The sequence below is a fragment of the Drosophila pseudoobscura genome, chromosome 2 (genome assembly GCF_009870125.1).
Source record: "Drosophila pseudoobscura strain MV-25-SWS-2005 chromosome 2, UCI_Dpse_MV25, whole genome shotgun sequence".
NCBI lineage: Eukaryota > Metazoa > Arthropoda > Insecta > Diptera > Drosophilidae > Drosophila > Drosophila pseudoobscura.
This window is the reverse complement of record NC_046679.1, coordinates 5,459,120-5,941,389: the sequence shown is the minus strand read 5'-3', so window position 1 is coordinate 5,941,389 and position 482,270 is coordinate 5,459,120. Positions and strand designations below refer to the sequence as shown.

Genomic DNA, 482,270 nt, shown 5'->3' with positions numbered 1-482,270 from the left:
GTCTATTGCATACCAATAAATACATTTCAAACATAATTTTCAGCAAGCATACAGTAAGAATCAGTATTTTTATGCAGATTATACAATGAGTCTCTGCATTTCTTCCAGTTATGTGTAAGATACATAATACATTTTGGAGAACATAGAAGAGAGTAGAAGATAAGCAAAGTTGGTCGACGCTTTTGTTATAGAATGGAAGAACTCAATAAAAACTTAATCGTTTGCCAATAAAAGTTGGATTGCGTTGAGGAAGATAGTGAAGCCAACTAGAGTTTCAAGCTGGAAGTTGGTAGTTCGAAGATGTTGAATTCATAAGACAAAAGCTTGTAGATTTGTTTAGATCATAACATTCGTAACGAGCCTAATTTAAGGAGCGCCTATCTTGGCAGCTTCTACTGCTTCCTTTCGTAACTTCTGGAATGCTCGGTTCTTCTTTTTGCAAGTAGTTGTTTTATACCAAAAAATGTTCCTATCCAGTGTCACATGGACTGTTCAGCATATGGTGAAAATAGCGGGATCAGTGGTATTATTGTTGCGTGGTGTAGTGCTGTTATTGTTGCGCGGTGTAGTGGTTTCACTTGCACGAGTACGAATACTCCAACTTGCATATGTATGTACTATAAAAACATAAATATTTGTATGTTAGGTGCGAAGGTAGGCATTTTTTCATTTCTTGGAAGAGGTGTACATTATTTCATTGCATATGTTAAAAGATCGTGGGTTATTTCGAGAATGTAATCTATTAACGTAAATCTTCCTGGTACGATTCGTGTCCCATTAAAATTTGACTGGAATTAGAATACCTTTATCCATTTCTTCAGACAGTTAATTTGATGGATTATTTTTGAAAAATATATGGCCTAGCCTTTGCATAATTCCTATCTGTAGCTCACGGGAGAATGCATATTTACTTTGTAATCCATGGTGTAACATTATTTGGTCTCCAACGTATTCGTCCATAGTCCAATAATTGTTTGAGGACGTCTCTCCGAATACTATCCGATACTTATAAGTATGCGAACAACACTCGCCGGAATCACGATTTTTATTGAAACTATTTTACCAAAATTTTCAAATTTGATTTTCGCAGAGAATTGAATTTATCGTTTTGATATTTTTACGTATTCACTTAAACACAAATCACATGAATGCTATTCTGAGCCCTGCCTACTTTGTTTCAACAAATTTTAGAATTTGTGGTAGCTATGTATAAAGTAATATTTGTCAACATAACCCCGTTTTCATTCAGATCAAGGAAAGATTGGGGATTATAAATCCGGGGTTCATTTCGGTCAAGCAGAGATGGAGATATATCAGAGGGATTGATGATGTTGAGAAATCACATTCACATCACATTCACAAATTAATTCCTGCTCTCTCCTTAAATTATTTGTACGCACCCTACCTATTTTGGTTAGCTAATCCCTACCTATTATGGTTAAGAATACCATATCCTTGTTGTATGATACGAGGTAAATCGGTACGGGGTCAAATCGTAGATAACAAGAGTCCGTAGCCGCAAATCTTAAGATTAAGGTTGAGAAATCAATATCCGTTAATAAATTCTTCGCCTCAGAGTGATCAAGAGATCAAAACCATCTTTAAAACATTTTGACGCACCCTGCCTATTATAGTGAGCTACACTTCCTACCTTCCTACACTTACAGTGGAAAATTATACATATATATTTGTCGTATGACACGAGGGAATGTGGTTCTTAGCCTTAAGATTGTATAGATAACATAGGAGTCCCTATCCTAAAATATGTCAGTTGATTCTGACATTCATTTCGGTCAAGAAGTGATGGAGGGATATTCGGTATATAAGAGGGTAAGTCGCGAGGGAAAATGGGTATTACTATAAGAACATCAAAAAATATAAAAACAGTCCCTACTGATAAGGTTGAGGAATCAGTATCCGTTAGTTAATTCTTCGCCTTACAGCGATCAAGAGATCGAAACCATTTGTACGCACCCTACCTACTGTAGTGAGCTACAATCCCTACCTATTGTAGTGGAAAATCATATATCCTTGTGGTTCTGGAATGTAGTTCTTATCCATAAGATTGTTTAGATAACATAGGAGTCCCTATCCTCCAATATGTAAATAATTTCCCGTTTTCTTTGCGATCAAGGAGACATGGAGGTATGGTCAATATGTAGAAGGGTAAGTCACGGGGGAAAGTGGAGCATAATCATACAAATTTTGCACAGACCCTATAGATTTTTGTGAGCTTCAATCCCTACCTATTTCTGTGGAAAATCATATACATATGTCGTATGTCACGACGGAAACTGGTTCTTAATCTTAATCGCCCAATATGTAAAATAATTGCGGGTTTCATTGTGATCAAGATGAGATTAAGAGGAGGTCGGTATAAAAGGGTAAGTCAGGAGGTAAGTGGGTATTAATATAAGAACATATAAATATAATCAGATAAGGTTGAGAGATCACTATTTGTTAATTAATTACTGTTCTCATTGCGATCAAGTGATCAAAACCGTCTTTAAAGCATTTGCACGCACCCTACCTATTATAGTGAGCTACAATTCCTACCTATTATAGTTGAAAACCATATGTCGTATGTCACGAGAAAAAGTTCTTCTTAACCATGCGGTCGATATACAGAAAAGTAAGTCACGAGGGGAAGTGGGCCACAAACATAAGAGCATATAAAAATACCGATAAAGCTAAGAATATCATTATCCGCAAAATTATTCCTTTGGATTTGTTCATTCATTTCCATTCGTTATTTAATTAGATGCATTTCCAAAATTAGTGTTCAGAGCAGGGAAAGAGGATATATTTAAATAAGCTCTGTCTAAAATTAATTGGATAAACCGGTGAATATTTGCTAGTTGGGGCAGTATTTTCATTTACATCGTTAGCCTTAATCGAGAAAGAACTATAACTATGTTTAAATATTTTCTTTTCAACCGTTTTATAAAGATGAAGATTTCAGATTGCATTAAATTCGTTTGTCATTTACATATGCGTAAAAGTTCCTTTTTAATTCGAGCCCTTCTTGGGGATGGGTAGGGTAGAGATGACTAGCAGGGTAGAAGAAAGCGCAGTTTACATATATAATCCTATTCAAGTCTCATAATATATTTATTAATGTAATATTTTCCATTGCAGATCGAATTTGGATCGAATTTATTAGTTTTTCTGGCAGTTTTGTAGGTTTCGATATGTGAATGAATTCTTTAAAACAATGTTGTTTTTAATGATTTATATATGTCAATTTGTTGTGATATAACAAGTACGGAAGAATTTTTATTAAAGTTTTTGTTTATGGTTTTAAAAATTGATAGAGGATTATCGTTTACAAAAATATGAGTTCAGCCGGAAACCCCAAAAAACATGTTTATACATATATCGGTTGCAATTTTCAATATAAATGTAGATGCAAAATTGTATGCTTGTTACCACTTAGATAGTATTATTTTCAATGCGTGCTATAATAAAACACCACCAATTACATCGGCAAAATTTAACATGTGGTCTCTTTTTGGTTTCGTGTAAGGTATACAACAGAAAATCAGTAGAAACAAAAAAATAAGCATTTCTTGGAGGATGAACTTTGTACTGCAATGCAACCCGAATGGTATTAAATGCAATTTACATATCATAATAATCATTTTACGATATATTCTGCATGCAATATAGGAAATACATATGGGATTGGAAGTTACTGTTTGGTAAATGTAATTGTACTCGAGCAATTGCTTTAAATATCATAGCAATGCCAGTTGTCCACTTGATAGTGATTGATTGAATCCTTTTTGATGGCATATTTCAAAAATACATAATCACATCTGTATGTTTGCGTAAAACATCACAGCTATCAAAATTTTCCCCTTTATCGCAAAATGATATCTACCGATTCCTAAGTCAGGGTTTTCATTGAATGAATTCCACAAATTATTAATACACTTTTATATTTCGTATCTCATTTATAGCTATTGCAGAACTTAAAGAAGTTTCCATATCCATATACGATTTATACATATACATTATCGTTATGCTGAAGATTTTTAGTTGTCCGACATATTTTCAAAACGTGTTTGTTTGATGGTTTTTTACGTTTTGTCTGAATTTTAGTAGTCTATTTTGGATATAATGTATAACATGTTATAAATAGAAAAAACTAGTAGCGACAAAGACGTGAATAAATTATTTGAGTTAATAAACAGAATATCATATCAGTAGATTGTCAAAATGATAAAGCATTGTGTCTCTATAAGAGGATAAAGGTAATAAAGAAGGTTGGCGAAATGATAATGGGAGAAAAGTATTCACGTTTGGAGTTTGGGAAAGAATAGTGGAGGAAAAAAGTTAACGTACATAGTAAGGAAAAAACATACTTTGGGACTTTCCAGAAACCTTGGGTAATTCAATTATGAGTATACGCTAGCAAAGGAAAGACGCTAAGGGGCAGCTATTCATGCTTTCAAAATCGTGAGAAACGAATGCTATTCACTGATTTGGATTCATTTCTTGATCAACATGTTCCAATCACCCGGGATGCATTTTTTCAAACTTTCTGTCCCCTGTAAAATTGTCCCTCGTTCGGAATTTTTGAGTAATGTTCCACAAATATTTTATATTTGAAATAGCTTGCATTTCAATACATATATGTGTATAAATATACCCTTACAGTAGTAGGCATACATACATTTTATTTAGGAACATTAATTTAATTTGTTTTGAGATGAGAAAAGAGTCTGATTAATATTCGTTTAGTGACGAAATGCTTTTAGATTCAGTAACTTTTGACTATGAAATAGTTTATTTTAAAAGGCTTATAAATGAATCAGAGGATAAGGCTCGCGGTCTATTGCATACCAATAAATACATTTCAAACATAATTTTCAGCAAGCATACAGTAAGAATCAGTATTTTTATGCAGATTATACAATGAGTCTCTGCATTTCTTCCAGTTATGTGTAAGATACATAATACATTTTGGAGAACATAGAAGAGAGTAGAAGATAAGCAAAGTTGGTCGACGCTTTTGTTATAGAATGGAAGAACTCAATAAAAACTTAATCGTTTGCCAATAAAAGTTGGATTGCGTTGAGGAAGATAGTGAAGCCAACTAGAGTTTCAAGCTGGAAGTTGGTAGTTCGAAGATGTTGAATTCATAAGACAAAAGCTTGTAGATTTGTTTAGATCATAACATTCGTAACGAGCCTAATTTAAGGAGCGCCTATCTTGGCAGCTTCTACTGCTTCCTTTCGTAACTTCTGGAATGCTCGGTTCTTCTTTTTGCAAGTAGTTGTTTTATACCAAAAAATGTTCCTATCCAGTGTCACATGGACTGTTCAGCATATGGTGAAAATAGCGGGATCAGTGGTATTATTGTTGCGTGGTGTAGTGCTGTTATTGTTGCGCGGTGTAGTGGTTTCACTTGCACGAGTACGAATACTCCAACTTGCATATGTATGTACTATAAAAACATAAATATTTGTATGTTAGGTGCGAAGGTAGGCATTTTTTCATTTCTTGGAAGAGGTGTACATTATTTCATTGCATATGTTAAAAGATCGTGGGTTATTTCGAGAATGTAATCTATTAACGTAAATCTTCCTGGTATGATTTGTGTCCCATTTAAATTTGACTGGAATTAGAATACCTTTATCCATTTCTTCAGACAGTTAATTTGATGGATTATTTTTGAAAAATATATGGCCTAGCCTTTGCATAATTCCTATCTGTAGCTCACGGGAGAATGCATATTTACTTTGTAATCCATGGTGTAACATTATTTGGTCTCCAACGTATTCGTCCATAGTCCAATAATTGTTTGAGGACGTCTCTCCGAATACTATCCGATACTTATAAGTATGCGAACACCAATCGCCGGAATCACGATTTTTATTGAAACTATTTTACCAAAATTTTCAAATTTGATTTTCGCAGAGAATTGAATTTATCGTTTTGATATTTTTACGTATTCACTTAAACACAAATCACATGAATGCTATTCTGAGCCCTGCCTACTTTGCATCAACAAATTTTAGAATTTGTGGTAGCTATGTATAAAGTAATATTTGTCAACATAACCCCGTTTTCATTCAGATCAAGGAAAGATTGGAGATTATAAATCGTTATCGAAAAGGAAAAGTGTTAGAACAATACTATTTTTGTAAATACTGATAGTGTTGAGCACAATCCATTAAATAATTCCTGGTTTCATTTCAGTCAAGCAGAGATGGAGATATTGTCGGTATATAAGAGGGTACGTCATGAGGGAAAGTGTGTATTAGTATAAAAACATATTATCAGAAGAGGTATAAGAGATATATCAGAGGGATTGACGATGTTGAGAAATCACTATCCGTAAATAAATTCCTGTTCTCATTGCGATCAAGAGATCAAAACAGTCTTTACAATTTTTGTATGCACCCTACCTATTTTCGTAAGCTACAATCCCGACCTTCCCTACCTAGATAAAATAAAAGTCCCTATCGTCAAATATGTAAATTGATTCAAAAATGCACTTCGGTCAAGAAGAGATGGTCGGTATATAAGAGGGTAAGTGGCGAGGGAAAATGGGTATAACTATAAGAACATCAAAAAATATAATAACAGTCCCTACTGATAATGTTGATAGATCTCTATCAATACAATTTGTTCGCACCCTGCCTACTTTAGTGAGCTACAATTCCTACCTATTGTAGTGGAAAATCATATATCCTTGTGGGTCTGGAGTGTAGTTCTTATCCATAAGATTGTTTAGATAACATAGGAGTCCCTATCTTCCAATATGTAAATAATTTCCCGTTTTCTTTGCAATCAAGGAGATATGAAGGTATGGTCAATATGTAGAAGGGTAAGTCACGAGGGAAAGTGGAGCATAATCATTAACCATTTGCGCAGACCCTATATATTCTGGTGAGCTACCTATTATAATGGAAAATCATATATATTATTCGTATGTCACGACGGTAACTGGTTCTTAATCTTAAGATTATATAGGTTACATAAAAGTCCCTATCGTCCAATATGTAAAATAATTGCGGGTTTCATTGTGATCAAGATGAGATTGAGAGGTGGTCGGTATAAAAGGGTGAGTCCAGAGGTAAGTGGGTATTAATATAAGAACATATAAATATAGTTGAGTATAATATATAATAATATAATATATAATAGTAATCCGTTAATAAATCTTTCGTCTCATAGTGATCATGAGATCAAAACCATCTTTATAACATCTGTACGCACCCTTCCTATTTTGGTAAACTACAATCCCTACCTATTATAGTGAAAAATCATATGTCCTTGTCGTATGTCATGAGGGAAAGTGGTTAAGATTTTATAGGTAACATTAAAGTCCCTATCCTTAAATATCAAGAAGAAATGGAGATACCGTCGATATATAGAAAGGTAAGTCACGAGGAAACGTGGGTATTAATATAAAAGCATTTAATTATCATAAGAGGTATATTAGAGTGATTGACGAGGTTGAGAAATCACGAGCCGTAAATTAATTTCAGTTTCTGATCAAGAGATCAGAACCATCTTTATTACATCTGAACGCAATTTTAGTGCGCTTCAATCCCTACCTATTATAGTGGAAAATCCTTGTCTTATGTTACGAGGGAAAGTGGTTCTTAACCTTAAGATTTTAAAGATAACATAAAAGTTCCTATCCTCCAATATGTAAATTAATTTTCGATTTTCATTGCAATCAAGAAGAGATGGAGAGATGGTTGGAATATGGAAGGGTAAGGCACGGGGGCAGTGGGTATTATTATAACATATTAATATGAGAAGAATTCCTACCGATATCATTGAGAAATCACTATCCGTACACGAAATCCTGTTCTTATATCGATCACGAGATCAAAACCATCTTAAAAACATTTTTATTCACCCTACCTATTTTGGTTGAAACCAGAAGTCGGGCTGGGAAATATATGTAGTACAGTACAAGCGCTAGGAAGTAGAAAACTCTTGATCTGTAAGGTTATATAGTTAGTATATAATAGTTAAAAGATACCATATATGTAGATGATTTTCATATTTATATTGTCAAAGATATTAATTTAGTCTATGTTCGGATCGTCCATACTTATAGTATTCTCTGCCAAATTTTCTGAATCCATCACTTGTTTACATTTTTTGAGAATTTATATTTGAAGATGAAGTGGTTGGCGACATCGGTCGTCCACGAAGCCAAGATGAATCTCCTGTTCTCTGATTTTACTGCGTTTCTCGGATGTAGCCCTCAGCCGGAGGAGGCGTTCCATACCGACTCGCGGGAGTAGAGATACGCCCGACAGTGGATCCACAAACTGACGACCATGACGTGGAAAAATGTGCTGGACGGGCTCAACTAGAACGCCTACATGTGTAGATTGAGTGTGTGCTTCTGCTAAAGCAGAAGCGCCTCTACGGGATATTTGAGCAAATGCCCCCCCGCGAAACTCGAGTTGATGGACATTTGGGACACCTCGAATTATACGCCGGTGTCGATATTGCTACTATTTGTAATATAAAAAAAAACCTTGTTGAAATTAACGGAATGAAACCTACCTATTATGTTGAACAATATATTATTTTTCCCTACCGTTTTTGTATAGTTATAAAACATTGCTATATGATTTTGATGTAAATAATAAATCAGATCATTTCGATGAATAAGAGAGTTATGCATGTCAATATAAGACCTACCTACCATGTTTAAGAGTGCTGGAGAAAGCGGTCCGATCGTTTCAAGAGATCGAATAAGCTATTTTTTGTATAATCGCAGTGCTGTTTAAAACTGGTTCTATGCAGTTTTTAATATGAAATTGTTTTGGGTACTTGGGAAGTTTAAGAGTGTCAGGTAGAGGGAACAGTTTAATGCTTAAGCTTAAGTGTTTGACAATAATTTCGCAGTTTTTTAAATTTTACATTATATTTGGACAGGACATTTTTGTAAACATATGAGAATTATATGTGTGTATGCTTTCATTATAAATTATATTCCGGAAACTTCCATATTCAGCTTACAATGTGGAGCCATAATCATCCCAATTTTGTCTTGTTGTAAAGAAATTAATAATTATTTCCTATGTCCTCAAATTTGTATTCCGAAATACTCCGCTATAGTGTTTTACTAAAACATTGTTTAGATGGTTAGAAGGTAAAATATTTACGTACTTTTATGCTTTGGCAGCCTTTTGAAGTTTGAACATTACCTAAAAGGGATATCAGGAACTAACGAATTGAATTAAAATATTTCGCTTTGAGGGTGATCACTGTCCCCTTCTTCATGTTGAGCGTCATGGACAGAGAATTATGTATTCGGTTTTAGTCGGGTGTGTACTGAGATACTGAGATCAACCCTTCCTCGATGAGCTAACTGCTGCAACGCTTTGTAAAACGGTTGGATGATCTAACTGAAATTGAATTTAAGCTTGAAATAAAAAAAATATGACGAGCAATGTTTCGAGATTTATTTTTGGAATTATTGAATTTTATTCACTTTTTTGTTGCTTCTTTTCTATAGATGAGCTCTTTTGTTAAGCATTTTTTCCATTTTCTTATTTTTTGTTTTGTTTCGACAAGTAATTTTACATCGGTACAAGTAATTATAAAGTCGTAGAGTGTACAAAAACAAAAACAGTTTAAACAATTTCAAATATTTAAGAACTTAACACATTGTTGGTGTGGAACTGTTTCCGCTTAGAGTTCACCACAAAATGTATAGCCACAGAAAAGATTGTTTGCAAGCAACAGCCATTGTTTTGGACTTGTTGGTTAAATTGCTACTCCAAAGACGACGTGTGAACAGTTTCAATCGATCGATGTCAGAACAGAGTTATACGTATATCTGCCCGGTATGTATTGGTATTCGTTCGATGGTAGGTAAGCAACAGAAGGCCCATTGTAGGGTTCACCCTTAGTAGAGCAGAGAAGTCGATACACCGGAGTTCCTATAACACAATCCGCACAATCAATCTGATAGAAACGACGCACCCTGGTCAAGCCGCGACCCCGACAATCAACACTAAGGCTGAGTCAGGGTCGCTGCCACAACTTTCGCGTACGCCAAACGCGTACATGGGCCGAAGTGCATTTTCAGCACTTCTTCTGCCTATTGCTCGCGAAGGGTACAGAGTTCAGAGTTTTACTTGGATCGATCGCCTACGCGTTTGCGTATCAACTTTCAACGCCCAACTATAAAGTTTAGAGAAAGAAATACATATTGCTTGGTTAAGTTGTGTGTCAGAGTTGCATAAAGCATTATTACAAATAAGATTATCAGCTATGTAAATGTTAAAATGACTACGAAACTTATACGTAGGTAAGATGCCAATAGAAGCGACAGAAACAGGGATGAAGAAACGTAAAGCAGTGAAATTTTCCCTAGACCCAGCATGTGGGAAAATACATACATACATACAATGTACTCGTACATAATATATAAAGAGAGAGTAAACACATGGGTAGGTTGTGTTATTTCACACGCAAGTACTTTTTGCAGCTGCTCTGCTGTTGACGTCAGTGTGAGTACAACCGAATGCAGTATAGATAGGCGTATCCCACAAGTGGGAGCGAGATGAATATACATACATGTAAAATGTAAGTGAAAAGAGGGGTATTTTTAGAGCAGGCCTGGTGGTGGCCACGGTTTGGGGGGCTGAAAGGGAACATCGAGAATTTTCGATATGATTTGAGACGCGTTGTTCTGGAACAATTCCATATTACGCAATGGGCTGCAAGAGTCCGACTTATAGATTTGGCATTGGAAAAGGCCACAAAAAACGAGTGCTGACGAAATGGAGCATCGGCCAACGTTAGAAAAGGTTTTTTCTGCATATCGTCTGTCGACAATTATCTAGTTCTTAGGACTACATTTTTTCTTACGAATTACAAGGTGCATTGAAAGATGACACTCTTGATTTGCTGCTGTTAATACCTGGCTTCCTATCCCAAATTATCAATTCCACGTACACTGCAGGTCTGGGCTGCCGCCATTGCACCCGACTGAGTCTGTTTCGAGAGTTTCCTGAACCTCCTGGATAGCCTCATCCTGCCTAGGGAGTTACTTTCTAGCCAAAAACGAGAAACTGCGCCTTTCCAGTTGCTTCCGCATTGTGAAATGCCCCGAAGCTGACGGTGAAATCGATGACTCATACACTTTTCCAGCGTATTTCTTTGTTTCAACTTATGAGCAAATATTGCCCGACATTGACAAAGACTACGTTGGCGTTGTTGCCATGCTGGAATATGGCCTTTGTTTCGCTTTTACGACACGTTTTCCACACTTTTCCATTTTTTCGTTGATGATTATATATGCTAGCCAGCAATAATGAATACTTTTTTTTACAATTTTATAACTTTTTTTCCATAGGCACTGCGACTAAACTTGAACACTTTTTTTTTGCGAATGGCAGTATCTGGTTCGACCAGTTCTATTTATACCAGCGCTGTCTCATGGAAAATTAGTGAAGCAGCTGCCTGCCTGCTCTGCGTTGTGCAGGGTTAATCTCTTTGTAGCCATTCCAAATGAGTGCGAGCGAGCACGCTGATGTTTCTCGGGCTACGTGACTGGCTGCCTACATTTGCTTGTGTGCGTACATCTAGAGCGGGACAACAAGATTCCTCTGGCTGCAGTCAGGGTTGTTTTTTTAACAGTGACATCTGTCAGAGTTGCTTTTCTGCAGTATCGAATGCAGCCAGCCCTCGCTTAACACGAAACAGTTAACAGTTAAAAATTCAAATTTTGCATAAAAGCAAGCACGAATGTATTATTTATGTATTATTTATATAAAAATTCGGTCTGCCCGACAGCCTTAATTAATTTCACTAATTTCTCCTATTTTATTTTCTCCCTACTAGTGCGTAGTGTAAAATTGGTGTAGATGTCGACTACGCGTGCATCTATTACATTTGACTGTGTATGTATGTAAAACCATTTTCTTTTAATAAAATTATAAATAATTAATTAATAAGTCGCATGTCCCAATGCCGATAGCTCTAAAATATTATATATTTCCTAAAATATAGGTGAAATTTTTGTGCATCAAATACTTTGCAAGAAACTAATCTAATTATATTTCATGTCTACCTATACGAGGGCTGCTATTTATATTTCGGGAATGGGCAATACTAAAGCCAATACGTAAAACCTGGCAACGCCATAATAAACGTCAGTTTTTAGCACATATGTAGAATTGGTTTTTGTTTTGTTCACGATCAGTTAAAAAATTCAATTTGGCAAAGAAATGGAAATTTCTCGACAGGGTTTTCGTTGGATTATTTTTCACAACCTTCGACGTGGATTATCCCAACAAGAATGTGTTGATGAACTTTGATCTTTATAAGGCGAGAAAGCACCATCAAAAACGACAGTCTATCGCTGGTTTGCAGAATTTAATCGTGGTCGCAGTTCAGTCGCTGATGAATTCCGTGAAGGTCGCCCAAAATCGGTTGTTGTGCCACAAATCATCGATGGTGTGCGTGAACTGATAGTGCAAGATCGACATGTGACATATCGTGAGATAGAGGCATCCTTGCACATTAGTTCCACCTCAATACATTCCATTTTACATGAACACTTAGTTGTAAACAAGGTTTGCTCTCGTTGGATACCCCATAACTTATCAATCGCTCAAAAAAGGCTCGCGTCGATTGGAGTAAGGAAATGCTTAAAAAGTTCGACCGAGGTGCTTCAAAAGATGTTTCTAAAATCGTGATAGGTTACGAATCATGGATATATGATTTTTAATTTTTAAGGAGTCAAAACGTCGAATTGATGACTCATCCTCCCTACAGTCCTGACTTGGCACCCAATGACTTCTTTTTATTCCCTAACATAAAAAAAAAACTGCGTGGTCAACGTTTTACGAGCGCCGAAGAAGCAGTTGAAGAGTTTAAAAACCATGTTTTGGATGTGTCTTAAGAGGAGTGGAAAACTTGCTATGACCAATGGTTCAAGCGGATGCAAAAGTGTATAGTATTGATCATCAAGGGGAATATTTTGAAGAACAATAAAACTATTTTCATTTAAAAATTGTTGTTCTTATTTCCTATTCCCGAAATATAAATAGCAACCCTCGTACGAGGTACACATTAAATGGTATTTCCTTATGGCACTACAAAAAGGCCAGGTGCAGTTTGGAAACCGCTTACCTACATTCGCAGGTAGTTCGTTAGGAGGATTACATACATCCCTTGCGAAATTGTTCATTGTATAGTTTCCTAGTCCCAAAAACCCACCACCGAATTGGCTCAGTGTATGGTGGCAACCGTCCAAATGTTTGTGAGAGTTGAACCAAACACAAGGTTTTTGAACCTTTGGCTGTTCGCGGAGCAGGAAAGCCAGCTGTTGCAAAACGCACGCGCATCCTGTGCTGAACCGACTGAATCGGGGTGGGCTGGGCACGGGATCGAGTACGGGCTCGGATTCGGGTTTGAGTTGGCGCATATCCTTGAGCAACAGCATTGGGTAAGTGTAAATAGTGAAGAGCGTTCAGCTGCGAGCGAGCTCCAAATAAATGCTATGCTAACGAGTTGAACTGAAAAACTTGAAAACTGTCATTAAACTTCAAAACAAAGAGTATGCAAAGCGATGGAAAGGACAAAAGTTTTGATTATTGTTTGGCTGGACACAGATTTAATTGCCATCCCCGCTTAGGCCCTCCCCAAACACCCTCAGTTGGCGAGCAGAACCTGAATTTCCGCAGAGCGGAAAGTGCTCTATTCTGCTCTGAAGGAAGCGCAGCAATAAAACTTTGTTGCATTGGCAGGAAGGCTTGGCAGAAGCACAAACGGCAAAGTGTAACGAAAAGGCGAAAGCCTGATGGCAGCAATTGGCAGTAACAACAGCCACCGTAACAAAAGGAACAGCAGCATAATGGAGGCTACACGGAAATTGCGTATACGCCGTGTGCCCGCGCGTGTGTGTCTGCGCTGAGAGACATGAACAGAGCAATTGGGGGAGACCTCTTGTTGCTCTCTGTTTTGTTTCCTGTGCCTGAGCACAGCGACACGCAATACAATAGCCAAAAGCGGGGAGGAAAAGTAAAATGGCATAATAAACGTATTTATGAAAAAGCAGCATCAACATGTTTTCCTTTCATCTCGGCCCGAAATGAACAGGGGTCCGGGTCCGGGTACGAGTCCGGGTCTGGGCTGATTTTGGTTGTGAAAGTGTTTTAGACGGGAATCCGCCTTACGCCCACCGCAGCTTCCCTGAGACTCGGTCTCCCTGACATTTCGCCATTTAACCTTGCATGTTGCCAAATGTGGTCCTTCAGTTTTAAGCCTACAAAGTTGTATGCTAAGCCTGTGCGAAGCTCCGAAAAGGACAGGAAAAAGCATAAACATATAGGAGAGGCGAGGCTCTGTCATTGCATTTGAGGGACGTTGGTGCGCCGCTCACGGAGTGTTCGGGTGTATGTGCCCGAGTACATAGGCGACAAGGACGATTGAGCGAATGAGCGATGCGATGCGATGCGATGTGGGGGGGACGGGGCCGAGGAAGGGGACCCACTCTCCCGAATCGAGCTCGACACTGCTGTGGAGGGTAACGGTAACTGGCGGCGGGTGCGGTTTGGCAACAGGGACCTACATTCAGTCGTCGTCGGGCCATCGTCGTCGTCGGCTCCCACTATCGTGCTCCGAGCGTGTCTGTGTCCATGTCTGTCGTGAGGCCAGATAGCCTGAAAAACGAGCTGCCCGTGCTGCGTTGGCCGCAGTCCTCATTCAGACGCGAATCCGTTAACATCGCGGTCGCCGAAGGGCACACAACATCATCTATCGGCACGGCGACCAGCACATGGCCGTCCATGGAACGCAACACGGAACCAACCGAACCGACCACGCGTAGTGTTAACCTTTCAATATTTTTTCCGTTGAATCGTTTTTTGTTTCTGTTTCTGTTTGCTTTTGTGTGGGCGCTGTGCGAAGGTGTCATCGCCATCCCTTCAGTGTGGGAGTTGTAAACTTTTAGCATCATTATGCTGCACTCGCTCTGCCTTTTCTGCTCTGTGTGCAGTTTTTAGCACTGACATTTTAATTAGTCGTGCTGTTGACACTTGGTCAAACGCCCCATTGGGCCCTTGGGCATGGACCATCAGCTTTCTGCTTTCTCCACTGAATAGCGCTGAAATTGACTAGACCACGGGGCACGGCATGTAAGCACAATTAGGTTTGAAGCGCTGCTTTCACGCTCACTCTGTCGCAGCCAGAATAAACGGCCGAATCCAAAATGGATTGGATCGGCAGCGGAATACGACACCAGCTCCAGCTGAGAGCGGCTGGGGACAGTTTGAATTGTGTGCTAAGGGGTCTTTAGTCGCCAGTTTGTCTGCCATCGGCTCCCGTGGATAACGCCACTCCCCCATGGGCGAACAGGCAACAAAAGAATTCCTTGGCTTGTGGCGATTGTTTCAATGCTTACTGGCAATTTTTTGGCACTCAATCGAAGTGCCTCCTGCGCTTGGCAGTTGTGCTTAATGGAATTTTTATATGGTGCCATTGAGTTACTCGATGGTTCGTTTTGTCGATGTTTGTTCGGCTTTTTTGAGGTCAAAGTGCAAGCTCGCCTTGCCTTTTTCAATTGTGCCCAAAAACAGAGCGGAGCAGAGCGGAGCGACAAGAGCAGCGAACAATAAGAGAAATGGCACTAAAATTAATTAACCACGCGCATGTGTTGGAGATGGTATATGGCCATGTCCCTGAGCCCAGCCTCACGGTTTGGCTGCACCGCCCCGCGTTCAATGCTACCAATCCAACCATTTATCCAAGCCTCCAACATTTGGCCTTATCTGAAATATGCACACAAGGCCTTGAGCCGCCGACTTTTTCGTAATGCCATCCAAGGCAACGTCAACCAGCTGACGAACGACCCAGAGACCAGACCAGACCAGACCAGACCGACCGACTGCCCAACCCGACCGATTCGCTCCGCATCCCAAACGGCAACAAACTGTTGTAGGTTGTATGTAGGTGCTGCCAGCCAATGGCTTCTCCAAAGCACATCCAACCTTGGGGGGCGCGAGTGGCGAAAATTGCATTTGTTGTGCAACGACAGCGACAACTACAAAGGCAGCTCACACACACACACACACACACACAAAAACACTGTGGCACATATGTATGTAGGAGTCGCATGTTAATTATATATTTTTGTTTTTTTAATCTGTAAAGCCACGAAATATCCTGCATATCCTACAACTGAATGTTTTTCAAAGCCAACGAAATGCCAAGTGACGATGCCATTTTTATAGACTTTTTCTAAATCAAAAGAAACTACTGCGAGTACAGATACCAATAAAATAGAGAGATTACCAGCGACGGTCGAGGCGCCACTTAAAGTGCCTGCTAGCTTATCCAAGACGGCCTGGCGATGGCAGTGAACGGGAGGATTCGCAAGCGCAAGCATAAAAGCCATCCAAGTGGCGACACTCCGACTCCGACGACAGCCACTAGCATAACCGCGGCGGCAGCCACCACAGCAGCCATAGCCCCTTCAGCGCCAGGCAGGCCTTGGCCCATGGTGGAGCAGAGCGAAACAATCGAGGAAGCCGCCGCCTTCGCTGGGGACTATAATAATTTCACGCATAATTTCGTCGATTTGCAGAACCTCTTGAATTTCAATGATTTGCTGAGCACCAGCAATAGCAGCAGCAGCAGCGGTCCAAGCAATGGGATCGGGAATGCCAGTGACAATGGAAATAGCAACTCTGTGGCCAGCATCAGCAGCTCCTCGAGCGGATCGAGTACCATTAAATTGAGTAACGGCGCCATTATGGACACTCTTTTGGGGACCGTTTTGACCACGGCCACGGCGACGGTGGCGCCTGCCGCCAGCTCTTTGTTAGCCACGATTGCAGCCACTACCACGACAACAGCATCGGTGGCGGCATCCTCGTCGGCCCTGGCCATCGCGGGCAGTCAGCAGGTGGTGTCCTTGTCGGGCCTGGCCATTGCCGAGGCCACCTCATCCACCTATTATGCCAACTTGCTGAACATGTCGCCGGCCACCACCAGCCTGATCGCGGCAGTGGCGGCCACCAAGTCCTACAACGACAGTTCCATGCGCTGGGAGCAGTTCGACGGAAACGTGGACTTCGGCTTCGATCCGCTCTACCGCCATTCGCTGGCCATGTCCATTGTCTACTGCGTGGCGTATATCGTGGTGTTCCTGGTGGGGCTCATTGGCAACAGCTTCGTGATTGCCGTCGTCCTGCGGGCGCCTCGTATGCGGACGGTGACAAACTACTTCATTGTGAATCTGGTATGTGCGCTCCTAAATCTTACGGATGAACCCCATTAATTTTGAACTTAAATTTCCATTCCATTCCATTCCGCTTCCCGATTCCAGGCCATTGCGGACATCCTTGTTATTGTCTTCTGCCTGCCAGCCACTCTTATTGGCAACATCTTTGTGCGTAAGTATCTGCTTAATTCCGTAAGGCTCTGGGATTTATTTGCCGCTGGGGGCCACATTAACGCCGTGTGGGATGATGCGTGGGGCTTCATTCCGACTGTTTTTTCGTTTGGTTCTGCATATTAGCTGGATTTATGGGCTGCAATTAATCGCCGCTTAGAAAAAGCTTCGCCAAACGACACGGCCGAAATTTGTTGGCACCACCCTGGCTGCGTGTTCACGTGGCGTATGCGTAATGTGCCAGCTACAGATACGGGCACAAAAACAAGTGTAATGGTCCTGGTCATTAGAGCTAATGTTGGCATCAATGCCTCAGGAAATTAAGCTCGTTTTCCTGCAGAAGTGGTGCAAGCAGTTTTGCGTTGCAGTCATTACCATTCCTTTTTATATTGGAATTTATTTACTCTGCGTAGACACATTTGGTTTTCGTTTCCCATTTTAATTGGGAATCGAACAGTTTGCGAGGATTTATGTAGGAAACTCTTGCAGTTTCCAATTTCAAAACACCATTAAAGAAAGATAATTGGCTGGAATGGAGTGTGGCCTTGAAATCCATTAAATTTTAGCATCGAAAATTGAGTAAAGTTAAAATTCAATTATAAAAGAATGCATTTAGTAAATTGCATTCCATTCCTGAAGCTTCTAGTGGAAAAAAACAAAATGAAAACATGTACATTTCATCGAATGTCCCCCCGGATAATTCATTCAGTATTTAGTCTGTCCGAAATGTTTCAAATCTTTTAAGCAATGTAAATGAGTCTGTGACATCAGAGAAATCCCTGCCCGGGATGGTGGCACTCAATTAAATTAATTTTCCGGGTGCTAGAACACCACACCACACACCACTCCCTATCCCAGCCCGGAGTCCTTCGTGGAACTGACAATTCGCCAATGTCCAATGTCCAAGGTACAAGTGTATATTTAATTAAAGGCCAATCCAATTCGAAATCCCAGCGAAGGCACGACGGCCCACAAACGACCCAATAAACGAGGTTGCGCATAATTGTATGCTTTAATTTAAATAAATTTTGCCTGACATGCCTATCTATCTATCTGTGTCGTATCCTACACCCCCTCTGTAACTGTCTTTCCTTCCTCCATGTACACCGTGCTCCTCTCCCCTTTGCGCGTCAGACTCGGGCGGTAAGCTGTCTTCTAAATTGATTGTCGTAGAGCTGTTCGAGCAGGTGCCCAGAGTACAGCGTACAGAGTACAGCGTATGGGTCTATGTCTATGCAAATCGCCGTCGACATGGAAAAATGATCGAAATCCTTGAGAAATCAAATTCCGATTGTAATGCACGCCATGTCAGGGCAGCCGGGGCAGCCAGGGAACCAAAACCAGACCAAGGGCCGCAGTTCCATCTTCTATTGGAGCCGATGGCTGCCCCCAACAGCAGTAGTCCGCCTGCCCACGGCCAGCTAGGCTCACGGATTGCCCCAAGTGTTGCCAATTAAGTAGTGGGCTGTGTGTGGAGGCTCTCTTGTTGCTATACCTAAACTCCAAGAAACGGCATTGCACTCGGCCAACGTTCTCCCCCGCCCAACAAGTGGGTCGGCCAGAGTGGGGGCGTAGTAAACGAAGTCGGCCGAATGCGAACACCAGGAAAAACGAATGAAGAGCGAGTGGCTGGGCAGGAAAAAGTGAATGAGTTTTCCTCAGCCTGCATTGTGGGCTGCGTGTCTGTGTGCGTTTGTCTCTGTGTTTGTGTGCCTCTGCGCACTCTCTCCGTTGTCTCTCGGGCGCTCTCACTCTCTATGTACTCGCACTCGGCTCTGTGTGTGTATGGGTGTGTGCATGGCTGGTTGTTGCTGCTTTGCGGGGTGGCCCAAAGGATCATCGACACAAAACTGACCTAATTTCACAAATTCAAGCTAGGCGCAGGGCTGGCGCTGCCACGGGCCGACCGCTCTTAGTGGGTCACTGTGGGTGGCCCTCGCCTCCCCTCCGTTCCCCTCCCCCCGCCTTGCCTTGCCTCTCCGTTATGGCCTGACTTGGGCGGCTCAGCTGGTGAGGCCTAAGCAAAAGCAGCAGTCACAACAGCAAACACAAATTGCAGCCCTTGCGCTGGCATTTCGACTTGTGTGGGGCGGATGATGGGTCTGTGGGGAGGATATTTTTTGGGTGCTCTCCGTGCTCTGGCTGGGGGTGGTCCCCAAACATTCCAATTCGCTTTCGACAAGCCGATGAAAGACGTTTACATCGAAGGCGAGTTCAAAGCTGCGCCAACAACGGATGGATTGGTGTGGGAGTTGGAGCTGGAAGCTCTGTACTGTGCTGTACTTTTCTGTACTGTAGGTGCTGGAGTCTCGGATGTTTGGCATATTTGCACATCGAACATTGCACGTTGCTGTCTGATGTTATTACACACACAGACACACCCCGACTCGCGGCAAGGATGGGCTCCACCACCCCGCCATCAAAGTGAATTATATGAAATCAAAATGCAACCGTCAAAGCCGATGCCGATGCCGAGTACGACGCGGACGGCGACGGCGACGGCGACGCGAGCGATGGCCATCGCCGCAGGCAGCGCCATTATCTAAGCACACCTTCAAGCCTCAGAACTGCAGTGGAAGGTTGTTTGCATTCAAGGCTTTTTGCGGCTGGATGAATTGACCTAAATATTTCGCTTGGCAAACCTGATAGTCAGGGTTATCCACACAAACACACACACACACATACACCCCAAGCGTATCTGTGTGTGTGTGTGTGCTTGTTGGTACCTGCACGGGGTTGGGCCTGTACTGGTTGGAGGCTTGAGGGTTGAGGGTTGGTTCGTTTGAGTTGGGGGTTTGGAATGTGTGGCGGTTGGGGCCCTTATTTATGTGTGCTTCGAAATCCAATAAAATGCGAAATGAATTGATTTCCTAGCCGCGCGCAGTGCCCCCCCAACGGAGCCATCCGCCTTGAGACGAAGGATATCCTTGCATTGCTCAGCAGCGACTGTTGTCCTAAATGGGGCTTTATGGCCATTGTTGTGCCATCTTATCAATGCGAAATCGTTGTCATTAAGTCCTTTGTGGATCCGCATCACGTTCCCTATTTTAAGTCACGTTGCCCTGCCCGTTTGTTCATTAAATTGGCAGCGTGATTTGTGCCAGACGCTGCGGCGGCGTATGCATAACGAAAGACGCTGCTGATGAAGTCATTTTTCAGCACTTTGCGCCGCATGATTGTATTTTAATTTAGTCGCTACGTGCAGGATGGCAACAAATGGCAGCCACAGTCACACGCCGGCTTCGCATACCCAGATCTCACCTCCATATACCACTCTTCGCTGTGCAGCCTGGCGCCCTTCCTGCGGTATTCAATTTGCCATCGTGTTGTTACAGCAGTCGCCGCAGGACGTGACGCTCAAGTGATAATCATAACAATAACGCATTTGTCTGAAGTGTTATGCCTTTTCCATGGCCATTCCACGCCCATACCAATCGAACCCACGGCCCGAGTCTCAAACCCCTGACCCGTTGGCGGATTTGTTACGCCTGATTATTTCATTAACTTTATGACCTTACCCTGGAAACACAATCCAAGCTCCGGAGACAATGCAAAGAAAAATCCAATCCACTTTGCCTATGCGTAACGACAAAAGAAAAGTTTTCCAGCAAAGGGACCAAAAACTAAAAGGCTTAGGCAGGGCGCGCTTGACATTTTCCAGGGCCCCGAGCACGACCTCACCGCCACCGCAGCACAATTGAAGGCTGCTGATAAGCTCAAGTATCGATTGGTATTATCTCCTCTCCTGTAGTTGATCAATATTGAGCACCAGCTTATGCTTAACAAATGGAGACGCTGCTGCTGCGTCGTCTGCAGGCCATATGTTGCCCTGTCAAAGCACACTCAGGGCAGACACTCATTCCTCTTACCTTGACAGTACGCACCGCGGCTTTCGACTTAAGAAGCTGCTTGTTTACCCTTCAGAGCCCAATTATTTGGCTTCACTTCAGGCCAAAAATGATTGTTTAGGGAACATTGAGCTTCAAGGTCCGACCCTCACGCGAGTCGATTCGTGTTATTTCTGACGTTTACACAACAAATTAATGGAGGAGAGGGAGGGACAAGGCAAAAGGTCCTTTAATTCTATATTGTTTTCACGTACCTTTTGTACTGTTATACTTTCACTAGCTTCCTTTGTTGTTTGTTTGCCTACAGATACACAAAATCCATATCTATAAATACACATGCAGAAAATATAATTCCGTAAATTTATTTATGGACAGTTTTTAGTTTTTTTGTATGGAAAGATTTTAATAATTTGCTGAATATTTTGTATATAAATTCAGCACAACTCCCATGAAGTTTGGAGCCATACGTATATCGTATATACACCCCTGTGTTTCTTTGGGATTATAAAAGACAGCTTTGAATAATTTGAATATGGCTTTAGTTTGTTTGTATACTTAGTAGTTGTGAGGACTGTTGAAAACTTTAATCCAAAAAAAACCAAACAAGTCACGTTTGCATTCCTTAATTAAATGGCGAACGCTTTAAGAGAATTTAAATTTAGAAAAAGAAAGTAATCTGTTTAACCATTCACATGATTGAATTTGATGGAGCTCTTCCGAACTGAATTTGAATTTAAATTCTAGCTTAAACAACTTTCTGGCAAACAAGTTTGGCCAGGCAGACAGCCATATATCAAAGTTTACCCTTATCAGCATATAATATCAAATAAGTAGCCGAATACACTCGCATTAATAGCTTCGGTTTCAGTCTGTTGCACTTGCAACAGGAGAGGTTTGCCTCTTGTTCAACGCAAGCAATTTCAAATCGAAAGATTCGAAAGAATAAACCCGAAAAGAAAACCCATTTGAGCTGCTGTCTCCTCGTGTACATTCGGTTGATTGTTTGTCAGTCCGCCCGTCCATCTGTGTCCGATTTTCATGTCCTGCACACGCACACATGATCCTGCCCAGAACCTGTCCATTCGACTCCCAAGCCAATGAACAGAAGTTCATAGCCACAAAGCCAAATAATATTTATATTTTTATGTGCCAAATCATATTAAATTCGGCTTTTATTGGGCTGCTGTGAGCGCGGGCGTACGGTGCGTATACGTATGCATAATAAAAAGCGACAAGAAATCGAGATAAGACAGGCGAGCGAGACAGGAAATTAGAAGCCCGCAAAAGCACAGCCCCTGACGGCGTTAAGGCTGAGAAGGCGTCTCCTGCGCCGAGCATTGAACCCCACGGTGCGGATCATAGGGGCAGGGGGACGTCCTGACACTTCGCCTCGTGCTAATGATGTGTGGGCTCTTGTTGGTTAATTGCCATTCGATCTGTCATGCTCGGGGCGCTATTCGACTGTCATCAACCTTGACAAAGTTTGCCGCAGGTCCTGCCAGCGCTGCCAGTACTGGTGCTGGTCCTGGTGCCCTTCCATGCCCCCGGCCATGTGTGTGTTTTATAACCTTTTGTGTCTGAGTGAGTTATTCCTTTTAGCATAAAATTCATAACGCACAACTATGCGATTGCTATGTGGGAGACCGCCATGTCACGAGGACGCGTCGCGTACCAGTCTCGTGTCTTCCATCAAATAGAATAAAAGGAATACAAATTAACTTAGGCAAGTGCGGTCTGGTCTGGTCTCGTCGTGGTCCTAGTCCTGGTCGTAGTCGTGGCTCTTGTCCTGATTGTGGTCCTGGTTGTGGCTGGGCAAACAATAGTCCCGTTCCCCGTCATCACTCACTGGCCTGGCCGCCTGCCTCCGTCTCTGCCTCTGCCTCTGCCTGGTCGCAATCTGAGACTTGTCACCAAATTATGAATGATATGCAGCACATAAATCTCAGTCAGCAAACAACGGCGGCGACGTGGGCGGCCTGCGATGCCAAAGAAGCATTGAACGTTAACCATAGGACCAGAGATAGGACAACCAGGACAACGACTACGACAACAATGCACAGTAGAGTACAGGACAGAACAGGACAGGACAGCACAGGGCGATGTGACCGAAAGTTACTCAGCATAATTTGTACACTGTTAATGGCCAATATTTACCCGCTCTCTACCTTCTCTACTCTTCTGTTCTGTTCTGTTCTGTTCTGCTCTGTTCTAACCATTATTTGTATTTTTCAGCCTGGATGCTCGGATGGCTGATGTGCAAGTTTGTGCCCTACATACAGGGTGTCTCGGTGGCGGCATCGGTTTACAGTTTAATTGCCGTGTCCCTCGACAGGTAAGTGCAACGTGAAACGTTGATAACGTTGAAAACACTCTCTTCAATTACGTGGCTATGAACTTTTATTGGGGGATAATCTTGGATGTTGGTTGGGGCTTGGATTGGATGGGCGGAGGGGAGGGGACGGTCAGGGGTCAGGGTGCAGTTTGTGCACTTAGTGATGCACGACCAGAGCGGGGGCGGCGTGGTGCACGGGCACTAGGGGCACCACCGGCTTAACGGCATGAACAGCCACCACAGGCCTGGCAACAATCGGGGTGACGACCTTGACGGGTGCCGGATGGTGCACGACGTGTCTGTTCGAAGAGCGTGGAGGCAGTTAGGGCGATAAGCAGATTGAAAATTAATTGCGTCCTGCTCAAACTTACGAGTGCACCGAGTGGGCGCCATGATGGATGATGGGACTGTGATGCACCACAGCGGGATGCGCCACAACGGGGTGCGCCACAACGGGATGCACGGCTACCACTCCGGGATGGGCGTAGACCTGGGCGGCGGCGAGGGCGGTGAGGACAAACAGCTGTTCGGATTCGAAGCGGGTTCAAAGGTCACAGATTAGCTGTTGCAGTAGCAGCAGATCCGACAGATACTCACAACTTTGAACATTTTGTTGGCTGTTTTGCACGGTAGTTAGATAGGAGTTGGATTTAAGGTTTGCAGCTTGCAACTGGTGACAAATGCAACACCGAGTGTGGCTTTTATAGGAACACCCGGCCGATCCGAAAGTGAGTGCCGGCTCGATGCTCAATGCAAGCAGCTGCTGTTGCTGTTGCTGTTGCACCTCGGGAAAACTGGTCAGGCAGCCAGACAGTCAGACAGTTGGACAGTCAGGCACAGTCTGTGGGTCGCTCGCTCGTCTCAAGATCAAGTTCATCATAGTTTGCCTTGTCCGTATTAGGCAGTGCTGCGATAATCAAATTCATGTTTTTTGTTTTTTTTTTCGCTACGAGAACGCCTTAGAATGTTGTTTTCGGTTCGCCTTGTCGGACTGATTCTAATGATTCTTTGATGAGCTGCCGCCAGGAATCGAAATGTCAGCCCTGGGCTTCCTGCCTCCATAAACGTCCCGTGACAACTGCTGGGGAGATATCTTGATGCCCATAAAGTCAGAGATGTGGCGGCCAGCTGATTTATCAAATGATACTAAAACGTTTTGACGTGTGCCAGTCATAACCCCAAGGACAATAAGAGACGCCAACTGCCCGTCGCTTTATGTGCACTTTCATTTATATCAATTTCCAACGACCGCATCAACCAGAATCGGAATCAGAGCCAGAGCCAGAGCAGGAGCCCTGGGGGAGACGAGACCCACAGCTTCTTTTTCTATTCTTCTTCTGCTTATGTTTTGGTCGGACAACCACAACAGTACATCATTCGATCATTTGGTCAGGCCCCCCAGAACAGGCCATGCGAAGTCCGGTTGGACTTGTCCGTGGCTGTCTACCCGTATCCTGCTGCTTTCTGTATGTCCATCCGCTGCTTTGTATTTTTACGAGCCCTCGTAAACTGAATCGAAATTTAAGATTTATTATCTGTAACAAGAAACTTAAATCTCTTCTCAACTGTCTTAGCCTCGGACTTAAGTGCTCAGTGTTTCCCATTGATGGGGAGTGCAGCGGATACGCACCCACCATATAGGGCTTTTGTGCCCAAACAGACAGCCCCGACTGGGCTTATCACTCGCCTCTTCTTATGCGAATGCCATTTAATTAGGGTCGTTAGTTTCAAGAGCGAGCGTATAAGGATCTGCCCCATCATCCACGCACACTGCATGTTTGAATTTATTCATAAAAGCCATATATCATAGTCATAGTCATTCGTATATAAACATAGCTGTGGCTTTATGGCAATGACAGTGACGGTGCGGGTCTTTTTGGGTCCGCCGTCTTTGTCGGTCTGTGTGTGTGGGTCTTTGGAAATGTCAGGAGTGCGTGGGAGCCATCGCCGGAAGAGCCAGGATACCCGTAATAACACCACGCAGGGCATGGGGCAAGTGGCAGCATGTAGCCAATTATTAAATTTGTAGCTGCTCGTAAGCTCCGCATATGAATATGCAAATTACTTGTACTTTCCAGCTAAGGGAAAGTACCCCGCAGTCCCGTGAACCGCACGGCCCTGCAGGATATTAATATCCAAGAAATTTGTATCATAATTCTGCCAGCGTCACCGCATCTTTCAGCACATCTATCACCACTTGGTCGGTAATCCCGCAGAGATTTGCAAATATTGTACTCAGCGAAATGAACGGGGGACAAATTAGCATGATTGTCGTAAGGGGATTATTAAATCCATGCAGAAATAAATGCAAATATTTAAAGTAGAACAGAACACAATATTTCAGGAATTATCTAAAAATGAAACTATTTTATATTGTATACTTAGGATAGTATTTATCGATATCAATAGAAGTATGTATGAGAAGATCTTCAAAAGAGGTAATGAATGGTATCATCCAATCCATGAAGAGAAAGCTTTAGTATATTGAAAAATATCAGAAAAGAAAGAGGAGAAGACAAGTCAATGGTATGGAACAATATTTCAGGACTTACACAGAAAGGTCTTCTGTTACTTTAACCGAAAAGTGCATTACCTCTGAAATCAGGAGGGCCATCGCTGGGCCATCGTCTGCTTATGTTTTTCAACATCCCCTCTTGTAATCCACATAAAATATATAATTTCAATTGAGTCAATGAATTATTTAAAGTCAATACAATATGATTCATTGCAAGCATATACTCTTATGAACTTCAAAATCCCTAGTTAATTTTTTCCGAATGCACGGCTTATCCCGAATATCTCAATTAGACCCTCATCTGATTTATGGCCTCTGGCAAATGGCATGGACAAATTATGCTAATGCAATTGCTTGGCTCCAATAAATAAACGCTATGACAATTTGATATTGGCTATTGCGGACAGCTCTGTCCCTCCTGCCCCAGCCACTTCTGATAGTCAGTCCAGTACTTTGTTTCGTTGGCTATTTTTAGTGCACAGAGAGAGAGAAAGCAGAACAAGATGCCGGTGGTGGCGGAGTAGTAGTGGCTGGAATGGAATTACCGTTGTGTTATCTGGCAAATATTTTGCCGGGTAGACGGGGCCCAGGCGACGACCCAAAAATAGAAGCACAATGCACGGCTCGAGGTGGGGGGGGACGGGATGCCCCATAATTACATGGTTTTGGTCAGGCCCAGGGACTCCCCGGGCACCCAGACCCAGACGCAGACTCGGACTAGACTAAAAGCAAGTCCTGTCTGCGACTATTGAACGGGCGCCACAATGATCACAATGAGCGGACTGCACTAAGCTAAATGAAAAACTCTGAACTCGTTCTCATTCTCGTTCCCGTGTCAGCGGCTTCCCTTGTCCTCTACCTCTGCTATCTGCGTCAGCCGCCTCACAGCTCTTATTCAAATTACAATTCATTATGGCAAGCAAAATAAAAAATGACACCCCTACCAGAATAGACTGGCGCTCGCATCCCTCCTGGCATTTCTCAAAGTGAGTGGCGGCGACTGAGAGTGAGAGTTCAATAGACGAGATTGGAAAGCGAATACTCAGCAGAAAAAGGCTTAGGGACGCGGCACACCAGGCAGCACCAGGCGGCATCCTGAGTGTGCAAATTAATCAGTGGGAGATATTTGCATGCCAAGCCTTGTTGAAACGGTGTCGTCATCGTCGCCTCGCCAGCTTGATGATTGCCATTATCCTTGACGGGCTTGACGTCTCCGCCTCCGCCTCCGTCAGCAACTGAAGCTGGAGCTGGTAAACATTCTTTGTGTGTGCACTCCTTGCAGGTTCATTGCCATCTGGTGGCCGCTGAAGCAGATGACAAAGCGACGTGCCCGCATCATGATAATCGGCATATGGGTAATCGCACTGGTGACCACCATACCCTGGCTGCTCTTCTTCGATCTTGTCCCGGCCGAGGAGGTGTTCTCCGATGCCCTCGTCTCGGCCTACACGCAGCCCCAGTACCTGTGCCAGGAGGTCTGGCCGCCCGGCACCGATGGCAACCTGTATTTCCTGCTGGCCAACCTGGTGGCCTGCTATCTGCTGCCCATGTCGCTGATAACGCTCTGCTATGTGCTCATCTGGATCAAGGTGTCCACGCGCTCGATACCAGGCGAATCCAAGGACGCCCAGATGGATCGCATGCAGCAGAAGAGCAAGGTCAAGGTCATCAAGATGCTGGTGGCGGTCGTCATCCTTTTTGTCCTGTCCTGGCTGCCCCTCTACGTGATCTTTGCGCGCATCAAGTTCGGCTCGGACATATCGCAGGAGGAGTTCGAGGTGCTCAAAAAGGTGATGCCACTGGCCCAGTGGCTGGGCTCCTCCAACAGCTGCATCAACCCCATCCTCTACTCCGTGAACAAGAAGTACAGGCGTGGATTTGCGGCCATCATCAAGTCTCGCAGCTGTTGCGGCCGTCTCAGGTGGGTTCCCCTCTAGGCCCCTGCTGTTGTCTTCCTCCTAATGCTCCTCCGTATATTTGCAGATACTACGACAACGTGGCCATTGCCTCCTCCACCACCAGCACACGCAAGTCCTCGCACTACCACCAGAATAGCTCGCGGAAGAGTCCCAGCAGCAAGGGCAACGCCGTCTCCTATATCTACGAGCACAACTCCTTGCGGCGCCACAACATGATGCTGAAGCAGGACAGCAATCTGTCGCAGCAGATGCTGCTGAAGCAGGACTCGCACGGCTCCCGACAGTTCCTGATCAAGCAGGAGAGCTCCTGCAGCGACGCCTCCGGCATCCGGCGCCCGTTGTGCCAGCAGGACAGCAATGGCTCCAAGATCTCACTCTCCAAGCAGGACTCGATTGTCTCCTACATGGAATCGCGTCGAGCTCCCGGTCTCGGCCTGAGCGACTCGCTGGCGGACAGAGACAGTGTCTCGATGGAGTCTCGTCGAGCTGGCGGAATAATGGTGAACGCCACGCCGGGATCACTGCTCGACAAGCGACAGAAGTTTGTGAAACAGGACTCGGTCATCTCGTTTGTGGATCAGCGACCAGAGCCGCGACGGCATCAGCTGGTGAAGCAGGACTCGGTCATTTCGTTCGCCGATCAGCGTCGTGGTCTGCTGCACAAGCAGGACTCCCTGAATCGAGCCAGTGATGCGCCCACTCATCATGTATCCATACTGAAAAAGACGGACTCGCAGCTAAGCTACGGGTCTTCTTCATCAGCATCAGCCGCTTCTCCGCGCCGCAGTGCGGATCTGTACGAGTAGGAAATTATTGATAACATTCTACCACTCTACCATCCGTTCCACGAAAACATCCTACGCATCGCACATACTTATATATGGACTAGCTACAACCACTTGCGGAACATTCTCGTACATACATATATATATTTATAGAAACTAGACAGACATTATTCCACAAATACTTGTCTCATTCCTATGGCAGCTACATACTATATAGATGATATGCTATGACGATCGAATCCTGGTATTTCTGACTTATTTACTGTCCCTTGCTAAATTACAGCCAGATGTCGCTTCAAATGAGGGACTAGTTTGCACAGAATGAGACTAACAGGCAGGCAGACAGACAGACAAACAGACAGACGGACACGGCTCGATGGTCGGTGGGTATCTTCTATTATTACGAGTATAATGATTTTATGAACTGTGATAGAAGTTGGCAGTGCTGGTGAGGCTCTGAACTTGGCTGGAAAGTGCCGGACTTATCCGTCATGTCATCTTTGTCTTTGTCATCGCCGTCGTTTATGGGTAGCCAGATCTAGGAATAGGGAATGGGTATGGGTATGGACCAAATCGATAGGGGAAGAGTAATCTAATCAAAGATCGCTTAGTTAGACACAAGATAACACCACACCAAACCACACTATACAATACAATACATACTCGTACTCCCGAACCGACAGACCCCACACACATATAGGAAATAGATGTTTTATACGTGTTTCAATGGTACTACACACAAAGATATAAACTACTCCTTGGCTATGGCTATATAATATCTACAAAATATGTACCGTTACGCAGTTTTAAGATTGTTTGTACTCGCCATTTGCTATATCGAAGAGTCGAGGAACGGAATGGAAGAGAAGCGACCTACAACAGGGGAAGGGAGGGGTTCAAATAGCTTTGCTATAACTTTTTGTACGAAAGCGAGAGTGAAACGGGCAAGTCCAGTATCATAGTCGAAGAGGAAGATAGGAAGTAACAAAACAAAAAAAAAGAGAAAACACCGAGGTCTAAAGTAACGTACCTACTAAATTTTTGTATGGAAATTCTTACAATTTATACATATATATTTATATTGATTTTGGAATAAGCAATATGCAATGCATGGGTATGGTATGTCTATGCATACACGGTGCATCTATCAAACAACAATAATCAATTTTATTAGAATTTTACACAAACCAAAAACCGAGTCGCAGCAGCAGCAGCAGCGGAGGAAATGGTGGCACAGTGGCAAATGGTTAGTAAACGCAATACAACGGAAGGATAAACGATGAAGGAAGCAAACAGCAGAGAAGAGAAGAGAAGATAAGAGACGAATGGCACGACCACTACTCGTACAACGGAAGCAGTAGGCCGTTAGCTTAGAATATCTTTGGGCAGTGGTACAACATAGTGTACACATCGAACACGCACAAAGTACATAGCACTGGACCATGCTGTTTATGCTGATGATGATGATGATGTTAGTTGGGGCACAGACGGGGCGGGGTAGATTAGAGATAGCTCTAGATTAGATCTAGGAATGAGGGAGTTCGGCGGCGGATTTCGGATTTCGGATTTCTGGTCCGGGAAGAGGGAGCACAAAGCAGTCAAAGATTTCGCACTAAACGTATCACTACAAACTAACAAAGAAACCAAGAAGCAAACAATAATCGAACTCAAATTCGTTAAACACCAAACACCAAAGAACTTTAAACTACGAGTATAAATAATATAAAAACCTTTTAATAAGTACGAGTAACATGAACTACGGAGGAATCAATGGTATAACTATGATACTAAACATAATGATAAACTATGCAATTTTATTGTTAGCCAAAATTTTATAAATGTCAAGTAACGAACAAAACAAGTAATCAATATTTATATGTATACAGAATATATCAAGTATAAAACATATGTTATATATCTTTATATACTTCGATGGTATTAGGCGCTGTTTTGTAGAGTTTTGTCACGCTTGAACGATGCTATTCCATCAACGAACGACTAGTTAAACTGTATGGGTGAGTTCCAATTCATTTTTTGGGATTTGCGGGAATGCTTAAAGCCCATCCCATCATGGTAAGGCCTGTACAAAACTCCAGCGCTTAATGCAAGTCAAGATCTACAAAGAAGAATATCAATAATATATTACAAATATACAAGTATTTATATAGTTTTAACAACGCATATTCTCGTGCTCGAAACAGCAGTAAATGCTAGCCCGAATCCCAACCCCAACCCCAACCACAGAAAAGAACACCAAATATTAAGCTAAAGATTACATTTATATAACGAGCTATCAACAAATTTGTTGTGTGCAACAAAACTACATATACGAGTATTCAAACCAAACCCCAATATTTATACGTATGACATACTTATGATATTCTGCAAGTATGTAAAGGCGCGCAATAGAAATGTCCTTTACCGCTTAATCAGCCACGCAAAAGATGACGAACGTGAAAGTATTAGGGCAAAGTGGATAAACCAAAATATATATTTATCAAAGAAACCAAATTGATTTTTAGGTTTTAAAGTTTTAAACCGTAGTGCATAATCAAAACTTCATACATACATTATATGTGCATTATGTTCGTTATATACCGATATGGAAAATAGAAAAAACACCAGATCTGCGCGTTAACAGGTTCAAGAATCAAATTGACATTATGCAAACACAGTATCTATTTATGTGAATGTATGTATTTATGGATACATATATGTATATTTATCGCGTACAACCAACACCAAAGAAACATGCATGTTAGCAGAAATAATACAAATAAATATATATAATAAATAAACCCTCATCTGGTATTTTAAATCTGACGCCCAATTGAGCTATTGATAACTGAATTATATAGAAATTATTGCATTCAGCCAATGTTCGGATCTGGTATTCCGCTACCACCAGACAGCCCGATGGATGTGCTCCGTCTGGACTGGGACAGCCACTGGCTTTCCTGCTGCTGGTCATAGTCATAGCTTCTAGACGCGTAAGTAAAATCAGTATTTGTGGATGTATTTTAAATGCATCTTCCTTCACAGAGGACTTATGTAGCCTACACTTAGCCACAAACCGAGTCGTATCCGATTTCCCCCCGACAGACGTAGTCCTATCCGACTGGTACCCAAGATCTGAGTGCCACTAAATTGAAAGTGGTTTTTATTCCTGTGATCACGGATCAAGGATATTTTTTCCAGTCAGTTCCGGTAGCGGAACGCCTAAGATTAAGACCCTGGGATCCAGAAGTTCGCTTGCGAAATGTTCGGTGTATGAACTGACACATCTATACACTGTATGCTAAGTGAGCTGTAAAGCTAAGTGCAATGAAAACTGTATTTTCAAAATGAAGTGAAATGGCAAAAAAGGTCACAAAAATAACAGCTATATAACATATCGAGTAGTAATCGAGTGGGCATGTACCAAAGAAATACACCATTTCGATATCGATATAAATGGTTTCTCGTAGAAACCGTTAAGTTCAAATATTGGATTTTTATCATCAGCAATGATTGCATACTAAACTTCTTCTCCATTATTTCTTCTAATGGCAAAAGGTCCTAAGGTTCTAAAAGATATTTATTTCGCTTTGTTCCTATTCTCTTGTTTACCTCTGTAATCAGCTGATCATTGTTCGGTATTTCAGTAAAATACGATACTCCTATGGCCATTTTTAGGGTGTAAACATATATGTACATACACCTGTTCGATCCGATAGACCTTACTTTAAGCTGTGCTTTTGGACCTGGAACACACCCACAAATCAAGAAAATAACATGAACCGCTGGCTAAATCGCGTTGCTGTTGTCACCGGGGCCAGTTCTGGGATCGGTGCAGCCTGCTGCAAAGATCTAGTATCCAAAGGAATGATCGTCGTGGGATTGGCGCGACGGGAGCATCGCCTGCAGGAGTTAAAGTCTTCTCTGCCAGTCGATCAAGTGGCTAATTTTCATGGCCGCAAGTGCGACGTCGGTGTAGAACAGGAGGTAATTGACGCCTTTGTTTGGATCGAACAGACTTTGGGCGGGGCCGACGTACTAATCAACAATGCCGGCATAGTACGTAGGACTAACATTACTGATGAGGGCAACTCGGAAGCTCTTCGTGCTATATTGGACACTAATTTGCTCGGCGTTTCCTGGTGTACACGAGAAGCGTTTCTTTCGCTTCAGCGGAGAAAAGTGAACGATGGCCATGTGGTGCTGATCAACAGCCTGGCCGGGCATATTGTTCCAATGGTGGATGGGATTCAGTTCAATATGTATGCGCCTTCGAAGCATGCTATAACCGCGTTAACAGAAGTCCTTCGACAAGAATTCATCAATAAAGGAACCAAGACGAAGATTACTGTGAGTATGCTTTTTCTATTATCCGGATATCTGTTACCTTTATTACCATCTCCAGAGTATCAGTCCTGGTGTTGTGGACACAGAAATCTTCGACAAGAATTCCCCGGAGCTGGCCAACTCCATGCCAATGCTGAGAGCGGAGGATGTGGCCGATGCAGTGACCTATTGCATCCAAACACCGCCAAATGTGCAGATTCATGAACTCACAATCAAGCCCGTTGGTGAAAGATTTTAAGGATTAACATTTTACAAGTCGCGAATTTATTTTTATATAAACAAAATAGGGTATACAAATGCCCATAATACCGGTTGACAAGCAACAAGTCTTCAAATACCATCAACATTGAATGGACTGTTTTTTTTGTTGAACATTTATAAATCTTGTTCAGGTAAAATCCAATAAAAGCAAGTATTTGAAATAAACCAGTCAAATAGAAATTAGGTCAACTAATTGAATAAAATTATGTGGGCAGGGCTGAGAGTTCTATATATCTAGTAATATGCGACGGAATATCAAAAACGAGTAATATGTATAATATAACTTGAATTCGTCAGTATATTTACGGAATATTTTTCAAATGAGACGATATATTTTGGTATATTTCGGTAGGTCGGACGGTATATTTTATCAGTGGGTACACAGCAGTCACACTGGTCGTAGTCGTGTCGGGATTTGTTTTTCTAATTTAACTGTTTTAATCTGTTAATTAATTAATTTGTATACTCTTCAAAATTGCAACGAAATCCTAATTAAATATATATATTTCACGGTTCTCACTACCGTCGCGTTTCCTTGTGCTAACGAAAACTAATTGAATTACACACGCACACAGCGAGCAAAGCAGTCGTCTGCGTCATTGGCTATTTTGGTCCAAATATTGAAATTATGGAAAAACAACAGCAACAAACAGCTCCCGAGGTGGCCGCCACTCCAGCACCACTGCTGGAGGAGCAACTGGACATGGATGACAGCATGAAGCACTGCTTTGAGAACCTAATTGTCATCGATGTGGGGGCTAATTTGACCAACAAAAAGTATAGCCGTGATCTGGATTCCGTCGTTCAAAGAGCAAGAGACGCAGGTTAGTACTAGTGTGGGTATGTCGATTGAAGAAGAGCCAGAAAAGAAAAAGAATAAGACGGCTGTGCTGGGAATTGTCTTTGCGTTTGGGCGAGGCACGCATTGAGAGGCGCCAGAAGGTCAAGCGATAAGCAACATGTGTGCGTCCGTGTCTGTGTGTGTGTGTGCGAGAGCAGAGGTATGTGGCATAGCCGTAGGCAAAGTGCAACGGTGCACCACTGCATTTTCGATGGCATGGCTAACTTTCTCTTTGGTCTCTTTTTTTCAGGTATTCAGAAACTAATGGTACACGGCACTTCGGTCAAATCAAGCAAGGAAGCGCTGCGCCTTTCGCGCATTTATCCCGACATTATCTACTCGACTGCTGGCATACACCCACACGACTCCAAGTCCATTGTGGAGGAGCCGTCCACATGGTTTGACTTGGAGCACATCGCCCAAGCACAGGAGTGCGTCGCGGTGGGTCCATGCGGCCTGGACTACCAACGCGACTTCTCCGAACCAGACGCCCAGAAACAGATCTTCGCCAAGCAATTGCACTTGGCCATTCGGCTTAATAAACCTGTGCTAATCCATGAGCGGTCGGCACAGAAAGACCTACTCGAAATACTCGACAAGTATGCCCCCGAATGAAGCCCCAGCCCCACGTTTCTAACCCCATCCATCGCATTGCAGATTCGAGAATCTACCGCCTGTGATTATCAGAGGTTTCATGGGCACTGCCGAGGAGGCACTGAAGTACTTGGACCGGAGGTTCTACATAAGTTTAACCGGCTACTTGTGCAAGGACAAATCGGACACGGGCGTACGCAGGCTGCTGGAAAATGGCACACTGCCTTTAGATAGATTGCTAGTTGAGACGGATGCTCCGTTCATGTATCCCAACACCAGGGCTTCCAAGCTACCGCAACATGTCAAGACTGCCATCACCGAACGCTCTTTGCTGTACTTACACAGGTAATGGATTTATTCTTTTGATTATTTTGTACTTCCAGCTAATTTACCAAAATTCTTGTTCAGATATTGTACCTTCCAACGGAACGAGCCATGCAGTCTGCCAGCCATTGTCGAAATGATAGCCGCATTCATGAAGAAAACGCCCGATGAGGTGGCCTTGGCCACTGCCTTCAATGCCCTGAAGCTCTTCGGTTTGTCCTAAAAAGGGTGCCGTGCCCCACCAGAGGAACTGAACGAAAAAGTGTGTGCCAGCAAGGACGTGACCTTTGCGAACAGTTTCAACGAGCCTGAGATTCACGATAGACTCATTTATGTGCCTTAACCCCTAATCGAATTCTTGATGATCCGATCATCTTGATATACACACATATAACGATACACCTACACAATTACGAACCCATTGCATGCGAGAACTACGTATACCACACCATATGCATGCTCCCACCCCTTACCATACTCATACTGGTGCAAATTGACGATCGAAATTTGCACAAGTATAGCTTTAAGTTGTTGGAATTTCCTAAGCAGATGCTTTATTTACTTGAATACCCGAGAAAACGGTGCCAAGGTAGGTGCCAAGTGAAACGCTAGACCCTTGTGAGCAAATCAATTTGCGATGGGTCGGCGTTTCACGCTTCGAAGCGCGCGCTTCGAACTACAGATATATAGCTATATAGCTTTCGAAAGCGATAATGTTAAAGGCTGCAGCTTGTCTTTGTTTCATCTGTACTTAGATTAAGATTCATATTTATAGTTCTTGTCTCTTGTTAGTTTGTAGTCCTTCTTTTTTGTACATATTTATTCTTGTTGTTTATTGCGGACCTCCCGAGGTTCGCTTACTATATGCGATATGATGATGATGATTATGGGAAACGTGATGTGATCATTTTAAGAGCTAAACCACATAGGTTAAAGCATATTCAATATCCTATGCCTACACACATATTATATTTTGTTATATTTACATATACAAAACAAACCGTTGTACTGGACTGAATCAACTCACGGAGGTTGCATAAAAATCCGCTATTGTGCCCATTGTCCGCACTCAGGCACACACACACCACATACTATTTTCCATTTGAATAAAGAGAATTTGAAAACCAAACAAACGATCATTGGTTATACTTGTATTTTTGGTTCGTCAGCACAGCATATTTAGAGTGCATATTTAAAAGCGTTGTATGTTTTTCAAGTCCTCGAACTGTTTTAACCCGTTCAAGTTGTCCCACCATTGTTTGAGGCGGTGACGCAATATGAGGGAAAACCAGGGGGTCAATGGGGCGCTGAAATTTGAGACTGCGTCGTCGATCTCGTCGCGTTTCAAGAATCGCACCTCGCTGACCTCGTTGCTGTTGGGCTTCAGCGTTACATCCTTCTGCAGGAAGAGTATGTAGTCGATCTCGTGTTCACCCCAAACACCATCGCCCGCATCGGCGTAGTGGATACGCGTGAGGTAGTGAAAGTCCTCCGGCTGGATTTCATCTGTTGGTATGCCCAGCTCGTAGTTCAGACGACGCTGGGCAGCCAGCCGGATGCCCAGAGCGTTGGACTCCTGACGCTCCTGCTCAATCTCATGAAGCGGGTGGCTGCAGCAGGCGTTTGTATATGTATTGGGAAAGGTAATCTGCTCTTGCCAAATGATTCATGTTAATGAATTTAATGGGAATTGCCGAGTACTCACCTTGTGAACTGAACGCCTTTGCACCAGCATTTCACCTTTGGCATTGAAGAGAAATACGCTGAACGCGCGATGCAGCTTCACGTCTTTCGTCTGTGGATGCACTCTATGGCAGTCTGCCTTGGATACTGATCCTATGGCTCTGTCATTTTCGTCTACTAAAATGCATTGCTCCTTCAAGGCGTTCGCCTGCAAAGGATCGTGAACTTCAACGGGCTTCTCCTTCTGCTGGCGACCTGGCGTGGTGGAGCACCTGCGCAGCACCTGGAGGCGTGAAGTTAGGTGATTCAATCGCGACGCCAACATTTTTTGGTGACTGACTAGCTTCAAATAGTGAATGAATAGTGACAAAACAAATATAAAAGTGAAACTTCGTAACGCAGCGCGAGTGGCGCTGCCAACTGGCGCAGAACCTGAATAAGCGAACATTTTGCCACACTGGTGCGCTGGAAACAGCTGTTTTGCTTCACGCTGTAGCCCTGGAATTAGTGATACACAATTTGCTCATAATCAGTTTTTCGCTTCCGTCGCTGAAAATTTATATTGTAAATACCAAAGTAATTACTCAAGTAATTACCAGCGCAGACTCTGGAAAATGGTAAAACCATTGATAGTATCTTGCTCGCAATGAATTAATCTTTTTTTGGTCCCCCAGATACGCTTTATACTCATACAAAACCGTGCTGGCAAGACTCGCCTGGCGAAATGGTATATGAACTTTGATGACGATGAAAAACAAAAACTTATTGAGGAGGTCCACGCAGTGGTCACTGTGCGTGATGCCAAGCACACCAACTTCGTAGAGGTAATGAATGCCAGGATGAAAATATGGGCGTCGAGGCCTAATCTAACCTATTACCCACTCCACAGTTTCGTAATTTCAAAATCGTCTACAGACGATATGCGGGTCTATATTTCTGCATTTGCGTGGACGTCAATGATAACAATTTGTGCTATCTGGAAGCCATCCACAATTTTGTGGAAGTGCTGAATGAATACTTCCATAATGTGTGCGAGCTGGACCTCGTCTTCAATTTCTACAAGGTCTACAGTGTTGTGGATGAGATGTTTTTGGCCGGAGAGATCCGGGAAACTTCACAGACGAAAGTGCTCAAACAGCTGCTTACATTAAACTCTTTGGAATAGATAGCCATCTCCATTAGAACGATGCATTCCCATAATCCCCCGTGTGGGTAGGCGTTATACCCGCTTATCGAATCTTCTTTCATATACTATTATGTATGTATTATTATTATCTGTAATGTGTTCTCTATGCAAACAAAAAAACTCTCAAATGTTGAATACCGCGTTTAGAATCAAATAATGTATTATAAGAGATTAAATGCACGCAAGTGGAAAAAGTCGAGTCGTTTGTTATCGGGGGCGGGTCGGGTCGGGTCAGATAAGTCGTACCCGCCCACACATCTCTGCATTGCGATGGAACTGCTCTGTTTTGTGTAGCCCTGGTCCTAACGCGTTTCCCAACACTGGAGTCTAATGCCACTTCGTCATTTTTTCCGTCGCCATTGTTCTCGTTCTCGGCCGTCGAATTTGTGGAAATAAACTCAATTTCCCATAAATTCATTGCAATAAATACAATAGCCAGTTACAAAACATACAATAGCAATAGTGCAAGAGCAGTGCGTGCAATTTAGTGATACAATTGAAGCAAGCAGACCGCGCAAGTCGAAGAAACAGCCAACGCAAAGTAGCCAGGCAAGGGAAGAAATCGAATCGAATATTTGTTCGTGGCAAATATATATTCTTGTGAAAAATACCCAAAATGTCATCTGTGAATCCCGAATAGTAAGTTGTCACATGCATAAACTGCGCACCAGTGCGGTGGAGACCATTGACTTATTTTTCATTGAAACATTTTTACACTCTCGCGTTCGATAATCGTTGCTTTCATCATTTTTTTTCTGCGACGTCATTTTTGCTACGTCCGCTAGTCGTCTCCCATCCCACAGCCCACTCCCTTTTTTCTAGCATTGTTTAGCGCTGGGCTGGCCCTGGCGTTGGCAACTCCAAAAGCACTCGATTTTGGTAGACACTGAAATAAGCCCTAAAACCAGAAAGGGATGTATCACATCACATGCATATATATTTGTGCACCCATACGGGCGCACTCTAGTGGCAAACTTTGTACGCCACAGAGAAAATATTGTTGATTGTTGTTGCTTCTAGTCGGTTCTCAGCCTCTGATTCGGCCAGCACATCCAATCTATTCCATATTCCATTATCCAAGCACTGCCTGGAGCTCAGCTACTGACTGGACTGGACTGGACTGGATGGCGGGCTGGCTGGCTGACTGGCTGGCTGATTCGTGGGGCGGATGAGTCACCTGCGTAGAGAGAGAGAGAGAGAAAGAGAGAGAGTCTCCTACCCCTCTCGCGTACGCCTTGTTGTTGTTTGACTGCTTTTGTAGTGTTGCTGTTGTTGCCCTCGCTCTCTCACTCTCTCTCCCCGCTGCTACGTAATCAAAACCTCTTTTATTTGGCTTTAATTGCCTTGCTGGGTTACTACTTGAAAACAATTGAACTTGAGATGTCTCCTGAGCTATGGAATCTCTGGTCCTATCACTGCATCGCGAGTGACGAGTTACGAGATATTTAGACGTTTAGCTTTATCAAAATGCTCATTTGGTTTTTAATTGGGGGTTGATGTTGGGTACCCTATATCGATAAGATAACTCAGACTTAATATATGTACACACACTGTGGCGTTTTGTGATACCCTCATGAATATTAAGACTTTGCATATTCTTCACTTCTACAGCGATTATCTCTTCAAACTGTTGCTGATTGGTGATTCCGGCGTTGGAAAGTCCTGTCTGCTGCTGCGATTTGCCGATGACACATATACAGAAAGCTATATCAGCACAATCGGTGTAGATTTTGTAAGTATTTTATCGAAACATAAAAAAAATAGCTAGCGTGTGTCTAATAAAACCTTTTATCTCTTCATCAGAAAATTAGAACCATAGAACTTGACGGAAAGACCATTAAACTGCAAATTGTAAGCACGTATTGTAAGTTATATTGAAACTTAGTCTAATATACGAATCTTTACAGTGGGATACTGCTGGTCAGGAGCGTTTCCGTACCATCACTTCTTCATACTATCGTGGCGCACATGGTATCATTGTTGTATACGACTGCACGGATCAGGAGTCCTTCAACAATGTGAAGCAATGGCTCGAGGAAATCGAACGATATGCTTGCGAGAATGTCAACAAGCTGCTGGTGGGCAACAAGAGCGATTTGACCACCAAAAAAGTTGTTGATCATACCACAGCTGCGGTGCGTATTATACAAGAGTAAAACCCCATTGTTCTTATCTCATTTGATGTATTTGTGTTGGATTTTGAATTTTTGGCCACTGTAGGAGTATGCAGCTCAGTTAGGCATTCCATTTCTTGAAACTTCGGCCAAGAGCGCCACGAACGTGGAGCAGGCCTTCATGACGATGGCGGCTGAGATCAAGAATCGCGTCGGACCGCCGTCCAGCGCCACCGACAACGCTAGCAAAGTGAAAATCGATCAAGGACGTCCAGTGGAAAAGCCCAATTCTGGTTGCTGCTGAATAACTCTGATTGTGAATCATTATTTTATTATACAATTAAACAAAATTTAAATATAATAAATTAAAACGGAAAACACAACAACAACAACAATAAAAGGAATAACGAAAACGTAATAACAAACCCTTAATTATAATATCGGATTCTGTAATAGCTCTTAATGATATGAGGATGCGTTTGAGTATACTGAGTAGTAGATGCGTTTGTATGATTCCGATCCGTGGACGCGAGAGTACACACTTTAAGCAAATATACATACATACATATATGTAATAGGTATGTAGCCAACCCAACAAAACTCCACACATCCCGAACACACCCATACCCACATGGCCGAATACTGATACTAACCGTCTTTCTGATTTCTGAACCGTTCTGTTCCATAAGTAGTGCAAAGATGCAAAACGGTGTAGCAATTAACTTAATCTAAATCTAACCTAACTTAAGAGAGTTACTTATCACAGCAGCGCGAAACGATACTAACTAAAATTCACACACATGCACAGATATAGATCCACTCCAGCATACATGATGATACGCGAGGGGAGAGCCACCATCTGTACATGGCTGCTGCTCCTTACAACTATGTACTTTGTATATGTGTGCGTGTGTGTGTGTTTGAAACATATTTATCTATGGTGCTCGCCACTTGTCTCTGTCATATTTGAAATTTTATGTAAATCAAAAGAACGAACACTTTTAGCATTAACAAAAACAAATTGTGTGTATTTGTATTTTCGAGTGACGCGATGGATTTGTGTAGGCACATAATTAGTGTAATAATGACGATATAACGATGAAGTTTAATAAAAATTGCGTGAGCGTAAAATATTAAAAGGTTTGGGAACAAGGCACACAACTGCATAGAAAACATTACTTACATACCACATACACATACATAACATTCAGTTTCGGCTTTCACTTTCGCCTGAATTTGATTTTATATTTCGCTTAAATACAATAAAATCTGTAACGATGCCTATGAAAGGTTTGTTTTATTGCCCAATTGTAGCTGCGGGGACAAAGTGAAGGCCGGAACAAACAAAACGAAAAAACATGGTTTCAAAAACATTCTCTAGCGTTTATTGACTTCTTCTGAGGTACTTCAGTCTTTACAACAAAATTTCTTCTAAATACTATGACTATTTGCTGTTGGAATTCAACTAAAATACTCGTACAATTCAATGGGAGGGCAGTGTTCAGGTTTTGCTGGATCGTCGCTCCTGCAGGCAAGCGGTTGTTACCGTCGCCGCGGTAGTTCCTATGATGGCGGCACCCAGGATGCCTCGTTCGCGCTCGCCCAGCCCGGAAGTGGACAGACTATTGCTTCGCCAGGCGGAGGACGAGGTTGTGCGATCCGTGCCCGAAGACGTGGATATGGAGTTGATCAGAAATGTGGCCTCGCGACGCAGCGTTCGGTGAGGCGGTCGGGTACCACCGGTGCGGCCGGCCAAAGTGGCTCCCTCGTCAGCATCATTGGCCTGTCTTCGCAAAGTGTTTCGCATGCTGCCGCCTGCCGTCGGATGCTGCCGCTGGTGGTAGTGGTTATGGCGATGATGATGGCTGGGCCTCTGCCCCAGGCATGTAAGTAGCAGCCGCCAAAAGCCGCTCCGGAACTTGGACGACATCAGGTTGTAGAGGATGGGATTCATGGCCGAATTTAGGTACAGCATGAATCGCGAGAAGTACAGCAGATTGTAGTAGCCTGCGATGCCCAGGCGCTCTACATCCTCTGCACTGGCCATGATCACCCACAGCGTGAATGCCCGGAAGGGCAGCAGACACACAAAGAAACTGGAGACGACCGCCACCAGCATGAAAATCACCTGCTTGCGGTGCTTCCTCATGCCATTGCTTTGCTGATGGCTGTTGCCTTTGGTGCTGGGTGTTGTCGTGGCCGTGGCCGTGGCCGTGGCAGTCGCCGGCTGCGGCTGTGGCGAGGTGGGCCTATGGAAGGCATTGTTTGGCCGCAGCAGCTTGTAGGCAATGGCCGCGTACAGCAGGACCAGTATGCCGAAGGGTAGAAAGAAGAACACCGTGATACTGCCCACAAAGTAAAAGATCGGCCAGAAGCCATCGGCCGCTGTGGTGCAGACTGGGGCGTCGGTGCCGTCTCCATAGGGCTCTACGCTGTAGCTGGAAATGGCGATGATGGGACTGCAAGAATCATATACATGTAGTTATTTCAGGGTGAATATGAATGGTATTGTTCGTATTATTGCTGATGTTGTCTGCAAAGTTTTAACGGCGCTGCGAGAGGGAAACAAACAAATATTTAAAAGCCACTCAACGGCAGCTGGGGCTAAGTACTAGAAAACTTTCAAAGGAAGCACAGCACTCAACTTAATCAGAACGGAAACGGAAACGGCAACGTCTGCTCATACCCGTCAAACGACGAGGGGCTTATGCGGGGACTCTATCTACTTTGGTGGTGTTGTATAGGAAAATTACAGGAAATCTACATACGTCATATAATATTGCTACTTCTAAAGCTACGAAAACAAATTACAATGCTACGTATGTACAAGTATCTATATTTACAGAAGATTGGCAGTTGTGTTGTCCGATTTCCTGAACAATAAATTACATTCTTTTGCCCTCCTCAATGGCCGACCCATAGACGAGAGAATAGATTCCTTCAGGCATGGGGTATGTTCCGATATAACCGATTTCCTTGACCCATTGAGTGAGTTGTTGTCATAGAAAATTTATTTACTTACAAGCTCGTCACTTTTGCTATATATGCGTGCGTGTGTGGGTGTGTGTGTGTGTGGGTTCTAGTATATTCATAAGCCGAGTATATATGTATATGTATTGTTTAAATAATATATAAATATTTACGTATTTATGCATGGGTTTAACATTATGTGTGGATGTGTATGCTTGTATATACAACTGTGTTTGCATTCGGATGTGTGAACATTTTATTTTTGGGCCGCAGCAAAGTAGGCAACAGTTTTTTTCGCCCATTTTTCCTATGGCCTGCCCGTGTAATGGCAGCCATTTTGGAATGGGCCCAAACATGGCCGTCGATTGGCAGGCGGCAAACGGCCTTAACGAAAGGAAACTATTTCAATACACCTAAATCATGTTTATCCGCCGCTCTGATGGGGTTCCCAAACGCATATTAAGCCATTTCCATTTGCCTTTCCTCCAGAGCCCGTCGTTTAATGGCGGCCCCAGACGCAGGCAGCCCCGGTCCGTCACCATACTCCCGTTGAGATGTGCCCTTTCTCCGTCCAGTAGTTGTAGTGGTGTAGTGCTGCTGTTTGGCTGTCGTTGCTGTTATTTATCTTTGGCACATTCATTCGAGTTTAATAGCCCGAAAAATTGATTGTTTTTTGTACGGAAATGTCCAAGGAGCAGGCACTACTGGCTGGACTGGCAGGACTGGCAGGACTGGCTGTCAACGGTTCGATGGAATCGATTATGGTTGCAAAAAACGTTCAAAATACAATTTGTGCAGGCGTGTCGGGGACCAGGATCAGAACAAACCGCCTTCGACACATTCCAGTCAAGTGAAGCGAATGTGTAAACGGGTTACAAGCGATTTTTCACGCCTTCCTCCCCCGCCGCCGATTGTCCCGTCTACTCAGGCTAGATTTTCAGCTTCCTTTGCATCGCGCAGTGTCTCCTCGTCGAAACTGATTTGAGGCTTGTGGCGCCTCGGATTCGGATGTGAGTTCTTCAAGCCCATTAGCCGGCTATCACTCTCCCGCCTGGCCATCCGTTTGCCCGTCCCCGAATGATGGAGCATGGCCATGGCTTCCAGATCACTGCCGCAGGGCAGCTGCAGCTCAATCCTCAGGCGGGTGCGGCTGATGTCCTCGCTGCATCGTCGGTTGGAGCTGCGTGACAGAATGCTAGAGCTGGTGGCCGCCGTGGCATTGGACGAGTTGGTGTTCGTATTGGTGCCCAGGCCCGTGGAGATGGTGCCACTGCGTCCGCGAGAGCCGCCCACACCGTCGCTGCTCCGTCCCAGCGTGAGCAACTTCAACAGGATTCGGCCAGCATCGTGGCAGAGCCGCGCAAAGCCCCTGCGAAACTTGGTGGACATGAGGTTGTAGAGTATGGGGTTCATGGCCGAGTTGAGGTAGAGCATCACACGGCAGAAGTAGAGCAGGCTGTAGTAGCGCACCAGGCCAATCTCGTGCAGCGCTTGGTCCGTGCTCAGTATGATCCAGAGGGTTAGCACGCGGAAGGGCAGCAGGCAGACGAAGAACGAGAGAACGACGGCGCCGAGCATTAGGACCACCTGCTTGCGGGCCCGTAGGCTTAGCTCCGGCTTGGTGGGGCGGGCGCGCAGCATGGTGCTCTGATTGGAGACGAGGTTCTTGGCAATGATGCCGTACAGCACGACCAGGGTCAGGAATGGCATTATGAAGAACACGGTTATGGTCATCAGAAAGAAGGCTATGGTCCAATCGGTGATGGCCTGCGTGAGGCAAACGGCCACCGATGATCCATCAATATATTCGGCCAACTTGTATTCGGCCACCCACAGTATGGGGCTACATGGAAAATGGGGGGAGAGAAAAAAGCAAACAAGAAACGTAATCAGGCTGCGGGGTCATGGGGAGGCGGATAATGGATGGAAATGGAAGGAAATAGTGAGATGTATAGAGAGTGAGAGAGAGCGAGAGGAGGCGGAGAGAGCTAATAGGAAAGAGTGTCATATGAAATGATGATCATGAGAATTACATACACCACAGAACACTACCATCATTAATATACATTTAAGAACCAGCTTTCTATGGAAAACTTGTCTTCTTTCTGCGGGTTAAAGTAATCCGAATCGATTTAAATATTTTGGCTAGACACAGATATGACAGTCAACAGGCAGTGGCTTCTGCTTAGGTTGATCCGAGCGCTTTGGCCGTGGACGTGCGTCACTGTAGACGCCTTGTGGTGCCTCCGTTTGAATGGGCTTTAAAATGTTTGCTTCGGCCTTGGGGCGGCTTCTTGGGTGGCGTAATTAATGGACAGACGCCTGGAGGCAGGCCGATCCCGATTCCAGCCATGACCCTGCCCACGACCACTCCTCATGCGGTGGGGTCAGTGTTTCATTGTTATGAACGCGGCAAGATTTGCAAAATTAAAAAGGGTCGCCGGCCGTCCTTAGATGTGACTGAGGACTGTGCGACTGCGACTGGGAATGTGGCCATGAAAAAACAATAATAAAGTGTCAATGAAATGAAATTCCATGATAGCGGACATCGGTGCTTATTAAAGATGACAGGGGGCTGATAACGGGACAAAAGCATGGCCGCTACGGAACTTGAGAGCCTCCCTAAATGAGAAGGAATAGCGCAATGGCCAAAGAGGGGGCATGAATGGGAGATATCCATGAGTAGGATACAGGGGATGTGGATGCCAGGAGAAGGAGGAAGTGAAATAGATAGGTGGAGAGAGAGAGTGGGCCAACAGTCGAATGTTTAGCATGTAAATGGACACGCGGATGGCAAACAAAAGGCCAAACACCAAACACCAAATGCCTTAGACCAAAAAAAAAAAAACCAAAAACCATTTCAGAAATCAGGAATGGAGACAAAAAATTGGAGAAAACCCAAATAGAGAAAACAAAAACAAAACACAAATCATTAAAAATGACGACGATTGACACTTATAATTAATGAGCGAGGAACTTAATGCTTGGCTGCCCAAAATGAATAAATGGAAATAAGCCATAAACTAGGAGTAGATCTATATATAATGGAGGATAAAACAGTAAAAATGTGTATATAAGAAAGCCAACACCAAAGACAGAGATCGTAAGAGATATAGAAATATATAAAGAGAGAGAGAGAGAGAGAGGGCGAGCATGCAATGAGATATCTCGCCTAAATATAATTTGTGAAAATTATAATGGTAATATTTAATTAAATTTACTTTAAGAAAGCCACAAAACCGACACCAGAACAGAGTTCATTGCACCGTCCACAAGGTTCGGAGAGGAGCGGACGCTTACCTCGTAAAAAGCGCAGCAATGCCCCAGGCCAGGACGCAGATGAGGATGGCACGCCCCTTGGTACAGACGTAGCCGGCCTTTAATGGCTCACAGATTGCGTAATAGCGCTCGAATGAGATGGCCAAGATGGTCAGAACGCTGGCGTGGGCCACCGTCAGCTCAACGAACGGCACGGCCTTGCCTGCGATACCAAAAGAGAGCACAAAATCAGTTAATTAGGCTGGGGAAAGTAAACAGAAACGAATGGAGCAACCGGGAGCCACTTACACATCTCGTGGCCAAGTACCCAGGTCTCTGGGCGCGTGTTAACCTCGACGAGGACGGTGGGCGTGCAGACGAGGAGCACCAGCAGGTCGGCGATGCTGAGATTGGTGAGGAAAATGTTTGTGGAGTTGCGCATATCCTTCGTCTTAATAATCACAATGGGCACCTGCAAATACACATTAAAAACGGCATGGAATGGGCATGCCGTAGAGGTGCATTCGATGGACTCACCATCACGTTCCCTACAACTCCCAGCAGCATGATGGCTATGCAGAAGAACATGGCGGTTGTGCGTATATACGGCGGAATCTGTGGCAGCATCGGCTCAGCATCCTCCTCGGAGTCGGAATCGGAATCGGAATCGGCTGTTGCTGCGCTGGAATTATCACTATGGCCGCTGCTGGTGTGGGCGGACTCGTAGCCGAGGGCTGGAATACTATAAGTTGCGTTGTATGCGCCATCGCCGCCACTAGGAGCGCCACGGGATAGCCCAGCCTGCTGGGACGTCGTCCTGGCTGTGGTTGCGGCGGCAGCAGGGCCGGCGGATGCTGCTGTTTGGAATGCTGTTGGTGTTGCTGTTGCAGCATCTTGAGCCGGGGTCTGGGGTAGCAGCAGCAACAGCCAACAAATCCTCAAGCCTATGCCAATGCTGGTCAGCCGTGGATGCTGCCCGGTCCTGGCCACAGCGACGCCGTGGCTGCCCCTCACCAATGGCAATGTCGGTGTCGTCGTCCTGCGTCGGGGGGCGTATGTCTCGTAATGTGAATTACATGGGCCACAGTCGCAACATTATCGCCGCGAATCCTTCGAGGGAGAGCACCCGCTGTTCAATTAAGTAGGAGCGGAACGGTATGGGAAGAAGGGAATCCGCATCCGAAACCAAAACCGAAACCGAATCCCTTGTAATCACCCCTCCGGCAAGTTTATGAGAGCACTTAAAGACGCGCTAATGAAATTAAGATGTCCAACGGCTATCCAGATACTCGTACACCACGGTGTCTCTGTTGTCCGGATCCGGCAGCATTAGACAAATCAATCAGAGGAGCTTTGCGGTTGTCGTCCGGCCACGCCTGAAGTGGTAAAAGTGTGCAAAGGGATTAGGGATTAGTGTTTAAGTATCCCGCTGTCGGAGGGATGTGCCCGGGCTCCGGCACAGGATCAGGAAATAACCGGCCATTGACCAGGCTAACTAACTAACTAACGATAATGAATGAAAAGTTCATTAGGCGCTGTCATTTACATAACATTAGAGCATCCGGCACCCCACTATCCGCCATAAACAAGCTCATCACCCATCCCCCATATTCGATCCCATTCCGCACTTGGCCGGAATTGGACAGTGGCAGTGGCAGGGCTTTAATTGTTAGCAGGTTTCTGTTCTTCAAGTTCTAGGAAGAGCAGCAAACTTAGATATAACCCATTTATAGAGAGTATTGATATTGATAATTTGTTAACAAATTTGAACCTAACCATCTGTCGCATACTTTTCCGAGCCACTGTCGCCGAACATACGGCGATTATCACCAGAAGCTGCTCATTCTGCTGTTTATTCTTATGGCGATGGCAATGGCGATGGCGATGGCGTCTGCTGCTCATCTCCATGCTGCTGCCCGTCAGCCAAATGGCTTTATTAAATCCCCATTTCTGCGACGCGCAGCTTCGCTTAATTATATTATGCTCGTACAAACACACTCAGCCTGACACAGCAAACATTTACATGGACAGTCGTCGGATGGGGGAGCATTTCCTACCCCCCGTCACACAGTTTGTGGCATATAAACACCCGCTTCCGGTGCGGGGACACTCTGAACAGCGCCATTTTGATTAATTTGATAAATTCATTATGCGCAGACCATATTGGCCTGGTTGTCTCTTGGCCCTGGGATGTGATACCGATGCCCCCGCCTTCCTTTTTTTGTTTGCATTCCCCTGGCGGGTGGCGGATGCCTGGTTCTTGTCCTTTCCCTGACTCACAGACACTGGGCAAGCTGTGCACTTTGTGTGCTGTCCTGTCCTGTCCAGCCAGGACCTCTTCATGTTCAGAATTTCTGTTTGCTGGACTTCCTGGTGCTGGCTGGGGTTCAATGTACCCAAATGTGACATAACAAGGCAGTTTTGTGACACATTTGGCTTAAAAATGAGACTTTAACGATGCTGAAATTGCTGAAATTGGTTTGAATTGGCCAGCAGTGGACATGTATAGGTAGAGGGAGCTGGGTCTCCATTGGCCATTTGGCAGGGCATAATTGTTTTCAAAGTTTTCAGTTGGTCGAGTAGAAAGACAAATGAATCGTTGCAAAACTTTAGTTGAGTGCTGTGCTGTGCCGTGGTCCAGGCATCCCATGGCCATGGGGACTCGATGGAAAGGGGGGGACTGTGCACTCACAGCCCAGCCACAACAACTGCTGCCACAAACATGCGCCGCCTGCATGTAAATCTGAAAACGGTTTATGGTTACGGCCGGAATCCACAGCAGACCGACTGCTTACATGAGTGTCGTGCGGCCATTTGATGGATAACTTGTGGCCTGTCTGTGGGGGCGTATCCGCCACATCTACATATTCCATATATTCTATGTACTATATAGAAGCCAATACATACATATATTTGGTATAATTTTCCGGCTGAGATTTGAATAAGGTTCAAAGCTCTCGGTGATAATGGAAATTGTGTGCGAGTGAGAGTGGATCTGCCATGTGTGTGGCAGTATGGCAGAAGTGTAACGCTTTTTATGGTATTTAAGATTGAACGAAATTTATTGCTGACACCCTAATAAAATTAACATTGAAATGGCAATTTGAGGCAGCAATGAGAATCAGCAGCAGTGGCATCAGTAGACGCAGCATCAGCAACAACGAACCGAGGACCGAGGACCGAGTCGAGGCAAGTTGTCACACTCTCGCACGCATATCTAATCAATTTATCGTTCAATAATAGTCAACTCGGGGGAAATACTCGTACGTATGGCATGAGGCATGGGGCATGGGGCAAGGAGCGGGAGGGTTGTGTGCCGTCTCATCCACTTTGACAAATCGCTAAGCTAGCTGCAACAACAAAATACTTCTAGAAGTAAGCGGAGCTAAATTAAAGCCCAGCCGCCAAATTGATTTCGAACATTTTGGCAGGCCATCGGACTCGTCTCCTCAGCTCCTTTAATCGCTCATACACTTTCGGTTTATAGCCCAGGATACTCTCCCCCTCAAAGAAGGGGCAGCCTCATCCGGGACGGGGCTCTGACTGTGGCAGTGGCTTTTTGCCGGGGGTGCCACTCGCTTAATAAATTGAAATGACTTCGTAATTGTGTTTGTGACTCTGGCTAAATTAATCTAACTAGTTCGCATGCCGCCGCAGCACTCGTGTGGAACCACTGGCAAATCCCCAACAAAGGCTACAGCTATAGCGACTCCACTCTCCGGACAAAAGGCGAACAAAGCGCCGTAAAACCAAAAGCTTGTTTTTCAATTGCAGCCCAGCCACCGAAAGAGGTTCGTCCCTCGTCCCTCTGCGGTTGCGGTGGTGGCTGGGGTGGAAAATTGCTTTTGGGCAAAAATCCTCGGAACCCAATTGACATGTCGATGTCCCACGGTCATGTCCCTGTAATTGACCAATGAATGGCAATTAAGTAAGTCTGGAGTAGCAGTTATACTTGGTGTCCCTCTTGGCCAGATTAATCCGCTGCCATTGAGTTGAAGTGGAGTTGGGAAAACTCCGCACAGACTGGGCTAGGAATTTAAATGAAAAGTGCCGAATGATTCGCTATGCTACTCGTATTTTTAAATTACAGTTTCATGCCTCGGATTCCAGAGCCTGTAGCCTGGAGCCTGAAGCCTGGACAAGTTCCAGTCAGCCTTTAGCTTCGCTCCGCAATGCGGCATCCGTTGCAAGTCAAGTCAAGGATGTTTGCCCTGCTCCCAGCTCCCGACTGCCGACTCCATTGTCCCTGCCATCCTCACTTATTTATGCGACTGCGAAGTGCTCTGTCTCGCTCTGTTTGCCTGCTCCTCCTTCTGCACTCCGAGTACGGGGAAAAACACAACGGGCGCGGACTAAACGCTCAAACAATGGCCATAGATCTCTCCTATATCTGTATCTATATCTTTATGGGTGTATGGCTTTGTGTGCGTGTGGTATGTGCCCGATTGTTGCTGTTGCGAATGGGTTGGTCGTTCAACTAATGTTTTTGTAAAGCTAGCATTCTTTATCGGAGAACAGAATGCGCGCACGATGTTTTAAACGCCTTCTTCAAGTTGCTCATTCGCCACGGATAAATGTAATTTTATACTTTTCCTCTGAGCTTGTTGCTGCTGTCTGTGGGCCACACAGTGGCAGTGCTAAGCAGTGTCCCGGCTTTGATAAGGCACTGGCCAAGGAAGGCGTTTTATCGCTGGAAGAGATGCCGCTGGCCGGGAAACTCTGCAGCTGCTGTCAGACGACTGACTGTTGTCCGTCCTTTGGTTTTGTTTGCTTATTTGCTTGCCCTGGGAATTCAAACAGCACACAAACAGAACGGACAGACTGCCTGGTGGACAGGGACAGTCGGAGGGCCATATAGCACAGATAGCAATGGCTATTGTTTTACGATTTCGTGTATATTGTAAATAGAACCGAAAGAGAAGCTCAACTTTGGGATACCCTACTACTAGGTTGGGTGTTTGCTATGATTAGTCATGATAGATATTCTCCCGATCCTGCATGAAGGCTATACAATGCCACAAAAGCGACTGTGTTAAACCTCTCCCTTTGGCCAAGGAATATTCCTTCTTTTACCCTTGGGCTAGTTTCCCCACAAGTCCGCAGTCCGGAGTCCGCGCTAAAGACACTTTAATTGCTTCGATATGAGTGAAAATATACGAGCATGGTGTGGATGCCATTTGTGTCTTTGTGGGTATCATGTGGCATTTGAATATGGACCACTAATGCGTATTTAACATTTGGCTGACCTTGACAGTTATCGCATTTCGCACATGCCCCAGCAGGGAATAGCTTTCGGTTCGATTCTCGCTTGGTGTCAAGGGAGAAATGCAATAAGGCACACATGTGAAATACCGATTCTGTTGGGCGTGAGCTGCAGTGGAAGGTGTTGGCTTTGGTATGCGCTGGGACGTCGTCCTTGGCACGACTTTGTCCCCTGTCATTTCCGGTGCGCATATTGAAAAATGGCCCTCGCCGCACTTCCGCTGGCATTATTGAGCAGTGCGTGGCAGGGCGTCGTTAACTTGGCCCCCACTCTCACTCGCATCCTGCCTGCGAGTGGCTGTTAAACAAACTTGGGCGTTCCCTAAAACGCGTTTGACATTCCCGCACCGCTGGGTCTGCACTCGTCCTGCACTTGCTTTGCGTTTCATTTAATTTGTCATCGCGGTGGCTACAAGCTACAGGCAAACGCCCCCCCCGTTGGAGGCGTGTCCCACTGCTGACGTCAGCTTGGAGGATAATTCACTTGAACCTCTCGAAGAGTGACGGATGGGGCGTGGGCGTGGTCGTGCCACTGGCATCAAGGGTGTCCCATCTAAGTGCTCCTCACGGATTAGCAATGAGCTGTCACCGGACGGTCTAATGACAGAGTGTGACGTTGAATGGGGTTGGGGATGGGAAACTGCATCCCGTTGAGCCACTGCTGATGGCGGATGAGCGATAAGCTGGAAGACAACGATACCGCCCGTTCAAGTGCCGAGTGCCACGACCAGGTTCAAGTGCCGTGCCAGCAATTGTCGCCTTTTATTGGCTGCAATTTTTATGCGTTGGCTGCATAGTTAGCCACGAGCATGGCTGGCTTTCACTTTTGGCCATGCCAATCATTTTACGACCCAGAGTTCACTGACACCGAGGCCCCACACCACCCACCACCCACCGCCTCACCACCGTCCCATCCAGTGGCTTAATATGCAAACACAACATTGTAATGACCGCAGGACACAAATGGAAATGGAAGCGTACACGGTTGGTACTTTTTTCCCGCTTTCCCGCATTCGGTTTTTTGGTTTTGGCCATGTTTTTATGGCTTTGCCGGCCACGAGTCGTCGCCGTCGTCCAAGTGCGTAATGAAAAATGTATTTATTGTGGTATAAAAATATTTATCAGTAAATTAAACACCAACCTACTCTGCTCTGGATCTAGGCAGCTCTCTGGGAGACGTTTACAGCATCCCAAGCATTCGCACTGCAGATTGCATGATGAAACTCAAGAACGTTGACAATCAGCCAAGAGTCAGAGACAGAGACCGGACTGGACGGGCCCTGGCACTAATTTTGGACTGCCAGAGGCCTCAGACCAGGTCTTGTGAGGCCAATAAAAGGAGCAACACTCAGCGGGAACGACAAAAATTCAACTTTTTATACCCTAATCATTACGAAAATGACAGATGAAATACGTTCATCCATAATGAGTTGGGACTGGACTCCGACTAAAATACCTCTGGAGTTGAGCATATAATTATATATATCGCGATCGACTCCCTCCCCGTAAGATATTCATAGCCAGTATTATTCACTTCCCCGCTTTGTTATCAATGAATAAGCCAGAAAAACACGTTAATGTTCACTCGAATCCATACCCATACCCATACCGATCCAAGAGCTACATACATGACGTTCACCGAATTGTTATGAGCAGCCGCTTTTATACAGCGGCAATAAAAAAATCCAGCTCAATATATCCCAATGGAGCCTATATGGGGCAAGGGTATGTCCCGAGACATACATACATATATGTACTTATTGTGCATTTATGGTTTGAATCTAATATCGCAGTGCGTACGGAAGTTTGGGCACCCCAAAATGCGTCAAACTCTATCAAATAAAATGCAATACAATGAAATCTACTATCTATGGTCGCTATACGAATATGTTCTTTTGAAGATTAGTGTCTGTTAACAGGGAAGCAGTAGCATTCCGGCTGGTTTGTGTTTGGTTTTCAATTAAGGAGCCGTCTGCCTGCAAATTAGAATTGCAAATGAAACTGGCAATTTATATGCGAGTATCTGAACAAACAGAGCAGCAGTCGCACCGCTCGATTGTCGAAAATAAACGGAGATGAGTAAGCTGGAAGCTGGAAGCTGGTGGCTGGTGCACTGAAGCGAGGCCAAGACGAAACGCAATCCGGAAATGGCACCAAAGAGCGGGGAACAAGTGGCCAAGGGATGGAGGCGAAATTTTTCAATTTTGATGCTCCCAAAAACCATTTGAAAGTAATGATGAAGAAAGTTGTTACTTAGCGTGTGGCTCATTTGTCAAGGATTGTCGAGGACTGGGATCCAGAACGGGTTATAATCTAAATGACTCATAGAATATGGGCATATGGGCTAAGCTAAGCGTGGGAGTGACGTGAAAAATAGACAGGCAGTTTATTTAGAGCGTCTTCTGGAAATTTCCCTACTTATTTGCTATAATTTGTGGGAATTGATTGATTTTTGATGGCCAGCCTATAGGCCGCCAAGCAGCTGGCCTCCTCCCAAATCAATATACATGAATAAATGAACTATAAATGCGTGTGTGGTGCTCGGTACTTAGTTGATTCCGGCCATAAGCAGCCCATCTATGTGTACAACATGCGCATCAGGTACTGTTCTAGAAGTGGCCAAAACAATGGCGTTTAATTGGCCTATTGACTGGCAACAGTTTCCTTTCGGTTTGGGAGGAGACTTTGGTGCTAATTGTTTGCTTAAGCGTAGTCGAGTATAAATAGAACCTAATGAGGGGACTTGGGAAAACACTGTCCTCCTGGCCATATGGCAGCCTTTTGCATGGCAAATGAAGCGTTTTCATTCGGATTTTCCCGCCAAACAAATGGCTGTCATATCTTCAAGGACTGGCAAGGATACTGCACTGATGAGGTATCATTTCTCTTCCCCTAAACTTTTCCCATTCACCGACTGTTCCCCTCTGTCATTTATCAGCTAGGTTTCAGTTGTGGCACAGAGTTAATAACCCATTTGTTGGCTGATCTTGAAGTCATGACTCCCGGGCATACAAATGGGCAATAAGACCTATCATAAACACCACACTCACGTGCAGCCCCACACACTAGAAGAGAGAGAGAGCGAGAGACATATGCGCCGGGGCGTAAAAAAACGCTAAGAAAACGCACGGAAGGCAAGACCGTCTTGCCTGGCAGCAAACATTTGACTTCTAATTAAGCCCCACAAAAGTTTCCACTCCCCCCCGCCAGAAGCGAAGCACTCTCCCAGGCAGTCCTCCCCGCAAGACGATGATTAAGCGCCCACGTACGGAGCACTATGGGGGGGAGGGAAGGTGTCACGGCCAGGCCACCTCCGACTCGGCCTTCATTCGGAATGCGCGTGCTAATCAAATTGGGTCTAGTCCCTGTCTGCGCCGCTGTCTATGGCCCGGTGCGACTTGGTCTTTGGGGCAAGCAAATGGAATTCGGGCGCTGCTCTTGGACTTGTTTATCAGCCGTCTGCGTCTAATGTGTAAGTGTGCCAAAACTGATTGCATAATTATGCAAATGCTCTCTCTCTCCAGCACAATATACGTCTAATGAATTACTCAGACTCTGACGCTGACTCAGACGGGAGCACTTTGTTGCCAAAAGATAGCCCAAGGAAGGCTCTTACTTCTTGGGCCTGACTGAAGTGTAAAGAAAGGCTGTCTGGGGGGGACTGTCTTGTGTGAGTGTGAGTATGGTCTTTCATGTCGTTAATGATTATACAATAATTTGTTATTGTAGCCCTGCGCCATTGTGCTGGTAATTACATTCGACAGCGGTGCTGGGGCCGGGATTAATCGAATTAGAATCGAATCCACGAGCAAGTCGAACGATCTGCCGGACAATTAACAGGCGATTGCCAGCTGCAGGACTCCGTTGACAGTAAATTAAACACGCATTAGGAATGTAAGGCCCGTTCGAGTTGCACGTGCCCCACAGCCCTTTCGGCAATTCATAATCGTAAAACGTAATCGCTTGCCTCATTTTTGCTTTGGTCTTTTGTTTGCTTTTCGAACTATAAAGAAAACACACCCCGCCAAAAGTTCTATCGAAAATTTGGCCATAAAAAGAATTAGCACACGGCGGAGAAAAAAGTAAGAGTAAAAATAAAAAGTACAAAAATTGTAGCTAAATAAATACAGGGCACATTAAAGAAATACATTATATCGACAATCATCAATAGTTTTTTGGGTTAAACAAACGATGCGTATGCACTGGAAACCACCCACTGGACTGCGACCCCCCGTGCCACAAAGGCCTAAATGTGGCCCACCTTTTATTTGCATAGCGATCCCACAGTCGAGTTAAATTTTGAAAAGAAATTCGCGATGAGAATATGTGGCTGGCTGCTGCTGCTCTTGATTGTTTTTGTGAGTCAGAAAGCGAGCGAGCGAGCGGACATTTCTTATTCAGGCGGCGTCCAGGCGACTGCAGACGCGATCGCGATTGTCGTCCCACAGAAAAGAAACCACAAATCGAAAGGCGCCACACGCACGCATCAGGCAAATCAAACGGACGGTGCCTCAGTCACTCACACTGGGGCAGGCCACGTCTGCGACGTGGTTTGCCGCACACTTTTCCTCTGCTTTTCCTGTTTTCTTTGGCCTGGTCTTCTCCACTCCAGCAGTGCGATGCGCACTCGTAATTAGGCGAATCATGCCGTAAAAAATAAGACTATGCCAAAAGACGAGCGACAAACAGATAGAGATACAAAGACGGCCGCATAAATCACCATCAACCATTCATATAAATAAAGACATTTTTGATTTGGAACTTTGACTGCGGCCTGCGGACTGGGATGGCTGACCAAAATAGCGAGGCGAAGCCCAATCAACTTGTGATGCATGCCGATAAATTCGTAAAATGAAATGCCGGCCTCCTCGGCGTATACGCAATAAATTTTCATATTCCTCATGCCGCTCGCTCTCTCATATCCGATTTCCCCCCACCAGTTGAGTGGGTTGAAAGATGGACAATGGCTGGTCTTCGGGCTGATTCGGCTCGAATCCTATCTATGACGTTGCATGCTCACGAAGGGTATTAAATATGTTTGGCATTAAATTTGCGCGGCAATTCCGATTGTAAACAACGTGGCCGAAAAGCGCGAACAGATGTTGCATTTGTTTAATGAGCCGTTGCTGGGTGGGCGTGCTGGCTATAGGGTGTTGGGAATGTGTTCTTAAGCAAATAAAGCCTTATATTTATATAACTTTTTCGTTTATTACTGGACGCCAGAAGCCAGAGTCTGGAGTATGCGTGTATATGGAGATCTGGCCAGCGAATTGAGTTCGAAAAGTGTGTGACAATGCTGAGAAGTTCGAGTGCGTCACAAGGTCGCCTATGAGGCGTGATAAGACCCCAAGCAGGGCAGGGCTGGGAGCCATCGCCACAGTTTTTCGAGTGGAGACAACAGCTCGAAACAATTCAAGTTGAGATGATGACGATCCGATCGCTTCATTATGATTTAAAGACGAGTAACGTAATGCTGATGAAGATGAAGATGATGATGATGACTAGACATTCGCATAGGCTTAGTAGTGGTGGTGGCATTAATTTGTCAATGTTTAGATTTCGAAATCAATATTATCAACAAAATAAACATTATTAATAATGATGCCAGGGCACTACTCGGCGCAGAGAGAGGAGATACAGGGACAGAACCATGGAAACGCGTATGCAAATGCCGGCAGTTTGGCAGGTCTGGGTTTCTCGATCAAAATATAATGTGACGACTGGCTATATGGCAGAGGTGTGCTTTATAAATACTCCAAATTAATAGCACTTTGATTTGTTTGAATACAATTTGCTTTGAAATCATTGTAGAATGTTTATGGCGTGCTCTGCACGAGTTCTATTCAATAATAAACAACTCATTCACTTTGTTTACGCATAGCAAGTGGAATGAAACATATAAGCATATAGATCTTACCTATAAAGAGACTCAAGATACATATATCTCTGACGATCGAAGAGAAGGAGAACGATGCGAGAGCTGCTCTCAGTGTGGAACTGTTCTGTCTGCCCCGCGGCGTTGTTTGCATGCGGCGGCGGCAAGTGCATTAATTTCCGATGTCAAACTTCACGGCAACACTTAACGAAATACTTTTTATGTTTCGCATGTAATTAAAAGCATTAACACGACGACCACGACAACCGCAGCCAGCTGACAGTGGCGTTGACATTAATGGCAGCCAGCCCCGAAGTGCAGGCGTCCAGAAATCGGACCTACAAAGACGACGGACCGCGCTGACACAGTTGGCTTGGGATTTTTTGTATTGAGATTGAAGATGCACCTGTCACTAGCAAGAATATTGCCCGGCGGCTTCTACTCGATTTTCACAGTGACTTGCGATGCGTTACTCTCGTTTGGGCCACGGCCAAGTCAAGTGATCCAGCCAACCGCTCGACGGCAAGTTTTCCCAAAGACTAACAACACAGTTTTCTAGCAAACAATTTTCATACGCCGCGTTTGCCGGCACCGCCAACGACACAACAACACAGCCAACTGAGTGCGTTTAAGCTTTCGAAAGCTAGCCGCTAAGCTTTTCCACGCGGGCTTTATTTTACTCTCACTCTCACTCTCACCTGTGTGCCCGACACGCGTCACGTCACGCGTCACTTTGGCGCGCAAATCATTCGGCAGAGCTTTTGTGAATGAAACTCTAATCAGAAACAAAACGCTCGTAAATTGGTCATTGTATTGTGATTCGTTGTGGAGCGAGTAGAGCTGGTGCAGGGAGGGGAGTGGCGAAACTTGAATGAAATGCGCGTAAAAGCTCGCTTGCATTGAGCGGAAATATAGGGTGACGTGACTGTAAAATGGATTAATGGATCTGTACGTCATCTGTTATTCGAAAAGCAGATTTAATAAATTATCTAAAATTCGATTATTCACTAGTTGAATGCAGGTTTTGTTTTTGTGTTGAAGGCATCAAAGTAAACAGAATATTTCTTCGGAATTTACACAGAAATATGTCCCAAAATCACTTTATTTAAAATCTTCGATTACTAATTTTTAGTATAGAATTTGTTATATTAAACATTTCTTGTGTTTTCCCTTCGATATTAATATGTTTTCTCCTTCAATACTCAAAACGTGCATGAACAACCATAATCTGAAAGCAAACAAAAACAAATTAAATATGAACAACAGCTGGCCAAATTTCTGTAACCGGATTATGACAATCATTTCCTTATATAAATAATCTGGATCATTTACATTGAGGGTGGTAATATACATGCATAATTGCAGGAGCGTGGATCTGACAAAATTGGATCTTCATACGAAAGCCGCTGCTTCTGTCGCTGTACTTGAAATATGGCTTCAAAAATACGCTTTTTTAAGGATTTCTCAAACTCCGATCAGCACACGTTTCCATACTTACCATTAAAAAACAGCGTGAAGTCTTGAAAACATATTCGGACGTTGACCAAAAGTCCTACGAATTTGCACACTTGAATTCAATCGAATAACTAGCAATCTTATCACAATGGACACAGAAAATATGGGGCAGTTCCGCTGCTTATCTGGAAAAATTTTAAATTTAATGAGCAATCAAAATACATTGAAATTTCGGGATTTCCCAGCCTCTAGATGGCACTATATCAAACAGTTCGAGCTTGCGTGTTATTTAAGTGATTGCTTCTACTGCATCGTAGTCATGAGAGCTTGGAAAAATATTCCACTTCTTGTGGGGTTGTGGTTGTGGGGTTAGAGTTTTCTTTATATTTCCTACTTCTATATATTTTATAAAATACACAGCTATCAGCGTAGTTATCTGCCAGTTGAAGCCTTTTGGTGGTGGCATCTCAAGTGCCAATGTTCTCTAAAATCTTAAAGATAGCGCCTATACCACTTTTCATGTATTATTTAATAGTATTCAATGACCACTAAATCGCGATAGCATGTACTTAAGTATACATGAAGCACCTGGAGCAGAATAGTCACTAGTCACATTTTCGACAAGTCACATGTGTACTACTATGTGACTACGCCAGACGCTCAAATTCCGCTTTCCCTAGCTCGTCAAGTGCCATTTATGGTCTGTTATTGAAAATACTACTATCAGACCACACACAATCAATTTCCGAAGAATACAACTGTTATCCTCGTACATTGATATTCTGTCAAACGACAGACGATTTCTGGAATTTGATGGCAGGTCTTTACCAGACATTTCTACTTTTAAAATTATATTTAATGGAACTAAATATTTACAAAATACAAGTTAATAAATCGGATTAAACCGCTTTAGTCTGTTACATCACTTCATAATTCTATCCACTGGTAGCATCTATATCTTTTCCATCGTTTGCCTCCAGTTCAGTCTTACTTTCCAATGGAGGTGCTGACGGCGAATCTTCTCTTTCTTTGGTTTGAATTGGTTCTGGAGCTGACGTTTGATTCTCAGCATCATTAGCCGACTGATTAGCGTTTGGATCAGTCTCAGCAAGGGGCAGTTTTGGTGTAGGAGGTGCCCTACGATTCGGCAGAATCAGACTCTCCAATCCGCCACAAGGAGCTTCGATTAAAATGTACATAATGTACGCCATGAGCACAGAGAATCCAAAGTCCTGCCAGAACCGCAGCATCTGAAGAAGGGGGTGAAATCCGGGTATACTCAAAGGGCTCCCAGCAAGGGCTAAGCACTTACCACATCGTAGTCGGAGAAGTAGGTGTTTACCCGAGTGCGTCCAGCGTTTAGGTTCTCGATGAACAAGTGCCACATGTAGATACAGAAGGACAGCTTGGACAGCGGCTGCCACAAGGGCGCGGAGAGGAACGAATTGGCCAATCCACCGTATCCTTGCATGCAGGCAAAAACGACCCAGCTCAGGCCCAGAGGCCAAGCAATCCGGGAGAGCGACACGTAAAACGCTTCACTCAAAATGGTCAGAGTCCTGAGCTTGGGAAAGCCATACGGGTACATGGCAAAGATACAGGTAAAGAGCAAGGCCAGGCAGGTGATCCAGCCGAGCCATACAGTGGCCCGACTGAGCTTGATCGACTTTCCCCGGATAGTGTGCAGGTAGTACCCGAACAGGAAACCGACAAGCCAGCCTGATGTTCGATTGTGTGTCTTTTGGGAGAGACCTATATCCCCCCCCGACAATCTGAAGAGTACAGAGATTAGTCTTAGACTTAGTCACGATTTTAAGCACTTACAGGGAGTTGTCGTTGATCACCATTGTGCTGAAGAGGTAAGCGGCTAGCAAGAGGGTTAAAAGTAGGACAACGGCGGCACCTTTCTTGCCCCACTTGTAGACAATAATCAGGAGCAACGGAGCGATGATATAGAGCTGCATATCGATGGCCAAATACCATGTTTGGGCGAGGCACTTTATACATTAAAAAAATAGAGATTAGTCGAGGCAAATATGTGGATTCTGAACGCCTTACGATCCTGTCAGCGGCATAGTTCTGTATGTAGAGAAGAGTCCAGAACCAATTTGTATTACAGCTTTTATAATAATCAAAGTTCCAGGTGCCGTACAGTGGGCCATCGGCCATTAAAGGCAGGACTTTCAGATAGACGAGAATGGCCACTGCCACGATGGGAGTGAGTCGTAGATACCGATGAAGATACATCAACGGTATGTTCAGCTTTCCCTTGGCTCTGCAATGAAGGATGTAATGCCATGTTAAGATCTACATATATACAACAAGAGGGATCTTGAACCTACTTTTCCATAGAGCGCAAGGCAACCATTGAGACGAGCATTCCACTTATAAAGAAAAAAGTGTCCACAGCGAAAACGCCCTCATATATTACGTACATAAAAGGCGTCTTGGCCCACTGGGAATTGGTCAGAAAAGAGTTAGCCACGCGAGCAATCTCATCTATTCAGAAGGACTTACATTATACACATCGAGTAAATTGATAATCGGCATTGTGATCGCTATAATGTAATCATGGCCGAAGCACACCCAGATCAAGGACATGCCGCGCATGCCGTGCAGGCAATGGACCACATTCGGGTTGGAGTTATTTGAGATACGGAAGAGTCCCCGGGAATTGAAGCGTGCTGAGAAGACCCTTATAATGGCGGGGAGTTTCTCTGCAATAAATATATTAGAGAGTTTCCATTGAACAGCCTTGAACTGAAAGACTTACTTTGATCCTCGCAAAGGAAGTAGTCGTAGAGCGTTGAAAGGACTACGACTGCTCCGAATACCGACAAAAGAATACTGAAAGGGGGATTAACCATTAGCTTTCTTTGAGGCAAGGAAGATTCTTTGCTTACATGGTAAATATTGTGAGTCCATCGTAGGACTCTCGCTCAGCAGTCTTGCAAGTGCTTGCCTTCACAAGACTGACGTCTGCGTCCAGCTCCACTCCAATTAGCTGCTTAAAAAGTCGTTGCAGCAGAGTGTCCATGTTTGTGGCCGAGCAGGAGGCTGGAAAGCAGACAGCTGTCTGTACATTTAACATTCCGGTGGGACCCACATTTCCCAACAACTGCTGGAGGGGTAAATTGGCAAGGCAGTACTGTCCCATCAGATTGTTGCTGGCGGAGGTGGCCTGCTGGATGTTAACGCACTCGTCGTAGTGCCCCAGATCCCTGAAGTGGCCAACGAGAATTCCCGCTGGCACCGATCCCCACGAATCAATCACTGTGGAAAGAATCCAGGGATTAGTTAGCCATACAGGAGATCAGTCGTCAACTCACTTCTGTATGCCCAAAGACTGCCGGAAAGCAGGCCGGCGGTCACCTGGGCGAACTCCGCATAGCATTTGAGATCCTGCGCAGTAGGCAGCCTTGAGTCAGGCACCAAGTCAGACGGAGTTATATTCCGATAGAAGCCGAAGAACTCCTCCGACAAGTGGCGGAGCTTGACCATACGCTCGTACTCCTGCACATCCATTTCCACGCCCTTGTGCAGCTCCACATCCCAGTTGCTGGCCTTGGCCTTGGCCAGAGCACATATAAACAGCAGTAGTGTAAGTCTTACCATATCTCCTCGCGTTAGACTAGCGAATAATTGGAGTGCGGACTACCGCGAACCTTTTTATAACCGATCGTTGGCATAGGCTGAGATGTCTCGCGTGCTCGTTGATAAGGATTCATGATAAGTATATGGGTGCTTGACTGGCCCGGTACGACTCTCCAGCCTAGCCGAATTTCCGAATTTCCAGTAGACCAAATCAATTCCAACGAATTTAAATCTACTTCTGTATATGTAAGGGCGATCGAAATCTTACCCTGTAGTGTTTTGTTTATATTTTGGGACCCAACGGGACTGCTCGGTGCATCAGAAGTCTATGGTTCTTTAGAAATCCACTCCCGCACGTCCAGATGTGGAGCACAGTCATTGTGAAGTTGAATATCAATAAATTAGTTGAGATTATCGCTTGGGAAATTCCCCAGCAACAGCAAAGAGTCCAAGAGTCGCCATGAGTAAGTTCAAATCGTCAACGAAGGGTGATTAGACTTCACCAAGTGTTTGGAGTGAGGCCCCAAGGCAATCAGGTGGAGAATAAGTTGAATACACTTATTATCTAATATTCTAATAGAGGCGGGGATAGATTGGCCCCAGGTGCTACAATTACCTGCTGATAGTTCGCTGTAGCAAGTTAATTTGATATTTTTTCAATTACTATATTAACATTTTACGGCATTTGCATAGCAAGCAATACTAGTAGTCGCCTGCGTTGGGCCGTCTCCACAACCACGCCCAACTTCTAATATATGGTTATACATATGGGAGGATAGTTTATTGGATCACATATTTCAATTAGAAGTGCCACTTCAGAGGAGCGATACCTGGCACTTCCGTAAGCACAGCCACGAGATGCTTGACAAGCCATTGTTCAAGCTGAGGATTGTCTGGAGGATTGGCTATGATCTTGACATGCCTGTCTACGAAAAAGTGTCACTGTCATTGCCATGTCCAACATGACGTATGCGCCAGAAGCGAAACTAATCGAAAAAGGCGAAACAACAGAACACAACAGAGACAGCGAAATCGATCAGCCAAATATGAAAACAATTAACAATCAGCGACATTCGTGTTTGATTCGACAAATACTCGCCCGCCAGCAGCAGCTGTTAACAGTAAATCTTCCCGCGTCAACTTGTTCAGGGAAATACTTGCCTCGTCGGGTCAAAAACAAGTTCCAGTGCCCCCACGTCAGAAGCGTGCCTCAGAAAACACACACACTCTGATCAAAACAGCAGAGACAGTTTCGTAGAATTATCCCCGCCACTTGGCGGCAGATGTGTCATGCTTTCTCTTTGGGGAAGTCCGGATGTTGGCGCTCACCGACAGGCAGAGAGAGAGGCCGACTAGCCGGTTCCAAAGATGCCTCCTCACCGCCGCTGACGTTGAGCTCTGGAAACGTGACTTAGGTGCGAGATAATCCGATCCGAAATGAGCTGCTCTGACCCCAGCTGGCTTGAGATCTCAATCTTTGCATTAGCATAGACACTATGTATGAACATGTGGACGGCATGGGGGAGCAGTGTGTTGGCGGTTCGAGTTCTTAATTGCTCGAGATTGATTGGGCGCACCCTGCTCTGACAATTAGCTCGTGTCTATGGAAATCAATTAGATTTCGATAGTTTGGTAATTAACCGTTCTTTCGGATCATTTTTTAACGCATCAACCTATAGAATCCGGCTATATAAATGCCTTAACTTATTTTGGCCGAAATGATTCAGAGAGCTAAAAACAAAATCACATTTGTTCGAAATACTCTGACCCAAATCTTGTGGGGGGAATCCTTTGTATCGCACAGCCAAAGATCCCCGAAGATGATCTTATAATGAGTATGCTGAACACGATCTTCAATTGCTGTACTGAAACAATCGACGGAAGGAAGTACTCGTACTCGTAGTCGTACGTTTTATGGACTGCAATGCTGACAATTTCGCTGGAAAGTCAGTGATTTTTATGGGCAATCAACGGTGAATACCAGTATGTTTGAAGTTGTTTAAGTGCCGCCAATTATTTTGTTAAATCGACTTATAATATTGCCGTAATTAATGTTTAAATGTCCATGCTGTGACTTAATTAATACACGAATAAATGTACTAGAATGATATACAACCAATTAATTGGTCAAGTTAGCTATAGTATATTAAATATGAAATTATAACAGATTTGCATTCGCAAGTCCCCGCTCGGACTTACAGTGTTATAATCAATATTAATTTAGCTCGTAGGATGCATTGGAATTCATAAATTCAAATTGATAACTTATGGCATTTGCAATTCAACACAGTTGTCATGTTTGCTCCTATTCAAATCAGATATTCGTACAATGGATATACATTTGATTATTCTTTCTACACAATATACAATAATGATTACGATGATGATGATGGCAATCCACAAGTCCAGGTCTCAACCCGCATAGCTTGTTTTTTGATCGGTTGACTTGGTTTCTTGGTGCAAGAACACCCAATAATTATTAATAAATATGGGTACAATTATTTTTGGTGAAATGTTGCTTTTAAATTTCCGTAAACAACATGTGTTGTATTGTCTTTATATCAGACGAGTATCAATCGAACAAATCTGAGCCGCAGCTTAGCCTTGTCAGACGACAAAGATACAAACATAGATACATATATGTATTTATGTAGTATGGGGTGCACTTCAGAAAGATCTAAGTAATAATAAGTAGTAATTATGAATAAATTATTTTACTAGGATTCCCATTCTAACGTAACATAAAAACGGTAGTCACTTTTTTATTGAACAATGATTGCTTTGAAAAGTCAGGAGATCGGCGCCTCAGCCAAATGCTTTAACTGCAAATTTTCACACCGCCTCCGTAATGGGAATAAATCATGACTATTGGAATATGTTAGCATTCTAAAAGTGGAATAAACTAAAAGTCAGTGCAGTACCGCTCACATATGGATAAGTCTGACAAGTACAGCATCGATCTACAAATTGCACAAGACCCGATCCGATGTAACCAGCAGCTCTGATCTCGGGCGGTAATTGAAAATCGATTATTTAATTGCGTTTCTACTTTCGCACGATTCGAAATTCTGAAACAATCATAAACCGCAGTCTGTCTTGGCCAGAGAGCCAGAGAGAGAGAGGAGGAGACTCCCAGCATGGTCAGTCGTAAATTTGACTGTTTCGAAACTTACAACACGAAACCTTCACAGTCAAGTTCAAATGCATAATTAAGCTGGAAAGGCAGCTCTCGGGCTAGAATAGTACAAATTTGATAACTGTAAGGCTGAAGGACAAATCGATTTGAATACGGAGGGGATAAATCACTTTCTAGTTTGCTGAAATCTAGCATTGATCGCACTTTCATCGTCCAAACCCCACTACCACCACCTGCAAGCTGTGTGTCATAGAAATTTAGTTCGATTCTAAAGTGCCTAGGGATTTCCAAGCGTCTACTAAGCAGAAAAAACCTTTTAATGAGCCCCCCCCACCGATCAAACTATGACTGCTCTCGAAGTGGGTGCTTTTCCAAGTCTCCAAGTCTGTCGGCCAATTAGCGTGTGCTACGGGGACTGCCAGGAATTCCATTTCGTTTCCTACGTCACGGAACTCTGAACCAGCTCTCGGGGCGAGACAAATACGAATGCCCGTAATACTAAACATCCAAATACATATGTATGCTCCGAGCGGTAATTGCAGCAGCCCCTGTAAGAGCAGGAACTGGTTTGGTTTTTTTTTTTGTGTCTGTCACCGCTGCTGCTGCTGCTGCCCGCTGCTCGGGGATCGGTGCTCGGGGCTTGGCTCTGCGGTACTGCTATTCTTCATCGAGCGTCGCCGACGCTTCGCTGCTACTGCGACTGCGACTGCGACCGAGCCGCTGACCGCGACTGAGGCTGTGGCTGTGGCTGGGGCTGGGGATCGGATATAAAAGTTAGTGGGGTGCTGGGATTCCGATTAGTCTGCGAGCGCCGTTTACAAGTACATAGTACGATCATTTTTGGGTGTGCGTTACAGGTTTTTTGGCTGCCAAGCAAAATCAAAGTGAAACGCAAATGAAGTGACCCCAAGCCGTTGTCCATTAAACAACAAAGCAAGAACCAGAAAAGGACATTCAACAAAATAGAAAAACGTGCTTAGTGTCAAACGGCAGCAGACAAAGACTTAAAATAAAATTAAAATCAACGAATAAAAAGAATCCGCTCGATAAATCCAGTGAAAGTAATTTTTCAAAACACACACAGTACGTATACGTGATAATTTCATATTATTTAAGACTGGAATACATTTTAGTTGTTCAAATTACCATGAAAGCGATTCTGCATTCATGCCTAGAAACAATTAACGAAATAAGTGTCCCTCGCAATTTAATTCTCAAATCAAAATTCTCAATGAATTACAAAATTACACAATTTCCGACAGAAAAATCATTAGGCACAAATTATTAATACAAGAAAAAATTTAATATAAAATGCAATTAGTTAATCGACAAAATAATTGATTTAACAAAACAGTTTTCCCTTTTCTGTAGTCACAAAGAACTCATTTAGCCTCTAGCTTGGAGATGTTCCTTAAGGGGAATGAACGGAATACGAAGATGGGCCTTGCTAGGCTGCTGCACTCTCGCCTCATTCTGTGTGGACTCTTCTGTAGACAGTCCGCCCTTGAATGAATCTGAATATAGAGTTTTTACGTTCATAAATTATAATACAATCCCGCATTTGGACTGGCTCGGGATGTTTTAAATGGAGAGAGAGAGAGTGCGAGAACCCAAAAATATAAACCCAGTTTTTGTTGCTGGCTTCCGTAATTCCGTTCGGAGCACAAATCGTCACAACCAAGGAAGTGAATGCACAGAAATTAACAATCAATTTGCGGGGTAGTCCGCTTAAAGTACAAACAAACAAAAAAAAGATAAAAGGAAACCTGATTTCTGGGCCGGTCGTTCTTTGGGAATGCACTTAAAATGCAAACGACAAACAGCTCTCAAGGCGGGGCGGGGCCGGGCAGGGCCGTAAAAACAATTGCCTAAGGAAACACTTAATTGACGAAACACTGCCAGTTGACAGAATATGAGCTATCCATGTGTTAGCCCACTGCTTAGCACCTGCTCTTGGCTAACTACTTGGCTTGTTAGACAAAGCTATCGTCATAACGAATGTTGCCATAAGTATCCAACAATTGACATTTAATTTGTCTTTGCCCAGCGCTTGCTCCACTAATTGTTTGCTGCACAAGCTCTGATAGTTTTTTAATTGCAATTGAGTCACTGGAAAGACCGATCGGCTATTAATTATGCTAAGTACATGCTTAGTGAGTGTCGCCTATCGCTTACAACCGCTTAAAATTGAGATAAACCGTGCTGCTCGTACATATGTACATAATTTGCATTTGACAGAACAGAACAGAATGGAATGGAATCGACTGGGTTCTTTAATGATCTTCGCTTCGGTTCGCTTTGACGCAAGACACGTCAATATTTACGACTTTGCATACATAGATCGCTGTTTGCCTGTTCTTGTGTGGTTTTTTGCATGCGACTTGTCATCCAATTGACTCACAATCGGAAATACTGCGAGCACAGGGGGAACAATAACAATACCATCAGCAGCGGACAATAAAAAAAACCCCCCACACAGGCATGAGCAGATCACAGAGCCACTCATCGGGTCCGAGACCAGGCGACCGGACCCGTGCAGATGCAGGGCGCCCTGCCATGGCTTAAATTAGGAGCTTTTTTACTCAATTAAGCAAATCAGCAGTCAGTTCACAAAACAAAAACCCAAACCGCAGAGCCTGCACATCGGCAGCGAAAATAGAGCGTTTCTAATGTGGCATTTGATTGGTTCGCCTCCCACGACGGTTCGACAGTCGCGAGGCAACAAATTAATTAGCCACACACTTTGGAACAAGCGCAAACGGAAGCATTTCGCCCAAATGCTTACGAGACGTACTTCGTACTACTAGATAGATGACCGACCTTAGGCAGTGTTGTTGATCCACAAACAGAGGATCAGGCAGTAGGTTTGCCCGTTGGTAAGGCAATCTGGCACCCAGCCAAAAGGCAGTTAATAATTATGTAAATTACAAATTACATGGCAGCTGATAATTATGGAACCGATTTTCCGAAAGCCTCAAAACTCACTGAAAACAATCTAGCACAAATGCAACCTTGAACGGAAAATTATAAGCACTGCCTCGTACTGGCGGTACTTATATGCACTATGTATGTTTATATGTATATGCCAGTTCATTTGTGCGCTTGGTCTTAAATGCTTTTCAATCGAGTCGCTGCTGCGGCTACTGCTGCTGTAAGCCAGCTTTCGTGGTTCTACTAAGCATTTTATGTTTGATTTTTTAATGGCAACGGAGGCAATAATAACATTAAATCAGACGCTTAGATTTCACCTCATCAACGGAGGCAGCGAAGGTGAACAGAAGTCGCTGCTGCCTGCGGATGCATTTAACCGATGATGTGAAATGCAGAGACACGGGCGAGCGGGCTTAAGAATACGTACGGCCCGCCCGGACCACAACAATGGACATTCAGAGATGCGGATAGAGAACACCTCATGTATGGCCCCTATGCGAGCTGCTGCACAGCATTGCTGCATTGTATGCAGATAGTACACAGATACTCGTATATAATCAGCCAGACATGTCAGAGTTATGTATGCAAGTGAACAAACTAATTGGACTCACACGGCGTATACGTAATGGGCGCTTGGGAAATGTTCTCTGCGCATTTAGCCTTTGCCTTGCCTCCAATTCGTTACGTATACGCCCCGTCGACGGCTGTAAATTACTTGCCTGCCAAAAAATGTATGCCAAACGAGAACCAGAACCCAAGCTCAAGAACCAAAACCAGAAACCAAAAACTACTTGGCCTGTGGCAAAATTTCAGTTTTTGGTATTGCGCAATTGATCAAGAACTCGTTTAGTGCTTAGAAGGCGAAATGGTTACATCGGGCCTCCACCTACACTTCCACTTGCCCCCGGAGAACAGGCGGAACCAAATAAATAATTCATTGAGCACTTGTCCAAGAAGCCTCCGTCTCTGCGACGTCTGCTTCCTGGCCACCTTCGACGACTTTCTGCGCGGAAACCTTTCCTGCTTCCCCTTAATTCATGCGATTGTAATGAGTTCTCAAATCCAATTCCGAAATTAAATCAGAGATTAACATGAGCTAAGGCCAGGGGTACCTGCACAGGTAATTGTTGAGTTCTTGAGCCTCTAGACAGTAGCTGGTCTTTACGTTATGTTTTTTTTGGATTAGAACGCGTGACATTGGGCCCGAACAGACTGCCACCGACGGCGATACAGTCTCGGTCTCGGACAACCAGAAATTGTCGGCGCAATGACATTTCAGCTGAGTTTTATGACATGCCAATGGAACTTAACCATAAGGTTGGCGCAGCTTTAACTAGCTTGGTCTTGTGGTCAACGAAACTTTATTGCCGCTCAGAGCCAATGCTCGGCAAATAGGACAGAGTCCGACTTGGCCAATTGAAATATTTAATGCAATTAACGAGCTTACATGCCGCATTCCAAGCGGTTGTTTAGGCAGCCGGCCAGCTCGTATACAACTTAAATTGCGTTTATTGTTTCCCGAGATTTCCCCGTCCCGTCATTGTCAAAAGATGATGTTAATAGAGGACGGTTAGTCGGGTAGACACTATCTAATTATAGGTTTAATTTAATTATGCCAAGCACAGGCCCACACATATATCCGAGCGGTCCTTAATAGGTATCTGGCTATGTTAATAAACTATAAAATATACAGTTCAGATTCAAGAAGAAGGCTCGTCTCATCTAGAAAACCAGTAATCGTAGTTTTCCAGTTGTTTGCCACAAAACTGCAATTATATATTAGCTATGGAAATTGTTTGTCAATATAAAATTTTACGATGCTGAAAGAATGAGAACAATTCTCTATGACGGCTGTAATTTATTTTGCATTTACTTACTGATGCAAATTTGATGGCAAATCGTTTCAAATACGCTCGTAGTAGACTTGTTAATGTTATTTCCGTAACAGTTTCCGATTATATAAGAATCTACAGAAATATTGTATGTTGAGGCAAAAGAAGACATTAAAAAATGTAATATATGTGAGAGTGCAATTATTATAGACGATACTTAAAGTGAGTATAGGGGAAAGCAATTCCGACCCTATAAAGTGTATCTATTATTGTGTGTTTGTCCGTCTGTCAGTTCCGATGAGCTCTTAGATTGTAGATACTATAAGATCTAGAGAAACCAAATTTTGTATCCAGCCTCCTCTGATATCATCCACAATTTTGAAGATACTATAGAAAATGTCGTTATTTACCGGATTGCTGAATCTGGATCACATCTGACTATCCAAAATAAACAAATCAAGAATCAATCATTCTCTCTCTCTCTATCACACACTCTCAACGTGCAGTGTGCGCCCTCTGATGGAGGAGGCCATACTGACTAATTGTCAGGTATAAATGTATAGTCGCTGCCGTAGCTGCGACTCACAACGTTTTCGAATGTTCTTGCATAAATTTACAAGCGTAATTTTACAGCAGTAAAGTGAATTAAAATAAAATTGACACGAGCGCGGACACTTGAAATGATTTATTGGGCTATCAAAGATCAATTTTGATTGCAAAATGGTGGAGGGGCGTGGAGATCGTTCTTTCTGACAATCTAACTAGCAGCCAGGGCTAAAAAGATTCGCGGGTCAGATGAAAGGCCAACGACATCCAGTCAGAGGATTTGGAACTCTTTGGGTTTCCGTCAGCCCTCTCGCCCGAATGCTGAACCTGGGAGCTAGGCTCAGATCTGTGGGGATCGATTAATGTGTCTCTAAGTCTCGGAGTAGCGACATTACATACGAAATACAAGAGGCCTGTGGCTCCCTACATATACCCTTTTAGGTGGAAATTCCACCAAAAAACTACATCGATCCTGAACCAGTTGTATGCCCATATACGACTATAGTATACCCTACACCCGATGAGTGCTTGCTGTATGCAATATTTCGAAATTCAATCGATTTAACCAGTTTTAATGTTTATTGAATGTAGATCATTTAGGACGTGCGTACAACTTTGCATTTTAAACCCGTTTACATTCTCGTGCATTAATTGAATTGCCACCTTGTGTGTGCCTTTGGGTAATACGAGTTCCGAGTGATGTAATTTCGAGATTGGCTAAACGATCTGCGTTCAACGACTTCCTGACAAGCCCCAATAAATAATGCTTTCTTCCACACAGTCGATTCCGATCCGAGATGGGTTCCCTGCCACAGTTGTCGATCGTGAAGGGTCAGCAGCAGGACTTTGTGCCGAGAGCTCTGCACCGCATCTTTGAGGAGCAGCAGCTGCGACACGCCGACAAGGTGGCGCTGATCTACCAGCCAGACACCCCCGGCATGGGAAGGGCGCCCAGCCAGAGCAGCTATCGCCAGATGAACGAGCGGGCCAACCGAGCAGCCCGCATGCTGGTGGCGGAGACCCACGGACGGTTCCTGCAGCCCAACAGCGACGGAGACTTCATCGTGGCCGTGTGCATGCAGCCGTCGGAGGAGCTGATTACCACGCTGCTGGCCATCTGGAAGGCGGGTGGTGCCTATCTGCCCATCGATCCCAGCTTCCCGGCCAACCGCATCCACCACATCCTCCTGGAGGCTCGTCCCACTCTGGTGGTGCGCGACGACGACGTTGACGCTGGCCGCTTCCAGGGCACACCCTCGCTGTCCGTCACGGAGCTCTACGCCAAGTCGCTTCCGCTGAGCGGATCCAACCTGCTCTCGGAGGAAATGCTGCGCGGTGGCAACGACCACATCGCCATTGTGCTGTACACTTCCGGTAGCACGGGCGTGCCCAAGGGGGTGCGACTGCCACACGAGAACATCCTGAACCGCCTGCAGTGGCAGTGGGCCACATTTCCATACACGGCCAACGAGGTGGTCAGCGTGTTCAAGACGGCGCTCACCTTCGTGGACTCCATTGCCGAGCTCTGGGGACCGCTGATGTGTGGACTGGCCATCCTGGTTGTGCCCAAGGCCGTGACGAAGGATCCGCAGCGCCTGGTGGCCCTGCTGGAACGGTACAAGATCAGGCGTCTAGTGCTCGTGCCCACTCTGCTCCGGTCGCTGCTCATGTACCTGAAGATGGAGGGCGGCGGAGCAGCCCAGAAACTGCTCTACAACCTCCAGATCTGGGTGTGCTCCGGCGAGCCGCTGTCTGTGGCGCTGGCCAGCAGCTTCTTCGACTACTTCGACGAGGGCGTTCACCGGCTGTACAACTTTTACGGCTCCACCGAGGTCATGGGCGACGTGACCTACTTCACCTGCGAAAGCAAGAAGCAGTTGAGTCTCTACGACAACGTGCCCATTGGTAAGGCAACACACAGAGCACTTCCATCTCCTTGGCACCCTCTTACATTCGATCTCTTCTCGATGCTCCAGGCATTCCCGTGTGCAATACGGTCATCTATCTGTTGGACGCCGACTACCGGCCCGTCAAGAATGGAGAGATTGGCGAGATATTCGCTTCGGGGCTAAATCTAGCCGCCGGCTATGTGAACGGTCGCGATCCAGAGCGCTTCCTGGAGAACCCTCTGGCCGTGGAGAAGAGTAAGTCATATTAGAGATTCCTAACCTGATCCTTTGATCCTAACCTTTGCTCTGCTTGGCAGAATATGCACGACTGTATCGTACGGGGGACTATGGGGCTTTAAAGAACGGCAGCATCATGTACGAGGGCCGAACGGACTCCCAGGTCAAGATTCGCGGCCATCGCGTGGACCTATCCGAGGTGGAGAAGAACGTGGCCGAGCTGCCGCTGGTCGAGAAGGCGATTGTCCTGTGCTACCATGCCGGGCACGTGGACCAGGCCATTCTGGCCTTTGTCAAGCTGCGCGACGATGCGCCGCTCGTGACGGAGCTCCAACTGGAGGCTCGCCTCAAGGACAAGCTGGCCGACTACATGACCCCACAGGTGGTCATCATGGACCACGTGCCGCTGCTGGTTAACGGCAAGGTCGATCGCCAGGCGCTCCTCAAGTCCTACGAGACGGCCAACAACAACGAGGGCGACTCCAGCATTGTGCTAGACTTTGATTACAGCCAAGTACCGGAGGAACTCAAGCTGACGGCCCGGGATCTTTTCGAGACCGTGGGCGGTGTGATCGGCCGCTCGACGCGTGCCACTTTGGCTCCGCAAAGCAACTTCTACGAGCTGGGAGGGAACTCCTTGAACTCCATTTTCACCGTGACCCTGCTGCGCGAGAAGGGCTACAACATTGGCATCTCCGAGTTCATAGCAGCCAAGAACCTGGGCGAGGTCATTGAGAAAATGGCGGCCAACCGCGATGCAGTGCAACTCGAGGAGGAATCTCTAAATGCCTGTCCGCATCTGAAAATGGAAGCAGTGGCCTTGCGCCTGGACCACCGTCAGCAGGTGATCGAGTGAGTAACCATAGCCAACACTCAATCCGGTATCTGAAATTATTCATTCCTTTCCAGTATCATTGTGGCCAGCTTCTACAACAAGGCAGACTTGGAGCAGTGGCTGAAGCCGGGCGTATTGCGGACCGACTACAGTGACATCCTTAATGTAAGTGGCCGCCGAAACCAAGGCAGAATCTGGCAGAAGTAAGTCCAAGTTATTTTTATGCAGGATATCTGGAACGATTTGGTGGATCGCGACCTGAGCTTTGTGGTCTACGATCGCAACACGGATCGGATCATTGGCACCGCCTTGAACTTCGATGCTCGCAACGAACCCGAAGTGGACATCAAATCGAAGCTGCTCACTGTGTTTGAGTTCCTGGAGTTCTGTGAGGGTCCCATACGGTGAGTATTACTGGATTGGAGACCAATGAGGGAACGATCATAACCGTGTTGCCGGCTTGCAGCGATAACTATTTGCCCAAGGGCCTCAACCAAATCCTGCACTCATTCATGATGGGTACGGCCGAGAAGCTGAATCCGCGCGAGAACATTGCCTGCATGCACTTCATGGAGCACGAGGTGCTGCGAGTGGCCCGCGAGAAGCAGTTCGCCGGCATCTTCACGACCAACACCAGCCCCCTGACCCAGCAGCTGGCCGATGTCTATCACTACAAGACGCTCCTCAACTACCAGGTCAATGAGTATGTGCATTCCGATGGCAGCCGCCCCTTTGGGGACGCGCCGGACGACCAGCGCGCCATTGTCCACTGGAAGGAGGTGGGCAAGTAGCCCAGCATGGACATGGGACCACAACCAGATCTGCAGCGAATTTAACCCGCACCACGTATTATATTTTCCTAGTGTAGGCTACCCTTTAGTATTAGCTCTAGAAATTCTACTGCATAGTGTGACGTCTAATGAAGTTCATAAGTTTGTGTTGACTAGTTGTAAGCATCCGATTTCGAGACAATTAAAGAAATATACATCGATAATTGACGCCGACGTCGAGAGGTTCATGGTGCTTTGCGCTCAATTGATCATGGTATGGTGCATGTGTAAGAGAGCGGTAAAGGTTTTAAATTCCAGAATAATGGGCTCAAAAAAAAGCCTTAAATATGTATACGTTCAGGTGTGTAGTAAAGTAACACAACTCGTAAAAAACGTATACAATATAAGCTACAGAAAGCCTTCAATTACACCAATTGTTTCTGAAATGAGCAAAAGCTTCGAGTGAAAATTATGCGAAAATCTTCTTGTCGTTTGCTTATCGAAGTCTTATTTTCTTTCGATTTTCACGAATACAGCGAGAGAGACACCACGGACACTTTCTCTCTCTCTGCGAGTCATACGAAATGACAGAAGTCACTTGACAGTTATGCCTTTAGTCAATGAGTCAGCAAATGGAGGGAAGAAAATGAATTGGAAAATAGTGTGAAAAGGAAACGCGAATCGTGTTTGGATACTCTGCACAGTGGGCACTCGTGCGGGGCTCTTTAAGGTACGTATAAATTGTAAGTAATAAATGAAGTTTATAGGTGGATAAAACATAGTCATAGTTGTTTGGTCATAGACCTAAACCAGCAGGTTGAGGTTGGGGGGACAGAAAAAAAAAACACCTATCATGCACACTCAATGTATGGTGTTTTTCTCGTTTCGCGCCTCGAGTCTAGTGCTGGGGGTTCCCTTCCATAGATGTCTTCCCAAGAGATTGGTAATAAAAACACAGTAGATGTTAACATTAAAGCCATAAATACATCTGCTAGGTTTTATTTTTTCCTATTACGCATTTCAAGATATCAGTAAATTGTTCTGTGGTTAATCTTGTTGTGGCTCATACATACATGCATATATGTATATAGGTATATAGTATATACTTGCTAGTATACAATATATCTTCTATAGCTATGTGTATTTATTCATTGGATTTTTTTTAATGAATATCGGAGCTCTTGTGGGGCTCTAAATTTTATGTTCTTGCTAGGTTAATTATACAATTTCTTTGACAATAATAATTACATAATGCTAGATACACGTCTAAATATATGCAGATTTAAAGTTTACGTTTTGTTTTTGTTTTTTGTGTGTAAATGTGAGTGTAAATGTGAATGCGAATGGGCGTATGTTCTGTCCGAACGTTCACTGTTGGCCTGGCCGGCGACTTCAACTGCTCTCCAGTGAAGCGTTCAGCCAGAGTACAGTGAATGCATGCATGTCGGATATTTTCAGGGTTTGGGATGCGGGTTTGCCTAATAAGAACTTGGGTATTTGTGTATAAAGGGGGGGAGGGGTCATGTTTACTACATGTTTTAAGCGCTAGTCTTTACTATATACTAAACAACTGTACAGCTAATTTACCTTAATTATTACTTTATAGTTTTCATTATCTCCAGCGTTTCTTGGGGGATGGGATTGTGAGCTCTGTGCTGGGGCTAGTTAGGGATATCGTGCTGGGTAAAATGGGAAGGGAGCGGATGATTAGTAACCTAATTGAAGGGGCAGCGACGACGCTCTTGGTGACAGCGACGGAGACGGTGTAGGTGCCGAACGGATGACAAACCAAAATCCATATACGCATATTTCAGCTTCAGCTTCAGCTGGTTCGGCTGCCTGTTCTACTTAGTGCTGCGCACTATGCGTATGACCCTTGTGGACTATGAGGCGGCAGTCTGATCCTGCATCCGATAATTCTGGAATGTCTTCCACTCGCCGGTGTTGTAGTCAAGCCGAATATGCGATTCCACAAGACACAGCGTCGTGTTGCCGTCGTCTTGCCGCACTTTTTCCTGCACCAAGTAAAAAGAAGTTTAATTATTGTTAAAAGTTGATAGAAAATAAACGCCAAACAGCGTTGGATCGGAGGAATATGCTTGGACTTATTCCGAAACGATTGAAAAGTAAGCCTTACCTCTGATTCGCCCAATTTAATGACCAACACGTTTTCATTATTGGGTCGCGGATTCTCACGCAGACCCGCCATAAAGCCCAGAATGAGGGCCTTGTCGGGCCGCGAGACACGATTTGCCTTGCGGAACATTTCGTGTGCTTTATGTACATGCTCATTCTGAAAGGGATTAAGCGATAAGTCAAATCGATGCAAAACCCAAAAGTCTCTGGCAATTCTTACAGAAAGCGATAGTCCCCGCCGTTGTGGTGCCTGTTGCGTCTGCTGCTGTTGTGCTGTTTGTTGCTGCTGCGGCTGTTGCTGTTGTGCTTGCACTTGGACCTGCACAGTGCGCGGTAGGACCGCATTCGGGGTGCCCTGTTGGCCGGCACTGTTCGTGGAGGTGACCAATCGCTGCTGCAGAGTCGGAGCTGGTTTGTGTTGAAGCAGAATTTGCTGCTGCTGCTGGCGCGGCTGCTGTTGCGGTGCCGTGACTGCCGCAGCGGCCGATTGGGTAATAATCGTTCGCTGCGTACTGTTCGGCGCCGCCTGCACCTGCACCAGCTGCGGCTGCTGGCCCGGCCGCTGTATCAGCGTCAGGCCCTGCGGCAGCGTGGTCAAGCCTCCACCAACGTTCGTCATCACCGGGCGTATGATGGTCTGTTGCGGGGACTGATATTCAAATGGATTTTAAATCGTTAAATACGGCAAATAAAAATGTATTACGAACAGCAGCTTTGCAGCTGGACTTGCACTTACATTTCCAATGACATTACTTGGCTGCTGCTGCTGCACAATAACGTGCTGGCCGCCAAGCGAACTGGTTGGAATCAGTGTGGGTAGCATCTGCTTTCCGGGCTGACTCGAATGCTGCTGCTGCATGTGCACGCCCGTCGACGGTGTGGTCTTGACCAGGCTGGGCGGACCTGCCGCCGTGGTTGTCATGAGCGTGGTACCGAGTCCCTGCAGGCCGCCCACATTGCTGATGGGAATCTGCTGGTACATGTCCCCGCCAATGTTCCGTAGTATGACACCCTTTTGGGTGAGTATGATCGTTTTGTTTTTGCCCGTCGTCGGCGACACATTTAGCGCTGAGACGCCACCAGGTCCCACGTTGCTGGTGGGCTGCATCAGGACCTGCGACAATTTTGGCTGCTGCGTGGTCGTCGTATTGGCCACGATTGTGTGCTGCGGATGGGGCTGCTGCTGCTGCAGCTGGGCCTGCAAGTGCTGCTGCTGGGCGGCCTGTGACGCGGGCTGAATGGTGACCGGTCTGTTCGGCAACTGAACGTTCTGGATGTTCAGTGTCGTCGACTGCCCGGCGCCCACTGCTGCGGAGGTTGCCACCAGTGGCGGAGGGTTCGATGAGACCACAGTTGTTGTCTGCTGCTGCAGCTGCTGCTGGCGCACTGGCGTCATCACCACACCCGACGTTCCCGTGGTCTTTAGCAATATCTTGGTGGGTGTCTGACCATTGCCGCCGGCCGTGGTCTGGTAAAGCGTTGTCGTTTGCGGCAATGGACGCCCGTGTGTAAATGATGTCAGCGTCGGCAGCATCGGCTGCTGCTGCGTCTGCTGTTGCTGCTGCTGCTGATGCTGCTGGGGTGTGGCCAGTATATACTGGGTCTGTTGCTGCTGTTGTTGTGGCTGTTGAGATGTGACCAAATGCTGCTGTTGAATCTGCTGCTGTTGCTGCTGCAGCTGCTGCTGCTGTTGCTGGGAGGCTGCCGCTGCTGCGCTCGATGTTCCAGCCTGCTGCTGAGCCCTCTTTGCTGGCTGGATGATCGTCTGCGATATGATCACCGGGCCACTGTTTGTGGCCGTCTTTAGTTGGCTCAGCGGCATCGTTTTTATGGCTTGTGACGGTATTGTTGTGGTGGTGGTGCCGCTGCTGCTTGCCGTAGCCAATGACTTCTGCGGGCAAAAGAGGGGATAATTAGCAACAAGCCACAAGGAAGACAACTTTTGGGTAAACTTACCGCTCGCTGAGCACTGGGCGACGAGGCCAGGATGACGGGTGTCGAGCTGTTGATCAGAATAGGCTGATGTTGCTGCGCCGACTGCTGGATCTGTATCTGCTGCGCTTGGCCCTGGCCCTGACTGCCGCTTGCTGCCGTTGCCGTCGTTCCAGTCGCAGCCGCAGCGGCCGCTTTAGCCTTTGTAGATGTTATCTTTACGGATATATTATTGGGCAAATTGGCCAACGGATTGGCCGCTTGCCTCAGCTGCTGCGGGGTGAGTATGGTGGTTGTGGTGGTCCCTGTGCTAGTTGATGGCGATGCTGTGGGCCGCAGCATGGGCTTTATGTCCAGTTTTTCCATTTTGATTGTGGTGTTGCCCACGGTTGTTGTTGTTGCTGCAGTCGCAGTGGCCGCCGTGTTGTTTTGTCGCTTCTGCGGAGACGTGCGGATGAGCAAATGGGGCGTGCGCTGCGCTGCTGCTGCTGGCTCTTGCTGCTGTATAATGACACGTTGCTGCTGCTGTTGCTTCTGCGATGGCGACACCTCGATCTTTTCCAGCTTTATGGTGGCGGGCACAATGATCTCCTCGCTCTTGATCTCGATCTCCTGCTTAATCCGTTTTGGTGTATGGTTAAAGCTGTTGTTGTTGTTATTGTTGTTGTTGTTCAGCTTCTTGCGCGGCGTTTTCTTAGTAGCCTCGACTACTGGCGTTTTGGCCGCCTGGGGTTCGGCCACCACAGTGGCCGGAGCCTGTGTAAAGTCCAGCGTGGCTGTTGCATACTCGGGCGTCTCCGGATCGCACTCCATCGCCATCGCAGTTTTGCTGGCCAGTTCGGGCACCTTGAAGTCATCGTCCTGCGGCTCCTCCAGGCTGCCAGAGCTTTGGTTGAGCCCCTGCGGCTCCATCTTGATTTCGAAGCTGTTGTTGGCCGATGTAGGCGTGACAGGCGTCTCACCACCGCTGGCGGTCGCCGCATCTGTGGGCGGACTATCGCCAGCGCTGGCCGCTGCGGTTGCCGCCGCAGCGGATGCAGCCGCCGCGGCAGCTTGCTCCTTTTTCTCCTTGTTCTTTTGCTGCTCCTCCAGCTGCTGCTCACGCTTGCGCTTCTTGGCCGCCGCATAGCCCAGCGGCTGCTCTGTGAACTCGATGAGCTTGATGCCGCCATCCTTGCGGCCGGCGGGTGTCCGACTAAGATTGGGTCGCTGTGCTGCGTTGGCTGGCACGGTGGCCGAACGAAAACCTGTGGTGGGCATGCGGGAGGGTATGCCCTTGAGGGGCGTGGTGTCTGTCATCTTGCGGGGCATGCCGCGCGATCGCAGCGGAATCGTAGGGGCCGAGCCCTTCTTCAGCGACGATTGCGCATCCGCCGACTTGTGCAGCAGCTCTGTCCGCAGTTGGGCGCTCTTCGGTTTGCGCTTCAGTGTGAAATGCTTCACGGGGGCCGGCTGCTGTCCAACCTATACAACAAAATGATAATTTAATGCCAAAAATGAAGATAAAATGTCATTTTCCACCTACCACTGAGATCAACGCATTCTTATTTAGGTACTGACACTCCAGGGGCAGCATTCCCAGGTCGGAATGCTTGTTCACCAATTTTCGCAAATCATTGACCATGTCTGTGAAGATGGGACGCGTGTCCTCGTAGTCGGAGATTTCTGTGTTCAGCGAGCTCGTTGCCGGAAACGTCTTCATCGTCTCGGCCAGCATGGAGACCCACAGCTCCGAGTCGAGACCGGCCACCTCAATCACCTCCTCGAGCTCGGCCTTCCACTGTAAATGCAAACAAAAAAACATTAAAAACAGGTAATAATTGGGCGCACAACACTCACGAACCCACCCACTCACGTACACAAACACAAACACATACCGAGAGAGAGAGAAATAGCGAGAGAGGGAGATTGGTAGAGAGAGAACAATGTGTACACAAAAGTAGAAGTGGCGGGAAACATTTTGTTAATATTTATTTCCCCACTAGGAGCCCGAAAAACATTAAATGATTGATGCAGATAAACGAGGAGCCAACCCATGCCCTATCTGATCAAATTTACAAGTACATATCACAATTTACGGTTATTTACAGCATTAATTGTATTTCACCAAAGTGCGCGTGTGTGTGTGTGTGTGTTCTGGTGTACTCGTTCTTTATACCCTTGCAGGTGGGAGGATAGTACGCACATGCCACAAAATAAACTATATGGATTCTTGAGCTGGATTAAAAGCCAACTAGATATACACTTTTTTCTAAGCAATTCACCTTAGAAACTGTACTTTAGTATCATTTTTACATAACTAGACCCACTGCAGCGAACTGCAAGGGTATATACACTTCGGCGCACCCACGTTCGTTTTCATGCACTTTTTCTCATTCATTTTTCTTTACACCAACGTCAGCCATTTACCTCTTCCACCAGACGGCGCGGAATATGCAGGAAGCTGAGCAGCAACTTCAGTTTAACCTGCGTCTGCAAATCGGGAAAGCATTCCTTGATGTTGCGCAAAACTTCTTTGTTTAATTGCGAGCATATTGAACCGTTTATCCACGAATCGTTTGATGTTCCCAGTTTATTATGCAGCCACAGTGATGTGTCGCTGTCCCTTACGTTCGCCATTTTTTACGTTTACGCCAATCCCCGCGCGGAGCACATACAAGTTTTAGCGTTAAACGAAGTCCCGTACACTTGCGCGACACTATTTAATTGAATTTCCCACTTTTAATTATGTTTAACGACAACAAAACACACGTAAAATCCTTCGAAAATTGTAATAGGCAGCGCACGCACACGCACACATAAAATGATGAAAAAAGTGTTGCCACATGTGTTGTACAGCGTCGCGATATATCGATTAGGCCAAACCAGTCGATGTTTACAGCGATATAATTTGCAACTCTGAACCACGTACGATGTTCTATACGTTGTTTTGTTAAATAAATAGCTAAATTTGAATTCAAAAAAATTCAACAAGATAATGATTTTAATTCATATAATTTTGTATATTTAGTCAATTACTGAATTTTGGGACAAACAAAAAAATCTGGCTATATATTTATTTTTAATAGCCAGATGTCCGGCTAATAGTAATTGCCACAACTAGCTTTAAAATAGCTGATTTGTCAACATTAGGTGCTCGATTTTTTTGAAATCTCAATTCGGAATGGAAATTCTAAGCGATGGTGGCCAAAAATCCATTCAAAAAGCCCCTAGAAAGGGCATGTCAACTGGTGGAAAAATCCTAATCGCAGCCACAGGTGGTGTGGGGATCGGACTATCAATTGTGTGCGCCTCGTTTGTAGCTCCTGCTTTCCGCAAGATATGCCTACCTTATGTACCGGCGACCACAGAACAAATCCAGAACGTCCTTAGCTTTCTGCCAAAAAATGCCACCGGCAAGCTGTTGGACATTGGTTCGGGCGACGGTCGCATCGTGCTTGGTAAGTTGATCCTTTTTTGCACAACAGATCGACCGGCCCCCTTTATGTTATCTTATGTAATCCATTTCAGCGGCGGCCCAGCATACAAAGGGACTGAAAACCGATGGAGTGGAGCTGAATCCCTGGCTTGTCTACTACTCGCGCTTGTCGGCGCTTCGTCACGGCGTGACCAGGCAGGCCAGCTTCTACCGTCGTGACCTGTGGAAGTTCAACATCAAAGATTACAACTTTGTTGTCATATTCGGTGTGGAGCAAATGATGAAGGACTTGGAGCACAAACTAATCGCCGAGTGCCCGCACAACACCAAGATCATCGCGTGCCGCTTTAAGCTGCCCAACCTGGAGCCGGAGCGCATCATTGAGGATGGGGTGAACACGGTGTGGTTCTATGACCTGAACAAGCAGACCCGACAAGTGAGCGGCAACAGTTGAGCAATAAAGCTGCATTTATTATTAAATAGTGTAGTTTTATTGTTCTTCTTGCTGAGAAAAACTATCCTTAAAATAAATGCTTGAGAGACGAGGAGACCGACTGTCAGAGGGCTACGCACGGGCGCAGCGAATCCCACTGAACCATTTAGTTGGTCAGTAATACAAAATTGTACGAAAATACAAAAAGGGAGCAGGACGGGGGACGAGCTGTAGCGAGGCTAGCCGGAATACAGAATATTAAGGAACACTGGGCGAGGAAATTGACACTTTACCACAGAGAAAAACGGCGAAACCCGCGAAACTGTTGATGCTAGAAACGGCGTCCCAAATAGATGCACTTGCTTCTCTCCTCGCGAAAGACCTCGACGAACCCGATCTTGGTGTAGAAGTTCAACTGTCCGGGATCGTGATCTGGCACACAGACATGCACACCGAAGCATCCGTTTGCACGCAGGGCGGCCAGCAGGACGGTTAGTATACGTTTAGTGATGCCGCTATCACGATCCTCGGCTTCCTTTAAAGTGGCAGCAGTCAGAACGGCTGGAAAGGTAGCGCTCACTTCGGCGGGACAGTCCTGCAGCTCATCGTACTTGTTGTGAAACTGATCGAAAAAATGAGCAAGTAGCTGGTTCAGCTGAACGCTTGATTCGTCATCGCCGTCCAGCTCGTGCATAGTTTTGGGATACTTTTCACGCAGCTCCGCCATCCAGCACATTTGCAAGTTACGCCGAAATACGGTGACGTCCAAGGCTGCGCAGGCATAGCCCACAAGAGCACCGTTTTCATCGTACGCCACTATACACAGCTGCGGATTGAGCGTTATGTATGGGCCAACGATAGCGTCGGCCACAATATTGGCCACGCTCGAGGGCAGGGGAAAGTTGATGTGGATGTTGTCGGCGCCATCCAGTCCGCTGTGCCACTGCAGATATGTGCGCGTACAGATGTTGATCACGTCCAGCTCGTCTGCATTACGGTACGGTCTCAGGAGATAATAGTTTGCCGTTGGCTGCTCGGGCAACTTGTAGACAAACAGATCATTGCCAGAATCCACAGGCATCAGACGCTGCAGGTCGGCAATCAGACCGCCGCGAAAGACCCACGGTTCTTGGTCGCCCGACATGAAGGCCTCTTTCCAGCCCTTGCTGAACCCTGCGGGGAAAAGATTTGTCAGTTTTCCATTAGGAGCCTGAGCAATGCTCACTGCACACTTACACGTATAGCTACCCTCCGTATAGGAGGACATGTTCTGCGGGAACTGACCCAGGGCCAACCATTTAATGTAGCAGTTCAGGAGCGATAAAGCACCAGAAATGTCCCATACATACGAGTAAAGCTCATGGCAGATTTCCTTGTTCTGGCAGTTGGCTATTTTGATCAGCAGCTCCCCGACGCTGCCACAGAGCACGTCAAAGTTTTCGCACCGTTGCATCCACTCGCTTACCTCGGGTTTGGTGCTCTTGCTGGCCTCCCCCCTGCCGCCTGCCGAGGAGCGCTCCTTAAGGATTACATTTGCATTGGTCTTCAGCCAGTTGAACTCTTCCAGCAGCTTGAGGGCCCGGCTGCCATGTTCAAAGGGTAAATAGAACAGATCACAGAGCAATCCCAGATCTTCCGTAGTTATCTTTGATGCCTCCATAGTCGTTCTGGAAAACAACACAAGGAAGAGGATGATTGACACTTATGTTGTGGTACAAACACATACTCATGATCCTGTTCACGCATTTCTGTGTTCGATAGCGGGGAAGAGGTTGTACTTTCCACATGCATGCTCTGCGAATAAAAGAAGAGTGACTTTAATTGGTTCCAAGATCGAATTTGACTTTACTCACGTGCACATCGTTCACAGACTCCATGAGCACATCATCGGTGACCAGCTTGGTGATCTCCTCCTCCTTTGGTGAGACCTGGGAGGCAATGCTGCTGCTGCATTCCATGGGCTCGTTGCCGCCGCCGCTAAGCGGACTCAGACTTGTGTCATCCAGCATTGTGTCCACGGTGAGGCTGGCCACAGGCTCCTGCTTCTCCTCCTCCAGAGATGCGTCCAGTTCTTGATCCTTTGATTCGATTTCCAATTCTTCTGCCGGATTACCTCTGGATGCGATTGACTCGAAGATTTGATTGCCCAAATTCAGGCCCACAGACTCAGCCTCAGCGCTCTTTGCCTCCATGATGGGCACTGGAACAATGGAGATTGGTATCTTTTTGGGCAGCTCAATGTTGCAAGCCGCTGTTGTCGGTATGGGATTAATAATGTCATCATTGGTGACCACTTTGGTGGGCGACACCAGGGAGTTCATCACCGGATTGGATATCGGGGTCATCGAGGAGCTGACGGTGCTGCAAACATCGGCCAATGCCTGCAGCTGGGTGGTGTTCACTTCGGGCACAGTCCGGGTGTTTGTCGATGTGGTTGTGGTGGTCGTCAGGCTCATGCAGGTGTTGATCGATGGTATGATCGGTATAATGGGCATAACCATTTGAACTTGCGGCTGTGGCTTGGTTATGGGTCCCCAGGCCTCCTTCTCCACAAAGAATTCCGGCAGCCAATCCGAAATGGCATTCCTAAAATAGTTTTTAGTAGGACAAAACCCAGCAAAACGATGTTCAGACTTACTTGAGAGCCACTCGTGGATGATATACGTTTTTAGATATAAACTCCGTGGGCATTTCATCCTCATTTTCAGTCTCCAGCTTGATATCGGAGCTCAGCGAGCTGTTCATCTTGGAATCCATGCTGCATCGCGACCAAGAGGCCAGCGAGTGGATAGCAATAAAGTTGGCGTAGAACTCACAGTTGGGATTGGTCATCACTCCACGCAGGTGGGGGATCAGCTCGGGCGATCGGCCTGTGTACGGGCCCAGGAACACACGCTTCTGGTCGTAGTCGTTGGCATGCAAATTGTCCCAGATGCAGGGAGGACGGCGTAGGACCTCCGTTATCTCCTGTATGGATTCAATGGATATTGTCTTTGAGATTACTTTATCTCCCGTCCAGAGAATATCGATGTCATTGTTGAGCTTTGACCCCAGGGTGTTTAAGTACTCCGATTCTTGGACTGTCGGCACAGCACGGGTGCCACAATACTGCGTTGGGCAGAACAGGAACTTGGGACTGCCCAAATGGGTGAAAATCTCATTGGTAACCGACACATGGGCATTGGCAAACGTCTGGAACACCTCCTTGTCGACCTTGGACAGTTCCGACTCAATGTCGTCGAAAAGCAAAGCATACGCCTCGCATCCGAATTGCGAGACCTGATCCAACTTCCGTTTTAGCGTCGCTATCTCCTTCGGACTGCTATAGGTCATGTCCAGTCCGGGCGACAAAGCGTAGTAGAAGGCAATGCCGGCTTCCTTTGCGGCCGCAATCAGACCTAAAGGCAGAGAAATTATGAACAAAAAAGGAAGAGAACACTGTGAAGCACCTGCTTACTCGATAGATGATCCGCTTCCTCGACCGTGTACAGCTCTCGCCAGTAAGCTCGGTGTTTGTAGTCGTCTTTAGGTGCGTACATGTACGAATCCATTCCCATCGACTTGAGTTTGCGAAATAGGCCCTTGCGCTGCTCCGTAGTCCAGGGGCGGCCGTAGAAGCCTTCGATCACGCCGCAAATAAACTGCCGCTGCTCATCCTGTTGGGACGCAAGCTGTGGTTCGGCGCCGTGTTCCATTTTTCTCAGGATTTAAGAAAGATACCGCAGGCAGCGACTTGCGAAAACAAATGTTATTTATTTCGGTTTTTGCAAACTAGTGTTGGGCACTGGTTAAAACCAGTCGTGCGCTACACCCAAACATCGATGATATCGATGTTTCGCCCAGCTCTAGTGCTCACGCGCCTATTCCAGCACTAGCTTAAAGAAACATCAATTTCGTTTTGTTTTGTTTATCTATTTTGTTTCGTTTTATAATAAGATCATGCAGCCTTTTATCGTGATACGCAATTACCGGGAAGATGATGAATTCAAGTGCCAGGATCTGGTGCGGGACTACATTATGTCGTTCTCCACGAAATCGTTCTTCGCCCTGATGTTCCGAGAGGTACATAAATACATATGTTATGCATATATGTATGTATACATAGATACGTGTCCTATCAGTATTTAACATTCAAAATGTTGGTTATTTCTGGCATCAGATTACACTTCAGTTCATAGTCATCACATGGGCGATATTCTTCATATTTCTGGGCGTGCCACTGCTCTTTTGTACCCTCTCGATACCCGGATGCATCTTCTTTCTCTTCACCAGCACGTACTTCTCCTTCTACGCCAAGGCAATGGAGCTCATGAAGGTTTGTGGCATCGAATTCCTGTATAAAGTTAAACCCTAAATAGCTAACGTTACTTAATCCCTTGCCGTTTAGGTGAAACCCTCCCAGTCCTTGGTGGCAGAGTGCTACGAGCCATTCATTTTTCGCTGTTCCCCCAAGGAGGCCAGCTATGAGATCTTCGTGGAGAATTGCCCATACGATGAGGAGTACAAAAGGAAATTCCGTTGTCGAATTGTGGCCGCGATAAGTGTAAAAAATCACCATGCTGTGTACAATGCGGCTTGGATTTGTCGCTTTGCAATTGCTCCGGACTATCCCTATCAAAAGATTATGGAGCCCATGATCAGTCTTGTAGCGAAGAAATGCGCCACAGGTGGTTATGGCTCGCTAGAGTGCACCATTTCCGAGTGGCAGGAGAATGAACGCGAATTCTATGACGAATTTGGCTTTGTCACGCGTCAGATATACCACAAGAAGATCATTGGCAGCAGTCTTACGGTGATGAAATCACAATTAACGTACAGTTTACGCAATGACGATGGCATCCAGAAGCGAAATTAGGGCGATGTGAGTGCAATATATGTATAGAGAATCTCGATAAACTGTGACAGGTACTAGTTCAATATTTATACATTAATTCTGTTGACTTTTCACATTCCGAAGTTAGCTCGAAACTGTAGAAACTCCCCCACCATCCGCTTCGCTTCCAAGAGGTTGTAATATTAATATTACATTATTATGTAAACATAGATAATATCGTACATTGCTTTTGTCCTGGTTTTATTATCTCTGGTTTATTCTTTGACATATTCTATTTAAATAAATAAATAAAATATTTAGTAATAAATAAAACTTGCATAATGGTTTAGCGTTTCTTTTTTGATGCCGCACATGCAACAATTGGCTGGCTGTTCTTTTAGCTCCTTTTGCTGCCGTGTAAACGTTGCTGAAGGTACATTTATTTCATTCTTTGATGCTTATCGGTTGATTTTCTCTAGCCCTCGAACGTGTTTTTCAGTTTGAAGTAAATAATGTAATTTAGCAAACGAATCCAATTACAAAAAAATATGCAGCTGCATTGTGTATAAAAAGCTTTCATGCCAGACATGCAATGTTTTAACTAATTGAAATCTGTATACATTTCGTATTTATTTGGGATTTTGTTTTCCTTAGTGTTGTGTTCCTTTTAGTTACAATCTTCTCTCTATAGGCGCAACTAATTCTTAAAAAAATAAACTGTCCGCTCCATTCCGATCCGATCCGTTCCGTTCCGCATTGTAACTGTTTAAATTTAGTTTTAGTTTCAGCTTCACTTGCATCAACTATTTAAAGCGTGTTTCAAAACTGGCTGTGAAATTAGCATAGTTTCCCATTAATTTGTTGTTTCTTCCTTTCTTTTAAGGTAAAATGTATTATTTTGGTTTCGTCGCAAGCAGCCTCCTCGATCCAGCAGGTGAAGATCCTGTCCTGAACTGCAGCGTTCGTCCGCTTAGAAAAGCTTCACCCGCCGCTTCAGCTCGTTGCGCCTCCACTGGGGCAGGCGGTAGAACTCTGACCTGACGCACTGCAAGATGTGCTCAAACTCGATGTCCGACAGATGACGCTGCGGATGATATTACAAGGGATTATCAAGTATCCGTAAGGTAAAGGAAGTACACGTGCGTTTACCTCTAGATTACAGCGATCAACGTCCGAAGGCAGACGATAGTTTGTGATAAGCAATAGATGGTAAGGATAGATCTTGGCTGGCTCATGCACCAGCATCGAGTGTGCCATATTGGGCAGACTTCGTCGAATGAGTCCCGCCTGGGGATAGTGGTACGAGAGTGCACCTGAATATGTGCTCGAGGCGGGCATATCGCCGCCCATCAAGGCCCGTCTATCTCCCTCGGTGATCGAGTCCACAGAAGCTATACAAAAAACCAACAAAAATATAATTAGCAGGAATCAGGCAGGACATATGGAATCCCCCAGAACTTACCTTCCGATTTGCCGCAGCTCAGATCTGTGCTGTGCGTTTTGTCGCCCAGTCCTCCATAAGAGAAATCCTGTTTAAAATCAAAACAGAATACAAATTTAATCTCTTTATACGGGGGTATATGAAAGGATCATGCATAAACAGGAAAAACCCATAGATAAGTGCAAGGCGATAGAACTAAAAAACAGAATGCCGATCATACGCATACACAAGATATAAATGGCATACAAAATTATAAGGTCTATGGCATTACGAGTACAACAAGGTTACAACGTTACAACGACAACGAAAGCAGTCTTACAGTAGTGGCACCATGCATCGTGGCGGCGGCAGATGTTGTGGAACTGAATGTGTGAGATCGTGGGGCCAGGCCGTATCCAGGTTTGGGTACATGACGCAGGGCGCTCACCACTGAGCAGAGTAGTAGTACGAGTAGTTGGATTGGATGGATGATGCAAATGTTCGAGTACAGTTTTGGTTAGTTTAGTGTGGCATGATCAGTGTTCGATGGTATGGGGTTGTTTGTGTTGTTCGGGTAACGCGGTTCAACAAGGCAACAAGGCATACACACAGAGAGACATTTTTGGATAGCATAGAATTATAGGTTTAGACACACAAGGAAGCAGCAGACCAACCAACCAGTTGAGATGTTATTCAAAATGTTTTTTGTTTTTGTTAATTATGCAACGGGGCCACCAGGATCATAGGATCATCCATCCGTGAGGAGGGGCGGCCGACAGCAGCAACAAGTAAAGGATGAGAAAGACACAAACGAATGCAGTCAGCCACAGGTTAAGGTTAAAAGTCAAGTGTTATGGGTGGTTAGAAGAGTGTTTAGACCGCCAAATATGTGTACGAGTATATTAAGAGAGCTATAGCACAGCACAGCACTAAATAGTACCCAGCACCGGAGAGTAGGATCTAGCCACGGGGCAGCACTTACTGAGCTGTAGCCGTTGCGTATATAGGGCAGAGTAGTCGTTTTGAATCCGTATCCGGGCTTTGGCGGCGATCGATAGGAATGTATGGCTATAAACGTAATTGGCTATATATAGTATCGAATCGAAATCATATCACACCCTAACAAACAAGTACGAGACTAGAATATAAGTGCTACGGCTAGACGATTACCATTGTAACTGGGCGCATTTCCCAGCGATTTGCCCAGCGAGCCGCGATAGCTTGTGGACCGATCGAACATTTCATCCTCATAGAAGGGCTTCTGTGAGTCCAGATGGCGTGACGGTGATGCCCCGATGGGGGATTCGTATCTGCAAAAGGGCACAACAGAGTCAAAGCAATGCCGATAAGCCTATGCCCCAGGACCTACCTCAACTTGTAGAGCGGCTCCTTTGAGGCTGATGGCGTGCGCGAGGCATTGCGAGGATCGAGGTTGTTCTGCTTCCACTTTCGGTGCTTGGCGTGCTCCTTAAGGTCCTTGGCAATGACTGAGCCAATGCCCGAGTTGAGCTTCTCCAGTTCCGCGGCCTCCCGTTGGAGGCGTCTGTGTTCCAAACAGAAAGGTTTAATGGCTTTTCTCTTCTCTTTTTTCTGTTACCTACCTTTGCTCCTCGTCATTTTTGGCATTGCCATTCGTCTGCTTGCCGTTCTGGACATTCTCGTCCTCGTCATCCGAGACGGGCACGCCCTTGTAGGTGTCGCTGTAGCGTCGCCTACGCTCCGGATCAGTGTAGGGATAGGGCGGTGCTGGGAAGTCATCCCTTTCGATTTTCGGCTGCTCGCCGGGCAACGGCTTCTTGGCGTCCGGATAGTGCGACAGCTCAATGGGTTCTTCGTTGTTCATGCCGGGACTTTTGGGACGCGGCGTTTCCGACCGTATGGCATCCACCAGGACCTTCATGGCACTACGCGTCCGGGAATGAGGACGCGATGGCGGCCGACTGCCCGCCACCGAGCCCGCATTGCTGGTCGTCGCATACGATGCTGGCCTGTGAAAGTGCGGCGATAGTGGCGTCTTGTCATACGGATCGATCGGCTTGCGCAGATAGTGCGGGGCATCCGTCAGATAGCTGTAGGTGTAAATGCGCGATATATCTTCACCGATCGGTCGGCCATACTCGCGGAGTATCAGACCGGGGCTTACGGTGCGGTAATGCTGGAAAAGTACACATCAGATTATGAGTCAGGGATTTCTTTTGCGATGGGGGGTTGCATGCAGTGCCGTGATATAAAATTTTAGTATTCAAAATGATAAAAAAAAAACAAATGGGAAATCATAAAAATCATAAAACAAACCTTGCGGCTAGAGGAATAAAGTGAACCATTTATACTCGGTGTTCTGGAGCGGATGTACTGAAAACGAACAGAAATCAAAAACGCAAGCTCAAAATAAAGTGAACTAAAATGCAACAAAAGAAATTATAAAATCAAATAATAATCAATTGCAGTGTGTGCAGAGATCTCCGATCAGAATCTGATCTTTCACCTCTGCCAAAGTGAACAGTGTGGGGTATAGTATAGGTGCCATATATGTATAGTGTGCGGATCATTCGAATTAGTAGCAAGAACAGCAGCCGCTTTTGTGTTGGGATCGCTTTGTTACGGTTACGGTTACCGGAAACCGGCTACCGAGGATGCCAAGTATAACTATTGGATCTGCCCGTACATACCATTTCGCTCAGTGCACTGGAGCTCATGCGATCACACTCTGTGTCTGTGAAGTTGCCATTGGAGGTGCCGCCAACCACCGACGTGTTGCCTCCGCCGCCGTTCAGTATTATGCCGGACTCGGAGGGTCCGGGGCCGCAGCGTGGATGCCAGATGGCGCTGCCCTGCAGGTACATTTCCTCACCGTCGCCAAACGGATCGCCGCACTTGGTGCAGCGGGCGCATGTTGGATGGAAGTGATGGTTGTCGCCGGCCTGCAGCACCTTGCCGCTGATGAAGCGGTTGCAGTAGGCGCACTTCACGCCGAAACCCTTCTGGTAGCACTTCTCGCAGTACGGCACGGCATCCTTGCCCATGTACTCGCCGTTAAGGACCACCTGGCAGGCCTTGCAGCGGAAGCAGGAGACATGCCACTGCCGGTCGAGAGCGACCAGGGCCTGGCCCTCCTTCAGCAGCTCCCCGCAACCGGCACAGTCGTTGGGATCGTAGTCCTCCTTCAGGTGAGCCTTGTGCGAGACAACGCCGCCGGTCAGCTGCTGGTGGGCGGTGGCCCGGGTGGGGCTCTCCGCTGGCGGTGCTGGCGACGAGACGGCCTTTTGTCGTGTCGGCGAAACAGGAGCCCCGCCCGACACACAGTGCTCGCAAAGGACCTCCTTGCCGGTGTTGGTCACCTTGCTGCCGGACTTGAACGGCTGCTGGCACTTGGAGCACGTAAAGCACTTCTGGTGGTACGTCTTGCCCATGGTGCTGACCACCTCCCCCTCCACATACTGCTGGCACGTGGCACACTTGGTGCCGTACAGCCGCTGGTAGTCCGGTATGCAGTAGTAGGCGCTGTCTTTTGTAAAGAATCCGCCGGTGGCCAGGGACTTCTTGCACTGGCAGCACTGGAAGCAGGCCTTGTGGAAATGATTGTCGGCCACGCGCAGCACCTCGCCGGAGCACTTTTTCGTGCATTTTGCACAGTAAATTTTTTGTTTACCTGCAAGCAAAACCGAGAGAAAACATCGAATAGAGATTATTGTATTGCAGATTCGATTAGGAATAGATTATCGCTGTGGCTCGGTTCGGTTCGGTTCTAATCCAATTCATTCAGTCGACGCTACCAACCGTCGTAGCAGTCCAGATTACGTATTCCGTCGGGCAAAGCAAGGCTGATGTCATATGCATGTGATGCGATAATGCCCCAACCTTGCCCCGTTTGGCCGGGCACGGCCCCAGGCCCGGTACCGTTTGAAAGACCCGTTTGAACGATATATATGTGGATGTGTATGTTCATTTTGTATGGGAATCGTATTTGGAAAGATATATCCCTTTAGTTTTATGCTACTGACAGCTGTAGTCAGTCGAGGCAAACTCTTTGAACCAGATATCTGGTTCTGAAGGTGGCATGACTCATGCGCTAGGCAAACAATTAATCTTATCATTGATAAGGCCAAGGGCGGTACACTCTACACTGTAGGTATTGTATATGTGTTTTCACTGTTCATTAATGTACACACAAGTGTGCAAGCGCACTCTAGACAAGTGGAACAGGTTAAATACATCTGACATGTATCTACATATATATATTAAATGTATCTGAACAGTTGTCGGCCACTCCACTCTACCACATGTGCAGATATATTTGAAAATACTTTTTAGAATCGGTTCTAAACATTGCTGTGGCGATTCTTAGAAGTGCACTCAGATTATTTGTGAATGTAAACACAGATAAGCCTTGGGTTGACTGGTGACTGGGTTTGTTCTATCTATCTATCTATCAGAGCGCATTGCGTAATACACAAATATTCATATTTATGTGTGTCCAAACCGAACAGAATTATACGGTTCTCACAGCGATCTGCTTGTTGGAGGGGAGACCCGACCCAGACTCAAAGCCATGACGGCATCACACAAAACGTAACGAAACAAATTGTTGGCCATGACTGATGATGGGTTGATGTTGATCTACCAGTCGGCCGGTTTCTTGCCAGCCAGCAGTCGACCGGCGGGGCCCCAGTGAGCGGTTGATTAAATCGTAGATCCAACAGATCCAAAACCAGCCAGTTGCAACGTTCTCTGTTCTCTGTTCTCTCTTTCTCTTTGTTGATTTGTATTTCTGCTTTTTCCCCCTTTTGTCTGCGTTTTGTGGGTTTTTCGGTATAAATGTTCGATAAGGTGAGTGTTTGTGCGGCGACTGGCTAGCTTTTATAATTATTGTGACGTATATGGTCTGTTATCGCATACAAAAATTCCTGTACAGTTTTTCCTTATTTAGTTTCTTGGTATCCACAACTCCAAGCATGCAAGAAAACCATGAATTAGTTCTCAAGTAAAGTTAATATGGTAAAAGAAATATGCCGCATTCAAAAGTTATCTTTGTTTGTATTTATAGGTATCGCTTCTAATCTAGAATTTATAATCGGAGTAGAATGCTTAATGTTTGGTCTAGTACGGAAGGCTTTGGAATAAAGTTGAAACTTAATAAAGTATGTACAAATTGTTAGAAACTTTTGTAACTAAAAATAACTGAAAAAGAGTCCGGTGAATGAACTTTTATTGAAGAAATACCCAAGGGAAACGGCAAAAATCCTTGGTGTGTGCTTCGAAGGGAGTAATAAAATCAATAAAAAGTCGTTGACATTATTAAACCCCATACTTTTTGGTGGGGAATATCAGGCATTTAGGTACATATGTATGATCCAATCTGTATAGTACATTATTGTATGTTCGATGACGCAAACAGAGACCAAAAGAGTCAGTCGTCCAATTAGAATGTCCGAACATCTGATAATACAGTTACCTCGTATTTGGTGTACAATTGGTTTTTTACGGTGCTGTGGCTTTCGTCACTAGCTTGGACTTCCGTTGAAAGTAATATATGTATTAAATATACGAGTGGGTGTGTGTGTATTTGTGTTTGTTTAAATTTTGTGTGTACGTGTTTCGTTTCAATTAATTTCATTTATGTTGTTGTCTGACTGTTTATTATGCAATCCCTCACACACTGGGATTTGCATATTGATTTTGGCATTTTGTTTATTGGGTTTTCAGTGTTTTCCGCTCGTATTAGCAGATCCATGATAATTACAGACCCAACTCTAAACAATTTCAATGTGAAAATTACATTTTCATGCAACAGACACAGATAGGGCAAGAGAGAGAGAGAGAGTCGCGACAAGTTGCCGCCTAGTTAGTATCATAAAAGTTTGAGCGCACATTTTCATTTTTATTATAATTACAGAGAGGAGCGGAGAGGAGAGCGGAGCGGAGCGGCGATGTTTTGTTGCTGGTGTAGTAGTGCCTAGTGCCCCCCGATGATGTCATCGGCGGCGTCTGTAGCGCCAGCGACAACACGGAGCTGTTTTTTTATTTAATGATTATTTCGGAGTTGTGGCAGAGCAGCCGGAGCATGTGCCTCACAAACTGGTTAGTGGAGTGGAGGCACTCCGCATTTGAAATACAAACAAAACGGCCCAAAAACCCGTCCGGCAACAAGAGCGGAGCAGAGCAGCAGCCACCAGGGGGCAAGTCCAAGGTTAAAGTCGCGCCTCACGTTTCAGGCAAACAGACAAACACAGACCCCATACGATTCGATTCTATTCCACAAATACGGTTCTGTGTCGAAAGGTTAAAAGAATATTTTAATTAAATTTTAGCCGCGCCCCAAAAAGCCTGAACATCCCTAACCTTAAACCGAACGAATGAAAGCGAACCCCCCCCCCCATGTCATGGTCATGACATGCAGCAGATTGTGCACCGAGCAAGTGCGTCGTCAAATCCTTGACAGTCTGTGCCGTGCCCGGGAAAATGTCGAGGACAATGCAGGTCAAGGCAGTTTGCGGAAACAGGTGAAGCCTGTTGGGGATTAGAGTCGGGTCGTGGCGGCACAACAATACGTTCCAACTGGAAAAGAGCGTGTTTTTTTAGCCAAACAATAAATAATCCCCAGAGCGAAAGCAAACATCTCTCGCTCATGCATTCCACGCCCACACCTTCCCACTCCCGCAAATGGTTCTGTGGAGAAGAGCAACAACATAATATATACACAAAAAAATATAGAGATACAAATACATTTGAACGTGCGAGTGTGTATTTTATACGCTCTCCGCATTACTCATCAAATTTAAATTGCTTTGCAAAGTGTTATTTTATGCTGTGCTACCTGTCGACGCACCGCACTGTGTGGTTTCTACGAGTACGGGTACGAGTACGGGTACGTAAGGCTGGTTCAGAGATCATTTTGAAAGTGCTTCCTGTATGCTTATTAGACGAAAAGTGAAAAGAGCCGCCGCCTGCTCGCCACACATACACACCCACACACACAAACGATGACGCTGCGGCCACAAAAATAGCATTCAATTAGGCGAGTGAAAGGGATGGAGGGGCGGGGGGGAGGAGGCTGAAAGAGTTGCCGTGCCTGAAGACGACAACACAACAGAAGATGCCACTTTCTATGCAAGTGCTCTGACCTATATAACCCCGCCTGGGAAATGGGAAATGAAATGAAATGCAGGCGAATGCACCGCACCACTCGTGCACGAACAAATCAACGGGTACATAAATGAGAAAGAGCCCCTAAATGAATAAGGGGGCTGCGGCGGCGGCGGCTGAGGCAACTCGTTTGGTTTTGCCCCTTTCGTTTTCATTTGAGCAGCAGCTAAAAAGGAAACCCCATGCAAGTCAATGTGCGCCTGTCATGAGTTCATGTTCATGTTGAGCAGTTGTTGCTGGAGTCTATATGGCTATTGTTGAGCCTTTTGCGTGGAGAGCGACGAACGGCGGCGCACATTATGGGGTCCGGTCTCCAATGCGATCCGAAGCAACTCCTCGAACCGAAGTCCAAGTCAATTAGGCATTTTAGGCACGCATACAACTACAAGTGGCTCCCGCCCAGCCCCAGCGACAGCACATGAACTCAATTAGGGCCAGGCCAGAGGGACGAGACGGACGGATTGTCGAGTAATTAATCACAGCATGGGAGAGTCGGAGAACCAACGGTATATGCTAACATAGTAGGGCTCGCCTCATGCACTGAAAGCCATAGAAAAAGCTCATTCAGCGCCAGATTCAACGGTAGATTTACAGGTATGTATGGTATGACGGCGCTCTCACGACGGAACGACGGGGGACACCCTAACGGTATCGTGTGTAATTGCAGTTGCATGCACAAGCACGCTGAGGTTTATTCGGTCAGGTTTTTTTCTTCGTTCTCCTTCGGTTCTCCCATCTCCGATATCACACGTCGATTTGGGGCGCAGCAGTCGATGGCCGACAAAGCGACAGAACGACGGCATGGCAAAAAATAAAACTTGTTCTTACAACAACTAATAAATGACGTCATCGCCGTCGCAGCTGAGAAATAAAATAGGGAGTGGACGTGGACAAGACCCCAGACCGTGCCAATCACATGTGAGAGGGTATTTGCTGGGGTATGTGTGAGCTAGAGAGAGAGAGAGAGGTGGCCAAAGATCCCCCCAACTTCGAGCGTATAGTACGGATTCCCAGCTGACGAATATTGATTAACGGTAGTCGCAGGCTATGTAGTTTCGTTGCCTTTCTCGAATACCTTGCCATAGTCTGTCACTAATACCGATAATGCCATCAGCTTCTATCTGAGAAGCAGCAGGGCCCACGGCCCACCACCACCCTCTTTCGATGGCTTTGCGCAGACACACACACAATCACAACACACAGAGGGAGAGAGAGGCAGAGAGAGGGAGAGGGAGAGAGTGTATGGCCAGATAACTTACCCATAGCGAGATACAGATACTGCTATGCTCTTCGCACTTGCGCCTGCAAAATGGGGGAGGGAAAGAAACACGCACACACGAGCACACACACTGACGACACGCACGGGGAAAGCACAACTACACGGGCACAGGTCACCACTACTTCCTCTTCACTTCACTAACAAAATTTTCCTTCTGCTTAGATTTTTTCTATTTGTATCTTTCGCCGTATGCATTCGCAATATCTACGTAGCGGGCACAGTGCGCGTGTGTGGGTGTGGTGTGGTGTGCTTAACGCGAACTTTCAACTCGATTCGGATTCAGATGCTTGTTCTGCTTTTTAGATTCACAAATGCCTTTTGCCGACAAAGATCACAGTGAAAAATGGTGGTTTTATATGCTTTTCATGCGACACAATTTCAAACGGAGGAGCTGCGACCAGAAAAATACCGCACCAGCACCAAGCACCGACGGCAGCAACGAAACGAGTGTATCTCTCAGATACGAGCCGCCTCGGTTTGAAGATACTTTTTATCTATCGATTACATCCGATTGACCAGCCTATCGATGGTAATAGTCGAAAAACGCTGCCGTTTCTAGAGACGGATACATGTATCTCAGATACGAGCCGCTTCCGTTTGCAGATACTTTTCAACTATCGATCACATCCGGTTGTATAATCGAATAGTAATGCCGCACTAGAGAAAGGAATTCAAAATATGCTTTAGAAATCCTCATAAGATTGGTTAGAGATCTTTTTAAAATTCTGGAAATATAAATAATCGAATATATGTATAACTTCGTAGCAATATATTTTAGGACGATAAGTGGCAAAATGAAGGCCTTGAGAAAATTTCAGCAAGTTAGATAACTCCTTGATTCAATATTTTGGGTGGTCAATACTTGAATACTTGACTAGAGTGCCCTTTTATTGGGGATCGAGACGCCCACACGGTCTTCAAAATCGGTTTTAGAAATCGTGAAAAACTGGTCATAGAACACAAATAGTCAAGGCTACGGATATAAAAGACAGCCTATGTGTTTTCATTTGAATCTTTACTTAAAACTTTTTATTTAAATATGTGTTTTGTTTTTCATGCGCTTCGCGTGTACATTTGCACAATAAGCATTCTTAGAAGTTATTATAATGATAATAGTTATAACATTACTAACAAAAATTATAATGAGATAAAATTCCTTTTATACAGTTACAATAAAATTCATTATGTTATTGGCCCTTGTTCAATCTTTCTGGAACCATAGGATCTCTATATGTATATGTTAAGTATATATATATGTATATATATATAATTAAATATATTTTATGTATAGGCATGAATGTATATAATGCTTCATAATAATTCCAAAAAGTGTTTTAAAAACTATCAATAAACTTTTCAATGACGCTTATAAGAAACTTTCATATTCACCCACATTATTGTGTTTGCGTTTGTTTTACCACTTGCTAAAATTTAATAGTACATCGAGATTTCGAATAAGTTACAACATACATACGATGCACACAAGATGAGGGATCATCTAGCATGTGCATACATAAGTATCCTATATGGTTTTTACTGCATACGTACTGTTTATATGTTTCTTCTTCACTTTCAGTTTCTCCCCCGTCGGCCCTGCACTAGATTGCACCCAATGGATTGTTACAGATTATTGTATAAGTGTAATTTGATCTACCAGTGTGTGTGTGGGTTTAGCTTCAATTTCGTTTACTATATGGTCTAATCGTACGCCGCATCGACCCAATGTGAATAAATTTGACTAAAATCAACAAACGTTGAATTGGGAACGGATATGATATACCTACCGACAATGAATGTGTCTGTACTGTTTTCGTACTTTGTTTCTTAATCTTTAGTTTTTCTTTCAAATTAGTTACAACTACAAATTTCAACTGTATGCATATGTGTACGTATTTTCTATAGTTTCCATTAGCTAACTTCAACTCCAACTGCAAATGTGTAGGATCTCCGCACTTCATAACTCTTCTTGAACTTCGTCTCTGATACGATACCGACTCGGTAAAAGAATATGTAAGAGACAATAAATATATATGGGGTGTGTGTGTGTGTGCAATATCTATTCTTCATCCGAGTCTCCCTCGCTGGAGTAATGTGTTATTTGTGGGCGACGAACGAACGGCGCAGTTATCACTTGTCTGCGTGGGGGGAGGGGCGAGTGACAACACACAAATCAGCATGATTACATTGGCCATCAATCAAGACATACTTACGCAATGCGTCTGTAATGATTCAGCCATTCCTCCAGCATTTGTGCCACCAGAAGGGGACGTTTGCCCAGCTTTTGTTGCGCCACAAGCAGACCGCCATCAGTTACGCAAACATCCAGCCATTGGCGCATCATTGACTCCTCATTGCCCACCTGGAAAAGAAATTAACGAATCAGTTTCTTCTTTACAGATCTTTCAGTTGCATTCTCACCTCCGACTGTGTGAGAAAATGTATGGGCAAGAGCTTGAGCTCGCAGTCCATCAGTGGCAGGTAGGTGACGTCCTCAACATCGTCGCGTCGCCCATCGATGCGTGTGAACGGCTCCATGGGCACCAAGGCGCTGAAGTGACCGCGTGTATAGCCCAGGGCGATGGGTGATTTGGTGCAAAAGTTTTGATCCCAGAACAAAGGCAAGTAGACACCTGAAATGCAGGGAGCTCCGGCTAGAAAAATTAAATTCATATACATATAATGTTTGCTCACCTTCGAAACGCGCATATCCAATGTCTTCACCACGAAAACTCTTCACGTACTTAACGCCATAAACAATAATTGGACGTCTAAGGATGTGCGCCAGCGCAAAAATGTGCAACTGTTCCAGAGATGAGCCTGGTTGGCTAGCCAGCGAAAGCAGTGTGCTCCAATCGTCCTCCCATTGCGATTCCTCCAGAGTAAAGTGCAGCATGGAGGCCTGCAACATTTCGTACTCCTTCCAGCGCGTGAAGAACCTGAAAACAGACGCTCAAGGGTGAGCGAAAGGCTGATTCTGCACTCCCATTACTCTTCACTCACACATGTCCACACTGATGCAGTGTGTCGGCCAGCGTACGTCTAAGGATATTGTCGCGATCGAAGACTCCCCATGTGGCCTGCATGGCCGAGTCCAAGAGGCAATCGCCAGCACTGCGGTTCCACAAGACAAACATCCGCGAGCTGAGACGTGCCGTTATCTCCAGCGACCAGTTGAGAGCCGGCGGCGGCGTCTCTAACTGCTTCTGCGCATCTCTGTCCAGGAGCTCATCGTACAGCTGCTCCTGTATGGGAATGGGCAATTCCTCAATCTCGGCGGGGAGGGCAAAGGTGGCATGCTTTTGCACATAGTGGCAGGGAAGGCCAGACTTGCGCAAACGGAGCGTATTGGCAAAGTGTCGGCGAATGTCCGCGGCCAGATCCGGCGCCACATAGGAGGGCACACGCTTTATTCCTGGCCCCGAACCAGAGATCTGAGCCAGCAGCATGGGCAGCATTTCCTCGCGATGGAAACGTATGGCCAGGTGGATCAGTGTATGACCCACATCAAAGGCCGAGTTGCGATTCAAGGCGGCTATCTCGTTGCTGGTCAGTGAGCGGGCCGGATTGCCGCCACATGACAGATACGCTTCCACAGCGCTGTAGTTATTCTCGACGACGCCCAAGCAGGCATTCAGCCATTGCCAGTCCACTTGTCGCCTGATTTGACGCTGCCGCCGTTCCTGCCGCTCTTGCAGCGTATCACAGTTGTTGATGGTTTCCGAGGAACCTGCAAGCGAACGTTTAGTAAATTTAAGGCGTGCTCTATCTGTTGCTGTATCCCTTACCCAGTTGGTAAATGTGCTTTTTATTGAATGAGTTATTGACGCTGACGGTGTCTACGTTCTGATGCTCGTCCTGGATGGTCTGGCTGGAGGAGGCATGCAAGTCGTTTTGTGATCCGCTTATCTCACGCTCCCGTGTCTTGCCGCACATGGAGCATTTGATGCTCCTGGGCCAGTTCTCGTAGGTGCACGACTGCAAGAGGATTGCAAATTAGTTGGATACTTATTAAATACAGGTTCTGAGGACAACCCACATTGCACGCCCACTTGGCCACATAGCAATGCTTCGGCTGCAGCGGGACAGCAACAGCCACAGAAGAGTCCCGCTGCTGTTGCTGCTGGTGCTGTTGATGTTGTTGTTGATTGGCAGGCCTTTTATTCGGCGACTGGTTGTGTGATGCATTGGCGAGATTGTTCAGATACGTGGCATCGTCGATGGTCGGACTGGGACTGAGACTGAGGCGATTGGAGGCAGTGGCTCCTATTAACTGTGGCTTCTGTTGTTGTCTCGCGGCCGTGTCTTTAGTGGATACGAGTTCCGTATCCGAGCCGCTGATGCGCAGTGCGTGTAGTGCCTCTCCAGCTCGATCGATGCAATCAACATCCGCCTCATTGTCATTATCATTTCTGCTTTCCATGGCCTCGCCGCCGCGTTTGGTACAGCATTGCACGCAGCGCACACTACGTGGCCAATTGAGATAGGTGCACACCTTGCATTCCCACTTCTCGCTGTCGACAACATTGCTCTGCCGCAACTGGGGCTGCTGCGATTGCTGCGACTGCAGCGTGTAGCACGTGGAGGTCGGTGTTGGCGTTGGCTCGACAGCAGCCAGCCCAGACGCTGCCTCCTCTGGGATGGAGCTGCTCTCCTGCGCTGGACTGAGCCTATAAGAGGGAGGAGAGTACATAAGTAATTGGTTCAAGGTAGGGGTGGTGTCAAGGCCATACCGAAAGATATCCTCGCTCAGCAGCGCCTTCGAGGCCTGGCACATGGTGCATTTCAGTGACGATGGGTAATTTTCGTAGGTGCAGATTTCACATTTCCATTTCTGTGCCTCGTCTTTGGTATCGCACATTGTTTTGTGCGCGGAAACAGCCACAGCGACGCAGCAGTTGCTCCGGACAGTTATGTGCTTGGTACGCGCGCTCCTTCTCCCCTAGCCCTTTGTCCCCGTTCCGTGGCAATCGTTCTAAATTCGCGATAGAGAGGAGAGCAGAGGAGAGGCAATTAAATAATTTCACTTGTTTAATAAGGTCAAACAACGCCAATGGCAAGCAAAACGATACAAAATGTCCTTGACCCTGAGACATATTCCGCGGATACCGAGATACTGAGATACAGAGACATATTTATACATATTCATTCGTATGCATTTTTTGTTGGCCCGAGATGTTTATATTTCTTTCTTACTTTCGTCACAGATAGCCTTCAGGGGGCCTGGGAATGGGTTGCTTGCACTTATTTGTTGCTATTTGTATGTACTCGTACATGTACATCCGTATGTACATACATATGCATCTATATTTGATAGGGGAGGGAGGGCACGAGGGGCTGGTGGTGCACTGTTTTTCCGCGCTACTTTCTGATTGGATTAATTTTCGTATCGTATCAGTACCTGGCGCAAAACTATGCAAGGAAGGGAAGGCCTTATGTAGAAATCCAAGACATCGACTGCTGCATCGACTGCTGGCTGCACTGCAATTCGAATTAACTTTATTGAGAGAGTGACGAAAGAAAACTGTTGTCAGCCACGAGCTACTGTTCGCCCGCGCCTCTGAATATAGCGTGAATATATTGACTCAATATTGGCAGTGGCAGTAGCAGTAGCACGGGGCAAGTGTAATTGTGGGTGGGAGAATTACACTTACAATTACAAAACAAAGATGAAAAAACTTTCACTCGATTTTTTGGGGCCAAAATATGACTTTGATCGACATACACAATAACACACCACGCACACACTGTCGACGTTTGTCCGATGGGCAGGTGCAAGCCGTAGTACAAGGAACTTGGAATTTGGATTATTTGGAAATTTGCTAATTATTTATTTTTTTATTTATCGTCACATTGCGAGGGCTGGCGTGATTTCAATCATCTGTTTTTCACCTATCGATACTACCGTTCGTGTCTATCGATGGACATTCCATCCCTCGCTGACAGGGTTGCCAAGCGCGTCGCATAGTTGATAACGCGGCAGCTGTACCCCCCAAACTATTTCGTGCGATCTAAACAAAATCACTAACTAAATGGTTAAAAGGTCGAATACCTATACATTTTGGCACCCAATGCGGTAGCAGAAACAAGCTCAAGTCGCGTTTTGCTCAAACCACGCAGCGGGAGTCATCCACGGCACAATGGCAGCCACCACGACTTCAATGCCTCGCCTTCGAAGATGCGTAGTTAAAATACAGCGCATTAAGCTCCACGAAAATGCAATACTAACGGGCCAAGAGCCCATTTCTAGCCAAAATGCTATCCCATCCCCTACCAATCCACCCGAGGCGCGCGCTGGAGCATGCGACACAAGTGTCTTTCAGCCAGATCGCAACTCCACGATGTGCGTGTCCAGAACACAGATGAACGTCACGGGCGCGAATTTACCAAGTATGTTCTGTTTGTACGATTTATGCCCATCACAAGTGATCATCAACATTTTTTCAGACGCAACTATATCACCATTTCGCATTCGCATCAAGAAATTGCCTGTGCCCAAGCCAGTGGAGACGGCGACACCAGTCCAGCCTACAACTGTATCCCCAGTTCAAGTGCGCCTCAAGAGAATCCCCTTGGCTAAGCCGGCAGAGACAGTGGCTTCCGCGCCGCCTACAACTACAACACCAGTACGTGTTCGCATCAAACGATTCCCCCTGGCTAAGCCTGCAGAGACAGCGACATCCGCGCAAAGTACAACAACGCAGGCTGAGCGAGGGCATCGGTTCTTCCACAGAGATCAGCCACCGACGCGATCAAGGTCTTCCGTCACGCGCAACGTCTATGAGTTTCTCTCCCAGTCTCAGATTGAAGATGACAAGAATCGCGAAGATCCTGCTGCTGATATAATCAAAAAGATGGTAAGCGCCGGCAAGGCGTGCGTAATGATTCGCTCCAAAAAGGATGGCAGACAACGCGCCAAGCCCGTGAAGAAGGTTCGACCAGTGGGTAAACGAAGACAATGCTCTCTGAAAAACTTGGAAACTTCAAAGTCCAAAGAGGGCACGCCAGAGAAACGGATTCCTCTGGCGCCCGCGGCCGCGGCCCTGTCGCCGATTCTCGAGCCCGACAATGATGTGATCGGTAGCAGTGATTCTGAAGCACCCAACGCTGGACCTTTTCAAGTATCAGTGAGTGTGCATAGCCCTCCGCAGGCACGCTTTTCTGTCCAGCGGAATGCATCGACACACCACCCCAACACACCACCCTTACACGACGGCGCCTACAGCCATTTGGCCCGTTCCGTATTGCTCAATGAAACTAAGACACATTATCCGACAAACTCGATAGAGAGACGCCGCCAACTGGTGAATATGGCGCGTAAATTTGTGAGCACACCGCTCAGACGTAAGAGCCCAAGTAGCAATGTCACGGCATCGGCAATTTCCCCGATTCCACGACAGACTGTGGTGGCCAGTCCTTCAGGTGGTGCCTCTCCCTGGCGAGTATCTGACGAATCAGCCATGCCGAATACATTTGTATTCGGCTTCAACACATCACAGTTGCCATCGTATTCCAGCGATCATATTCAACGTCGCCAGCATGTCTACGTACCAGACGAAGCAGCAGCAGCAGCAGGACCAGTGGAGGATCCACCCAACGAAGAGTCAATTTGTCCGGCCTTGAACGAGCACAGTCTGGGATCGAATGCGAACGATTCAAACGAGGAAAATCTGCCACCAACTGTTGCGCATAAAACCCCGACAACAGCCAATGATCAGGAAGATGCGGAGAACGTTGAAAACGTTGTACATTTGCCAAACCCAAGGCGGACGCTGCAGGAACGTGCTCCTCTGAAAGACATCAATATATTGGATGTGGTTGTACTGCCATCGTGGAAGAAGAATATCCAAGTAACACCCATAACGCCCACGAAAGCCACTACACCAGCAATGACGAGTTCTCCAGCTAATCAGTTTTTCGGGTTCGATGAGTTCTTGGAGGAGGAAAATAGTCCCAAACGCCGCAGAACAGAACGGAACACGACTGTCCAGACACCTAGTAAATCCGGCCATCTGTTCGGCTTTGAGGAATTCCTCGAAGGGGATGAAGCTGCCGAGTCTAGGGGCTCTACTTCCGCCCCTCAAAATGTGACGCTGCACGAGAAACTGCAGCGACTTAAGCAGCTACGGCCTACGGAAAAAGAGCTGCCGCAGGTTTCCACCGCTCCGCTGCGCCGTGCTGGCGATTGTTTTGGTGAGCTGCAGCCACAACAGCGGGACATTCGGGATGTGCTGTGCTCCACCATGTTGTCGGAAACGACGAAACGGCAACCTGCACTGGCTGCAGACGAGTCGGCTGGATTATTCAAAGATTCAGAGCCCGATCTGGAGACAACATTTGACGCAAAGGTAAGTCCTAGAAAGCCTATTAGCATAGAAATATAAGCGCCCAGAATCGTCGACGTTGCGCCCAGTATACAACGTCGTGACCAATGGTTGGCGCTAGATAAAACCAAACTGAAACGCTTTATTAGTTCCAGTTGAGCCAACAGGGCCGCAAAGACTCAAGTTTATCTTTGATCGGTAGTAAGCAGCTCGCACAGAATTCCTAACATCTCTGGCACATTATTTCTAGTAATCGAAATTAAACGAACTATTTTGCAGGCCCACAGACGCACTTATGTGAAGGAGAAACCCAAGCGCAAGCGGAAGCAACGCGTCCAAGTGCTGTATATTGACAGTGGATCGTCCGAAGACGAGGACGGGGAGAACGAGCCGGACTCGCGTGATAACAGCGTCGAATCTCCAAAGAAAAGAGGTCCAGGACCGCGACAAAAACGACCCCGAAAGGATGTCGAGCACGAGGCAAAACTGCAGGAATTCATCACCAGCTTCAACAAGGAATGCGAGGAGGTGCAAAATTATTCACTGGTCATTGAATAGCCCATACCTTAAGGATTATGGTAGCTTATTGTTTTTTTTTCCCCCCTTCCATCGAAGGAACTTTAAATTTAAGAAAAGGATCAGAGTGTATCATTGTTTTTTCCCCACTTCCATCGAAGGAACTTTAACTTTAAGAAAAGGATCAGAGTGTATCATTGTTTTTTTTCCCCCTTCCATCGAAGGAACTTTAAATTTAAGAAAAGGATCATGGTGTATTATTGTTTTTTTCCCCCTTTCCATCGAAGGAACTTTAACTTTAAGTTAAGGAAATTTAGTAGGAGAATTCGAATTAATCTCGCCAACAATATCTGTAATACGTATACGATTACACATTCTGATAGAGTGCATTTATTATTTTACTATCCATTCCATGTAAATAGCTCGTCTATATTCTGACCAATCTACAAGTGTAAGAAAACGCGTTCGATTTGAAACTTTCGTCTTGCAAAAATATAAAACTGAAATAATTTCACAAAAAGGTTACAATGAAGAAACCCCACACAAAAGCTTGATGTTTTTCTTTTAAACAGTAAAATAAATATTTTATTTGAGACTTTAAACTAACTTAGACATTTACAATTTGTTGCTAACGTAAAACTAACAATTTATTCGCCAATACTAGGAATGATTAGGTGGGAAAACAACCAAAAATTCTTGTCAGTCTTCAAAACTTAAAATGTACTTAAAATAAATCCATCAATGTAAATATCTCTATGGCTTCGGCTCCTTACGAGTGTCCCTTAGTCGACCTCCTCGACAGTGGGTCCAGAAAAGCCTCCAAATCCGCCGGCCTGCTGGCCACAGTTGGCTCCTGCCGCTGGACCTGCCGCAGCGCCCTGCTGATGAATCTTGGTCATTATCGGGGAACAGTGCTTGGTGAGCTCCTCCATCTTGTGGTCGAACTCCTCCTTCTCGGCGGTGGTGTTCATGTCCAGCCACTTGATGGTCTCGTTGCACTTCTCCAGAACGGAAGCCTTATCGGCCTCACTCAGTTTATCGGATCCGGCCTGTTCCACGGCCTGCTTGACGTTGAAGACGTAACCCTCCAGGCTGTTGCGCGAGGATACGCGCTGGCGATGCTTCTCATCCTCGTCGGCGTAGCGCTCTGCCTCGTTCACCATGCGGTCGATATCAGCTTGGGATAGGCGGCCCTTGTCGTTCTGTATGGTAATGTTCTTGGCCTTGCCCGTGCTCATTTCCTTGGCAGTGACGTTGAGGATGCCGTTGGCGTCCAGGTCGAAAGTGACTTCGATCTGAGGCACGCCTCGCGGTGCTGGAGGAATTCCCGACAGTTCGAAGGTGCCCAGGGCGTTGTTGTCCTTGGTCATTGCGCGCTCGCCCTCGAACACCTGGATTGACACTCCGGGCTGGTTGTCGGCGTACGTCGAGAAGGTCTTGGTCTGCTTTGAGGGAATGCGGCAGTTGCGCTCGATCAGCTTTGTCATCACTCCGCCAGCAGTCTCTATGCCGAGGGAGAGCGGCGCCACATCCACCAGCAACACGTCCTGGATCTTGCCGCTTTGGTCGCCACTGAGGATCGCGGCCTGGACAGCAGCGCCGTAGGCCACCGCCTCGTCTGGATTGATGGACAGGTTGAGGCTCTTGCCGTTGAAGAACTGTTGGAGGAGGCTCTGCACCTTAGGGATGCGCGTGGAGCCGCCTACGAGCACAATGTCATGGATCTGGCTCTTGTCCATCTTGGCGTCGGTGAGGGCCTTCTCCACCGGCTGCAATGTGTTCCTGAAGAGGTCGGCGCACAGTTCCTCGAAACGTGCGCGGCTCATCTTGGTGTAGTAGTCGTGGCCCTCGAACAGAGCGTCTATCTCAATGGTCGCCTCCGTGCTGGAGGAGAGGGTGCGCTTGGCCCGCTCGGCCGCCGTTCGGAGGCGTCGCAGAGCACGAGGGTTGGAGCGCAGATCCTTCTTGAATTTACGCTTGAACTCGTCTGCCAGGTGTGTGACCAGTCGGTTGTCAAAGTCCTCGCCGCCCAGGTGGGTGTCTCCGGCAGTGGCCCGCACCTCAAACAGGGATCCCTCGTCGATGGTGAGGATGGACACGTCGAAGGTTCCGCCGCCCAGGTCGAAGATGAGCACGTTGCGCTCACCCTTCAGATTCTTGTCCAGCCCATAGGCCAGCGCGGCCGCCGTCGGCTCATTGACGATTCTGAGCACATTGAGGCCTGCGATGCGGCCAGCATCCTTCGTGGCCTGGCGCTGTGAGTCGTTGAAGTAGGCAGGCACTGTGATGACTGCGTCTGTGATGGTCTGGCCCAGATAAGCCTCGGCCGTCTCCTTCATTTTGACCAGCACCATCGAGCTGATCTCCTCCGGGGAAAAGCGCTTCGCTTCGCCCTTGAACTCAACGCCAATCTTTGGCTTGCCTCCATCGCTTACCACCTTGAACGGCCAGTGCTTGATGTCCTCCGCAATCTTGGGATCGTCGTACCTGCGCCCAATCAGGCGCTTCGCATCGAACACTGTGTTCTTCGGGTTCATCGCCACCTGGTTCTTGGCGGCGTCGCCAATCAGGCGCTCCGACTCTGTGAATCCCACATAGCTGGGCGTCGTCCGGTTTCCCTGGTCGTTGGCGATGATCTCCACCTTTCCGTGCTGGTAGACACCCACGCAGGAGTACGTGGTGCCCAAGTCGATGCCAATAGCCGGCATTCTGTTTCTGTTTATGGTTTCTGGCTGCGTTTAAGATGCACTGGAACGTGTATTAATTGCTGCTTTTACTGTCGCAGGTAGTTTTTTCTTCTCAATGCGTATGGTTTCTTCTTTTGTTCAATTTGAGTTTTTTAGAAATGGTTTACTTTGCTTTTTGCAGTTGTTTTGGCTTTTGGTAGCTCGCTTTGTTTCACTTTTGAGATGTGTTCTCTTCGCTTGTTTGAATTGAATTGCTGCGAAGAGAAACTGGCGGCTGTATTTATACCTGGCCGCTCTCCGTTCGAAACTTCCAGAGCTCTCTTCTAGAAATATCTTGAATGTTACCCTGAATCGCGTGCGTCAGAGCGAGACAACGAGTCTTGGCAGCTGGTAGCGGCCGCAGAGAGAGCACAAACAGCTTGTACTCGTGAGAGAGGGTCGACGAAATTTCTCGACTTTTCCTCTGGCCAAAGTATCTGCGAGGTTCGAATATCTGACCTACCGCAACAAGCGGCTTGTTTTGGGAATCTAGAAAATTCGGTTGATTTCTGGAGCATGTCAATCCAAATACATACAATGCATACTTTTACCTCAATGTTTGATGAGATATTAATTATATTCTTTAGTATAAAAATAAAAAATTTGTGATTTAGGTCAAATGGTTTTTTTTTCAACAGGAAAATCCCCATCTCGAGTGATAGTGAAATGGATGAATCTGGTCCCGTTACGATTCTATTTCTGAGGGAATTAATAAATAAAGGAATTAAAGTTATCATAAATATAAGGTACATAGCCTTTGCCTTAATATGACAAATCTAAAATTCCCATTACAGGGTCCACAGATTATTAAGGTCTTTTATTTGGTATGTGGAGCGTCTTTCCGTGCCAAAAAGGTAATATTTAGTTTCGTTTTAGTGGAACTTCGATAAGAAGCCACAATTTGATACGACTGTAAGTTTCGTTTTCGTAGAGTAACATATGTATATTCCGATCCCTGCAGAGCCACATATATTTTTTGTTATTTCAAGCCATTATTGTGCAGATTATTTTAAACGAGGGGGAACGTTGTGAGCTCACAGAGGTCCGGATATAAAACGTCGTTGTTCTAGCTCTTATAGTCTTTGAGCACTAGGCGCTGATAGGGACGGACAGACAGACAGGGCTCAATCGACTCGGCTATTGATGCTGATCAGGAATATATGTACTTTATGGGGTCGGAAACGATTCCTTCTGAGCGATACACACATCCATTTTCACCACAAATCTAATCAAGTTGCTTTAACCAGAGTAAATCATACAAAATCATACCCAACGAATCCTTGTATTTGATCGATTTGTATTCATTTATGGTAAGCTACTTTGGTCGACTGTGCTCTGTTGGTGGAACACCGAATGAACACTCAAAAAATTCCCCCAACTGCTATCGTTAGGCGGATTACCTATTTTCGAGTAGAAAACTATGCCGCCTGCAAACGAACCCAATCCATTCTATATTCTGAATTATATACTAAATTTTAAAAGTGTAAAAGTGTATGCTTAAAAATTGATTCAAAAGTTTTGAGGTGAGGCGCTACTATTTCCATGTACAGAGGTGATGTACAGACTTTATGTTCTTGAATAGCCAGATCGTTTGTCGAAACCGGACCACTTATCAAAAATGGGTCCTATTATATAGTAGTTGTATTAACGGAATACTTATATAAATATGTACAGACATATCTAACAATACCTTGCGCGTATTGCTCGTCTAACATCAAGATAAATGTACATATGTTATGTTTTATATGGACATAAAAACTTCCGGAAATCATCCGAATTTTCTAGATTCCCAAAACAAGCCGCTTGTTGCGGTAGGTCAGATACTCGAACCTCGCAGATACATTGGCCAGAGGAAAAGTCGAGAAATTTCGTCGACCCTCTCTCACGAGTACAAGCTGTTTGCGCTCTCTCTGCGGCCTCTGACAGCTGCCAAGACTCGTTGTCTCGCTCTGACGCACGCGATTCAGGGTAACATTCAAGATATTTCTAGAAGAGAGCTCTGGAAGTTTCGAACGGAGAGCGGCCAGGTATAAATACAGCCGCCAGTTTCTCTTCGCAGCAATTCAATTCAAACAAGCGAAGAGAACACATCTCAAAAGTGAAACAAAGCGAGCTACCAAAAGCCAAAACAACTGCAAAAAGCAAAGTAAACCATTTCTAAAAAACTCAAATTGAACAAAAGAAGAAACCATACGCATTGAGAAGAAAAAACTACCTGCGACAGTAAAAGCAGCAATTAATACACGTTCCAGTGCATCTTAAACGCAGCCAGAAACCATAAACAGAAACAGAATGCCGGCTATTGGCATCGACTTGGGCACCACGTACTCCTGCGTGGGTGTCTACCAGCACGGAAAGGTGGAGATCATCGCCAACGACCAGGGAAACCGGACGACGCCCAGCTATGTGGGATTCACAGAGTCGGAGCGCCTGATTGGCGACGCCGCCAAGAACCAGGTGGCGATGAACCCGAAGAACACAGTGTTCGATGCGAAGCGCCTGATTGGGCGCAGGTACGACGATCCCAAGATTGCGGAGGACATCAAGCACTGGCCGTTCAAGGTGGTAAGCGATGGAGGCAAGCCAAAGATTGGCGTTGAGTTCAAGGGCGAAGCGAAGCGCTTTTCCCCGGAGGAGATCAGCTCGATGGTGCTGGTCAAAATGAAGGAGACGGCCGAGGCTTATCTGGGCCAGACCATCACAGACGCAGTCATCACAGTGCCTGCCTACTTCAACGACTCACAGCGCCAGGCCACGAAGGATGCTGGCCGCATCGCAGGCCTCAATGTGCTCAGAATCGTCAATGAGCCGACGGCGGCCGCGCTGGCCTATGGCCTGGACAAGAATCTGAAGGGTGAGCGCAACGTGCTCATCTTCGACCTGGGCGGCGGAACCTTCGACGTGTCCATCCTGACCATCGACGAGGGATCCCTGTTTGAGGTGCGGGCCACTGCCGGAGACACCCATCTGGGCGGCGAGGACTTTGACAACCGACTGGTCACACACCTAGCAGACGAGTTCAAGCGTAAATTCAAGAAGGATCTGCGCTCCAACCCTCGTGCTCTGCGACGCCTCCGAACGGCGGCCGAGCGGGCCAAGCGCACCCTCTCCTCCAGCACGGAGGCGACCATTGAGATAGACGCTCTGTTCGAGGGCCACGACTACTACACAAAGATGAGCCGCGCACGTTTCGAGGAACTGTGCGCCGACCTCTTCAGGAACACATTGCAGCCGGTGGAGAAGGCCCTCACCGACGCCAAGATGGACAAGAGCCAGATCCATGACATTGTGCTCGTAGGCGGCTCCACGCGCATCCCTAAGGTGCAGAGCCTCCTCCAACAGTTCTTCAACGGCAAGAGCCTCAACCTGTCCATCAATCCAGACGAGGCGGTGGCCTACGGCGCTGCTGTCCAGGCCGCGATCCTCAGTGGCGACCAAAGCGGCAAGATCCAGGACGTGTTGCTGGTGGATGTGGCGCCGCTCTCCCTCGGCATAGAGACTGCTGGCGGAGTGATGACAAAGCTGATCGAGCGCAACTGCCGCATTCCCTCAAAGCAGACCAAGACCTTCTCGACGTACGCCGACAACCAGCCCGGAGTGTCAATCCAGGTGTTCGAGGGCGAGCGCGCGATGACCAAGGACAACAACGCCCTGGGCACCTTCGAACTGTCGGGAATTCCTCCAGCACCGCGAGGCGTGCCTCAGATCGAAGTCACTTTCGACCTGGACGCCAACGGCATCCTCAACGTCACTGCCAAGGAAATGAGCACGGGCAAAGCCAAGAACATTACCATACAGAACGACAAGGGCCGCCTATCCCAAGCTGATATCGACCGCATGGTGAACGAGGCAGAGCGCTACGCCGACGAGGATGAGAAGCAGCGCCAGCGCGTATCCTCACGCAACAGCCTGGAGGGTTACGTCTTCAACGTCAAGCAGGCCGTGGAACAGGCCGGATCCGATAAACTGAGCGAGGCCGATAAAGCTTCCGTTCTGGAGAAGTGCAACGAGACCATCAAGTGGCTGGACATGAACACCACCGCCGAGAAGGAGGAGTTCGACCACAAGATGGAGGAGCTCACCAAGCACTGTTCCCCGATAATGACCAAGATTCATCAGCAGGGCGCTGCGGCAGGTCCAGCGGCAGGAGCCAACTGTGGCCAGCAGGCCGGCGGATTTGGAGGCTTTTCTGGACCCACTGTCGAGGAGGTCGACTAAGGGACGCTTGTAAGGAGCCGAAGCCATAGAGATTTTCATACTTTGATGAATTTATTCAAAGTTTATTTTATGCAAATTTTAAAGTGATAACAATGACAGTGGATCTCTCTCCATAAACTGTCTTAGTATTAGCAATTTAATTGTTTAGTTTTATGTTAGCAGCCAATTGTAAACGTCTAAGTTAGCGAAAAGTCTGAAATAAATTTTTGGTTATAAATACTATTTAAAAGAAATTCCACACTTTTATTAATATCTACCTTTTGCTCGTTGAAAAAGTCATTGTTAATTTCGTTTCAAAGCAGCGTGGAAAGCAGTATTCCAAAAGAAATTGGGTATAAAGATGCCCACAAGCAACAAGTGGTCAAATGAAGTAACATTTCATTCGAACTTGCGTTTTATGCCTTAATGTTGTCAAATCAGCAAATCAAATAAAAGGGTGGACTTAAAACTAGCATGACTGCAGTGCTGAAGGTCCTAGCCAAGGCTGCTGGTGATTCAATTGGAGCCTATTTTGTAATCTCCTCAACATGGATAGAATTCATTGTCGACTAGTGGGTATAGGATGGATCTACAATGAGAATTTAAATATTTTCCGCGGCCATTCTCAAGTTTTCCACCTGTTTAAATAGGGGGGCGTTAAGTTAGTTTTTTTCATCGGTATATTTCGAGTGTTAGCTGGTATATTTTGGTATATTTCTGAGGGTCATACTGTTCGCAACCACCCACAGGCTATTGTTTTTATTTGTTTTTTAAAGAAATTTATAAGATGGAGCCGCCCTATGCACCGCTGAGTGAATCCTGCGCCAAGGCGCTGGGCGACAAGGTGTACGAGAAACGAAAGTTGGCCTCCCAAGAGATCGAAAAGTACGTAGAACCCAACAAGAGTCGTACCCCAGTCGTCACAGCTAATCAAAACATTTTGACTGGATTCTGTTGTACTCCCATGAAGAATGGTGACGGAATTCAACCACAAGAACAACTCGGGTCAAATTCGTAAACTAATTGAAGTCTTGTCTAATGACTATGCCACATCACGGGACGCGAATCGCCGCAAAGGGGCTCTTATCGGACTGGCCGCTACTGGATTAGGGCTGGGAAAGGTATGTTTTGCCAATTAGTCACGAACACGCAAAACAGATAGACATGTATTAATTTCTCGGTGGCAGGACTCGGATAAGTACGTCAATGAACTTGTGACGCCCATATTGAATTGCCTCTCCGATCCAGATTTGCGCGTCCGTTATTTTGCCTGTGAATCGCTGTACAATGTGGTCAAGGTGGCCCGCTCCGCTATTATACCCTTCTTTCCAGAGCTGTTTGGTGCACTTTCTAGGCTAGTCACTGACTCTGATCAAATGGTGAAAGATGGCAGCGAACTGTTGGACCGTTTGTTGAAGGTATGCTAGTTAAAATTACTTTAATGATCACAGAATAACTTTCTCAACATTCCTGCAAAAAGGATATTGTTACAGAATCCTCACAGACCTTCAACCTGGAGGCGTTCATTCCACTGCTTAGAGAGCATATCTACGTTAAGGATGCGTTCGGACGCCAATATGTAATCTCATGGATATCAATATTAAATGCGGTCCCAGATATCAACATGGTCAACTATCTCACGGAGATCCTGGATGGCCTGTTCGTTATGCTCGAGGATAACACACCCGAAATACAGCGCATGTGCGAGACGACGATTAGCCAGTTTCTGAAGTCGATACGCAACGACTCGTCCTCGGTACGGATGGAGGACACCATTAATACGCTGATCACCCATGCCCAGTCGCCCAACGAGCTGATCAAATCGATTGCCATCACCTGGATTCGGGAATTCGTGCAAATATTTGGCCCAAATGTATTGCCCTTTGCCGGCGGTATATTCACAGCTATACTGCCCTGCCTCGAATATAATGTGGAATCCAAACGGAGTAAGACTCGTCAGATCTGGCGTGCAAACTGAATTGAATTACAGCAGTATATCCTCTTTCTTAGGCATAAAAGAGTGCGCCGTGTCTGTGAACAGCTCGATGATGCGCCTTGTTTCCACCAAGGAACTCAAAACGCAGACCATTGCCAAGATTGACTTGCGTTCCATTATGGACGTGCTGTCGCAGTACCTCACGCATAACTCTATGCACACAAAAATCGCTGTGCTCAAATGGATGCATCATCTGTTTACCAATTTTCCAAATGAAATGTCCATTCATGCCAGCAATTTGAATAACAATCTCCTATCCACGCTCGCCGACAACTCTGATGAGGTGGTGCTCCAAAGTCTGTCCGTTCTGGCGGAGATTGTCAACTCGCAGGATACGAGAGGTAGGGACAAAATCAAGCCCCAAATAATTGATATTGCTATATTTATTTTCTAGATCTCAATGACTTCAACAAGACACATTACCGCAAGTTTTTACTTAGCTTATTGAACCTCTTTAGCGAAGAGAAACTGATTTTGGAGAACAGAGCTAGCCTTATCATAAGGTAATTTATTCTTTTCTCATAATATGCAAAAACATAAACTACACAAATGGTTGTTTCGCTGTACAACAGGAATCTCTGTGTGCTGCTGAATGCTGAATACATCTACCGCACATTCGCTGAGATCATTGCAGAGGAAGTGCCCAACTTGAAGTTTGCCTCCACTGTGGTGCGCATGCTGAACATCATACTGTTGACCTCCACGGAGCTGTTCGAGCTGCGTACCAGCTTGCGGAACATTTCCAACGAAAAGTCTGCCGATCTGTTTCAATGCCTCTACAAGAGCTGGGCCCACTGTCCGGTGTCCACCCTGTCGCTGTGCTTACTGGCGCAAAGCTATCAACATGTTTCCCAGCTGGTCGTACTATTGTAGGTAATTCCTTCATATCCACACAGCCCTTTCGCTTACTTTTGCTTATTTGTTCCCTCAAGTGCTGATGTTGAAGTGACCCTGGAACTGCTGAACGAACTGGATAAGCTTGTGCAGTTGATTGAATCACCAATATTTGCAACGCTACGGCTAACGCTCGTATCGAAAGCGAACAATGGCGCCGATGCACAATATTTGGCACACGCTCTGTTTGGCATTCTCATGCTGCTGCCCCAAACGGAGGCCTTCGACACCCTTCGCAACCGTCTCCAGTGCGTGCCCAACTATTGGGGCCAGGATCGCATGTAAGATTCAATATTCTCCTACTGATAGACACTTATGCACATCTTATTCTGTTTCCCGCTTAGCGATGAGCGCAATTCGCTGGAGTACAAGAGCGGGATCGATTTTGATGCCCTGCAACAGCATTTTATCAAATTGCAAAAGGCACACCGGGAACAGCGAATCGTGCATCGAAAGCGTAGCGTAATTACGCCAGAGTAATACATCTTTTTAAGCATATTTTATTTAAATAACCTGTGATTAATCGTGCAGTCAATCGCATTTCTGTTTTAATAAACATGAAACTGCCTGAAATTCGATAGTAGCCTTGCATTTGATTTTCCCAATAAATAAGATTTTTCGAATATCTCTTTGATTGCTTTTCGATTATTATTATTTATATTTTCCAATGCCAGTTGGTAAAATTGTACAATGATGCTGGTACATTTGCAGAAGGAAGATGGTTTGGTCCATTGTCAGTTCGGCCTTCGATAAGGTCTTTATACGATTTTTGACCTTATTAAGGATCTCAACTTCGGGTGGTGTGAATGTCTCCACAATCTGAAATGCAAAGAGACAGATCTCTCAGACACCATTGTGCAGTTGTTTAAACCTGGATTTACCTCGGCAATGTATTCGTCAGATTCTCCGCGCTCCTTCATGGTCTCCACTATGCAGTCCAGTCTTAGTGATTTATCTATAAGACCCGTGTGCTCATTTTTCTCAAAGTTTGAACGCTCGATGGTGTTATAGAGGGACTTGTAGCAAACGTCCAGTAACATCCTGACAGACTGCATGGAGTAGATTAGATGTAAATATTTTTTAAATCAGCTTTTAATCTAAATTGTCTCACATCCTTTTCCTTGATCTGAAAGAGATAGAACGACTTTGCCAGACCATTGCCCCCGCCACCAGCTTTCTTGATCGCCTTGACGTGAATAAACTGATCCTGGAACAAATTGTAGGCAAGTGATTTGGCCTCCTTGGCCGGTATCATCGCCTCTTTCTGCAAATCCTCTTGTTCTATAAATTTCTTGAAGCGTATCACTCGGAATATTCGTGCCGCTTTTGAACCAAAACGCTCAGTAATCACAGACTCAATGCACGCAAAGGCAAGCGACTGAAACGCATGTTCCATATCCACAACATACAGACCGCCTCCCATGTCACCCACTCTTCGTAGGAAACCAAGGGAGTCGTCAGCTAAAATGTGTAAACCAAACATGTTGTAGAAATTCGCCCAACTCTCTGGTTGATTATTATTACTTAGTAAAGTTATGTACTGATCCAAGTGCTTCATAAGATCCAGATTGTTCGATTTCTTCTCGATTGTCTGCTTAATATCCACAAATGTGATTTGGTTGGATAGTTTCTGTATGTGAGAGATGAAGCAACAGTTTTTATCTGTGCCTTGACACATTAAGAGTCCTTATACCCACGCGCTGCCATGGATCCGTTGTTTTGTACATTATCTTCAATATGAAACGAAAGCATTCGGAAGCATTTTCCCCCAGCTTGCGTTCAATGGCGTCTATCATGATGGCATCCCGAAAGTCCTGATGGAAACGGTCATAGTTGACGTTCCAGATCATGTTACTGTCCCCGGCTTCTGCTAATGTTGCCTCGCCTCTTCGGATCTTCTCTATCAGCTGAAGATCAACGTTGGGGTGCCTGAAATAATCACACTCGTTGCTCTCGAATTTCGGCAGGACCTCATCCTGCTCGTCCGACAATATTAGCTCCGGCCTCTTAATGATATAGTGATCGGTTATCATTTGCAGAAAGATGTTGCGGTAGGATTCGGCACTATCCGCCCTGGTATCTTCCTCTGATAGGCATTTGATCAGTGTCGCGCTCGCTGTATCCGAGCCCGCGCTGATCAGCTCCTCTGCAATAGATGCACCAATACTTCCATACTTTTTTTGTACCATATGAATGTACCTAAAGCGAATTCTCGTTATTTTGTCATGCTCGATTTTGTATGGGACGGCGAGGGCTTACCGCGGGTAACGTAGCAGACAGAGAATATCTTGACGACTAAGGGAATATTCTGGGACAAACGGATTCAATTTGGTGGCTTCGAAGTTCACTAAACGGAAATTAATTAGCACCGACAGTGCTAGTCCTACCTCTTTGCGGGATAACTTTGTGGCACTCGCGATTTGCGACAATGTCCGCGTGGTTGCCGAAAACAAACAATCAGACACCGACTGCGACACTTTCCCGAAACACTGTTCCACAATCGCAGAGCACAGATGAGCGTAGTCCGCAGACATGATTGCTTCAGTCTTTTCTTTTTCTTTGATCTTTTAACATTTTTTTAACAAAATCTACACAACAAAAACACCTCGTTGAATTCAGCTGTTTTATCAACAAACGTGTCGATATCGATAGGTATCAAAACCGTTCTCACGAGTCACGGTAGTGATCAACTAATAGGCGGGATACAATTTAACAGCTATTCCGTTCCAAATCAGGAGGAAGGATTACCAGGCTGGTGAATAGTGATTTATTGTGACTTGTAGTTTTGCCCATCGCTACTTTCTCGGACATCGATCTTATCGATTGTGCCATCGATGGTTTTGCAGCCACTATATTCACCGAAAAACAACATACTTTTACAGATATAGTTACGTTACTGTTTTATCTGAATAAATTTAATCTTAGGGGTCTTACCAATGGCCACATGTTGCACCCGGTCGAAAACTACAACAAGATTCTGGGGTGAAGCCCGCGGCCACTATCAGCAATACGCGCGGCCCTTCATTATAAATACAGTTCTCGCCCACATATTTTACTCGGTTTCATCTTCTGAACGGTCCAAGAAAAAATACTAAAATTCTTTCAGGTTAGAAATTGCGTCAAAATAACGTAGCGAATTATTTTTAACTTATTTTCCTTTTCCGTCCAGTGCTTTCAACGATGTCGGAAGTGGATTCAGACACTGAGGGCCAAGATCAGGGGGTAAGTGCTCTGGATACGTTCCGCGAAAGCTGGCAGCGGGAGCTACAAGTGCAGGCGGAGCTCACACAGGTGGACGCCGGGTCAACTGTCCCTGGCCATAGCCATGCCAGTGAGGCTGATCTTCTGCAGGCCAAAGCGGAGAGTCTGTACCGCACGGCAGTGCAACTGGAGCAAAGAGGCAAGGTCTACGACGCAATACCGTTCTATCGCAAGGCCACGCAGATCGTACCTGATATTGAGTTCAAGTTCTATGAGCAGCAGAAACTAAACAACGAGGCCAACAAGAAGTATAATAGCCTGGCCAGTGACTTCGCCAAGCAACTTGATCTTGGACAGCCGCAGTCCGAAGGGATAGAGGGCGGCGACAAATTGATCGAAAACTTGTATGAAAAGTTCCAGCATGACCTATGTCAAGAGAATGTCTACAACGGCAAGCTAATGGCATCCAGCCGAGATCCTGGCGTCATCTCTACGGGACTACACATCTCCGATTTGCCACCCGAGATTGTGATGCGAATCCTGCGCTGGGTCGTATCCTCCCAGCTGGATATGCGCTCACTAGAACAATGCTCCGCTGTCTGCAAAGGGTTCTACGTGTATGCACGAGAGGAGGAGCTTTGGCGACTGGCATGTGTTAAGTAGGTCCTTCCCCTGCATATACTAATTGTATTCTTGTTTATATTAATCTCTTACTTCGCAGAGTTTGGGGCCACAGCACTGGTACTTTAGATGCCCAGGATTCGGAGAATACAACCGTCTACAGCTCCTGGCGCGACATGTTTATTCGTCGGGAGAGAGTTAATTTCAGCGGATGTTATATTAGCAAAACCACGTACCTGCGAATGGGCGAGAACAGTTTTCAGGACCAATTCTATCGACCTGTACAGCTTGTGGAATATTACCGGTATATTCGATTCATGCCCGATGGCAAGGTTCTGATGATGACGAGCGCCGACGAGCCATCCCAGGGAGTCACCAAGATTCGGAACTTGCACAACATACGCCCAGATGTTCTGCGTGGACGCTACCGGCTGTTTGGCAACACAGTAACGCTGGTCCTGCAGAAGTCGTCACAGACAAGGGGCACCACTGGGCATATTCGCCAGAGGCGTGGCAGCGTCATGCCGTTGGACGAGGACTCGAACACCACACAGTTTCTGATCGAGCTGCGCATCACACACTCACCCAAGCGGCGCTGTGCCCAGTTGGTGTGGTCGCACTACACGCTGGTGCAGAAGCGCAACAAGGTCGACACCAGCTCCGACTTTGACCTGACGGACGCAAAGTATCCCTCTCTGTGGTTCTCACCTGTAAAGAGTTATCACCTAGACGCCGATGCACCATTGGTCTAAACTATAGACGTTCCTTTAAGCATGGAAATAAAAAGTATGCGTAACCCAACCAAAAATTGAAAACAGCTCTGGAGGTGGAGTGGAAATAACGAGATATTTTTAGCAACTATCTTTCATCGGCATGTCTAAAAGCGTACAACGTTCTTAACAACTAGAGCATAAAATCTTCCTAGGACAATTGAGAAGCTTAGCTTTCCCCCCATCGGTTACGTGAATGCAGTTTGCGTTTAAAATGTTCCTTCAATCGAACTAAAATTGTTGCATAGTTCGGCAACTATTAGCAGCTACTGCGTCAGCTAATCACTAGCGTCAATCTAAGACTCGGCTTGCACAACTATATGCTCATAGCGCATCAGGTCGGGGGTGTCCCAGCAGCTCTTGAGGCAAGTAAAGACCAGCACGTTGCCGTACTCAATTGGTGCATTGCAGCCATTGTGCTGGAATCGGAGCTTGGGAATCAAAGTTGGTAGCAGCTGAACCTCACAGATGGTTTCGCCCTTGCAGTTCTGACACTTGGGCAAAGGATCGGTGAGCGGTGCCACCAGCAACGGCAGAGCATCCCGGGAATACCTGAATGGGGTTTGGATGGCATTAATGAATGAATCACATTGGCAAGGGCCACAATTACCTCAGTATTTGACCCGGGTTTTGCTGAATGGTTGTTATAAAATTGTGAAAAACAATATCGCCATGGGCGGGCAATGCCTTCTCGTAAGACTCGTGGTCGTCACATGGCTCGCCGGACGACGAGGCACCACCACCCATTGGCGAATGTGCCGATTCGTCGTCCCTCAGCTTATACTCCTGATACAGATCCCGTATGTGATCCATGGACAAGGTGCCGCCATAGTTCTCAAACTCCTCCACCTTGACCTTGCTCTCTACATCCACGGCAATGAAGTAGGACTTCAGCGACAGATCCTTGACCTGGGACAGCGGTCCCAAGGTGGCCGGTATTGAGGTGTGCTTAAGCAAAGCGATTAAGTCACGTTCCGGCTTCTTTGGTGTATCGACCAGGACGACATCATTTTCGGGACCTTCAATTTCAGCACAAATCGCTGCAGTTGCAACTGCACCAGCCACATCCGCACTAGGAGCTGCCGCTGCGGCACAATTCGCATTCGGATCCTCATCTGCATTCTGGGGCGAGCTCATGTCGATTTGATTAAAGCCACAAACCAGGTCATTTTCCACAGACGTGCTCTCGTCTTCGTCGTCTTCATCATCGCCAATCTTGACTTGTTCCTGCTTCACCGACTCCTCCATTTCCATGCCTCCCTTGGCGTACTGCAAAGCATTCAGCCTGACATTCCCGTTCCGCTCATTCTGCTCGTCGTCGGCAGTCATATCCATAGCCTCGTCCATGGTTTCCGAGACGTCATTACGCCCGTTACCACCGCTACCTTCACTGTCGCCCCAATCATCGGCTCCACTGCACCAGTTTACTGGTTGCACTCCGCTCGATTTGGTCTTTTTCTTATGCTTGGCAGGCACTGCCGTTGTCTTGGCTTGCTCACAAATCACATCAAACTGATTGTCCAAGTGCTGTGTGCGGACACACACCCAGCTCTTCGGGTTTTGCGAGCACGCGGGGCTAACGCACCCGAACACATATAGATTACGGTGAAACTGAGATCGATCCAACGGCGCGTACATTTGCACTATCAACGGGCGCACCGTGCCGCACAGAGGGCAGGCGGGCACGGTAACCTCATGCCTGGGCCAGTCCTGTGTGTAAAAATCAATTTTAATTATCAACGCTCTGGGCAAGAGTTCGCAGCCGCATTTGCATCTGCATGTGCCTGCCTGGCTCACTTACGGGCAGGCCACCAATTTTGTTGGTGCTGCTGTTCAATAACTGTTCCTGCTTAACTGTAATTTCCTCATCTTCGTATCCCAGGTACACCGTCGACTTATTCTTGGCCATTTTTCATGTTTCGAGCCGATTTTGGTGAATTGCAATGTAGTACATATTGTATCGATAGGTATACAAATATATTAATATCGATACTTAAGCGATGTTGATATTTCCGTGCGATTTTAACTACACTTTTCTCAACTTGGCGCAAAGTTATAGTCGTATTCCCATCTTTATCTTTGTTTTTCCACTCAAATTGGCTTCAAATCGTATGAACATAACATTCAAATTTTTGCTTGAAATACTTGAATACCTTTTTCTGCAGCATTCAACGTTTACCGAAATGCCTAACATTAAACTGCAGTCCGCGGAGATGGAAATCTTCGAAACCGACATCGAGATAGCAAAGTGCTCCGGAACTATCAAGGCAATGCTGGAGAATTGCGCCTCGGGGAATGATGAGGATTCCGTTGTCCCTCTGAAGAATGTGAGCTCGACCATTCTGCGTAAGGTACTGATGTGGGCTGAATACCACAAAGACGATCCCCAGTCGCCTGACGAGGACGAGAAGCGCGAGAAGGTGAAGCGCACCGACGACATTATCCCGTGGGATGCCGAATTCCTCAAGGTAGACCAGGGCACACTCTTCGAGCTAATGCTGGCCGCCAATTATCTGGATATCAAGGGTTTGCTCGTGGTGTCTTGCAAGACCGTGGCCAATATGATGAGGGGTAAAACTCCAGAGGAAATGCGCAAGACTTTCAACATCAAGAAGGACTTCACTCCCGCCGAGGAAGAGAAGGTGCGCAAGGAGAACCAGTGGTGCGAGGAGAAGTGAGCTGAGCAGCGGAAAGCGGGTGGACCATCGGGGCGCCGCCATCAGCTGCTGGTTGACTACACAATAAGTTAATAATTTTTAATATCAATCATAAAAGTCTCTGAGATCTAGGAGAGACATCACTCATCAAGTTTATTAGTTCAAGAATGTGTACTTTCCCTACAAATGCAATGTACCCCTATATTCTTCGAGTACCGGATGTAAATATGTGAAATCGCCCCATCCGCAAATTTCGCTCAACACACAGTCTGAAATAAACAACAAATAATAAACACCACGCATTTGAAGGCATTGTCTTAAAATTCTCTATATATTTTTCTTCGCACGGCCTTTGAAGAACTTACTAATACTCAAAATCTGTGGTTTAATTAATTTGCAATTGCACATCGTTATTTAAAATAGATACACGCACATATGTACATATACAATACACACATATAAAAACATATAGACAACTAGATTCACCCGCCGCTCAAGCCATCATAGAGCATAGATCATAAGGCTTAGCTTAGTTACGTTTCCACCCCTGATCCAAACGGCCGATCTACCGCGCGACCCACGAACCAAATGCACACCTACATACGTACACAGCGGCTTTTCATTGCTTGCGAAGGCTACTATCAGTTTCACTGGATCATCAACTTCGTCATTGGAAAAATGAGCAGCGATCCGCCCCACTACAAACATACTCCACTAAAGAAGGACAGCTCCAGACCTGACAAGCAAGCAAGACGCAATTAGCCATTCGATGTACAGAGGAGACGCTGTCGGACGAACCTGTGTAGAAGAAAGCCAAGCTAAGGAGCAGCACCTTCTTAGTAAAGAAGAGTTGCCCTGTCCCAGCCCGTGTGTTTCTGCTGCAACTCATTGTCGTGCTCGGCGTTGTCGGGCATAGAGCGCCAGGCAGCCAAAAACAATTCCTAGCACGGCAATCACAGTGAGCACCCCCATGACCAGATTCTGGGTTTCCTTGTCGATGACCCCCACCCATTGGCGAATGTGCCGATTCGTCGTCCCTCAGCTTATACTCCTGATACAGATCCCGTATGTGATCTATGGATACGCTGCCGCCATAGTTCTTAAAGTCCTCCACCTTGACCTGGCTCTCTACATCCACGGCAATGAATTAGGACTTCAATGTCAGATCCTTAATCTGGGGCAGCGGTCCCAGGGTGGCCGGTACTGAGGTGTGCTTAAGCAAAGCGATTGAGACACGTTCCTCCCTTGGCGTACTGCAAAGCATTCAGCCTTACATTCCCGTTCCGCTCATTCTGCTCGTCGTCGGCAGTCATAGCCTCGTCTATGGTTTCCGAGACGTCATTACGCCCGTTGCCACCGCTGTCTTTACTTTCGATCCAATCAACGGCTCCACAGCACCAGTTTACTGGTTGCACTCCGCTCGATTTGGTCTTTTTCTTATGCTAGGCAGGCGCTGCCTTGTCTTGGCCGATTGCTCAGAAATCACACACACCCAGCTCTTGGAGTTTTGCGAGCAGGCGGTGTTCACGCCATTATTCTTGGCCATTTTTCATGTTTCGAGCCGATTTTGGTGAATTGCAACGTAGTACATATTGAATCGAGAGGTATACAAATATATGTATTAATATCGATACTTAAACGATGTCGATATTGACGTGCGATTTTAACTACACTTTTCTCAACTTGGCGCAAAGTTATAGTCGTATTCCCATCTTTATCTTTGTTTTTCCACTCAAATTGGCTTCAAATCGTATGAACATAACATTCAAATTTTTGCTTGAAATACTTGAATACCTTTTTTTGCAGCATTCAACGATTACCGAAATGCCTAACATTAAACTGCAGTCCGCGGAGATGGAAATCTTCGAAACCGACATCGAGATAGCAAAGTGCTCCGGAACTATCAAGGCAATGCTGGAGAATTGCGTCTCGGAAAATGATGAGGATTCCGTTGTCCCTCTGAAGAATGTGAGCTCGACCATTCTGCGTAAGGTACTGATGTGGGCTGAATACCACAAAGACGATCCCCAGTCGCCTGACGAGGACGAGAAGCGCGAGAAGGTGAAGCGCACCGACGACATTATCCCGTGGGATGCCGAATTCCTCAAGGTAGACCAGGGCACACTCTTCGGGCTAATGCAGGCCGCCAATTATCTGGATATCAAGGGTTTGCTCGAGGTGTCTTGCAATACCGTGGCCAATATGATGATGTGCAAGACTCCAGAGGAAATACGCAAGACTTTCAACATCAAGAAGGACTTCACTCCCGCCGAGGAAGAGAAGGAGCGCAAGGAGAACCAGTGGTGCGAGGAGAAGTGAGACGGCTGAAGACCATCAGGACGCAGCCCTCAATTGCTGGCTGACTACAAAATAAGTTAATAAATTGCAATATTAATCATTAAAATTACAATGGATTCTAACCAACTCAAATGAAGCGAGGAATAAAGTCTGTACTTTATACTCGGTACTTAATCAGTATACATATATGTTCTGTGTGAGCATATAATTCATATAATTTATGCAATATATGTCGGTTCACAAGATTCACATTGATTTTGTGCCAAACAAAATTTGGTTAAATTTCATTTGTTGCTTCTTCTGAGATTCTCCGTTTTTGGGTTTCTCGTATCATCAATATTGTGGGGGTCACTTACATATCTTCGTCATTTGTGGGGACGGGGCTGAATTTGGATGCTCTCGCTCTTATAGTCTCTGAGATCTAGGACAGACATGGCTATATCGGGTATAAATATGTGAAGTCGCCCCACATATGTAGCCTAGGAAAACACCTTCACACAAGAAAAATCTCACTCCTCACACAGTCTGAAACAAACAAAAAGAAATAAACACCACGCATTAAAAGACATTGTCTTAAAATTCTTTATATATTTCTCTTCGCTTGTGCTTCTCATGCACGGCCTTTGAAGAACTTACTAATACTCAAAATCTGTGGTTTAATTTACAATTGCACATCGTTGCTTAAAATAAATAAACGCACATACATATACAATACACACATATAAAAACATATAGACAACTAGATTTATAATTACGTTTCGTTTTGGAATTTTAACATTAAAATACATATAGCAACATTAGCGCACAACAACAATCAATAATCAGTTATTGTCTAGGAAGACGACGCAGTCGCACGCATTTCAACGCGCTCACAAGGAATATAACAAACATTGGACAAAGATTGCTAGCCCTAAACGGAATTTCTTCAGCTAATACTAGGTTTAACACACAGGCCCGGCCTCTAGGCCCCTTACTTGTCCAGGGCCTCCTGCTCGCGATGCTGTCGCTTGAAGCCCCACTCGACGAAGACAAAGGCAATGGTGCCTATGGTGCCAGTGACTACAAGTATGGCCAACTGGACGTACAGCCCGAAATGTGAGGAGTAGAAAAAGCTAATGGCCGCCGCCACAGATTGTGTGAACTTAAATAGGGCAAAAGCGCCCACGGCATTGTTCACATATTCGCCCCCCAGCATCGAGTAGATCTGGGTGTTAAAGCAGGCATCGCCCAGACCAAGAAGGAAAGCACAGACCAGGGCAATGCTCGCGCTGGGCGTTTCCAGGTACGATACATCGGTGGTATCTTTGAATGGTGCGCTGTTCGGCAGATTAATAAACGTCATGAAGAAGGCCGCCATGTGCATAATGTAGCCAACAATTACGATGGGATCGCGTCCAAAGCGTGTTGTCTTGTTGCCCAGTATTCCAAAAAGTCCTCCTCCGAAAACTTCTCCTGCGCCAATGCAAATTCCCACGAGGCCAACAATCTCTTTGGGCGTTTCAGCTATTTTCGTGGTAAAGCCAATTGCGGAGCCAAAGACACCACTAAAGAAGGACAGTTCCAGCCCTGTAAAGCAAGCAAGACGCAATTAGCAATTCGATGTTAAGAGAGGAGGCTGGTCGGACCTGTGTAGAAGAAAGCCAAGCTAAGGAGCAGCATCTTCTTGGTAAAGAAGAGTTGTCCTGCCGACTTCAGGGCATACATGGCCTGGTCCCAGCCCGTATGTTTCTGCTCCAACTCATTGTCGTGCTCGGCGTTGTCGGGCATAGAGCGCAAGGCAGCCAAAAACACGATTCCCAGCACGGCAATCACAGTGAGCACCCCTATGACCAGATTCCGGGTTTCCTTGTCGATACGTGTCTTGTCCTGGAACTGGTAGTACACAAACAGATTGCCGATGAACATGCTGCACTGAAGGAGGGCCCAGAAGACGCCGGAGTTGCGTGATATGGTTGTCGATTCACTGCACCGCGCCAGATAAGTTCCCTGTCCAGTCCAAGTGATGGAAGCACCGAGTCCGAGCACTGCGCTGCCCACATACAACAGCACCGTCGATGGGAACATAAAGGTAATCATAAAGGCTCTAAGAAAAAGAAGAGAATATTCGTATTTACTGAACCATTTTGAATTCCTGTATGGATCCACTCACGTATATGTCAGTGCTCCTACCACCATGGCCACTCTAGGTCCCGTAAACGATATGAAGGACGGTGCCAGCCAGTTGGAGAGCGAAAAGAATAGATAAATAATGGCCAGACTTGTGTAGCCCTCGCCCTTGAAGGTATCATCTTCCTGGGAAATGCTGTCCAGTATAGTTTTCTGTGGATGAAATCGGATAGAAATACATTAATTATCATTTCGAAAACGTGCCGCTTTTTGTTTTATGCATGCCAATGAACCGGCAATGGAGGGTTCTGGTCTCAAATAATATATGTTTTAAATGTTATATACAAAACGTGTTCTCGATTCAAGTACAAAATGAGCTTAAAATACAGGTATTTCTTGTCCGGATGCATTTATTGAGAACAAAAAGTTGCCCTGTTCCCATACAGTACAGTACATACAGCGCAGCACCTCCTCCAATAATTTTAATTACTTGCAATATTGAATGCGATTGCACTCTGCAAGAAAATTCAAGTGCAATGCTGCAATTCTTCTGAGGCAGACCGCATTCTGAAGCTGAATATGAATGGAAAAATACTAGCTCAATGAATATGTACGAAACATGTTTTCGGTTTGGTAATTTTCCATTTGAAAGGACGCATCTGAATGCACCGTGGAATGATATCGCTATCTCGCAGCTGAATTCTGACTCTGACACGATTTCGATTTCGATTTGCATCAATTAGCTGACACTGGCCCGGTCTGGTCTGGTCCTTGTGCCCATTTTGAAGTCCAACATGAGAGCAGAGCTGTGCTGCATTATCAGTACTGTACTCGATGCAGTTCTCGGCACCAGCACTTCGAAAACGCTCGATAGCCCCATACACAGTACTGTGCGTCAGGTAGTGGACGTGAAAGTCAAACATTCCGATGCAAGCTTTAATTTTCTGCATTGTAGACACTCTCCCCCCCCCAATCCGGATGTGCTTTTGGAAACGGAAGTGCTCAGACAGTGTAATGGAATGCAGGAACTGCCTAGAACAGGAAGTTGTTGGCTCAATGCTAAGAAAAAATGCTTTGGGGACTTTCATTTTTTCTACGGCAATCCACAAACATTGTACATGTGGTGTATGTTATAATGGTTTTATTCTTACCATTCACCGATTATGCATTAACCTATATATGTGTATACTAGACTAACTTTATGAAGCAGCTCAATGGCCATAACATGATACTGATAAGAGCACTCGACTCTCAAGTGCCATCTATCCTTATCAGCTGCTAATAAACTTTTATTGAAGATCTTTTGATTGGGGGACCCCAGAGGGACGTAGATGAGATCTGGGTCAAGTTTTGGGTAAACACTGATCGAAGGGAAACCCAAATGCAATAAAAAGAAAGCTGCAATGAATTGCTGGAGAATGCAGGCCGGGCCAGACCAGGCCCCATATACATATATTCGATTACTGATTTATTACGCAAATCAAACTGGAACAACGACTCTCAAAAGGTTCGAAAAATGCAGAAACAAGTTTCGATTTTATTTGTTGTTGTTGTTGCCGTTTGCTGTTGGCTAGACATTGTTGCACTCTGCTGCGATGCAGGCAGCGCAGTCGTTGCTGGGAAATTGTGGGCTCGTCGCTAGCACACCCACTTTATGTTGTTGTTGTTGTGTAAGTGGAGGCAGGCGCCTAACGGCTGTTTGTGTTATGTTTTCAGCGGGGCGCAGGCGCAAGCGCAGGTGCTCCGAGTGCCCCCCCCCCCACTCATGCATATGTATGTATATTTCATGTACATGTACATGAACGTAATGAAAGTGTGCATATGTATGTATGTTGGTCAACCTGGCTCGCTCTTTACACTCACTGCTGACGCGGCCTTGAAGCCTTGATGCCTGTGCGTTTGTGTGTGTGTGTGTGTGTGTGTGTGTGTGTGTGTGTGTGTGTGTGTGGGGGTGAGTGTGTATGCAATTGCAATGACATTGAAAGAGTTGTTGGCGTCGCGTTTGACGCGTTTCTGCTGTCTGTTTTGACTCTCATTTGATTTTGATTGCGCAATCATGTGGCAGTCACTGCTTGCGGATATTAATATTCCCGCAAGAGCCAAGTGTTCTGCATTCATCCAGCTCCATAGAGTGATTGCACCATATAAGCCAAGGCCTTGCTTCACTGTTGAGACGCTTTTCGATCGATAGATTGGTGGTTCGTTAAAGCACGCCTTGCTCTGGCATTCCAACTGGCTTTGGCTTGGGCTCTTGTTGTTGTAAGAAACAAAGCGCCAAGCAGCGTAGTAAATTGTTTATACATTTTTTAAATATAAAAAAAAATAAAACACTAACTAGAGGGCATTGCGCATGCGCCGCCGTCCGTGCTGAAAGGCCACACCATCGCCATCACATTAAAAAAGCCACACAAAAGTGAGAGTATTCCGATCGGATAATTATGAGTACTTACTGTACTGTGTAGTACAGTCATTCGATACAAATTATTTCTCTGCGGGACTTTTCAGAAGGTAAGGTGCTGTGGAACAGCAACAGTCCATTGAACCATAACAAAATGCTTGAATTTAAACGCAAAACAATGAATGCTGCGTCGCAGTTTGTAGCCGGTTTCGGGCTGGAGTTTCATTTATAAAAAAGAACGCTGTATGCTTTGCGCATACGTAATGAAAAGCAATAAAACAAACAACAACTATTTCTTAGCCATATATGTACATGCACATACGAGTAGAGGTAAATCCCGTCTATATAACGTTATAGCAGATATAGGTAGATCTTTTCCGGTTAATTTTTAGCACGGCTTGGCCTTGATCTTTTTTGCGCTGATTAGTCGGAATAGATAATAAGCAAATAAACCCGTTGTTTGAGTTATCTATTGATATCTATTATCATATTTGCCAATAATCATCAGAAGTAGTGCAGGTTGACAATTGTAATTGTAATTATTTGCTCATATTAATTAACTAATCGCCGTTACCAGATAACGGGTAACAATGTCTGATAAGGGGGCGTGTCGCTCCAGTAGAGTTAACCCTAATTGAAATATGACCTCTTGGGGTCAACTTCCATTTTCCATTCATAACGAACGCTGATTTTCTGTGGCCTGAGGCTGAGGCTTATAAGCTGCCAAGTGCCTTTGTTTGCATCTTATCAATTGATGGGCCAGACCGCCATCACATTTTACTGGCTCAATCTCAATCATGAGTATTACAGCGAGAACAATGGATTCATGATTTATGAACTTTGAGCGCTGTACTAAGGGAAAACAGAATGAAAATAGAATGAATTCCTCCCCATTTTATGTGCACTGCTCCAAATCAGGGTAATTTACTCAATTAATGATGGAGGGGTAGTGTAGTGGTGTGGTAGTCCTCGGCCTCTGTGTGCGTCGGAGTAACTGTGCTGTGTGTGGGGCAGGGTAGGGTAGGGCCAAGGATACTAGAACGTATATTGGCAAGGACAAGGACGAAAATGCCAGTAGCAAGGATGTCAACAACGCCCACGCATACATACACACCAGCCCCTGCAAGAGAAAGGGAGACGGACGGATGCCAGATACCAACACACGGAAAACGGGACAAGGGGAAACACACAACACACATGGACTGGGACTGGGGCTGGCTCTTCTCTTACCTCAATGTTGCACATAGTTTGGAACGCAGTAAAAACGAACATGAAGCCGCAGCCCAGGACGAGAATCATCAGGAATTTCCTATCCATTATGCTGCCTCTGCTCTGAGCTCTTTGTCGAATGGAATGCAATTATTTTACTTTAACGTTGTGTACTGCATTTACATTGGCGACGTCAGAGCCTCCGACCGACGACAATGGCGCTCAACGCGAGGGGGCGTGGGTATAGATTCGGTTCGGATCGGTTCTGGTTGATGATTAGTTTGCTTGTACACGGTAATTAATTTTGAGCATCTGCATATATATTAAACACTTGTTAAAACAACAACTAAATGTGAATGGCTTCAATTGGAAATGAAACAAAAACACGCAAAAACCCAAACCAAAACACACGCACCACAGTATTTAAATGCAGTGTTTACACGACGACGGTTGAAAGCAATAATAAAACAGATAGCAGCTATCACGACACACGATTGAATGAGCTTAGCCCACTGAAGCCCCTTCTATTTAAACAAGCGCACAACTTGAATTAAGCCTCCGAAAAATTACAATTGGTTAATGTTACTCTTTACTTACAAGAAAAACACTACGATATCTTTTAACTGAACTGCGCTTAAATAGTTCAAGTTTCATAATATTTGTAGGTGTATATAAACAGTTACTGGTCGACAATGGGTTAATCGTTCTTCGTCCATGATTGGCAAATCCGCAAATTTGATATTCGGCTTAATATTACTAGCTGGCTAGGACTCCCAATACAAAAACTATAATTTCATCCGATTGATGAATCAATTTTCTAAACGTTGGGCTAATTTTAAGGACTCCTTTTATTGGTTTGTTTATGGTAACTACATATTTGCTACATATCAACTTCATATTTATGGAGTATGGACATTTTTATAACCTATTCCAAGCTGGTTTTAAATATAATTGATAAGACCTTTTTCTTAGAGTGAATTTTTTGTATCTATTCATTCATTAAATTAGATTCCTGTACATATATCTCGATACTGATACAAAAACCCAGTATCTATAAAAAACATAGACTGCAAAACTTCGTTGAGATTTCAATAATTGTATATTTTTTCCCAGTGTATTCCCAAGTGTTTGTCGGTATTGGCTTGCAAGGTACATTAATACAAGGTAGACCTCTTTGCAGCAATTTTCGAATGAGAATTCTATACCCTCTCTTTTCACAAAGTCTGAGAGAGAGATAAATTCCCAAGCCTCACACGCTCGAAGCTTTCGATAACCAAGTACGATATTCGCGCGCAAATTTAATTTATTTCATCAAAACCACATTAACTTGCACAAAGATTTCCAGTGGTTGGGGAAGTCCGGTGGAACACTTGAGCACTCGCTTGAGATCTTTGGCCGGAAATTACCAGGCAACATCCGTGGCAAATACACAGAAATTCGTTTTCTCACTTTATTTGTTAACATTTAAAGAAATATCAAATGTGTACGTGAAGATTTCTTTTCGTGTGCTAACATCGATCGTTTATTTTATAATATATGTATATGTATTTATATTTATATTAGTTTATGGATTATTCCTCTTGTATGGTTTCTGGCTTACTCTAAATACTAAAATCTTTCGTTTGCAGGTATTTCTCGTTTTGAAACAGAAAGTTCACTTTTAATGTGTATGTGTATTAATTAATTTTAGTTTTTAACTGAAAATATCTCCTCCACTTTCCTTTTCCATTATGAACTCCAAAATAATATCGAATGAAAAGCTCAAATTTGACTCAATTGTACGATGGAATTACAACTCTCAATATACAGGTTTTTTTTAATCAAATGTAAGCAATTGTAAATTTAAAGATAGTTTCTGTCTGTCTTCAAAAGCAATTCCAGAGCGAAAAAAAACATTTCCAGAGCTGGATTAACACAGACGGTATAGAGTTTTCGATAAACAACAAACATTTATCATCAACGTTTTATCTTAGAATTAATTAAATGGTTTTTTGCTTCTTTTTGTTTTTATATGCTGCTAAGGAAATGTTTTTCGGACATTTGCAAAATGGAAAATTGTGTTGGTTTTGATTGATTTTCGGCTAAACCCTCCCTGATCAGCATCCTATTGCTCGCTCGCTAGTTTTTTGGCTCGCCTATTCGCTCTTCTTGTGAATAATCAGCGCATCATCGATCTCCTCCTTTGGCTGATCGGTGTCGCCCCAACCCCAAGTGGCGTGAGTGCCGTCACCAGTGCGCTTCACACGCTTCTTGATGATCTCCGGGGAGACGGTCTTCAGGTCGTAGGCCCAGCCAATCTTGGCGAAGAAGTCAATGAAGGCGGTGGTGAAGTTAAGGGAGTATTTGCCAAACTCGGCCGTCTTGTAATCCCAGGGGAACACATGATGATAGTTATGCCAGCCCTCACCGAAGGCAAGAACAGCAACGGAAATGTTCTGAGAAGGGCTGATCTCTCTGTAAAACGAAAAAGATCATTAGTTCAAAACCAAACAGTCTAATCAATATATAGATACATACTTGTCATAGGGACGACCACCGAACTTGTGGGCAGCACTGTTTACCAGCCAGGTCACGTTCAGGATGAAACACCAACGGAACATGGTGGCCACAAACCACGCATTCACAAACGTCTCGTTCCAGAAGTACATGGGAATCATCGTGGGCAGAATAAAGCAAGCCAAAGGCATCAGGATCATGTAGTATCTGAAATCGAGATAGGGTTAGATTTCGCAATCAATGGCTGGATGGCGTCCACTTACTTCTTCTGGAACATCAATATGGAATCCTTGCGCAGATCAGATAGATCAACACCCTTACCCTTGGCTTTCACCTCGGGATGCTTCTTGCACAGCAACCATCCAATGTGCGAGAAAAAGAAGCCACGGGTGGCATTGTGGGGATCGGCATCCGTCTCCGAGTACTTGTGATGCACACGATGATCACGCGCCCAGTGATAGGCGGCATCCTGGAAGGCGATGGTGTTGAAGGTGGCCAGAATCAAACGCAGCGGCCACTTTGCCTTGTATGAACGATGAGCCCAGAGACGATGGGCGCCAGCAGTGATTCCCAATCCGGACACAGCATATAAGATGTAAGCTGCAAGTATCAAAACAAATTTAAATTATTGTCTGAGTCGTTAAAAAACCAACAAAAGGTTATAAATCGATCATTTAAAATGTAAACACATCCCAAGAATATGCTTAAATATAATACGGATAGCAGAGTGACTGAATTTGCATTGAAGCCCGACTAATCAGCAGTCTACGCGTGTTCTGCCTAGTCGTCGTCCATAGGTGCCACTTAACGAAGGTTATCAGTGCTGGACTCGAATGGATCACAAACACTGATAGCTTTTGTATATTCAAGCGTCCGGCACGCGCTGTAAAGATGACCATAACGGGATCTCTTACCTAGGCCGATTGTCTCCCACTTTGCCGAGGTGATCATCAGATAGGCGCCGTAGAGTGCAGCCAAATGCAAGTATCCAAAGGCAATGATGTTGCGCCAGACGAGCTTCATTTTACGCTTGTCCGCCTTCTTCATCGGGAGAATGTCCTTGACGAGTCCGCCATCGGTGGTCTCCACATCGCACTCGAAGAGCACACCCGTGGAGTCCTGCTGCAGTTTTGTGAGGCTCTGATCGGAATCGGCGGCTGCATTAGCTGCGGCGATCAGCGAGTCCGTGATGGACTGGGCACCGGCATGGGCGTTGGGCGGCATATTGCATCAACCTTCAAGTAAAACAAGAAAATAACAATTTAATTAGTGTTTTGTTACCAGCATTCGGAGGGGTTAAGCAATTAGCTTTTGGACTTGACACGCTTTGGGTGGAGGCAGAAGGCAGCGACTCCAAGTTTTTATTGCTGCCATTTGCAGACCTGTCTCTATTGCTTACACCTTGAGGCCAGCCGTGTTGTTTAGCATTCGTCGTCTTGACAAATACGTTTTGCTGAAACGCTGGCTAGCCTAGACTAGTCGCAGAACAAAGCTAAAAAAATCAATACAGGTGGCGGACATCCTTGACAAAGTCAAAAGGATTCCAAAGCGTGAATAATGAAAACACTGGTGTGAGAAAGCGTACATATGGGTCACTGGGAACCTTGCCTTTGCCTTGTCCCAAGGTTAAGTGATTGAACCGACTTCCTGGCAGAGCGTTTAATCTGAACTGAGCTGAGCTTCAGCTATGGGCAGGCAGGCGGCTTTTGTGAATTGCTTGTGGAAAATTACTGGCTCAATAAATTTGGGCATGCTTTGTTATACACACACACTCATGTAGCAGTACCGTACAGAAAATTAGCAAGAATTGCGAATCGGACGAGCACTATATAGCAATATATGTACATACATATGTATGTATATATAGTCAGTCAAAAATCCACTTCCTCAACATTTGTTATTGCTTAGATTTGTGTTCCCTGTGATGTTTTACCTAATACAAATTTATACGAATTTTTGCACAGATACGGACGAGCCGCTTTTAAAACCGATTTGTATAAATTCGCACGACGAACTCTTGCGGCAAATGTATAAAAGCTTTCGCTCCGGCTCTCGTCCTCACTCTTACACATTTAAGCTCTAAAGTCTTCGGGGGTGAGAAGTAGCTTTTGCAGGTGTGCGCTCTGCGCGCTGGACACGATTAGATTAAACAATTTTTGGCCATTTCAGCGATCTGTCTATTAATACTTTTGTACAGCTGCTAAGGTCAGGGCTAACATTTATAATGTATGTCTAGTCCAACAGCATTATTGGTCTAATCTAATCAGTATGCACGACCGGACGGACACGTGTCTGGTGATGGTTGCTATTAGCTCAATGCATGCATATCTACTCGCAGTCAGGTGTTACTCACATACGAATTATAATTATGATGTGTCTATTGCCGATTTCGTCAGTTGAAAAACAATTGCAAACAAAAACAATAGGAATATTACCCAATTGAACACGTGAACCTGTGTCAAGGAAAAAGCTTTTGAATCATACGATGCTCATGCGAGAAAAGACGCACGCTTAGGAACGACAGAAAAGAAGGTAGAAAGAGAAATAGTAGAGGGAAATACTAAGAAAAATTCCGCACTGTACATGCAGGCGCTTAAAAGTGTGTAAGTGTAAATCAGATCACATCTGAAAGCTTTTTCACAGCCAGACGGAGAGAGAGAGAGGTGGCATGACAAACAGCTGTTCGTTCTTGTAGGCACTGGGAGAGCCAATTTGACCAAAAACCGGCAAACAAACGCACTAATGACCAATACCAATAAAAAATGTGAGTCGCGCATTGAACTTGAAATATGTCGACGTGTTGTCTGTCTCTCTGTTTGTATGCCATTCTCATTTATTGGGTAGCGTGGGAGAGAAGAAAGTACAGCCCAGCGCGAGTTGGAGATAGAGAGAAAGAGAGAGAGGGACAATTATGTATATGCAAACATATGTATGTACGTATGTATGTAGTTTGTTCTCTAGAGACCCCGGAATCACGTTGCAAAGGCGTGATGCAGTGCTACGCTTCTTGGGTCGGTCACTGGAGCTTGCTTCAACCCGTGGACAATGGGTACATAGAAATATTCATCGAACTTAAAACATTTAATTGGTTTAGTCAGACATGCGAACCTGGTGTAAATGAAGTGAGAAATTATTTCATTTTGTTGAATTCTCGCCGAACAATATGTATGTACATTTAATTTGCAATTCCCATTACGAATTTAGTTGGTTGTCCGGGTTTAACTCCAATTTGCAATGCTAAGTGCCCGTTTAATTATTGTCAAAGTTCAGTAAACAAAAGCACAAAAAATACAAAGCGGTTTAGCTTACCAGGAAAAGCGATTACATAGTAAAAGCAAGTGAATTAATGAAGTCAACGTAAACCCGGCGCCCATCCCCTTTTTTTTAAGTCTTAATGGGCGAGCACTCAAAACTAACCGAAAAATAAAAAATAAGAGGCTGACATCTAACCTTCCGCTAAACACTTTGACCGTTAAACTGAAACCTTGACGAACCACAGAGTGGTGGCTGTTTAAAAACTCGACCCCAAGATCGTCCAGTTGGAGTTTGAAGAGCAATCGCTAAGCACAAGAGGAACAACAATATATCGCAGAGGGAGATCGAACTACGAACTACGCATACATACAAAGTATTGTATGGTATAGAGTACATAGTATTTGTATATAGCAAGTATCGGAGATAAAATGCGCAGAGGAAATGAGATGTAGAACAGTGTAGAGCATTGTTGTAATTTCTTGCTTCGCTTTTCTGGCGCCTGGGGCTTTTACGTAAACACTAGACACAAAAATCCTGTTGAAATGGCTCAACAAGTCACTGGCCACAGACATACACATGTACATGACATCTGGAATAGTCCACGGCTAACCACCAACCTGTTTCCTTGACCAAGTAGCTTTTAACTTCTTTAGCTCGCGCTTTTCTTTTCGCACAGTTTTAAACAAGTATTTGTTGTGGGAGCAGGCTGAGTGTGAATCCACAGCACGTCCGCACGCTAGACAAAATATAATTCAACTGACTAAACTTTCGCGCTAGAGCAAAAACGAAAACATTCGGCCGAGGAAAGTGAGCAGCACAGCAGCTGAGATGCGAGCGAGTGAGCGAGATATCGCCAACGTCAGAGCTTTTTATGTCGTCGTGTGCATTTCATTGCCGGGGAGGAATAGAGTATTGCCAATTGCCTATGTTCTTTAGATTAGCGGCATGCACGTAGCCTCCCCAATCGCAGTGAATTTACGATTTGGGAGAAATTGTAAACATTCACTCTATAATGACGTCAATTATCCAACTCCTAAGTGAACGATTGAATCGGATATCGTTTGGGTAACCTCTGTGCATCTATTTGGAGAGTGAGCAATAGATTTTAATCAGTACGTTTGTTAACAATGCAATTTCTAAAATTAAAACCCACTCACATGGACCAGCACCAGGCACCTGCCCTGCCAGGGGGTTAGCCTTCGCACTTTGTACCAACAGTAGGTTAGGACCATGTTCACCAAATCTAATCGATGTTGTTCGCTCTGTGTGCCGGGTTAATGATAATGGGTTAGAGCGTGAATCCAGTTGCCCAGCCTAATAATATTCTGCTGATAGATAACTTTATGGTTCTTGTACTTTGACCAGGCTAAAACCAGTTGGTGAGTCCAATCCCTCGCATTGTACTGCGGCTCAAGCCATAGTTTTACATACGCGTGTTCAAAAAGCAGATCCATGACAGACTGATTTCCATATTGCTTCTTTCAAACACAGAAGTTGAGGTTAAGTAGCACGAGAATATTTACGAAAATACGAAGGCCATACGGCTAGTTTCACTTTAAATGCATATTCATACACATACGATATTGTATACCCATTTGTCTATACATTTTGCAGCCGACATCGGTTGGAAAATTGAATGTATGCATAAGTTAGACACGACAGGTGTGGGAAATGGTATCAAATGTACCATCGAGGAAGTGATATTTACAGCACAATATGCATAGGTTCTGAGTCATGGTGCCTAGTTTTCATTGAAACTATGGTTAATTTCGAACAAAGAATATTTAATATTTATGTACATACATACATATATAATCTTATTTTTGTCTCCTCGTATTATACATAATATGGCTTTCATCGAAATCCAAGGACAAGGCTTATCTTTCAATGTAGACAGCAATAAAGTATGGGTTAATACGCATTAGAAATATTAGCTTGGAATCTGCAGAAGCGCCTTTAAAGATTGGGTGCACGTGCACTAGTGCACAGCGCGCTATTACCCCAATGCATGTTAATTGAAAACACTACACAGCATAGAAGAACACATTTGTACATATGTATGTAATTCTAGGTACCAACTTTTCTGCGTCATAGCTTCAGATGTGATGTCACTACGGGTTTGCATGCACCTACATTGTTTAGTAAGTGCGCCAAACTGCGTATTTAGATTATTGAACTATTAATTACATGCGATTGGCCATTACTTGATAATCTGTTCCTCCTAATCAGTGCGGCGTTTGCAGCCACATTCACGGCTTTTGAAGCTTAGCGCAGCAACTGCTTTGAAGTTTGTAAACGTGCATATTGTGGCAATAAATGCAATTGAAACTTACGGGTTCTTTCAGTAACTTCCAAGTAAACCTTACTTCTTTTTTGTTTAATTCTGCAATTTTTGGGTTTATTTTATGGTTGTAATTGGAGATGGAAGATAAACTGTGGATGACAGTGCTGTGTATCGATTATCCATGCTGGATACATCGATATTTTACAACCAATATTTCCCGCTGTCATATACGGCCAGGTTAAATAACTGTTATTTCAATTTAAATTTACTTATCTTTAATTATAAATGTGGTGTCACCGAACCACCCACCTTTAGAGAGTTCTGCACGGCCTTGGTAACCATTCTTAATAATTTAAATGCCATTTTTATTGAATTACAAATTTGTGTGAATACACAGCTGTCTTACCAGATGGACTATTTCTGCATACTCTTATAGTTTACTGCGAACAATGTTTCAAGGTTAAACTATCCTTTAGGGCGAAGAATTTTTGATTATATTAGACCGAATAACTTTTGCGTATAGTACATAGAGAAACGTTTCCGTTGATATTTGTAGGTCTGGCCTAGGTCTTAGCCTTATTAGGACCCAACATATAACTTCTTCTTGCACGGTCGTTTAATATAGGTTTACATTAATTTCAGGAAAAGGCTGAAATAAACACATGAAAATTTTCGTTTCTACGAAACGGGAGAGCCTTACTCGAATCCATTGTATTTACGAAATATTAGACAAAAAGGAAGAAACAAAGTGGAGCTCGATCCGCAATGGCTTACAAGCTGGTCCTGTTTCTCGAATGGTCCTGGCCACATATGTACGTCTGGGAGTTCTTCTTTTCGGCCGCATCTTCGGCCCACAGTTTGATGAGATAATCCTCCAGTTTATCGACCATTTTGTCGGAAAGATCTGTGCAGCTTTGGTAGTTGGAAGAACCGCCATCGAAGACATTCGGGCACACATTCATGGACTCACGGCTCCAGTCGTGTTTGCAGTCCACGGATGGTACCATGTCTTCTTCACATAAAGGCCACTGGGGCTTGGGCTGCGGTTGCTCGTCCTCCAGGCGATACCACTTCACATTGTACGAGTCCTGGCACTGCTCGGCCGTCAGCTGATCGATGTTGCACTCGCAGATGAGGAACCGACCGTTGCAATGATCGCAGCGCGGCACTTTCACCTCTGCATTGCGTAAGGGGCGTGGAAGCTGCACGTTTACGAGAGTGCCCGTATTCAATTGGGGGGGCACCTGAAGGCCACACAGAATACTGGCCCTGCGCAGATGACAGCCATCCTTGAGGGTGAGCTTGTTGGGTACCACAGGCTTGGAGCACAGTGGGCCCTCGTTCGGGTTACAGAGGACACTCATACGATTGTACAGCGCCCTGTAGATAATATCAATCTGCTCCTTGTAGGACTTGTGCGCCCAAAAGAAGGCCGACTGGTAGTTTTCGAAGAGCTTGGACGTCTCGTTGGAGGCATTCATCCATGCCCGCTGCTGCTCGTGTAAGGCCTTAGCATCCACAATCGGACTACTGAGCGACACTGGTGGCTTGCCGTTAAAGAAGGCCTTAAATGCACACTTGATGATCGAATACGACAGCATGGCCTCCACGCTTTGCATTCCGCACCTGATGCTCAAAGCCTGCAGCATATCATCCCGATCGAGACGCGGCTCTGCCGCCTCCTTCGGGCTGCATTTTGTCCTCAACTTTTCGTGGTGCTTAAAGGCAAGCCTGATAATGGACTTGGCCTGGCAGCTCTTCGTAGTTTTGATGCCACAGATCAGCAATATCTGGCTCAGGCTCTTGGCAATGTCCTCCACAATTTCGTCGAACATCTGACGGGGATTCGGGTTGCCTGCGACATCCTGCACCTTCTTGGTTTTCTCGTATTTTTCCATTTTTGCAAAAGAAATTTTCTGTTCAAACAACGAATTTTGTTACTGTTCTCGAAAAAAAAACGCACTTGACCTCACAAGAGCCAAAAACTAAATGAAATTACTGTCTAAAAGATGTTTTAATGATACTTTAATGACCATTGGCATGAAAGGAAAAGCCTATGTAGAGATTTAGAATTCTTCCTTCTGAGATTCATGCGTCTAAGTTAAAACTATTGAAAATGGGTATTGGCCGCCTCATTAGATGCCTTAACTAAAGCTTGATCATGAGGGAAAATCTTAGGAGTGGACTTCTGGTTTTGACTGGTGCGTATTGCTTGCGCATCGTACTTGTATGACTAGAATGTTGCCTAGAGCAAAGGATGAATAAATATCAGAGCATTGCATTCTCTACTGATGCATATATAAGTATATAGGATAGATCTGACTTCAAATATATTGGCACCTTTCCAATCATGGAATCATGGCATGCCATGATTGTCTGTCTAAACGCTCATACATGGATGCTTGCGACTTTGTGAAGGTTATCAGTCCTTAAATAAGAAACAACACTGATAAGCCTTGGAAATTGAATCGTTTGGCACGCGACCAGACGATGATAACAATAATAAAGATCGCATGTACGTTAAACCTTGAAATATCACTCGTACCCAATCCAATGGTAGAACCAAAATGCCAGACATCCAGTTAAGTTTCAGTCTCGATGGTATCCACATCGAATTTGCAGATCCGCAGGGGTATACGGCATATACTGCACCATATTTCATCATTAAACAACATCATAGATTATTTATAAATATTTATAAATTCTTTTCCATTTATTAGACATCAAGTACCTGACAATAACAAGGCCAGAGTTCACCAAAATTTTTGGGGACTTTGGCCAGGTATTATCCTTGAGCCGTCGAACACTTGTTTGTTGATAAGTGGATGTCATCGCGTGGAGACCCAGGTAACCCCCCATTCAGTTAAACTTATCTTTGATTTCACTTTTCTTTGAATCGAATTTCTACGGGTGGTGATAATGAGTTGTTTGTTTATTTATAGAAACTGCATAATAAATAAGCAGATTTGATGTCTTATTAATTTAGTAATAACAGTTACCTACGAATATTCAAACCTAAGAACAACCTATTTAGCATATCTCAAGTTAGGGCTCAAATGGAAAGGGCATGTCAGTAGTTTCAATCTAATCACATGTGTATACTCGATGGTTTATGCATGAACATAGTATGTAAATTTATATATTAACTATATAAACTATAGCACAAAGTACGGAATGTACCTTTCAAGATCAAGTACGTTTGAATCTTTTACAATCTCCTTCAGATCATCAGAGCCGTGCTGTTGATCACGTTGTATTCCACTGGACGTCAATTGGAAAAATTACAGACCTAATCAGTTGGTAGGGGAACGCGTGATGCCAATTGTCCCTTAGAGGGTAAATGTATTCAATTTATGATGCGTCATAGCATATATGATATTGTTATTAGAGCGTGCCCAAGATAAGGTAACCTCCTAATCATTAAAATCGAAGGAAAAACCTTAATCCCCTTTTAGATTAAAGCTAATTACAAAGAACTAGAACTAGAACCTTAATATTATTATTTTTCATTATCTCATATTAAAATAAAAATCAATCCACTCAAAAAAGTTTAAAATTGAAGGTTAATGTACATGGTATCGATGCCTGAATTGTCGATATTTCGAAAAGTGTGTTTTAACTAATTTAACACAGAATCTCACGTTTATTTGGTGGAAGAAAGTGAAATTTAATCTTTATTGATGCCATGGACCAAATTGAGATGGAAAATCATCAAAGCAGAGTATAGAAACTTCGGCTGTGTGCTCTGGGGTCGAATATATGTATCAGAATGGCAAACTTCACAGAGGATGCACTGATATGTGCTTCAATTGGTCCCCCTGGAACGGAGGATTCTCAGTTCATCATGGGTATGGGGGATTGTTGTTGGTCAGCTACCCACAAAGGCCATCGGAGGCCCTGCAGTGCATCTGTACTGGTAGTTCGCAGAGAACCCTGATCGAACAATATGAACAACCGTATAAGTATAGTATACTCAGGAAGATTCTACAAAATTCCGTCCTAAGCACCTGTGGAAGTTGCAGATCCGGCAATTGGGCTGAAAACCCATTAGCCTGAGTGCCCAAGCACTTGATCGGACTAATCGAACTACTGGAGGATGATGAGAGCCGCGTGTCTTTGGCTGAAGTGGTCAAGCAAGCTTTTTGATATTTTGACGATTACAGGCTAGACCCCAGGTATTACCAGACGCTTTTTTTTTATTTTCTTTCAAACTTTCCTACAGACGAAGCGATAGGCTTATCAAAAGTGGTCGCCGTCAGACCACAGCTGCGCCGGCTGAACGCCACGTCACGACCAGGCTGTAATCAGAAGCTTAAAAAAACCCATATAAATCAGCTCTTTGATAAACAACATCAATTATATTTAGTATAATCGCTCATAACTCATTATCACACACCATCTATAAATGGCCAATTAAATTTTAACTGTTAATGATTAAGAAATAGTAGTTATCGCTGCTCCCGGTGAGTACGCAACGCTGGAGGAGATTCACTCTGACTTTTTATCAACAAAGAGCACATCTCTGGCATCTTCTGCGGTGAGATCCTTGTCGCCCCATCCCCACAGCTCGTGGGTGCCGTCGCCGGTGCGCTTCACACGCCTTTCAATGGTGTCGGGTGCTACGGATTTCAGATCATAGGCCCAGCCGATCTTGGCAAATAGATCAATAAAGGCAGTCGTCATGTTCAGGTTATAATTTCCCCATTCAGCAGTTTTGTAGTCCCATGGAAACACATGATGGTAGTTGTGCCAGCCCTCGCCAAAGGTGACTGCCGAAACAGTGGCATTCTGCGATGGATTGATGGTCCTAAAGAGACATATAGGAATGTAATACTTAACAAATCACCGATTGTGTTTGTAAACTTACTGGTCGTACGGACGACCACCGAATTTGTGGGCCGCACTGTTCACCAGCCAGGTCATATTCAGCTGGAAGCACCAACGGAACATGGTGGCCACGAACCAGGAGCACAGCAGCGACTCATTCCAAAAGTAGAAGGGAATGACGGTGGGCAAAATGAAGCAGGCCAACGGCATTAAAACATAGTAGTGCCTAGCAACAGGGAAAGATCATATTATTTTTCAGATTTTCGATTTTAGCTTTGGACACTCACTTCTTCTGGAACATCAGAATGGGATCGGCACGCAAATCGGACAGGTCCAGGCCTTTGCCCTTGGCCACCACATCGGGATGCTTCTTGCAGAGCAACCAGCCCACGTGCGAAAAGAAGAAGCCACGGGTGGCATTGTGCGGATCGGCATCCGTCTCCGAGTACTTGTGATGCACACGATGATCGCGCGCCCAGTGATAGGCGGCGTCTTGGAAGGCAATCGTATTGAAGATGATCAATATTAAACGCATCGGCCACTTGGCCTTGTAGGATCGATGGGCCCAGAGACGATGTGCACCTCCTGTTATGCCCAGCATCCCAACAACGTACAGGGCGGCAGCTGCATGGCAGAATAGTCATGGATAAATCTCAAGTGGCATAAAGTTTGGTTTGAACACGCTTACAGAATAGCACGGTGGCATATTTGGCCTTGGCCAGCATCAAATATCCACCATATAGAGCCGCAAAATGAACGTAAGCAAACAGAAGTATGTTACGCCAGACCCACTGCAACTGGCGGTCCTCGGCCTTTTTAAAGAGGAAGGTATCCGTGGCTAGGGCTCCATCGGCTGTCTCCACATCGCCTTCAAAGAGCACGCCGGTCTGCTTGGATGACTCGTCCTCCATATTTGTCTCCTTTGTCAGATCGGAATCGACGGGCACCTTTGATAACGTGTCCGGTAGTCCTACGGCATTTGGTGGCATGTCGCCTTTGCTGTTATTGAATAGAGTACATCACCTTTTATAAGCTTGAATTTCCTTATCGATTCGCAATTGAATATATTAAGTGTGGATTGCATTTTTGAAATGCATTCAGGTCGCATGTACATGTACATGTTACATGCACATTATATAAAGTATAAAGGCTTTACTGAATCAAACTTTGATTATAAAATATCTCGAACACAAAGACTGAACAGCCCTATTGGGTTAGACTATTCCCTGATTTCGGGTATCTTTCTATAGTAGTTATTTCAGTTATTACGATGTTTATGATATTATAAACTGTAACATTGTAACTTTGCCACGCACATTATACTATGAACTTGAACTACTATGACACTTACAATTATAAAGAAGGAAGGCCAAAAATTTAAAAAACCAGCCTGGCTGACTTGGGAATTGAAATGAACTGCTCGGCTTTGCACCGATTTCTTGAATATATACCCCCGCAGTATATATACTATATGTTATATAGACATCAGTGTTATCGGACTGATCGGGCTTGATATCGATGTTGTACTTTATTTTTCGGAATTCGCCGCAAATTCTTAGAAAAAAAACATTTTCGCGCGCCATTTTAATTCAAAGTACGTTTAAATTCAAGTTTAAAAAGAAACTAAATCCAAATGAGAAGTTCTAAATATCAAAATCATATCATTTAAAAGAAATTAAAGATATTTTAAAGAATTGCCAAGATGAAAAACTTCTCTGCGTCACCATTTTGCAATATCACCTGATATTTTAAATATATTTTTCACTATCACCATCAAAGATTGCTCACAAAACACACGACTTTTTGTATGCACAACGTTTTTACTGTGTCCGAATTCACTTACTTTGCTTTACTTTTATTTAATTAAATTTAATGTGATGCCCTGAGTGTTAACTTGTGAAGGTTTTTCGATCTGAGCGTTCCTTCAACCGCTTTCAGCAATAGCTGCCTTAGAACTGCTTCCAGGAGTATTCCAGATTTCAAAAGATTTATTTCACAGATTTCACTCGTTCCCTATATTGTATTACTACACATACAGAGTATACTCGTAAATGTTTTAGTTCACTTCACTCAATCTATTAAGCTCAAAGTTACATTCGCTACACTTTTGATGCTGGGCTTCCATGAATAATTGAAGAACACGAATAGCAGAAGGTTTTATCAGTAACAGTTAGAATCAGGAAATTGAATTTTAGGTGTATGTATGAATACATTTATGGTACATCTGCAGAAAAAGTTAAATATTTCCTAAGCTGTTCTTCCACCAAGAATCAATCAGCTTCTGCGGCTACTTCTCCTAGTACCACTTACTTTTAAAGAATTATATTCATTTGTTTTTGGAACTCTAATCATTAAACAATTTTAGTCATAGTTGTTTTTATTACTCAATATGGATGAGCGCGTATCGAGATTGTAAACTTGCCTCCTCGCAACAAAACACGGCGCAAAGTTCAGAGAGTACGAACCCGGTGATAAACGGTACCGTACCGTATGGAATGGAATACGTCCAGTGTCTAGACATATCAAGTGAATCATCAGGTGTTAATAAAAAATATGCATCATATTTTTGAGCTTTTAGCTTTATCTGATAACGAGAATAAAAAACATTAATTAAATAAATAACTCGCGACCACCTGCATTCAATAACTGAAGCTTTCTCTAGTGTCCAGAGCTTGGAGATAATTTTGTATTTGAATAAGTTAACAAAGTCAAATGGATCAGTTTGAAACTGTTGATGAGAGTGTTATGTACAAGGCTATAGCATATAATGGAAAACAGTTCATTTTGTTTCAAATTAAGGTTCAACTATTTTTCCTTTGGCTTTTCTTTAGAATCAATGTTCTGGTCACTGCTGTCGGCTGGCTTTTCTTCAGTTTTCTTTGACTTTTTTTGAGCTTTTTCGGCCAACTTTTGTTTATCGGCCTCAACGCGGGCGGCCTCTTCATCTTGCTTTTGTTTCTCTTTCTGCGCAGCCGCAGCTGCCACCTCCTCATCATCCCAGTCGGCCATAGACCGATCGCGCTTCAGCCAAGAGTGTGTGGTGTCCGCCTCGAAAGCTGGAACAAAAATTTAATGAAATAATGCAAAAGTTGTCTGGTAAGCAACCTACTCTGATTAAACCACTTGATTCCGTTCTGCATGTCCTCAATAATCTCGCGCGAAGTGTACATTACTTCGTTCTGCACTGCCTGATGGAACGTGGACGTCTCAAATGCGCCCGAATACACAGAGTTGCGGTCATGATTCAAGGCGCGTTGCGGGAACTTTGCAAGGCAAGTGGCCAGTTCCAAGGCATTTCCCAGTGCTGTGCCAGTGGGAACTATGCGATTTACCAGCCCAATATCGTGGGCCTCCTGGGAGCCCACCGGACGACCTGTCAGTATCAAATCGAGCGCACGAGACAGTCCAATCATGGCTGGTAAGCGAATAGTGCCACCATCCAGCATGGGGACTCCAAACCGACGGTTGAAGAAACCCAGAACCGCCGACTCCTCCATTACGCGCAAGTCGCACATAAGCGCCAATTCCAATCCATTGGCAATGCAGTAGCCATTGATGCCGCAGACGACCGGCTTTTTGATCTGGCGACGCGTGGGACCAACTGAGCCCTCGGGACGCATAAGTATATCAACGCTGATCTCCTCCTTCTCATCCGTACTCATTTCCAATATATCAAAGCCAGAGCAAAACGATCCGCCCACACCGTATAGCACGGCCACCGGCGAAGTGTCGTCCGCCTCGAAATTGGCAAACGCATCGCAGAGCTGTGAGGCGGTAATAGAATCGATGGCATTGCGCTGCTGCGGTCGATTTATTCCAATCATCGTAATGTTTTTGTCTTTTTCCACAAGTATAGTCTTTGGGGGGGCCGAAACAGCCTCCGTCTCCGCTGCAGCATCTGCAAAATCAGAGATATTCTTTAAATTACAGTTGCCCATTATGTCATGGCGTGCCTTACCTTTACGCAGCGCGTTTGTTGTGGCCAGCGTGCGGCATATTGGGAAGCGTGCTTGCTGACCCACCTGCTGTCCCAGGAGTTTACCGAATTTGCGCAGCATGTTCTGTCGAAATGCTGCAGTGTATATATTGCAAATTAAACTGGCATTTGTGCTTACCCGAAAATTAAATAAGGCTTGTAAAAACAATGTAGCAGGAGATTTGTGTCAGGGTTGTCACCGCTGGCGAAGGCGCTTGCTCGTTTTTAAATGGCGTTAGTACATTTTGCTGATTTGCCGCAGCGTCCATTTCCTTGCACATTTTTTCTGCAATTTTTTCTGTGAAATATTAATTTAATAATAATGGGACAGGACAAGACAGAGGACAAGAACGAGAGTGGCGTAGAGCTGACTGAGGGTGAGACCGAGCTTTATGACAGACAAATTCGACTTTGGGGCCTGGAGTCGCAAAAGCGGTGAGTGGTTGCAAATGCCGGCTTCTCAAAGCGGCGGTGACTAATTATGTTTGATGTTTCCAGCCTACGCACAGCAAAGATACTCATCTCAGGCCTGAATGGCTTAGGTGCGGAGGTGACAAAGAACATTATTTTGTCTGGAGTCAGCTCTGTAAAGCTGCACGATGTCCAGCTGGTTACTGAGGAGGACTACTGCTCTCAGTTCCTTGCTGCACGCCAATCTCTGGGTAAGAACCGAGCTGAGGCATCTCTGGAGCGGGCACGAGCTCTCAATCCTATGGTGGATATCTCTGCCGATACTCAACCGCTGAAGGAGAAGACGGCCGAATTCTTTAGCGCATTTGATGTGGTGGTAATCAACAGTCAAAGCAATGATGAATTGCTGCGAATCGATGCCATTTGCCAGGATTTGGGTGTCAAGTTCTTCGCCAGCGATGTGTGGGGAATGTTTGGATTTTACTTTGCGAGTCTCCAGCAGCATAGCTACGTCGAGTATGTGTGCTTTGGATCACAAAGTATTGTAACGCTTAAATCTCCACCTTGCATTCTTGCAGGGACGTTGTCAAATTCAAAGAGATGGAAGCCAAGCCCAATCAGAAACCAAAGTTCGAAAAAGTGGCTGTTCCCTTTCAGCGTGAAATGAATTACCCCGCATACTCGGCTTGGATTGATTTCGATATAAATGCCGCCGGCTACCAGCGCCAATTGAAAAAGAATGGTCCTGGCGTGGTCCTGCTAAGCGTTCTCCAAAAGTTCCGCACCACATACAAACGCGACCCCAGCTACAAGACCAGGGAGGCGGATATAGTCTTACTGCAAGCCATTCGAGATGAACTGGCTCCAAATTCTACACTAAGTAACGAATCTTTGGGTGTTCTCTTCGCCCAGATTTCCCCAGCAGTTGCTGTGGTGGGTGGTGTTGTTGCACAGGAGATCATTAAAGTGGTGACCGGAATGGAGGCCCCCCATCGCAACCTATTCATATTCGATCCAGACACATGTGCAGGATATGTTCAAGCTATCGGAGTTAATTGAATCCATAATATTAATTTTGTATTTTTCAAATCATTTCAAATAACACCACAGTTCTAATTTTATTTGTTTTTTAATGTCCCGTACTCGTACAAAAAGCTTAGCTTGGGTTCTCTTTATCGTTTTATGGGGCACCTAACATTTAGGGGATGTTGGCCAAGTAGTCCTTGATCGAGGCCGGGTCCAGACGCTGGAATCCCTTCTGATCGCAGATTCCAATCTCAATGTTGTCCGCAGTCATTTTACCCTCAAAGCCTTCCTTCAGTGTCAGAATCGCAGTGTGAACGGCGTCTTCCAGCTCGAGATCTTCGCTGTAACTGCACGGGAAATCCAACGTATGATGGAGAAACCTTCCATTTTATTTAATGCACACTTACCGCTTCTCTAAGAAGGTTTTGCCATTGACTGCATTCTTGCCCATGGCAGTTGCTTTCCAGGCAAAGTAAGCGCCCGAGGGGTCTGACTGGTAAAGATATGGGCGGTCATTGTCCCAGCCGCAAATCAGTAAAGACACACCAAAAGGACGCACGCCGCTAAAATGAGGAGCTAAGTAAATACTCGAACTAATTATTTAGTTTGCTTCTCTCCTTACCCGGATTGGGTATACTCCTGCATGAGTGTGGCCACGCGCTGCACCAGCTGTGAGACGGGAATCGGCTCCTTGTAAGTCAGGAAATAGGTCTGAGCGATCTTTCGAGCTTGCTTCACAAGAAGGCGATAATCGGGACCCATTCCGGAATACACCATACCTATATGCTTGTTGATCATCTCAACGCGGTGCACACTGTGCTCCTCATACAGCGGCGACTTGTGTTTGTTCTCTGTGGCAATGACTACGCCATTGGAAGCTAAAACAACCAATCAGACTGTTCACTATGCAAATTAATAAAGTGCTCCAGGTCTTACCCATTATACCCACGGAGGGAGCGCCGCCGGATACCGCCGCCAGTGCATACTCCAACTGGACCAGCTTTCCCGAAGGACTGAAATATTGCGAAAAGTTTTGTTTATGCCAGTCATTGTTGTAGGTTAGGTCTAGGTACGGCAAATACAGAATTATCAATGGTTTTGTTAACCTAGTTACCTGAAAGTGGTCAGCGAAAAGCTATAGCGTTCACTAGCCATATTTATCGGCACAAATGCAGTAATTTATATATAAAATAAAGAAGCCGACTTCAGAGAAACAAAAATGACACAGCAATTGAAACAATAGTGTGACCGCGAACTTGTCGATAAAATATACGGTCTGACCCTCCGAAACTACTTCACAAATTTCCAAAAATACCGTAAATATACTGACGCTTTGTGTTGAAGTTCCATCATATTCCACGTTTTAGATATTTAGACTCATATTTTGATCCGATTATTAAATCGTTTGAACAGGTTTAAGGTTTAAACAAAACCGGAAAATATTAGAAATAACATGAAAAGAATACAATTTGTCAAGTGTGTCGATCAAGTATACGGTCCGACCCTCAGAGTATACTAAAATAACCGTCTCACTTAAAAATTATACCGTTAATATACTGACGAATTTAAGTTATATTTTACACATTCCTCGTTTTTAATATTCCGTCAAATATTTTTTGATGGAGAGATCTCTCAGCCCTGCCCATCTAATTTTATCCAATTAGTGAATCCTACTTGACTGGTTTATTTGAAATAAAGAGATATCGACCAGGGCATCCAATAACGTGTGAATGTTAAAACATTTCGCTGCTCAACACTACTACTTTTATCATTGTTGTCGGCAACGCTCGTTCGTTGCAAAAAAAAATTAAAGATTCATTTTCCGAGAAATATAGTGCGCGGATCGCTCCGCGGTGGCCGGCCCATGCGAGGGGGCATACGTCCGCCATTTAAAAAAACGTTTGTTCCTCGCCATCCATTCGACTTGACGCTGGCAGAGGTCTTTTTTCCAAAAGTAGCACCGGCTGTAGATGATTCTGCTCTGACTGCGGTAAATCGATAAACACACACACAGGCACATGCATGTGTAACCATTAAAATCCATATTTCTACTCACTCCAGGCGTTGCTGAAGCGTAACCAGGACTTGAGCCCAACTGCCAGCGAACAGACAGCAATTGGTAATTTGGTAACCAAAGTTCAGGCTGTCTTGGATAATCTTGTTGTCGCCCCTGGCGATTTCAATACATGTGTAAGTCGATGTGAGTCCGAAATCATAGCAAGATTTTTAAGGTCTCTCTCTTATTGTAACAGCAACTGGAAGAGGTGCGTCAAGTGGGGTCCTTCAAGAAGGGCACCATTCTCACGGGGAACAATGTGGCTGACATTGTGGTCATTTTAAAGACGTTGCCAACGAAGGAGGCGGTCGAGGCTCTGTCGAAGAAGGTGGAGGCCGACCTGAAGACAAGCATGAAGACTGAAGTGCTTACCAAAGGCGATCAACATACAATTCAGACGCACTTGAGAGGCTTTGATGTGTCCAATGTGCAGGCCAAGGTTCGCATTATGATTGCTACTTTGCCGCAGAACTTGCGCAAACTGGAGGCGGACATACACATGGACCACAAGCTGATGCAGAACCATCTGGCTGCTATCCGGCATACTCGTTGGTTCGAGGAGAATGCCCACCACTCGTCAATTAAAGTCCTCATACGCATTCTTAAGGATCTCACCAAGCGTTTTGACGCATTCTCACCCCTCTCCGCTTGGATGCTAGACTTGATAGCCCATTTGGCCATTATGAACAATCCATCGCGTCAGGCTCTACCCATTAACCTGGCTTTCCGTCGCGTTTTCCAACTACTCTCCGCCGGACTGTTCCTGCCCGGGTCGGCAGGCATCACCGATCCCACAGAGCCTGGTCATATACGTGTCCACACTGCCATGACATTGGAACAGCAGGACCTCTGCTGCTATACGGCCCAGACTTTGCTTCGTGTCCTGACACATGGCGGCTACAAACACATTCTGGGCTTGGAGGGCAACACCAGCATAGTACGCGAAATGTCCGTGTGGAACGGAGTATGCGTGTCTCCTCATACTGCCGTTTATGAGAAGCCAACGGACAAGAAGGAGGGCGACCTGGAGGAGGACATTGAGATGATCGAAAATGAGAACGAGGATGAAGGCAGCGAAGATGGAGCCGAATAACGCAGCGAATATGATTAATTTTTAGATACGTATTTAATAATGCACACGCTGTATTGAGTGCTCGAGTATTGACTTACAATTTTACCATGTTCCCGGCTATGGGTTCATCCTCATAAACAGTGTCTGTTAATTCCTTACCGACTATATCGAAATATGCCTCAGCAGGCAGGCCGTTGGGCTCACTAACTTTGATAGCCAAATCGGTCAATTGAAGCTTCAGGCCTTTGTGAAGGGTCCGAGCTGCTACAATAGATTTTCCGAGCTTATTTCGACACGGCAACTCGCACGCCAAAACCTTCTTTTCGCCATTGTATTGAAGTGCTTCTGCCAGTTCCTGATCTCCACCCAGCATTGAAATTATTGCATCGGGATCAAAGGGCAGTTTCGTGAGCTTAAATCTTTGAATTGCCGCAATCAATGATTTAAATTCGTGCGTTTCAAGGGAGCAACGATGATCGGAGCCCTTTTGATTCTTGTCAAGGGTAAAATGCCGCTCCACTATCCTGGCGCCCAACAAGACGGCTGCCTGGGTTATGGCCACACCCAGCTCATGTCCGGAATAACCAATGACTACATTGGGAAAGCGATTCTTTAGCATGGAAATCAAGCGCAAATTGCAATCTTTTGGTGGTGTAGGGTATGCCGAGACACAATGCATGAGTGCATAGTCGATTTTTCCAGCTTCTGCCATTATTTTCACAATTTTCTCAACCGTTTGGATTGTCTGCATTCCTGTTGAGATGACTAGAGGTACTCCCAGGCCAGCTGCCTTTTTCAAAAGCGGAAAGTTGTTGGCATCTCCAGATCCAATTTTAATGAATGGGACCTTCAGGTCTGCCAGAAAGTCCAAAGAGAGCTGTAACAAGGGAAAGACTATAATATGTATGTAGAGTAGTGTATATATACAAATTTACCTCATCCATTGCGGATGCAGTAAAATCCACATTTAGTTGTCGACTGTACGCCTGTAACTCTTGGTATTGGTCTCTGGAGAACTCTAGATATTCCTTGTGTTCTCCATAGGTCTTGCCCCAAGCATTTTCGCTCACGTATTCGCGGGCTAGAGCGGACCGTGTAAACTTTGCTGGTAAATCAGACTTTTGAAATTTCACACAATGGCATCCTGCTTCTTTTGCCTTTAGTATCATCGTTTTGGCCAGCTCCAGGCATCCCTGATGATTTTGTCCAATTTCAGCTATAATGTAGACACTATCGTCTATTTTTTTCTCCAAAATATCCACTAACATCATTATGGAATCAGACTGATTTAAAAGTTAATTGAAATAAAGTGGGGCGTTGCTGGCGGCGGACATGGAGAGCTGCGAGGGCTTGGTCTCTGGCTTGCCTCAAAAGACCTACTGCCCAACCCCACATCTAATAGACCTTGGGACATCAAGAAAGAGTGCGTTTGGTTCCGATAAAAGCATTTACCATGTCCAATTTAGTTGGCCGCCTGAGGCTAAGTGCACGTGAAGAAGAGACCGAAATGGGCCGTCTCCACGGCTACACTACGCCGAGTCAGAGAGGATAATGTTGGGGGACTTGCCGCCCAACTCCAGGATCCGGTGAAGGCTCCACCTTAACCAGGCACCACATTGACCACACCCTCCGGGAAGCCAGCCTGGGGGTCTGAGGCAGGGCGGTGTAGTGGGCCACAACTGCGCCAAAGGGCGCGCTGTTCTTCAAAACGCCGTCCCATGGAAAATCTGCCCCACAAATCCAATTGAGATGGCAGTCCTTCGAAAAATCGCGACAGCTGGTCGCTGGTGTGACAGTTTCTCAGTGTCGATGGTGCTATCGAATATTTGAAAAGTATCGATGCCGATAATAGACTGGGACAAAATGGCGTCAGATTCACCTTTATTCACTGATGTGGCACCACTCGAGTGGTGAACGTTAGCCGTCCTGCTCACACCAATGGGCTAAATAAGACGCAAAAGAGCGACATGGTTGTGAAAACGAGACAACTAGCTTGTTCAGCATGACTAACTACTCGTTTCATTCCTTCCTGCTGTATGACTAGTGTGTGGACACACTGGAGAAATTTTCATGCTAGTTAGCTGTGAAAAGTATTTTGCGGAAATAGATTTGAAAAATTCAATATTTCGAAGCTATTTCGGCGCTACTATCCATCGTTTGTGGCTTACTCAGGAGCAGCGAAACAATATAAAACAGAAAAATGGCCGATGTCATGAATATCGACAGCATAATATCACGTCTTCTCGAGGTGCGTGGGGCACGGCCAGGCAAAAACGTTCAGCTCTCTGAGGGCGAAATTCGTGGGCTCTGCCTCAAGTCGCGCGAGATATTCCTCTCGCAGCCCATTCTGTTGGAGTTGGAAGCCCCGTTGAAGATTTGCGGCGACATTCACGGTCAATACTACGACTTGCTGCGACTTTTTGAGTACGGTGGCTTTCCACCGGAGTCAAATTACTTGTTTTTGGGCGACTACGTTGACCGTGGCAAACAATCGCTGGAAACCATCTGTCTGCTCCTGGCCTACAAGATCAAATATTCGGAGAACTTCTTCTTGCTGCGCGGCAACCATGAGTGCGCCAGCATAAACCGCATCTATGGATTCTACGATGAGTGCAAGCGCCGCTACAGCATCAAGCTTTGGAAGACGTTTACGGACTGCTTCAATTGTCTTCCCGTGGCGGCCATTGTTGACGAGAAGATATTCTGTTGCCATGGCGGTCTGAGTCCGGATTTGACTTCGATGGAGCAAATCCGACGCATTATGCGCCCCACTGATGTCCCGGATCAAGGTCTGTTGTGCGATCTGCTGTGGTCCGATCCGGACAAGGACACCATGGGCTGGGGAGAGAACGACCGCGGCGTGAGCTTCACATTCGGAGCCGAAGTGGTGGCTAAATTCTTGCAGAAGCACGAGTTCGATCTCATCTGCCGTGCCCATCAGGTGGTCGAGGATGGCTACGAGTTCTTTGCGAAGAGGCAGCTGGTCACCCTGTTCTCGGCACCCAACTACTGCGGTGAATTCGACAATGCTGGCGCCATGATGTCCGTGGACGACACACTGATGTGCTCGTTCCAGATCTTGAAGCCGGCAGACAAACGTAAAAAGTAATATCTTTTAAACCCAACAAGTCCTTTTCTATATAAAAAAAAAAACATAAGAAACAACCCAAGAGAAAATAAAAATGCAAAAAATCACATCGGATCGTGGATTGAACGTATGTATGTATGTGGGTAGAACCCTATTGTGCGTCATTTCTGAACACGCTTATCGCTAACTTGGTCTTTTTATCGACAGCAGGCCAAGTCGAATTCTACAAACAACAACTACATACCAACACAGCAACAGAAGGAAGAGTGCCTCCTAGCATCGAACACACACACACAATCCAGTCCAGTCCAGTCCAATCCGACGACCCAATGATCTGGACAGACATCAAATGGAGTTTTAATCAATTGAGATTTGATTCAAATTACAGAACCAAACAAAAACATTTGACAAACACACCATAATTGAAAACAAACATATTTATTTTTAAAATCCAATCCCATATACATATATATATATCGGGAGCGGACATTTCACACACAAACACACACACACATTTACACCCACACCTGCAGAAACATATGTTTTTTTCGTCTTGACACTAGGTAAACAGGTCCGAAGTGCAGGAGGAGGAGGAGAAGAGCACCCGGCAGAAATACGAACATATTTCACATAGACATACGGACAAAGCGGCTGGAATTCAGTGCGTCAAAAAAAACATATACATAGAAGAGAGGGGCCCTGTAAAGCTCTTTGGCCTTAAAACATTAAACAAATGAAGAAAAAGAATTAAAAACAAAGGGAAAATGATAAAAAAGAGAAGAACGCTTGCCAAGAAAGTGAAACGAAAACACTTAGTTTTGACCTTCAAATTGAAACAGTAGAAAATCAGTTTTTTTTTTCGTCCACCCCTGCAGCTTGATGAAATGATAAGAGACGCCGCGCCACCATACACATGCACCCGACGTCAATACAAAATCAATGAACATTTTTTTTCATCTATTTCCTTTTTCCCCCGTACTTGGTGCAGCAGAGCAGCGCGACCCACAAGCCACACAAAAAATACGTGTAGAATTTTTCGTTTATCATTCTCTTATCATTTTTAAGATGTGTTTTTATAAAATTTAACTATTATTAATATGTATTATCAATAATCCTTTGTATTAATAAACAAATGATATAAAACCTGTATGAATTACGAAACTGATTTCAATAAATATTTGAAAAATCCATAAGGCGGTAAGTTGCGAGTGCTTTTAATGCTGTAGTTTATTTACATTTAAGAAAGTACTTAAATACATATGTTCTAAATGAATGATTTTGCATGGAATGTACTTTAATGAGATTTCGAGCTCAGTGCCGATTTACTCGGTATTGGTATTGTCGGTGGTGCTGCTGGCTTCAGCCTGGACGGATGGGCTTTGGGTTGAACTATCATTTGTAGCCTCTGCGACAGCGGCAACAATTTTCTCCTCGATCTGACAAACTTCCACAGCGGCAGCCAGCTGCTCAACGCTGTTGCTCACAGCTACAGCTGCAGCTTCTTCAGCTACAGCGTTTGGCTCTGCCAAAACCGGCTGACCACCATGAGGTCCAACGTTCTCAACAGGAGCCTCAGGTTTAGCCTCATTTGGGGGTTCATAGTCATCAGCGAACGGATCGGTTGAAGTGACGAACACCGGCTGGCCCGCCAGAGCCTCGGGGTCAATGTTGTTAATAATGCCGCGCAATCGTTGTATTTCATCGTTGGCCGACTGCAATTGCTGCTGAAGGCGCTCGTACTTGTCATGCTGATGGCGGACCGCACCAATGTTGTTGCGTATGTACTCCATTGGATTTTCCGGTCGCTCTTTTATGACGCGTATGAAGACTTTGGTGAGCGAGTCCAGAACGCTGCCGCGCTCCAGATAGCGACGGATTTCATCCCGTTTTGGGTCAATTGGCTGTACGGCATATATTGCTTTAATAATATAATATTTTTTATTTAATAGCAACTACTAACCTTAAAGGACATCTTGGAAAAGTGTGGCCGCGGACTTGTCGATAAAATATTCCTTACGACCCTCAGAAATGTGCCGAAAAAGGCCGTCTCACTTTAGAAATATGCTGACGAATTCAAGTTTCATTATACATATTACTCGTTTTTGATATTCCGTCGAATTTTACTAGCTAGATAAGATCCCTCAGTCCTGCCCACATAATTTTATCCGATTAGTGAATCAATTTTCTACTTGACTGGCTTAATTTAAATACTCGCTTTTGTTGTCTATTAAAAAGTTTAAGCAAAAAAGATCAAACCAAAAAAACGTAAATGTGTAGACCACACATTGTTGATACCGATTCAAAGAGAGCAGTTTGGTTATCGCACTATATAGTCGCTAGAGCTGCGCGCCAAAGTGAAATTGTTTGAAAAGATCGACAAGGATATGAATGCAATTGGAATAAATTTATGAAAGTTTTGGTGTGATGCAGGAAAACACGATTTGAGAGAGCGGAAATTAAAAACAACTGCGTGCCATATGTTCTTGAATATGTCTTTCGTTGTTATGTTCATTGGGCGCGATTTCAATTTTGAATTCAATGTAAAACAGTTGTACACGAAGTTTCGTTAATTAGTTAAATAGTTATTTCTTAAGATTCAATTGCTGATGCTTCTCCAAGTACATAATACCTTTATCAAATGTTTGAATTCCGCGCCTAGTCAGTTCTGCGCATGTCATAGATTCGTATATACCTAGAGTTATTTTAGAATCATTAGATACATTACTGGAAAAACTGTTTTGCAAGAGGCCCGACCCGACTTTCATAATTACAATGAATTCCTTTGAAAACACCTTTTTCCGTGGTCCATCGCCATCCTATTCCGACGATGCAAACTCTGAAAATGCATTGTCGCTGACACTGCCCATTGGAGCGGCAGCTGAGGAAAACGACTTTTGCCATGATGACTCCAAGACGGACCCCGTGGACTACTTTGACGAGAAATTTGACAGCGATAGCTGCTCACGCTTGCACCCTGGGCAGCATGGCCGCAACTCTTTCGCTTTCTGGACCGTTGTGATAATTCTTCTGGCCCTGACTGTGGGCAATCTGATCCTCACGCTGACAATTGTGGGTGTCTTGCGTCTCGGAAAGGGTGTGCACGGTATGGAGCTGATTCCCGAAGTGGATGTCGTCAAGTTCTATGGCTCAACCGAGCTGGAGCGCCTTCAGACCAACTCAATTGGTCAGGTGCATGGCTTTACAGATGTGCCAGTGACCATTAGTAGTGATGGGAGCAGCGACGACAATCCGGATGCTGGCGTGCATGTGCGCGTCTTCCGTAATGGAAACGGTGCCTCTAGTGAGCGCGATCGCATCGTTGTCGATAAGGATGCCATTGTCATAGATGCCACAAATGTGTTTGATGTGAAAGACCCCGCCGATCGGCAATCCATTTTTAGCACTCATCGTCCCCAGTACAACATCCCGGCTGGAGTGGCTGCTCTGCAGGCCAAGGTGGTGAGCGCGAGCGGCATCTCCAGTCCCATAGATGTGCCCTTGAACATGGAGAGCGACGGCCGCATTGTCGTTAAGGGGTCAGAGGGTGTGTTCTTCGATGCCGCCAGCATCGATCTACAAGCCGAGCATCACGTCTCTATCAACTCAACCCAAGGCGCTACTGTGCTAGAGGCTGGCACTGGCATATTCCTGGACATGGACCGCATACCCATAGTCAGTTCCGAACTGGGTATACGAACGGGCAGTGTTCAGTACAAGATTTGCGTCTGCATGCCACAAGGTATTCTTTTCCGCATTGCCATTCCACGTATCCACAATGGACCGAAGATCTCATGTGCCCATTTCAGTAGCCAGGACGATCCATGTGAGGTTAATTAATTAGTTGATTTATTTAAAGCTTATATATTTAATCCCAGTAATAAAGATAATACAATTATTCATATATGTATCCCTAAAACAAACGTTACTTAACAGGTTTTTTTATTTTCGAGGAAATGTACAATTTTTGACTGGAAGAAATAAAAAATTGGATTAGCTTTTGAAAACCGATTCCTATCTTGCAATGCAAAGCGAATTATACTGTTTTAAGGACAGGTTTTGGTATAAATAGTTGTTCCAGTTGCCAGTTATAATACAAAAATGGTATTCAATTCGCTGCTGTATGAGAATGTACACATGAATGGGGGAGTGGCGGGGCGAAATATATAATTTCAGATTAAATGTTGAACTAATAACAAATAGATGTAAAATAATTCGCGCCTATGTATAATCTAAAATAATTTTGAACGCATCCCTAAGTATTCGGCGGTGGGGGATTCTGATGTCGGTTGTTAGACGTTAAGGGGGGCACCAGATCTACCAGATTGTCCGGCACCATGCTAAGAAGCTCAGCTTCACTTAGACGCGCCAAACGGCCTATACCCTTGGTCGTTGCTATTAAAATAAATAAATGAAATTAATCCCATTTGTGCATTTCGAATTTGGTTTCGCAATTCGGTTACCGGTTGCATATGGCCTAGGCGTGGTTATTACGTCCTCGGGATTGTATTCCTCACTATCGCCAACATTCGCCGCAGAGTCCGATTTGTCCTTAATGCTTGCCAGGATCTTTGAAAGATCTGGCGGAATTGATATTCTGGATAGGGCATTGGCGGATCCCTGCGCAAAAAGTAAGCCCCAAAATGAGTATTAATGTGATGGGGAAAATTTCATTGTGTATCTTACAGAAGGTTCCACATTGAGCAAGTCGGCAATTTCCAATTGTTGTGCCGCAATCTGTTTGTTTATTTCATCCACCTGACGCGCCAGACTGGTTTTATTTGTGGCTGTTGGCGTCGCAACAGATTCATCGCCGGAACTGCCGCCTGGCGAGTATGGTTCATTGGCATCATCTATCAGAGCGGGCAATGCTGGCACTAGAACAGCTGGAGGCACAGTTGCAACTGCTGTGAGAGATTTCCAATACGTTAAAATTAAAGTACAAAATGGACTCTGCAGCGCTTACTTTTCCGCGATTTCGTAATGGGTGCCTTTATGATGGCATCAATATCGAACTCGTCGTCCTTAGAGCTGGTCGAGTGGTTGCTAGGCTTGCGTTTGGGACTGCTTGGCGGAGTAAATGACGTAGTGCTGCGTGACTTCTGAAATTTAAAAAAGTCTGAAAAGTACTCATCGACAATGGATATCACACCCCATATCGCTTACCTTTGCCGCCTTGCTGCTGCTGGCCGCGGGAAATGCTTGTGCCACTGGCAATGATGTTGGCAGACAGTGCACTATGATGCCCATCAGTGCGTTGGGCCTCTGCGTGTCCTCGTAAAACGGAACAAGCTCTGTGGCATGGGCAAGCACACTGGGCAATTTTTCCTTGGAGCCCAATGGAAAGATGTAAAAGTCTCGAATCTGATTAGCTTCGGGCTCAATTACACCCAACCGTTCACGCGAGTCGAGATATTCAAAGAAATGATCAAATTTTTTAATCTCACTCGGTCCGGATGGAAAGAGATTCACTAGGACAACCTCTTTGGTTGCACACTTTTTGATCTTCTTGATATAGTCCCAGACCATCACGCGGGATATGCGGCCGATCACATCTAATTTGACGGGCAGCAGCTTGGTCATTTGATGCGAATTGCTGAGTAGAGGGTGGGCCACCACCTGAAAGTTTGCGACATCGGTCATGCTGAGGGTGCCGGACCACAGTGATCGCTTGGGCAGACCCTGCAAATAGCGAGTGTAGCTGTCCAGCGGAGTGGCTGCTGGAGCGGCAGCCTTTGCTGTGGCTGTCGTCGATGGGGGCATGGCCTTGACAGTCTGCTGCTTAGGAGGCTGTTCTAAATTCGCCGCCTGCTCCACCGTTTTGGCAGATTCAAGAATTTGACCAACCAGGTTATACGTACTAGACAGTTTGGCTAACGCTGACGCTGACGCCTCCTCTGGCTTCTTTTCTGTTACAATTTTCGGCAAGAATGAGCGATCATTCTCCTCCCTTTTTTTGGCTGGCGATGAAATACGTTCATCTCGATCTTTACTGTGCTGCTTTTCTCGATGACGGTGTTTTCGTTCTCCTCCAGTCTCCACATCGTTGTGGTGCCTTCGGTGTCGCTTCTCCAGGTTGCGCGTTTGACTGCTCGATCGACTGCGACTTCTCTTGCGCGGATGATGGCGCTTGTGGCTCTTGTGACGCTTCTCCTTGGTTGATCCGGACTTTTCCTTAGAGCTGGAATGCTCTAGGCTGATGTCCTTGCTGGCACTCTCTGGGTCGCTATTCTGAGAGGTGTGCTTTTTGTCCAGGATTGACTCCACGTCGGGCAGTGTGACATCCACTTTGGTGGCTATCATCTCCTCCCCCTTATGGGTCTTTACCACATAGTTCTGTGTGCAGGATAGCATGTCTAGTTCTGATTTCTCAATAATCTCAAGCTGATGACGCGCCTCCTCCTGGCGCCACTTGGCAAGCTCTTGGCTGGCCAGCTCCTCGGGCGTCATGGCCACGAGCTGCTTGGGTTCCACCTGCTTGGCACAGATCTTTTCGAACAGCGTCTTGTTCTTGCGATCTTTAATATTGAACATAAGTGAGCGATATTTCGATTTGTATTTGGACCCCACATCGCAACCAAACGAATTATACATTTCCGATTCCACACTCTTCACGAACTGCTCCGCCTCGATGGGTGTCAGCCATTGCGTCGTGGTGCTCGTGCCCGCACTCTGCTCTGCATCGTGTGCCTCCTTGATGCGCGCCAGCAGCTGCTCCTTGAGCGTACGTCGCACATTTAACCGTATCGGCTCAGGCTTGAAGGGGGATTGTGAGGCCACCACATTCGCAGGGGGCTTATCTTTTTTGGGCAGGGCGTGAATGGGAGGGGTGAGTACTCGCTGCAGCTGTGGGACTTTCGTTCCACTTGGAGACGATTTAGTAGCAGTAGTTGGTGTCTCGGGATCCGGAATCCGCTTGAACTGACGCTTCTAAGGACAAACAGGAGATACGTAGGTGAGTACTTGGCCAATCAATAAACCATAATCATGCTTACTTCTGGGTCCAGGGACTGAAAACTGCCCGACGACAGTACCTCAAAGGTGGGATTGTCTTGGAGCCACTTTCTGAAATGATGTGCGATGGGTGCCAAATGGCCAGTGAGTACACGGCCACTCTTACGCTCAATCACATTTATCTGAAAATGTACAATTTGTTTAGTCTGATTCGAGTTTCGCGTCGGCTGCTTGTAGCTGTAGCTTTTGTACCCGCTCTATTTTCGACACAGCGTCTGCCTGACGCAACACATCCTCGAACAGATCCTTCTTTTTGTGCCTCTTGGCCTGCTCAGTGCTGTTTGCCAGAGGCGTTTGCTTGTCCGCCGCCGTCTGCGGCACAGGACTGGCGGGATTGGCGGGACTCTTGGCAGCCGTCTGGGCCTGAATTGCTTGCTGTGCATATTTTCGTAAGCATTCATCGCTACAGTACACCGATTTTGCGCTAGCCGTTGGTCGCTTGCAGAACACACAATTGGTGTCTGAAGGGCGGCCACTGGTTACTCCTACTTTGACAAAATTTAGCTGCTGCTGCTGCATCTGCTGGTGCTGTTGTTGTGGCATCTGCTGACTGATTGGAAACCTTTTGGTCGTTGGCTTCATCACAGGACTACGCAACGGCGCACTGGCGACAGTAGCTCCCACCGTCGCCGGCAGCGTCCGATTGGGCTCCGCTGTAGACACTAAGACTTTGCTTTCGCTTGAGGTCTCCTCTGGTTGAATGGCTGGCCTCATGACCAGCATATCCGTAATCCTTGGTTGGTTCTGCGGAACGGAACGATCATTGAATCATTGAAGGCAAATGTAATTAGTCTTGTCATACCTTTTCCTCCTGCTTTTTAACACATTTCGGGCACTTCCAAATGATGCTCTTTTGCTCCATTTCAATGCCCATGGACTTGGTAACACCCACACAGGTGCCGTGGAACCAATCCTCACACAGATCACAGCAGATCATGAACCGATTGTTGTGGGGCTGACGACAAACGCACCAGAGCCTAAAAAGCAGAGCAGAGAAACATTGGTCTTGGTCTTTGTGTTTAGTTATTCGTTAGCATTCATTACTTGTTGGGGTCATCATCGTCCTCTTGAGATTCCGAGGCTTCGGTGTCATTCGACTGACTCGTGTTTAACTTCTTCGTTCTTCTGGGTACAGTCGAGCGTCTGGCCAGGGATGGTTCTCTTGGGTTGGCTCGCTTTGGCCCGGCTCCAGGTTTGAGGGACAACTGGCTTTCGTTGCTGTTGCTGAAGCTGCTGTTATCCAGAGTGGGTTCCCCAATCGACACGTTGCTCAGGTCCCCTGAGCTTGTGGCAGCTGCCGTTGTTGGTGTGAATTGTGCGCGTCGCTTCGCGCGTGTTGTCGGTGCTTCTATCGGGGGCAGTTGAATGACTCGCCCGTTGCCACGCATTACCTTAGCCTCGGCACGGATTTGGGCTCCCAAGGATGGAACTCCTATTAGCCGGCTCCGTGATGGTGTGCTGCAGGCAATAGGCGTAGAGGATAGCAGATGGCTGTGCTCGGAGAGAACTGAAGGATGTGGCTGGAATTCGGAGGGTTCGGAGCTAAGAGCAAGTCCAAAAATGTAAGAATCAGACACACATACCTCTGATGACGACGCGTGCAGAATGGATGGATGGACCAAGCTGTCAACGGGCGGAGGCAAAGATACAATGCCATCTAGACTTGCAGGGTCGGTGCTGGCCAGCACTTGCTTCACCACCTCCGCCTCGAACTGCTTGTCCTCCTCGATGAGGCCAACGACATGCTGTAGGAAATCAGCTGTGATCTCATCTTCGTCTGGCGTATTCAACAGGCGGCCAGTGTCCATGTCAATGCTAACATTATCATCCACTGGAACAGCATTATGCACTGAGCTCTGGCCCACTGGATGAACAAAATCCGTAAAGATTTCGTTTGGTTTCACTGCTGGCATTGATACTGATACTGGTACTGGTAATACTGCCACTGGTCCTGCCTGATCCAGTCCCGATGCCGTACTCTCCAGCATCTTGACCAGTTTTGGTATAGTTTCATCTGCACTGACTGCCGGCTGTTCGACGAGCGTCGTCTTCAGCAGTTCGTCTTGTACTATCGAATCGATGAGGTCCAGTTGCTTGTCATTTTCGGCTGCCAGCTCGAAGGAACTCTGATGCGTTTCGATCACAATCTGAGCGGGCAGCGTATGAGATTGGGCCGTCTCCACTCCGATGGGCATGAAGCCCTTGTTTGGAACCGGAACAGACACGGAAACTGTTGCTGGGTGCATAATTCCTGCGGTATAGCTGGATGGTGGTGTTACGGGACGCTGCCTGTTTCGATCGGGCGAGGATTTGGTGTTCGCATTGTGGTTTTCGGCCAGCAAACTATTGATATTGGTGAAAACTCCCTTGGGGCTAGACGTATTTTTGTTGATTATAATCTCCTTCACGTCCTGAGGCGCTGGGGTACTGAAGACACCGGGCTCCGAAGTATTTCCAACTTTTCCCACATGGACTACCGGTGTGCGACGTACCTTGGCAACGGCAGAGGCTAGTCCGAGCGCTTCGCTAAACAGCGGAGGTTTTCTAATGGCTAGCGCCTGATGAGTGGGGCGTATTTTAAGAAATGAGGTGCTTTGAATGCCTCTGCCCAATGCAATTACAGTGGGCGGCGCCTTTGTTGTTGGCAGTTGAATAATCTGACCAATCTGCGGAGCATTCTGTGACAGTTGCTCCTTTCGCTGCGGGGCAGTCGGTTGGATTTGCTCCTTTCGCTGCGGGGCAATCGGGTGGATTTGCTCCTTGCGCTGCGGGGCAGTCACTTGCACTTGATCCCTACGCTGTGGGACAGTCAGTTGCACTTGATTACTACGCTGTGGGGTAATCTGTTGCACTTGATCCTTACGCTGCGTTGTAGTCTGTGCCACTTGCTCTCTACGCTGCGGAGTACTCTGTTGCACTTGCTCCCGACGCTGCAGGACACTTTGTGGCACTTGTTCCTTACGTTGCAGGATACTCTGTGGCACTTGTTCCTTACGTTGCAGGATACTCTGTGACACTTGTTCCTTACGCTGCAGCACACTCTGAGGCACTTGCTCCCTACGCTGCATGCCTTTCTGCGGCAATAGCTCCTTTCGCTGCAGGATAATCTGTGGCATTGGCTCCTTCCGCCGCTTGAGTTCGGGGAACTGTTTTGGAGAGGGATGATGTGGGGGCAAGGTTTTCGACAGCCTGGTAGGCCTACTGTTCAGCTTTCTCGCACGCTTTCGCTTGTTGGAGCTGCGACTGTCGTGCCTCATCTTGAAGTCCATATCACTGTCCCTGTCATTGTCCGTGTCCTGCAGATCGTCGCTGTCCTCGCTCACCTCGTCGCTATCGTACAATTTGTCGGCATTCTCCTCATCTGCGGGATCCGAGCTCTCTGCCTCCTCGTCATCGTCTATGTGGTCGTCCACAGGAGCCATTACGTGAGCGATGCTACGCCCAGACCTTGGCCTGCCCTTTGGCATAGAGTTTACAATCATTTCTCGTCTCTCCCTGTGCAGAGGCTGTGGTGTCGACTGGGCCTGGGGCTTGCGTAGCAGCGGCTCCTGCTGTGGCTGAACGGGCAGTCTTTGCACCTTGACTTGCAATGGAGTGCAGGGCAGTGCCTGTATTCGTTTTTTGGCATTGATTATTTTGACATTTCCCGGCGCTTGCATAATGATTTTCCGACCCTGAATTTGCTTTTCCAGGGCAATTTTCTCGGCTCTTTTGTGGAGTTTCATTTGCTCTGGCGAGGTGAAGGGTGTATAATTGTGATCGTTCTTAATTACTTCCATCAAAGCGTCCGTCTCAGGCGTCCTCTTGTAGATTGACAAGCCAGCAAGCTCTGTGAATAAAATGTACTCTTTACGTGACACTTGAATGGATTGTTTATTTATTTGACACTTACTTAAAGCATTTTTCACAACCAAGTCGGCCGTGCCCTCGGCATAGAATTGCTCCACACGCAGGCCCACAATTTGAGGCCGCTCCTTTGGTTTGCGCCGTTTCTTCTTTTTGATTACTTTGGGCTTGCGGCCAGGCCGCTTTCTGGTCTTGGGAGCCTCCGTTTCGGTCTCTGTAGAGTCATCGTTGAGCTCATCGTCGGTGTTGTTGTCATCATCTGCGGGAATGTGGTCCCCCTCGCTTCTGACATCATCGCCGCCACTTTGGCTCCCATTGTCGGTGTCCAACTCAGTGTCCGTCGCCGCATCTAGGAACTGTTCTAGCTCCTTTAAGCGCTCGGCCTCCTCCTGGTCTACCATGCTAGGCGTGGGCGAAGTTATTCGCACAACGCTGATGGTGGAAATCGATTTTTCCTCTAAAAATATAATTTTTAGTAGAGCAGAAATGTTATTTAAGCATCAGTGCCCATACCCATGAGGCTCTCCATGGCACGCTCATCAAAAGAGATGCCATTTTTACTGTAGACCACAACCAGATTGGAATCTGCATCAGCAGCTCGTCTGGCACTCGGGGCCTCGATAAAAACCGAACTAGACATTCTGCTGCCTATTCGTGGGCCACAACTTTTAATAACACATTGCAGGCTGTTGCCCTCACAGCGTTTTCAGTACTCGTTCGTAATGCTTTCAGGCATTTGTTGTTTTGCTAGTGCCGCCGCGTTGCGACGCCGACACGCGAATCCGGGTCAGCGTCCGGAAACTGTTATTAATATGTAATACAATAGCTGCCCCACGGACACAAATTATCCACGTGCATGTATATTCTGCTTCACGAACACAGCAGGCTACTCTTTAAATGCCGTAAGCCTTTTTTTCAAAAATTTATGGAAATAAAATTCGCAAAAAAATTCTTGAGGTGTGCCCAGATCAATAAAAACGGAAAATGCCCGATAGAACGATATGTTCTAGTATTTTCGAAGTATATCGAAAATATATTCTAGTGTTTTCGATTTCGAAATGCTCAGTGTTTTCGGTATTTTTTATATAGCCCGGTTGACAACAAAGGAAAACAAACTGATAAGAGTTATAATTATTATTTACAGCTGGTGTTTTTTTTATAGATATCGCTAATCGGCTTGTAGAATTATTGCCCATTTGCAGAAAGGCCAGTTATAGCTCTTATTCCAAACGTATAGCATCAGCATGGCCGCCTTTCAGATGGGATCGGGCTACGCAGTGCCTATGACCCTGTTTAAGAACAATAGAGATCGCGTTTCCAAAGCTCTGTTGCGACAACTCTCGAAGAACCTCAAGTTTGATTCGGGCAATTTGCTCGTTCTGCTGGAGGGCGGCAAGGATAAGAGTTTGTACAACACCGATGTGGACTATGTCTTTCGCCAGGAGTCATATTTTCAGTATCTTTTTGGAGCCAAGGAGCCCGGCTGCTATGGCATCCTCACGATCAACGTACGGACGGGGGGCGTGTCCAGCATTCTTTTTGTGCCGCGACTTCCTGAGGAGTACAGCACCTGGATGGGCGAGCTGCTTACACCAGAAGAGTTCAAGGCCATGTACGAAGTGGATGCGGTCTACTATCTGGATGAACTCACGGACTATCTGGAGAAGGCAGCTCCCAAGCTGATATTGACGCTCAGTGGCACAAACAGCGATAGCGGCCTCACAATGCAGCCGCCCGAGTTCGATGGCAAGGAGAAGTATGTAACCGACTGCGACCTACTCTACCCCATATTGTCCGAGTGCCGCGTTATCAAGTCTGCCGAAGAGATCGAAGTTCTGCGTTATGTGGCAAAGGTCTCGTCGGACGCCCACATCAAAGTAATGAAGTTCATACGCCCTGGCAAGATGGAGTTTGAGGGGGAGTCTCTGTTCCTCCACCACTCCTACTCCGTAGGAGGTTGTCGTCATGCCTCCTACACATGCATCTGCGGCAGCGGCACCAACTCGTCTATTCTGCACTATGGCCATGCCGGAGCACCCAACAGCCGACCCATCCAGGATGGCGAAATGTGCTTGTTCGACATGGGGGCCAACTACTGCGGATATGCGGCAGACATTACCTGCACTTTCCCAGCCAACGGCAAGTTCACGGATGACCAGAAGTTCATTTACAATGCTGTGCTAGATGCTCGCAACGCGGTTTCTGAGACAGCACGCGATGGCGTTTCGTGGGTGGACATGCACAAGCTTGCCGGCAAGGTATTGCTGCAACGTCTCAAGGAGGGTGGCATGCTTAAGGGCGATGTCGATGAAATGCTCGAAGCTGGACTCTCGGCCGTCTTTCAGCCGCACGGCCTGGGGCACCTGATTGGCCTGGACGTTCACGATGTGGGCGGATATTTGCCCACTGAGCCGAAGCGCCCCAACGAGCCGTGGCTGTGCAAGTTGCGCTTTGCCCGTGTTCTCAAGGCTGGCATGTACGTGACCATTGAGCCGGGTTGCTACTTCATAAAGCGATTGATGGACGGCGCTCTGGCCAATCCAGAACTACGCAAATTCATCAATGTGGACGTCTTCAATCGTTTCCGCAACTTTGGTGGTGTTCGCATTGAGGACGATGTCCTCATTACCCAGAATGGTATTGAGAATTTTGCAATTGTGCCACGCACCGTTGAGGAAATCGAGGCGACCATGAGCTCCGAATAGCCCCATGAAGGCTAGAGGGCTATCCATTTATCAGTTTATCTAAAAGCACACAATATATTATCTGTATTAAATATCATAATCAAATTATGTTTAACCAATAAATACATTATTTGTGGGGATATGATCGATAAAATCGAATATCTATTGTTATTTTTATACAGTCCCGGACTTGAGTTCTATATTAGCACAGGGATACAAATAAAGTTTACTACTGTCTTTCATCGCGATTTTTAAAGACTTAATTTTGAAGCTCTTTTAGACCGCTTTAATCTTGTCTTATTTGGGAAAATGCGGAATGATTTTCTTCTGTTGCTAAGTTTTCCTTAAATTAAATATATTTTGAGATTATATATTAGACAGTTCCACAGAACTAAAAGTAGCGAGGAATCTTTGACCAAAAAGAGCGACCTTCCAAGTACGTCTAATTTCATACATTTTTTGTTAAAATATTGTAATAGAACTACACTTATAAAAATGATCTAATCTTATAGAAAATTTTTGAATTATACGCATAAATTGAATTATTGCATTTTCCATTTAAAAATCGCGATGGGACTTCTCTTAAAAGAGAATAGCTAATCCTTAAGTCCGGCAGGGTATATGGTATATTTAGAAATGTAATCGCTTATCACAAAACCGTGATCGTTATCAAGTTTCGCGTTTGCTTTATTGGCCAACATTGTTAACAAAGTAATCGAGAGAGGGACTGGCACCTGGTTAAGCGGAAAATAGTCAAGTCTTTCAAGCGGTTACTAATCTATGTACAAGCTGGGACGCCCCGACTGTGGGTCGACGGAAATTGCCATGATGTGCTCATTGGCCCGATTGAACGATTTGCTCGGGTTACATATACTTCTTGGCGTGTCCATTGCGTTGCTGCTGCCTCAGTTGAGCATGTCCTCCGTTACAAGTGCCGTTCTCGGGCAGATTGTCGCTGCCAGGTTCGCCGCCGCACTCGTGTACCTCGATAACCTCGACGGCGCTTCGGCGTGGAAACCAGCCACGTATATGTCCCTTGCGCTGATGCGTCTTGTCGGCGCCCAGCTCCTGCTTGGTGAGTTCCCGCTCCCCAAAGAGCCAATGCTTGCGAAAGCGCGTAACTTTAATTATGTCACCTGGTTGTAGGCGGATTCGCGGCTCATCAGTGCAGGGAGCGCCCATGCATACGCTCCAACCCTGCGAGCAAACGGGAAGCCATCGACCCGTGACGGGACTATGACACTTGTAGGTACGTGTCCGGGCTCGTTTTTCTTCCTTCTGCGCCAGTTGCTCTCGCTAGTGAAGCGAAAAAAAGTGAATGGTATCTATTATTCGAAACTTCGTGTGCTTGTGGGATTTGTAAGGACTCACCGTCAATGTGTATTGATCACAGCCCTTTAACACGGGCCAGTCGATGCCGTCGCCGAGCTTTTGGCACTCGTCATTAAACACCTGCTTCAGATTGAGCCACCAGCCCAGATCATACGGATAGACGAAACTATCCTCGCTCTCGCCGATGGCGTAGCGGCGATAGATTGCCTTCTCGACTATCCAGATTTCAATGCCCGTCTGGTTGGCGACAATCGTCTTGAGTTGAATAAACAGCAGCATGCCCAGGCCAATGACCACTCCAATGGCCAGGCCCATGCCTGTGATGCACATTATGATGCTATAGACTGTGAACTGGACGCTGGCCAGGTGCACCAGGCCATGGGTCAGATAATAGTAGCGATAGATGCCACGATAGAAGGAGCCGCAGAGGACTACGGTGGCCTGCATGCTGCCCAATATGGAGAAGAGCAGGAAGTACGAGAAGTAGGCATGATTGGCCCAGCCCACACAGTGGTTGATCCACGGGCAATGATGATCCATCTTCTTAACGCATCGGTTGCCTAAACAGAAACAGAAAACAGAAATTGTTACAGCTCTTGGTTTTTGTCTCTCCTTGAGGATCCACTTACACTTGCGACAGTGATGGGAGCGAGGAGCTTTGTAGCCCTCGCACGCCTTGCAGTATTGAAGGTACTCTGTGTCCTTGAGCTCCTGCCAAATTAAGATTTTCATAAGGATAATAGTATGTTATATATTTGTTATGCATATGCGTACCACTCGCTAAACTACGGGTTACAACAAAACCTAACGACGCACAGCTCATTAGGCAGCTGGCCGGACACCACCCACCGCCGCCGCCGCCGCCTCTCTTGTGTCTGGGACCTGCCTACAAAACATTTATGCAAATTCTGGTAATTGCATTACGGACCGACCGGACTGAGCTCCAAAGAATGCGTTCGGTTCGCGTGCAGGGCATGGACGTTAAGTCGGTCCATAAATTATTTGTGTGCCACTGCGTCATGGCCAAGGAAAAATTAATGGGCGCCGAAAAACGTTACCGGTCCTGGTCCCAGCACGACATTTTTGCGATTCTCCTACTGCGAGGAATTGAATTGAAAATCTTCAAAATAAATTGCAGTTTAATTGACGCGAATTATGCGATAAGGAAAATACACACGCCACAGAAGGACTGCAGAATGGGCTCTTGGTCGGAATGAAATCAAGCAAAGAAATTAAAGAGTGACGGCCAAATAGTAGGGCTTTCCCCGCCGCCGTGTGTTGATGGCACCCTTAGCTCGTTCCCATTCCATTCCATTTGTTTGCTGCTAAACAAGAACTTCCGCTTCAGAATGACGATGCACAATGGGGACAGAAACGGCCCACAGTTCGTGTCGGGTCAACATTTTTTTGGGCCCAGTGTAAGAGTAAATTATCAAAGGTAACAGGTGTTCAGGGAACACCCTCCAGCTCTAGGCCAGCTAGCAATTTTCTCATGAAGCGTGTCACAACAAAATGTATTCCACTTGCGTTATTTACCTTTGGCTGCCATTGTCTTGGCAGCAGGCCGGGACCTGTCAGCGTGGCCATGACGTAATTGAATGTGGCCAGCGTGGAGAGCATTAGGAATAAGGCCTGATGGGCAAAGCCAGCGAATGATTCATTTGGCGGCCACCACATCGAGTTCATGTAGAGCGTTGTCAGCGTTATGCACTTGATAATGCCTGCAAACGGGAAAGCAAAAGATAAAACATTATAATGTGTGTTTATGAAATTTGATATTGTACAGCCGCTGCCGAAACCCAGTCAGGGCCCGGATGGGGTGACCTGGTGGTGGCTATGCTTCTCGCTTGGTTGCGTGTAAAGGAAATTAAGCTCATTTATTTCGTTTATGGCCACCCTTTTGAGTTGATTAAGCGAAACCGCGCCCCAGCAATGAGTGCCCGTCTGGACACGGCCCTTCCCATCCCCACTCCTGGCCAAAGCAGCAACAAGCAGCCGGCGCACCGGCGTCTAATTCAGACATTAAGGCTGGAAACACAATTGTAATATCAGTTCGATACCAAATTTTCCTTATGGCTCGTACTCCAACCGGAAGTCTTACGGTCGTTTTACCGTTTGCCTTGCCAAGGAGCAAATGGTCAATTTGCACGCTATACTTGGACTGCGTGAAATTTCCGATAGCACAGGACCCGACTCGACGACACTTTGAGCGACAAGAAATATGAAATAAAAGCCGAAAACACATGCAACTAAAACGCAATTAGCACAGCGCATTAGGGGAATTAAAAGGCGAAGTTGGTGCCGGGAGGAGTCCCTCGCCCCTGTGTGTTGACACTCAATTGGGCTCCGTGCAGCGGATGTGTCGTGCCGGGCTGGGCTGTGACCCGTCCGTAGAAATGTAAAACGCGATATTTCGATCCAGACATATACAAAACGCGGGCGTTGCCCGTGTGGCCGAGCGGGCGTTGCAAGTCCCACCCACGTCTTAGAAAGAGTAATTGGAGCCTTGTTATGTGCTCTTTGTGTCCGTCTGACCGTCTATCTGTCCAGCAGTTCATTCACTTCACTTTTGGCTCATTTGAAAATTTTTCTCTTCAGCTTGTTGCCCACATGACGCTGATCTGACCCCAGATCTGAGGCTCTGTCTCCGCGGGCCATTGCTTTTCTCGGTAGTACTTACTCAGGGCTGTGATTGGGCCCCAATGTATAAAACGGCGAAAGCCGGATATTTCAGCACTCATAATTTTTAAATAAAATCGCGTTGGCGTCCGAAATGGTAGTGAGCAAAGGTAAACAAAAAAATAGCTGTAAAAACAATCGAAGGCTTTATCGAAGTTTGCCCAGCTCTAGAAAAAAGGGCAGTGTGACCACATAAATTTTGTATTTACTAAAAATACTAAAAAAATCAAAAACATTTGAAACTGCGAACTGTGTGTAAACACTATCAGTGTGGCCGCGGTAATGTTTTTTGAATGAAAAGAATAAAGTTTGTTGCTGTTGTTTATTTAATTCCCGCTTTTATATATACATATATTACATATAAGTACAAAATTTACTTGTTGGCTACAATCTCGTACTTAATACCATGTTCGTGCTTCTCCAACTCGCTGATGAGGCTGGTCTTGGAAAAGGCGGCTCCCGGGGGCAGAACTCCTCCTGTGCTGGGCATCTTATCGCTCTCGTTCAAGATGGTCTTTGCCGTAGACAACAGGGCCACACAGGTGGAACCGTAGCCAGGATTAGGACCCGTTATTTTTACTGTTAACGTCTTGGATGGTGGTGAGGTGTATTGGTCTGTACTTTCGGCTAGCTTCTGGGATTTGGGCCATCCGGAGGCTTTCATTGTCATGCTGAAGAACGAACGCTCCATGCGCGCTTCGCTCGGACCGTCCCGAGACGCCATACCGCCGGAAAAGAAGCTGGGATACTTGAGCAGGAGCTGACGTCCAAAGGAAAACTGGGCCATAATTCCGATAATAGAAGCAAAGAAGACAACCACGCCAGCAACTAACCGCGAGGGATACGTCATATAGGCTTGCATCTGGATAGGACGTTTCTTCTCAGTCTCGTACAGGTAGCGCTGTGATCGCATCACCACAGATCGATCCGTCTCCGGGAAGGGCAGGATTACTTTACCCACATCCTCAGCAATGGAAAGTGGAGCACGTGACTTCAGCGCAGGATGAAATTTGGGCAGACGATCGGGGAAAAGCTTTCTGCGTATCGCGATTGACTCACTCCTGTTCGCGATGGCGTGAATGGCACTCTCCCATGTGCCAGTGTTAAGAGCAGCGCCGCCCAGGCCTTTTGTACCGCCCTTGACTCCTAAATGGACGAAATTCTCCACCGAGTTAATTACTCCGTCAAAGTTCTTCTCTATAAAGACGACTCCCATGTCGGCGGGAATGGAGTCAAATCCACAGGCACTGATTACGTATACTCCACGCTCCCTGGCCCGATCGTTGTACTTCAGCTGCATGGTTTCCATATATTGAGGCTCCCCGCTAACGTCAACGTGATGTGCGCCTGCCTCGATGCAGGCTTTGACCACATTTTCACCGAAAAATCGGTATGGGCCAGCAGTGTTCACGACAATGCGGCAACGCTTAGCCATTTCAATAAGTGATGCCTCATTGTTCACATCGGCGATGATGATGGGTGTTTGCGACAGATCTGTTTTGGACTTTGCACTCATTTCCTTAAGTACGGACTGCAGTTTTTCCTGGCTACGCCCGGCGATACCCCAGTTCAGTCCCTTCAGAACGGACACAGCCTCCAGGACCGTGTATTTGCCGGTGAATCCGGTGGCACCAAAAATGATGGCATCTAATTTTTTAGCTGCCATTGTGTAGGGGTCACTGCAAAGCCACGAATATATAATTAGTTGCTTAGTAAGTGCTTATCAGTTCTGAATAATCAGGTTCTTTCTGGTGAGCAGAAAAGGCCGAATAGTTATGGGTAACGATCAGACTTTACAAGTGTATTTATTCCTCAGATAACAGCACCGGTGACTCCACAAAAACAACGCCTTTTGCCCAGGAGATTAGATGCACACACGGTTGCTAAAGATAACGTGATGATGACTTCGATAGAACTCAAGTGATCGATTTTCGTATATATTTTTAAATACTGTGTTTTATAAATGAATAATGCACCCAAAATGATATGATTGCAATAATGTCAAAATGTGTATCCCGTGAGGGTGCATGAGAGACATAACTCTGCATTGAGGCGTTGCCTCGTAGATCGGTGACGGAGTTATTCATTGGAATGGGCTCAAATGTGTAAAGAGCCCGAAATCCAATGGCTACAAACCGATCGTTCGAGTGCAGTGTGACTCGAAAGAATCGACCATCCGAACGCATTTCAAAGTCCTGCAGTTTGCCACAGTATTTACTGTACTTGCGATCGGTGCTCATGAAATTCGAGAACTCCACATAGTCGCTGGCGGTCTGATGGTCACATCTGTAAAGAAACCATATTCTTAATAGGTGCAAATGGAAATAAAGCGAAAGTGATCCTACGCTCCGATGCCCTCCACATCAAAGTAGGTGAAATGCAGGACAACTCTTTCGTCTCTGCCGGCATAAAAGTAATAGTTGCAAACAACGTTCTCCAGATAATACCCAGGGAAATTCGGCGAATGGAAGAGCCCACTGATGCGTTCGCTGCTGTTGTAGACGAAAGTGCATTCCTCGCCCTGTTGGACGCCCGACATGATGCCAAAATCTATAAAAGTAAATAGTCCTCTGGATTATAGAATTAAAATAATCTTTGTTAACTAACTTGAGAGAAACCTGTATTCCGCACGAAACCCGTAATACTGAACCTTGTTGGTCATTTCAGGTGGATACTTTCCAAAATACTGCATATGGATTTGCGGGCCATTCGACATCAGAGGCTTGGGCAGAAAGGCTCCACAGATAAGTTCCTGTGTCTCGTACCTGCCACCCACTTCAATCATCACGTGGAGAGCATCATTTGCCTGGCATTCGGTAGAGTTTACGTGTGTGGTTGGTATATTGAAGTCATGAAACTTGATTTGAATGCGTTCTGGCGGTTGCGCCTCAAAATCGTAGCGGCAGGCAATGCTTCTCGCGCCAGTGTTAGCAACGCCAAAGTTCTTGCTAAAGAACAGCTGATTGGACTCGAAAGTGCCGCTTTTGTTTACGCGCGAGTCGTACGTGTGCTGGCATTTTTCTGTAATTGTTTTTAATATATATGTTATATATTATATGTTAGGTGTTGCGAAATCGAAGAGTCATATTCGGTTTTTAACTCGACTTGGTAGCAGCGTCATGGGCAGCAAGCGGACGGAGAATGAGGACAATAGATTGGACACATTTCGACGCGTTTGTGATGAAATAGCTGCGGAGTCAAGCTACCTTAAGAAGGTTGACAAACTACAGAATTTCTTTGAAAAGGGGACCAGTGGCTCTGGCTTCGAGGGCGACACATTGCTGTGGGTGCAGTTCCTGATACCAGTAGCCAACCAGCGCGTCTACAATTTGCAGAACAAGGCGCTGATAAAACTATTCTCACGCATTTTCAATGCCAACCAGCAGCAAATGCACCTTGATCTGGAGCAGGGTGAGCTATCTGCGTACTAGTATGTGGTGCAGAAATGATAATTGTCACATTTCTTGTAGATGGAGACGTGTCTGAGACTCTACGCAAGCATTTTGCCGACTCAAGCAAACTCAAGCCGCAGAAGCAGAGTAAACTATACTTGCATGAAGTGGAGAAGCTGCTCACACAGCTGGAGGAGCGCACCAAAGAGGATGAACAAACGGAACTGTTGCAGGAGCTGTGCAAGAAGGCAACCGATTTGGATTTACGCACCTTCATCAGACTGGTCAAACAGGATCTACGTATAAATGCACGGGCCAGACATATTCTGGATGCCTTTGGCCCTGACGCCTATCCCGCCTATCAATCTTCTCGCGACCTATCAGCCATCGTGGAACAGTTTTCTGGCAAAGGAAACAAAACCTCGACCCTAGGAGAAGTTAAGAAGACAAAGAAAGTGGGATTGAGCGGCGGTGGGATTCAAGTAATGACCCCCATATCGCCAATGCTGGCTAATGCCTGCAAGTCTGTGGAGGAGGCATTCAAAAAGAGCCCCAGCGGGCTGTACGGTGAAGTCAAATACGATGGCGAGCGCGTACAAATCCACAAGCAAGGCACCGAATTCAAGTTCTTTAGTCGTAATCTGAAGCCTGTGATGGATCACAAAATCAAAGCTTTAAAGGACCATATACCACGAGCCTTCCCAGGCGCCGGCGATATGATTCTAGACTCTGAGATAATACTGGTGGACACAGAGTCGGGGGCCATGCTACCGTTTGGCACTTTGGGTGCGCATAAAAAACAGACATTTGCCAACGCTTCGGTTTGTCTGTTTGTCTTTGATTGCATACTCTACGATGGTGAGGATCTGACACAGCTGTGAGTGAAAATCTGACTATCCCAAAACCTACAATAATAGATTTTCCGTTGTTTTTGTTTTCAGTGAATTCCATAAACGTCGCAAGATACTCGAGGAAAACATCAATCCCTTGAAATCTTATGTGCAGCTGTCCGAATCTCAGTTTCTGAAGACAAAGAACGAGCTGGCAATGATGACGGCCAAGGTTTTGCATGCCAATCTGGAGGGTGTCGTACTGAAGAGTCCTAATGGCATTTACCAGCCCGGCAAGCGCAACTGGCTAAAGGTCAAAAAGGATTACCTTTTCGAAGGTAAAATGGCAGACACAGCGGATCTAGTTGTGCTGGGTGCGTGGTATGGCTCTGGGAAAAAGGGAGGTGTGCTCAGCATCTTTTTGATGGGGTGCTACGATGCGCGCGATCGTCTGTGGAAAACTGTGACCAAAGTCCACTCTGGCCTGGACGATGCCACCAACGAGGAGATACATGGCTCGCTGATGAAGCTAACAGAGCGAGCTGATGCCAATAAAACCCCCAATTGGCTGCTGTGCAAAAAGTCTCTGGTGCCAGATGTCCTGGCCAAGGATCCAGCAAGCATGCCTGTGTGGGAGATCACTGGGGCTGAGTTCACCAAGTCCGAGGCACACACAGCGGCAGGCATCTCGATACGCTTTCCAAGGATAACACGTCTGCGCAGCGATAAAACAGCGAAAGAGGCCAATGATTTGGCTCATTTGGAAAACTTGTACGATGCCTCCAAGAAGAATGTTAACGTGGATCTGCTGTTAGCCAATTGCGATGAGGATGCGCTCAATGGTAAACCGAATCCAGAAAAGACGCCCCAAAAAGTAACGCCAGCCATCAATACCCGGTCAAACAGTAATAAAAAACTGAAGAGATCGCCCATTGAATCGGATGATGACGATAAAGCAGGTCCGCCACCAACGCCGAGCAAAGGCAAAATACCAAAGAAAGAAACTTCCCCTTCTCAAAAGGGCCTTAAAGATTATTTCAAGCCCAGCAAATCGGAAATAAAAACTGAAGTAAAGCTGGAGGAAAAAGTAACCGAGTCCATAAGCGTGGAGAGTCAGTTATTTGCGGGTCTTGTGGCTCAATTTGATTTAGATCAAGACCTTGTGAAATTTAGAGATGAATTTGTCAGACACGGAGGTTCTCTTACTACGGATACAAAAAAGGCAGACCTGGTTTTTTACGATGCAGACAGAGCAGTGGATTTGGAAAAGCTGAGGTTCTGTTTAGATTTATTTATATTTTTTATTTAATTAACAATTTAATGTTTTTCGCAGGTCTCTTTACCGCCGCAGCTGTCGTCATCTGAACGTTCGCTGGCTCCATTCATCCATTGAGAACCAGAGTCGACAACCTTATCCGCTCTATGCTGTATTGCTTAAATGCTGAGTGTTTGCTTTGTTTCATTCATTTCTACATACGATTATATTAGGTTAATAGATGAAATTATATACTATATATGTATGTATGTTTATCAAATACGGTACACGCTTTCAACGAGCGGCGACACCAGTGAAAGCTCAATTTAAAAGCTTTGCTCTTGTCCAATAAAACAATTCCGATTGTTTGTGGCGTCGTAGTTATCTTCTGAACGCTTAGATCGCCAAACGCGTACACTGCTCTTCTACGCGTACTGAGATCATCAAAGATGTTATTGGAATTTGTGGCCCTGCTGGGGATTGCCTTTGCGTTGTTTTATCGCTGGGCAACGGCAAACAATGAGTTCTTCAAGGAGAAGGGTATTCCCTTTGCCAAGCCTAAGCTCTATTTTGGCAACATGGCCCAAATGTTTCTGCGACAAAAGGCTATGTTTGATATCGTCTGCGATTTGTACAACAAAGGCGGCAGTAACAAGTGAGTGTGTTTTGTTTGCATTGCAATTAATATAATAAATATCTTGTTAATTCGAATCAACGCACTTTGAACTTTGAGAGCATATACTCGTAGATACATACATAGATACACACGCAATTACACAGCCAATTCATGTGTAAATGAATCTACAGCTGTCAAGGTCAATCGATCGTGTGTATCTACATATGTGGGTGGGGTGGGTGTGCTTATATATATATATATTATATATTGAAACGTTATGATAATTCTTAAACGATAATTGTGAAATCATCAAACAAACAAAAAGCTTCGGGCAGGTGGAGGGACTTTGTAAAATATATACAAGCTAGTAAATAATTAAGATAACTTTTAATCAGTTTATCAGCTGAGTTTATTTCAATGTTATCAGTGTGGAACGTAACGCTTTGTTGCCATGTATTGATAGGTACAAACTAATAACAAAGCTAATGCCCAGTTAATCGTTCATATAAGGGTTAAACTTTTGTCCTGAAATTTTATAAATTAACTATATTGTTCATAGAATCGTAGATTTAAGCCTACCGAGTAGGGATACTTTTGGTCCTGACGTAAAAGAATAAATTTTACCCATAGAACAATTGGGTCTGAACGTGGAGGTTAAGCTAAAAAAGAATCGGATAGGTTAAGACCAGACTACGACCATATAAAGGCATACAAGATAGAAATATTGATGGGCGGTTATCAAATTCTAATCTTTTTAATTAATTCTAATCTGCAACCCGACGACTCATTTGACAAATTAGAGTCAAATTAACAGTAAAATTATTAGCAGTCAATAACATTGTGTACTTTATTTTACACAGAGTTTATGGTATCTTCGAGCAGCGCCAACCACTGATGATGATCCGCGACCCAGATCTTTTAAGACAGATAACCATTAAGGACTTCGATCATTTCATAAATCATCGCAACCTTTTCGGCACCGGCACTGACGATGATCCACATGATATGAGCAATCTTTTCGGCAGCTCGCTCTTCTCCATGCGTGATGCACGTTGGAAGGACATGCGGAGCACTCTCAGTCCCGCCTTCACGGGCTTGAAAATGCGTCAAATGTTTCAGCTTATGAATCAGGTGGCGAAGGAGGCCGTTGATTGTCTGAAGCCCGATCAGCAAGGATCCGTTCAGGGAACGGAGCTGGACATGAAGGATTACTGCACACGCTTCACCAACGACGTGATTGCCTCCACGGCCTTTGGCCTGCAGGTTAATTCGTTCAAGGAGCGCGATAACGACTTCTATTCGATGGGCAAGAAATTAACCACATTCGGTTTTCTGCAGAACCTAAAGTTTATGTTATTCTTTACACTAAAGTCGCTCAATAAGGTTAGTAAATCAATAATATATCAATCTAGACCAATGATCTAATACCCATCTCTTTGCAGTATATCAAGGTCGATCTCTTTGACAAGAAGAGCACTGAGTATTTTGTGCGCTTGGTTCTTGATGCAATGAAATACCGTCAGGAGCACAACATCATCCGTCCAGACATGATCAACATGCTAATGGAAGCCCGCGGCCTGTTCCAGACTGAGAAGACCAAGACGACAGTGATCCGTGAATGGAGCGACCGCGATATTGTGGCTCAGTGCTTTGTGTTTTTCTTCGCCGGCTTTGAGACGTCCGCGGTTCTTATGTGCTTCACGGCTCAAGAGCTGATGGAGAACGAAGATGTCCAGCAGAAGCTCTACGAGGAGGTGCAGCAGGTGGACATCGACTTGGATGGCAAAGAACTGAGTTACGAGGCCATCATGGGCATGAAGTATCTAGATCAGGTTGTCTCGGAGGTATTGCGCAAGTGGCCGGCAGCCATAGCCATAGATCGAGAGTGCAACAAGGATATTACGTATGAGTTAGATGGCCAAACCATAGAAATCAAAAAGGGTGACTATATCTGGCTGCCCACATGCGGCTTCCATCGTGACCCCAAATACTTTGAGAACCCCAACAAATTCGATCCAGAGCGTTTCAGCGAAGAGAACAAGGCCAACATTCAACCCTTCACATACTATCCGTTTGGCCTCGGTCAACGCAACTGCATTGGTGGGTGGTAGCAGTGGACTAACTGATTCGAACTGAAGGTTGATGATTCCTATTTATTTTTCCATTTTAGGTTCCCGCTTTGCACTCCTTGAGGCCAAGGCTGTCATCTACTATCTGTTGAAGGACTACCGGTTCGCTCCTGCCAAGAAATCCTGCATTCCCATGGAGCTAGCCAGCAACGGGTTTCAGTTGACGCCCAAATCAGGATTTTGGGTTAAGTTTGTTCCGCGCAATTAAATTCATTGTGAATGCTTTTTATACTTTATAAATATATGGTCTAAAAGTATGCAATTTCCAGCTCTAGCGATCAGATCAGTTCTTTTCCGTGACAAAAAAGCTCTGTAAACTTGCAGCTAAAAAATTTCTCAATGAAACAGCAGAACTGTTCCAACCACAGTCTTAGCGCTTAATCCAGTCAGAAGACATTCGAATAGCTAACATCTTTCAAACAAAAAAAGCGTAATACTTTTTATCAGTCACTTAAATGGTAAAAAAAAATGAGACTATGTAGATTTGATCTCAATGAAGGAGTATGATTCTAATCAAGTTGCTTTTATATTTTAGATAGGCATTTAATATCTTTGGGGTTGGGCTGATATATCAAACTGTCCTCTCGAGTGGAAACTGCATCCATCGTAAGCCGGAAGCTGATTATAGGGTAGTTGTGCTTATATGAAGTGATTATATTATCTTCATTCAAATGTATTTATATATGCGTATTCATATCATGAATTTCCTGAGAGCTTCTTAAACTGCAGTTTTATAAACTACACCCAGACGAATGTACATTCTTAAGCACTCTGAATTTTCACTTCTGGGTACATTGGGATCAAAAACACGGTTTCTTATATACCGTGAACACTCCATAAGTATAGCTCCCGATATTAAACAACTGTTTGATTAAATTAAACAATACAATCGAATTAACAAAATAAAATAACACTATGAACAACATTGAGCCTAATAAGTCCGAATTATGCAGTGCCCACTGTACTTCGCCTACGTACCACTGGGAATAATGAATTGCACGATACGATAAATATATAAATGGAAACAGTTCCGGAACTCTGCACAATCGTTGTGGCTCTGTACTAGCACACCTCTGGATTAGCTTTCTGCAAAATCACACGCAAAATGGAAACAGAAGTGCAGCGTTTTTATAGGGACAAGACGATATTCGTAACTGGCGGCACTGGATTTTTGGGCAAAGGTGCGCTGCAAGGACTGGATGGAAACAAGAGTAACCTATTATACCTTTTGATTTTCAGTGATTATTGAAAAAATCCTACGAGCGACAGATCCAAAGAAAATATATTTCCTGGTCAGGTCTAAGAAAAACGAGGATGTGCGCACTCGCGTTACCAAATGGCTCAGCCAGCCAGTGAGTAGCCCACCAAAAGTCACATTTGAACCGCTTGAACTAACGGCCTCCCTTCCTGTTCAAGATTTTCGAATCACTGCTGAAGATTAAGCCAACGGTCTTGCAGCGGATGACACCCATAGTGGGAGATTGCCTGGAGCCGGATCTAGGTATCAGTGAGGCGGATCGAAAGATGCTGGCTAAAGAAGTGCAGATTGTCATTCACGGAGCAGCCACTGTCCGCTTCAATGAGGACATGCATATGGCGCTGGCCATCAACACGCGGGCCACGCGCCTCATGCTGCAGCTGGCCAAGGAAATGCACAGCTTGGAGGCCTTCGTGCAGATCTCCACAGCCTACTCCAACTGCGTGATAGACAGCATTAACGAGGAGTTCTATCCGCAGCATTTAACCTGTTCCGCCGATACGGTGCTGCGCCTGAGGGAGACTCTGAGCGCCGAGCTGTTGGACAACATGACGCCTGCCTTGCTGGGAAAGTACCCCAATACCTACACCTACACGAAGGCCCTGGCGGAGCAGGTGATCCAAGAGGAGGCGGGTGACCTACCGGTGTGCATCTTTCGGCCAGCCATTAGTAAGTGATGCATGCCACTTAATCCAGTGTCCCTTCAATAGCCCTCCTCCCGTTCTTTTTCCAACGATAGTATATGCCAACTACAAGGAGCCTTCTTCCGGTTGGATTGACAATCCATACGGACTCGTGGCCCTAATATACGGCATTACCTACGGTGTCCTCCACATATTGCTTTGTAATATAAAGGCTCAAGCGGTTTTGGTGCCCGGCGATTACTGTGCTAACCTGGCCGTGGCCAGCGCCTGGGAAACGGCAAAGAAAGCAAAAACCAAATCTGCACTTACAGCTATTAAGCCAAAGCCCACCATTTATAATTTTGCACCTTGCAGGACAAATACGATAGACTGGAATGATTTCAGAAACAAGGGCATGTTTTACGGTAAGCAGGTTCCGATCCGACAGATGATTTGGTACCCGTTTGTACATTCCACCACATGCCCTTGGCTGTTTAGGATTTGCAGCATCTTCTACCACTATATTCCCGGCTATTTCTTCGATCTCATCCTGCGGCTGAGTGGCAAGAAACCGCGTCTGGTCAAAGCCTATCGCAAAGCCCACGCAAACGTGGAGGCACTATACTTCTTCAATAGGAAAACATTTTGGTTCAACAGGGATAATACTGAAGCGCTGTGGGACCACATGTCACCGGAAGATCGAAAGGGGTTCAACTTTGACATGAAATCCCTCGACTGGGACGACTATTTCAAGACCATTTGGGGAGGTATGCGACTATATATATTCAAGGAACCAGCTACGGCAGCCTCCTTGGCGGAGGGAATCCGGGTTCTATTTCGGTACGTAATCTTCTGCAAAACAATTGTCCAACTTGAACCTATCTATGTTCTGTGCTTGCAGCTACCGTGTACTACATTCGATAGGTCAAGTTCTGCTTGGCTCTGGTGCAGCATATGTGCTGTGGCTCCTGTTCGCGATCTGGCAATAATTATCCAGATTTAGATGCCACTAAAAGTGCATTCAATTGTTGTTAAAAATGTCAGGAAAGAATAAATATTATTGGCAATTTCAGGATAAAATATGACCTTTTTTTCATAACACAACAGAGCACTTTAAGGGTCTGATGTAAGATCTAACACTACGCTCAAAGGTATTGTATTTGTTTGGTTAGCTTGCGAAATTCGTACACTCGGTACTCGTAAATAGCCTGGGGTATATTCTATTAATGGAGGCTCATATAACAGACGGTAGAGATTTTGAATAATATAAAGAAAGAAAAACAAAACGTTGTAATAGTATGCAGTATAATGGTATTTTCATTGATAATTTATACTCCATTCCCTGCGCAGTCTATCCGAATACCTTTTATGCAAATGATTGTGCAAGTTCAATGTTTATTCTAGTTTATGTTTATGGGCTAGTCTATGGGTGAGGTATTCATAAGGCGAAAGACACAGTTTTCTTCAGAATTACGGGAGCGGAGCACTCACAATCACACTCACTCTTCATATGCCATTCGTGTTCGAGTGCTTATTTGCTTTCTATAGAACTACCGGGTTTTGTTCGCCATCTCTCAGGCCCATTTTGAGGTGCTACAGACCCGGCAATGGGCCAAAGTAACAACGTTTTCCAATTAGGCAAATGGGCAGGTCCAGCTAATTTGGGTCTGGCATGGAGTGCGCGCATTGGGTTCAAAAGGCCGCAATGCCACTTGACACCAACCATGAAAATCCGCACATGAGCGGATCTTTTCTCCAAAGCCAACAAGTTCTAATTTCTATTTGTTTAAGCCGGGTCAGGGCATAGAGGCCCCAAATGCACCAGCCCCTAACAATGGGGAAAAAGAATACTCGTATGCAGTTTTTGTTTCTGTGCCATCCTCACCAATATTGTTAAATATGAACATCTTTATGGCACATATATTTTACGAGTCTCTGTCTGTGAGTGTGTTGGAAACAACCTATAATAATATAATATAATGAATGTGCTTCGCTTTGTTTTTGGCTTTGTTGCTCTTCGATCAGCGATTCCCGATCAGGGGATCGCTATAAATACCGGGTGAAAATTCTAGACAACTCTCATTCAAGCATCAGTCGCGATCAGGTATCATCTCTCGGACCTCGGAATACGGATACGAAAGTGCCTTTTAGTGTATACGTGTATATGTTGTGTTTGTGCATCCCCATATAAAGAAAGGATCGTACTATCGCAATGTCGGAAATACAAAAGTTTTATAAAGACAAGACCATGTTGCTAACAGGTGGCAGTGGATTCTTAGGAAAAGGTATTTCCCACCTTTGGATCTGTTGAAAAATAATTACTCTGTTGGATAATAACTGAAAACAAAATATGCAATTAAAATATGAACTTTATGAACTTTTTGTGATATATTTGCCCAGGCAAATCCGTATATCCGGATACTGTTTATTGTGAAGGGCGGAAATTTTTTTTTATCTCAACACGTGAAACAAAATACTATGTTTTCATATGAAAATATCAAAGTTCGAAGATTTCACTCTGAGGGATATGACATAATATAAATTAACGTTTTTATATGACATACCATGCATGTTTCTAGCAAGTAAACAATGAGATACCACCCAAAAAAGGCGCTCAGAACCGGCTGGAAAGGCCATCAATCGAAAGAAATCGTAAACAGATCAAATTCAAGTTTGCCTTTTGTCTTTTGTAGTGACCATTGAGAAGCTACTCCGCATAACAGAGGTGAAGCGCATCTATGTGCTGATCAGGGCCAAGAATGGCCAGGAGATAAAGGACCGTCTCGTTGCCTGGGAGAGCGATCCAGTGAGTAATCCTGTGTTGATCCCAAGGACCCCTAATCCGAATAATCCGAAGCATTGGGTTCCGTTCCGAAGGTGTTCGAAATACTACTGAAAACGCAACCCAAGGCTATGCAGCGAGTGGCGCCCATACAGGGTGACTGCCAGGAGCCAGATCTGGGCCTTGGGGCTGAAGACAGGAAGCTGCTGATTGAGGAGGTGCAGCTGGTCTTGCACGGCGCTGCCACAGTACGCTTCACTGAGCCCCTGCACATAGCACTGGCCATCAATACGCGGGCCGCCCGCCTCATGCTGCAGCTGGCAAAGCAAATGCAGCGCCTCGAGGCTTTTGTCCACATATCGACGGCCTACTCGAACTGCGTGGTGGAGAAAATCGAGGAGAAGTTCTATCCGGAGCACTTGAACTGCTCGGCCAACCAGGTCCTGGAGCTCAACGAGTGGCTGGAAAGTGAACTGATAGACAACATGGCGCCCGCCCTGATGGGCAAGTATCCCAACACCTACACATACACCAAGGCTCTGGCGGAGCAGGTGATCCAACGGGAGGCGGGGGACATTCCGTTGTGCGTCTATCGGCCTGGCGTTAGTAGGTGCTGCCAGCTCGGCAAGTGATGCCCTTTTATATCCTCCCCCTTTTCCACCCACAGTCATTGCCAGCTATAAGGAGCCGATGGCGGGTTGGATCGACAACCTGTACGGCCCCATTGCCGTGCTCTATGGAGTTGCCTTTGGGGTCTTGCGGATCACTCGTCTCAATGTGAAGGCGCAGGCTGGAATTGTGCCAGTCGACTATGCTTCCTCCATGGCGTTGGCCACTGTCTGGCAGACGGCGATAGACGCCAAGCCGCCAGGGGATCCGGTCATTTACAACTTTACACCCAGCGAAGAGAACCTGATCACCTGGGGCGGCTTCCGGGATAGGGCACAGAATCTGGTGAACAACTATCCACTGACCAAGATGATGTGGTGTCCGTTTCTGCACTGCACCACCACCCCGTGGCTGTTTCGGCTGGTGGCCTACTTCTATCATCTGGTGCCTGGGTATGCCATCGATGTGGTGCTCCGACTACGTGGCAAGAAGCCTCGCATGATCAAGCTCTACGATAAGATACACAAGAACATCAATGTCCTTGCTCCGTTTGTGGACACCACGTGGAAGTTCGACACGTCGAATACTCAGCGTCTGTGGAAGCGAATGTCGTCTTTGGATCAGAATTTATTCGACTTCAATATGCGGGGTCTAAACTGGGACGATTACTTTAGGCAGGCATTGTACGGCATTCGGATCTACTTGGGCAAGGAACAGCCCACCTCCATAGTGCGAGGCAAGAAGATTCTCTTTCGGTGCGTTAAATTTTGTAATCCAAAAATCCCATAAATTCCCAAGAGTCCCACAATACTATATCTCTCGCTTTCACAGCTTTCTAGTTTTGCACCGGATTTTGCAGTTGACTCTGTGCAGCGGCGCTGCGGCTCTCTTGTGGTCTCTACTGAAGGTCGTATCTAGCTTCTAGGCAAGGACACCCACACCCACTCACATATGCACACACAAATAGTAGGTTAATTGTTCTTAGAGTTAAATAAATGTTTTGGCCAAAATGCTTTAAGTACGAGACTCACTGGCGGGCAATGGAGCACAGGAGGCCATCGATTGGCGTATCGAACCGAGCAGCACCAGAAGGAGCTGCAAAAATAGCGACATAAGCACCATTTGAACGCGTTGAGAGCTCGAAGCAGACTGACAGACTCCAGGAACCAGCAGCCAGGCGTCCCTCCACTCAGGAGGCCATGTCGATTGGCCACATCCGCTTCCGTTCGAGGATGCCGCCTGAGACAGACGGAAGCTGTCGAACGGCGTCGTGGAGTAGCAGATAAGTTTTGCCGCCATTTGCCAACGATTAGCATAATTCGATTGGCTATGCCAGAGGGGGTGCGAGGGTGTGCGCCCCCCCTCCCCAAGCAAGGCTCTAATTTAGGCTAATATATGAGGCGCCAACTCACCAAATGAACGTCCGGGCTTCGACAGCTCTGCATCCGCCTGAAGACTGTTCACCCTGGCCGCCGACGCCGACGATTGCTGATGCTGCAGCTTCTCCTGCTGCTTAGCTGCCACACTGGCCGCCTCCAGAATGGGTGCTGCGGGGGGTGGCAGGGCCAACGGCGGCCCCCCCTGTCCGTTGGTCACAAACTTGTACTTGCCGCGAAATCCCTTGGCCGTGCGGTTCGAGCTGGCATTAAACTCGAGCAGCATATCGGGTCCGCTGCTCACGAGTCGACGCGTGGGGCAGGGCGTGCAGAGGACATCCAGTACGGCGTTCATGTGGGCGGACTCGGCATCGAAGATGGTCAGGGCATCCAGTTGACAGCCGCCGCTGAGCACCGGCGGCAGTTGCAGCTCCTCGAAAACGATCTCCACACGGGTATCGGGACGCCCGATGAACTTGTAGGCGCACTTGATGTGTGCCGGATAGTGGGCGGGAAAGCGGGGCGAGTGAAAGTAGCCCTGCCCCAAGCTGCCCACCTCGTCCGCCAGGCTGGCGAAGAAGTAAAAGTCACAGTAGCTGTGCGGCACCAGGCGGCCCTCCGTCTTGAAGTTTTCTGGCCAAAAAGAGATGCGGAAAATGATCCACAGATCGGTCAAGAACTGGCGGAACTCACCTCGTTTCAGAAACCGATAGCTGGCCGTTAGGTTCAGGCTCCAGTTGTCCAACTTTGTCGGCGGATGCTGGAACCGCAGACGCAGTCCCAGCAGTCGGCCCGCGCTATAAATAGGCGTGGTGGAACTGCGATTCTTGCTGTGCTGGCAGAAAGTGTCCGCCGGCAGTGTTGAGTTCTCGATGACGGGCTCGCGCAGATACGGAAAGACCTCAACGCTGTCCAAGCACCTGTCACGAAATTGCATTCAAAAAATACAGAAAAAAAAGATGGAGGAATTTGTTGCCGCTGGCCTGGCCCAAGGCAGATGCGTAACGATGTCTAAAATTTATTGGCCGATACTTTTGGGGCTGGCTCGTTGGTCAGCTAGCCTATAAATATCCCCTCGCAAGCGGCCCAATGCCCATTAAGAAAATAATTCCCATCGCTCTTTTGGTTCTTCACGATTTATTTTGATGCAAAGTCGAACAAAAGTTGGCGGTAAAAGTTATTCGATTGCGATATTGAGACAGCTGCGGTTCGGGCAGAGATTCGAGTAGTTTCCAATATCTTTTGGAGGTTCCAAATTGATTGGGGGAAGGCAGTCCCTCCTACATACATAGCTACAACAAATTGGGGACTATTGGCTATTGGGAAAGTTTTAGATTTCCATTATCTGATGGGAAAGTTAAGGGGGTAAACGATAAGTCCGGTGATAACTCCTAAAATATACATATGTCCGGGGCCCTGGCATGCTCCCATTCTGATTGTTTCGATGTCCTTTCAATGTTAATTCCCTTTCCGTTTGCGCATTCCGCCGAGCATGCGGCAAAAGGCTGGATAATCGATCATCGGCGGCTCCTCGAGGGACTTGGGCTTGGCCATGGGCGCATGGCTGAGTGCCTCCTTAGCCTCGTTGAGGCTCATTTTGTCGCCATAGTTGGTCAGTTCCTCGTAGATTCTAGAGATGGCGGAAGGGTATGGAATGCTTAATTTGTTGTGGAATCACTCGGCGCACACACTTGCGTTCTTCGATCAGGCCCGTGCCATGGTCATCCCATTTGCTCCATGCCTCTAGCAGCACCTCCTCGGGGTCCAGTTCCTGTGTGCGTCGGGACATCAGACGGACAAAGGCCTCGTAGTCGAGCGGTTCCTTGGCCTCCAGCATCATCTGCTCTAGGACTTGCTCGTTGGGATCATTGCCCAGGGCGGTGTAGGTGAAGCGCAGATCATCCCTCGATATCAGGCCATCGCAGTCCGTGTCGAAGAGCGCGAAAACCTTTGGCGACAATCCATTCAGTCAGTATTCAGTACCCGCTGCAGACTTACTTCCTTCAGCTCCGCCAGCTTCGAAATGTCCAGCTCGTGGGGCGCCACATCATCGTCGGCGCTCATCTCCTCCGGCAGTGTGTAGTGGCCACTACTTTCGGGCAGCTTCAGCGAGGGATTGAATATCTCATTGATCACGGCCATGGCCTCCGAGTCGGCCAAATGGGGCGGCGGTTGGGGAGTCTGTGACGCCTTCCGGGCAGAGCTGGCGCGGCGTCGACGCTGCAGTCGGAAATGAAGGAGTATTTACTGCCATTGCGATACCCATTGATCAGGGTTCATCATTCACTCACGCGGTCCAGATCCTCCAAGGAAACTGTTGGGTCCATAGACATTTTGAGCCTCCGATTTTATAGTATTTCACAAATAAAATTTCAATGCTTAAATTCCACTAGCTTTTTTCCCGCGAATTAACTCAATTAACTTTCATTTGTTAAATCCGTTTAAAGGTAACCGGAAGACCGTCGAAAGTACGTTCTTCGAATGAGATTCCTTGGCGACTCTTGCGATTCACCCGCGATTCACTGCACTTTAAAAATTGCTCATACGTACGGCGCTGCGCTCGGTCCAAGCTCCACTGAGATCTGCGTGGCCAGTGCTCTCCAATTTTATTGACAAATCGATTCCGAAATTTGTGTACGTTATTTTTATGGCGCAAATCTACCACGGGTACGGGATGGGAGGATGGGTTTGTGTGCATAGGATTTTGCATAAATTGACACAAATTTGCGGGCGGAGACCATTTCCCTCGATTTATATAAATAACCAGGCGTGCCGGTGGCCACGGCGGCTCCACCGAACCGGACCGCCCACATGGCCTTCACGAGGTATTTTAATTACATTGCCGTTGCGCTTCCCGTTGCAGCAGCACAGCCTCTCGAGGCGTTTGCGCCCTACCCCCCCGCTCCGCTCTTGCCACCGATAGGTGGACGGACGGACAGGATAGGCCAGGCCAGCTTTATCTATCGATGGGGCATATTTGTCGATTTTTGATGGCTGTCACAGACAGCTGCCCATCGCAGATCCGATCAGCAACCGGCGTCCGCATCCCCAGCCACCCCCCGGTGGATGGTATCCGCGGTCTGTGGTCGCCAAATGAGGTCGGAAGCACTGCTACTCACCCGGCGCGCAGCTGCAACTGCTCAAGCTGAAAGGAAACCAGCTCATCATCCATGCCACCAATAAACACCATCAGGCAGTTGTTCTTGGCGCCCAGCGCCTGGCTGGCATTGATGCTTAGCCGGCCCCAATGGCTGGAGTTCCGCTCATTGGCATGCAGGCAGGAGCAGTCTGCAAAGGATTAACTGCATGAGTGGGGCCTGCACCTTGGGGTGTCCTTCCTGCACACCTACCCAGCCACAGTTGCGACTGTTTGCTGGTGCTGCCGGCCACTTGCTGCTGCTGGCCATGGCCGCTCCGAATCGCAGTCAGAGCTAATCCCAGAGCTAATAACCAAGCGGACACCATATTCAGCGGCGGTCAAATTGAAACTGTGAAGCCAGCATTCGTTGGCCTTCCGTTCTACCAGGCTGCCGGTGCTGCTGAGGATGCTCGGCTGTCGCTGTGGGGTTTTAAAAATAGCCAACTGTGCTCCTTCTCCTTGCCGTGCCATTAAATTTCATTTGAGGTTTTTATGCTGCCTTTGTCTGCAGGTCTCGGTTCTCGGGTGTCGCCATCAAAGTCCGTTGATTAGTTTCTGATGCTGGTCCCCACTCAAACACACACGTCCCCACATTTGCCTGCGGCCATGTCGAGCACCGATGGTCCTTGTTTTGGTCAAGGTATTTTTAAAATGTGTGTCGTAATTTTTTTGTTTTGTGGGTAGCTACTAGCCACTGCAGCCACCGTGGGATTGCTGTCCAAATTGTAGCTGGAAATTCAACTAAAATTTGACAAAATCAATTAAAGTTAAGGCCGATATAAAAGACATTAATTTTTTGTGGCGGGAATGGGGATGAAAGTTTTCCGTTACTGTTTAAACTATTTTTATCGAAGATTTGGATCCTTACTTGATGTAAAACCATTCTGAACAGTGCATAGAGCATAACGTTTATTGAATACAACAACTATGAGTACGACATTAATATAGTACGATTTTGATCTTGAATCTACAAATATTAGGCTCCTCCCTGATTGATCTTGGCCTTGAACATGTCGCCCATTAAGACTGCCTTGCTGCCATTCAGCTCCTCGTAGTCGTAGGGCGCCATGTGATCCTTGCAGCGTTCGAGCCATTGCCTGATGTGCTTATAGGGCCTCAGTTCGAAGTCGAAGGCCTCCAGCTGGGAGATGGTCACGAGCAGCGTCAGATCGGCAATGGTGAAGTGTTCGGCGGCGGCGAATTGTCGGCCCTCTAGAATGGTGTTGAGCCAGCCCACAGCCTCTGATAGCTTGGCCCGTTTCCCCTCATCCAGCGGTGCTCCAATGAACATTGTGGGGAACTAGAAAAGGCGAATATTACTCCTCGACAGGATGATATATGTATGTATACTCACATAGTAGTCCGTGAGGCGCATGTAGAGTGTGCCCAGATCGAACTGGAGCCGTTGATCGACCAGGGCACGGACACGAATGTCCGTGGGATAGAGTTCATCGCTTTTCCCGTAGGCTGCAACCAGGTACGAAAGAATGGCACGACTGCAAGGCCAATACGTTATCGTAATTGGAAGGTACAAGGCTATAAGTATAAACTCACCTTTCCCAGAGGACCAGGCCCTCATCGTTCATGGTTGGTATACAGTGTTGGGGATTCAATGCCACAAAGTCCGGCTTCAGCTGCTCCCCCTCCAGTATGTTGACGATCTTCAGCTCAAAGTCCAGGCCAAGCATTTTGGCCAACAAGAGAATGCTGCGGCAGGGCGGACTGGGTGGCAGGTAGTACAGCACGGGTGGTGACATTTTTCCACCGCTGAGCAGTAAACAATAAACGAATTCGGTTACAATACGCTTCGTGTCGCTCATTGGTCATTGGCCAAAACTGAAATGCCAACACGCTACCCATTGACCACTTGACCAGGCCCGACACTGGGGCTGGACAACGGTAAAAAATCAATGCATCGATTTTGTACATGTATTTTTTATTAAAGTTAACTGAGGGATGTCTTGAGGCATGCCAAATTAATTTAAAATCAATCAAAATGATCGAACACTTTGGCTGCTATGCGGACTGATCTTACGAGTTTCACAGCAGCGATCTTTTGAGTGCACTTCTCTCAAAGTAAGTTCTATAAATGACCGCTGTAGCGGCGCCACTAAAGCCACTGAGAGGGATGTAAAACTATAAAAAATACAAAATAAAAGACAAATCTGTTCCGGAAATGACGTTACAGAGGGTATGCCAGCATTCGTAGCTCCTTCGAGGGCAAACTTCGCGTCTTTTAATTGCACTCACTTATTTATTCATTATGGAACATGCACCGAAGGTGTTTGCCGTGGGGCAGGTGGGGAGTATCTCCCGGTCTCGGTCTACTCACACAATCTTGTGCACTAGCTTGTGCTGCACCGCGGCTACCGTGTCGATGTCTATGCAGTTCCCCAGTGTGCCAGTGTGCCGTCGAGTGTCGTGTGGCGAAGTGCGTAGCTCTACTGTCTGTGCCCCACAGCTTTGCCAGCGGCTCCTCGTTGGTTTCTGGCTCTGGTTCTGGTTCTGGAGCTGTCCTGGCTGCAGCTGATGCTGCTAATGTCCGTGTTGGAAGCTAGTGTTTGCAATCTCGCGCTCTATCTCGGCTGTCGCCAACTTGCCGACGTCTCTGTCCGTTGATGTATCCGCCGTCTGTCGCCTTTAATTTACAGAAAATGTTGTCTTTGAGAGGCTTTTTTTTTCGTTTAGTTTTCATAGCGAACGTTGCCAGGGACGACCACCCCCGTCCTGGCCCTTCCATGGGCCTCTCCTTATGTGTGTTCACCTGTCCGCTGTGTCCGTGAGCGGTGGGCGTGAGCGGGGGGCGTGCTGGTGCCGAAACTCGGTCAAAATATTCCCGTTCGTGTCTAAAATTATACGACTACATAATTTTTCCCAAGCTATGTTTCGTTTATTTTTTATTGATTGCTAACAAAGTTTCCAATTCAATGCACCTTATAGCGGGTCTCGGCCTGGGAGGTGGGGAGCCACTCGAATGGACAGTGTTTGATTGGCATCACTTGAAATTTTAGGGTTTTACAACGAAGATACATACTCAGTCACGTCCTCATCGCGTGCTGGTTTCTTGTGAGGGCCGTTGAAGGACATGGTCGGTAATTATGGCCACCACTGTAAGGATTACCCCGGAATCTCAGGGCCGCTGGATCATCTACCTGTATTGAGCCGACAGGTAAATGAAACAATGCCTCATTTGAGAGGATTCTGGAAAAGGGACATTAGGCTGGAATTAAATTCCCGGAAAATGTGACATAAATTGCAAAATAATGTAAGAAAAAAGGCCTCAGATGGTCTCAACGAAAGCGAGCCTATAAAGAGCCCAGCCAGGACACGCAGCAGGATCAGTCGATAGCCGAAGACCAAGTGATGAAAATGTTACGCATACAATGCCCAAACCATTCGGTGTTGCTCCTGCTGCTAATGATTCGAGGAGCACTCAGCGTGCCAGCACTGGACGCGACACCCCCGGCAGCCACACCAAATACCATCGACGAGAGTGACAAGCTGCCCGAGGGGAGGCCCATACAAGGGGAGATTCCTCTTCCCAACAGCAACACCAAAAGCAATGAGACAAGCCCACAGGTTTCAGAGTCTTCTGAACCATCGCCGGTAAGTTCTCTAAGCCCCTGAGTTTGACTTGGACTAAATGATGATCCTCCCCATTTTGCTTGCAGCCCGACAATGAAGCCAGTGCCAGCTCAATCGACCCCACAACCATCTATGCAGGCGGACTCATCACACCGGAGGCATTCCAGCAGTATCTCAGCCAGTACGGAGCCGCTGCGTATGCTCCCTTTGGAGGCAGCTACCCAGCTCCGATATCCGCTGGAGCGCCTGGGCTCTATCCCTATCCGGGTCCCATTGTGGTGCAGACCGGCTATGAGGGTTTCCTGGTGCCCGCAAATGCCGCTGGCCAAGCAGACACCACCGCTGTGGTGGCACCTGCCCCAGAGTCATCCTCTTCGAACAATCCTCTGATAGCCTTTGCCTCCAAGCTGCTGCCGACCATCCTGATGTCCACGCTGTTCCGCATCGCCGCTGTGGTGCTCTCCGCCGTCGGAATTATACTCTTCGGAAGCGCCATCACCAATGCTCTGTGCCGGATGACGCCCATCTGTGATATACCCGCCAAGGCAGTGGATATCCTGCGCACGGGCGGAGCCCAGGATGTGGGTCGCATGCTGGCCGATGAGATGACTCCGGAGCGGGTGCGACGTGCCACAGAATTCGTGCGGAATGCCATCCGCAAGTATCGGCAACTGCAGAAGCTTGTGGAGCCCGAGTCCAGCTAGGCGGAATGCAACGTAAAAGCTGGAAGGGCTGGAGGGTTTTAGATTTATTGTTCGCTCGTTAATTAAATGAAATGAAAAATGTACTTTTAATGTGGTCATCAAAAAACCATTTTACTTTTAATTGTCACTGGGGGCGATCATTCCATCATTTGCCTTCCCCCTGACCTGGGCTCCAGCGCAAACTTATCACGCAGCCCTCTCACAGGTTTTATGGCACAGTGAGCATTGTAAAGTATGTGAACCGCTGGCATATGTAACTGTGTGTGTGTGTTCAATGCCACAAGGTGCACGTTTGTTACTTAACTAAACTTGCGAATGTTCTAATCGTCGAACAGTCGGTCAATGGCCCAGCCCCAGCACGGTCCGGGGACTGTAGAGACGGGGATATTTATGGGAGGGGATAATCATCGCGTGCATTCAACTTTATTGCGATTGCAATGTGGAAAAGTCGTGCCCGGCAACTGGAATTCCCATAGCTACTAACAAGTGTACAATCTCACTTTTCTGATCAATGTCAATTAGATGGATTGCGCTTAGAGTGGCAAGTAATGGTGGAACCCCATCTGGAGAGCTTAGAAAGTAATGAGAATTTCGCTAAAATGTGATTGTAACACTTCTAACAGTGTGCTCACAAAAGTCTGGCTATAAAATTTTGTCGCTCTTCTTCTAACTTCTAGAAGGACACGTTTCCGACCCCATAGAGGATATATATTCTTGATCAGAATCAATAGCCGAGTCGATTTAGCCTTGTCTGTGTATCCGTCCGACCGTCTTGTTTGACGTCTAGTTCTTAAAGAGCTAGAGCATCAAAATGTTGTATCCAGACCTGTGATATCACACTGAAACTTTCGGTGTGCTCTCTTTGTCGTGGGGAACCATACTGATTGCATCGAGAGTTTTTTAGAGAACGTTTAGAGAGTTCAGAAGGTTCAATAACGTTCAATATCCAAATACTACGCTCTTGAAAGGTCAAATATCCCGACCTATCCCAACCCATTACATACGTAATTACATATATATAATTGTATTACAAAAGCGGAAATAATTATAACGAGTATGTCAGAGTATATGTAAGTATATTTGATAGTATGATCATTTCTGCACATCACTCTTACTGGCGATTGGACTGCATGAACTTTTTGAGCAGCACTACACCCTCCCAGTTTTCCTCCCAGCCTGGGGTCACCTCCTTGGCCTTCTCGTACCACTTGGCCACATTCGGATATTGGCTGATGTCATAGTCAACCACCTCGAATGTCGACACAGAGGACAGAATGGCGATGTCGGCGACAGTCAGGCTAGCTCCAGCAACAAAATCATCCTCCTCCAGGAAGGTGTTCAACAGCCCAAAGGCCTTATCCACTTTCAGCATTGCCTCTGGATTTGCTGGCGTTTTGTAACGTATCTGCGGAAAGATAGCCTGATAGAAGCTTTCGAACATGCTGCCCATGTCGAAGTAGAGGCGTTGGTTGATCACAGCCCGCTTCTGGGGATCTGCGGGATAGAGGGAGTCGTCGTCCTTGCCGTACTTCTCCACCAGGTAAATCATGATGGCACGCGACTCCCAAATTATGAATCCATTGTCCACGAGGGTGGGAATTGTGTGCTGGGGGTTCAGCTGTACAAACTCCGGCTTTAGCTGCTCCCCCTCCAGCACATTGACAAACTTCAGGTTAAGGTCAACTCCCAGCGCCTTGGCCGTCATCATGACGGAACGACAAGGGGCCGAGCCCGGGTGGTAGTAGAAATCCATGATGAAGAATGTGCCGCTTGTGTGACCTCCAGAAACTGTTCTGCTACTGAACGTTTAAAATCAAACGACAAGCTTTTATAGCTAAGGTCCGAGCCACCCGAAATCATATCGATCGGCATACTCGCACTTGCCACATTTTATACGTTGGGATGATAACATTTGATTGCAATTAAGTATTTGCTTTGGTATGGACATTAAGTGGCTAATGGATAGATAATTTATTCCTGCCTCATTGTAGTTTACAAGTACTAGCTCGGACATTTGTTTTTAAATAATTTAATTTTTATTAAATATTAACTGAACTTGGTCCCAGGGACTTCGGGTGTAGCGTTCGGCTACCGCGACGTCATCATGAGCCAAACGCAGAGACTCTTTTCGTTTTCTTTGCGATTTCTGTCTTCGGTTATGCCTCCAGCTTATTTTAATGTACGGTATCTATGTATGTACATATGTATATACCATATACCATTTTTCCCCTTTGCTGTCTGGTCACTGACGAAACAGAAAAAGACCACGCATACACGGTCTCTCACTGAGCAGAACACTTTTGCTCTCTTCGCTTGTGTTTTCGGTTGAGCCGACACACGATCGTGTCTCTACGATCAGTAGATGAGCAGAACCAAAAACTGTTTGAGTAAAGTGTTTTTAGTTTTTAGATTTTTTTTGTGTTTATGTTTATTTATTTATGTTTTCCGCGTCTATTGGGTTATTGTATTGTGATATTTATATTTTTATATATTCGCAAATTTTCTGGAAACTGAACAGATATGATCAAGAAGAAATGTGATGATAATGGAGGTTATACCTATTATTCAATTAATTCAATTAAATATAAGGGCCAATAGTGAAGCAAGTGATCGTTGCTATAGGCACCAAACCTAGAAGATCTAAAGCTAAAGACACTTTTTTCGTTCGCTCGTGACAAAATGCTGAGTGAAAAACTGTAATCGGTCTCTGCTTGAGCGAGTTGAGCAAAAACAGATTTGATCGCGTCTTTACTGTCTCCTATCTCAACGTATCCCATAAATGAGAGTTTTTTTACTCCTAAATGTTTTCAAAGTTCGGGGGGCCCCTTTTTCTAGTGATCCAAGGATTCGTTATGCTATCTTTGCCACCATTTATATGGTATGCGATTAACAAAAGAGGATTCCCATTCCAGAAGGGCGATTATAATGATTGTGCATAATTATAGGTCCTCGGCTAATGACCAGGTATGAACGTAGTACATTCTCGTACCCTCTCCAAGTATAATTACGAGTACATTTAAAGTATACAAAAATAATAGTAAGCAGAAGGGGAGAAGGAGGAATATTATTTCACAACCTGACGTCAGAATCATAGAAACCGATAGGAACATATGGAGAGCATGAGTAATCAAAATTAGTACTGGCTTCATATCATGTCGTACCGTTGGCTTTATATCGATTAGTGTCCAAAAATAGTTTAAATTAGGTAAAACCTTCAATACAAACTAGGGGCCTGGAAGCAACCCCATTTTGCTCGAGTCACTGGTAAATATTTGTTGAGATCTAACCTAATCAAGAATGTTAAGATGTGAAAATATATAGTTAAAATATTTCGTTTCACATTTTCTAATTTTTTAATTTATTTAATACAAATAAAATAATCTAAAAGCATAAGAAAAGTTTATCATTTTACTTGAATTCCGGTTTCTTTTCATCAAAGATGTGTTTCCTTGAGTATAAGCCTTCCACGGTTTCCTCCCAGCCCGGAGTCACCTTCTTCGCGTTTGCGTACCACCTGGCCACATTCGGATACTTCTTTAGATCGAAGTCCACCAGTTCGATCGTGGAGATGGTAGCCAGAATGGAAATGTCCGCAATGGTTAGCTGGCTTCCAGCCACATATTCCTGACCCTCCAGGAAGGTGTTGAGAAGCGTGAAAGCATTTTCCACTTTCGCCCAAGCTGCAGCGTCGCCGTAATTGCCAGTTCGGAAAATGGGGTAGTAGTAGCTGGCAAAGGCGTCGTACATGGTGTTCATATCGAAATAGAGTCGCTGGTTGATCAAAGCCTGCTTTTGTGGATCCTTGGGGTAGAGGGAGTCATCCTTGCCGTACTGCTCAACCAGATAAATGAGGATGGCACGCGACTCCCAAAGGACGAAGCCGTTGTCAACGAGTGTGGGTATAGTGTGCTGTGGGTTTATTTTCAAGAACTCCGGCGTCAGGTTCTCTCCCAATTTGATGTTCAGAAGCTTTTTGTTCAAGGACACACCCACAGCCTTGGCTGTCATGAGAACGGCCCGACTGGGTCCGGGACTAGGCAAGTAGTAGAGGTCCATGTTGATGCTCGCGAATAAACTACCTTTTTTGGTACTGACTGAAAGTGAACTAATGTGAAAACCGCCGCAGCCCTCAGTTATATAGCGAAACCCATCTGAAATTATCTACGTTTTTTGTTTTGACTTTTAGCAAAAAATGATGGTCATTGTTTGAAATCACAATTGAGATTTTAATTCATTATCAAATACATTTGGTACATATAAACATTTTTGAGTTCATTTGGCAATATACATTTTGATGTGACATTCATTCATATTACCAGTGGAATATTAGAATAATCGTACTTCAGATTAGTAATAAGCTGGCAAACTTTTCCAGGGTTGTATAGCACGGAAGGAGCTACGTAAATATGACGTCTCTAGTATTGATTGCAATAAAATTGATATCTGTACACTATGGGGTCTCAAACGTCATCAAAAACGAGTATAAATATGTACCGAAAAACTGACAAATTGATCTACATATATATACTTGTTTGAGATTGCTGTGGAAATTTGTTGGTCATTGATGTATAAACATGGTATATTTGCGGAAATTTGCAACCAAATTGTATAAGTGAACAATGTTGTTGTTATCGAATTGGTTTATTAGCCACTCCAAGGTTGAATGACCGAGAGCTGACACTCTGCAACTTTCTTATCAAAATTGTTTAACACAGTAGAGGCAAATATACAATACATTTTATGTGTATGTTTCAGGTGTGTCCTATTTAGAAAGATATCTTTTTAAGACTCCGCCCAAGGTGGCTTGGGCGAAAACAGCAAGACTATCGCCATTCTCATGGTCGCTCCTTTTCTGAAAGATACTCAAGATTCCAAACGGATTCTTTATCCATATTCTCCCAAGGTTCAATTGAAAAATACGGTTATTAGATAACTACAAACAGTAGTTAATTTATTTATTAAATACAAACACAATTCTAACTAACAATTAGAGTTTTTCTTAGGCCTTCTTTGGCTGAAGTAATTCTTTCATAATTTGGAGGCCTGGCGAGGTCTCATCCCAGCCGGGGGTCACCTTCTTTGCGTTTGCATACCACTTATCCACATTCGGATACTTCTTCAAGTCGAAGTCCACCACTTCGATCGTGGAGATGGTAGCCAGAATGGAAATGTCCGCAATGGTTAGCTGGCTGCCAGCCACGTATTCCTGATCCTCCAGGAAGGTGTTGAGCAACTGAAATCCGTTTTCGATCTTCTTCCACGCCTCAGGGGGCCCGAACGTTCCAGTTTTGAAGGCCGGGTAGTAGTAGCTGGAAATGGCGTCATAAAGGGTGGCCAAATCGAAGAACAGGCGCTGGTTCACTACAGCACGCTTTTGAGGATCCTTGGGGTAGAGGGAGTCATCCTTGCCGTACTTCTCAGCCAGGTAAATGAGAATGGCACGCGATTCCCAAAGGACGAATCCGTTGTCTACGAGGGTGGGAACGGTGTGCTGTGGATTGATTTTCACGAAGTCCGGCTTCAAGTGGTCCCCCTCAAAGACATTCACGACGACTTTCTTGTTGAATTCCACGCCGACAGCTTTGGCTGTCATGATAACAGCGCGACTGGCCCCGGGGCTAGGCATGTAGTAGAGATCCATATTAGGAATCGCGATTGTACGGTTTTACTCGAGAGAGAAAGAAATTCAACTGAATTGGGCTGTCAGAGCAAATCCCTTTTATACCAAATTGTATTGAGCTTATACATATGTGCTTACTTGTTCAAGATTGCGGTGTACATTTGTATATCATTTATGATTGAAAATGTTGTATTTATGGCCATTAGGAACAAACATACATACATAGCTTTGAGATGGTATTTTTTTATAATCTTGCCTAGCTGTGAACTCTTGAGAAAGATCTATTATTAATAATCCCATAATGGCATCACATTAGTTAACTGGCTAAAATGTTTCTTCTACACATACAAGAAGAATTTAAGGACAAATTATCTGATTTTTCAATATTGACAAGTGAAAGACTAGTTTGCATCTCAATACCAATCACTACTGTACCAGTTTGTCCTACAGATATGTTATCAAAGTCCATTCCAATACATTCGCATAAAGTTAGAACGAGAATTTTCTTCATGCTAAATTTTTGTCTGTATTCTTTTCTTTATGTCCTTTTCGAAAATGTTAGCACATATTCTAGCACCATTGGGTACGTACTTCATTCACCATTGCACACTCTTTGTCTTGCAATGTTAGCGCCGTCTGGAGGAGGAGAGACATACTGACTAAGTATCGGGTGTAAATGTAGAGTTGCGGCCGTAGCAACAACTCACAATCTTCCCCCTCGTTTTGCCAGTACGATTGATGGCGATAGTCTACTATCAAATTTTTCCAATCAGTAACTTTGTAAACATTTTTCATATCGCACAATTTATCTTTATCTGATCGCGTTCCACTCGAACGATGAGTCTTCAAGGGTGTTTGATGTTTTGGGTCAGTTACAGCGTATGGTAAAGTTGTGAAAATAATCAAAATCCATATCGTAAAAAGCCATCTTTCGGGAAAAGATCAGAGCCCACTCTACAATGACCCAAATATAAACCAATAATGCATGTAGGTACATGAGAACTTAGGTATTTTTTAATTTAATAATTATAATATATAATAATATAATAAAATATATAATATAATTATCATAGAATTAATTTGAGGTTTCCTTTGCCTTGGCCGTCATGTCCTCGATTATCTTCTTCAGCTGCTGGAGACCCTCCCAGTTCTCCTCCCAGCCGGGAGTCACCTTCTGGGCATTTGCGTACCACTTGGCCACATTCGGGTACTTCTTCAAATCGAATTCAGCTATATCGAATGTGGAGACAGTCGACAGGATGGCAATGTCAGCCACGGTTAGCTGGCTGCCAGCCACGTAAGTCTGTCCCTCCAGGAAGGTGTTGAGGAATTCAAAGGAGGTTTCTACCTTCTTCCATGCCTCAGCGTCGCCGGGCTTTCCAGTGCGGAAAATTGGATAGTAGTACTGGGCAAAGGCATCATACAGGCTGCTCAAATCGAAATAGAGACGCTGGTTCACTACAGCACGTTTTTGGGGGTCCTTGGGGTAGAGGGAGTCATCCTTTCCGTACTTCTCCACCAGGTAGGTGGCGATGACACGCGACTCCCAAATGGCGAATCCGTTGTCCACCAGAGTGGGAATGGTGTGCTGGGGGTTGATCTTAATGAATTCGGGAGTCAGTTGCTCTCCCGCCATGGTGTTCAAGAGCTTCTTGTTCAACTCCACTCCCAGAGCCTTGGCCGTCATGATGACAGTACGGCAACCACTTCCACCGGGCAAATAATAGAAATCCATGTTGAGAAATGCGATTGTTAGCTGTGTTGCTCGCTGTAGTGGAAAAAGTATACTGACTTGGGACAGGCAGAACCACCTATATATATAGTACAATATTACTGATTTCATTTGTTTGATATTGTATGTAGGTGGAAGTTACCGATGTTTGTATGGAAAAGTGCTTGTCATGGTGAGCATGAATTATTGTTTGGTTTTTTCGGGGAAAGCTTTTGGGGCACACACAAATGGGTATTTATGTCTCCTAGGGAATTTGTTTTCGGGACTATATACTTTTTATCAATGTATCCCCACAAGGATTAATTAACTATTGTCTATTAATGACTGTAGGAATACCATAAAGACCTTATCTATGCCCTAGTATAGCTAATTCTAAGTAATTACGAAGATCAAACAGTAAAGCACCCGCATCAAGTGGATTTAATGATATTCCTCTCCCTATGTTAATATACACCGAGCTTGTATTATCTAAAGCTTTTTAAGCTTCCATCGTTTCTCTTCCAAAGATGAATTCTCTTTATTTCTGTATCTCTTTCAGAAGTGAGACTCTTTAGTTTAGGTTTGTTTCTTTCTATTCCTTTCCTTTTTTGTTTGGGGAACCAGAGTGGGACCCGTGACGCATACCTATTCGAATGCTGTCCAACTGGTTCTCTTGGTTTGCTGTGACCTTTCTCTACATTTTACGCTACAATTTTGGCCGGCTCTTTCTTGAATTAACCAAAAACCAGTTATTGGCGAACTTCCATTGTTTATGTTTTTTGTACTTCCCATGATTCAGTGTATTTCCAAATTCTATGCAAATGAGTAAGTTCTAGGGGTTTTACCTTCTATACCATATACCTACATACATATGTACATATATGTGAGAACATGAATACATATACTCGTAGCATACTGGGTATATAGTAGGTGCACACACGAGTACCTTTTTCGATTTCACAACTAAGAGTCGGATGTTTCTGGAACGCTATTAAGAGTATTTTGTTTGTCGCACTCAATCGCCGAGTGACGTGTCAGTCCCCCACGAACTAGCAGGCTCTTTCATGTTTTGTTATTGAATTTTTTTGGCTGGTCATGCTGATGGCTGTTTTTCCTGATAAGAGGGATAGCTGTGGACATAGCAGGCGCCCCTACCCCTACCACCCCCTACGAGTTATCGGGGAATGGTCTAGAGGTGTACAAAATATTATGAAATCCGAAGTATATGTACCCTATTAGTTGACAAAAAAGATTATAATTTGTTTAAAGAAAACTTATCATTGCACGTAGCATTGATTTCATGGAAGTAGGTGATAAGTAGGAACATCCTGAATATATCATTAATGTGGCTACCAACCCATTGCCTAATTATTGTAACCTCTACAGGAGTAGAGCAGATATTGGGATGATTTATCTAAGGAACACTTTATTTTATCTAAATGTAATCATGTACTATAGCTGCGGACAAGCTAAGGTCGTCAAAGCACTATACCTTGAGGAATGAAATAAAGAGAACATCTTCGTTATTCTGTTGTGGCCATTAATATATTAACATGATAATTATAGACCAATATTGTTCACTAATTTGAAATTCGCATGTCCTTTGGGTATAAAAATGACTAACCGGCCCAGTTCTTTAGACTTTCCGGCTGAATAACAATCGATAAGAAACTACGTATTCGGAATGACTTTTAGTTTTGACTACCCAATGTGGGTTACTAACTAAATCAATGAGTCACACTCGATTCAATATCAAGGTTGCAGTTTGGCTAAGCTTTGGGTATTTTAGCATGATTTATTTATGCGGCCCATACATACAGATATACAAATGTATGCACATACGGATTTGTGCTTGGAAAAGTACAGTAGGCACAGCAAAAGTATCACACCACTTTACTTGGGAATTTCTGCCAACTGTTGCTGTGGCGGCTGTCAGATACGAGTGTAGTGTTTGCCAGCCGACCGGCATATGGGCTCTTATCGCGTTTGTTGTTTGCTTCGGGTTTCGTCTTTCTCCGCTTTTGTTTTTCACATATTGTGCACTCGATAAATGTGTTTATTTTAAATTGAAATTCGCATTTGTTGCTCGATTACCATAGAACTTCTGTTCGGATCTACACAGAACACATATGTTTGCTAAAAAATGTGCCCCAACAACTGAATAATAATAAATGAGCGAGACAAAAAAAAACAGCAACACGAAATGGAATTTTAAGAGAAGAGAGACGCGAAAAAAAAGAGCAATAGCAACGTTCCGCTACGGAATCATTAGAAAGTTGCAGCTTTCTGTGGCAGCTGCAGGCCAGACCAGAGGAGGCAGCCACGCCTACATGCACAGGCACCTTGTATATCAAGCGCTTTTTATTCACTCTGCTAGCATTACACATTCATCCAATAAATGTATGTGTGTGTATGGGTGTGCATGGGTGTGTATGGGTGTATATAAGAGCACTACATAGCAGACACGAAAAACAACTCGCGGCTGTTTCTCTTTACAGTGCACTATGGTCCGAACGACCACTTAGGTTGGTCAAAATCACTCTGATCACTCTGCATTAGAAAAAGAGTGACCATTAAAGCTGCGTAACCCCAAGACCTGATTACATTTTTTTGATAAATCTTAATCAGTCGGGTTTTTACTACGTGTTTTGAGTTTTGAACTGTATCTAGTAGTTGTGATGTCTTCGTAATTGAAGGTTAAAGTGAGGCCTTCAACATGTGCAAACTTGTAATGAAAACTTAGTTTTGAAAAGGTGTACAAAGTGAGTCCTACCTAGTCCCATCCTGAAACCGTTTGTGTGTCGTAGATTAATAAATTCTTTTTAAAAAGTATATAGTAAGAAATGACACTTTTCACCACAATTCTTGGAATTTACATTAATAGAGCATAACCTCTAATTCGAAAATGCAGAGTTGTTTGCCGTATGGAATTCAGAGAAGGGTAAAATTATCAATTATTTGGAAAACAGCAATTAAGGTGACATATGTAGCAAGCACAGCAAGAAAATTGTTTAAGTATGCAAAAAATATGCTTAATAGTTTTTTTTCACTATAACTAATAATTTAAGTATGCATTGTTAAAAAAAGGGCGATGTCACACCCATTTTTTCTCAAATCCACTTCTTATTGATTATATATATCCAATACAAAAAAACTAAATAAAAAATTCTTGTTCCGTTCGGGAGTTATTAATTTTGACCAACAAAAGTGGTCGTTCGTACCATAGTCCAGTGACGTGACTCCCGCCGACCGAGCAGCCACTGGGTCGCTGGTTTGCCGGCTTGCTCTCGGAGACTATAAAAGCCCACTGCCACTCCGTCGTCTGTTCATAAGTTTTTTAAATTTGGTACAGTGTGCTTCGCGAGATTTCCAACAAACAAACAACTGTAAGTTTCCATCCTCTCCTCCCTGTGTGTGTGTGTGTGGTTTAGTGTGGCAAAAAATAAGGAACAGTGTGTAAAAGAAATATGAAAAAGTACCCAAACGAAGGAAGAGTAGGAGCTAGCTATATATGACATCATCATGGGAGTAATTTATCAAGTGAATTTTTATAATCGCCGGCCAATTAATGTCTGCCTTTGTCTGAGAACTGAAATTATAGAGCGTGTCTACTGTAATTGATGAATATCTTTGCTGTTCTGTTCTATTCTGCTCTATTCTGACCTGTTCTGTTCTGTGTGATTTCTCTTCAGTACAAAATGGCTGATTTTTACTACTTGCCCGGCTCCTCGCCCTGCCGCTCTGTGATCATGACCGCCAAGGCCGTCGGCGTTGAGCTGAACAAGAAGCTGCTCAATCTGCAGGCCGGAGAGCATCTGAAGCCCGAGTTCGTGAAGATCAACCCCCAGCACACAATCCCCACTCTGGTGGACAACGGTTTCGCCCTGTGGGAGTCGCGCGCCATTCAAGTCTATCTGGTGGAGAAGTACGGCAAAACCGATTCTCTGTACCCCAAGTGCCCCAAGAAGCGCGCCGTGATCAACCAGCGTCTGTACTTCGATATGGGAACGCTGTACCAGAGCTTCGCCAACTACTACTATCCCCAGGTGTTCGCCAAGGCGCCCGCTGATCCCGAGGCATTCAAGAAGATCGAGACTGCCTTCGAGTTCCTGAACACCTTCCTGGAGGGTCAGGAGTATGCTGCCGGCGACTCCCTCACCGTCGCCGACATTGCTCTGGTGGCCACTGTGTCCACCTTCGAGGTGGCCAAATTCGACATCAAGAAGTACGCCAACGTGAACAAGTGGTACGAGAACGCCAAGAAGGTCACCCCCGGCTGGGAGGAGAACTGGGCCGGCTGCCTGGAGTTCAAGAAATACTTTGATTAAGTTACCACCTGCCTGATATTCGAGTTTTTTTATACACATAAATATATTTGATCTAATATTTATTCACGTTACAAAACAATTCCAAATTGGCGTGTATCCATTTGCAAATTGCAATAATTTATTCACATTAAATGAGTGTTCATTTTTTTGAATGCAAAACAACAAAACAATGAAAAACTATTGAGAACTGCATTTTATTGTGTGGGTTGTTTGTGGGTGAAGAGCAATTGAATTCTCTTAGGGCTTTCTGTGCATTTCTCTCTCTCTCTCTTAAATTGTAAAAGGGCTCTTTTTCATCTGCTCATAAAAGCTCAAGCATTTGCCGGCAGTTTTACAGTTTGATTTGCGAGATAGAGCCAACAGGAAATCGCCAATAAAGAAGAATAGCAAACGCGGGCAAAAAGTAAAGCGGAAAAAGCAAAACATCAAAATTCTTTTCCATAAGTAGTTCCCCTTGAAAGAATATTCAGAAGTCGTACATTATTTTCCGTGCTAATGTTCTGAAATTGTAAATTCCTTTAGACCTTATAATGGACTTTTACTACATGCTGTACTCGGCACCCTGCCGTTCCATTCTCATGACGGCCAAGGCATTGGGTTTGGAGCTGAACAAAAAGAAGGTTGACCTGGATGCTGGCGATCATCTGAAACCGGAATTCGTGAAGATCAATCCTCAGCACACGATTCCAACTCTGGTGGATGGTGACTTTGCGGTGTGGGAGTCGAGGGCCATACTCGTTTACCTGGCAGAGAAGTACGGGAAGGACGATTCGCTGTACCCCAAGGATCCCCAGCAAAAGGCTGTGGTCAATCAACGCCTATTCTTCGATTTGGGTACGCTCTATCAGAGCTATGTGTACTACTACTATCCCCAATTGTTTGAGGAAGTGCAGAAGCCGGCAGATCCCGAAAACTTCAAGAAGATCGATGCGGCCTTTGAGCTGTTCAATACCCTACTGGAGGGGCAGCTGTATGCCGCATTGAACAAGCTGACCCTCGCTGATTTTGCTCTCCTGGCCACCGTCTCCACCTTCGAGATCTCGGAATATGACTTCAGAAAGTTCCCGAATGTGGTCAGATGGTACGAGAATGCGAAGAAGGTTATTCCCGGATGGGAGGAGAACTGGGAGGGCTGTTTGTACTACAAGAAATTGTATTTGACTGAAATCTTAAAAAAGTAATGCATTTAAATTGAGCTATTAATAAAGAGTACCCACACATGTGTGCTGTTACTTTGCGAGTACTAAGTCATTGACTTCTCTTCTCGAATGTGATAAGCGCGATTGAGCTCTCTTATGAAATTGCGAAAGGTACACAACCTCAAACAATTTCAATGGGGCATACTCATAAACTGCCGATAAGATAGTACTACGTGTGAAATGATATAATGTAAGTAGAGAAGATTCCCAGATAACGAAGAAGGCCACAAAAATAATTAACGTCAAACGGTATTGGGAAGAAAACACTTGACAACATTTCAGTGTTTAGGCATGTTTTATGGCGATGATATGGAGATAATTCGTTTTTCCAAATACCAGTACTTTTAAAGTTATTTTTCCCTTTAATATTTGCTCTCTCGCTGCGTGCCCTCCGTTTTGGTCAAACCGGTTTAATCGCCCAACGAAAATATTAGTCAATTATCACCTCAACCTAATTGAACCATCAGCGAAAAATTATTATTATTTTTTTTTGGTTATCTTCTTTGTGTTTGCCTATAAAACATAGCTTAACCGTAGAGCGATATTCAGTTTTTGGACGTGGCTCGACGTTAATAGAGCTCCCGAATACACAACAATAGTACATAGCAATATCTCGTAAGTTCGATGGGACTTTGTATATTTTTTGCATGCTCATCATGGGATGTTATGTCATCGAGTTCGCTGTGTACTTTCGGCACAAAAGAAAGTGATTAACTGTTCGTATTTTTATACCCGATACTCAAAATGAGTATTGGGGTATATTAGATTTGTGGTAAAAGTGGATGTGTGTAACGTCCAGAAGGAATCGTTTCCGACCCCATAAAGTATATATATTCTTGATCAGCATCAATAGCCGAGTCGATTGAGCCATGTCTGTCTGTCCGTCTGTCCGTCTGTCCGTCTGTCCGTCCGTCCGTCTGTCCGTCCCCTTCAGCGCCTAATGCTCAAAGACTAAAGGAGCTAGAGCAACGATGTTTTGGATCCAGACTTCTGTGATATGTCACTGCTCCAAAAATATTTCAAAACTTTGCCCCGCCCACTTCCGCCCCCACAAAGGGCGAAAATCTGTGGCATCCACAATTTCGACGATACGAGAAAACTAAAAACGCAGAATCGTAGAAGATGACTATATCTTCTAGAGTGCAAAATCTGAACCAGATCGTATAATTATTACAGCCAGAATCACGAAAACAATTTCACTCTTTCTCGCTCTGTCTCACTCTAACACACAGGTTTCATGGTCGGTTTTGCCAATTGTAAAATATGAGTTCAAGGATCTCAGAACCTATAAAAGCCAGAGCAACCAAATTTGGTATCCACACTCCTGTGATATCGGACCTTGACCGTTTCCTGTCCAAATTTCGCCACACCCCCTTCCGCCCCCGCAAAGGACGAAAATCTGAGGCAACCACAAAACTCAGAGACTATTAAGGCTAGAGTAACCAAATTTGGTACACACACTCCTTTAAGATGTCACTATAAAACGTATATCTCAGAATTTCGCCCCACCCCCATCCGCCCCCACAAAGGACGAAAATCTGTTGCATCCACAATATTGCAGATTTGAGAAAACTAAAAACGCAGAATCATAGATAATGACCATATCTATTAGATTGCTGAATCTGGATCAGATCAGATCATTTTTATAGCCAAAAGGAACAATTCAATCAATTTGCAGTGGCTACGCAGCGCCCGACGTCACGCTCAGACTGATTTTCTGTCTCTCTCGCACGCACTCTTTGTCGTGTCGCTTAATATTAGCGGCGTCTGCCGGAGCAGAGCCATACTGACTTAGTATCGGGTATAACCGTAGAGTTGCGGTGTCCGCAGCAACTCACAACGTTCCCCCTCGTTGTGATTTGTTTTTTTGCATAGAGCTCCCTCCGCCTCTGCCTATCACCTCCCAGCCATGGATTTCTACTACAGACCCGGATCTGCCCCCTGCCGATCTGTTCTTATGACAGCCAAGGCCATTGGCTTGGAATTCGATAAGAAAATCATCATCAATACCCGTGCCGGGGATCAGTTCAAGCCGGAATACCTGAAGCTCAATCCACAGCACACGATTCCGACGTTGGATGACAATGGTTTTTCGTTGTGGGAGTCTCGTGCCATTATGGTGTATCTCGTGGAGAAGTACGGCAAGGACGACAAGCTCTTTCCCAAGGACGTTCAGAAACAGGCCCTGATCAACCAGCGTCTGTACTTCGATATGGGCACCCTCCACAAGAGCTTTGCCGACTACTACTACCCGCAGATCTTCCAGAAACAGGCGCCCAACGCAGAGCTCTACAAGAAAATCGAATCGGCCTTCGAGATCTTCAATACGTTGCTCGAGGGACAGACCTATGCAGCTGGGGACTACAGCGTAGCTGATATTGCCCTCTTGGCAACGGTGTCCACCTTCGATGTGGCCGGCTTTGACTACAAGCCTTATGCCAATGTGGCTAAATGGTACGAGAACGCCAAGGAGGTTACGCCCGGCTGGGTCATCAATTGGACTGGATGCCTGGAGTTCCGCAAATACTTCGACAACTGATCGTTCATTCGTTTTATTGCACTTGGTTCTTATGAATAGACATCTAGGCTAAGCTTAAAGTAGACTAAAGATTGCACTTGGTTTACGTATCAACTAGAACAAAGAATTTGATTTGCTAAACTCGAGGGGTCGTTGAAAGGACTGCTCCAGGTTGTGCAGCCGCTGCTCCAGATCGTTCATCGAGTTGCGCAGCGCATGACCCCGAGGACGAAGCGAGATCTGCGGCGAGCTCTGCATCAGGTCATCCTTGACGCCGGAGAACGAGTGTCGCACACAGGAGCGCTTCTCGAAACGGGTATTCTGATAGTGGGGATGCTGATGGTGATGCTGGCGGTGCTCACAGCTCCCGTTGCGGCAGTTGTGCGCCACCAGCGGCTCATCGGTCTTCAGGGAATCCTCGTAGGTGTCACTACAAAATCGACTTGATCGATCAAATGATCCTGAGGCAATTTGGCATAACCTACGACTAACCTGCTGTCCGTGTTGGGCTGCTGTTGCTGCTGTCGCAGCTCTAGGTGGGCCTTGGCATGTCTGGGACAGAGTACTTCTGGATTGGTGATGCGCTTCGATCCGCCGTGCTGGAAGGAGTCCGGCGAGGTCTCGTACAGCTCGCGGCTGCTCAGGAACTCCACACCCGAGTCCTGTCCCGTCGAGTGCAGCGAGAACAGCGAGGTCTCATAGTTGTTTCTGCATGTACACATATCAGAGGAGAATGGTTATGGGTTAAGGTGATTTCCAACTATGGTACGGAGTGTCCACTCACAGATTGTTCACTGGCTGACAGGAATTGTATTTGAGCACAAATGGTGTGCTGCCTGTGCCTGCCCCAACGTTGGCATCTGTGCCAGCGGCTGCTGCTGCCGCCGCCGCCGCTTTGGCAATGGACTTGGGCAGCGGCACATCAATGTACTCGCGCTGTCGCTGCTGTCTGAGGATGAGGATAGATGGTGGATTCGAACATAGAATGGGAAACCCGTTCGGGCTCTCATTGCCATTCACTTACTCGTTCAGGTACTGATGATGCTGCTGCTGCGTGGCCAGAGCCTGTTGCTGGTGATGATGATGCAACTGTTGCTCCAGTTTCTCCGTTGCCGTGGCCGTTGACTGGGTCTGGGCCGAGGAGCAGACCGACTCGGGCATAAAGGCGCTCGTTGGCCGCTGGCTCCCGGCGCTGCCCTTGCTGCAGCGCTGTGTGTGCCGCTGCGGGCGCTGGCGGCGCTGCTTCTGGCCACGGGAGGAGGCCCCGATGCCAGCTATGGTGTATGTGAGGCCAGCATCCGAGGCAGCAAAGTCGCGCTGGGACCAGAGACGGCTGCAAGCACACATGAGAAGAGACGTTTCAGAGAAATGGCTTTCCATTTGAGTTGCAGTTGTCACCACATCATCTTCTTCTGCTTCATCTAATTGCCCCATGTTGCAGCTTTGGTTGTTGCCATTTGATGTGTTGTGTTTGTTGTTTTTTACCGTTATAATTTAATCGGATAGGAGAGGCCTAAGCGAAGCCGGTTTCCTTCGAGAACCGAGAGCCCCATTAGGAAAATGCTGCTGTATCAGAGCATTATCATCAGCGCCAGCAGCGACAGAGGAACAACAACAACAGCAACAACAACAACCAAAGCACATGAAATTGCAATCCTCTTAAGATTTATTGTATTATACGGTCTTAAGCTTAAGCTACTCCTACATATACTATGGCTAACATCAGATGCTTCTATGGGCTACTAAAGAGCAGTCTTTCACTCGGTTGCAGTTGCCGTTGCACTTGTAGTGCCTTAGCCCCTTCATTCTTTACCGTTTCTGGCGCACGCACAGGTAGCAGCAGGCGGAAAAAAGTGCCCCCAGGCTGATCAGAACCAGTAGCAAGACGGTCACGAATTCCAGTCCGCCCATGAAACTGGATGCGGAGGCGTGGGTGGGTCGCGCCGCCTGTCCGAACTCCGCCAATTCGATTATGCGCGGCATGGACTTGCTTCCATCGACTTTCTGTTGCTGGAGCTGCAGTGCATCTAGCTGGAGCCCCGCCAAAGAGCTGCAACAATACAGAAGATCAATTGTAAGCGTAGACATAAGTGGGTCAAGTGGGAGCTGGGAGTAGGGAATGGTAGTAGGAGAAGCGAAGACTTACTCCTGTAGCTGTTCCATTTCCATAATGGAATTCGTGTGGGGATCAACGGCATATATATAGGCATTGGTGCTGTGAAAGAAACCGTTAGATAGAGCATCGATTATCATCATATGAAAGGCTGACAAAACGGGTTACATTTGGGAACTAAGAGGAATTTGTAGAGCGGTATATTTACGAGCTCTATCTTTGTAATTAATACGACTATATTCTAATCTTCTTACATGGACTTTGTGTTCTACTTACGCTGGTTCCAGTGCATTCGAGTGGGGCTCCAGAAGTCTCACACGCACATCCCTGCCAATTGCGGAGCTTAGCGCCTCCATTAGACCCTCAATGCGACGCTCCACCTCCACGGGCTTGCCGGCTACCACCAGACGCACCTGCTTGGACTCATCGATGATGTAGACAAAGACGTTGACAATTCCGCTGCGTCCATCGTCGGCCCCCATGCGATCGGTGGCCTTCACATCGAAGCCATAGAGGTGCTCATCGTGGGGCAGATCGCCCAGCAGGCGTATATTGCCGGTCGTCTCATCGATGCCAAAGAGACGCGTGGGCTCATTTAGCAGACGATAGCGTATCTCGGAATTGAGACCCTCATCTGCATCTGTGGCTAGTACACGAGTCACTGGATAACCAAAGCTGGCGCTTTGCGGCAGGACCGCCACTATCGGCTGTCCATTGCCACGGAAACGGGGCGCATTGTCGTTCTCATCGGATATGTGGACCAGGATGCGACACTCGTTGGGCGACAGGCCTTCGATCCTTTCATCCACCACCGGGTAGGATACGCGGGCGAAATTGCGCGCCTCCCTGCTGAGGCGATCGGCCCGGATGCGCAGTTGATAGCGGGATATGTGCTCCCTGTCGAAGGGCTTCAGGGCGTAGAGGAGCATGTTCTTGGCATCGTACTCGAACGGTGGATGGGCATCCGTCTCGTCCAGGCCCTCTTCCAGCCACAGCGACCAGCGGTAGTTCTCCGGATTGAGTCCCGCACTCAGATTCAGACGCATTACCTCAATGGGCGCCTCATTGTTCTCGGCCAGCTTCACTTCGTAGTAGGCGTGCTGGAAGATGGTAACATTGGCCGGCGGCTCGGGCTTGGGCGTGGACTTTGGTGGATCAGTGACGGCCTGACCCTGCAGATTGACAATCACCACGGCGGTGGCGGATAGGGAGGGACTGCCCACGTCCGAGGCAATCACGGACACATTCAGATGCTCATAGTCGTTGTAGCCGTTGATCCGGGAGACTGTGGTGATGGTGCCATCGCGGGAGTCGATCTGGAAGAGTGGCGCCTGCAGTTCCTGGTGCCGGATGGAGTAGAGCACCAACCCATTGCCATTGCCCACATTATCCTTGTCAATGGCCGTCATTTGTCTCACAAAAGTCCCCGGCTGAGTGCTGCGGTCCAGGTAGGCCTTGTAAACGGGCAGCATGAGGGTCCTGTCCGCCACATTTGGCCAGTACTTGACGGCCTTGGTCTGGTCATCGTAGCCAATGAACTCGGGCCGATTGTCGTTGATGTCCAGGACGTTTACTTCCACATCCACACTGCTGGACATCCTCTGCAGCACCGTGGGTGCATTGTCGGTGGCTATCACCTGGAAGCTGTACTTGTCGTGCAGCTCCCGATCCAGCTGTCCGCTGATCTTCAGCACTCCGGAGGCGGGCTTGATGGTAAACGGCAGCGTCAGGTCGCTCAGGGTGTACGTGATGTTGGCGTTCTCGCCATAGTCCATGTCAATGGCCGTCAGTTGGCCCAGGACACTGTCCTTGTACTCGCCCTCGGCGGTGTCGAAGCTGTACCAGGACTTCCTGAATGTCGGCGCATGATTGTTCACGTCCATGACGGTGAAGCGAAGGCAGGTGGTGTCCTTGAGGCCGTCTATGTCTGTGACACTCAGATTCAGCCAGATTTCAATGTTGGCCGCCAGCGGAAAGTTCACCGACAGCTCCCCGCTCAGCTTGTCCATCGTGAAGTGGCGCACACCCTGGACCTTCAGCAGCGGCATGCCCGGAGAGCGCTCCACCTGCTCCCCCAGGAGCTCGTAGTGCAGCTGCGAGTTCTTGCCAAAGTCCTCGTCACTGGCACTCAGCTGCAACAGTTTCGCCCCAATGGGCGTGTCCTCGTAGATGGCAAAGAGGGGACACTTGGTGGTCAGGGCCCGGACCATGCGACGACGCGACTTGGCTCGACCCACGACACCGACTGCCACAGCCCTCTCCCGATCCATGTGGAGACGCGGGGAGCCCGGAATGTGATAGGGCGGCGGGGCCAGCATCATTGCCGCAGTGGCCTGGGGCGCTGCCATGCCGCTGGAGCTCTCCACAAAGTAAATCTCCATGTCGGTGGTGTACTCGCGTATCTCCAGGCGCGAGTCCTTGAACACAGAAATGCGCTCAAAGATGGGGGCATTGTCGTTGACATCCGCCACGAGGATGGTCAAGTGGGCATAGCCCGACAGGCCCCCGCTGTCGGCGGCAATCAGCTTCAGATTGTACAGCTGCTGCTTCTCCCTGTCCAGACCGCGCTTGCCCGTGTAGCTGATGCGGAAGTAGGGGCCGCTGCTCAGCTTGAAGTTCGACTGCATGAAGGTGGTGTGCAGCTCCTGGTACTTGAACTCGTCGTTCCACTGATCCGTCAGATTGAATATGTTAAAGGCGCCCGTTGTGGGCGGCATCTTGTGCTGGCTGGTGTTTCCAGCAGCCCCCGAGAGGCTCCCGTTCACATACTCAATGCTGAATTCCTCACTGTAGTCGCCCTGCAGCTGCACCCGAAACTCGGCATTGACGCCCTCGTCCGCATCCTGGATGTGGATGGCATGGTTCATGGACAGCTCCGTGCCCGCCGCACAGTTCTCGTTGATCAGGCCCACATAGGTGAGGGCATTGAACTTGGGGGCATTGTCGTTGACATCGTCCACTTTGATGTTCACTTGGTAAATCCCAGCACCGCTGACCAGACCCGTGCTGTACTCGACAATCACCGTCAGCTCATAGCTGGCCTGCTGCTCCCGATCGAGTCCGATCAGCGTGAGCAGTGTGCCATCCTCCGTGATGGATATCTTGTTCACCACCTCCTGCTGATTGGCGATGATGTACCGCAGCTTCACGTTGGAGTCTCCCACCAGGCGTCGCGGCAGGCGGCGCTTCGACTTGGAGCTGCGACTGCGGTTGCGGCTCCGGAAACGGCTGCCCATCGTGATGTTACGGCTGCCACTAGCCACATCAGAGGGCAGCTCACGGAAGCTGCCCAGCTCGTTATTGACCAGATTGATGCCGTTCTTGTACAGCAACTGGCCGATGATGCCTCCCACTACATTCTCCTCCACATGGAAGTTGATCACATTCATATTGATCTCCCTGAAAGCAAAAGGATAACGTCTGGATGGATGCCGAAAGGATCGTCGCCTCTACTCACTCTATAACAGGTCGCAGGGGCAACTTCTGCTCGGGCTTGTTGACAATGTGTATCGTCAGATTGGTGATGAGCACTCCCTCATCGCTGAGCTCGGACTGGGATGGGGCGGCTACTGTGGTGAGCGGTGAAGAGCTGCGTGACATGACCAGCGTCTTCGTGGAGTTGGCAAAGAGCTGTATGAAGATAGATCCATACAATATAGAGTGGTTGTTAAGGATGCAGATTGCAATCGACTTACATAGTTGGCCACCGCCTCAAAGTTGTAGACTTTTCTCTTAAACTCCGACAGCTCTCGGATGACTGTGATTATGCCCGATCGCTCCTCGATGGCAAAGGGCACACCCTCTGAATAGGTGTGCAGCAGATCGTACATTATCTCATCCTCGCCGTCGTAGATCAGAGAGGTTCGCACCTGACCCACTGAGGTGCCCAGTGGGGTGCTGGCTCCCACCCAGAACTCGTACGGTGCTCCCACAAAGTCAATGGCCTGATCATCGATGGTGGCGTAGACTTCAATCGTGATGACGGCTAAAGAAAAACGACGCTCCGAGGGATTGGTGGGCTGATCGCTGGCCTCCACAAACACCGCAATGCGTCCGCGTCTGAGGGGTCCGCCCACAAAGATGGTGCCGTTCTTGTTGTCCAGCCGGAAGGGGATATAGCCACTGCCCTTGGGGCGTTGCAGTTCGTACAGCAGATGGCCGTTGGGTCCATCGTCCGGATCTTTAGCCGCCACCTGTCCGATCACATAGCCCGTGGGCGCAGTTATGGGCACCTTAAACTCGTACAGATTGCCGTGCTCGAACTTGGGCGTGTTGTCGTTCGTGTCCAGCAGCGTGATCTCCACGTGCACTCGACTGGGACCTGGCTTCTTGAGGTGCTTGTCATCCAGGTATGACGGATTGCGTTCCAGGGCCTCCACATTCAATTGGATTGATCTGCGCTGCTCGCGATCGAGCAATCGATCATCTCGGACAGTGATCCAGCCCGTTCGCGAGTCAATGCGGAAGGCACCCGTCGCCTCCTTGGTCTCGACGAGATTGTACAGAAACTCCGAGTTCTCGCCCTGATCCCGATCGATGGCATTGACTTGCAGCACACTGAAGCCCGTTGGCAGGTTCTCCACAATCGAAATGTTGTAGAAATCGGCCTCGAACTCGGGCACATTGTCATTCAGATCTAGGACTTCCACTTCAATGCTGTGAAACGAAATCAATCATCTCTGGGAACCAAATCTTGAAGGGTTTTTTCTACTCACCGAGCCAGTGCCTTCTTCAAGGGGTTGTCCTTCTGTCGAGCCTCCAGCTGCAGGACAAATGTGTTGCCCGGCAAACTCTCCTCCTCCAGGTCGATCTCCTTCTGCAGGTACATGACCCCGTTGTGGGGATTCACACGAAACAGCTGCCGTTCGTTACCCGATATAATCTCATAGACGAGGGTGGCATTCAGCGAGTCCTGATCGAAGGCCATTATCGGTGGGGCAAAGTACAGGGGAATACGTATCGGGACGCCAGTCATGGGAAAGAACTCGTTGATCTTCGTACGATAGACGCCCTCCGTGAACTTGGGCGGCAAGTCGTCCACATCGCGCACATTGATCGTGATGGTGGTGTTGGCCTGGTTGGCGGGCGTGCCCCGATCCCAGGCGAATATTGGCAGCTTGAACTGCCTGATGCCGCTGTCAAAGTCCAGCTCCCGCTTCAGGATGAGCAGCGGGCGATGGGGGCTCTTGAGGGCAAAGTACGGACTGCCATCGGCGGAGAGTTGTTCCGGCACCGTGGACATGCTGAAGTGAACCTCGGAGTTTGGGGTGTTGGGCTTGTCGCGATCAAAGGCCTGCACCCCCTCAAAGACGATGCTCTCCACGGAGGTGTTCTCGTCCACATCCACCACATAGGGCACGTTGAGAAACTCTGGTGCATTGTCGTTCACGTCCTCGATGTACACGGTGATTGAGAGGTAGCTTCCCTGGAATATGTCAATGCACTTTGAGCATGGATCCTACCTTGCCGGATGGTTAACCTACCTCCTCCAGCTTGTCCTGTTTGCCAGCGCAGAGGATGCGGAACTTGAGCAGGTTCCTGGGCACATCCCGATCCACCAAACGCTCCAGGGAACGGGCCAGGCTGATCACCACTGTGGTGGCATTGTATTCGGTCAGATTGAAGTACTTGTGATCCCCACTGGCATCGGCACCCTTGAGGGCCGCCGTGGCCCGGGGATAGGCCTGCACGCGGAGTATCTCCTTGCCCACCTGGGCATCTTCGCGCAATCTGATGAAGCGGACACCTTCGCTTTCCGCCGACACACCGTCGACCGTGTGAAAGGCACAGCTGCCGGAGGTCGCTAAAGTGGAGCAAAAGCGAATCCGTCAGAAGATTAGAGATTACCATACCAAGCCATGCTATGCTATGCATTTGTGGAGAAAAAAAGTAAAACTAACAACAACATTGACAAATTGTCGCTGTTGTTGTTGTTTTTGTTTATTTGGGCATGCAAATTTTCCCGCTGAGAACCAAAAACGGAACAACAATTGGGAAATCGCCCATAACGGTGCGACGTGCAACGTGCGAAGCGAATCTTGTGGCTGCCACCAGGTGGCAGGGTGGCAGAGGGGCTTGGAAGAACTGGCGCCAAACCGAAAAACTTTCTACGTTTGTCGCGTGGCCCATTCCGCTGCGATTTTCATGTGCAGTTGCAACACTTTTCCACATGCATTCAACTGTCTCCGTGTCTCCGAGTCTGTCGGTGGGGCTGTTGGGGCCTGCAATCAGCAAACGATGGCAGGCAGCTCTTGCAAATTATTTTTCTGCTGCCGCTGCTGCCGTTCCCACCCTCATGACATAATTAAGCCTTTTTTGTTCACTTTGGGCCCCAAAGGCATCCCAACCAAATGCGTACCAAGTGACAAGAAGACACCATCCACAACGTCTGGGGCTGGGCTACCTGTCTGCCTGACTTACTGACTGACTGACTCTGCCTGGCTTGCTGACATTTCTCTGCTTTATTTTTCTTTCTTTTTTTTTCGGAAGATCTCCTACGGTGGAAAATTATCATTGTTGGCTGCAGTTGCAGATGCAGTGAAATCTCCAGTCGAGCATCTTCTTCATCCAAAGACGTTGTCGTTGTCGTTGTCGCTGTCTATGTCTATATCTCTGGCCCCTTGTGGCTGGTAGGCTTTGCTTGTTTATTGTTTTATTTGCGGCTTGGTCTTATTACATTTTTTGTTGCCTACTTGTTATTGTTACAGTTGTAATTTGAGTTCGCAATTTCTATTATTTACTTGCAGTTTCTGGCTCAGTTCGGTGAGAACGGCTTGCGATGGCTTGAGGGTTTTCCCCTGGATACTAACACACGATATGAATCAAGCAGAATCGGCATACAGATACAGATATCATTATTATTATTAGAATATTCATTTTGAGTGTGGGTATAGGCAAGGGGATACTAATTTGCAATGTAATTGGATCAACTTTTCTATAAGAAAAGCAATTCAATGAAGAATGCATTTCAATATCAGACTGAACATTAATCCATTCTCAGTTCGATCAACAAATCAATTTTCCATAAAAATGGCTAGACGTATCTCAATTCAGATCTGAACAGAGAAAGATTCAAATGTTGATAGAATATCAAATATTTAGGACCTATTCAATCATGTAAAAGGAACTAATAATAAGAGCTCATAATATCTGACCGAAATGGATTTAAGGAATCATTAATTTGATAAATTTCACTTGAATATTTTATAAATATATGTATATCCTAACCGTTTTTCAAAATATATAATGTATATTTGAGACCCTAACTGCAAACGTTTCAGATTTAAGTCGGATAATATGTATATTCCGGATGGAATATTTATAGATAAATGTATCTCTATCTCTATTTAGATCAATTTTATTCTATGATATGTACGTATCCGATTACTCCTTTGTCGTATCCATGCGTTAGTTTCCCCATTCGGAATGCAAATGTTTCCCAATCATACGATTATTATGCCGCTCCACTCTGAATGCACTAAACACTTTCAAGATTGAATACTTTACGTAGCGGTTCTTCAACTCATTTCCCACAACATAAATGTCATACTCATTGTTCTCATAAAACAGAAATTATTTGTAATTCATATGCACTATTCTTCACATTGGTGCTCTGAACACTTTAGCACTTGTTGGCTGTTGTTATTATTGTTGTTGTTGGTGGTTGGTGGTTGGTTGTTGGCCTACGAGAACAATTAACTTCATTCAAGTTTAGCCATCATCTGGCGCACAAAGCGCTCGTTTGCTGCCATTAAAGTCAAGCGGTCACTTCAAGTAACACAAAAGAATTAAGTTTTAATTAGAACATTGCCACACTCGCACTGGCACTCTCACACACTTGGGTTCCCAAGTTGCTTCTTGAGTTCAAGTCGGTCGTCGGGCGGTCACACCCAGATTTAAAGGCAAGGTGGCGATGGCCAGGAGCAGGTTGCAGAAATGGGTCAACGGGTTGGTTCCCTGAATGGTCAGGATGGCTACGCCGAATGTGGGTCAGCTGTCCGTCCGTCCGTCCGTCTGTTGCATAAACAAATTAACAGGTTGCCACATTGAGATAGTTGACTCAATACAAATCGATTTCCTGGCAATTTGTTGGCTGGCTTTTGAGGAAAAGCTGTCGCAGCAGCATTTAAATTTGAAATTTGGGTTATTTAACGGTTTCGGCTCGGGTTCGGGTTCGGCAGCAGCCGCACAAACGACCATGCCACAACGAGATAAACGGGTTGAAACGAAAGACTTGGGCGACAAACTGTGATCGCAGGCCTGGGCCACTAAATTGTCCAGCCTCGTTCGATTGACGGAGTATACATATTAGTACTGGATATTGAGACACACACACACACACACACACTCACACACAGTTGCTGCAACAGAGATTTACGAACATATCCCGTCAGCTAATATGGCTATAACGGCTATAACTTGCCTTGCACTTGTCCCGCTTTTGCAGCCTGGCCCAAAACAAAAAGCCAAGACAGAAGCCAAATGGCACAGAAACTCGCACAGGCAGGTGGGTGGTAGGTCAAGTGGAAGGCCATATCTGGGCCTTAACTATGGTTATCCTTGGGGAGTGTTTTCTTCTGCTGCACACTTTATAGTTCGGACTCGATCCGCACTCTCACATCGCGAACACAACCGAAAAACCGACCGACAACGCAAACACCACACGACCAACTGAAGCGATCTTCACCACTGCAAGCCCCACTCGGTGGCCGGGCTCCACTGTGTGGAGAGTGGGGACTGCGATGAGACTAGTTTTTCACACAGTCGAGAAAACAAGAAAAGCCATGACAAGTGGCAGACGGGGCGGAAAAGCCTGGAGAAGAGTGGGGGAGGCACAGCAGCAAGTGGCTGCCAGTAGTAGTGAATCCTTGGCTCTCTATACGGGCCAGCCCATAAGCATTGGCTCTACTCAGATTAGCAGAAACCGTTGCGGTCTTGCGCTGCGTTCGTTGCGTGTTGCAAAGACAAAAGGCAGGCAGGCAGGCAGGCAGGCAACGAAAGCGAGAAAGATAGAGAGCAACAAGGAAGGAAGGTGTCCGACAGCAATAGCAAAAGCCACTCGTAAAGTATAAACAACAAAAGTTATTAACATAAAGCATAAACATGCAGCCCCGGCCAGGGCAGGCCCTAGGCTGTCGATGATGGCCCCAAACCCAGACCCAGAGCCGGAGACAGAGCCAGAGCTGTTGATGACTTGATGCGCCACAGCGCTGTGGAAAGCAGCAACAAGTCAAACCATCAAACACAATACAAATCACTGAATACTGAATACGGAATACGGAATCGGATGGACGGACAAAGCCAGACAGCCCAACAAAGAAGCGATAAGCTGATGGATCCAATCAAATCGTAAGACGGTGGAAAGGGAAGCCCATGCCCAGGCCCAGGCCCATGCCCAGGCTGCTCTGTTGCAGTTGCAATAAAGCCAGAGTCTTAACGGTTCTTGGCTCAGCTGGAGATGAATGCACGATCGAAACAGAACAGAAACACAAGGGAGCCCGAAGTAAAAGCGATGAAGAAAATCTGAAAGAAAGGCAAAGGCATAACTTCATAACTTTACATAACACCTGAGTGGAGACGGCAGACGATGCGGCAACTGACCGACCGACGGCTCGAATCAACCTACGCAAATGCTAAGGGGAACGGGTAAGGGTGAGGGGAAGGGGAAGGGAATAGGGGCAAGCATAAGGTACGGTAAGACGATCCGAGCCGATGGAGTCAGCGGCTTGGAAAATTGGCGCGTGCGAATGCTACTACTTGTTGGGGTTGGCTTGTGGTTTGCTGCCGCTGCTGTTGCATGGGCAGAATCAATGCTAATCATCGAGGGCTGGCCAAGAAGTTTGTGGCCAGGTGTGTGCCAGCAGGTGAAAGCAGGAAGAGCACTGCCCCGTAAGACGATATGCAAAAAAATCAAACAACTCGAGTGTCAGATTACACATTGGCTTCGACATGAGGCAAACAGCGATTTGTCTATGCATCGATGGGCATCGCTTCGAATATGTTTCAAAATCATACAGATCAATTACTACCCATGAAAAGTGCACAATTCGATCAACACCACATATGCATATCCAAATTTGCAATTGATTTTTATTTATTGCACTCAAATCTTGAAGTCTGCGGCTAAGTTTTTCAATTTGATGTTTGTTTGACTGCAAATCCATCCATTCCATTTCCAACTAGTTTGGGGGATTTCGTGGCCTGCGGACTTTCGCTTCCAGTTTATGCAATGGAATGGCTAGGTGACAAAAACGTTTCACCAAATCGCATCAAAATTCACGAATGCGACGAACTCGCAACCGAAAACCATTAAATATTGTATGTATTGAATGGATGGAGTTTGATCATATTTCTGGGACTACACTTACGTCTGTGGATAGTTATGGGATCGATTTGAATTTGAGGGCCCATTCTTCCCGAATCCTCAATTTGTACAGCGATCGAATAACATTTACCTGATTTACGGGGCTTACGAAGTTTTCCGTCATCCTCATTTGGATATGGAACTCTGTATAGTAAGTAGATTTGAATATATGGTCATGCCCTGTGTTCCCACAGTAGACTCCTGTGATATCATACATCTTCCAGGATATGGCCAATTTGGTCAAGCTCTTTACTGTCTCCTCAAATGGCGAAAACCTCTGGCATTCACAAAGGCCCTGGCTGGTTATATGGTTGCTCTAGATCTTAGGCGTTACACAAGATGGACAGACATTCATATCTGTCTACGGCTTAATCGACCCAGCTATCAAGAATACATATAACTTATTGCGACGAATCCATCGACCAAAATTTATTCTATACTTATTTGTATGTTCTTTGAATCTATGTATTATTTAACACATTTAAAAACAACATTTTTTAAATTTAAACCTTTTTTGAGCGCATCTAATTCAGAACTAGTTCAGAATATTGCTCGCGAATGTTCCTAGAAGAATGTTGCGAATTTTGTAAATGCGAAGATGTTGCCAAGACAAATGCTGCGAATTAAGTAAGTGCTGAGCAGCAACATAGCTGGTGCTACAACCACTTAGCAAATGCATGCACCAAGCAACAGACTGGCAACTCTATATAAAACCGCAATTATTTGAACATGTGGATTTTGTGGACTATATGGAATGTAATAAATATAAATAAATATATAAATGCAAATAAATAATTTGAACATAAATTGATATATTTATACTCGTGTTGTATGTATTTCGGGGACAAAGACATTATTTTGAGTGCAGATATTCAGTAGATTCATGCAGATTAGAGTTTGAGTACATAATATATCACGTGTGCTGCAGCTAAAGAAATTGCTTGATTCAGTTATCATCCGCATGCTGCATGTTCTCCAGACTGAACTGCAAAATAATGACAATAAAGTTCATGGCATACGAGACCAGGAAAAGCCAGAAAGCATGATCCAAGGTGAATAGACCCAAAACGGAGAACTTAAGGCTGTCCAAGGGTGCGAACAGGGGAAACGGTGTCCACGCCATGGCCTGCAAAGAGAGAGAGGGAGATTTAAAGACTTTCCCCCACCTTCTACCACCCACCTGATGATGGGTTAATTCTGGCGGGAGATAACCCAATTCCAGGCATCGCTGACGCAGACGACCGTGCCGCACCTGGCAGAGATGGGCTGCCAAGATGAGAGCATACAGCTGGATGGTGACAATCAGACAGTAGTTGGAGATGGTCAGCGGTACGCCGTGCTGCGAGACAAAGTACGACATGTAGGCGTACATGTTGGCCAGAATGTTGACGAAGTAGCCGATGACCAGCAGAAAGATGCCCAACTGAAAGAGATCCACAAAGTTCGCGGAGAGGCGGAGCCAGCCGCGCTCGCGTTTCAGGAGCCGAGCCAGAGCCGGCGACTCCTGCTCCAGGTGGTCCAGGCTGGCCAGGAGCAGCAGCATGCCACCGAATATCCCATTTGCATAGACGCTGCTCACGTGCTGCACATACAGCTGGACCCCGTAGGCCAGGAGCTGGGTCCAGGGCAGACGACTTCCCGCCCCCTGCAGGAAGGGCACATTGCACAGGAGTTCGTACAGCGAGAGCAGGAGCTTGGACCACAGCAGCAGCGTTGAGCCCCAACCCAGCTTCCGTTTCCGGTGGAGCTGCGCCAGGCCGTTCAGCAGCCTGGCCAATCCCCGACGATGCCAGAGGTGGGCGCCCAACAGGGCCAGCGAGATGAAAACATCGCCCGTCATGGCGGCCAGGGCAATGTTCTTGAAGATCATCGAGTGCCGCACATTGGTGGCATCGTACATGGCCGCGCTCTTCCACAGCATCAGGGGGGCCAGCCCAATCAGGAGGAGCCAACGCAGGACACCGCTCAGGGTCAGCAGGCGGCGGCAACGGGCTCCTCTGCTCCGGCTGTAGCTGAAGGGCGCCAGCGCCAACAGTTGCCAGAGCCAGAGGAGCAGGCAGAGTCCGCAAACGTGCGGCAGTCGTGACATGTTCCGTGCAACTAAGGACCCTAAGGGACTCTCTAATGCAGGGCAAGGCTGCATTTCGCCTTTCGACGAAACCTTTCTATCTGCTGGAAATCAATCGTAGCCACGACACGCTCGTTATCATCGCTCCCAGGGGCACTAAGCCAGTTCCTGATAAGTGCGATCGATAGCTACTCAGACATGTGTATATATTTATAAACAAATTGCAAACATTGTTACTTTTTACTTTGTGGGAAGGCTTGTGTTTGCTGTTCGGCTCCCTCCGTCCGTCGGGATCTGAGTCAGCTCCGTGCTGGCGGTGATTTCGTGCTCAGGTCTTTGGCTTCACACGCAATTGGAAAGTTTTGGTGAGTGTGGACATAAAGTTGGGCATTTCCTTCATTTGGTTGAGGGCCTCGTTCTTCGTATTCGACTGGTACTCGTAGGCCACCTTCCTGTTGACGGCGGTGAGCAGGCGCAGCAGATCGACGCCGTCGGGTTGGCCAGCCTCGTTAAAGGCGGCCATGTCCAGGACTCGGCACAGACTCTGAATGAACCACGAGCCATCGTCCACATTGCGAAATGAGAAAAATTCTAAAAGAAATAAACAGAAATCAGACGGGTTTCACGATGGGGAATGGGGGAACTCCCAGGAACTCACTGTCGAAGGTGGAGTAAAAGACGAGCATGTCCGCCGTGCTGGGTATGGCATACGTAATCGGTTGGACCGGCGCCGCTTCGGCGGGGGCCAGAGATCTGGTCATCACCGCGAAGGAGGTGAACTCCACTGCCTTCTCCAGATTCTCGCCACGGCAGGCCTGTATGAAGAAGAGCTTCGGCTTGTTCTTCAGGGTCTTGCAGTTGTCGCCCAGGAAGGGGTTCCACAGCCGCTCCACCGGATAGGACATGTCCTTGGCATAGACCTTGCCCTCAGTGCCATGGGACATGACAACGAGAACGAAGCAATCATTATCGCTATGATCCTCGCGTGCCACTAAAAGTTACAGACGAAGACGTTAGCTCTGATTCTTCAGAGTGGCTTGAAGAGTACTCACCCTCTTTGAGCATATCGTTGATATCGGAGAAGGTCAGATCGTTGTAGGTCCTCACATCGAAGCCAAAGGTCTGCAGGGTGTGCTGCATGTCATCGCGATCCCGTTCGGTGCCCACGCGCTGCTTCTGCCCCTTGACGTCCTTGTGATTGAGTATCACCGCGATGCCGGCGCGTTGACAGTTCTCGTAGGTGTCATCGACGGTGGGCCTGGAGATGATGATGCGCTTCAGATCCGCCTCCGATGTGGGCGTCTTGGCGATCTGTGTGGCATCCGCTTTGTCTTTCTTGTGCTTGTTCTTCTGGCCGAAGAGCGAAAAGTCCGTGTCGTCCATTTCTGTGTCTGCGCTGGGGCAATGGCAGCCTGTGACTAAGCGCCGATTAGGTTCTAACTTCCAAAAAGCTCCCTCTCCAGTTAATTTCCCTTATCTAATCAATGCAACCGCCGCCACCCTCGCGGACGCCGTCTTGTTATCAGCAAGGCAGTCCCGCACTCTCGCATTCTCGCACTCTCCGAACTTCGAGGTGTCTTTCGTGGGCCTTCTCTTCTTTGGGAATTTTGAATGTTGATTAGCCTGCTCCAGGGGAAGTTATGTTCATTGCCGGCAATTGGCAGCAAATAAAATTGGTTTTCCATTGCACGAGACAATTTGATTTGGATGACGAGCCAGTAACGCCCACGCACAGCAACATGGGGGAGAAAAGTCGGAAAATGGAAATTGGCAACATCCGCCAAAGTGTCATCCCCGTCGTCGGTCGCCTGTTGGCTGGAGCTTAATGTGTTTTCAATAATTTTCAGATGCGCAAATTGTCAAAGTCGGAGGGCGCCAAACTTTGCCACGAAATTCAAATATTTCACGCACACAAAGTAACGGAAACCGGAAATGAGTATGGCACCCCGAAAAGTGGCAAGCAAGAAGGGTGCTTGTTGTTCCAAGTATACCGTGTACCGTGTGTACCGTGAGTTGAGTGGGGTTGAGTGTACCCCAAGAAAGCGCTCAAAAGAAGTTCGATCTGGCGAAAATGTAACACAACAATAAAACTTTGCTACCTTTAGATACAAATAGGGTTGTAGGCCTGGGCTGAGTATTGTTAAATCAGTTCCTCATACTTGGATTTTGCAATATACCCGGCAAATATATACCTGATTTCTGCACAAATTATTAAATTGAAAACAGAACTCTAAGACCCTTCCCAGGATTTTGGAATACTATCGATAGAGTGGATATACCTGAAGATACATCGACACAAATTGAAGTTTTTTTAACATTCCTGTTCTATTCTTTCAGTTTATCTTTACTTCTTTCTTCCACCGTTTTCTGTTTATAATTCTTCTTTTTAATTTTGCTCTTAATTGATAATGTACTACATAAACGATATTATCGAACCGGTCCACCGGTTGATCATATCTTTTCTCTGTTACCACTCCTTGGTGGGTGTCTGAATCGAACCGAACCGAACCGAACAGTGCAATCGAGCTCAAGCTCAGTGCAACCAAAAGTAAGGTGCGTATCAAAACTTGTATTCTAATTTAACCTATTCCCGTATATAGTCAGTAAATTGCACACAAATTATAACACTAATTACCGATTAAGTAAGTATCTCTATAGAAAATTAAAGAAATAGGGTATAAAAATACCCATGCTCTGCATGACAAGCAACAAGTCTTTAAATACCAGCAACATTGACATGACAACATTGCGGCGGTGTTTTTGTTTTTTCGCTAAAACCTTTTTTTCGGCAAAATCTAATAAAAGCAAATATTTAAAATAAACCAGTCAAGTGGAACATAGGTTCATTAATCGGATAAAATTATGTGTGCAGGGCTAAGAGATCTATCTAGCAAGTAATATTTGACGGAACATCAAAAATAAGGAATATGAATAATTTGTCGGTATATTTTGAAAATGAGACCGTAAATTTCGGTGCTGTTCTGAGGGTCACACTTTTTTATTCGCCGCAGTTCGCTTTTGCAACAATGAGTCCCATTCCATACACAAACATGTTGCTAATTCCATGATCATATACCCTGGGGGAAATGGATGATATAGAATTGCGGAAATGTGTGTCATCCCAGGCTCTAATTAATGCAGAAACTAGTGAGTCTCTGTTTAAATGATATTTTGCAATTAGTTGTCTTCTTACAGAGACAAAGAATCGCTACAGGGATCACGTTTTTTATACAAATAACTAATCAAATGCATGAATAGACCAACAAAATGCAATCTAAGACAAGGTCTATATTAATTACATTTGAAAGCAGCTTGGAAAACAGTATCTTAATATAATATTAACAAAATAGGGTATACAAATGCCCATACCCTGGTCGACAACAAATGAGTCTGAAAATACCAGCAACATTGACGTCACACTCTGCGACTATAGAACATTTTTGTTGAAACCGTGTTTTTGTCAAAATAAAAAACATGCAAGTACTAAAAAGTAGTTCATCCTGATCACAATTGATTCAGCAATCATATAAAATTATCTGTGCAAAACTGAGAGATCTATATAGCTGAGAATTTTCGACGGAATATGAAAAATGAGGAATATGTATAGTAGAACTGGAATTTGTCAGTATATTTACGGTATATTTGTCAAATGAGACCGTATATTTTGGTATATTTCTGCGGGTCGGGCGGTATATTTTATCAATGGCTCCATGGTAACACTGCTCACAATATTATCAAAATTCAAACAAATTCAAACCGAGCGGTTGCATCGCGCGTCATCGAACAAGTTACGGGAAACGCGTGCGGACGTGTTTTGAAAGAGGCGACGACAAAAGCTTCATTCGCGCGATTTTCGGAATCTCTCTCTTCGACGCGAGTTTTCGTTACCTTGTTGTTGTTTATAGAAGGAAAAGAAAGCAGCAAGGAAATGTTTTAAGCCCAGAAGCAGCAAAACAAAGTTGTGACAAAAGCAACACACCCGACAACAGCACCCAGTGTTTGTGAAGTGCAAGAAGTAGAAATTTATAGTTGCTGTATTTTGTCGAAATTAAATTATGTTAAGTGCTTAAAACAGCTCGAAGGTGAAGTGCAAAGCGAAAGGAAAAAAGAAACGCCGCCAGCAAGCAGGGCATAAAGCAACAGCATCCCATTATCCCAGCATCCAGCCTCCGCAGCAAGCAGCAAGCAGCAGCAGCAGCACCATCCATCCACCATCCTCCTCCATCCTCGGCAAAGAGGTGCAGGCGGCGCAAAGTATGTAAAAGGTGAACCAAACAAACTGTTTGATTATAATAAGCGGGGGTCGGGTCGCCCACCAGTGCCGCGCAAACACATATGCACACGAATCGGTCATGTTCATTTATTATACCAGGTACTTGAAGAGTGCAAGGGGTATATGGAGTAGTGTCTTGAAAGGCATCAATTGTGTACGTTTTAAGAAGCTCCTGGATCTTGGATTAAGAGACTAAGAGACCGATGGAAGTTCCACTATTCGTGACTGCACTTGACATTGACATATTGACATCATTAGCATCTTTATTTTGGTATCTTATTTCATCGTATAAAAATGTTTATAATATGGAAATCTATTAAAGACATATGCAGATATCTCCTAAGACTCCTTTGGTTTGTTTTTCCCTACTGTTTCGCTAAGTAGTTGCCGAGTAGCGGGTATCTTATAGTCGGGCTGTTGTTTTTACCTTGTTTTCCATACACACACGGTTGTGCAGCAGAGCGGGCTGCATAGGTGTGTGTGTGTGTGTGTGTGCTTTGTATGCAAAACGTTGACAAAAAAAAACAACAAGAAAATAAGGGGGTTGGACGACCGACAGGATGACAAAAGAAAACAAAAACCGAAATACGTTGTTGGGCTGTTCCCAAAAACCAACCCAAAAAATTGAGCCCACAAATGCGAAACGAAAAGGAAATCAAATCAAAAGCAGCTCCGCACCGCGCACCGCGCACCGACGGACAAAATAGGAACACAAAAAAATCAGCTTGCTTTTAGGCGAATGGCCGGGCAAAGCGCATAAAAAAATAGATTAACATACGGGCAAAAAATAAACATTGAAATTCTGCCGTCGTCGCCTGCCTAGCCTTAAGCTCCTGCAGTATTCCCGCAACAACAAATTGGCATCAAACCAGTTGGCAGAGTGACCAGGTCTTGGCGATTTGTATGCTTTTTATGCCCCGGCAAATGAAGTTGCAGCGGACATCTAATGAAGCCCCAGTCCCAGCCAGCCAGGAGACCCTTAAATTACTGACACACCTTGCTCAAATATTCAAGATACTTTATGGGCAAAAATGCCTGCCACAGGCCACGAGCATGCCAGACATGCCTCCAGCAGGTTGCCTGCCCTGCCGTCCCCCGCCCGACTCTATGTTGTGTAGGTGTAAATTCTGTAGCAAAAACATTCATTTATGATCTGGCGAAGGTTGCGCTTTTCGCTCGACCCTTTTCATTATGCTCCCAGGAGGCCTCTTCGGGGGTCGCGTCGCTATCCTCGGGGGCATTCTACTACACATTTTTATGAACTCTAAGGTCTCGGGGCCTATTATGAAATATTCAAGCATTTTGCAGCTTTAAGATAAGCTTAGGTTGCTCCTTTTCCGGTGAACAGACCTCTTTGATGTCCTTCTGGCAGCTCTCAACCCCTGACCCTACCGACCCCTCCTGGCAATCTGGCGGCGGGCATGCGGGTGACAGCAGCAGGCGCAAACAAACATTAATTGTAACTGTAAATGGTGTGAAATGAGTGAGTGAATGAGCAAGTGAATGAATGAATGAATGAATGAATGGATGGATGCTTAGCGGCAGCTTGAATGAATGACTGTCAAGTGGAGTGGCGGCTCGGCTGCTGCTGCTTTTTGGTGCTTCTGCTCGCAGCAGTGAAAATTGCGTTAAGTGGATGTCATCGTAGCTAGCGACAATTTTGATGAACTCAACAAGAACACTTGACAGGAGGGGCCGCGAGGGGCCGGGGGCCGGGGCGGCTGTCCACTGTCCAGAAAGTAAACGAAACGCTGTCGCAGGCCATCCAATAAACGAAATTATGACGCTAAATTGAACACAAAACGCCCAGAGATCCAAAGAATAGTCCAGCGAAAGTATAGTTGAACGGGTAGGAGGGGAAGGAAGATGGGAGATGGCGATGGTGTTGGTGATAGGGTTGGGGCACACAGCATCATCCACTTCGACTTCCCTTCGACCTCTTCGTCACATTTAACGCGCGAATGAACAGCAATCAGCCGAATGGGGGGAGGGGATTGGGCAGCAGGGCATGGCCCTCGCTCTCGCTCTCGCTCTGGACCAGAAGTATGGGCATGGGAGAATGGTACCCGCAAACTGTAACTGGTTTGGGGTTCAAAACCACCATCGTGCCACGGTGCGGCGGCTGCTTATAACAGTCATTGCAGGCCGTCGATTCGGACTCTGCTGCTGCTGAACATAACAATAAAAGTCATGATAGACACGGAAATACGGAAATGCTATTTTTGGGGTTGGGAATCGTTGGGGAATCGTCCACGTCCGCTCTGCCCTAAGCGGAAGGTGAAAATTAAGAAATTAGCGTGCATATACGAAAGCGGGGGGGCGGCGGCAGGATGAGTGGGTATCGTTGTCTCTGTCTCACTCTCACTCCGACTTGGAGGCTGGAGGTTGGAGACTGGAAGCTGCTCGTAAATTGCCAGCCACACAGCAACCGCCACTCACTTTAACTTAATTATATAATTTGTGAGACAGCAGCAGCAGCAGCAGCACTGGAAAGGGAGACCAGCAACACCCAACTAAAAAAAAAAGGTCTACCGGCACTAAAGTCCACAAAAATACCCTAAAAAATGTTGGTTTTTGGGCTGGAAGGTTCTTTAAGAGGAGAATTTGGGGTTCCTTTTAGGAGTTGGAAGATTTACCAGCTTAAATTCTTGATAAACATAGGTACCCCTCTCTGTGTAAAGACAGGGTATCAAAAGGAAGCGAGTTTCTGCGGTGCACTGCAAAATTAAATGAGCCGAATGCATTTAAGCCCAAATCAGCGCAAGCCGTCGGCTTAGTGATGGCAAACGACGACGAGGACAAACTCTGTCTTGAGTGAGTCAGCAGCAGGCAGGAGCAGTGCCAGAGCAGGGCGTAGCTGGTAAAAAAAAAGTATATAATCCTTTAACCACAAAGCAATTATGCAGCACAGAGGCAAAGGAGACAGGGCCGTGCCGAGGGAAGGACAGCCGGCAGACGACAACGCCAGTGACGGCGACATCTTGTCAGCCAGTGAAAAATTACCAACCAATGACAGAGACACAGAGTCAGAGACAGAGACAGAGAGAGAGAGAGGCAGAAAAAGAGAAAGAGGGAAGAGGATACGAGTTGGAGCAGCCGACAGGTTGCTGCTGCTGCCAGGAAAAATTACTTAAATGCCCAACCAAGCCAAAAAGTCTAGCAAAAGCAAAAGCAAAGGGAAAACCTTATGTGAAAATTTAAATGGCCCGACAGCTGGTCCCCTCCTGTGGCTGTTGATGACTCCGATAGCTGCCGACAGTTTACTATTAATTATACACGCATTTTGGGACATTCTTGGACAAATCCCTCTTAAATATTGCAATGTTTTCACGGCGAGAGGTGGTCACGGTCCCAACCCTCCGTTGTGTACGTGCCAGAGCTATGGGGTCACTCGGGTCATGTCTCTCCTGTCCTTTTGCAGGGGATTAGCCCATAATTTTGTAATCCTCAGAGGCTGTGCCATTGATGATGAGCTCTGACAATTTCCTGTTTTTCCAAATATTTCCCTTCCATAGAGATTTAACTGTATTACATTTATTTCTTTACATATTTTCCCTTTTATTTCCAACGATTTATGGCCATTTTTAGATCAGGTTGCAAACCATTCTTTAAGCGCTTTTCCATGCCTTGGTGGCCGTAGCAGAGATCAGGGCACAATTGATGGGCAACTGCTGCTAGCCTTTGCCTTTGGCCCCCACACACAGAGACCACAAACACACAGAGACGAAGAGCCCCAGACAGAGCCACGGACACTGGCTTGGAGCTTGAATGTCCAGCTGTGTGTCTGTTTACATTGGAGCTGCCTTGTCCCTTGTCCCTTGTCCAGCCGCAGCCCGGACGGACAGCGCTTAATGTTCTTCGGTCTATCCTCTGTCCTCCTCCGCTGCCTGCGCCTCAATTTGCGCCTAAGTTCTGACATGCTACAGACGGCAGGCGGCAGGCGGCAGACGGCAGACGTCAGACGACAGGGAGGGCCCTGCGGCTTTGGTCAGACGGCGGGCAGCCCTTGCCTTGGGACGACCTTTCAACGGGGGTCGCGGATTTACATTTGTTGCTTCCCCCTCCCCCTCCCCGCCAAACCTCAACTCTACTCATTCATAAAAACGCACGCAAAGTCAACTGTTGCAAGTCCAAGGCTGCGCTGAAACCAGGAACTCTGCCACCTGGCTGCCTGCCTCCCTGATGCCCCCTGCCACCCCCTGCCTTCTGTGCTCGAGCTTTTATGCAGTTAAGTGCTTAGTTGCGTGTAACTTTACACTGTTAAGCAAACTCAGGCGAGTGCCTGCCTGCCTGCCTGCCACACAGTGTGCAAAGTGCAGTCTGTGCGGCGGGGAAGGTGTGACTTTCTCCTGTGTGCGTGTGTGCGCGTGTGTGTGTGGCAGCTGTAAATAGAGAAGAAAGGACACTCATTAGAGTTGGTTAAGGCGAAGGCATTCCACGGGGGGCCCGGGGGCTGGCTGGCAGTTAATTGTGACACGACATTGCTTGGATAAATACCTAACTGAAATCAAATAAAAAGGAATGTGCGAGTGTCTAGAGAGATGCCAGGAAGAGCATACTCCAAGCTGTTTGTGCAACAGACTCCACCAACTAGTCCTGAGAGAAATCAGAGAGGGACGATGTGTAAACAAAAGGCAAAGACATTGCGTGTACCAAAATTCCGGACATTTTTCCGAGTCACAGCATGTGTAAGCGCTGGATTTTTACAAGCAGACACACACGCGTGTGGCACATGCCACAGACCATGCCAATACGGACGCAGGAGGGTCCTTTCCGGGCTCCACATTGCCATGTTTCCTGTCTAAGTGCTAAATTGAAATTCCAAAATTAAGTAATTTCTCCCAAGGGCAACTCCCACTCCGCCCTGCCCTCCCCGGGTGGATACATAAAAGTACAAAGACGCCTTCCAACAATGAGTTGCACTAATAGTTTGTATGTGGCAGGGGCAGGGGCAGGGGCAGCAGCAGCCTGGGGGCAAGAACACGACAAAAAGGGGAGAGAGAAGAATGAACAAGGAGCCACATCAGCAGCCAAGAACAAGCTGTAAAAATGATAGGAAAACAGCAAACAACGCACACACACACACACAAACATATATCGTGTATATATATCGTATATACATCGCATCCCCCTCTTGGTTTTGTAAGAAAAACATTAAAACTGAAGCCAAGATTGCTTGTGGCAAAGTGTTATGCATTATTTCATCGTAAACTAAAGAGCGGACATAAAAACCCGAATACAAACTGAAAACATCGCATAACCCGAAGAAATTTTAGGGGATAACGATGAATACTCGATGGCAGGAAAGGTGGCAACTCTTAAGATGAAAATTCCCTCCATTTAAACCATTTTTGTGGCAAAAACAATATCAATTGCCGCCTCCCATTGATTGAATGCAACTTCTGTTTTGGGATGCTGCGGCGTCTGCCCCTTAATCAAAACTGAAATGGGTCGCCCCATGGCTTCCTTCCAAAATCGAAAGTTTTTTCCAATCCGTTCCGCCCCCGCAGCCTTCAAGGAACTTCTACTGCCACTTCAGCGTGTTTTTTTCCCACTTTTTTTCAATTTAAATGATGGAGCAGTAAGGAGAAAAAGGAGCAGAAGGAGTGGAAGGAAATGACGCTTCACTTTTGTGTGGCAGGGGGGGGGGGGGTTCCGTGTGGGCAAGAACGACGGACCACTTAAACACTTCTTGCATTTTTCTTATGGCACGACAACTATTTATTGCCTCGCCCTGGTCCGGGTCCTTGGTCCTGGTCCTGGCCCCAGACGAAGCTGTCGCTGTGGCAGCAACAAAGTTGTTGGCTTTGGATTTAGCGGCAAGCAAGCGACTACCATGGCTGTGACGATGATGAAAAATGCACATGTGCTGCTAACGGCCCCGATTATTTTTATTGTTTATTTGCTTTGATTTTTGGTGTGTGTTTTGTTTGACATGCCTGCTGCCTGATTTTGGCCCTTTTTCGGGTTGATTTTGCGCATTTGTGCGTAACGAATAAATTTAGCAAAATAAATAAGGACAATAATCCTTTTGAATGCATTGCAATTGAGCTTTTTACAGCCATTGACCATCCACCACTACACACACACACACACACACACACACACACATATGCGAGTACGTGTGGCACTTAACCCAACATTGTGCCGGGCTTAGAAAGCTTTTTGCCTCTTGAATGGAACAAATAAAACAGGATGGGATTTCATTTGTGGGCCCCCCCCCCCCCCAAAACGTCCTGCCGTTCGGTCCGGCTGAGGCCATTCAATTTTCGCTTGATTTGCATTTCAATTCGAAATCAAATTTTTCAATTGCCAGATGGACACACAGACACACACTATCAATATGGCCATACTAAGTGGCTATGCCAGCCACTCGCACACACTCCCGCACACACTCACACTTGTGCAGCATAATTCAATTTGCGGGAGGGAATCCATAGCATACTTTGTAGCGCAGAGTCCCAAGTCATTGGACTCTCTTCTCTCTCTCTCTGCGTGCCTCTCCCTCACGTAATTGACAAAAGCTGCGCACCAAATTGTTGAAATTTTAAATCAATTTATTTTATATTGAGTTTGCCCCCCCCCCACCCCGCACTCGCCGCATTAACCTTTTGGCTTCCACAATGTTTAAAATCGAAATCGAACTGAAGACAGAGCCAATTGCAATGTCAGCGCTTAAGTCCGTGCATGGGATCTTTCCATTGCCAATTCCACTGCTCTGGCTTTTGTTGTTCTTGCTTTCCAGAGAGCGGCGGCGGCGGCGGCATCATCATCATCTTCATTTGGCCATTATTGGCTTCAGAGCGCACAAGACTTTCAATTAGTTTTATTAGGGTGTTCCAAACATTCCATTGAGCTGGGGGGCTCTTGGAGGGGGGCTATGCGGTTATTGTTGTTGTGGTTTCTCGACCCGTTGCCGCTGCCTCCGTTTGATATTGGCCTTTTGACTTTTATGCTTTTGTTTTTTTTTTTTCGGCTTGGCTCAATTTTTGTTTTGTTTTTTTGCGGCTTAGGCGGTGGGGCTACTGGGGGTGCGTTTGTTTTTGAGTTTTATGAGAGCTTCAGTTTAAAAAAACACCAGCTTTGAGTGGATAAAAACCACACATAAAATTGAACATATTTAAAACCATTAAAATTGTATAATTTAATAATATATTTTTTCAATTTAATTACCGCATAATTTCATAAGAGAAAGAATAGTTTTTGCTGCTCGAAAAGTTTCGGTTTTGCTCTGCCATTGGTCAACTTTTTGGGATACTTTTTAAACTGTATTTTGTTGTTGTTGTGCTTTTAATGCTTCTTGCAACTTGCAACGAAAAAGTTCTCAAGCTCATTTCATTTCTCTAAAGAGCATTTCAGTTGCCACCACTCCCTCCCAACCGCCCTTTCTCCTCCCCCTTGTTCTTGTTTCTTTGCTATAATTTCCACTTTATGACTTTTGTATTGCTGTTGCCACACCCCCACCCTGATCAGGCGGTGGCATGTGGGGTAACAAATGTTTTTGACACGACAAGTCTATGGGTCAAATACTCGTCCACGCCACCCCCCACCGACCCCCCAACCGACCCTTGCGGCATCTTGTTTTTTATTTGTTGTCAGTTGTTGCTGCCACCGCTGGCTGCCACTTGAGCTAGAAAAAAGTTTTCGGAGTAAAAAAGTTTCGGTTGCCCGCGTCTTGCGAGGTACTTGGGGGTTGCCAGGCACCCAACGGGTGGGGGGCGGAAGGGGGTGGCACGGCTGAGTGAACTTCAAAACGAAGTTAGCACCAGAGCCAGGGAGCTGCCACCACCGACCGTGGCAACCGAGCCTGGCTGATTATTGAAAATGCGGCGGAGGCGACACATAATTCGAGTCCCCTCCATCGCATGGTACAAAAAAGTTTCGTCCTTTCCAACTTATTTTTCACTTTTCTTCTCATTTTGTGTCGTTGCAGTTGAAAAGTGAACGGATTCGCGACGAGCGGCACCAAAACTAAACAAGTTGCAATGTGAAGAGCCCTAAAAGGACAAGTGCGAAACCCAAGGAAGCCCAGAAGTTGTCAACGAGCAGGAGACAAGACGAAGAAGAAGAACAAGAAGAGTAAGAAGGAGCACCGGCAGCTGCTCCAACGATTGACAGGACAAAAACAAAGGCGAAACCCCGGGGCCCAGCAGAGCGGAGCGGAGCGGAGCGGAGGAGCAAAAGTTTTTCCAGCTCTTGTTGCTTGTTGCTGGGGGTTTCCATGGCCGCTGTGTTGCAGGCAACCACGGGGCAACAGCATTAGAAGCGCAATGTTCTGGCCAAATACCGCAACGAAATAGAATCGAGAACGTGGATAGAGGATAGAAGATAGAGGATATTGGATAGATATAGAGTGGATAGGAAAGCACTCGACAGCACTGGCCAAAAAAGGAGCAAAGCCAGTGACTGCCGCATATGTGTTTTGTGCTGGTGGTTTTTGTGCTTTTCTCTGTGTGATGCCACAAGGACACACTTCAAGTGACAGCAACAGCAACGTCAGCGGCAACAGACTCAAGTGCAGCAGCAGCCCCAGCAGCCCCACAAGGAGGCAAGCCTAGGGAGAGCGACGAGAGCGAGAGCGAGAGCGAGAGAGAGAGAGAGAGGGACAGCTTTCCATCTTAAACGCAGCATGCGCAAGCACAAAGCGCCGCCCAGCGGCAGTCCAAGGACACAATCAGATCCAGCTGCTGCAGGACTAGTGGAAATCCAGGCAGAGCAGCAACAGCAGCAACAGCAGCAGCAGTGCCTGCTCCTAGGACACAATCAAATGGCCAGCAATGGTCCCACTCCAACAGCAGCAGCGGCGGCAGCAGCGAGCACAGCTAGTCGCCTGGCAGCCCCCACCGCGAGCTGTCAGGACAGGCCGGATCAGCAGCAGCAACAGCAGCAGCAGCAACAGCATCAGGCAGCTGCCAGCTGCAGCAGCAAGGAGCGACCTCATCCCACAATAAAGCTCATGTCCTTGCTGCAGATCGCCAGCTATGTGCTGTGCCTGTGCGCCTTCAGCTTCGCCCTGTACGCCAACGTGCGACAGACGCGAATGGAGCTGCGGCTGCAGCGCCTCCAGCAGCTGGACGCCCGCATTGTCGAGCTGGAGCTGCGGCTCGAGCAGCAGCAGCTGCTCCACTGGCCCGCCGAACAGACCCAGATTCTGGACAACAGAAACAACACCAACGGCACCCAGCACCTGACGCTGCATGTGCGCCGGGAGCTGCATCGTCTGCGTCGCGATGTGTCGCACCTGCAGCTCACGCGACGCCAGCAGCGACGGCAGGCGGCCGAGGCGGCCGCAGCAGCAGCGGGCGAGGGTGGTCCAGCACTGACCGGAGGTCACGGCGAGTGCCAGTGTCAACCAGGTGAGTCCTACCTCTAAGCCTCTAAGCCGACTTCTAATGCCTTTCGAAGGTTAACCGCGAAGACAGCAGTAGACACTTTCAGGCTGCGGTTAATTAAGCAGGAAAATTGGTGCCCACCTCTGCGGAGGGTATACGGATTTTTATCGGTTGTTTGTCAGGCATTTTTGAAGTGCATAAAGGATGTGGCAACAGGAGTTTTACTTCAGTCTTGTGCTGCTCTCGGGATGATGCCAGATGATGCGTATGTCGTGTATGCTCTGTCCAAGTGTCCCCTAAGCGAAAGGACATATTTTTTACAAATTCTGCAAACAGTAAACAGCAAACAGCATTTGTCACGAGCGACTCCGAATCGTTTGCTTGGAAATCACAGAAATATAAATACTTTTGAAATATTCTTTAAAATTAATGCCATTTTTTGCGCGCTTTTTGCACTTAAGAGCAGTCTAGTCTCATCTGTGGGACTCGGGTTGAGCAGCGATGAACCCCGTCATGCACAAGCATGTATTTTGTTGTTGGATTCATGGGCCCGAGCTTTGAGAGCGAAAGCCTTGCTCTTGAGAAGGCCTCATGTGCGCCACTCACTTCGCGTGTTATGTTTTTGCATTCTCTAGCCGCAGAGGGAAACTCGTGGCAATGGCAGCCATTGAAATTGCATAAAATGTGAATAAATGAATGAATATTAATAGGAAATTTCCCATATTTTTCGAACATTCACCACCAGTAGAAGCCACCAATGGAACTTTGGTATAAGGGGGAGCTATATTTATGATTCCCCTGCCTTAAGGGGTATCTTATGCCTCGAATCCTGATGTTTCGGCCTTGTTTTCTTGCCAATTTGTGACCAAAAATATGTGTGGGCCATCAGGCACCTACATTTGCGGTTCGTTAAGGGCGACGGTCAATGCGCAATTGGTCAGAAATGTCAGACACAGCCGCAGCCACGTACACACACACACACACGCACGCACACTACCACACCACACCACACACACCCATAAGTCAACAAGTCGTTGTGGCCTGTTGTGTGCGTGTGTGTGTGTGTGTGTGCGTGTGTAGGGGCAACGAAATTTAATTATTTGCTCGGCTAAATTTATGGCAGTTTAGAGATTTCATTAATTGGAAAAGTGTTTTCCCAGCAAACCCCCACCCCACCCCCCAAACACACCCACGCACAAAGAGCAGGGGGGGAAAAAATAGAACAAAGAGGACGAAACAGGAGGAGTGGCCCTGCCCCTGCCCCTGACCCTACCCCCGCCCCTGCCTTTCTCTGTCGTTTTGGCATTTTTTTCCCCCAAGCTTTTCCTTCAGCTGCCTGTCGCTCGCTCTCTCTCTTGTGACATTACCGAAACTTTGATTACTCGGGGATTAGCAGAGGGCTCCCAAGCACATATCCAACCACCCAGAGGGGTTGGGGAGGGGAGGAGGGGGGTCGGTGGTATGCCTGCTGCTTCCTTTTTGGCTGCCAGTTTGCCTTGGTGGTTTGCATAAATTTTGCTTAAAATACTTTTTAAAAACTTTTTGCGACACCCACGATGCAGCGACACACAGAGAGACACACAGAGAGGCATGTGCTGCCTTCCGTCGGGCTTGGGTCCTTGTTGTCCTGGCTTGTCCTGGCCTGGCTTGGCCTGCCAGAGCCTGGGAGCCGTATTAACGCAATTTGTCTTGACATTCGCACAATTAACTCACCCGCTAAGCTGCCGGGCAAACTTTTGCCTGCTAATCCTGCCTGATACTGGGTGGGTCCTCATGCATCGAATTATAGCCACCCCCTCCCCCCCCGCCCCATATGAAGCATACGCGAAGCATCGGCAGCAGCAGCAGCGTTTGGCCAAGTAAACGCTCAGCGCAATTATTTAACAACTTTGCCAATTCCAGGCACTACCAGACCTCGACCTCCAACCCCCAACCCCCGCTTCGTCCCGCAGGATACCCGAGACAAGATAGGACACAAAGTTTTATAATCGATGCGCAGCCAGGTCGAAAGTTTCTGGGCGGGACAGGGCACGGTCCAAGTTTCTTTTCAAAGTCACTGCATATAAATAAATTTTCTGCACCCGCAGCCCCCCTCGAGGGAGAGTCTTGATAAGCGCGTGCCAGGCGCCTGGCGCCAGGACACAGCCTTTTCACAACTTTAAGCCATGCACAATAAATCAAAGCCCTCGTGCGGGCGGGGCGAATCAGCAGAAGGATGTCGCTTGCTTATCGCAAAGCAAAGTCATCATCGGTGAAGCCAAGTCCTGGCCAGGCCTGCCTTCTCCCCTCTTCGATTGCCTGCAAACTTCATGTCAAGGACATTGCAGTGACAGACGAAAGGATGCTGCTGCTGCTCCTTTGGGGAGAACTACTGCCGCATACCGATTAAGTCGATTAGTTTTTCGGGTTTTATCGACATTTTCCTGGCCGTAGTTGCAGTAGATCCTGCAGTTGCGGAAAATTGATCAAATTAGTGCCTCAGCAGTCCCACAGTGGGCCTTAAAGTGGAAAATAAATTCAATTCAAAGGAAAATTACTCGAGTCTGGGGCTAATCTGCAGCCTTGAGGGACTTGAGTTAGTTTTTAATGACTAAAACTTGTGTTGCATCCCATGGTGGAAGCCCCATTCCTATCCCTGGCTTGGCTTGTCAAACTGCAAATGACATTTGGGCACTTCTCATCTCTCATCTGGCTGCTGCTGCTGCTGCTGTTGCATACACAAAAACTGGAGGTGGGACATGGAGGTGTTGCAGCATTGAGGGATGGAAGCATAGACAGACCCCCGCCCCCCGGTCGAGTTTAGTCTGTCTAAAGCTGACCATACGCTGCTCCTGCTGCTGATGGCACTCTCGTTGTCCAGCTGAAAACCCTCAATTTATCAGAGCCAAGCGCAAAATCCACTTTAGACCCACACCACCAGCACCCCCTCTACCGGCAGCGAAGAGCATCGTTGACTGCGTGTGACATTTTGCAGAGCCAAAATATGTAGAACATGCCACAGAGACACATCACAACGAGCGAGGACACTCGCATATGCCACTCAGAGAAGCCCGAGAATATGCCATATGAACTATGGAAATTCCCAATTAGGTTTTAATGCGTACAAGTGCTCTTCTTTATTCACTGCAATTTCTCATAGGAAAAGCCAGACGCCAGACCCCAGACGCAGGACTTCTGCAGCAGGAATTCAGCTCACGATTTTCGGGGGGTGGAGGGGGGGGGGTGGTAACAGCAGCCCCTGAGGAGGACTCTCTGTGTGTGTTTTCGTGTATTTTTGCCAGTCATAAATTTCAATCACGTTGCCGGGGGATAACACCCGACTGGATATACTCCTGGTATGCCATATATCAGGTCTATCCCTCTTCGGTGACTCCTTTTTGTGTGTGTGTGTGTGTGTGTGTGTGTGGTTGTGGTAGGGCGTGTCAAAGCACTGCCTGCTCCTTGGTGCGTGCCCACAGAGGCTTGTGTCTGTGCGGTTTTTGGCCCATACCGGACACGGCCAGACCACACCTCCAATCCGTTCGGCTCGACTTGGGGCTGTATCGATTCCTGCTACACGTCAATTGATTTCCTTTTCGATTTCAATTTGCCAATGCCCCTGCTTGTGCCTCTCCCTTGACTGCCTGCCGTTTTGGCCTGTCTGTTTTTGGTGCCCCCTTGGCCGGTTGTGTTTTGTGACTTTGCGTGACTTTTGGCTTACCTGAGACGGCCACCACGCCTTGATTGCCATTTAAATGCGCCGCTAATAGGCCAATAAAACATTTCAGTTTGTTGCAAGCAGCAGCCGGCAGCCAGCAGCAGCAGCATTTATTAATTAGTGAACAAATTAATGCCCGACTGTCAGCGTTGGCCACCCCCCCCCCCCTCTTTGGAGGGATCCCACCCCCACGACGACGACGCATCCGACGCCGCCACATTTGTTGACAAATTTATTTGTCGTGCGCCATGCTGACACGCCCCCTGCCCCCCACCACCGGCCTTTAGCTGCTGCCGCTTCTGCCACATATTGTGGCACCCCGTAATTGTGGAATATAAGGCAATGCCGGAGACCAAAACTCCATGCACCTTTCGGCTAATTACAGGGTATCGCCTTGTCGCCCTTGCTGTCCTCCACAGCTGGAGCTCCCCTTCTCTTGTTTCATTTTATTTGTGGCTCCATCGATGTGGATGTTTTGCCAAGCATCGAAATTCCTCAGTGGAGAAAAAAAATGCTATTAAAAATATCACAAGAGAGCGCCCCAGCGTCGTGGGGCAGGGGGCACGGGGCAGGGGCAAACTAAAAGAGAGAAAATAAAATAAATTCATTGGCAAAACCACAGAAAAGAAGAGACCGGGCCCGAAATGAATTACCCAGCGAGAAGAATTTCATAAATTTCATCTGATTGCGTTGCGGATTTATGGTACAGTGTGTGTGTGTGTGTGTGTGCGTGTGTTTGCCGCACTGTGTGGCATGCTGACATTTATTTTTGGCACGTAATGCCGTATATATATCCGTACATCTCCAGCAAAGTCCAGCATAGTCCTTTTAATGAGCCCAAAATGTAATTTGGTTCATTTCGATTGAAAAAGAGCTCAAAAGATGTATCTGAAAGTAAGGCTTGTTGCCACATAAAAAGGGTGGTACTTTGGCAACTCTTTTCCATGCGGGATAATCCCCCAATAATCCCCAGCCATTGGAATAAAATATCGTTTGATATTTCGTGTGCCACATCTGTCGGATGAAATTAAAACTTTTGAATACGAATTAATTTATGGGCAAGCAGCTTCCTGCCCCTACCCAGCCCTGCCTTGCCCCAAATTGGTGATAAACCAATTAACGATGCGATAAATTAATTCATGAAAATTTTGTGATGTGTGTGGCAGAGTGGCAGAGTGGGAGGAATGTCTCTATTAAGATCATTTTATAGAGGCTTTCAATTGCTCTTGGCCAGCGGCAGAATTATCTCTTCCGTGGCTTTGATTTTGGCCAAAAAGTAACTAGCTAATTAGCCAACAAAAAACTTCAGGGCGGGGGGGTGCCCTCCATCATCAATCATTTGGAAACTCAAAGCCCTGACTGTCTTTCGCTTTGAGTGATACCCAAAAAATACGAGTCGCTGTCTGCAGCTGTGGCCGGCTCCCTGCAAGTGCCTGGGCCTGGGCTTTGGTCTGGTTTATTAGCCACATATGCTGCGATTTTCTCTCCTGTTTCTCATTCTGGGAACTGCTGTGGCTGCGGCTGCTGCTGCGTAAATATTTCAACGGCAAACAGAAATTTATTCGACTTTTGGCGCTTGACAGGCGCGCGCTCGGCGGCGATACAGTTCCAATTGCCAAACGAGGAATGGGGAATGGGGGTTTGTGGAGTGCGGAACGTAGACAGATTTCATTTTTATACATTTACGTGATTTTCAACGACAATCCAGGCGACAGGCGAGTGTACAACGATGACGACGCACATGCTCCAATTTCATGCCGAACTCTCACGTACGCAGCGCGGCGCAGAGTCCAATGGCAGAAACTCCACTCCATGCCACTCCATTGGGGACTGGGGGATTGGGGGATTGGGGGTACTGGGGGACTGGGTACTGCAACGACGGCTGCTTTATGATTTATTGCCTTGACACTGGCTGCGTGATGCTGGGCCCTGGTTCATGCCTCTCCTCTGGCCGTTTATTTAAGCCATCTCTTTGTTTGTTTGACTGACTATCCGCATCCATAGCAGATACACAACTATTCGTCGTCGGGATTTGTTGGGACATTCTCTGGCAGTCCTCCCTCTACATTTAGCGATAAATACAAGTTTTATGATGGATAATAAATGGCTTCATTCGCGTTGACAAATAGTCTGCTGTTTTCATTTGTTTTTCCTCACTGCTTTTTCTTTTCTTGTCTTTTCTTTCCTTTCCTGCCCTGGCATTGGCATTGCCTTTGTCTTTTGCCTGTCGCTGTGGCTGTTGATGAAGCCCCCTGCTTCCGGCTCCGTTGCCTCCGGAGGTGGGCTCGATAAAGATATGATATATGACAGGGTTCGGCTCTGGCCAAGTGGGTGGATTATGTTTTTACCAGTCTGGGATTAGCAATTACGCTTATAAATGGAATTTCCCTCAATTTATCATGGAATATATTTTTTTCCCTGCTTTTTTTTTTGTTGGTCGGAAATCGACTGAAATTCCGGCATTTGATAGACAATAATTTTTTTGGCAGAGCTGCCACACCCCAGCACTCGGTGGATGCGTGTGTCCCTGTGGCTTTTATGGCCAAATCATTTTGTAGCCTTTTATGCGACGCTCATTAACATTTTTCCCAGAGACAAGCGACAGCCAAAGCCAAAGCCAAAAGCAAGTTATTCATTTTCAATTTTCAACTATTTATGCAAATGAAGCGAGACGACGACACACACTCTCGTGTGCGAGTTTGAGTACCAAAATATGCATAAAATCATTTTTATTTGTTGCCCGCTGAAGCGAAAAATATCACCCATACGCCCCATGGCGCGGGCTCCCAAGTACGGCTCATTAGGCCATGGCTCGGTCTCGGTCTCGGCTGGTCTATCTCCCTTTTTTTGGGGGAGATTTTTTTTTTTAATGTTTCAATCAAATGAAAAATGAAAATGAAAACCCCCATCAATGTCAAGCCTCAGTCCATTCAAAGTGTTTTACAATCTGGTAACACAATCTGCTTGTAATGACAGTCCCTCCACCCCCCTTCCACCCCTTCCATCGCTTCAAGCGAAAGCCAAAATCAATCTTGACCGCTTCCCAGTCACCCATATCCATTTCATGCATTTTTTCCCCCCGCTCAGAGACTGGGATTCTCTCTCTTCTCTTCTCTGTGTCTTGTGCTTAGAAATTAATTGCTGAGACCGTCTCGACGACGTCGACATTCTTACAAATCACAATCGATCATTGTCGAAATACCCAAAAAAATATAAGGGAAAAACTCTCTCACTTTTCTCCCTGGGATTCATGCTCGATTGCTTGTTGCTTATAATTAAATTTTCGTTCGTTTTTTACTTGGTTCTTTTTTTCCCCAGAAAATTCAATAAAATTTGTGTGTTAAAAGCATTTGGCTGAGCATCGATTCCCTGTCCCCAGTCCCAGAGAGGAAGGAGCAGGGCGAACAAGTCAATAACCATTTCAATGCTACTACTGTGCGTGATGCAAGAGGCATGAGTAATTGACTATCAAGGGAGAGGGAGCGCGTGAGAGAGGGACAGTTGAGAGTCGGGCTAAGGATCTCTCTGGCTGCATTGGACAGGGGCAAACTGGTTTCTTGCCGCTGAGGTTGATAAATTATGGTCATATGAGAGCGCTATTAATAGTGTCTGTGCCCCGAGCGTTTTTTTTTTTTTGCATACATATGCTGGGAACATAATTCCCTAAAAGAGAATCTCAAGATTTCACGGTTGCTCTGCATTTCAATTGAAATTCAATCTGGCTTATCTCTCCAACTGTCTCGATCTGAGGGCATATCTGATTTCTTGAGGGGAAAGCGGGGGCAAAGGGAAACCGAAACCAATCGATGGGAAACTCAATTATTGGTAGCTCTTCCGCCTGTGTGAATCACTTCAAAGGTAGTTTTTCAATCACACCACGGACGGTGGGGGCCCCCCTCTTCCCCTTGTTAATGGAGTGGCAACAATTACCTTTCCGTTGAAGGGTCGCATCGGCAACGATTCCGTGCTAAAACTCAATCAAAATTGTCGCCATTTGTCAAAGTGATGGCCCCACGTTCCATGCTCCAGGCTCCACACCTTGTGGCCCCAAAAGACCGCCACAAACTTCTTTGTTCGGGCCCTGTGCCGCACCGCACCCTTCGTGGTGGTGCAATTAAGTTGAGCTTTGCTTTGTGCTTTGTGGGCTTTTCCCTTTTTGACTGTCTGGCGGCGCGCCTTGTCTGGCATTTGCATTTTTGTCCTAAAACGTGGCATTGTGGGGCATGCACCGCCGCACAATTGGAGCGCCAAAGCGTTCCTAAATCTAATCAAAATGCGACTCTTTTGGTGGCTGTCGTTGTCGCTGGTTGTCTGCCGCCTGTTTACCATCCGCTGACGCCTTTCTTTCGCACTCTCTGGGCCGCCTTCCAATCAGCCGTGTGAGAGCGCGGCCCCACTCGTATTAGCTGCCATATATACTGGTAGTTGGAGTCGTCTACGTAGGCCGATCGGTCGCCATTTCGCCAGACTGGCGGCAGGGGGCAGGGGCAACGACAAGCGGCAACAACAAGTTTTTCAAGTGCATGGCAGACAACACCTTTTGACATGTTCGTTGCTGCCGCTGCCGCTGCCGCTAGTTGCTGTTGTCTCTGTCATCAGTGTGTCTGTTGTGTCTACCGTACGGGTAATACCCTGCCAAAGCGACAGGCCATATACCACATGACAGGAGATTTGTGGCAGGAAAAAAGGGGCAATCATTCGGAGAAGAATTCCATTTGCCAGATGGGGTCTGGATATATTTTTGTATATTTATTCGTATTCCTAAAGGTTCGGCCAGAGTATCTTTAGCTGCGGTCTGGGCCAAATCGCTGGCTTCTTTCTTGTTTTCATTGCATTTGCCTAGCTCTGGCTGCGGCCTGCGACTAAAACGGCGACGAGGCACTGGTGGGTTTTTCGGCTGGCCTGTACCCCTGCCCCTGCCCCTGCCACTGCCTCTGCCACTGCCTCTGTTGGCTGGTTTGGTGACTCTGCTTTGGGCCTGGGCCTGGCTGGGGCTTTGCGGTTTTGCGCCTGGCTCTGGGTCTGGCTCTGTTTCTGGTTCTGTGGACTTTTGTCACACTCATCTTCGTTGGCCCGTTGTCACGTCAATTTCATTGGAATTGCATTTTGGGCGGCTGTAGAACGCATGCGCAACGCTGCCAAAGCCTCAGCGATGGATGGATGGGAGGACGACCAGTTTGTCAACCGAGAGCCGAGAGCCAAGAGCAGCTTACAAATTTAATCAGCTTTAAGCGGCATACCTCCAGTCCCCTCCACAGTCTTCTGCATTCTCTATGCTCCACTTGGACTCGGCCTCCCCTGCCTCCGTCTCTCATTCATAACTACGCATCGCATCGCATCGCCTTTTGGTTTCCAGTTATTCACTCATTTCGTATGCAAGACATCGCCTGCATTCTGGAGCAGTGTGCACAGTGGTGCGAGGTCTCTTGGAATCTGATTATGCTAAGTGCGGCATGGGCTGTAGCCTGTGCCCCTGTGCCCCATGCTCGCGTTCACTTAACACCTTGCAACCATGGCGCTTCATATTTATTTATATTTGGCCTTTTCTCGGCTCGTTTTGTGTGCAACGTTTTAGCATCTTTCAAGTGCTGAGCACACACACACCACAACCGAGCCGCATTTCCATAGTTAAACACATTAAGCCCGGCCTCGTCCAAGATGCATTTCGTGTAAGTGGAAATGTTTGTGTAAACAGACTTTCTCGACGATGCACGGTACACGGTACACGGTACCACTGTGCCATACAGCCATAAGCTCTACAGTTTACTTATCTGCTGCCTCGGGCCGTGTCTCCGCCGAAGAGTTGTCAATTAAAGTCAACACTAGAACGAAGCCGCAACAACCAGACAATGATTATAGAGCCGTGGCAGCGACAACGATTGCCGCCTTATCAAGCCTAAAGCGAGGCCCGCATCTCTAGAGAGAGAGAGAGAGGAGAGAACCTGAACAACAAACATTGAGAATCACATTTATTATGTTGAACAAACCCGAATGGCGTCAATGTCCCAACACCTTCAACTCTCGGCACCAGTCGCGCAAGATACAAAGATACTCAGATACTCAGATACACAGATACACAGACACTTTTATGGCGCTAGGAAATACAGCTTACAGTTGTCACTACAAATTGGTTATGCTGCTAGTTGGGGTCCGCCCTGCAGCCCTTTAGCCCTGCTTGAGGTCTAATTAAACGCCATAAATCTTGAGGGATTTTTTTTGTCCCTCAGTGTGAGAAAGGGCACCCAAGGCACCCAAGCAACAGAGTGCCCAAATGGAATCTTCTCAAGCGTTTTGTTCTCTCTCTCTCTCTATCGTACCAAAAGAAACACCGGGAGTGGGTTCACTGATCTCTTCTCAGCTGCTCGACACATTTAACACTTTATATAATTTATTGTAATTTTTTGTCTCGCCTCCTCCTCCGTTGCCCCGTTGCCCCGTTGTTAACAAAACGTTTTTCAACATAAACCTCGCACCTTTTTCAGACTTTAGGCAACCAGATGCGGCACAGCATCTGCATCTGCATCTGCATCTCTATTGCAGCCATCAAACCCACTCAAAACTCAGATAATTTGTACGGCACAGGCACCGAGGAGTGTGTGGCCGGGGGCAAACGAGTTGCACAACCACTCCGACTCCGACTCCGACTGCGACTCCGCTAAGCTCTTGGATTGGGGATTGAGTAAACACAATGTTTATGCGTGGGCCGATCGTGATTAGCTGATAAATCAAGAACGAATATCAATTGATTGAATCTTGACCCGCAGACCAGAATATTCAAACGAATTTAGGAACTTGCCTGGCAGCATTGGTGCTGCTGTAATTTCGTGATTAAACGAATCCAGTTGGTAGGAAAAAAGACGGTCGAGTGTACCCTCATCACAGGTCTAATCCCACGTGTAAACACACATGCCTTCTCCCTCCCTCTCTCTCCCTCTCTGTGGCCTCTCTGCGAAATTGCATCGCCCTTGTGCTAATTGCCGTTTGTTCCCGGTAACAAGCCACTCCTCCCCCGCCCCCACACCGTCGCCGTCCACAAAGGAGTACCTCAAGAGTCTCTTGGTCGTGGTTAGTTATTAGAACCTTGTTCGATCTCTATCGGCAACGGTTTTGTGCAGCATTAACTCTGTTTGCCTTTCCCCTGCTAAGCCGACCCTCCCGCCTGAGGGCACAGGCTTACGAGGTACCTGTTTCCCCTGCCCCCTCCCCTTCCCTCCTTTTATGCCCTCTTCTTTGTTGTTGCTGGGTGCTCTTTACATGTCAACGGGTCCTAAGCTGGGGAGCAGCAGAAATCCCTCCACATACCACCATCAGAGACGCCTCTGCCTTTGTCTCTGCCTAGTTCCTGCCTGGCATCTCCCTTCGCCTTTTGTCTGCTCTACGATTCTCCATCGCCTTTTGCCTGTTCGTCTTTGTGGAACTCGTTTGCATATTGTCATAATTTCTGCACTCACACATGGACCCTCCTCCTCCTCCTCCTCCTCCTCTCGACTCGACTCGACTCGGGGTTCACTCATTGCTTTTTATTTTTGTGGCCATTTGTGGGCAATGCTGCATGTTTTATTGTTACTTTGATTGCATTTATTGTATTATTAAGCTGCATTGTTATGAGCTCTAAGCCGGAGCCACAGCCACAGCCAGAGCCGACCCTCGCCCTTCCCTGTGCCGGGCCTCCGGGATGGGATGAGGCTGATGCTGATGCTGGTTGGTGGGGTGGAGGAAAGGGTAAATCGATGGCTACAGCATGAGGAAATGGGGAAATGTAACCCATTTCCATGTACTACATAGTTCATTGAATATTTTTGTCAATCACAAAACTGGCCAAGTGAAAGGGAAACATACAATAAATACCCGTTTATGGATTACCAGGCATGATAGAGGTTTTCTCTAGGTATTCCAATAATCTATTTAAATTCGAAGAATATTGGCATAATTTAGTGGCAGGAAAGCAGGAAAACAAGACGGTTGTACGGCTTTCCTGGGTGATCTATGGATGCATCGCTGCAGCCTGCAGGCGTCTGTCGTCTTTCAGCTTCATGGAGTGTCCATTAGCGCGATCACCCAAAACTCTAGAGCTGCCACTGTTGGTGCAACTGCAACTGCAGCAGCAGCAGCAGCAGCTCATGTGTGAAAGAGAACCGAAGGTGTCGGCTTACCAGCCAGGCGGGCAGGCAGGCAGGCGGGAAAGTAGGAAAACTGGCAGACAGAGAGACTGTCGGGCTGGAGGAGGAGGAGGACTACCACTGCGATTGCTGCTGCTGCCGGCGGCGGCTGTCATAAAAACTCGTTGAGCGTAATTAGGCGTGTTGTGGCCCGCGATGTCGGCTCCTTCAAATGAGTCATGTCTGGTCGGCTCCAGCGAGAGCCGATATATCAATCTGCACGCACCGACGACGGCCCATTAGACATGCAAGGCATATGCAAATGTGCGCCCGGCACTCGGCAAAGGATTGCACTCACTCAGGGTTGTCGCCGGTTCGTCGGGGCCCTGCCAGGGTTGCGCTAATTAATCTCCCCACTACGTTCAATAGTTCGTACTTGCCACAGCGCCCTTGCCACTGATTAGCAAACCCTAATTAAAGCAGAGTAGAGTTCACAGCAAAACTTATTTTCGACTACCGCCACGCCCTTGCGGTGGTGGTGGTGGTGCTGCCTTTGAACTTGCCACATGCCCCATGTGCCCTGGAATGGGGGTTCTGTTTGCTTTGGTAACTTTTTTTATTTCCCCCGGGAAAAACTTTTGGCTACCAATTAACGAAAATAAATTGTACGAGCATGAAGGTGAAACTATATTTCAATATGGCTGGCAGGGTGGCGAGGGGGGGGGGGGGAATGTTTTTTGATTGGAAAAAGTCTGAATAATTGAAGAGGCAAAGAGGGGAGAGCGAATCGAAACGATACGAAACGTTTGAAGGGGCAAACAATGGCCTTAAACTGGGGTCCCTGGCTCTGACCCTTCCGCCCCGTGGCCCCGTGGCAGCAAGCAAATTGAGTTAATAACTGTATTGCTTTTGCCGTACTTTAGAGATAAACAGAAAAAGTTCTCGACAAAAGTTGTTGACGACGTTTTTCGGGCGGCGGCTAAATATTTAATGTACTTCTTGTTTCAGCTTTTTATTGAAAATTTTAGACCGAATTTGTTTGCGGCTAGTTTTTGTGGCACATGCAACCTAGAAAAGACACCAGTCATAAATAACGAGAATGTAAGTCGCCAGCGGAATGGCAGCAACAAAAAATGAATTGAAAATGGGAAACATTCACCGGAAAACTTCGGGGGAAACCCCGACCCCACCCCCCCCAACCGATATCCAGCCACTCGCCGGCCCATTGTTGTGGCTGCTGTTTTGTTGTTGTTGTTGTTGAAAAATGCTGCGCCTGCAGGTTTTATTTGGGACCGACACAATACAAGAAAGCCCAAGAAGAAAAATAACTTTTAGCAGGCCAAAAACCAGCAGCAGCGCCAGAGCGAGAGAGAGAGAGAGAGGGTGAGAGAGAAAGGTAGACCGAAGGACGGGCGGACGGACTGAGGAGTGGAAATTGGACAGCTAGACAAACGAAAAGTAACCGAAAACAGCAACAATATAACACAAATTGTTGAAAATGCTACAAAAGTGGCATGCTTTACATCTGCCTGCAACAAGCACGACAGAGCGAGAGGCAAGACAGCTGGAGGCAGTTTTTTTTTGTGTTCCTTTTCGTTTTTCTCTCTTTAATTAATTGCCAAAAAGCGAGTCAGTCAGACACAAAAAACGAAAGCCAGGCCAAACACTTGTGGCCCAGGAGAAGACCCTTGGGGTACGGGGGTCCGGGGGCACGGGGTCGACTGCTCGACCGGAAGGAAGTCAGTAAGATTGTGCACAAAAGCCTCTCACACACAGGCCGAACCCACTCACACACACATATATACACTGTGTGTGTGTGTGTGCCAGACTGTTGCCATTTTGTAGCATACTTTTGTGCGCGCCTCTGTTTATGCGACTTGTAAACTTGGTCGTTGGGCAAACGCCGCCACTGCTGCTCCTCCTGCTGCTCCAGCTGCTCCTCCTGCTGTATTTTGTTGTTATTTTCTCACTTCCCTGCTGATTGCCGGCAACATATTTCGCAAATTGCTGTCAAAGTGTTAAGGAAGTTGACTTGGCTCGGCCTTTTACGGGAGGGCACCCCGAAAGGACCGCAATGAACTCGAGTAGCAGCCTATATATCGCAGCCCATTCTCTCCTCCGTGTGTGTGTGTGTGTGTGTGTGCTTCTCTAATTGCAGGAAGGGCAACAAAAACTGTCTCGAAGATGAATTGCTAATGGTTTTGTGTTACTCTTTTTTGTTGCTTGCCGCAGGGCAGGGCGGGGCGGGGCGGGGCATGGAGAGAGCAGAGCTCCGAACACGAACAATGCAAACAGTAATAATAATTATAATCATGAGGCCCAAGAGTTGTTGTGGACCCAGTTTACAGGAGTTTCAAGTGTCGGCCAACAAAAGAACCCGTCAAGATATATGGATAGGCTACTTGGCAGGGAATGATGATGGCCGAATGAATGCTGATGAAGATGGAATACGAGTGGAACATGAGTGCACTTCGAGGCGACTCGAGGGTGTGTGTGTGTGCGTGAAAGTTTTCAATTTCAATTTGAGAGAGAATTTCACTTGAGAAGCGTTTTCTATCCGAAGAAGAAATCCCAGCTGAAATCTACCTGAAGTCACTTCAATTAGTTGCAAATGCATGGGTCCAACGGGTCCGAGGGGCAACAACAATGCCAGTTGCACGAGATATTTTTCAATTAGCAAGGCTGCTGCGGCTTCGGCGGCGGCGGCGTCGTATCTTGAGACATTACTTGGAATTGGCAAAGACAGCGTCAAGTTTCTGTGGCTCTGGGCATGCAATTAACGGCATCACGTGACCTGCAACCCAATAGCGAACCCACCATTGAGTGGCATGAAAAATGAAGTTGAAACCAAGGCAGACGTTGCAGCAGGCGCCTTGCTGCCACCTACAGCTCGTCGGAGACCGCATCCACGCCCCCCTAGCCACAGCCATACCCATACCATGCCCATACCATGCCTATCCCATGCTCAATCACAGTCTGAATTGACTTTTGGGCTGCTGTGCATCATTAATTTACTCAGACCCCAAAAAATACCATGCCCGAAATTCGAATTGAAATTGACTTGGGGTTAGGGCCGCAGAATCGAAGGGCGTTCCGTTTGCGCCAAAAACCAAATGAAAATAATAAAAATGTAATTAACGCCCAGGCCATAGACAAAGTGTAAGTGGGGCATGGCCACAGCTCGGTGGTAGCCCTCTTCCCTTCGGTTCCGTGGGTCTGTGTGGGTCTCATTTCTTATACAATTAAGTGGCCACTGCTTATGGCTAGAGGCCGGTCACAGGACAGGCCGGAGGACGGAGATGTCTGCCCTTCTTCAACTTTGTCTATGGTCCGATGGTCTATGGTCTGTCATGAATCTCATTGTGTGTGGGGGGCGTTTGTGGGCGTGGCTCTTTGTTGTTGCTGCTGCTGATGCTGTGGCTGTTGTTATTGCTTATCTGATTATGCGGATGGCTGAATACTGAATTCCGGGAGGCATTAAGCAAACAGCGGGAGCCCCGGGATGACACGTCAACGACAGCCCCGTGGAGAGTTCAAAAGTTTAATTACCATTTCGCAGTAATCAGTGCGTTTGGATAAATAGAACGAAATACATATACATCTATATAAAGATTAGCTGAAACGCAAAGAAAAAGTTAGAGAAGAGATGACTTTAAGCAGAAAGTCTTAGGAAAGCCCTGAAGTTTCGAGAGGATTACGATTAGAAGTATATTCAAGAATATTTTATAAATATTTTCAATCTTACTAACCGAAAAAATTTCCATTTCTTATAATTCCAGGTATGTTCTGAAGATATATGGTACATATTTATGATATAATTGATCAGTTTCAAGTATGTATAATGCAATTTATAACTGATAAAATGGGGCTTATATTCACAGCCTAAAAGAGTATTCACACTCCTTGCTACAATCTCCTTCAAAGCGAAGGCTTTCCTTCAGGTCTCTGGGGGTGTGGGGAACACCCAAGATTTATATTGGATAAAAATAACAAAACAAAAAGTTGATGAACAGCAAGACAATGGACTATGTAAAACTAACAGCCCGTAAAACGTAGAACACCCCACAGATAAATGCCTTTTGCTCAGTGCAGGACAGGAGGCAGGCCGGCCAGTGGCATGAGTGGCAGAAGCCGAGTGACGGACAATGAGTCCGTGCTGGCCCTCGGGGGAACTGGGCCAGCCGAAGCGAATATAAGATACAAAGAAGCTAATAGACCGACCAGGGGGAATGGAATGAAGGCTACGGCGTGTCAGGGCTTGCCGGCGGACGGATGCTGGGGCAACTAAGTGGCAACTGTTCGACGCAAGATAAGCTCCGTTGCATTGACCACTTGGTCGATCCGCATCGATTGGGGGCTACTTGGTGTCCACTTAAGATACACAAAAAGCCAAAAGATAATGGAGGAGCGGGGCCACAAAAAGCTGAAGACGCTGCCAGGCAAAAAACAAAGAGAGAGAGAGAGAGAGAGACAAGGCATGCTAGATGCAAAGAAGAAAACAAAAAAAAATTGATTAATGGATGGAAATGATTGAAAAACGACAAGGCACAAGAACAACAATCCAGTGGAAACCAGAGGAAGGGCCAGGGGGCGATCTGTTGGAGTGAACATCAAAGTTGAGGTGCATGCCACGCGCCATCTGGCCATCCGATGCCTGCTTATGGAAGGTGCTGACCCCAAAAGCAGATCCACGAGAAGAACGAGACCCCGGTCTCCAATCAATTAAATGGGCGGCCATCTAGGCAGATATTTATGTATGCACATGTACATAGATGGTACATGGATTGCATACATATATGTAGTAGCTATGTACAGCATGCGGTTGATTTTTATGGCACACTAAGAATGATCCGCAACGGCTTTAGATGCGGTGGCGTCGGCTGCAGTTTGTCCATACTTCAATCCATCCATCTGTCCATCAATCCAGATGTCCAGACGAGATCTGCTGACCCCCCGACTGCAGTTGTTTTGTTTGCTTTAATGCCTGCCACGCAAAAATATACACGAACACGCACACACACACACGCAAACACATGTATGAATCATAAGAGAACGCCGTAGACGTGCGCCTCGACCAACAGATACCCTTGAATCGATAGAGGCATGATTTTTGAGCAGGATGTACTTTCTCTCTCGGTGCAAAAATCTAGGTGTAACTATTCGGTGCTCAGGGCTGTTTTCACTGTGTGTGGGAGCAACCCAGTCCTTACTATTTCTGGTCTATCGGTAGAAAGCCATATCGTTCTCATAGTTATACCAATTATCAAGTGGATATACCCTTAGACTCTCCAAGTACTGGGTACAGAAACCACAACCAGAGGACAGACACACGAGAAACAACAGGGAAAGAGCAGAAAAAGGAGAGGAGAGGAAACTGTAGCGCAAGAATAACAAAAAAGCAGCAATGCTGCAGCGTCGCCGTTGACGTTGTTAAAGTACGGTAAATGTTTGTGGATTTTATTGTGACTGTGAAGAAGAAGACGGAGGCGGAGGCGAAGACGAAGACGAAGATGACGATGACGTTGATGAATTTCTATTTACTTTGTTTAATTTGTGTTTTTATTTGCCATTCGCCCGAGCCACTCAATAGCCCAGCATCGAATGTGGAGTCGGAGTCGAGGAGTCGTCTGCCTGCAATTAACGCAAAGTGCTTCCCATCGAGTGGGTGGGTGGCTCGCAAAGAGAGTGGGAGAGAGTGCGAGAGAGTGCCAGAGACAGCAAGTAGTAGGAGAAGCGGAATTTTTAAGCTGCAATTACCGTTCGCCTGTTGCCCATTTAATTGATTTTGACGCCGGTTCGTCGTATAACGGTGATGGGTTTGCGTAGCGTCGTCCTCTACCTCCACCTACCTTGCTCTCGCACAGTCTCTCCCTCTCTTTTCGTTTTACTGCTGCAATTAGTGCAGAGAGCGGCTGCTGCGCTGCTGCTGCTACTGCTGCTGCGCTGCTGCTACTGCTGCTGCTGCTGCTGCTGCTGCTGCTGTGCGTGTCTCGTCTTGCTGCTTACTGCATTTTCAATATGTGCTAAGTAAACATCTCAACCTCTCTCTCACTCTCCCTCTCCCCCTCTCTCGTTTCTTGCTCTGTTTCTTTACCCTTCTTAAGGTCAGTTGGAAATCCGAAATCCTAGAGAGCTCATTGAGTAACTCTCATTTTTCTTCGGCTTCCTCTGGTTTTCTTTACTTTTCTTGCTTCCTTCCTGACGGCTTTGTTTGTCCTGTGATTAACTACTGCCACACACTCACCCTCTCTCTCTATTACTTTCCGAGAGTGCAGAGAAGGGGAGTATATCCAAACCCCTAAACCAGTATAAAGTAAACTCCAAATCAGATCTATCTATGACCGATTACCCAACAAACTATTACCTTTTATCCGGCTATAGTTTAAAGGGTATCTTTATCTTCGGATCCCAGGCTAGTTCTCTCTTCGTTCACTTTGATTTTGCTTGTGTCAGATCTGATATCCTGTTTCCTGTTAAGAGAACATTTTTGCATTGAATATTTACACAGTTTCCAGCATTTTGCATTTAGTTGGAAACTGATTAAGACCTTGAAAACTTTATAAATAAGGGCAAAGTATCTATAAGAAGGGGAAAAGGGATAGAGATAAATCCCAAAGGCATTTCATTACCATAGAAATTAAAGCTGGAATAACATTTATCCACCAGTTATCTAAGACCAGCCCTAAGACAAAACTCGAACCCCTTTGTGGGGTGGCATACGCAAGATTTCGCATGATCCATTCTGTGTAATCAATCAAAATTATATCATATTGTTCTGAACTATTTCGTACATGTTTAATGATGTTTCACCCCCTGCGAGAGAGGTCTCCCATCATTAATCTTCTGTGCTCCGATATACGTAATAGTTTCTGGCAATTATACCAAAACAACTACAAGCTGGAACAACAAATACTCGTAAGTGCAGCCATTGGAAGCCATGCAGTAAATCAATTGCAACCGAAACTAGAAATTATATGAGCCATATATATGCCCACAAAATGGTCTCATAACTTTCCGCGCCATTGCCAGCCCCCAATCCCAACCCTCTCTCTCCTCCCCCCCCCGGCTGTGGGCAGAGTGAATAACTCAACATTCGAGCAGAGCGATTCATGAGTGTGTGCTAATGTGGTTTGTTTTACTCGTTTTTGGTCGGAGATGGAGATGGAAATGGAAATGGGAGAAATGAAAAATATTTCATGAGAGCGTTGAAAGGAAAGGCCTGGCCTAGTCCTGCAGTTGGAATAACTAATAAATTGGCGCTTAATCAAGTTCTGGGGGGCAACAGAAACCAGATGCAGATACGCAGAGACCAGCCACAGAATGTTGCAAGCTGTGGGGGCCGGCCGGTATGAGAATTGTGTATCAAGTGGAATTAATTTAACCCACGAACCGGGCCGCAGCCGCCGTAGCCGCCGCAGCAGCAGCCGAGGGCGAGGCGCCTCTTTCAGCATCTCTTATGTATATGTAGATCTGGCAAAAGTAAATAAAATGCAATCAAATTAAATGCAGCACAAACAAAAACGCAACAACAACTGAAGTGGCAGCAACTTGAACAACAACAACAACAAAACACAGCCACAACTGCGAGTGCACTCGAGAATAGAGAGAGGGAGGGAGGGAGAGCGGGAGCGGGAGAGCGCGAAGGAACTTTGGGGGTTTGGCGAGCTCTGGCGCTAGTGGAGTCCGTCCAAGTAGTGGCTGCCACACTCCTGCCACACCATTCCTTCTTGCAGCAGCCCTATCAAGCCATCAGGCCTCCCGCCTCCCAGCCTCCCAGCCTGTTGCTTGTCTTGTGCCGCCCTCCCCCCCAGCATGGTGCAACATTGTTTTTGCCTGCTCTGGACCGCTTTTGTTTCTTTCGTTTTGTAGGCGCAGCGGAAGCAGGAAAAATAATAACAACAAAGCGCATGAATTGTGGCAGCCACAGCGGCCTCGGCCCCACCAATAACAACAAACAAGCGGTAGTTGAGGAGGCTCGAGAGGAGGGGAGTTCAGGGGAGTACTAAAACTTGACTACAAAATTATAAGGCTATTGCCATGGTTAGAGTTGTTAAAGAGACCCCCCCACCCCCCCCAAAGAAAGAAAAGTTGTTGCCCCAGAATCTTGAACTTCTTTGGCGACTGCCGCTGCGGCTCACACTAGTCGGATTTGTATTTATTTTGATTTAGCAAGATCTTCTGGCGCTTCTTTTTTTTTGTTAATGATGATGAAGCGCAGCAGGGGGCGGAAGAGAGGGCTGCACACACACACACACACACACACACACACACACACACACACACACAATCACTTTAATTAAGCAAACATTCAAAATGCTCAACGTTGCGGCTAAAAAATTCATTAAAATAAAGTTTTCCTCGGGTTTTGGTGGCCCTAGCGGCAGAAATTGCTTCGGGGGGCACTGCTTCCCCTGCTGCTCCTGCCTCCCCTGCTGCTCCTCCTCCTGGCCTATAAGCAAACAAAACGCACGCGCGTCAGTGGCAGACATTTAATTTGCATAAAAACTTTGCTAGTCTTCCCCTCTGTCTTAGGTCCTGCTTTAAGCGCGGAAAACGGACCGGAACTGAAGGCATATATATCCCTCTTGCGATCCTTTGTTTGGCTGCGGCAGCCACCCGCGACAATGCCGGGAGTCTAATGGCAATAGACAACATTTGCATAATGTTAATTTTAATTTGAAATTTGGCCACTCAACGTTGGCCTAGTCTTTGGCTGGCTGTCGCCTACAACGTGTTGATGCGGCACATTAAAATTTCAGTCACACTAAAAGCCCACAAATCATTGTGTCCCCGAAAGCCCAAGACAAGACAAGACGGAGCTTTCCCTGAGTTCAGCAATGCCCCATAGTGATCAGCTATCGTACAGCTGTGTCCATTTGGGGCAGCGACTTTTTTTTGTATGCCACTTGGCAGGGCAGGCCTTGTCATAATGCGACTCCTCGGTCTTGCTTGAGGTCAGGACTGGGCCACAGAGTGCAGCCGCAGCAGTCGCAAAATCAGGATTTATGTGACCCGTTTATGGGGCAAGGCAAGGCAAGGCAAGGCAAGTGGCTTTGTGCGGCCAGGCCCTGCCACAAAGTGCATAATTGGCAATGTTGCCCCAGTCGGAGATTTATGCAGCTGCTGCTGGTGCTGCTGCTGCTGCTGGTGCTTCTCCTGCTGCATAAGCTGCATAATTAGCACATTGCCACTTGTGCCTAATGACCCTGTTGGACACGGACACATCACATTAAGGGCAGTCAGATGAGTTTACCGGGCGAGGACATGAAGCAAAAGGTCAACCCACGCACCGGGCCAGCAATAAATAATAGATATACGAGTTCAGCTGCAGGCCCAGGTTCATGCCCCATCTCGTGTCCGTGTTCATGCTGATCCGAGTGGCACCCAAGTGCATTGCACTCGCACTGCCGCCCGCCCCCCCGAGGGTACCCCATTCGGTTTGGTTCTGGCTACGAGGCGGACGTTGCTCTGGCAAATCATGCTGTCTAAATTTGTATTTATTAGACAATGCGCCACGGGGCGTATGTGTAATATGCCATGCCATGCCATTAGATGCATTCCAGTCCAACATGACAGCAGCCTTTGTGTGTCTGTGTGTGTGTGTGTGTGTGTGTGTGTGTGGGTCCATGCCTGGTGGTTACAGCATGAACTGCAATCTTTGAGAGTCCGGATTAGCGATGAGACTCGTATATATCCTCCTACATGTATTCTTTCAGAGCGAACGGTTCTATTGAACCCGTTTGAAGTGCTCACATTATCATATTCCCCAGTCCCCGAGCGAGCAACGAGCTGAAGAATCCAATAAAAATAATGAGGCTAGAGTCCAGGGGCAACACTCGTGGAGCACCCAAGGAGCACAGCAGCGCCATAAAAAAAAGGAGCAAAGCAGCATATGAAAAGCATAAAAAAGTTAAAATAATACGAGTCGAGAGCTGCTGCTGGTCCTGCTGCTGGCTCTGATGCATATTTTGACTCTAGAACAAATAGAATTTTGCATTTGACCAACGAGTGGCGGGGACAGAGCAGCAGGGGGCGGGGAGGGCTGCATAGTGTGGTGTGTGGCACATACTCAATTTATTTACAAAAGCGGGACTTTCAGTCACAACTCCTCAGTGGCAATGGCAGTCCAGGGCGTGGCACAACTCGCCAGACGGTCTGCCTGTCTGCCACTCACACTCAATCACACACCCAGTGACCGTTCAATGAGCAAATAACATGTCAAGTCTTATTATGTTTCGCTCACAATTCGGTTAGACAGAGCACAGTGGCTACCAAAAGATGGAAAACCCATGGAACTACAGGAAATACCCCGATCACAAGCAACGGGGGCTGCAAAACCTTTTATATAGGATCTATATCCCTATGATCTTTGGGTAGCAACATTTCACTGCAAAAACCAAAGGAAGATCGTTGGCTTTTGTATCTTTTGTGGGCCGTTTCATCTGCCTTTGGACCACTGTGGGGCCTGCCCGCTTCGATGCTGTTGAACTTACTCTCCGACAGCAGCATCGTTTTTATCAGTCAACCAGCGCCCCTTTGGCCCTCCGGCCATTGTCCAGACACGGTCTAGCCCCCTCTCTCTCTCACTCTGCCTCCATGCCTAGTCTATCTCCCTCTGCTGTAGCTGTGTGTGTGTGTCTGCTAAAATGGCTGGCAATTTAGAATTTATGGCAGCTGCATGATTTGTATGATACGAACGTAAGCAGTTTGCACTCACGTACTCGCACCGTACCTAGGGGGCAGGCTAACCATCGTATCCGATGGTTTGGGGAGCAGGAAGTGGAACCGAAAAGGGTTGTCTGTATCTGTATCTGTATCTCTATCTCTGGCTGCTTTGCTCTCCCTCTGTCGCTGTCTCTGTCTATGCCCCAGGCAGCGGCACATTTGTCTATTTGAACGGGCGTTGGGCGCTGTGTGGCATTTGTGATCATTTAATTTGAATTCGCGTCTGAAATGGCCGACGGGTTGAAAATTAAACAACGCAGGATGCGTCCCATGAAGACCAAGAGAGAGGGCTGAGAGGCAGAGGAGTGGCTGTGGAAGGTGGCTCTCGTGTAGGCGAGTATTTTTTTAGTCGCTACTCATTTGCATTTGTCTGCGAAATTGGTTAATTTCATTCATGTGGCCCTGGTGCCTGGACTGCTCATTAAACTGCAGCGACAGCTGCATGACGATGCCAGGACGATGCCAGGACGATGCCTGCCCTGCCCTAGCCTCCATACGGAATTCGGCATCCGGCCATCAGCTGTTGCTGCTGCTGCACCGCATTATGCGCGCAGGCGTAAAACTTTCAATTATTTAAATTATGCCACATGAACAATGCCACACAATGCCACATCTGCCACACCAACAGAAGCAGCAGCAGCAGGTTGTGTTCTCCATGCTGATGCTCCATGATACTTCTCCTGATGCTGCTCGAACAATGTCTCCCATCGTCACATCTGCCCCGTTGCCCGTCTCACGTCTCCCGTCTCCCGTCTGCTGGCATGTTACAAAATTGCCGCAAGTTAAACGCATGTCGACACAGGCAGAGCAGAGGAGCCCCATGCCCCCGCCAGACTGCACGTTGCCCACATAATTCATTCATATCATCAGCGCTTCCTCGCACAGAGGCACAGAGTCACAGAGGCACAGGCACAGCGGAGACACAGAGGACTGGCCCCGCCGCCAGATGAGATGAGTGATGGCTCCCACATATCGCGCATATCGACATCATAACCATTGTGTAAATGTCACTTCATCCCGTGCCACCGACTGGGGCCGAGAGAGGTGTCAGCCAGTGTTATTTATTGAGAATGTTGCACATACGCCGGGTATTACGCGTCAAAAGGAGGATTTACTGAAGTGTGGGCCCTCCTTGGGCGTTTTTCTCGTATCCTGGGAATTTAAATACGCTCCCGGGCGTATGGGAATATATATTAGGAATTACTCAGCCAACAGCAGGGTATAAAAAACCTCTACCGCGGCTGCTTGCTGTCAAACAAAATTTCATAGCTCAAAACTCCGCCTCCGCCGTTTGCTGACATCACAATTAAGCCATAACTCATCGTGCAATGGCCAGTGGGCATGCCGTGGTCTCTCTCTCTCCCTCTCTCTCTCCCGGTTACGTTCCATTACAGCCATAAAAAGAGGCTTACCACCGGCAGTGCCAAAAAGGAGCACAAAACTCTGAACGAGAATGAATGCCACACACGACTGGCGGGCGGCAGGAAAAAAAAGGAAAGAAATAATATAAACCGATCGGAGGCGGCCAGGCAGCAAAAAAAAGAGCAGATGCCGCGGGAATTGCTGCAGATACAGATACCGATACCGATACGGCTGGCCATGCATATCTGTAGATACATATTGCCATTCATTGCTCTTTTGCCTCCTCCTGGGCCTCGGCTGCGATGCGTCTGTCTCTCGTTTCATATTTCGCATGTATTTACTTTGTATCACTTGTCACATTTTTTATTATCATTGTCCCCCCCCCACACACACTTTGGGTCTCTGGGATGATGTTGCCCCTTCTTCCCTCCCTCCTGAGGTCCGTTGCTGTTGCCCCTGCCTCCTGTGGCCCGTTGCTGTGGGTGTTGTGATTTTTTTATGGCTCATCTGCTGGGCGAGCGGCGAATATTGTTATTATATCATTCTTCATCAGCTTGATTCCCCATTCATTGTTGTGTTTATAAGGCGCACAACGAAAAAGAAAATAAATATACTTTTCATTATTTGTTTGGTGCTGCCGCAATGCTGCTGCCGCGCTGCTGTTGTGGCAGCTGTTGAAGGGATTAATTTCTTGATTTACCCGAGAAACCAGTGCCAGTGCCAGTCCCGATTTACCCACAAATGCCATTCGGGGGCGATGCTTTGTTCTTTTGCGCGTTCGTTGTCGCCGTGGCAACCAGCTGGAGATGTTGCCCCTTCAATTTGTGCGTTTCTGCCTCGTCGTCATCGCTGCCGTGCAATTGTGTGGAAGCCCCCCCCCCCCCCCCCCATCACTCTGGCATCTACTGGAAAATATGCTAATGCCACGGGGGGGTTGGGGGGTGGGGCAAAAAGTGAAATGAAATTTTCTTATTTTCGTTTATTTTTTTGTTCACATCTAAGCCGTCAAACACTTTCTATTGTTAAGAGGGGGGAGGGGACCCATCTACGTATTTTTCCAGGGGATTATCAGTCTCCTATTTCTGTTGTTTTTCCCCCCCCTCTTTGTTCCTTGTAATGCGTTTCGTTGGTACTCTATAAAAATCTATAAAAAAAACGCAAAACAAAGCAAAAATTTCCATGGGATAATCCCTGGGATTTCATATTAGTTGTGTATTTGTTTGCCATTTGTTTATCGCAGCCCCCTTTGGGGGGGTTTTCAGGTGGAAAAAAGGTTTCGTTGGCCAAAACACACCGGCCTAAGCCCTTGGCCAATTACTTAAACATAAGGTAAAGCCTTCAAAGCCACTCCCCACTCTCTTCCGGGGGACACTTGTTTTAATGGACTGCCTGAGAGGGGGTTCCGTTCCCCTGAAGCCCCCAGAAGTTGCCAAGTTCGAAGTCTTTAGGCCCGATTGCTGCCTGGCTTTGTTTAAGTCATATTTATCCTTAAATTTGCATTGTATCTCCGACACTCACTCAAATTGGGGTTTAATCGAATTGCATTTGAAAGGCAAAGCAAAGCAAAGCAAAGCAGAGCCAAGGAAAACACTTTTCCCCCAAATGCAAAATGCAAAATGCTCCGGAATGAATGAATGAATGAATTATTTTATTAGCGCTTAACAAAAGAAACGCAGAAGAGGGGCGGGGTAAGCAGAAAGAACTCTCATAAATATCAAAGTGAATTCAATTCCCCGCTGCTGTATTAAAATCACATTACCCGTCATAAAATGCCATTTAAATCATAAAAGAAATTCCCATAAATTCCGAGGGAAACAAAACATTAAAGTTCAGAGTTGAAAGAATACAAATGCATAAATCAAAGCATAAACTGCAATAAATTATGCAATTTGCATTTAAAAAACACAAAAAAATAAATACAAACAATTCGTAAAAAAAAGAAAAAATTGGAAAATATTTCCACAGACAACAACAAATAGAAATGAAATGACAAACAAATGTGAAGCTAATTTGTCAGCTTGTTGATGCCACACATCCACTGACAGACAGACAGACAGACAGCAAAGCACACAACAAGATTGGGGGGAGGGACAGGGGACAGGGGACAGAGGACAGTGGAGGGATCCAATGAGACCACAAAAGCCATGAAGCCGTCACTCAATCAGATACGCAAAACGAATTGAAATCCGTGTGCTGGATGGCTGAATGACTGCATGGCTGAATGACTGAATGACTGAATGGCTGGTGAATGCAATTTGCAATTAAAGCAAGAATGCGTACCCTTATTTCCATGGCGGGTGTAATTTCAAGGCAATTACCTATAATATTTATGGCCAGACCGCAAAACATTTGTCCAGAGCTGCTTTTACATGTGTAATTGGCAAACAGGACGTTAGGTGGGGGGGCGGCGGCGGCACTGGTGGGCGTGTCACTGTTCACAGTTTGCGTTAATTAATTGACCAAACCAAACAGTGCCACCTGTTGGCGCTGTGCGTGAAGGCAGAGGAAAAACGAGGAAAAGAAATTGGCAGGCAGACATTTAGCGTTGCCACAGGAAACAGGAGATGGGGCACTATTCCTGCAGCACTAATCAGAGTCCAAAATTTATGGGGGGGCCCCGGAATGACATGCACGTTGACATGTCGACAAATCGATAGGCGACCCAGGATCAACATCAACATCGGAAGCAGCAGCAGCAGCAGCATATGGCTCCCATAATGCAACAGATTTGTCAGACATTTGCCTACCGGCCACAGCAGCACACACAGCCCCCCACAGCCCCCCACGGGCAGACAGGCCAAACATTTGCAGTTGTCAGGCATTTACCTCTGGTATTTCGCCTGTGAATGAAACTAAAAGGACCTGCCCGCCGGAGACAGAGCCGCATATAATCTAAGGGCCAATAAAAGTTTGTCATAATGCATAGAGAGACCGGAAGGACACTCGGCTGATTATATCCCGAGACTTGCTCGTACTGTTTTGGGCTTATGTGTGATGGAGACTCAACTCAATTAGAAGGCAATTGTGTTCACTCAAGTGCAATAATTAGTCGGATAATAGGAGCCACCGAGGAGAAACCACTTCAATTGAATTATATCATATGGCTGGCCAATAGATTGCAGCTCCCTACGGATGGTGCGGTGGAATTTAATTTGTGAATCCTTGACCTGTTGCTAAGTCGAATTTTGGGGACATTTAATGAGTGGGCATAAATCACAGAGACACCGAACGAGCAGGTTTTTGGCCCAAAGGGTGTTTCCAGGAAGTAACCGGATCGCTATACAATTACAGTGTGCCCTCTCCGAAGGAACCAGGGCAACATGAGACACCGTTAGCAAAGTACCAGAAGCAGGACCCAGACAAGGAGTTGAGAGACAAGAATGATATTGTATGGAAAGTATCGCCTTTCAGCACAGACAAGGACAGAGAGCCCGAGGAGCTGGAGGGACTCCTCTGCGGCATTGTCTGAGTGTAATGTAGCGCCAGTGTTGCCATGTCTTATTGTTCCCTCTCGTAAAGCATTTATTGAAGATTTACAACCAACAAAGCAACAAAGCAACAGCAGGGGCAACATTCGGCAGTGCGCCTTTTGGCATCCAAGCAGCTTACATATTTTCCCCATCTACTCGCCCCACGGCAGCATAATTTCATTTACTTTCGGGAGAATCGGACGAATCAGACGAATCGTAGGACTCCGGTGCAAGGGGGGCGGGTCGGGAGCGAACGCGTGATTCCGGAAGGCAACTGCAGGACGTAAAAGTTTTGCAGTTATGTCCGCCAACAAGCAGGAACAAGAGCAAATGCTTATAAGTATGCTTACCATTTTGTATTTGGCTGCCACTGGAGCTGCAACTGCTGCTGACGCACGTACCGGAAGTGTGCCGGGGAGGGGGGCTGGGGCTGGGGCATGCAGCACCGAGCACAAGGACGACACACGTCACGGCAAAAGTTAAAAGTTTGCCATCAATGTTTGCATTTCAAGTTTCACTCCTGGATGGCAGTTCATTTTCCCCGAGCGCTGCGCACAGACGTCCTTGACAGGATGACAGCCAGGATGGCAGAGCAGCAGCAGCTGCAACAAGCAATGCCTCACGCAGGCTTGTAGTTTTTTTTTTTTTTGCTCTTGAGCTAATGAAAAATGCATTGAGTGGCTTTAAACTCGAAAAGTCTGCGACTTCAACTTGTCCCCGTTAACCCGGAGATCATCGGCAGAAGGTGGTTCTATACATCCAATCAATGGGGATTCAGCCTGAAAGAGTGGAATACCCCCTGGTGCCATGTCTTTGATGGTCTCTGGTCTCCGGTGTGTGGTCTCTGGTGTGTGGAACTTCAACAAATTAGATAATTCTCTGGGAGAATGAACAGCACTGGCCCCAAGTGTGGCGGCAAAGTTTGTTGATGCTTCCACGGGGTAAAAACTTCAATTCCCCGATCAGGGGCAGTCCTTTGCTGTCTGCCTCTCCTGCCTTGTGTGTGTGTTGATTGCTGTTAAGCTGTTGTACGACTATTTATAACGCGCACATTCGCATTTTTGTGCCCAGAAAAGGAGCAGCATTGGCCATCGATATATAGGGTTTCATCATCACTAAGAAGCCGCATTGAAGGCGACAAAGCTGGAAGGAGCAGAGCAGAGCAAGTTTTGACTTAACAACTTCATCTCTCATCAGTTGGAAGCGGGACGGGCGGGCACTTAGTTTATCTGACAGCCTATAAGAGTACGTGGGAGTGTGTGCACAATAAGATTTCTTAGCGCATTAAGCTGGGGGCAGGGGCTGGGGCAGGGACTCGGGCAGGAGGGGGAACGGTGGGTGGAAGCAACAACAAATAAATGCCATTAGCAGGCAGCCAAACTGTAAGCCAAAATGGCGCCATCAACGCGAAAATAATACGGGAAAATGCGGCGTTAATGGCAGCGCTGAAAGGAAAGACAGAGAAAAACAGAGAGGGATAGAGAGGGAGAGAGAGGGAGCGCATGTGAAGGCAAACGATATTATGATTATGATTATTATGTTGCTATTAGATTAAGAGCAATTTTAACTTTTTCCGCTCGCAGACAAAGGCTTGCCTCAACCCACACCCCACACCCCCCCCCCGTGAACACCCTTTGAACCCATTTCCTTCTGGAACTTCTCATCTTTTCTTTTCTTTTTGCGTTTTTTGCTTTCCTTTTTCCTGCGTCAACGCCTTCCGTTTGGCTTTGGCTTACGACACTTGACGCCCAAGAGGCGGCACAGTCCTTGGTCCTCAGAGCCTGCTCCTGTTCCAGTTCCAGCCTGGGTCTTAGCCACGCTTAATTGGTTGGCTTTTATTACTTGGCAAGTGCTGCAAGCGCATAATTTGCCACGACTCTGTACAGTGGGGCCAGGCTTGGGATTAAGGAGAATTCAGGAGGAGGAGGCTTATTCGGTGTCCCAGGAGTATGTGAATGAAAATACCTGGAAAATTTAACAATTAAATGTGAATTTCCACGAAATATTTGTCTGTTTTTCTCAAGTTTTTGAAAGAATTTTTGGGATTGGAAATATTTGTAGGGGAATTTCTTTTGTTCTCCGATTCATTTCCAATGCGTGCTGCCCCTCCTCCTCGGGAACTGGGAAATCTTTTTTTTTTAATTAAATAAGCATCCCGTAGATTAGGGGAACGCGGCCCGCGGCCCTTTCCTGGAGTCATGCTGGCTGCCTCGCTTCGCACCTACACATTCCGTGGCACACGGCCACGCCCACCCACCCAAGACTCCGCCGAAACAAAGGGCACAAGGAGGTGGGGTGGGTGGGGTGTGCGCGTGCTTTCGGTAGTTTGTGGCGCCATTTTAGCGCGAAATGAATTTAAATTGTTTGCCGGAGTTTCCTGCATTAAGGGCAGCTTCCTGGGTGCCTGGGCTGTGCCTCTTGGCCAAAAGAAGAAAAAAGAACGAAAATTACTTAATTACAACAATTATTATGTACTAGGCCCCTCCCCCCTGGCTATGGGTTGGAGGGGGCACTTCCTGGTGTATTCCGATGTTGCTGCCGGCCTGATCTTTTGTTGCTGCTGTTGCTGCTGTTGTCTGTTAATTTAATTAAATATTTTCACACCTTCTGCTGCTACAAAGGGTCTTCATAGATTCCCTCTTCCTCTTGGAATTTTAGGTGTTAATTTCCTGTCTAGGAGATGCAGCCTGCCGCCGCTGCTGTTGCAAGTCGTCGGCTCCAATAAAAATAATTGCCACGGCCAGACAGGCAGCAGAAGCCGTAGAAAATTACAAGGCACTCACTCCGCGTGTAGTCCTTGGAGTCCTTGGAGTTTCTATGCCACGGAAAATTGCATGCGAAATAATTGAAAAGCATCGACTGCAGCTTTGTCCTGTTGTCCTGCTGCATCCTCCGGGTGTGGATAAAGTTTTCTTCGCAGCGCCCGAAATAATAGGAGCCAAAGTGGTTGTAAATATTTTGCGCCCAGCATCCGGTTCTCTGTCTGCCCCCTGCGCCCCTCCCCCCCCCCCTCCGTCCCTGCAGCGTGACAAAATGCTGCGAAAAGTCATTTTTCAGCTAAATGAATTTGCGCCAACTGCGCAAAAAACAACGACCAAGAAGATGGCCAGAAAATGGGAGCATTTCGGCCATCTCAGGAGTCGGACGGAAATGGCTTTGTCACTGGGTCCAGCATCCTGTGGGTCAGGGGCGGCAAGTTCAATGGGCAACTAATGAGGCGACCTTAAGATTACTTTTTCACGATTTACTCAGCGCAAAAAACTTTTCCCTTACCATTGCAGGTCCTCCAGGACCGCCGGGGCCACCGGGCAAGCGAGGGAAGCGCGGCAAGAAGGGCGACACCGGCGACAAGGGCGACGCGGTAAGTGGCAAGCCAAGTGGCAACAAAACCCGTTCCATATGCTAAGCGAAAAAGAGTTCTCTTCACGATCCGCACAGGGTCTCAATGGCATCAGCGGCGAGAAGGGAGCGGCTGGCAAGCCCGGCGACAAGGGCCAGAAGGGCGACACCGGCCACCCGGGCATGGATGTCTTCCAGACGGTGAAGGTAAGTTCGTGTCCGTGCCACAACCTACCATCCAAAGCGAACGAACGGCTGCTGCAATTCTCGGCTCTCGGCTACAAAATTGAATAGCGTCTAACTGGATCTAAATTGCTTTTGCATTCCTAGGGTCTGAAGAGATCGGTGACAACGCTGCATGGCGGCACGTTGGGCTATGCGGAAATAGTTGCTGTAAAGGTATAGAGCCCGACCCCCCCCCCCTCCAGCCCCCCTCTCACTCTTAGTCCTAGTCTTAGTCACTGTAGTCCTTGCGTAGATGTCGTCGTGGTCATGGCCATTGCTCAAAGGGCAAATGCAGATGGCCAGGAGATGGCAGCGCAAATGCAACAAATTATTTGCAACTTGTTGTCCTTGCCTTGTCCTTGCTCTCTCTCCCTGCCACTCTTCGTGTGGTCCTGTTTGCTGGCCGTCTGCAATTGTCCTTCCCATGTCGTAGTCGGTCTTGTTGTAGTTGTATTTTACGAGTACTCTCCGTGCCCGCTTCATTGTTGTTTGTATCCGTAATGCTTTTAAGTTGTCTCCCCAGTCTGTTGTCTCCTGTCGCCTGTCTGCTGTTCCTTTGTTTAAACTGCACCATAAATTTGTTGCAACATCCCCGACTCCTTCCCTTCCCCCTTGCGTTCTTTCCATTCCTTTGGACACTTTTTGGATGCCTTTTCATTTCGTAGATTCCTCGGTAATTTTTAATGGAATTTTCTCATGGCCGCTGGCCGTTCTCTACTGCTTTTCTCGTACTGTATTGTAGACTTTTGAGTTTGACACTCCATTTGGTGGGGTCTGTGGTCCTTGGTCCTTGGGCCTTGGTCCTTAGTTTGCGGTTTATTTGCTTTTCATTTGCTTTATCTTGCTTTTTGCAGCAGCTTCTTCTGTTCTGGTATTCTGTTGATTTATTAACCATTCTTTATTTTGAATATTACTTTGATTAACCGATTTTTTAACGTTTTTTAACTCCATTTTTGGTTGATTAAAATCCTGTCTGTTTCGGTTGGTGTTTTGTGGTTGGTGCGCTGTAAGGACTTGCAAGAAGCCGGCGTCAATGTGTCCGCTTCCACAGTCATACAGCTGAAGGTAAGTTGCTGGCCCCCACCCAAATGCCACGCCCAGGAATCCTTACACCGTCCAGCATGTCCTGCACGCGCCCATTTCTCTTACTAACCTCTACTGCCTCCAGTTAATCCTTTGCTGGCAGCACCATGGGCGATCCTAAGCTAATAAACATCTCTCTTTCTCTCTGTTTGCGGCCAGGGCGAGCCTGGGGAGCCGGGTCCGCCGGGACCAGCGGGCGAGGCGGGACAGCCGGGGGTGCCGGGCGAGCGAGGACCACCGGGCGAAACTGGAGCGCAGGGCGTTCAGGGCGAGCCCGGACAGCCGGGCCCCGCCGGACCGCCTGGCGTGTCCGGTGCACCTGGCACGAAGGTGAGTAGTGATTCACCGAAAAACCCAAAACAAAGGACACACACACCCAGACACATAACGAACGAACCGAAGAAGATGTCACCGGGATTAATGCATTATCTGTATCTGTTGGATAAACATTGTGACGTTTTAAGTGACTGACTGCCAAGTGATTCGTAGTCGTAGTCCTTTCGTGTGTGTGTGTGTGTGTGTGCCTGCTTTTGTTCTTTTCGGGTCGGTTTTCCACATTATTTATCGTTTATTTATGTATTAAGCGCCCGCTTTTGTTGCCACATCCCTGCCGCACCTTTCCTTTTTTCGACATTTTCCTGCATTTTCCACTTAATTTTCCACAATGACTCACTCGCATCCGCATGCGTCTCTCTCTGTCTCCGTCTCTGTCTCGTTTACAGGGTGACAAAGGCGATCGCGGCGATCGGGGACTAACCACAACCATCAAGGGTGACGAGTTCCCTACGGGCATCATCGAGGGTCCGCCGGGACCGGCCGGACCACCTGGTAAGTGTGGCAGCTGTACGGGTATATCTGTTTGTTTGTTCATTTCATCCAACAGCCACTTAAGCACTCTCAGATACAGATACAGATACGGATGCAGATGCAGTCGCTGGCCTGGGAATCGATCGTTCGTTGAGGTTTTCAAGTGCTGCCACGCGGCTGCGGGTCGCCTAATTTATAGGCCATCAACCGAAATCTGGGAATGCTCTCTCCCCCGCCCCCCACACTCACACTCACACCCACACCCACATCTAATTGAGTCATTGACGAACGGAACATTGCGTCCCCTGGCCTGGCCTTTGATTTTTGGCCTCTTATTTTTGGGCCAGCGGCTCGTTAAAATGGAAATCAAAATGCCAGCCTGCGCTTGCATTTCCGCTGCCAGGCCAAATACATTTTTTAAATATTTGATTTCGAAGCCTCCGTCCATATTTGGGGAAATTTTTGGGGAATTTTGCGATAACATTTACGACCTTTGCGCTTGGATGCTGCGCCATGCCGCATGCCGCATGCCGCATGCATAGTTCGACGTCAATTAAATGCGCACCAAATTGTTGGCAGCTCGACAGCCTACTCCAACCCGCCCACTGCCAACAACAATAGAATTTCCATTTGTTTTGTTTGGCCTGTTTTTATGAGCTGCCTGGCCCCAAACACATTTCTGCACTTTATTCGAATTTAATAAACGAAAATAGCCACCAAAAACACGCCGTTCCCGAAAAGTGGAGCCTCCTAAATCTGCCCGCCCCCCCTAAACCCCCAACTACGATTTCCATAAAAATTTGTATACCCCGAGAACTCGAAACACTTCTTGGCAGTCGTAAAAATGCAACTTTATGTCATTTATGTTGCTTTTAGCGGCTCATTAGCATGGGACTGGACTGCCATCGAGAGCTGGAGCTGGAGTACAACAATACTTACATGGAATGGATTGGAATGGCTTGTACTATTGGTTTTACTAGGGGCACTCAGGAGGGGTATAATAAATAAGCAATCGGTGCATGTCATGGACTAAGCCCAATGATGAGTGGATAGATTGATGGCCTATAAATGTCGTGTGCGACATTGAAAACTCCTTTGCCAAGTTGATGGATTGTCGATGGATGGATGGAGGAGGGCTCGAAAGGAATTTCAATTAAACTGGCAAACAGAGATTCTGATTCAATAACCAATTTATGCCTCCGATCTTGCGATTTGGACTACCAGTGAGTGCCCCTAATGCATTTGAGCGTGCCATCAATTAAGCGCTTGTCCGCGGCTTGTACAACCCGCATCCTCCGCTCTGGCCTTATCAGTGGGCTGGCATCAGTTGCAGTTGCAGTTGCAGTTGCAATGGCCATTGTTTCTAGATTTCTTCCTCGACTGCCACTGCTACCAGAGATCTCCCGCAGCGATAGCCGTCGACAGTTGCATCCGCCCGCCCCCAGTGCGCCTCGGCTTCTGTGGGTCCATGTCCGCCTTGATGGACATGAAATTGCAATTTATTTGTGCCGCACCGAAAATCAGCGACCAACTGGAGCCCAGGGGACAGCGTTTGGTCTTGATTTGAATAAATTGAGTGTCATTTGTATTTTGGGATGCCCTGCGTCTGGTCTCGACGGCTTATCTTATCGTTCTCGTAATTAGTTAAGCTTTTCTCTGGCCCACAGACCCTCTCACAGCAATTGAATGTGTCATTTGGAGTCTCTCTGGGCCCACACAAAATCTCGGAAGTCTCAGCTGTGTAATGGCAAAAAATTCAATTTATTTCATGATTTATTTGAATTTCATTTCATTTGGGTTTTTGGTTGATTGCATTTCGTCTTTTGGGCTCTCACTAGACTGGACTCTCTGGACTGAAATTAAAACTTATCTCTTGCGTTGCCATCTGCAAACAAGGCAACAAGCGAAACAGGACCGGCAATCCAATATCCTGGACACTATAAATCCACAATCCTGCCACTCCGAGTCCGACTCCGACTCCGAGTCCGAGTCCACTCTGCAGTCCGCAGACCGCTCTTCTTCGAGGTCTTTTCTGTCTGGCATTGTGGAAATAGTTTTTATTTTTATTTCCATTTGTATTTTGTTTGCAATTGTCGCCTAAAATGCTTAACGGTGAATTATGCAACCATAAATGGGAAAACTCTGGCCCAGACAATGGAGTAGCACAAGGGGTGGTGTGGGGGCGGGTGTGGGGGGGATACAGACACATACTTTATAAACAAATGGGAAACGACATCTACAGGATCCACAGGCACGTCCGTCCAGAGGCTGGCTGGCAAATTTATGCTTCGACCAAAGGACGTCCCAGTCCTCGACCTGGCCCCTAAAACCCCAATTTTACGAACTTAATAAATTTTCTATATCTTTTCGCACACACACAAGGGGCACATTTTGACAAGCCGCACAATTGGATTTATCTATGATATGACTCCTCTTGTGCCTCCCCCATTGTTGGCTCTGTGTAAATGGTCTCATTTAATGGCCATGGTAAACAGGCAGAGAGCCGAGAGCCCATCATGGCCAGGCCTGGCAAAAAAGGAACGCTATTTCTCATTATTTTAACTAAACAGGTTGCCCAGCCACAGTGGGGCAAAGTCAATTGAATGCTGATGGATTTATGGGCCACTTTGAGGTATCGCCCAGAGTTGAACAACAGAACGCGCAAATTGAGTGAACAAACGGAGGGGCTTTCGATGGGTGCCAAAGTGGCTGTCGTTCGAGGACCCAGACCAAGACCAAGACCAAGCCGAAGACCAAGAGATTGGAAACAGATGAACACAAATTGGATTTGAATGGCAAGGAGCATCAGCAGGAACGGAACACAGATTCAATTTCAGCTCCAGTTCATTGGGCAGATCTCCTCGATGGCATAAATAAATTCCAGCTGCTTTGGCAGCTGCCGGCTGTTGGCTGTTCGCTTCTGGCTGCCGGGGAAAGCAGGGAAAGTGCAACTTTTGCATATTAAATTGTTATTCTGCATCTGTTTGCCTTTCGATTCAGCTGCTGAGTTGCGTTCTGCTGGAGGTATAAGTAGGTCAAGTCGCGTCATTAGCATAGGAACTAGTCGAAGAAGATGCGACCACAAAGGCCTTGAACTACGAGATACAATGATTGGCAACCACTGTGTTTTCCACTTTATTTCATTCTTTGGCAAATAAACAATTTGCATTTTGAACTAAGCCAGAGCATCCCATCCATCCCGTGAAGAGGATTGGTCCGTCCTGTCATCAAACCAGTTGAACAAATTGCTGACCAAAACCAACAACAAATGATTGTGGACACACTCGGGGGGTATCGGGCAGGCGGTTTATGGAGCTCTTGTTGCTCTATAATTACAAAAGGTAGCGATCCAGCCCCCTCCCTGCCTCCTCCCCGCCCTGTTTGCGTAACACTTGCGGGCGTATCTGTATCTGTATCTGCGTATCTGAACCTGAATCTCTCTCTCTGTATCTGTATTTTGTTTACACGAATTTTGGGTAAATCTGTCACTAGAAATTCCTGGCTAAAATTAACATTTTCCCGCACCGCACAGGTCCACCAGGGGAGCCCGGCGAGCGCGGCGAGGCGGGACCCATCGGACCAGCCGGACCCCCCGGCGAGAAAGGACCGCGCGGCAAGCGTGGCAAGCGGGTGAGTAATCAACAAAAACGAAAACGAAAAAGAAAAACTTGATTTCCACTCGATTTTTAATTGGAAACCCGACCGAAGCGGGAGGCTGTAAATTGAGTTGAAAAACAGCAGTGAAACAGCGAAACAAGAAGTGTATTATCATGTAAATTACTTTTGTAAAAATGTGCGTGGGAGTGTGCGTGCTTTAATGTTATGCTAATCTGTAAATATAAGTGCGTCAAAGCTCCGCATACCCGAGGGGCGTGGAGGTGTAAATATGAACGTGGCACTGACAGCACAGCCCCGGCCCCATCCCCATCCTATCGTATCCTTTCGTATCCTTCCGCATGGCCGCTCCGCTGGCTCTCACCTGCATGTTGAATGTTGTCTATATAATAAGCATGTTTACACGACTCCAGCCAGGAACGTGCTCATTACATAGCCCGTAATGAGAACTATGTACGTACATACGTACCACACGTGTATCTGTATGTGCCCGAATATGTTTAGATACTGTGGAGGAGCACAACTTTAATGCGGCGGAGCCAAAAACAACAAGAAGATGTTCGTCGTGCGTCGTGCGTCGTTGACTACAATCAAAGTTCGCCAAGCCGAGCCCTGATGATGTAAGGATGTTGATAAGAGTGCGTACAAGTATCTGACAGATACTTTGCCCGACAGTCCCCCGGGACGGAGGACGCCCGAGTGAAACTATGTCGAAGCCCATAGAAATTGTCAAAAATGTTTTCGCGTTCTAATCTGGCGCCTAATTTATGGGCGCCGCCTCCCAGGAACACTGCCCACAGATACTCTTCGAGTATCTGCAGCATTTATCTAGTCGTTTTGTATCTACGATGGGGGGCCAGGGCGGCTTTCGTTCTGGAATGTCAACAGTGCAAAGATACTTAACATTTTTATTGGCACTTGAAGTGTCGGCAGCTGTTGCCGCCTTCTGACGTGTTGATGGATGCACGATATGGTTAGGGGCGGGGGAGGAGCCATTGGTGGAATTTTCATTTCATTTTTCTTTTCTCTGCTCTGCTTTGCCGTGCTCTGGGGAGGGGTGGGGGCATATATGAATATGTAGCGAAGCCAGCACGTGTTTGTGTACGTTATGAAAAATGCATAAGCGCCGCCAGCAAAGCAGGGGATTGTGTGTGTATGGGGGATGGGATCTCCCTTACGATTCAACTTGATCTAGGGGTGCTGTGTATTGCTATTGATATGGGATATGTGTCTGTGTTTGTGTGCGTATATTGTATATTATGTTGCTTCCTCAACCAAAGGCGCAAACATTTGCGCATTTTGCCAACATTCATGGACCTCAAGGAGGGGAAAAAACATTCTGATTATTGTGCAGCGCACAACAACCAAAGCAATGGGAGAGGCACAAGGCAAAGTCAAAGTCAGTTGGGGTTGGGGCTACTACTCGAGTTGTTTCTGTAATAACGCGTAATGCCATAAGAAACAGGCGATGGCATACCGAATGCCAATACGCCCGGCAGCCAAAACAACAAACAACAAACGGCGGCAGGCAGCATCGGCAACCGGCAACGTGCAACGCAGCTTTTATGACTCTGCCGTGGATTTTCTTTCAATCCGAACGAGGGCAGCTCTACGATTTCTGCACGTGAAAAGTGCCTGTGAGAGAGATTTTGCACTGCTCGTTATCGCATGCGATACAATTTTCTATCGACTGCTTCCAAAGATCACAATAAAAACAAATGATGGCTTAAAAAAATTAAAAAAAATACAGTTGCTTTTTTCAAGAGGTAGCCTGGAGCAGGATAATTTTTGATTGCCAATTTTTTTGAAAATAATTTGTAATAATTTAAAAGTAATTCAAAAAAATTTCATTTCATAATACAATATTTTTTAAATTTATTATTAATGATAATTCAAAATAATAGTTCCATACTTTTACAATTCAAATAATGAATGACTGAATTTTTTCTGATTTTAATAATACAAATTGAAACTAAATAATTTTTATTATAATAATATTAATTAAAATTTATTTATTTTTTATAAAAATTATACCACTACGATTCCTGATTCCTTCCTATGACAAGGGATACAGGAACATGTTCAAGCACGATATCTTTTTTTTGGTAATTAAAAAGTTATATTAAATTAGTTTCCTTATGACAGCTCTATTATTTCAAGTCGAAATTTAAGCTTGTTTTTAGGAAACTGCAAGCCAACGGAGAGGAAGCTATAAAATCGATTGGTAACCTCTTTGCAAACTTTTCAATTGCCCCCTGAGGCCGCTCTTAGTCTCTGCCGCTCTGCGTGACTCCAATGTATGGCCGTTATGCTGCCATCCCCGCCCTACCGCCACCACCAGCAACATCAGCTGTGGCGCTGCAGCAACGTGATGTCAAAACAAATGAAAGTCATAAGAAACGGCAGTCGGGCAGGCTGCCACTGCCAATGCTGCTGCTTGGCTTAGCCTTTGGGGCTTTCTTCGGCAAACAAACAAAACTGAAGAAACAAAAAATATCTATATTCGCACCCATGCGCCACAGGCAGTGTACAGCATAAAAAATTATTTGCAACAATTGCCGTCATCTTCCGCTGAAACGTGACGCCCTCCAGGCAGCAAGTTGATTTTCCAATGAGGCTTCGATTTTTCCCGAAAGGCCTGGGAATGTGGAGGTGGATGCAAATCGGTGGCAAATAATCCGAATAGGCATAAGCCTTGTGCGTCACAATTCCCATTTGGCCAATTCGGGAATGCATTTGGTAAAAGTTCTTGTAATTAGTTCGGCAAGTCGTAAAAAAAGCCTCAATTGCCGGCGCGCCGTGCTATTTTCAAACACACGAGCAATTTATCCGCTTCTCGGCTGTGCCACGCCCCTCCCTCCCGGCCAACGCCAAATACCAGATGCTTCTGGCCAAAGCCATTTCCATATTTTTGCCTTCCTGGTTGTTTTTTTTTTGGGGTTATAGCCCGTCGGCGTCATAAAAAAAGAGCATAACGCAATTGTTGGTATTATAAATTTGACATGTTATTTTCGTCGCCTCGTCAGAATAAAATGCTCATATAGATTGCCACATGCCCAGACGAGGGGCAGGCCCAGGCCGAGGCCGAGGCCGTGGCATGATGACGGGCTAGCATATGAAATGAATTTGATGTGTCTAGTGAGGCGTGAGTGAGTGAGTGAGTGAGTGAGTGAGTGAATGGGAGCTGGAGGCAGAAACGACTCTCTCGCTCCCTAGCCATAGGGTCCTCTGTGTCGCAGCCGATCAGCTCTGGGGCAAGGCAAGTGCTAATCCCAGTGACAAAGACAAACTAAATCATCTGTGATGATGCCAGGCCATATGGCAGTTGGCAAATTATACGAAAAATCAGGACTCCCCCGCCGCATTGCAGAGTATGGAGATGATGATTTTTGGACTGGCATAACTGCGGGGCACAAATGAAATTTACAATCCAGCATCATATTAAAAATTTAAATTAATTTCAAACTGGGTGTGTGTCGAGTGTGGCAGCGGGGCAGGGGCAAATACAGAGGGATACACAATTTATTTGTATTTATTATGCGCACTGACAGAGAGGTCGCTTTTGCTGTGGCGCTTTAGCCGCATTCTAGGCCAATATTTTGGTTTAATAAAGTTGAAACAATATCTCACAGAAAGGAAAGGGCTCATGAGGAGGTAACCATAACAATCTCGGCTCGAAAAAAACTGTTTGTGAAGCGTTTATGTCAAATTTATGTTAATATATTTTACAATCGTTGCTCGGTTGCTCGGTTGTCGGTTCTCGGGCCCATGTCAAGTTTGTTGTCTTTCGGGGGTCCTTCACATCAGCATAAATTTCCCTGCACATCCCGTCGACTCGCATTTCTTATCAACGAGAAGTTTGCCAGCTTCCTGCCTGCCGCCTGCTCTGTCAGAGTAAATAGAGTCATAAAAATTGCGAAAGTCGCAAAAAGCGTAAGAAAGATACACGAAGGGGAAAACTTGTCAATTCGTTACACGTCACATGGTCCCCCTCCCCCCGAGTGGGGGATGAGGGATGGGGCGGTGGGTGTTGGATGTTGGATGGTAATGCGATCCCAAGAACTCCACACAAGTCTCCGCAGTCTCCACCGCAGTCGGATACATACTCCTTGGCGCAAATCAAAGACTTAAAGTTGCTTACATGGAAATCCAAATGACAACGAAGATGTGGCAGACTCAGACCCAGCCCCCAGACCCTTCTTCTGCTCGGTTGTGAGTGTTTGTGTGTCTGCCACTCAAAGGGTTCATCTCTGCCTGTTCTGTTCGTTGCACACTTGGCCAATTCGTTTTCCTTGGGTGTTGCCTAAACGACGCAATAAGCTTAACACTTCCACCCTCTCGCCCTCTCACCCTTCAGCCCTCTTCTACTCAATGCTCGGATTTTCATTGCTTCAGCTTGAGTGGAGCCGAGTTGCCTTCTTTTGTTTGATATTTTCCCTGATTTGATAAGCCCCAGCCAGCCGGCAAGGCTTTACAATCCACGAAATGGCCAACAATGTGCCTTGTATCTGTGTGTATGGCCTCCTGTACTCCAGTGTGTCCGTGTGTGCGTGTGTGTGTTACGTCATTGTTCATTGAAAAGTGCGCAGCATGCAAATTTGGCCAGCTCTGGCTCGTCTCTTCAGCTCTTTTGTGCGCAATTTTCCAATTTTCCTTGGCGCTGGGGCAATTATTTGCGGTCAATGTCCATATATCTTATATTGAATGCCAGATTGGAATGCCCTGGACCCCGGGCAAAAAGCCGGTCAAGCAGAACGTAACTCCTACATGCCACAGGACATACGTGGGTACTACATACGTGTGTGTATGTGGGTCCCTGTGGGTGTGTTTTTGTGTGCGAGTCCGCGGGGGTGCGTGGCCGTGTAATGTCCTGGGCCCCAAGGGTGTGCGTAACTTTTATTTTATGGCCGCCGATGATGAGAGCGCTGTGGGAGTCACAAAAACGATTGAATAAAGAAATCCAGGCGCCCCCACACGCACTAACGCAACCCATGACCCCACCAAAAAAAAAAAGAGAAGAAGAAAACTCCCCACCACACAGTTGCTCCCCGCCTAGTCAACCCCATAGAAATTTATAGGCACGCGTGCTACATTGACGTGGGTTTGAGGTTACACAGAGAGAGAGAGAGAGCCGGATGGATCCTGGGGGGGGCTGCATGCAAAAGTAGCAAAATTATACGCAACGAACGCTCCAGCTTTGCCACCAACAGCCAGCCACACAAATGCCAACTGCTGCCATCTTGGCATTGATGTGCCACACCATTGTTGTTGTGGGTGGCGGCAAAACGACGAAATCTTTAACAACGATTTCCCTAAATACTTCCGAATTTCATACATATTACAATATCACGGCAACATCAGTGGCAGAGCAGGAGGAGCTTGGCGAAACCGCAGCAACAATGTTTTTGGGCGGGGGCGCGGGAAATCACGTGAAATTTTTACAACAGAACCCGACTTGTTTCTTTTGTTGTGGCTTGCTTGCTGCGCTGTGGCACAGTGGATGCGAGCTGGGTGAAAGTCCACAGAAAGTTGCACTCTTCGAGCAGAGATGCTGATTGAGAAAGTTTCAGAGTGAGGCCACTAATACTTTTTGTTTATTTCAAGCTGCTATTCTCAGTGCGAGGTGGGACACTTATTCATATTGTTTATAGTTTTCCGTTTTAGCCAATGCTCTCTGGCTCTCCCATGGTCCTTTGGTATCAATGGGGAAGGCGGCGGAACATATTACGAATTTAATGCGCTCGCGTACTTGCAAAGAACTTGCCTTCCCTTCCATTTCCCTGCCATTTCCTTGCCATCCTCCTCGAATGTTTTGTAAACTTTTGTGGCAAACGCGAAACGCATTACATGCCATGAAGTGGCGGGATTTTCGGCTCCCTGGGTGTGGGGCAAGCCAAGTGTGTGTGTGAGCCGGAAACGGGCTGCAAAACTTTCACCTCAGGCGGGGGAGAGCTCTGGTTTTTTTTTTATTCTTTCTCCTCGTTGGTGCCCGTGCTGTTATGGCCTGAGAAAAATATGAAATTTCAAAAGAGGAAACTGCCAGGGAAAATGAAAAATTGTGGAAAATATGCGCACACGCAAGATGGTGGCGGAACGGACAGACAGACAGACGGACTGGGAACGGATGGAGCCCATCACGGTACCGGCGGGCGGCACATGCTGTACTTGAAGTCGTGCAGCGCTGCCCTTGCCGGTCGCATGCTTTATCTCTCTCGCACTCGGCGACATACAGCCGCCAAAGGTCGCGTCGAGATCAAAATGATTTTCAATTTAACGCGTTTACGTGCGGCCATTTGTCTGTTTTACGCTCTTTTTCGACGGAGCCGGAGCCGGTGCTTTAAATGGAAACTACGCCGGTCGCATGCTGAGGAGCAATCCAATCCAATCCAATGGACGGACAGACATTCTGGCAATTAATTTACAATTACACCCGGGATTGGTGGCAACTAAATTGGAAAAAAAGAAAAAAGAAACAAAATACGAAATACAAAAAAGGTTGCGCCTGAAAGTATGCTGCGAAACGTGTGTTGCCTCCGATTGTGTGGCGTGTGGCGTGTGGAATGGAAAATTCATTTGCTGCATCATTTGTGCGTTAAATTGAAAGGCGTTTGTGCAAATATTTTCAATATTTACGCATAATTGAAGAGAAAGTCCCCTTCCCCCATCACACACACACAAACACACACACATTTAATGCCTTTGTAGCAGTGAGTGGAGGAGTGGGGGGAGGGGACGGTGCTCCGGGCTGGGGGATACTTTGAAAATTAAATTCAGCCCGAGGCGCTCGCTCGCACAAATATTGATACATTCTAATGGATTTCCTTACAGACACAAACACATACACAACACCCATGCACACCCACACACACACACACACATACTGATTGGGATTTTGGGCTGCCGAAAAGGCAACAGCAGCAGCAGGAGCAGAATGAGTTTGTTTCTTATTTTTTTCATCGTAGTTAGGCAGCTGCGCCAACAATCGTCCTTGCAAGGAGTCTCACAAAACATTCACCCAATTCACTTGGCCCCAGCCGTCCGTCCCTCCGTCCGTCCGTCCGTCCGCATCTGTATCTGTAACTGTATCTTTTATTTATGTTATTTATCGTATCTGCTGCTGGTTCGGGGCTCCGGGCTGCTGCCTTTAAAAGCCTTTAAACCTCTACGAATGGCCTTTTCTTTCTTTTGAGGGGGTGGGTGGGCGAATGTTGGGCCGTGTAAGCCCCCAATGTGTCCCGTAATTATCGCAAAAGGCAAATGTTAAGCACTCGGCTTTAATTCAAATCGCTTTAATTGCTCTACAAATGGCCATCAGGGCGGAAGCCGCAGACGCAGCTGAAGCTGAAGCCGAGGGGAATTCCCTCCCATTCCGCATAAGAAACAATGTGCAACAAAAGTTGGAAACAAAGCGCCAACTGACGCATCTCCTGGGTTCCTTTTACTCCGCAACACACACCTGTGCTCCCGCACACACACACACACACACGCACGCACACACACAGACATATGCAGATGAGCTCTCGGGCATATAGTCCTGAAGAAAATGCGCAGAGAGAAAAAGTTGGGAAATCGGGAAGTGGGAAGTGCATTTGTGGTTAGCTTTGGCTCGGGCTCCTTCTGCTCCTTTAGCTCCTTGTTCAACTTGTCCCTGCTGTGTCTCATCCCTTTGTCTTTTGCCATTTGGGTGGAACCAACAACTTGTGCATATGCCACGCCACATCCTGTCCGTATAAGTGTGCGTTAAGCGGTTACATTGTTGTACTTCATCTTCATCTTCGTCTTCGTCTTCTCCTCTCTTCACTTTTCGCTGGTGTTGTGTGGTTTTTGTGCTCATTGTTACAGCTACTGCTCGTGATGCTTTTCTTGCTCGGTTTTAATAACTGTAAGTACGCTACTTCCTGTGACAACAGACCGGCAACAAGAAAATGTAATTGTTGCACATGCCTGGGCATTTTGCAAGGATATTACACCAATCTTCCCCCACAGACAGGCTCTCGAACAGCGGGAGCGAACAGTGTAACTTCACGGATAACCAAACAGATAATGGTCACATTCATGGCATTCATAGATTTCCTCCTGCAGACACCATAAGAAACGCAACTTTAATCTTATGAAGCCGAGTCCCAACTGAAGTCGATTGAATATTCCAGCCAGCGAATCGAGTGTCTCTATTGGCTCGAGCCACATGTGTAAATGGTTTTGCCTTATTTTCCCCCCACTCTGCAGAGCTGGAGTGCCGCCTTTTATGACTTTCAGCATTTGCCCACTACAGGTTTTTGTTAGGGGCTTCGTTCTGAATGCAATGCCAATGCTTAGGCCCCCCAGCCACAGAGCTTTTGGTAATTTTCCACCATCCACTCCACGGCGGTGCAGAGTGCAGTGTGGGTGGGTGGATGTGTGTGTGTGTGTGCACTTTGGACTCATCGAAGCTTGGGTCCTTCGGGTGGTTTCGGTTCGTAGTTGTCTCTGTGGAAATTTGCCTAGAAGCGCATACATTATCAACGAAAAAAGGAAGGATAAAAAAGAATTAATTGTCTTTTGCTATGCACACACATACACACACACGAGCCAAAGAGCAAAGCACACACACACACATACAGGGGAGTACATTTAAGTATAAAGCACACACACACACACACGAGAAGCACTCCTCGCACTCGCACAGGCACTCGAAGCACGTAGAGAAGTCGCTGGCTGTCGTTGACTTTATTTTCGACTCTCGCACTGGCACTCGCACTGGCACTCGCACTCTCCTCTCCCAACAAAAGCTCCATCCACGGTTCCAACCCATCCCGGAATCATCGGTTTTAAAGATTTTCTATGCAGGCATTGTCTAAGCGTGGTCTGGGGTATGGAGGGGAGGCTGCTCCAACTTGCACTTAACACAATTTCGTGGCACACAAAAGACTTTCGCTGCGGCACACGGCCCAAGCCACCCAACCAACCAACCACCAGAGCACACCGCACCGCCCCCAATATAACCCACGCCTCCCCTCCCCCCTCTCTCACTGGTTTTTTTTGGACAAACTTTTTTTTTACGCGCCGCTTTTGTTGCCTCTTCAAAGCGTGTGGAACGAGCGCGTGCAACGCCTGGGGCGGTGCCACGTGGCATAAATTAATCTTCCCACTAAATTTGCCATCTTCTTTCTCCCCAATCACGCTCCCTATCGCGCTCTCCCTCCCACTCTTGCCCATGCTCGCCCACTCGTCTCTCTGCCTCTCGAATCGACCGCAATCCACTGCAGTTGTTTGGACCTGGAGGCACGAAGCTGGACGAGGACTACGACGATCCACCGGTGACACTGTTGCGCGGTCCGCCCGGACCGCCTGGACTCGCTGGAAAGGATGGCCGCGACGGACGCGATGGCAGCAAGGGGGATGCCGGCGAGCCTGGAGAGCCTGGTTCGCTGGGTCCACGCGGCCTGGACGGCCTGCCCGGAGAGCCGGGCATCGAGGGACCGCCAGGTCTGCCTGGCTATCAGGGACCGCCGGGGGAGAAGGGCGACCGTGGAGACATTGGGCCGCCTGGACTGATGGGACCCCCGGGTCTACCTGGCCCGCCGGGCTATCCCGGCGTCAAGGGAGACAAAGGTGATCGCGGCGACTCGGTGAGTACTTTACATTTTTGCTTTGCCCATGAATCTGCATCTCAAGGACACTCTCCCCCGACTTTCAGTACCGTAAGATGCGTCGTCGCCAGGATGACGGCATGTCGGATGCCCCACACATGCCCACCATCGAATACGTAAGCCACCACCACACCCCCAAAATGATTGAGTGCTAAGTGATTCGATTTGATTTCTTTCCCCAGTTATATGGTCCTCCTGGACCACCCGGCCCCATGGGCCCGCCAGGACACACCGGCGCCCAAGGCGACCGCGGCTTGGATGGACGCAAAGGGGATTCGGTAAGAGTGTGCTTCGTCCTCCTTCAACCCCTGCTTCAACGCTTTCTCTGTTCTAATTTTCAGGGCGAAAAGGGCCACAAGGGCGATCAGGGACCCATGGGGCTGCCGGTAAGTAATCGAATTTCGATCAAATATCTATATTTTGAGTCGGTATTTATGATTTAATTGGGTTTAATTTCAGGGCCCGATGGGTATGAGAGGCGAATCGGGACCCTCCGGTCCGGCGGGCAAGGCTGGCATACCGGTAAATTTTTTGAATTGAATTGAAGTTTGTTTTGGCAAAAGCCAAGCATTTGGAAAAACTCTCATTGTTTGGCTTTTAATTTGTGGAAATTGGAATTAATCTGTTGCTTAGCTAACACTAATATTTGTGGCTTTTTGCGGCTCTCGTGACTAAACATTTGTCTAACCTTTTTGTGTGTTCTCTTGTCTCTTTCTTTCTACTTGGAACAGGTGTGGGGCGACTACTAATACTAGTTAAAAGTGCAGGCAGAGTCTATTAAACAATAACCAACATAAATGGAATGCGACATAAGAGACAAACAAACATTCCTACACACACAACTACACACACACGCACACAGCGCCATACAAAAACACACACACACATAAACACACAAAAGAAAGTCTTAACGAAACACTCAATACATATGAAGAAATGAAACCAAATTTTAATCAAAGCAAAACAAATGTTCAAAAGTTAAAAAGCCGCCGCGCAAAATGCTTGTCGTCTATATATGTATATGTATATGTATATCAGGCGTATACATACATATATGTATACCAAACGTGTATTGTATCAGTGTATATGTATATGTATATCAAGTTGTAAAAACACGCACCCATGTACAGAGAATTGAATCTGAAATAGCAGCATGTCAGTAGCAACTAGGCAAATACATCCGCATGAAAGAAAACATTAACACTCATATTCATATCATTTAAGAAACGCCCCAAGAGTCAAATAAGTATTTATGTATACAAGCAAATGAAACAGAAACAGAAACAGAGGCATATTTACACATACTCCAAACCAACATCCATCAATTGGATTCAACTAACAAACTTTCAACCTGCCCCACACACACACGCACACACACACACACACACACAAACAGACAGCAAACCAACTAACAAATATGCAATGCAAATATTTTAATTGCATTTCATTCGCCACTGCTCTGTGAGAAGCGAGATTACAGCAGGAGCAGCAGGAGCGGGTAGAGCCACTAAAGCGGGAAAGCCGAGGGCCTCTCGAAAATGCATAAATCATACGCACCGTTGTACGTGAAAACAGCCAGCACACACACACACACACACACACACCAAAACGATGGCGGTGCTTCAAGTGCTTCCACGGGGTGCGAATGACTAATTGATAGATTATACTTCAGCCCGATCTCAATCGTTTGGCAATCGTTGCAGTAAGTGACTTAATTAGTTACCTAATTAGATTGTGTGGAGGAAGCCTCTTCTGCCACTGCAACAGCCACTGCCTCGCTGTTCCTGCTGCACATATATCTGCATTGTCTTAGGTGCCGTCCATTGGCTTTGTCTGAATATTCGAATGCGAACAGTTTTCATTCATACAAAGCATATTTGCCAAAGCTTCAATGTGAAGTATTCAATAGAAGTCGAGAGCAGAAAGCAGCAATAACCATATATACAAGCAGATAAACATCAATATATAAAATATATACATGTGTACGGATTAAGGATAAATGTGCATTCAGAAAAGGAGAAATTGTAAGATATTTTGATCCAGTTTTTGCTCTCAATGTTTCACGTTTTGTCTACAAGCATGGATATTGTTTAGTTATTTACACAATATAAACTTAAATATAAAGAGATCTATATACATACAACCTATTGTAAAAGAAACTCAATGTACTCGTGTATTTCCCCAAAACAAAAACAAAGAGCTATCCAATCCAATTGTGCATATTTTTCAGTGTTAACTCTTGAAATACTCTTAGAAGCGTCAGCAGCAACTAGTTAGGTTAAAGTTCAAGTTAGAGCCTGGGCTGCTCGCACAAGAAGTGCGAAATATCAAACAATAAATACATAATCCCACTATGTATCCTATTGGTTTCATCGAACATCTCAAAATAAAGTAACGCAAACACAATTCTATATGTATGTATATGAAAACGCAAAATGATGCCATCAATTTACATTTATCTGTATTTGTATCTGTATCTGTAGCATTTTCAATTTTCAATGTTCAAACTATGCAAAATGCGAAAAGGACAAATAAAAATCAACCCCGAAAATGAAGCATAATCAATGCAAATGAAACAATACAATGCAAATGATGATAAAATGTATGTATGTACATTCTGCCGCCCCCGAAAATACGTACACAGCGTACAGCAATTCAATGGAAAATTAATGAATATGCAAATGAGAAATGCGAATTGTCGGCAGCTTTACACACAAAAAAAACAAAAAAAAAAACATACAGATTCGAACTGCAAACGGCATCGAAAATCACAATGAATATGTCAATTTGTTTTCAATTAGATGTGTCGCTCGTTTTCGTCGTAATAATCCCCGAGTGGAGGAGAGCAGGAAAAACACACACATAAACCAATTTGCATGTCAATTTTCATTTAGTCCAGAGAAAAGTCAAGGAACGGACTCCACGTGTACATACAGCTGATGTTAACACTTAAGCCTAAGACATAACGAATTATTTAACTAATTTCCTAGCTGTTTCAGCCTCTCAAGCATCATCTTCTTACACTCTCTCTATCTACCAATACTCACGCTGAATACTCTAGATCGATCCTTACTCTTCCTCATCTAACTATAGACTATAGACTATAGAATCCAAGCTATCTCACTCTCTATCGATCCATAGGCTAGAATAATGAATTGTGTGTGTTTCGCGACTAAATTATAATACTTACCCAACAATTGTATAATTAAAGAGACATTTAATAAGCCGCTAACAATAATTGTAAGTGTAAATTTGTTAATTACATACTAAACGATAAACGATAAACGGGAAACGAGAAAAGTTTGCAAAAAGCATATACACTATGATGATGATATGATGAATTGATAAATTGATGTGTATTTATGTCTATATACTTATGTACATGCATACACTAAATATACATATACTAAATGTCGATGTGCGAATGCATTATGCCATCACAAACCCAAAAAAAAAATACAAAACAACACACACGAAATGCAATATTTTGATCCGTGCTGCATTCCAAATGTATGATTCGATTCGAGCAAATAAATCCCATAGCATCGCTAATTATTTGCCAGGGAGCATGGCATGGACGGTGTGCAAATATCGGGAATGGCGACGATCCAAGGCGACGGGACACAGTTGTAAAATGGCTAAATGAAACTAACATAATTTTCGTTTTAATAATGCATTTTTCAATAAAGTGATGGTTTTTTACTAAACAACAAAAGCTAATTGCATAACGCCTTTACAAATTACACAACAATCGAACTCATTTGTCCCTCGGGACGAGGCAGCATTACCCCCACTTCGCACTGCTTTACTAATCTCTCTCTCTCTCACTCTCTCTCTATCGCTGCACAGGGTCCACCGGGCTTGGATGGCATGAAGGTATTTTCCATTAAGCCGCATTGAAATGGTGTTTATAACCGATCTCCTTTGTTGTTGTATTCGCAGGGAGCCCAGGGCGAGACGGGACACAAGGGAGAGCGCGGCGATCCGGGACTGCCGGTAAGCACGCAGCATCGCCTGCCCTGCCTGTAACATTATCCTGTTTGTTCCACGGCACGGACAGAGGAGCAGTATATCTTTGTATATCCATTCTACTTTATGTGGTTGCTAATTTCAATAATTTGTGTCTTCTTTTTCTCCTTTTTATTGTTTTTATCTCTGTTTGCATGCAAATCTCTTTCTGTTGGCGTAAATACACTGTCCTCCATCTTTGCAACACTCTTTGACCCCCAAAACCCCACACCCCCACTCTCTACCAACACACACGACCCACACACGAACACACTTAAACACACACTTGTGTACAATGAAACCCAAAAAGGGCACCGACGGCATACCCGGCCAGGAAGGTCCGCGCGGGGAGCAGGGCTCACGTGGCGATGCTGGCCCGCCCGGTAAGCGGGGACGCAAAGGAGATCGCGGCGACAAGGGCGAACAGGGCGTGCCTGGACTGGACGCACCATGCCCCCTGGGCGCCGACGGGCTGCCGTTGCCCGGCTGTGGCTGGCGGCCGCCAAAGGTTAGCATGCGATTCGTTTTACACAAAAACCAAACCAAACCCAAAGCTCCCTCCCTCCCTCAATTGGCTAACAAAAAAAGTTGATAATTGAAATTTCGCATGAACCAACCTGCTCCCTCCTAGTATCCAAGCTCCCAAGCCCCCTAGCTCCTAGCCCTATTTATTGTACTCGTATGTATCTTGTTGTCTAACTTGGTTTAACTAACTTTTGCTTTTGCACACACAAACACACATACACACACCCACTAATACACCACTTGCGAACGCAAACGAACACCCACTATCCGACACTCCACTACCACCCATCGACACCCAAAACTTGGACCGGATGCGGATGGAATGCGGAATCCGGAATGGGTATGGGTCGCCGTCGCCGTCGTCGTCGTCGCCCTATAGGAGCCAATCATCTCAACGCCCGTGCACAAGGATTATTTGCCCGATGTAACGCAGCCGGAAAGCAACGCCAGCGATTACGAGCAGGAGGAGGAGGAGGACGAGGAGCAGGCGGAGGCGGAGGATAATGAAAACGAATATGATGAATATCAGGATAATTTGCATAACAATGAGTGAAAAGGAAACAGAACAGGCAGCGGCAACGCAACCGACGACCCAGCAAATGGCAAACACAAACATACCAAAGCAAACAGACACAGACCCGCTCTCAGAGACACACACACCACACAAAATCCACTTACACTTCCACTTGAAACACACCCACACACACACACACACTGGCACTCACTTTCACGCACACTGACACAGCCACAGGCAGAAGCAGAGGCACACGCACAGACAGAAGGCAATGGCAATGGCTACTAGTTAAGCATTTCCGATTTCCGCTGCGAGCGAGCTTCTGGCTCTGTTTCGCTCTGTTGACATTTGCAATTAGCGTTAACAAATGCCAAGTGGCTGGCTGGTTGCTGCTTCTAACCGTTCGCCATTACCATACACTCTGCCGCTCACCTCACTCTATCCATCAATTACCCTTTCGCTTGAACACAGATACACAAACACTATCGTAGTTACACACTGGCTTAGCTCTTGGTGATGGGTCCTGGTCCTGCGTGGCGCTCATTTGTCTTTTTTGATTCCTAATCCAAAAACTGTGCCCATTTTTGGTTAACCATCTGTTTCGCCCTCCCTCCCAACCCCATCCAGCAGGAGAACTGGCAGGCCTGGCTCAAGGACGAGCTTAACGCGCTACAGCAGACGCACACAAAAAACTAATCGACAGCCCCAGCAGCCACCATGCGACGGTTGCATCGAAGGCGTGGTCCTGCTACCGCAATATCCATACGAAGAATCTAAGCGCTTTGGTCTTAATTTTAGTAATTTGTTATTGTTAAATGTAGGAATCGAACAAAGCTCTATCCATACACTGTACTGTATAACTACACCTATTACTACATATATCTGTATCTGCTTCCTGCTTCTGTGCCAAATTGCTCCAAAGTTGCAACCAGTTCGGCTCCAGCTCCATGACGATGACGAGGACGTCGCTCTAGGCATTCATTGAACAAAAGCAACATTTAATTCTAGATTTAATGTACCTCTAATATGCGAAATGTATCTACTACATCTACGAGTATTTCTACGGCAATAAGCAAACCTGGAACCCAGCTATTTTTTACAAAAACTATTTAAAAACAAAACTTCAATAAAAATCGAGCAAAAGTAAAATGCATTTAAGCCTCTCGCAATGAAAATTCCTCGCTTTCCCCCCATCGACTTTGAGTGCCGCAGTCGCAGGGATATGGGGCTGTGATCCTGTTGAGTAATTACTTTTGAAACTTGTTCATTTTTATTACTCTTTCAGTAGCTTGAGGTGCTTAACGTATTTATGAACGCTTTCCTTCACATATGGCTTCAATGCGATGCAGGTGGGTATGTTCTCTGGCTGCTCAATCCAAAGTTTGTGTTTTATTTCATTCTCCTTCAACTTTTCGCCGAGTTTCACCAACGCCGCCTCGTCCTTGGCCTGTTGTGAACGGAATGGAATACTTTGATTACCGTCTGTCTATCTGCCAGTCAGGCTGAGTACCGATGTAAACAATACGAACCTGCAGCACAACTTTGTGCATGTTGTCGAGATCTTTCAGATACGCCACCGTTTCAGCGTCTTCTGCATTCAAGTGCATCACGGCGGCCGTGGCATGACAGCATTGTGCAATAATGGCCCCCAGGGGCCAATTGAGGGCCGAACGCAGGTCACTGCGAACCACAACGTATTGAACGATATTACTCATAGTTTGTGGATATTTTTAATATATGAATATTTAGTAAACAAAATAAAACGCGGGCGGTAATCAGCTGTTTAGCTGGTGTTGCCATATCGTTTGATGTTTGTTGCGCTAAATTTCCCCACAAAAATTTTCGTTAATCACATCTAAAATAACATCAAATCCACTTGAATATTTGAAAAAAATACTTAATTATAATTTATAATTAGTGTTGTTATTGAAACGATATTCACCCAATTGACGTCAAATGGAGAGTGGACCAAATTTTGCATCCAAGTGCAAGCGCTGCCAGATACAGAGAAACAAAGAAAAAGTGCTACCCATCATTTAATTTCGAATTTGAGTGCCAAGCTAATGTAAAAATCAATCGTACAGTTCATGTAACTACCAACAGATGGCGCCGACTAGTCGTGTAAAAATCACCATGGATCTCGTTGTTCTTATGTTTAAGCATATACGCGTCTATTCATTTAGATAGTAGATACAAATGTTATACTAATCTATGTCTTAATTAATAAAGCTTTTAAAAAATTATCATTAAAATTGCCAAAAATCGGCCTCATGTTCGAAGTCGAGAATTTGATGCCGTTTGACTCTCTGGATCCCCACGATCCTGGGAGAGTGGGTCCTGCACCGATCTGGCCCTATTAGTCTGAGATATAGCCTACCGAAGATTTGGATTTGCGTATCTTTAAAATACTGGTTTCTTCTTTATGCTATATCTCTGCGATACGGCAGCCGATCTAGGCGTGGCATGTCTTTTCATGATCGGGTGAGCCCTGCCAATCGACTTCCATCGGAAAAAGGGACATCCATATTTTCACGATTTTCGCAAAAAATCATGATGTAACCATCATTAAAATTGCCAAAAATCGGCCCCATTTTCGAAGTCGAGATTTTGATGCCGTTTGACTCTCTGGATCCGCACGGTCCTGGGAGAGTAGGTCCTGCTCTGATCTGGCTCTATTAGTCTGAGATATAGCCTACCGAAGATTTGATTTGCGTATCCTTAAAATACTGGTTTCTTCTTTATGCTATATCTCAGCGATACGGCAGCCGATCGGAGAGCGGCATGTCTTTTCGTGGTCGGGCGAGTCCTGCCAATCGACTGCCATCGGAAAAAGGGACATCCATATTTTCACGATTTTCGCAAAAAATCATGATGGTTACATCATTAAAATTGCCAAAAATCGGCCTCATTTTCGAAGTCGAGATTTTGATGCCGTTTGACTCTCTGGGTCCCCACGATCCTGGGAGAGTGGGTCCTGCACCGATCTGGCCCTATTTATCTGAGATATAGCCTACCGAAGATTTGGATGATCGACGGCGGAATCATTGGATCCCGCCCACGAGAAATAATGTCAGCAACCCACGCATTCGAAACGCGTAAGTGAATCATTATATAACTGTATGTATTTTAAAATATTTATTTTTTCATAGATGACTTATGTACCCTACGCGTGAGGCCACAAAACGAGTCATATCCTTTTTCGCCCCGCCAGACCGAGTCCTATCCAAGCATTACCGAGGCGTACTCCAGACAGACTTCAGACTCCAGACCTAACCCAGCCATACAGAATCATATCGCAGCAGGACAGAAGCGCACCCCTGCAAGATCCTAACCTAACAAGCCATCGTCATTCTTCGACCTGGCCATCGTCAACAAGGACTTTGACTAGGTCAATCCAGGGAGGGACTACTCCTGCTACTGGACTCCAGATAGAGATCGTTGCTTTTAGGTTAAAGGAAATACGCGTATATGTATATATTTATATTGTAGATACAAATTTGATCCACTTGATAATTTAGTTATTGCAAGCTAAGTTTTGATGAATAAAACTATTTAAAATTCATCCTTGCTTTATTATTTAGGGGGGGAACTATTCCGATTGCAGGCGTGGCACACCCAGAACTTTTCACAAAGAGCGGAGAAAACTAAATATTGTTAATTGGGGAAAATGTCCTTGATCCTTGATGAGGACTCTATCAAATCAGGCACATTTTTTCGACCACATGAAGCCATCGCACGCCCAGATCGGCCCACAAAGTAGCCGAGAAAACTAGATAGGTATGGTTGAGCTTGTTGTAGTCCTTACTGAAGGATCAAGGACAGTTTTCTGATCACGGGGAGGGATCTCTAATACCCTGATCGGGCCTCAAATAAGGTAGAAAACAAAATATATATGTCTGGAGACATGTCCCGATCGGGCCACAAATAACGGAGAAAACAATAAAAGTTGTTGTTTTCAATTGTTGTAAAATAAATTGTTGTTGTTGTACAACAACCCTCAACTTGCGACCGCTCAAATGGCCAAAAAAGAGAATTTTAGATCTAGAATACCAGGCGAACATAAATCAGCAGCAAGCAACTTTAGCTATTTAAAAAATCGTTGCATACTTTTGGGGCTTGACAAAATTTCATTGAATACTTTTGGGGTTTAAAAAGCAGGAGAAAATAAATAAAAAAGATTTTTTATTTATTTAAAAAAAAAATCGAGCGACCTTCTGCTGATTTCTGTTCGCCTGGTATCCCAGATCTGAAAATCGAAAAATCTCGGTTTCGAGCGCCACCAAATTGGCAGTCGTTGTTGTTGTAATAACTGGATGTAGTTGTGGTAATTTGTTGTTTATGGCATAAATTCATCATTTGTTATCCAATCGAGACGTGCGATGGCTTCTTATGTTCGGAATAGCATTCTTGACCTGATAAAGTCCTTATCAAGGATCAAGGATACTTTCTCCAGACATATACATTTTATTTTCTCTCTTATTTCTCAGGGTATTACAGATCCGCTCCCCCCCGTGATCAGAAAAATTCCTTGATCCTTCAGTAAGGACTACAACAAGCCCAACCATATCTATTTAGTTTTCTCGGCTATTTGTTGGCCGATCTGGGCGTGCGATGGCTTCCTGTGATCGAAAAAATGTGCCTGATTTGATAGAGTCCTTATCAAGGATCAAGGACATTTTCCCCAATTAACAATATTTAGTTTTCTCCGCTATTTGTGAAAAGATCTAGGCGTGCCACGCCTGCAGTCGGAATAGATTCCCCCATAAAGAATAAAGCAAGGATGAATTTTCAATAGTTTTATTCATCAAAACATAGCTTAGAATAACTAAATAAGCAAGTGGATCAAATTTGTATCTACAATATAAATATATACATATACGCGTATATCCTTTAACCTAAAAGCAACGATCTCTATCTGGAGTCCAGTAGCAGGAGTAGTCCCTCCCTGGATTGACCTAGTCAAAGTCCATTTTGACAATGGCCAGGTCGAAGGATGACGATGGCTTGTTAGGTTAGGATCTTGCAGGGGTGCGCTTCTGTCCTGCTGCGATATGATTCTGTATGGCTGGGTTAGGTCTGGAGTCTGAAGTCTGTCTGGAGTACGCCTCGGTAATGCTTGGATAGGACTCGGTCTGGCGGGGCGAAAAAGGATATGACTCGTTTTGTGGCCTCACGCGTAGGGTACATAAGTCATCTATGAAAAAATAAATATTTTAAAATACATACAGTTATATAATGATTCACTTACGCGTTTCGAATGCGTGGGTTGCTGACATTATTTCTCGTGGGCGGGATCCAATGATTCCGCCGTCGATCATCCAAATCTTCGGTAGGCTATATCTCAGATAAATAGGGCCAGATCGGTGCAGGACCCACTCTCCCAGGATCGTGGGGACCCAGAGAGTCAAACGGCATCAAAATCTCGACTTCGAAAATGAGGCCGATTTTTGGCAATTTTAATGATGTAACCATCATGATTTTTTGCGAAAATCGTGAAAATATGGATGTCCCTTTTTCCGATGGAAGTCGATTGGCAGGGCTCACCCGATCATGAAAAGACATGCCACGCCCAGATCGGCTGCCGTATCGCTGAGATATAGCATACAGAAGAAACCAGTATTTAAAAGATACGCAAATCCAAATCTTCGGCAGGCTATATCTCAGACTAAAAGGGCCAGATCGGTGCAGGACCCACTCTCCCAGGACCGTGCGGATCCAGAGAGTCAAACGGCATCAAAATCTCGACTTCGAAAATGAGGCCGATTTTTGGCAATTTTAATGATGTAACCATCATGATTTTTTGCGAAAATCGGGAAAATATGGATGTCCCTTTTTCCGATAGCAGTCGATTGGCAGGACTCGCCCGATCACGAAAAGACATGCCGCTCTCCGATCGGCTGCCGTAAAGCAGAGAAACAGCATACAGATGAAACCAGTATTCTAAAGATACGCAAATCCAAATCTTCGGTAGGCTATATCTCAGACTTATAGAGCCAGATCGGTGCAGGACCCACTCTCCCAGGACCGTGCGGATCCAGAGAGTCAAACGGCATCAAAATCTCGACTTCGAAAATGGGGCCGATTTTTGGCAATTTTAATGATGGTTACATCATGATTTTTTGCGAAAATCGTGAAAATATGGATGTCCCTTTTTCCGATGGAAGTCGATTGGCAGGGCTCACCCGATCATGAAAAGACACGCCGCTCTCCGATCGGCTGCCGTATCGCAGAGATATAGCATACAGAAGAAACCAGTATTCTAAAGATACGCAAATCCAAATCTTCGGTAGGCTATATCTCAGACTTATAGAGCCAGATCGGTGCAGGACCCACTCTCCCAGGACCGTGCGGATCCAGAGAGTCAAACGGCATCAAAATCTCGACTTCGAAAATGGGGCCGATTTTTGGCAATTTTAATGATGTAACCATCATGATTTTTTGCGAAAATCGGGAAAATATGGATGTCCCTTTTTCCGATAGCAGTCGATTGGCAGGACTCGCCCGATCACGAAAAGACATGCCGCTCTCCGATCGGCTGCCGTAAAGCAGAGAAACAGCATACAGATGAAACCAGTATTCTAAAGATACGCAAATCCAAATCTTCGGTAGGCTATATCTCAGACTTATAGAGCCAGATCGGTGCAGGACCCACTCTCCCAGGACCGTGCGGATCCAGAGAGTCAAACGGCATCAAAATCTCGACTTCGAAAATGGGGCCGATTTTTGGCAATTTTAATGATGTAACCATCATGATTTTTTGCGAAAATCGGGAAAATATGGATGTCCCTTTTTCCGATAGCAGTCGATTGGCAGGACTCGCCCGATCACGAAAAGACATGCCGCTCTCCGATCGGCTGCCGTAAAGCAGAGAAACAGCATACAGATGAAACCAGTATTCTAAAGATACGCAAATCCAAATCTTCGGTAGGCTATATCTCAGACTTATAGAGCCAGATCGGTGCAGGACCCACTCTCCCAGGACCGTGCGGATCCAGAGAGTCAAACGGCATCAAAATCTCGACTTCGAAAATGGGGCCGATTTTTGGCAATTTTAATGATGGTTACATCATGATTTTTTGCGAAAATCGTGAAAATATGGATGTCCCTTTTTCCGATGGAAGTCGATTGGCAGGGCTCACCCGATCATGAAAAGACACGCCGCTCTCCGATCGGCTGCCGTATCGCAGAGATATAGCATACAGATGAAACCAGTATTCTAAAGATACGCAAATCCAAATCTTCGGTAGGCTATATCTCAGACTTATAGAGCCAGATCGGTGCAGGACCCACTCTCCCAGGACCGTGCGGATCCAGAGAGTCAAACGGCATCAAAATCTCGACTTCGAAAATGGGGCCGATTTTTGGCAATTTTAATGATGGTTACATCATGATTTTTTGCGAAAATCGTGAAAATATGGATGTCCCTTTTTCCGATGGCAGTCGATTGGCAGGACTCGCCCGATCATGAAAAGGCATGCCGCTCTCCGATCGGCCCATAAATAGCAGAGATATGCCCCTGATTTGATGAATCAAGGATAACGGACATTTTCCCCAATCACATATATTTAGTTTTCTCTGTTTTTTTTGAACCAGGTTGATCTTGTGTAAGGAGTACGCTGTGTGAAGGAAGATATATTTTAAAATGTATCCACAAATATATACTGATTTACTTACGCGTCTCGAAGTTGAAGCCCAGTGTGTGATTCGGCGGCGTATGAATGGGCGGGTTGCTGACATTCTTTCCCGTGGTCGTGAACCTACAATTCCGGTGCCGTTCACTGGTCCTTTCTACAGTGGACGAGTCGCCACATTGTCGATTCAGCGACACAGCAGATCCCTGATTTTGTAGGCGTTGGGTCCCCAAATACTGTGAGGATGTGCCGGGAATTCATATATATATTCATATGGAACCACATTAAAAATTGGACTAACACCGCTGTATCCGGTTTAATTGCTTTAAGGATTCCTGGAAGCTGACAGCCCTGTCATTACGGCCCATTAGCGATTGGAATGCTGATACCATGGCTAATCCACACAACTTAGCTGCCACTCACGCCGTGGGCGTCCGCAATTTAAGTGCTGCCTGCATGCAGTTGCATAAATTACGATGTTCGCCCCCCCCCCAGAGAGCGCCGCAAATCGGTTATAAGCACTGTCCATCCACGCCAACAGACAGGATTTTAATATTCATAAACTGGTGGCCAAAACGTTTGCAGATCTTATCGGGTTGCGGCTGTTTGTCCCACCGATTCGAGTGCAACTCAATCCCCCAACGGCAACAAGTGATATATTCGACTGCATAGATACTTTGATTTTATTATTGTAATTTCTTGGAACACTTTACATTTACAATTAAATTTAAATTTAAATTTATGCGCCACAGATGCGGGGCGATAAACGACGACTACACACACATAAACAATTTGACAGTTTAATTGATTTAGATTTCGATTTAGAGTTAGATTTAGATTTATGCACCGCATGCAGATACAGGACCTGTGGATCCTTCCTCTCGTATTTATTTGATATCATTGCAAGGATATAGTCGTAGTTCGTAAAGGTACAGTTTTGCATATACGAGTGTACATGTATATGTATGTATTTATGATAGAGATACTCTTTGTAGGTAGGTACTCTACTCGTATTAGGAGCGTTATATAAAGTATAAACAGACAGATCGATTACTCTACTAAATTAGAACATTTATTTGGGCAAAACTTGAGATACTTGGAGAGAAAACAACACTCAACTATACGTAACAACGACGGAGCATCAAATCGAGAGAATCGAGATCCAAATTGAAGTCGAATTCGAAATTGTCCTCCTTCTCGTTCGTGCTCTTCCATTATCAATTAACATTTATATTAGATATCTTTTTTTTTCATTATAATTTCACTTGTTGCATTCATCAGTTTTGGCCATGACCAGTGCGGCTGGGTCTCTCGGTCAATGGGTCTTAAAGTGGCTTAAAAGCTGGTCTTGCCAAAGATGAAGTTGCCTGGCGCATTCACGTCCTCGGCGGCAAAGTACTCCTTCCACAAGGCGGCGAACTGCTCGCGAGTGACGTCGGTCTGGCCCTGGGCCATCTTGCTGAAGGCCTCCTCGCACTCGTTCTTCTCCAGGCCGTAGCTGGAGCAGACCAGCGTGAATTCGGTGACATCGATGCCCCCATCATGGGAGGCATCCTCCAGATCGAACATGAAGTTCATGTAGGCATTCTGCCAGTCCATCACGCTGCTCGGATCCTTGGCGTAGGCGTCCCACATGTTGCACCACTCGTCGACGCTGACCTGAGGAATAGAGATAGTGCGATAGAGAGAGAGGCGGTAATGGAAGACAAGACGAACCCAGATTGGGTGGTCTAACAGCGTCAGATTTATGCATCCATCCCGCCCCGTGCTGAAAAGCCCATTAGCCGGCCCAGCCGCAGGCGGAGATGGTACATAAAACATCTCATCCCATTGCCTATTAAACGCGTTATGGCTAGTCGGGGGTGGGTGGTCGTTGGGGGACCACTAGGGGGTGTAATTTATGCCCCCTGGACGGCATCTAGCGATGCGTTATTAACAGTTTCGTGGCTGCCAAGCACTGGCAATTACCGCAACATCGACCAGCGACCATCGACCATCGAACATCTATGCCTTGACCAACTTGGCAGCTGTAAGCAATCCTCCTCCAACTGCAGTTAGTACTCCGCCCATTAATTGCGGTTACTTCGACCAAGCCAAAGCAGCCGTTACGTTTTACCATGTTTTAATATGGCCATAAATAAGCACACTGACACTGTGTGAGGTTTGGACCAATTGTAATGCCAAAACCCCGAAAAGAACTCTAAAAAGCAATCGAACTATATGTATGTATAGCTGCATATTTTGATGTTTATGGCCTATAAGTGGCACGGACTACATTGAAATGGCCCTGTGGGACATGCGTGGATACCTTGGAAGTATCCTTTTTGCAGCTAATTTGAGGGCACATTCCCGTGCCTTCAGAACAATAAATCTTAAGCCGCATAGTCTGCGACTCACAAAGGACATCAACAATAGTTGGCCATATTTGGGCAGCAAAACTCCGTCAAGTCCTTTGGCCACTGGCCAAAACTTTTGTGGCTTTGTTGCATTTGAAGTTATGCTGCTGCTACCTCATTGGGCCCCACCCCACACCGCACTGAGTCAAGTTTAGTACTAACACAAAATACCCCTAGCCCGTAACCAGTAACCCGCTTCAATAGAACTAAGCCGAGGTTTTGTTGGTCTGACATTTCAATTTCTGTTCGCTTTGTATCGCTTTGGTTGCGTTGTTGCGGGTTCCCTTGGTCGATGCTGGTATTGAGCGGGGGAGCACGGGGTTTGGGATGGGATGGGATGGCACAAATAGTGGCAGTGTTCGGGGCTGGATTATAATTTAATTTGCTGCACTCTCTGTACGATTATGCGATGGCATGGCCATTGTGCCGAAAGGGAAACTTGCGACAATTTCCCGAGCCCGTAGCCGATGACAAAGTTTTGTCTTGGTAATGAGAACGTGGCGGCCTGGAAAACTATGTGCAAGTGAATGGTCTTCTGCAGCCGGAATTGAGATTGCATTTCTCAAATAATTCACAATTCAATTTCCGCTCGTTGGCAGGGAATTTGTTTACCCAGCCACCCACTAGCCGGCACCCAGCTCCCAAATTCTGCACCAATAAAAAGGGAAATTTATGAACAAGTTTTTCTTCTTTTTTTTGGCTTCGTGTGTCTGCCTGGGCTCCAGACAATGCAAAAAGCGCCCGACATTGTAATGTGCTGGCCTATATATGTATGTATATGTATGAGTGAGTGAGTGTGTGTGTGTAGGTGCTGGACACTTGTCAACTGCTGTCACAATGGCATCGAGAGCAGGCCATGGATTTCAGCACTTTCGGCACTGACAATGAAGCCAGAGCCATTCAACAAAAACCAGGCAGCTGCAGCACTTGACATGCAGTTGCCTTTCTTTTTTTTCGTTGCCATTGCCACACGAAATTTACAACTCAATAGAGGGGAGGGAAGGGAGCTCTCACCTGTCCATCGTTATCCTTGTCCGCCTTGGATCGGAGCCCAGTCCAAATTTCCATCATCAAATCGTAGGTCTCCTTGTTCTTTGGGGTGTCCTTAGACCAGCCGCGCAGCTTGCACACGCGCTGAAAATGGCAGAGAAACAATAACCGTCAGTCAGCACCCACTCCCAAATTGAGTTATCAGAAGAGCCACCGAGCCAAACTGTGCATGCAAATCAACAAAAAACATTTGGCCAATTCGGGCATTGTTTTTCCTTTTCCCCCATTGTTGTTTTTGGGGATGTAAGTGCACCGCTCCACACTCGCATTTTTCGCAGAGTTTGCAAGTATTTTCCAAAAAATTTATTCACATTTTTTCGGTTGCTTTTTTATGGGGTATACTCGTGCAGTAGTTTCCGTTTTGGTTCGGCAGCGCCGCCGCTCCACTTACCTCGATGGCCATCTCGAAGTCCTTAACGTCGATTTCCCCGCTTTGGTTCACATCTGTTTTTGGGGGGAGGAAGTATTGTCCGCATTGTTGGTATTTTTCGGGCAATTCAGTTGAAAGCAGTGAGCGTAAAGTGCATGTAGAAGTAGTCCCGCATTGTTTTGTTTGCGTTTGTTGCCACCCGAGCGAGGATGAACCGAGAACAGAGAACAGAAAAGAGCGATGAACAATATGAGCCTGGCTAAACGGATTTCATGGCAAGCGATGCATCTACCACACAGCTGTGACAAAGTTCCGGCTGCCGCAATAGTGTGGACACCGCTCGGCCTCGGCATCGGCATCGGCATCGGTGGAAACATAAACACTATTGCCCGGCCTGCTCGCACTTCCTTCCGTACTGCTGCCACCCCCCCAACCACCAGTCTCCCCGCATCTCTCTGCCACATTCTACAAACATTTGGCTTTTGGCCATGCGGGCCTGTCATTATCATTTGCAACGGTGTGCAAACGGCCACTTCAATTTCAGTGTCAAGTGTTTAGCGCTTGCGTTTTATGGCTCTCTTTTCTGTCCCTCCGCCACTCTGTATTCTTTGTTATTTCCGGACCAGCTGGCTGTCAAACGGAGGGTGGGCAAGGAGCCAACGAGCAGGAAGCTGGCATTGTGGCGTTGCCAGCAAGGATAAGCCAGTCCCAGCGTCGAAGGTGAATTAGTCATAATTGAAAAGCACTTAACTTAACCTTTTCCCACAGTCACTGCGGTTGCCGCGCGCACTCCTCGAAAGTTTTCGCTTCTTTTTTTGGCATTTGCATGCGTTTTAATTCAATTTTAAATTTGGCAAGTTTTGTTTGACTTCTCTGACAAGTTGCAGCCTTTGAAAACGGAATAGAGTCGAGTGCGCTTGGCGCATTCAAATGGAATTCATGTTTTGGGTCATATTACGTATACGCAACGAGGACTGCCTGCCTGCCTGCCGTCTTGTCTTGTCTTGTCGGCTTGCCAAATCTGCAAGAAGATGTCGGCGAAACGGAATGGCATGCTAATATATGTCATTCGTATTATGAGTGTCCCAAAGGATAATAACTGAAATCCTTTTCCATTTCCCATTTCCCACTCCTGACAGCAGTCAATAGACTTGTGTGTGTGTGTGTGGGTGTGTGTGATGTATTTGACCCATTTAACAATCCCCCATTAAAGAACTCTGAAACAAATCGAGTGCAATCTAATCAAAGTTTTTCTGTGCGATACGAAAGCGGAATTTCTCCTTTCGATTTGGCCAATAACTCTCCCGCACACCCACACACCGACATCGATTGCTGCGGTTTCTCTTGAGAAACTCCATGCTGGTGCCCCCATCATCGGCCATTCATCATTCTGGCACGCATACGACCCTTGTACGAGTACTCACCAAAGAACACGTTGAACAGGAACAGAAGCTTCTTCTTGCGGAAATCGGAGATCGACATTATTCTGGTTGTTGTTCAAATTGTTGTTATTTTATTTAGTGCGCTTTTATTGGCTGTACGCTGCTGTGGCTGCTGCTGCTGCTGTTGCTATTATCCTTGCTCCTCGCTAAACGGAAATGGGGAAACTGCAACGACAACAATGGATAAAATAGCAATACTCAATTATATGGGGAGAGCCAGAGGCAGTTGCAGCGCTTGGCAAATATAATCAAATATGGAAATGAAGTGTATTTCGTAGTGAGACAGCTTTCCGAATTTCAGGCGCTCTCAATTGAGGGCTGGCTGTGCCAAGGAAGAGGTCGTATCGTAAAATTAGCAGTCATGGCCAGGAGGAAGCTGGTAAAGAGCCAAAACCAGAACGGATTGGGTCTGCTCTAGTTGACTGGCTTTGTTTATGGGAACTAATTCAGCCAAAGGAAATAAAACAAGACTGCCTAAGAATGCAAAAAGAAAAGGAGCTTCGCGTAATGCAAACGCATCCTGGCGATGCGGGAACAAGGCAGGGCAAGGGGGCTTGAGCCAAATGTGACACAAATGCAGGCAATGGCTTTAGCTGAGACAGCCTGCTTCTTGCTCCCTTTGTGTGTGCGAGAGCTGCTTGGCTCATTTAACCTTCAATCAAAAGCACACCGAGGGCAGGGCGGCCACAGGGGAAACCTGAGCGGAAGCAGGCTGGCAAGGGGCAGGGGTAGGTGCAGGGGCACGGGGCCATGTGCTAAATTAAACAAAACTACGAGAGTAAGAGCATACGAGAGCATATATGGCGGAATTCACTGGCATCAGGTTGCCAGGCCATGCCATGAGCCATCCGCAGCAAATCATCAAAAGGCATGGTCATTGCCATTCCTCCTGAAAGCCCTCGTGTTTGCTTAACTGCCATTAAGCGGCATGGATGGTCGGGGCGTGGCACCAGGGCGTGGCCAGGGCCCATCGCAATATTTACTTTAGTTTTACTTTCGGGGACGGTGGCTCTCATCTCATCCCATCTCCCATGCTGCCTGCCCTGCCATTTTATTCATCTCGTCTCGGAAAGGCAAAGGCAGTCAGAGCATAATTCCACAACAGACGGAAATTGCAGCAGGGTTGTCGAGTGGAATGCAATGAACATGACAACGACAACGACAACTACAACGACAACGACCAAACCGTTGGCCAAGTAATGCCGATGGCCGATGGCTGATGGCTGCTGGTGCCGGCGGCAGCAAAGTCAAAGCATTCGCAATGTGCTGGCTGCAGCCCCTTTTGTTTTGTTTAGTTTTAGAAAATGCACTTTGCCTTGGAAATAAAATTAAATGGAATATCTCCGAGTCGCAAATTTGATATGCTCATGAGCGTAAAATGGGAAAGAATGCTTTCAACTCGTAGAATGCTTTTGGTCAGCTGCAGGTAAGCGGTTTGCCACTCACTAAAGCTAATATTGGCTGAGTTGGCTGAAAAGGCAAGGATCATAGCAGCCAAGGCAGCTGCAGGTACCTAAGGATGTTGACTTTATCGCTTACAGACCATCAAGATGCGGATAAATTTTGTTAAGAGGCTTGTACGTTTTCACTTTTCATAATTGGGTAATGGAAGATGAGGGGGATTCCCGTCAAAAGTGTATGACTTAAAGTAGAGACTGATCTAAGCAGCTAGCTTAAATATATTCAAATGGCTTAAATTTGCAGTCAAGTGTCTCAATGCGGGCAAAAACATACAAATTCCCTGACATACGGCATACATTTACATATTATTCCGAAAGAATAAATAATCGCTTGATAATGAGATATATTAATAATTAATATTGTATAATTATGTTGCACACAATGTTGCCTTTAGTGTCACCTTCATATTGCATTTTACACACGTACACGCACAGGACATGCCGCACAAACACTCTCACCCACATCCATATCCGACTGTCACAGTTCATTAATTTTCTACGTGCGCGTCAATTAACATCACGTGGAATCGCACAGAGCGAGAGGAAAGCAGAAATGAATAAAAAATACATATTGGTAGCCTGTACAAAAAATATACAGATCTCAACTTACTAAGAGCCTGGAAAACACAGCAACAAATGTGAAATTCAATTTGGCGCGCTTTTCATTTCATTTCGATTCGCAATTGCTTTTCGGCTGTCAGGCTGTCTGCCACGTGCTATAAGACCTATAAGACTGCCTGCTCGACAGGACGAATACGTAATTTAAGCCAATGAATCGCCTTTAATTCGAAAGTGGAAAGTTGCAAATGCAATGGATTTTAAAGCCTTTCAATAGCCTGACGCCAGTATTGTTTATCTGCGAAATTAATAATTAAATATGCGCACAAATTGAATTCGGCGGAAAGCAGATTACGCATACGCCCTGTTCCACCGCTGTTTGCCGTTGTGGCATTTGCATTCTGTGAAGTTCGAGCTGCCATCTCCCCGCCCCGCCCCGCCGCGCTCCTTTAATTACCAATACTCATGCGCCAATGCATAAAAACCAAACGCTGCCAGCCACAAATGGTGGCTGGCTTTCATGGCACGAGGCAACCACATTAACCAACATCGCTGAACGGTCGTTAATTAGTTGCTCTTAGAATTTCCCTTTCCTCTCCTCCCTTTCTTCTCGAGATGTGTTTCTAATAAACTCAATATGGCAGCGCCTCGCTTATTTTTTATGGGCCATCTCAGCATAAATATCCACCAGCAAAGTTATAAATTTCAATATATGAAGACATTAACATTTTAATTGCTGTTTTAGTGGCCTGTGAGCTATGGAATGGGCGATTTGATTTGATTCCACAATTTATTGAGAAAATCGAATTAGACAGAGCGGTCTTGAGGCCCAATTTAATTTGCATAAACCCAATTTTGGTTGGCTCTGCAGAATCCATAAACACACAGAACGCACACGCCGACAAATTGGCAATAAATCAGGAGGGATTGCATTCTTGATGACAATTGCAAAAAATATCACCTGCTGAAAAGTATGCTACAATCGAGCTGAGCAAATATTGACCAATTTTTCATACAATTTTTAAATTGTTTTGTTTGTTTTCTGATTGCAAATCGAATGTTCTCGTCCCATGGGGAAAAGAGTTTTGCTCCTCAGATATCTAAAATATCAATTCTAACATTGATTGACAGGCCTTCAGACAATCGGAAAACTTTAAGTTTTTTAATCCCCCACTGGCCCCATTGACCAAATGACCCAATCGCCAATCGGCAATGGGCAGTCTCAGCCGCTGTTCAATTCCCAGTGGCAGTCCCAGTCCGGGTATGGATTCTTTCTCCGTTCCGTTCCGCTTTGAGCGCGGGGCGGTGGCACAGTTTTTTCAACGGTCACTAATTACTTTTGCGCTGCCGTAAATTTGCGCAACCAATTTAAAATAATAGACAATGCAAAGCGGCGTTGTCGCTCGCTCTTTATCTGCTGATGCAGCTCCATGGGCGAACCGCAAACTGCAAGCGGAGCACCAGGTTCTCTGCTTTTGTTGCACTGTCCATCCGAGTGCGGGTCCGGCCAGCCAGTAATTTCGTGTAATTTGCATTAATTTACATTTAATTTACTCTACTGGGCCGCAACTGGAACAGCGCCTACGAAGGAGAAGGAAGACAATGCGCGGCCTAAGGCCAGCGACGCATGCCGCCTGACCAAACAACAAGCGCACGGGCAGGACGACGCGGACGCGGACGACGAGGACGAGGATCCTTCGAGGACGAATCTGTCTGGTGTTGGCACATTGCGCTATTATTTTTTGTTTCTTCTCCCTCTGGGCAAAAACTTTATGAGAAACTTGTGGCCGAGCGAGCAGCACTTTCAAATGAATTCATTATGGCAGCAGCGAAAAGGTGGAGAAGTACAAAATTTTCTTTTACTTGTCCGGGTCCGTGTCCGTGTCCGTCCCCTCTTGTACTGCTACCGTTACCGTAACCGTTACCGTTCCTTTAGAAACTATCTGCCCACTTAGCCAAGAGCACAACTCAAGGAAAACTGGGCCTCTGGTTCCTGTTCTCCTCCCACTTGCTCTTATTCTTTGGGGCACTTGTGCTCGTTACTTTTGGCTTGTTCTTGTTCTTGCGCTCGCTTGTTCATTTGTCGGTTTTGAAAATTGTTCTTCAAAAATTTTGAGGTGTTATTTTTTGTTTTGCTTTTTTAACGGAAACTCTCAACACAAACACACGGGCACAGGCACACGGGCTACACCAACATTAACACTCCAGCGAAGTAGCAGCTCCAACTGCATCCGCTGCACCTGCACCACTCACACAACGAAAGAGTCGAATGTTTCACTTTACCGTTTGACTGCAATTTGTGGCTTCCACTCTCTGGGCTCTGGACTCTGGGCTCTGGGCTCGTGTGCTCGGCAACGCGGTTCGCCGTTCTGTGATGCTCGCTCGGGCCGAGCCAGCGGCTTTTATACTCGCAAGCGAGCGCCCAGCCAGCCAGCCAACAGCAGCCAGTCCGTGTCCATGGCGTCGACGTCGGCGTCGACGACGGCGTTGGCGTTGGCATCGCTGTTGCATGGAGTACTTCGTGGCAGCCGCCGACGACGTCGTCGTCGTCATAGTAGTAGCTCTGGGTGCTTTTTGTCATCGTGCGCTTTATCTTATCGCAGCGTCGTCGCCGCTGCTGTTGCTGTCGCTGCCGGCGTCCGCTCCGCTGAGAGTGTATCTGTGTGCAGTTTATTTTATTTTTTGGCCACCACGTGCACTGTTACGGCCTCAGCATCAGCATGCGGCATATTTGGTCATGGGTTTGTTTTGAGATTTAACACTCACAGAAAACTTCCCGCTGAGGTTTCTTGTAGATTCTTCTTGGGGCTACAAAGTAGTGGAAAGATGGGGCACTTAATTGGAGATACAGAGAGATAATTGCACTTTCATTATCGGTGCACAAAATCTGTTGCGTTTTGTAAACTTAAGTGGTCTCTTTTAAGCAAAGCTAGACAGCAAATATCTATTGATATTTTAAAATTCATTGTCCGAAATGCGTGTGTCTTTGGGTAGGCTTACAATAATTGATTACTTGAAGAAGGATGATGAATGCTTTTGATGAATAAAGGAATGTACGAGTTGATTGATGGACACACGCTTTGCAGGAGAAATCAATTCACTTTAACAATATAAATTTCACCCGCAAATAAAGACCATTCCAGAAGCAGTCTCCGCATTCCATTCCATGATTCCCCACAGAAAACCATTGCATACTTCAGGGCAACTTTCCAAATATGGCCTAGAAACTTCTCGCAGTGCACCACAACATAACAAATCAAAAATGTGCAAATGTTCTGGACAAAATTTTAGCATAGCCTTGACACACAGACAATAAGCACACACACACACAAACGAACATATAGCTCCCTCTGCTAAAGTAAATTTTGGGCAGCAGCTACAGGATGCATCGGTGCCACTTGGCAGCATAATTTTTGGTGGCGCACTCAATCTTGTCCAAGATGGGAGACCACCAACCGGGCAGGCAGGCAGGCAGCGCCAAGAAAGAACATTTAAGCAGAGCAATTTCCCGCCTGTCTCCTTTGCTTTTAATTACACAAAACACACAAGCACATGCACATGCACGTACACGTGCCCGCAGAGCAGAGCAGAGCAGAGCTCATGTATTTCAGCTGTTAATTGTCAAGTTTTGGCTGAAATGTCGCTGCCAATTTATCAGGCGACTCAAGACCAGTCCGGCTCTGCTCTCCCGCCTTGTCCTGCTCTGCCCTGCCCATGCTGAGCCGTGTCGTATCCCAGCAGGCGGTCGGTCGGACACGGCACGGTCACTCGGTCAGAATGTTCCACTTTCATGGTGTTCCACAACAACAGCAACAGCTGCTTCTGCTTCTGCTGCTGCTGCTGCCTATTGCAGATGACCGTTTTACCAATGTTTCGTTCCAGTTGGGGCCACATCCATATCCCTGTGCGATTCTTGCAGTGTGCGTGAGTCTGTGTGTGTGAGCATCAGTGCATGCACGAGTGTATGTGTGCGACGCGACGGTGCGTGTTGGAGTAGGCAAATGTTTAAATTTCTTTTTACCTGTTTGCATCTCAAGTGGCCAAAGGCGGTACAGGCCAGCTTTGTGTGTGAGGGTGTGCGTGAGCGTGTGTGTGTGTGTGTGTGTGAGAGAGAGGAAACGGAAGCCCCGGCATTGACACAGTTTGAAATTTACATGGGCCCTGGCTGAAGACCAACTCAAATCTTGAATGCCTTCTAGCGTTTGGCCCCATTTCTCAGCGTTTAGCTGTCCACCTATTTCATGTTGTATTTTTTGTTGCTTTTTTTTTGGTTTTCCATTTTCCATTTCATGTCTCTTCTTCATTTTCTCTCCGCTCTTGGCCTGCCTGCCGCATAAGTGCTGCCACTAAGCGTTCCGTTGTGGCTAACACACGAGTGGGTGGGGACGCCGCGAGGAGAGGGGGGATGTACGATGTACACACGTTAACCTGGCACACGGCAACGGCGCATTATTTGAAGGCAGGGCCACCTGTCCACCCACCCGCCTCGCCAATACACCTGCCTACAGCTGCAGCCACTGCTCCTATGGCTCCCTCTCGTCGGTGGTCGCCTTTGTGCGGAGGACGTTCCGTGCCAGCCACACACTCGTCGTCGCCTGCCTGCCTGCCTCGGCAATGGCAATGGCAATGGCAATGGCAACTTGATTAGACCAACATGAAATTAAGTAATTTTGCTGTATTGTTTAGTGTTTCTTCTCGGCAACCAACAGCAACGGCAATAGCAACAGCATTGCCAGGCTCTTCCACTGGCAGGACCACAATGGGAACCGAGAACAATGCGAGTCTCGAGTCCCGAGTCTGGGCCAACTAGGAGGAGTAGCGCAGCTCACAAAAGAGAACAGAACCACCGAACAAACCGAAATTAATGAAAATATTTTTATCTCAGCTGCGAATGAGTCGCCGAATTCGGACATTTATATTCCTTAGAACTTAATAAATCATATCTGCAGCAGTACTTTATAGTAATGGAATAAGTTCTGGGCTTCTACTGAATACAAAGCGAAACATTGCATCTAAATTTCAAAAGATAAAACGCATTCCTTATGTGGAGCTTCAGCTCAATTATATTTTCCTCTTCTACCGTATTTCCCATTATACTCGGATAATGGCCATCTGGTTATTTATTCTCATTTAGAATAATCCGAAACGGAACACTTATGCCATGAATTCTCAAATCGCCCCAAATGGCGGGCAAAACAATTAGAGGAAATTTCATTTAATCCGCACAAAAATGAACTCGTTTTGAATTTAAATTTCACTTTGGTTGGAAAAACTGTAGTACAATTCGTCGACCAGTTCTAATTTCCATATTCGCTTTCCCCTTGAACAAGTACATCCATGGAAGAGGACCATCCCAGAGCCAGAGCCAGCAGTTGCATCTGGCTGTGGCTGTGGCTCTGGCTCCTGCTTTGACTCTGGCTCTGGCTCTCCTCTGGTTCTGAGGCAGTTGTGGCGTTGCAAATTGCGGCACTCTGGGCGGGTTAGGTGAGTAAACCGTTAACTCTTCAACGCCCCCCTTTATTGTTTTGCCTGGACCTGGACCCGGCCCCGGACCTGTACCAGTCCCTGTCCCTACCCCTAAGCTGCTCCTGCCTTCCTTGAGCGTGGGATTAAATCAGCTTGCCCCTAAAAATAACGCAAGCTTGTCATGCATGGCAGTGGCAGCACCAGCACCAGCACCCGGTGGCATGGCGGCGTGAGTTTCCCTCTTGGTGGGCGTGGCGTGGCACGGTGCTTTTCTGTGTAATTTACTATTATTTTTTAAGCACTTCCCCTTTATGCACCGTGTGCTACATACAAACAATTTTATTGTTTGTTTCATTTGGCATTTTGTTTGTTTGCAGTCTTCTGCTTCTCTCCTGTGTCTCCTCCGCCACTGTGGAGGTGGCAGGAAGGCGAACGCGATGGCGGGGGACCGCAGTAGCACGTGAGAAATTACACATGTCCCCCGAAATGTTTTCAACATGTCTGCCATGCAATTGCATCCCCCCAGCTCCAGCTCCAGTCCCAGAAGCAGCAAAAAATATCTGCATCTGCATCTGCACCCGTATCCGTGTCCGTATCCGTATCTCTGACTATTTGTTTGTCTTCTCATTTTGTTGTTTGTTCTCTCTCTCTCTGTGTTTTTCTTTTGCTGCATGTTTTGTGTGTTGGCTGCCAGATTTATGCTTTGGCAAACGGAATTTGTCTCGTGTACTTTAGTTGAAACCAAAGCCATCCCCAGCATCCCATCCCCCATCCCCCGTCCAATCCGAATCCGATCCGAATAAGAAATTGATGACCCGAGATATGCGCTGCAGTTGCAGATTTTCCCCAGGCCAAATTGAATTTACCGTTGGAGGGTGGGAGGGTTGGTGGAAACGCTTGCGTAATTATTTCCACGTACTTTGAGGGTCATTTCGGAATTATTACATTTTCCCATCCACCCACAAAACAAAGGCCTTACCTAATGCTCCGGTTTTGGCTTTGGCTTTGGCTTGGGCTTGGGCTTGGGCTTTCCTCGCTTTTGAGCCCATAAAATGAATTTTAATTTGACCTGCCACCTGCCAGTCCACGGTGCCCCGGGCCTAACATGACCTTCCCAAAAACATGCAGAACACTTTTTGTGTGTTTACAACCCGGAAACATTGCAAACAAAATACTAAATAAGAAATTAGAAATCTGCGTACTACCCGACCAACAAATGCTCTGTAAAAGGCAATGCAAGTGCAAATAATTCTTTAGCCATGAATGTCATACAATATTTGTGGATATAATAGTCTTATCTTCAGTAAAATATTCATCACTTGTTTTCTATGCAAATAATCGTGGGGGAGAACTGCAAGATACTCAACTTTTTATCTCAAAGATAGCCGGATTAACAAACACTTAAAATCTACAAGAAAATACATTCAAGGTCTCCTACTTGAGGAATCATTTGAAAGCGGTTTCTGACCCAATAATTATAGTGTATCTGTTGTAGCTAGAGGTGTTTCCTCTCTGATTCCAACCCAATACAGATACAGATGCAGATGCCGATACATATGCAATCACATATGCAAAATAAATACCAGACCAAACGGATGGTATAATAACAATTATTGCCTCGCCCGGCCCCAATTTCAGAATCCTCTTTTGGCTTGGTCTCCGACACCACACAGCGCCTTCCCTTTCCCTTTCTCTTTTCCTTTTCCGCTCCAGGATGGGCGGGGGCGAAAGGACAGCGGAAGCTGAAAATTTTCATTGATTTTGGCAACGGCAACGGCAACTGGCGACGGAAGCCATGAAAAAGCCACCAGTCAGCAGAGTGCCAGTCGGCAGTAGGCCGTCAGCAGTAGGCAGTGGCCCAAAAATGTTGGTCGGGCAGTCCAGGCCAGGCCACTTGACTGGTAATTTATATCTTCGGCGACCTCGTGTATGCGATAGGAGGGGGCAAAGGATGGGTGCTGACTCTGGTAATGTGTGAGGTCTAGGCTAAGGTTATGACATGCCCCAGCCACAGCCAAAACATTGCTAGGAAATTTGTATAAACAACAATGAATATCTGACTGTTTTTTTTTCCAGAATTGCCGCATTTGTATCTGCGACTGCGTCACTTTCACCGCAAAATGTTTGCCAGATAGCGGGAAACATTTGCCAAAAAGAGCTCAACGACTGATCTCCGATAAGGCGAAGGGGGTTTGTTTCTTATCAACGTGTAGTGAAGACGTCAGCATAGAGCACAGTCCCCAGTCAGCAGCAGCTGCTGGTGCGTTCTGAGGGTACGGGTAGGTAGCCCTAATTGGAAATTCAAATTTCATTCAATTGCCTTGGCATCTGACAGGCCTCGGCCTCGGCCCCGGTCCCGGTCCGGGTCCCTGCCGCTGCCCCATGCAAAGTGCAATTAGCAATTGTGCCCCAACTGGGGAGACAGCAGTCTCGTCAGTTATTATTTTTCTTCGCGGCTTGCATCTTTCTACTCGTATTTATACGAGCATTAGGTAATTACGTTTATCCGACTGTGCCACATCTCTATCTGCGACTGCCTGCCTGCACTGCGGCAACAGCAACAGCAGCAGCAGCAGCACCTCCAACAGCAAACAGCAAACAGAGACTCATGACATAATTTTGGTATTTAATGTTTTCTTCACTTTTGATTAGACAATCTCTTTGGGAAGGAAAAAGGCACCACACCAGTTTGTGATCGGTGTGAATGCTGCATCGCATTCGACGGGTTCAATCGAGTTCAAGGCATTTAAATGTTCAGCCAAATAATTTGCAACTTGACAAGCATATATCTCGCACATTCGCATGCCCCATCCATGTACCGGTGTAGGCAGTTGTGGTGCGACTTGCAACAATTTCGCATCAGGCGGCACATGGAAACCACAAATTTTGCGCCACATAAAAAAGAAACACAGATAAACCAACAGAAAAGCCAACAAACAAGAAACCGCAACTTCCAGACAATATAATTTTTCTTTTTGTTTTTGTTTTGTTTTGCTTTGCTTTTTTCCGCCAGCAGCGTTCAAGCCAACTAATTGCTATTAATAAAACAGAAAAAAAACAGCCAAAAGAAGCGGCGGCGGTGGCGGTGGCGGCAGCAGGTGAGACGCTATTAGGGGACGTCTTGGGTGGGCGCTGCATGGAGGAAAGCTTGAGCTTGGGCTTGGGCCGATCGGAATGGCCAAAAGTCGTCCGTCGGCAGCCGATGATACACTACACAATGGGCCCTTGCTCTTGTTAGCCCAAACTGTGTGGGGCTGGCTGGTGGAAAGTTCGGCAAGCCGCATCGAGTCCCATTGTCTGGCGAGGAAAGCGAGGAAAGGCCGGCCAAATGGGAGCTGAGCTCATCTGTGATTACTGTTTTGTGGGGCTTCCCACACCTGTTGATCGGCGGTTCCCGAATTCCACTGTGAAAACGACCGCACGACCCAAACGGTGGCCGCATCGCCTCTCCGGCAAAACCAATATGTACATAAAAATTCAAAATTTACTGCACTTCAAGCAGCTAATTGTTTGAGGTTGCTTACAATTAAACACGCGCAAATGCCAAACAAAGCAGACACTAGGGATTTACTAGACACCAAGAGAAGGCCGAATCCGTAACACTCTTTGCAAGTGAGCCATAGATCTGTGGGTGCCCACTGCAGTTACATCATGAATATTTGAAAGAGGAGTCCCCCCGAAATGTTCCCAGACCCGCATGACAGCAGGTAGATTAACCCTTTGTCATCCAGCAGGAACATTAGTCTTAAAACGCTTTCAAGCTAATTATAGTCACTGATTATGTCATTTGTTAGGCAAACATCTGGAACTGCTGTCTAACTTCAGGTAACAATTAAATAGAAATGTGTAAGAGCATTGACTAGACAGTATTGCCACTTTGCATGAGGCTCTTTTTGTTTGACAAAGCCAAGCAAAACACTTGGCACTATGCTGGGGCGGATTGCATGTGGCATGTGGTATGTGGAATGCCATTGCCATTGCCATTGCCACTGTCAGTGGCAACAGCGGTAAGCATAAACTTGGATATACAGGAAACGGCAACAGCAACAGCCCAGGCTGCAGCAGTACCACCAACACCAGTAGATAAATTTGAGCACCATCCGAAGCGGCAGCATCAGCAGCTTGGAAACGTGCGAGTCAAGTATACAACACAGCAGCTGCTGGGCAACCACTTGAGGCAGGCACTTTCGTTTTCATCTGATCGTCAGTCGGGTGGAAAGCGCCTGTTGCCACTGCCCCATACCACTGCCACTGGCACTGACGTTCGTTGGTAATGTAATGCGCGCATCTTTAAGATACGCCACAATGTAGTTGCTGATGCTGCTGCTGCTGCTGCTGGCATGCAAATGCAGCAGCCTGATATCGATCAGCTGTGACGCAGCAGTGAAGTGTTGTCCAACTATCCAACCATTTGTCTAATTGTTGAGTTTCTCGAACTCCAGCTGAGAGCATCCGCTGGCTGGCCAGCAGCTGATTGCCGATCGCCGGCCACATCTTGCTGCAATGATGCAATTGCAATTGAATAACATCAGAAGAGAGGCGGCAGCAGCAGCAGCAGCAACAGCGGCAGTAGAGAAATTGCAGCCCATGCACCACTCAGCAGCATTCAAGGTCCCGAACTTCGATTTCTCCCAGAGATCGATCTACGTGCCCACTTTGTCTGGCTTGACTAATTTGTCCGTCCGTTGCCGTTGCCGTAGTCGTTGCCGAGGCCTGGCTCTGACCCGCAACGCTTCCGTCGATTGTCATCGCATTGGAGTACATGCGTAAAATTGTATTTTATTTCAATTAAATCTGTTTGTATATTTCAATTTTTTGCGCAGTTTCGCTGGAAAGTTCCGTTCCCACCAGACACGGAGCGGGAGCGAGGAACTTTTCTTCAAGCTGTCTTGATTTTTGGGTTGGATTGGGCAAGCGATTTCAGATTTCAGATTTTGTTATTTTCTTTTGATTATCCGGCGGCGTCAGTCAGCAAACTTCGTTCGTCATCGTCAACCCCGTACGTGTACAACACGGCGCCTGTTAATTGAACAGCAATAACAACAACCACAACCAACATTGGGCAAATGCCAACGCCCACCACCACCACAAATTGACAGGCTGCTGGCCAAGAGCAGCTCGCCAGCCAGCGTCTTGGCTTAAATGATCAATCGGCTGCACAAACAAACTTCCCCCTGCTGTTGATGTTGCTGCCGCTGCTGCTGCTGCTAGTGCAGTTATGTTGTTGGTGTTGCCGATGTTGCATTAACAACTTCCCCATTGGCTTTGTGTTGGTTTTTCTGCTGGGGCTGTGGCTGTGGCTGTGGCAGTTGCACCAACAAGCAACATGACTTATGGGTTTGTGCATCAACACGGAATTCAAGTCGGTCGCTGCTGCTGCTGTTGCTGCTGCTGCTGCTGCCTTCATCGCGTAATGAAAACGAAAGTAACTCGCACTCACTCACCTGGCTATGGCTATGGCTATGGGATGCTCGCTCTCTCTCCCTCACTCATTTTCACTCACTCACTGGCACTCGGTGAGGCAGTCGTCGCACGCTGGGCAGCCAGCCGCACGCCGAATCATTCACAGTCGACGGGAGGAAGCCATATCGCCATATTATGCGCATATTTTAAGTTAATCGCAATTAAACTAATCGCTTGACATCTTACATTGACGCATGCGTTGAATAGTTGCTTGCTAATCACTTATTTAGCCATGATCGGGGTAGGGACAAAAAATGTACTCCAAATGCCACAATGACATACATGTATTGTGGCATTCGTCCCCGCAAGTAATGCACGGTAAGCAGAGTGAAACAGATCAGGTTCAGGTCCTATATGTAACAGCAGCAGAAATATTGATCGACTTACTATAATATAAGAACACCTCAACGAACTCGGTTCGCATTTAAATGAGGTTTACATATAATTGGCTGAAGGGTAATTTCTCTCGACTCGTAAACAACATGACGAATGTTAAGTTGACCAAGACTGTGCCCTTATCTAACAATCTCGTATATCCATTAGGCTTATTCTAATATTGAGATGCAATTCCAATTCAAATTCATCAATATTTAGCGCACATTGCCCCCCATCTCATATGCATACCTAAGCAGATATGACAAAATGCCAAATGCGACCTCATTTTTTTCAAATTATACTTATCACAACATTTCCACTACTGCTTCTCCACATCCACGCCCACAGAAAAAGCTTTTTCTCCGCTGTGAATGATATCCGAGTGTCGGGCCAGGCCAACTTACCCTTTTTCAATCTCAACTAACCATCATCTATGTGGTTGGTGCCCCTCTCCGATCTGCACCGCGCACCGCACCGCACCGCTGCCTTTTCACTTTCGTTGGCTTCGCCTTTGTTGTAACTGGCGGGGGCATGCAACACTACAGCGATGCTCGCTGCCAGCGCCGACTGCGCAGCATCCATCTCTGTAAACGAAACGGTAAATGTTTGCTGGCAAACCCGAGCAGAGCACAGTTGCATTTTGGCGCTCGTCCCAAGCGATTCACATTCGCAGCGTCGCCATCCGCCATCCGCCATACGCCATCCGCCACAAAATCCGCACAAACTCAGGCAGGCCGTCGCGCACGCGCTCATCGAAAACGAAAACGAAAAGACAGCCGAAGTAGACGAACAACCGTTAATATTGAGCAGCCGCAGGGCGCCCAACAGTTAGTTGGGGCCATTATATAATCGAGAGTGGAGTGGAGACCAGCTTCTGGTTCCAGCTGCCACTGCCACTGCCACTTCCCCTTTCTACTTCTGCTTCAGCTTCTGCTTCGCGCAATTTGGCGATGCGGACGACGCCCAGCTCGAGCTTGCGAACTACTAATTAATGCGCAGTCGTGAAGAGAAAAGCCAAAACGGAGCTGGGAAACCTCTTAAATTATTATATTTAAGCCATTAAAAAGGTCTGGGCCAAGCCGTGAGTGCGGACTTATAAAGAAGCCAGTCGAAGTCAACCTCTCGTGGCACCCCCTGAACCTGAACCCGCCACCCTCAGCTCTGCCCTGCTCTGCTCCGCTCAGCTCAGCTCATTTGACTGCGAGCGTGAAAGTGAAAAGCATCTGGACAGTCGACAGTCGACACCAGCAGCATCATCAGGATACAGAAAGACTCAAGACAAAGACAAAGACATCTGGCTGCTGCTGAGGGTCAGTCATGCGGACGATGAGCAGCTGAGGCAGCTGCCCCGAGGAGCAGGCAGCGACCGACCAAGATGAAGCAATCACAGCAATCGTCACCGCCTCAAACGCTGGCGAACGCCCTGGCCCTGGCCTTGCTGCTGCTGCTGCTGCTGTTCCCCAGCAGCTCCCGGCAGTTCGAGACAGGTAAGTCCGGTCTGCCATCGGACTACGGAAAACTTTAAGCCTCCGTTTCCTTCCACTTCCACAGACTGCGGCTGTCGTCCGTCGTCGCGGCGAGGACCTCGGATCATTTCTGGTGCGACGACGAACGAAGGCCAGTTTCCCTGGCAGGCATCGCTGGAGCTACTGCATCCGTCCCTGGGCTTCCTGGGGCACTGGTGCGGAGCCGTTCTCATCCATCAGTATTGGATACTATCTGCCGCCCACTGTGTGCACAAGTAAGTAGGATGGTACAAGCCGTCCGCTCGTAGGTGCTAATCTGATGCTGATTCCTCCTCAGCGATCTCTTTAACCTTCCCATTCCTCCGCTGTGGACCGTGGTTCTGGGCGAGCACGATCGGGATGTGGAGTCGGGCAATGAGCAGCGCATACCCGTCGAGAAGATTGTGATGCATCATCGCTATCACAACTTTCGGCACGACGTGGTGCTCATGAAGCTCTCCAAGCCGGCAGATCTCGCTCGGGCCTCCAACATTCGACGCATTTGTCTGCCCTTCATGCTGACCGAGTCGCAGGATGATTCGGCTCTGACCGCCCCAGCCACAACGTCCGAGGATGTGCTTAGCCAGCAGTTGGAGCTGGAGGATGTGCCCGAGAAGATAGATAACTTTCTGCGCAGCGTCCAGAGTCGACGGCGCTACAGGAATGTGACTTCACCCAGCATGAGGGAGCTCATGAACATGAAGATCCTAAGTCGGATGCGCCAGGCTCTTGCACAGCGCTCCTCCCCGCGCAGCCTGAAGCGCACGCGACGGCGCAACGACAAGCTGATGAAGCTGGACCCAAGGCCTATGGGAGACTCTTTTGAACAGAAATATCTCAAGCCGAACGTCGGGGACGGCGACCCGCGCGAGATGGCCTTCGTTGACTGTGTGGCCACCGGCTGGGGCAAGGCCAACATCAGTGGTGATTTGTCCAGCCAGCTGCTGAAGACGCAAGTTCCTTTACACCAGAATGGCAGGTGAGTTGTTGAGCCTCCTCCTACTGGATGATGGGTCACCACTTATGCAATACGACACTTCCAGGTGCAAAGATGCCTACGGCAGCTTTGTTAACATCCATGGCGGCCATCTGTGCGCCGGCAAGCTGAACGGTGAGGGTGGTACTTGTGTTGGCGACTCCGGTGGACCGCTGCAGTGTCGCCTCAGCCACAATGGACCCTGGATATTGGTCGGGGTCACCTCCTTTGGGTCGGGCTGTGCCCTGGAGGGCTTCCCGGATGTTTACACTCGCACATCGTTCTACATGAAGTGGATAGAAGACACAATTGCCTCTCATTAACCGATCAAAAGTATAAATCACCGATCAACGACTACATAGCTATCGACCTGTATTTATCGAGAGGACAACTCAACTGTACATTGCATACGCTACAAGTAACTGTACCCCTAGCGTTATTGTTATCGTTAACTATTACGTAAGCATAGAATGTTCCCTAAGTTGTTTCCAATTAGCACAAATAATTTACACCGAATCTTAACTCATAATATCACAGTGGGCGTCCCAAGTTATGCCTTGGATCATCCCTTCTTGAGTTCTAGAAAGCCTAAGCGTCTGGCAAATTGGGCTTAATACTGCTGCCGCTGGACAGCAGATGCTGCTCCTCCTGCTCCTGCGCCATCTGCAGCGACGCCACAACCGAGGATTGGCGGAGTGTCGCCACCGCTAGAGTCAAACTTCCAGGCCGACCTCCCTTCTCGGCCTGCTCCACCTTCAGGAACTGCTGCTGGTGGACTGAGGGCCAGAAGCAAACCATTAAAGCCGAACACAATTGGTAAACGCCGGCCAGCAGCATTCCCAGGGCGGCGGTCCACTGGAGCAGGTGAAAGCCCCATTTGATGCCGTGAATGAGCATCCGCAGGCTGAAGGAGAGCACATCGATGTTAAGATCGACCCATAGCAGCGGCAGCACCATATCCTCGAAGGGTTCCATTAGGCTGTTGAAGTTCACTTTACCCACCACCTGATTGGCCTGCAGTCGCAGATGTGTGCCCTGCATGGGAGCTCCCAGTTGCTGGAAGGGAAGGAAGGGAAAATTGTTGCAGTCAGACTGCGCAGAAAGAAAGGTTCTCTATGACACTTACGGGTTGCACCACGAAGACAGAGCTGAAGCGGGACTCGTCCGGTTGGAGACCGTCGAATGGTTCCAGAAGGCTAGGATCGCCATGCATGAAATGAGGATAGGTGATGGCCAGTGGAATGTCTAGGCAAGAGAGAGACAAGAGAGTTGTAGTCGAAGTAGCTTACATCCATTAGTATGAGTGCTTACTGTAGTAGCAGGGCGAGACGCTGCCGACGCCCTTCTTGAGGCAGCGATTGTTCTTGCAGAAGCACGAGGAATTTGGGTTGCCCAGCTCACTGTCGAAGACATTCGGCTCCATCACAAACTCGTACCCATCAATGCCGTTGTACGTCCGGGTGCTATTGAACTTCAGCGGAAGCTTACGGCAGAAGGTTCGGCGATACAGATAGAAGGCGTCCTTCTCGTTTATATCCCGCGGGAAGAGAGTGGCATCGTGGCTGCCCCAAATGCGATTGCACATCGTCCCACTGCCAAAAGATATAGTTATAGTTCGTTTCTATATGGATCTATGGACATGGCACTCACTTGGTCTGCTCATCGTACTCCCAGCGCGTGAATCCGCGTTCTCCATTGATGCTGTCCAGCGTATAGCCACGCGGAGAGCCAGGTAGCTTAACGCCATATTTATCCTTGAGCTCTGGCAAATTCATATTGACCACATTGCTCTCGTTTCCCTCACGGAAAAGCTGAAAAGCACAACACAAACAGAAACAGATATCAGTTTTCCTGTGAGAAAGCTATAGGAGGACGGGATATTGACCTTTTCCATGATGCCGAAGCTTGCGAAATCAATCCAACTGGGGACAAACTTGGCAGCCAGCTCGACCAAATGATCTTCGTAGCCCCACATGTACTCGTGGACACTCATCTCCAGCATGGGTTGAGCGTTCAGACGCTTGGCAACAGCACTTAACCCGAGCGAGGCAAACACCGAGAGGCTGGAGGCCAGGGTGGTCACTCCCATCAAGGGAATGTTGGGTGCTCGAATGTGATCGACCTTCGGATCGCCCACGGATCGCTCCGGCACAAAGATGTACTCACGTCGCGGCGAATAGGATATCGTGTTGTTGGCCTCGTTCAGGGTTATGTTGTGGTTCGTGAGCACCTCCTTGTACACATATGGGCCGACCTCATCGAGCTTCAGCTTGGTGTCGATGCCGTCCGTGAAGGCGTCCACATTGGTATAGTTGAACATGTAGACATTGATGTACACATCGATGGGCGGATCGAGCCACAAAAGGTAGAGCAAACTGCCGGGCTTCAGGTTCAATTGCTGCGTAGCATATTAGGCCATGATTAGTCAGGATATTAGTAGTGAGCAGTAGTACCACGAGACTCACCACATCCAAGATACTCTGCACCGGGTCCGATACCAGAATGAGCGACCCAAAGAACAACAGGGTCATTCCGAGTGCAGCACATCGCAGCAGCTCTGCAATAAATTAGATCAGCAGGTGAGTTATAGTTGAACAAGTAGTCATGCAACAGCGGTTGAAGTGCAACTGGTTTGCCTTTGCCACAGTTCCAGTTCCAGTTCGGCGATACGTATCGCGTGCGCCTGTCCATCATGCTCTTGACCTTCACCGAGGCTGCATTTCGGGGCAAAGATCTGCGACCTACCTCAATGGCAGGAGCAAGAGCAGGAACCAAAACACAGGCAAAACAATGACGCAGCCAGACGATGACGATGCCCGAAAATCGATGGACGGTTCAATGAACGTTCTTCGATTAAATAGTTCCAGGAAAAGAGGAATGGCAAGGGACAACCACTTGACTGGTTGTTTATTCCTATAGGAAAAGCCTCGAAAGCGGGTTTCTTTGGCCTTGTTTAGAATATTAAAAGCACGGAAGAGGGGAAGACGGGCAAGGCAAGGCGATCCGATCAGATCGCAACATATCAATCTATGCTGCACATATTTCAGATTTCATATTAACTTCAAGTGAAATCACTCACTTTACGACTTTACGACTTTACGAACTTGTTATTCTCGGCTTCAAAGCGTGTCACCTTCCTCAAAGATTATTGTCTTTGCACACTTGATACTTATTTCACTTCCGCACTCGAGCCGTGCCCTGGCCTGGCATCCAGTCTGGGCCTAATCCAGACTATGGTCACACCCCACCAACACTCACTACTCATCACTACTCATGTGGCCGATTTCCAGCGATCATGGCCGTTTGTTCGTTCATTGAAGATCACTTTCGGTGGCGTGCGTGCGTTCATTAATCAAATGCGAAATCTTAGCCCATATATCAGAGAAACAAACATGAATTGTTGCCCAAATAATAGACATTTCTAATGAAATAGGAACGGAAACAAGGCACCTGCCAAGATCAATGAACTGGCTAACTGGCTAACAAGCCCCTAGCTAAATTCCAAATAGCACAATCTCCACGGAGAGACTTGGGAGACTGATACTGAGAGGCAAACAGCATAAACACATTAACAATTTTGCTTTGGTGTCAATTTTGGTGTCAGAAATAGGTTCAAGATTTCACAATCAAAACAAACCGCGATGCGACATGGCGACCGACCGCCTCAAAGGTTCGAATAAAACCAGTAATACATTTAAATAAAATATTTTGCGATTTCGTTGAGAGAGGAAACATAGGCTCTATGCCTCTCATACATATCCTTGCCTTGAGCGTGACAGCAGAAATTTCCGATATCAATGGCCACATCCATAAATTAAGCCGCAGACAAAGAGTCGCAAATTATTCTGGTGCAATGGAAAGACCAGAGCCAAAAACCAAAAAAGCAAAACCCCAACAGATCTCCATTGATAGAAAGATAAATGCGAAGAGTGTGGCATTATGCAACAATTGCATTGCCAAAGCAGTGGCCAAAGCCGAAACGACGATGACAATTTGAAAGATTGTCGAACACGAGACCTAACCACATCAACATCAACATCAGCATCATCAGCTCAGCTCAGCTCGGCTCGGCTCCGGCGTCACTATGGTATGAATGAAAGACGACGCTTGTCTTGATCGCACACCAGCGCCAGCTGATTTCAGTGTGCGCTCCGCTCTGAACTTGTTTCAGCCAACAGCAACAGCAGCAGCAGCAGGGAGTGGGAAAAGCAGCAACAGCAAGCCTCGGCTCAATATCAGTCAGAGTGAGGCGCCATGAGGCATACCGTACAGATATATCAGTTACTAAGTATGAGCTGCTGCCGTCTGGCATTGCCTCTGCAGCGGTCTGAAGTTCAAGTTCGATGCAATTTGCCGGTTAGTATACAAATAAAAACCTGAAAATTAAAACTGTCTTGAAATGCACACAGACTTACGGACGGATGGATGGAGATTTTTGGGTTTTTTTTTGCTTTTGCTTTTGTCTGTTTTTGTTCCGATGTTGAGTCAAAGATCGGCGACGGACAGCGGAAGGGTCTGAGTATGACCCACAAATGTCAAGAATGAATATGTTTTGTTTCTGACAGATGGTCGCCGAACCGAACGTCAATGTGTTAGAGCCACCTTCAAGAGCGTGTGAGCCCGAGTGCTCACTTGCACGGGTGTGCGTGCGTGTCCGAGTCCGATTCCGAGTGTGTGACTTCCGTCAAACGACAATAAATTAGGCAAATATGCGCTAGCCGCCGGATCGAGTTCGAGTCGGGCCTAGTCGACTAGCCAGCCAGGCGAGATTCGCGCTCGTGTATCCACAAGATACGCTCGCTTCGCACTGGAGATTCATTCGACTGGTCTCTGGCTTGTGCCGACCGTTCCGTTGGTTTTGTTAGCTTTTTGCTCTGTCGTATGACGATGTTTTTTTGCCTGTTTGGCTGTGTTTAGCTAATGATTAATCCTGTAGTTGTTGCTATTTGCTTTTAATCATCACCAAAACCCGAAAAACCCAAAACCCTTAAATAGTCGCAGTCAAAGTCTCGCTGACAATTAGATGACTGCCAATAAGGAAAAGTAAATATGTAATATAAGTAGTTTACAACTTCCCCAATCCGATCGCTTTCAGCCTGATCCGATTTGTGCGATACGGTACGCCTTTGAAACGGATAGTTGTACTCTATATACATACATACTCTATATCTATATTGTACATTTTTGCTGCTGGGGCTACAGCTCTAGCTGTTCGATGTGTGATGTTTTTGCTATTGTTAATGCCTGTACAATAGCTGTTATTTGCATTGTTAAGCGGGCATTGAGTTGTAGATTGTATTGATTTATTATGAGAGCTCTGGGTAAATTAGTTAATTTGTTCTTAGGAATTTCTAAGAGCAGTGCAAGTGCAAGTCATGCCCGACGTCCCATCCCATGCCGGCCCGGTCAGACTTTCAAGGGATCGACTTTGTCATCGTCTGATGCCTGGCCTGGTATTGGTCTGGAAATATGTGTACTTACAATACAATGTGATCATATTATCAGGTCAATCTCGCTGGGCAATGGCAATCATCGCCGCGGTTCACCTTCAGTTTTCCCACCGTGTTTATGTTGATTGAAATCATCGAACTTCATGGTAAGGTAATACGTGACATTTTCAGTCACAACCGATTTCATTTCAAATCTTAATTTATTCAAACTTAATTGCATTACCGTCCAGATAGATCCGTTAATACACATACACGTATGGATGAAGACTAAACTTTGGAATCAGTTTATTTTCAATGCCTTTGCCTAAACGGTTTAGCATCTACGTACAAGTATAAGTACAAGTACAAGTGCAAGTATATGACAGCTATTATAAACGGACTATCGCATAATGAATATGAATTAAGCCTATATAATCGTACAATATGAGATTGAATGGTCTCTGGTCTCTGGTCTGCTCTGGTCTGGTCTGGTCAACAATGTGTACCAGTAGAACCCTATGTTACGCCCTTGGTGGCTCGAAGCTTCATTCATTGGTTGTTGTCATGCAAATTGGAAGCTTTGATTTGCCCTTTTTTCTGGCTTTGATATTAAGCTAATAGCCTTGGCCGAGAAGAGAACTATTGTTGTATTGGGAAGCTGTGACAAACAATAGCCCTAGAAAGCAATAATTAATACAATTTACGTTTGTTTGTTTTAAAGCAATTAATTAATTCACAGATTCTATTTTTGGCTAATCTGAATGCAAAACATTCTCGGCTCGGACTTTAGCCTGCTCGTTTTAACAAAGCTGGAGCTGGCCCGCCCATCCCGCCAATCGAACATAAATTCAAGTAAATATTTGAGCGTGTGCCAGCTGTCAAATAATTTGGTCAACGGACCTGCCACACTACAAGTACACCTTTGTATGTATGTGTGTACAATTTACATTAGAACTATCTCAGAAGGTGCTAATAAATCGTTACCCCCTGGGAATATAAGAATCTGGGAATCTGGATATCTACTTGAGAGTACTTGAGTGAGATTGCTAGACATTTCAAACACTTGAGAGATCTGCTTGATTAGCATGCACAGACGTTTAAAACTTTGCACAATCCGTACTACATTTTAGTTTCAGTTTCAGTTTTAGCAATCTAAGCAATTTGAGCAGTTTTGTGCAAGATTTTGTTCGCTTTTTGCTGACTTTTTACGATCGCGTGGGGGCTGGCTTGCTGGCTGCTGGCTGCTTGCTGCTTGCTGCTCCCTTGGTTGGTTAAAAGGCGGCTCGAATTGTTAGCTTTTATGGGTCTTTGGCTTTGACCAATGTGGACAACGGTCGCATGGCTTAATTAAGACCGTCGAGAGCCGTCGTTTTGGCTATTTTGGGTTATACTCACTTGCATTGCGCTGGTTTTTGTTGGTAAATAGTTTCATTTCAGCACTTTGAAAATGTGTCTCTGACCGACCGGATTTATGTTACTTTTCTTATACTGATTGCACTTGATGGAAAGGAAAGGAACGGCTTTGCTTTGCTTTGGATCGGGCGGGGGGCGGTTTCGGTATGGATATCGCAACCGCTTGGAAATTGATTGGTTATTTACTGATTTATGACGAAAATCAATTAATCTTTGTGTTATTATTTATGGCCGCAAATTAAACTATTAACAGGTCTGCCGATCCAGCTTTTTGATTGAGATTGATTCAGATTAAAATTCCGATTCCTATGCCGTTACCGATCAGGGGGATCAATTTGCATGGCCCCTGCAGCGTATTAATTTGTTCTGATTTTCATATATCATAAAAATAATAGTTGAATTTAACAACTAGGCGACTCTGTGCATTAAACGGCAGTAAACTTGTCGTTATACAAAATTAATTATTCCTGGCTATTTTCCACTTGACTTCACTGCACATCGAATGTCCCGATCCGATCTGATCTGATCCGTTTTGTTCCGTTTCGGATCCCGTCTAAGCTGATACTTTATTCTTTCCACGAGGGTTAGAATGATCCGTTGCTAGGCTTTCGCTGTCGCTGTCGCTGTTGTTAAGTTGTGATGTGTTTTGTTTTGAATCGACTGTCACGCACTTCCTATTCCCACAGATTTTGACAACTTAATGCGGCGATCTATACTGCAGTGGGGACCTTTATATGGACTATTGGGCCGAGCGGAGCAGAGCTCGGATCGACCCCAGCCCGAACGAGACCGAGACCGAGCCCCGACCGAGTGTCTAGCAGCGAGCATCTCGTTCCAAAGCGCGAAAATCTTTCTGTGAACCGGTCCCCATTCAAGCCTCTGCTCGGGCCCGAGCTCGAGCTCGGCTCTGTCCCAGGTACTACGCGTACACTATCACTAGCGGAGGAACACGCGAATACGGGTACTACACACAAAAACATCGGAGGAACATTAAGTCTACATGTCTGTGGTAAGAACCCCCTAACTGAGGTATTATCTCCGGCCCGCCCCTTACACAGGGGGCGGGGGGGGGTGCTACTGGGGGTCCGACGACTTGAGTTAGTTAGAATGATTCTGGCCAGAGGGTTAGGTGGGTTCGGCGTTGCTTTTCGAGATCGCTTTAGCTTCGCAAATTGTTTTTTCATATATTTAATGGCCACAAATGACTCTATTTAATCTCTGGCAGAACTCGAGCTATATGTACAGTGAACACGCACACGTGCCCGTGCCCGTGCCCGTGCCCTTTTTCAGTATAAATATGCATGAAGTTTTGCCCGTAATTAAAAGCCACTTCTTGACGCAATTACATCCAGTTCTGATTCTTAGCAGATAATAACGATTAGCTATTAACTGGCTGTTCTGATAATTAGCCATCCGCTATGTAGTTTGATACTAATTGATGGTGTGCAGGGCACTAGGTCCCCGATCGCATTCGATCACCCGATCAACCGATCAGCCGATCAGCCCACTACTAAGAACAGTTAACAAATCTGGAGACAGTAAATCTAATAATAGTGTCTACTTACTGTTTTCCAGTTGTCTCGTTAGGGGCTGACCTATTTCCCTTGGACATAATATACCCAGAGCCACTATAGGAGGAACCTTTGAGCGATCGATGCGGTCCGATCCCTTGCAGCCACGTGATGCCTGATGCGTGCTGCGTTCTGTTTCCTCTAACGAGCTCCCAGTGCTCTCTCTCCCTCTCTCTCTCTCTTTGCGCTTATAAACGATTATGAACATTTGTCTGAGAATTGCCATTTTCTTTTTATTGCCCCGTATTACCCGGAATTGCCAGGGGTTCTGGGGCTATGTCTGGACTCTTGGCACAGCGTCACCAGCTCAGCTCGTATGATCCCGAATGTGCTCGGTTCACTACACTAACTATCACTTGACATGCATGTCGCCATTATCCCATGTTTTGCTGTTGCTCCCTGGATAATTGTTGTTGTTTGTTTGTTTATAGCAGCTCGTGCCGCAATTATGGCTAACCACAAAGTCCCCCTTCCGTCTAGACACTGTTTATGCTTTCCTAGAAACTTCCATATCGCCATTAAAAAAGCTAGCCCAGAACGGTGCGGTGTGTCCTGGCTAAGCTAAAAGCTTTCCCATAAGAAGCTTTCCTAAATTTCAAACCGCTAATGGATGGAAAAACAATACATACTATTTTTGTACTTCATTGATTCGGAAAAGTACAATAAATGGGGGACATTCGTATATCTATCACTCCTTTCCAAGCCTTTAGAATTCAAAGAAGAACCTTATCTATCGTAAAGTTTTTTGAAACCCGTTGAAATATAGTTTCACACCCAAAAACCAATGATCTAACAAGTTTCTATGAATTTAAACAAAGCTAAATATTGGTTTTTGCAGTACGACACATATGTTTTTTTGACGTATATGAACAAACCTTTAAACCCTCTCTCCCAGTCGGAAAGTGGAAAAGTTCACTGTAAATACCAAGAATCTGACTAACTTGTCGGATATAGAACAATATTTGCATGATATAGAAAACCAAACACAAACAGGCGAATGGGCAAATATACGCAAATGTTGTTATTTAGACGTGAAATTTTGAGGTACAATTATCATTTGGTTGCAAATAAGGTCTACGATTGTCTAGTAGGTAACCCCTGCCCAATTAGCTGACATCCCCAAGGCGAGGAAAGCCCCCAAAAAGTTTGTTGCAGGAACCAACAACGGAATGTTCACGAAGCGGCTGCTCAGTGAACGAAATTGTACACACGAGGAGACAAGTTTAAACCTATCCGACCAGAGTCTCCAACTATTTCGCATACATTAAACGCTCAATTAAGCTAAGTAGTTTTTTAACGAGCTGCAGGGGGCAGCGGATCATCCCAGAATCCCCAGAAGCACGCTGGATTATTAACATCTATCTACATCTACGTCTACACAAACGGAGGAAAATGGTTCTGTTCTCTAAAATTCTCAGAGTTTTGCTGAAAATTGGGGATTGGCATGCAAATACCATATATTATGTCCCCAACCAGAAATGGCTGGCCCATGGCCATGGGTACGGGAATCCCCAGACATCTGACATGCAAGCTGCCCTCATATCTAAAATTATAACAGTATCTGACTAAACAAAAACGAGGCACTTTCGAGTAATTGCACCGCCGGACTCTTAGCCTTTGCATTGTCTTGACGGGTTTTGATGACGTTGCCGCTTTAGCACATGAAAGGTGACAAAAGCGAAGCCGAATCGTAGTCCGCAGAGAACAATGAGATGCATACACGCTGCAAGAGACCTACCGCGCCCAGCAGCAAGCAGCTCTCAATGCGGAACTACGAGCCACTGACATCCTTGAACCAGATCGACCGCTCTTTTGCTGGGGGCTTCCCAGACTAGACTGCCTACAAAAACCCAGAAAGTGACTCTGGACCTTGATTGCTCTTTGTGCGCTGCCCGAGTAAACTTACATCTAAATGTTGTACGGGCGACAAGGTAAGCATATGGAAAGTACGATCGAAAGCTGACCTACTCGTATGTATCAGACTGACCTGCAATGTACAGGCTTTAATAGATCATAGTGGCTCCAATTATTAAGGGGGGAAGGGAAGGGGCAATCAATGGCAATCAGCAGCGGTTAATGGAACTGGAACTGGAGCTAAACTCTCAGACGAACAATGAGGAACCAACAATGTTGGATGGCAATTAGATTTAAATATGAAAAGCTACCGCTCAACGCAAATGAATATCTAACAAGTTTAATTTGTACGATATTCTCAGCAGCAACAGCAACAACAGCGACAGCCACAACATTAATAGGTATCCATCCAGCGTAGGCTAGGCCAGAGAACAGCGACGATGACAAAAAACAACAGCAAAGTAAACGCTAGAGTGATAATTAGCTAGAACGTTTATAACAAATATTAAGTTAATAACATAACCATATACCCACAGAAGAAGTGGTCGCCGTGACGTCACATCGTACACGCCATGTAGCGAGTGAGAACCGCATTACGTATACGCACCCGCACTCGAACACGGGGAAGTGCTATTGAAATTGCCTCACCGTATTGACCCCAAGTTAAACGGCAAAGCAAAGTCGAGCAGTTGATGTAATGCCATGCCCGATGGCGTCGCGCCGCGTATCGCAATTAGCGTCGCCAACTAAGCCAACAGTTATTAAACAATAATCAAAATATTATAATTAATGATAGGGTTGCCAACCGGCAGGGAACCAGAGGCGACCGACCCATTGGCATTTCGATGGCCCAGGAAGGAGGACTGGCCGGCAGCCGGTTCCCATAAATCAATTCTACGAGTAGTATGCACCATTCAGGTGGCGCAGCAGGCGCTAATCCTTCTTATCGAAAATTTGTCATTTATTCATTTATGCGTAATTCTCTATCTGCGGCTCTGGATATCTCGTTAGCCAACTGTCATTATTTGTTAGCGCTCAACAATCTCCGTCGACAATTTCCAAGCGCCTGTGCTCCCCATGCCCATCCCCATCCCCATCCCCATCCAGCCAGCCCCCTTTCCTGACCCTGCTCGCTGGCATTCTCATTCTCATTCCCATTCTAATTTCCATTTCCATTCCAAAACAAAAAGCGAATCCCATTCGCATGCTACCACTCCCACTGCCAATGTCAGACGCTTTTCCGTTCCAGCTGCTGCAAAACTTGAAACACAGGAGCAGAGCAGCCACATAATTATATTGCATATGAAAATATTTTAGAGGCTTCGCGCGGTGTTCGGTTCGCTCCGTCCGCCAATTTCCGCTCGTTCCGCATTTGTTCGCTGCGATGTGGTGGGCGGCCTGGCTATGATAAGGCCAAGCGCGTATACTCGTATCCTTCTGCATCATGGCACGCTTCGGCCCCTATAAATACCTGTTGCCAATGTCTTTTGGCCAACATTTATTCACGACTGCGTCCGCTGTTTACACACTTCGGTGACGGTGACCAATTGCATTGTGCTCTCCCTGTGTGTGCTGTGATTCCAGATCACATCCATTTGTAAAATACTCAACTGTAGCAGTGGTAATCTTGAACAGGTAAGGATGGTTATCACATGTAGTTACAAAAGCCTTGTGTACTCAAAACTTAAGCTTAAGTTCTCGAGAGTTCATTTGGACGATTAAAAGTGTCTATTTTAAGACAAAAAACTAATCTTTGCTCTCGGAATAAGTCGAGAAAGCTGTATCAAAAAGTTATGTATGACTTTTCTCAGGCATTAGAGTTCTGATTCGTAATTGCATCGTTTCACATAGGTCAGAGTGACCTTAAGTAGAAGCTAACTGCTATATAATGGTTGTAATTATTAGTTATATATAACGAGGCTCTGGATGGGAAAAGTACGAGTAGCAACTTGCGTCAGAGTACCGCCACAACCAAATCATTGGAAACGGTCGTCAGCAAAAGCAGAGGACAGCCCGTTCGCCCATTTAGCCCGCTCACCCCATGACTCTAGCCATAAATTATCATACGAGAATGCCAGTTATTAAATCTGGCCCTACGAAGACCCAACCCAAATGGCTGAGTAACAAGCCGCAATATATGGCCAGAGATGTCAATTAGCTCACACTTAATAATGTAATTTATCCTTGGTTTTCAATAGATTAGCAATACCCTTACCTCATACTAACCCAACCCTTTCTTTTCCGTCTTTCGATGTTCCCCAGCAATTTGCATCATGTCCAATACAATGCGTTGCATTCTGATTGTCTGCGTGGCACTTACACTGATCGCCGCCGGCTGCAATGTGGAAGCATCCAATTCGAGACCACCACGGAAGAATGACGTCAATACCATGGCGGATGCGTACAAGTTCTTGCAGGATCTGGACACCTATTATGGCGACAGGGCACGAGTTCGGTTCGGCAAGCGGGGGGGTCCACTGATGGAAATGCTGCGGAATCGGGAGCTGGAGAACAATATGGCCAAAAGCGTCAACAGCGGCGGGGAGTTGGTAAGAATAGGAAGGGAACACACACGATTATGTATCAATATAGAAATCTGTTTAATCTCACTCTCACAGATCCGCGCCCTGGATGAGGAGGAGGTATTCTAAACCAAAATGCCGTGGACCATGACGACGATTAAAACTCATTTATTTGTTGTTATTCAATTAGTTATTATCGGGGCAATAGTTTAACGTGTTGAGAAATTAGATCTAGTTGCAGCTGCATATTTAATACTTACGGTTAGATATATCTTCCATCTAATCTTGATGTTAGTTAAATAAATGACATATATTAACTAACCAAAATATTCGCCTACTTACTCCAAACAAAAGAAATATAAACTGCAATGATGAATCGATTTGGTTTTCATTTGGTTTTCACAATCTGTAATCCCTATGGATCTACAAAGTTTTTCAATAAATTCAAGTATTAACACCATGAAGAAATGGTCAAGGCCCAACAATCAAGAAGGAAGGGGAAACAATTGTGCTCGAATTTATCGGAATAAAGCCGTTCACATTCCGTTGCCTACTTTTCGGGCCTTTCATAAGTGTATAATCTATTTTCTATTTTGATACATCTTGTCGTAAGATGTTGCACATCGCTTACAATGGTAAAAATGATTCAAGGCTTGCGGCAACTGCAAAGAGTAAAACATAATTAGTTCGTGGACGCAGGATTCGAATCTGGCTCTTACACAGAGGCAGAATTGCCATTGCCAATAGAGTTATCTCGCAGTGCTTCTCAATAGACGATCCGACAATGGTCGCTCCCACGGCAGCGCCCCAACGGCACCACATAAGACTGATGCACAGAGCCTTGGCGCGTATGTAGGTGGGCACAAACTCCAGTAGGGCACCGCCCATCAGTGAAATTATCAAGCCCGGGAATGAAACTAGGAATATTAAGGAAAAGAGCTGAATGAAATGGTTGGATACGAATATTATGGTAAATCCGCAGGTGGAGGCAATGACGAGAGAGGTGACCAACAGGGCCTTTCGGGGCACATAGAAGAGCAACAGCCAGCATACGTTGTATAGAATAATGTAGGTAGCACCCAGAATGAGAGAATCGTTGAAGCTATGCAGGTCATCGTTGCAGACCTAAGGATGGGATTCGATGAACGATGAGACAGTAGCATAATGGAGAGCATAGTTCTAACGATATTTAAGTCCTCTTCGGATTCCTTCATTAGGCTAGGGATATTGTCGAATAGAAGGCTACAAAATGTCATATGTTCCTTGGGTCCTATGCGCATATTTGCTCGATTCCGCATTGAAGTATACCAGATCCCCAATCCGTTAGCCCTGTAACAGAAAGGATGTATATCTGGAGTCTCAGTCTCGGCATTGACTACACTCCACTCACAGCAAGCCCATCACAAACATAACCGCACAGCCGCTCACGAAATACCAGACGTAGGGCTTCCGGAACAGTGGCATGGCATCATTGAGCATCGTTAATAGGATATTGTTGGCATTCTGCTGGCGCTTTACCTCCACTCTTTTCTGAAACTTGAGCATATTCGCCACTTGCTCGGGGTTGAGGGACCGGCCGGTGTTCTTTCTGCACACCCAGTCCATCACATCCATGCCCTTCTGGGTCTCACCAATCATGAACAGAAACTTGGGACTCTCTGGCATGCGAAGCAACAGGAAGAACGCAATCAATCCGGGCAATGTGAACATGCAGCCAAGTATACGCCAGGGCCGAACAGTTAGCCTCCCCGATATCACCAACTCGAAGTCCATATAGGTCTGTGCCTGAAATAATGTCCCCCACGCAGGGCTGTACAACATGGCGAAACCCGTGAACATGTACAAGTGGGTTACGGCGCGCGACATGATCTGCTTGTTGCAGAACTCGCTAAGATAGGTGACTGCCACAAAGCTAGGCCCGGCCACGCTGATTGCGTTGAAAATATTAGATGAAAGGTGCATGCTGCAGAACAAAAACCACTTACAATATTCCCGTCATGAAGCGCATTACATAGAAGCCAGAGAAGCTAACCATGAACATGGAAATGACCGAACAAATATTGCTCACCGAAATGGTGCGCAAGAGGATCCAACGGCGACCCATTTTATCGGTAATGTAGCCCCAGAAGTACGAGGAGCAAATTATACCCATAAAACCGGCCGCCAAAATCGAAGTAAGTTGCATGAGACTCATCCGCAGATCGCAGACCGCCGCCGGTCCAATAATTCCCAAGCCCATTGTCTCCAGAATGGCCATCATCTGGAGCAGTCCCAGCGTCACAGTGGCAAACAGATGAACTCTGCCGAAGCCTGTGTGCCGGGGGCTCTTAGTTGTTCCGAGATGCAAATGAATTGACATTTACCAATCTGCTCCATAACGACGTCAAACTCGGACAGATGCTGGTGCATACTGCTTCCTAGTCCAAGCCGAAATACGCCGTAAATTTACAGAGGGATAGACGTGCAGCTACCGTTAATTTATCGTATTTTTATTTTGACGAATTTGTCAGTGTCTATGCCAGCTGAATGTTTTCTACCTCCTTGATGAGATCCGTGTGCTTGAACTCATCGGGACTCTTGGTAAAGGTCTCCAGGAGCTTCATCTTGCTCTCGTCTGTCTTATAGTAGAACATCTGCAGCTCGTTCGCCAGGCACTGGGCCTCTTGAGCGGTCAGTACCTTGGTGTCGTATTCACCGCGCATCAGCACCACGCCCTTGTCCTGCACCTCAGTGTAATGAACCACTGTGAGGCACTCGGGGGCATTCTCGTGATGCACCTGGTAGGCCAGCAGTGGAGTGAAGTGAACCGTGTTGGCTGCAAACTGCAGCAAGAAAAACTCGAATCCCTCGCTGCGCGGCAATGGCAGCAGGAAAATTGGATGCTCCTTGGCGCGGCCCATCAAGGTTTCGTACTGAGCCTTGGTTAGGGTGGCTGCCAGCACATCCTTGGTCTTGTGGTACTCGATCCAGATCTGCGATAACTCCTCTGCGCTTTTGTCGGCCAGCAGTTCGAGCTTCATGATGTCCGACAGTTTCTTGTGTGGCAGCTCAGCCGCTTCTTGCTTGGCCAGCTCCTGTTTGGGGTTCAACAGCTCGGAATAAGACCTGCAAATAGGGTTATTTATTGCAACTGCTGCCAGCCATGGTCGTTTCTTACCTGGCCTGGATTTGGCCATCCTTAATTGGATTCACGACGCGCTCAACACGATCCAGGAACTCCTCGGCAGACGTCTGCTGAATCTTGGCAATCTTTTCCGCATACTTCCAATAGTAGGGATTGCTTTCCTTCAGCTTCTCCACGGCTTCCTCGGTGGAGCGTAGAGAGCGCGACATGGCAATGCTCCGTTTTAGAGCTGGATGATTATTTTGAAAAACGCGAAACAATTTACGGGCGCATGCCATTTCCGAGCAAAAAATTATACAACTTTGTGACAGCTGATTTATCGTTATCAAGTTATCGTTATTTATCAAGTTCTACTATACATATTCCTCTTTTTTGATCTTCCGTCGAATATTCCCAGCTATATAAAACATTTAGCCATGCCCACATAATTTTATCCGATTAGTGAATCAATTTTCTACTTAAGTGGCTTATTTTAACGTCTTGCTTTTATTGAATTTTGCGTAAAAAAAGATTTTAGCGAAAAAGGTCAAACAAATGAAACGTAATAAAACGTAAGAGAAAAATCGTTCCAATTGCTCAATTTCTTTATTCCGTTGAATAATGTTGCCTAACTAAAACCTTTAGTTCAGCCCACATAATTTTATCCGATTAACGAATCAATTTTCTACTGATTGGCTACTTTTAAGTACTCTCTTTTATTGTATAGTGTAGAAAACAAGGTTTAAACAAAACAGGTCAACAAAAAAACAGTGGCAACGTAAGTGAGTATGGAATATAACGTAAGCGATCTCGATACCCATTGTTGGATTCTGTGAGTAGACCACTACCTTGAAAAAATCGTTGAAATACCTTTAAAACAGAGACTGACTAGTTTTGGCCTTTATTGGTGCACTAGATGACAAACATTTCCTCGATTCTAGAACATCCATTTGCCAATTTAATCCGCGCCAAATAGAAATTGTTTGAAAGTGGATGAGCAAAAAAGATATAAATGCAATCTATTGAAATAAATGATACACGTAAGTACGATTTGCGAGCGAAAATTAAAAAAACCTGCGTATGGAATTTCTATACCCTGTCTTCTTAAATATACCTTTTAAAAAATAGATTGATGAAATTTGTAAAATTTTTGACGTTTACTCAATTTATTACATGGCAACTACTCGGCAACTACGAGTGTGATACATATCAACGACATTTTTTCGGAGCATGGTAGAAAAAAAAGGGCAAGACAGTTCAGAAAATGAAACGCATGCCATGTAAAATATACCTTGAAGATTGTCCTGAAAACACACATGTGGGGTTCGTAGGAACCAATTTTCATTGACTTTTTACCTGTTGTCCATACCCTCTTTCTATAGCCCATTCAAAATATTGCTCTGCCGACTCATTTCTTCGTTCCATGTATGAGCTGCAGTGTGGCCGTCTGACCCTTAAAATATACCACAATAAACAGTTTTATTTTGAAAATATACCGACGTTTCCGACAAGTTCGGCTTATGAACTGCCGGAACTTGGCTACTATTTTCCGTCGGTAAGGCATCATTTGGCGGACTTTTTAAAAGTTGTTCCAGTCCCACCGAAGCGAAAGGTGGGGAAAAAAGGATGAAAGTATAATTAGTTAAAAGTTAAAAATCTATTCAAATTTGAGTACCGAGAAGTGCGGAACACTGTTCACCGGAATCGGGCTAGAAAGTTTTCTGGATTGAAGTTGCTCTGAAAATAACCATTGACCAGATTGACGGGAAAAATTAGAAACTGTTATCATTTTATTTTTTATCATTTGTTTTTTTGTCTCAACCGTTTAAAAATAGCGCTTGCAACCTTTTGCACCATTACATTAGATTTTGACGAACCATTTTTCGTCGATATGGCATCACTTTGGCGGAATTTCTAAATTCAAACTCAGACAATTTGATATGTAGGTGTAGATCTGATTTAGGCTTTTGGGAGTGTCCCGTCTGCACTATGGTACTAACTCTGTTATTGGCCGGTGAAAGCATCTGTCTGATGGAATTCCTATTCCCCAGAAACATTTCGTGATATATATACTTAGCTATATATACATATATAGTTTCAACATCCATAAGAATCCCATTATAACGAAAAGTTCTCGAAAAATTATACATTTTATTTGATGTTTAAAAAATGCCCCTTTTTCGTAAATTTCCATAAGAAATTAAGAAAAACGTGTCGGTACGTTCTGATACCCATTACTCAGTCAGTATACAATGTACTATGTATGAATTGCAAATTCTTGCACTTTGTTTATTCTTCTTCCACCTAATGACCTATTTGATTCGAATTTTAGAATATGTGCTACCTCTTTCCATACCGCACCGTCCGCTAAATCTCTTTCACTCTTCAAAACAACGCCAGAGAGGTCGGACTTATTTAATAATGATCCGATCCAATAATGCTAGATATGCTTGCGAGTTTCTTGTTTTTTAAAATATGATGGATTCGGCCTTTTCGGCATTGGTACGGGCTGAGAAACAATTGGAACTACACTGAGCTCGGTGTCATATTATAGTAATCTGAACGCAAAATTTGGCTCTAGCTCTTATAGTTCTGAGAACTATGCGTCAAACGCGACAAACAGAGACTGACCGCCAGACAGACATAAATATGTAGATATGTAGAAAAAAGTGCTGAAATTAGTTAATAAATACTCTATCATTAATACAGTAGACGCCGCCGCGCATTAATTCGAACATACTTGAAGGCAATTCGTCAGCCAGCAATAAATTTTAGCACTCGGCGGTTTTTCTCTGTGAATTGTACAAATTTATTGATGACTTTTGACATTCTTTAAAATGCATTTGGGTACCAAATCAGCCATATAAATATGTACCTCCGTGAAGGTAATGTACGAGTAAATATACCTATGCATCAGGGATACACGCCCAAGTAGAGACCGATTTCTATTTTTATGGAATGGTTACTGTTTATTTTCTTATCCATAGCACCACCGTATAACACCAAGAAGAGCCAAGAATGCGAGCCAAATGCGTCATAGTCCCCAGCCCTGGCACCGGCGTACATCGACCGTGTATAATATATGCATGCATAGATATATAAAGAAAGCTATATATAACGGCTGCAAAACAAAGGTGCACTTACATTTAAGCTTTTCTTCGCGACTCGCGGCCCATGATTTTTGTGTTTGCATATATTGCACTGCACGGGTTCTTTCATGACATTTACTATCTCCCAGCCAAGCACATTTTGAGCGGATAATTAGGGGAACACGAGATGGAAAGTGCCATTCAGAAATATTTTGAAAACAAAACCGTTTTTCTAACAGGTGGCACCGGATTCTTGGGAAAAGGTATTCCCCATTCCATTCCGACTGGCAGTTAATTCAAGGTTAAATCTAAATTAAATGCATTTCAGTTATCGTTGAGAAGCTATTACGAACTACGGAAGTGAAGCGAATATATTTATTGATCAGACCGAAGCGTGGCGTGGAAATTCAGGAGCGAATCAGTGAATGGTCGCAGGATTCTGTGCGTAACCGCCATAAAGTCTTACCATGAAAGCAGGTTCTCATTCAGGATTTCCCGAAAAGGTTTTTGAACTCCTACTGAAGTCCAAGTCAGACGCTCTGCAGCGAGTATGCCCCATCGCTGGAGATTGTCTGGAGCCGGACCTGGGCATAAGCGATACGGACCGAAGGCTCCTGACATCAGAGGTGCAGATCGTTCTTCACGGAGCAGCCACAGTACGGTTCAACGAGCCGTTGCATGTGGCACTGGCCATCAACACTCGCGCCACGCGACTGATGGTACAGTTGGGGAAGCAAATGGTCAACCTGGAGGCATTTGTTCACGTCTCCACGGCCTTCTCCAACTGCATTATCTATCACGTCAAGGAGAAGTTCTATCCAGAGCACTTGACATGCAGCTCGGATAAGGTCCTGGGTGTGAGTGAGCTCCTGAGTGACGAACTTATTGACAACATGACGCCTACTCTGCTCGGCTCCCACCCGAACAGCTACACATACACCAAGGCCCTGGCAGAGGACGTGATTCTAAGGGAGGGGAGCGACTTACCCATTTGTATCTTCCGACCTGCTGTTAGTAAGTTATTGGGAAATGGAAATGTGCTGTGTGATGGGCTCCTTTACCAATGGTTCTTCATAATTGCAGTCATTGCCAGCCACAAGGAGCCCATCTCCGGATGGATTGATAACCTATACGGACCCATTGCCATACTTTTCGGCGTGGCTCGTGGAGTCCTGCGTATAGCCACCATCGATGTGAAGGCCCAGGCCAGCTTGGTACCGGTCGACTACTGCGCCAACTTAGCTCTTGCCTGCGCATGGAAAACCGCACAGACTGATGAGCGACAGAACGATCCGATCATTTATCAACTGGCACCCACCGAGGACAACTCCCTGACGCATGGAGAATTCAAAGACTATGCGCTAGATGGTCGCATGCAGTGTCCCCTTACCAAAATGGTCTGGTATCCGTTTTTCCATTGCATCACCACTATGTGGCTCTTTCCCATTGCAGCGTTCTTCTATCACACCCTGCCCGCCTATATCTTCGATCTGGCGCTCTATCTGAGCGGCCGGAAGCCGCGGTTGGTTAAAGTTTACCAGAAGATTCACAAAACCCTGGGCATATTGGGACCATTTTCGAGCAAAAGCTGGTACTTCGACATGCACAACACCAATAAGATGAGAGAGCTTATGTCAGAGCAAGATCGCAGACTCTACGACTTCGACATGGCCAGCATAAGTTGGAAGGAATATTTCGAAAAGGCCCTGCTGGGCATGAGACTATACTTGGGCCAGGATCCACCGACTTCAGAGTCAATAGCACACGGCCTACGAGTGATAAAGAGGTAATTGCAATGCAAATCACTGGAATTTCTTTTTGAATCTGTGGCACTCGGTTCTGCACTTATAGGCTGAAGATGTGGCACCACCTCCTACAGCTCATCCTCGGGTGCATTGCTGCTTTCATTGTATGGTCGCTGATCAAGGTCGTTGTGTGATATGGTATATAGTACAATATGTACATATTATATGTTCAAATTTGAGTTATTTTGGTGTTTTTGAATAAATTAAAAGGGGGAAGTGCTTTCTTTGCCCTTGCCCAAAACAGTTGCAATAGTTGAACGATTCCTTTCTTGTTATGGCTTTATAATATACAATATACGTGTGCACGAACTGATTTGAATTCCGCATTGAATTGAGCGCTGGCTTTGCAGACTGACCTTTGTTTGGTGGAAATTATTTAGTCCATATAAATAGCGGCACTAAACTGGAATTACTCTTCAGTCAAGCCACACTTCTACTCGGCGGCAATCAATCAAAGTCTCACATCAAAATGGATTCCGATATCCAGGGATTTTATAAAGGCAAAACCATTTTCCTAACTGGTGGAACAGGTTATTTGGGAAAAAGTATGTGGAACAGCTTACAAACTCTCTATAAAATATTCTCTACTATGGAAAATGATAAATGGAAAATATTAATAAGAAAGAGTCCAAACGGCCGACCCCAAAGTGCAGTTTTTTTGTGAATTTCTTTTGCCTTTCAGTTATCATTGAGAAAATTTTGCGGTCAACGGAGGTGAAGCGCATTTATTCCATGACGAGACCCAAGCGAGGTGAGAGCATTCGGGAACGCATTGTCAAATGGCAGAAAGATGTGGTGAGTAATGGTGGGCCCACCAATGTCAATGAATCTTGAGCTCATACCCCAGACCCCATCAAGGTGTTCGAAGAGCTCTTAAAGTCCAAGCCCGGAGCCATGCAGCGCGTTGTACCGATCGCTGGAGATTGTCTGGCACCAGACCTGGGCATAAATGCGGCGGACCGCAGGCTGCTGGCATCTGAGGTGCAGATCGTCATTCACGGAGCAGCCACAGTTCGATTCGATGAGGCGTTGCACTTGGCCCTGGATATCAATACCCGTGCCACGCGACTAATGGTGCAGCTGGCCAAGCAGATGGTGCACCTGCAGGCCTATGTCCATATATCCACAGCCTACTCGAACTGTGTGGTGACGCACGTCGAGGAGAAGTTCTACCCTGAGCACTTGAGCTGCAGTTCCGACAAAGTGCTGGCCATTCGCGAACAGCTAAGTGATCAACTGATCGACAGTATGACCCCAGCTCTGCTCGGATCGTATCCCAACACCTACACATACACAAAGGCTCTGGGGGAAGACTTGATCCTGCGGGAAGCGGGCGACCTGCCCGTGTGCATTTTTCGGCCGGCCATTAGTAAGTTTTTCCTTAGATGATGCAAGGCCTTGGATGGAACTGAAACATTGTGTAACATGACTCTCCACAGTCGTGCCCACCTACAAGGAGCCCGTCGTTGGTTGGACTGACAATCTGTACGGGCCCATTGCCCTAATCTTCGGCGGTGCTCGGGGAGTTCTGCGCATAATGTGCGTCAACACTAAGGCGCATATCGGCCTGGTGCCAGCTGATTATAGCGCCAACGCTGCATTGGCCTGCGCATGGAAAACGGATCAGAATGCACAGAGCGGCACAGTGGAAGGAAAACCGACCATATACACGCTGGCACCCAGCGATAACAATGTGATTACCTTTGGGAGATTTATCGACTTATCGTTTGCTTGTCGCGATATTTTCCCACTCTCCAAGATGGTGTGGTACCCGTTCATTAATTGCGTCTCGAATCCATGGCTCTTCGCCATGGGTGCCTTTTTCTATCATATCTTGCCTGGCTATTTCATGGATCTGATACTTCGTCTTATGGGACGGAAGCCTCGGATGGTGGACCTTTACCAGAAGATTCACAAAAATATTGCGTTATTGGGGCCGTTTACAAGGAGAACCTTTATCTTCGATACGAAGAACACGAACCGACTGCGAGAACTCATGTCGGCTAAAGATCGCATCATCTATCAATTCGACATGGCGAGTTTGGATTGGACTGACTATTTCAACAAGGCCTTGCTTGGCGTACGACTGTATTTGGCCAAGGATCCCTACACTCCCGAGTCCATAGCGCAGAGTCTGAAGCTGTTAAGGCGGTAAGACTTTTTTCTCCCGAAGGTTTATTGTCTAAAATGTATCTTCTTGATATCAATGTTTTTTTTTTTAATTTTCATATCCCCACAGTCTTAAGATCTTGCATAACGTTTTGAAGGCTTCTCTGGCGTGCGGTGCTGGAGCAATTCTGTGGTCGCTTTCCAGGCTTCTCATTAACTAGAAATCTGAATTAATAAAGAGTTAAAAGTCTCAAAGTTCTGGGAAGCCTCCGAAGTTTGTTAAACTTGGAAAAGTCTTTTTTAAAAAAAAAGGGAATATAATACGTCAGAAAACACTCAAGGTTGAATATACCGTCTTTTATTTAGGTTTATATATTGTTTGTATTTGTTTTTGAATCGTTCCAACTGTCGAAAACTGTGAGAAATCGAATACGTTCATCGTCGAAATCCAATGTGCTGTGGAACCTATTCAGATATCGAGTGAGTAAATTGTAAATTCCAACACAATCGATAAGTGTACATTGGATTGATTGCATGGATTGCATTCATTACATTCATTACATTCATTAGGTATTAGGATTTATTTGGGCTTGTATAAATTAGACCCGGTCTGGTGACACGACCCCAGTGACATCACGATTTAATGCATGAGTTTCGCTTTCACGAAATCGCATAAAAAGTGACGCGAAATCCAATTAATTCTCTTAGTACATTTAGCCGTTGCATACGATACGAGTTTCTTAGATTCGAGTTTATAAAAATTGATTTTTTATACAATTTAATACCAAAATGGAGTCTGGTATTAAAGGATTTTATAAGGAAAAAGTAGTTTTTTTAACCGGTGCCACCGGGTTTTTGGGAAAAGGTATTGAATTTGCACATGCTCCATTGGAAAAACAGGTTTAAATATAATGCAGAGGACTCTTCTAGTAATAATCGAGAAGCTCCTGCGGAGCACTGATGTGAAACGAATATATATAATGATTAGATCCAAACGTGGTAAAAACATTCAGGAGCGTATTCAGTCCTGGCAGACGGAGCCGGTAGGTCTTTAAATCTAGGACTAAAATATGTTTCGAATTAACTGGTTCATGCACATATTAGCTGTTTGAAGTGCTACTCAAATCAAGGCCGGAAGCCTTTGAGCGCTTGATGCCCATTCCCGGAGACTGCCTTTATCCGGACCTGGACATAAGCGACACGGACCGAAGGCTCCTGGCATCAGAGGTGCAGATCGTTCTTCACGGAGCAGCCACAGTCCGGTTCAACGAACCGTTGCATGTGGCACTGGCCATCAATACTCGCGCCACGCGACTGATGGTGCAGCTGGCCAAGCAGATGAGACACCTGGAGGCCTTCTTGCACATCTCCACAGCGTTCTCCAACTGCGTGATCGAGCACATAGAGGAGAAGTTGTATCCCGAGCACTTGACTTGCAGCTCGGAGAAGGTACTGGAAATGTGTGACCAGCTGAGTGAGGAGTTAATGAACGACATGACCCCAGCTCTGCTCGGATCGTACCCTAACACCTACACATACACCAAGGCCCTGGCAGAGGACGTGATTCTTCGTGAAGCGGGCGACTTGCCGCTGTCCATCTTTCGTCCAGCAGTTAGTAAGTGATTTGCGTGCAGAATAACTGAATTTCATGATCAATAATTGCAGTCATGGCAAGCCACAAGGAGCCCGTCGCAGGCTGGATCGATAACCTCTATGGACCCATTGCCTTGATTTACGGTGTCGCTCTTGGAGTTTTACGCGTCGCCAGCCTAAACACGGAGGCGTTCGCCAACCTAGTTCCTGTCGACTATTGCGCCAACGTGGCGCTGGCCAGTACTTGGCAGACGTCTAAGAACAGGGTTCGGCACGAGAAAATGCCACGGCCCATAGTTTACACCCTGGCACCCACTGAACAGAACGCACTAACTAATAGAGACTTTATAAATTATGGTGTTAGCTTTCGAAGTCAATTCCCCCTCACGAAGATGATCTGGTACCCCTTTCTTCATTGCGTAAAAACTCCGTGGGTCTATCATTTCGCTGCTTTCTTCTATCACATCTTGCCGGGACACGTCTTCGATCTGGTGCTGCGTCTTACAGGGCGGAAGCCCCGCTTGGTGAAAGTATATCGGAAGATTCACAAAAATATGGACATATTACAGCCGTTTTTGCACAGAGCCTGGCACTTTGAAACCAAAAATACGGATCGCTTGCTTGAGCTTATGTCCGCAGAAGAGCGCCGAGTCTACTACTTTGACATGAAGGGTCTGGATTGGAATGATTACTTCAGACATGCCTTGCTGGGCATGCGGCTATATCTGGGGAAAGAAGCACCAACATCGGAGTCTATTGAAAAGGGTCTGCGGCTATTCGAACGGTAATTTGCCACATATTGAAGGCTATTGTGATTTGTGATTCCATAATCAGCATTGCTTCTCCTATCTCCTATTTGCACAGATTGAAGATGTTGCACTACAGCCTTCAAGTGGCATTATGCTGTGTGGCAGGACTCCTTTTGTGGTGGCTCCTTAAGATCTTAGTCTTTTCTATTTGATGCTCGTAGTATATCCAAATGGTGTGTTAGAAGAAATAAATACTTCCCTTTGAATGAAGCTCAATTGGTCACTTATTGTTTTAATCTCGAAATTCCCATCGACTTGCCACGAAAATAGTGTGCTTCCAACTGTCGAATACTACACAAACAGAATAATATATAGGTGGTTCTCCCATGCAACTTATAAAAACCAAACCCGGCGCCGACTGAATTTACAAATAGCATGTTGCTCTCGGTGTCAGTTGGTTTGCATAAGTTAATGCTAAACAAAAAAAATATACTGCTATTGTATTCTGGAACATAAAGGTCAGGTACAGTAGTCGCTGTCAAATAGAACCTTTTGTTCTGCGGGAAACTATAAGATCTACCAAACACCAATTTATAATACCCGCAAACGATTAGAAATTAAATTCGAGTTCAAAGTTTTAATTCGCAAGTTTCTACTGTAGGCGTATTAAATGCCTATAAAAAGGGCCCCAGAGTCGAAACTTTTTCTATTTTAAGTTTTCACTTCTGGTTGTACGTTCCGCTTCGAGGATTAGGGAACTGCAAAGTCAAAATGGAAACCGATATCCAAAGGTTTTACAGAAACAAAACCGTTTTCATAACAGGAGGCACCGGATTCTTGGGAAAAGGTACAAATCGAGATTTTCATGAAGCACACCTCATATTCGATAATTTTGACAAACGGTCCGTTTATTTACCGAGCTTTCAGTTATGGTTGAGAAACTCTTACGAACCACGGATGTAAAGCAAATATATTTATTGATCAGACCGAAGCGTGGCGTGGAAATTCAGGAACGAATCAGTGAATGGTCAAAGGATCTTGTGCGTATTAACCATGAAGCCTTACCATAAAAGCAGGTTCTCATTCAGGATTTTCCGAAAAGGTTTTTGAACTCCTACTGAAGTCCAAGTCAGACGCTCTGCAGCGAGTATGCCCCATCGCTGGAGATTGTCTGGAGCCGGACCTGGGCATAAGCGATACGGACCGAAGGCTCCTGAAATCAGAGGTGCAAATCGTTCTTCACGGAGCAGCCACAGTACGGTTCAACGAGCCGTTGCATGTGGCACTGGCCATCAATACTCGCGCCACGCGACTGATGGTGCAGCTGGGGAAGCAAATGGTCAACCTGGAGGCATTTGTTCACGTCTCGACAGCCTTCGCCAACTGTGTGATAGATCACATCCAGGAACAGTTCTATCCTGAACTTCTGACGAACAGTTCTGAGAAGGTGCTGGAAATGACTGATCAGCTAGGTGATCAGCTGATAGACAACATGACGTCTGCTCTGCTGGGATCGTTTCCGAACACCTATACTTACACCAAGGCTCTTGGCGAAGATGTGATCCTTCGGGAGGCGGGCGATTTGCCTTTGTGCATTTTTCGACCAGCCATTAGTAAGTACTTAAAGAGGGGTCATCGGAATTTTCTAAAAATGTTCTTTCCATGATCACAGTTATTGCCACCTCCAGCGAACCCGTGTCAGGTTATATTGACAATCTTTACGGACCAATAGGGTTAGTGTATGGAGTCGCTCACGGGGTCATACGCATTGCGCTGGTCGATGTGAACGCACAGAACAGTGTGGTTCCTGTGGACTACTGTGCCAGCATGGCTTTGGCGAGTGCCTGGAAAACAGCAGCTTCAGCTGTGAGAACTTCATCGCCACCTCCTATCTACCACCTTACACCCAGTGAGCAAAACCTTTTGACCTATGGCGCATTCAGGGACAAGACGCAGTCAATTGGCGAAAATTATGCAGTGACGAAGATGCTGTGGTACCCCTTCATGCATTTCATGACCACTTCCTGGCTCTTTCCCCTGGCTGCGTTTTTCTATCATACTCTCCCCGGCCTTGTAGTGGATCTGGCACTTTGTGCGATCGGCCGAAAGCCGCGCCTGTTAAAAATATACCAGAAAGTACATAAGAACATGCTGTTGTTGAGGCCGTTCACCTGCCGGAGTTGGAAGTTCGGTACGAAAAACAAGGATAGGCTGTGGCAAAGTATGTCGCCACAGGATCAGGAGATATACAACTTTGACATGTTGGCTCTGGACTGGGATAGTTATTTCAATCGTGCCCTACGCGGAATGCGCTTCTACCTCTGCAAAGAGCCACGTTCTCCGTCCTCCATTGCTGAGGGTCAAAGGGTATGGAGGCGGTAAGTAAACTCATTTTCAAAGTGGAGTGAACCAAAATAAAGAATTTTAATTGTGTTTAGGTTTCACATGCTGCATCGCACGTTGCAGCTGATTCTTTTGTGCAGTGCTGCAGCTGCTATCTGGCTGCTTCTCAATCTCATTGCTGCTTTTTGAAAAATACTAAAGTACCATGTTGAATACTTGAATTAAATTAATATTATTTAAAAGATTATACAACGATGGTGAGATAACCTGAACTCAGTTTGTATAGACAAATACATTTACATATGTATCTCTATGGAAAGGTCACAGCGCACTAATCCCATGGGTTGGCTGGAATGGGGGCTTCAAGTACGAGTATTACTCGAAAAGAGCCCGCGGGTGAAAGAGCTTTTTTCAGTACGTAACCCTACCATCCATAACTGCAAAGCCACACTGCGATAGAGCGAAGGAGCGCACACGTGTCGGTAATAGGAAGCCTGGGGAATCAGTTCGTGCTCGGCTTTATTTGGGGTATATTAGATTTGTGGTGAAAATGGATGTGTGTAACGTCCAGAAGGAATCGTTTCCGACCCCATAAAGTATATATATTCTTGATCAGCATCAATAGCCGAGTCGATTGAGCCCTGTCTGTCAGTCTGTCTGTCCGTCCGTCTGTCCGTCCCCTTCAGCGCCTAGTGCTCAAAGACTATAAGAGCTAGAGCAACGATGTTTTGGATCCAGACTTCTGTGATATGTCACTGCTACAAAAATATTTCAAAACTTCGTTCTTCGCCCACTTCCGCCTCCACAAAGGACGAAAATCTGTGGCATCCACATTTTTAAGGATACGATATAACCAAAAACGCAGAATCGTAGAGATCATATTTTTTAGACTGCAGAATCTGAATTGGATCGTATTATTATTATAGCCAGCATCAAGAAAACAATTTCATTTTTTCTCGCCCTGTCTCTCTCTAACATCCACGTAGCATAGCCGGCTTTGCTTAGAGTAAAACATTAGCGCCTAGATCTCAGAGACTATCAAAGCTAGAGCAACCAAATTTGGTATCCACACTCCTAATATATCAGACCGAGACGAGTTTGGTTCAAAATTTCGTCACACCCCCTTCCGCCCACGCAAAGGACGAAAATCTGGGGATATTCACAAATCTCAGAGACTATTAAGGCTAAAGAAACCAAATTTGGTATCCGCACTTCTGTTGGATCTCACTATAAAACGTATATCTCAAAATTTCGGTGTCCGCAGCAACTCACAACGTTCCCCCTCGTTTTTAATAAAAAATCGCTCTGACTCACTCGATTTCACGGGAGGGCATACAATTTGATTTGCTATTTTGAACGCCGTGTCCTCGGTAGTCATCTGAAAAGAGATGAAATTGAACTAATTTCTGTAATTAGATATAAATTCTTACCTCCCAATGAACACATTTCGTTTATGTGTCCAAATGCTACATACATATAACAGAACTGAAGTCTATCCAGTTTGGGATAAGTTGTGGCGGTGTCTGGGGAGAGGCGGCGAGTCTCCTCCGTTTCACTTGGAAAATTGTTTTGTAACAATTTGTTTAGCTATTTTTAACGCCGTGTCCTCGGTACTCATCTGAAAAGAGATGAAATTGAACTAATTTCTGTAATTAGATATAAATTCTTACCTCCCAATGAACACATTTCGTTTATGTGTCCAAATGCTACATATAACAGAACTGAAGTCTATCCAGTTTGGGATAAGTTGTGGCGGTGTCTGGGGAGAGGCGGCGAGTCTCCCCCGTTTCACTTGGACCTGTAAAAGGTCCTTTGTGTTGCCGCTCTCTGCCTAATCCGTGGTAGGCATAAATTTCCCAAAATGTCCGTGAGCGGGCCGGACAGTGGCAGAAAAAGACAGATTGCTTCGGTAATTGGGCGGGATTGACGGTCTGGAGAAGTGAGTGCCAATCTGCCAGTGTCCCGTGATAGCTGGAATAACTGGCTAGATCGTTGGCGGCATCATTCTAATGGATGTCCCTGTGTCCGATGACCCATATAAGAGACATCTAACTGATCTGCGATCAGTGTAAAAGTGGACCGCATTCGCAGGGCCTGGTTCGTTCATCTCCCAGTCCGCCCTAGGTGGAATTGACACCTGGAAAGGCGTCGAGTGGTGATCCCTAGGGCAACAGATAGAAAAATATATTTATATATCGTTACGCCTCCGAGAAAGTGCTGCCCATTTGCGTTTCAATCGCCGTTTAAGTGCTGCCCAGTTGTGATTTCGCCTCTTATAATCATTAACTTATAACCACCAAGCTACCATCAATTACGAATAACAATTTGCATTTTAAGTTTGGAATATACTTTTGTGAACAAAGGTTTTATTTGCAGCAAAACTTTTTGTTCCCTGCTTTTAAAAAAATAATTTCCACATATACAGTATATACTGAATTAGTGCCCATATTCAGTCCAGAGTTGTAATTTAAAACATCGATAAAAAAATATCGTAATTTACTAGTCCGTACATATGTTAGACTTTACTTTATTTACCGGCCTGATAAAAAAAATCAAAGAAAATATGTATGTATAAAAATATAATAAGCAGAGTTAAGAAAATTACTGTATATTACGCATAAATATTTATATTAAATAAGGTACTTTCTTTTAGTGATAAAACAGACCACTTTTTCTTGTGTTAAACGTGCCTTAGCCAATTGCATCATCCGCACTCTGTTTTATGTTTTCGGGTTTTTTGAATAATATAATGAACACTATTCGTAGTTATGAGTTGTTATAAACCGCAAGGCTAACACCGAAAGATGTAATGTAATGTAAAAATGAAAATCGTGTATATCGCCGTTGAATTTAATGTTTGTTCATCCAGACTCCCCCCGTGCACCAAAATAGAGGAAAAGCAAAGAGAATATCAATGTCAATGTTTGTCACGGGCCTAATGAGAGAGGTTAGCCTCTTTAATGCACTTTCGCGACTGATCAGGAATTTGGCCTCGATTAAAAAAGTAGTTATTTAGCCAGCTTTGGCGATAGAAGTGAATGGAATGTGTCTGTTCTCTCGCAGTTGATAAGAGGGAAAGGTATCAATATATATAAATGTAGCGAATTTATAGCTTTGGTTTACACTGGTTTTTGCACTTTCTTTGTTTTTTCTCTTACATATTACATACCCGGTGCAAAGGTAACTCCATTGTGGAACTATTTATGTATATATTCCTTGACAGATCTCTAGAAATGGTCTGTTCAGGTACGTTTGCAACGTTCACGTTCACTATTTATGTATGTAGAGTCAATCATTTGCATATCTCGTATGCACTGCCAATATTTTTTTATAAATTTCTTGTCCGACAAATATTTTAGTAATATTTTGAAATTCTAGGGAAAGAATGTAACTCTTGAATGTGTTTTGGATGACTCCAATGAAACAATGACACAGTGCCGAGAGGAAAAAAAAAATTTTGAGAATATTCTCTGGATTTTTCTCTGGATTTTTGTAATAATTTTCTTTCTTCTGGTTAGCCTAAGATAAACATAGCGAAGCCGAGAAAATTTTGGAATAGGAACTCACATAACAAGGACGGAACAAATCTCTACAAATCTATATACAAAACGAGGGGGAACGTTGTGAGTTGCTGCGGACACCGCAACTCTACAGTTATACCCGATACTAAGTCAGTATGGCTCTCCTCCGGCAGACGCCGCTAATATTAAACGACACGACAAAGAGTGCGTGCGAGAGAGACAGAAAATCAGTCTGAGCGTGACGTAACGCGCTGCGTAGCCACTGCAAATTGATTTGTTTCCTTTCGCTATAAAAATTATCTGATCTGATCCAGATTCAGCAATCTGATAGATATGGTCGCTATCTATGATTCTGCGTTTTTAGTTTTCTCGAATCTGCAATATTGTGGATGCAACAGATTTTCGTCCTTTGTGGGGGCGGAAGGGGGTGTGGCGAAATTTTGAGATATACGTTTTATAGTGAGATCTAACAGAAGTGCGGATACCAAATTTGGTTACTCTAGCCTTAATAGTCTCTGAGATTTGTGAATATCCCCAGATTTGCATCCTTTGCGGGGGCGGAAGGGGGTGTGGCGAAATTTTGAAACAAACTCGTCTCGGTCCGATATATTAGGAGTGTGGATACCAAATTTGGTTGCTCTAGCTTTTATAGTCTCTGAGATCTAGGCACTAATGTTTTACTCTAAGCAAAGCCGCCTATGCCACGTGTGTGTTAGAGAGAGACAGGGCGAGAAAAAATGAAATTGTTTTCTTGATGCTGGCTATAATAATAATACGATCCAATTCAGATTCTGCAGTCTAAAAGATATGGTCATTCTCTACGATTCTGCGTTTTTGGTTTTCTTGTATCTTTAAAATTGTGGATGCCACAGATTTTCGCCCTTTGTGGGGGCGGAGGTGGGCGGGGCAAAGTTTTGAAATATTTTTGTAGCAGTGACATATCACAGAAGTCTGGATCCAAAACATCGTTGCTCTAGCTCTTATAGTCTTTGAGCATTAGGCGCTGAAGGGGACGGACAGACGGACAGACGGACGGACGGACAGACGGACAGACAGACATGGCTCAATCGACTCGGCTATTGATGCTGATCAAGAATATATATACTTTATGAGGTCGGAAACGATTCCTTCTGGACGTTACACACATCCACTTTTATCACAAATCTAATATACCCCAATACTCATTTTGAGTATCGGGTATAAAAATTCTACTTCAGTATATCTAAAAGCTACTAAAGTATTCACAAATATGTATCAATACAAAATTATACGTTTTGGCACAAGACTAATTTTCCTTGCTTACAAAAGTAAGTACATACAAATGTACACATTTAGTTAATTATGCTGCTGGGCTATCTTAAGAGAATTGCTATGAGAGCGATTTGAAAAATGTTGAGCGTTTTATATAAGTACGAATCTTACTGCGAGCCAAGAAAACCCCAGAATCCAACAAATTTCTGGGAAAGAGAGAGAGCGAAACAATGTAGTTTTCAATTTGTGATGCTCACAATGGACAATGTCCTCTGTCTTTCCTTAAATCACATTCCTTCAAGTGTTCAGCAATGTGGTCATGTTGTTTCAAAAGTCAATTACATACTGTCTTAATCACCATTTACTCTGACTTATTCAACATATATATATATATATATATATATATATATATATGTATGTTCAACAACAACTGATAAGTCAGTAGAATTAATAAATCCCGCAATTCTACTTAAGCTAATCTGTTTGGGACTCTGGCGGGACTCTGATAAGGAAAGTCCATACACGACTGAACCCCATCTTGGGCCAAGTAAAAATCTCAAAATTAATTAATATAAAAACGTTCGTCTTAATATTGAAAAGAACTGCTATTAGGGAAAAATCTCCGTAGAATTAATCCGTAGATCTTTTTTTTATAATAAATTCTTTGAGAGGCGACAACCCTTACTTCTCACTCTATCGTTACGACAAATACTATACTCTCAGAAACACATCATTCTGTTGGAGACGGTATAGCAAAGCTTCATATGTACACTCCCCGACACTTCAATACGACATACTAAATTGTACACTTTAGGCACCAATATTTTCGGGCACAAGACAAAGAAAAATTTAGCATAAATTATAAAAAAAAATAATAGCAATATTCATCAAAGTAGATTGAGGAAAAAAATTTAATTGACACAACTCAAATTTCCGCTCCCAAAAAATGCGACACTTGAATACCACATTCACATTGAAAAATTTTTTATTTTGGATGTGGTCGCGATCGGACATTGAATAAATTCTCAAAAATCAATTAGGGTGTCCTTATTACGAGAAAAAAATGTGGGTTATGGTAAGTCCTTTTCAAAGGACGAAAACTCCACAATAAAAGCCTCGAAGGAAGTAGGTCCATCAATAATGAAAATAAGTGATGAAATTGGTAAAACTAGGTGTGTTCTGAGTGATTTCATAAAGAACGAGTCAAATTATGGCAAAAACATAAAAACCCGAACCAAAATTGCTACCTTATGGTGCTCCCTTATGGTGTGGAGTCTTCGAAAAAACATGTTTTATTATTTTAGCACTAGCTTAAAGTACAGTTTTAGATTTTTAAATCGAGTTTTAGTCGTGATCTCATAGAGGTCTCGGAAGTAGCAATTTTGGTTCGGGTTTTTATGTTTTTGCCATAATTTGACCCGTTCTTTATGAAATCACTCAGAACACACCTAGTTTTACCAATTTCATCACTTATTTTCATTATTGATGGACCTACTTCCTTCGAGGCTTTTATTGTGGAGTTTTCGTCCTTTGAAAAGGACTTACCATAACCCAAATTTTTTTCTCGTAATAAGGACACCCTAATTGATTTTTGAGAATTTATTCAATATCCGGTCGCGACCACATCCAATATAAAAAATTTTTCAATGTGAATGTCGTATTCAAGTGTCGCATTTTTTAGGAGCGGAAATTTGAGTTATGTCAATTAAATTTTTTTCCTCAATCTACTTTGATGAATATTGCTATTATTTTTTTTTTAATTTATGCTAAATTGAATAGAGATTTGAGGAAAATTCAAATTCACCGTTTTCTTTGGTTTGTGCCCGAAAATATTGGTGCCTAAAGTGTACAATTTAGTATGTCGTATTCAAGTGTCGGGGAGTGTATATCCTATTATATTCTATATGAAAGGAATATATATCGCTTCCACTATATCGATCGATATATATCTCGATACTTCGAGAGCTTTGGAATCCCTGGAATCACATCGATTTATTTTATTTCAAACGATATCAAAAACCCATCGATGGCTATTCAACCATCACCAACACGTAAATAATAAACAAATTTAACAAGTTATAAGAAAAATTCAGATTTTCAAGACTTCTTCAGTGCTGATCACAGGCCAAAGGTGAAAAAATAAGTGCAATACATTCATGTTAGGACCAGTTATCATTAAGAAAAAATTTTGTACATTTTTGTTGTCGGCTCACAGTTTATAAGCGGCAGTCCCCAATTTTTATATTTGGTGGGGCCGCCCTTAGCTTCAATAACAGCTTTTAGACGTCGGGGCATACTTTTTACCAAATTATTGGTTTCATTTGGATCAATTTTCTCCAATTCCGTCATCAGAGCCGTTTTAAGGATTTTCTTGGAGGAAATTTTATGTTTCCTAATTTTTATTTCTAGCAAATCCCAAACATGCTCTATGGCGTTCAGATCTGGTGACTGCGGCGGCATTTTTAACTGCTTGCACTGATACAACAGCCATTCTTGGACCAAAAACGTGGTATTTTTGGGGTCATTGTCTTATTGAAACAAGAAATTCATCGCTTTAAGACCCAATTTTTCGACACTCGCCATTGAATTGTCAGTCAAAATTTTCTTGTAGATGTGTTTGTCCATCTTGGTCTCAATAAACACCATTTGCCCAGGTCCAGCTGCTGCTATACACCCCCAAACCATTACATTTCCACCGCCATGCTTCACTTTTGGGATGAGGTCTTTCTCTTTCATGGCTTGATTATCGTTTCTCCATACTTTGGATGGTCCATCATGTCGGAATATATTATATTTAGACTCATAACTAACTCATAACTGGCTTATTTAAGTGAAGTTTTGCGAACTCCAATCTTTTTTTTTTGTTCACATCGGAAATGAAGTGAAGGATGTCTGTCCGTGTCTGTCTGTCTGTCTGTCCGTCTGTCCGTCCGTCCGTCCGTCTGTCCGTCCCCTTCAGCGCCTAGTATGACTATATCTTCTAGAGTGCAAAATCTGTATCATGTATAAAAACATAGCATAGCATAATACCTTTTCAGATATCGGTTATGCAATACAACTTACAGGGTGGATAACATCGATAAATTCTTACCTTGCTATAACAGAATTGAAGTCTATCTAGTTTGGGATAGGTTGTGGCGGTGTCTGGGGAGAGGGGGCGAGTCTCCACCGTTTCACTTGGACCTGTTAAAGGTCCTTTGAGTTGCCGCTCTCTGCCTAATCCGTGGTAGGCATAAATTTCCCAAAATGTCCGTGAGCGGGCCGGGCAGTGGCAGAAGAACTGGCTAGTTCGTTGGCGGCATCATTCCAATGGATGTCCCTGTGTCCGATGATCCATATAAGAAGACATCTAACTGATCTGCGATCAGTGTAAAAGTGTGTAAAAGATTACATTAGATTTCATAACAAGCTATCAATACTATACACTGGTTTATATATACTGGTTTATACTGGTTTTTGCACTTTCTTTGTTTTTTCTCTTACATATTACATAACCGCTGCAAAGGTAACTCCATTGTGGAACTATTTATGTATATATTCCTTGACAGATCTCTAGAATGGTCTGTTCAGGTACGTTTGCAAGAATCACTATTTATGTATGTAAAGTCAATCATTTGCATATCTCGTATGCACTGCCAATATGTTTTATAAATTTCTTGTCCGATCTAGCTATACACGGGTTTCAAGAGAGTTTAGCTCCGTAGCGCACTTTCACGACTGTTTCTTGGGAATAACCTTTAACTAATAACTAATAATGACTTTACTCGATAAGATTATTCGATTGATAACGAGCTATAAGTCAATACTATAAATTTAGGGAACTGGTAACATTGGTTTTCACTGGCTATTGCATCTCCTTCGTTTTTTCCCTTTAGGATGAAAATAATACTTTTATTGTTCATTATTTTGCTGGATGCTGAGGAAGCAAAAGACCTTCAATGGCCTGCTCGATGTGGGTGCTCGATTCAAGTCATCGATGGTTACGTGACTGCTGATTGCTCAGATCAGCCAAGTGTGGACTTTGAATGTTTGGCAGCGTGGAGGCCAAATGCCCTGAATCTCTCAGGAAATGGCTTGCAAGAAGTCCCATCATCCCTGAATGAAACAGGGTTTGAGAACGTAATGCACCTCGATTTGTCCAATAACAAGATTGAAAGACTCTCCAGCTGGAGCTTCGGATCAATGCTAGGCCTGATAAGCATAGACCTTAGCGGAAACAAGCTTACTGACCTGCCCAGATCTGTTGCAAAAATAGATCTGGTTGATGTGAGCCACAACAATCTGACCGATATTCACAGCATAATTGGCCTTGTTAACACTCAGGCAATAGTAAAAGGAAACCCAATCAGGTGCAGCTGCCGCTCTCCGATTGTGAAGAGGATCCATGAAACGGTATGTAGAATATGCGAAAATAGATATTGTCACCTAAATCGAAATGTGTATTTCATTTTAGGAAAGGAATGTTAGTCTGGATTGCATATTTGGCGACTCGGAAGTTCCACAGCCCCAACCAACGCAGTGCCGAGATCAAATTATCGAAAATGAACCACTTCTTGGTTCTTGGAAGTTGTGTATATTCTTGGTGATAGGTACTTCAACAATTGTTGTGGCTGTCGTTATTTTGGGGTGCCGTAGTTTCAACGTTAACTGCGACTAGCTGTGCTAATTTGAGAAGGAAGCCACGTCGGTGTGGTTTTGAGAGCAACGTGCTTACATGTCAAAATTGGATAGCTGTTGATCATCATGTATCATCAATATGTATTAACCTAAGCAATCGTCAGATCTTTTGATATGCCTCTGATATCCTTGCTATACACGGAGCAGAACGGCGCAGAATTGTCCTAAACTAAATGTCATCAAGCATCATTGTTTGTTTTTCTGCTTTTGCCTGTTTTGTAATCTCTCCCCGCTAAAGCTTGCGCTCTGGTTAGCTTTGACGCTCTTGAGTTTGATCTCAACTTTCGGCTGCTGTTTCTGCCGGGCCGCGCTGATGGAGCTGTTGCAGCTACGACAAACACACAATAAAAATTTAGCATATTTAAAGAACTATTTCTTTATTTAAACTAAATGAAACAAGAGGATAATAAATTAGAAAACTTGGCTGGGAGTGAATCTTATACCATTTTCTTCTTATTTCCTACAACATGCAAAACTTGACTAGTTTTAGGTAAGTACAAAATGATTGCCTACTTCCAGGCGGGCCCCCCAAATTCTTCGTAAGAATTTTGCAACATCTTCGCAACATTCTCTACGCAACATTTGTACACGCCGAAATCGCAAAATACGCAACATTGTTTCACAACAATGTTAAAGTTAATGTTAATGTAAATGTTAACTCAATGTAAAATTTTGAAATGTGACAATTTTGACCATTGTTTTTTTGTTGAAAAAATTGTTTTTTAAATAATTAAATTTTTCAACTTATGGAAAGGAAAGATTTTCTATCGGCCAACTATAGTATTTATTTAGCCCTGACATGCCACAGAAGGAACAACAAAAGTAGGTCAACCTATGTACTCCGTCTTTGTAGTGGTTGTTGCTGTTGTTTCTCGTTTGCCCTTGGCAAATCCTTGTCCTTGATGTTGAGCGGCTGCCAGATGAAAGCAAAAATATGTGCTGTGTTTTTTGGGCCATCTAGTCTCGATTACTGCTTCAAAACCATCACTAACATTTCATTTTTTCTTTATTTTAAGACAGAGGAATGGGCATTTGCCCATTTAATTCGGTATTCAATGTAAAGAGAATACAAATGAATGAGTTCTGCGTAGTATAGTGAACTGTACTTAGTTGATAAAATTCGATTGTGTGTATCAAGACTTTACTGGCTCTGGGCCTGCCTGCTAAAACATCCCTGACACAGTTTTCCATGCCAAAGTAGGTCAGCAAGTGACGTTCGTCGCCGGTTGACCCATTTGTTGCCCCCAAAAGCTGCAGAGTTGCAAAGTTGCCAAGGCTGCCGAGGCTTGGCCCGATTTCGGGGTAAAGAAAGTCTTCAATCGGGGGGTTGTTTGATTGTTGGGATGTCAACAGTTCGACTCTGACAGCTGGCAGCAGCTCTCCCCCCTCTGCTATCTACCCTCTACGGAGTATCCCCTTCCCCTAGTGGCAACGAAACATCTATTTGTCTATTACTGCGTATCGATGTTTGTCTAGTGCCCATATTTGTGTATTGTTCAAACAAACGTCTTGCATCTGAGCAGCAAGACAATGAAAACTGTTGTCTGTTTTCCACCAGAATTTATGAGCCAATGTCAACAGCACGCACAGTCGCCAATCCCCAGTCCCAGTCGCAGTCCCAGTGCCAGTGCCAGGTTCCAGTCTCCGTCCGAGCCTCAGTCTCAGTCCCGCCACTCCAGCTCCCAAGCTGAGCATGGAATTGAATCGTCCATTGGTGAAATCAGCCGTCCAAGGAAAGTTGCTGTCAGGTGAATATTGTCCGTTGTCCGTTGTCCATTGCCCGCTGTCCGCTATCCGCTTGACCCCAGCCATGGAGGCTGGAGGTGGAACCGGTTGTCAAAACTCTGACTCTCGACATGGTTTGTTTTTTTGTCAGTCACATGTCCAGACTGCACATGACATAAATTTGTATCTGCAACTGATTGTGAGTCTTGTAATAGCAGCATGATCGGTGTATCTTACATCGGTGATCATCTTTGTCTACAATTTATGCTTCCTGCTGACAAAGCCTCCCCATCCACAGCCACATCCACACGTCCATGTCTGTGCTGACATGTTCACATCAATCACACAAGACGACGACCCTGTTGGCCGTTGGTAACTTGATTTTCCATATCCCTACACGACTTGCTGGATGTCAAACAGAAGATACACTAACAGCGAACAGGTAAACATTCTAATGATCCAAACACGCAACTTCGAATGTCATGGAGTACGAGAGGGAGTGGGAGTGGCAGTGGGAGTAGGAGTGGGTGTGGGAGTGGGCGTAGGAGTTAATGGTGGAGTTCGAGTCGGAGTCAAAGATTTACTCGTACTTATGTATGTGTATGGAGTGGCAGTCAAGGGCGATTTTCATTTTCCGCCATCTGCGATTTGCGTTTTATGTTCCGTTCTGTTCGTTGTGTGTTGGTTGGTTTGTTTGTTTGTTTGGAAACTGACAGCTTTTGATAGACATCTCGACGCAGTGTCGGTGGCATGTCCACATCAACATCCATGTCCAGGCTCATGTCCATGGCCACGTTCGTCAAGTGCCCCGTCATGCTGGCAAATTTGCCCAGCTTGACAGGTGCTGCCCTGGACATCGTGGAGTGAAGACAGGCGATTCTAATTAGTGCTCACAGCCTTAGCTCAAATGGGGGATGATTACGTCATAAAGGAAGGAAATTCGAAAGAGTTACGCCAATGCCAAGTGAGAAGAATCTTCGAGATCCTGTATGGATTATGGGCGATATATCGATAATTTTTGATCGCCCAGTACGAGCATTTGATTTTGCATGAGACTTGCACTTTCTCTACGTCATCTTCAACCGATTGGGGCAATTTCAAGCTGATTTCTTTTCAACAAAGACCGTCCATTGTGGGACCTATACCTATGCCCATGCCCATGCCCATACCCATGCCTAGGCAAAAGCGTAATTGAATGGAACGGAATGACATACATATTTTCGAAATCCGGTTTCGAAGGCAATCCAATCACAGCACACACATACACATACAGATCTCTACTATAGGCATACATTAATGATAAAGGAGAGAATACGAAACGAAATAAAAGCGACGGCGCCCAACCAAATACAACGCGGACAGCGCTGAAATGCAGCGGAGATATAATAATAAGATGCTGTGTCTCATTACGACTTTACAAAGAAATCCCAAAAATCCGGTTTAATTTTCATAAAATTCCAATAAAATTACCAGCTCTTGAGGGCTGAAGGGCGAAGGGCGTACGGTACGGTACGGTAAAGTACAGAGATAGAGAGACAGAGAGAGAGAGTGCAACAGCTGCTCGGCTGTTCAGAACATTGTTGGATGCCAATGGATACCATAAACCAACCCGGCCCCCACCCACCCACCTTCCAGTCCAATCCCATCTGTAACGCAAAATTGAGGCCGCTGTTGACTAACAGAGCCGTTCCCGTTCTAATTTTTCCCAGTACGCGTGCTCTCTTACACGCTGTTATGTTACAACGTTAGTTTACATCTCTTATCTCTCTCTCTCTGTCTCTCTCTTGAAATTCTCTTTGCTATGCAAGCGACTCTCTTGCGCTCTCGAGTGGTTGACCTATTTTCCAGTTTGGGTAATGTGTATGTGTATCTGTGTGTGAGCATTTGCTTTCCTGTATCTGTATCTGTATCTGTGCATTGCCTTCTGGTGTCTCCCTCTCTCTCTCTCTTTTTCCATCTAATGCCGATGCTGCTTTGTTTTGGTTTTGCCTTTTGCGTTTCTTTCGCTCGTTTTGTAACCTCACGGATTCACGGATTGCATTCACATTTACATTCGTATTCGTATTCACATTCACTTGAGCGATGCGATGCGATGCTGCTTTTCGTAACTGCGTATTTGTTGTAGCACTGGCAACGCTCTGTTGATTCCAGTTGTTGTTGTTGCTGCTTTGGAATTTTCACTAGAGAAATGATTAATTGAATTTGTCAGATAGTTCATCTTTGCACTTGGCCGCCATTCTGCGTGCGTGCGCGGATTTGTGTGTGTGTGCCCCTACAGGTTTCCTATAGGTTTTCCTTGAAGCATTATCAGCACTTTTGTTTTTTGGCCACTTCAACGCGTTTGCCTCGAGATAAAGATACTTTAATGTTGGTTTCGTTACTTCTTGGCAAAGGACATCATGCTCTTGCATTTCCCTCCTTTCGGATTAAGTTTCTTTATCGCATTCGGTGTCCGAGTTTTCCGGTTTTACTGTACTTTTGTTGGAAGATTGACCCCCCCCATCCAAGATCAAAGAAAATACGCAGCGAATTTTCCGAAAATGACGTCTCAAAATGCTGGCGGTATGAAAATCAAATCCCTCAAATCCACCCCGAAACTCGAAATCAGATAAGGGGGAAAACTGGCAACAATAACAACTACGCAAATCTATGGACTGGATGTTGGTTGATGGAAGTTGATTGAAGTTGCAGGAGTGTGTGTGTGTGTGTGCGAGTTTATGTACGCCCCCCGCCCCCCAGCGAAATGGAAAAGCCCCCTCCCCCCCTAACAGCAACATGGCTGGGAATGTATGCCTACAGAGGTCATTCCAAAGGCAACAACAACGCCGCATAACAGCCAGCATACTACACAGCATATACTCGTGCAACATGGCAACAAGGGGCAGCAGCAGCAGCAGCAGTGCGGCCCCCAAAAATACCAAGAATACGAAAATCAACAACAACAGCATGGTATCCCAAGCGATGTAAACAAAATCGAATGAATTTCAAAGCATTAACAGCTGTGAGCCTTACGAAGAGAGAGAGAGAGAGACACAGAGGGAGCGAGAGAGAGAGAGAGAGAGAGAATCAAACACACTCACACAAAGCGGTTCTCTCTTTAACTGTTAAATTCTGTGACGTTGCAGACCAGAAAACCGGCCGGCGCTTGAACCTACATACCCTACAATAACATCGCATGGCATATGCAACTTGGGAAGTATAGGAATCTAAGAAACTTTTGATTTCCTCATGCACTAAAATTACTCAGCGTTGAATAAACTGGATCACTTGTTATTGGAGTGGGTACGAAAATTAACCCAAAATCGCTGCTTTCAATAAAATACTGTCATAACATAAGACTAGAATGTGGGAGCTCTGCTTATTGACTCGACTGGAAGAGAGCCCAACGAAGAGACCTTCGGCTCTAGCCTGGCCAGCGCTTCGTAGAAGCAGAAGGGCATGTGAGGGTCGGGATGAACGAACATGTTAGCTCTCTCTCTCTCGTTTGTTTTGCTCAACAGCTGTTCGCTGCTCGTTCCACTCTGTTCGCTGTTCGCTGTTCTCCTCTCCGCTCTGTTATTGATAATACAGAGCGAAACGCACACACACACTGATACACGCACAGTTATGCGGGACTCTGTTGACAAGTGTCTGAGTTTTTTTTTTACTGCGTAGTATTTTTATTTTTTTTTGGTATAACGACGACGTCGCCGCTGGCGTACGAACACCTCCTGGCGATGGCGTCATAGATACGAATACGGATAGCCAGAGCAGCCCAGAGCCGAGGGTCGCTGCCTGCTGATAAGCGTTCGCTTCAGCTACTGCGTCGCGTTGGCAAAAACCTCTTACATATGTACATATGTATTTATTGTATGTGGAAATCTACCAAGGAAAATCCTCACTGGGCGTGCTGTCTTTCCCTTTTCCCTTTGACACTCGTATGATTACAGCGCTCCGATTAGTCGTTAACAGGCACGGCCACGGCATCGATGCATTTCTAACAGTTTTATGCTGGCTCATACATGTACACACACACACATACACACGCACACGCTCCAAAAATTATGTATACGTATGTTGTTTTGCTTTTCCAAGCAGGTAGATCCGATAGATACAGATACGCTTCTGCATAACAGAGAGGGAGAGAGAGGGAGAGCGAGAGCGCACACACAGACGACTGGCAGAGCGCAAGAGAGACAGAAGCATATACGTGTATGTGTGTGTGTGTGTGTGTGTGTGTGTTGAGTATCTGTGAGTAACTGTAACTCGCCGTTCGCTTGGCTCGCTCGCTCGCGTCAGTCATCAAAACCAAACTCTCGGGTGCAGACGATAAGCGCTTGCGAGAAATCATTTTGTCGTGAACTGAACGCCAAACAATAACATCCCACTCCCCCCAAAAAGATATATTTTCAACAATAGCCACGGCCATAAACAGTATCAAAAACAATCGACACAGTCCCTCTGTGTGCGTTTGAGTGCGTGTGTGTGAGTGAGTGTTTGTCTTGCTGTTTTCCAGCAATCAATCGCCGAGTCAAAAAGTCCAAAAAGAGTCCAAGAGTCGCCACAGAAAAAAAAAAAACACAACGCAACACAACAAATCAGTGCAGCAGCCCGCGAGAAGTGCATCCATATTGCTCTCTGGCGAGTGTCGTCTGTGTGTGGGTGTCTCTGCATCTAAATCTGTCTCTGTCTCTGACTCTGCCTCTGTGTGTGAGAGAAAAACTCGAGAAAAAGTGAAACGACCGGCAGCGAAAGCAGCGCGAAAGCAAAGGCAGTAATAAGCAAATAGCAGCAGGCAACAAACAACAAAATAAAATCGACGAAAAAGTGTGAGGAAAAACAGCTTCGAGCCGAAAACAAAATTCCATCAGTTGTATGTGAACCCCAGCATTCCCCAAAAGCGGACACCACCCCCCACTACCTGATTGACTCCAGTCCCCCAAGTTGGTAGCCCCCAAACTGACGTTCAAAGCGGCCAAAATTGGATTATGCTCAGGCACAAACGCAACTGCCACGCCATTCAGACGCCCAGCGACGACGAGCATGTGAAACTGAGTGCCCCGATTGATGCACTGCATCCACTCCCGACCCAGTCGCAGTCACTGCCACTGCCTCCGCTGCGACAGCCGCTTCTTCCACTCATCCAGCTCCAGCGCCTGAACCAACGCGTCACCTTCTCCCTGGAGCTGTACCACAAGAACGTGATCAAAAAATTGCCGGCCCTCAAGCAGCACGAGGTCTACAAACTGACCAAAAACATCTCACAGACTTAAGTCCTTCCTACCCCACCGCCACCGCCACCGCCACCGCCCAAAACGCCACATACCTCCATTCAATATAAACTCCAAAAGACCAGGAAAGTGCAAGAAAAAAGTGATTAAGTCCCGCATCAAAAGTGAAAACGGGAAAAGTGCAAATTACAATCGAGTGCAATACCCCCGAAGGGAAAAAGTGTGTCCAAGTGTCGAAAATGTGGCGCGTTAGCAAAGCTAAAATCTGGCACTGAGTTTTGTAGGAACAGCAATCCGAGTATTCGGGTCCAAGCGGATTTGAATAAAAGCAAAAAGGCAAAAAGGCAAAAAACTAGAACGCGGCGATCCGTCGTAAAATAGAGATTTTTGAGAGAAATCCAAACCCCACAAAACGTACAAAAATGTCCACCGGTCGTCGTTTGGCCAAGCGCTCAATCATTGGCACCAAGGTGTGCGCCCCGGGTCCCGAGGGACTCTTGTACTCGGGCGTCATCGTGGACGTGAAGACGCCGCCGTCGTACATGGCCGCGTCGGGCAAGGCCCTGGCACCGCTGTCGCCGCCGCCGCCGCCGCCGCCCACCTTCCTGGCCCCCGGGGAGCCCCAGTTGAACGCGGACACGCGCTATCTCGTCCGATTCGATTTTAAAACGCAACAGCTTCCGTTGCAGCACGCTGCTGCTGGCCCGTCGACAGCGTCCGCGTCCTCATCCTCGTCATCGTCATCGTCATCGTCCTCTCCGGACGCATCAGTCATCGTTGAGGCCCGCCGGGTCGCCAGCGTGCATATCAGTCCGGCCCAGGCTCTGCGCCGGAACGCCATGATTAAGGAGTTCCGCGAATCGGATCTTATTGGACCCGGCTTCCGTTCGATTATGGGCATACAGCTGCAGCCCGGCCAGCGGGTCTTCCTCACCTACAACGGCCGCGAGCAGAGCGGCGATGTGGTGGAGCACGATGCCAGCAAGGACGAGGTGGTTGTCAAGATAACCACAGTTGGAAATGAGGTGAGTCGGCCGTGTGGGTGGGTGCCACTGAAAGTGCAGCTAGCAGCTAGCAGCTGGCGGTAGCAGTGGCAGAGGCAGAGGCAGAGGCAGCTCTGTCATCATTGTGTGACGCCAAAGTATGTCAAGGTTGGCTCTGCCACACAACAGCCGCCCCATCCCCAACATGACTGGGGCGCAGCGCAGCATATACATATATTCTACAATATCTATGCTGTATCTATGTACAGGCATATTCAGAGCATATATGTACAGCGCATGCAGCCCCTCCACCCCCCAGAACATACATACATAGGTACATGAGTAGTGCGGGGCACATGGATTCTATGTGCAATCACGTTCTATGTGGCACGACGAAAAAAAACGAACTCGAAAAAATGCTTGTCGAGGGTCGCATTCTGCTTTTTGGCACGTAATTGGGTTACTCTCTGGGTTGGCCTTCTTGGATATACCCGAGCATACAATTCGACTCCCCGAAGGTGGGGGCACGGGGGATTGGAGCTTACCGCAAAATCGAATTAGCTTTAAGGCAACATTGTCGGGAAATGTGTGCTGTCTAGCTTCTGGATCATCATAATCCTTCAGCCAGATCCACACCCACATCGACATCGTCAGATACATAAACAGCCAATGCCCCTTCCTATTACGTCACTCGAATCGTTGAACTGATCCGTAAACAAAATGAAGAATTAATAAATAAACGCCATGGAAACTAATTCCAGAGTGAAACATCGTTTTGGAGGCATTTATACGAGTATAATCGAGATCCCGAGTCCCATATGCGAAGAACCCAACGAATTTTAGAATCGTCAGATCGGTTCGTTTGCTTCCAATGACGAATACGAATACGACTATGATGTGGACGATGATGATGATGCTGATGTCGTAATGAAAATTTTGTTTAGAATTTGCTTTCGTGAAAGAAATTGTTAGACGGAGCACAAAACGAAAACTTGCGATAAAAATGAAGAGAGGAAAATTCAAAATATTAAAGAAAATATATACAAAGGAGGAAATCCAATACGATACAATTTCAGGGCTAAATAGAGATGTGCGCTTTACAGATACTTAATTATATGGATGAATTATCCAGTCTATCCCACCACTCCCCGAGAGAGATAGAGAGGGAGAGAGAGAGAGACACATCACCAAAGTACGTGTGGAAAGAGCAACAAGATCAGATGAACTTTTTGAATTGCGTCATAAGTCGGGCATACAGCCACAGATACAGCGCTACAGATACAGCCATAGATACGGATACAGAGGCAACTATGTGTGTGGATAGCCGGCTGAATGTAGATGGCAAAGATAGTTAGATACATGAGCGAAACACATGCATCTTTGAGATACATAGAGACCGAAGCCAGGCCAAAACGTCAGCGGTTTACCGGCTGACTGCGCTCCGGAGAGACAAAGATGGAGGAGAGGAGAGCTGGATGGAGGGCCGGGGCAAGGGGACAGCTCTTACCGGCATCAAGCTGTGCTCTCCCCGCATCTGTGTTCGTATCTCTCTCTCTCGTTCCAGCTTCCATCTGGTTTCCATTGCATTTTGTTTTGCGCCTTCTGCTTTCCCTTGCAGTTTCTGTTGTTTTGTGTTTTGTGTTTGTTTTTTGCCGTTGTTTCCACTCTCAACTAATAATCGCTTATAACATTTGTAATTGCTGCATTCTACGAAGCAAGATTCAAACGCAAAGATACATAGATACACATGCACACGCCAGATACAGATACAGATACAGCTACAGCTACAGCTACAACTAGAGATACACGTTCGGATGGATGGACGGACGGACGGACGGACGGACGGACGGACGGACTTCAATGCCAAGTCAACTGCGCGTATCTTTTCCGTGCGGCGAGTCAATAAATTTGTCAGCTACATAGCTCTAGCTCTCTACCAGATGTGTGGGCTTGTCTCCAGCTCGATGTCAGCCCATTGTACGACCCGCAAGATACAGATACAGATACATATACTGATACTGGCGATACTATCGATACTGCGGCTCGATCAGGTCTGATGTGTTGCCCAAAATGGAAAAACTGAAAATGTATTGTATTGTTTTTGATTTGTTTGCTTTTACGACCCAAAGCCGACTTGAAAAGCCCCAAATTTTCGACTCGACTCGACTCGAATCTTTTGGCATAATCAGCTATGGAAATGTAAAGCGAGGCGAGCACATTCCATGGGGCTTACAGAGGCTCCCCACTCTAGTGTCTCTCCACTATGACCTCATCATTAGCCAACAAATTCGAAAATAACTGGAAAAAGTGAAGAGCTCCATTTCGTTGTAAGTCAATCAACAATTGGTTGAAATTCTTTTTTTTTGTGCGGCTGGGTTTTGTAATTGAAAATGAAACTGGAAACAGTGCTATCCGAGGGGTTGGTGCGGGGAGGGGGGGAGGGGAACATTTGTTACATCTATCAATACGTTTGTCCTCGCTGGCATTTGATGGTCACGTGTGTGCGTGTCGTGTCTGTATGGGGTATGGGGTGGGGGGGTATGGCTCCAAACTCGACAAAAAACCGAAATTTGTTTTTCGGTTCAACTTGAGCAATTGCCTTTTGTTTAGATACAGACACACACACACACAAAGCCTTTTGGGGAGGGGGGGAAACCAGTTGGGGAGCGTTTTTCTGTTTGGTTTTTTTTTTGTTGTTTGAGTCGGAAACGTGAGGCAATTAATTCTAAGGTTATTCCAGCAAACGAGAAACTTGTTGCACGCATTTCCATCCCCATCCACCATCCACCATTCTCCATCTTTAGTCCCATTACCATTTCCATATCCATTCGCATTTCAATTACAATGACGTATAATTGTCGGGCCATGAATCAAATGCCCGGCAGGACTACAGAGCACTCCTTCCCAAACGGGGCAGCATATAATTTGCAGGTCCATTTAATGGAATGGAGGCCGCATGGCCCAAGAATTAAGCTCGAATGCCAGCAAAAATGTCGGGGATCATTTGTCAGGGTCTCTCGGTTGTTGGGGCACGGTGCCCGGGTCTCGGGGCACTCAAGACGAGTAGCAGTATGCTCCCCCCCCACCACCGCGCACTTCCGCATTGTCAGGGCCGGGGCCAGTAATTTGTATATAGTTTCCTCCTACCGGACCGGAGCTACCATTCTCGCTTTTGCATTTAAAAAGAAATTCGTTTTAATGACATTGAAATTGACATGGCTCCGTGATTTTTTACAGCACACGCAACTTCTCCTCCACTTCTGTTTTTGGGCGGCTTTCTGGCAGGTTTCTGGGTTACCTTACCCCCATTTCTCTCTTTGGCTTTTTACTTTCATCGGTTTTGGCAATTAATTAACTTGTATTGTGTGTGTGTGTGTGTTGTTTTGGCCTCTCACTTTTCAGGCTGCGACCCATTTCGGGCCAGCAGAGAGTGCATTTTGACCAGGTGAACGGCTCTGATGGCTCGATGGCTCGAAGTTCATTTCGTAGCTGCCACAAGTGATCCAAATAAATCGCCTTCTGTTGGAGAAGATGCCGATAATTGGTTACTTTCTTCACTTTCTGTTTTTATAAATCCATTATCTCTTACCACATGTATCTGCGTTAATTTATCAGAGCCCTTGTTTGGCGGAACTACTTCATCGCATACTTCTGTCCATCAGTCTAGGCCTGCCTATCATTGTCGCCCCTTCAATCAGGTCATTTACGAGGCATTTGGCAAAACGGTTCGCTTTTCGAGGCCATGTTTTTCCCTTGATGTGTCTGTTCCTGTCCAACACTCGGCTTTCCCCTTATCCTGCCTGAGTCTCGTTTCGGTTACTCCCCGCTGTTCTGCCTGGGGTCTCGGTCCCGGCTAACGACCTGCCTGCCATAGGGTTTGTTGTCCACTTTCCACTATCCTCTACTCTATCCTGTCTCTTCCGTTCTCATTCGCACTCTTTCTAGCATTAACTATAGCTCTCTTTCGCTCTCGCTCTCGGCCCATCTGCATTGCTATGGTTTTATGATACCGGCAAAAACATCCATTTTTTCGTTAGCATGTCGTTGTTTTTTTTGTTTTGTTTTGTTTGAAACAGGCTAAAAAATGACGGCCGACTGGCAGGTCACTCGAGGGCCCTTGTCTGGCTCAGGTTATGGGTCTGAGTCTGGGCATTGGATGGTGCACTCTCATGACTAATCGACCTTGCCGAGGAGCACACTCGTCGATCTTTCAGGTAGAGAAAGTCCAGCCCGTCTTTTGGCAATGCTACCCGGGAATGTGCACTCTAATTGGAACCGATAAACTACGAGTCAGGACCGAGTCAAAAATTGTCATAAAACGTTTGGTTTTTTTTTTTCGTATTCGTGGGGTCTTTGGAATCGGTCAGCCTGCTTCAGTGACCTTTTTGGCGACGGGCAGGTTGAACGACTTGCTTCGATTCTCCCGACTTGGGTGTTGGGTTTCAGGCGGCGCACAAAGAATGTTTATGTGCTCTGCTCTTCATCAAATGTCATAGCACTCATTTCTCTGTCCATCAAAAGACAGGTTATGGCTTCTGACTCATAAAGTGCCCCCTAATCGAAAGGGAGCCAGCCAGCCAGCCAGCTCGCCTACCGAACCACTCCACTCCGAAGGTAAGAGCCCAGCCAAGGGGCGGTGGCAAGAGGAGAGCCCAAAATCGAAACGACTTTCAAAAAAATGCATGCAGCTTGTTTCGGTTTCGTTTGAGTTTGAGTTTTAGTTTTGATTTCAAAGCGCCTTGCCTTTTTGTATCTCGATTTTTGCTGTTTCAAGCGGCATTTCGGCTTACAACCAGATACTCACACACACACAGCTGGACATGGTGCACACCTGATTTTGCTGGCCGGTGAGTGTCGTTTTGGGTACATGCCACCTTGGTATGTGGGTCACTTTGAAATGGGGTTTTTGATTAACGCTCAAAGACAGACCCAAACAGAAAAGTAGAAAATAACAGAAAAACAAACAAAAACTCATATTGAAAACGGTAAAATAAACTAAACTGGATAAAGTTTTTCATAGCTCAATTCTGTCAAAAAAAGTTATTTATGAAATGAATATTTCTCAATTAAGTCCAAGATTGGATTTTAGTTTCTATATTTCATATTTGTGGCGAGTAGAACCAGGATTGGATGGGATTCAATGTTGAAGCGTAGACAAAATTCTAATCTAAATCTATATTGTATAAAATATATAATATAGTAGTACATAAATAAGCGATTAAAATACATAGTATAATATAATAGCGCCAAGGGCCAAGGGTTTCATTCGAATTGGGGGCGAATGAGAGATTTAATTATTGATCTTCAACAATTTGCGCAGTATTTGATTGTGTTTATTTTTGGTTTTATTCACACGAAAGTAGGTTACGCTTTTTTGGCGTCTTTTGCTTTATGTATCTTTTCGTTGTTGGTTTTATTATGACTTAATTTAAAAGTGAAAGCGATGAAGTTGAGCTTTTTTGGTGATTAAGTAAGGCCGGGAGCCATGGCGGGGGGTTTTCCCAGTGGCAGAGAGCGAGAGAGTGCCACAGAATGTAAAATGCAAGGGTACAAACTCGAGCCAAACTCCAAATGTAATCGCACGCACAGATACGATACAATCGCACACAGCTGGAGAGGAGAGGCAAACTTGTAGATACAAGATACAAGAGAGGAGACCCCGACCCGGCACTGTCAGCGGGGTGCCATGGTGGGGCGGGCGGATGGATGGATTGCGGCGGCGGCGGAGTGTGCGTGTCCCCGTGTCCGTGTCGTGGTGTCTCGTGTGCGTGCCACAGAACGTAAACAAAAATACGAATGTAAAGAAGAAGCGGAAAGTGCGAGATAAACAGAAAACAGCTGTACACACCAGCCCAGCGTGTGCGACAGAGATGGATGGCGGCATACCACCAGAAAGAGAGACCGATTGAGTGAAAGAGAGAGGGCAGAGCAGGGCAGAGCAGTGCAGAGCAGAGCAGGCCTAAGGCCGAAGCGAAGGCGGAGGCCAAGAAGTTGTCCCCGTAAAACCCGTTTCCGACAACAACAGCAGCAACAACAACAACAACAACAACAGTTACGCACTTTACGCACGCTCGACATGATTGTGCCTGTCTGCGTGAGTGCGTGTCCGTGCCTGTCGAGTATTCCAGTGTGCGTGCTACATCATTCATGCGTGTGTGTGCATGTGCATATGTATGAGTGTGAGTGAGAGAGTTTTTTTGTTTTTCTTTTTGTTTTTTTTTGCTTTGAAGAAAAACCGGCTCTGGGCTTGGGTCTGGGTCTTGGGTTCGAGTTTTTGGGCTGGGCTGGGTTCTTCAGGGCTCGTGTACGCGGCTTCGATTCGATTCTGTGGCCTGAGCGGAAATACGCAGCACACACACACACACACACACACACACCCAGAGAGAGAGAGAAACCCATGCAAACACATGGGCTGGAAACAAAGAAGAAGCCACGCATGAAAATTGCTTTTTATGTGGCAGCCGAAAAACGGATAGAAATAAAGGAAGACGTCAACGACAACGTCACCAGTTCTGCCCATAGAACTCTCCCCATCCCCCCTATCAGGGGTTGTCGTTTCGTTTCCATTAATGGTCCCACACCCTCACACCCTTTTATCACATTTTGGATTTTGTTTTGCGCTCATTTCGCTTCTTTGCCTCTGCTTTTGCTCCCTTTTTCCTTCTCTAATGCGAGGCCATTGTCACTCTTCCTGGGGGGTAGTGTGTGTGTGTGTGTGTGTGTGTGTGTGGGGTGGGAGGGGAGGTTGCTTCGGTGGCATGCTTCTAGGGCATGGAGAATAACTGTTTCCGGTATTTGGGTCACATGAAATTTAATCAAATTAAAATGTTTCAACGCTTTTGCTCTCTGGTTTTACCCACCTCCGACCCCCGACATAGAACCCCACTGATACTGACTGGAGGGGTGCATTCCAAAGGAGCAAATGGAGTGTAGCTTGAGGTGGGACTTGCAACTGCAACACTGTTTTCGCTGCTTTCTCAAAATGGTTGCAAAGTGTGTCTGCTGCTGCTGCCGACTTGATTTCGACAAATTTGTTGCCAGTGAGGCAACTCTGATGTGCAATTGACAGTGGCAACTGGCACCCGTGGGGAATCAACGGCAAAATCAGGCTCAAGTGGCAGACAGGCACTCGTACGAGTAGTATCTGTAAATCTGGAAATCCCTGAAAACGCAAGGCGATAGTAAATCTTGTGTGCTTATCGTATGGCTTATCACAGCCGAATGGCTCCTCCACTCAATTGGGCTCAAGGCGAGAGGTGTTTGGGGACAAATGAGAAAAGTTGTTTCGGGGATAAATACACAATGAAGGCATAAAGCATGCTTCAAAAAGAGTGCGTTCTACATAATTAAAGCATTATATTTCCACGATTTCAATCCCAAGATAAACCCCATTATAATAATAATATAAGCGGCTAGTAAAAACAAACTCGAAAACTTCACACTTTCTACCGCTGTTGGCTCCGACCACTTTCTACCGCATTTCGAATGCAGCCGTCTGCCAGTTGGCCAGACTCTCATTCATTCATTCATTCAATCTGTCTGTCTGTCTGCCTGTCAGTTAGCCACCGGCCGGTGGCTAGCCCACCAAAAACCGCCAAAATTCCCCCCCACCACACAGAAAGAGACAGAGAGAGGGGCATCATACGCATATGTTACAGAGCGGGGACCGAGCGGGAGGATGGATGGCGCCAAAAACAAAATGGCAGCCTCCCAAGCTCCGAAAAAAACTACAACGCAATATGGTCGCCATTTTGTTTTCACACCGTTATGTTATGCTGGCCCTATGCTCACTCGTCGGTGTGTGTGTGTGTGTGTGTTTTTTGTGCGCTTGTGCTTTCGATTATTGTATTTTGTTGTTGCTTTTTTGCTTTGTTTATTTGGAGGCTTCTTCTTTTTGGTTTTCCCTTGGCCGCGTAGGCGCATAGACGACGTCATCGGCCGCCTCTCAACGGCCCCTCCTCCTCTCACCTCCATCTTTTCCCCTTCTGTAACACACACTCGCGCGCTATTTTCGTATATTTACATTTCGAAAGCTACACCGAAAGAAACGAAAGGAAACCGAAACGAAGCCGAAAAGCTTTTGGAGTCGCCGATATCTTCACGCATTTTCGATGCCAATCATGCGTAAATTACGCGATTAAATTAACTTGAATGAGCTTCGTGCAGCATGCAAAACAACACCGAGCAGCCTCACAGCCACACAGCCATCCATCGAACTCCCGTACGTACAGTCCGCCCATTGGCGTTACTCCTCCCGGGCGGCGGCCTCAGAGAAATGCGCCGTGTTCAGGCTTTAACGGTTTTCACCTCGCCTCACATAACAATCAAATTTGCCTTTTGGTGTTGCTGTTGCTGTTGGTTCGAGTCTTTGGCATACTTCTTTTGGCCATATAAATTCCAAAGGGGCGTCAACAGGGGCGCCCTGCTCAAGGGGGTTTGGCGGGGCTAATGTTGGTTCTGGGGCCGGGGCCGCCCCTGGCCATTGACAATGCCTTCCGTTTCATTGGCATCTGCTACGCAATTTCTGTCGTCATCATCGCTCACTGCGCGTATACGTAATGCCGCCGACAGACAGACAGACAAACTGGAAGTTTTGTGTTGTTTGTCTGCTTACGTAGCATTTTCGATGGTTGTATGGGTCTGCTTATCACTAAGCCGCCTCTTACACTTTCAATTCACTGGGAAATCCAGAGCGGAAAGTGGGAAAAAAGGGGCAGCAACATTTGGCCCTGTTTTATGCTGTGTGTTGCTTCTGGGTCTGGGTTTGCAATTCTCATTGCAGTCCAGTCCCCACTTTATGTGCCGATTATTTGGCAAACGATCCCTGGCCGTGCCTGGCCCGCCCTGGCCACCCTGTGCGTTCTATATTAGCTTCTATTCTGGCGCTGGGGGGAGGGTTGTTAGGGCGTGGGCGAGGGCGTAGGCCTTCCTGACAGTGTGTGTGGGCGTCAGAATGGGGCATAAACACTGCGTACAACGTCACAGCGTAAATATAGCATATATCTATAGCATTCCAATCACCGTTTGACTCACTCGATGGTTGGGGCTGTTTCCCCCATTCCGGCATGATGACGCTTCTTCTTTAGATATTAATTGATTCAATGCAGAAATTCCTTAAGCACTTGCCATAACAGTTTCTCTTCCCTTTCTTCTCGTTTTAGGTATGTGTCTAAGAAGTTTTCCTCAACTCAAAAATGTTGTCTTGTCTGCGTAAGTACGCGTAGAAAATGGCTAGCTCTAAGCCAAACAAAAAGGAGCAGAATACCAAATTCCATTGACAATTTCTCTGTGTGGGGGGCTACAATGAAGGCTCGTAAAATTTTATCGGCAATAATAAAATTTAATTGAAACAGGAAACTCTCGCATAAATTCCCAGATCCGTATTGAGACATGAATGACATGGCAGGGACATGCACGAGACAAGGACGACTGCTTTCTTTCTTTCTCTTTTGTATGCAAGCGAGGGCGAATAGGGGCTGATGGTGGGGTGGGGTGGGGTGTAGTTTATGTACATAGGAAATGCAACTGGATATATTCCATTTATGTATGTATCTTGAAGCTAGCCCAGAGGGAGCTGTGAAATTCGAAACTTTGCAAAGTTTTTAGTATAAGGGTAATCCCTGGATCGATTTCCTGTTACGACAGCTTTATAGCCTGGCCCAGAAACTTGAAGATGTCCTCAAATTAGTTGACAACTAAAGATTGAATATGGATTTACTCGTAAACGCTAGCAGAGCCCTGTGATAAGTCACCCAACGGACTCTGACTGACTCTTTTTTATCGACTTCTTTGACTCGGTTATGCGTTGATCATCTTCCAATGAATTCCATATTACTCATGGAGGGTCATTCCCTGTCCCTGACGCGGCGCCTGTCTCCGTTATAATTATGATTGTTGTTGCTGTTGCTCGGGGGAATCAGAATTATGCATAATAAGCCGTAGATTTGAGCGAATAAAACACACAACTGTGGCAGGCTCTCCCCGTACCCCTCCCCCTCTTGCCACGGGTGCCCACGCTACGTTTTCGTTCTCTGTTTCGCCTCGTATTCTACTCTTCCCTTTTCCACTCTGCATTTTGTTTATACGCCCATTTGGGTTATTCAACTTTCGGGGAATGAGCCGAACCGAGCCGTTGATCCCGTACGGGACTGACTGCCTGTGTGTTCGGTTTTTGGTTTTTCGATTTTCGGTTCATTTCGGCAGGGGAACAAACGCATTTACATATTATTGATTCCATTCCCTCCGTTCCCAATGCTCGACGCTCGCCACTCGCCGCTCGCCGGGTGCGTTTTCAATCGCACGCTGTTTAAATCGCCTGGAATTTCAACTGCAGTCTCTCTGGCACTTGTCGCGCTCTTCTCCGCTCTCTCTCTCTCTCCCGCTCTGTTTTTGCTGTTTCGCTTTGTTGATTATGAAATTATGTAACAATTTTGTGAGCCGAATAATCGGATTGCAGTGGGGGGCCTTGAGTGGGATATACGCGACGCACATGCGAGTATTATTGAATCATTTGCATTCTCATTCAAGTTTTGTGTGAAAGAATGTCAGACCCAGGCAGGGGTTGCCTCTCTGCCCTTGCCTCTCTTAAGGGTTCAACGTATTACTCTCTTTCTCTCTCTTTGTCTCGCTCTACTCCTAACAGCTGCAGCAACAGGTGATCCTGTCTGGGTCTGTGCCTGTGTGTGAGTATCTGTGTGTCTGTCTCGCCAGATTTTGATGAAGGTCAACAAACTGCGGTGGTGGATGCGACGCCGGCAACGCCAAACGTGAGGCAAACGAACTCATTCCCTCCCTCCCCCCCTCTCTCTCTCTCTCTTTCCCTCTCTTTCTTACTCACTGTCTGTCTGTGCGTTTTTGTATTTTTCCTTTTTTTTTGTGTCGGCATCCAGCGAAGCCTAAAAATCGTAATTTGAATCCAATCTTCTTGGGGATTCTCCCTCATACTCGCATCCAAAGCGGAATCCACAACAAACGAAACTCCGACCGAGTGGCCGACAATAAAAACAGAAACCATACGACTGCAAGACGATGAAAATTGGTTAAAAGAAAAACCATTAAATGGAATAAGTGAAATAAAACTCGAGAACGAAATGCGTGTCAGATTTAATTTAATTCAAACCGTGTGGAGGTACGTTAGAAAAAGAGAGACGATTTCGTCATAGATCCAAAAATATGCCGGTTGCCGTGTGCCGTTTCTCTGGGAGTCGGTCAAGAAACTCGGGAACGGAACAAAAAGCAAAATAAATTAATAAATAAATAACCATGAGACAATGACTCGACTCTGGCAGCAATTCACCATCTTGTTGCTGGGCTCTGCCAGTGCCGCAGCTCTTCCCAGGTCTATTGACCATCCGTTTTCGTCCAATGACGAAATAGCTGGCCAATTCTGGCTCTGGCCTCCGGACCGGTCAAAGTTTCACCATGGCTCTGATGGGTTCGGTTGGGTTGGGAAGCTGTCAGCTGCTAACTGCTGGTGGGTCTCGGCCACCCTTATGCTAATGATCCAAATACGTATATCTGTGTGTGTGGCATGCCCTATGCCCGCCAATGGGCCCTGCCTCTTTGGGCTAATTGAGTACGTGACGGTGACGGGGGCTTCTGTTACGAAAAAAATAAGAAAAGATCAACTATCCCGCAGGCCGAGGGATTAATCAAAGTTTGTTCACTTGACATCGGCGGCTCACCGTGGGCAAAAATCTCATCGAGTTAGTAGTAGGGTGGCAGCATTAGCCCTCTAGCCGCAGGCGGGGCTCCCGTTGACCCAGTTGGCCTGCACACTCGAAAATCAAGGCTCTTACTCAAGATCGCCATCTTAGACCACTCCTAAATCCAGAAACAAAGCTGTGATTACGTTAATGATTTTAATTTATTCCATAAATATTTTCTTTTAATTTGCAAATTTAAAGCAAATTGTTTGGTTTCTCTAAGTGTATCCTCCTGCTTGCCCCCAAACAAAATGGAGTTCCCCTGTTTCGTACTCGGTTGCCAGGGTACCCGGTGGCATAGAGCAAAAATGGGTCAAACATTCGATGCCGGCAGGGCAAACTTGTTGTTATGGCTGAAACGGAGACGCTGCCACCTCAATCAGCGGCATGCAAATTTTCCAACGTAAACAAGGCAACAACAGGCGGGCTCAACAAACAAACAAACAAACGGAGGAAAACGAGGGAACGTACTATAAGGGAAAATTATGACATACATTCGAGGGAGCCTCCTGTCCTGCCTGTCGGCAGGAGTGCAGATATCATCGTGCCATGGAAATCCAGTGGATTTCAGCGATGATTGAGTTCGTGTTTTGGATGGAAGTTTGTTAGGAGCAGCCAACAGTTGAAGGGGGACAGAGTGGTTTTCCTTTGAACGACGATGAGTACACATTAACTTGGCCCCCATCGTGATACCCGCACGAATATTGCGTAGCCGACTAGGTGTCCCACCTACGTTCAAGTGTGTCACATACCACAGTCGAACTTCTATAACTGGAAACACCATATAGAATAGGTATACCTTCCATACTTTGGAAGTCGTTTAGCAAGGAGTTGTATAGGATATCTATAAAGTTAGCTTGATACCAGGACCTATTGAAGTCCTCTGACTAACGTAACCTGAAAGATAGTTTCGACATTTGGGGGAATTCGAGTTACAGAAGTTCGACTGTACGAAAGGTACACAAAAACTTTGTGCCACTTTCACAGCTTCTGCCCTGCCCCCTGCCTCCATGTAGCACGTAATCATAGCCTCGTTCCGGAGCCAGTGAGTCTCTCAGGCAGCGCCTTGCAACTAAATTTAAACTAAGTCACAGCCGCAACACCGGCAATGCCAAATGTTGGTGGCAGAAATGTATTTGGTGTCAGTGTTACAATGTTGTGTGTCATGTTTTTGGAGCCCGACTGCCCCTCGGCGTACGATTCGGGGGCAGTGCGTGAACTAAAAACGCGAAAACACACACACACGAGCACTAAATACTAAATGAGAGACGCCCACTGAAATATTTGATATGCAAATGCGGCAATTGCCCAAGTCATTATGCAATTGTGGATCGTTCAATGCCTACCTACCTGAGAGATGTGTTTCCAAAGCAATGCGCATACCCATACCCGTACTCGTACTAGTGGTTGAGTGTGAACTGTTTTGGTGTGAATAATAACTCGTCATTATTCCCAGCTGAGTTGTTATTCAAATGCATTCATCAGCCCCTCGTCGATCCGAATATTTGCTCAATCTTTCAGGCAAATGCAGTCCGTATTCTCGATGCTCTTTTCCTCTGAACATAAATAAAAATACAAAAAAAGCAAAAAAAAACCAAGAGATGAAAAAATTGCGCAATTTAATTGCTGCGAGCAGCAGACTTTTTGATTGAAATTTATGGCCTATGTTGTCCTCCGTTTTTGTTAGTTTTTTTTTCATTTTTCATCTGCACATCTATAGGTTTTACGTTTTTACATTTTTACATTTTCGAGTCCGTCCGTCCGTCTGAATGTTGGTCAATGGCGCAAAGAATTCGGAATTCTGCGTTTATATTCTTGGCCCCGATGATTTTTTATAGCACACCACAGATGAGGCATGCTTAGACGCTCCAATTGGGAAATGCCTGCGGAAATTACAATATTAATTTATCTTGAACTGATTTACAGCGCCTCGAGCACAAAATAACTGATTGAGAGAGATACGGTATCTCGTGGGATATTTTTAGCTGGCAAGCAAAGATTGTTTGTTTTTGCACCTCAAGGAGAGCTATTTCGAGTCGCTTCCTATGTGCAGGGCATTCTTCTTATACAGACTGTACGTATTCGGCCCCCAAGTAAATACTTTCTGATACATATTCAGGCTGCAGATAATTGAAAGGCGAACGGGGTGTGGTGTGGGGTGGGATTAAATATTAGCATACATACTCGTACTCGTACTCGTATGTAAAGCTTGAGAGTTCCGCTAGAGCTGAGCTGGAGATAATGTCAGGCACGGGACAGGGGCAGGGGCAGGAGAAGCTCAAGCGCACAGAGAGTGGCCTAATTAGTGTCAAGTGTTGCTCCAACAACGACAACGAAGACAGCAGCAGCAGCAGCGGCAGCAGCAGCAACATACAACTTCAATGAAAACGACAACATCGCTGACAATGGCCAATGGACAAAAGAGGGAAGTCAATTAGAAAGATACAAAGCGAGGCACACAAAACTCTGGAAGGCATGGGACTCGGATGAGTAGCGGAGTATAGTCTGGGGTTGCAATTGCAACAGCAGCAACAGCATCAGCCTGGCTCCTCAATACTCGTACTCGTATGCTGCAAAACAGTAGCTGAAAAAGTATCTACAAGTACGCTTTGTTGACAGCCAGTGGGCGCGCTCACAAAACGAAATACAAATCGAGGCGATTGCTGTTGTTGTTGTTGCTGTTGTGGCTGTTGTCGCTGGCGTTTTGCTTCGAACTGAATCATGACCCAATAACCCAATTTTCCCAATGCCCCGTCTCGCTCGCTCTCCGTAACCACAATGACAGCTGCAAGTGGCCCCAGAGGCAACGCCAGCGCCAGCGCCAAACAACAGCAACAGCAACTGTGCAATGGCTAAATGTATCGCTCAGATACGAGATACTCGCGTACAGCAGCAACGAAACTCGGATAGGCTTTGAGCTTAAAGCGTAAGCTGCCGCAGCCGTTGGCATTGAGTTGCACGAGGCGACTGGGAATGGGGATGGGGCATGGGGCAATGGGGTATGGCTGATCAGCACGAGGAAGGTGAACGGGGATTCTCAAATGTTCGCCTGTGAGTGTGAGCGCATTCGTTTTCATGAGTGCAACGGAAGACAAAAGCAAAATCAGCAATAAATAAGCTTATTTTTAGTTAACTTGTTCAATGTTGTTTGCCGTTTGCCGTTTACCACTCGTGCTCGTGTTCGTTTTCGCAGCAAAACGAATTCCGCGACCAGGAGATGCAGATCGCATGTATATATAGGAATATATTTCAAGTGCTCGCACCCCCCCGGCCGGCATTGATAAGGCCTCAAGTTAGTCAGCCAGTCAGCCAGCCAGATTTTGGGAACGCCAGGCACTCGCTTTTGAAGTGAACTTTGAAGCCGCGCTACGCTACGCTTCAATTTCAAAACTGCACTCAATAACAATTGCAAATCAAATAAATGAATGCAAATATGCCAATCAGTCGAGTCTCGCTCTCCAAGAGTCGTTCACACTGCTCCCATTTCTGCTCCAAATATTTATTAATTAAACCCAAATCAAAGCCGAGTGCAACCCGAGATGAGTCAGAGTCCAAGTCCGAGTCCGGAATGGAGAGGAGTTTGTTTGTCCCAGTAATCGCCTTGTTGGTTTAAGTTCATAATTAAATGCCGGCAATTTGATAAGTTTTATCAGGCAAAGAAAGATTTAATTTCCTTGACAGTCCAATTAGTTGTTTAGGCTTAGGTGCATTTACCACAAGCCAACTAGTCGTATGAGCTATACGCCCATACGCACTGTTGCCCACTATTACTGAACGCTAAGAAACCAGAGCTATGCTCCATACATACATAAATACATAAACATATGTATATTTTTCTTTTGGCTGGTACGTATTTTTGGAATTTATGACGTAGATAAATTTTAATGATTGGCGGCACGCCTTGAATTTTAATGCACAGCCTTGGACAGTCCAAAACGAGACAAAAACAAACGAAAAACGAGACTTTTCGACAGTTGGGTTATATTATTTTTGTTGGAACACAAAAGCCAGAGCCCCCGAAAGCCATAGCCTTAGCCACAGCTTAACCCCTCTCGAGATCGGCGCGGAACAGAGACCCAAAACAACATCTACATCCACTTCCACCTCCAAATCCAAACCGAAATCGAAAAACAAACAAAACCAAAACTGAGAAATATTTTTAGTTCACTTTGCATGCTGGCATCACGTGTCGCGCTGGGCCTGAGAATAATGTTTGAATTATGTTGATTTTATGTGTTCGATATATTTTTGGTTTAAGCAGCAAAAGGTTTCATCCGGGGCCAGAAAAACTCGATACGAGTGACGTTCGTTGTTACCTGACAAAAACAAGAAATACAATCAACAAAATCACAGCGAAACTCGTTTGTTACGACATCAATTTCCCAAACATCTAGAAAGCAAATTCGTTCGGTCTTGTTTGGATATTTCGAAATAACTAACTTGCGTCACAAGTATCTGTACCCTTACAATTTGATTATAATAGATTTTGCAGTTTTTTTCTACCGTTTTTCTATGCGTTTTCCGTGTAAACTAAGCCCTTGCTTGTGGCTCTCATATCGCCCTACATAATTTAATCAAAATCGGACTGCTATCGCCAACGAATGGTGGCAATGCTTCGCTTCGGCCCCTGAATATATCTTTTCTTTCTGGTTTTTTACATTGTTTCCGTTTCGTTGAATTTTGTGTGGTGTGTAGGCGCTTCTAAAACGAATTCAAGGTTGATTACCGACATCGGTCCCCCCACCCCCCACCACTCTATCCCACTCTATCGAATGCTATCACCTTCGTGAGTTGCTGATTTCGACGACATATGAAAAATTCTCGTGGTCCGCCAGCCCCATCGTTTACAGTAAATGAATGAAGGGCCCAAAAATTGAGTGGAGTTTTTGCCGTTCTAATTTTTCTATTTTTTTTCTGCGGTTTTTTGTGGTTTTTTTTATTGTTATTTATTTTGTGTGGCTGGCGAGCAAAGTTTTTTTTTATCGGTTGTGGCGCTGTGTGTTTGTTAATTTCATAAATTAAGCTCCCATTGTACACTGCCATACCCCTTCCTCCGCGGTGTCTGTGTGTGTGCCCCGACTGGTGGAAAAATATGAATAACATCAAATGTATGTACGATATGTATTTTCCCAGTTTGCACTCCATGTAAACAATGCCCACAGAAAAGAAAAAAGGGAAAACGATGTTGATTGTGTCATTCAAAAATATCTCTCGCAGACTGGAAAGGAATTCAATTTATTTATCAATCTCAGCCGTCGACAACTCTTTGAATTCTGGCTCTTGTTGCTTTATCAGTTTGCCCTGTAATTTGTGTGTGGATTTTTCTTCTATTCGGGGGGCCGTCCAAGGTGAATTATATTAAGGAGAGAGAACGCTTGTTTATGTTGCTGTAAATGGGGGGCTGTGCAGACCTGAAACTACAAACAGATTTTAGGCATCAGCTTTATGGTTTTTTTTTGGGGGGGGGGGGGGGGGGGGGGGGTTTATACAGACAGGAAAACACACAAGGTTTTCCGAGCGAGCTTTTTTCGAGATTGTAATAAATCCCAGGCAGCTATGCGATGGCCAGTTTTGGTACCAACCGCAATATTTACATAGTTCTAATGGAAAATGAAATAAACTCTGCTCTTTTCGAACATCCGACTGGAGTAAAACTTTAAATTTAAATTTATTTGCCATTCGTGCGAGTAGCTGACTGTCTGACTCCCCGGGGCGCCATACCATTCCGCCGTACATTCATTCCCATAAAACTGAGTCACAAATCCGTCTGCGATTTGGATATTTGATTGAATCCACATGGCTGGAGAGGGTGAAGGAGAGGCTGTTGGCCGGAGCTGGGGTGTTAACGAACAACACGCGCCTGGTTGCACAGGTTGTGCAACAACCAAGTGCAATCTCATCTCTTCCCTGCCTCTCTCGTTCTCTCTCTCTCTGTCTGCCTGTCTGTCTGTTTGCTTTCAACTGTCATGATAACGAAAATAAAACTATTAACTTATAACAAGTAAAATTAACGACTTTCGTATTGCCGGCATTTGAGTTTTACGTAAGTGTAAAAATACTTGTACAGCTAAACAGCAGCAAACAACAGAAACGAGCTGCATTTTTAATTGTCTGCCGGCCTGCCCGTCTGTCCCGCCTCGTGATGCAACCCAAGAGTCTGTTCCACTTTCCGCTTGCCACTGCCTTACAAAATCAATCTAATGAGTCTATTGGGGGCGCGTCTAACCTTGCCTGGGCCAGGGGCGCGCGACTGACAGGTCGCGAGACCCTCATGCCGTTGGTGGCTTCTGTTCTGGCGGCTATCAGTGGCGGTGCCACAACAATGCAGCAACAAATATAGGAACAGCAACAGCTACTAGTCGTACAACAGTGCGCCCTCATAATATGGTAAATGCAACCTTGGGGGCAAGAACAGACGGCAATGCGAAATGAAGGCGAGCCAATGGCATAAATGGAACTGACATTGGCTATGCAAATGCATCTATGCATGCGAGAGGGTTGCCACATCAGTTTTGCTACTAGGACAGATGGGGGGAAGCATTGTTGCAGTACTGACAGGCATTCAGATTACGAACCTTTGGACTAACTACTCGAGCGGCCCTCGCTTTCGTTCGATTCAGAATTTGCCATTCAAATTGATGGATTTTGGCACGTTTTTGCCCAAGATTGCTAAAGTCGGGTGTTTTGTTTCGCGCTCTGCTATCTCCCTTCTGTTCTGCCGCTGCTTTGCCCAAGGATGAGCGCAACAACAAGGCTGTATCTACCCCACCTTCCATCCCATCCGCTGCATGCATGGCCCGGAGCTTTCGTAGCGGCAGTGCGAGAGAGCATTACCGGAAGGTTGAGTGCATTTTTTGTGCACATCGCTAATCCGCATGACATTGTCAGCTGAAATTCCTTTTAATGTCATTTTGTAGTCTCTCTCTCTCTCTCATTCTCTCTCTCTCCACCCACAATCACTCTCCCCTGCAGGCATTTCTAAATGGACGTCTAATGGCACAAGAGGAGAGCACACAAGAGTTCCACTAAGCAGCTTGCTGAGAGAGGCACACAAAGAGCGGGAGAGGGGAAGCTTGCGAGCTTTAATCTGCGTTTTAGCTTACACACACGCACGCTTACCCATTCCCCTTCCCCCTCGCACACCCACTGATGATATGATTGTGGTTTTTACTGTTGCATAAAGCTTCGCGATCATCTGGCGTCCCGCTCCCACCGTAAGCGTGAATATACACATAGTATATGCGTGTGTATATATGAACGTGTGTGCCTAACCTTGCGCAAATATTGCAAATTGACCTTTACATAAATAAACGTTCCGGCGTCGCTGCCGCAGTCACAGCCGTCATCGACATTGTCGTTGTCGTCATACTACATGTGGAAATACGTACATATGTATGTATGTAGGTGTGTGGAAGTGCATGCACTTTTATTGCCCTGCCCGGCATTGCCCGGCCTGCTCTTGTTCATGCACGTGGAATTTCTATTGTTTCCCGTTGCAATTTTTTTGTGCAACATATTCATTTGGTTGCACAAATTTTCATAATTATTCTGATCCCGGGAAAAGCTTATCCAAATACTCGTAAATCTGGAAAATATCTTTTTTAAACTGCATCGTTTTATTTATCTATCATCAGCATTTGTCGCATATACCCACGGCTAACTTTTAAACCTATTATTCCGATATATGTGCCATATAGTACGAATCTATACAGCAATGTTCCTCTTTTTCTTTTTCCCAAAGTATTTGTTCAAAACGCGATACGTATCGCAGGGAATCCAACATTCAGATACCTATCGGTGGGCCTGGGTACATCGTAAAAGCTTTTCCATGTAAGCTCCAATTAATTCACTTTCCAGATGCATTTGCAGCTGTTAATTCTCTAATTTTAAACCAATTTCAAAGAGAATCAGTCGATTGCCTTCGAAATGGTGGCAGTACTGCCAACGAGCTCCCCAAAAATGTGCTAAGCTACTTAACTATTACTAAAGTATGCCTGACGATGGAAATTGGTGTCGGAGGCGAGTGCTGCGGAGGCAAACAACAATGTGACGTCAATTTTAATGGCATTTTAATGGGTTCAGAGGGAGATACCGTCGAAGACGAGGTCGCAGACAGCTAGACTCTCTCTCGCTCTCTCTCTGTCTCACTATCTCCTCTCTGGAGACGCAACCATAAATGCCAAATATGTAATTTGCATTTAATTTGACATTTGAAATGTATCTGCATCGCTGTCTGTGTGTGTTGCCAGTTTGGCAGTTTCAATGGCAATTAGAGTGACATTGTAGTCAGGTACTTGAGGCTTCCTGGCTTCCTGCCTGACATTGTCTGCCACTGCCACTGCCACCGAAGGAATGATGGAATGAATCCTGCCTGCCTGAACGGTTCTTCTTGGCCTGGTCGAATCCAACTTTCACTTGCACCTGACCATCTTTGGCTTACCGTTGCCCCGCAATCTGCTAGTGAAATATGCCACCTTGGGGGCTTATTTGTTAAGAGAAGGTTTAGCATTTCGCTTTGCTATTTAGCCGCTTTTTATGACATCAAAAGACCACCACCCTTCATGTCGTCAAGTGGCAGTGGCAGTTGCATTGGCAGTGGCAGTGGCAGTGGCAGGATTGCAAGTTGCCCCTTGCTGGCGCTGCTTTGACCAGTTTCCGCCTTTTGAAAGTATATCAAATTTCCGTAGAAAAAACAGGGGCTTTTTGTTTATCCGCTCAGTGATGTTTCGCTCTTTGTAGTGCCGCCAAACGGGGCAGGGGACAAGGATCCTGGTATTAATTAGTTAACTTCTTCACGTTACAACTTCCTTGTTTTTTTCAGTTAGTTCTTTGTAGTGGAAAATATGGAATGAAAAGAAAGCCGGCTTAATTAAAAAGCTGCTAAAATATGTTTGTATCTGAAAATGGAAAGTTTTTTCGACATTTCTTCGGCAGATGAAATAATTTCGAAGCTGATTTCTTTTCTCAGCTAAACTAAGCTGCCAATTTCTTAACTGATTCCGTTTTTCCAGCTAAAATTAGCCAAGAAGCAGCGAAACCGCGCTTTTGAGACATTTCCATAAATTATGTTGCCATTTAAAATGGCATAAACGTAAATTTCTTGAAAGGTTATTATCGTCTTAACTTGTTTTAGGCAAAAACAAAAACCAACAAAGAAGTGAGAGAAAACAAAGCAAAAAAAAAACCGAAAATTGTGCAAAATTCGAAATGTCTTTTAGCGCGTCGTTTACAAGCCATTTCCATTTCCATTTTCATTTTAACTGCAATCGACAGCATAAAACAGTTGTTAAGAGCGGCAAAAGCGGCGGCGGCGGCGGGCAACTAAGTTTAAAAACAGAATTGCGTGTAAAGTCAGTGCTGCAACAACAACTGCAACTGCAACTGCAACTACAACTACAACTACAACTACAACAATAGTAAATGGCAACAAAGTGCGCGAAAATTTCAACTTCAAGTTGTTTTTCCTCCATCTCTCTGTCTCTCTCTTTTGGTACTTGTTTTATTGCAGTGCATTTGCAGTTGTCCATTTCTCTATTACCCCCAGGGGGTTTTCACTTTTCACTTCGATACCCCACACCCACACCCACTCCACCTCCCCCTCCCACTACCAATCTCCTTCTGCCATTAGTCCAGTCAACAGCTTTTGGCGTAATTATGAAACTTTTTGCATTTTAATTAGATTTTTATTGATCTTACGCACGTGATGGTCGGACATGGCCCACAGACATTTCCTTGGTGTTTCCGATTGCATTTCCATGCAATATGATTAACGGCGCACCAATGGACAGATCATAAAACAATGCAATATGCGGGGCTTAACGGTAAACGCACAGCCACCAAGGAGAGGCCCAAGACAATGGTCGTACGGATGGATGGAAAAACGAGAGGAAAGCGCACAGAAATGCTAATGGGAAAACGTGAGTTTCGCTCGGGCTCATTATTGCAATTGAAATTTGCCAGCATTTTCATGGATTGGTCGTCGGGTAGAGGGTACATTGGCGGGTATATCGGGCCAAGTGAAGTGTGTTACATATTTTCAAGAGTAATGAATGAATGCCTTCTGGGTGTACATTTATCCGAGGAGAGGGTATCCACTGCCTCATTCCTGCAGCTGATAAATTTCATAGAGAGCGATAGGCATATTCGGGACTCGCACCATAAACGGAAAGGAAACCCCGGCCAGCTGTGCGTGCCCCCCCGTGCCCCGTGCCCCTTGTGCAACAAGTTGGCGTGCGCACAATTTCCGAATGCGATAACTGGCCAGAGATATGCCCCCCCTAGGGCTAAGACTAATATCCAATTTGGTTCGTATGTTCCAAATGTAATAATTAAACCACTTTGTGGCAGATCTTTGAACAAATTTAAGGCCAAATACGGTTTTTTATTCGAAACTTTTTTGCTTGATTTAATGAATCCAATGAAACTGCATTCGTACAGATAATGAATGTTTTAAAGGTTTTTCATAAAGATTTATGAATGTGTAAACGGTAAAGGGGCTTACAGCTGATGAAATAATGCCCACAGATTCCTGGGGGATTATTTCATTTCGTTGGATTTCGAGTTGGAGTTGGAGTTCGAGTTGGGGGCTCATTAAATCAATGAACTTCGGCGGGGATCCACTTATATATGGCCAGATATCAGATTTATAACCAGGGCACACACACACCCTGGACTTTAACGGTAAACAGTGAGTCAAAAAAGCAGTCCCCAACCGGTTCGAGCCACAGAGATACTTTTATCTCAAGACAAGAATTTCAGCCAGATGGAGTCACAAAGAGAAGAGAGAGAGAGAAAGGGGCATTCTGATGGCTTGTTGAAGGGCAACCTTCACCTTCCGTTGATCCCTCCTGCCACCTTCTCGCCTGGGCACAATTTCGTAATTTCAGGAGAAACTGAGAATGCCCGAATGGCCCGTGCAATGGCGAAAAATTCGAAAGTTATTACCTCTTAATTTATGGGTCAAATGTGCAGCACACACGATGCGTTTCCCTTTTTTTGGCGCGTCACAGATTTGAAAGTGCAGATACTCGCACCACGAGGGCTCCCCGGCTCAGCCCCATCTCTCCGCGACCCTAATTTATATGATTAGCAGCTGCGTTCGGTATGCAGATAAGGCCCAAGACCCCCAAAAATGATTCACTGGGAAACCAATGGGGGGGGAGACCAGGTCTCTCAAAAAACAAGTGGGTCAGAGGTTCGTACAGAGCCGAGCCGAACCAAACCCCAAACCCCAAACAAAACCGATACGTTGAACAATGCAAATTTCAATGCTGTTGTTGTGTTTCGCTGTGTTTCGCTGTGGCTTTTGTCATTTGGCAGGCGTTTCGAATTACGGCCAAGAGCCGTACGAACAGCTCCTTTTACAGTCAGGCCAGGCAGTATGCAAAAATCCAAAAGCAAACGGGGAGCGAAACGCGTCTCAAGGCGAGGCAATGTCTAAATTTCCAAATACGCGAAAAATGCTAAAATGGCACGCCGGCTTTTCGGTTCGTTGTTGCTTTTTTATGCGAATAATTGAAGGTGGCTCGCTGTTTGAGTAACGCACGGAAAATGCATTCGCAATTGGAAATTCAAATTCCGTTTTCACGGCGAAAAACCCGAGAAAGGTTTGCCTTGTTGGGCAAAAGAGCAAAAGTGCCAGAAGCTGAAGCTGAAGCTGAAGCTGAGGCTGGGAATCATTTCGTATGCGCAACGCATTGCTGCAACCTGAAACATTTTTATGACAACTTGTCCGCAATTTCGTTTGACACCCCAGCACTGGCACTGCCACATTCTGTGGCTTCCGTAATTAAGTTACCAATGCAATTACAGGACTGGCAATTATGAATGGGCTCTGGATTTTAACAGTGCTCTGCTTTTGCGGCTGTGGTTAATTAAAATCCAATTGTCAGCAGCAGAAGATGCAAAATATAATTAAGTTGTCAGTTCTCATTGCTGCGGTCAGAGGGAAGTCCCCTCCAGGTGTGTGTACTCTTCTTTTCTCTCCGTATAGGCATCGATTTTACAGTAGTTTTCCACTATAGTTTATGGCCTCAACCCATTCGATTAGCAATAGTCATTAGCAAAATTGGGTCCATTGAACCACGAGCTAAACAGCACTCCGGGGCCCCCACCACCACTCCACCACTCCACCATTCGAATGACTAATTCGAGACAAGCCGATCGCATCGGATCTATCAATCGCCTGTGTCTTTATCTGATCTCGCCAGGCGCCCAAGACACGGGCTTAAGCTGAAATGAAACACACAACAAATTGGCCAACACCGCTGGCAGCATCACCCATCCAGTTATGACCATTTAGGCCCCAATCTTCGAGCGCCAATCGGGCTCCCCATAAACATTCCCCTCTTATAGAGTGGGGGCGTTAGCGGGCGGGGGGACAGGGATTGATGGGGCAAATTGATTTGCGGTGTTGCATCTCTCAATCTATTGCAAAATTAGGTGCATTGCCGCTGGTCCTGCTGAGAATTGATGGAACCGATGGCCGGCACATGACATAATTAAGCCTCATACCAGCTCCAGTCCAGCCATAGCCACAGCCACAGCCACAGCCCCGGCCCCTGCCACAGCCACAGCCCCATCTACTGATGCACTCAGAAGAAGTTTTGGCCATTGATTTATGGGCTGGCTTTGAGAACGGGAACGGGAACGCGAAAGCCACTCATGAAGATTGAAACATATTTGCCTTTGCAGCTTCTTTGTTTAGCCAATGCACAGGCCTCAGCCTCAGCTTGAGCCTCAGCTTCAGTGTCCCAGTCAAAGCGATACGTGGGGCATAAATCACATTGCCAGCTACCGGGCTTTTGGGTGATTCGAGACCTCAGCCCACAACCCAACCGGTCTGTGGTTCCACAGTCAGATATGCGTTTCATTTGTGCCGTCCAAATGGCGCACAAAGGGCCCGGCATGGAGATGGACCAAGCCGGACCTGGCCGGGCACCACCATCCAGTTTTGACACGGACATCGGCCACAGCGCGTTGGCATTGGCAACGCACGACAACAAAGGACGGCAGAGGACGGCAGAGGTTGAGGTTGAGTTTGGACCTGGGATGCATTTCTCGGGGTGGGACCCATGTCCACCTTAAGGCCATTAAATTTCACCGCCACATAAAGTTGCCCCTGCCGGCTGCATGCTAAATTAGTACACTAATGAAATTATTTTTCACTTTTACTATTCCCTTTTCGAAAGGGCAGTTGAACTTTGGAAAATCAGCTGGAAACTAGAACATGCTCTTAATTTATTCCATATCAAGAGGCAACGACTCTTTGTGGAAATAACAAAACTATTTTCGTTATACAAAAATTCTGCTACTAATTTGATCAGAACTGCACCCTTCATATGATGGGAATTTTTCACTTAGTTTGGGGGGAAATGCCTTTGAAGTTGTTTGTTCTCTTCTTTTTTGAGGGTATTTTATGTTTTGAACAGGGAAAACCCTAGAAATTCCCCCACCTAGCTTCTCTTTTTATTATTCGCTCTTCTGTGGTTTATGACAGCTTCTCGATCTGGTCGGGGAGAGTTCTTTACGAGTGCTCGTAAACCGTCGTCAGTGGGGAAAATTGTTATCGCGCCACATTCAGCAGCCCGAAAATGATTTCTTTAACTGGCTGGCTGCCTCTCTGCTCCATTTTCAAAAAAAAAATGTTCTAGTTTGTTGTCCCACGTCCTGTATGCATTTTGGGCTGCCGCTTTTCACGTTTTCCACTTGGCGGAGGAAACTGAGGGCTTTGCACGTTTGCCAGTTTGACGAGCAATTACGTGACACTCCAGCAACGCGAGTACGAGAGTACGAGAGTATTACCATATATTTAACACGTTCCACCAGAAGGGGGAAGGCAATACAAAATTGAAACTAGAATAGAGACAAAGTCAAGGCTTGATTGGCCATTAAATGACGCAAAGATGTTCTTGGTTTCATCTTTAAAATATTAACTAGGGTTTGTCAGACTTCAAACATCAAAAGTAGCCTCTCTAGGTTGCCCTTCTTCTTAAGTTATACTCGTTACAATTAATTATTTTCGGATGGTTGGCATTTAGATGGCATTTCGAAATATGGCTTTAAATGCTGTCTGGAAAAGTGCAAAATAAATTATAGTGCCACAAATCGGCCCCAGGCACCTCTTGCAAAACAAAGTGTTTTTTAATTAATTGCCTCCCTCCTCCTGCCTTTTTTATATGCAAAAAAAATTATAATTAAAAAATGTCAAGAGCTGCAAGTCAGAAATCTGTTGCATGTTTAATCAGCAACAACAGTAAAAATGTGTAGCAACATCAGCAGAACCAAAGCTAAGCAGAAAAGCAAGTTTGAGGCTGGAAAAAATTTGAATTTAATTGTTGCCGGCAATGGTTTCATGGCCAAAAACTGCGATTCTTGTGGCTCTGTTGCAGTTGCTGGTTTTGGTGCTGTTTTATGGGTGTTGCCAAATAAATTTACATAATAAATTGCATGGCTTGCTGTTCAGAGAATTTCGACAACACAAAATATTGCGTATGCCCATATTAAATATGTGTTTTTTTTTCTCTCTCTTCTCTTTGCAGGTAAGACACGATTTTATTTGAGTAAACATTTTCGTATGGGAAAGAGCACAAGAGCACTTCCGCTGGACTTTTGGGCTCGAACTGATTTCCGTTTCGGGTGGATATACAGCCGGAAAGCTGGAAAGCCGGAGCGGAGCTGATCGACCGATAGAAGCCGTACAAGTAATTGTCTGAATTGAAAGCCAAGCCTCAGGTTGCATAATTTCATGCGCATAGAGCAAATAATCACGATCATTACGCAGCCCGAGTAGGGTGTCAGTTTTCTGCTCAACATTTCAATTTCTCACATATTTTAGTTCCATGAATTTTCTGGTTTTTGTTTTTTTTTTGCGATTTTGTTGCACACAATTTGCGTGACTTTTGTCAATAACTTTGCCGCCCCACCCCCCGCCCGCCCGCCTCCAGTGTGGCATGGTTCAAAGTGTCATACATGGATTTCCGCATATTTCATGCGCTTCGCCTTTGCCCGAACATTGCATTCCCATTTGCCGTATTTTTATGTTAATTTATTTGAATTGGGGAGAAAAAGTCGACACAAACAGAAAAGTGTGTGTGTTTGTTGTTGTCGCCGAAACGGGACTTCTCTCCCAGCCAGCCCAGGTCGACCGCAGCATAGGGCTTAATGACCTGCCCTGCCTGCCCCGCAACCCTTGGCATCGCCCCCTTTGTCCGACCCACGACAACGCACTCTGGCACCTGGCACTCATCCAGAACGGCAAAGGCAACGGGCAAACAGGAATGGAAATGGAAATGGGAGCAGACGCAAAAGCAGTGGGAACAAACATCATAATTCAGTCACATTTATTGTGCTTCCAACTTCCGGTTAACTTGTTCTGTAAGTTTGAATTCATTTCCCGCACTCAAAGATTAAGGAAAAGTGGAAAATAACACAATTATTTTGTTTTGGCTTCGGCTTTTGGCTTTGGGCGAAATCCCACAAATGAGTCTCGGGCGAGCACTCACCCTCGGCTCGGCTGTGGCAAGCATTTTTGAATAGCAGCTGCCGGATAAATGGAAATCCAAATGGTTTTCCAGCCCCTGGACATTGGCTAAGGCTGCATTCCGCGATAGCGTCAAGGCATTTCAACAATTTGAGGCCTTCGTGTTTCAGTATCCACTCTTAATCGAATGAATACTTCCGCATTCAAAAGCGAACGAACTTGAAACAAAGTTTGACTTTCACTCGTCCAAGGAGAGGGGGTGGGGGGGAGAGGAAGCGATAGAGATAGGCCTATCGGACGTTCAAAAGAGAGCAGCAATCGAGAGAGTGCCCTTCGGCAGAGCATCGCGTCGCGTCGCGTCGCGTCGCTTCGTGTCGCTTCGGAGCGGCTGTCAAATTAAATTAAGCCGAACAATTTGACACGAAGACAATTAAGCGAAGCGGCTTAAGACTATCAGCTGTAGCGTCGCAGCCAAAAAAAAAACAAAAACAAAAATGAAAGTCGCAAGTTCACTTTCGGTTTTTCATCGCTGGAGTGGAGTGGAGTGGAGTGTTGGTGTTGTGCAATTGCCGGTGCGGTGCCACGAGGCCAACTGCAAAATATGCCGTAATCGTAATCGTAATTGCTGCGGCTGTGCCAGGGAGCGGGGGCGACGTCATAGCCATCGCATAACTCAATCAAAAAGAACCAGAAAGAAAGGATACCTACTTGGATACCCAAGCAGATACCCTAGATAACCACAAACAGGGATCCGATTCTGCGGGACTCTAATCAAAGTTTCATATCTATCCTGGCATTCCAAATCCTTTGCTAAAAATGGAAATACCCTTAGCTAGGGTATCAAAACATAACGCCATGGAGGTGCTGCCTGTAAAAGTTGAAAATTTACTATTTGCAAACACGCGGGGGGCAGGCGACAGCTTAGGGAGAGGTGGGGACTCGTTCGCACTTCTCCCGGGCGCCTCGAAGAAGTTATCGCAAAGTGCATCAAGCATACGCCGCGTTGTCATTGAGATGAAGTTATTTTTAGCTCTTGCCATAACCCACATGCCGAGCAGCAGCAGCAGCAGCAGAGCGCTGTGCCACATTTTCCTACATACGATTATTAATTTGAGCCGCCAACTGGTTTACGGCAGAGATCTGGCAGAAAACTGTAATTCATTTGTAACCTGCAACGTGTTTCGGGTAGCTGGCGGTAACTAGAGGAAGGTGTACTCGTACTCCATCCAAACCAGTTTCCCCAATAGCCCAAAGGCCTCGTTCGCCTCAGCCCCAGCCCCGGCCCCAGCCGCAGTCTCAGACCCAGTCCGATCTTCGAGTCGAATCGCGATAAAATGTTAAATGCTACACAGATTGATTTCGTCCAGCATTTTCGCTGTGCTGTGGCCTGGCATGGCATTTTGAAATGAATTATGTAGTCATATGCAAATTGCCTCAAAATGCACAATCGCATTTGTCGCATCCGACGAGGAATCGAAAATTCAATTTGTTTGGCAATTTAATATGTAAATTTTCCAGCACAGCTCTTGGCCCGGTTTCCCTTTCACATTGATTACGGAACCTTAACAGAGGAAAAGGAGTCTATAAATAGTTCAATACTCGTACTTTGTTTCATTGAATTTAATGTCGCTTTTGTAAAACAGATGTTTTCGGGCATAATGAGGCGGGGGCAGGGGCAGGTACAGGTACTTAATAAAGCCATTAAATGCGTATAATAGAGCTCAACCAGTTGAATGGCCCCTTCACGAATGTGGCGGAGGAGGGATTGCGGTGCGATAAGGTTCTCATGTCTTCCAATTAGCTACACAGGGCTCCATTATGAGTCCGACTACGCCATAAGAAGCTTAGGTGCTTTGTGCAAGGCTTCAGAATGATGGGATGGGATGCCGTTGCGTCTGTTGCGCCCAATCTTTGCCTTATCGACGAGGCCAGGCTCTGCAGCTTCGCTGCATATTAAATTCAGTCATGCATTAATTTTTCCCCAACTTAATTACTTTGCCAAACAATCTCTGGCCGACAGACAGCTCGTTTGCATACATAGCCAGCCGTTTCCATCATGTCCGTGGGCTGCAAACTGCGAAACAAAGTTGTTGATCGCCATTTCATTAACTGCGATGTTTACACACGGTCCAATAAAACCATATTGACCCGTGAACAGGGCCGCAATAGAGTTTTTCATTTTCATTTAACAAATTAAATCATTTTTTGTTGTTGCTGTTTCCAGCGGAAATTAAAAATTCTGCTTACCCTGGCCAAGCCTGGCCCTTTAACGTCTTGGCCAGAAAATTACTTTGTGGTCAGGTCTGAGCCCACAAATTAACTTAAGCTGACGCCCGTCCAGGCTATAATCCCTTGGATTTTGGCCATCAAAATAATTGACCAGGTCGTGTGTGTATGTGTGTGTGTGAGCGTCTCGAATTTAATTCAATTTTATTCAAATTTGTGTCCGGGAAAATTGCCGACGCTCGACGCAACAGTGCAACATTGCAACATGGGCATGGATGAAAATCATATTTGTATGCTCAAGCCGAGTGTGTGTGTGTGTGTGGGGGGCGCAGTGTAATTTCATTCCATAAATTTCCACTTAATTAGCGGTCAGGTCCGGCCACCTCTCCGCTCTCCCACTGCTTTCCTTGCTTCCCGTCATGGTCAGCAATTTATGCTTAAATTTCCGCTGCACATTTTTCAAGGCGATTGCGTACACGCTTTTCAACTTCCACTTAACCTATCCCGTGGTAAGCGCAGTAATTTATGCTAATTTTACGCAATTTTCTTTATATATCCGTGCTCTGTCCCCGGACTCCTTTGGGCGTGGCCGGGCATGGCGTGACGCGGCATATACCCGAGTGGTATCGAGCAGATTATTCGCACTGCAACATGTAAGCCAAATTGTCATGAAAATGTAGCAAAAAAAAAAGGAAAAGAAATATATTTTATATTGAGAGAAAAAGGAAAAACTGTGTGTGTGCCGGCGGTGGCTGGGAGGCCAAAGTGGAATCAAATTAGTGGACGGACAGCTCGGAAAATTTATTTCACGCACCTTGGACTACTTAGAGGCGTTGTCATCGGGCCAGAAGCGGGCCAGACAAGTTTCCCAGGCGACACCGCGTTTCGTGCACGCACTTGCCAAGTCTCGAGACTCCGCCCCGCCACCAAAGAGCCACAAAACAGCGGGAATCGAAGCTCTAAATACCCTTTAAGAAAAGACGATGATTCATATGGCGGCTATTTGATGATTAATTGTCTTATGGGATCGCCGCTTTCTGGCTTAGAAAGAAATGTTTAGATGTTGCAATCATATGGTTGCAATCATGATACCCTCCTGTATGTAGGGTATTACAACCAGAGCTACAAAAACTTTGATGTCAACACGCAATCGACGCCGGCCGGCCGAGAGCCACATAATGAAAAATAAATGCATTAAAAATCGAAAATCTCAGCCCGTTCGAAGTGGCACAAACAACGGTATTCACACACACACACACACAGAGACGCACACGCACTGAGGCACACACCGATGGCCGATTGCCACACACAGTTGCAACACGACAACTTTTCTATCACTCGCACTTAATTCATTTTGATTTCTGTGCAAAGTGGAAATTTATTTGCATAAATTAAAACACACAGAAACGAGGGAAACAGAAAGAAAAAACAAAATCAAAATGAATAGAAAATATATGTATATACAATATATGTAAATACATGGCTCTCCACATGCAACTATGTATGTGGGCGGGGCACACTCCCTCCACTACACACACACAGACACAAAACCACCTCTATCCGCCTGCAGATGTATCTGTATCTGTATCTGTGTATTCTCGTATGCATGACAAGTTGCCGGCTGGCCGCTTTGGGTCCGTTATGTTGCCTGTTGCCGGCGATGTGGCTTTGGCTGCCACACCACACAGAGAGAGAGAGAGAGAGAGAGAACCGAGGGAGAGTGCCTCTGGCCGAGTCTGTTGCATAAATAGAAAATTTATTTATTGATTACGCCGCCTGAATTCCACTATAAACACTTCTTTTTGGTGCTTTTAGTATTGGGGTTTATTTTTTAACGATTATTAACGAAATAATATGTTAATAGCCAGCTTTAAAGGTGAAAATAAAATAATAATTGAGTACCATAATTTGGAAGGCGGATAATTTGTGATAATGATGCAAACCAATGGGTAATTCCCCCCTCCACTGGAAACTGCTAATTGCCAAAGCAGGGTCATCCACTCTCGAGTGGAAAACTGCAAGCCTTTGGGTCGGGAAGATGTATCCAATCTCCTCCAGACACACGGGGGGCTATCCAGACAATTGTCTTTTCCAATCTTCTGTCTGGTCAAATGTTAAAAGAAACTTCGCTGTTTCCCAGCCAATACCCTCGTGTGTGCATAGTTAATCAGGTCTAGCCACTGAGTTTCCTGTTCTCTGATTTGCAATCAGTCTTTGGGAATTAGTCAATTCAACTTCGACTTCCTCCACTCCTCCGACGGTACGGCCTTGACGGATAGGAAGCAACAATGCTGCATAAAGCAGTGTGAAAACGACAACAAAGTAGGAAATAAAGAGAAGCAAAAAAAAAAAAATAGAATTGTGAACACAAACAGCATTTTGCACATTATTAACAGCCTGAAAGAGGCATGCAACCGATCATTAGAAGCTCGTTTTCCAATTTGTTGTTTGTTTGCCGTGTTATTGAGGCAATTGCTGTTGTTGCTGTTGCCTGCTGTTGCTTCTGCTGAGTTTCAATGTCAATTTGAATTAATTAATAGAGAAACCAACATGAAAGAGGCAGACAAATGATTGAAAGCCAGCCCCCCGCCCCCCGCCCACACACAACGCATCGAAGCGTAACAAATGGCCAGGGACAGGCTTCCCCCAACAAACACACAGCGACATACTGGAAATGATCATTCAACAATAGCATTAGCAAATAGCATTAGCAACCATCACTATGCAACATTATAATCAACATCGACAGTTTCAGTTGCAATTTTAATGATTTCCATGAAACTGAAATCGTTTGGGCATCGGATGGATGGTACGCAAAGATACAGATACGATACAGATACAGATACAGCGGCACTAGCAAATAGAGATACAAATACAAGTTGCATGCTCGAGCATATGGCAGAGCCCAGACACGCCCTGCCACATCGCTGCTTCGGTATGTGTGTGTGTGTGTGGATTGCATGTGAACAATGTGTAAATAGTTTTAACAGAGAGCTGAAAAAATATCATCATCATGTAGGAGATATCAATTTGTTGGCACCCGGCAGCAGATGCAGCAAATGCAGCAACAGCCATGATAATGATACTGTTGCAACAACAACAACAACAACAACAACAACATCCCTGAATTCCCAACTGACGGACAGGCAAATCCGTCCGCCCACTTGAGAAATGTATATTACCAACTTTATCCAGCGATGTACAGCCCTGAAGTTATGATTATGGCATTTTAATCAGTTGAAAGAAGAGGTGGGGGGAAAAAATGTTGCGGGGGCATTCCTTTGCCCAGGAGAGGAGATTCCAATCCATTGAGCAGCAAAACAATTTGCAATTATCCAAAGTTGCCACGCTGCCACAGACCTCACGGGGCGAGCAGAGGCGGAAATACTTGAATATGCTCAAAGGAATTTCGAGTTAATTAAATGTGTTCGCCTTTGAATTTTATCGTTTCTATTTTAAATTTTAGAAGTATCTGTAACTCTTAAAGATAGTTGGTTTTTCTCTTATCACACATCACCCCCCCCTTTCTTATCGTTTCAGGTATGATCAATGAACAATTCCCTGGGAATGGTAACGCTCTGCTGTGGCACTGTCAGAGTCCACTTTGTTCCGTAATTCTGGGGTCCAATCTGGGTTCTACCAATCACCTGGGCTGGAACGTCTCTCATATGCACCGCACACATATCTGAGCCACAATAATTGCCAGTTGAGTGTGGATGCCCCATGCCCCCCTTTTGCAAGTTGCAACACTCTGGAGCTGGAGCTGGAGCTGAGTGGCAACAAAATGATTTACAAAAGATAACAAAAATTGCCTGCGCTCGTACTCGTATGTTGGCCTACAAAATCCGAGGGAGAAAAGAAACACACAAAATCCATGAAAAACACATTGAGAGCGGTTAATGTTGCGCCTGTTGTTGTTGCGGCTAATGGTTCTCTGCTGCCTGGGCTTTGGCAGCTCCACCTCTACTCCATCTCCATCTCCGTCACCCTCTTTTCTTTTCTTGCCTCTGCCTCAGCTGCACTTTAAAATGATTTTCCAAAGTTTTGCGGCAGCAGCCGCGATGGAAGATACAGATACAGTCAAAGAAAAGAAAAGAAAAGAAAAGGGGAAAAACCGAAGCGTTGAAAATTCAGCTGGAAATTACTTGCGCTGCTGCTTGCCGGTTTGCCGTAATTCTTGGTACATTATTTAGCCAGACAAAGCGGGAAAATGGCAAAAGAATTTCACTCAAACGTGAGAATAGTGGCGAAATAATTGAGAACGATTTCTGTGGCATTTGTTTTGCCAAAGGAAATTGATTTTCAATAAAAGAGTTTTCGTTGCCTCGGGGCCTGCCGAGGAAAACTTTAGCTTAAGACAAGCGTTGAAAGAAAAGCATTTCACCGAATACCCGACCCGAAACTTGTTGAATGAAGATGTATGGGGTTGTCCTCTCACTGAACTCTCGACTGCGTTTGTCTAGGCATTTTCTTTCCGTTTTTTCTTTTTGGGCTGGCAACTCCCAGTGCCAGTCCCCCATCCCCAGTGCCCAATCCGTGCTGGCAATGCCTCCTCGATCAGAGGTTAAACGTTGCGTTTGCCAAGCGTTTTCCAGAACCAGCTAGAGCAGCAACTTGATGGCTGATCATCAACATTAAAGCCAAGTGCCTTGCCTTGGCTTGCTTGGCTGCCCATGGCTCTTTGGAGCTTTGCCTGTTTGGCTCTTACTCTTCTCCCTGCAAGAAATGCAGCTAACCTATATTTTAGCCGTGTTCATGTTGTTGCTGCTGGAATGGCGTTGTGAAAAACATTATTAACCGATTTTTATTGCATTCTGCTTTTGTTGCTGTTGTTTCTGTTGTTTCTGTTATGGTGCCGTCGCCAGTCTGAAGGCATTTGAAGGCGGTTAACTGGCCATTAAGGGGCGTTCCTAATGTATCTCGATGGAGAGATGGAGAGACCTGCCTTTGGCTCTGTCTCTGGCTGTAGCTCTGGCTCTTGCCTCAGCTTTGGACACAGCCACAGCCACATCCAACTCCATCTTCGTTTAAATCCATTCGTGCCACGTTGTTGCCGGCTATGAAGAAGGAAAACATTTTAGTGCTTTTCAGCTGCCTTCTGCCTTCTGCTGCCGGCTGCTGGCTACATACAAATTTTCCTTGGCCTGGCATTTGGCTGCTTGTCGTTGGTGGGTTGAGCCCCAACTCGTAAAATCATAAAACAAATTAATTGGCACTGTGTATGCGTGTTACCAAGAATCTCTGTGTGTGTGTGTGTGTGTGTGTCTTTGAGCCCGTCTGACCTGGTCAGCGGTGCCCGTGCCTGTGTCTGCGGATCTGCATCAATTTTCTATTCTTCTCGAGCGGTTTGTCCTTGCCATTTTCGAAGTTTTCCATGGCGCGGTTTCCGCTTAGCTAATTTGCAATGCAGCTTGCTGGCTTTTGTTTTATTTTTTCGTTCCTTTTGTTTTGTTTTGTCTATTTTTTGAGGCCACTTTTGAATGCAACTCGTCGATGGTTGGAATCGGTTTTGTGTGTCTGTGTCGCACTTTTAGTTTCTGGTTTATTTAATGACTTTTTGCAATTGTTTTCGTGAGCGGATTTTCAAAATTGGTTTCAATGAGCTTCGCTTTGTTGCTTGGCTTGGCTTTGCTTCGGTTTGGTTTGGTTTGGTTTTGCCTTTTTGCAGCTCAAGGTTAAGTGGCATTCGATTCGTTATTGCAAGAAATAAAAGCTGCGCCCCTCACGTCATTCTCTGGTTTTATTTTATGGTAAAATTTCCTTGAGCTGCTAATAATTGCCGCCCCGATTGCGCTTATGAGTCTTAAATGTGGGTTTGCCACTAAATTCAAAGTGAACCGAATCCACACACACACACGGGCACACTCGGGCACACACGGGCACTCTCGGACACGGGGCGTATACGCAATGTGGCAAAGTGGCGGCCATTAGAAGTTGGCTTCATTAGCAGGAGGCCCTGTGCATACATTTGATAGATGGATGCCGAGCACTAAGTCATCATTAGCTCAATACCCATTTATCATGATCAACGGACTCCGATTCGGATTCAGATCGCGTTCATGATTAGCTATTTGTCTTGGCGGAGTTTGGAGATTGATTGAGATCATTGATCAATGGCAGAGGATACCAGAATGCTTAATCTTTCTGATATCTTCTGAGTAGTAAATCTTTGCGCTACAAAAACAAGCATAGATCCGTTGATCTATGATCTTGTAGGTGATGGTTCCACTCCGCTCCACTCGGTCTACCATTGTTGAGCCTCCCACCCTGGCCAGCCGTTTTCTGAGCAATTTACCGCCAACTGCACTTAACTAGCCGTTGCATTTGCTTTTGACATTGGCATTGCCATTGCCATTGGCTTCAGCTCCAGCCCCGACTTCGACTTCGACATCGACAACGACATCCCATCCCGAGCACTCGAGCAATTTACGCATTTCATTTGATTTCAGACATTGCATCGTCGTCAACGTTGTCGTTGCCGTTGCAGTTGCCATTGTTGTTGGCGGATGGCCTGACGATGGCGACCTTCCTTGTTACCAATGTGCCATGGCAAAATTAACGGCAATTAACTTGATTCGCTTTTGTTTCAGCCATGACTGGCACTGCATTTTTCCCCTGTCTTTCCCGTGTTTCTTTCTCTCTTGCCTGGCAAGGCAATGGGCATGAGGTAATAATTTACGAAATTGACAAGTGAATCATTCAACGAGGATGGAAACGGAGAACGGAGCTGGCGATGAAGACAGAGTGGGCTGACGATGACGGTGGTCTGGTCAGGGACTGCAGACGCAAAGGGGGGCAGAGACGGGGACGGGGACGGGGACTGGGACGGCGACTAAGCAGAAAATTAACTAGTAATTAGAAGTTCCTCTGAAAGACGGCATCATCTTTATTGTCTTAGTTAGTTTTTTTCCACCCATCCCGTTCCCTCTGTCCCCCCTGTTGCTTCTGCGGCTTCTCTGGGGGCGTGCGTCGAGGAAGTGTCGCCACTTAGAGGCTTGTTGCTTGCTTTTTTATTCGCCTCCGTTTTTGTTTCCTTTGTTTTGTCAGGCATTGATTAATGAGCTGCGTGGCTCGATAAAGCCTGGTGGCATTGGCTTTGATGTGGCAACGATCCCCCCCCCTGTATCCCCCCTGCACCACCACGAGTGCAACGCTTACTTAGTTTGCATGTCGTTCGAGATCGACAAGCATCTGATTAGCATGGAACATGCTGGCGAGTGGCGAGTGAAGAGTGGGGGATCATACAAATATGGCAGTGGCTCGTCTTGGCCAACAATCGCGAGTGCAGCGAATGTAGGGGCGGGGGGAACGATCAGCGATCAGTGATCTATATTCATTCTATAGCCTCAAGCTAGAGCTTATCCCGAATGATCATTCATTAGTAGATCAGAGAATGGGAAGTGGGAAATGATCTTCTTCGGTGTACAGTAAATGGAGATCAAATTAAAGCGATTGATCAGTGATTGAGGATCAGTAAGCACCTCATTTGGTACTTATTTAATCTAGCAGTGAGTGAACTCCTTTTATAAGCAGTTGAATAGTTTGAATCCCTGATAATCCATTGGAAACTCCATCCCGAATGTCGTTTACTCACTCTCCAGTCGTTTATTCATCAATATTAAACGGAGCTAACCATTTTTGGGCACTAGCCATCAGAGTAACTTCCACACATAAATTGTTTGTGACTAATTAACACAATGAAAGGTCATTGTTTCCACTTCAATTAGCCTTTTTGCACGACGACTGGGGGCACCTTGTGGCTTGCCGCTGACCAAATTGGAGTGCGTCTCCGACTGTGGCCTGTCGCCTTCGATCGATCGCCTAATCGAAAGCCTGACGTCTGATGTCTGTTGTCGGACGAAGCGGCCAACAGTTTGGGCCAACACTCAGAGCGGCTTATGACAACAGCGAATGGAATGGCATGGAATGGATTGCATTCAATTGCATAAAATGCCAAATTGTCTGGTCCGACCAAACAGTCGACGATGGGGCCTGAAATGTGGCCAAATTTGGCGCTGCCAAGTGGAAAATTCAATGCAGTTTTCCACAGTGTTTGTGTGGGGAGCCGGTTCGAGCCTGCTTTATGGCCGGCCGGCCGGCCGGCTGGTTGGCTGGCATGGCCAAAATTGGTGAACAACTCTTGGTGGCATGCAACAAAGTCAGCGACTGACTGTGCGGCTATGCCGTCTCGCTTGCACCCATCTATTTAATGTCAGAGCGCGCAAATTAAACGGTTTTATTATGACAGCGACTAATTCGAAGCACCGGCACCAGCACCAGCAGCAGACACAAAACCAGAAATGTCGCGCAAGTGCAGCGATCTTTGGGACACCAACAAGTGACAGCAACAACCAACAAACAACAAAACAACAGACCAGCAAACAGCAAGGAGCCAGAGTCATAAAATTAAATTTAATCCGCATGAAAGTGGCTTTGCCTGTTGGCTCTTTCACCTTTAGACACACCCACCTTGTCTCCAGTCCGCCCGATCCCATGCCCCTCTGCTCTCCAGGGAGCTGCAGCTTTACATGTAATCCGCTTGGACCACTGCTGCTGCAGCCACACACATTTATTTGCCAACTCATTTAAGCAAATGACCAGGCCAAGACATTGTCCGGCCGGATCGCGATAAGTCAGCCAACACACATACACGCAGGAATCCGAGTCCAGCTGATGGCATTCAACTCTTAATAAATTGATGTCTCGATCCCCTCGAGCGCCCGCCTCATTCCTGTGGTGTTTCCTTTGTTTTTTGTATACTCTTTCAAAGGATTATATGAGCCTTGCACTGAAGCAGGCAAGGAAGTTGCTCCTGATAATATATTTCCATATTCATTGAGTCTTATAAGACTCAATCCCCAAGTATCGCTCGATTCCCTAGGGTATTTCAAGATTCGTTCCAGCCTTCCTTTCATTTCATTTTATTTTTAATTTTAATTTTTTGTATATATGCTCGTACATTTTTGGTAGCTGCTTATCGGCTTGTCGTCTGCTTAAAGTGTTAAAAAACATTTTTTCCCCGACTGAAATATATAAAATTGACTTAAGCAGCTACTTGAGCGGCTTTTGTTCCTTTTTGTTTGAGTAAATGCCGCATTTGGGTTAATTTTCGGTTTGTTTTTTGTTTTGTTCTGTCGTTATTTTCAACGCATAATTAATTTAACATGCACTCTGAATAACCCGAAATGGGTATCTTTCAAGTGGCACTCGAGTGAATCAATCTTGAGATTTGCTCGTCGACTGTGCGGCTCCTCGAGTCGAGACGAGTCTCTTCAGGAAAATCGTTTCAAGCGAAATTTGTCATCATTCGAACCGAGGGGGGGGAAACAAGCCCAAGAATATCTCAAATCGAAGGATTATACAAGCATATGTTCCTTTATCTACGCTGAAATGTTTGCCCTTTGACTGGGAAAGGGGCTAAAATTAATACCAACTTGTCTGGCATTAATATGAAATCGGTTTTGAAAGCGGCATTCGGCTAAGTGATTCATTCGGGCCGTCACTCAGTCACTCACGTAGGCCTTCATGGCTAATTAAATTGCTTAAATCGATGCGAAGAGAAGGTTAAAGTGTGGGTGTTGGCATCCATGAGGCAACATCAAAAACACACAAACACACAGATACACTGTTACATGCAGCTGCATTCGATTGGAATATGTAAATGTTGTGTTGGATCTGGTTAATGGCTGCTGTTGTCATGAGCGAAAGAGTGAGATACACCCCCACAAAACGCCGAAAATATGGGACACATTTTGATAGATGTTTTTATATGAAAAACTATAAAAATCCAAAGAAAATCCAAAGAAAAATTCTCTCAAGAAGCTCCTCTCCTCTCCTTCCTACAATAAAATTGCTCAGCTTGTTGCAAACAAAATGTGAAAAATGAAGCAATTAACCAAATTGGAAAATTGCATGTTCCCGGCTATGTTTTGGCCATGTTACGCGTGAGTGCTGGCATTAGCCAAGATATGCATCAACAGCGGTGCGAACACGGGATTCAATGGGGATTCATTGGGGCAGACAGGCGGCCGGCTTTGGTTTCAATATTCATGGGCTGGACACACTGCATCCGCAAGATACACATACAATGGCGAAACGTCAATAAATTACACAAAAACCGAAAGAAAAATCCAGAAATATTTATAAATTAATCAGGCGCCGCAAGTATGCAAAGCCGCTGCTGCTGCTGCTGCTGCCACAAGGCCCCGTTGCAATGAAATTTGCTGCAGAATTTATGTGGCAAGCGGTACGGTACCGAAACGGTAAATGAAAAAGTTAAAAACCGCTGCCACTGCCGCTGCCGCTGCGCCTGCGCTCGTCCATCGTTTTGGATTTTGGCTTTTTTGTTGGGGTCTGGGGTTCGGATTCTGGGAGTGGCGCCCCGGCTCTGGCTCTGGCTCTGGTTTTGGGTCTCCGGGTGTCTCCGGGGCCAAGCGTATCGTTTTGTAAACAATTTCTGTCGGCTGTTGCTCATTTCATTTTTCATTTGGGCTTTTTTTTTGTGCTTTTTTGTGTGTGTCTGCGGCTTAGAGACCCAAATGCTGACAGCCAAATGGATGGCAAAGGCCTGCCTGCCACACAGGCGAGACCTTGGGACTAACTGTCTCGCTTCCACTCTGCCACTGCCACTCACTCGATTCTGAAATATTACATAATTATGGCCCTGGCTGGTTAATTGAATTGGAATGGAGGGGGGAGTGGGGAGTGGAGAGTGGAGCTCGGGCAAAAGTCAAGAGTTCAGCTATGTTCTCGATTCTCGATTCTTGACTCTTGATTCTCGACTCTCCAATTGTTGCCCAATTTGTGCAAGTAATTTGAACTTCACAGTCGAATGCCTCAACTGTATCTGGATCTGTCGCTTGCCCTTAGCCCTCGTCTCTAATTGAATCCAAAGTTTTCCCATTAACCCCACCCCCCCCCCCCCCCCCCCACTCAGAAAGTGTAAAACAAAACGCAAAACTGACAGCAGAAGCACAAAGAGGAAAATTTCTGTACAGTTTTTCCCCCTGCGTGAGTTGCATAAACAAGGGATTGTTGCTGCTTCTGCTGGTGCTGTGGTTGGCTGGCTGATTGCCCCATAGACATACCCATACCCATCCCGTGCCACTGCCACTGCCCCAGTCAACCTGCCACGGAGTTAGTTGCTTAACGCTTCGTCAATTCTTTTTTTTTTCTGTTTGTTGCATTTTGTAGGCCTTTTCACAAAAAGTTGACCCCATTCCCAAAAAAAAAACACACACAGAAAACAGAAACCAGAAAGAAAGATACAAATTAGTGTAGAACTTGGGCTAATGAGTATCTGTGTGTGGGTTTAGTCTATGTGTGTGTGTGTAAACGACTTATAAATATGATGAGGGGTCTCTGCCGGCGGCTCGCCTTTCCGCCTGGATTTTCTAAACCAATTAACTTGACTCTCAAATGTCACGTTGGCCTTTTGTTTGTTTGGTTTGCATTTCAGTAATGTTTTTGTGAAAGGCGCTGACGGACAGGGCGTGGCTGTGTGGCAGCTCTATAAGTGGCTTTAGCTGTTGCTGTTAATTCGAAGCACTTGACGACCGTTTGGCATACACTTCCTGGTTGCCCCACTCACACAGGCCACCACGCATCTGCACGTTTCGCTATCGAAGTGCAAAGATCAAATAGTAAAGCAGCCGCAAGAGGCAGAAGGCAAGAGTCAGGAGGCAGGAGGCAAGGCCCAAGCCCAAACAACTGTCAACTGCTACTGGCCGTAATTAATTGCCAGCTACAACAAGTTGACTGCAGCTCCAGCCTCAACTCTGCCCCATGCAGCCAGCGCTGGAGCCAGTCGCCGCTCTTGGCCACTTTATGCGGCAGATGTGCTCGTAAAGATTTCCTCATTGCCGAACGTGTGCATAAAAAGCATTTCAAGCATTTTCACCGCCAAACGGGGTGGGAACAGGGGAAAACTGTGAACTAAAATCTTTTACGAAAAGTGTGTCACTCGCAGAAAATAAGGAAATACAGATAGAATCCGTAATCTTTGCCTGGTCAAGAGCTCTGCTGCATAACTCCCCCCCCCAACCCCATCCCCCATCCCCTTTTGATTGTCTGTTAACTGCGCATTTAGCAGGGCTTGAGATGCATCTGCCATCGAATGCCAGGCAGTCGCCGATTAGAGACTCGCGCGACGACAATGAGCAATTAAATCAGTTATAATGAGCTAATTAGAAAAAAATGCACAAAAGACACGAACAATTGTCTGAGATTCAAAACAGAAATTAATACAAACTGCACATATTCGCAGCGATTTTCTGTTGTGATTTTCTGGTGACTTCAAGTGCACGCAGCTGTGCGAGAAATACAAACAAAAAAATTGAGATTAATGTCAACGCCAGTCAACAACGGCAGGCTCCAAGACTGAGGCCCATCCCCCATCCCCCCAGTGCCCCATTGCCCCCTACCCCCAACCCACAGCTGTGACATGCGCTAAATCTGTCGACGCCACAAAATGGGGACGTGCCAAAGTCGCGATTTGCAAATGACACGTGTGTCAGCGGCGATGACCAAACACAAAGCAGAGCCAGGCCAGGCCAGGCCAAGAATGCGTTTGGTTAATGGCAATGCCTGTAGATAGCGATAGCCCGCCATTAATCAGGCCAGAAGCGGGGCACAAGTGTGCTCTGTGCAACAGGCACGTGAGCATTGATAGCCCATAGCGGAAGTTGTGTTGTTGCATGTGGCTCCTCCCACCCCCCCGCTGACTGGGGGCTTGGGGGCTGTCTTATAAGAGCCAGCCAAAAATATTACGAAACAATTCACTGATAAACGTTAACTGACTCGATATTCGCACCGTCTCGCTCTTCGTTAACTTGAAGCTGAAGCAATACGCTGCCAATTGAGCAAAAGTTGTCTGCCGGTTATCTATGCAGGTGCCACAGTGATGCAATCGGCGATTACTGTCAGTGAATGTCAGTGGCAGCGATTGTGGCAACCCTGGTAAGCCAGAAGGAGGAGAAGGGCCATCGACTTGGGAGTAAAGAAACCGTTCCGTTTGTGCCAAGATTTCAAAGCTCATTAGAAATTATACAAAATATATATGGCACCCCTCTAATGCATCTAAAATATGCTCCGAATAGAACGAGTACGAATGAATACCCCACACACGACGCTTGGATACAAGCGTGAAATTTGAAAGAAACATTCGAGGCGTTTGCATTTGCCCCGCTGCAGGCAAATGACCCCATTAACATTTCCACGCACACATGAAAAGCCCCTCGTAAACGGGGAGTGTGGCAGCGGGGGCAGGGGGTGGGGAAGAAAACTCTCTTGGGTGCATTCTTGCACGTGTATGGTATATTTTTAGGTTTTCTTTTTTCCCTTTTTTTTTGTATTTTTCGGCAGCTTCGGACGCCGAGTTTGAATAAATTAGCAGACAGAGAGGGGTGCCCCTCTCCAGTATTCGCCTTTAATTACATGCAGTTGTCTCAGAAATTAAGTGGCCGCAAAGCAGTCCCGTCCCGCTCTCAGATGCGTCTGTGTGTGTGCGTCTCTAATTAGGCCGCTCTGAGCACCTGAACCTGTGTAAAATATTATGCCACGCCGGGGCAAAGACAGAGACAGAGACAGACAGCGACAAAGATAAAACAAAGTAAATACGAGTGGACGGCACAAAGTGGCTGCACAAAGGCAGATCCGACCCGTAGTGGTGGAGGAGCAGAGGAGCGGTGTATCGCAGGGGGGGATAATCATTGGACTGCGGTCAGAATGCTTGAGAATTCTGGGGAAAAATAGGTGTTGAGCGGCACCGAAGCATGGTCTTGGGAGATACTCGTCGTATCTTTGTGTATCTATGTGAGTCAAGTGCTACCTCTCCTGGGCTGTGCGTGTGTGTGTTCTTAGCTGGGTCAAAGGTCAATGGTATGGAATGTTTAATCATTCCTAGAAACGATCTTAGTAGGTAGCAGCCATCTTCAGGCCTTTGTTTTTTGTTTTACTAAGGAAAATAGTGATGCCAGCCAACTTATTTACGAGTATATCTGCGTTTGGTTCAATTGCCAGAGCGTATCTGCAAGATAAATAGCGGAAGGCCAGGCCCGATAGCCACGTCTCGTCGTGTTCAAACTAGCGCTAACAGCTTAAGCCAATAAACAGCGGCAAGTCTACCTCATTTTTTGACCATAAACCCATACACACACACACACGTACATATGTAGATACCCATTGTGCTTACCTAGACGGCACCCGCACCCAGGGACAGAGCAAACATTTCCGCATTCGAATGCAAACGCCGACAGCCTTCTCCTCTCTTCGTGGATTTGTCGTGCATTATGGCTAATGATTTTATGCTGCCGCTCGTTAGGTTTGACAACTCAACTTTTTGGCCAGGCCAACAGCAGCAAAAGCATCAACATCCCAGCCCCGGCAGCGACTCAATTACAACGCTAGCTCTATCGTCCATTGTATCTGCATCTGCAAAGAGATGCCAGAGGTATTTTGTTGTTGTTTTTGTGTTTGACATTCGATTGGTTGAGAGAGAGACGGAGATAATCCCAGTAATATAATCATACTTTTGGCAACAATTTTTGCAGATCGAAGTTTATTTTCTTTTTTCATTCACCTGTATAAAATTTTATACATTTTTTTTTTGTCTACTGCCTCCCATCCTCATTGCGGTTTTCTTGCCATTTTGTTGTTGTTGTTGTTTATGGCTTATTGGCTACTGTTTTGGCCATTGTTGTTGTGAGTTTTTGTTGCATTACTTTCACTTTTTTCGCACGGCAGCAGCGTTGGTTTCTTCTCGTCTTCCACCACTTCTTCTTGGCTCAAACTGGGCTCAAACTTTGCTTTATGCAACAACTTAAACAATTCCCCTGCTTTATAGCGGCATTCGTTGTTAGTTTTTAGTTTTTTTTTCGTTTGATGCTGAAGCATTTGCCGGTGCCGTTGCCGGTGCCCGACCAACGATTTGTGGCCTACAGGTGCTTGCCAGCTGTTTGAGGAAAACTCTGTTTGGGGGTTCCTGCTGTGGCAATTTAAATGCAACATTTGTTGCCACACTTTATTGAACGATTAAACACTGCTCTAACCCACTTTTTCCCCCTCTGCTCTGCTCTCTTTCCAGGTGCGTATACAAGACACAAATAAAAAAGGGGGCCGTACATATGTGATGTGGCAGGTAATCTGTGGGCTTCCAGGGGGTAAGTACCTGGAACTGACCTCTCAACTCCCATGCGATGGGAATCGGCTTTCAATTATGTAGTTTGAGAGCTCACAGGCCTCTCTGGGAGTTAATTTCTTGGCGAACAAAGCGGGAGATTCCTTAATTAAACTTTAAACAAGTGCCTCATGCCCATGCCACATGCCGCATGGCCCCTACTCTACTGCCATATCATAGCAAATGGGCAGAAATTTCAAAAGTTTTCAAAGCTACCCGCCACCGCCACCGCCTTGTCCGTGGCTGTTGCTGTTGCCGCCTCCATAGCATCTTGGAAATTTTCAAAGAGTGCAAATACTTCGACAGCAACCACTGCACTAGTGTGTGGCATCAACAACCACAGCGGCGGCAACAGAAGCGGCAACAGCAGAGATAACAACAAATGCCAATCATTGTTTGCGTAGCACATCAGCAGCTGTTTGCCCCATCGCGCCGTAGATACACGCGACTTGGTGCCGCATCGCAGCCATGAGATGCTTTTATTTTGTTTGGCTTTGCCGACACCGGGCCCTGGCCGAAGCCATGCGAAAGTGTTAACAAACGAGGCAGGAACAAAGTTGGTTCCACAATTATGACTATCTCTGGATCGGAAAAACTGTCGAATCTTTGAGATAGGCAATGAAACACTTACAACCAAAGTAAGCCAATCTACCTGTAGATTGGGTAATTCATTACCCACAATCCACTTCTTCAAGACCTCCCCAAGATCATCTGTAAAGAAAGAGTATGAAGAAACCCTAGGGTATCTCTCACATTTCCTTCAAGCCTGCAGGGTTCTGCGATAATCCATGAAATATCTCTGAGATATGCCACCAATTCTGGCCCCTAATGAAGCTCTTCAAATGTATAAACAGTTTTTTTTTGTTTGTATATCTCATAAAACAACTCGAAACGGTTGCCTCCAGTTTCGTCTCAAAGGTCTTTTGTAGATTTGTTTTTTGTTTTGGTTTAAGTAACATTTGCTTCTTGTTTTTTTTTTTTTGGTTGGTTTCTGTTTTCTGCCTTATGCTAATGCCGAGACGTGCAAAAATTCGCACTTTCCAACTCGTTTGGCATGCCAAAATCCAAATCCAAGATCCCATTCCACGCCAAAGAGGCGAAGCGAATTTTGCATTGTGGTTTTTGGTAGTTTTGCGAATTTTAGAAGCTTTTGCGCCGGCAACCAGTAGCGAATGGCCCAAATATCAATTAAGGCCAGCATGTTTTCACTTTCCGTTTGGCAAGTGGGTCAGACACAGCCACAGACACTGCCACAGAGCCACACAGCCACAGAGATACCAGGCAGAAGAATGCTGGAAAAATATATAGAGGATTTTTTTCTCAGCATGTGCACGACCCACTTCTTGGTTGGTTGACCAAAATCATATAAACCATAAATTTGCGGCATCTAATGGCATGGCAAACAAGTTAATTTGCAACTCCAGCAACCAACTGGGACAGGCCACACCTGCAACATGAGTCAGCCCGTTGCCGGGCCCGGTCCCGGGCCGTGCAACACCCTCCCATGGAGGCAGTGCAGAGCAGTGCAGGCGCAGCAGCTGCGTAAGTTTCCGGGTTAATGCTAATGCTAATTTAGTGTTATGTCTCATTGTTCTCAGGCCAAAGATACAATTGCCCAGATATACGAGAAGAGATAGACAGATAGAGACGGCAGAGACAGAGACAGAGTGTGGGGCAGACGCGGATGCAGGCAAATGTCAAAAGCGAAACATAATAATTATTATGCTGGCATGTTTTTTTTCTTTTTTTTTGTATTTCTTTCTCATATTCGAGTGCGTTCTCTCTGGCTGCAACTCCATCTCTGACCGCCTTGGCACAGTTCTCTGGCGGCTCTGGCGGCTCTCCGCTCTTGAGCATAATTGCATAGCCTCGACATGAGTTGGCCCACATTCATGCTCATTACTTGGCTGGCAGTACCAGTGCCAGTGCCACTAACTCGTATCTGTATCTATGCATAAAGTTAATAACACAGTTGTGCCTGGGGCCCCCAACTTCTGCTCAACTTTCCACCAAACTAAACAGAACTGAAACAGAAATTTGTCATGTTCGTATCCATTTTGGGTGGGCTGCGGGGGTAGCTTATCAGACAACTAATTCGAAAATCATTAAGTTTTATGGCTCCATTCCAATGAAAGAAACGCCCGAACCGCTTCCGTGTACCGCCGAGCAAACAGCACACAAAAAAAAAACAATAGTAATGCTAAAGGAGGAGATATAGGACTTGAAGATACTCACTCATGCCATTATTCAAACTCTGATGCCTTGGGAAATCTATTAAGTAGGGAAAATGGAGGGGAATCATAGCATTTTCCTGATTTGTAATGCCTTTTGGTCTACGACTACAGGGTATCCACAGGAGTAACACCCGGAGCAAACATTCGCGTGCTCTCCACACGTCAAACGCGGAAATTATGGCGTTCAGTGGCTAATCGCTGGACGGTCGCCTAGTCGCCGCAGGATAATGCGGCTGGATCCCGCCGAAAGCATGGCTCTTGTTGCCACCGACTTTTCTTCTAATTTGCCGCTTCCTGCGCCTGTCGCCCGTAATTACAGCCCCAGTCCAGGCCCCCCCTCGGCCTCTGTTTGGGGTTGGATATGAAAGCCAATTTTGAAAATACGCTGAAACGCTGGACTGCGTGTTGGCAGCGAATAAAAAGACTGCAGTTACAGCTAACGGCATCTAATAGATACTTTGCCACCTTGGCATTAACAGATACTCAGATACTCGCAAATGCAGATTCAGATTCAGATTCAGATTCAGTTGTGTGTGCCTGTGCGTGGAAAAGTCCATAAAGCAATGGAAAATTGTTGAATCAAGAGCAGCCCGAGCAAAGAAGATTGATTGGAAATATCTTTTTAATTGGCAAGGAGATTGTGTGTGTGTGTGTGTGTTTACGGATACAATGTAGCTTACGGTTAGGCATAGATTGCCCTCATAAGTCCATCTGACAAACATATACCTCCTGCTATTGGGTTTGGGCCAAACCAATCGCTTAATTAAAATCTTTATTGCCGAACCGAGCAGACAATTGCCACCTGTTATCTGCTGCAGCCAAGAAGCAGCAAGTGCAGCACACGAGTGCAGCATGCAACAGACAATAGCGCCCAAAATAGCCGGCCTGAAAGATGTTGCCAAAGACGACTCCGACTCCGGTCCCGGGCCCAGGCTGATTTCAATCCATTGTGAAACTCTGCAAGAGGGAGAGCCAGCCAAAGCCAAAGCCAATGCAAAACCGTGTCGAGTCGAGTGGGGAGCCACCCACAAACCACCGCCCCCCGCCCCCGCCACCGACCTTCTCGACTGCCTTTTGCCACGGAAAATTACTTGGGCTACAAATTGAGCGCAAACGCATAATTAATTCCAGTGCCAGAGCGACGGTGGCGAGAGAAAAATGAGAAAAAATTAAGTTAATGTTTGGAAATCAGCAGGTAGCTCCGGCCGATGTGCCCCAAAGACAGTGGCACCTCAGACATAGCGGTAATTGTGCGGCAGTAGCAATCAGTAGGCAGGGGCATGCCTCTAGCCAACAACAGAAATGTTGAGTCTCGGGGAATATATGGACAGATCGATGATCGATGGAGAAGGTCCTTCGGCTCAGCCTCTATCGGTCTCGGGGATCCTTCAACTTTGGACAAGTCAATCTTCAGGCAAGTGCTTCTCATCGCTTCCAAGCACTTTGGCAATTACCCGCTAACGCGTATGCGTCTATGGCCTCCAGACACGCTCTCGAGTCCCCCCGGATCGGCGAAATGTGCGAACAACCTCATCGCTGGTTCAAATTTGAATTTGAATTTGAATTTCAATTCGATTTTGATGGTGGAGTCAATGCCGTTTTGGCTGCTGGCTGAAAGTTTCTCGCACCTGCCCGAACGGCGTCTGCGCAGCGCTTGCATGACTTGCCAGTCCTCCATCTGAGCCTCAGCCTCTTGCCTCCTGCCTCTTGCCTCTTGCCCCTTCCAACTTCTATGTGTTGCCACTAGCTGGTTGACTGACTTACGTTTCATAATACCCATGAAAGCCGAGTCGTGGTTGTTGTTGAAGTTGCTTTGGTTTTTGTTTCACTTTTTTTTCGTATTTTTTGTTTGGTTTTCGGTTTTTACTTTCACTTGTGAGCCGTTGCCGTTGCTGCCTCTTTGGTTTCCAGATTCCGTGAAGTGCCTTGGCGATCAAGAAATCAAATTCAATTTCATTGTTCCACCACCACCCCTCGGTCTCCCCTGGATGATGCCCAGCCCTGGGTTTTGAGCAGGGTGGAGGACGGTGGAGGGGGGCTTTCTAAAATGCTACAACAAATTCGATTCGCTTTTGATTGAAATTGTAGCGCATTTAAAATTGTTTTGGGTCACAATTATACGAAAACACCATACTATCCTATCCCCTTTTCTGTTGGCTTTTTCTCTCTACTCGCTGCACTTTCGTTTTCCGCTTCTACTCGCTGCAATTACACCGCAATTACAGCCATGTTTATGTTTTTGAATTTATGTTGACTCCGAAAACCGCAGCAACAGCAACAGAAACCAACAAACAATCAAACAACAATCACAGCAACAACAACAGTTGTTGGCCAAATTACCCGTTGGCCATGTTACGTACGTGCTACTTAGAAAACTTTAAGCGGAGCTGGAAATTTGGTTTTGTGTGTGTGTTTTTTTTTCGTTTCTTTTACTTTATTTTCCAAGCATTTCCATTTGTTTTGGGAAAGTTTTTTGTGAGTGTTTTTGAAAGAGGGAAACATATTAAAGTGTAATTGCTCAATTATGGTGTCGTTTTTCTTGAATATGGAGAATTTTACTCGTCGGAGATAGACATCAGCTGGTCCCATTGTGGCCTGATAAAAGTCAGTATTAAGTTGGGATACCATAGATAGATAGTCCAAAGAACCAAGGAAAAAGGCAACAGATACAGGAATTTATGTGGATATATCTGTGTCTGAATCTCAGGTGTTCACAGGCTTCTTGATAAGTAAGTTTAGGCTTCAACTTGCCCCCAAGCAGCAGCAGTAACCACCCACTGATCGGAGACCAGAGATCGATCGATGTTCAGCCCTGGGTGGCTCTCGCTCTCGCTCTAGCTCGCCCTCTCGCTCGCCCTCTCGCTCGTCCTCTCGCTCGTTGCAGCTTGCATCATCTCGACGCAACGACCCCCAGACCTGACCAGGCCAACATCCATTGCGAAAGCAAGGCGAATCGCATTCATAGCCGCGTCGAGAGAAGTGACCACCGGCCTTATATAATGATCCACAAACTGCTGCGGCATCAAAACCGTTTCTTTAATGACTTTTCGGGCTGCTGTTGGGGTCTGTTTGCTGTTTATTCAAACTTCATTAGGCACCAGCCAGCAGTCGTCGCGTCTCTCGTCCAATAAAGCTGAAGAGAGGCCCCCATTAGACAGCTCAAACTGTTTCGCATTATGCTGGAAATGGGTTAAGTGGCTTTCAATTTAGATACAGCTCACACACACACAAAATGCGAACAATATTCAATTCCATTTGCTGAATGAGTCAATGAGCAGGGCGGCAGGGCGGCAGGGAGTGTTGCCTGTGTCATGCCACGCCTCCATGTTCACAGGCAACAGCAACACTTCTCTTCCGGCATATTTATGTACTTTGGACATCGGCTGGTATTGACTCACACTCACACTCACTCGCCAAGTGCAAAGCACGATGCGCTGCGATACAAAGATACAAATCAAATTTGTCATTCAATTTCGATTTTTCCACTTCCATTGCAAGCTGAGTCGCAATTGCAGCCAGAAGTTGCATGATCGGGCAAGGAATTACGTAAATTCTCTGGTACAAATACGAGTTTTGTTCAAAACAAAGCCCAGAGATCGAACCGTAAGGAGAACTTGCGGAACGCTTCCAATGACAATGGCAACAATTTATTATCGTTCAGTTCTGAGTCAGCGGCTCAGGCCACCCCCCCCGGCCCCCCTTCCCCCTGCTTCGGCCCTCGATCATATTGGCAGCGAGTGTCAAAAATACCAGGCGTTAAGCGCCCAACAATGGGAGCTGCAATTAACCCAAATTGTGGTGTTCAGCACGTGGGCAATGCTCTGCTCCGATCCGCACCGATCCGTTCCGTATTCTTGCAAAATGCAGCAGCAGCCGGAGATGGAGACGGAGACGGAGCTGGAGAGATCATTGCCCAAGCCATTTGGCAGCAGCTGGCACCAGGCAGCAGGCCTTGTTGGACATTTGAAAGTCTTTGAGTTGCAGTTAGCTCGAAATAAAATTGCCGGTACCGAGGCAGGGTAATGGGCAATTAGCTGCAGCAGCAGCAGCAACAACAGCAACCTTTTGGGCCTGGCTGCTGGGCTAGTCAAACAAATGAGGCACAGCCGTAAAACCCACTCCGGAGTTCGTCGTCTGACATGGATATGGCAATTTGCTGGCCGGTCAATGGGATACAAGCACTCGCAGATACGTTCGGGCAGATAGCCTTTAATTGGACTTAACTGGCTGTCAATGGTGGCAGCAACTAGCAGGGGGTTGAAGCGGTGCAAGGGGTGCAGGGGGTGCAGGGGGTGTGTGTGTGTGCCCCAGCAGTCGGGGTGTGCATGATCATGAAGGCAATGAGTGATCGCAATTTATGGTATGAGTAAATACTCGAAAGTCGAAGGCAGGCAGGACTTTTACTTATGTATCTATCTATCTGATACGTTCTACAAATACAGACTTTATTGAGAGAGAAATGTGTCAAACAGTTTAATTGCAAATTAATGGCAATTCATTTCTGGTTACTGGTCATAACACATTTAAATACATATTTGTTTAATGCAATTCAAATGCAAATTAAGTGAAAGCAAATAGGAAAATGTCGTGTGGCAATCCGATATGGAAATTATTTCAAATTATGAGTCATCTTTGGGTAACATGCTTTGAATATCTTGATAATTTTCGGTAAATACTAATGAGAATTGTACAAATTTATCACATAAGAGGAGTACAACTCTTCCTAGAATATATAGCAATGAAGATACAAATTATGCAAAGTTTTCAATGTATCTAAAGATAGAAATTAGTTTATATTATTCCTTTAGATTGAAAGCAAGCTTTTGCACATTTTATTTGCAATATCTAGATACTTGTCATGCAGCTGAGATACAAAACAACATCTTGGCTATCTACCCCAATCGATTCTCCATAATGAGACTCCACTTCCGACCCATTTCTGATAGCCGTCTACGAGAGAAGCCCCCAATGCGATCGCGAATTCCAATTCCAATTCCCATTCCGCTTTCGTTTCGCAGTCAAGCGCCGAAAGCAAACAGAAGATACATATTTACGAGTGCGAATGCGAGTGCGAATATCTTTTGGCGCTCGATTGCCCGATTTCGAGTCGAAATTCGCATGCGCCTCAGGTTTACGGCACGCGTTCACGCATTTCAAAATGATCAATGGGACAGCAGGAGGAGTGGCAGTGGCAGGGGCAGGGGCAGGGGCAGTGGAGCCTGGCACGTTTCCCTGATAAACATAATGAGGATGTGAAGCAGCCAATGACAAATCTGTGCGCATGCGCCACTGCAGATACGCCGTGTATCTGCTGGCACTGGCACGGCCCCGGGCCCATTCGTACCATTCGTTTGTTTGTTTAGCTGTTGTTTGAGCAACGTAATTGCCTGCCTGCCCTTGCCTCACCCTCACCCTTCCCTTCCAGCACTCCTTCGGGCCGAACGAGCCCCAGGGTCGCCAGTATGCATACATGTGTGTGTCTGTATGTCTGTACATATGGCAGCCTTGTGGTTTCCCCTTATCTGAGCAACCGGGCTCACTCATTATCAGCTGCGGAACACATATGACTCCGTCTGGCTCGGGGAATCGGCATCGGCATTCCCAGGCCTGCAGTCGCACTCGCACTCGCATTTCGGGTGCGGTTTTGCCTATTTTTGTGGCACGGAAACAAAGCCGAAGAAGGGCAGAGCCTTGTCTTTGTACTCGCACTGTACGGATGTACGGGTGTATGGGTGTATGGGTGTGTCTCCGATAAGCTGTCCTGCGGTGCAGATACAGATAGGAGACCGGCTATCAGCAGCCAGAATTGGTCAGCGTAATCGCAGAAGCACTAGCAGACGACCAGTCGCAGTCCAAATATTTTCTTTTGGGGGTAGGGGAGGGGTTGGTCGCGCCCATTCCCTAATCTCTGTTCTCGAGCAAGAGACAAACAAGCTTACACTTTCACTGGAGTCCGTGAAGACAAAGAAAAGACCTGATAACCCAGTACTGGTTCCGTATTATTTCAGGGAATTTGCATAGGCCCCTCCGCCATCGTAGGCACGGGATCGGATCGTGAGGCCTTACTCAATAGCCCCGATTGAGGTCGGGAAGTGGGGTTTTCCCTCATAAACTCTGCGCGAATCACAGCCCAGGGCATCATCATGGGTAAATGTGCCAACAGCTGTCATTTGGTGCGTCATAAACACTGCATAAACATGATGGCATTTAAGTCTTAAGCCTAAAAATCCCCTACTAAGTGCAAAAGTCGCAGCATGAGCTAAGCCCAGATACGGAGATAGAAAGGAAGAAAGAGCCGTAAAACAGTTGGAAAAACAAAGCGTTTCGAAGGTCGAAGTTGGGGATACTCTTTGTAGATAGATCGTTCCGCTGGGAACTATGCGATATTCTAGATACTGAAACCATAATACCCTCTGCTAGGGTATGTCGAAGAATATCCAAAGAAAAGCTCCGTTTGCCTGCTTGCCCGTTTCGTCATCGCATCGTCAGCGGGCCGGCGCGTCATAAACAACAGAAATATTTCTCTTAAGTCAAAGTTAATTGCTCTTAAATCAAAGCGAACAACAAACAGCAAACAGCGAGCGGCGATCAGTGGCTGCGGCTGCGGCAGAGGCAGCGACAGCGACAAAGGCTTCGTGATCGGGGACAGAGCGGGATCGGGATCGGGTACGTTGGGCAGCGGCGGCAGCAGCAGGCGACAGGTAAACGTAAACACATTATATAAAGCAAGTTTTGTGCAGTGCAGGTAGCTGCAGCATACAACGAACGTCGGAAAAGCTCAAAGAGACACCGATATGAACTAAACCCGTACATTTCGCTTGAGTTACGTAAACGGGAGTGAGTGAGCCTTTGAGTGAGTTGTTTTTCGGTTTCGGTTTTGGTTTCGGTTCAGGTTTGCATTTCGCGAGTCGCGAAATGAGCGAGATTGAGTGTTGAGTGAGAGAGCGGCGGCGCAGAGAGCAAAACGGTAAGTGAGCCGAGAGCGGAAGCGAGTGCACGGCACGGCTGTTGCAGGGATTGAGATACATAAACAAAACGGCAAAGCATGCGAAAGGCCAGCACAAAGCAGAGAAACAAAAACAAACGTCGCGAGAAACCGGAAAATTCGCGAATGCCAGAAAGGGACGGCGAAGGCCAGAGCGAGAGCGCAAACGGGGTGGTCGGTCTGGTCTCCCCCGCCGCTACCTGAACGGAAAGAGAGCATAGCGTGCCAAAGAGACAGAGAGCGCTAGCGAGAGAGAGCCAGAGCCGCAAAGCCCCCACGAAAGCCCCAAAGCCGAACGAGGCCGGCCGAATGCGAAAGCCGAGTCCACTGCGGCCCGGCGGCCACCAGCGAGCACCGCACAGAATCATTCTTGAATGCGCGCGCGAACGTTTCGCACCAGCCAAGAGAGTCATCCGCCCCATCAGCCCCAAACAGATACAAATCCGCCAGACACAAATTCGCAAGTTCGCAGCCGACAGCAACTCCAGCCACTCGAAAGATACAAGATACCAAGGGAGAAAAGTGCAAGTGAAGTTCGTCGAAGAGTGAGAAGTGCGTGAAGTGCGTGTGCGAGTGCCGATACGGAGAAACGGAGAAGCGGAGATTCGCAGTTACGCACATACGCAGCGTTTCCGCCGCGATTGAGAGCGAGCGATAGAGAGCGAGAGGCGGCACGCATAAAAACAAATTAGGAACGAGGCCTAGTAGCCCAAATTCACAAACCAAAACGAAGAAGAAGTTTGCCAAAAAAAAGCAAAGAAAAGAAAAGCAAGAAAGTAATTTAAATAATTAAAAATAAACACACGCCGCTGCGACGTCAACGTTGTGTGTGAGTGAGAGTGCGTGTGTGCGTGTGTAAGAGTGCGTGAGCGTTGTATCTGACAGATACGCCGCCCCGCCGCTGACGCATTCGCCCAGCTACCGTTACCGCTGTCGCCGTCGCCGCCGCCGCCGCCGTCGCCGCCGCCGCCGCCGTCGCTGCCGCTTTCGCCGCTGCCGGCCGGCGTTTTGTGCCCAATCAACGCACATCACATTCAACAAATTGAAAGCCAGAAAGCAACGCGGAATCGACTCGACTCGACTCGAAAACCCCTCAACGGGATACACGCGAAAATGTCAATCTAGTTGCCACAGCTGCCCCAATCTTATCGATCATCGCGGTTGTAATAAATATCCCAGCCCCAAAATACTAAACACAAAATACTAAATACAAATAAAATCTTTTGTGCAATACAGAAATAAAGAAATCAAGGCAGAAACACTTTCGTTTGGTTTTTCATTTTTTGATTTTATTTTGGCTCGCTTTTCCTCGGGGGCCCCCGAAAGTGCAAAGTGAAAAAGATTTTATAAATAAAGATACACTACAGCAATAACTGAATGCAGTGCAGATGTTCGCTCTGTTCGGCACAATAATAAGTGTCACAATCAATTGTTGAACCTGCAAGCGGATTGTGCAAGAAAGCCCCCAAGGTGATTATATAAAGATGTTCGCAAAAGTATCTGTACATCTGTACGAGGTACACCACCTCTCGGGGGAGTGAAGTGAAAGAGTCGGAAATCTGGACAAATATTTACTGTCGTCTCGGTAACCAAGTTAGCAGCGTTCAAGGTCGCCGCCACCAGATACATATACGAGTATCTGGCAAAGTGTAGTTTCTCAATTAGCGCAGTTGCAGTGGCAGCAGCACCCACGCGCTGGTTCACAGATTTTTTTTTGCATATTCCTCTGCCTATATGGAGTGATTATAAAAGCCCTGAAACTTGTGGTCTGCAATTAACCCCACACCCTCACCCGTTCAGAATTTTCCACGTTTAATTGGTTTTCATTTCTCGGAAATTATTAGAGCCCTACTTTGTTTTTTTTTTTTTTGTTGATCAACTCGGATTTCCACGAATTATTGGTGTTTTTTTTTGTTCCTTGCGTGACAGGGGATGCAACATCATTCGATATTCGCCATTTATTCAATTAAGAATCACTTGAAAGTCCGCTCTCTAAGTACATTTAGTAGTCATTAATTTTTTGTTTTTATGGGATGCTCAATAAAGTTGCACAGCAACAATTAAAACAAATGACTCACAACAGAAAAAACCACTGCGATAAGCCATAAGAAACCCTGACTAACCAGAGTCTTCTCTCCATTCTCTCCATTCCCCCCCGCCAGGAACCCATTGAGCTGAAAAAGCGTCTGGAGGAAGTGCGTCTGCTGGAATCGAGACGCTCTGCACGCCTGGCCGACCAGGATCGCGACACAGACTTTGCCCGGCTCGCCGACATGAGTGGGGACCGTCGCCGCACCACCACCCACAGTATTGAGGTGCTGCCACCTCTGACGGCACAACAGCACAAGTGAGTAGACCCTAGACTCTACACTCTAGACTCTAGTCTGTAGATTGTAGATTGTAGATGATTGATCCCCCCCACTACACGACCCACTATATTATATGTGTGAATGAATGGTTGTACCCGTTTGGAATCTGTTTTGTGTGTGTGTTTTTTTTCGATTGTTTTGCATAAACACTCTCTATCAATAATTTATAAGCGGCGACAAATTAGCGGAACAAGACGGGAACCCAGCCAGTCACGGACATCGTTCGAATTAATGTGCAATATCTTTCGTACGAGTATTCGTACTCGTATTTAGAGTTGTCTGTATTGCATTTGTCGTATGTCTTATCCGAGGGCTGCGCCTCTCTGCTGCCGGCCATGCCACGCCCCAGCTGTTTAGCATAGACGCCGCCACTGCCGCCACTGCCGCCGTCGCCGTCGTCGTTGGTTGTAACTGCACTTACATAAAGAGCTCCCAAACCCACTCTAGCCAGCCCTCAGACAGACGACTGCGAGTGCCAGTGCCTGGCCTGGCCTGGCTTTCACAATGTTCCGCCGGAACGGGGAACGGGGAAGGGGACGGAGACGGGCACGGGCACGGCGACGACAACTGATTGCAAAATAATTCAAATTTTCAATTACTGTCCGCTCAGACGTCGCGACGACTACGTCGAAGTCTAAGAAGTAGTAGAAAACACACACACACAGGCAAAATAAGTAATGCCAACATTTGATTAGGAAAGATAAGGGTATTATAGAGAGAGAAAGCAGAGCAGGGCAGAGCAGTCTCCAAGCAGATCGGCGGTGTGCTCTGAGCTCGAAAGACCTTAGTTCCTAAAGAGCATTCGCTCTTCGACTCTTTCGCGAGAAGGGAGCAAGCATCGTCCCACTGATTGTTGCGTATTCCATTTCAATTTAAATTGATAAGCTTCGCGCGCCGCTGTCGAAACTATTAGGCGGCGGGGCTTGGGGCTTGGGGATCGCTGAATGCCGGCCACGTTCTCAATTGATAATAAAATAATAACAATAATAATCAAAATAAAGAAAGCCAAGGAGGGAGGGCGGCTAGAAGAGAGGCAAAACAGTAGCGGAAAACAAAAAGCGCAAATGGGCGGCAAAAATATGGCGCGTCATGCCCCAGTCCGGCCGGGCAGCGTTGGGGACTCGCGTATACGGGGGGGAGGGGAAATGGAACTTCAATTGCGTCGCAAATGCGAGCGACGACCCATCCAAAGTCGATTCAAAACAAAAAACAAAAAACGAAAAAGAAACAGCTGGAAAAGCTGCAGTTAAAAACAAAAAAAAATCATTGTACAATAGTTGTCGTTTGTCGGCAAAGAGAAACTGCAATGCGCCAAGAGCCCAAAGTCAACAGCAACCACGTTCCATACGATACCATGCCATACCATACCATACCATACCATACCATACCATTCTGGCGTTCATTTCTGTTCCATTGTGTCCGTTGTCTGTAATAAAATTCAAATAAAATTCAATTGAGTTCAGTGCGAGTCGCTGCGCCAGTTTAATTTAATTAATTACAATGCCAGCGCAGGGCAGAGCAGAAAAGAGCGCAGTTCCGATACCCTGTAAAAAGATTTAACCAAAAATATATACCCAAAGACATTAGCTTTTGATATCAGTTTATACCTAGCCCTGTCCCTGTTTAGTCCCTGTTTTTTCCTGGTTTTCCCTTGGTTTGGGTTTCGAATATCTTCTACTAGTACTGGCGGCATACCGTATGCCGGCTTTCGCCGGGTCCGTCCCTCGCACTTTGTTGCTATTTCGTTTATCTTTCCGCAGTCGCGCAGCCTCCCTCCCGCCCCCCGTCTCCACCGCCACCATCGCAGTCGCAATCCAGATCCATGTTGTTATTGTTTCATTGAGTTTCGAACTCGAATGCGAACGCGGAAGTATTTTTCGCTCACACACACACGCACACAGCTACGCAAATAAGCTCTCCCACTTGAGGGTGTATGTGTGTGTGTGTGTGTGTGTGCCGTCGTCTATCGTCGCCATATTCTTTATATGGCTTGATGTTTTGATATGCCACAGCCAGAGAGAGGGAGAGACACAGCGAGAGAGAGAGAGAGAGACACACGTGTAATGATAACAACTCGCTCACCTTGCACGGAGCCCGACGTTGCTCCCGCTCCCGCTCTGCCACCGCCACCGCCCCCGTGGCTCATCGAATGACACGCGCTTCTCACGTAATGCGACGTAATATCAAAAAGGCCCCCCTCCCCCCCACACCCCCTCTTACGGCACTGCTCCCCTACCCCTGCCATGCGATAATCTGAAATGTGCTTTTCTCGTTTACGTGCGGGCTTCTTTCCCCCAGCGGAATTTTGTTTTTACAGCGTTCTCTTTTTATTATTATTAATTTACATAGTTTAAACCCCCCAACCCCCTACCCCACCCTGCCTATAGGGAGGGAGTGCCTGCTCTGATAGTTCGAGTAAACAGAAATCTATTTTCCGATGAGAGCTCCCCCTCTTCCACCCCTTTGCACACCTTTTGTGATAATTTGCTGGGTAAACAAATCATCAGTTAAATAATATTTAACTCTTGAAAAGATTCAGTCATATAATCGTTGCTGTTTCCTTCGGCGGCTGCCATGACACTTGAACTCCTTTGAGCACTTAATCCTAATCACTTTCGCCAGCTGCCAGAACCCAAGAGCCATTGCAGACAGCACAAAGAAAACCCAAAGGAGACGCTACGAGAATACCCTGGGATATGGGTGGACCAGGCAAAACACGAGTCAAAAGACCCCCCCTTTGAAAGGGGTACCATACAAAAACAAAGGAGAACCAAGAACCAAGAACAGAGGGCGAAAAAATGGCAAACGAATTAAATGCGGAAAAAAGTGGTAATAAATATAATAAGCGCGTAATTATCGCGTAAATGTCAATTTACGCGGCGAATGCCGTTGCGTCAGTGCTAATTTTTAACGCTCGAATGATCCTTAGTTCCCTGTCCCCCCCCCCCCCCCACAGGGGGCAGGGGGAGTGGGGGGTACGCCCGCTCGTCTCTAATGGAAGCGTGTAAGCGTCAATTGGCCAGGTTGCTCGATCTCTGTCGCTCTCTGTCGCTGCTGCTGTTGTAATTGCAATGATTAACAACGATGGAGAGGAGAGCAGAGCAGGAGGGGAGAGGGAGGAGGAGGGTAGCCCCTACCAGCTGCAGTCGCCTGCTGTTGTTGTTGTTTATTGCAAAAACAAACAATATATGAGGGGGAAAATCGCAGAAAAGAACAACAAAATTAATAAAAATAATTCACAAACAAGTTTACCGTTGCGAAAAAAAGCAAATCAACAACAACAACAAAATGCATAATTACAAAAGTCAATAGGAAAATGATACAAATCAGGCGATACCCTGTAATTTATGGCTAAATAAATAATTGAATTTTCCCAGAATTGTATATCAATAATTAATTGGGAAAAAGAGTCCTTGAACAAGTTGTAGAAAGTTTAACTGGGGATATTTCAGTCCCCTCAACGTTGGACCCTTTCCTACAGTTCCGTGGGCGATTTGCAATGCAAATTGGTTGAGAATCTCTGGCTACCCTTCAGCTGGACATTCCAATGGGGGAAAAGCTGCATAAACAACTTTCAGGTGACGTCAAGAAATTAGCAACAACAATCAACAAAGTGCACGACAATCTAGAGAAAAAGAAAAAAGAAACAAGGAGCGGAGAGCACTGAATCCCAGCCGGCAATTAGCCGAGACTTGGAAAATATTTACCCGCTGTTGCTGCCGAAAAGAATCTGTATGTATGTATGTACAAATATTATTATGAGCGACTGTTTGTCTTGCCCTCAAAAATACGCGGAGAGCAGCAGCAGCAGCAGCAGCCGGCAGAAATGTACAAAAAAATAATACTTAATTTCAGTACAATAAAAAGTCAAGTCGAGCGCAAAAGTGGGTCAAAATTATTATTGAAGCAGAACAAAAACAAAGTCAGCAGCAAGGCAACGATAATGGCAATGCAACCAAGAGAGAGAGGGAGAGAGGGATAGAGAGAGAGAGCAAAAATTTATAATAATTTTCTAAGCGACGGCCCCTCGACAACAAATTATTGAAATGCATTCGCATTTCGCATTCACCCCCGGTCCGAGTCCAGTCCCCAGTCCCCAGACCCAGGCACAGAGCAGATACATACTCCAATATGAGACCCCTCTGCGAGTGGAGGGGCACCGGCACCGGCCCCGGCACTGGCACCGTAAACACAATTTCCCAATGTTCTGCACGAATAGTTTGTTTGATCGTAAAATTTTATTTCTGCATTCAAATCGCGGCGCAAAGGCCCCAAAATGCCATTGCAGTTTTTGTTTTGCTGTGGCTCTGGCTTTACCTTTTGGCTCTTTTTGCCTATGATTTGTGTTAGAGCCTGGCCAAGAAGTGGCTTTTCGTGCCGCGACCCTGCCACAAGTGTTGAAGGGAGCAGGCCAAAAGGGACTCCCTCTCTCCCTCTCTTGTGGTCAGTCGAGTCTGAATTCGGATAACAATCAAGCGGGGGCTCCGACCCGACCATAATTTGTATGGCAAATATCAGACAAAACCCCCATTACGACCATCAAAGAGTAGTTTCCAACATTTGCATTGCATTTGATTTTCCTCTGCTCACTGCTCTACATATTTTCAAATGCATTTCGCTCCAACGCCCTCGCCAGCCCCCGCCAGCCCCGAGTTGTCTTGCATTATTTATGCCCAAATGCATTAATGGGCATCCAGCCCCAGTTGCATCCATCGACCCATCAACACCCGAGACGAGACCCCACGGCACCTCGTATTAGGGATAGATTGGGGGGCTCCATCCATTGGGGGGGGGGCAGGGGAATGGCGAATAGTGTTGACGTTGATGGGCGAAACAAGCTGTTGAAAAACACATCGAGTGGGTCTGGGGCCAATGAAAACGGTCCATTTTCGTCAGCTAGTAAATTTTTAGAGGCTACCCCGGCTACTGTGTCCACTCCGAAAGGCAAGGAGATTTGCCACGGCAACGGCAACCAGCAACCAGCAACAGTTGTTCATAAATTAAAGTTTCGTCTCGGCGAATCCTCTGTGCCGCCTTTGTGCCGATTTTCGAATCGCTGGCAATAAAATTTAACGTGCACACTTATGACCGAAAGCTGCCTGCTGTCTGCAGCCGTGCTGCATGCAACAGAGCACGCAACATTTGCACTGCGGCCAAAAATGTTCAAAGAACCAGAAATGTGGCAGAAATTAGATTGAATTGTTGTGTGGAGTGTGGCAGGAGACAGCAGGGGAGTGGAGAGGCGGGAGGGGGCTGCATAATGACCCAGGTCGAGGCAATTTGATTGAGTTGTTTCCAATTGAAATGGCAAAAACGCTGCGGGTGTTGGCACTGATGTCTGACAGCAAATGACTCTCCCCACTCGAGTCCACTCCAAGCTCCACACTCCACACTCCTAGACCTAGTCCTAGACCCCAGTCGGCAGTTCGAGAAACAAAAGTCATTTGGCCAAAAGGAAAATCCAAACCGCACCACACTATAATTTGCAGTTACAGTTACAGATTTCTGGCCTTCTAGCGGCCCAAACAGTGATTTGCCTTATTTCGTTCGGGCCTGCCTGCGGTGGCCACAATTGGATTGCATTTTCCTTGCAACTTGCAGCACTGTGGCAGGCAGGCAGGCAGGCAGGCAGGCAGGCAGGCAGGCAGGCAGGCAGGCCGGCTCTCTGGTCTGTGTCAATTAGAGTGGACTTGGAGTTGAAGTTCTCGGCTGTGTCATTCATTTGGTGACCTACAAGATCCATCATTGGAGTTGGGGTTGATGAAATCGTTGCGTCACGTTCCTTTTTGGCCAATCAAAGGCAAATGCAAATGCAACGCCCACTCCTCCCCGCCAAAGGGACTCTCACCTTGACTTTGAACGCGACTCTTCATTAAATCCAGCCTCAAACACTTGGCCTTTGGCTACAGGGCCGGCGGTAACGAAGGTAATCAAGTGCAGGTCCCTCCGCCATGCACCGCTTTTCTGGTGGATAATTAAAGTGCCCGTCGCGAGAGCTTTTCCTCTTGTTTGCGTTGGACTGTCACTACTGTAGCGATTTGTTAATTGAATTAAATGCTGGCCATGGTCATCAAAATGCAGCACAGCTCGATGGGGGCATGGGGGACAGCCATTGCCATTGCCATTGCTCTCTCCCTCTCCCTCTCTCTCCCTCTGTGTGTGTGTGTGTGTGTTGGCAACCCATTTAGCCAGAGTGCTGCACGGTGCCGCAGTCGAAACGTAACTGTAAAAGCAAACGCACGTACAAGTGCCGCCACACGGCTTGGACTAGGCCGCAGATCGGTGGCACAGTGGATAGAATCCCCGAGAACGGATGGTTTTCGGGAACCAACCAATAAGATAGATCCATGTATCTTGTTTTTCTGCCATCGAAACTCTCGTTTTTCCTCAAATATTCTCTTCGATGTATGCCACTTCCTCTTGTGTGTGTGTGTTGCCACTGTGCCACCCGTAGGCGACAGTGGGTAATTCCCATGGTCTTGTGGTTGCAAGTACCGCTAAATCGTTGCAGCAACGCTTCCTGACGCTTGGCGCACTGCATGCTAAGCAGCTCGAGGCGATGGCGGTGACACATGAGCGACAAAAGCAGAAGGAAAAGCAATAGCAATAGCAGTGGCAGTGGCAGTGGCAGCGCGAAAGCTACCCACATACAACGTGCAACACACTTTGCATGCGTCCATGTCCGCCCAGAGCTACCTGTGGCAGGTGTGCCCTGTCCCTGTCCCTGTCCCTGCCCCTTGCCCAGGCCCGCTTGTTACGCCCTTTTGGACTGTCACATGCTTATTGCTCTTGTCAGTGACTGTTGGCCGTTTGGCCGCCATTCCAGCCCGTAACTTCATTATTTTTGTTTTTTTTTCGTGTGGGAAGCTTGGCGGAAATCCTCCGCGTCACGTGTACAGCCGGCAGCGATTGATGGCCAACTTTTCAAATTGAATTTCGCCGATTTATCAATTTCCCCAAACACAAACAATAGAAAGTGGAAATGGAAATGGAAAAGGAAGGATGGCAAGATGGAAAGATGTGGCAGCAGCACCCGATAGAGGCAATGACAATGTTGGCCAGGTCTAATGACATTTCGGCCAAGTACAGTAGGCCCCCAAAGGCAAGGTGCAGCCAACAGCCGCAGAGACAGAGACAGAAACGGAGAAACGGTGGCACGCCTGGGGAAAAGCACTCGCCCCCAGAGCACTTTGAAGTTGGCTCTGGCACTGCCACTGCCTTGTTGGGCCATGTCCGCGCATTTCCAATAAGCCCACGGGCCACGGGGCATGGGGCACACCTTGGAGAGTCGCTCAAGTTCAAGTTGAGGCCTCCTGTCGCGTCGCATCGAGTCGCGTCGCCCAGTGGCCCTTGCCACAGGCCGGGACACAGAATCGACATTGGCGCGGAATTAATACGATTTTTATTCATGACTCCTAGGCAGGCAAGGCACAGGCACGGGCACAGGCAGCAGGCATCAAGGGGCATGGTGCATGGGGCGATAGGCAATCTGCTGGCTGCCGGCTGGCTTCCGTTCCCGGAATGTGGTGACAATGTCTTCTTGGGCTTTTCTCTGTGCCTCTGTTTTTGTCTTGGCTTTTCCTTTGGCCTGGGCCTGTGCCTTCGCCTGTGCCTTTGGACTGTTGTTGCCTCAGACAATTGCATTGTTGGTGTGCTGTGCCTGTGCCTCTTGGCCGTTGTCGCAATGCTAGTAATTTGTGCAAATGAGCCTCTAAAAGGCGTGGAGGCTTTCGGACGTGAGACAAGCCTCACCAAGGGGGTGGGAGGGGGCCAAAGCAAATAAACCAGAGGAAAACAGAGACAAAAACAGAGAAAAAACGAAATGTTTAAAGCGCCATTCGGCTGTGTAAACGATGCGGGTCGAGTCGCTACCAAAACGTACATGAAAGGAAAGCTGTTAAATGTTTTTCCGAACATTTGCCAGTCAAATAAAAGAAATGATAATGCGATGGCGATGCAAAGACTTGGTTTTGGAAAACAGAAACCATCCCCAACCCTGGACTGCAGCAGAACTCAGAAGTTCATTCATGACGAATCCAATCTAGATGGTTTTCGGGCCCCCGGCTCTAAAAAAAAACACGTGCTCGTGATCGCCAAAAAACAGCCATAAAAAACTACGCACTGAAAAAATAACAATGGAAACAACACAACTATTTACTACGATATCTATGGCCGCCTCTGACGTTTAGCAGCAAATCTGAGTCAAAATAAACCAAAAGTCAACACAGCCCCTCCCCACCCCCTGAGAGGAGCGAGAAAGAGCGACACACACGCGCGGAGCGAGAGAGAGAGAGAGAGAGGCAGCAGCAGGCCTGCGCCATTCACTTACGATGGCGGCTCTCACACATTTTACAGTTACGCACAAATCGGCTTTTATTTGTGTTTTTTTCTTAATTTTATTCCCGCCCTCTCTGTCTGTCTGTCTGTCTCTGTCTCTCCGCGTGGCGCTCACCTGCTTGTTGTTCTTTTTTGGCGCTACCTGGCTTTGAGGCCACACAAAAGCCAGGCTTTTATTTGCTCAATTTTTGCCAGAAAGACAGATAAAAAAAAAAGAAGAGAGAAATTATGTGTGTCAACGGCGGCGGCGGCGGCGGTGGCGATGAAACCTCCAAATTAACAGCAACAACAGCCAGACAGAGCCAGAAAGAGGTCGCCTTCGCCTTCGCCTTTGCCTTCGCCTTGTTTCAATAAAATGAACAAATAAAACAGCCACAACAGATATTCAAATTGTGTCATGGGAGAAAACTCTCAGTGGCGGAGGCGGTGGAGGAGGAGGAGGGCTCACGCACTGCAGACAGGATTGCCTTGAACGGCACAAGCCAACATCAATCCCAGGCACTTGTCTGCCCTGCGTCTTGGCCTGGCCAGAAGTAAAATCACAACACCATTCATTCGGCAACGTCATGGGCAAATACCAAAGGCTACAGAAAAAAAAGCCCCCAAAAAATGCGAAAACAAAAATAAAAAATATTTATAAATACAAAAAATGCGTAACATTCGCTTTTGCCTCTTTTTTTTTGGCTTGTTTTTGTTTTGGTTTTCGTTTTCGACGAAACTATGGGGCAAATGGAGAGATCTCTCATACGCACCGTTGGCAAGGTGTACCCAAGAAAGTCCCCATTCTTACTGTCTTTGGGGGCGAGTCGATCGTTTTTGGGTCAAACATTGTCATTACACGGTTTCCTGGCCTCATGGCCTCTTTCGGGTTGAATCGTATTTACCTTCAGGTTTTGTATGGAACATTTCCGCTCTTGTTTTTGCTGTTGACATTGGGACACACACACCCGTTCTCCCTCTCTCCCTCTCTCTATCTCTCTCGGACGTTTATTTTTGTGCGCTGCCGAGTCTTGGGTTCTCTTATCGTGCAAACTGATAAGCGAAAGCCACTTTCGCAAGAAGGCACTGAAAAACCTCAATGAAGTTGAAGAGCTAAACCCCTGCCCCTCCGCCACCGCCTGCCTGCTCTTCTAATCGCAGAAATCAGATTTTGTTTTTTTTGTATTTTTATATATTTTTGCCTGCGTATAAATTACACTTGAAAATTGTTTAGATTTTGATTGCTGATATTTACGGGTCTTTTCTTGTCCACTCCATGGAGTAGTCACTTTGTCTCGCTCGAATAGCAGGGGAGGGGGAGGGGCGGAAAGGGGAATAGGGACGGCGACAGGGAGAGGACTTTCCCTCAGCAATTTCGGTGAAAGTTTCTCCCGGTCTAAGGTCCCAGCAATTACCCCAAAATGAGGGTGAAACCCAAAGCGAATCCCGAGCACGTGGCTAATTCAATAAACTTTAATTGCAAACCACACAAGAAATCAACTTCAAAACAAAAAACAGCAAAAAAGGGGGCCTGAAACCGAGCAAATTTGAGGCAATTTTCACTAATTTTTGTGCAGCATGCAAACAACTTCCATGCCATCTTGCCGCCTCCCTGCCACCCCCTTGGGGGCATATCATATCGCATCTCTTGTTTCCTGACATTCGCTGAACATTGCAATGTAATTTTGCTTTCAACACCTATTTTTTGCTGCTCGTTTTGCCTGTGCTGCATGCAACTTCACGTTGCAGCCAGCCAGCAAACGTGGGCAAATAATTGCCAACAAAACAGCAAACGGAAAACGGGCAAACGGGCCAAAGTTGCCACAGAGGCAGTGGAAGCGGCAGCGGCAGCGGCAGCCGAGTGAAAATCGTGGCGCATTTCCCAGGCTCTGGCTCTGAAAAGCTGGCCCCAAAATCGGGCGCGAATATATCGCATTTCAATCACGCGCCACAGCCAACGATCCTCAGCCTCCTTCTGGCCCCACTCTCTCCCCCTCTCTACGTCCCCCTCCCTCTTGGGGCAATTTACGTGCGGCCACGCAGTGAGTAAGCCAAAAAGGAGACCTGGTCAGAGAGCAGCCGAGCCACAATGCAACTGCAACTGCAACTCCATCTGCAACTGCAACTGCGGCTTGCAGTTTATTAAAGTTTTGTGGCTGCGCAATGGGGCGGAAAGCAAACGGGCCTATGCCTGGGCCTATGCCTATGCCTAACGGTACCGATTGTGCGCATAAAATGGCCACATCGTGATGGCCAAAACGCCTCGCTTCACTCCCCTGCACAGCCATCCGAAGGTGATGTCTGTCAGGCACGCGCCTTTTGCCGGCCGGCAAAAACACTCAATCTGTGACCGAAGCTAATGCAGCAGCAGAGGCTCCAACGCGGGACTCTGAGACTCCGGGACACCGGAGACTCCGAGACCCCGACTCCGAGATCCGAGATTCGTCGGTAAAGGAAATGGCGATTTATGCGCAAATTTACTTTTATGCGATTAGCAACGATCTGAAACAGAAATTTATCGCTGAGTTTAGTAAATTTAATTGGGGCGCAACGTACGGGGCAGAAGAAGAGGAGCAGCCGCAGCAGCCGGAGCAGCTGGTGGTGGTAGAGAAGGTGCTGCTGTGCCTAGGCTCTCACTCAGCAATCGGTGGGACTCGACTGCGGAACGGGACGGCTGTCGGCTGTCGGCCATGGCATTAGACAAAAGGCAAAAACCTGGTAGCAGTGTAATAAAATTTTATGGGCTACGGGAGAAGGAGCTGCATTCACTTAAATGCAACATCAGCAACAGAATGCTGCAGAAGAGTCTGCCTGCCTGCGGCCTTTTAGATTGCACAATGGAGTCGTAGAGTCATAGATTTTTCGACCGGGGCCAGAGAGCGGCCACGAGTTCTGTTCGGGCCAACAACAGCCACAACAGATGGTAGATAACGAGAGATAACGAAAGTTGAGAACACTTGGTGATAATGAAGGGAAAGGCCCGACCTCATGTTGAAGTTTTGACCAGCTTTTGCATCAAAGTTTCAAGCCATGGCCATGCCCCTGCCCCCCCTGCTGCAGCTGCCACTAAGCCGCTTAAGTCTGAGCATCAATAATTGCTCAGTGCAGCAGCAACAGTGGATCCAGCGAGGCATGAACATGCCACCCACTGTACCACTCCACCTGTACTACGACGGGGGGGGGATGGTTCAGTGGCATGCACTTGGAATATTTTAATCCTGGCATGCAGCAAGTGTTCGAGGGACTCCTTCGGAACACTCCTTAACGCCACTCGACAACGCTCGGCCACTCTGATGATGGCCGTGGCCATGACGACGTCTCAATTGTTGGCATTTGCCTCAATTATGTCTCTCGGGCACTCTCGCACTCAGCTTGATTACGGGGTATTCCAAATCAGTTTTGTCCGTTTCAAATGTTTTGAATTTATGACACGACGCACTCGCGATGCGTCTGTCGCGTCGCGTCTTTATGGTGCCCCCCGCCCACAGTCCCTGCCCCACTGGGTGGAGCAGCCACCCATCAAAGCTTAGCTGGCTGACTGCATTCTTATGCGAGGAGTTGGCCATTGTCATTGTCGTCGCCCGTCTGCCTTTGTTCAATTTATTTGAGCGTAAAAACGCTGTTCATAAAGCAAATGCAAAGGGATATCATCTCTGATTTTGGCCACTGAAGGTTGCCACAAGGTTAGCTTAAAGTCAGCGACTCCCGCGGCTCACGGATCTCTGAAATATATGCAGAACGCTTCGAAGTATGTGAGGCCATCGGAAAGAGGCCAATTAATGACGAAACAATGACGCGATTGCGACTGCAACTGCAACTGCGGCTATGGATGGGACATGCGGCATGGGGCATGGGGATTGGGGCAGAAATTAGTTAAATGGAAAAATAGTTTTGCGATGTTTTTTGCATTGAAATGCCGCTGGAGGCGATTATCGCTGAAAAGACCTCGTGGGGGCATTGTTGTGCTCTGTGCAATCGGCGGTTGCCTTTGAAGTCAAGCCCAAAGCCCCCAACAGACTGCGTGTCTATATCTTTATCTGTTCATAGAATGTACATATGTGTGTGCCTGTGTGTGTGTGCGGGTGGGCCACAGCGCTGTCCATGATTTGCATCGCCCCAAAAATGTATAATTTTTCTTACTATAACAATCCCCATCTATCATTCCGTTTCGTTACAGCTCGAGGAAACGTCCGTCCAGCGATCATCAGGACTATGGCAGCAGTCCGGGCAATGAGGACCAGATGTCGGAATGCAATGCAGCTCTGATTCTCATGAACCTACACAATCCTATTGGGGGTAGGTCGAACCTTACTCAACAGAACCCACAGCGCCCTCTCTCTACGCCGAATCTTTCAGTGTCCGACCAATGCCTGGGCTCCAGCCCGGGCAGCAGCTCATCGGCCTCCTGGAGTTCCGGCTCGGCCTCGCCGCCCCTCAGCGACGATGGCCACGGGCACGGCCATCACAGCCCCAATATATTGTCGCCGCACGATGCGGCAAATGCACGCATACGCACAACATCGGTGTCCACCTCGGACGAGGGCATTGTCATTGATTTCAAGGATGATCGCAAGAAAAAGGTGAGCCAAAGATTCCCAAACCCAATACCAAACCCAATCGCAATCCCAATTCAAGATCTATAGATAAGAAGGAATGCGGTCAAAATCTTGGCGGGAAGTAGAGCGTGACATTTCTGTTGCATTTTGTTTAATTGCAACTTTGTGTAGAGGATTTTAATTGCCATAATTATGTAAATGTCGGGCGGGTTTCAGCTATTTTTGGCACGTCCACACGGCGTATGTTTGATGCAACGCTCATTACTCATACGCACTGTGTGGCACCAGAAACAGTACAGCCACTTGCGGGGGACTGCAAAAGGGAGGGTGGGGGCAGAGGAGAGAAATATTCTTAAAATCAAATAAATGTCGAAAATACCACAAGCCCTAGAAGCCGGAAAAAAACAAAAGTAAAAGAAGGCCAGCCCTGGGGATACCCTTGCATAATAGATTGCGATTTTCAATCAATTTTTTTTCCATGTAATCTATACACACAGAGAAAAAGTACAACCAATAGATTGGCAAATTGTAAGAAAAAGAAAATTTTGATATTTATCTACAAATATTTGAATTAAATATATTTCATAATTAAATTAAAAATATTTTGAAAAATATTTAGATCCGTTTACGTTTAAATCAAAGTCAATTCTATTTAATTTCAGTATGTTTTGTATTTAAAAACAAAATATTAAATTTAAATATTCCACTTTTATGTGATATGTGTATATTTCCTGCATTAAAAAATGTGATCTTTGCGAAAGATAAATCTGATATATTCAAGGGCAAGAAATGCTGCCTTTTCCCCCCGATTTATTGTACCCTTTGCTATAGGGTATTACTTACAAAACAAACAACAATTGCCAACGCATCAATCACACAAAAAAGCACATAAAAAGGGCAATGTCAGCAGCTCGTTAACTTCGCACACACACACACATGCACGAACACACATTCCCTAGAGAAAATCAATAGCCCCACACTCCTACCCCCCCGCTCCTCCCTTCAACATTTCAGCCATTGGACGAAACTTGGCTCTTTAATTAATTATGTTTGAACTTTAAGGGCCTTCCACCGCCTGAAAATCAAGCATCGAAGACGGACGTTGAAGCGGAATCTTACGCAACTGCTAGACCCCAACCTCCCACCCCCCGCCGCCGTCTGTGCCAAGTCCGCATCGAGCAGCGGACAGTCGGCCGTCTGTTTGTTTGCCCACAATCTATATGAACCGCCCCCGACCCCCATACAACTTGTTATATTCATATATGTTTCGAATACACGAGGCATGACTTTTCCAATGTGTGCGTGTCTTTCGTTAGGAGCGTTTAAGGGCTCTTAACAGCAAACACACAAAACCTCAAAGCGAGCAACAACCAGCGACAGCGACAACGAGGAGAACAAATATCAAAAATGAACAGCAGCAGTGGCACTGGCAGTGGCAGGGGCAGGGGCAGCCATGGCACAGCAGAATGTGTTAACCTTGAAAGTCTGATTAGATTTTCATATGGTGGCTATGTATTTGTTGTATTTACATACATTCCGGCAAGCCCAACAGTCAGCGAGAAAATCCAGCAGCAACAAGGTAGTTGTCCGATTGATGAGACCCGATAAGTGTGTAGGGTGTCAGTGGAGGTCCCCCTCCAGTTTTCCCCCCACCATCTGTCCATCCAACCATCCTTTTGGCCAGCTGCACTTTCACTTTGGCTAACCTGTTGCACAAGCCCCAGCCCCAGCCCGGGTCCAGCTGCCCGGCCAAATCGGTGACCAAAAGCATCAAAACTTCCCCGCTTTTGGCACATTTAAATTTATGTCAGAGTAGGCAGCCACGCCCACCTTATTGGGTGGGCGGCAGGCCGGGATGGAGGATAAACAAACAAATGAATGAACGAACAACAATGGAAAAGTTTATTTTGCCAAGTCAGGGCAGGGCAAGGCGTGGCCGGTTAATTGAAAAGATATATGCCGCATTTCCGCATCTGAATCTTGAATAGCATATCGCGAATCTCGAATTGCACTGAAAATGCAAGCCACAAGCAAAACAGATGGAACCACAGATGGATGGATGAATAGATGGCTAGATGGATGGATGGATGGATGGATGGGACGGCAGAGCAGATGGATGGTTGGAGGGATAAATGATCGCTGTGCCGCTGCTGCTGGCATTGCAAATCGAGAATGAATGCAATTAATGTCTAATTGTGCGCAATTATTGTCAGTTGTCAGTTTTTGTTGTTGTTGTTGTTGCCTGTGCAGTTGCCTGTGTGATGTGCCGCATTGTAATGCAGTTGCATGTGGTGGCAAGCCGAAATCAAATGGAGATCTTCAAGGTGGCCACGTGGCGCATACGTAATGCGACCGTGCATTACTCATACGCACCGTACACCATTTTCTCTGTTAGATGCATTTTGCACCACGCGGCGTATGATTAACCTTCGTTTGCTCGAGCGCGTCCAATGGAATGGAATCCGAATCCAAGTGAAATAAAATAAAGTGCAACAATGTGAAGTACTCGCAAATAACAAGAAATTACTCATGCGCCGTGTTTGCTCAGCTCAGCTCAGCCTTTTGTCATCGCTGCATCATTATGGGGATGATGATGATGATGATCATCGTCGTTGTCGGTTGGGTTATTACTTTAAATGCAGATTTATGTGCATTTACTGCCACCAATGACAATCACGCGGCCGAACCAGGGACTTGTACGCCTTTTAATCAAGGCCTTGGCTGTTGCAAGGCTGCAGGCCATTACGCGAAAGAGCCACAGCCACAGTCAAAGCCAAACCCCAAGGCATCCGCAACCGCAATGGGTGGCTAAACGCTGGGCCCATAAATTCACACACACACACACACACATGTGCCCCGTCGATGGGGTGCTTGGTGCTTGGTGTTTGCGATGGCCGCCAAAGGAAGTGCCCAAGTGCACACACAGAAAGGGAAGGATACCAAGTCGGGGAGTGTGGCAAAATTATAAGTTAAACTCCTATGATTGCATGTGACAAGCAATTAGAGGCAACAATCTGCGAGGACAACGTTTAGCTTGGAGACGAGTTCCCGGGAACTGCTCCATCACAGATATTTCCCCATATTTTCCTACACAGATCAGCCACCAATTTGCTGTACCCGTGATTCCCTTTGTCGAGGCGGCTAATTGCCTGCCTGCCTGCTCTCTACGTACTTTATTCCAACTAATTTGTTTTATAATATCAAAAGGCAGCAACGAACGAAAACGAAATGCTAACCGAAGCAACACACACACACACAAATTATAGTGCAAAAGCGAGGCAGACAGCGCGGCGTGTGCAAGGCGATGACTAAGGGCGGGCAACGGGGGGAGGGTTGGGGCAGCTAAAGATGGGGCACGAGAGGTGGTGGGGGGGTAGCTGTATGTGTTGCGGTTAGCTGGCATTAAGCTTTCGCAATGCCCTGACAGTTGAAAGCGGCAACAACAATCGCAAAAAAAACACAGAGAGAAGGGAAACTGCATTCGCGGCCAGCCAGCCAGCCAGCCAGCCAATATGGCGCGGCACACGTGTCTATACGGTAGTGTTTGTTTTTGTATCTGTGTGTGTGTCTTGGCTGACTTTTTTTTTGACAAATGTGCCAGGCAGAACAAGAAGCAACTGCACTTCCAATCCCATTCCCCCTTTAAATGAGCTTAAATTTATACACTTATTTATTTATGGTTTTTTGTGGCATGCCCCCCCTCGTTGGCTTGCATTATTTCCTTGAGGATTCTTTGCTTAACTTTTTGCAATTTATTTTTAAAAGCCAACCAGCAGAAATATGGTAAAATTTAATTAAATTTTTGCCCGAGTATAATGCTGCGAGCGCCTTTGGGGGTGCTCTGCAGCAACCTTGAATCAACATTCACTCTACACACAAACGCGCACAGATACAGATACATATTGACAGGCACCTGAATAGCAATTGCTGTTGCCTTTGGCAATTGCCATCATCATAGAGACGTCAACACCGTGGCTGTGTGCTCGCCTTCTCATATGGCAGTGGACCTTGAATTCTGATTAGGAAGCGATTTAAATGTATCTATAAGTCATTTTTCTGCACCACTCTCCGCGCTCTGCCCCCGTGCTCGACTTTATTGAGTTATTATTAAAAGTTAATTGTGCTGCTAAAAGCCATTTGTCTCTCCTTCAAGCTGCGGCTTCAGGCAGTGGCTGAGGCAGTGGCTGTGATGTGCAATTTGTGTGGCATTAGCGCAACAATTGCAAATGACTTGGGCAAAGTGTCGACGACTTGGCTGCCTGCGTTGGCTGGCTGATTGGGCAACACACACGGGGCGTATGAGTAATGGACTGCGAAGCGAAACAGCTGGGCGCCCGCACAAATGTAATTATACCTTTCGAAGAACGAACAACCAAACGAATGACAGCCAGTCAACAGTCAACCTACACCTCAAATCAAATGGCACTGTGGCCAAGACAAAGCGAAAAGGTTTTCCTTTTTCCCTTCAGAATTCAGAATTCAGTTTGAATTTCCATTTCCATTTGAATTACATTTCCTCGGTAACATCTACTCTACCGCAGTGTGACTTTATGTATTCTTCGAGGCTGCTGTCACGTCGCTGCTTGTACAACTGCAGCCACAATCCGTCAAAATTCAGTTGCAGGAGTGCCCCTCGGCAGACAAATAGCCATCCATTCGTGCGTGTCAGTGCGTATCTGTGTGTGTGTGTGGGAGAAACGAACTCATAAATTTGTCATAATTGCAGAAATGCCAATGGAAGAAAAGGCAAAATAAAAATGCAATAAAAATATCTCATGCCACTTACGCAGTTAGAGATACACAGACCAGAACGAGAGAGAGACAGAGACAGAGAGAGAGAGAGAGAGATTATTCCAATACGGAAAATCTAAATGAAAATTTAGTCAGTGTCTTGTCCACAATGCGAGATCTGTGCCAAGTGCAAAAATGCAACAAATGCAGCGGCCAATTTTCATGTTCAAGGTGACAAAAAAACCAAAAACCAAAAACCAAGCGAACACTTGAGCCAAATGCCTCATCGTTTGGCCTCGTTTCCATTTGATGGCCACCTCTGATCGCCGCCTGCTGGCTATTTTTCGCTCCATGGGGGGCTGGCGGTGGTTCGGTAAGCAGCCTTCCCCTCAAGTGGATTTTGAGCACTTCTGCACCCGATTGTGCCCACTGTATGTCATCCGCATTGGCAGAGCGAGCCCCAAAAAAGCACATCGCCGAATGCGGTATTTGGCATTGGTCTCTGACACACTTTGCCTGCCGCACAGGCACTGGCACTGCCACAGCCTCCTTGTGCACACATCGGATATATTGGTTTATATCGTGTCTTATTTTAATACCCTGTCCCCATTCGGTGTGCCATATACAATGTGGTCAATGTGGGGAATGCATTCGAAATGTTTGCGAAACATCTTTTGGCAGAACGTTTGCCACGAGCCACAAATGACACACAACCTGGCCCCACCTCCTGCCACTGCCCCAGCGCCTGCCACTGCCCCAGCCCCTGCCACTGCCCCAGCCCCTGCCCCTGCCACACCTCGCACAAAGTATCGTTTCGTTTTCATTTTGCATAAAATGAAAAACTTTTGGCTGGTTTCAAAGGGGGTCGCAATTAGATCAGCGAAAGAGGAAAACAAACAGCAAAAACCATACATATATGTATAAACGGGGCTAAGACCAAAAGAGGAGAGCCGCCATGGGCTGGGTGCCCGGCGAAATGGCCTAGTTTCACAGGCGTACCACAACAAAATGGCGGCCCTTGCAACTGTTGTCGTGGCTGTACTTTTTCCACTGCCACCGCGTGTGCAATGCCAGCTCAGTGTCCGTGTGTGTGTGTGTGTGTGTGTGCTTGCAGTTTTCTAGGTTACAGTAGTGCTTATACATATACATATATGTACATCGGTATTTGTATGCGGATGCGGATGGTGATGCCGCACTGTTGCAGTCAACGCGTTGCGCCGGCCGGCAAAAGCGAATGTTGCGCAACAAACAGCTAGCCATGAAAATGCATTTCTCTCTCTCTCTCTCTCTCTCGCACCGTCAGTGCTCTCTCTTCCCTGCCTCTGTCCCTCTCCCACTCTCTGTATCTCGTTTGACATGCGCACTTACTCGCTTACTTCCGCCGCAACTCGCCGCAAATTCAAACACACACCAACAAGGGGGCTCTCACACACACACACCAGCGAAACGCTGATGATGCTTTTAGGGGAGCTGTGGGTGTGGGGTGGCTTCAAGGGCTTGGGGCAGCGGGCTACGACGTAGGAGGTGCAACGGCACGTGTTCGCACACAGATGCACAAATTGTGTGCAATTTGTCGCTGCCAACGCTGCAGCTGACGCCGACATCGTTGCTCTGACGTCGTCACTGGCTCGGCGGAAAGGGTGAAAGGGGGGCGGGAGGGAAATGGCAAATCTGGCCACAGCTTTGTGGCCCTTTGGGGGTGAGCCAAAAGTAATTCATATCGATACGAGCACAATTGTTTGAAGTAGGGTCTTAAACTGATTTATATAGAGAGTTAAATGTCAGCTGTGACTGCCACCATTGCAGCAGCTGTTCCTGGCCCCCTCCACCCCCGATCACTGACCGATTGATCACCTATCACTGACAGGCCTCGTTGAGCATATATTTATACGATTTTCGGCTGCTACTTAAATCTCCATTAATTCTGCTCAACCATAAATCAGAGATCTAGTTGGCGCTTCCCTTCTCCAAGATCAACAGATCCCCCCCCCCACCAGATACCCCGCTAATAAAAAATTTGGAATATGCAAATGCATTGCTGTTGGAATTGTTTTGCGGTCGATTCACTTTTCATGGCTAATTAATTTTCGCATTGCGCAAAATGAATTAATAATGCGAAATGCCATGAATATGCAAACGTGCGAATACGAGTATATCCCACATGCAAAACATGCATATAAATACGATATATACATACATATATACACATGCATCTATATAAATATATGCACATATATCTGAAATTTATTGTTGCCGTCGCCTCAGTCGCCATACTTAAAAGCCAAACAAGCAGCAGCCCCCAGAAGCCAGTAGCCAGCAGGCAGTAGCCAGCGACTTGGCTTTGGGGCTCACCCGCCCGCCAGGTGATTTCATTTGCAAGTTGTTTGGCTCAGTTTTTTGTTTGTTTTGTTTTGTTTTGGATTTTGATATGGCAATCTTTGTGGCTAATTATACGCTTAGTTGACTGATCGGAAGGGGTGTCGAGGGCGTCAAATGGGGGGGTGCCGTGCCTGTGGGACACAGCAGCAGAATGGAAAATTGCTCGGCTTACATCACCCTCGTAGGCAGGGGCAGGGGCAGCGGCAGGGCCAGGGGCTCATTTCATTTGTTTGATTAATATTTAAGCTCTCAATTGGTGGATCAGCCAGGGGATGCGGCTACCCTTCGAGGGCACACGTGTCGTGGAAAAATTGTTCCCTTGGATCTCTTGCATCAGCAACAAGCTGACGTCAGCAGTGGCAGTGGCAGCAACAGCAACAGCGACTGCAGCTGGGACTGGGACTGCGACTGGGACTGGGGCTCGTTGACATTTTGCATTTGGTGGGCGTGTGCTCTTGCCGTGAGTGGTTTAGAGGGGCACTGAGGCAACAGCCGGCTTAATTAAAGCAGAGCAACAGCATCGGCACGCCTCACAGCTTAGAATTCACTGCGTCGTTGCAACCCCACAAATGTTGACAGTCGCCGGAGCGAGGCACGGCACTTGTGGGCGGGAAGCAGCAAAACTGCATTAAAATTCAAATGCCGGCAATGTCAGGGCTGCCTCCCCCACGCCAGAGGCAGGGGCACGACAGGCACACCAGTGACATTTAGAGACCTACGGAATATACAGATAGATACTCTGTATCTTACGGCTGTATCTATTGTTAATGGGCCTGTCCAAGTGACTCATCAAAGACCTGCTTCCATTCATACTTTTTCTTGAGTAGCTTTTCAAACAAAAAAACCAATGATTTATTATATTTAGAGCTCATTCTCGCCATATATCATAATATATAAGCAATGTTCTGTGTATATTTCAACAAACAAATTCCCGAAAAATGTTTGCAACAAGTCAGAGGCAATTCATTTTCACCTAAGCAGCAAACATGACAGAATTTCTCATTTCGGATTTTTGTTTGCGATGGTTTTTCCTCGCTTTTTTTTTAATTTTTTGCATACCAAATTGTTGTTAGCGGCCATGTTTCAGGATAACAGCAACAACAATCATAAAAAACAAAGAAGAGAAGAACGGGGGCCAAGAAATCCATCGCATGTGTGTGTGTGTGTGTGTGTCTGTTTGAGGTAAAAAACAAAACAGAGCAAAACGAAACGGAAAACAAAAAGTTGGCCCAGAGAGAGCGGGGGGCGGGGGTTGGGGAGAGAGTCACACACTGACATCAAGGCAAATTGCGGGCCAAAAGCAGAAATGCCGACAAACACTCAAACACACACACACACACCCATACAGAGAAAGAGACAGAGAAACATTAGTTGGCAGCGTATAAAGGAATTGCAAATGTATTCAAGGTCAGGGCAGACATGAAAAACGAGAAACGTCGACGTCAGCGCAGGCAGAGCGGCAGCGGCAGTGGCAGTGGCAGAGGCAGATTCATGGATGGTGGGCGTAACCCCACCCCCCAGACACCCACACACAGAGAGGAGAAGCAGAAACTAAAATCAATATGGCAACACTTTTAAGGGTTGCGGCGAAAAACCGCCAAACCCTTGAAAGCCATACCCCCCCCCCCCCCCCCTCCCACACGCCACACTGCCTGGTGGAAAAAAAAGGAAAACAAGCGAAAAAAAAGCCGGAAAAAAAGGAAAAGGGAAAATCAACGTCATCAGAGTGGTTCAGTGGGTCGTCATAAATAATGCTTCGGTTTTCCCGCGCATTTTCGGCTCTCTCTCTCTCGCTCTCTCTCCCTCGCTCTTGGCGCAATGAGCACAAAAATGGCGGCCCACGAAGCCGGGTTCGAGTCGGAGAACATTGCGCAGGCTTCAGAGAGAGAGAGAGAGAGAGCTAGAGCTGCGGTCCATCGCCTTGGTGAAATTTAAAATCGGGAATACATTTAATTATAGCCAGGATCCAACTTGGAGGCTACCATCCCCATCCCCTTCCCACCTCTTGGACGGCACACACCATTCTAATTAAGTCCAGCCAATTACACGCAACAACAGCAACAGAATTGCAAATTGCAAATTGAGTTTTGAGTTTTTCCTTCAGCGCTTCAATCGATAATGGTTCAAGGTTAGCTTGCGTGACATTTTCCGCTCCAGTCGCACGCCCGCGAGCAACAATTTTTCGGGGGCCGCGTTCTGCACGCCCAGCCAGTAATTGGAAAAGTCGTACTGAAGTAACCGTAAAGTAAACTACGGGGAAAACCTGAGTCCGGGAGTTGCGTGTGCCATCATCATTATGGCGTATAGAAACTGGCGGCGACTGGTAGACGGGCAGCCGGGCAGCCAGGGCGTATGTGCGATATTACATTTATGTATTGATTTTCATGCAGAACTGGAGAACCAAACCCGATCCGAAAACCAGTTATTATCATAATTATTGGCAGGAATTTCCCCATGCAAAATGCAAATAGATTTCTTATTCAAATTGCAACATTTCTTAATCCCCTCCCCAACCCTCTTTCTCTTCATCTCGTTGCAGGTGAGTAATTTGTGGCTGGCTAATGTCTTTAATTGACTTCTGTGAGTATGAAAACGATCCAATCATATCTATAAATACATATTCCGAGCATATATCCGTGTGGGCCGCGGATACAAAGTGGGACCTTGACATGTCAGCAACAGCGGCAGCAGCAAGTTTTTGTTGTTTTTGCTTGCAAAATAAATGGTGTCTCAATCGAATTGGAAAGTTGTCTGCTCCTCGAGAGTCGAGTCTGTGGCTGTGGCTGTGGCCGTGGGTTGGGGCTCGGGTACGGGTTTGTGCCCCACGGCGTTCGGGGTCCATGCTCCCAAAAGTATGCCATCGACAGCGACGATCCTTCAACCCTGCACGCCTCAATTGTTTTAATTAGCATAATGACACTTAACAGTGTCTAGACGGCAACAAACAGCAGATTTCGACTCGTATTTTTCTTCTTCTCGAGGTTTTTCCCCAAACCTGGGCTGCTGGAATTTTCCAAGCCCCAAAATTCTGTCATAAATCAGTGTAAAACCGGCGACATCCGCTTGCTGGTCTGCTCTTTTTTTGGGCCAATTAATTGATAAACATAAATCACCACAAATTTGTGCCGACAGTGCAGTAAAAATCGTTGTTTGGGGGGAAAACAAATGAAAAGAAACCCCTCTATGATTTACCGCCTGGCAACAGTACGGCTACGCTGCGGGCATTTCGAATGAATGCATTTTGAACGAACGATTTCTGAAAGTGTTTATCAATATTTAACAATTAGTCACTTTATGAGGAAGAGCACAGCACAGCACAGGGCAGAGCAGAGAACAGATAAAGAGAGACAGAGAGAGAGAGGCGCTCACTAATAACGCACACAGGCACACCTTCGGCCATAATAATAATCATTATAATAAAATAAAAACCGCTGGCCACTTGGCCTTGGACTAGGTTGATTGCATTCTAGCGGTCAATGCCGCCGCCGGCGTCGTCGTCGTCGTCGTCGTCGCTGCCGACTAGCAACAACAACAGCGGTGGAGCAGCAGCAGCAGCAGCAACGAAAATTGAAAACGATCGCTTTTAACCTGCTGTCTCTTTCTCTCTCGCTGCTTTCTCCATCTCTTTCCGGCATATTCGCTGCGTGCAAATTTCTACTCTCGCCCTCTCTCCTATAAAAATCGTATTTATTTGTTTTGTTTTTTGCGCAATGACAAAAGAAAAATATCGGAGCGGAGAAGCCAACAAACAACATTTTCGAATCAACAGCAGCGGCAGCAACTATTTATAAAATGCGCTTGCCTGGCCAAAGTATCTCCCTCTTTGTCTCTAACCCGCGGCAGCAGGCGCGTGTGTATCTGTGTATCTGTGTATCTGTTCATACATACATAGCTGCTGTGTGCTGCCCCTGCGAGAGCGACCTGCAATGCCGGAAAGCAATAGCAAACGTCGTCAGAGCATCGCTGTGACGCCAGCCCATGACGACAGTTCTCGGGCAAACGAATGTGTGTGTGTGTGTTGTATCTTTTGGATACATTTCAACAGAATAACAGAAATAACACATAAAAAACCGCCCGACGCCGGTTTACCTTTGAATGGCATTTGCATAACAAGTGTCAAAGCCGAGAGAATCCCTCCGGCAGCCGGCCATCCTCCATCCAGCCAGCCAGCCAAATCGGATTCGGATTGGGTATCTGCTCTGCCCAAGATCCTTCTCTCGTTCTCCGCCACATAAATAATTCAGAATTTTTAGAATACGTTACGGATCTGTTGGGCTCTGTTCGGTTCTGTTTCCAGGCCACACAGTGCATTCAACCTCGGTGTCGAGGGGGTGTTGCCCCCAGTTCATTCGCTTTTGGCAAACTACGCGACAGACCAGACCAGGCCAGGCCAGGCCAGTAATATTAGCCGGTAATTCGCAAGTGCCGCCTCGAACAGGCATACAAATTGTATTAATTTGTATTTAAATTTAATTTCTCGTACCTTCTCTTTATATTTCCTGTTTTTGTGGCTTCAGCATAGCGAGCATCCCATGATAAATGATTAATGATAAATTACCACTTGGTCTTTTGTTTGAACCCAATCGCAAGATCACGTCATCGAAAAACAGGTTCAAATGCAGGCAACAAACCGTTGGCTGCTATGATTTTTATGGCTTTCTCCATTGCTCAAAAAAAAAGCAGCAACAACCTGCCAGAAGATAACCGAAGCCATAACCTTGACGCCCCATGCAATCGGTCAGGCCAGAAATATACCTCAGCTCAAGTATTCGCATTTCGCACCATTTGCCATTACTTTTTGGCAACGCACTCGTTTATTGCCTTGCAATGCTTGGCTATTGGGTTTTCTGAGTGGCCAGCGGCCAGACTCCCAGCCCACTTCCTGTTCGGCTTACGGCTCCCCCTGTGGTGGCTGTGTGGGCGAGGCTGGCTATTCAGGTGCTCAGATCTGGCCTGTTCTGATGATGAATGACTGCAACATTTATAAATACTCGTACGAGCAGCGAAAGCCGTCGAGCAGGCAGCCATCATCATAATGAAATAAGCTAAGCATAACAAATGCGTCGAAATATTTGCGACAGGTTGCAATAGCCAAGCATTACGGGGGGGAGGGGGAACAACAGCAAAAAAAATTATATAAAATCACCGAGCGCGAAAACAGCAAAAGCAAAAACCCGAGTCGTCACTCAATGTGCATGGCCTTGAAGATTTCGCTGCAAAAAACACACACACACACACACACACACAAGCCAGCAGAATGAATATCATAAAAATATTCACACAAAACAAAACAGAAAAAAAACAAAGCAGAATGAAGCCCAAACAAAAACCAACAAAAATGATTATAATGAAAGCCACTAATTTGCCGCAAAAAATCAAATAAAATCAAATAAAAATTTAATAAATGCATAAAATGCAAAGAAGGAAACTTTTAATTGAATTTTCAGAATCCGTGCAGCGTTTAGAACTGATTGAATTGTCATTGGTCTAAGCCCTGAAAGAACCGCGTATTATACAAATTATTTTCATGGATTATCATGCATAAATTCTGGCTAATTGCCTGTATCTCTCCCTCCGCCCCTCTCCCCCTCTCTGCCTCCCTCTATCAACTTTCAATTAGGACTTTTTTTAATCACGTTTTGGCCGGTCAAGTGGCTTTTGGCCAAAATATTGATTAATTGCAGTCATGAGGTTAATAGGATTACAAATTGTTTGTTGTTTTGTTGCTGCTGCGACTGCTGCTGCTGCGGCACGCTAGATGGCGTGCCATGGCAGGCTGTGTGTGCGGGGATCGTCAACGATTTTGACAAGTCAACAACGAGATTTGACTCCGGCGCGAGTTGGATTGATGGCGAATGATGACTTGCCACCTGCCATTGGCCTCTAAGTTGCCCAAAACTTTTTTTGCAAATCTCCCTGTAAGCAGCTTTTCGAAAACTTGCAACGTGTGGCCGGCAGCTGTCTCTGGTTTCAGCCGGCAAACATGCAAACTGTTGATTTGTGGTTTCTTAGTCATTGTGGCAGTGGCAGTCTTGAGGTCAGCTTTTTGCAGCTATGATTTTATTACAAACTGAAATGCAACCGCAATAACATTTTGCCGGCTTTTGTTTAAACTTTAGCACAACGGGATTTTCCAGGCACTCTAATTGCCATTGTATGACTGGCTCTAAAGCGGCAACAACAATAACAACGAGCAGCAGCAACAATTGCAAAAAGCTTCATCATCATTACAGGCCTGGCTTTATCGTTGTTGTTGTTAGTGTTATTGGTGTTGCTGGCCAGCAGCTATTGCTTTTGGCGTCAAGCTGTCTGAGCCGAGCCGGGCCGGGCCGGGCCGAGTCGAGCGGCTTTTCCAGCCAGCCATTCACTCGCATGCAGTGGTTTTCCCCCCCACATTCGAGCTCAAAGCTTTATGCATTTATTTATTGCATTACATTACATTACAAACATGCCTTAATTAAGCAAAAGCACCGTTTTTTTTTTACCTCTTTCCGTCTCACACATAAGGTTTAGGGGGGTTTTGCTTCTTTCTTATGCTTCTTATCGGGCGATTTGTGGACGGACTTGCCGACTAATTATTGCTTTATGAGGTGGAACGTTCCTCCATGGAGTGTGTGTACGGCACTCGTAAATCCCACCCAAAACGAGTACAGAAAATAATTACTCAAAAAGAGGGGGTGGGGCGGCGGAGGGGGGGCCCTGCACATTGCGTGCAATTTCCACCTGAAAAGCGTAAATTATGGCGCTATTTATTTATGTTGCTGCTTTTATTGCCGTGTGCCAGTTGCATTTGTTTAAAATGCCATTTGACAAACATCAAAGCCGTTAAATGTTACTTTGACATGTGGCACATGTGTGCACGTGCCCCCGCCCCCGCCCCCTCCCACAAGGGCTTGACACGGGGCTGCACGGTGCACAGGCGGCGGGGTCCTATGGCCAATTAGATGAGTGAAATGTGTCAACAGCAGGGAGCGCGGTGGCGAGACCAAAGGAATCATTAAAGAGTCACCACCCGATCGGGGGGGTTTTCCCGTTTATGGCACCCCACAACCCCTCCCTTAGAGAGAGGGAGCTGTACTCAATTACAGCATTTGTTGAAATACCCTGAAAGACAACGTCGAGTCTGAGTAATCCAGAAATTCTTTGGAAATGGCTCCCTTATCGCTCAGCGCTGCGCTCTTGACCAACATTTCATTCAGTCGCCAGTCCACAGTCCACCGGCAATACGATGCATTTCGTATTTCACATTTTTTGTACTTTACATTTCACATAGATTCGCAATTATATTAAAGTGCTTTGGCAGTAAACAAAATGCCCTTTGCAGCAACGGATACGGATACGGATACGGAAATAAAGCGCCCAAAGAGGGGCAGCGCCAAAGAGAAGAGAGTAATGGAGGGAGAGAGGGGAGTAGGGGAGGGATAGAGGGAAACGGATCTGGTTTGCTGACACAGCACAAAGGACTCTCTCGCATCTCTAAAAGGGACTTGCTGACATTTTCCAACCCGCTTTTTCCTGTTCTGTTGCCGGTTTTTTGTTGCTGTCATTTGATAGACGTAGTTTATTCCTTTATAGACAGTTTTGTATCCCCCCCTCCCCACTCAATCCTCTATCCCCACCGCAGGTCACACAAGTCGAAAAGTCAAAGCCGAATCCTAGGCACTCAAAGCATTTTTATTTCCCCTTTTTCCCCCCATTTGTTTTTTCCCATCGTTTTTTTCTGCCCTTTTTCTGGGCGTTGCCATGGAAAAGCGTTTTGTCAAAGCGACAGGTGAGAGTGGGCCGCATTTACGCTCTGGGATGCTTAAATATTTAAACAGCGAGTGGCCAGATGCTGGGCAGAGAGGTGTTGGCCAAAAGGGGGGTGTGGTAGGGGGCCAAAGGTAAAAATAAACGATGCCCTGGTTAATGGAAGGGAATCAGCCAAGCAAGGCCTGAAAATACCAGCAGGCGGGGCAGCAGTAGGCGTGGCAGAAGCCAAATGGCCCGAAAAGGCTTGCCCGGAACTCGGAGCCCGGAGCCCGTTAAAGTGCTGGCCAAGACGATGTCTTAAGTGGCTGGAACGAAACGCCGATGGACGGCCGATTTTGCAGCCGAAATCACTTTTGACAGCTGCAAGCTTCCGATGATGCTGCCACCGATTGTTGCACTTCAACTTGGCCACTAATGAGGCGTGACATTGATGATGACTCGGGCACGCTGGGCCCCCAATCGCCGGATCATTTGTAATGTGTCATGATTATGCAATATTCGTGCAACAATTACGGCCAGGCATTTGCATAAAAGCGGACGCCCGTCAGGCCCCAGTTTGAGTGGCAATTTTCCACTCAACTCGGCCCGGTCCACCCCGATCCGGCTCCAATGGAAAAGCGGGCCAAAACCGAGCGGCAAACAGCGAACGGGTTGGCAAGAGACAAACAGGAAGCCGAGAACTGCAGGCGGGCTGCTGCCTGCCGTCTGCCGCCCGCTTGGATTCATTCGATCTTTGGATCTGCGCATGCGCCGCGGCGAATGACAGCTCGGCCTGGACAGGGGACAGGGGACAGGGGACAGTGGACATTGTAGAGACACTGCGAACCGGCCGGCTGCCGGCTGCAGTGACAGCTGTTGATTGATGAATCCTACAGCCTGCCCCCGGGCCAGCCCCACGGGGGCACACAGTCCCACAGACCCAGACGAAGCCTGTCGTCCAGTTGACGTCTCTGCAGCTAGCGGCGATCTTTAAGCTATCGAACTCTCCTTAGCTCTCGCAGCTCTCGCAGCTCTCTCTTTCTCTTGGTATCGCGAAGATGTGGCAAAAGATTGATGATGACGCAAGCCCCCGTGGCCGCTCTTCGCTCCGTTTTATGGCCGCGCTTGTGCAATAAACACTTCTAATTGTAATTAATGAGGCGATTGTTTAGTTTTTATGTGTTGATTTTTTTCTGATTTACCGCCCCACAGTGCAGCACAGTGCAGCACAGTGCAACACAGTGTCCCTACTTGCCACAACTGTGTGCTCGAGTCCGCCAGTGGTCCAGCATAAATGGAGCATTGAACCTTGAGCGATAATCAGCACTTGGACACTTGAAAAAGGGCTGCCATCCAACAGGAGCTCTCCATCTCCCTGTCTCCCTGTCCCTCCCTCTCTGCCTAGATTAATTCGTTCAAGCCGTAAACTGGCCAACTACGAGAGTGTACTCGTATCTGGAATTGATTCCATGCAGGAGGCCACAAGACAAAGCCCCAAAGACAACGAAACTGAAAAGAAAAGCAAAGAAAACGGAGAGAAGAAGACAGCCCAGGACTGCTGCCAGTGCCCTGGCCTCTTGGCCACGTTCATATTCCTACGATTCTGGCTGCTGCCTGGTTTCTGTGCATTGAACTTGATTGCCATTGCCATTTTCCCCTCTGCTGCGTTTTTGTGGCCCTTACTGGCTGCCCGGCTGTCCTCTTCCGTCCTCTGTATTCCATCCTCGTCTCTCGTCTTCTGGCCAACTATCGACGCGGATTTATCTTAAATGCTGCGTTTAGTTTTCTGTTTTTCCAAGCGGTTTCTCTCTCTCTGCCTGGCCTTTTTAGCTTCGTGTTTTCGTATATTGGCAAACACTTTTCGGTCTGCTCAAATTAATGGCTCCGGGGTGCGCCTAATGATCCCCGGCACCGGCACACAAACTACAGAAAGTTCACTCCAATGAAAATGTCAGCCGGAGCCTTTTTTTATTTGCTCTAGCCATGCCATGCCACATGCCCCAGAGAGACAGAGCCAGAGACACGACAAAGTGGTGGAAAACTACGAAATATGTTTAACAAAAAATCAAAATAATTGCATTGCTGACGCGTCACGGCAGGGGGGCGGGGGGAGGGGGCGGAGGGTCGTACATATGTCCCATATGGGGGCGTGTCCAGGTGTTTGTTGACAGGGCGCTTTGCATGAGCAGCACTCATAAATCAGGGTGCCAAGAGGGCCCAGGGGTCAAGCGGTGCAGCATGTTGCAACAAAATCCGCTGATAGCCCATATGGGGCAGCCACTTTCAAAAGATCTCTCTCTGGGGCTGAGGCACTTTCCCCCACGAATGGATGCTGCTCTCGTCTGCGACTCTTTTGTCAACATTAACATACGTAAGTGTCAGCTGCATGTTGCTACTGTGACTGCAGCTTCAACAGGGGCAACATCTCGCTGGATCGGCGATCGCATGCTGCCACACGGCCAATGCGACCGTGCCACAGAGGGGCCACAGAGACCAATTGATTTATCGTGACAATGAGTGCAGCTTCCGAGCTTCGCTATCGATGTGTAAATTTGAATTTCGTGGCTCATAAAGTGGACAATGGCAGCATTGAAAGACAAATGTGGCAGGACCCAGATTGTTGTCAGCAGCATGTTGCTGCTGCTGCTGCTGCTGCTGCTGCTGCTGCTGCTGCTGCTGCTGCCACTGCCACTGCTGTTACTGCAGCACTAAAAAGTGAATGCCCTCGCGGTGACGTCACTCGTGCAACTCCAGTTCCAGATCCAGTTTCTCGCCTCAGTGGCAATTATCGAGCCCAAAGAGAGGCAGAGAGAGGCAAAGAGAGAGAGAGCGGGAGAGAAAAGCGAACGATGAGCAAAATACAGAATCCCGAAGAAATATGAAAACCAAAACAAACTGCACGATATCAAAACAAAGCCAAATGATTGAGGGGGACTGCAGCGGAGGCGGGGGCACTGGTGGAGAGAAGAGGAAAATCGAGTGGAACGAACTCTGTTGCACTCTACAGTGCTGTGGCAGCGGCAACGGCAACTGTGGGAAAGAGGCAATGTGCCGGGTCGACGGGTGTTGAAGTGGAACGTAACGAATGAGCGGGCAACAGGCGAGGGCAACGGGGAGGAGGAGGGCGGAGGGAGAGAGCGGAGTGCTGTGGCAGTGGCAGAGAGGATGCCCAGTCTGTGGAATAGGGGGCCAGTGGTTGTGGCAGTGTCAGTGGCAGTGGCAGGAACGATGACTAAATGCAACAAGCTGCGACTTTGACTTGCATTTCGCTGCATTTCGTATGTGGTAGTAAACTAAAGTTGATGATCAACTTCAATGGCAAGTGGCAGCAGCAGCAGCAGCAACAGCTTGAGCATTATCTACTGTTGCAACAACAACAGCGCCCATTCGAGTGTATGTAGCACAAAGGCAGAGGCAGAGGCAGAGGCACACAGCAGCTGTGGCAAGAGGAGAGGCTTGGCTGGCTGGCTGGCTGGCTGGCTGTGCCGAGTGCCGCAGCACTCGCAAGTTGCACAAACATGTTGCTCACTGGCTCCGCGACATGATTCTGAGGCGCAGATATAAAACCGAAAAACAACAGCCACAGCCAGAGCCACAGCCACAGCTACATCCCAGATCCACATCCACATCCACAGCAGCAACGAACGACGACTCTTGGAAGAGGCACAAAACAACACCAGCTACGACGACGACGATTGGGGGATAGCCAGAACAAGAACAATGTTGGGCTAGGTTCCTCGCGGAACTCCACAAGCCCAACCCCTTGCCCCTTGCCCCTCCCCCTCCCCCTTGCCCCACCCCATCTCTGTACTGTGCTCCCTCTTGGAGATGCCGTTTGGCCGCTCGCCATCGTCGTTATTATCATCTGGTTTTGGTCTTGGGGTCTGGACAATTCCTACCTTCAATCGCATCCCCAACCCATCCCCAGAAACAACTATTGTCCATAGCCATTGCTGCTTACTGCAGTGGATGGGATGTTTGTTTGTTTTGTTTGTTTCGTTGCCTTTTGGTTAAGGCTCTCTTGTCATTGTAGTTGTTTTTGCTTTAATTTAGATGCATCTTGAGCAGTTTTTTTTGTTTTTTTTGTTTTTTTGTGCCTGCAAACATGGAAAATGCCAGAAAGGAAACTTTCATAAGATAAACAAAAGTTATATATGCATATATGTATGAGGAGTAGCGCGGAAGGGCTTAAAGGGTCCTCCGAATCTGCGAAAATGTACGAATACCATGTCAGAAAATTCCCCTAACTAATTGTGTGTTTCCCTTCTCCTTTCGTCTCGTTTCAGGTGAGTTTTCTGGCTGTTCAATCAGAGCTAAACGGCAGAGTAAGTCATACGTTTAAACCGCCCTCCCACCGCCCTCCCATCGCCCTCCCATCGCCCTCCCACCGCCCTTCCACCGCCCTTCTGCAATCAGAAATGTGCTGAGACGCCGCGCCCCTTTTTTTTGAATCACAATCGACAATGAGACAGGAAACAAGGAGCATAAAATTGTTCAACCAGCTGCTTTACTCACATTTGCCTACCCTTCCAGAGGGTATTAGGGTTTTCTTGGATCACAGCTATAACCAGATGTTTGTGTGCCTCGAAGAGTATCTCCATCGTCGGTTGTGCCTCTCTTGTTTTCGTGCTGCTGCAGTGGCAATCAACTCATTAGCTTGAGGTCCCCCTGGCCCCCCCGCCCAGCAAGAACAAAGGCGGCTTGGGCGAAACCGCGTTACGCATTTTTAATTGCCAACTTGGGCTGCCAGACAAAAGCCAACACACAACACTGCGGCGGCAATTAAAAAATTAAGCAACAAATTTTTTTGCATCAGCTGATGGGAGTGGAGCACTGAGGGAGGGGCAGGGGCAATGTCAACGAGTCGCAGAAGCATTTCCTGCCCAAACAGAGAGTGGAGTCCAACCAAAAGCCCCAGTCCATCTCTACGTCTTAGAAGCTCCACTGGGAGCAATGGGAGCAGCGTGGTGGCTGCCTCTCTGTAATTTATGCGCCTCTTCGACGCGCTTGCCAATTGCTGGGGCTGCTTCTTCTGTTGTTCGGTTCGTTGTTGTTCCAAGAAGCATTCAGCCGGCATCCCCAACCCATCCGCTATACGTATGATACGTACGAGTATGCCATCCTCCATCCGTCGACCGTCAGCTTTGCGCCCCCGCGCCACATTGCAAAGATTTCTTTATTACTTGGGCACGTTCGTTCCCTTGGTTGTTGTTGCCGCTCGGGGTCGAGGCCGGTCATTAATATCCACGCATGGAGTTCACTTCAGTTCGGTGCGGTACGGTACGGTAGGGCACTCCCCTTAGCCACCACCACCCACTCGCAGCGATTCGTTCCAATCTGAATCAGCTGTATGCATAATATTTGTTGTTTGTTGATTCTGTCAGCGTGTTGAGGATCCGCTTCGTCACCTCATCGCTGGGGTCTTCATCGTCTTCATCGTCTTCATCGTCTCTGCTGCTGATTCTCTTGTTTCTTCTCCATCTTTAGCTTCATCATCCTCTGGGTCTCCGTCTCTGTCTCCGTCTCGGGCTCTTGTGAATCTTTTGCGCGATTCTTGTCCAGGTCAGTTCTGTTTGGCATGGGCGGGGGGAGGGGGGGATTGGGTTTGGGATTCTCTCCAAGATGTTGTTGTTGTTGTTGTTGCGGCTATACGTGAGTGGCTTTGCCAAGCAGAAATCTTTGTCTCTGCTCTGCTACGCTTCTGTCGCCATTTCCACAGAGCACGACTTATCAACATTGTTGTTGTTCTTTTCTGTTCTGCAATCACGAATGCAGGCCTGATAATGATTATCATTATGATGATGATGTGCCTGTGGCCTAGATGTTGATAATGATGTTTGTTTGCTGCCAAAACTGCCACAGAATGGATCAAATATGAGTGTTTCCACTGCAGTTAGAGGCCTTCAGTTCTTAGTCATCCTATTGATGCCTTCTATAAGTCGTACTCGTATACTCCCAGTCTCTCTCTCTCTCTCTCTTCAGCTCCGCCCAACTCTTGCATTCTGCCAGCCCTTGTCCAGGGCTCTTCCTAGTTGCAATCCTGAGGTCTCTGTCTTTCGGTCAGGTGGCCTATTCCGGTGTCTTATAGAAGTTGTTTGGCTGCTCTTCGCCCTACCATCCTTTAGCGTCCTCTCCTCCTCCTCCTCCTCCTTTTTCTTCTTCTTCTGCTGCTTCGTTGTTATTGTGGCTGTCGTTTTTTGACCGGCCGGCCGGCATTATATCTCATTACAGAGATCAGCATAAATAAGCAGTGAGCACGCCGCAACAACAACAACAATCCGAGGAGGAGGCAAGAACGGGCCATGCAGCGATTAAGCGATACTTTCAGCCATGTTCATGTATTCCCCAAAGAGCACAGAGAATGGGAGACACAAACAGAAAGAGAGAGAGAGAGAGAGGCAGAGGGATATATACTCGTAGTACTCGTGGCTGGAGAAAGGGCACTCGTACTCCCGACGAGGCAATTGAACTCGATTGCAGCGCGTGAAGGTGGACATGACGGACCCCGTTCTCTGTCTCTGTCGCTGTCTCTGTCGCTGTCTCTGTCCACTAACCATTCCCCCTAACCATGTGATCTACCCATTGCCATTCCCTCATTCCCCCCATTCCCCCCTTTGCCCACCATTCCCGATGCTGATCTTCTGGGCAAAATAGAATTTGTTATTGTTGCATTTGCTGTTGCCGTTCGTCGTTGAGGCAGGGCAGTGCCTTGACCACATGCGTCATCATCATCATGTTGCCGGTGTGTAGAAACATGATCATTACACACACACACACACACGATGAGAGAGAGCATGAGTGTGGATACTGATTCCCCACTGGACATGGAGCCGGCTGCTGATTCAGCCTCCACCTCCTCCACCTCCTCCTCCTCCTCCTCCACCTCCTCCTTCTCTGGATGCGCCTCGTTCAGGCGTTTTTAATGATGCGTCAGAATATTGTTTACGCATCATTTTACATGTCGGCAAATGGGAATGGGTTGTGGAGTGGAGTGGAGTGGAGTGGCATGGAGGCACGAGGAGTATCATAGATGCTCTCGCCTTCTGGGCACATGCTGAATAGATGGGATGCAGCAGCGGCAGCGGCAGCGGCAGCTCGAGCTCTGCTATAAAATTATGAAACCCATCTCGAAGACGAGGCTCTCTGCCGAATTCCATCGTGATGTGTGCATTAAAGCACGAATTAGCCCCCGGCCCTGGCAACAAAGTCTGTGTATGTCTTAACCCAACGCTGGACGAGCTGTGGTTGGGGCGTCCTTATTAGCCAGGAGAGACCTTCTGGTCGAGGTGACTCTCCCCTGGAATACTTGAAAGAAATTTCAATAAACCTGAAATTGGGCAATGGGGAAATGTTTTAATCTTTCCATCTCTTCTTTTTTTTTTTGCCCTCCTCCCTCTCGACCCCCGCTGTCCGTAGCATTGTCCATATTTTGCCTCCATAATAAAGCGCCTTAAATGTAGGTCCTCTCTGCCAGCCGCTGTCGACCAAAAACTTTTGAATTTATGATTGAACAGCAGCCATACGGCCGAACGACTGCCCCCATTGAAGGATCCACGCTGTGCGGCACAAAGAAATTCCAATATCGTTTTTATGCCTACGGTTTTCCAGGGGGGGAAGGGGGACCAAAGGGACAGGGGACAGTGTGTGCACACGGAAAAGTGTTGCCATGGCGCCCGGCCCCCAAACAATGTGCAACAGCAGCAGCAGCAAGAAGAAGCCTCTGCTGTTGCATTTATGCTTAAGCTTCTGTTTATGCCACTGCCACAACTTGTGCCTCTTCTTCTACTAGTTGTTGTTGTTGCTCCTTCTGTTCCTGCTGTTGTTGTTGTTGTAATGGTTGCTTTGGAAATTAAGCGAAAAACTTGTCAAAGCCATGTCCTGGTGCCGCCATCCTGCCTCATGCCATCGCCCACACCTGGTCCAAGGCAAAGTCAAGTGCAGGGAGGGGACCCTATGGCTCCCCTCCCCTACTCCCCTGGCCACGGCTGACATGCAATCCGAGGCACTGCAAGTGGAGGAGAGCTGCCTGCCGATTCTTGGCCTGGATGGGTTCAATGACATACAGGATAAGCAACACAGCAACACAGCAACACAGCAACGCTGCAACACTGCCTCACTGCCACTGCCACATCAGGCAAGCCAGCCTAAGTACAACAACAACCGGCATAAACTTTAGCTGTGGCAAGAGCGCACACACACACACACACACACACACAAAACGTAAACGTTGCAAAAAGGCGGCAAGCAAAAGCGAACCCGAAAACAAAGCCATGGCTAAAACGTCCAGAAGCAGGAGTAGTAGACCAGGAAGGAGAGGAGCAGCTTGGGGCACAGGCAGGCATAGGGAGCCGAGGCAGCGGCACGTACAACTCCCTGCTGCCGCTGCCGTTGCACTTGAGGTTAAAGGCAGTGGAGCAGCCTGCCCCAAAGCCAAACCGAACCGAACAGAACCGAACCCGAACTGAGGGGAAACCTGTGTACAAATACTCGACATGCACGACCATGCCCCCGCCCCATTTGGCACTCCACTGTGTATCCTGTTTGCCTAGGCCCCCTACCTATCCCTACCTATCCCTCCTACCCCTGCCTATCCCTGCCCATCCAGTGCATATGTTCGAGTTGAATGGATTCTTTGCCGGCTCCCTTGCCCTTGCCCTGGACATGGAGCTGGAAGCCCTAGCAGACGCTTTTCTTTTGCATTTTTCGGAGAGAATGGCACCAGGTTGCGTGGCAGGACGCCCGGCAGGACCCCTGCCGTTTACTTTGCCGGTTATTAAAAATTCCTCTCCACATTCGGGGCCCCCAATATGAATTGAATTCAATAAAATATGAGCCCGGGCCGCCAGCAGATCAAATTTGTATACCAAAAAAAAAATCGGAGATGAAAATCTTCAAAGCATACAACCGGGCGCTATCATTTCGATTTCCATTTCGATTTCCATTTCGAATGAGATGTGATGTGATGAGACGGGAAGGAAGGTTTGTGTTTTCCGAGTATTGTTGACTGAAGAAGCCTCCGGCTAAAGAGTCGATCAAAGGTCGATGCAGTCCCCGTAATCAGGGGATATTGTTGCCATAAATAGACCGTGGCCATTACCGATGCAATATTAAATAATATATTGAGCCCTGGCCATTAGCTTAGATCGGGGCTGGAGCCGGGGCTGGAGCCGGAGCCGGGGCCGTAGCTGCATTTTCATAACAAAACAATTTGCAAGAGCCATGGCGGAGGCAACAGCATAAAACCGGAAATCCTTTCCAACTCGCATATGGCACGCAAAACGAAGGCAACTTTTCCAGTGTTTGTTTCTGTCGTTGTTGTTGTTGTTGTTGTTTCTGTTGTTGTTGTTGGTGGGTTAGGTGCCTCGGGCGGGATTGTTGTTGTTGCTGTTGTTATTGCCTTGCCAGCGCCGCGGAAAATTGCCGCTTTTAATATTACCTTTTATTTGCAATTTCTGTTGCTTTTTTTTTGTTGTTGTGTTGTGTTGTTGTTTTTTGTAGCTGGGAGGAGAGCCTTTTGTAATAATGCAGTGCGCATGTAATAGGAGCCAGGTGCCAGAGTGCCGAGTCGCCTCCATGCATTTATATATTCGTATATTCCCCATTGCCAGCAATCATTTTCGAACCCCCCCTCCCCCCACCCAACCCACTGCCGCCTCCACCTGCCGTTCGTTCAACGTTCAACGTTCACCGTTCAAGCGTCGTTGTCATCTGCCACAATTTGTACGCTGTTATTAACTGACATGCTTGGATAGAGTATACTTTTTACATACACCATATACCATATTCTGTTTCGGTTTCTGTTTCTGTTTTTTTTTTTTCATTTCATTTCATTATTAATGGCATGATATGAGGCAATATATACATATATTTATTTTACAGCGTTTGTCAATTGTCCCGAGAAGAGCGGCAATGCAATCGTTGTACTCTGTATTTGCTTTGCTGCATCGATTCATTTTAATAACATATCAGCCGTCGTCCCCCATGGGTGGGGTTGGTGCCGGGTGCACCCCACTTACGCTGCAGGTGGGCTGCTGCTGCTGCTGCTGCTGCTGCTCCTCCCCAGATTGCAATTGGAAGTTCTCCTCTAATCAGTCGTTGCCCCCGAAAAACAAGTGCGACGATAGGATGGGCGGCCAGCGATAGATAGAGTAGAGTGTCGGTGTTATCTGATATTGACCTTCCGTTTTTCGAAAAACTGCGTTTCTGGCTGGCGTTTCCTTTGTTAGACACTCGAAAATTGCGACTCATCAGGCAGTAGGAAAAGTCAGGGAAAAGTAAGAGTCATTAAACCATTGACATTGACACATATGGCACACGAAATGCGAGTTTTTATGGCTTACAAAAAGACAAAACAAACAAACAAAGAAAGAAAATTATCGCATTTGAAGCCTGCACTTCCTGCACCCATGACCAGATTGGGGGGGTATTGTAAAAAATGGTAAGAACCTTGGCAGCAGACTTCTTGGCAGCAACAGCAGCAGCAGCAGAGTTGGGTAAACAGTTGAAATAGTTGTGTTTGCTTTTCATTTTATGATGCAAATCGTTCGGATAGTTCGGGCAGTACTATCTTATCTGCGTGGCCAGGCCATAAAATAGATGTTTTTATACTCGTATATGCACTTTCGACGGGCAGCAAAACGGCGACAGCCACAGTGGAGAATTCCCCTCATAGCCGGACAGATACATGACTGAATGTTTATATTTATACCCTCCTGTTGTTGTTGTTGTTGTTGTTGTGGGATGGGAAAAGCGGGGGGTTGGGCGAGTTCATTGTCATCAAGGTCGCTTGGACACACACACTTTTGTCGAGTGTCGACTGTCGAGTGTGTCGAGTGTGTGAATGTCGGCTACTTAGACTGGCTGCTGCCGATATCGAGGGTCGGAGGGTCGGAGGTTCGGGGGCTTAGGAGGCGCGTCGCCGCCTGCTCCCAGACGGAGCTATTGATAAGCCGCAGCTAAAAATCCATACGGCCAGACTGCCAGCAAAAACCGCAACAAGTTTTCCCGTTGTGTGGTGGAGTGGCGGGAGGGGGGGTCATTGCCCTTGCAGTTTACACTAAATTAAGTGCATTAACATGCAAATTAAATTTAGTTTAATTAAATTATGTATAAACATTCGCCAGTCGCCAAACGAGTTGTTGTTGCTGCTGCTCGTGTCCGTTCCTGTCCGCAGAGTCAATGCACTTGACTAACTGACTGATTGACGGTCCAAGAAATTCAAATTGAAATGGAAACAAAACAAAGCAAAGCGAAAGCAAAGCAAAAACAAAAACAAGTATCGGCATAGGCGATTGATAAGTATATTCCGATTGTGCATCCGAGTTGCTCAGGTTGATCAGAGAAAGCATCCATCCACCCAACCACCAAAAGTACAGGGTATGAAAGCAATCTCGCTGTCTCTCTCTGGATTGACTCATCCTCCACCCCCCCTCCCCCCTGTTGCACTTCTGCCTGGTCTATCAATCACCACCCGCCTGTGCATGTGTTTGTGTGTGAGTGTGTGTAATCTGTGGGCAAAAGTTTCATTGACTCGCGCGTAGGCAAAAACAAAACGCTGCAATTAAAGTATAAAATGAGTCGCTGCGCTGCCGTTCGCCGGCGTAGAGCTTCGGAGAGCGGGCAGCGGCAGAGAGCTTCGGACAGCGGCAGAGAGCTTCGGACAACGGCAGAGAGGGCACAAAGCACAAAGGGAGGAGAGGAGAGAACTTCTCGACTCGGCCAGCGGTTTAAAGATTATTTACGAGTCGCTGCTTGTTAGTCACGTTTTTGGAGCAGACGTTGCCCAGAGTTCAGCACAGAGAAACATTGCTCAGACCGGCCGGCAGGCGGCAGAGCGGGGGAGAAATCAAATCAAATGACAAAAAACAACAACACGGAATATCAATTTGCAACGCAAATGGAATAGAATGGAATGGAATCGCATCGCATCGCATGGAATGGAATGGAATGTGTGTGCACTGGAAGAGAGTTTCCTCATTGAGGTCATTGGTTATCCGTTAGCCGTTCGAGCCGTTCAAACCCTTGGCTGAAAACGTCCTTCAATGTCTAGACGGTATTTGACAAAACGCAAAGCACAAACGCACACAGAGACACGCAAATAATGCGTGATTCTGTTGAAAATTCATCGGGGTTTATTCAACTCCTCAGTGGACGGAGAAAAGCCTAAGAAAGTTGCCTTCAAATTTACGGCCTTACGACGCCTCGGAGTTCGGGGGCAGGTTTCACTTTTAACGTTGGAGGGCGGGGTGCTTGGGGCACTCAGCAATTAAAGGCGACTAGAGATAGGAACAGTAGTTTACCACCAACATGAATTGTTTTGATGTTTAAACACTTTAACTTCCTTAAACAAAAACCATAAACCATCATCAGTGGGTAGGCGTTGGCCCAATCAAAATCCTTTGGCCTTTGGTTAATGGGCCACCGCCCAGGCCCCCGACCCATTCGGGGGCTTTTATGATTTCGGATTTAACTTTCTGCCGTCGCCATCGCCCCCTTAGTACCCCCGATGCGTGCCAATGACACAATAAAAGTTGCCACAGGCAACAGCAACGGCAAGCCGATGGCTAGGGGATCCCGAGATCCTTGAAATGAGGCGTTCGCACGCAGGAGAGACCCCGACGCGCCGAATCCCCGTGTCCACATCTAAATCCATAGACGGCAACGCACCTAGTCGTCTGCCTGCCACCGGGCCATAAAAAAAGCAGAGGAGGCGGCAACGCACTGCAAACAATCGAGAACAAAAACTTGCTCCACAAAAAACAACAGAAAAACAAAACGTGGCCACAGCAGACAGACTCCAGGCAGAAGCTGTTTTGTGGCCAATGCCAGGACACGACTAGACGACACCCTGCAGAGAGATTCGTAGCTGAACGAAGCTGTTGGCCAGCCTAATATCTCCTACATTTTCCTAGTGCTTTTTGGGCTGGAAAAGTGCGTGAGCCGGCCTCGTTCAATGACTCTCTGCTCTCGCTTTCTCGTCTCGGCCATGCTCTCCTCTGGCCCGCTCTTCTTGGCGTGTGTATCTCTTAATATTTTTGTTTCGTTTGGCCGCCGGGGGCCCAGCATGAGGTATGAGGTGGGAGAGTGAGTGCCAGCCAGCCAGCCAGCCAGCAATCCAAGCAGTTAGGCAGCCTCCTTGGCTCAGTGTCAATGGCATTCAAGCTGCGAGGCAACTCGACTCGACTCGAAACGAGGTTATTGGACCCGCCAACGCGCCAACGTGCCACCACCCATCGTCCTGTGCCGCCCCGCCTCGTTGTGTGCCATATTTTTAGCCTACTTTTGCGAGGCAGCCGTGGCAGCAGCAGCAGCGACTTCCAAGTATATTTAGAGGTCAATTATCTCAGCTGGGCCAATCCATCATCTGGCCATTGGCCAACGCCCGTGCGTATGCAATGCTTTCTTTGGGGGGGGAGGGCGGTGGGGAGAAAGCACCTGCCGCCCGTAATGATGAGTAATTTGGCTTCATTCGCAGCCAGGCCACGCTCATCTTTAATATCAATTAAGAGTGCGAGGCTGATCTTATCGCAAGCCTTTACTTTTTTTGGCCACATATAGTACTGAAGGGAGGAAGGAGCCGCGGGGAGGTGGCGGTGGGGAGGTGACTTTCAGGGTCATTCAACTTTTGATTAATGGCGGCGCATGCATGACAAATGGCCGCCGGTTGCTGCACTTGTAATTGTTTTTGCCATCGCCAGTCGCTCATTTAATTAACTAAATTTATCGCTGTGCAAATTCAGACTCCATTCGACTCGATTCCGGTACGGGAATGGGTACGGGAATGAGTACGGGACTCCTCCTTAGTCATGCATTCAATTTTTGCGATCAGCCCGTTAGCCTCGGCGCTCAATTAAAGTTCGCCTTTTCCCAGAAAGACGGCTTACAGAAAAACCTGGGGCCAGCAACAGCAACATGCAATCGCCAAGGCAACTGGCAGTAATTACTCGCAATTAACATGAGCAATTAAGGACGGTACGGGGATTCGTGAAATCATGTCAATGCCTCACATTTATTGTTAATCAACGGCCAGCGAACATGAAAATGGCAAAGGAAAATACCCCTCCGAAAAAAACACTAACAGAAACGAATGCGATATGAATCGGCAAGAAAGAAAATGCAGTGCATATTTATGGGGCCGTCGCTGTCGCCGCCGCAATTTGTGGACTCACGAAAGTCGGCTAACAATTTGACCCCGACATGGTAAACTTGGTAATGGGAGCACGAGGCCTCGCTCTATCTGTGCCTCTGCCTCCATGGATATCCTTGCCGCATGCCAACATGCTGCGTTCCATCGAACAACAACACAAAAATGAGGAAACTTCCACAGCCACAACAGCAAAATACCCGGAAAGTCGAACGAGACGGATGGAAATGATTGAGGGAGTGGAAAAAACCCCCAAGAGCTTGGAATACCTGCCACTTGTCGCAGTCGCGAGAGCTCAACGGGGAAATTACGCGGAAATGGATTTTCTACGAAAAAAGAAAAGCCCCTCAAAGATACAGATATGAATCGGCAAATATTTTAATTAATTCTGTTTATCTTTTCGCTCCTTTTCAGGTGAGTGCCATGAAGTCTCTTCTGCCGCATTATGCCTCAGCCGTACATTTGCCCACTGTCGCCAGAACTGTAACTGTAAGTTGACTTTGCAATCGTTTTTCAAATAGCCCCAAAATCCCAATCCCATAAGCAAAAAGCAAGAACAACTTTCGGTTCAATGGGCGTGACAGCCAAAAAATAAAAACGTAGAAAAAGCACCGTAAAAATTCATTGAACGGTTAACGAACGAACAGAGAGGCGAACCGACCCATTGAATAGAGCCAGAAAGGCAATTTAGGCGGCTTTTGTTCACATTGCGCATACGCCGCATACGCCGTCGCGCCTGTCGCAGCTGCAGGCGGCCCCAGACTCTCGCCGGACGCGGTCCAGACACACACAGGTTGCCGTTGCCGTGGCCGTTGCTGTCCCCGGTCATTACGAAAGTTATTCAGGCGAAATGTTTGCCCTGTTGGCCATTACATCAGCAGGCGAAAAAATGCGGAAATTCAGGCTAAAGGCGAGGAAAATTTATGAAAATTGCCAGGTGCCAGGGGCCGACTAGATCGCTAGCACCCCGAGCAACCAGCCGTCTCTCACACTCTGTATTTTATTTTTTTTTTATTCACTTTCGCTGTCAATTGTTCGGACTGGGGACAGCTGCTGGCCAATTTCGGGTTCCCTCTTTTTTTTTTGGCAGCAGGGAGCGATTTGCATTCAATTGATGTCCGTGTCCCGTGTCCATGTACATGTCAAATTGTCAATGCAAATGTTTCGTCATGCCAATTGGATAGATATCCATCTATCTGTCCAGATGTCTATCTATTTGAGCGTTGAATTTCAATTAAATGTGTTTGCAAGCGATGCCTATAAATTGCATTTGACCGATATCGGACGGCATTAAGGATAAGCAGCCAGAGATCAGGTTTCCTTCCTTTATTTTTCCAGACCCCCTAGGGGTGTTCTGGGTTGGAACTTGATGCTAGCCCCCCCTCGCTGTCCATCGGTCCGTAAACCAAATTATGACAACTCCAGTGGACTCTCCGGCGAGTCACGAACTCCTTGTTCCTCCTCGTTGCTCCTCGTTTCCATATCAAATTGCAATTGCTCAACATTCGAAAGCCACAAAAAACCCCCCCAAAAAGACGCGGCAACCGCAAGCAAATTGAATTAATTAAGAAATGTGTATTATATTACCAAAGACAACACCAGAGCGTGGGTGGGTGGCGCTTTCCGAGTGGGTGGTTGGATAAAGCAAAATTAATAATGAACCAGGAGGCAGCAGGCAGGAGGGAGAAAGGAGAAACGCTAAGCTCGGGTCACCGCCAAAGCCCCCCGCTAAGCTATGCGAAATTATGAAATTGATTTAAGCTGCCAAATTGCTTAAACAATATTTCTTTTCGTTTCGTATTTCTGCACAACCCCGCCCCTCCGCCGCCTGACCACCCGTTTACTGTTTAGTTGGAGGTTATTGTTCGAGTCAATAAGACTCAAGGGGCGGTACGAGAAGGGGGGAGGAGCTGGATGATACGAAGGAAAATTCTAATTAAAAATCTTCCGGCATTTGGCATTTTATCTAAACAGGAAGCGGGCAAAGAAGCCGCAGAGCAGACGAAGCTGAAGCCAAACAATGGCAGAAAGGGAGAGTAGAGAAAGGAGAGAGACTGAGGACACTTTCCCTGGCTTTTCCCTGGCTTTCCCCTGGCTGGCATCACGGAAAAGTCTTTCCGAATTGGGTCAACCGAGAAATTAAAAGGTTCCGCCGGAGACAAGCGAAAATGGGGGAGTGAAAATGTGGCAGAACAAAAGGAAAAGTTAAAAAAAAAAACCATCCACTTAAAGCTGGTCCCCGCTATCATTTGCAATTAGACGCGTTGACACTTGGCCAGTGCGAAGAAAAGTTCCCCAGAAAACTCAAAAAGGAAAGCCCCAGAAATTGTGTGGTTTGGTGGCAAGCAGCTGCTGCCTTGCCCCTCTCCATAGAGGGTGTATACGTGGGTGTGCAACGAATTGAATATTTAAATCCCACGCGCAAATCCGTGCAAAAGGGTTGCAAAGCCCCTACCCCTGCCACAGCCGCCTCTTTCTTTCTTGTGCCGCATATTTTATGCAAAGAAAATCGAATGGAAACAAAAAATGAAGCTTGTTGCAGGTTTTTTTGAAGTTTTTTCTCCTTTTCGAAATTGGTATTAAATTTGTTCAAAATGTTGCCCCTTCTTGTGGCCCGTTGTCTGCTTCGTGCCCCCCCCAATCGTATTTGCCTGAGTCTGAGTGCGTGCAGTGGAAAAAGAAAATGGAAAATGTTTCCCTGCCTCGGGGTCTCCTTCTGCCGCCTTTACTTTGTTTGTGTCTCTTTCTGGAGTTGGGTTTTTGGTTTCTCTGCTGTTGTTGTGCAACAAGCAATTTGCAATTGGATTTCGACTCTAAATCCAAAAACTCTCTGGCAAAAGCAGCAGCTGCTGGATCTGACAAAACTTTTGGATGGCCAACACACGATTTCATACACAGAGAGAGAGGAGATGATAGATGGCAGATGGCAGATAATACTTCTTTGTGTATACATAATCATCCTAATCTCTGGTTTATTGATTCAACGCACACTTGGCTTAGGGCCCAACGTGTTTTTGGGTTAGACAAACACACACACACGCAGAAAGTGTGCCAAGCCTTCAATTCGAAGGACTTTTCCGGGCACTTTATTAACAGCTCTTCTCCTCTGTGCCCCTCCTCCTTCGGATCTGCACAAATTTTCGCCTGCCATTTGCCTAAGCCCGTATTAACCCATTTTTTGCCCACTCTCCCTCTCTCTCTTTCGCTCTCTCTCGCTCTCTCTCTCTCAATGGAGAGAAGTTGGCTTACCTTTGTGGGGATTACGAGAGGCAGCGGTGCCCAATAGATAGACCTTCAACATGTTGCACATACAAACGTCGCGTCGTATATGAGTATGCTTCCATTTTCGGCGACACTCGAAAGCCGATTGCCGTCCTGTCTAATTTGCTGGCCATAAGCAGCTTACGGGCTACAACTTTCCTCGTCGCTCATTCTGGCCATATTAAAACGGCATTTTAAACACACCTCCCCCTCCCACCGCCCCATCGCCTGCTGCCACACAGGTGACTCTTGTCCTTCTGCAACATTTAGAACTTCTTTTTTTGGTAAATGACAACGACAACGACAACTTTTGAGTGGCGCATAATACCTGAAAAGTAATGTGACCCACACCGCCCCCCGCCTGTACACAGACATACCGCCCTTTGGGAAATGATAGACTCCGTCCGAATGCCATCCCATCCCAAGCCACCCCCCCAATCCCCAATCCCCATAGAGAAGCAGCTCTTGTCCCACAAGTTGATTATTTTTTTTTTTCCGTTCATTTTGTGTGTGCGCAGTTTTTCTGTCAGTTTTTCCTCCTTTCTGTTTGAAAATTATTAGATGGCCATTTTTCCCGGACGGCACGTGCCCCGCCCCGTATCAGGCATCAAGTTGCTGTCAGGGCCAGTTTATGAGGCGATTGCCTGCGAGGACCAAATTGAAAAGTGCCTCGAGAGAGACCCAAATGGTCTTCAAAATGTTGAAGAGTTTTTTTAGAAGGCCAGCGAAGCGGTGACTGTCTGGTCTGGAACCAACAAGCAGCTTAGATATTTTCCAATTTCTATCTTCGAAATGGAAATCGGGAAAAAACTAAGGCTTAACTCTGGTGAGCTGCAGCCTTTCATTACTCATCGAAGCAGCGTAGCATAAGCCTCAGATACATCAGATACATAGTGACAATGCACACACACACACACAGACACACACAGGGAACGACTTGCAGATGCATCTGTAGCTGTGCACATAATGGCATCGCATCTACGCTTGACCTGGTTTAGTTCTGCATCCATCCCCAACACGCTCCCCCTGCCGTCCACAGCATACATAAATTTGGCCAAGTACAGTTACTGCCATATGTATGCTCACACAGGACACAGGCCTTGGTGGGGCAACTGTTGTTGCCGCTTTTGTTTCGGAAGCGCTTCGCAATTGCAATTTCGCAAGGTCATCCAGGCGCAAAGTGATTTCTCTCCCTCTCTGTGGCACACTCTGCCACGCTCTCTCTCTCTCTCGCTATCAGCGGCAAGGGCTGTGTGACCCAGTTACTGGGACCCCTGGCATACAGCCTGCATTCTGGGTCACCATCGCCATCCCAAGCCGGCGGCAGGGGAAGGCGAAGGAGATGCAAACGCGAATGCGAATGCGGGTCAGGCGAGAGACAAGCAAATGGCCCCCAGTGAGAGCTAAAATGAAAATGGATGGGTTTACTGGCGGCTATCATTCCCATGTACCATCTACATATACATATATATATTTATGTACATCGTATATGGCGTCAGATGAAGGTACAGTCAGTCATGCACTATTGCTTCTTGTCCCTGTCCAGGGCTGTCCTTGTCACAGGGTCTGACATTTCGTTATAAGCCAATTACTTTTTAGGTTTAACGTCCAGTCCACCCCCGACGACCGCAACATGTGCGAGAGTCCGTCTTGATTAGGCGGCAAGAACAACCCATTCAAGCTCCATTTGGCAATTACCGCAGCAATAAAAGTCAACGGCAAGTGCAGCCAGCCACAAATTGTGCGGGGTATCAACACCCTGCCGCCCCGCCTATCGCCCCCGTTTACGTGTGTCAAATAATAATTCCGTTGTCCTGGGTCCTGCTTATCGGCCGGGGCCAAGTGAAAAAGGATTTTCACTGGCAGTGGGGCAAAATTTACATTTTACAATTTACGCAAATTTTTATGTCATAATTGGATTCTGTCCCGGGCATTGTGTTGTTTGGGCCAGGACTTGACTCTCCTGCTCCCCGGGAGAGGGGGAGATGTGACAATGGGCAGTGATAACGGAGCCTGGGGTTGGGAATGGCTGCTAGGGTTGAACTCTGGCTCAGCCTGCGGTGGCCATTAAGTTGGCCCAAAGGATGCTCGCCCTGCCTTGTTATTCGAGGCATTTTCACTGATAAGAGACTTTATGCCACCAAGGGGGGTGGGTGGTTGGTGCGGGCTGCTCTATGCTGTGGTAAATTGAGCGTGTCCGGATATTGTCGTCGCTTGCCATCAAATGCACACACACACATAAACAGGATCTCAAGGAGATTGACGGGGGGTATAAATATGTATGTATGTGCCACTCCAGCCTGCTGCAGGTGCCTCCCCTTTCGCCAATGTTTTTTAATAGTTTTCCCCCCGGTAGATTTATGGAGATTTATTTATTTATTCCCCTTTAAATTTAAGTGTTGCACACTTTTGGGCGGCTGCGGGTAAATGCATGGCCGTTGCCTGCTGCCCAGCCGACTTCCGTTTCCGTTTCTGTTCCATGTTCCAGTTCCCTGCTCCATGTGGCATCTTCCTTTATTTTATCTAATTTGCCATATACAAGTATTTATGGCCGCGCGAGTTTTGGCCACATGTTTTCTTCGCACCCAAAACAAATGAACACAAAAGTCGGTCTCCAGTTCGTTCACGAACTTTTCGCATAAATTTTATATACGAAACGTGTCAGCGTTTGTCTGTCGATGATGCTGGGGATGCTGGGGATGCTGGCAACCCCTTGAGTTGATTTTGGCCATGTCAGGCCCGAGTCTGGTATTGTACTTCTGTTCTGTCTGTTCAAAATATCAAAATCAACGCCATTGTCATACTCGGTATTTGTTGAATGAATGAGCACTCAACCTCAATTTCAGCTTCCATGGCATTCCACTTCCGCCCATTTCCTCGACTTTTCCCGCGGCAATGACAATTTCGCGTGTGTTTGTCACATCAGTTATGCATACGTGTGCGTCTGTGTGTGTGTGTGTGGGTGTTTGTGTGTGTGTGTCTACGTAGTTATATATTTATGACACTCTGTCACTGTCGGCCTCTGCTCTGCCGCTCTGTTCTGTTCTCCGTGCGTGCTTTTATTTAAACGCAATCAAATTAAGCACCCAACAAATTGGCTAGGCCGGGGCAGGGGCCGGGGAAGGGGAAGGGGCAGCCAGCAGTGTAATCAAATTTTCCAAATTTGTTTTAAAAAGGTGGAAATCAAATCCAGCAACTATCCAACATCCAACCCCAAAGCCAAGCCACAGAAAAACAACCCATTTGGCACCGCCAAGGCAACTCGTTACAAAAATAACATTTACCAAGCAAATTTACTGCGTTGTGTGCTGTGCTGTTCTCTGCTGTGCTGATGATGGAGAGATGATAAAGTAGCCGAAAATAATGTTGAAAGCTATTTGTGTCTCTCCGGTTGTGCCCTTATCCGATCTGACCCAATTTCGGCAGCCCTGACTCTTGCCTGAAGGCATGGCGATAAGACTTTAAAGCCAGACTCACACACATGCCACATGCAAATCGAAGTAAGTGGAGTCGCAACTCCAATTCGATTTGCGGCGGGTGTCTTCCAGCTCCTCAGCCAAAACCCCCCTTGCCAGAGTGACGGCCTGGCAATGCAAATTATAAAAATTGCCATGACGGGCTTAGCCAGCTTTAATGGGGCGTATAAAACGGGCAAGAAAGGGAGTTCTGCCCGCGGGGCGAAGCCATCATTTTCGTTGCCTACTTTTGTGCGCGGCTTGGGGCCCCCCGACATTAATGGCGTAAGAGGGGTGGAGGGGGGATTGGCGTTGAAACGTAAACGGCGCCGTGAGTGCAATTCGAGTTTGCCGAGTATTAAGCCCTATTAGGAGATTTTCGTAAGGGAAATGGCAAACCTTTTAAGATTTTTACCAAGCGTGAAGCGAAAAGAAAAAAATGAGGAAAAGACCAACCAAAGCCATCGTGGGTACTTTTCTTCCTGGCACATAATTTGGGGCATGCATGGCGAGAGAGTCGCCCCACAACGATACACATATTGTGTAGAAATTGTGCTATTTTCGGTCGCCTTTGGGGAGTCAATAATTTATGCTTCCGCTCCATTTTGCGTGCTGTCGGGGCGCAACCGCCCGTTATGTTGGGCTTCCAGTGACCCAATTTTTCTAACAGTAATAGCACAACAAACATGCTTCCAGACAGCCGGCGCTCTCTTCTGGCTCGCTCTTCGCGGGGCACACTGTTGCACGGCTCTCTTTGGCACGCTCTCTCTTACTTGTCTCGGGCTCTCTCTCTCTCTGGCCCTGTTAAGAGTGGCAAGTGACGTTTTCATGTGGCACGGACAGGGCCAGAGAGAGAGAGAGAGAGAGAGAGAGACAAAGACAGGGGCATGGCCAACCCCCAAACGTGTGGCATGTACATACATATAGCAGCCACTATATACAGTTGACCCAATTTCGGGCTTGTCCTTCCACAGCTGTTCTGATTTCGGTTTCGATTTCGGTTCGCATTTCCTTTTTTGTGTATTTTTGGCTCTGGCCCATTTTTCTCTGGGGTTTGGGGTTGTTTATGCTTCCGCCAAAGCCAAACCAGAACCAGAACCAGATACGGGAAAACTCCAAGACGAGCACAGCACCAGGCACTGAGTGAGTGAGAGAGAGAGGGAAACTCTTTTATTTATACATCGCACGTAGTCTACGTGGCGTGGGTGTGTGTGTGAGATGTGTGGGTGTTTAATGTTCCTTAGCGTTGGGGCTGTCAAGTAAATTTTCATTGAACATGAAGGCTGGAGATGATTGCATGGCAACGAAGGAAGGTCTGCAGATAACATCAGAATAATCAATTAGTGGGTTGTGGAAAGGGGAAAGCCAGATCTTATGAACTTTAATGATTGCGATCAATGCAGAGCCGCTGACTAGCTCTGAGACCTTTCCTTGGGAAAGCTTTCTTCCTGGTCTTAGACAAATATTCGCATAGCTTTTGCCTCCCACTCCCCAGTAAATACGTATCTACTTCCTTGGATTGAAGTATATATATAATGACAACTGGGATGCCTGGAACTGGCGCCAGACATGGCTAGGGGGTGGAAACCGGAGGCAAACCGGGAATGCCACTCACCCCACTTTCTCTTTGTACACCATTTTCCGTTTGACTTCAAACTGCCTTAAAGAAGATTCATGTTATTCCGCCCACTCACGTTGTGCGTATTTTTATGCTCCCAGACCCGGACCTGGACCCGGACCCGGACCCGGTCTCAGTCCCAGTTCTGTTTCTTGTCCCTGTCCCTGTCCCGCTGTGAGCCGCCAAATCAGGACATAGTGCGGTAGTCATTTTTGCTGTTTTGTGTTTGGGGATGGACCAGGGTGGAATTTTATTTCCCTGTCGCTGCCAGCTGGAGTTTTCTGCCGCCAAGCGACTAGAATGGTTTTCATTCATTAGGAAACGAGTGCTGCCCCCTGCGTCGACCGTCCCTCATTAGAGGGAGATAATTAACGTGCACCAATACACAGGCACGGGCGGAGACACAGGTGACAAGCAATAGACCAGAGACATAACTTAGGCTGCTTTAATTTACTTTTCGATTTGGCCAACTTGGCAGGTGGCAATAAAACCCAGCTATTGGGGCAGACGGGGCAGGGGAGGGTTTGGGAATTGATAGCTCCAGCCCTCCCCTCCCATACAAAATGATTTGAAACTCGTTCCGGCATTAATTGAATATAATTGAAACGCCAAGGCTGTCGAGCAGAATTTGAATATTACGTATACGCGGCGTTTGACAAATGCGAGCAAATTAAATTGCTGCCTGCCGCCGCTTATCAGCGGAAGAAGAAACCTGTTCGGAGGCGGAGGCAAGTGCAGAGGCAGTGCCAGTGCCAGTGGCAGTGGCAGCTTATTGGGAGGCAAGTCACGACCGAACTCCGAGCCGCTGCACAGCTGAAACAAACAGCAAACAGCAGAGCAGGAAATATGTACTTGGCCAACACACACATCTGGCACGGACGGCAACAATTGTGCGACTGTTATGTGGCGTCTGCTATATGTGTGTGTGTGTGTGTTATTTATGTGGCAGGATATGCCCAGCATCCTGCCACGGCCGCTCTGTAGGCTGGCCGCAAACGAATTATGGTGGCCCACTAATTGCGCCAAGTTAAAACGAAAAGTGTGTAGAACTGTGAATGCCTAGCCCCCACATCCCCCAAGCTCTATCCACACTCTCTACTCTCAGGCAGTTAATGTTGTGGCACACACACACACACACACCCCATACCCGTAGATGAGATGAGTGGCAACCACGTGCGTCTACAATTTACGGCGTTTAAGTAGCGCAAGTTATTTATGTTTATGATTAAAACGTTGCGGTTCGCAGCATTCATACCCTCCCTTGCCACACACACTCCCCTCCACTCTGTTGGGCTGCTCTGCTTGTTGCCAGGATGCTACAGCAGGAAAATGCCTCCTTTAAAGCGGAGGCATCATCTATGCCAGCCCTGGCCACCATTGTTCCGGAAGTTCGGGAGAACTTGTAAACAAATCGTTAATCATTTGGCCAGTACAAGGCCAGGACAGAGCCGAGCCGAAAACTCGATTTTTCAATTTGTTCAGCACTCGCACAAGGACATCCGAACTACAACAAGGACGCAATCAGTTGTTGGCAGTGCCCATGCCCCCAAAACATAAGCCAGCAGCATAAAGTGGGTCAACAGCGATGCTGCTGCCGCTGCCACTGCCTCTGCCGCTGCCACTGCCACTGCTGCTGCTGCTATCCTAACCTTCATCATAAAGCGCAGCATAAATGCAGGCGCATAAAAAGTTGAAAGGCAAAGAGGAAAAGCGTGTCAAGGCGAGTGGCAAGCGGCAAGCGAAGCAAAAAGCAACCACAAGGTGACCCAGTAAATAAGCGTCGAGTCGAGCGGAGGGGCAATGCAATTGGGCCACTCGCTTCGGCAAGGACGCGGCCCGGGACCAAGACCGGACCCCGGGCCCGTTATCAGTGCAGCCGAGAGCGGCAGACAGCAGCAGGCGGCAGGCGGCACGCTCGTTCGTGCGGCATCGTTTGCTGTTCGTGCGCCAGGTCCTGGCAGCCAGGCAGAGGCACTCAGCCAGTTGCATTGTCCGCACCCACACAGTCGCATTTGGCACCGGGCCGGCACCGGTTGATAAAACGCTCCAGCTCCTGCTGCTGCTCCTGCTGCTGCTGCTCTCGTGTACTCCGTCTCCTCCTTGTGCAACATGAACACGCTGGCGCTCAACTATTACGTGGAGCGTAGTGAATACGAGAGCTTTGGCGGCGGTGAAGAGGCCAGTCCGGAGGCCAGCCACTGCTCCTCGCGCTCCTCCACGCCGATCACAGCCATCGGTCATCCGTATATCCGTCAAGTACGCTAAGCCCCCCATCCCATACCATCCTATCCCATACCTCCCGCTCCTCCCACATGCCATGCATCAATCATTATCGAGTGTCACTAATCAATGGCGTTCTCTCTTCTTTTCTTGCAGTCCCGAAAGTTCCGCTGTACCTATCCACGCTGTCGCTTCGTGGAGCACGAGGAATCGAAAATCAAACGTCACATTAGCATCAAACATTTGAAGTAAGTAGATTCCATACAAGAAAAGAAATTCCATTGTATCCATCAGAGTGGGTGGGTGGTTGGCTTTCGAGAGTCCTTGGCAGCCCAAGTGGTGGACAGAGCAACACACAGAAAGAGCAGCAAGTGGATTGGGCCTTGACTTAGCCACCCCCCACAAAAAGAAAAGCAATGCGGCGGCGGGGCTGGTGCTCGTACAGTGGGACCAGCCTCAGGCGACCTTCTGTAATCGTTCCCCAAAGTGCACTTTATCGAGTTCCGTTCCGTTTCACTGTGGCACAGGGCGGGGGGGTGCGGGTGCGGGTGCTGGCACTCGAAAGTAGAGCACTTGTACATAGGCAAGCGGGTCAAACGTGTATGTGTACGCCCCCACAGACAGCCAGATTACTGTGCGCACTTGCACCTGCAGCCAGCAGCGAGTGGGGGCCCGTCCGCGACTGCGCTGCACTTTTTGGGGCCAAGGTCCCACATAGAAGCAGAAGCAGCCCGCTCCCACAGCCACACACTCAATCCGACTCTGAGCTTTGACACTTGTAAATCTTGTTTCCTATATAAAGGCAGCACCAGCAGCAGTCCGATGTGGTGGGGTGTGGGCGGCAAAGCATACAAATAATTTAAAAATAAAAGACAGTTTTTGGGGATTTGTTTTTCGCTGCTTTTGCATTGACATTGTTGTTCTCTCTTTTTCTGCATAGTAATATATGCGATATATGTATAATATATAATTAGTTGTATGGGTTTACATTTCTTGTATGCAGTATTGTATGGGTGTTGTTGTTGGTGGTGTGATTTGTTGGTATTGGAACCGCTCGACTACGCTATAAAGTACAGTACAGTACAGTACACAAATGAGATGCACATCTGCCACATGCGAGAATGTATGTATGTATGTGGGTGTTTATGTATAGCTAGTATGTATGCTGTAGGCTACGTGTATATATGTATATCTCTAGGTATAGTATATGTATGTCTTCTATATAATGCCAACTATTCGCTTGGCAGGCTGGCAGCGTTTAAGGATCATCTATGATACTAGGACCGGGGGGCTACTACACGAACTCAAAGCCAGAACATATTTAGGTATAGAATCGAATCGAATGGAATCACACAATCGAATTCATTCATATTTATAAGCATAATCATAATCATAATCATACATGTATAATCTCTAGGCGCGAATTCAGTTATAAATAAAAGTGCTGTGGGCTTGCCTTGCCTTATCCACTAAATCCTATGAGCAATTTCTTATAATTTCACAAAACTAAAATATAATCGATCGCTTTTACAAAAACACAGAATTGAAACTAGCTTGGAGGTACGCACAATACAATACATAATATAATCTAATATAACACACAATAGATACAAATACAATCTGAATATGTTTTATGGTTTGTTCAAAGCTTTCTCGGCAAAACAAAAAGACTGCGATTACTGCAATCGGAAATTGGCATTAACTAAGAATCCTGAATCATGAATTATCATCTGCAATCATCTGCACACGCTGGTTAAATATCGTTATTACATTTTACATACGGTTAAAAACACTAAATACTATCGGCTAAAATTAGCTTATGTTTATTGAATATGCTGCGTGTTCTAAACAACTACTTTTAGTCTGCCTTGGTTTCTTGATTGTTTGTTTGTTGTGTTTGCCGTTCGCTGGGCTTCCCCTTTTCGATTCATCCGATCGTTTTTAAAGTACATGGAAGAACAAATATCCAAAACAGTTTGCAGGCGCATAAAATAAGAAATAGTACTGGAAGGAGCAAGGAGGGATAGGCATACGATGGAAAGGGTGCTAAAATTTCAAGAGTATACAAATATAATTTACACTTTTCTTCAATAAATAAACCTAACCATAAAAGAATTATAACAAAACAAAAAAACCTGATAGAAACAGTAGGATCTCGATAGCGATCGGTTAAATAATAGAAAGGACTTATAGCAAGGAGCATCCCCAGCATGTTGCAATTTTCGAACGGTCGAACTAGTGCGGATGCATGAGTCCGTGGGTAATGTCCATGCTCCCATCACCGATGCCATTGACACCAAGACCGCCATTTAGCATGCTAGAAGCTGAAGGGGAAAAAACACACAATTCGATTAGTAAAAGGTTTTCGACTCCTATAGAAAGGTGTGTCCTTACAATTCCGAGAGCCCTGCGTGTCGACCTGCGTCCAGTATTGTTCCGACGGGCTCTGCGTACTAGTCCCCGGCGGCGCCTGGACCGGCGCCCCCGTGTACCGAAAATACGGATTCTTAAGATCCAAAGTGTTGCTCGATGATATCAACGTGCCCTCGATATGCAGATCGATGGTGACATCGTACGACTGCCGCCGATTGGCCTCCAGCAGCACCCGTCCGGTCAGCGTCTGGCCCTGTTTGATGAAGATGGGCATGGGCAGCAGGCATCGCACCTGGTACCAGTGCGTCAATGGAGCCGTGGGTGAGGTGGAGAGCCAGACGTTCTGGCTGCTGCCACTGAACTCAACGTCGAACCAGAACGCCAACCCATGGCAGATGCCAGTTTGGAGTATTTGGAATTCCAAGGGGATATCTAAACAAAGCGGAAATAGTTACGATTTCTAAATAGTAGGTAGAAAAGCGTACCAATGAGATGCAGATCGTCCTCCTTGTCATTGAGGAAATCGCACACATGCCTCACTGACTTTGCCATGCAGATCCGTATGTCGAAGGTGTCCACAATCGGCTGGCGGAAGTACTCCTTCATGCCCTCCTTGTGCAGGGTGGTGAGGTCGACGCCATGGAAGGCCGACTGGTACCAGAAGTTGGCCTTGTTGTACTGTTCCGAGTAGAGCGACTCGTCAGAGAAGGGCGCAATGTGTAGGTCCCCGTGTGTGGGATACATTTTGCCATTGGGCTTGAGCCACTTCCTCGCATGCAGGTAGGTCTCCAGCATGCGTTCGTTGTAGAGCATATAGCCCATGGGCTCAGATATGATGACATCCACTTTCTCGGGCAATTCGATCTCCTCGATCTTGCCGGGTATCACAGAGATCTTGTGCTGCACGTTGTTCGATTCGACCAATTGCTGGGCATACTGGGCCATGTTGGAAGCCTCAATGGCATACACCTTGGCCGCACCAGCCTGCACGGCAAAGAAAGACAGAATACCAGAGCCAGCCCCTACATCCAGTACGATTTTATCCTGCAAAAAAGCGAAAGAGTTAGCGATTTATCGCCGACATGCGCTGTGTGGGAATCTGGTTACTTGAAAGTCGACTGCATTTCCCAGAATGGCCCTTTGGTACGTGCTCGTCCTCACATAGTCCTGCATCATGTTCTGCTGCTGGCTCAGATAGCCGTAGAACTGAAAATACTGCGATGCGGAAGACTCCTCGGTGCGCTGCGAAAACACAGACTTGGGCCGCAGATGTTTCACATTCTCCACCACCTTGCGGAAGAGCTGCTGGTCCTGGTCGCTGGCAAACCTCAGCACCAGGTTATCCGACTCCAGGGTGACTGCATAGCTCCTCCGGCCCATCTGGGCCGCGTCCGTGTCCGCCGCTATCATGTACTCCTTGAGCACATGCTCCCGGTCAGCGTCTTAAATGAGAGATGTCGGATCAGGGGGTCAGAGAGATAATGGTGGGCAGGGGCTGATGCCAATTTACCCAACACTATCCGCAGCACTATCCCCTGGGAGTCGTAGCTGCAGAGCAGCGTGCAGCTGCCCTTGTATTTGTTAGTGAACTCGAGCTTCTGCTCGTCAGCGATGGCGCTAATTACAACGCCGCTAAACTGGCAGTTACTGAGCGGGCAGAGGGCGGCGGCGGCGGAGAACTTCTGGTGCTCCTCAGGTCGTGGAGTGGACATGCTGGCGGCTGTAGACTGTAGAAGTGCTGGCGGCGCGTAGGAAAAAGGGTGATCACAATGGTTTCTCGCTTGTTAATTGACAATGTAGGCCGTAATACACGAATATACACACACACACACACACACAAGCAACCACAAACACACGCACACAGGCAGACAAGGAACAGACGACGCGCAAAAAATTTTTTTCTTTCGTTCGACGGCAGCGGCGGCGGCTGGCGACGAGTGCAAAATTTTCCACAACAAAAGTGCGATGCTTTGTGGCTAGCTGTCGGCTGGCAGCTGAGGAAACACGCGCGTTGGCTGGCGGACAATGAGTAATGCACGTTCTGGCGCGTTCTGGGCTGCGTCTGTTGCAAAATCGATCACTTTTTGTTGATTTCGTATTGATTTCACACGGAACGTGCGTTTTTTTTGCAAAAAGTGGCGCTCAGTGTGACCGTGTGTTCATCGTTAAAATATACCGTCCGACCCTCAAATATACCGAAATATACCATATCATTTTAAAAATATGCCGTAAATATACTGACGAATTTTACATATTCCTCGTTTTTGATATTCCGTGTAATATTACTAGCTATATGGAACATTTAGCCACGCCCACATAATTTTATCTGATTAGTGAATCTATTTTCTAACTGACTGGCATATTTTAAATACTTGCTTTTATTGCAGTTTGCGTAAAACGAGCTTTTAGCGAAAATGGTCAAACAAAAAACGAAAGAGGATAGTCGTTCTTATTGTTCAATTTTGATATTCCGTTGAATAATTCTGGCTAACTAAAATCTTAAGTTCTGCCCACATATTTTTAGGCCGTTGATGAGTAAATTTTCTTCAAGATAGGCTAGTTTTTAGTCGTTGCTTTTATTGTATTTTGGCTAAAACAAGACATAAACAAATAGTTCAACAAAAATAACAGTTGCAATGCTGCTAGTATTTGAAGACATGATGCGTGTATAGGCCTTTGTATACCCTATCTCGTTAATTTAATATGAAGATATGAAGATGAAACGTAATTAATAAAGACCTTCTCTCAAATTGATATTCATTGGCTTTCATTCAATGAAACGGTCGTAAATAAGACCCAATATTTATTTCGATGTTTTCTGGTTGACTTTTTGCAGCAGGCGCTCCGGGGACGATGAGGATTCGTGCAGCGAGCACGAGGAGGAATTCTACTACACAGAAGACGACGACGATGATGAGTTGGTCAAAGCTCCTAGTCTAGCCTCGGAACCCACGCTCAGCCACCGGGACATGGCACGTCCTCCGCACGAGGATCCCGAATACCAAAAACAGATTGTCGGGAACTTCAAGTGAGTGAACGCTTGGGCAGAATGTGAATATTGGTGACTATAATGGTTATTTCACATTCCCCATTCCCCATACAGGCAAGGACGTGCTTTGCATAACTACAACCACCTAACGCAGCAGCAGGCGTCGCCACATCACAACGGCGGCGGACGGGGTGGCATGCACCACATAGGCAGCAGCATCCCGAGCAACCAGCAGCAGCAGCTGCAGAACAACAACACCAGCTGCACGCCGACATCGCATCTGGCCCACCACAACTACACTTGGCCATCCAGCAGCCCCCCGGGAGCTGCGATCGGGACGACGACCCTGTCATCGCCGGTCTCCACGCTGAACAAGCACGCTCGCACATCGTCTTCTCGTCCGTCCCACTCGGTAGCGCCATATCCATCACCGACGTTCGTCCAGAACCAACAACAGAACCAGCAACAGCAACAGCACCAGCACCAGCACAGTTCTTCTTCGAGCAACAGTAGCCCGGTCATCCACTGCAACAGCAGTGCCAACAATATGCTGCAGCAGCTGTCGCAACAGAACGTGACGGTGACGGCGCACGCGCACCACAGCCAGCAGGTGCAGCACCACCTGTCCAGTGTGACAATTACGCCAAACTATCATCCGACCCAACAGCAGCAGCCGCCGCATCAGGATCAGCCACATGTGCGCGGCCAGCAGCAACAATCAACTGCCAGCAACTTGGTTGCAAACAACAACCATAACAACCACAACAACAGCATGCCTCTGCAGCACGTGGCCGTGGCCGTGCAACAGTCTGTGGGCGTGACCAAGCACACGCCCAACTCCCCCAACCGTCGTACGCGGGGCGAGAACAAGAAGTGCCGCAAGGTGTACGGCATGGAGAAGCGCGACCAGTGGTGCACTCAGTGCCGGTGGAAGAAGGCTTGCAGCCGCTTCGGCGACTGAAAGCGGCAGAAGTCGTCGACGGAGGCGGCAAACCACGCGTCGGCGTATCTGTCCAAGGCAGCAACAACATCCGCAATCACAACCACATCCACAGCAACAAATTCAACAACAACAGCAACCACCACCACAGCAGCAGCAGCAAAGATGACAACTACGATCGTGAGACTGGCCGCCGAAGTAGCTGCCGGCAAGCAGCTGCCCGCCGCCCTCACAATCAAAACGAATCGGCGTTACGGGGGACAAGCCCAAAACCAGAACCAGAACACGAACCGCCACCAGAGCCACCACCACCACCCGTACGGAGTGACGGCCAACAGCAACACGATCTGCAACAGACCAGTGCGCATCCGCAGTGTGGCCACCTCGGTGATAGTGGCCCCCATATCGTCAACGCCAACGTCAACGCCAAACCCCACCAATGCTGATGGAGTAGGACGAGGAGCAGGAGGAACAGGAGGAGGATCAGCAGGAGAAAGTGGTTCAGAGGCCGACAGCGAGGAGCAGGTGGCCGCTGCCAATGGTCTGCTGGCCTGGAGCCGAGCAGCTGCCAGCCAGCAGCAGCAGCAGCAGCATCAGCCACAGGTGCACCACCAGCAGCCCGTGCTCATGCAGGGCTAGGGCGATGCCCCCCTTATCCATCGCTGATCTTGCTGGAGAATCCTCCGCCCTCAGTTGTAGATGATTGTTGTTGCCTGCCACGACATGCGGAGGCTGGAGCGAGCGCTGAAGCAAAAAAGCAAATGAAAAATGGTCTCTTCTTACATAATTTTTACTCTGCATGGTAAATGCACCTTAACACGTAACGGTATCTCTTTTGTTGTTGTGCTGGTGTTGCCAACTGCCGTGCAAATGTTGTTGCAGACATTTGTGCCCCGGGCAACATTTGCAATCTACAATAATCTAATTATTATTATTATTATCATTATTATTACGGATTATTACTATTGCTAAGCGTAACTATACATACAAACATATACCATACATATTTATTTCTAAAAATGACTTTGTTAATTCTTATGTTAGACACAAAAAACAAAACAAAACCAAGCGGTAGACGGTAGATGGCAGAAAACGACGGACCCAAAACCGTTCGACTTTTATATACAACAAAACACAAAAACCATATGAATGTGTGTATGCCTAGATGTTGTACTACATTGAACATTACAAACAAAAAAAATGCAAAAGAAAAAACAACAAAAAATGGAAGAACACAACACAAACAAACAACAACAACAACCAAGAAAGAGGAAAAGAACGAAAGAGAGTAACAAACAAACAAACAACAATATTTAAAGCAAATATACATTTGATTTTTTAGTTTTAAGAAATCTAGTAAATTTTTTTCTAGTATTAAGTGCAATTTCTGTTCTACTTCTTGCTCTAAAAAGAAAAACCAACTCAAACAAACAAACAAACAAATCAAAATGGAACTATAAAGCAGAATATTCAAAACGAAAATGAGAAAAACCTAAAGATATGCATATTACGAGTAAATATTCAAGGCGTTGCATCTACGACACACTACTACATTGTATAGGCATTAAAGCAACAACAAATAGTTAAATTCTTTGCATAACCATATGTGGAATGGAAATCAATCCAAGAAAACCGTTTAAGCAATTCGTACGTGTGTTTTACGCTAAGAGTTAAGTATTAATCAAATTCATGCAAACAGCGGCAATAGTTAAACACACCAGCTAAAAATATTCTAGTTAGTTAAGCACCCACCACCCGCAGTCGACACACGCCCGCGCCCGCGCCCCCACACCCACACCCACACCCACACCCACACCCACACCCACTGAAACTTCTATAGAACAATTGCCCCGAAACCAAAACCCAAAACCCAAAACCGAACCCGATCCAAAACACAGCTACCCCAAGCACTAATATATGTATGTAGCATATATAGACACATAAAGCAACTTAAACTTAAATGTAGTGAATTTTTAAACAAACCAAGCAACAAACAAACAAACCGACAGACAGACAGACCTACTGATAGACAGATATAGATGAAGGGAAGGTCTAGCAGGAACCGTCGAAATTTCTATTGGAGCCAGGAGGAAAACGTTTTTCAAAGCATGTTCAAATTTTTACTACGTTTTTAAGTTAATATTTCGAAAACAAAACAAAAACGAAAAATGAGGAAAATTTGTCTATTAATTAATTTGTAATGAACTTATGACTAAAATCTAAGATTAAAAAAAAAAAAGAAAACAAAAACTTTTTGCGTTGTGCAACTATTGTGAATTGTTCAAATTACGGTATGCATATATACATTACAATGACGTCACAAAAAGACCCAGCGAGGCGGTAGATGAAGAATGAAAGGATGAACTTAATGAGAGAAAGCCAGAGATTGAGATTGAGATTGAGAGAGGGCAGGAGCATAGCCGGAACCGGAAGCCGATGCGGATCGGAAACTTATATGTAGATGAAGATACAGAGGAAAGAAAGAAAATACACAAGGAATTCTTAACCAAATTGGAAGTACAAACTAAAGTCTAGAATATGTATATATAGAACCCATACACAACCACACACACACACACACACACACACAAACACACACATAAAGAAACAAAAAACGAAAAGCAACAACAAGCCCCTAAATATCTATCTATATATGCATATAAATGAAACGAGTACATATATTTTTTGCGAATTAAGCGCCGGTAGAATGTCGCGAGTCGCGAGTCGGCAGAGAAGCGAAGTGCAATGGGATGAGATGACAATTCGATGACGAAGATGAGATGAGGGAAATTTTGAGCCTAAGCTGAAGCTTTAAAGAACAGTTTTTGAAGTGAAAAAAAAAACAGAGAAAGTGAAAGCTGAAAGCTGATTGCGAAACGGAGGGCGATGAAAACACGCAAGCGAAAATTTCATTGAAATTGTTTGCCGTGATTTGAATGAAATTCATAATGGTGGCCATTTTTGTGTAATGCGAAAAAGTTTAACAACATTTTTTACACTTGTATTTCGTTTTTATTAACTTTAAGTTTAAACCAACCCCCACACACACACACACACAAACAGACACACATATGTCCTTGCATATGGAATCGAACATACATACATATATACAAATTATAAATAAATATATCGATTAAATTGTAAAATGAAAACTGAAAAGAAAACGGAACGGAACGAAGGAAATACAAAACATTTTACTTACTTTTTTTGTCTGTCGCCCCCTCCCGCCGCCCCAGCTGATGGGAGGGGGAGGGGGCGTCAATTCTTTATTACGATTATGATTACGATTACACGATTATGATTATTGTTATCATTATTATTGTTTTTCTTGCTAATTTTCGTGCACCACACTCACACTCACACACATGCACACAATCCCACACACATGCGTACGTACATACATACAAACATGCATATGTACATAGATACATAAGTATGTGCACTCGATCGATTTCGTTGCGTTCTGGAAATTATTTACACTTAAGTGATATTTTTAAAGAAACAAAGGAAGATGAAAACTATCCATTATTGTATAATTATCGCTAATATTTCTTACTATTTGATG

General features: G+C 46.2%; 70 protein-coding genes, 10 long non-coding RNA genes, 1 other non-coding gene and 1 pseudogene across 138 annotated transcripts; 40 read left to right on the top strand and 42 right to left on the bottom strand.

Moving 5' to 3' along the window:
- Nucleotides 1-1,987: 1,987 nt before the first annotated feature.
- On the bottom strand, nucleotides 1,988-11,438 carry LOC26533375 (uncharacterized). 3 transcript variants are annotated; one of them, XR_004468554.1, is made up of 4 exons: nucleotides 10,916-11,437; nucleotides 9,192-10,173; nucleotides 6,910-9,109; nucleotides 1,988-2,005 (listed from the first exon to the last, which is right to left on the bottom strand). It is a non-coding gene; the product is annotated as an uncharacterized lncRNA (long non-coding RNA). The 3 variants fall into 3 exon arrangements; XR_004468547.1 differs by having other exon boundaries at nucleotides 6,910-10,173; nucleotides 10,916-11,438; XR_004468550.1 differs by lacking the exon at nucleotides 1,988-2,005 and adding an exon at nucleotides 6,895-6,909 and having other exon boundaries at nucleotides 7,253-10,173; nucleotides 10,916-11,434.
- LOC117183410 (uncharacterized) lies at nucleotides 3,925-4,610 on the bottom strand. Its single transcript, XR_004468574.1, has 2 exons — nucleotides 4,368-4,610; nucleotides 3,925-4,108 (listed from the first exon to the last, which is right to left on the bottom strand). It is a non-coding gene; the product is annotated as an uncharacterized lncRNA (long non-coding RNA).
- Nucleotides 11,439-13,040: 1,602 nt separating the features above from the next.
- LOC117185103 (uncharacterized) lies at nucleotides 13,041-14,058 on the top strand. The gene is made up of 2 exons (XR_004470615.1): nucleotides 13,041-13,447; nucleotides 13,558-14,058. It is a non-coding gene; the product is annotated as an uncharacterized lncRNA (long non-coding RNA).
- A 508-nt stretch (nucleotides 14,059-14,566) lies between these two features.
- Nucleotides 14,567-29,794, top strand: SIFaR (SIFamide receptor). Of its 2 annotated transcripts, none has more exons than XM_001358024.5 (6): nucleotides 14,567-14,826; nucleotides 16,197-17,242; nucleotides 17,330-17,396; nucleotides 23,476-23,575; nucleotides 27,373-28,011; nucleotides 28,074-29,794. In XM_001358024.5, exons 2-6 carry the CDS (start codon nucleotides 16,352-16,354, stop codon nucleotides 28,813-28,815), a joined length of 2,439 nt encoding a protein of 812 aa, XP_001358061.5. In that variant the 5' UTR covers nucleotides 14,567-14,826; nucleotides 16,197-16,351; the 3' UTR covers nucleotides 28,816-29,794. The 2 variants fall into 2 exon arrangements, with proteins under 2 accessions (XP_001358061.5, XP_033240832.1); XM_033384941.1 differs by having other exon boundaries at nucleotides 16,153-17,242.
- Nucleotides 23,606-24,681, bottom strand: LOC6896933 (uncharacterized). The gene is made up of 3 exons (XM_002137082.3): nucleotides 24,173-24,681; nucleotides 23,947-24,098; nucleotides 23,606-23,874 (listed from the first exon to the last, which is right to left on the bottom strand). The coding sequence occupies exons 1-3, from the start codon at nucleotides 24,182-24,184 to the stop codon at nucleotides 23,733-23,735; spliced, it is 306 nt and encodes a 101-aa protein (XP_002137118.1). The 5' UTR covers nucleotides 24,185-24,681; the 3' UTR covers nucleotides 23,606-23,732.
- Nucleotides 29,795-32,499: 2,705 nt separating the features above from the next.
- LOC4800860 (farnesol dehydrogenase) lies at nucleotides 32,500-33,482 on the top strand. The gene is made up of 2 exons (XM_001358023.4): nucleotides 32,500-33,141; nucleotides 33,197-33,482. Exons 1-2 carry the CDS (start codon nucleotides 32,569-32,571, stop codon nucleotides 33,374-33,376), a joined length of 753 nt encoding a protein of 250 aa, XP_001358060.2. The 5' UTR covers nucleotides 32,500-32,568; the 3' UTR covers nucleotides 33,377-33,482.
- Nucleotides 33,483-33,767: 285 nt separating this feature from the next.
- Nucleotides 33,768-36,220, top strand: LOC4800859 (3'-5' ssDNA/RNA exonuclease TatD). Its single transcript, XM_001358022.4, has 4 exons — nucleotides 33,768-34,223; nucleotides 34,491-34,839; nucleotides 34,898-35,179; nucleotides 35,243-36,220. Exons 1-4 carry the CDS (start codon nucleotides 34,028-34,030, stop codon nucleotides 35,379-35,381), a joined length of 966 nt encoding a protein of 321 aa, XP_001358059.1. The 5' UTR covers nucleotides 33,768-34,027; the 3' UTR covers nucleotides 35,382-36,220.
- A 74-nt stretch (nucleotides 36,221-36,294) lies between these two features.
- On the bottom strand, nucleotides 36,295-37,275 carry Idi (Isopentenyl-diphosphate delta isomerase). Its single transcript, XM_001358021.5, has 2 exons — nucleotides 36,864-37,275; nucleotides 36,295-36,806 (listed from the first exon to the last, which is right to left on the bottom strand). The coding sequence occupies exons 1-2, from the start codon at nucleotides 37,164-37,166 to the stop codon at nucleotides 36,351-36,353; spliced, it is 759 nt and encodes a 252-aa protein (XP_001358058.1). The 5' UTR covers nucleotides 37,167-37,275; the 3' UTR covers nucleotides 36,295-36,350.
- A 38-nt stretch (nucleotides 37,276-37,313) lies between these two features.
- AP-2sigma (adaptor protein complex 2, sigma subunit) lies at nucleotides 37,314-38,162 on the top strand. Its single transcript, XM_001358020.4, has 3 exons — nucleotides 37,314-37,458; nucleotides 37,516-37,665; nucleotides 37,731-38,162. The coding sequence occupies exons 1-3, from the start codon at nucleotides 37,456-37,458 to the stop codon at nucleotides 38,004-38,006; spliced, it is 429 nt and encodes a 142-aa protein (XP_001358057.2). The 5' UTR covers nucleotides 37,314-37,455; the 3' UTR covers nucleotides 38,007-38,162.
- A 185-nt stretch (nucleotides 38,163-38,347) lies between these two features.
- Nucleotides 38,348-41,272, top strand: Rab1 (RAS oncogene family member Rab1). The gene is made up of 5 exons (XM_001358019.3): nucleotides 38,348-38,666; nucleotides 39,639-39,759; nucleotides 39,831-39,878; nucleotides 39,935-40,162; nucleotides 40,248-41,272. Exons 1-5 carry the CDS (start codon nucleotides 38,644-38,646, stop codon nucleotides 40,443-40,445), a joined length of 618 nt encoding a protein of 205 aa, XP_001358056.1. The 5' UTR covers nucleotides 38,348-38,643; the 3' UTR covers nucleotides 40,446-41,272.
- Nucleotides 41,273-41,498: 226 nt separating this feature from the next.
- Nucleotides 41,499-47,459, bottom strand: ETHR (ecdysis triggering hormone receptor). Of its 2 annotated transcripts, none has more exons than XM_002137081.4 (4): nucleotides 46,907-47,459; nucleotides 46,679-46,841; nucleotides 46,412-46,592; nucleotides 41,499-42,600 (listed from the first exon to the last, which is right to left on the bottom strand). In XM_002137081.4, exons 1-4 carry the CDS (start codon nucleotides 46,994-46,996, stop codon nucleotides 41,643-41,645), a joined length of 1,392 nt encoding a protein of 463 aa, XP_002137117.3. In that variant the 5' UTR covers nucleotides 46,997-47,459; the 3' UTR covers nucleotides 41,499-41,642. The 2 variants fall into 2 exon arrangements, with proteins under 2 accessions (XP_002137117.3, XP_002137116.2); XM_002137080.3 differs by having other exon boundaries at nucleotides 42,475-44,954.
- A 12,336-nt stretch (nucleotides 47,460-59,795) lies between these two features.
- LOC4800854 (nose resistant to fluoxetine protein 6) lies at nucleotides 59,796-62,605 on the bottom strand. The gene is made up of 9 exons (XM_001358018.3): nucleotides 62,291-62,605; nucleotides 61,865-62,234; nucleotides 61,735-61,808; nucleotides 61,479-61,678; nucleotides 61,304-61,416; nucleotides 61,020-61,236; nucleotides 60,786-60,958; nucleotides 60,274-60,733; nucleotides 59,796-60,211 (listed from the first exon to the last, which is right to left on the bottom strand). The coding sequence occupies exons 1-9, from the start codon at nucleotides 62,574-62,576 to the stop codon at nucleotides 59,897-59,899; spliced, it is 2,208 nt and encodes a 735-aa protein (XP_001358055.2). The 5' UTR covers nucleotides 62,577-62,605; the 3' UTR covers nucleotides 59,796-59,896.
- A 3,878-nt stretch (nucleotides 62,606-66,483) lies between these two features.
- On the top strand, nucleotides 66,484-74,965 carry e (nonribosomal peptide synthetase ebony). The gene is made up of 7 exons (XM_001358017.4): nucleotides 66,484-66,774; nucleotides 71,782-72,905; nucleotides 72,977-73,144; nucleotides 73,207-73,978; nucleotides 74,036-74,126; nucleotides 74,190-74,365; nucleotides 74,428-74,965. The coding sequence occupies exons 2-7, from the start codon at nucleotides 71,798-71,800 to the stop codon at nucleotides 74,750-74,752; spliced, it is 2,640 nt and encodes an 879-aa protein (XP_001358054.2). The 5' UTR covers nucleotides 66,484-66,774; nucleotides 71,782-71,797; the 3' UTR covers nucleotides 74,753-74,965.
- Nucleotides 70,366-70,820, bottom strand: LOC117185109 (uncharacterized). The gene is made up of 2 exons (XR_004470621.1): nucleotides 70,500-70,820; nucleotides 70,366-70,442 (listed from the first exon to the last, which is right to left on the bottom strand). It is a non-coding gene; the product is annotated as an uncharacterized lncRNA (long non-coding RNA).
- Nucleotides 74,966-75,695: 730 nt separating the features above from the next.
- Nelf-A (Negative elongation factor A) lies at nucleotides 75,696-81,653 on the bottom strand. The gene is made up of 7 exons (XM_001358016.5): nucleotides 81,209-81,653; nucleotides 80,325-80,579; nucleotides 78,824-80,263; nucleotides 77,604-78,758; nucleotides 77,088-77,516; nucleotides 76,869-77,024; nucleotides 75,696-76,746 (listed from the first exon to the last, which is right to left on the bottom strand). Exons 1-7 carry the CDS (start codon nucleotides 81,416-81,418, stop codon nucleotides 76,615-76,617), a joined length of 3,777 nt encoding a protein of 1,258 aa, XP_001358053.4. The 5' UTR covers nucleotides 81,419-81,653; the 3' UTR covers nucleotides 75,696-76,614.
- Nucleotides 81,654-81,871: 218 nt separating this feature from the next.
- On the top strand, nucleotides 81,872-82,697 carry LOC4800851 (ATP synthase subunit C lysine N-methyltransferase). Its single transcript, XM_001358015.4, has 2 exons — nucleotides 81,872-82,239; nucleotides 82,310-82,697. The coding sequence occupies exons 1-2, from the start codon at nucleotides 81,963-81,965 to the stop codon at nucleotides 82,669-82,671; spliced, it is 639 nt and encodes a 212-aa protein (XP_001358052.2). The 5' UTR covers nucleotides 81,872-81,962; the 3' UTR covers nucleotides 82,672-82,697.
- Nucleotides 82,686-86,442, bottom strand: Oga (O-GlcNAcase). Its single transcript, XM_001358014.5, has 6 exons — nucleotides 86,108-86,442; nucleotides 85,289-86,048; nucleotides 84,504-85,236; nucleotides 84,377-84,444; nucleotides 83,887-84,317; nucleotides 82,686-83,823 (listed from the first exon to the last, which is right to left on the bottom strand). The coding sequence occupies exons 1-6, from the start codon at nucleotides 86,343-86,345 to the stop codon at nucleotides 82,982-82,984; spliced, it is 3,072 nt and encodes a 1,023-aa protein (XP_001358051.3). The 5' UTR covers nucleotides 86,346-86,442; the 3' UTR covers nucleotides 82,686-82,981.
- A 51-nt stretch (nucleotides 86,443-86,493) lies between these two features.
- On the top strand, nucleotides 86,494-88,487 carry LOC4800849 (uncharacterized). The gene is made up of 3 exons (XM_001358013.4): nucleotides 86,494-86,712; nucleotides 86,810-86,965; nucleotides 87,038-88,487. Exons 1-3 carry the CDS (start codon nucleotides 86,590-86,592, stop codon nucleotides 87,503-87,505), a joined length of 747 nt encoding a protein of 248 aa, XP_001358050.2. The 5' UTR covers nucleotides 86,494-86,589; the 3' UTR covers nucleotides 87,506-88,487.
- Unc-115a (Uncoordinated 115a) lies at nucleotides 87,708-97,801 on the bottom strand. Of its 6 annotated transcripts, none has more exons than XM_015183381.2 (10): nucleotides 97,286-97,801; nucleotides 91,553-92,532; nucleotides 91,179-91,235; nucleotides 90,485-91,038; nucleotides 90,253-90,426; nucleotides 90,054-90,193; nucleotides 89,224-89,333; nucleotides 88,926-88,992; nucleotides 88,613-88,854; nucleotides 87,708-88,547 (listed from the first exon to the last, which is right to left on the bottom strand). In XM_015183381.2, exons 1-10 carry the CDS (start codon nucleotides 97,287-97,289, stop codon nucleotides 88,434-88,436), a joined length of 2,442 nt encoding a protein of 813 aa, XP_015038867.1. In that variant the 5' UTR covers nucleotides 97,290-97,801; the 3' UTR covers nucleotides 87,708-88,433. The 6 variants fall into 6 exon arrangements, with proteins under 6 accessions (XP_015038867.1, XP_015038868.1, XP_015038869.1 ...); XM_015183382.2 differs by lacking the exon at nucleotides 97,286-97,801 and adding an exon at nucleotides 92,661-92,862; XM_002137079.3 differs by lacking the exons at nucleotides 89,224-89,333; nucleotides 97,286-97,801 and adding exons at nucleotides 89,866-89,951; nucleotides 92,661-92,859 and having other exon boundaries at nucleotides 87,809-88,547.
- Nucleotides 93,006-94,038, top strand: LOC117183322 (uncharacterized). Of its 2 annotated transcripts, XR_004468479.1 has the most exons (3): nucleotides 93,006-93,710; nucleotides 93,796-93,864; nucleotides 93,928-94,038. It is a non-coding gene; the product is annotated as an uncharacterized lncRNA (long non-coding RNA). The 2 variants fall into 2 exon arrangements; XR_004468478.1 differs by having other exon boundaries at nucleotides 93,006-93,864.
- A 1,074-nt stretch (nucleotides 97,802-98,875) lies between the features above and the next one.
- Nucleotides 98,876-103,178, bottom strand: trbd (ubiquitin thioesterase trabid). 3 transcript variants are annotated; one of them, XM_015183275.2, is made up of 10 exons: nucleotides 102,957-103,177; nucleotides 102,704-102,783; nucleotides 102,036-102,277; nucleotides 101,342-101,972; nucleotides 101,091-101,280; nucleotides 100,306-101,032; nucleotides 99,997-100,241; nucleotides 99,724-99,935; nucleotides 99,516-99,664; nucleotides 98,876-99,440 (listed from the first exon to the last, which is right to left on the bottom strand). In XM_015183275.2, exons 3-10 carry the CDS (start codon nucleotides 102,161-102,163, stop codon nucleotides 99,362-99,364), a joined length of 2,361 nt encoding a protein of 786 aa, XP_015038761.2. In that variant the 5' UTR covers nucleotides 102,164-102,277; nucleotides 102,704-102,783; nucleotides 102,957-103,177; the 3' UTR covers nucleotides 98,876-99,361. The 3 variants fall into 3 exon arrangements, with proteins under 3 accessions (XP_015038761.2, XP_015038759.2, XP_015038760.2); XM_015183273.2 differs by lacking the exon at nucleotides 102,704-102,783 and having other exon boundaries at nucleotides 99,297-99,440; nucleotides 103,028-103,178; XM_015183274.2 differs by lacking the exon at nucleotides 102,704-102,783 and having other exon boundaries at nucleotides 99,297-99,440.
- Nucleotides 103,179-103,224: 46 nt separating this feature from the next.
- Nucleotides 103,225-106,690, top strand: dmt (dalmatian). The gene is made up of 3 exons (XM_001358011.5): nucleotides 103,225-103,692; nucleotides 103,750-105,650; nucleotides 105,906-106,690. Exons 1-3 carry the CDS (start codon nucleotides 103,443-103,445, stop codon nucleotides 106,182-106,184), a joined length of 2,430 nt encoding a protein of 809 aa, XP_001358048.5. The 5' UTR covers nucleotides 103,225-103,442; the 3' UTR covers nucleotides 106,185-106,690.
- Nucleotides 105,684-105,845, top strand: LOC117183413 (small Cajal body-specific RNA PsiU1-6). The gene has a single exon (XR_004468571.1). It is a non-coding gene; the product is annotated as a small Cajal body-specific RNA PsiU1-6 (non-coding RNA).
- A 73-nt stretch (nucleotides 106,691-106,763) lies between the features above and the next one.
- LOC4800844 (major heat shock 70 kDa protein Ba) lies at nucleotides 106,764-109,085 on the bottom strand. Its single transcript, XM_033382214.1, has one exon. The coding sequence runs from the start codon at nucleotides 108,848-108,850 to the stop codon at nucleotides 106,925-106,927; it is 1,926 nt and encodes a 641-aa protein (XP_033238105.1). The 5' UTR covers nucleotides 108,851-109,085; the 3' UTR covers nucleotides 106,764-106,924.
- A 1,839-nt stretch (nucleotides 109,086-110,924) lies between these two features.
- LOC6896929 (major heat shock 70 kDa protein Ba-like) lies at nucleotides 110,925-113,287 on the top strand. The gene has a single exon (XM_033382223.1). The coding sequence runs from the start codon at nucleotides 111,161-111,163 to the stop codon at nucleotides 113,084-113,086; it is 1,926 nt and encodes a 641-aa protein (XP_033238114.1). The 5' UTR covers nucleotides 110,925-111,160; the 3' UTR covers nucleotides 113,087-113,287.
- A 488-nt stretch (nucleotides 113,288-113,775) lies between these two features.
- On the top strand, nucleotides 113,776-116,533 carry LOC4800843 (protein VAC14 homolog). Its single transcript, XM_001358009.4, has 9 exons — nucleotides 113,776-113,950; nucleotides 114,036-114,186; nucleotides 114,253-114,483; nucleotides 114,546-115,011; nucleotides 115,076-115,402; nucleotides 115,456-115,564; nucleotides 115,634-115,930; nucleotides 115,994-116,236; nucleotides 116,300-116,533. The coding sequence occupies exons 1-9, from the start codon at nucleotides 113,853-113,855 to the stop codon at nucleotides 116,433-116,435; spliced, it is 2,058 nt and encodes a 685-aa protein (XP_001358046.1). The 5' UTR covers nucleotides 113,776-113,852; the 3' UTR covers nucleotides 116,436-116,533.
- Nucleotides 116,534-116,578: 45 nt separating this feature from the next.
- Polr3C (RNA polymerase III subunit C) lies at nucleotides 116,579-118,640 on the bottom strand. The gene is made up of 6 exons (XM_001358008.4): nucleotides 118,215-118,640; nucleotides 117,653-118,154; nucleotides 117,480-117,585; nucleotides 117,067-117,416; nucleotides 116,837-117,004; nucleotides 116,579-116,774 (listed from the first exon to the last, which is right to left on the bottom strand). The coding sequence occupies exons 1-6, from the start codon at nucleotides 118,487-118,489 to the stop codon at nucleotides 116,607-116,609; spliced, it is 1,569 nt and encodes a 522-aa protein (XP_001358045.2). The 5' UTR covers nucleotides 118,490-118,640; the 3' UTR covers nucleotides 116,579-116,606.
- Nucleotides 118,641-118,766: 126 nt separating this feature from the next.
- LOC4800841 (F-box only protein 9) lies at nucleotides 118,767-120,585 on the top strand. The gene is made up of 3 exons (XM_001358007.4): nucleotides 118,767-119,061; nucleotides 119,125-119,815; nucleotides 119,878-120,585. The coding sequence occupies exons 2-3, from the start codon at nucleotides 119,136-119,138 to the stop codon at nucleotides 120,527-120,529; spliced, it is 1,332 nt and encodes a 443-aa protein (XP_001358044.3). The 5' UTR covers nucleotides 118,767-119,061; nucleotides 119,125-119,135; the 3' UTR covers nucleotides 120,530-120,585.
- Nucleotides 120,586-120,604: 19 nt separating this feature from the next.
- trus (programmed cell death 2 like trus) lies at nucleotides 120,605-122,524 on the bottom strand. Its single transcript, XM_001358006.5, has 3 exons — nucleotides 122,349-122,524; nucleotides 121,158-122,257; nucleotides 120,605-121,099 (listed from the first exon to the last, which is right to left on the bottom strand). The coding sequence occupies exons 1-3, from the start codon at nucleotides 122,454-122,456 to the stop codon at nucleotides 120,844-120,846; spliced, it is 1,464 nt and encodes a 487-aa protein (XP_001358043.2). The 5' UTR covers nucleotides 122,457-122,524; the 3' UTR covers nucleotides 120,605-120,843.
- Nucleotides 122,525-122,546: 22 nt separating this feature from the next.
- Nucleotides 122,547-125,682, top strand: LOC6896928 (S-phase kinase-associated protein 1-like). Of its 3 annotated transcripts, XM_033382345.1 has the most exons (3): nucleotides 122,547-122,656; nucleotides 122,713-123,189; nucleotides 125,488-125,682. In XM_033382345.1, exons 2-3 carry the CDS (start codon nucleotides 122,731-122,733, stop codon nucleotides 125,521-125,523), a joined length of 495 nt encoding a protein of 164 aa, XP_033238236.1. In that variant the 5' UTR covers nucleotides 122,547-122,656; nucleotides 122,713-122,730; the 3' UTR covers nucleotides 125,524-125,682. The 3 variants fall into 3 exon arrangements, with proteins under 3 accessions (XP_033238236.1, XP_002137113.2, XP_002137112.1); XM_002137077.3 differs by lacking the exon at nucleotides 125,488-125,682 and having other exon boundaries at nucleotides 122,548-122,656; nucleotides 122,713-123,502; XM_002137076.4 differs by lacking the exons at nucleotides 122,547-122,656; nucleotides 122,713-123,189 and adding an exon at nucleotides 124,804-124,954 and having other exon boundaries at nucleotides 125,011-125,682.
- A 391-nt stretch (nucleotides 125,683-126,073) lies between these two features.
- LOC6896926 (UNC93-like protein MFSD11) lies at nucleotides 126,074-131,698 on the bottom strand. Of its 2 annotated transcripts, XM_002137075.4 has the most exons (5): nucleotides 131,631-131,698; nucleotides 131,237-131,527; nucleotides 127,652-127,821; nucleotides 127,128-127,585; nucleotides 126,074-127,068 (listed from the first exon to the last, which is right to left on the bottom strand). In XM_002137075.4, the coding sequence occupies exons 2-5, from the start codon at nucleotides 131,321-131,323 to the stop codon at nucleotides 126,473-126,475; spliced, it is 1,311 nt and encodes a 436-aa protein (XP_002137111.1). In that variant the 5' UTR covers nucleotides 131,324-131,527; nucleotides 131,631-131,698; the 3' UTR covers nucleotides 126,074-126,472. The 2 variants fall into 2 exon arrangements, with proteins under 2 accessions (XP_002137111.1, XP_033238154.1); XM_033382263.1 differs by having other exon boundaries at nucleotides 131,237-131,684.
- Nucleotides 127,431-128,894, top strand: LOC117184491 (uncharacterized). The gene is made up of 3 exons (XR_004469880.1): nucleotides 127,431-127,570; nucleotides 127,663-128,507; nucleotides 128,564-128,894. It is a non-coding gene; the product is annotated as an uncharacterized lncRNA (long non-coding RNA).
- Nucleotides 131,699-132,846: 1,148 nt separating the features above from the next.
- On the bottom strand, nucleotides 132,847-139,397 carry LOC4800837 (acyl-CoA Delta(11) desaturase-like). 2 transcript variants are annotated; one of them, XM_015183192.2, is made up of 5 exons: nucleotides 139,300-139,397; nucleotides 134,626-134,946; nucleotides 133,975-134,311; nucleotides 133,733-133,918; nucleotides 132,847-133,669 (listed from the first exon to the last, which is right to left on the bottom strand). In XM_015183192.2, the coding sequence occupies exons 2-5, from the start codon at nucleotides 134,933-134,935 to the stop codon at nucleotides 133,351-133,353; spliced, it is 1,152 nt and encodes a 383-aa protein (XP_015038678.1). In that variant the 5' UTR covers nucleotides 134,936-134,946; nucleotides 139,300-139,397; the 3' UTR covers nucleotides 132,847-133,350. The 2 variants fall into 2 exon arrangements, with proteins under 2 accessions (XP_015038678.1, XP_001358041.1); XM_001358004.5 differs by lacking the exon at nucleotides 139,300-139,397 and adding an exon at nucleotides 137,584-137,734.
- Nucleotides 139,398-139,721: 324 nt separating this feature from the next.
- On the bottom strand, nucleotides 139,722-141,275 carry LOC6896925 (uncharacterized). Its single transcript, XM_002137074.3, has 2 exons — nucleotides 139,951-141,275; nucleotides 139,722-139,899 (listed from the first exon to the last, which is right to left on the bottom strand). The coding sequence occupies exon 1, from the start codon at nucleotides 141,146-141,148 to the stop codon at nucleotides 140,021-140,023; it is 1,128 nt and encodes a 375-aa protein (XP_002137110.2). The 5' UTR covers nucleotides 141,149-141,275; the 3' UTR covers nucleotides 139,722-139,899; nucleotides 139,951-140,020.
- Nucleotides 141,276-143,581: 2,306 nt separating this feature from the next.
- Nucleotides 143,582-146,069, bottom strand: Desat2 (Desaturase 2). 2 transcript variants are annotated; one of them, XM_015183193.2, is made up of 5 exons: nucleotides 145,921-146,069; nucleotides 144,766-145,076; nucleotides 144,365-144,701; nucleotides 144,118-144,303; nucleotides 143,582-144,057 (listed from the first exon to the last, which is right to left on the bottom strand). In XM_015183193.2, the coding sequence occupies exons 2-5, from the start codon at nucleotides 145,064-145,066 to the stop codon at nucleotides 143,739-143,741; spliced, it is 1,143 nt and encodes a 380-aa protein (XP_015038679.2). In that variant the 5' UTR covers nucleotides 145,067-145,076; nucleotides 145,921-146,069; the 3' UTR covers nucleotides 143,582-143,738. The 2 variants fall into 2 exon arrangements, with proteins under 2 accessions (XP_015038679.2, XP_001358042.3); XM_001358005.4 differs by lacking the exon at nucleotides 145,921-146,069 and adding an exon at nucleotides 145,429-145,533.
- A 618-nt stretch (nucleotides 146,070-146,687) lies between these two features.
- Srlp (Spliceosome-ribosome linker protein) lies at nucleotides 146,688-148,322 on the bottom strand. Its single transcript, XM_001358003.4, has 4 exons — nucleotides 148,193-148,322; nucleotides 148,036-148,138; nucleotides 147,187-147,975; nucleotides 146,688-147,133 (listed from the first exon to the last, which is right to left on the bottom strand). The coding sequence occupies exons 2-4, from the start codon at nucleotides 148,133-148,135 to the stop codon at nucleotides 146,883-146,885; spliced, it is 1,140 nt and encodes a 379-aa protein (XP_001358040.1). The 5' UTR covers nucleotides 148,136-148,138; nucleotides 148,193-148,322; the 3' UTR covers nucleotides 146,688-146,882.
- Nucleotides 148,323-148,350: 28 nt separating this feature from the next.
- Aos1 (activator of SUMO 1) lies at nucleotides 148,351-149,585 on the top strand. The gene is made up of 3 exons (XM_001358002.4): nucleotides 148,351-148,488; nucleotides 148,552-148,980; nucleotides 149,043-149,585. Exons 1-3 carry the CDS (start codon nucleotides 148,376-148,378, stop codon nucleotides 149,521-149,523), a joined length of 1,023 nt encoding a protein of 340 aa, XP_001358039.3. The 5' UTR covers nucleotides 148,351-148,375; the 3' UTR covers nucleotides 149,524-149,585.
- Prosalpha2 (proteasome alpha2 subunit) lies at nucleotides 149,554-150,757 on the bottom strand. The gene is made up of 5 exons (XM_001358001.4): nucleotides 150,605-150,757; nucleotides 150,427-150,503; nucleotides 150,113-150,368; nucleotides 149,898-150,053; nucleotides 149,554-149,837 (listed from the first exon to the last, which is right to left on the bottom strand). The coding sequence occupies exons 1-5, from the start codon at nucleotides 150,643-150,645 to the stop codon at nucleotides 149,663-149,665; spliced, it is 705 nt and encodes a 234-aa protein (XP_001358038.1). The 5' UTR covers nucleotides 150,646-150,757; the 3' UTR covers nucleotides 149,554-149,662.
- Nucleotides 150,758-151,213: 456 nt separating this feature from the next.
- Nucleotides 151,214-152,756, top strand: LOC4800833 (interleukin enhancer-binding factor 2 homolog; the record flags this gene model as incomplete). Its single annotated transcript, XM_001358000.3, has 3 exons — nucleotides 151,214-151,480; nucleotides 151,552-151,680; nucleotides 151,743-152,756. Coding segments are annotated over 3 exons (1,293 nt in total), but the record flags the coding sequence as incomplete, so codon positions are not given.
- Nucleotides 152,654-154,420, bottom strand: NANS (N-acetylneuraminic acid synthase). The gene is made up of 2 exons (XM_001357999.4): nucleotides 153,554-154,420; nucleotides 152,654-153,495 (listed from the first exon to the last, which is right to left on the bottom strand). The coding sequence occupies exons 1-2, from the start codon at nucleotides 153,887-153,889 to the stop codon at nucleotides 152,713-152,715; spliced, it is 1,119 nt and encodes a 372-aa protein (XP_001358036.4). The 5' UTR covers nucleotides 153,890-154,420; the 3' UTR covers nucleotides 152,654-152,712.
- Nucleotides 154,421-154,651: 231 nt separating this feature from the next.
- On the top strand, nucleotides 154,652-156,453 carry Pp1-87B (Protein phosphatase 1 at 87B). 5 transcript variants are annotated; one of them, XM_001357998.4, is made up of 2 exons: nucleotides 154,652-155,833; nucleotides 155,914-156,453. In XM_001357998.4, the coding sequence occupies exon 1, from the start codon at nucleotides 154,819-154,821 to the stop codon at nucleotides 155,725-155,727; it is 909 nt and encodes a 302-aa protein (XP_001358035.1). In that variant the 5' UTR covers nucleotides 154,652-154,818; the 3' UTR covers nucleotides 155,728-155,833; nucleotides 155,914-156,453. The 5 variants fall into 5 exon arrangements, with proteins under 5 accessions (XP_001358035.1, XP_015038668.1, XP_015038669.1 ...); XM_015183182.2 differs by having other exon boundaries at nucleotides 154,652-155,837; nucleotides 155,917-156,453; XM_015183183.2 differs by having other exon boundaries at nucleotides 154,652-155,837; nucleotides 155,914-156,440.
- Nucleotides 156,454-156,903: 450 nt separating this feature from the next.
- On the bottom strand, nucleotides 156,904-157,825 carry LOC4800830 (c-Myc-binding protein homolog). The gene is made up of 2 exons (XM_001357997.3): nucleotides 157,667-157,825; nucleotides 156,904-157,607 (listed from the first exon to the last, which is right to left on the bottom strand). The coding sequence occupies exons 1-2, from the start codon at nucleotides 157,676-157,678 to the stop codon at nucleotides 157,029-157,031; spliced, it is 591 nt and encodes a 196-aa protein (XP_001358034.2). The 5' UTR covers nucleotides 157,679-157,825; the 3' UTR covers nucleotides 156,904-157,028.
- Nucleotides 157,826-158,404: 579 nt separating this feature from the next.
- Nucleotides 158,405-159,631, top strand: Scgbeta (sarcoglycan beta). Its single transcript, XM_001357996.4, has one exon. It carries the CDS (start codon nucleotides 158,479-158,481, stop codon nucleotides 159,541-159,543), a length of 1,065 nt encoding a protein of 354 aa, XP_001358033.2. The 5' UTR covers nucleotides 158,405-158,478; the 3' UTR covers nucleotides 159,544-159,631.
- Nucleotides 159,602-167,549, bottom strand: pps (protein partner of snf). Of its 2 annotated transcripts, none has more exons than XM_015183219.2 (12): nucleotides 167,077-167,549; nucleotides 166,610-167,020; nucleotides 164,301-166,546; nucleotides 163,762-164,237; nucleotides 163,520-163,694; nucleotides 162,910-163,461; nucleotides 162,699-162,839; nucleotides 160,870-162,633; nucleotides 160,670-160,805; nucleotides 160,390-160,607; nucleotides 160,167-160,323; nucleotides 159,602-160,098 (listed from the first exon to the last, which is right to left on the bottom strand). In XM_015183219.2, exons 1-12 carry the CDS (start codon nucleotides 167,201-167,203, stop codon nucleotides 159,959-159,961), a joined length of 6,543 nt encoding a protein of 2,180 aa, XP_015038705.2. In that variant the 5' UTR covers nucleotides 167,204-167,549; the 3' UTR covers nucleotides 159,602-159,958. The 2 variants fall into 2 exon arrangements, with proteins under 2 accessions (XP_015038705.2, XP_001358032.3); XM_001357995.4 differs by having other exon boundaries at nucleotides 160,390-160,610; nucleotides 167,077-167,548.
- Nucleotides 167,550-167,650: 101 nt separating this feature from the next.
- Nucleotides 167,651-169,406, top strand: Dip-C (dipeptidase C). Its single transcript, XM_001357994.4, has one exon. The coding sequence runs from the start codon at nucleotides 167,808-167,810 to the stop codon at nucleotides 169,266-169,268; it is 1,461 nt and encodes a 486-aa protein (XP_001358031.3). The 5' UTR covers nucleotides 167,651-167,807; the 3' UTR covers nucleotides 169,269-169,406.
- Nucleotides 169,407-169,886: 480 nt separating this feature from the next.
- Nucleotides 169,887-173,416, bottom strand: LOC4800826 (palmitoyltransferase ZDHHC6). The gene is made up of 5 exons (XM_001357993.4): nucleotides 173,260-173,416; nucleotides 172,116-172,300; nucleotides 171,209-171,290; nucleotides 170,619-171,139; nucleotides 169,887-170,543 (listed from the first exon to the last, which is right to left on the bottom strand). The coding sequence occupies exons 1-5, from the start codon at nucleotides 173,318-173,320 to the stop codon at nucleotides 170,112-170,114; spliced, it is 1,281 nt and encodes a 426-aa protein (XP_001358030.1). The 5' UTR covers nucleotides 173,321-173,416; the 3' UTR covers nucleotides 169,887-170,111.
- A 150-nt stretch (nucleotides 173,417-173,566) lies between these two features.
- On the bottom strand, nucleotides 173,567-174,931 carry LOC26533820 (saccharopine dehydrogenase-like oxidoreductase). The gene has a single exon (XM_033382267.1). It carries the CDS (start codon nucleotides 174,922-174,924, stop codon nucleotides 173,632-173,634), a length of 1,293 nt encoding a protein of 430 aa, XP_033238158.1. The 5' UTR covers nucleotides 174,925-174,931; the 3' UTR covers nucleotides 173,567-173,631.
- A 243-nt stretch (nucleotides 174,932-175,174) lies between these two features.
- On the bottom strand, nucleotides 175,175-191,614 carry Sol1. Its single transcript, XM_015183167.2, has 7 exons — nucleotides 191,479-191,614; nucleotides 191,248-191,416; nucleotides 188,822-189,048; nucleotides 188,165-188,761; nucleotides 175,866-176,279; nucleotides 175,604-175,808; nucleotides 175,175-175,544 (listed from the first exon to the last, which is right to left on the bottom strand). The coding sequence occupies exons 1-7, from the start codon at nucleotides 191,591-191,593 to the stop codon at nucleotides 175,202-175,204; spliced, it is 2,070 nt and encodes a 689-aa protein (XP_015038653.2). The 5' UTR covers nucleotides 191,594-191,614; the 3' UTR covers nucleotides 175,175-175,201.
- DNAlig3 (DNA ligase 3) lies at nucleotides 176,127-179,000 on the top strand. Of its 2 annotated transcripts, XM_015183313.2 has the most exons (5): nucleotides 176,127-176,259; nucleotides 176,322-176,669; nucleotides 176,729-177,527; nucleotides 177,592-178,755; nucleotides 178,814-179,000. In XM_015183313.2, the coding sequence occupies exons 2-5, from the start codon at nucleotides 176,378-176,380 to the stop codon at nucleotides 178,923-178,925; spliced, it is 2,367 nt and encodes a 788-aa protein (XP_015038799.2). In that variant the 5' UTR covers nucleotides 176,127-176,259; nucleotides 176,322-176,377; the 3' UTR covers nucleotides 178,926-179,000. The 2 variants fall into 2 exon arrangements, with proteins under 2 accessions (XP_015038799.2, XP_002137109.3); XM_002137073.3 differs by lacking the exon at nucleotides 176,127-176,259 and having other exon boundaries at nucleotides 176,273-176,669.
- LOC4800823 (probable cytochrome P450 9f2) lies at nucleotides 179,107-181,748 on the top strand. The gene is made up of 4 exons (XM_001357991.4): nucleotides 179,107-179,390; nucleotides 180,212-180,734; nucleotides 180,794-181,451; nucleotides 181,522-181,748. Exons 1-4 carry the CDS (start codon nucleotides 179,185-179,187, stop codon nucleotides 181,686-181,688), a joined length of 1,554 nt encoding a protein of 517 aa, XP_001358028.1. The 5' UTR covers nucleotides 179,107-179,184; the 3' UTR covers nucleotides 181,689-181,748.
- Nucleotides 182,369-184,441, top strand: LOC26533777 (fatty acyl-CoA reductase wat-like). The gene is made up of 5 exons (XM_015183482.2): nucleotides 182,369-182,661; nucleotides 182,720-182,832; nucleotides 182,897-183,407; nucleotides 183,478-184,201; nucleotides 184,263-184,441. Exons 1-5 carry the CDS (start codon nucleotides 182,586-182,588, stop codon nucleotides 184,348-184,350), a joined length of 1,512 nt encoding a protein of 503 aa, XP_015038968.2. The 5' UTR covers nucleotides 182,369-182,585; the 3' UTR covers nucleotides 184,351-184,441.
- LOC6896923 (fatty acyl-CoA reductase wat) lies at nucleotides 185,439-187,763 on the top strand. Its single transcript, XM_002137072.3, has 5 exons — nucleotides 185,439-185,646; nucleotides 186,055-186,167; nucleotides 186,239-186,749; nucleotides 186,811-187,507; nucleotides 187,584-187,763. The coding sequence occupies exons 1-5, from the start codon at nucleotides 185,574-185,576 to the stop codon at nucleotides 187,675-187,677; spliced, it is 1,488 nt and encodes a 495-aa protein (XP_002137108.2). The 5' UTR covers nucleotides 185,439-185,573; the 3' UTR covers nucleotides 187,678-187,763.
- LOC4800819 (calmodulin) lies at nucleotides 189,246-191,005 on the bottom strand. The gene is made up of 4 exons (XM_001357988.4): nucleotides 190,420-191,005; nucleotides 190,127-190,348; nucleotides 189,820-190,076; nucleotides 189,246-189,758 (listed from the first exon to the last, which is right to left on the bottom strand). Exons 1-4 carry the CDS (start codon nucleotides 190,459-190,461, stop codon nucleotides 189,587-189,589), a joined length of 693 nt encoding a protein of 230 aa, XP_001358025.3. The 5' UTR covers nucleotides 190,462-191,005; the 3' UTR covers nucleotides 189,246-189,586.
- Nucleotides 191,615-192,154: 540 nt separating the features above from the next.
- On the bottom strand, nucleotides 192,155-193,990 carry GstD11 (Glutathione S transferase D11). Of its 2 annotated transcripts, XM_033376401.1 has the most exons (4): nucleotides 193,600-193,990; nucleotides 192,822-193,034; nucleotides 192,622-192,763; nucleotides 192,155-192,567 (listed from the first exon to the last, which is right to left on the bottom strand). In XM_033376401.1, the coding sequence occupies exons 2-4, from the start codon at nucleotides 193,022-193,024 to the stop codon at nucleotides 192,244-192,246; spliced, it is 669 nt and encodes a 222-aa protein (XP_033232292.1). In that variant the 5' UTR covers nucleotides 193,025-193,034; nucleotides 193,600-193,990; the 3' UTR covers nucleotides 192,155-192,243. The 2 variants fall into 2 exon arrangements, with proteins under 2 accessions (XP_033232292.1, XP_001358022.4); XM_001357985.4 differs by lacking the exon at nucleotides 193,600-193,990 and having other exon boundaries at nucleotides 192,822-193,115.
- Nucleotides 192,653-193,243, top strand: LOC117183227 (uncharacterized). Its single transcript, XR_004468357.1, has 2 exons — nucleotides 192,653-192,744; nucleotides 192,833-193,243. It is a non-coding gene; the product is annotated as an uncharacterized lncRNA (long non-coding RNA).
- Nucleotides 193,991-194,573: 583 nt separating the features above from the next.
- LOC4800817 (uncharacterized) lies at nucleotides 194,574-195,646 on the top strand. The gene is made up of 2 exons (XM_001357986.4): nucleotides 194,574-194,873; nucleotides 194,939-195,646. The coding sequence occupies exons 1-2, from the start codon at nucleotides 194,631-194,633 to the stop codon at nucleotides 195,554-195,556; spliced, it is 861 nt and encodes a 286-aa protein (XP_001358023.4). The 5' UTR covers nucleotides 194,574-194,630; the 3' UTR covers nucleotides 195,557-195,646.
- Nucleotides 195,647-196,615: 969 nt separating this feature from the next.
- On the bottom strand, nucleotides 196,616-197,371 carry LOC4800814 (glutathione S-transferase 1-1-like). Its single transcript, XM_001357984.4, has one exon. It carries the CDS (start codon nucleotides 197,307-197,309, stop codon nucleotides 196,668-196,670), a length of 642 nt encoding a protein of 213 aa, XP_001358021.1. The 5' UTR covers nucleotides 197,310-197,371; the 3' UTR covers nucleotides 196,616-196,667.
- A 1,501-nt stretch (nucleotides 197,372-198,872) lies between these two features.
- LOC6896921 (glutathione S-transferase T2-like) lies at nucleotides 198,873-201,256 on the bottom strand. Its single transcript, XM_033380686.1, has 3 exons — nucleotides 200,589-201,256; nucleotides 200,292-200,311; nucleotides 198,873-199,631 (listed from the first exon to the last, which is right to left on the bottom strand). Exons 1-3 carry the CDS (start codon nucleotides 201,195-201,197, stop codon nucleotides 198,965-198,967), a joined length of 1,296 nt encoding a protein of 431 aa, XP_033236577.1. The 5' UTR covers nucleotides 201,198-201,256; the 3' UTR covers nucleotides 198,873-198,964.
- A 964-nt stretch (nucleotides 201,257-202,220) lies between these two features.
- LOC4800811 (glutathione S-transferase D2-like) lies at nucleotides 202,221-202,971 on the bottom strand. Its single transcript, XM_001357983.4, has one exon. It carries the CDS (start codon nucleotides 202,909-202,911, stop codon nucleotides 202,252-202,254), a length of 660 nt encoding a protein of 219 aa, XP_001358020.3. The 5' UTR covers nucleotides 202,912-202,971; the 3' UTR covers nucleotides 202,221-202,251.
- A 3,155-nt stretch (nucleotides 202,972-206,126) lies between these two features.
- On the top strand, nucleotides 206,127-208,462 carry LOC4800809 (uncharacterized; annotated as a pseudogene).
- Nucleotides 208,463-208,922: 460 nt separating this feature from the next.
- On the top strand, nucleotides 208,923-211,046 carry LOC4800808 (glutathione S-transferase 1-1-like). Its single transcript, XM_001357980.4, has 2 exons — nucleotides 208,923-209,029; nucleotides 210,290-211,046. The coding sequence occupies exon 2, from the start codon at nucleotides 210,324-210,326 to the stop codon at nucleotides 210,951-210,953; it is 630 nt and encodes a 209-aa protein (XP_001358017.2). The 5' UTR covers nucleotides 208,923-209,029; nucleotides 210,290-210,323; the 3' UTR covers nucleotides 210,954-211,046.
- On the bottom strand, nucleotides 210,951-221,746 carry Cad89D (cadherin 89D). 2 transcript variants are annotated; one of them, XM_033380644.1, is made up of 12 exons: nucleotides 221,468-221,746; nucleotides 218,529-218,848; nucleotides 217,761-218,470; nucleotides 216,741-217,701; nucleotides 216,503-216,675; nucleotides 213,322-216,444; nucleotides 213,079-213,147; nucleotides 212,746-212,982; nucleotides 211,957-212,265; nucleotides 211,717-211,881; nucleotides 211,425-211,640; nucleotides 210,951-211,362 (listed from the first exon to the last, which is right to left on the bottom strand). In XM_033380644.1, exons 1-12 carry the CDS (start codon nucleotides 221,577-221,579, stop codon nucleotides 211,047-211,049), a joined length of 6,711 nt encoding a protein of 2,236 aa, XP_033236535.1. In that variant the 5' UTR covers nucleotides 221,580-221,746; the 3' UTR covers nucleotides 210,951-211,046. The 2 variants fall into 2 exon arrangements, with proteins under 2 accessions (XP_033236535.1, XP_033236537.1); XM_033380646.1 differs by lacking the exon at nucleotides 213,079-213,147.
- A 2,489-nt stretch (nucleotides 221,747-224,235) lies between these two features.
- Gr89a (Gustatory receptor 89a) lies at nucleotides 224,236-225,583 on the bottom strand. Its single transcript, XM_033376494.1, has one exon. The coding sequence runs from the start codon at nucleotides 225,549-225,551 to the stop codon at nucleotides 224,355-224,357; it is 1,197 nt and encodes a 398-aa protein (XP_033232385.1). The 5' UTR covers nucleotides 225,552-225,583; the 3' UTR covers nucleotides 224,236-224,354.
- An 82-nt stretch (nucleotides 225,584-225,665) lies between these two features.
- On the bottom strand, nucleotides 225,666-226,911 carry Decay (Death executioner caspase related to Apopain/Yama). Its single transcript, XM_001357978.4, has 3 exons — nucleotides 226,529-226,911; nucleotides 226,135-226,467; nucleotides 225,666-226,067 (listed from the first exon to the last, which is right to left on the bottom strand). The coding sequence occupies exons 1-3, from the start codon at nucleotides 226,857-226,859 to the stop codon at nucleotides 225,805-225,807; spliced, it is 927 nt and encodes a 308-aa protein (XP_001358015.1). The 5' UTR covers nucleotides 226,860-226,911; the 3' UTR covers nucleotides 225,666-225,804.
- Nucleotides 226,912-229,171: 2,260 nt separating this feature from the next.
- Nucleotides 229,172-291,328, top strand: LOC6896920 (collagen alpha chain CG42342). Of its 23 annotated transcripts, none has more exons than XM_033378994.1 (18): nucleotides 229,172-229,730; nucleotides 237,683-239,105; nucleotides 269,716-269,795; nucleotides 269,873-269,980; nucleotides 270,104-270,172; nucleotides 271,010-271,063; nucleotides 271,241-271,411; nucleotides 271,804-271,909; nucleotides 275,421-275,518; nucleotides 284,749-285,111; nucleotides 285,180-285,248; nucleotides 285,315-285,410; nucleotides 285,474-285,518; nucleotides 285,592-285,654; nucleotides 288,982-289,008; nucleotides 289,075-289,128; nucleotides 289,451-289,648; nucleotides 290,810-291,328. In XM_033378994.1, the coding sequence occupies exons 2-18, from the start codon at nucleotides 238,379-238,381 to the stop codon at nucleotides 290,873-290,875; spliced, it is 2,394 nt and encodes a 797-aa protein (XP_033234885.1). In that variant the 5' UTR covers nucleotides 229,172-229,730; nucleotides 237,683-238,378; the 3' UTR covers nucleotides 290,876-291,328. The 23 variants fall into 23 exon arrangements, with proteins under 23 accessions (XP_033234885.1, XP_033234878.1, XP_033234855.1 ...); XM_033378987.1 differs by having other exon boundaries at nucleotides 290,807-291,328; XM_033378964.1 differs by having other exon boundaries at nucleotides 290,045-291,328.
- A 98-nt stretch (nucleotides 291,329-291,426) lies between these two features.
- LOC4800800 (putative peptidyl-tRNA hydrolase PTRHD1) lies at nucleotides 291,427-292,003 on the bottom strand. Its single transcript, XM_001357974.4, has 2 exons — nucleotides 291,709-292,003; nucleotides 291,427-291,626 (listed from the first exon to the last, which is right to left on the bottom strand). The coding sequence occupies exons 1-2, from the start codon at nucleotides 291,892-291,894 to the stop codon at nucleotides 291,453-291,455; spliced, it is 360 nt and encodes a 119-aa protein (XP_001358011.2). The 5' UTR covers nucleotides 291,895-292,003; the 3' UTR covers nucleotides 291,427-291,452.
- Nucleotides 292,004-298,860: 6,857 nt separating this feature from the next.
- On the bottom strand, nucleotides 298,861-307,477 carry Scp2 (Sarcoplasmic calcium-binding protein 2). The gene is made up of 5 exons (XM_001357973.4): nucleotides 307,370-307,477; nucleotides 303,051-303,233; nucleotides 301,648-301,700; nucleotides 301,221-301,340; nucleotides 298,861-299,469 (listed from the first exon to the last, which is right to left on the bottom strand). The coding sequence occupies exons 2-5, from the start codon at nucleotides 303,106-303,108 to the stop codon at nucleotides 299,146-299,148; spliced, it is 555 nt and encodes a 184-aa protein (XP_001358010.1). The 5' UTR covers nucleotides 303,109-303,233; nucleotides 307,370-307,477; the 3' UTR covers nucleotides 298,861-299,145.
- Nucleotides 307,478-316,991: 9,514 nt separating this feature from the next.
- Nucleotides 316,992-319,393, top strand: LOC4800798 (trypsin-1). The gene is made up of 4 exons (XM_001357972.4): nucleotides 316,992-317,877; nucleotides 317,942-318,131; nucleotides 318,194-318,874; nucleotides 318,939-319,393. Exons 1-4 carry the CDS (start codon nucleotides 317,766-317,768, stop codon nucleotides 319,192-319,194), a joined length of 1,239 nt encoding a protein of 412 aa, XP_001358009.3. The 5' UTR covers nucleotides 316,992-317,765; the 3' UTR covers nucleotides 319,195-319,393.
- On the bottom strand, nucleotides 319,227-326,446 carry LOC4800797 (lysosome membrane protein 2). The gene is made up of 7 exons (XM_001357971.3): nucleotides 325,696-326,446; nucleotides 321,337-321,428; nucleotides 320,757-321,269; nucleotides 320,522-320,682; nucleotides 320,183-320,463; nucleotides 319,998-320,116; nucleotides 319,227-319,927 (listed from the first exon to the last, which is right to left on the bottom strand). The coding sequence occupies exons 1-7, from the start codon at nucleotides 325,730-325,732 to the stop codon at nucleotides 319,460-319,462; spliced, it is 1,671 nt and encodes a 556-aa protein (XP_001358008.1). The 5' UTR covers nucleotides 325,733-326,446; the 3' UTR covers nucleotides 319,227-319,459.
- Nucleotides 326,447-330,619: 4,173 nt separating this feature from the next.
- Nucleotides 330,620-331,987, top strand: NPF (neuropeptide F). Of its 2 annotated transcripts, none has more exons than XM_015182973.2 (3): nucleotides 330,620-330,773; nucleotides 331,401-331,687; nucleotides 331,731-331,987. In XM_015182973.2, exons 2-3 carry the CDS (start codon nucleotides 331,412-331,414, stop codon nucleotides 331,740-331,742), a joined length of 288 nt encoding a protein of 95 aa, XP_015038459.2. In that variant the 5' UTR covers nucleotides 330,620-330,773; nucleotides 331,401-331,411; the 3' UTR covers nucleotides 331,743-331,987. The 2 variants fall into 2 exon arrangements, with proteins under 2 accessions (XP_015038459.2, XP_001358007.3); XM_001357970.4 differs by having other exon boundaries at nucleotides 330,622-330,773; nucleotides 331,757-331,867.
- A 42-nt stretch (nucleotides 331,988-332,029) lies between these two features.
- On the bottom strand, nucleotides 332,030-334,158 carry LOC4800794 (synaptic vesicle glycoprotein 2C). Its single transcript, XM_001357969.5, has 6 exons — nucleotides 334,024-334,158; nucleotides 333,646-333,970; nucleotides 333,051-333,587; nucleotides 332,845-332,989; nucleotides 332,380-332,785; nucleotides 332,030-332,322 (listed from the first exon to the last, which is right to left on the bottom strand). The coding sequence occupies exons 1-6, from the start codon at nucleotides 334,067-334,069 to the stop codon at nucleotides 332,288-332,290; spliced, it is 1,494 nt and encodes a 497-aa protein (XP_001358006.4). The 5' UTR covers nucleotides 334,070-334,158; the 3' UTR covers nucleotides 332,030-332,287.
- LOC6896919 (ATP synthase mitochondrial F1 complex assembly factor 1) lies at nucleotides 334,105-335,098 on the bottom strand. The gene is made up of 2 exons (XM_002137067.4): nucleotides 334,818-335,098; nucleotides 334,105-334,765 (listed from the first exon to the last, which is right to left on the bottom strand). Exons 1-2 carry the CDS (start codon nucleotides 335,060-335,062, stop codon nucleotides 334,174-334,176), a joined length of 837 nt encoding a protein of 278 aa, XP_002137103.2. The 5' UTR covers nucleotides 335,063-335,098; the 3' UTR covers nucleotides 334,105-334,173.
- A 2,709-nt stretch (nucleotides 335,099-337,807) lies between these two features.
- Nucleotides 337,808-339,909, top strand: LOC4800793 (fatty acyl-CoA reductase wat-like). Its single transcript, XM_001357968.4, has 5 exons — nucleotides 337,808-338,115; nucleotides 338,181-338,293; nucleotides 338,356-338,866; nucleotides 338,936-339,638; nucleotides 339,704-339,909. Exons 1-5 carry the CDS (start codon nucleotides 338,040-338,042, stop codon nucleotides 339,789-339,791), a joined length of 1,491 nt encoding a protein of 496 aa, XP_001358005.3. The 5' UTR covers nucleotides 337,808-338,039; the 3' UTR covers nucleotides 339,792-339,909.
- On the top strand, nucleotides 338,293-346,698 carry LOC6896917 (fatty acyl-CoA reductase wat-like). 2 transcript variants are annotated; one of them, XM_002137065.4, is made up of 5 exons: nucleotides 344,725-344,955; nucleotides 345,036-345,148; nucleotides 345,211-345,721; nucleotides 345,781-346,486; nucleotides 346,547-346,698. In XM_002137065.4, the coding sequence occupies exons 1-5, from the start codon at nucleotides 344,880-344,882 to the stop codon at nucleotides 346,638-346,640; spliced, it is 1,500 nt and encodes a 499-aa protein (XP_002137101.1). In that variant the 5' UTR covers nucleotides 344,725-344,879; the 3' UTR covers nucleotides 346,641-346,698. The 2 variants fall into 2 exon arrangements, with proteins under 2 accessions (XP_033240616.1, XP_002137101.1); XM_033384725.1 differs by lacking the exons at nucleotides 344,725-344,955; nucleotides 345,036-345,148 and adding an exon at nucleotides 338,293-338,381 and having other exon boundaries at nucleotides 345,231-345,721.
- Nucleotides 340,052-342,101, top strand: LOC6896918 (fatty acyl-CoA reductase wat-like). The gene is made up of 5 exons (XM_002137066.3): nucleotides 340,052-340,202; nucleotides 340,340-340,452; nucleotides 340,516-341,026; nucleotides 341,097-341,808; nucleotides 341,897-342,101. Exons 1-5 carry the CDS (start codon nucleotides 340,127-340,129, stop codon nucleotides 341,985-341,987), a joined length of 1,503 nt encoding a protein of 500 aa, XP_002137102.2. The 5' UTR covers nucleotides 340,052-340,126; the 3' UTR covers nucleotides 341,988-342,101.
- LOC4800791 (fatty acyl-CoA reductase wat-like) lies at nucleotides 342,251-344,389 on the top strand. Its single transcript, XM_001357967.4, has 5 exons — nucleotides 342,251-342,631; nucleotides 342,697-342,809; nucleotides 342,871-343,381; nucleotides 343,432-344,143; nucleotides 344,224-344,389. The coding sequence occupies exons 1-5, from the start codon at nucleotides 342,556-342,558 to the stop codon at nucleotides 344,318-344,320; spliced, it is 1,509 nt and encodes a 502-aa protein (XP_001358004.3). The 5' UTR covers nucleotides 342,251-342,555; the 3' UTR covers nucleotides 344,321-344,389.
- A 1,010-nt stretch (nucleotides 346,699-347,708) lies between the features above and the next one.
- LOC26534302 (uncharacterized) lies at nucleotides 347,709-352,548 on the bottom strand. Of its 5 annotated transcripts, none has more exons than XR_004471152.1 (4): nucleotides 352,471-352,548; nucleotides 348,122-348,613; nucleotides 347,882-348,069; nucleotides 347,709-347,829 (listed from the first exon to the last, which is right to left on the bottom strand). It is a non-coding gene; the product is annotated as an uncharacterized lncRNA (long non-coding RNA). The 5 variants fall into 5 exon arrangements; XR_001451590.2 differs by lacking the exon at nucleotides 352,471-352,548 and adding an exon at nucleotides 351,395-351,578; XR_004471149.1 differs by lacking the exon at nucleotides 352,471-352,548 and adding an exon at nucleotides 351,481-351,575.
- On the top strand, nucleotides 349,179-356,269 carry LOC26532690 (uncharacterized). 5 transcript variants are annotated; one of them, XR_004471153.1, is made up of 4 exons: nucleotides 349,248-349,262; nucleotides 349,321-349,398; nucleotides 355,099-355,615; nucleotides 355,677-356,269. It is a non-coding gene; the product is annotated as an uncharacterized lncRNA (long non-coding RNA). The 5 variants fall into 5 exon arrangements; XR_001451588.2 differs by having other exon boundaries at nucleotides 349,179-349,398; XR_004471154.1 differs by lacking the exons at nucleotides 349,248-349,262; nucleotides 349,321-349,398 and adding an exon at nucleotides 349,680-349,697.
- A 5,598-nt stretch (nucleotides 356,270-361,867) lies between these two features.
- On the top strand, nucleotides 361,868-362,977 carry LOC4800790 (uncharacterized). Its single transcript, XM_001357966.4, has one exon. The coding sequence runs from the start codon at nucleotides 362,593-362,595 to the stop codon at nucleotides 362,875-362,877; it is 285 nt and encodes a 94-aa protein (XP_001358003.1). The 5' UTR covers nucleotides 361,868-362,592; the 3' UTR covers nucleotides 362,878-362,977.
- Nucleotides 362,978-363,223: 246 nt separating this feature from the next.
- Glut4EF (Glucose transporter 4 enhancer factor) lies at nucleotides 363,224-480,274 on the top strand. The gene is given in 11 exon segments (XM_033376603.1): nucleotides 363,224-363,860; nucleotides 419,787-419,971; nucleotides 432,487-432,605; nucleotides 432,666-432,889; nucleotides 451,993-452,031; nucleotides 462,264-462,338; nucleotides 472,560-472,651; nucleotides 477,613-477,804; nucleotides 477,880-479,151; nucleotides 479,153-479,202; nucleotides 479,205-480,274. Coding segments are annotated over 11 exon segments (2,991 nt in total). The 5' UTR covers nucleotides 363,224-363,257; the 3' UTR covers nucleotides 479,345-480,274.
- LOC117183269 (uncharacterized) lies at nucleotides 419,536-419,788 on the bottom strand. Its single transcript, XR_004468410.1, has 2 exons — nucleotides 419,703-419,788; nucleotides 419,536-419,616 (listed from the first exon to the last, which is right to left on the bottom strand). It is a non-coding gene; the product is annotated as an uncharacterized lncRNA (long non-coding RNA).
- Nucleotides 473,290-476,951, bottom strand: Art4 (arginine methyltransferase 4). The gene is made up of 5 exons (XM_001357962.5): nucleotides 476,287-476,951; nucleotides 475,884-476,218; nucleotides 475,262-475,820; nucleotides 474,798-475,208; nucleotides 473,290-474,727 (listed from the first exon to the last, which is right to left on the bottom strand). The coding sequence occupies exons 1-5, from the start codon at nucleotides 476,486-476,488 to the stop codon at nucleotides 474,639-474,641; spliced, it is 1,596 nt and encodes a 531-aa protein (XP_001357999.1). The 5' UTR covers nucleotides 476,489-476,951; the 3' UTR covers nucleotides 473,290-474,638.
- Nucleotides 480,275-482,270: the final 1,996 nt, after the last annotated feature.

What these genes read in the sequence shown, in the direction of transcription:
- SIFaR (XM_001358024.5), top strand. Translation starts at nt 16,352, where the DNA reads ATGGCAGTGAACGGGAGGATTCGCAAGCGCAAGCATAAAAGCCATCCA. An exon ending in ACTACTTCATTGTGAATCTG is followed by an intron (nt 17,243 to 17,329) that starts GTATGTGCGCTC and finishes TCCCGATTCCAG; the next exon opens with GCCATTGCGGACATCCTTGT. An exon ending in TATTGGCAACATCTTTGTGC is followed by an intron (nt 17,397 to 23,475) that starts GTAAGTATCTGC and finishes TGTATTTTTCAG; the next exon opens with CCTGGATGCTCGGATGGCTG.
- LOC6896933 (XM_002137082.3), bottom strand. An exon ending in GGCGCCCACTCGGTGCACTC is followed by an intron (nt 23,875 to 23,946) that starts GTAAGTTTGAGC and finishes CTCTTCGAACAG; the next exon opens with ACACGTCGTGCACCATCCGG.
- LOC4800860 (XM_001358023.4), top strand. Translation starts at nt 32,569, where the DNA reads ATGAACCGCTGGCTAAATCGCGTTGCTGTTGTCACCGGGGCCAGTTCT. An exon ending in GAACCAAGACGAAGATTACT is followed by an intron (nt 33,142 to 33,196) that starts GTGAGTATGCTT and finishes TACCATCTCCAG; the next exon opens with AGTATCAGTCCTGGTGTTGT.
- LOC4800859 (XM_001358022.4), top strand. Translation starts at nt 34,028, where the DNA reads ATGGAAAAACAACAGCAACAAACAGCTCCCGAGGTGGCCGCCACTCCA. An exon ending in TCAAAGAGCAAGAGACGCAG is followed by an intron (nt 34,224 to 34,490) that starts GTTAGTACTAGT and finishes TCTTTTTTTCAG; the next exon opens with GTATTCAGAAACTAATGGTA. An exon ending in TCTTTGCTGTACTTACACAG is followed by an intron (nt 35,180 to 35,242) that starts GTAATGGATTTA and finishes ATTCTTGTTCAG; the next exon opens with ATATTGTACCTTCCAACGGA.
- Idi (XM_001358021.5), bottom strand. Translation starts at nt 37,166, where the DNA reads ATGTTGGCGTCGCGATTGAATCACCTAACTTCACGCCTCCAGGTGCTG. An exon ending in AAAGGCGTTCAGTTCACAAG is followed by an intron (nt 36,807 to 36,863) that starts GTGAGTACTCGG and finishes TGGCAAGAGCAG; the next exon opens with ATTACCTTTCCCAATACATA.
- AP-2sigma (XM_001358020.4), top strand. An exon ending in AGCACACCAACTTCGTAGAG is followed by an intron (nt 37,666 to 37,730) that starts GTAATGAATGCC and finishes CCCACTCCACAG; the next exon opens with TTTCGTAATTTCAAAATCGT.
- Rab1 (XM_001358019.3), top strand. Translation starts at nt 38,644, where the DNA reads ATGTCATCTGTGAATCCCGAATA. An exon ending in TCATCTGTGAATCCCGAATA is followed by an intron (nt 38,667 to 39,638) that starts GTAAGTTGTCAC and finishes TCACTTCTACAG; the next exon opens with CGATTATCTCTTCAAACTGT. An exon ending in TTGATCATACCACAGCTGCG is followed by an intron (nt 40,163 to 40,247) that starts GTGCGTATTATA and finishes TGGCCACTGTAG; the next exon opens with GAGTATGCAGCTCAGTTAGG.
- ETHR (XM_002137081.4), bottom strand. Translation starts at nt 46,996, where the DNA reads ATGCTGCCACAGATTCCGCCGTATATACGCACAACCGCCATGTTCTTC. An exon ending in GGTACTTGGCCACGAGATGT is followed by an intron (nt 46,593 to 46,678) that starts GTAAGTGGCTCC and finishes TTGGTATCGCAG; the next exon opens with GCAAGGCCGTGCCGTTCGTT. An exon ending in ATTGCTGCGCTTTTTACGAG is followed by an intron (nt 42,601 to 46,411) that starts GTAAGCGTCCGC and finishes TGATTCTTGCAG; the next exon opens with TCCCATCATCGCCATTTCCA.
- LOC4800854 (XM_001358018.3), bottom strand. Translation starts at nt 62,576, where the DNA reads ATGGTAAGACTTACACTACTGCTGTTTATATGTGCTCTGGCCAAGGCC. An exon ending in CTTCCTTTGCGAGGATCAAA is followed by an intron (nt 61,679 to 61,734) that starts GTAAGTCTTTCA and finishes TATTTATTGCAG; the next exon opens with AGAAACTCCCCGCCATTATA. An exon ending in GTGATCAACGACAACTCCCT is followed by an intron (nt 60,734 to 60,785) that starts GTAAGTGCTTAA and finishes TGTACTCTTCAG; the next exon opens with ATTGTCGGGGGGGGATATAG.
- e (XM_001358017.4), top strand. Translation starts at nt 71,798, where the DNA reads ATGGGTTCCCTGCCACAGTTGTCGATCGTGAAGGGTCAGCAGCAGGAC. An exon ending in CACCGTCAGCAGGTGATCGA is followed by an intron (nt 73,979 to 74,035) that starts GTGAGTAACCAT and finishes ATTCCTTTCCAG; the next exon opens with TATCATTGTGGCCAGCTTCT. An exon ending in ACTACAGTGACATCCTTAAT is followed by an intron (nt 74,127 to 74,189) that starts GTAAGTGGCCGC and finishes ATTTTTATGCAG; the next exon opens with GATATCTGGAACGATTTGGT.
- Nelf-A (XM_001358016.5), bottom strand. Translation starts at nt 81,418, where the DNA reads ATGGCGAACGTAAGGGACAGCGACACATCACTGTGGCTGCATAATAAA. An exon ending in AGAATGCGTTGATCTCAGTG is followed by an intron (nt 80,264 to 80,324) that starts GTAGGTGGAAAA and finishes TTTGTTGTATAG; the next exon opens with GTTGGACAGCAGCCGGCCCC. An exon ending in TTAAATTGGGCGAATCAGAG is followed by an intron (nt 76,747 to 76,868) that starts GTAAGGCTTACT and finishes TACTTGGTGCAG; the next exon opens with GAAAAAGTGCGGCAAGACGA.
- LOC4800851 (XM_001358015.4), top strand. Translation starts at nt 81,963, where the DNA reads ATGGAAATTCTAAGCGATGGTGGCCAAAAATCCATTCAAAAAGCCCCT. An exon ending in CGACGGTCGCATCGTGCTTG is followed by an intron (nt 82,240 to 82,309) that starts GTAAGTTGATCC and finishes AATCCATTTCAG; the next exon opens with CGGCGGCCCAGCATACAAAG.
- Oga (XM_001358014.5), bottom strand. Translation starts at nt 86,345, where the DNA reads ATGGAACACGGCGCCGAACCACAGCTTGCGTCCCAACAGGATGAGCAG. An exon ending in ATGCGTGAACAGGATCATGA is followed by an intron (nt 84,318 to 84,376) that starts GTATGTGTTTGT and finishes GTTGTTTTCCAG; the next exon opens with AACGACTATGGAGGCATCAA. An exon ending in TACGGAGGGTAGCTATACGT is followed by an intron (nt 83,824 to 83,886) that starts GTAAGTGTGCAG and finishes TTTTCCCCGCAG; the next exon opens with GGTTCAGCAAGGGCTGGAAA.
- LOC4800849 (XM_001358013.4), top strand. Translation starts at nt 86,590, where the DNA reads ATGCAGCCTTTTATCGTGATACGCAATTACCGGGAAGATGATGAATTC. An exon ending in TCGCCCTGATGTTCCGAGAG is followed by an intron (nt 86,713 to 86,809) that starts GTACATAAATAC and finishes TTCTGGCATCAG; the next exon opens with ATTACACTTCAGTTCATAGT. An exon ending in AGGCAATGGAGCTCATGAAG is followed by an intron (nt 86,966 to 87,037) that starts GTTTGTGGCATC and finishes CTTGCCGTTTAG; the next exon opens with GTGAAACCCTCCCAGTCCTT.
- Unc-115a (XM_015183382.2), bottom strand. Translation starts at nt 92,829, where the DNA reads ATGAACATACACATCCACATATATATCGTTCAAACGGGTCTTTCAAAC. An exon ending in CGATGCATGGTGCCACTACT is followed by an intron (nt 88,993 to 89,223) that starts GTAAGACTGCTT and finishes GATTTTAAACAG; the next exon opens with GATTTCTCTTATGGAGGACT. An exon ending in TTGATCGCTGTAATCTAGAG is followed by an intron (nt 88,548 to 88,612) that starts GTAAACGCACGT and finishes TATCATCCGCAG; the next exon opens with CGTCATCTGTCGGACATCGA.
- trbd (XM_015183273.2), bottom strand. Translation starts at nt 102,163, where the DNA reads ATGTGCGATACCAAAGACGAGGCACAGAAATGGAAATGTGAAATCTGC. An exon ending in CTGAGCGAGGATATCTTTCG is followed by an intron (nt 101,973 to 102,035) that starts GTATGGCCTTGA and finishes TCCCTCTTATAG; the next exon opens with GCTCAGTCCAGCGCAGGAGA. An exon ending in AAAGCACATTTACCAACTGG is followed by an intron (nt 101,033 to 101,090) that starts GTAAGGGATACA and finishes GTTCGCTTGCAG; the next exon opens with GTTCCTCGGAAACCATCAAC.
- dmt (XM_001358011.5), top strand. Translation starts at nt 103,443, where the DNA reads ATGGCAGCCACCACGACTTCAATGCCTCGCCTTCGAAGATGCGTAGTT. An exon ending in CACGGGCGCGAATTTACCAA is followed by an intron (nt 103,693 to 103,749) that starts GTATGTTCTGTT and finishes ACATTTTTTCAG; the next exon opens with ACGCAACTATATCACCATTT. An exon ending in AGACAACATTTGACGCAAAG is followed by an intron (nt 105,651 to 105,905) that starts GTAAGTCCTAGA and finishes ACTATTTTGCAG; the next exon opens with GCCCACAGACGCACTTATGT.
- LOC4800844 (XM_033382214.1), bottom strand. Translation starts at nt 108,850, where the DNA reads ATGCCGGCTATTGGCATCGACTTGGGCACCACGTACTCCTGCGTGGGT.
- LOC6896929 (XM_033382223.1), top strand. Translation starts at nt 111,161, where the DNA reads ATGCCGGCTATTGGCATCGACTTGGGCACCACGTACTCCTGCGTGGGT.
- LOC4800843 (XM_001358009.4), top strand. Translation starts at nt 113,853, where the DNA reads ATGGAGCCGCCCTATGCACCGCTGAGTGAATCCTGCGCCAAGGCGCTG. An exon ending in CTGGATTAGGGCTGGGAAAG is followed by an intron (nt 114,187 to 114,252) that starts GTATGTTTTGCC and finishes TCTCGGTGGCAG; the next exon opens with GACTCGGATAAGTACGTCAA. An exon ending in TCCCAGCTGGTCGTACTATT is followed by an intron (nt 115,931 to 115,993) that starts GTAGGTAATTCC and finishes TGTTCCCTCAAG; the next exon opens with TGCTGATGTTGAAGTGACCC.
- Polr3C (XM_001358008.4), bottom strand. Translation starts at nt 118,489, where the DNA reads ATGTCTGCGGACTACGCTCATCTGTGCTCTGCGATTGTGGAACAGTGT. An exon ending in TCAGTACATAACTTTACTAA is followed by an intron (nt 117,417 to 117,479) that starts GTAATAATAATC and finishes TACACATTTTAG; the next exon opens with CTGACGACTCCCTTGGTTTC. An exon ending in TTCAGATCAAGGAAAAGGAT is followed by an intron (nt 117,005 to 117,066) that starts GTGAGACAATTT and finishes TACTCCATGCAG; the next exon opens with TCTGTCAGGATGTTACTGGA.
- LOC4800841 (XM_001358007.4), top strand. Translation starts at nt 119,136, where the DNA reads ATGTCGGAAGTGGATTCAGACACTGAGGGCCAAGATCAGGGGGTAAGT. An exon ending in TGGCGACTGGCATGTGTTAA is followed by an intron (nt 119,816 to 119,877) that starts GTAGGTCCTTCC and finishes CTTACTTCGCAG; the next exon opens with AGTTTGGGGCCACAGCACTG.
- trus (XM_001358006.5), bottom strand. Translation starts at nt 122,456, where the DNA reads ATGGCCAAGAATAAGTCGACGGTGTACCTGGGATACGAAGATGAGGAA. An exon ending in ACAAAATTGGTGGCCTGCCC is followed by an intron (nt 122,258 to 122,348) that starts GTAAGTGAGCCA and finishes TTTTACACACAG; the next exon opens with GACTGGCCCAGGCATGAGGT. An exon ending in AACCCGGGTCAAATACTGAG is followed by an intron (nt 121,100 to 121,157) that starts GTAATTGTGGCC and finishes AACCCCATTCAG; the next exon opens with GTATTCCCGGGATGCTCTGC.
- LOC6896928 (XM_033382345.1), top strand. Translation starts at nt 122,731, where the DNA reads ATGCCTAACATTAAACTGCAGTCCGCGGAGATGGAAATCTTCGAAACC. An exon ending in CTCCCGCCGAGGAAGAGAAG is followed by an intron (nt 123,190 to 125,487) that starts GTGCGCAAGGAG and finishes GAGGAAGAGAAG; the next exon opens with GAGCGCAAGGAGAACCAGTG.
- LOC6896926 (XM_002137075.4), bottom strand. Translation starts at nt 131,323, where the DNA reads ATGGATAGGAAATTCCTGATGATTCTCGTCCTGGGCTGCGGCTTCATG. An exon ending in GTAGGAGCACTGACATATAC is followed by an intron (nt 127,586 to 127,651) that starts GTGAGTGGATCC and finishes TCTTTTTCTTAG; the next exon opens with AGCCTTTATGATTACCTTTA. An exon ending in CTTGGCTTTCTTCTACACAG is followed by an intron (nt 127,069 to 127,127) that starts GTCCGACCAGCC and finishes CTTGCTTTACAG; the next exon opens with GGCTGGAACTGTCCTTCTTT.
- LOC4800837 (XM_015183192.2), bottom strand. Translation starts at nt 134,935, where the DNA reads ATGCCGCCCAACGCCCATGCCGGTGCCCAGTCCATCACGGACTCGCTG. An exon ending in ATATTGATGTTCCAGAAGAA is followed by an intron (nt 133,919 to 133,974) that starts GTAAGTGGACGC and finishes TCTCGATTTCAG; the next exon opens with ATACTACATGATCCTGATGC. An exon ending in GGTGGTCGTCCCTATGACAA is followed by an intron (nt 133,670 to 133,732) that starts GTATGTATCTAT and finishes TTCGTTTTACAG; the next exon opens with AGAGATCAGCCCTTCTCAGA.
- LOC6896925 (XM_002137074.3), bottom strand. Translation starts at nt 141,148, where the DNA reads ATGGAAAAATACGAGAAAACCAAGAAGGTGCAGGATGTCGCAGGCAAC.
- Desat2 (XM_015183193.2), bottom strand. Translation starts at nt 145,066, where the DNA reads ATGCCACCAAATGCCGTAGGACTACCGGACACGTTATCAAAGGTGCCC. An exon ending in ATATGCCACCGTGCTATTCT is followed by an intron (nt 144,702 to 144,765) that starts GTAAGCGTGTTC and finishes TCTGCCATGCAG; the next exon opens with CTGCCGCCCTGTACGTTGTT. An exon ending in GGTGGTCGTCCGTACGACCA is followed by an intron (nt 144,058 to 144,117) that starts GTAAGTTTACAA and finishes ATGTCTCTTTAG; the next exon opens with GACCATCAATCCATCGCAGA.
- Srlp (XM_001358003.4), bottom strand. Translation starts at nt 148,135, where the DNA reads ATGCTGCGCAAATTCGGTAAACTCCTGGGACAGCAGGTGGGTCAGCAA. An exon ending in AACAAACGCGCTGCGTAAAG is followed by an intron (nt 147,976 to 148,035) that starts GTAAGGCACGCC and finishes CTGATTTTGCAG; the next exon opens with ATGCTGCAGCGGAGACGGAG. An exon ending in AATCAAGTGGTTTAATCAGA is followed by an intron (nt 147,134 to 147,186) that starts GTAGGTTGCTTA and finishes TTTTTGTTCCAG; the next exon opens with CTTTCGAGGCGGACACCACA.
- Aos1 (XM_001358002.4), top strand. Translation starts at nt 148,376, where the DNA reads ATGGGACAGGACAAGACAGAGGACAAGAACGAGAGTGGCGTAGAGCTG. An exon ending in GGCCTGGAGTCGCAAAAGCG is followed by an intron (nt 148,489 to 148,551) that starts GTGAGTGGTTGC and finishes TGATGTTTCCAG; the next exon opens with CCTACGCACAGCAAAGATAC. An exon ending in CAGCAGCATAGCTACGTCGA is followed by an intron (nt 148,981 to 149,042) that starts GTATGTGTGCTT and finishes GCATTCTTGCAG; the next exon opens with GGACGTTGTCAAATTCAAAG.
- Prosalpha2 (XM_001358001.4), bottom strand. Translation starts at nt 150,645, where the DNA reads ATGGCTAGTGAACGCTATAGCTTTTCGCTGACCACTTTCAG. An exon ending in TCCCTCCGTGGGTATAATGG is followed by an intron (nt 150,369 to 150,426) that starts GTAAGACCTGGA and finishes TGGTTGTTTTAG; the next exon opens with CTTCCAATGGCGTAGTCATT. An exon ending in AAAACCTTCTTAGAGAAGCG is followed by an intron (nt 149,838 to 149,897) that starts GTAAGTGTGCAT and finishes TTTCCCGTGCAG; the next exon opens with TTACAGCGAAGATCTCGAGC.
- NANS (XM_001357999.4), bottom strand. Translation starts at nt 153,889, where the DNA reads ATGATGTTAGTGGATATTTTGGAGAAAAAAATAGACGATAGTGTCTAC. An exon ending in CTGCATCCGCAATGGATGAG is followed by an intron (nt 153,496 to 153,553) that starts GTAAATTTGTAT and finishes CCCTTGTTACAG; the next exon opens with CTCTCTTTGGACTTTCTGGC.
- Pp1-87B (XM_001357998.4), top strand. Translation starts at nt 154,819, where the DNA reads ATGGCCGATGTCATGAATATCGACAGCATAATATCACGTCTTCTCGAG.
- Scgbeta (XM_001357996.4), top strand. Translation starts at nt 158,479, where the DNA reads ATGAATTCCTTTGAAAACACCTTTTTCCGTGGTCCATCGCCATCCTAT.
- pps (XM_001357995.4), bottom strand. Translation starts at nt 167,203, where the DNA reads ATGTCTAGTTCGGTTTTTATCGAGGCCCCGAGTGCCAGACGAGCTGCT. An exon ending in TTCAGTCCCTGGACCCAGAA is followed by an intron (nt 162,634 to 162,698) that starts GTAAGCATGATT and finishes GTTTGTCCTTAG; the next exon opens with AAGCGTCAGTTCAAGCGGAT. An exon ending in TGCTCAATGTGGAACCTTCT is followed by an intron (nt 160,324 to 160,389) that starts GTAAGATACACA and finishes CTTTTTGCGCAG; the next exon opens with GGATCCGCCAATGCCCTATC.
- Dip-C (XM_001357994.4), top strand. Translation starts at nt 167,808, where the DNA reads ATGGCCGCCTTTCAGATGGGATCGGGCTACGCAGTGCCTATGACCCTG.
- LOC4800826 (XM_001357993.4), bottom strand. Translation starts at nt 173,320, where the DNA reads ATGAGTGCTGAAATATCCGGCTTTCGCCGTTTTATACATTGGGGCCCA. An exon ending in GGGCCCAATCACAGCCCTGA is followed by an intron (nt 172,301 to 173,259) that starts GTAAGTACTACC and finishes TCCCGTTTGCAG; the next exon opens with GCATTATCAAGTGCATAACG. An exon ending in CAAGACAATGGCAGCCAAAG is followed by an intron (nt 171,291 to 172,115) that starts GTAAATAACGCA and finishes TTAATTTGGCAG; the next exon opens with GAGCTCAAGGACACAGAGTA.
- LOC26533820 (XM_033382267.1), bottom strand. Translation starts at nt 174,924, where the DNA reads ATGGCAGCTAAAAAATTAGATGCCATCATTTTTGGTGCCACCGGATTC.
- DNAlig3 (XM_002137073.3), top strand. Translation starts at nt 176,315, where the DNA reads ATGTTAGGTGTTGCGAAATCGAAGAGTCATATTCGGTTTTTAACTCGA. An exon ending in GCACCTTGATCTGGAGCAGG is followed by an intron (nt 176,670 to 176,728) that starts GTGAGCTATCTG and finishes CATTTCTTGTAG; the next exon opens with ATGGAGACGTGTCTGAGACT. An exon ending in GTGGATTTGGAAAAGCTGAG is followed by an intron (nt 178,756 to 178,813) that starts GTTCTGTTTAGA and finishes TGTTTTTCGCAG; the next exon opens with GTCTCTTTACCGCCGCAGCT.
- LOC4800823 (XM_001357991.4), top strand. Translation starts at nt 179,185, where the DNA reads ATGTTATTGGAATTTGTGGCCCTGCTGGGGATTGCCTTTGCGTTGTTT. An exon ending in AACAAAGGCGGCAGTAACAA is followed by an intron (nt 179,391 to 180,211) that starts GTGAGTGTGTTT and finishes TATTTTACACAG; the next exon opens with AGTTTATGGTATCTTCGAGC. An exon ending in CGGTCAACGCAACTGCATTG is followed by an intron (nt 181,452 to 181,521) that starts GTGGGTGGTAGC and finishes TTTCCATTTTAG; the next exon opens with GTTCCCGCTTTGCACTCCTT.
- LOC26533777 (XM_015183482.2), top strand. Translation starts at nt 182,586, where the DNA reads ATGGAAACAGAAGTGCAGCGTTTTTATAGGGACAAGACGATATTCGTA. An exon ending in CACTGGATTTTTGGGCAAAG is followed by an intron (nt 182,662 to 182,719) that starts GTGCGCTGCAAG and finishes TTTGATTTTCAG; the next exon opens with TGATTATTGAAAAAATCCTA. An exon ending in GGAATCCGGGTTCTATTTCG is followed by an intron (nt 184,202 to 184,262) that starts GTACGTAATCTT and finishes CTGTGCTTGCAG; the next exon opens with CTACCGTGTACTACATTCGA.
- LOC6896923 (XM_002137072.3), top strand. Translation starts at nt 185,574, where the DNA reads ATGTCGGAAATACAAAAGTTTTATAAAGACAAGACCATGTTGCTAACA. An exon ending in TTGCCTGGGAGAGCGATCCA is followed by an intron (nt 186,168 to 186,238) that starts GTGAGTAATCCT and finishes TCCGTTCCGAAG; the next exon opens with GTGTTCGAAATACTACTGAA. An exon ending in GGCAAGAAGATTCTCTTTCG is followed by an intron (nt 187,508 to 187,583) that starts GTGCGTTAAATT and finishes TCGCTTTCACAG; the next exon opens with CTTTCTAGTTTTGCACCGGA.
- LOC4800819 (XM_001357988.4), bottom strand. Translation starts at nt 190,461, where the DNA reads ATGTCTATGGACCCAACAGTTTCCTTGGAGGATCTGGACCGC. An exon ending in CCTTGGAGGATCTGGACCGC is followed by an intron (nt 190,349 to 190,419) that starts GTGAGTGAATGA and finishes TTCCGACTGCAG; the next exon opens with CGTCGACGCCGCGCCAGCTC. An exon ending in GGCCTGATCGAAGAACGCAA is followed by an intron (nt 189,759 to 189,819) that starts GTGTGTGCGCCG and finishes CGCCATCTCTAG; the next exon opens with AATCTACGAGGAACTGACCA.
- Sol1 (XM_015183167.2), bottom strand. Translation starts at nt 191,593, where the DNA reads ATGGTGTCCGCTTGGTTATTAGCTCTGGGATTAGCTCTGACTGCGATT. An exon ending in GAAGCCCGGACGTTCATTTG is followed by an intron (nt 176,280 to 188,164) that starts GTGAGTTGGCGC and finishes AAACAATTACAG; the next exon opens with AAAAATGCCAGCACACGTAC. An exon ending in GGAATACAGGTTTCTCTCAA is followed by an intron (nt 175,809 to 175,865) that starts GTTAGTTAACAA and finishes TTACTTTTATAG; the next exon opens with ATTTTGGCATCATGTCGGGC.
- GstD11 (XM_001357985.4), bottom strand. Translation starts at nt 193,087, where the DNA reads ATGAGCGACACGAAGCGTATTGTAACCGAATTCGTTTATTGTTTACTG. An exon ending in GGCCTGGTCCTCTGGGAAAG is followed by an intron (nt 192,764 to 192,821) that starts GTGAGTTTATAC and finishes TTGGCCTTGCAG; the next exon opens with TCGTGCCATTCTTTCGTACC. An exon ending in TGCGCCTCACGGACTACTAT is followed by an intron (nt 192,568 to 192,621) that starts GTGAGTATACAT and finishes CGCCTTTTCTAG; the next exon opens with TTCCCCACAATGTTCATTGG.
- LOC4800817 (XM_001357986.4), top strand. Translation starts at nt 194,631, where the DNA reads ATGAAAATGTTACGCATACAATGCCCAAACCATTCGGTGTTGCTCCTG. An exon ending in AGTCTTCTGAACCATCGCCG is followed by an intron (nt 194,874 to 194,938) that starts GTAAGTTCTCTA and finishes TTTTGCTTGCAG; the next exon opens with CCCGACAATGAAGCCAGTGC.
- LOC4800814 (XM_001357984.4), bottom strand. Translation starts at nt 197,309, where the DNA reads ATGGATTTCTACTACCACCCGGGCTCGGCCCCTTGTCGTTCCGTCATG.
- LOC6896921 (XM_033380686.1), bottom strand. Translation starts at nt 201,197, where the DNA reads ATGGATCTCTACTACATGCCTAGCCCCGGGGCCAGTCGCGCTGTTATC. An exon ending in CCTCGCCAGGCCTCCAAATT is followed by an intron (nt 200,312 to 200,588) that starts ATGAAAGAATTA and finishes AATAGGACACAC; the next exon opens with CTGAAACATACACATAAAAT. An exon ending in CTGAAACATACACATAAAAT is followed by an intron (nt 199,632 to 200,291) that starts GTATTGTATATT and finishes CAAAAAAGGTAG; the next exon opens with TTTATTCGCGAGCATCAACA.
- LOC4800811 (XM_001357983.4), bottom strand. Translation starts at nt 202,911, where the DNA reads ATGGATTTCTATTATTTGCCCGGTGGAAGTGGTTGCCGTACTGTCATC.
- LOC4800808 (XM_001357980.4), top strand. Translation starts at nt 210,324, where the DNA reads ATGGATTTCTACTACAGACCCGGATCTGCCCCCTGCCGATCTGTTCTT.
- Cad89D (XM_033380644.1), bottom strand. Translation starts at nt 221,579, where the DNA reads ATGGCCTTCCACTTGACCTACCACCCACCTGCCTGTGCGAGTTTCTGT. An exon ending in TTGAAGAAGGCACTGGCTCG is followed by an intron (nt 217,702 to 217,760) that starts GTGAGTAGAAAA and finishes TTCGTTTCACAG; the next exon opens with CATTGAAGTGGAAGTCCTAG. An exon ending in CAGCCCAACACGGACAGCAG is followed by an intron (nt 211,363 to 211,424) that starts GTTAGTCGTAGG and finishes TCGATTTTGTAG; the next exon opens with TGACACCTACGAGGATTCCC.
- Gr89a (XM_033376494.1), bottom strand. Translation starts at nt 225,551, where the DNA reads ATGCAGCCTTGCCCTGCATTAGAGAGTCCCTTAGGGTCCTTAGTTGCA.
- Decay (XM_001357978.4), bottom strand. Translation starts at nt 226,859, where the DNA reads ATGGACGACACGGACTTTTCGCTCTTCGGCCAGAAGAACAAGCACAAG. An exon ending in CAACGATATGCTCAAAGAGG is followed by an intron (nt 226,468 to 226,528) that starts GTGAGTACTCTT and finishes TGTAACTTTTAG; the next exon opens with TGGCACGCGAGGATCATAGC. An exon ending in CTTTTACTCCACCTTCGACA is followed by an intron (nt 226,068 to 226,134) that starts GTGAGTTCCTGG and finishes TATTTCTTTTAG; the next exon opens with AATTTTTCTCATTTCGCAAT.
- LOC6896920 (XM_033378964.1), top strand. Translation starts at nt 238,379, where the DNA reads ATGCGCAAGCACAAAGCGCCGCCCAGCGGCAGTCCAAGGACACAATCA. An exon ending in AAGGTGATCGCGGCGACTCG is followed by an intron (nt 285,112 to 285,179) that starts GTGAGTACTTTA and finishes CCCGACTTTCAG; the next exon opens with TACCGTAAGATGCGTCGTCG. An exon ending in ATGGACGCAAAGGGGATTCG is followed by an intron (nt 285,411 to 285,473) that starts GTAAGAGTGTGC and finishes TCTAATTTTCAG; the next exon opens with GGCGAAAAGGGCCACAAGGG.
- LOC4800800 (XM_001357974.4), bottom strand. Translation starts at nt 291,894, where the DNA reads ATGAGTAATATCGTTCAATACGTTGTGGTTCGCAGTGACCTGCGTTCG. An exon ending in TGCACAAAGTTGTGCTGCAG is followed by an intron (nt 291,627 to 291,708) that starts GTTCGTATTGTT and finishes CGTTCACAACAG; the next exon opens with GCCAAGGACGAGGCGGCGTT.
- Scp2 (XM_001357973.4), bottom strand. Translation starts at nt 303,108, where the DNA reads ATGTCGATCTCCGATTTCCGCAAGAAGAAGCTTCTGTTCCTGTTCAAC. An exon ending in CCTGTTCAACGTGTTCTTTG is followed by an intron (nt 301,701 to 303,050) that starts GTGAGTACTCGT and finishes CCCCAAAAACAG; the next exon opens with ATGTGAACCAAAGCGGGGAA. An exon ending in ACAAGGATAACGATGGACAG is followed by an intron (nt 299,470 to 301,220) that starts GTGAGAGCTCCC and finishes TCTATTCCTCAG; the next exon opens with GTCAGCGTCGACGAGTGGTG.
- LOC4800798 (XM_001357972.4), top strand. Translation starts at nt 317,766, where the DNA reads ATGAAGCAATCACAGCAATCGTCACCGCCTCAAACGCTGGCGAACGCC. An exon ending in GCCGCCCACTGTGTGCACAA is followed by an intron (nt 318,132 to 318,193) that starts GTAAGTAGGATG and finishes ATTCCTCCTCAG; the next exon opens with CGATCTCTTTAACCTTCCCA. An exon ending in CCTTTACACCAGAATGGCAG is followed by an intron (nt 318,875 to 318,938) that starts GTGAGTTGTTGA and finishes CGACACTTCCAG; the next exon opens with GTGCAAAGATGCCTACGGCA.
- LOC4800797 (XM_001357971.3), bottom strand. Translation starts at nt 325,732, where the DNA reads ATGAAACTATTTACCAACAAAAACCAGCGCAATGCAA. An exon ending in TGCAGAGTATCTTGGATGTG is followed by an intron (nt 321,270 to 321,336) that starts GTGAGTCTCGTG and finishes TATGCTACGCAG; the next exon opens with CAATTGAACCTGAAGCCCGG. An exon ending in GCTTCGGCATCATGGAAAAG is followed by an intron (nt 320,683 to 320,756) that starts GTCAATATCCCG and finishes TGTGCTTTTCAG; the next exon opens with CTTTTCCGTGAGGGAAACGA.
- NPF (XM_001357970.4), top strand. Translation starts at nt 331,412, where the DNA reads ATGTCCAATACAATGCGTTGCATTCTGATTGTCTGCGTGGCACTTACA. An exon ending in TCAACAGCGGCGGGGAGTTG is followed by an intron (nt 331,688 to 331,756) that starts GTAAGAATAGGA and finishes TCACTCTCACAG; the next exon opens with ATCCGCGCCCTGGATGAGGA.
- LOC4800794 (XM_001357969.5), bottom strand. Translation starts at nt 334,069, where the DNA reads ATGCACCAGCATCTGTCCGAGTTTGACGTCGTTATGGAGCAGATTG. An exon ending in CGTCGTTATGGAGCAGATTG is followed by an intron (nt 333,971 to 334,023) that starts GTAAATGTCAAT and finishes CCCGGCACACAG; the next exon opens with GCTTCGGCAGAGTTCATCTG. An exon ending in ATGTTTGTGATGGGCTTGCT is followed by an intron (nt 332,990 to 333,050) that starts GTGAGTGGAGTG and finishes TTTCTGTTACAG; the next exon opens with GGCTAACGGATTGGGGATCT.
- LOC6896919 (XM_002137067.4), bottom strand. Translation starts at nt 335,062, where the DNA reads ATGGCATGCGCCCGTAAATTGTTTCGCGTTTTTCAAAATAATCATCCA. An exon ending in GATGGCCAAATCCAGGCCAG is followed by an intron (nt 334,766 to 334,817) that starts GTAAGAAACGAC and finishes CCCTATTTGCAG; the next exon opens with GTCTTATTCCGAGCTGTTGA.
- LOC4800793 (XM_001357968.4), top strand. Translation starts at nt 338,040, where the DNA reads ATGGAAAGTGCCATTCAGAAATATTTTGAAAACAAAACCGTTTTTCTA. An exon ending in CACCGGATTCTTGGGAAAAG is followed by an intron (nt 338,116 to 338,180) that starts GTATTCCCCATT and finishes AATGCATTTCAG; the next exon opens with TTATCGTTGAGAAGCTATTA. An exon ending in TATCTTCCGACCTGCTGTTA is followed by an intron (nt 338,867 to 338,935) that starts GTAAGTTATTGG and finishes TCATAATTGCAG; the next exon opens with TCATTGCCAGCCACAAGGAG.
- LOC6896918 (XM_002137066.3), top strand. Translation starts at nt 340,127, where the DNA reads ATGGATTCCGATATCCAGGGATTTTATAAAGGCAAAACCATTTTCCTA. An exon ending in CATTTTTCGGCCGGCCATTA is followed by an intron (nt 341,027 to 341,096) that starts GTAAGTTTTTCC and finishes GACTCTCCACAG; the next exon opens with TCGTGCCCACCTACAAGGAG. An exon ending in AGTCTGAAGCTGTTAAGGCG is followed by an intron (nt 341,809 to 341,896) that starts GTAAGACTTTTT and finishes ATATCCCCACAG; the next exon opens with TCTTAAGATCTTGCATAACG.
- LOC4800791 (XM_001357967.4), top strand. Translation starts at nt 342,556, where the DNA reads ATGGAGTCTGGTATTAAAGGATTTTATAAGGAAAAAGTAGTTTTTTTA. An exon ending in CACCGGGTTTTTGGGAAAAG is followed by an intron (nt 342,632 to 342,696) that starts GTATTGAATTTG and finishes GGACTCTTCTAG; the next exon opens with TAATAATCGAGAAGCTCCTG. An exon ending in GGTCTGCGGCTATTCGAACG is followed by an intron (nt 344,144 to 344,223) that starts GTAATTTGCCAC and finishes CTATTTGCACAG; the next exon opens with ATTGAAGATGTTGCACTACA.
- LOC6896917 (XM_002137065.4), top strand. Translation starts at nt 344,880, where the DNA reads ATGGAAACCGATATCCAAAGGTTTTACAGAAACAAAACCGTTTTCATA. An exon ending in CACCGGATTCTTGGGAAAAG is followed by an intron (nt 344,956 to 345,035) that starts GTACAAATCGAG and finishes CCGAGCTTTCAG; the next exon opens with TTATGGTTGAGAAACTCTTA. An exon ending in CATTTTTCGACCAGCCATTA is followed by an intron (nt 345,722 to 345,780) that starts GTAAGTACTTAA and finishes CCATGATCACAG; the next exon opens with TTATTGCCACCTCCAGCGAA.
- LOC4800790 (XM_001357966.4), top strand. Translation starts at nt 362,593, where the DNA reads ATGCTCAGGCACAAACGCAACTGCCACGCCATTCAGACGCCCAGCGAC.
- Art4 (XM_001357962.5), bottom strand. Translation starts at nt 476,488, where the DNA reads ATGTCCACTCCACGACCTGAGGAGCACCAGAAGTTCTCCGCCGCCGCC. An exon ending in GGACGATCTGCATCTCATTG is followed by an intron (nt 475,209 to 475,261) that starts GTACGCTTTTCT and finishes CGCTTTGTTTAG; the next exon opens with ATATCCCCTTGGAATTCCAA. An exon ending in CACGCAGGGCTCTCGGAATT is followed by an intron (nt 474,728 to 474,797) that starts GTAAGGACACAC and finishes TTTCCCCTTCAG; the next exon opens with CTTCTAGCATGCTAAATGGC.